The sequence below is a fragment of the Somniosus microcephalus genome, chromosome 9 (genome assembly GCF_052327205.1).
Source record: "Somniosus microcephalus isolate GS21.2 chromosome 9, FLI_Smic_1.0, whole genome shotgun sequence".
In the NCBI taxonomy this organism is placed as follows: domain Eukaryota; kingdom Metazoa; phylum Chordata; class Chondrichthyes; order Squaliformes; family Somniosidae; genus Somniosus; species Somniosus microcephalus.
In genome coordinates, this window is record NC_140995.1 from 202052239 (window position 1) to 202609006 (window position 556768).

The 556768-nt window shown below is 45.8% G+C and overlaps 3 protein-coding genes across 7 annotated transcripts; all 3 read right to left on the reverse strand.

Annotated features, from left to right (window-relative positions):
• Positions 1–4016: 4016 nt before the first annotated feature.
• scml4 (Scm polycomb group protein like 4) lies at positions 4017–266565 on the reverse strand. 3 transcript variants are annotated; one of them, XM_085997762.1, is made up of 14 exons: positions 266384–266565; positions 255261–255362; positions 233319–233390; positions 224238–224308; positions 213664–213898; positions 198882–198970; positions 188417–188660; positions 167649–167896; positions 162400–162529; positions 84861–85061; positions 51131–51319; positions 26428–26694; positions 6613–6776; positions 4017–5439 (listed from the first exon to the last, which is right to left on the reverse strand). In XM_085997762.1, the coding sequence occupies exons 2-14, from the start codon at positions 255283–255285 to the stop codon at positions 5314–5316; spliced, it is 2061 nt and encodes a 686-aa protein (XP_085853888.1). In that variant the 5' UTR covers positions 255286–255362; positions 266384–266565; the 3' UTR covers positions 4017–5313. The 3 variants fall into 3 exon arrangements, with proteins under 3 accessions (XP_085853888.1, XP_085853889.1, XP_085853890.1); XM_085997763.1 differs by lacking the exon at positions 266384–266565 and adding an exon at positions 265772–266368; XM_085997764.1 differs by lacking the exons at positions 188417–188660; positions 198882–198970; positions 213664–213898; ... (2 more) ...; positions 255261–255362; positions 266384–266565 and adding an exon at positions 168240–169349.
• An 8770-nt stretch (positions 266566–275335) lies between these two features.
• On the reverse strand, positions 275336–364242 carry sec63 (SEC63 homolog, protein translocation regulator). Its single transcript, XM_085997765.1, has 21 exons — positions 364038–364242; positions 334216–334315; positions 324054–324168; positions 318844–318956; positions 316975–317036; positions 315849–315907; positions 314597–314647; positions 314293–314401; positions 311839–311933; positions 311019–311151; positions 308209–308301; positions 307851–307996; positions 306796–306943; positions 300381–300463; positions 298541–298606; positions 290094–290288; positions 286857–287003; positions 283280–283381; positions 281208–281306; positions 280325–280429; positions 275336–276385 (listed from the first exon to the last, which is right to left on the reverse strand). The coding sequence occupies exons 1-21, from the start codon at positions 364159–364161 to the stop codon at positions 276248–276250; spliced, it is 2283 nt and encodes a 760-aa protein (XP_085853891.1). The 5' UTR covers positions 364162–364242; the 3' UTR covers positions 275336–276247.
• A 113311-nt stretch (positions 364243–477553) lies between these two features.
• ostm1 (osteoclastogenesis associated transmembrane protein 1) lies at positions 477554–504854 on the reverse strand. 3 transcript variants are annotated; one of them, XM_085997768.1, is made up of 6 exons: positions 504463–504852; positions 497480–497594; positions 492929–493026; positions 484774–484899; positions 482677–482842; positions 477554–481552 (listed from the first exon to the last, which is right to left on the reverse strand). In XM_085997768.1, the coding sequence occupies exons 1-6, from the start codon at positions 504766–504768 to the stop codon at positions 481497–481499; spliced, it is 867 nt and encodes a 288-aa protein (XP_085853894.1). In that variant the 5' UTR covers positions 504769–504852; the 3' UTR covers positions 477554–481496. The 3 variants fall into 3 exon arrangements, with proteins under 3 accessions (XP_085853894.1, XP_085853892.1, XP_085853893.1); XM_085997766.1 differs by having other exon boundaries at positions 504310–504852; XM_085997767.1 differs by lacking the exon at positions 484774–484899 and having other exon boundaries at positions 504310–504854.
• Positions 504855–556768: the final 51914 nt, after the last annotated feature.

Genomic DNA, 556768 nt, shown 5'->3' on the forward strand with positions numbered 1-556768 from the left:
AAAAAGGGGCGGCGGCTCCAAAATCGCAGCGTTGCACTAACCGCCCCTCCCCCCCTTTCCCACTCTGATCCCAGCCACCGCCATTTTCCCGAAGGTCTTTATAAGGGCGGCCCAGGCGCCCATCTGAATCATGGCGGGAGGCTCATTGCTATCAGAGTCCGATGACATACATGGGACCTCGACCGAATTTCGAAGGAGCAAGGCATGAGTCCTGTTCGCTGCGTCCGGTTTTACCGAGCAGTGAAGCAGAAAAGGCTTTTGTGGGGCCAGGAGGAGCAGGGATGCTCCTCCGAGCTTCACCAGAGCACTGTGGGCCACTGCCGCACACCACCCCCCCTCCTTCTCCACCACCCCCTTCCCTCCCCCCGCGATTGATGCCCTCCCCCCGGAGCTACCTGCCTGCCCACCTGGAGCCTGCGAGCTGCCCGTTTGGGCCGTCGTCACGGTAACGAAGCCAGGCCCTCAAGATGCCTCGGGCCTCACTGTTGCCCACCCGTTCCACACCTGCAGTTAAAATCTCCCCCATCGAGTCAGCCTGCACAATGAAGCACGAGAACTAGCAGCGAGCTGCGGAATGCAAGTCTACTTTCAACTATGATAATCTTTGACCATTTAATGCTTTGTCAGTAGGAAGTGAACAAGAGTACAACACATGAAAACACAAAAGGAAATTAGGGTAGCTACAGACAACCAAACTGAGCTTGTCCTATTGTAGCAGATCCCAGCCCTTCAGGTCAGCCTATCAGTGGATTGCCCTGGTGCACCATTCCGCTCCAATAATGGGCCGACTGGTCCAGCTATAAGCTTAGAAAATTCATTGACTGAGTTTCTTGAACAGCAGCAGTTTAAAATTATGCGTTGCGTTGAAATCGGTGTAAAATACACTACCCGTGTCTACTGAAAGAATGTAAAGTGCTTTTTGCGTACCTTTCTAATTAATGCTATCTGTAAACGACTCTTTGCTACAGTTGCTCCCTCACCTTTACTCACCTCAGTTTTATAGCTCCTTCACAGAATGTGATAGTTTATAACTTAATGTTGTGCGCCACACACAAGTTGCATCACCGTTTGGAGGCTGAAGGACTGATGTTGCTTTATTGGCAGGTTTTTTTTTCCCCCCAGTTGGGATCTGTTTCTCGAACATGGTCCTTCACAAACTCCGGCAGCCACAACACACCCTTGCCAGCCACAGGGAAACTTCTGTACTGCTGCAGAACGTATGAGCGGAACTTTCAACTTGAGTGGGGGATGCTAATGGGCAGCAATGAATCGGGCACCTGTCATACACCCCGCCCGATTTTCCGTTCCTCTTAAATCGAGGAACGCTGCCTGGCAGAAGGGATCCTAAAAAAAAAAACGGCAGTGGGCGGATAATAAAATTTGCCAACAAGGTTAAACAACAAAATACAGTGGAATATAATTTGCCATTGCCAGTCTGTACATCATTTACTGATAAATAGAAAGACATCCTGATGTACCCGAACAGACATTTTTGGCAGGAGTGGGGAGAGGGGAACTTAGTTTTCAGTATTACGCAGTTTGACAATGAATTGCAGCAGGCACCAACTCTCACAGAATCGGCAATGTTGCAGACCTGGTGTCGTGGAACAAGCCCCGAGCCCTCGCATGCTGCAAGACTCCGGGCTCAAGAACTCTGCCAAGAGGCCAGAGTTACAGACAATGACACAGCACTGTCCAATGGAGAGTTTGTGACCTTTACTAACAGACAAAGCTGAATAAAAACACCACTCCTTTAATGGAACTGTGATCAATGTTCCCCCGAAGCTGCACAGCCGCGCAGTCATCTGCAAGGCCAGGTCCCGCACAGGCCGCTCACCGGTTTTTCCATTGTAGATGGCATGTAGGCGCAAAAATTTGAATGGGCCGCGCATTGGGGGAGGCGGGCCGCGCAGCCTACGGGGGACGCTGGCTGTAATATGGCTCACAAGAGAGAGACTGCAGCAGTAATGGAACTGCTGAGGATTTTATAACCACTTTAATGCGTTTACATATGATGTGCACCTCTTGTGTCGGCTACAGGGCTTCCAAATGCCATCTACTTTACACCGGAACCCATTTCTAAAAGTGATCGGCTGGGGGTATCGCAAAGCGGGTGTTATCGGATCAACCACCCATTATACACCCGTCACCCGCCCATTTTGACGGCAATGGAAAGAAAATCGGGCGGGTTTATAATTGGGTGCCCATTTTACACCTGCTGAAGTTCAAAGTTCTGCTCAATATTTCACATAACTCACCAATTTAAATCACATTTTGTGCCTACTTGATGCTACAAATTATAGAACGGCCACTGACGAGTTGATGCCAGTCCCCAGTATATACCCTGACTAATAACACCCAGTTCCAGTATATACCTGATTAGTTACAGTCTCCAGTATAAACTGACCAGTTACATCCAGTCCCCAGTGCACTCTGGCTGGTTAAACCCACTCCCCAGTGCACACTGGGTTAAACCCACTCCCAGTGTACACTGGATTAAACCCACTCCCCAGGGTACACTGGGTTAAACCCACTCCCCAGTGTACACTGGGTTAAACTCACTCCCAGTGGACATTGGGTTAAACCCACTCCCCAGTGTACACTGGGTTAAACCCACTCCCAGTGTACACTGGATTAAACCCACTCCCAGTGTACACTGGGTTAAACCCACTCCCAGTGTACACTGGATTAAACCCACTCCCAGTGTACACTGGGTTAAACCCACTCCCAGTGTACACTGGGTTAAACCCACTCCCAGTGTACACTGGGTTAAACCCACTCCCAGTGTACTCTGGATTAAACCCACTCCCAGTGTACACTGGGTTAAACCCACTCCCCAGTGTACACTGGGTTAAACCCACTCCCCAGGGTACACTGGATTAAACCCACTCCCAGTGTACATTGGGTTAAACCCACTCCCAGTGTACACTGGGTTAAACCCACTCCCCAGTGTACACTGGGTTAAACCCACTCCCCAGGGTACGCTGGGTTAAACCCACTCCCAGTGCACGCTGGGTTAAACCCACTCCCAGTGTACATTGGGTTAAACCCGCTCCTAGTGCACACTGGGTTAAACCCACTCCCAGTGTACATTGGGTTAAACCCACTCCTAGTGCACACTGGGTTAAACCCACTCCCAGGTTACACTGGGTTAAACCCACTCCCCAGTGTACACTGGGTTAAACCCACTCCCAGTGTACACTGGGTTAAACCCACTCCCAGTGTACACTGGGTTAAACCCACTCCCAGTGTACACTGGGTTAAACCCACTCCCAGTGTACACTGGGTTAAACCCACTCCCCAGTGTACACTGGGTTAAACCCACTCCCCAGGGTACACTGGATTAAACCCACTCCCAGTGTACACTGGGTTAAACCCACTCCCAGTGTACATTGGGTTAAACCCACTCCCAGTGTACACTGGGTTAAACCCACTCCCCAGGGTACACTGGGTTAAACCCACTCCCCAGGGTACACTGGGTTAAACCCACTCCCAGTGCACGCTGGGTTAAACCCACTCCCAGTGTACATTGGGTTAAACCCACTCCTAGTGCACACTGGGTTAAACCCACTCCCAGGTTACACTGGGTTAAACCCACTCCCCAGTGTACACTGGGTTAAATCCACTCCCAGGGTACACTGGGTTAAACCCACTCCCAGTGTACACTGGGTTAAACCCACTCCCAGTGTACACTGGGTTAAACCCACTCCCAGTGTACACTGGGTTAAACCCACTCCCAGTGTACATTGGGTTAAACCCACTCCCAGTGTACATTGGGTTAAACCCACTCCCAGTGTACACTGGGTTAAACCCACTCCCCAGGGTACACTGGGTTAAACCCACTCCCCAGTGTACACTGGGTTAAACCCACTCCCAGTGCACACTGGGTTAAACCCACTCCCAGTGTACACTGGGTTAAACCCACTCCCCAGGGTACACTGGGTTAAACCCACTCCCCAGGGTACACTGGGTTAAACCCACTCCCCAGGGTACACTGGGTTAAACCCACTCCCAGTGTACACTGGGTTAAACCCACTCCCCAGGGTACACTGGGTTAAACCCACTCCCAGTGTACACTGGGTTAAACCCACTCCCCAGGGTACACTGGGTTAAACCCACTCCCCAGGGTACACTGGGTTAAACCCACTCCCAGTGTACACTGGGTTAAACCCACTCCCAGGGTACACTGGGTTAAACCCACTCCCCAGTGTACACTGGCTGGTTCACAACTGTTTTTTTTTGTATCCTGGTTCAGTTTTGAGTTCTCTTTTACCCCTCACTGTTTATTTTTTAAATCAGCCTGACTAGTATCAGGACTTCAGCTGGCCTGTTCTGTTGAATGTTAAGAGAGCTCGAGAGGATTACCCATTAAAAAAAATCCACAAAAAAGTATCTGTATCAGTATCAATCCAAGCCTGTCACTTTGTTTTTCACTGTGTACAGATGCAAGTATGGTGTTTTATGAAGCTACAGTTAATGCTCTTTGCTTGAGTTTGTTCCCAGCTGTCCAGGATTCAACCCAGAACAGCTCAAGTCCCGCAGTTGAACAAACATATACGGCTAGATACCTGCGTCCACTCATCATGTACTATATACACAACATACATCAGAGTGTCAAAGGTACACTTCTGAAAAATAAGATACAAACTCTATTATGGCGTTTTCTGGAAGCTTCCAACACTTAATCGTTTTGTAAATTGGACATCACATACAGAGTTTCATGGAGTTTGTTAAGTAAAACGTTAACGTTTCAGTAGCAGAGGAGAATTATACACTTATTTACACAGTTCAATATAACTTCTTAACGGCAAAGCCATTCATCTTAAAACTCAAATTAGATTATGCTTGTACTGTACACGTTACATAAAGGTTATTGTTTCATTCAGTCTGGCATTTGTACAATAATGCTTCACACCCACTTACTCAATGCTACCTCCAGATAATTTAGTCCATAATGAGGAGACAGGGTCAGACAAAAGGTCTACACGAATCATACCTCAGGTATTTTCACTCGAATCCCGGGTACGGAAATCGCAATGCATGCACCGCTGACATTTGTTAGGTTTCTTTGTGTGCGCGGAAAGAAACAACAAATGAAATGACCCAAAAACCAGCCCTTGTGTGTGGTATTGCTGCAGGGTGTCAAGTTACTTCGAGCTCCTCTTCGCCACACATACCCGAAGATTACTGAACTACTGCAGTAGGGGGAAGTGTTTCGGAGTGCTGGTACACCTTCACAGAAAGAAAGTCAAAACAAAACAAAAAACAAAATGACTTGTCATCCGTTCGTACTGCTCACGTTTGCCCCTCGGGTTAGTACTTGCTCTGTTTCAGTTTATCAATGTGGTAGCAGAGCTTCAGGGCTGGGCCCAGCTTCAGTCCCATGTACTTCATTATCATGTCACTCTTCAGCAAGATCAAAGCATTGCCATCAATCTCCTGAAAAAGCGGGGAGGGGGAGAGAAGCACGTCAACTAGTGAAAAGGTGGCTTACTTTTACCAAATGTGACTAATAAACCACTGAAGTGAAAACAGGAGATGTTTAGGAGTACAAGGCAGGTCCTTCAACATATGTGAAGAGCAATGAAGAGTCTGAGTTTCAATGATGGGTCCAACCTGAATCACTGATCTATTGTTTCATTTTACAGAATCTAACAGACCTGCTGTATATTCGTGCTGTCATTCAGAGTTCCAGCATATGCAGTTTTTTTCCTTCCCTGTTTTTTGTATATCTTCAGTGCCCCATCCAGGTGGCTGTGACCATAACTCAAACAACCATTGAGTTTAGATCTGCTAGCACAGCACCGCTATTCAGTCTGCTGGCAGGAGGCACAAGGTGGTAGCCTGGCAATGGAATAGCCTTGCGGTGGCCCCAGTCTAATACCAGAGGCTGGCACAGTGCCCTATTGTCCATTGCCCACCATTGCCCGCCATTGCCACCACTTACCTAGATGGCAGAAGTCCAATTTCTTGGGTCAAATCTGATGGTGCGCTCACAGATAATCCTCAGGCTGGCCAGCAATACAGGCAGCACAGTCTGACGTCTTGCATTGCACACGTATGTGCATGAGCACACACAGTAGTGTTCAGAACAAGGAGAGGAGTACGTCAAGTTTAAATGGTGTTGGTACCTCTGGAGCGGCATTGACAATATTGACTTCTCACTTCAAGTTAAATATATTTATTTTGCTGTTATATTTAATTGTAAATCAGGCTAACTTCTACCAAACATGACTAACCACTAACAGCACAAGTCATATAGTAATCATTCACATTGCTGTGCATCCTATAAATTAAATAACCATATGTCTTTAAGGGGCCATTGCCACCTCACTAAATGTCATGCAAGCCAAAGGGAATCTGAGAACTTAGATGGGCCAAATGGCCTTCCTCATCTGTGCCTAGCTTGTGAAAAATTAGATAGCGCCTGCAGTGGTAGATTGACACACTCAGATGTTCAAACCCACTACTGTAAAGACGTCTGGAAGATATCAAACTTAATGAGTTGGCCTTATCTTTGCCTGATCAGAAAGGAAATCTGGGCTTGATGTATGGTTACAGAAGCGAAGCCAAACATTTATGTTTATAGCCACCTCACAGTCGTACACTTACATGCTTCCTGAAAAGCTCAGCATGCGGACCCAAAGCCTGAGGGTCAGATTCCCTGACAAACCGCATTACATCTTCCACAGTCCAGGTAGATGGGTGCCTGCTAGATGACCGTAGGGGGTCCGGAGAAAGCATGTGTCGTTCAGGGCCTGAGGCAGGACTAGATGCTAAAATGATGCAGGAAAGAAATGTTTTTTTAAAAAACAGCAAAATTATTTCAACATTAACCATTAAGCAAATTATGTTATTTTACAAAAAGTTAAAACAAAACAATTAAAAGCATGATATCTCCAACATATACAATTACCAGGAATACTGGGCCTGTTCTAAATTTTGTCCCTTTTTAATGGCATTTCAAATATTTATGCTATTTGCTATTAAAGCCATGCTCTTCAGTATAAAGGCTCACCGGAGTTATCCATCACTGTAAGCTTCTGCGATGGACTAACCTTCACTACCTTTGTAACAAACTAACCACGTATAGGCAGAAGATTTAATACCCAATAAACTAGTGATGGATATTGTTCAAATTGGCATATATTTCTTATTCAGTTCTTCTATATCTGTGCTTAGGAGCAACACAGTCCTTTAAATTATTTTCCTGTATTGCAGACTCCCCCACGCAGTCTCTTTTGTCTGTGTCTTCCCCTCCTCCCCCTCAGCTCCAATTTAGTGGGTAAACAGAAATGTTTTCCTCTCCCTCCTTACGTGCAGACATTCTAGGATATAAAGATGTAAACAGCAGGACAAGTCTGCCAATGCTGTCTGAAATGCAGATTCTGGTTTCCTCTGTAACCTAACATCACAACAACAAGCTGACCCTTTCTCTCACCCCCAACTCCCCCCTCCCCCCGGCAACCGAAACCAAACTGAAACACTGAGGCCTTGTTCTCGGCAGCACCAATGAAAACCTCAAGAAAACACTAACTTCCTGCTCTCCGCAGCAATCAGAATCAAACAAGGCTGACCTACAGTGTGGACATGTTCAGAGATCTAAAAATACATCGCTTTTTTTATTTAACCACATACGCAGCCCAGACTGCTTTTCTTTGAGCTCTATCATGAGCTCTAAAAGGTATTTGTGTGCAGCAGTACACAGGATTACACAGGAATTACATGGGATATACAGAAACAGGCCATTCGGCCCCACCAGTCCATGCTGGTGTTTATGCTCCACTCGAGCCTCCTCCTGTCTTTCCTCATCTAACTCTATCAGCTAACCCTCTATTCCCTTCTCCCTTATTTGCTTATCTAACCTCCCCTTAAATGCATCTATACTATTCGCTTCAACCACTCCCTGTAGCGAGTTCCACATTCTCACCACTCTGAGTAAAGAAGTTTCTTCTGAATTCCCTATTTGGTGATTGCTCATTGGTGCGTAGCTGGTGATTTTTTTTTCGAGTCTTAAGTTTATTTCTGTTAATTAGTTAATAATCTATTAAGTAGAGACATGGCAGGGCACCTCAGTTCTGTGGAATGCACATCTTGTGCCATGTGGGAACTCCAGGACGCTTCCCGTTTCCTGGACAACCACGTGTGCAGGAAGTGTCATCAGCTGGAGCAGCTCAAGCACCAGGTTTTGGAGCTTGAGCAGCAGCTGGCGTCACTGTGGTGCACCCGTGAGGCTGAGAGCTACGTGGATAGCACGTTTCAGGAGGTGGTCAACCCGCAGTGCAAGAGTGTGCAGGCAGAGAGGGAATGGGTGACCGTCAGACAGACAAGGAGGACCGGGCAGGTAGTGCAGGAGTCCCCTGAGTGCATCACACTCTCTAACCAGACTGAATACTGGTAAAGGCAATGGTTCCTCTGAGGAATACAGCCAGAGCCAAGTCCACAGCACCACGGGTGGCTCAGCTGTACAAGGGGGGGTGGAAGAGGAAGATCGGAAGACAGGCGTTTCTGCGGCCGCAGACGTGATTCCAGGATGGCATGTTGCCTTCCTGGTGCCAGGGTCAAGAATGTCACTGAGCGGCTGCAGCACATTCTGAGGGGGGAGGGTGAACAGCCAGAGGTCGTGGTCCATATTGGTATCAACAACATAGGTAGAAAGAGAGATGAGGTCCTGCAGGCAGATTTTAGGGAGCTAGGAAAGAGATTAAAAAGCAGGACCTCAAAGGTAGTAATCTCCGGATTACTCCCAGTGCCACGAGCTAATGAATAGAGAAGTAGGAGGATAGAGCAGATGAATGCATGGCTAGAGAGATGGTGCAGGAGGGAGGGCTTTAGATTCCTGGGACATTGGGACCAGTTCTGGGGGAGGTGGGACCTGTACAGGCCAGACGGGTTGCACCTCAACAGAGCTGGGACCAATGTCCTCACGGGGGGAGTTGCTAGTGCTGTTGGGGAGGGTTTAAACTAATTTGGTAGGGGGATAAACAAGGTGCATAAAGGATTGGGAGAGACAGGTAGCACTAGAGTAAGAAATAGTACAGTATTAGGTGGGATCAGACTAAGAAAGAATACAAGAAGGTCTAAGTTAGGTTTACAATGCATGTGTGTAAAGGCACGAAGTGTGGTAAATAAGGTTGGTGAGCTGAAGGTGCAAATAGACACATGGGAATATGATGTCATGGAGATAATGGAGACCTGGCTCAAAAAAGAGCAGGATTGGGTACTAAATATTCCTGGATATAAGGTGTTCAGGAAAGATAGGGAAGGTAAGAAACGAGGTGGGGTGTCAGTATTGATTAAGGAGAATATTACAGTGCTGGAGAGAGAGGATGTCCTGGAGGGGTCAAAGACAGAATCTATTTGGTTAGAGTTGAGAAACAATAGAGGTGCCATTACACTACTAGGTGTATTCTATAGACCACCAACTAGTGGGAAGGCTATAGAGGAGCAAATTTGCAGGGAAATTACAAAGAGCTGCAAGAACTATAGAGTAGTGACAATGGTGGACTTCAACTATCCTAATATAGACTGGGATAGTAATAGTGTAGGGGGAAGAATTTCTGAAGTGTGTTCAGGAGAACTTTCTTGATCAGTACATTCCGGTCCAACGAGGAAGGAGGCATTGCTGGATCTGGTTCTGGGGAATGAGGTGGGTCAAGTAGAGCAAGTGTCAGTAGGGGAACATTTAGGGAACAGTGATCACAGTATCATAAGGTTTAGACTAGCTACGGAAAAGGACAGGGAGCAATCTAGAGTAAAAATACTTAATTGGAGGAAGGCCAATTTCAGTGGGTTGAGAATGGATCTGGCCTGGGTAAATTGGAATCAAAGATTGGCAGGCAAAACTGTAATCGAACAATGGGCTGCCTTTAAAGAGGAAATGTTTCGGGTACAGTCAAGGTACATTCCCACGAGGGGGAAAGGTAGGGCAACCAAAACCAGGACTCTCGGAATGACGAAAGAGACAGACAGTAAGGTGAAGCAGAAAAAGGGGGCGTATGACAGATGTCAGGTTGAGAATACAAGAGAGAACCAGGTTGAATATAGAAAGTTCAGAGGGGAAGTGAAAAAGGAAATAAGAGGGGCAAAGAGAGAGGATGAGAATAGATTGGCAGCTAACATAAAAGGGAATCTAAGAGTCTTCTACAGGCATATAAATAGTAAACGGGTAGTAAGAGGAGGGGTGGGGCTGATTAGGGACCAAAATGGAGACCTACGTATGGAGGCAAAGGGCATGGCTGAGGTACTAAATGAGTACTTTGCATCTGTCTTCACCAAGGAAGAAGATGCTGCCAAAGTCATAGTGAAAGAGGAGGTAGTGGAGATACTGAACGTGATAAAAATCAATAAAGAGGAGGTACTAGAAAGGCTGGCTATACTTAAAGTAGATAAGTCATCAGGACTGGATGGGATGCATCCTAGGATGCTGAGGGAAGTAAAGGTGGAAATTGCGAAGGTATTGGCCATAATCTTCCAATCCTCCTTGGCTGGTGCCAGAGGACTGGAGAACTGCAAATATTACACCATTGTTTTAAAAAAGGTGTATGGATAAACCCAGCAATTTATGGCCAGTCAGTTTAACCTTGGTAGTGGGGAAGCTTTTAGAAATGATAATCTGGGACAAAATTAACAGTCACTTGGACAAGTGTGAATTAATTAAGGAAAGCCAGCACAGATTTGATAAAGGCAAATCGCGTTTAACTAACTTGATCTAGTTTTTTGATGAGGTAACAGAGAGGGTTGATGAGGGCAACGCAGTTGATGTGGTGTACATGGACTTCTAAAAGGCATTTGATAAAGTGCCACATAATAGGCTTGCCAGCAAAGTTGAAGTCTGTTATAAATCTCATCATCATCATCAAGAAACTACTCATGAAATAATGCTGGACGGCCAGCTGGTGGCGCCGTCCAAGGAGTATAAATATTCGGGCGTGGGCCCAGCTTGCCCAGGACATTTTGTAAGACAAGGAACTAGTGAAGTACAACTAGACCTCCATGTTCTGAAACAAGTTGATTAAAGCCTTGCTTTATACTCAAACCAAGTGCGTAGTGAGTTTTATTACGTCAATTTAATCAACTTGATATCGACTCCACACTCTGAGTGATTTGGGGAACAGCCAGCTACGACTTCAACTGCAGAAGAGAACTCCGGCGTAGTAATCAATCCATCATGGACAAACTACTCAGACCCGCCCGTCTTGACCTGGACCCAAATTCACCTACAACTGCTAAGGTATAGAAACACTGGTATTGTACCTTCAGCAACTTCCTCAGGGTGTGTGGTGAGAATGTTCCTGATAAATTAGAGATACTTGCCAATTATGTATCTCCTCATGTGTTTGACTATATCGAAGACTGTATAGACTATGACTTCACTATCCTAATATTACAGCGACTGTATGTTAAGGCCCCAAACAAAATTTTTGCTCGGCATGTATTGGCCACAACTCGACAACAACCTGGGGAATCACTTGACGAATTCCTTCAAAAGCTTCGCAGGATCAGCAAGGATTGTAACCTTAAAGCTGTCACAGCTGAGCAGTACCAGAAGGAGCTAATTCGCAATTCCTTTATTAATGGAATTACGTCTCCCTTCATATGCCAGCGTCTGTTGGAGAATAAAACCCTTGACTTACAGGCTGCCTATGACCAGGCGTGTTCCCTGGACTTAGCAAAGAGGAATGCAGATACCTATCTTTTACCTCGCACACAGACTGCTGCTATCACTTTTAATGACTCCATTGATAGGTCTCGGGCGGAAGCCCTCACCGATGATGACTCTAACTTAGCGGATGACAACCCTACCCTAGAAGCCTTCACTGATGACGACCTCGCCCTAGCGGCATCTTGGCAATCTGGAAGGAAGTGTTTCTTCTGTGGAGGTGCGTTCCATTATAGGAAATTTTGCCCTGCTCATAAAGCAACCTGCAATCATTGCAGCAAGAAAGGTCACTTTTCTAATGTATGCCAGTCAAGAGCTGCTGTTAGCAAGAAAGGCCACTTTTCTAAGGTATACCGGTCAAGAGCTCCTGTTAGTTTTGCAGCTACTATCTATAAAACTGCTCCTCCCCCAAGAGCCACTACTAAGGTTACAGCTGTCAAGGGTAAAACTGCCCCTCCTCCCATCACAGCTGTTTTTCCCCAAAGTCCGTCCCATGCAGCCATGAAGGTTTCGGTAAATGGACACATTTTGAGTGCACTAATCGACACATGCAGCTCTGACAGCTTCATTAGTGAGCGGGCTGTCAGTAAGTTAAAACTGCGTATTTACCCCTCGGACAGGGAAATTGCAATGGCTCTGACGACACTGACCACCAATTCTTCCGGCTTTTATCTTGTTGACCTTATTCTCAATGGCCACACTTATTTCTCCACCTGGCTCGGGGAGCTCAAGAACCTATGCAGTGATGTGTTCCTGGGACAGGATTTCCAGGAACAACACAAAAGACTCACTTTCGAGTTTGGAGGGTCAAAGCCGGAGATTACTATTTCCAAAGTACCATTTTGTGCGCTTTCGGCGGCTTCACTCGACGAGCCCTCCTTGTTTGCCAATCTTTCCCCCCCGATGTAAGCCCATAGTCACTAAATCACGACGTTTCAGCCAAGATGATCGATCCTTTATTGAGGCAGAAATCTCTCGCCTTCTAGCTGACGGTATCATTGAACCATGTTCATCTTCCTGGCGGGCTCAAGTCGTCATTGTTAAAAATCCTCTGAAGCAACACAAGAAACGTCTTTGCATCGATTACTCGCAAACTATTAACCAGTATACCGACCTGGATGCCTACCCACTACCACGCATCGATGACTTGGTCAATAACCTTGCCAACTACAAGGTATTTTCAACTTCTGATTTAAAGAGCGCATATCATCAAGTACCGTTAAAGGACTCTGACAAAAAGTATACGGCCTTTGAGGCCAATGGTCGGCTTTACCAGTTTTGTCACCTTCCATTTGGGGTCACCAATGGGGTGGCCGTCTTTCAACGGGCAATGGATAGCCTAGTCAAACAGGAGAACTTAACGGACACTTTTCCATATCTGGATAATATCACCATTGCTGGTCATGACCAGAAGGAGCATGATGCCAACCTCCAGAAATTTTTTGACATTCTCCGTCGTCGCAACTTAACCTTAAATGAGTCCAAATCTGTGAAATCAGTACCATCAGTCAACATCCTTGGCTACTGGGTGGGCAACGGTGTCATCAAACCGGATCTGTAGCGACTTCATCCGTTTCAGGAGCTCCCTCCCCCTACGAATCTCGGCTCTCTTCGTCGGGCACTCGGCATGTTTGCCTATTATGCGAAGTGGATACCCCACTTCTCCGACAAGACCCAGCCCCTGCTTCACGCAAAGTCATTTCCATTGGAGGCAACGGCTATTTCAGCTTTCAACCTCAAGCGACAACTGGAAAAAGCCACGCTTCGTTCCATTGATGAAAATCTTCCTTTCGTGGTCGAGTGCGATGCATCGGATGTGGTGATCTCTGCTACCTTGAATCAAGGTGGTCGACCCGTTGCATTTCTGTCCAGAATTTTGCAGGGTAGCGAGCTCCATTAGGATGGAGAATGAAGTAGTTGACTCGGAGACTAGGGTCCTGAATTTAAATAAAGGAAACTACGATGGTCTGAGGTGCGAATTGGGTAGGATTGACTGGGGAATGTCACTCAAAGGGTTGACGGTGGATAGGTAATGGCAAACATTCAAAGACCGCATGGATGAACTACAGAAGTTGTTCATCCCAGTTTGGGATAAGAATAAAACAAAAAGGGTGACTCAACCGTGGCTAACAAGGGAAATTAGGGATAGCATAAGATCCAAGGAGAGGGCATATAAATTGGCCAGAAAAGGCGGTAACCCTGAGGATTGAGAGCAGTTTAGGATTCAACAAAGGAGGACAAAGGGATTAATTAAGAAGGGGAAAATAGAATATGAAAGTAAGCTTGCAGGGAACATAAAAACTGACTGTAAGAGCTTTTATAGATATGTGAAGAGAAAAAGATTAGCGAAATCAAGTGTAGGTCCCTTGCAGTCAGAAGCAGGGGAAGTTATAATGGGGAACAAAGAAATGGCAGGCCAATTAAATGCATATTTTGGTTCTGTCTTCACAAAGGAGGACAAAAATAACCTCCCAGAGATGTTGGAGAACATAGGGTCTGATGAGAGGAACTGAAAGAAATCAGTATTTGTAGGGAAATGGTGTTGGGGAAATTGATGGGATTGAAGGCCGATAAATCCCCAGGGCCTGATAATCTACATCCTAGGGCACTTAAGGAAGTGGCCCTAGAAATAGTAGATGCAATGCTGATCATCTTCCAAAATTCGCTGGAATCTGGAACTGTACCCATGGATTGGAGGGTAGCTAATGTTACCCCACTATTCAAAAAGGGTGGTAGAAAGAAAGCGGGGAATTACAGACCGGTAAGCCTGACATCGGTAGTGGGGAAAATGCTAGAGTCCATTATAAAGGATGTAATAGCTGAGCACTAGGAAAACAGTGACAGGATCGGACAAAGTCAACATGGATTTACAAAAGGTAAATCGTGCTTGACTAATCTACTGGAATTTTTTGAGGATGTAACTGGGAAAATAGATAAGGGAGAACCAGTAGATGTGGTGTATTTGGACTTTCAAAAGGCTTTCGATAAAGTCCCGCATAAGAGATTAGCATGTAAAGTTAAGGCACATGGTATTGGGGGCAAAGTATTGACTTGGATAGAGAACTGGTTGGCGGACAGAAAGCAGAGAGTAGGAATTAACGGGTCTTTTTCCGAGTGGCAGGCAGTGACTAGTGGGATACCGCAGGGATCGGTCCTTGGACCCCAGCTATTCACAATATTCATTAATGATCTAGATAAGGGAACTAGATGTAATATCTCCAAGTTTGCAGACGACACAAAGCTGGGTGGGCGTGTGTGCTGCGAGGAGGATACCGAGAAACTCCAGGATGATTTGGACAGGTTGGGTGATTGGGCAGAAGCGTGGCAGATGCAATATAATGTGGATAAATGCGAGGTCATCCACTTTGGTGTCAAAAACAGAAAGGCAGACTATTATCTGAATGGCAATAGATTGGGAGAAGGGGAAGTGCAACGAGACCTGGGTGTCCTTGTGCACCAGTCGCTGAAGGTAAGCATGCAGGTGCAGCAGGCGGTGAAGAAGGCAAATGGTATGTTGGCCTTCATAGCAAAAGGGTTTGAGTACAGGAGCAAGGATGTCCTGCTGCAGTTGTACAGGGCCTTGGTGAGACCACACCTTGAGTACTGTGTGCAGTTTTGGTCACCTTATCTGAGGAAGGATGTTCTTGCCATGGAAGGAGTTCAGCGAAGATTCACAAGGCTGATCCCTGGGATGGCAGGAATGACGTATGAGGAGAGATTGGGTCGATTGGGCTTATACTCGCTGGAGTTTAGAAGAATGAGAGGGGATCTCATCGAAACTTATAAAATTCTGACAGGTCTGGACAAACTAGATGCAGGTAGAATGTTCCCGGTGGTCGGAGAGTCCAGAACCAGGGGTCATAGTCTAAGGATAAGGGGTAAGCCATTTAGGACAGAGATGAGGAAGAATTTCTTCACCCACAGAGTGGTGAACCTGTGGAATTCTCTACCACAGAAGGCGGTTGAGGCCAAGTCTTTAAATATATTCAAGAAGGAGTTAGATATATTTCTTAGAGCTAAAGATATCAAGGGATATGGGGAGAAGGCAGGTACGGGGTACTGAGTTTGGATGATCAGCCATGATCTCATCAAATGGCGGAGCAGGCTCGAGGGGCCGAATTGCCTACTCCTGCTCCTATCTTCTATGTTTCTATGTTTCCATTGTCCTCCTGTCGAGGAGGCTACGGCCATCATCGAAGTGGTACGTAAATGGAGTCATTTTCTCGCTCGTCGCCATTTCACACTTATAACCAATCAGCGCTCCGTGGCCTTTATGCTGGCTAACCGGAAACGCACTAAGATCAAGAATAACAAAATACAAATCTGGAGGATGGAATTGGCCGCCTTTGGATACACCATACATTATCGACCTGGCAAAGAGAATGTGGCCCCGGATACCCTCACGCAGGCATTCTGCTCTTCTATGTCAAGTTCGACTCTGGCGGATCTTCATACTGACTTATGCCATCCTGGTGTTACCCGTATGTTGCACTTTGTGCGATCTAAAAATCTCCCATTTTCTACGGAAGATGTGAAAAAAACGTGCTTATCCTGTAGAATTTGTGCAGAATTAAAACCGCAATTCTTCCATCCATCGGATGGCTCGCTCATACACGCTATGCAGCGACTCAGCATTGACTTTAAAGGGCCATTGCCTTCCGCAACGTGAAACACCTACTTACTTACTATGGTGGACGAATATTCATGCTTTCCCTTTGCTTTTCCCTGTCCCAATATGCTTACTTCCACAGTGATCAAATGCCTTGAGCAAATCTTTTCCCTTTGCGGTATGGCTAATTTCATCCACTCTGATCGGGGTCCCTCCTTCATGTCAAGCGAACTCAAAAGTTATCTCTCCCAACGGGGAATCGCCACAAGTAAAACAACACCATACCATAGGTAACGGACAGGTTGAGAGATACAACGCTATCATTTGGAACGCTGTTCGTCTTGCGCTGAGGTCACGCAACCTACCAGACCAGCAGTGGGAAACTATGCTCCCTGACGTGTTGCATTCCATCAGGTCTCTCCTTTCTACGTCTACCAATGTCACACCTCACGAGCGATTCTTCAGCTTCCAGCGTCGCTCCACCCATGGGACGTCTCTACCATCATGGTTGGCAGTTCCCGGCCCCGTGCTGCTCCGAAGATTCGTCCGATCATCTAAAAATGATCCTCTCGTCGACGAGGTAGAACTCATGGATGTCAACCCCACGTACGTGCACGTGCGGTACCCTGATGGCCAGGAGTCCACCGTTTCACTCCGGGACCTGGCTCCCTGTCCGGCCGGTTCCACGGACCCAACTGATAGAGGGACCCACGGGGATGATGCCGACACTCTGCGCTCCCCCGAAGATGACGCCCTACCTGGGACATTGAGAGATCTGCCAGCTGCCCCACCGGATCCACTCGGGGAGCCGAGCGCTCCCCGTGGGATGGCCACCCGAGGCCAGGACGCCGGTCAATTCCCGGCTATCCAACAGGATGAAGCCAGTTCTGCGCCTGTGGGGACCCACACCCGGAGTCACGATCTCCCCAGCCTCCCTCGGGTCGATCAGAGAAACACGGGCCCTGTCGATCCACCAGTACGGATCATGCGGCCCAGGGACCAAGACATGGTCCGGGGCGACGTGCCTTCTAGCCATAAACAAAAATCTAAAAGACTGCGGCTATTCGTGGTCCGCCTAATCCGTTAAGAGGAAGTCGTCGGACTTCCAAATCTTTTAGGCAGGAAGAATGTTATAAATCTCATCATCATCAAGAAACTACTCATGAAATAACGCTGGACGGCCAGCTGGTGGCGCCGTCCAAGGAGTATAAATATTCGGGCGTGGGGCCAGCTCTCCAGGGACATTTTGTAAGACAAGGAACTAGTGAAGTACAACTAGACCTCCATGTTCTGAAACAAGTTGATTAAAGCCTTGCTTTATGCTCAAACCAAGTGCGTAGTGAGTTTTATTACGTCAAAGCCCATGGATTAAAAAGGACAGTAGCAGCATGGATATGAAATTGGCTACGCGGCAGGAAACAGAGTAGTGGTGAATGGTTGTTTATCGGACTGGAGGAAGGTATACAGAGGGGTTCCCCAGGGATCGGTACTAGGACCACTGCTTTTTTTGATATATATTAATGACTTAGACTTGGGTGTACGGGGCACAATTTCAAAATTTGCAGGTGACACAAAACTTGGAACTTTAGTGAACAGTGAGGAGGATATTGATAGACTTCAAGAGAACATAGACAGGCTAGTGGAATGTGCAGACGCGTGGCAGATGAAATTTAATGCAGAAAATGCGAAGTGATACATTTTGGTAGGAAGAACGAGGAGAGGCAATAAAACTGAAGGGTACAATTCTAAAGGAAGTGCATCAACAGAGAGACCTGGGGTTATGTGCACACAAATCATTGAAGGTGGCAGGGCAGGTTGAGAAAGCAGTTTAAAAAGCATACGGGATCCTGGGCTTCATAAATAGAGGCATAGGCCTTGATTTTAACTGAGCCGTGGAGGCGGGCTGAGGCGTGCGGGGGGGTTAAAATTGCAAAAACTGGCAGGCGGGACCCCCCCCCCCCCCCACCGCCTGGTTCCCGACTCCGAGCCATTTTTACTCAGGCGTGTCTGATGGTCCCGAATCCGTCCCGCATCCAACAGGCGGGACTGGTCTTTAAGGCCCTTAATCACCATTAAATGGCCTCTATAATGCCATTTTAACAGGTCCTTGTAACTTTAACCCTTTTTCCACGTAAAACACGCCTGGTGGGAATCACGAATGTGAAACCTGGTGAGAGCACTATTGCATTGGTGACTTTCAACTGCAGGTCAACCATTAAAGTTAAGATTTGATCAGCCATGATTTGCAGGTGGCAGGACTTTGTGGTCTCGGGCAACTTTTACAATGCTTAACCACCCCTGTGGAAGGTTGGTGCCTCACACCCATCTCTATTGTGACCTCCTGGGAAACCCCTCTCGCCACCTTCACTCAGCGCTTCCTCAACGGAGGCATATACCAGAAGCATGGGAGCCATTTATTTCCTTCCCATCTGGGCATTAGAGGAGCTCGAGCACCAGCCGCGGCACCAGCAGAACCAGGAACAACAGCAGCACCAGCAGCAGCAGCAGGAGCGCCAGGCTGCTGCTCACCCACCTGAAGCTGCACAGGCCAGAATGGGCCAGCGCCTGGAAGCCCGTCGGCGCAGGAGATACCCCCCAAACAGAGTCTACAGATGCAGGGTCAGCTACCTCAACATGTCTGAGCAGCAGTGCCAAAGGCGGCTCCGACTTTCATGACAGGTAGTGACTGACATCTGCGCAATGCTACAGCAAGACCTGCTGCCCAGAGGACCAGGTGGACAACCATTACCAGTGGCCATCAAAGTCACCACCGCACTCAACCTTTCTGCCTCAGACTCATTCCAGGGATCAGCAGCAGACATCAGCGGCATCTCCCAGGAGGCCGCACACACTTGCATCCCGCAGGTAACCGATGCCCTCTTTGCACTCGCGCACAATCACATCCATTTCACCAAGGATCGAGCAAGTGTCACGGCGCGAGCGGTTGGATTAGCTCATCTGGCAGGCTTTCCAAGGGTGCAGGGCGTCGTTGACTGCACACGTGGCCCTTAAGGCATCCCATTGCAATCCAGGTATTTTTGTCAACCGCAAGGGCTTCCACTCCCTCAACGGTCCGCTGGTGTGTGACCACAAGAAGGAAATTTTGCATGTTTGTGCCATGTACCCTGGCAGTTGCCATGACTCCTTCATACTGTGCCAGTCTAGTGTGCCTCCGCTATTCAGTCCACCAGACCAACTTAACAGATGGCTACTTGGAGACAAGGGCTAGCCACTGAGGACGTGGCTAATGATGCCGTTGAGGAGGCCAGCCAATGAAGCTGAGGAGCGCTACAACTTCAGCCACATTTCCACCAGATTCATTACCGAGCAAACCATCAGTTTGCTGAAGATGCGCTTCAGATGCCTGGATAGATCAGGTGGAGCCCTACAGTACTCAGCAGCCAGGGTCTCCAGAATCGTCGTGGTTTGCTGTGCACTTCACAACATGGCACAGCGTCGTGGCTTGCAGATTCCTGAGGACCAAGTGGCTCCTCACATATCCTCCTCAGAGGAGGAGGAGGAGGGCAAAAACGAAGATCCTGCAGAGGCCCATCAACCAGCGGCAGCATTATGCAAGAACATTGCTGCCTGGGATGCCAGGAACGCACTCATCCTGGCCAGATTTGCTTAGCCTAGTCAATCAAACACTTTTGCTTCGCAGCTTCTTACCTGAGCATCGACAATGGCCAAGACCCTGCGGATTCCTAGCTATTTGACCAGCATACTGACAAGTGCAAGTAATCCTAAACCCTCAATGTGAAAGTCCCATTCGCGAAATGACACACGCCACAACTGCAACAGGTGCCATCAGAATTTTTATGTACAAGAACCAACTGATGGCATTTTTACAATAAACACAACATTTCACCAAGTGACTACCCTTGTGACTACTTGTGCAGAATTTTCCTCTTATGCGTGCTCCTACGTGGTGCTTTCCCTGTGGCTTCAGCAGATGTGGAGGCCCCTTGCTCACTTTCCTGCTGCTCCTGTCTCGACACCTTTGGCGGGCGTCCTCTGGGGTTGCGAGCCTATGAGGGCTCGTCAACAGTCTGCTGCTCCTGCGGCTGTGCAGGGGTTGAGACGCCTATCTCACTTGGGTGTGGACTCCAGTGGGGCTCTGACCGAGGGCTCTGCAGTGTCATGGGAGTGTGAGCGCTTGGAGAGGAGCCCCCACTTCCTTGAGGTCTGCCACCAATCTCCCTCTCATGGGTCAGGTCCCCCTCAGCGCCTGCAAGTGGCTGGAGAGCACCTTGCTGCACATCAGGGGGGCCATGGGGACCCGTATCTGCAATGGCAGTCCTACTCAGAAGGACTTCCATGAAGATCTGGTTTCTCTGTTCAATAGACGCCCATCGCTCCTCACGAGATGTCATTCTATTCTGAACAATGACCATGTTTTCCATACGCTGGCGACTAAGCTCCTCCATGGCCGTAGGCCTCCTCTCCTCTACCGTAGCCATCCTCTCCTGCACGGTTGCCAGCCTTAACACGGAGGTAGCCATCCTTTCCGTGTTGATGCATTCATGCACCAATGACTCCACAAAGGCTCTACTCATGTTCGCTATGGACTCCTCCATTCGCTCCACTCTCGCAGCGACCCTAGAGACAAAACCTGCCAGAGACTCCTGCATCTGTGCCTGGAGTTCCATCACCACTGATCTCATGGATGGACCCAGAGGCAGAGGGTCGACATGCTGTTGAGCCGAGCTGGCAGAGTCCTGCACCCTCTGACTAGGACTCTCCATTGCTGTCCCCGTCTCCACAATCTGCTGATGCTCACTTGTGAGCTGTGATACACCAGGTGACAACACTACTCTATGTCCCGAAGGTCCCACCGAGGTGTGAGTGTCTGCGCTGGTGCTGGGTGCGCTGAATTCTGCTGACGCTGCGCCCTCAGAGGTTGCAGCTTCCTCTGATGAGTCTGGCTGCTCAGCCTCTTCTTCCTGGCTAGGGTGGACGGATGCTTGTGATGGTCCTGTGGGGGAGTAAAGGAAAGAGTTACAGATGTGATGCCAAGGCTACATGCAGATGCTCATAAGTCCATCTGTCACAGCTTGACAATCATTATCTGCGACTCATGCAATGTCAAAGAGAGAGATGGGAAACTTTTCTGTCACCAGCTTGCTGTGTTGTACCCGTCTGTCCGTCCCCCATGCGCAAATCATCCTCAATACCAATGATTTCCAGGACGGCCTCCTCCCAGGGGGTCAGGTGGGCTATTGAGGGTGGCCCTCCTCCTGTCCTGGCTCGCTCTCATTTGTTGTGAGCTCTCTTTTCCTGCAATGAGGGAGACCAGTGGAGGTTGAGTGAGAATGAACGAGTGAGTGTACAGATTGCATAGCATAGATACTTAGAAGGAGACAAAGATGGAGTGAGTTTGCAAGACCAAGGGCCCTCCCTATGTGTTGTCAGTTGTGTTCAAAGCATCAGAGTAAGAGGGAGTGTGAGGGCTACATGGTGGAATAATTATGTGAATGTGAGCATAGAGAGAGAGGGAATGGGTAAGGGTACATGGATGTCATTGTCAAGTGGGATGTGGAGGAAGAGATTGCTAAAGCTGAGTGCTGGTGAGGAAAGGCAATGGGGATCAGATTGAGGGTGATGGGAAATTCATACTCACTTTTCCAGTGCGCTGAAGGTCATGAAATCTTTTCCTGCACTGTATCCAGGTTCTGCGGGTGACTCCCAAGGAATTGACCTCCTCAGCCATCTGCATCCACACTACCTTGGTCTGAGTGGGAGGCCTCTTCCTCCCTGATGAAGGGAACAGCACCTCCCTGTTGGCCCTAGCCCCATCCACCAATGTCTGAAGTGCTGCCTTGTCAAAGCGAGGAGCTGCTCTTGGCCTCCCGCTTGTCATCTCTCCTGCAGGTCCCTCTGACACCAAATGGAGGAAGCTTGGAAGTCTGCAGAAGAAGCAAGGATTGCTGTGGACCTTAAATGCAGCAGCAATGATGACGTCATCGGAGGGGAATTTCAGTCATGAAAAACCCCTTTGCAAAGGCTTCCCACACGTTGGAAATCAATTGGCCAATTGAGTTAAAATTGCATCAATCTCCCACATCCATTTATATTCGTGTGGGAAACATAAAATTCGGGGAACACGCCAATAGGCCGCAGCTGAGTTAAAATCGAGGCCTTGGGGTACAAAAGCAAGGAAGTTATGATGAACCTTTATAAAACACTGATTCGGCCTCAACTGGAGTATTGTGTCCAATTCTGGGCACCGCACTTTAGGAAGGATGTGAAGGCCTTAGAGAGGGTGCAGAAAAGATTTACAAGATGAGGGATGAGGGACTTCAATTACGTGGATAGACTGGAGAAGCTGGGGTTGTTCTCCTTAGAGCAAAGAAGGTTGAGAGGAGATTTGATAGAGGTGTTCAAAATCATGAGGGGTCTGGACAGAGTAGATAGAGAGAAACTGTTCCCATTGGCAGAAGGGTTGAGAACCAGAGGACACAGATTTAAGGTGATTGGCAGAAGAACCAAAGGCGACATCAGGAAAAACCTTTTTACGCAGCGAGTGGTTAGGATCGGGAATGCACTGCCCAAGAGGGTGTTGGAGGCAGATTCAAACATGGCTTTCAAAAGGAAAGTTGTTAAGTAACTGAAGGAAAAAAATGTACAGGGCTACGGGGAAAGGGCGGGGGAGTGGTTCTAGCTGAAGTGCTCTTGCAGATAGTCGGCACGGGCTTGACGGGCTGAATGGCCTCCTTCTGTGATGTAACCATTCTACAATTCTTTGATTCTATGATTCGATTTCTTGGTGACTGTCTTAAATTGGTGGCTTCTAGTAATACTCTTGTCCCCACAAGTGGTAGTACATATTTAAAAGCCTGTGTGGGGGGTGCACAGTATAGAGCAACTTGGAGTTCTGACTCACTTTTACAGAAACATTCAAGACAGCAGTGAGGCAATGTGGTGGCGAACCATCCTACTGATGGTGGTGGGGGCGCGGGCGATGGGGAACTTGGGTCCTATCCTTCATGCCAGCCAGTTACTAATCTCAGCTGCTCTGGTATTGGGAGGCCTGGGGTTTTATTGGGAAACCTAACTGAGAAAGAGAGTGAATGATGGGGCACTGGCAGTTGACAGCTCGCAATCATCTCAGTGTGGTAATAGGAAGAGAAAATGCTGGACACACTCAGCAGGACAGGATTTAAGCTGGAATCCATGTGGAATGAGTCGGAGCCACAGACACTTGCAGAGAAAAGAGATGTGGATGTGACAAAGAGTATAGCAGAGACCTGGGAGCAAAACAAGGCATGACAGGTGTGAATCATGGAGACAAGAAGGGTCTGGGAGGGGTTTTGAGGATAAAAGCATTGGGATCGCTCTTCAATGCTTTATTTGGGACATTACTTCAACATATAGATATTAACTCCCCTCAAACCACTAAATTGATTAAAAAACAAATGCCCAGGAAATCCCAGTAGCAAACACTGATTCCAGAACCACAAGGTTTCACACTTCAAAGCTTCAGGGGCTGTAAACAATGTTGGGCCAAGTATCTCCACTTCAGTGGTAAGATCGAATAAGAAAAGACCATTTGGTCCATCAAGCCCATCCTACCACAAACCATGTAAAAGAAATGAAATAGACTTGAATTTATATAGTGCCTTTCACGACCTCAGGACGTCCCAAAGTGCTTTGCAGTGGTCCATAGACAGAGCTACAGGTCCTACAATCAATGGATTAGAGCAAATCTCTGTAGCCCTACCACATCCAGTCAAGAATAATGGTGGACAACCAGGCAATTAACAGGAGGAAGCCCCATGAACATCCCCATCATCAGCCATGGTGGAGCCTAGCACGCGAGTGTTAAGAAACAAGGCTGAAGTGCTTGCAAGGTCTTCAGTCAAAAGGGCTGAGTGGTTGAGCCTACTCGGCCTCCTCCCAAGGTCCCCACCATCATAGATACAGTGTCCAGCTAACTCGATTTACTCCATGTCACATTAAGAAACGACTGAGTGCATTGGACACAACAAAGGCTGTGGGCACTGACAATATCCTGGATGTAATACTGACGGCCTGTGCATCAGAGCTACTGCTCCTCGAACCAAACTGTTCCAGCACCGACCCTGGCATCTGCCCGATAGTGTGGAAGATTGCCTAGGTATGTCCCATCATTAAAAAAAATAAATCCAACCTGGCCAATTACTGCCCTATCAGCCTCCCCCAATCATCATTAAAGTGATGGAATGAGTCAGTAATAGTGCCATCAAGCAACACCTACTCACCAATGAAGAAAGAAAGACGCATTTATATAGCGCCTTTCACGACCTCAGGATGTCCCAAAGCGCTTTACAGCCAATGAAGCACTTTTGAATGTAGTCACTGTTGTAATGTAGTGAAACATGGAAGTCAATTTGCGCACAGCAAAGTCCCACAAACAGCAATGAGAAAATGACCAGATAATCTGTTGTAGTGATGTTGGTTGAGAGATAAATATTGGTCAGGACACCGGGAAGAACTTCCCTGTTCTTCTTTGATCTAAGAGGCCAGACGGTGTCTCGGTTTAATGTCTCATCTGAAAGACGACACCTCCGACACTGCAGCACTCCCTCGGTACTGCACTGAAGTATCAGCCTAGATTTTGCACTCCAGTCTCTGGAGTGGGACTTGAACCTATAGCCTTTTCACTCAGAGGCGAGAGTGCTACCACTGAGCCAAGGCTGGCACCCAATGTACATCCCACTCTGTGTCCTAGGACTACTTAGTATTTTTAAAGTCCCTGGACAAAGAATTGCTTAGACCCATCTGGTGTACCATCTGCAGTGTGCTCATCCAATCGTACAATGGACGTTATTACCCTCGAGTGGTGCAGAGGCAGTATCAAAGATGATTTCAAGTATCAGAATGTAAGTTATAAGGAAAGTTAAGAAAGTTGTGCTTGTTTTCTTTGTAAAAGATGTGATTTTGAGATGATCTAACTGAAGATTCCAAGATCATTGAAGGTGCCGTCTTTCGGATGAGAATTTAAACCGAGGCCCCGCCTGCTCTCTCAGGTGGACGTAGAAGATCCCATGGCACTATTTCAAAGAAAAGCAGGGGAGTTATCCCCGGTGTCCTAGCCAATATTTATCTCCCAATCAACATCACTAAAAACAGATTATCTGGTCATTATCACATTGCTGTTTGTGGGAGCTTGTTGTGCGCAAATTGGCTGCTGCGTTTCCTACATTATAAGACTGACTACACTTCAAAAAGTACTTAATTGGCTGTAAAGCACTTTGGGATGTCCGGTGGTCGTGAAAGAAGCTATATAAATACAAGTCTTTCTTTTCTTTCTTTTATGACAAAGCTGAGCAGGAAGCAGCACAGTGGCACTGGGTGCTACAGCCACTGGTTCACGTCCCACTCCATGCCATTTCTGATCTGAACTATACTGCACCAAGAGGGGTCCGCAGTCTGTTCCAGCAACGGTAGGAAGGATTTGAGGGACGATGTACAACTGGCCAGCTTGAGACACCTTCTAGCATCCAGTTACAGGGCCTGTTGTCGACAGCTTCGGAGCAGGTTGTGCATCTGATTTGCCCTCGCGGTCACATGGTGTCAGGGCAGGCAGGCAGAGAAAAAACAAAAGAGGGTAAGGATAACACGAGAAGAGAAAGGAATGAAAACCTGAGCAGGAAAATATCCCCAATGGATTTGCTATTTCATAGAATCACAGAAAGTACAATACAGAAAGAGCCCATTCAGCTCATTACAACAACAACAACTTGTATTTATATCGCGCCTTTAACGTAGTAAAACATTCCAAGGCGCTGCACAGGAGTATTTTAAGACAAAAAATTTGACACCGATCCACATAAAGATAAATTAGGGCAGATGACCAAAAGCTTGGTCAAAGAGGTAGATTTTAAGGAGCATCTTAAAGGAGGAAAGAGAGGTAGCGAGGCAGACAGGTTTAGGCAGGGAATTCCAGAGCTTAGGGCCTAGGCAACAGAAGGCACAGCCACCAAAGGTTGAGCGATTATAATCAGGGATGCTCAAGAGGGCAGAATTAGAGGAGCGCAGATATCATTACGCCTATGTCAGTGCTAATTGTATTCAGTGTTGCTCACAACCTCCCGCTTAAAAAACAAATGTCACACTTCTAACAACAAAAGTTAAATATGTATCTAAAAAAGGCAGCGGCTAGCGTGAAATGTACCTGCATTACCGCTACCTTTCCCTTCGTAAAAGCTTCCCCCTCCACCCGGGCTGGATGAGAGGCGCCGCAATCCTGCTGAAGGGGGCCCGCTGGAAGACTGGTAGGACGAGCGATAGTTGTAGGAGGTTGTCCCTGAGCTCCTGTACTCTCCAGAGTTACGCCTTGATGGACTAGGAGGGTTCATCAAGTGCAGAGGAGAATCCATCGAATCCACACCATATCTGCTTTCTACAGCTCCAATGAGGTCATCCTCTGGTATCACAGTTTCTGCAGTGGAAATCAATATAAAAAGGACGTTGTATATAATTATACGTACATTTTTAATATTAGTCGATATCCCGTGACATTGCACATGGGCATAACCTTTTTCAAACACTTATTCATGTCCCTGTTATTATGGATTTTGCTTCCATTGCTGTTTTCGGTAGGGTACTTCTAATATGTTCTAATTTATCCATTTGTTTTTTGATGATGATCTTAAATGTATGTCCTCTCGTTGCTGAGTCACTGCCTTGGAGAAATGGTTTTTCTCAGGTTACCCTATCAAAATATCTCATAATTTTGTTTGAACAGTTCTATTAGATCTCCGCTCAACCTGGTTTATTCTAGTTCTAATTCTCCAGTCTCATCTCATACATTATTCTAACTGCAGCATTGTGGTGATTATTCTTTATGTTTAGTAAGAAGTATTGTGATTGGTTGTTTGTTTCCTGCCTTGGGATATATGCTGTAATCTCATTGGTAGTTGATGTCATGTGATTTGTGGTGGCCATCTTAAATTCAGTTCTTTCCAGCCTTTAGTTGGGACTGGGTGTTGAAGATGTGCTACAGGATTTTTAAATTAATAAAGCCTAGATTAGAAAGGCAAATCTATTCTTTATTTCAAGCATAACCAATGATTTGTACAGTATATCCATCCATTTAATCTAATAAAACAGTAAATGTACACATGTTACATCCATCACACTCTGGGCATCATACTTTGTTAGAGATAAAAAAAATTTTAGAACTGGATAATTCTAACCTGAAACCAATCTCCACAGTTCCCTCACCAAACAACTAAATTCTTATTGGCCTGAAGCTGTAGTAGAGATATAAAACAAGCTTGGAAAAAAAAGGCAGTCATTTAATGCTGGTTGCTACTGGCCTGGACCCTAACAAAACCATAACTATATTCTGATTGGCCTGAAACTCTAATCAATGGTTGAGGTTGTTGGAGGTCAATCATCTCAGCCCCAGGACATCGCTGCAAGAGTTCCTCAGGGCAGTGTCCTAGGCCCAACCATCTTCAGCTGCTTCATCAATGACCTTCCCTCCATCATAAGGTCAGAAGTGGGAAATAACAACAGAAAATGCTGGAAAAACTCAGCAGGCCAGGCAACATCCGTGGAGAGAGAAACAGAGTCAACGTTTCGGGTCAAAACCCTTCTACAGAGCTGTGAGAAAAGGCAGGAAATGAAACAAAAGGCAGTTTGGGGGCTGGGAAATGGGGGAGGGGATGAAAGAAGAGACATTAAGAGATATTCAAGGTGAGACGAGATAGTAATAGGACTGGTAAAGAAACAGACAATGGCTCTAGATGAAGTGTGAAATGCGCTGGCAGAGTGAGAGACAGCTGCCATGTGGGAGAGAGAAAAAAAAGGAAAAGTCACAAACCAAAAGTGTGGATAAAAAATATATAAAAATATAATAGGGGCCGAGGTTATGATCTGAAGTTGTTGAACTCGATATTGAGTCCTGAAGGCTGTAAAGTGCCTAATCGGAAGATGAGCTGCTGTTCCTCGAGTTTATGGCGAGCTTCCGTGGAACAATGCAAGTGGGGATGTTCGCTGATGATTGCACAGCAATTTCGGCACCTGGTCATTACAGCAGCTCCAACAACACTCAAGAAGCTTAACACCATCCAGGACAAAGCAGCCCGCTTGATCGGCACCCCATCCACCACCTTAAACATTCACTCCCACCACCGGCGTACCGTGACTGCAGTGTGTACTATCTACAAGATGCACTGCAGTAACTCACCAAGGCTTCCTCAACAGCACCGCCCAAACCCGCGACCTCTAACACCTAGCTTGATGAGCACAGTGTTCATGCATACACAAAGAAAGAGCAATCTCATCCTCAAAAAAAATTAAAAGTAAATAATATACAAACTGAAACAGAGGCAGTAAATCAGAACATTTGCAAGTCCAAGGCATTAAACATTTCCAAATACCATCAGCCAGCAGCTGTCATGACCAATAAGCACTCGTATATCTCAGGGATTTACCATGCCGAGAGAAATAAAAATGACAAGAGTTTACATGTTACAAATTGTTTTGCCTGCGTCAGATATCTGCTTTGTACATTAACAAAGAATGAGGTTTCGCCCCCTCGCCCTGCTAATTTAAAATGAACAATGTTCTAAAATAGTGGGTTTGATAAAAATGACTAAATAGTAAACAAACCACATGCCCTCAACTACACAAAATACAGGAAAAATAAAAGATCTATTCACAAGGCTTGCAATACCTGTTGTGCATTGAGCCACAGAAGAAGCATAACAAGTACACAGTGTTCTTATAACCCGCCAGTGTTTAAAAACTGTCGGGGAAGTTGACAGTGTTTGCTGAGTCACTGCCACCTCAAAGACACTGACATATTGGGCTTGTGTTAAGGAGCATAAGATGTTGATCAGGATCACGGGAGACCTGTTACAAAGGAAGTGACTGGAGTCTCTTCAGTCAGCACAGTGCCCTCTGCAGGCTCAGCCGGTGGTGAAAGCACTGCCACAGATCGTTAAGTGCAAAGTGGCAGTCACTGGGTTGCAATGTAATTAGTTATGCAAAGCAATTTGAGGTATTTTGATATGATTGCAGATATCTTTTTTATTATTAATATGTGGCAGTACCACCGGGTGTCCCTTACTTATAATGTACATAATTCACTTTAACTTAACTATGTATGTATATAACTTACCCGTTCGGGCCGTTGCCCCTTTAAGAACGCACTGACGTCACATCACGTGTCACGTGACTCACCGAGATGCGAGCTGGCCCAGCTCGGCCTTCCACTCTCACGACGGTCGCCGGCACAACTCGGCCTCCCGCTCCTGCGGTGGCCGCCAGCCCGGTTCAGCCTCCCGCGCCCGCAATGGCCGCCGGCCCGGTTCAGCCTCCCGCTCTCGCGACTTCGGCCGCAACAGCCAGCCTCAGTGCCGGGTAAACGCGCCGACGTATCGACGGGGGTCACATGACTGCCCAAGCGCGGGCAAACGCGTCGACATCACGACGCAGGTCGCGTGACCACCTAAGCGCGGGAAAACGCGACCGAGCGTGATGACATCATCACGCTATCCACGGGACTGCGGACTCAGTCCTCGTGGCGTCCCCGCTGGGGAAAGACCTACTCCAAGGCTCTCCTGCATCCATCTCTCTTACCTGCTGTATTTCATCTGTTTCCTGTACCGACCTGTTGGAATTCGGTTATTCTTGAATTAAAGAACTTCTTGATTGTTCTCCTGAAGTCGAACTCGATTATTTAGTAGGAATTCGTCCAATACCTACTTAGGTGAACCCGAATACCTACAATTGGTGACCCAACGACGTGAGTACGGGAGCTCATCAATACCTACATTGGTGACCCCGTTTTCTGTGAATGTTTTTCACGGAAGCAGCGCACAGCCTGAACCCCATCTCTGTGAACCATTTCACAGAGGAAGAGCACGGCGAACAACATCCGACTAGCAACAACCGACGAACACCGATTCCTACATTGGCGACCCCGCCTTTGTGAACGTATTCGCAAAAGAAGCGCAGCCTGGAGGTGAGCCCGTTTTTCACGAACGAAATGCAGCCGGACCCCGATTTTTGTGAACGATTTTCAGAAAATAAGCACGTCATGGAAGCATCAGCCGTTTCGCTGTCGCTACCGCCATACAGGGTGCAGCAACCGCCCTCGTGCTTTATAAAGGTAGAAGCCCCGTTCGCTGAGAACATCGATGCAGCGCAGACCACGCACCTGCTTACGGTCTCCGTTTTCGACATTTCTACCGCCACACGGATCGTCCGCCTCCACGACATCTCCCAACGCAACAGCAAGTATACATCCCTCCAAGCACAGGTTCTGCAGGTTTTCGGGCCCTCAAGATCGGAGTGCGACCCCACGGAGATGACACGATGACTCGCTCCTCACGACCCACGAGGACCCATCCCTCGCGAACCACGAGGACCAATCCCTCGCGAACCACGAGGACACATCCCTCGCAAACCACAAGGACCCATCCCTTGTGAAGCACGACGACGCATTCCCTGCCGACGACGCACCAGCCCGTCAGCCTGCTGGTTGTGTTTTCTACCACTCTTTTTGACGCGAAAGCGAAGCTTTGCCGCCCTCCCGGCAGTTTTCCTTCTCAATCAACAACAACTCGAAGCGTTGCCGCCCTCCCGGCAGTTATCTAGTTAAATCAACAACAACTCGAAGCTTTGCTGCCCTCCCGGCAGTTTTCCTTCTCAATCAACAACAACTCGAAGCGTTGCCACCCTCCCGGCAGTTTTCCCCCTAAAGCAACAACAGCTCGAAGCGTTACCGCCCTCTCTACAGTTTTCCCCTCGACAAAAGCAACCATCTACTCACGCTGCAAACATCAACGACGGGTCCAACGGGCATTCCGCGGCCGCGATCGGCTACGCGAAAGTTGCTGTCATCACCGATCACTGATCAACGCAGCAACGGTTCGCTCACCTGTCGGCGAGTTCACCAACCTCACCCGCCAAGTCCTCCTGGATCGCCCGTTCGGCGTTCCTACAGATTTCGTCAGACTGGGGACTTTTTCCAACATCAACAGAGCCATGGTCCACGTATGCCCAACCTGCCAGTCAGCTGTTTCGCCCCGGCGCCCGCTTTGAACCATGGGCTGCAGAGGTCACACGTCGCCGCGGTCTTTCGCATGGCTGAATGCATTTTGTTCGCCATGACACCACGATCCTTCGCACGGCTGGATACGTAGTATTCGCCACGACGCACGCAAGGATCCGTTCATGACCAGTATCTTTAGACCTCGCCCGCCAAGACGAGACAGCATGACCGCCGAGACCTCCAGCTCGTCAGACCACCTCGTCTTTTGACTTTCGTTAAAGCGAATTCTGGGGGGGCGTATGTGGCAGTACCACTGGGTGTCCCTTACTTATAATGTACATAATTCACTTTAACTTAACTATGTATGTATATAACTTACCCGTTCGGGCCGTTGCCCATTTAAGAACGCACTGATGTCACGTCACGTGTCACGTGACTCACCGAGATGTGAGCCGGCTCAGCTCGGCCTTCCACTCCCACGACGGTCGCCGGCACAACTCGGCCTCCCGCTCCTGCGGTGGCTGCCGGCCTGGTTCGGCCTCCCACGCCCGCGATGGCTGCTGGCCCGGTTCGGCCTCCCGCTCTCGCGACTTCGGCCGCAACAGCCAGCCTCAGTGCTGGGTAAACGCGCCGACGTATCGACACGGGTCACGTGACCGCCCAAGCGCGGGCAAACGCGTCGACATCACGACGCAGGTCACGTGACCACCAAAGCGCGGGAAAACGCAACTGAGCGTGATGACATCATCACACTATCCACGGGACTGCGGACTCAGTCCTCGTGGCGTCCCCGCTGGGGAAAGACCTACTCCAAGGCTCTCCTGCATCCATCTCTCTTACCTGCTGTATTTCATCTGTTTCCTGTACCTACCTGTTGGAATTCGGTTATTCTTGAATTAAAGAACTTCTTGATTGTTCTCCTGAAGTCGAACTCGATTATTTAGTAGGAATTCGTCCAATACCTACTTAGGTGAACCCGAATACCTACAAAGTTGCCTTTCTACGGATGAAAAGTTATCTTTTGATCAGCGTGCAGTACATGACTCAATCTCTGCACTGCCGTGTGCAAAGTGCTGCACTTATAGAATCATAGGCTGGAATTTTCCCCTAAAAAAAAGCGTGGGTTTGGAGCGTGGGGGCAGTTAAATTGTAAAGAAAATGGGATTCCCGACCTGATCCCGCCTCCAACCTGCCCACTTCCGGTTTTAACGGAGGCGGGACGAGGGCAGTGACCAATCCGCTCCCAGGGGGCGGGATGTCAATTTAAATATTTTAATGAGGCTGGAAGCTTCTTTTTTAGCCTCCTTTTTGGATTTGACTGCATGTGGACGGATTTCACACAATTCGTGAAACCCGGCAATTAAAGCGAGGCGGGGACTGCTGGATCCAGGAGGTAAGTGGCTTTATATCTACTCCTGGATCCCACTACAAGGCCTCGGATTCCCACTGTGATAATAATGATAACTTCCGGGAAGTTATGTGTCACTTCCTGTGAACTGTGAACTGTGAAACTATGAACTGTGAACTTTGTACATACATCACTTCCTGTCATACATCACTTCCGGTTGGACTGGTATAAATACTGAACTACTCAGTATTGTAAGGGGCTTTTACCAGAGGCATGGTGAAGACCTCTCCTGTATATAGTGTGATTATAAGTTGCTTAAAGCTTACTTTAAAGTTACTTAATGTGTGAGACTCCTTTTTCTTACATCAATTTAAGCAACTTAGTATTTACACTCACAAATACTAGACCTTCGGACAAACTCAGAGTTAAGGATCCAGGGAACCACCCATCATGGAAAACCTCCTTAAACCTACTCGTCTGGACTTGGACCCAAACACACCAGCAGCTGGCAGGGTATGGAAGCATTGGTACCGTACTTTTGAGAATTTCCTTGATGAATGTAAAGCGACTGCTCCTACTAAACTGAGGATACTTATCAACTATGTGACCCCAACAGTGTTTGAATATGTTGATGAATGGGATAATTACGATGAGGTGATTCGGGCACTTAAGAAACTGTATGCCAAGACTCCAAATGAGGTCTATGCTAGACATCTACTGGCCACAGCCCGACAAGGGCCAGGGGAATCGATTAACGAATTCCTTCAAGGACTTCGCAGGCTCAGCATAGATTGTAACTTTCAGGCAGCCTCAGCTGAGCTGTACCACGAAGAAATGATTCGTGATGCTTTCATCTGCGGGATTGCCTCTCCATTTATACGCCAGCGTCTACTAGAAAGTAAAACACTTGAGCTACAAAAATCTTTTGACCTAGCTTGTTCTCTGGATTTGGCAAAGAAAAATGCAGACCTCTATCAGCTGCCCAGATCTCGATCTGCTGCTGTAACTGCAACCAGACAATTCAAGTGGTCTCAGGTGAACCCTATCATGGAGGAATCTAATTCTGATAATTCTGATGAAGAAGAGGAGGATGACCCCACTTTAGCAGCCTCTTGGCAATCTAGGAAGGAATGCTTCTTTTGTGGAGATGCTTTTCACCCTAGGAAATTCTGCCCTGCTCGCAATGCAATCTGCAGTTATTGCAAGAAAAAAGGACACTTTGCTAAAGTTTGCCAATCAAGAGCCTCTACGAGGGCCTATCCAGCTAAGGCCTACCGAACTGCCCCAATTAGGGCCTATCAAGATGCTCCAGCTAGGACCTATCAAGCTTCCTCTCGAGCTCTCTCCCGAAGAAGCACACCGAGAGTTTTGGCCACACTCTGTGCAACGACACCAATTACAGCTGCTTGCCCACAGAACCTGTTTCATGCAGCTACAAAAGTTTCAATTAAAGGGCATACCTTAGCTGCCTTAATTGACTCAGGAAGTACTGATAGTTTCATTAAAGAACAGATTGTTGCGAAATTGAAACTACATGTCTTCCCATCGGACCAGGCAATTGCGATGGCTCAGTCATCACTTAATACCAGAACCTCCGGCTTTTGTGTTGTTGATATGACACTTAATGGTCGCCTGTATCCCTCCACCTGACTTTCGGTGCTCAAGGACTTATGTAGTGATCTCCTCTTAGGGCTGGACTTCCAAAAACAGCATAAGAAACTCACCATTGAGTTCGGCGGATCCAAACCTGGACTTACTATTTCTAATATACCGTCTAAATTACCGTTTTGTGCATTGTCAGCAGCTTCACTTGATGAACCCTCATTATTTGCCAGTATTCCGCCTCGATGCAAACCAATAATAACGAAATCGCGGCGCTTTAATCAGGAAGACCAATCTTTTATTGAGGCTGAAATCTCTCGACTTCTAGCAGAGGATATCATCGAACCATGTTCGTCGCCCTGGCGGGCTCAAGTTGTCATTGTCAAGAACCCTCTAAAACCTCACAAACAGCGACTATGCATTGATTATTCGCAAACCATCAATCAATATACCGACTTGGATGCCTACCCATTGCCACGCATTGATGATATGGTTAATAAACTGGCCGAATACAAAGTGTTCTCAACTTACGATTTAAAAAGTGCCTATCATCAGGTACCCTTGAAGGTCTCAGATAAGCAGTACACGGCCTTTGAGGCTAATGGACGGTTGTACCAATTTCGTCGCCTCCCATTCGGGGTTACTAATGGAGTGGCTGTCTTCCAACGGGCAATGGATGGCCTGGTTAAACAGGAAAACCTAAGGGACACTTTTCTCTATCTTGAGAACATTACCATTGCAGGTCACGATCAACAGGAACACGACGCCAACCTCCAAAAATTTCAGGATGCCCTCCATCGCCGTAATTTAACCCTGAATGAATCCAAATCTGTTGAGTCGCAACCGACCATCAACATCCTTGGCTACTGCGTAGGCAATGGTATCATTAAGCCAGACCCAGAAAGACTTCGCCCGCTCCAAGAGCTCCCGTCACCTAAGAATCCGGCTTCTTTACGTCGGGCTCTCGGTCTGTTTGCATACTACGCTAAATGGATTCCTCATTTTTCAGACAAAATCCAACCCTTGCTGCATGCTAGATCATTTCCATTGGAAACAGCGGCTGTTGCAGCCTTTAACCTTCTCAAAAAACAGTTGGAGAAAGCGGCTCTTCACTCCATCGATGAGAATCTCCCTTTCATAGTTGAATGTGATGCCTCGGAGGTGGCGATCTCGGCTCCTCTAAATCAGGAAGGTCGTCCTGTAGCATTTATGTCCAGGACCTTACAAGGTGCCAAGCTACATTATCCTCCGGTTGAGAAGGAAGCCACAGCCATCATAGAGGCAGTACGGAAGTGGAACCATTTTCTAGCTCGCCAGCATTTTACATTAATCACGGAGCAGCGATCAGTCGCCTTCATGCTCGATAATCGAAAACGAACCAAAATTAAGAATAATAAAATACAACTTTGGAGGATGGAACTGGCCTCTTTTGGTTATACCATTCACTATCGACCTGGCAAGGAGAATGTGGCCCCGGACACCCTCACACGGGCATTCTGCTCCGCTATGTCGTCCTCTACTCTCATAGATGTCCATAATGGATTGTGTCACCCTGGCGTTACGCGCATGCTACATTTCGTACGATCACGGAATCTCCCTTTTTCTACTGGAGATGTAAAGAAAATATGCTCAGAATGCCGGCTTTGTGCGGAATTAAAACCTCAGTTCTTCTGCCCCTCAGATGGTATGCTCATACACGCAACCCAACCGATGCAACGACTTAGCATCGATTTTAAGGGCCTAGTGCCCGCTTCCACTCGGAACACATATTTGCTCACCATGATTGATGAATATTCACGTTTTCCGTTTGCCTTCCCCTGCTCCAATATGCTGGCGTCCACAGTAATCTGCTGCCTTGAGCAGGTATTTTCTCTCTGTGGCATGCCGGCTTATATTCACTCAGATCGGGGTCCATCCTTTATGTCAAAGGAACTCAAGGACTACCTCTCAGAACGGGGAGTTGCTACAAGCAAAACAACACCATACCATCCCATCGGAAATGGGCAGGTAGAGAGGTATAACGGTATCATCTGGAATTCCGTACGTCTTGCTTTAAGATCTCGGGGCCTACCAGACCAGCAATGGGAAACAGTGCTTCCGGATGCATTGCACTCTATACGGTCCCTTCTTTCTACAGCCACAAATACTACACCTCATGAGCGGTTCTTTGGATTCCAGCGTCGCTCATCTCATGGGACATCACTCCCGTCATGGCTAACTACTCCTGGACCTGTTCTACTCCGAAGATACGTTCGGACGTCTAAAAATGACCCTCTTGTAGACGAGGTCAAACTAACCGATGCCAACCCCACCTATGCAAACATACGATATCCCGACGGCCGAGAATCTACCGTATCATTACGGGATCTGGCTCCCTGCCCACCAGGACCTAGTGGGACATCGGGTGATGGTATTTCACCAGGAAACTCTTGGAACCTATCGGGTACCCCTCTCCAGGATCCTGATCGGACACCAACTAGCTTGGTGCCGGTAGAACCACGTACTCAAAGTTGCGATCCTCCCAGTACCGCGCACGAAAGTACTGATCCGCCACAGACCAGCTCTGCACCTCCTTCTGAACAGAGGCAGACCGACTTTGAACCTATTGGGGCTCGTACGCGAAGCCATGACCTCCCCGACCCTTCACAGGGTAATCCAGGCCACACAGACTCTGACCAATGGCCAACCGCATGTAAGCGGACCAGCGACCCTCTACGACGGGAACCCAAACGGGTGCGACTCTTCCTCGTTCGGCGGCTGCGGAACAAAAGGAAGACCACAGCCTTCTAATCCTGCAGGAGGGAAGAATGTGATAATAATGATAACTTCCGGGAAGTTATGTGTCACTTCCTGTGAACTGTGAAACTATGAACTGTGAACTTTGTACATACATCACTTCCTGTCATACATCACTTCCTGTTGGACTGGTATAAATACTGAACTACTCAGTATTGTAAGGGGCTTCTACCAGAGGCATGGTGAAGACCTCTCCTGTATATAGTGTGATTATAAGTTGCTTAAAGCTTACTTTAAAGTTACTTAATGTGTGAGACTCCTTTTTCTTACATCACCCACCATGAGGCCTCCTGCCCACCCCACCGATGATGCTGAGACTGGCCACAATCCTCTGGTGGCCGGCCCTGGTCCTCTCTCCCCCCACCCCCGCCGCCGAACCCCAGCTGACCCCACCCCACCCACCCCCACCCCCCACTCCCAGGATCCCCGAGACAACCGATCCCCGGCCGCCCCACCCTCTGATCCCTGACACTCCCCCTCACCCCCACCCCCAGTGACCCCTCGCTCCCTCTCTGCATCTGCAGGCCTACCCGCCCGCAGCCAGCCAGCCTCTCAATCTGGCTGGCTGCGGGTGGGAATGAGGCCTCACATGCAAATCAGGCCCGGCCATTAAAGCCGACCTCCCGGGTTTCCTGCCCACCTTGGAGGCCGCCCTGCCCCCAACCCGCCTACCTGGAGAAAATTCAGGCTACAGTACAGAAACAGGCCATTCAGCCCACATACCCCCATCAGCAAACCTCAAACCCGTCTTTGGCCTGGTGTCCATTTTCACCCCTTACACTTCTGTGAAGCACTTTAGGATGCTTTTTCTAAGATTAAGGTGTTATTTAAATGCAAGTTGTTGTTGTTTCCTTTCTTACAGCTTTGTGTACTTGCTCTGTCACCTTTAGTGACCTGTGTTTTTGCTTCTCTACTCCATTTGAAATCTTATAATTTAAGGTGCACTTCCTTCCCCAATTCTTACTTCCACAATATAGTACTTCACACTTTTCTATTGAACAGCATCTGCCACCTATCAGCCCATCCCACTAGCCTATGTCCTCCTTCAGTCTTTCACATTCTTTGTTACCATTTGCCATATTCTTCAACTGGATGCTATCAGCAAACCTCAATATTGTTCCCTCAATTCCCAAGTCCAAATATATATATATCTATATATATAGTAAATAAGAGCAACCCAGGTGGGCCCCATTTCTGCTGGCCAGGAAGCCAGTACCAGCGATAAGGGACCTCAGTTATGTGGAGAGATTGGAGAAGTTGGGATTGCTCTACTTAGAGCAGAGAGGGTTAAGGGAAGATTTGATAGAAGCGTTCAAGATTATGAGGGATTTTGATGGGAAGAAACTGTTTCCACTGGCAGGCAGGTCGGTAACTAGAAGACACAGATTTAAGGTACGTGGTAAAAGAATCAGAGGGGAGAGGAGGAGAAATTCTTCTACGCAGCGCGTTATGGTCTGGAATGCATTAGCTGAAAGGGTGGAAGCAGATTCAATAGTAACTTTCAAAAGGGAATTGGATATATACTTGAAGGGGTAAAACATTGCAGGGCTATGGGGAAAGGGCAGGGGAGCGGGACTAATTGGATGGCTTTTTTAAAGGGCTGGCACAGGCACAGTGGGCTGAATGGCCTCCTTCTGTGCTGTAAGATTCTACGATCTCCTTTCACCCAGCAAATCCCAGGTCCGATAATGAGGAACTTCCCAGGCTGGGGCGACCCTCCCCCTGGAGGCAGCCCCTCTACGGCAGGGAACCATGTTTGAGGCAGATGGAAGTTCTCAGCCAAACACGGTCCCGTGGAAAGGAGCAGGGCAGGTTGGGACTCGGTGTACTCGGGCTCCAGGCTAATGGGTGGACATTCCGCCACCCAACTTACAGCGGGAGTCTGCCGGGAGGCCAATGAGATTTTGGGGTCATATTGTTTTACTGAAATAAGATTGTTTCAAATTGTTCTTCTTATCATATCACTTTAGCCACAAGCAACTCTACTTCCAGGACTTAAAAAAGATTTTTCACTTTGACACAATGAACACACAGGCCACAACATAGTTCAGAATTCCTTCTTTAGATTTAACAGGCTTGTTTGTTTTCTTATTTAATAAATGTTGTTTCTAAAGCTTATTTTGGGGAATTTTTGAATTGTAAAGTAATAGTTACAATATGGAAGGAAAAATACCCAACTAAAGAAAAATGGAATTAATAAAAAAGTTCAACTTCATTCCATATGCAACATAATACCAAACTGAAGTACAAGTTCAAGTGCCTAAGGCAAGATTAGGTGATCTATAGTAAACTGGAAAGATGATATAAACTAAGGTAGTAAGTATTGTGGTGAAAGCCTCAAGGTCTAAGAGGAAATCAGGGGAAGCTTACTGATAATATGAGTGGCGATTTTTGTGTTTTCTCTCATTCACTTCCCCAGTTCCATCCCTCAAAGTGCCCCTGCAGCACACGTTATTCTCTGACAGAAAGCAGACTAACAGCATGTTCTCAGGCCTGTGCTAATGTGCCATATGGGGCCGTGTGTGATTCAACCACCCATCTTACTGTCCCCGGGGTAGCTCCTGCTCTCCGCTCTATGCCTTCCCCGAGGACATGACCAGTGTTGAGGAATTGACAGTGTGGGAATCACAGTAACAGGCCAATGACCTGGCTCTCGGTAGCAACAACAACAACTTGTATTTATATAGCGCCTTTAGCAGAGTAAAACGTCCCAAGACACTTCACAGGCGTGAATGTCAAATAAAATTTGACACCGAGCCACATAAGGAGGTATTAGGACAGGTGACCAAAAGCTTGGTCAAAGAGGTAGGTTTTAAAGCGCGTCGTAAAGGAAGAGAGAGGCAGAGAGGTTTAGGGAGGGAATTCCAGAGCTTAGGGCCTAGGCAGCTAAAGGCACGGCCGCCAATGGTGGAGCAAAGAGAATTGGGATGCACAAGAGGCCAGATTTGGAGGAACACAGAGATCTTGAAAGGTTAGAAACATAGAAACATAGAAAAATAGGAGCAGGAGTAGGCCATTCGGCCCTTCGAGCCTGCTCCGCCATTCAATATGATCATGGCTGATCCGCTATCTCAATACCATATTCCGGCTCTCTCCCTATACCCCTTGACACTTTTTGCATCTAGAAATCTATCTATCTCCTCCTTAAATATATTCAGTGACTTGGCCTCCACAGCCTTCAGTGGTAGAGAATTCCACAGGTTCACCATCCTCTGAGTGAAGAAATTTCTCCACATCTCAGTCCTAAATGTCCTACCCTGTACCCTGAGACTGTGACCCCTCGTTCTCGACCCCCCAGCCAGGGGGAACATCCTCCCTGCATCCAGTCTGTCTAGCCGTGTCAGAATTTTATACGTTTCAATGAGATCCCCTCTCCATCTTCTAAATTCCAGTGAATACAGGCCTAGTCGACCCAATCTCTCCTCATACGACAGTCCTGCCATCCCAGGAATCAGTCTGGTGAACCTTCGCTGTACTCCCTCTAGGTTTTCGGGCTGGAGGAGGTTGCAGAAATAAGGAGGGACGAGGCCATGGAGGGATTTTTAAAAAAGGTTGACAATTTTAAAATCGAGGCATTGCCAGACTGGGAGCTAATGTAGGTGGTGAGCACTGGGTGAATGGGACTTGTTGCGAGTTTAGGATAAGCTCAAGTTTATGGAGGGTGCAAGGTGGAAGACCGGCCAGGAGTGCATTGGAATAGTTGAGTCTAGAGGTAACAAAGGCATGGATGAGGGTTTCAGCAACAGGTGAGCTGAGGCAGGAGCAGAGACGGGCGATGTTACGGAGGTGGATGTAGACGGTCTTAGTGATGGAGTGGGTATGGGGGCGGAAGCTCAGCTCAGGATCAAATACGATGTCAAGGTTATGAACAGTCTGGTTCAGTCTCAGACAGTAGCCAGGGAGAGGGATGGAGTCGGTGGCTAGGAAACTGAGTTTGTGACGGGGACTGCCGATAATGGCTTTAGTCTTCTCAATATTTAATTGGAGGAAGCTTCTGCTCATCCAATGCTGGATGTTGGGCAAGCAGCATGATAAATCAAAGACCCACTGGATGGGTCGAGAGAGGTGGTGGTGAGGTAGAGCTGGGTGTCGTCAGCGTACATATGGAACCTGATGTTGAGTTATCGGATCTTGCAGCATGTAGATGAGAAATATGAGGGGGCCATGGATAGATCTTTGGGGGACACCAAAGGTAATGGTATGGGTGTGGGAAGAGGGGCCATTGCACGTGATTCTCTGGCTACGACTTGATAAGATAGGAATGGAACCAGGTGAGGGCAGTCCCACCCAGCTGGATAAAGGAGGAGGCACATTGGAAGAGGATGGTGTGGACAGCCATGTCAAAGGCTGCAGTCAGGTCAAGAAGGATGAGGAGGGATAGTTTACTTCAGTCACAGTCACATAGGATGTAATTTGTGAATATGATGAGGGCCGTTTCAGTGCTGTGGCAGGGGTGGAAACCTGATTAGAGAGGGTCAAACAAGGAGTTGTGGGAAAGATGGGCTCAGATTTGGGAGCTGACAACACGTTCAAGGATGTTGGAGAGGAAAGGGAGGTTGGAGATGGGACGGTAGGTTGCAAGGACAGAGGGGTCATGGGTAGGTTTTTTGAAGAGGGGGTTGATGAGGGCAGATTTGAAGGGGAGGGGGACAGTACATGAGGAGAGGGAACCACTAACACTATCAACTACCATGGGGGGCAGAAAGGGAAGTTGGGTGGTCAGCAGTATGGTGGGAATAGGGTTGAGGGAGTAGCAGATAGGTATCATGGACAAAATGAGCTCAGAGAGGGCATGGGGGAGATAGGAGAGAAACTAGAGAAAGCTGTGAGTTCCGGGCTAGGGCAGGGGGGAACCATAGGGGAAGTTTGGCTTGGTGGACTAGGGGAAGGGAGGGAAGCAGCAGAGGCAGCTGAACGGATGGTCTCAATCTTAGTGACAAATAAGTCCATGAGCTCCTCACACTTGTTGTTGGAGGTGACGATGGAGGGGGCAGGGGAGAGGGGCCAAGAAGATGATTGATTTCTTCATCCTCAATCCTAATGCTACCTCAGTACTGAATCACCTGACACTGTATTCACCAGTTAGAGTTATGCTGAGTTTCATTACTTTTTATCTGGACCATTAGGCACAATGGGTTCGAATTTCACAGGGCCGTGGAGTTGGGAATGGAGACGTGTGGGGTGGTAAAATTGCAAAAAGTGGCGGCCGGGCCCAACCCCGCCTCCATGCAATTTTCAATAAATCGTGTTTACTGCTCCCGTCTCTGTCCCGCCTCCAAGAGGCGGGATAGGCCCTTAACAAGCACTAAATTGCCTCTATTATCTCATTTTGAAAGGCCTGGGTGATTTTAACCCTTTTCCGACGTGAAGCATGCCTGCTCTGAAACACGACGGTGAAACCTGGCAGGAGCACAATTGGATTGCTGACTATTAGCTGCAGCTCCACCATTAAATAGGATATTTGATCAGCCATCATTTGCAGGTGGCAGGACTTTGTTGTCTCAGGTCTGGGGGAACTTTTAGAAGGCATAACCACAGCTGTGGAAGTTTGGAGCCCGACACCAATCTCCAATGTGACCTCCTGGGAAACCCCTCTCGCCACCTTCACTGAGCGCTTCCTCAACTGAGGCATATACCAAGTAATCTTAAGCCCTCAATGTAGAAGTCCCATTAGCGAAATGACACACGCCACAACTGCAGCAGTAGCCATTAGATTTTATATTTACAGTAACCATCTGATGGCTTTTTAACATTAAACATCAAATTTCACCCAAGTGACTACCCTTGTGACTATTTGTGCAGTATCTTTCTCTTACGCATGCTACTACGTGGTGCTTCCCCTGTGGCTTCAGCAGATGTGGAGGCCCCTTGCTCACTTCTTGCTGCTCCTGTCTCGACACCTTTGGCGGGCATCCTCTGGGGTTGCGAACCTGTGAGGGCTCGCCAACAGTCTGCTGCTCCTGCGGCTGTGCAGGGGTTGAGACGCCGATCTCAGTTGGGTGGGGACTCTGGTGGGGCTCTGACCGAAGGTTCTGCAGTGGCATGGAAGTGTGAATGCTTGGAGAGGAGCCCCCACTTCCTTGATGTCTGCCACCAACTTCCCTCTCATGGGTCAGGTCCCTCTCAGCGCTTGCAAGTGGCTTGAGAGCACCTTGCTGCACATCAGGGGGGCCATGGGGACCCGTATCTGCACTGGCAGTCCTACTCAGAAGGACTTCCATGAAGGTCTGGTTTCTCTGTTCAATAGATAACCATCACTCCTCCAGAGATGTCATTCTATTCTGAACACTCACCATGTTTTCTGCACTCTGGCGACTTATCACCATGGAGGTTGCCATCCTTTCCATGGTGATGCGTTCATGCGCCAATGACTCCTCAAAGGCTCTGCTCATGTTCGCAATGGACTCCTCCATTCGCTCCACACTCGCAGCGACCCTGGAGACAAAACCTGCCAGACTCCTGCATCTGTTCCTGGAGTTCCAGCACCGCTGATCTTGTGGATGGACCCAGAGGCAGAGGGTCAATATGCAGCTGAGCCGAGCTGGCAGAGTCCTGCGCCCTCCGACTAGGACTCTCCATTGCTGTCCCTGTCTCCACCATCTGCTGATGCTCACTTGTGAGCTGTGATACACCAGGTGACAACACTACTCTATGCCCTGAAGGTCCCACCGAGGTGCGAGTGTCTGCGCTGGTGCTGGGTGCGCTGAATTCTGCTGACGCTGCACCCTCAGAGGTTGCAGCTTCCTCTGAGGAGTCTGGATGCTCAGGCTCTTCCTCCTGGCTAGTGGGGACAGGTGCTTGCGATGGTCCTGTGGGGGAGTAAAGAAAAGAGTCAGAGATGTGATGCCAAGGTTACATGCACATTGCATATTGCAGATGATCATAAGTCCATCTGTTAGAGCTTCAGAATCATTATCAGCGACTCATGCAATGTCAATGAGATGGAAAACTATTCTGTCACCAACTTGCTGTGATGCACCCGTCTGTCCATCCCCCACTTGCGCCTCATCCTCCAGTCCCGCGATCTCCAGGACCACCTCCTCCCAGGGGGTGAGGTGGGCTACTGATGGTGGCCCTCCTCCTGTCCTCGCTCGTTCTCTTTTATTGTGAGCTCTCTTTTCCTGCAATGAGGGAGACAAGTGGAGTTTGAGTGAGAATGAAGGAGTGTAGAGAATCCATAGCATAGATGCTTAGAAGGAGACAAAGATGGAGTGAGGTGGCAAGACTAAGGGTCCTCCCTGTGTGTTGTAAGTTGTTTTCATAGCATCACAGTGATAGGGAGTGTGAGGGCTGCATAGTCAAATAGTTAGGTGAATGTGACCATAGAGAGAGAGGGAATGGGTAAGGGTGCATGAATGTCAGTGTCAAGTGGGATGTGGAGGAAGAGATTGCTAAAGCTGAGTGCTGGTGAGGAGAGGCAATGGGGATCAGATTGAGGGTGATGGGAAATTCATACTCACTTTTCCAGTGCGCAGAAGGTCATGAAACCTCTTCCTGCACTGAAGCCAGGTTCTGCGGGTGATCGAGTTGACCTCCTGGGCCACCTGGATCCACACAGCTTTGGTCTGCTGGGGAGGCTTCTTCCTCCCTGAAGAAGGGAAGAGCACCTCTTTATTGGCTCTTGCTCCCTCAACTAAAGCCTGCAGGGCAACGTCATCAAACCTGGGTCTCTCACTGGTCATTCTGCCTCCAGGTCCCTCTAACATGAAAGGCCAAAAGGTTGGCAGTCTGCAGAAGAAGCAAGGCTTGTTGCAGACCTTAAATGCAGCAGCGGAGGCGAGTTTCAGACTGGAAAAACTAATTGGGCCATGGGTTCCCACACGCTGGAACTCAATTGCCCACTTAAGTTAAAATGGCATCATTCTCCCACATCGATTTAGAATCGGGTGGCTAACACGAAAAGTGGATTACACGACCCCAGCCCGCCCCAGTAACAAAATCCAGCCCAATGTGTTTCAATGACAGCTCCCAAAGCATAATTTAAAAAAAGCTTAAGGACACATGGAAAAGACACTTGGACTACCAAGCCTGTTCCTTTCACAGGTCACTGTTGTCTAACTTGCAATACTATTATAGACACTACCCCACGTTTTAAATCTCCTGAGAGAGGTGAACTACCACAGGGAGCACCTTTGAGAAGATAAAAGCTCCGTAACATTTCTCTCCAACCAACCAAATAGTCAGCTGACAGATGTGATGAAATAACTGTGTTCTGATATTTGTACTTGTACTTGTAATGTCTGGAATGTTCCACCGGGGGGGAACCACTAATGCTTCTCCCTGGCCCCGCCCCTCTTCTGGTATGTTCTACCAAGGGCTCGGTCGATGATGAACTCTGTTAACTTTGCCATGATTCTTACTTAATAAAAGGCTTCAGTCTTAAGCTTTAACTTCACGGATTCGGGCAGTTATTTGGCACATCAATTTTATTAAGTAACAACTTTTGGAAGATGGATCGATTTTTGAAACCAGAGCGTCTGGATATCGATCCCCATTCGGCAGATGCGTCGAAGAAATTTACGCATTGGCTCCGATGTTTTGAACACTTCATCGCATCATCGACCGATCCGACGGTTAACAAATTGGGTCTTCTAACCAACTTGGTAAGTCATCAAACTTACTCTATAATTGAAGATATTACTACATATGAAGAGGCCCTCGCAGCTCTTAAAGCCCAGTACCTTAAGTCGGTTAACGAAGTATACGCCAGGTATCTCCTGTCTACTCGCAGGCAATTACCCGAGGAATCTCTGGACGATTTCCTGCAGGACCTTAAGGCTTTGGCTAAGGGTTGCAACTACAAGGCTGTCTCTGCCATAGTGTATCAGGAAGAAGCCATCCGCGATTCTTTCATATCTGGCCTCCGATCTAATTATATTAGACAGAGACTCCTCGAGAACGACTCGTTAGTTTTAAAAACGGTCGTCGCTGCTGCTCGATCGTTAGATGTAGCCCAGAAGAATTCAGAAGTGTATGCATCAGCCCATGCATCTCTCTCAGCCTCGTGTGTTCCGAGTATGGAGGCATCCATAACACCAATGGAGCCCCCACTTAATCCTATTGTTGCGGCTGTGCCCCATGGGTCTAAGTGTTATTTTTGTGGCCAATCTAAACACCCTAGGCAAAGTTGCCCAGCCAGAGAGGTTACCTGTTTTAAATGTAAGAAACGGGGACATTTTAGTAAAGTGTGTAAGGGTAATCCTGTACCCGATGTCTTCTCTGCTGCCGCCAAAATTTTACTCTAGCCTCGGCTACGGTTGACCAGACCATACCGTGTTCCTTGTCAAAATCTATGATGGACATTAAGATTAATGGTCGTCCTACTGGGTGTTTGATAGACTGTGGCAGTACTGAAAGTTTTATACACCCCAACCTTGTTAACTCCTGCTCATTGAAGGTGTATCCTACTCGAAGTTAGCAACATTCCCGTACCTGGACAATGTTACTATCTGTGGGCGTGACCAACGGGAGCATGATCAAAATCTCGCGAAGTTCCTAGAGACTGCAAAGAGGTTAAACCTAACCTACAAAGAAAACAAGTGTACCTTCAATACTACACGTTTGTGTATTCTTGGTTGCGTTGTGGAGAATGGGGTAATCGGGCCAGACCCTGAAAGATTACGCCCACTTAAGGAATTACCTTTACCTCACACGATAAAAGCTTTAAGAAGGTGTCTGGGATTCTTCTCGTACTATGCCCAGTGGGTGGCTAGCTACTCAGATAAAGTCCGACCTCTTATTAAGTCGACGTCTTTTCTGCTATCGGCGGAAGCTCAGGAGGCTTTCCTTAATATCAAACGGGACATTGAGAAGGCAGTGGTATGTGCCATGGATGAGAAGATCCCATTTCAAGTGGAAAGTGATGCATCTGATTTTGCGTTGGCAGCAACTCTTAACCAAGCTGGTAGACCAGTAGCTTTCTTCTCTCGTACATTGCAAGGACCAGAATTTCGACATTCTTCAGTGGAAAAGGAGGCACAGGCAATTATTGAAGCAGTCAGGTATTGGAGACATTATCTCGCTGGCCAACGTTTTACGCTCATTACTGACCAGCGATCTGTGGCCTTTATGTTCAACACTAAGCAGAGAGGCAAGATCAAAAATGATAAGATTTTAAGATGGCGAATAGAACTGTCAACATATGACTGATATTCAGTACAGGCCTGGAGTATTTAATGAGCCATCGGATGCTTTGTCACGAGGAGTATGTGCTAGTCTAGGTACAGATAAGCTTCAAAGTCTCCATGACGCACTCTGCCACCCTAGGGTTACCAGAATGAACCACTTCATTAAGTCCCACAATCTACCCTACTCTATTGAGGAGGTCCGGACAATGACCAGAACCTGTCATGTTTGTGCTGAATGCAAACCCCGCTTCTATAAGCCGTCCGAGCCAGCTCATCTTATTAAAGCAACTCGACCATTTGAGCATTTGAGTCTCGATTTTAAAGGTCCCCTTCCATCGAGCGACCGTAATGTCTATTTTCTTAATATTATAGACGAGTACTCTCGGTTCCCTTTTGTTATCCCCTGTCCGGATGTGACTAGTGCTGTTGTAATTAAATGCCTCTGCCAACTGTTTTCCTTGTTCGGCATGCCTAACTATATACATAGTGATAGGGGTTCTTCCTTTATGAGCGAAGAATTACGACAGTCTTTGCTATCGAAGGGGATTGCAACGAGTAGAACTACCAGCTATAACCCTCGTGGTAATGGGCAGGTCGAGAAAGAAAATGCGACAGTGTGGAAGGCTATCGTACTGTCTCTGAAGTCACGAGGCCTGCCGACCTCTCGCTGGTAGGATGTCCTGCCAGACGTGCTGCATTCCATAAGGTCTCTTTTGTGTACAGCGACGAATGCCACCCCTCATGAAAGGATGTTTAGTTTTCCAAGAAAAGCTACTAATGGAGTATCGTTACCCACATGGTTGACGACCACGGGCCCTGTGTTGTTGCGCAGACATGTGAGAGGCCACAAGACTGATCCACTGGTGGAGGAAGTACAACTCCTCCATGCTAATCCCCAGTATGCGTATATTAAATATTCGGATGGGCGAGAGGATACGGTCTCTATTAAAGATCTTGCACCTGCTGGAGCTCGAAAAGAGTTCGACTCTGAGAGTAGAGTTTTCAATCGTGGTATTGGACCTTCAGAGACACAAACCCTCAGTGTGGAAAATACTGATGATTCTGGGAATTCGAATGAACCGGAGTTAGTACTCCGGGAGGAGCCTCAGCAAGAGTTACGTCGTTCCCAGAGGATTGTCAGAGCTCCTGACAGACTGAATCTATAGCAGGGGGTGAATGTGATGAAATAACTGTGTTCTGATATTTGTACTTGTACTTGTAATGTCTGGAATGTTCCACGGGGGGGAACCACTAATGCTCCTCCCTGGCCCCGCCCCTCTTCTGGTATGTTCTACCAAGGGCTCGGTCGATGATGAACTCTGTTAACTCTGCCATGATTCTTACTTAATAAAAGGCTTCAGTCTTAAGCTTTAACTTCACAGATTCGGGCAGTTATTTGGCACATCAACAGAGAAAGCCTCCGATCATCAATCTGGACTCGTTTCAAACCTAGATTCAAGAGGTTTACCCTCGAGATATCAGTTCAACCTCCGGGACTTCAGTCTAACATTACAATTCACATTATCTAGCCCTGTGGGGTTATACTCCCTAGATGACTCCCTCAGCTAAATGTGTGGCAAAGCCACCAAGGGACTCCTGTATATGACTATATAACTGCCTTTAACAGAGTGCTACAGCACCTATGTTGATTTACTGTTTGTAAATAACCCGTTCTCGGTAAGTTCCAGAACCAGCGCGATGACGTCATCACGTTGGTTACGTGACGTCCCGAACGGCGGGAAACGTGATGACGTCATGACGTCAGGCGGGGAGGTTCCCAGGTTAGACCTCGTGAAGCCAGCCTTAAGAAAAGACCTGTTGATTGTTTCTCCTGCATTCCATTGTTTGTTCTTTAGTTTACATTAAACTTCGTTTAATTATCGGACTGACTCGACCTCAGTATTTCAGCTAGGGATCTGACGATTCCTACAGTGGTGACCACAAAGCTTCGTGAACGATTTTCACGGAGGAAACGCGACGCAGCACGATGGATGTTAATGCAGTGACCTTGAAGCTCACTCAATTTTGGGAACAACAGGCGGCCTCCTGGTTCGTCCAAGCGGAGGCTCAGTTCCAACTTCGGAACATCGTGCTGGATCAGACCAGTTATCTTTACGTGGTCTCCGCACTGGACAGCTCGACGGCTTCGAGGATCATCAGCCTGCTGGAAAACCCGCCCGTGGATAACAACTATGATACGCTTAAGGCGCGACTAACGCAGGTTTTCGGCCTCACGAAAGCGGAGCGCGCGCGACGTTTACTCACACTGCCCGGGTTAGGCGACGCCAAGCCGTCTGAGTTGATGAGCCAGATGCTCACGATCCTTGGTTCTGAGCCGCAGTGTTTTCTGTTCCGGGAACTGTTCCTGAGCCAGCTCCCCGAGCAGGTGCAAGTAGCCCTCGCCAGGTCGAAGGCTACGGACGGTGTAGCGCTCGCGGCCGAAGCTGACACTATTTATGCGGTGATGCAGCAGTACTGCGCCACCTCGAAGCGTCCCGCCCCGAAGAACCCCGCCTTGGCGCCTCCACCATCCGGTCTCTATTACTATCACGCCCGTTTCGGCCCAAAAGCCAGATGCTGCCGTCCTCCCTGTAGTTTCGTGCCTAATGCAACGAGAAAGCAACAGCACCGACTGCGTGAACGGAAGAATGACCCCGAGGTCGGTTTCGCATCTACGATGGCGGTTGGAGATTCCGGGAATATCGGAGTCGTTCGAACAGGCTTGTCCGACCTCCTCTGCGATTGACTTTTGTGGTTAAAGACACTTCTGGGGGGGCGCATGTATGACTATATAACTGCCTTTAACAGAGTGCTACAGCACCTATGTTTGTTTACTGTTTGTAAATAACCCATTCTCAGTAAGTTCCAGAACCAGCGCGATGACGTCACCACATTGGTCACGTGACGTCCCGAACGGCGGGCAACGTGATGACGTCATGAAGTCAGGCGGGGAGGTTCCCGGGTCAGACCTCGTGAAGTCAGCCTTAAGAAAAGACCTGTTGATTGTCTCTCCTGCATTCCATTGTTTGTTCTTTAGTTTACATTAAACTTCGTTTAATTATCGGACTGACTCGACCTCAGTATTTCAGCTGGGGATCTGACGATTCCTACAAGTGTAGCGTATTGCTGGCTGGGGTCTTCATGCAGTCACACCTTCAGCTGGACCACATCCAGCTACAGGAGGCTGCGACAATGTAGGAAACCTTAACTGGAGCACAAAAGATACATGGCATTTCATTGATGGGCTTATTTGTAATCCTTCACCCTCCTCTCCCAAATTTTATACCCACCCTCATCTCCTGAAGGCACTATATCTTGCTGGTGTAGAGTTCCACTGAAGCCCTCTGGTCCAATACCCAAGTAGCTATTTTTCATGATCGAGCCCAGGTACATGCAAAAAACATGCACACTCACTTGTACGTATACACACACACACTTTGCAATAGGACCACCCCCAACCCCCCCCAATAACCTCTGAACAGCGATATAGCCACTCTTTGCTAGACTAGGAGCGCTGTATCCAATTCTGTCTGCCTTACTGCCTCCTCCACTGACACACCACAGGCTATGGGTCAAACTTGGACTTTTCTGGTCTATGTGACCCAGTTCCACAGTAGGAAGCCGCTGTTGGCTTTTAAACACTTTTATCAGATGTTTATTTTAATGAATGAAACCCTGACTGAACATCATCGTCATTATCTGTGTTTTAAAAACTCCAAAGGTATTCAAATCGAAATAGCAGCTATGCTGTGTGTCGGAAACTGAGCACCGTAATAACTGGAAGAACTGAGTGGACAGAGCAGTGGATTACAAATGAGGATGATCACAGAGTACAGTACACTCTAAGACATTCCTCCATTAGCCCTTCATCAGGATATTCATTTGGTAGGGTTTTTTTTAACCGTTTCTTTTTTTTAAAACAACATGGGGAAAATGATCAGGAATGACAATAAATTAGTAAGTACCCATGAAAGGCACATTTATAGTGACAGACCTGCGTGCATCCTCTCATTTTCATATTCCACGGGCGTCTGAGAAGTTGCATTGTATATGGTGAAGGGCTGGCTGCTGAACAGGTTATCACAGTGCAGGCTGTGGCAGAGGTTCTCCAGGAAGCGCAGGATGAAAACAATACTGTTGACGGCTGGCAGGCTCAGTGTGTGCTGTTCCCCATCAAACGTAGCTAGTGAAATACAAAGCACAACTCAAAAAGCACTTGCAAAGATTACAAACTTCTGAGCAATTTCATTTTTTTTTTAAATTATGTTTTATTTTATTTGAATTTTTGTCATCATCAAACAGAGGGAGCTCAATGCTGGAAATGGAACACTTTCCCCTTTGGCACCCAGGGCCAGCATGAAGCACTTCACACACAGAAACCCCACAGTGCAGATAGAGGCCATTTCGGCCCATCGAGCCTGCACCGACACATATCCCACCCGATCCCCATAACCCCTACACCAACACATATCCCACCCTATCCCCGTAACCCCACGTATTTAATCCCCCTAACACTAAGGGTCAATTTATCATAGCCAATCAACCTAACCCGCACATCTTTGGACTGTGGGAGGAAACCGGAGCACCCGGAGGAAACCCACGCAAACACGGGGAGAATGTGCAAACTCCACACAGACAGTCACCCGAGGCCGGATTCGAACCCGGGTCCCTGGCGCTGTGAGGCAACAGTGCTAACCACTATGCCACCGTGCCGCCACTTGCGGGCCAGATGTAGCACAGGTTAGAGGCAGAGCAAAGCTCCTCTTATTCTGCCCTAAAAATGTCCCTCAACCCGACCTTCAGAAGGGCACTCACTACTGCACCAGTGTGGCAGTTTTCTAAATTCTGCACCAGTCATCCTCTAGTCTTTCTGCACGAGATTGGCAATTTAATAGAACTGGATTGAGGCTGCCCGAACTCATTTCATATAAGCCCCTTATAGTCAGCACCATGAAGGCAGGCACTTCCACCCATTAATCCAGGCTGGATTAAAACCCAGGTCCAAGAGGTGAAATTGCAGTATCTAACCCACTACACCAATTAGTTCTATTCAGTTTTGGGTCTACTTTGTGCCATAGCATACTGAATACAGAGTAAATGTTCTCCACCGTGCCCCAACCCTAACCTCAGCGGAGTACTTCCACAACAGCACACTCTCCATCTTGTGGCCTTCTCAGAGTAACATTGCAAATTAAGTCCTGCTCAGTGATGAATTTGGGATCATTTTGTGCTGTACCCACTAAAACTGCATTGATATTTCCTGAACTCAATTTATGTAGGACCTTCAGAACCAACAGAGATTTTCAAACCATCAGTCTGGACTGGATTCCAACCCAGATCGCGAAGGTGAAAGACCAGTGTCTAACCCACTGCACCACGCATTCCCAAAAAGAACTATATTTTCATCCATTTGTAAGAGCATGGTGACTGATCAAGTCTGCAGAACCAATCCCACTTACAGGATTACAAAAATTCTGTAAAAAATATAAGGGGATAATCAAAGTGTGAGATTTGGCAGATCAATCACCTTCCTAATGATGGTGTGGAGATGCCGGAGTTGGACTGGGGTGGACAAATGTAAGAAATCACACAACACCAGGTTATAGTCCAACAGCTTTATTTGAAATCACAAGCTTTCGGAGCGCTGCTCCTTCTTCAGGTGAAGTGATGCCTTCCTAATGATACCCACTGGTTATAAACTTATAAGGTCCCGCATAAGAGATTAGCGTGTAAAGTTAAAGCACACGGGATTGGGGGTAAGGTACTGTCTTGGATAGAGAACTGGTTGGCAGACAGGAAGCAAAAAGTTGGAATAAACGGGTCTTTTTCCGAGCGGAAGGCAGTGACTAGTGGGGTACCACAGGGATCGGTGCTAGGACCCCAGCTATTCACAATATATATAAATAATCTAGACCCGGGAACTAGATGTAGTATCTCCAAGTTTGCAGACAACACAAAGCTGGGTGGGAGTGTGTGCTGTGAGGAGGATGCAGAGAAACTCCAATACGATTTGGACAGGTTGGGTGATTGGGCAGATGCATGGTAGATGCAGTATAATGTGGATAAATGCGAGGTTATCCACTTCAGTGGCAAAAACAGGAAGACAGATTATTATCTGAACGGCAATAGATTGGGACAAGGGGAAGTGCAACGAGACCTGGGTGTCCTTGTGCATCAGTCGCTGAAGGTAAGCATGCAGGTGCAGCAGGCGGTTAAGAAGGCAAATGGTATGTTGGCATTCATAGCGAGAGGATTTGAGTACAGGAGCAAGGAAGTCTTGCTGCAGTTGTACAGGGCCTTGGTGAGACCTCACCTTGAGTATTGTGTGCCGTTTTAGTCGCCTTATCCGAGGAAGGATGTTCTTGCCATGGAGAGAGTGCAGTGAAGATTCACCAGACTGATACCTGGGATGGCAGGAATGACGTATGAGGAGAGATTGGGTCGATTAGGCTTATATTCGCTAGAGTTTAGAAGAATGAGAGGGGATCTCATTGAAACTTATAAAATTCTAACAGGACTAGACAGACTAGATGCAGGAAGGATGTTCCCAATGGCGGGGGAGTCCAGAACCAGGGGTCACAGTCTAAGGATAAGGGGTAAGCCATTTAGGACTGGGATGAGGAGGAATTTCTTCACCCAGAGAATGGTGAACCTGTGGAATTCTCTGCCACACAGGGCAGTTGAGGCCAATTCATTAAATATGTTCAAGAAGGAGTTGGATATATTTCTTGAGGCTAAAGGGATCAAGGGATATGGGGAGAAAGCAGGGACAGGGTACTGAATTTGGATGATCAACCATGATTTCATTAAATGGCGGAGCGGGCTCGACGGGCCGAATGGCCTACTCCTGCTCCTATCTTCTATGTTTCTATGATTGTTGGGCTAGCAGTAAAGACGTAGCCCCTGAACTGAACTGAACTGAACGGAACCGAAAATGCAGTATGGATGCCATTAAGGGATATGTGTGACGGCTAGGGGATCTACCGCTTGTTTAGCTTTTTTTTTTTATTCGTTTATGGGATATTGGCGTCGCTGGCAAGGCCAGCAATTATTGCCCATCCCTAATTGCCCTCGAGAAGGTGGTGGTGAGCCGCCTTCTTGAGCCGCTGCAGTCCGTGTGGTGAAGGTACTCCCACAGTGCTATTAGGGAGGGAGTTCCAGGATTTTGACCCAGCGATGATGAAGGAATGCCGATATACTCCTAAGTCAGGATGGTGTGTGACTTGGAGGGGAACTTGGAGGTTCCCATGCACCTGCTGCCCTTGTCCTTGTAGGTGGAAGAGGTCACAGGTTTGGGAGGTGCTGCCGAAGAAGTCTTGGCGAGTTGCTGCAGTGCATCTTGTAGATGGTACACACTGCAGCCATGGTACGCCAGTGGTGGAGGGAGTGAATGTTTAAGGCGGTGGATGGGGTGCCAATCAAGCTGGCTGCTTTGTCCTGATGTTTCATGCGCTCAGTTGATTGCATTCAAATTAATCAGATATGATGTGCGCTGTGGTCTTACAGTGTCACAGATCAATTGAAATTTCTACTGTTGCAATGGACAATTTCTGTCTTTTCAAGTATATAATGAGATCACACCATAACATTTGAAGTTCACTTCCTCATCGCTGTTTTCATTCTCCCAACTGTGTTGGTTGCTGTACCATGCACCCTTATCCTCCGAGCCTTCCCTTTAGTTTACCCCCTAGACTTCAAGCTTCCTCTATGCTCCTCAGTATCTGCCGCATTGCTTTCTTCATCAGTCTTCCCTTCCTCAACCATATTCATGTCTCTCAGCCACAGCTAAGCTGCTGTATCTGACAAATAGAGTGCACTCCTGTCCTAAAAAAATATGTAACTGATTTCCTAACCATCTGGGAGTGTACACTGCAGGGTGAACAAAGCATGCTGTAGTGCCAAAGCAAGTTGATGTTTATACTGGCCAGAATCCTTGTGGACAATTGAACACTTCACAGATTAGCATTTATAATGTTGACAGTGAGGTTGTGGTCTGCAAACAACAAACCTGCCTTCAGTACACAATCAAAAGAATAGAATTTGCATGCTGTAGAAATGAAAGATGAAACATTTTAACTTCTAAAAAAACATCTACCTAAGGGGAGTCAACAGCGCAGGGTAGGGACCTTTTGGCAAGGCTGGAAGCATTATTGAACACAAATTCTTCCCTCTACATATCATTACTATTTCTCTTTTCCACTTTAGAATTTATTAATCGTGTTGGTAATTACAACAATAAATAAAAACCACACATGTGCATTTAACTAAACTATAGCTGCATGTTTGACCAGACTTCCTGTTATTTTCTTCCAGTCCTTACTTTTTGCAAGCATTCCGATATCCATTCCATTACCCAGGATACCACTAGCTGCCAATTCTCTCCAAGTTCCATGCCTTAACCAGTTCTACGAGACATATCCCCTATATTGCTGCTTCCTGTACAGACTTCCAGGTATACTCACATAGGGTTAGTTTCCCTTTCCCCTTTGGCTGTAAAACTCTCCATTATAATATTTATTTTGATCAATCAATTACAATCGAAGCGAGAGGAATGTAGAGTTCCCCACAGGTGGAGTACTTGTCCCGAGTTGCCTAATCACAGCTGAGGCATCAGCGAGAGCTCTACAATGTCTCTGTGTCCCTCAGGCTAAGGAGGGAAATAACAAGTCACGGTTACCCATTTTGATTGCATCAAGTGCGCATATACGGATGTTAGGCAAGAGCGGGAATGGGCTTAACTGCAGTGACTTCCACTCCCTGTAGTTGAATTATCTTGGTTCATGCATGAGGAATGGCCATTTTGGCAAGGGTTTGCCAACACACATTAGACCTGCATTCCAGCAAAAGGGGGAGGAGCATTGGAACAAAAAGAAGCATGAAGAATCACAATCTTCACAAGTTAACCATCACGTTCAACAACATCACTTAAGTAATCGAAATACAGTAAGAAAAATAAAATTCTGGAGAGGGGTCAGAGACTGAGAACATAACCAAAATAAAGACAATCGTAGTGACTTCACTGCTGTTTTTTCAGCTGCAATGCGCAGCAGCATCTCCGAGCTGGTGCGCTCATTTTCTTAACTACCAGATAAAGACTGTAGTCTTGTAAGTGATTTTGTAGCCAGTTCATTTTTTTTAATCGTACTTAGTTATCTAATAGCATTAAACTAGCTTTTCTGTTTTTGTTCCAGACACACCTACTACATATTTACAATGATTTGTTTCTAAGGTCAGATTTGCAGTTTTTCTTTTTCTCCGAGGGTTCTCACGTTGACTAGTGGGAGCGCTCCTGCTGTTGTACTGCACTGCTGCGTATGTCTGAGTGCCAGCTCAAAGATCACAGACTTGTTAATAGTTTTACTTTCATTTTGCACTAGCATTTTTGTTCTGCCTACGTGGTCAGGTTTTGTTTTTAAAATTATTAGTTCCCAAATTGTCTGCTCAGAATAGACAGAAATGGGCCAATCAGCTGCTATCGTGTTAGTTCATAGCTGATCGGCCCCTCAACTCCATTTACCCGCCTTGGCTCCATATTCCTTGAAACCCTGACCTAACAAAAATAGATCAATTTCATCTTGAAAATTTCAATTGACCTAGCATCCAAAGCCTTTTGGAGGGGGGGGGGGGGGGGAGAGTTCCAGATTTCCATTGCCCTTTGTGTGAAAAGATGCCTCCTGATTTCACTCCTAAAACACCTAGGTCTAATTTTAAGATTATGCAAACATATATAGGACATAGGAACAGGAGTAGGCCATTTAGCCCATTCAATGAGATCATGGTTGATATGTGACCTAACTCCAACTGCCCCTTGTTCTGGATTGCCCCACCAGAAGAAATCGTTTCTCTGTACCTACCCTATCGGATTCCGCTATCATCTCAATAATATCAATCCTTAACTTTCTAAACTCAAGGGAATACAAACCAAGTTTATGCAACCTGTCCTCATAATTTAACCCTTTAAGCCCTGGTAACATCTGTTTAATCTGCACTGTACCCCCTTCAAGGCCAATATATTCTTCCTGAGGTGAATGCAGTACTCCAGATGAGGTCTAACCAAGACTTTGTACAGCTGAAGCATAATTTCCTCACTTGTGAACTCCAAAACCCCTGAGTTAAAGGATAACAATTAATTCACTTTTTTGATTACTTTTATACCTGCGCACTAGCTGTGTGTACATGACACCTAAATCAATTTGCTCCTCCACAGCTCCTGGTCTCTCACCATTAAGAAAACATTCCGATTTGTCTTTCTCGGATTCTGTCACAGTTTTGCCCGCTCACTTAATCTGTCTATGTCACATGCTGAGAATTAGGTTATTGTAATGTTCAGTATATCACTGTCTATTTGAGAACATTCTGGAATTGTTATGTCCTATTTAACTGCTATGTCAGTAATCTAAGTACCTCACTTAAATACGGAAACAAATGAATTAGATTAAAGTGATTGTAGAAAAGCAGAGTAAAAAATCCAACCTCCAGAACTTAAGGGCTTCATTTTTTTTTTAATACCACTCTATAAAAGACATATATACACAAACACACATAAAACAGTGATATACTGAACATTACAATAATCTAATTCTCAGCATGTGACATAGCTATGCCTGCCTTTTTGTGGGGTATGTGGAACATTCTTTGTTCCAGTCCTACTCGGGTCCCCTCCCTCACCTCTTTTTCCGATACATTGATGACTGTATCGGTGCCGTTTCCTGCTCTCGTCCTGAACTAGAAAATTTAATTCACTTTGCTTCCAATTTCCACCCTTCCCTCACCTTCATATGGTCCATCTCCGACTCTTCCCTTCCCTTCCTCAACTTTTCGGTCTCCATCTCTGGGGATAGGCTATTGACAAACATTCACTATAAGCCCACTGACTCCCACAGCTACCTGGACTACGCTTCCTCCCATCCCGCTTCCTGTAAGGACTCTATTCCATTCTCCCAGTTTCTCCATCTCTGTCGCATCTGTTCTGATGATGCCACCTTCCATACTAGTGCTTCTGATATGTCTTCCTTTTTCCTCAACCAAGGGTTCCTCTCTACCATGGTTGACACGGCCCTCGACTGTGTCTGTTCCATTTCCCGCACTTCTGCTCTCACCCCTTCTCCCTCCCAGAACCACGATAGGGTTCCCCTTGTCCTCACCTTTCACCCCACCAGCCTCCACATTCAATGGATCATCCGCCGCCATTTCTGCCACCTCCAGCGTAATCCCACCACCAAACACATCTTCCCATCCCCTTTCAGCATTCCGAAAGGACCACTCCCTCCGCGACACCCTGGTCCACTCCACCCCTTCCCACGGCACCTTCCCATGCAAGCGCAGGAGATGCAACACTTGCCCATTTACCTCCTCCCTTCCCATTGTCCAGGGCCCCAAACACTCCTTCCAGGTGAAACAGCGATTTACTTGTACTTCTTGCAATTTAGTATACTGCATTCGCTGCTCACGATGCAGTCTCCTCTACATTGGGGAGACCAAACGCAGATTGGGTGACCACTTTGCGGAACACATCCGTTCAGTCCGTAAGTGTAAAGTCCGCGCCTCAATAATACACAGACTTCGGGAGAACAGTTAACAGGTACTTTACTGAACAGGAGGGCAACGTCAGACTGAAATACAGAAGCCGGCTAAGGCCTTTTATACAGGGGTGGTCACTGCCGGTACTGCAGTCTAAAACCAGTTCTTCCCTTAAAGGTACATACACAACAATTCCTCCCCTTTTAGATAAACAGTACATAACATTCATTTAACAACTGAATAATAACTAATTACAACTTTCTGGATATTATATACATCAACTGAAATAATCATTTATAAGTTCAGTCTTTGAGGAGGCTTCCTGATCCTGACTGGATAGCGCCCTTCTCGAGTATCCTGTTCTTGCGGCGGAGCTGATTCTGGTTCATTGTCATTGGTTGGTTCGTCAGCTTCCAATACCACTGCTTCTGAGGTAGACGTAATCTGTACTTCGGGTTGATTACCAGGTGCACCTTCTCGTGGTACGGGTTTGGCTAGTTCCTGTGACTCTAGAATCTGGTCAGCATGGCGCCTCACAATGCTCTCTCCAACGTCCACTGTGTACATTAGTGGTCCCTGCTGTGTGCATATCGTTCCTGCCTGCCATTTTTCTGTTCGGTAGTCGCGGGCCAAGACTGGTTGCCCTATCTTGAAGCTCCGGGTTGGCTTCTCATTTATGTGCTGGAATTGCTTATCCTCAACATCTCGTCTTATGTTTGGTTTGAGCAAATCCAGGCGACATCTTAGCCTTCGGTTGAAGAACAGTACGGCTGGAGCTTGGTTGGTTACTGCATGTGTCGCATTCTGGTAAGCAAACAAGAAACTATCCACCTTGTGTTGTAGTGGTATGTCGTCATTATACATTGCCTTTATGACCTTTTTAAAGGTGTGAACAAACCTCTCAGCCAATCCATTTGTGGCTGGATGATATGGGGCAGATGTGTAATGTTTCACCCCATTATTCTTCAGGAACCTCCGGAAATCCTCAGACACAAACTGTGGCCCATTGTCGGAGCAAATCTGTTCTGGAAACCCATTCCTGATCAATCATGTGGCCACAATACGAGATTTGTCTCCTGAAGAACTCGCATTTGGGGCAGTTGGCTCGTAGCCCATATTCCTGTAATCTCGTGAGCACCTGCACCAGGTTGGCAAGGTGTTCACTGTCATTTTCGCCCGTAACCAGGATGTCGTCCAAATAACACTGGGTCCCCGGGATCCCTTGCAGGACTTGTTCCATCGCCCTCTGCCAAATAGCCAGGGCTGATGCTACCCCGAATACCAGTCGATTGTACTGGTAAAGGCCTTTGTGAGTGTTTATCGTGAGGTATTTTCTAGATGCTTCTTCCACCTCCATTTGTAGATACGCTTGGGCCAGGTCAATCTTTGTAAAACGTCTCCCTCCAGATAGTGAGGCGAAAATATCTTCTATCCGCGGAAGTGGATACTGTACTGTGTGCAGGACTGGGTTCACAGTCACCTTGAAGTCCCCACAGATGCGAACCTTCTTTGGCTCCCCAGGCGTGCTGCTCAATGCTTTCTTCATTACAGGAACGATGGGTGTGGCCCACTCGCTCCAGTCCACCTTGGACAGCACACCCGAATGCTCCAGACTCTCCAGTTCAGCTTCAACGGCTGGGCGGATCGCGTATGGCACCGGTCTGGCCTTAAAAAATTTTGGGTTTGCGTTCTCTTCAATCTTTATGGTTGCCTTTACTCCTTTTAGAGTCCCAAGTCCTTGTTGGAACACCTCTTCCGCGTCAGATAGAATTTGTGACAGACGTCCAGGTGCGACGTCATCATCCTTTTTGTCAGTCACAGTTAGCGCCAGGATGGAATGCCAATCCAATTGTAGTTTTCGGATCCATTCACATCCCAATAATGGTGGTCCTCCATCTCGTAGTATATACATGTATAGTTTCTGTGTTTCCTTTCCGTTATATTCAACTGGCACCCTTATTTTTCCTCTGGGGTAGACCTTTTGCCCCGTGTATGTCTTCAATACAATGGACGTGTCCTTTAAGGGTATGTGTGAGAATAGCCGCTCATAGTCTCGTCGATTCATGACGGTTAGGGCTGATCCTGTGTCCAATTCCATTTTTACTGGGGACCCTGCTATCATGAGGGTGACCCAAATGGTTCGGTGATCCTCCTTTGCAATCACGTTGTGTAACTTTAGACAACTTAGTCTCCTGCTCCCGGAGTCCTTATCACTCTCCTGATCTTCCGAACTACTGTCTCAGTTTTTTTACTTTCCTGTACTGTTCCTTAGTAGTTCTTGTCGTGTTGGTCTTCTTTCCCGACCTGCAGACTCTTGCTATATGTCCCATTTTTCCGCATTGCCTGCATACTTTGTCCTTAAACCAGCAGTCCTTCTGCTCATGGGTTGTTCTGCCGCAGCGATAGCACTTTTCTGCTCCATACGCCATTTCGTTAGCACTGTATTCTTGTGGTTTCTGTTGTATTTCCGCAGCTCCCCGTGCTGCTGCTTCGTAGGATACTGCCACGCTGAAAGCCTGTTCTAGCGTCAGGTCCTTTTTTGAAAGTAGTCATTTCTGGGTTCCTTCACTCTGGAGCCCGCAGACAAACTTATCCCGTAAGGTGTCTGCCAGTCCTGCTCCGAACTGGCAGTGCTTCGATAACTTGCGTAGTTCTGTAAGATAGTCAGCATTGCTCTCATCTTTGTGCTGGTTTCTTTTATGGAACTTGAATCTTTCTGCTATCAGCAGCGGTGTAGGGTTTAGGTGTTCCTGTAAGATATTAACAATCTCCTCAAAACTTTTCTCCATTGGTTTAGCTGGGGTAATTAAATTCCGCAATAGGCCGTACATACTCGCGCCCATCAAATTCAATAATACCGACGCCCTCTTTCCATCGGCCACCTCATTTGCCTTGCAGTACACTTCAATTCTTTCCACATACGTGGTCCAGTCTTCCACCTCATTGTCGAAAGCAGTGATACTGCCACTTTTCGGCATCTTGGGTGATTTAAAATGGCGCCGCCCGCGCTTTTTCTTCTTCCCCAATGGAATAAAATGGCGCCTCCCGCGCTTTTCCTTCTTCCCCAACGGGATAAAATGGCACCTCCCACGCTTTTCCTTCTTCCCCTTGCTGCCACGCTGCTCATAGCATTCTACAGGGTAATGGCGGCGACTCGCGGCTTCGGCGCGTCTCGCTTTCCTTCCCCCCATTTATTTTCTCTCCGCTGCCCGGTTCTTCAGCACCGACCGCGCCCTGTGTGCTCCACCCTCTCTCTCTCTTGTTTTCTTTTCCCAGCGACGCTGCGCAGCCCGTTTTGTAGAGCCGCTCGATCGAGCTTGAGCCCGCCGCAGTCCGGAAGGGTCAGCGCACTACCTGCTACCAGCACGATTTGCTGGAACACCTTAACTGGGGAGCCAAGCACAGCTCTCCACAGTCTCTCCCACAATTCTCCGAACACCGATGAATTCTTTGGGCGGTTGCCCGCGGTTGACGCCCGTTGCTCAGACTACGACCTCCAAGAAACCTCCTCTCAGGGAGAGATCCCCGTGAGATGATGCCACACTGCAGGTGAGTTCGAACTTACTCATCGCCACTGTAAAATCCGCGCCTCAATAATACACGGACTTCGAGAGAACAGTTAACAGGTACTTTACTGAACAGGAGGGCAACGTCAGACTGAAATACAGAAGCCTGCTAAGGTCTTTTATACAGGGGTGGTCACTGCCGGTACTGAAGTCTAAAACCAGTTCTTCCCTTAAAGGTACATGGTGTGGAGATGCCGGAGTTGGACTGGGGTGGACAAATGTGAGAGGTCACACAACACCAGGTTATAGTCCAACAGCTTTATTTGAAATCACAAGCTGTGGCAGGGTTGTGTGGTGTCGTGGTCGCTGTTCTCCTGAAAGCTGGGTAATTTGCTGCGAACGATGGTCTGTTTGAGGTTAGGCGGCTGTTTGAAAGCGAGTAGTGGAGGCGTGGGGATGGCCTTAGCGAGGTGTTCGTCGTCATCGATGACATGTTGAAGGCTGCGAAGAACATGGCGTGTTTGTCTTCTGAGGAGGTCTATGCGATTTTTCGCTGTGGCCCGTCGGAACTGTCGATCGACGAGTCGAGCGTCATATCCCATTCTTACAAGGGCGTCTTTCAGTGTCTGTAGGTGTCCATCGCGTTCCTCCTCGTCTGAGCAGATCCTGTGTATTCGCAGGGCTTGTCCATAGGGGATGGCTTCTTTAACGTGGTTAGGGTGGAAGCTGGAGAAGTGAAGCATCGTGAGGTTGTCCGTGGGCTTGCGGTAGAGTGAAGTGCTGAGGTGTCCGTCTTTGATGGAGATTCGTGTGTCCACACAACCAACAGAGTACCCTTCGTCGTCCAGTACTTCCCCGGAGCGGAGAAACTACGCCATGTTCTTCGCTTTCAGGAGAACAGCGACCACGACACCACACAACCCTGCCACAGCAACCTCTGCAAGACATGCCAGATCATCAACACAGATACCATCATCACACGTGAGGACACCACCCACCAGGTACATGGTACATACTCATGTGACTCGGCCAACGTTGTCTACCTCATACGTTGCAGGAAAGGATGCCCCGGAGCATGGTACATCGGCGAGACCATGCAGACACTGCGACAACGGATGAACGGACACCGCGCAACAATCACCAGGCAGGAGTGTTCCCTCCCAGTCGGGGAACACTTCAGCAGTCAAGGACATTCAGCCTCCGATCTTCGGGTAAGCATTCTCCAAGGTGGCCTTCGAGACACACGACAACGCAAAATCGTCGAGCAGAAACTGATAGCCAAGTTCCGCACTCATGAGGACGGCCTCAACCGAGATCTTGGGTTCATGTCACGCTACATGTAACCCCACCTGATGCAGGGTCATCCAGACTCGAGTCGACATTGGCTTGTTCTCTCTACACAGATGCGGCCGGACCTGCTGTGATTTCCAGCCAAAAAAAATGTTTTTTGTGTTTTTTTGTTTTTCATACAGACCCCAGCATCTGCAATATTTGACCCCTTGTGACCCCACCTCATTGTTCTTTGATGTAATGTTTCCCTGACTGACCTGTTTGGACACCATTCACACCTTTGACTGCTGTGATTATCTCTCTGCCGAGGTGCGATAAATGGCAGTTGGAAAGGTTACCTGTAAACATCTGACATGATTCTCTGACTATATAAGCTGTGTCTTTATGCATTTCTCCACTTCACCTGAAGAAGGAGCAGCGCTCCGAAAGCTTGTGATTTCAAATAAAGCTGTTGGACTATAACCTGGTGTTGTGTGACCTCTTACATTTGTCCACCCCAGTCCAACTCCGGCATCTCCACACCATGGCTACTATCGACACCACAAACTGCCGGCTCAAAGTGGAGAGGATCTCCAAGAAGATCGCGCATATCGACACAGACATCAAGTTTCTACAGAGATGCAAGAAAGCAGACAAGATCCCGAAAGGACTACAGATCACTAACCCACTCAAGTCGACCTACAACACAGACTACGCTGAGAGACTCTGCCGTCGTACCTCTCGCACACTCCTCAACCATCTCGTACACCAGCTCTACAGCAGACGCCGCAACCTCGAAACCAAGATGGAGTCCATGTTCTCAGCCTGTGCTCAGGACGCAGCAGACCAGCTACGAGACACCGCCAAACAAACAAGGCAACGGAACTACGCTACCTACATGCACACCAAGAACAGGAAGCTTGAGAAACTTGGCATCACCAGCAGCAGCAACCAAGCCTCCCCCGGTACCACGGTTGAAACCACAGGGAAATCCATCGTCAACCTGTCCGACCACACCCTTCAACCAGACGAAATTGAAGTTCTCAGCCGAGGGCTCAATTTCTGCCCCACCACCAAAATGGACCCCATCAGTCTCGCGGCAGACACAGAGGAATTCATCAGGAGAATGAGGCTCCGGGAATTCTTCCACAAATCCCAAGATGTCAGCAGCGAACCCAATGAGACAATCAATGATCCGGAACAGCAGACAGAGGGATCCGCAGTGCAGCAACCGAAGAAGAAAGAGTCAAATTGGACCCCTCCGGAGGGTCGCTGCCCTAAGCTTGACATGTATGCTCAAGCTGTCAGGAGATGCATCAACGCCAGATTCATCAGCCGCACTCACAAGACAGTCCAGAATGTCACCCGAGCACAACGCAACGCCATCCACGCTCTCAAGACCAACCGCAACATCGTCATCAAACCAGCAGACAAAGGAGGTGCCATCGTCATACAGAACAGAACGGACTATTGCAAAGAAGTATACCGACAACTGGACAACCAGGAACACTACAGACAGTTACCCGCAGATCCGACCAAAGAACACACCCGCCAACTCAACAGACTGATCAAAACCTTCGATCCAGACCTTCAAAGCATCCTACATGCTCTCATCCCACGTACTCCCCGCGTGGGAGACTTCTACTGCCTCCCAAAGATACACAAAGCCAACACACCTGGACGTCCTATCGCATCAGGCAGCGGAACCCTGTGTGAGAACCTCTCTGGATATGTCAAGGGCATCCTGAAACCCATCGTACAGGGAACCCCCAGCTTCTGTCGCGACACTACAGACTTCTTACAGAAGCTCAGCACCCACGGACCAGTTGAACCAGAAACACTCCTCGCCACGATGGACGTCTCGGCACTCTACACCAGTATCCCCCACGATGACGGCATCGCTGCGACAGCCTCAGTACTCAACACCAACAACAGCCAATCTCCAGATGCCATCCTACAACTCATCTGCTTCATCCTTGACCACAATGTCTTCACCTTCGACAACCAGTTCTTTACCCAAACACACGGAACAGCCATGGGGACCAAATTCGCACCCCAATACGCAAACATCTTCATGCACAAGTTCGAGCAAGACTTCTTCGCTGCACAGGATCTCCAACCAATGCTATACACCAGATACATCGATGACATTTTCTTCCTACACTTAAAGGTACATACACAGCAGTAAGCATGACCCCGAGCTTCCGGTCGCCTGTCTCTTTAATTCTCCACTCCACTCCACTCCCACGCTGACCTCTCCATCCTCGGCCTCTTACACTGTTCCAACGAAGCTCAACGTAAGCTCGAGGAACAGCACTTTACAGCCTTCTGGACTCAACATCGAGTTCAACAATTTCAGACCAGAACCTCTGCCCCTATATTTTCCAGATGGCAGCTGTTGATGATTCTGCCATTCCCATTTACACCTCTTCTAGACTCACCTTTTGTTTCTTTACTTGTCCCATTAACATCTCCTTTTGCTTTGTACAATCATACCTCTTGTCATTTAATCACTCCTGCCTTCCACCCTATCACAGACCTTCCCGTTTTGTGCTTTCCTCCCCTCCCCCCCTTTCCTGCCCCCATGCACTGGCTTAAAATCTGTTACATCTCTAACTTTTTCCAGTTCAAACTCTGTTTCTCTCTTCACAGATGCTGCCTGACCTGCTGAATATTTCCAGCATTTTCTGTTTTTATTTCAGATTTCCAGCATCCGCAGTATTTTGCTGTTGTGCACATAAAACATTACAGTGCTTGACTGGTTGAGGGAAAAGGGAGGTTGTCGTGTGCAAAGCTATTTCAAGACCACAAACATTTTATTTGGCCTTACAAGGAAAACTCTTTCAGTCGCTATTTTGTACAAGACCTTGATTGTTAGTTAAGCATTGCAAATTAGAATTAAATATTTAAACGTTCATTGTGTAGCCTGTTCTGTAAAGTAAAGAAGGACGACTTATAATTTCATCGAGTGAAACAGTTGCCACTTCATTTCTCTTGGGGTTCTGTCACTTTCAATAATTGACAGGCTTTGCTTCCCTTGAATAACCAGGTGGAGGATGTCACTTGTCATACTTATCAAATCCTGGCCCCTTTATCAAATAATGGGATGCAATTTCATTCCTAATCAAGTACTCTGGCTAATAACTGCCACCTGGGCCTATATTTTTACTGGCACACTAGTACAAGGAGAAAAGCTTAGTCTGCATCATTTATGAAAGTTAATGAAGGAGGTTGAGTCTGTTTTAAAAAAATACACGGTCAATGCTGTCAAAATACCTGAAATTACGCAAAATGAGAAACCTATGAGGTGCTTTAGAGGAAAATGTGAGTTCAAAAGGTGGGGACTGGGGAGATCTCCAGCAAAGTGTGTCCTAGTTTTTGACATGAATATGGTTATTAAATTGCTAAAATTATATCCACTGGATTTACTGTTGGTTGCGATATTTTTACTTGGTTATTTTTATTTACGAGCCAGACGCCTGTAGAAAATCATCAAGAACGCCAGAAGATAAGCAGCGAATAAAGTCCCACAACCAGGCCGACTCTTGCACAGCGCACTGTAAGCAGAGGAAGGTGCCGTGTCATAAACCAAGGCCCCGAAGTTCCATGGGGCTATCTCCACCAGCCTTGGGCCCTGAGCCAGGTCGCCGGCCAGCTCTGAACTCGCCATAATTTGCAGGGTCAGCTCATTTAAATATCCATTGGTGGTTCAGGAGCAAAGCTCCCGGCCTACATTTAGGAGGGGAGACTGGAAATTGTGGGTGCAGCTTTTACAAAGCCAATCCTGGCTGAAGATTGCTGCAGCAGCAGGTAATTTGGATGCATGTCTGGAGCAGTGGATTGGCTGCTGGGTAGAAATAATGAATGGCTCAAGTGTGATCCTGTGCCACTTTTAAAGCACGTCTTCAAGTGGAGGACTGGCAGAGGCACCCAAAGGAGGAAGCAGGGGAGGTGGAAGTAGGGTGAAATGAGCACACAATTTCCATGAGACTGGCCGATGAACTACCCCGTGCCGACGGGAGGAAACTGCAGAAAAATGTCTGGCGTGCCATGCGGAGGAAGGTGGCGGTGGCATTGAGTACCACCTCACTTACCCACAGTTCTGTAGACCAGTGCCAGGAAAGCTTCAATGACCTGACGAGGGCAGGCAAGGTAACACACCGGCCACTGTCACCTTTTCCCCATGGGCGCTAGCATACTGTTCAACCTCCAAAATTAATGGCAGTACAAGTAACCCTTCACACTGCTCTGTGGCTGAGTCACTAACTCAGGATCTTGCAGTACGTGTCATCGTCTCTCGAACAGCGCTTACTTGCACGCGGAACTTTAAAAGCCCTTCCTCCACTTACACAGCAGTTCCTTTACTAATGCCACCTGGGAGACATTACTCAAATGCTAGTCTTTGAGTGGGTGGCACCCCTTCCTGTCAAGAGAGTTGACGCTCGGAGCTTGCAATGATGCATGGATGCCATCTGTTGCACCCTGTACTTTGGGAAAGCCAGCGAAGCGATAAAACTGGATATCTCCATCATGCTGCTGCACTGTTGTCATGCCAAACTGCACGAATTGCCCATCGCTCCTGAAAAGTATGTCAGTGACCTGACGAATGCATGCCCAGATGGTCGCCTGGGTGATATTGCACAGATCCCCTGGAGCTGCTTGAAATGAGCCTGTGGCGTAAAGGTTGAGTGCAGTCGGCACTTTCGCAGTCACAGACTGAACAGATGATTTTGGCCGCAGGTCTTTGGTAAAGTGCATTCGTTCAACACAGAGCTCCTCACTGAGCTCTTCGCAAGATCTGTGTGACCTGTAAATTCCTGAGGCAGGATAGTGTCTTGTAGGGCAATATCTCCTCAAATGCTGCCTCACTTTCTGATCCTCCAACCTGCTCCTCCCCCAGTGTCAGCTGTGGCTCTGTGGGTAGCACCCTCGCCTAGAGTCAGAAGGTTGTGGGTTCAAATCCCACTGCAGAGGCTCGAGCACAAAAAAACCTAGGCTGACACTCCAGTACAGTGCTGAGGGAGTGCGGCACTGTTGGAGGTGCCGTCTTTCAGATGAGATGTTAAACCGAGGTCCCGTCTGCTCTCTCAGGTGGGTGTAAAAGATCCCGCGGCACTATTTCAAAGAAGAGCAGGGGAATTATCCCCGGTGTCCTGGCCAATATTTATCCCTCAATCTCCATAACAAAAACAGATGATCAGGTCATTATCACATTGCTGTTTGTGGGAGCTAGCTGTGCGCACATTTGCTGCCATTTTTCCTACATTGCAACATTACGGGAATGGTAGCACAGTGGTTAGCTTACTGGACTAGTAATCCAGAGTGCATGAACTAATGATCCAGAGACATGAGTTCAAATCCCAGCTGGAGAATTTAAATTCAGTTAATTAAATAAATCTGGAACAAAAAAAAAGTGAGTATTAGGGGACCATGAAACTATCGGATTGTGGTAAAAACCCATCTGGTTCACGAATGTCCTTTATGGAATGAAATCTGCCGTCCTTACCTGGTCTGGCCTATATGTGACTCCAGACCCACAGCAATGTGGTTGACTCTTAACTGCCCTCTGAAATGGCCACTCAGTTGTAAATAATCACTAAGAAAAACAACAACAATAATAATAATAATACCGGACGGACCACCCGGCATCAACCTCGGCACCGGCTTTGGACAAGACAGCGGCACACCCAGCCCAGTCGGCCCTCCAAAGTCCTCCTCACTAACATCTGGGGAATTGCAGCATCAGTACTTCTCCATGTTGAACACCACTTGGAAGAAGCACTGAGGGCACAGCATGTACTCTGTGGGTGGGGTCTTCAATGTCCATCATCAAGAGTGGCTCAGTAGCACCACTACTGACTGAGCTGGCCGAGTCCTGAAGGACTTTGGACTAGGACTGCGGCAGGTGGTGAGAGAACCAACACAAGGGGAAAACCTAATTGACCTCGTCCTCACCAATCTACCTGTTGCAGATGCATCTGCATTGGTAGCAGTGACCACCGCACAGTCCTTGTGGAGACAAAGTCCCATCTTCACACTGAGGACACCCTCCATCGTGTTGTGTGGCACTACCACCAGAACAGATCTAGCAGCTCAAAACTGGGCATCCGTGTGGGCCATCAGCAGCAGCAGAATTGTATTCCACCACAATCTGTAAACTCATGGCCCAGCATATCTCTCACTCTACCATTACCATCAAGCCAGGGGACCAACCCTGGTTCAATGAGGAGTGCAGAAGAGCATGTCAGGAGCAGCACCAAGCGTACCTAAAAATGAGGTGCCAACCTGGGGAAGCTGCAACACAGGACTACAGCATACTAAACAGCGGAAGGAGTGTGCTATACACAGAGCGAAGCGATACCACAATCAATGGATCCGATCAAAACTCTGCAGTCCTGTCACATCTAGTCATGAATGGTGGTGGACCATTAAACAACTAACGGGGGGAGGCTGCTCCAGGAATATCCCTATCCTCAATGATGACGGAGCCCAGCACACGAGTGCAAAAGACAAGGCTGAAACGTTTGCAATCATCTTCAGCCAGAAGTGCCAAGTGGATGATCCATATTGGCCTCTTCCTGAGGTCCCCACCATCACAGAAGCCAGTCTTTAGCCAATTCAGTTCACGCCACGTGATATCAAGAAATGGCTAAGTGCACTGGATACAGCAAAGGCTATGTACCTTGACAACATCCCAGCTGTCGCACTGAAGACTTGTGCTCCAGAACTAGCCACGCCTCTAGCCAAGCTGTTCCAGTACAGCTACAACACTGGCATCTATCCGACATTGTGGAAAACTGCCCAGATATGTCCTGTCCACAAAAAGCAGGACAAATCCAATCCAGCCAATTACCGCCCCATCAGTCTACTCTCAATCATCACCCAAGTGGTGGAAGGTGTCGTCGACATTGCTATCAAGCAGCACTTACTCACCAATAACCTGCTCACTGATGCCCAGTTTGGGATCCGCCAAGACCACTCAGCTCCAGACCTCAGTACAGCCTTGGTCCAAACATGGACAAAAGAGCTGAATTCCAGAGGTGAGGTGAGAGTGACTGCCCTCGACATCAAGGCAGCATTTGACCTAGTGTGGCATCAAGGAGCCCTTGTAAAATTGAAGTCACTGGGAATCAGGGGGAAAACTCTCCACTGGCTGGAGTCATACCTAGCACAAAGTCGTTGGAAGTCAATCATCTCAGCCCCAGGACATCGCCCCTGGATATCACGTGGAGTGAACCGAATTGGCACTGTCCGAGGCCCAATCATCTTCAGCTGCTTCCTCAATAACCTTCCCTCCATCATAAGGTCAGAAATGGGGATGTTCGCTGATGATTGCACAGTGTTCAGTTTCATTTGCAACTCCTCAGATAATGAAGTAGTCCATGCCTGAATGCAACAAGACCTGGAAGACATTCAGGCTTGGGCTGATAAGTGGCAAGTAGCATTCATGCCACACAAGTGCCAGGCAATGACTATCTCCAACAACCGAGAGTCTAACCACCTCCACTTGACATTCAACGGCATTACCATCGCCGAATCCCCCACCATCATCATCCCGGGGGTCACCATTGACCAGAAACTTAACTGGACCAGCCACATAAATACTGTGGCTACAAGAGCAGGTCAGAGACTGGGTATTCTGTGGTGAGTGTCTCAACTCCTGACTCCCCAAAGCCTTTCCACCATCTACAAGGCACAAGTCAGGAGTGTGATGGAATACTCTCCACTTGTCTGGATGAGTGCAGCTCCAACAACACTCAAGAAGCTTGACGCCATCCAGAACAAAGCAGCTCGCTTGATTGGCACCACATCCACCACCTTAAACATTCACTCCCTGCACCACCAGTGCACCATGGCTGCAGTGTGTACCATCTGTAAGATGCACTGCAGCAACTCGCCAAGGCTTCTTCGGCAGCACCTCCCAAACCCGCGACCTCTACCACCTAGAAGGACAAGGGCAGCAGGTGCATGGGAACACCACCACCTCCAAGTTCCCCTCCAAGTCACACACCATCCTGACTTGGAAGTATATCGCCGAAACTTCATCGTCGCTGGGTCAAAATCCTGGAACTCCCTTCCTAAAAACACTGTGGGAGTACCTTCACCACACGGACTGCAGCGGTGGCTCACCACCACCTTCTCAAGGGCAACTAGAGCTGGGCAATAAATGCTAGCCTTGCCAGCGATGCCCATATCCCAGGAACGAATAAAAAAAAGTGACTGCACTTCAAAAAGTACTTCATTGGCTGTAAAGCACTTTGGGATGTCCGGTGGTCGTGAAGGGCGCTATATAAATGCAAGTCTTTCTTTCTTCTCTATTATAGTTGCACACAAGGGACCCCATACCTGGTACTCATACTTCTTACTGTGTGGGCGGGCTGTAGAGCTGAGATTACACCAAGCATGCTGTACTACTCATGACTACAGCAGCAATGTTATTATAATAAATTTTTTCTTTAAGAATCAAATCAAAAACTCTTAGCTTTTCATTGCTTGTGATCATTTTTATCCTTCAACTTGATAATGAATGCCTGTCATTTTTTGAAGTTTCTAATTTTAAACATTCAGAGGGCTATTTTGGGGAAAGGGTGAAAACAGGTGCTAAGTGGGTGCTGTGTTCATAAAACTCGCCTCTTTAAAAGCCTGTATTTAGCCCACAATCTTGGGCTACTTGCTGATTACCATGATTTAAACATGCCTGGAGCCGCTAAAACAGAGATCTGCAGACTTAGCCTTCATGCGCGCACTTCCACTGAAAGTCTGGAGTGTGCAGGCTGACACTGAAGGAGCAGGACAATGGCACTCCTCAGGATGGCTATGGGGCCGAGGGAAACGGCCCACAGGTTCTCCGAGGCGGCACTGGAGGAGGAGGTACAGCAGAGGAGGGATGTCCTGTATTCACCGGGGGGGGGGGGGGGGGGGCGGGGGAGGAGACCACAGAGGCAACTAATGCGGCGGATGTGGGAGGAGATCACCGAGGAGGTCACAGCCAGGAGCACTGCCCCCAGGACATGGCTCCAGTGCTGCCAAAAATGTCATGATTTAATGCGAGTGGTCAAGGTAAGATCCCATTTCGCAAACACACTTTCTCAATAATTGCACCACCACCAGCATCACAACCTCAGCACACTGCATCCACTATCTAACTATACACTAACATTCACACAACCCACACTATTGCATCCTTGACAGGCACTACTCACACCTCAGACACATCTCACAGTTCTTCAGCCATGTGAGGAATCACACACATACAAACACCACTCATTCACAATCACCACTCTTTCTCTTCCAGGACAAGATAGCACATGATAGGCGTCTGCAGAACCTGACCGGTGGAGGGGAAGTATGACTCCATGAGATCCCTCCCCATGAGGAGGCAGTGCTGGCGGTAATCGGGAGGGGAGTGGCAGACGCCTTGTCCACAGGCAGAGCAGGTGACATACTACCTCGAGGTATGTGGCCACTCCAGCTTCGTTACATATCCACAACTAATCCCTAATCCCCCAAACCTATCCTCACTCAAGTTCCATATGGTCTCAAAACACATATCCTCCTATAGTGGCCACACGTGTTGTACCCTAACCCTTTTAGCTTTATCATTGCAGGCTCCCAGGAGGAAGAGCCACCTTGCCCCCTGGAAGAAGAGGAGGAGGAGAGTGAAGGCGGCGGCACTGCGTCAACCCCTACCAGTGTCGCAAGCATCCCACATAACTTAGAGGCTAGGGTAGAACAGGAATCATCACAGTGGGACACACCGGGCACTAGTAGGCAGCAGCCACGCCAGGTGGAAGAGACACTACAGGTGCCACCTTGTCGGGGGGTGGGTGGGTATACTAGTTCTGCTGCAGAGGAGTCAGATGAGAACTTCGCATGGCCAAGCTTCAGAAGAAGGTTGATGGTTTTGACAAACCAAATGCTTGGTGCAATGATCAGCCTGCCTGAAAGCTTACGGATCGTGGCTAGCGGGTGGCGGAGTCCACCTCCAGCTTGGCCCATGGCTTGACGCAGAGCCTGGAACCCATCCTCTCCAGCGTGGAGAAGCTGGCCAATTCCATCCAGCGACCCGAGGAGCCCAACATCGTGCAGCGTCCGAGAACAGCCCGCAGCTTCCACTGCAGTCATTGCAGCTTCGATGGAATGCGGAAATTCTGCAGTGGAAGCTCAGACTGATTCCATTGCAGTCATTGCGGCTTCCATGGAATGCTAAAGTGCTGCAATGGAAGCCCAAACAGCATTGATTGCACTACTAGCATGTTCTATAGAATGGCAAAGTGCTGCAATGGAAGCTCAGGCAGCTGCCATGATGGCTCTGGGCTCCTCAGTTGAAAGAGGCTTGCAGATTAAGTGCTACTGTGACCTTGGCTGCCACAGGCAATGCAGTCCTGGCTATGCTGCGATGTCCGAGCCTTCCACGAGGCCACAGATCTCTGTGATGAGCTCCTTGGTAAAGCACAGCCTACCCATGCACTGGTCTTGGGTCATGTGTATGTAGGAGTAGTGCTCTCTGAAGAGTTTCTCAGTTACCTCCAGCAGATCACTGGATTGGCTGAACAGACGCCACGAGGTAGTGGAATTGGAATCATGGAGCAGGAACCTAATGGCCTCTCTCCGGATGCCAGCATTGCCACTCCACCATTGCCTGTCAGCCAGGCGGCTCAGACTGCTCACGTCCATGCTGAGAAGGTGCAGTCTGATGCAGGGCCATCACAGTCCACAGCCTCTCGAGGGCGGTCCGGGAGGACATCTGAACTGCCCTCTTCAGATTCTCAGCAGCATCCACCTCGCCTGCTGCTGCCACTGGGGATGCACTTTGTAGAAGCACCAGAGTACTTATAGGACAGCCATGGTGAATAGAAACATAGAAACATAGAAGATAGGAGCAGGAGTAGGCCATTCAGCCCTTCGAGCCTGCTCCGCCATTCAATGAGATCATGGCTGATCATCCAATTTCAGTACCCTGTCCCTGCCTTCTCCCCATATCCCTTTAGCCTCAAGAAATATATCCAACTCTTTCTTGAATATATTTAATGAACTGGCCTCCACCGCCCTCTGTGGCAGAGAATTCCACAGGTTCACCACTCTCTGGGTGAAGAAATTCCTCCTCATTTCAGTCCTAAATGGCTTACCCCTTACCCCTTATCCTTAGACTATGACCCTTGGTTCTGGACTCCCCGGCCATCAGAAACATCCTTCCTGCATCTAGTCTGTCCAGACCTGACAGAATTTTATAGGTTTCGATGAGATCCCCTCTCAATCTTCTAAACTCCAGTGAGTATAAGCCCAATCGACACAATCTCTCCTCATACGTCATTCCTGCCATCCCAGGTATCAGCCTGGTGAATCTTCGCTGCACTCCCTCCATGGCAAGAACATCCTTCCTCAGGTAAGGTGACCAAAACTGCACACAATACTCAAGGTGCAGTCTCACCAAGGCCCTGTACAACTGTAGCAAGACATCCTCGTTCCTGTACTCGAATCCTCTTGCTATGAAGGCCAACATACCATTTGCCTTCTTAACCGCCTGCTGCACCTGCATGCTTACCTTCAGCGACTGGTGCACAATAACACCCAGGTCTCTTTGCACTTCCCCTTCTCTCAATCTATTGCCATTCAAATAATAATCTGCCTTCCTGTTTTTGCCACCAAAGTGGATAACCTCACATTTATCCACATTATAGTGCATCTGCCATGTTTCTGCCCAATCACCCAACCTGTCCAAATCGTACTGGAGTTTCACGACATCCTCCTCACAGCTTACCCTCCCACCCAGCTTTGTGTCATCTGCAAATTTGGAGATATTACATCCAATTCCCTCATCCAGATCATTAATATATATTGTGAACAGCTGGGGTCCTAGCACCGATCCCTGCGGTACCCCACTAGTCACTGCCTGCCACTCGGAAAACGACCCGTTTATTCCAACTCTTTGCTTTCTGTCCGCCAACCAGTTCTCTATCCAAGTCAATACCTTGCCCCCAATCCCATGTGTCTTAATTTTGCACGCTAATCTCTTATGTGGGACCTTATCAAAAGCCTTCTGAAAGTCCTAATATCTGTAAGTGTTGTTGGTTGTTGTAATGTTTTCATTGTTTGTTTTTGGTATAGATAAGAGTGATTATGGTAATTGAGTAGTGGTGAAATTGGTGGTTTCTTCATGGGACGGGGTTAAAAGGATTGCATGCAGGTGGTGGACTTCTTGATGGACCCTCAGTCCTGGATGGTAAGGCATGTGGCAACAGTGCTCCAAAGTCTGATGGTGCAGAACGTGTCTCAAAAGCGGTCTTCAATTAGATGGTGGTGAGTGTCCCTCCCAGTGTGGGCCGTCTACCTGGAACCCTCTGATGCTCCCCCTGATCCACCTCATCTTCCTCCTCCTCTTCCTACTCCTCTTCTTATGGCTCCTGAGCTTGACCCTCTGGCACAACTGTTGGTGGTAATGGCTGGTCTCTCCAGATTGTGCAACATGCAGCAAGTCGCCACAAATCTGGAGAGCTTCTCAGCCGAGTACTGCAGGGCACCTCCTGACCGGTCAAGGCATCTAAAACTCTGCTTGAGGATCCCAATGGTCTGTTCAATGATTTTCCTGGTGACAAGTGGCTCTCATTGTATGAGTGCTCAACTGTTGTCTGGGGCTTTCTCAGGAGAGTCATGAGCCATGGCATCAGAGGGTATCCTTCGTCAACTAGTAGCCAGCCAAGCACATTGTGTTGGGGCTCAATGCTGTCTCATTATAAAAGCATCATGGCTGCTCCCTGGATAGCAGGCATTCACCTGCATCATCTTCCTCTTAGGCAGTCCCTCGGAACCGAGGATGACTTGCTTCCACATTAAAAATGAGTTCTCAGGTGATTGATGAGTCCAATGCGGGAACTACAGTCTCTGTCACAGGTGGGGCAGACGGTGGTTGAAGGGGCGGGTGGGTGGGGTGCTTGGGTTGACATGCGCTCCTTGCGCTGCCTGCGTTTGGCTTCCTCTTGCTCCCGGCGAAGAGACTCGAGGTGTTCGGCGCCTTCCCGGATGTTTCTCCTCCACTTTGTGCGGTCTTGGGCCAGGGATTCCCAGGTGTCGGTGGGGATGTTACACTTTTTCAAGGAGGCTTTGAGGGTGTCCTTGAAGCATTTCCTCTGCCCACCTGGGGCTCTCTTGCCGTGTCGGAGTTCTGAGTAGAGTGCTTGTTTTGGGAGTCTCGTATCGGGCATGTGGACAATGTGACCCGTCCATCGGAGCTGATTGAGCGTGGTCAAAGCTTTGATGCTGGGGATGTTGGCCTGAGCGAGAACACTGACGTTGGTGCGCCTATCCTGCCAATGGATTTGCAGGATCTTGCGGAGGCAGCGTTGGTGGTACCTCTCCAGTGCTTTGAGGTGCCTGCTGTACATGGTCCATGTCTCTGAGGCATACAGCAGGGCGGGTATCACTGCTGCTCTGTATACCATGAGCTTAGTGCCGGGTTTGCGGTCCTGGTCTTCAAACACTCTCTTGCTCAGGCGACCGAAGGCTGCACTGGCACACTGAAGGCGGTGTTGGACTTCATCGCCGACGTCTGCCCTTGTTGACAGTAGCCTCCCGAGGTATGGAAAGTGGTCCATGCTGTCCAAGGCCTTGTCATGGATTTTGATAATCGGGGGGCAGTACTGTGTGGCGGGGGCAGGTTGGTAGAGGACCTTTGTCTTACGGATGTTTAGTGTAAGGCCCATGCTCTCATACGCTTCGGTGAAGGTGTTGACGATGGTTTGGAGTTCGACCTCCGAGTGAGCGCAGACGACGCTTGCGTCTGCGCTCACCTGCATGATGCGTTGCTGGTGGTCGCACACGAGCTGCACATTGAGGGAATGGAATCCCTTCCGGTTCCTGAACACCTCCAAGTTTAAATGAGAGGCTTGCATGGCCACATGTGTACAGTCAATGGCTCCCTGTTCCATGGGGAATCCTGCAATCCTGTCGAATCTTAGCGCTCTCTGCGTCTGGTCTTCTCTGACAATAGGGAATGAGATATAGTCATTCCTCAGAGCTTAGAGAGCCTCAGTGACCTCCCTTATGCAGAAGTGCACAAAGGATTGTGATATGTGACTGATATCACCTGTGGCAGCCTGGAAGGTTCAAGTAGCATAAAAATTAAGTGCTACTTGGCTGCCACAGGCAATGCAATCCTGGCTGTGCTGTGAGGTCTGAGTCTTCCTTCCACGAGGCCACAGATCTCTGCGATGACCTCCTTAGTAAAGTGCAGCCTCCTCATGCACTGGTCTTGGGTCATGTGAATGTAGGAGTAGTGCTCCCTGAAGATGCTGGGTGGATCGGACCTCATGCTGATAGCCCTCCTCCCCCTCTCTCCTCCAGCAGCTGGTGCTGCTCTGCCTGGCCTCATCTCCTCCTCCCATTCCTCGTCCAGACCAAGGGGGACCCCTAGCAAGGTTCCCATGACTAACCTTTCTCCTGGTGACTCCGATAAAGGTCTCCAATAAGGTAGAGTAGCACAGCACTCACTCTTTTTAAGTGAAGTCCTCAGAGGATTTTCAGGAAAAAATATTGACAGTGTGTTGGTGAAGTCGTGACAGAGTGTTCCAGAAAATCTCCCGATGTGTATCAAAAGTCCTCTTCAAACATAGTGTAGTCAGTCGATCTCAATCAGCAAGTGAACAGTGAAAGCTGAGCATGGCTTTAAGTAGTGTTCGCAATCCTCACCAACGACTTCTTTACTCCTGTTCAGCTGGTCGCTGTTCGGAGAGCTGGCTAATTGCAGCGCTCGGCAGCAAAATGTCGTGCAGCCTCTTTAACGGGTGTTAGGAGCCAATTTAATTGCTAATCAGAGTCGTAATCATCCTCAGGGCGGCCGTTCTTAGCGCGCGTGCGTAAACTCCTTTACCAAGGTGGCATCTTACGCTAAAGGCGAGCTAAACCGGCGCAGCAGCTCAAGAACCCATCTTGGCCACCTCAGAGGCTTTTTAGCATCTAAACTACCGGCGCTACAGTGGGGAAAATAGCCCCATCGGTCCTTAATGCCATCTATAAATCTGAACATATCCTCCTACTCTACTTCAACTCACAACATGCCTTTTGCAAGTCACTGATCTATTATGACCATTCATGTCAATGTATATAAATTAAGATTGTTATAATGCCAATAATGGAAGCTGATTAACATCATACTGTTGTGCTAATTGTCTTGCTAACTGCTATGTGCTCTGTTACAGCATCATATTCATATATTAATTTTAAACATATGTGTAGACCTCTAGCTGCATGTGAACGTTTGAACCATGCAGCCTAATGGCTAATACCTACCAAGAACCCATCTGTTCTGTAATTTTACTTAATAAACAGGAATTAGTCGTTTTTAGCTTGACTGATACAGTCTGGCAGTATGATGGTTCAGAGAGATCTGGAGGAACTGATGTGCTGGCCATATTTTTTCTGTTGAACATCCCAGTGTGGAAAGGTTCACCGTTTGCCCTGTGGCAATGTTATCCCATAATGTCAAGTTTCAGGTTAGAGGAAGCGTAAACTTACCAAAGGAAGCTGATTTTTGCAGAGAGCATGAATGAGGGGCATTGGGAAGTTGTCTGAATGGTAATAAGAGGTTTAGGCGGGACTTCACTAAATTTGCTTGAAAATTCACTGCCGGTCAATTTAACATCAGTGGTGTGTAATGTTTTAGAAACAATAATCAAGGAAAAAATTAACGGGCACTTGGAGAGGTTTAAGCTAATTAAGGAGAGCCAACACAGATTTGTAAAAGGCAGATCATGTTTGACTAATCTAATTAAATTTTTTGATGAAGTAACGGAGGATCGATGAAGGGAATGCAATGGATGTTTTCTACATGGATTTTAGAAAGGTGTTTGACAAAGTACCACATAGAAGGCTGGTTAACAAAATTGAGGCTCATGAAATAGGTGGGTCAGTGGTAGCTTGGATAAGGAATTGGCTTAAGGACTGAAAACAACGAGTTGTGGTAAATGTCTGTTTTTCAGACTGGAGGATGGTAAACAGTGGTGTTCCCCAAGGGTCAGTGCTGGGGCCACTGCTTTATATATAATGACCTGGATATTGGAATACAAAGTAGAATTTCTAAATTTGCCGATGACACCAAACTTGGGGGTGTGACAAACAGTGTGGATGATACCAATCGACTGCAACAGGACATAGAAAGGCTAGCAGAATGGGCAGACGAGTGGCAGATGGAATTTAATACAGAGAAGTGTGAGGTGATGCATTTTGGCAGAAGGAACAGGGAGAGGCAATATACATTGAATGGGACAGTTTTAAAGAGTGTGTAGGGACAGAGGGACCTGGGAGTTAATGTGCATAGGTCCCTGAAGGTGGCAGGACATATTGAGAGAGTGATTAGCAAAGCATATGGGATCTTGGGTTTCATAAATAGAGGTATTGAGTACAAAAGTAGAGAAGTTATGCTGAACCTTTATAAAGCGCTGGTTAGGCCACAACTGGAGTATTGCGTCTAGTTCTGGTCATCACACTTTAGGAAGGATGTGAAGGCCCTTGAGAGGGTGCGGAGGAGATCTACCAGAATGGTTCTGGGGATGGGGGATCTTAGCTACAAGGTTAGGTTGGAAAAGCTGGATTTGTTTTCATTAGAGCAAAGGAGGTTGAGGGGTGATTTGCTAGAGGTGTACAAGATTATGACGGGTTTGGATAGGCTAGACGGGGAAAGGCTGTTCCCACTAGTTGATGGTACAAGGACTAGGGGACACAGATTTAAGGTTTTGGGCAAGAGATACAGGGGGGACATGAGGAAAAACTTTTTTACGCAGCAATTGGTGAGGGCCTGGAATTCGCTGCTGACGGAAGTGGTGGAAGCGGAGACACTCAATGTTTTCAAGGGAAGACTGGATAGGCACTTGAGGGAAATCAACTTGCAGGGCTACGGGGATAGAGCGGGGGAATGGGACTGACTGGATTGCTCTACAGAGAGCCGGCACGAACTCGATGGGCCGAATGGCCTCCTTCTGTGCCGTTACTCTATACATGTCTTTTTAATCGTCTCCTGGGAGGGTGTAGTGACTATCAAAGCATCTCGGTAGCTGTCAGAAAAACCTCTAGAGACTGGAGAACAATACTGCCGGAGATATCTTGGGCATTGCAGATATCTTGGGTTTCTCATTTTGTTTTGCTCTGAGATGGCAAGATCCAGAGAAAACAATGGCCTCAATTATCGATCAGTGTTCCCTTGATGTTATTAAGGCTGTGAATAGCCAAGTTCGATTCTTAGTTCACGCGGAGTTAGCTGTTCTCAACTGAAGCGGTGGTAAGGGCACATAAATTGGGCTCAGCATCCCCGAATTAGAGAGGGAAAAACTGTCCGGGGTTTCTGTTCCTATGGCTAGCCAGTGACCCTGCTAAAAGTGCCAAAATATGGGTGTCAGGTGCAGACAGGATTGGGCTCAGCTATGATTCCCTTTGTGGTTAAAATATCTGCCAACTCTCGCTGTCTATTTTCTTCTCGCACTCTCTTTAATCATAGAAATACATCGAAGTTACAACATGGAAACAGGTCACCTGGCCCAACCAATCCATGTCGGTGTTTACCCTCCACACGAGTCCCCCTGTACTATGCAATATTCTCCAAAGGAGAGCATGGGTAGATAACCTTCTCCCGGACCTCCGCCAATCTTACTCTCCAACCTAACATTATGAGGTGAACAAGAGGAATCTAATCACCTGTCAGTTTTCTCTTCCTCCTTATGGAGAAATATTTTCAGTTGTCTCGTGATGCCCTGACCATGTGGGAAATTGTGATGCAGACCTGCACCTCGATATTCACCGCCCCACTGACTCAGGGCACTCACTGCTGGGTGATCTGCAGCTTTGCTCGTCACACCAAGCTCCAATCATTACTACTACAATCACCAGGAAGAGTGTAAGTAAACAGAGAAGCATAAATCTGTTATAAACAAATGTGCCAGTGTCTATAAAGAATAGTCTGCTCGAGCAGGTAAGGAGGAGGATCTCACGAGCTATTTATGCAAAGCTTGAATCCTTTGTAACTGTCAAATTAGCCCCTTACCTTAAATAAGGGTCTTGAAATCACTTCAACTCTCTATATATACACACATACTAGGCAATCTCCAGTGGTGAGTCAAGACCAAGTGTAGTCTCTGGGGGAAGTGGAGTTAAGAGCGTGGGAGATAATTGGGCAGAGCTGGCAGGTATAATTCAGTCCCATAATGTTAATATAATGTTAAAGTCATGCATTCTGTCCTTATTATTATATTTTCATCATTAATTTTTATGCCCACTTTTTAAATGGAAGCAGCCTATGTAAACTTGTCACGGTTTAATTCCACCCTACTGGCAGTGGTGACGCTGCCTCTACTGGGCTGAGGGGGTAATTAGAGTGGTACGTTCACATTGGCAGTTTCCATCATAAATGTGGACATAGGAATTTATAATTGAGAAAACTGACAGGAAGTGCACACAGATGTAGATTTTTATATATATTATAGTCTAGTTGAACTCCCGTGATGTTGCAGGTAGTAAATCAGACAGTATGGTCTCTCTGTTGCTGCCCCCGTTGCCTTCATGTTGTCTTTTCTCTTCTACTTCTGTCGCCCTGATATTAACGGGGAGGTGGGGAGGGTGTGGGGGTGCCCGGTAGCGGACAATGAATCCGGCAAGGCTGGGGAGGTAGAGACCCTGCCGATCTTAACGCCAGGGCCGCATTTAAATAAATCAATGCAGAGCTCCCAGCTGAAAGCCAGACAGATTGACAGCCTGGCTGGCGGGCAGGAGCAGAAATTAGCAGCAGGAGACCACAGCCGGGGACCTGTGTGGACGGTCCCCGGGGGTCAGTGACGGGGGGCGGGGGGAGGCTCTAAGCTGGGATTGGGAGGGGTGGGGGAGGGAGGGCCTGAAAGATCAGGGCTGCTGTTAGAGCTGGGGAGGTGGAAGAGTTCCTGGCGAGGCCTTGGGTGGGGAGCACTCCTGCTTCTCCTGGCCCACAAGGAGGTGAAAAACAGGCAAAGTTGTAAAACTTACCTCGGCCTCTTCTGGCCAGTCGGCTCCCCCTGCCCTGTTACCGCTGCCAGGCAACAGGCAGTGCGGCACTGCCCCTGTGGTGAAGCTAAAAATAAGTTGTGGCACCGATTACATCATCGGGCCACAACTGTTGAATCTTAAATAGGCCCCCTCCTGCTGTTAGTGGCAGCCTCGGCCAGGGCCTGAATCGCCACCATAAATATTACGGCGGCCGGGAGTGGGGTCAGGTTGGGGTTGGGTTGCTCAATCCCAATCTTTTAACAGCCGCCCGCTCCCCGGACCCTCTCTTGTACATTGGGGTGGGGTGGGGGGTAAAATCTAGGCTTTTCTTTCCTCCCTTTTCTTTGGCTTCTCTCTCTCCTTAACTTTTCTTTTTGCTTCTCTTGCTGTCTTTTTTTCTTTGCTTTATGGCGGGAGGTTGTTGCGGGATGCCATCATGTGGCACGTAAAGAAGCCAACCACGCCTGCATTTGGGACGGGATTGTCGGGGGGGGGGGGGGGAAGCGTGGGCCCTCAGCAGCTCTCTTCCCATCCCTTCCCCCAATCACCTGTGCTTCACATACCCACTTATTTCAATTGAGTCTCCTAACCATTTACCTTCCCATTACATCTTCCTACCATCACCTCACTCCCGTCTCTACCTCTAACACTTCCCCTTTGAACTACCCGCTAAATCCCTTTACCACCACTCCCCCCACGCCAGTGTCCTTCATCTCTCCAACCACTTCCTCCCACTCCCACCAAGGGCAGGTAGCTAAAAGCCAAAAGTGCCCACGTCCTACAAGATTTTTAATAAGATATGGCCACCTGTAACTCCATCAAATTGAATTGTATGTGGATAAAAACATTTTATTTTGATTGGGAGTCAGTGTGCACTCCTGGTTGTTAATGTGCACTGTCCTTTTCATTGATGAATTACTGACTGAGAGAACATTATTACAAGTTTAATAAGAAATCATTTTACTTTGAGCGATTGTAATTCTGTGACTATATATAAATTATTGTAAATATATATATATAATTTATTTACTACATATTTAATAAAAGGATTTTGGTGAATTAATCACATGGTAAATGAGAAAAGTTAAATTTCAATATGTTTATTCATTTATATTTCCTAATTTATTGAACTGTATCGTCAAGCCGGTCCCCTTAAGTGCTCTTATATGGATGGTATTACAGTTTGAGATTAGTTTCACGAACTGCCACTAGATAGAGCTCTAAGTGTGTGTTTTCCCATCTATCAGTCAAATACTTAATGTCATGTGAATCATCTGGGATCACAAAATTAACAATTTTGTTGGTTGATTGCTTTGTGATCACTTACTGTACATCGGCAGATGCTTTAAATGCTTCCTTGCACTTATAAACAGGCTAATATCAAACAGATACAGTGACTTTAAATAATATACAAAAAAACTTGCAGTAAACACTCAAATGAACTGCTATATTGAACAGAATATTTTAAGCGGTGTAAGTCATAAGTACACCTACAACTTCTCAAGTTGAGTGTTAAAATTGTTTTAAAGCAGCAGAACATGAAACAAAAAACGGCTCTTGTTAAACAATCCATACAACACCAAAAATATAACTGGATCCCCTTTAGGGCTCCCTGTGCCACGCACCATTCGCTAGCTGAGGAAGCTGACTGGTAAGCTGGGCCCAAGCTTTTGCCAATGCTGCTCTCTCTCTCGAGTTGACCCGTGTTGACTCGTCCTCTGGCATCCCCTCAAATCCTGAATGACAAAGCCCAGCCTTTCATGGTATCACCCCCCACCCCCCACCCCACCACCCCTTAACTCATATCCTTTACTACATTATCATTTACTACATATATATAATAAATGCAGTGACCCAATGCATTGAAATACCAACATGCTTCAATTTTGCCACTGTGCCTTCCCTTTGAAAATATCTGTTCATTTGCATGTTAGAAAGTGCTTTTATTTTGTAAATATAACTTCTCCCAAAAAAAAATGCATAATTTTTAATTGGTAAAAATAATGTTTTGAAGGTTTTTTCATTACACCCCATTATGATCAAATATAGACGACCATGGGTGTAATATCTCAGTTGCTCAGATTTCTGTCATATTTTGCTAATGTGCATGATTGCGTTATTTCCACGTTTTAAAGCACCTCTGCAGCCATTGGGACCAGATATTGTACGTCTGCACAGATAACGTGCATAACATTCTACCTTTACTGATATAATGATTCATTTTAAGACACAAATAGGTTTAAGGTGCAGCAAAACAGATCACTGGGCTGCAGATGCTACTGCAGATAGATGAATAATGATCTCTATGCAATCCCTACTAAAACCAGATGTCGTCGTTTTTAGACGGTCAGAGCGGTTCGCTTTTACCAAAAGTACTTTGCATTTGTTACTAGCTTGCGTAAATTATTTTGAGCACCTTTAATTGCATACCTGATATCAGCTCTCCGCCATGCCCATGCTTGAGACACGAGAAGACTGCCTTTTGCTGATAGGCACAATCGATGCACGCTTGGACAGCCTGCTGCAGGACCATGGATGCTCTGGCAGGTCCAAAATGATCTGGTAGCTGCTGCAACTTCTTTTTGTCGAGGTGTGGGCCGGCACAGGCATGCTTGTTGACATAAATGCAAACTACAAAAAAAAAGATCAGACATGTCAAGGACACACAACAACAAGCTCCAATAAAAATCCAACTTTGTCATTTCCCTGAAGAAATTATTATTCAAATGCTCTCAACACTCTGCAATGGGTATGTCCCGCAGAATTTTCCACCTTTAGCTTCGGAGAGTGAAATTAACACGGTGAAGTAAGAATTCCCTGGTGCACAACTCAAATTGTGTCCCAGAAGATTTCCCCTTTTCAGTATTTGCAATGAAATAGTGAACACATTCTAAAAGGGGAAATCTTCCCAAATGCAATTGATAACATTGTTTGAAAAATTAACGAGAGGAATTCTGCCCCCCCCCCCCTTTAATTGCTTTATGAGGAAGTTGGGTTTATTTTCTTTGGAAAAGAGAAGACACAGAGTTGATCTAGTTGAAGTTTTGCAGATTACGATGGGAATTAAAATTGACCCAGACAATCTGTTCTAGGGAAAGGCTCAAAAAACAAGGTTCACTAATGAAAAACGAAGAAGTCAGGAGTAAGAAGGGAAGTCTGGCAAAACATTTTCTTCCAAAGGACAAGAGAGTGGTGGAATAAGTTGCCAGGGAAGTGGATAGTATCAATTGGTTCAAGAGACAATTGGATGTTTTCCTGGGAAAGAGCAGGACTTGAGGGATTTGATGAGTGATGGGAAGGTGAGGTTGACCTTGATTTCTCATGCTCTTATCATGTAGTCAAGATTTACACACACAGGGACTATCTGTAAAGTAAAGTTTTGCTGCTGAGGCACTGGTAATAAATTATAAATATATAAAGCTATATTAATAGTTTTCACTTTTTATCTAAGCATTGACTTTGTTTCTATGAATCAAAGATTTTAAACAAAGCTGGGATGCACTAGCGTGTTGACTAACAAAGCTTCATCTAAAATTTTGAAACAAGTTAACATCTTGGCCGGAATTTTGCCTACCTCGGCGGGTCTACTACGGGTGGTCGGCGTGGCGGGTCGCGACCCCGCTGCTGGCTCCATCCCGCTGCTGAAAAAGACTTTTCCTTAGTAGAGCCCATTAAGCCTGCCCAGCGCGTTACCCAGCCCAATTAAATGGAGCAGATCTGGTGACGTCATTCATGACACGTTTTCAGCCGGGATCTTTAAAGGGACCATGGCCACATTAGATTTGAAGTTTAATCTAACATAGTGCTGTCAGTGCACTACAGCACTGGAGTGCTGCAAACACAGACAATGACTGCATAGAGGCAGAAGGCTGCACCCATGTTGTCCAATGACTCCCTCCATATGCTTATGGAGGGAGTCAGAGCACGCAGGGAGGTCCTCTTCCCTTCTGATGGGCGGAAGAGACCTCCCCAGGAGACCAAAACAGCCTGGTTGCAGATTGCAGAGGAGGTAACAAGCAGGGATGTATTGAGGAGGGCCTGGGTGCAGTGCCACAAACATTTCAATGATCTCATTAGGAAATCTGCCGTCCTTACCCAGTCTGGCCTATATGTGATTCCAGACCCATAGCAATGACTCTTAACTGCCCTCTGAACTGGCTTAGCAAGCCACTCGGTTGTAAAAAACTGCTACAAAGAACAACGGTTCAAGAAGGCGGCTCACCACCACCTTCTCAAGGGCAATTAGGGGTGGGCAATAAATGCTGGCCTTGCCAGCGATGCCCATATCCCTGGAGCAGTTGCCACGGAACTCCCGCCTCAGGTTCCCGACCAGCTGTCAAAAACAACAACTTTCCCACCCGACCCGCCACCAATTGAGCCCACTACCACCCCGGAAAATTCCGGCCCTTGTGTGTAGTCTGGTAATGCTTTCAATATCTGTGGCTTCTTCCAAAACTCCCACAAAAGTATGTTGTGCATAGAAAAAGTATTACCAGGCAGGCTTCCTTGGTAAACGGCCAAGCTTGATTTTTCTACTTGAAGGTTACAACCATACTTGTACATATTTCAACTGATACACCCCGAAGATATCTATCTGGTGGAATTCAGAAGTGCAAAGAACCACAAGCCCACCCTTTCCCCCGTCTGCTGCACAGGTGGGGTGAGACAGGCCCACCCACAAACTTGTTTTTACAAATATCAATGATGTTCAGAAGAATTGATGAAGGGGGGAGGGTTGTATGAGCATCAATGAAAATATATAACCCAATGCAAGCATCGCTGACATCTTTAATCTAGGTGAGACTAAGCTTAATACTGCTATGATGTTTTATTCATTCTAATGCAAAACAAGCTTTCCAGTGAATTTATCGAGTGAGCTGTCGATCAAGAGAGACTAGGAAGGTCGCAGGTTCAATCCCCCGTCTGTGCTGAATTCGCTAAGAGGCGGGGCAGCAGTAGGGATTCTACAATTGTCCTTAGGTTAGGGAGGGGGAAAGCAAACAGAGTTTCTGCTGTTGGTCATTGGCCATTGGCCTTTACTGGAAGTACGAGTGGATATCAGGTGAGGACAGCATCAAACTCAGCTGTGATTTCCCCTGTGGTCAAATAACCTCAGTGTGAAGGCTCACACATGAATAATAGCAGTACCAGAAGGCACCCAGAGTCCACGGAGTTGTACCCCAGCAAGGAGTCAATCGCTTCAGGAGAGAAGGAATGGAGAGAAGATTAATGAAGAAAAATGTTACTATTTAAAAGTGCGGTGTTCCCGAATTTTCATTGTTAGTTGTACAACAGCGAATTATAGCATTCTGTAATCCAATTAAAATTATCATTGTCGCTCCAACAGTGTCTCAGTTAAATGCACTGTCTGGTGTGGTTCTCTGTCATAAAGATCATGATGGGCTCAGGTTCAATCCCTCTTCTGTGCTGACTTAGATAGCTCGAGTCTGAGTAGCAGTGTGGATGCTACAATTGACCTCAAGTCAGCCCTTGATCACTACCTGGGGACTCTTGCTGAAACTGCATGTCATGTGAGAATATGATTTATCATTTATGGCTCTACCAATATCCCAGTTGATAAAACTGGTAGTGAACAGGTTTAATCCCTGCCTGTGCTGAGTTAGCTAATCTTAGCCGGGGGTGGTAATGGGGGACACAACAATCAGCCGCGATGTCCCCAGGCTAGGGAATGTGAAATTCAGGCAGGCCTCTCACTGACTCTTGCCGGAAAGTGGAGAGTTGATTTGGCCGCCACTGCTCAATGTCTGGTTTAACACGTGAATGGCCATTTGGAGTTGGAGGGGTGGGTACTGAAGAGCACGTGACATGTGTGGAACTGTACCCCAGCAAAAGTCCGAATCTTCAGGAGGAGGAGGAAGAAATGGGGAGACAGCTGGAATTTTTGTTTTAAAAGCATTAAAAATGGTTTTAAAATATTTTCTTGTATAGAATACACCTGTTACCCTGCCAGAGTTGATAGCATCAATGTGGGTGGACTCAGAAAGCTGCAGTCTAGCCCCGTCTCAGGCACCACAGGATATGTTGGCATATGTACTGACTATGTTGACATATGCGTTAACCTCACCACCACATCCTGTCATTCAAGGGAATCTGAGACTAGCTGAGTTAGAGATGCAAAAAGGCACCTCTTAAAAGAATGCTAAAGAAATACTCCAGGAACAGTCCCTATGATGACTTTACTCTGAAAAATACATTTGAGTCTGTAAATAAATAAGAAAAATAAATAGAACCCACTAAGATGTGACTGGGAACCCCCATCCTCTCTGTGTGTACAAAAGAAGGCAAGGCTCATTTAAAAATGCAACAAAATCATTTGGAAGACCAGCAATCTCCTTGACAGGGATCCATTTTTTTAAAGAGGCAGATTGCTCATTACAATTACTACAGAAACTACAGAACTTGTTCTCACATTGAACAACTTCTCCTTTAATTCCACTCATTTCCTCCAAATCAAAGGTGTTGCCATGGGTACCCGCATGGGTCCTAGCTATGCCTGCCTTTTCGTGGGCTATGTGGAACAATCTTTGTTCCAGTCCTACTCGGGTCCCCTCCCTCACCTCTTTTTCCGATACATTGATGACTGTATCGGTGCCGTTTCCTGCTCTCGCCCCGAACTTGACAATTTCATTCACTTTGCCTCCAATTTCCACCCTTCCCTCACCTTCACATGGTCCATCTCGGACTCTTCCCTTCCCTTCCTCGACTTCTCCGTCTCCATCTCTGGGGATAGGTTATCGACCAATATTTACTACAAGCCCACTGACTCCCACAGCTACCTGGACTACACTTCCTCCCACCCCGCTTCCTGTAAGGACTCTATTCCATTCTCCCAGTTTCTCCGCCTCCGCCGTATCTGCTCCGACGACGCCACCTTCCACACCAGTGCTTCAGACATGTCTTCCTTTTTCCGCAACCGAGGATTCCCCTCTACTGTGGTTGACACTGCCCTCGACCGTGTCAGTTCTATCTCCCGTACTTCTGCCTTCACCCCTGCCCCTCCCTCCCGGAACCACGATAGGGTTCCCCTTGTCCTCACCTTTCACCCCACCAGCCTCCACATTCAACGGATCATCCTCCGGCATTTCCGCTACCTCCAAAGTGATCCCACCACCAAACGTATCTTCCCCTCCCCTCCCCTTTCAGCATTCCGCAGGGACCGCTCCCTCCGAGACACCCTAGTCCACTCCTCTATCACCCCAAACAGCCCTTCCTCTTCGCCTGGCACCTTCCCGTGCAAGCGGAGGAGATGTAACACCTGCCCCTATACCTCCCCCCTTCCCACTGTCCAGGGCCCCAAACACCCCTTCCAGGTGAAACAGCGATTTACTTGTACTTCTCGCAATCTAGTATACTGTATTCGCTGCTCACGATGCGGTCTCCTCTACATTGGGGAGACCAAACGCAGATTGGGTGACCGCTTTGCGGAACACCTCCGTTCAGTCCGTAAGGGTGACCCCGAGCTTCCGGTCGCCTGTCATTTTAATTCACCGCTCCATTCCCACTCGGACCTCACCGTCCTTGGCCTCTTGTATTGTTCCACGGAAGCTCAACGTAAACTCGAGGAACAGCACCTCATCTTCCGATTAGGCAGTCTGCAGCCTTCCGGACTCAATATCGAGTTCAACAATTTCAGATCATAAGCTCGGCCCCCATTTCATTTTCTCTTGTAATTGTTCCACTCCTTTCCCCCCCCCCCCCCACTTTCCTTTTGTTTCTCTCTCACACCTGGCAGCTATCTCTTGCCCTGCCAGTACACTTTACACCTAATCCCAGCCTATTACTATCTCGTCTAGCTTCTAATCTCTTTTACTTCTTTTGTTTCTTTTATTCTTTTGTCCGATTGCAGCCCTGCCTCCGATCTAGTTTCTTTTCTTTTCAGTTTTGAAGAAGGGTCCAACCCGAAACGTCAACTCAAATTTCTCTCCACGGATGTTGCCTGACCTGCTGAGTTTTTCCAGCATTTTCTGTTGTTACTACAGAAACTTATCCTGGAGCATGTCTTTGAATATTAGCATATCTCCCGTGGCAATGCTCAGTGGGTCGGAGGATATGCTGTTTTCCCCCCAAGGACAGGAGCATTCTACCACGTAATGTACAATGTATTATTCTGCTGCTAACGTAAAGCCGTGTAAAACTTGGACTGTCCTTTTAAAGGTACAAGAAAACACAGCTGTGCTTGGTCAGAAGAAACCAATTAGAAATTTTCTTTATTTATATACATTTTTAAAGATGGTCAATTAGAAGGCATTTTCTGTTGCAGAGGGAACTTTCTTTTATAGAAAGGAAATCTTTAGCTTCATTTTTCTCTTTTTAATACCTTTTTATAAAGTGTGATACAAAAAGTGCGACAGACGCTTCTCAAAATTGATAGATAAATAGCTGGACAGACAGTTCGTCAAATAGAGGCAGGAAAATGGGCAGGCAGACATACAGATAATTTGTTTTTAAAGATGTCTCCTCCAGCAGCATAATAAAACTCTCACATCAATGACATGAGATTGATGGGAGAGGCTATATTATGCGGCTGAAGGGTACTTTTCTAAACAAATTATCTGTCGGTCTTCCTGGCTTTTTTTCTCCACTACCAACCACCTTTCCTCTGCCCTTCCACCCTTACCTCTAACAACAAGTGTGAGGGACTCAGATTTTTTGGCACCAAGATAGACCATCCATTTAGATGTCGCTGCCACTTCTTTACTTTCCTCTTGCCCACCAAGCCAAACCTCTCCTACGCACCACCCGCCCTCCCCCCACCCTAGCTCTGATCCCTCAACTCTCCAATTTCCCATGACCTCTCTGATCTTATCTTGTCCATGACACCTACATCCCAATTCCTTGACCACATTTCCACTAACCAACCAAATTCCTTCCTGGCCTCCATGCTATCTGACATTGTAAATGGTTCCCTCTCCTCAGGCACTATCCCCGTCCCATTCGAAACCACTGTCATCGCTCCCCTCCTTAAAAATAAACCCTCGACTCTTCTGTCCTTGAAAACTACTGCTCCATTTTCAAACTCCCTTTGTTCTCCAAACTCCTTAGCAATGTGTCACCTCTTAGATCGATGCTCATCTCTCCTGCAACTCCCTGTTTGAATCTCTCTAATCAGGTTTCTTCTCCTCCCACAGCGCCAAAAGTCACAAATGACATTCTCTGTCACCATGGTGCATTATCCCCCCTCGTCTTCCTTAACCTCTCTGTATCCTTCAGCTCAGTGGAACTACCTTGACTTCATCCCACTCTTATTTATCTGATCATAGCCAGAGCATCTTTACCAATGGCTTCTCTTCCCACCTCAGCAATGTTACCATTCACCCGTGTCATCTGAAGACATGGCGCTAGCTTCCACATGTACACTGATGACACCCAGCTCTACTGTTCCATCATCGTTCTTCATGCCTCCACTGCTTCTGAGATGTCAGATTGGTCTGACATCCGGTCTTGGATGAACTGTAATATCCTACAGCCAGACATTGAGAAGACTAAACCCACTATCTTCTGCCCCTGCCACAAACTCGGTCCCCTCACCACCCATTATATCCCCCGCCCAGGCTGAACCAGACTGCTCACAACTTAAGCATTCTATTTGACTCCAAGCTGAGCTTCTGACCCCATTACCTCTCCAGCACAAAGAATGCCTACGTCCACCTCTGTAACATCACACACGTCCCCCTCAGCCCACCTACCACTGAAACCCTCATCCATGCCTTTGTGACCTGCCGACTCGACTAACCCTAAGTTCTGTCTGCCGTAAAACTCAGCTCATCCAAAACTCTGCTGTCCATCAGCCCTGTCCTTGCTGATCTACATTGGCTCCCAGTCCCCCAACGCCTTAAGTTTAAAATTCTCATCCTTGTGTTTAAGTCCCTCAATAGCATTGTCCTCCCTATCTCAATAGCCTTCTCTCTTGCACTACAAACCCCCTACTTGAACTATATATTTTATTGCCTCTGGCCACTTATGCATTCCTCTCCCTCCCTTTGCCCCACCATTGATAGCCGTGCCTAACCAACTAGGCCCCACTTTTTGGAATTCTCTCCTTAAACCAATCCCACCACCCTCTCCTCCTTCAAGATCCTCTTTCACCAAGCTTTTGGTCACTTCTCCGAATATCTGTTTCTTGGGCTTGGCATCCATTTTTATGTCTCTGTTATGCACTGCGGGACATTTATCTATGTTAAAGGCACTTTACAAATGCAAGTACAGTCCCCACCACTCACACCGTCCACACGTACCGTGGGCAGCTGCCTATATCGGGCAAATGGCGCTAACCATTTATCATTCCACTGACGTCAATGCCAAAGGCGCCAATATAACACATTAAGTGCATCGGTTATTTCGAACAGTGGTGAGTCAGACTTGTCCTATTACATAGTATACCAAATAACGTACCTGGACCATGAGTCTCAAAACAGTCAACCCACAAAAGATTTTGAACGACATCCTGCTGCTTATAACACCATGTGAGCCCTTTGGTGGATTAAAGCCTTGCAGTCCTCAGACACACTGCCTCGAAGGAGAGCCCTCACTAGACCAATCTTGAAAGAGATGCTACAGGATACGCCATTTAACCCTTTTGCAGGCACCGATTTTCTTTTGTAGCCTCCCTGGTTCCCAAAACACACACTGCACTCAGTGCCTCCCTGCAGCTACCAGAGTGCTGTCATAATAGCCCGTAGCAAAGATGCAGTTTCATCGTCCACTTCTAGCGGGCAAATCGCGTTAACACCAACACGCCCGCTATAAGCAGTGGGCACCGTAGTTGTTGTCATCTTCATGGGACAGAGTGCAGTTAAAGATAGTTCCAAGGTGGCAGTTACAGTTCACAGGACAAACATTAGATTGGTTTAGTCTCAATACTGACTTTCCTACAGGTCCGCTGTTTGTGGTATTACTGGGCAAAAATTTAACCTGAACAGCTTGTCACCTCCGTTCCACCATAAGTTTTTTGTAACCCGGGAAACTGCATTAGCTTGTTTTCAGCCTCCAAGACAGCAAGTATCACAATGAAAATGTTAAGCCACAACAAGAGGACACTTGAAACACTTCCGTCCAGATGGCCTCACTGAACGACTGTTACCGTGGCAATATGTGCTTGGGGTGAACACTTCTCAAGTAGTCCTGTCTCTCTCTCTCTCTTGTGTGTAAACACAGGTTGGCTTGTTTTTGTTAAAGTTTGGTCTCAAGGTTTTCACCTAATAGTAAACAGATAAAAGGGCAGAGGCGGTACGATACAGAACTAGATCAGGATGTGGTGAAATTAATTTTAAAGTTGCTGCATTTTACAGGTATAGAATCAGTAGAGTTTAGTTTTTGTAATCTGGCTTTACTTTCCAACAACATTAATAATCGGTGGGTTCAATTACCTGAAGGTACTTAGAAACCTAGGAGCAGGAGTAGGCCTTTCAGCCCCGCAAGCCTGTTCCACCATTCAATTAGATCATGGCTGATCTATATCATAACTCCATTTAACCAGCTTGGTTCCGTAACCCTCAATACCCTTGCCTAATAAAAAATTTTAATATTCAGTTTTGACATTTTCAATTGACCCCCAGCCTCAACAGTTTTTTTGAGGGAGAGAGTTCCAGATTTCCACCACCCTTTGTGTGAAGAAGTGCTTCCTGACATCACCCCCGAATAGCCTAGCACTAATTTTAAGGTTATGCCCCCTTGGTCTGGACTCCACCAGCATTTCAAAGCTTCCTTCTGTGACAAAAAATTACAAACTTTGAATAAAGGCGTGTAGTGACAGCCCTGGCTGATCGGCATTTTGGACTAGATGGTGCAGTGATGGATTGTCATTCTGTGCCTGGCACTCCCCAACTGGGTGATCAGTTCCTGAATTCATCCATGCTGTCACGGAGAAATGCTAGACAATGGCAGGAAAATCAGAAGTTGGTCAATCCAGACCACTATCGCACAACTCCAGACCAACAGCAACACTGTCAGGGGCTTGCGAACAATGAGCAGGGAATGTTGGGCAGTACTGGGGGAGGTAGAATTGGAAGTAGGGGAGAAAAAATAGCCCACAAAATGGAGATGGGGGCAAATACTTATTAAGAATTCATGAATTTAATGAAAAGTTAATGGCAGCAGCAAGGGAAAAGATTAATCTGCTGGATAATGAGTCAACTGATGTTCCTGGTTTAAAACTAATCAGCATTTTTCAGTGGTGAGGGCACTAAAATTGGCCTCAGCATCTCTGGCAATTACATGGAGGAGGGGGGAGAGGAAACAGTCTCTGGGCTGGATTTTCATTGAGGAGGCAGGTAGGAGGCGGGACTACAACTTTCGGGGTTGTAGTCCCGCCTCCATCGAGTTGCGGCCAACCCACGCGATTTAGACTTGATTGACCTTGTTGAGCCCGCCCCAGGCCAATTAAGGACCACCCGGCAACAGGTGACGTCTCAGATTGAAATTTCATCTGTCAAGACCTTTTGACAGATGAAATATCAGCGTTTCACAGCTGTTTGAAGCTATCAAACACTGACAATCTGTACTCCAGGTTAATTCCTTCCTCTCAGGATGATTTAGAGCTCTCCCCGGAACAGAAAGCAGAGGCTGCAGATTTTGACAGCTGGCGGCCATTCTGCTTTCTGTGCCGGTGAGATGAGGGACTCCCGAGACCTGAGGGAGGGAAGGCTGTAAGGGTAAGTAAAGGTTAGTAGAACTTCTTTAAACACTTTACACAGACCAAACACACTTAACTCTGCACTCAAGTACCCATCACTGACCTGAACACCGGACATCTCGACCTCTCCAAGCCCTTTATCCTGACGGCCCGCCTCGCTAACTTGGCGTGGTTTGGAGCCGTCGGGAATCCCACATTTCAACAATGAAAATAGGGATTAGGCTAAAAACTGCCTGTTAATTGGCACTAATCCCCTTCCCGCCTCGGGGAGGCGGGTCCCAGTGCGGGGCAGGTACCCGCCTCCTTTGAAACTGGCATGGGGGCGGGATGGGTTCGGGATTTTAAACCCCCACACGCCTCAAATCCCAACTCCATGGCCCAATGAAAATCCTGCCCTCTGTCTCCATCCAATGACCGCTGATTTAAAGGATCTAGGCTCACACATGAACAATGGCCACTTGGGCGAGATACCAAAGGGCATCTGGTATCCATGGAACCACCATGATTCACCATCTACACAGAGGGGAGGGGAGGAGAGGAGAGAGGAGGGGGGAGAGGGGAGGAGAGGAGAGAGGAGGGGAGGAGAGGGGAGGGGAGGGGAGGAGAGAAAGGAGGAGAGGGGAGGAGAGGAGAGAGGAAAGGGGAGGAGAGGGGAGGGGAGGGGAGGGGAAGAGAGGAGAGGAAAGGGGAGGGGAGGGGAGGGGAAGAGAGGGGAGGCGCGAAGAGGAGGAGGAAATTGTGGTGTATGTAACCTGTTCCACCTTAAGAGAACTACCTTAAGAGATGTACTACTTTCTCTTGGCTGCTGTATACTGTAATACCGGTGGTGACCACACCGGTATATAAACGTTGTGTAGGGATTTGCTGGGCAGTTCAGCCCTGACCTCCGAATAGTAAAGACCTGTTAAAAGTTATTCTTGTGGTCTGTGTCCAGTGATTTATAATAAGCATAACTGGGACACACAGACTTAACAGTGGCAACGAGTCCGATCTTACCCTGCGGCAGTTTTACATCCAAGGCAGCTTCGTCCTCAGAACGGGCGTCGAGAAGAGGCATCCGCCCTCATCATCCTGCTGAGCACCATCGCACGGGAGGCATCGAGAACCCGGGTTAAAAAGAAAAATTCTGACCACGAAGCCCTCCATCAGCGACAGGCAGTGATCATCCCTTCTACCACGGTGGTGGGTAAGCCGATCAGCGACATGAGCAGAAAGTCGGCCGCGTTGACTGTGGAGTGGGGGAGGGAAAACGGAGGAAAAAGGGCGGAGAACTCGACCACGGCCGGTGAAAAGGGCCGGGCTGCAATCGAGGCCGAGAGGCGCAGCGACTGGGGCAGCTTAAGGCACGAGAGCCGCGGAGAACTCAAACGCAGCCGGTGTAAAGGACCGGGCTGCATGCGGGGCTGAGAGGCGCAACAGCAGGGGAAGCGTGAATGCCCACGGGAACCGCGGGGGAGTAAAAGCAGCGTCGGGGAATTGAGAACCGCTGGGGAGGCGAGAACAGCAGCAGCACGGCAATCGCCATTGCAGCCAGCGGGGGAAGAAGGCAAACGCGGGAATCCGCCATTGTAGTCGGCGGGGGAAGAAGACAAACGCGGGAAAGACCGCCAAGCGCGGGAAGCCGCCATTTTAGTAGGCAGGGGAAGAAGACAAGCGCGGGAAGCCGCCATTTTGAGAAACAGAAAAATTTAAAAACTTGCAAGGATGCCTAAACATGGGAACATTAATACCTTTGATAGCGATATCGAAGATTGGACCACGTATGTAGAACGCATGGAAGTTTATTGTAAAGCAAATAAGGTACCAGATGATGAGAAAGCACTAACCTTATTAAGCTCAATGGGTGCGAAGACATACGGGCTATTGAAGCACCTTCTATCACCAGATAAACCGACGGATCAGACTTTCGCGAATATTGTTACTGTCCTGAAAAATCATTTAAACCCCGCGCCGCTGATGATAGCGGAACGATTTAAATTTTACAGAAGAACGCAGCTGAAAGACGAAAGCAACGCTGAATTTTTAATTGAACTGCGTAAGCTATCAAAGTACTGTCAGTTTGGAACAGGACTAGCAGATGCGCTGAGAGATAAATTTGTGTGTGGATTGTTAAAAGGAACACAAAAGCGACTGCTTGAGGAGAATGATCTTACGCTTGATAAAGCTGTCACTATTGCAGCATCGCACGAAGCCGCAGCGAGAGGCACTGCGGAAATGCAGCTACGGTCACCGGAACTCAGCACCAATCAAATGGTCTTGGGTACAGTAAAATGTTATCGTTGTGGAAAGACAACGCACGATCAGAACCAGTGCTGGTTCAAAAATCAGGAATGCAGAAAATGTGGCAGGCTTGGTCACATAGCTAAAGTATGCCGGTCAGGAAAGAAGACCAGCAACAAAAAGTCACCGCAGGAAAAGTACAGAAAGGTACACAAGGTGACAGAGAACAGTTCGAACGAACAGAAGTCAAATTCAGACTCCAGCAGTAATGAACTGGGTAGTCTAAGAGTACACAATGTTGGTAATGAAGCAGACCTCCAAACAATCTGGGTCACACTTCAGATAGCAGGAGTCCAAGTGAAGATGGAATTGGACACTGGATCGGCATTGACGGTCATGAATAAGAAAGATTACAAAAGGTTATTCCCACATATTCCCCTACGGGATACGGAGATTGTATTGAAAACATACACGGGGCAAAGAGTATACCCCATCGGGAAGATAGAGGTAAAGGTGGTCCACAAGGGCAAAGAAAGCCGAGGAATGGACTTATATGTGCTACCTGAGGGAGGTCCACCACTACTGGGACGGGAGTGCATTAGGAAAATAAATATGGACTGGCATTCCTTAAAAGCACTAACGGTAGATTCCGGTAAAAAAGATGTCAAACCTAAACGATTGTCCAGAATATTGGACGACGCTAAAGAGGTGTTCCAACAGGGACTGGGAACACTGAGAGGAATTACGGCAAACATCAAGGTTGAAGAACACGCAAACCCGAAATTTTTCAAAGCCAGACCGGTACCTTATGCGATACAACCTGCTGTGGAAGCTGAGCTGGAAGGGCTAGAACATTCAGGAGTACTGTCTAAGGTAGACTGGAGTGAGTGGGCCACGCCCATTGTTCCCATCATGAAGCGTTCATCGAGCAACAAGCCGGGGGAACCGGGGAAGGTTCGCATCTGTGGAGATTTCAAGATCACTGTTAATCCGGTGCTTCACACGGTGCAGTATCCGCTTCCGCGGATTGAGGATATCTTCGCTTCGTTGTCTGGCGGGAAACACTTCACCAAGATAGACCTGGCGCAGGTGTACTTACAGATGGAAGTTGAGGAAGAGTCACGCCAGTATCTCACGATCAACACGCATAGAGGCTTGTACCGGTATAATAGACTGGGTTTTGGAGTGGCATCGGCTCCAGCAATTTGGCAGAGGGCCATGGAGCAGGTATTACAGGGAATTCCAGGCACACAATGTTACCTGGACAATATTCTGATTACAGGAGATGATGACGAGGAACACCTTGCAAATTTGGAACTGGTGCTCACCAGATTGAAAGAATATGGACTTCGAGTTAATCACCAGAAATGTGAGTTCTTTCAGAAGCGGATCTCGTACTGTGGTCATGTCATTGACCAGGAAGGGCTTCATAAGTCTCCTGACAAGATCGAAGCTGTTGTGAAGGCTCCCGCTCCGGATAATGTATCCCAGTTGAGGTCGTTCCTAGGGTTGATTAACTATTACCATAAGTTTCTGCCAAATTTATCCACGGTGCTGCACCCGCTGAACGCTCTTTTGCAGAAGGGAGTACCATGGAAGTGGAGCGAGGACTGTAAGAGGGCCTTTCGCAAAAGCAAGGCATTGATCACCTCAGAGGAAGTGTTGGCTCACTTCAACCCAACGCTGCCTATTCGTTTGGCTTGTGATGCTTCTCCATATGGTATTGGGGCAGTACTCTCACACAAGTTGCCAAATGGCCTGGAGGCCAGTTGCGTTCGCATCCAGATCATTGACCTCCGCTGAGCGCAACTATGCTCAGATAGATAGGGAGGCTCTCAGCCTTGTGTGGGGAGTAAAGAAGTTTAATCATTACCTGCAGGGCCAAATGTTTACGCTTCTGACAGACCACCAGCCGTTGGTATCCATTTTTAACCCTAAGAAGGGTGTTTCGGTGATGACAGCACAGAGACTCCAGAGATGGTCCCTTTTCCTAGGGGCACATCAATATCAGATCGAATTCAAAGGTACAAAGCAGCATGGTAATGCTGATGGGCTGTCGCGCCTGCCACTACCTACAGAGGAGGAGGCACCGACGGTTGACCCTGTTGAGTTATTTCACTCGACCATCATCGAATGTTTACCAGTCACCAATGCAAGTATTGAAAGAGAAACCAGGAACGACCCGACACTGTCCCGGGTCTACGAAGTGACAGTGAAGGGATGGCCAGCACATGGTGATCCACTGTTACCGGCATTCTCAGCAAGACGAGAACAGCTGTCTGTCTGTCAAGGAACATTGATGTATGGAACAAGGGTGATTATTCCTCCTAAGTTAAGAGAGAGAGTTCTAAAGGGACTGCATGAAGGTCATCTGGGGGGAGTCAAGATGAAAAGCCTTGCTAGGGCTTATGTGTGGTGGCCGGGTATCGACCAACAGATAGAGGATCTGAAGAAAAGCTGCTCAGGGTGCCAAAAAGTGCAAAATGCACCTCCGATTGCACCGCTGCATCCATGGGAATGGCCTTCAACCCCATGGCAACGTGTACATATTGACTTTGCTGGTCCATTCATGGACTCCTTGTTTTTAATTGCGGTGGACGCACATTCTAAATGGCCAGAAGTGATTAAGATGACTACCACTACCTCGGAAAAGACGATCGCGGTGCTAAGAACGATATTTGCAAGAAATGGATTGCCAGAACAAATATGTTCAGACAACGGACCGCAGTTCGTGTCCGAAGAATTCCAGAAATTCATGAAGAAGAATGGGGTGAAACATTATACCTCTGCCCCATATCATCCGGCTACAAACGGGTTGGCCGAGAGATTTGTACAAACGTTCAAAAAAGCAATAAAGGCCATGAGCGAAGATCAGATTCCACTACAACACAAGGTGGACAAATTCCTACTGGCATATCGAAACGCCACTCATGCAGTGACAAACCAAAGTCCTGCCATGATGTTCTATAACAGGAGGTTGCGGTCCAGGTTGGACTTGTTAAAACCAAATGTGCGGAGGGAAGTTGAAAACAAACAGTTCCAGCATATAAATAACAAGACCACTCGGAGTTTCGAAATAGGACAACCAGTGTTAGCCCGGGACTATAAAAACGAGAAATGGCAATCTGGAACAATTCGGGCTAGACAAGGACCCCTGATGTACACGGTAGATATTGGTGAAAATGTAATACGGCGTCATGCTGACCAACTGGTGGAATCGAGAACAAGGGTCGAACCCAGGGTTACAGCAGAGACAACCGTGGAAGAAGTTAGTGAACCTGAAGCATCTACCTCAGAAGTGAATGTACCTGAGGATGATGTCCAATCCATAAGAGATCAACTAGATGAGTCACCCCAGCAATGCGAATCAGAGACCCCTGAAAGGCGTTATCCAACTCGAATCAGGAGGCCTCCTCAGAGACTGAATCTTTGAACTGTTTTGCATGAAGTTGTATATATATATATCTATATGTTATTATGTTATGTTAAATGGGGATATAACTGTTAAGCTAAAAAGGGAGGATTGTGGTGTATGTAACCTGTTCCACCTTAAGAGAACTACCTTAAGAGATGTACTACTTTCTCTTGGCTGCTCTATACTGTAATACCAGTGGTGACCACACCGGTATATAAACGTTGTGTAGGGATTTGCTGGGCAGTTCAGCCCTGACCTCCGAATAGTAAAGACCTGTTAAAAGTTATTCTTGTGGTCTGTGTCCAGTGATTTATAATAAGCATAACTGGGACACACAGACTTAACAGAAATGAAGGGGAGAGGAGAGGAAATGAAGGGGAGAGGAGAGGAGAGGAGAGGAAATGAAGGGGAGGGGGGAGGAGAGGAGTGGAAGTGTAGAGGAGAGGGGAGGAAAGGAGAGGAGATGTAGAGGAGAGGAGAGAAAGTTTAGGGGAGAGGAGAGGAGAGGAAGTGTAGGGGAGAGGAGAGGGGAGGGAAGGGGGGGAATCTGAAAAAAGCTAAGGGCGATTCCTTTAAGCTTCATCAGTTTTATCGCCGTTGCTTCATCGTCACTGGGTCAAAATCCAGGAACTCCCTCCCTAACAGCACTGTGGGAGTACCTTCACCGCACGGACTGCAGCGGCTCAAGGCGGCGGCTCACCATCACCTTCTCGAGGGCAACTAGTGATGGGCAATAAATGCTGGCCTTGCCAGCGACGCCCACACCCTATGAACGAATAAAAAAAAATATTTCTACAATAATTGCTGTTACACTACTTAGGCTGCATTTTAAAACCATCAGAAATGAATCCCACAGAAGATACTCTTTCATCCATCTCCACTTGATACTTATACTCCTCTAAATAGCAGCTGCATTGCTGAAAACAGCAAGCACCCTTCTGTGTCCATAACTATAGGATTGCTGATAGTTTAAATGTAGCTTCATTTCAAAGGATTCAATCATTTAAAAGGGCAGCCTGAAACTGATCAGTTATGATGAAATGCAGCCCAACATCAGGATAAAATAGCAGTACAGTAAATAGAGTCCTTCAGAGCTTGTAATCAGAGACTGATGCTCATTTAATACAGGATCAAAAATCCTTGGGCTGGAGGCATATCCTTCTGTTAGTACTGAGATGTACCCACTGGTGACCACCTGTGCCAAACCTGCTAGAGTTTGCAGGGTCAGGGGAAGGCTACCCCATTACATAGTTTGGAAGGGCACCCATGCCACTAGGAGCAATGTTGGAGGTGCCCTCTTTCGGATGAGACGTTAAACCGAGGCATAAAAGCCCATGGTATTACTGGAAGAGCAGGGGAGTTCTCCCCGGTGTTCTGACCAATATTTATCCCTCAACCAACATCACTAAAAAGCAGCTTATCCGGTCATTATTGCATTGCTGTTTGTGGGACCTTGCAGAGCACAAATTGGCTGCCACGTTTCCTACATTACAACAGTGACAACACTTCAAAAAGTACATCATTGGTTGTAAAGCGCTTTGGGACAATCTGAGCATGTGAAGGTGCCGTGTGAAGGCAAGCTATTTCTTTCTTAATGGTTTTATTTAAAGAAATAAAAAACAAAGGGCCAGTCACCCATCATCCCTGTGCTTGCTGACCTACATTGGCTCCTGGTTCGGCCCACCCCCACTTTTATTTCATCCTGGCTATCCTGATGGTGTTGTAATCTCATATGGTCAAACTTCTGTTCCCAGAAAGAGTTTGAAATGTAAATGATTACAATATTTCCGTTTGTGTAAATATTTAACATCTTAAATGCTAACCTCAAACAGAGGATGGTTAACAAAATGGGAAATAGGCAAACATGACTACAGGAAACTTTGTGTTATCCAGAGGCTAAATGTTCAGCAAGCTCGAGCCACCGGCAAAAATCAGGAGCCGTTTTTTTTCTTTTCGTTTCTTTTCGTTGCTTTTTTCTCAACAGTCAAGCTCTGCAAGGTCTGTAGCTAAGTAACAGCTTCAGCTAGAGACGCTACAGAGACGCTTGCCGACTGTTTAGAAGCTGTTGCTAAGCAACAGGGTTTGTTGATTCACACGGAGCTGAAAATCTCCGTACGTTTCAACATTAGCGCTGGAGTGTCCGGCAGTTTTGAGGGAACGGCAACAGCTCGGTCCCGTCGGTGCCGGATAGCACAAACTTTCCTGTAAATAGTTCACCATATTGATGTATATGTAGCTGTTTCTTGTTGCACAGCCTGGGACTCGGAGTTAGAGAGTGATGCTGGTAGTTTGTGAATTTTCCTCTTGATCTCAGTGGAGTCAGGTAGTGAGGTTACCATCAGCTTGCTTGACTAATGCAACAATTCTGCTTTGAGTTTACTGCCTAAGTATGTATGCAAGGAGCCTCCCCGCTTGTCATTCTCCTGATATTCGTTTGGTTCTAATATACCACAGGAGCCTGTATTCCCACCCCTTCGGTCCTCTCCATTTGATGCCTCCTGTACTGGGTTACTAACACTGTTATTGTTTCTTCCAAGTCTCGCTGGGTTTGCAATCCTCTACAGATTTTGAAGAAGGTGAAAGTGATGATTTGGCCTCTGTCATGTTTCGAGAATTTGTTCTTGTTGATTTTTCCACAGAAAGGATTTAGAAAAAAGTTGCACTTAATTGGTGTTTTTTTTAAAGCAAAGTGCATTCACACAGGTTTAGAAATAAACAGAGAGACAAAAGGTGGTTATAATGTTAATGGGTTAGGCACTGAAGTTGTTTCCCCAAAGACTGTAAACAAAAAGTGATTCATTAGCCTGTCTTGGTGTTACATAGTTATGTTGGGACTACATTGTACAAGTGTACTAACACTCAAATCAAGTGTAGCAGCACTACGATGCTGGGAAAGTAGTGCGCAGGCGCCGCACAGGGCACTTGGAAATATCACCCCGCACCATGCGTCAGGCAGCCATTACAACTCAAATAAAACAGTAGTTTATAATTACAAACTACCGAGTCCAGAGGCGTCTTTACAAAGCACTACGAGCGCTAGAAGACATAACATGGTGACAGCGGTATAAGTGAGTAAAACTTACGCAAATAAAAACGATATCAGATTGAAGAAAGAAATTTTAAAGTAAACTCTGCAGCGTTTTAACGGCGAATCGTACGGGCAGCTAAAATGGCGGCGTCCAATGCACTGACCGCGAATATGCTCCCCATCATGAACTGGGAAGCCGACGATATCGTGGAAGCTTTCCGGAAATTTAAGCAAAAATGCGAGCTTACATTTAAAAGTTTCCTGAAAGGCTCCTCCGATGAGGAAAAAGTCAGCTACATTCTACTGTGGACGGGAGAAAAAGGCGTAGATCTCTATAACAGCTGGAGTTTATCCGAAGAAGATAAAACGAACCCTACGGAGATTTATGAAAAGTTCAGTAACCATCTCGAGCCTAAATCGAACCACCGCATACACAGGCATAAATTCCAAAGCTTAAGACAGGAACCTGGTGAAACGGCTGACAATTTCCTGACAAGATTAAAAAACGAAGCCAGCAAATGCAAGTTTACGGAACTAGAAGAAAAGCTGGTAAACCAACTAATATGGGGACCAGCACATACAGAAGTGCAAAAATAACTAATAGGAAAAGAAAAGCTCGGAATATCAGAAGCCATAGATACAGCGAGGGCTCACGAAGCCACAAAACAACAGATGAAAACGCTGAATACTCATACGGCTGACAACTCCCGAACCAGATCACAGAGTAGATGCAGTGTGCGAAAAGCACAGCACACAAAAACAAGTATATGGCAGCGGGAAGAATACGTGTAGAAAATGCAGAAGACAACACGACTACACAGACAGAAGAAAATGCCCAGCGTATGGAACAAGCTGCAACACGTGTGGTAAAGCAAACCACTGGCAAAAGATGTGCAGAGCTAAAAGAGAGGGGCTACATACCAAAAGCAGAGGTGGACAGCAGAACCAACAAAAGAAAAACAAAATCCATACCATGGGTGAGCAAGATGACGAAGACTGCGGGTATGACAAAGCTCTGAACATTGAAACCATAAAGGTTCTCTTACACGAAACGTCCAGAGCGGAAAGCACCCCAAAGAAAGAATGGCACACTATCATCCAGATTAAAAAGAGGATCGAAGGACAGCCCACAACCATCAATCTAAAAGTAAAGTTGGACATAGGAGCTCAGAGCAACATCCTTCCACTGAGGCTATACCAGAGGGTCTTCCCCGAAAACTTGGGCAAAGGTAGATACCCGAAAAGAGGATGTTTAAAAGCAAACAACATCACGCTGACAGCGTATGGGGGGGAGCGAGATCAGACAACTCGGAACAACCTATATAAAAGGAACACACAAAAGCAGAAACATCAACTGCATGTTCTATGTGACCGACTCCAAGGGACCGGCGATCCTGGGATTAAACAGCTGCGAGAAGCTGGGGTTAATCTCGGTAAACCACGAACTAACAAAAACATCACTGAAAGTCGACAGCAACACCCCACTGGAAAATCGTCCACAAATCATGGACACGAAACATTTGATGGACATGTATCCAGAGTGTTTTGATGACACTGTAGGATGCTTCGGGGAGTTCAAGTACCATATTACAATAGATCCAGTGGTAAAACCCGTCATCCATGCTCCAAGAAAAATACCCATCGAGCTAAAAGAAAAATTATACACCGAACTAAAAGAAATGGAAGAGAAAGAAATAATCGCAAAGATCACTGAGCCCACAGACTGGGTAAACTCGATTGTGGTACGGGAAAAGCCGAACGGGCGGCTCAGAATCTGTCTGGACCCCAAAGACTTAAACCAGGCAATAAAGCGGGACCACTACCCCACACCAACATTAGAAGAAATCACACCAGCACTGGCAGGAGCCAAAGTCTTCTCCAAACTGGATGCCAGAAACGGCTACTGGAACGTAAAACTGGACGAAGAATCAACTAACCTGACGACTTTTAATACATCATTGGGACGTTATAAATTCCTGCGGCTGCCATTCGGGTTGAAAGTCAGCCAAGACATCTTCCAACAAAAGATCGATGAAACATACAAAGGCTGTGAAGGAGCCATTGGAATCGCTGATGACATCCAAGTTTACGGAACAAATGAAAGAGACCACGAAGTGCACTTGCACGAGGCCATGGAGCACACCAGAACGGCTGGCATCAAGCTGAATGCCGAGAAGTGCATCGTTAAAAGTACGAAATGCATATTTTTTGGCATGATCTACACACCGGAGGGTGTCAAGCCTAATCCCGAAAAGGTCGAGGCGATAGCAGAGATGAAACCTCCAAACGACAAGAAGGAGCTGAGAAGCTACCTCGGCTTGGTCCAGTATATGAGCTCTTTCACCCCAAACATGTCAGACTACACAGCGAACCTAAGAGAATTACTAAAAGAAGACACCGAATACCAATGGTCAGAATCCCATGAGAGGAACTTCAAACACCTAAAGGAATTATTATGTAAAGAAACCAGCCTGTCTTATTACGATAGAAAAAAACCTGTCACCCTACAGGTAGATGCCTCTACCAGGGGGCTAGGGGCAGCCCTCGTGCAGGAAGGAAAACCAATAGCTTTCGCATCGAAGGCATTGACATCAATAGAGACAAGATACGCAAACATCGAAAGAGAGCTATTGGCAGTAGTATACGGATGCGAAAAGATCCACACCTACTTATACGGAAGAAAATTCGAGGTAGAGAGTGACCATAGTCCACTCGAACAAATTTACAAGAAAAACCTAAGCAAGGCCCCAGCAAGACTGCAAAGGTTACTGTTAAGACTCCAAAGTTACGACTTCGAATTAAAATACCGGCCAGGAAAAGAAATGGCACTGGCAGATGCATTGTCTCGATTGCCACCACACGAAAAACATGAGCTGAAGGGCCTGACAGTAAAAATACACCACCTCGTAAATGTTACTCCCACAAAGCTTAGCCAAATTCAAGAGGAGACTGGTAAAGAAGAGTGTTATGTTCATTAATAACTAGACATTCTTATTATGAACACAGCTAGCTTCTAGCTAGTCATTTATTCAGTACACATTCTCTAGGTATAGTATCTGTAGAGATGCAGCATGTGTGCTCCTGTGTGCAGGCTGCCATCTTGACTGTTGCCTTGTGGGTAGCCTAGTGCCTCATGGGTAATGTAGTCTTAATATCTATACAGCTGGGTAGTGTAGTCTTATATACATACAGCTATATACAGCTCTACGGCTCCACCTAGTGTCCACTATAGAATGACATGTTATTGATCATTACATCCCCCTTTCTTTGAGGTTTAACAAAATCAATATCAATCAACTTTCAAGAAAACAATAAAGATAATATCAGTAACACTTTTGTTAGTGCTCTATAAACATAAACATTTTCAAAACAGTCAACACATTTTCAAAGCTTTACATTGTACTCAAAGATTAAGTCTATCAGGCTTTTTTACTTCACATGTGGATCTTCTCAACACGGGTAAGTCTGATGTGTCTTCATGAGATTGTTCTGGCAGTGAATGACAAGATGCAGTTGCGGCCTTGTCATCAATCTGCTCTTGTATAGATCGAGGTCTCCTTGCAATCTTTGCTTGGAGAGGGTTTCAGTGTTTCCTTCACTCTTCATGCCATAACTCTCAATGTAGTCAATGCACTCTCGAAAAACTGCTGGCAGCTGGATCTCATCATACAGCATAGTCCTCTCAGCAGCCTCGGCTAATGGAACACCAAAGATTGGCCTGAGGGAAGGAGGAGTATCCACCAGAACTGCTTCCTGCTCTGGTGCAGGCTTCTTCTTTTTCTTTTTCTCTTTCCACTGCTTAACAACATCTGCTGCGGTTATATCTTTGGACTTTTTCTCCTTGTGTTTTTCCTCTTTGTGCTTTTCTTCCTTTGGCTTCTCTTTGACCTTAAAGTCTTTTTCTTTCTTCTTGGAGAAACTAGGCTTTTTGAAGACATGGATACCCTTTGGCCTTTTCATCCTTGATGGGCTCTCTGCTTCATCACCTGAGTCATCTGGTCTGCTTATGGCACAGTTTATACGGTAGACTCTTTTGACCAGTTCTAAGTCCTCACAAGCTTTGTCACCTAGTATCGAATCAAGTCTTTCAGCCACAACAGAAAACATGAGATGATGCACTTTGTCTTTGACTGTCACTTTAAGTCTGCATACACCTAAGCTATCTATTTTCTGTCCATTATAGTCCTTCAGTAGTACTGACTTTTTCTGTATTTTGGGCTTTTCTTTCATATTTTTTATGTCACTCATACTGATTAAGTTTGCTTTTGCCCCAGTGTCCAGTTTCAATGTAACTAATGCTCCATTTATCTGCAGTGGGATCATCCATTTGTCCACTTTTACTGCATTGACTTTATGTTCAGCATTGTCCATTTCTGAGGGCTGCACATTTTCTGTATCTTTTTGATATCGTCACGACACCATTCCTACAAAAAATGTCTCACTTAAATCAGTGTCCTCAATCACATTAACTTGTTGCCCTTTCGTTGTTTTTACTTTTGAAAAGCATTGTTTGGCAAAGTGATTCTTTCCATTACACTTTGTGCACATTTTTCCAAACGCTGGGCATTGTCTTAACTGGTGTTTGTAACCACAGCGTTTACAATTAAAAATTTCATCCTCCAATTGCTTTTCATTTCTGTTCTGCCCACGTTTCTTCCCCTTGTAGGACACAGCATCGACAGCAGCATTATCATTCATTACAATCGCATCATTATTGATTTCACTGAAAGTCTTCGCGTGCTTTCGAGCTAGCTCGCTGGCTTGGCATATTTTCACCACATTTTCCAAATTTAGTTCAGTTTCTCTCAACAGACGTTCCCTGACTTTTTTATCATGAATACCAAACACAATCTGGTCACGAATCATGGATGATTTCAGCTCAGAGAAATTACATGTCTGTGCTTTTAGTTTCAGATCAGTTATAAAGCTATCAAAAGTCTCATTTTGTTGCTGTGTCCGAGAACGGAAGATGTATCTTTCATATGTCTCATTCATTTTGGGAGAGCAATGTGCATCAAATTTTTTTAGCACATCTTCTAATTTTTCTCTGTTCTCCGCTGGATTAAATACAAATGTATTAAATACCTCTATCGCCTGTGGGCCTGCAACCGTAAGCAGCAACACTATCTTCCTTGCGTCTGGCTTCATACCGAATCCGATGGCTGCAATGTAGAGTTTGAATTGCTGTTTAAAAGTCTGCCAATTGTAGTCGATTTTTTCTGTGAGATTCAAATGCTCTGGTGGCTTCAAATTCTCCATGTCGCTTTTCACAATTTTCAGCAGATCTTCACCATCCTGGTACCATGTTATGTTCATTAATAACTATTCTTATTATGAACACAGCTAGCTTCTAGCTAGTCATTTATTCAGTACACATTCTCTAGGTACAGTATCTGTAGCGATGCAGCATGTGTGCTCCTGTGTGCAGGCTGCCATCTTGACTGTTGCCTTGTGGGTAGCCGAGTGCCTCATGGGTAATGTAGTCTTAATATCTATACAGCTGGGTAGTGTAGTCTTATATACATACAGCTATATACAGCTCTACACCTCCACCTAGTGTCCACTATAGAATGACATGTTATTGATCATTACAAAGAGGAGTTGCTACTACTCATGCAACAGGTAACACAGGGGTGGCCAGAGAAGATCCAGCAGGTCCAAAACCAAATCTGACAATACTGGACAATCAGAGACGACATCTCGGTGGAGGACGGTGTTCTCCTTGTTGGCTCAAGAATCATAATACCAAAAACGATGCAAACAGAACTTCTCCGCTTAATACATCAAGGCCATATGGGGATGGAGAAATGTAAACTAAGAGCCAGATCAGCTGTGTACTGGATAGGCATGTACAAAAGCATAGAACAAATGGTCTCCACATGCTGCATATGCCAGAAATACCAAAACACACAGCAGAAGGAGGAGATGATTCAAATGGAAGTACCCCCGAGACCATGGCACACGGTCGGAACAGATCTGTTACTGTGCAACCAGGAACGGTACATCATAGTAGCAGACTACTACTCAAAATTTCCTTTTGTCAGAAGGATAAACGACATGAGAGCCACAACAATCACAAAAATTGCAAAAAACGTATTCGCAGAACAGGGCATCCCAGAGAAGGTCATCTGCGACAATGGGACACAATTCACCTCCAGCGAATTCAGAGCACTGGCTGGAAAATACAGATTTAAAATAATTACTTCATCCCCACATTACCCAAGGGGACACGGATTTATTGAAAGACAGATCCAAACAGTCAAAAGAGCTCTCATTAAAAGCAAGGAGATGGGAGAAGACCAAGACCTCGCCCTTTTGGCAATCAGATCGACACCTTTGAGAGCAGACTCGAAATCACCAGCAGAACTACTAAACGGTAGAAAATACAAAACAACTCTACCAGCAAAGATATATCCTCCCCAGGACCAAGAGGATGTTCGGCAGAAGCTAATGGAAACACAAGCTACGGGGAGCCACACTATAACAAGCATACAAAACCACTACCGGAGCTGCTAAATGGGCAATCAGCGCATATACAAGATCCATTGTTGAGAACATGGAGTCCAGCCAAGGTTATTGGAGAAGCTGATACTCCAAGCTCTTACTTGGTAGAGACAGAACCTGGAAACCAATACAGGCGAAACAGGATCCATATCAGACCCTCACCTGAAGCTGTCAAACAGCGGACAACATCAACAGCAGTTACGGTACCAGACACGGAAAACAATATAACGCCAGAAACAAACACCTCAAATACAACAACTGCAAACATGCACTCTCCAGAGCCAAACATGACAGCACCGGCAACAAGAAATGAACACACCAAAACACCGCAGAAAGGAATAGTTACAGCCAAGTCCACAAGATGGAGGAGTAACATACAACCACTTGAGCGGTATCGCGAATAATTATAAAGACAATTATAATTCGCACAGAACAGTAAAACATCATGGACAAATATCTGTATATAAATTGAGCAAAGAAAGCTCACGTTCTGTATTTTGTTAACGTTATTCAACTGGAAACATTGTAAAATAGAAAAATTTATGTAATTAATTTTGTTGGGAAAGAGGGATGTTACATAGTTATGTTGGGACTACATTGTACAAGTGTACTAACACTCAAATCAAGTGTAGCAGCACTACGATGCTGGGAAAGTAGTGCGCAGGCGCCGCACAGGGCACTTGGAAATATCACCCCGCACCGTGCGGCAGGCAGCCATTACAACTCAAATAAAACAGTAGTTTATCATTACAAACTACCGAGTCCAGAGGCGTCTTTACAAAGCACTACGAGCGCTAGAAGACATAACACTTGGTAATCGATAAACACCAACATGTTTGGGAGATCACTGGTGCCGAGTGTTCAGCAGGGTTTGTCGGACATAGAACGTCCTTTCAGGGAGTAAAAACAGAGACAGAAACATTCACAGTACATCTTTAAACGGAAAGCAGCGAGAACAACTTTTGGCCAGACCCAGAAGGTTGGAATGTAGATAGATGTTATTTTGTTTAGAGTCGATCAAGACTACCTACTGATGTGGGGAAATGCAGCATGTTTATTATTTTCTATTATCATGTAAAGACAAGTTGTACTGACTGAATTGAATGAGTCCAATCATAGTCTGCACGTTCACTTGCTGTGAAATAAGACAGCTTAACGATTTATATCTGGTCTTGACTTACTAAGTGTTTTCTCGGTCCACCTTTGAAAGGATTGGGGAGGCGCATGTGGGATCATGTACAAAAGACCTGAATATCCAGTTCAGATACACTCGTAAACATATGACACTCAGACTAATCTCAGGAGTGACTAGCACTGCTGTACCCAAGAGAATATCTAAAGCAACACCCAAACTTGTAACCGCCCCTAAGGATTGTATATGTGCCAATTCAGCATTTTGGCCATCCAGTCAGCATGTAAATATTTGCTGACCAGAATCATTACAAGCCGAGCCCGCACAGCCACCTCCCCCCAAGTTCTGCTGCCCAATATTTCCCGCTAAACTGCTCCCCCACTCTTAACCGAGTACCTGATTCCCCTGCACTGGCTTCACTTCTCCTACCCAAATAACCATTCTCCCTGGTGGCTTGTTGACTCTTCTGTTCCTGCCCGAATCAGCTGCTAATGGATCAGACCAGGGTCCATCTCTCTCCAGCACTGATAATGTCAGTGATCCCTATCGTTGTATACTGTACGTGGGAAGTCTCGTTAGAGCAGGAGTTCCTGCCTTCAGTACACAGTGACTGGGATCACCCACATTAGCGGCGTTGAGGAGAAAGAGACACTAGTCCGGTACATTAGCAGCTGGACTCGGGTAAAAACAAAGACTTACATTTATATAGTGCCTTTCACGAACACCAGACGTCCCAAAGTGCTTTACAGCCAATGAAGTACTTTTTGAAGTGTAGTCACTGTTGTAATGTGGGAAATGCGGCAGCCAATTTGCACACAGCAAGCTCCCATAAACACAATAATCTGTTTTTGTTATGCTGATTGAGGGATAAATATTGGCCAGGACACCAGGGATAACTCCCCTGCTCTTCTTCGAAATAGTGCCATGGGATCTTCTACGTCCACCTGAGAGAGCAGACGGGGCCTCAGTTTTAACGTCTCAGCCGAAAGACAGCACCTCCAACAGTGCAGCACTCCCTCAGTACTGCACTGGAGTGTCAGCCTAGATTTTTGTGCTCAAGGCCCTGGAGTGGGACTTGAACACACAACCTTCTGACTCAGAGGCGAGAGTGCTACCAACTGAGCCACTGGCTGACATGGAGGAGCAGAGAAGGAGATCGATGACAATATGAAAGGAAACTATGTCATTTGAAAGGGTGCAAATGGATACCAATGAAAGAGAGAGGGACGGGATCAATGAAGGAGGGAGGACAATGGATGGCAATGGAGGGGAAAGAACAATGGGCAGCAATGAGGAGCAGTGAGAAGGGAGAAAGGAAAGGATGAGGGAAGAGATAGAAGCTGGGAATTATACTTTAGGGTGGGCAGGAAAGAGAATCCCAGCATGAACTCTGGTGGAGTGGGGAAAGAGACCATTAATGCGGGGTGGAGGGTGTGGGTGAGGGTGGAACAAGAGTACCAGCTTGAACAGATGGTGGAATACTGAGGTGATAATTTAAACTGGGTTATTGGGGGGGGGGGGGGGAAAGAGTGCCAGGTTGAATTGAGGGAGAGAGAAGGAAAAGAGTAGCTCTCTAGAACTGGGCGAATAGTGTGGGGCGGTGAAAGGATGGGCAGTTGGACGAGATGCAGTGGGGAGAATTTTAACCCCCAGGATGGACGGAGGGGATTAAATTCTTAAAAATGGGAAACCTGACCCCAACCCGTTAGGCCTACTTCCAGTATAACCGGTGCAGGTTGGGGGTCGGGCAAGTAACCTGCTCTCGAGAGGCGGGTCAGGAATTCTAATATTTAAATGAGGCTGTGTGCCTCAGATTTTAGCAGCCTTGTGGCGTTAGCGGTTGCGGGCCGGGTTTCCCAGGGCTTGGGAAACCCGGCAGCTGAAAGGAGGCGACAACTGCCGGATCCAGTAAGTAGTTGCTGTTCCAGCACCGCTTGTGGGCTAGGAGGAGCAGGAGTGCTTTCCCCAGCCCACCAAGCTAACCTACCACAATCTGCCTCCTTTCTCGGCGATCGGCTCCCCCCCCCCCGCGATCCGATGCCGACCTGCGATCTCTTTCCCTGCAATATCTCCCTCCCTCCTCTCCAGTCCCCGGCCACTTCTACCTCAGGCCTTCCCGCCCGACAGCCTCTCAAGCTGGACGGCTGCCGGACGGGAAATGGAGAAAAAAATTCAAAATGAGGCCCTGCCGTTAAATTCAGCAGGACAGCCACATATCCCGTATTTCCGGGTTTCCTGGCTGCTAAAAGTCGTCCCCGCCCCCTTCCTAACAAATATCGGGGCCAGTGTTTCTGCAAATTGGGTCACAGCTGTTAGGCTGCGTCTGTGAACTGGATCGGGTGCGTTGAATGTCGTAGAGTGACTTTTACAGTAACCTTTGGAGAAAGATTGATCTGTGAACACCTAAAATATCACTTTTTTAAATTAAAATTTTATTAATTGTGAGATGTTTAAATTTAACCAGGGTGCATAATTTTTTCTGTAACATTTCAGAATCTTCCAATGTTGTATATACCTCCAGCTTAAGTTATACAGCCCATGTAATTACTTGTTTTCACTTGCGAATCTGTTGGTCAGGGTTAGCTAGTTTTCTAGTTAAACATGCATGGGACTCCTTTGGTGATCACCCATAGTAGTTTGGGGAGGTGTGGGGTCCCTGGTTCTTAACTATTTAGTAGACTGGTTCTGCTTGTACGGAGGATAGGAACTCCCAGTCACCTAGGAGGGTGGGATTGAGGTGTCCAAATTTCTCCAGTTTTTCCTCATAACTCAGACATCTAATACTGTACTGGGGATCAAACTTGTGGCTCTTTGCACTGCCTCCAGCACTTGAACGTCTCCCTTGTGTCTCAGCGACTAGTACTGGGCACAGCACTCAAAGTGTGGTCTTACCAGGCAACTGTACAGTTTGATCATGACCTCCTCGGCCATATATTTTACTATCTTGGCTTTGTACTTTAAAATCTGTTGGCTTTGTTGATTGTTTCTCTGCATTGGTTGGATATGTTTAGTGTCGAGTCTACTAAGATCCTAGTTCACTTAGCTATATCAACACTGTTCATTAAGTACATGTGTTTCTTATTTTTCCTTCCTAGATGCAGTACCTTGCACTTGTCTGCATTGAACTTCATCTGCCATTCATCTCGCCCCATACTTATTTTGCCTAACTTACACTGCAATTTCTATGCTGGTTCTGAGGGAGTGAAGCATTGTCAGAAATGCCGTCTTTCAGATGAGATGTTAAACTGAAGGCCCGTCTGCCCTCTCAGTTGGGGCGTAAAAGATCTCATGGCACTATTCAAAGAGCAGGGAGTTCTCCTGGGTCCTGACCAACATTCATCCCTCAACCAACCCCACTAAAACAGATAACCTCGTCATTTATCTCACTGATGTTTGTGGAACCTTGCTGTGCACAAATTGCTGCCTCATTTGCCTATATTACAACAGTGACTCTACTTCAAAAGTACTTAATTGACTGTGAGGCACTTTGGGACATCTTGATGACATGAAACATGCTATATTAAAGCAAATCCATTCCTTCCTCCCAGTTTAGTATCATCTACAAATTTGAATGCTTTGCATTGAGTTTCTGAGTCCGCATTACTTATGTAAATGAGAAACAATAGTGACCCAACCCCTAATCCAAACACTCATTGTGCCTCCTCCCCGACATAACTCCACTAACGCATCATTTTCTACCCATCAACCAGTCTCCTATCCATTCTTGGGATTTACGTTGAATCTCTGGAGTTGAACTCATGGCCTTTCATGTGGAACTTTCATCAAATGCCTTTTGGAAGGTTAAGTACATCATATGGGCTGTCACTTCCTCAAAAGAAGTTGAAGAGGATGGCCAGGCAGCATCTTCTCCTTCTGAATCCCCGCTGGCTACTATTTACTAGGTTATTCTTGTATGAAGTTTAATACTGATAATTGATTTTATTATTTTATAAAGAATAGAATTGAGATTAATAGGCCTGTAGTTGCCCATGTCTATTTAACTGCCCCTTTTTGAATATGGGCACCATATTGGCCTGTTTCCAATCTAATGATACCTCCTCAGTGTCCAGTGACGGTCGTCCGTGCCTCACAAATCTTATCATACGCTTATTCATTGCACAATGAGTCTACATATCTCAGTGCACTTTTACATGAGTCTGCCTCTCATCTTCCCTTCCCTTCATCCTCCCTGTTACTTTCCCTCCTGTAAGCTGGAAGAATACCACTCTTCTACTGAATGCCCCTGGGCTCTGACTGCATATCTGTACATCTCTAAGTTGCTCTTGTCATGTGCCTATTTAGTTTATTGTATGAACTGCATATCTGTATGTATGTTTACTAGTGCTTCTAATTCAAAAATTTGAAATATACCTATTATGTCCGTGTGTAATTGAGACACGGACTGCAGGAGTTGGTTATAACAGGTCTTTACTGAGTGGAGACAACCTGGAACTACTCTGCAAAAGTTACTACACAGGCTTATATACAGGGGTGGTCACTACTGGTACTGCAGTATACAGGGGCTGCAGAATATAGTTCCTTCTGCAAAGTACATACACTACAATTCCTCCCCTTTTAGCTAAACAGTACATAACATTCGATTAATAATTAAATAACATATTTACAATTACAGTTGCTAGATACATTAGTTGAAGTTAAGCAATTATAAATTCAGTCTTTGAGGAGGCTTCCTGATTCTGTCTGGATAACGCCTCTTTGGGGTATCAGGTTCTTCTGGCAAAGTTGATTCGGGATCAACGTCGTTGTTTGGTTTGTCTGCTTCCAATATCACCGATTCTGAGGTAGATGCAATTGGTACTTCGGTTTCATCACCAGGTGTATCGGATCGTGGTGTGGAATTGACGTTTTCCAGTGACTCTAGAATCTGGTCAGCATGGCGTCTTACAATGCTCTCTCCAACGTCCACGGTATACATTAGAGGTCCTTGCCGTGTACAGATCGTTCCTGGATGCCATTTCTCTGTGCGGTAGTCCCGGGCCAAAACTGGTTGACCTATCTTAAAACTCCTGGTCGGCCTTTCATTCATATTCTGAAACTGCCTATTCTCTACATCTCTTCTGATGTTTGGCTTAACCAAATCCAAGCGGCATCGTAGTCTTCGATTGAAGAACATCATGGCTGGAGTTTGGTTGGTAACCGCATGTGTCGCATTCCAATAGGCAAACAAGAAGTTATCCACCTTGTGTTGTAGTGGTATGTCTTCATTACACATTGCCTTGATAGCCTTCTTGAATGTTTGAACGAACCTCTCAGCCAATCCATTGGTGGCTGGATGATATGGGGCGGATGTGTAATGCTTAACACCATTGTTCTTTAAGAACCTCCAGAACTCTTCAGACACAAACTGTGGTCCATTGTCGGAGCAAATCTGTTCAGGCAGCCCATTTCTGGCGAATATGGTTCGTAAGACTGTGATAGTTTTTTCTGTGGTGGTTGAGGACATTTTTATTACCTCTGGCCACTTTGAATGTGCATCCAGCGCAATTAAAAACATCGAGTCCATAAATGGACCAGCAAAATCAATGTGCACCCTTTGCCATGGAGATGAGGGCCACTCCCATGGATGTAGAGGGGCTTGTGGTGGGGCGTTTTGGACCTCCTGGCATCCTGTACAGCTCTTGGTCATCTCTTCGATTTCTCTATCGATTCCCGGCCACCACACAAATGCTCTGGCTAAGTTCTTCATTTTTACCCCTCCCAGATGACCCTCATGAAGCTCATTGAGCACTCTATCCTTCAATTTGGGTGGAATTACTACTCTGGATCCACACATCAAGGTTCCTCTGCACACTGACAGCTGTTCTCTTCTCGGCGAGAATGCTGGCAGCAGTGGTTCGCCATGTGCTGGCCATCCCTTCACTGTTAAATCATAGACCCAGGAGAGTGACGGGTCAGTTCGTGTTTCCTTTTCTATGTTTGCATTCGTCACAGGGAGACATTCGACTATGGTCGAGTGGAATATCTCCACTGGATCCACTGCAGGTGCTTCTTCCACCATCGGCAACGGTAGGCGCGACAATCCATCAGCATTCCCATGCTGTTTAGTTCCTTTGTACTCGATGTCATATTGGTGTGCCCCTAGGAAAAGGGACCACCTCTGTAGCTGTTGTGCTGTCATTATCAGTACGCCCTTCTGAGGGTTGAAAATGGAGACAAGAGGTTGATGATCAGTTAGGAGAGTAAATTTCTGACCGTGCAGGTAGTGATTGAACTTCTTCACCCCCCACACCAGGCTGAGGGCCTCTCTGTCAATCTGGGCGTAGTTACGCTCGGCTGAAGTTAACAAGCGTGACGCAAAAGCTATCGGCCTCTCTGAACCATCAAGGAATTTATGTGACAGTACCGCTCCAATGCCGTAGGGAGACGCATCACACGCCAGTCTTATCGGTAGTGATGGGTTGTAGTGAGCCAATGCTTCTCTGGAAGTGATGAGGTCCTTACTCTTCTGAAAGGCCCGCTTACATTCATCGCTCCATTTCCATGCTACTCTAGTTTGTAGTAGGGCGTTCAGTGGGTACAGAATTGTGGACAAATTCGGCAAAAGCTTATGGTAGTTGTAAAGTCTGTGGGTTGTTTAGTTAATTAATACACAGACTACCAGAGTAACTTAAAACAGGACTTTACTATTCGAAGGTCAGGGCGAATCTGCCAAATAAATCCTGACACAGCACTTATATACCGGTGTGGTCACCGTCGGTATTACAGTATACAGAAGCCAACAAAGCAGTGCCACACCTAAAATAGTTCTCTTAAAGGTGAACGGTTACATACAATGGTTTTCTTAAAGGTAGACGGATACATACACTACAATCCTCCCTTTTTAGCTTACAACATACTTAGTCCCCCATTAAACATAACATATATTCAACTTCATGTAAAACAATTCACAGGTATAATCTATGCGGGAAACAGTTTACAGATTCAGTCTCTGCGGGAACAGTTCACAGATTCAGTCTCTGGTCTTGACTCGGTCCGAACAACATCTCTGTGGTGTAGCCGGTTCACATTGCTAGCGTGACTCATCCAATAGTCTTTCCCTTGACTTAACAGCTTGAACTTCCGTCCTGCTGAACCAGCAGTGCTGACTTTTACAAACCGCTGGACTGCCTTGGTAATTTTTCCTACTTGCCAACTGATTTGGCTCCCTTCGTAGGGCCCACGTACATGATCTGGTAGAAGTGATAATGATTTAGATGGTTATCACCTTCTGCTTCGTCTTTTTCTTTTCTGCTTCTTGGAGACTCTCGGGGCTCCCTTATCAGCTGCCAGCTGTAGCGCCACCATCTCCCTATGTTCCTTAGACTTTAAGTGCTTCATCCTGATTTCTGCACTTTGGGAGTTTTCATCACAAGCTGGGCAGACCAAGTCCTCGTAATATTCCGTGTCACTCAACAGGCCATGGTAATATTCGGTGTCGTCCTGAACTAGTCTAGCGAGAGGGCCTGCTACTTCTTCCTTACCCAACTGGACGTTAGCCGACTGTTGTTCCCTCCCTAGACATCTTTCCTGAAGAGACTTCTTCATGCGTTCATATTCATCCCGCTCTTCCTGGGTTTCCTGCAAATCCTTCACTAATGACCTCATTTGTGATTTCAATACTTCCCCTTCCATCGGGGATTGATTGATCGGGCTATTCAATCCTTCTACTGGAGCAGCTGTTTCAACATTCTGTTGTTCACATAGACGTGATTCAGCGTACTTTTGGCATCCCAGTAAAATCTGTGTTGCAACCTCAGCTATTTCCATAACTTTTGAGAGCTCCGAACTCCTTCCCTTTGAAGATTGAAGCTCGTGTTCAGATTGTTCCCATTGCAGAGTCTTGTCCCTCAGCATATGAAGGAGTTGGCTGACCGTTAACTCTTCCACGGGAACACTGTGGATCAGAGTCTTCTCCATTTCATCCACCTTTTCCTCCAATGCTTTCACCTTTTCCTCTTGTACTTTGGCTTTCAGCGCTCGGAGAAGTTGCGCCTTGATGCTCTCTAGCTCATGTTCAGGGGCCATTCTTACAGTCTCTGTGTTTCTTACAGTTTCCTTTTCTTCCACTGAAAGGATTCCCAGTTGAATCTGTTCTTCAAGTTGTTGAACCTCGGTCATTGCCGCCTCATATTTGTCTTGGGTTTCCTTCAATATTTTTATGAGTTCTTGGACATCTTGTCTTTCATGTTCTGCCATGTCTTTCACCTCTAATTTCTCATCTATGGATGGAACTTCTACCGATGAGTCTGTCTTGGCCTTGAGCTCATCAAGAATTTCCTGCAGCCTTTGGACTTCTTGCTCATGTTCAACCTTTAGTTGCTCATATGCTTCTACTGAAACCAGCTTTTCGGAGGTTGCCGAGTTAATCCCCTCCAGGATTGTAGCCTGGGCCTGTTCATACTGTTCCTTCAACTTCTCAAACTCTGCTTGTAAGGAGTCGTAGAGAAGAACGGGAATAAAATCCTGGCTTCCTGAAGATTCCTCTTCATTTGCTCCTTCCTGCAAATATTCTAACTCCTGAACAGCATAAGGGAGATGTGATCGGTAATTGGTCACAATGGCTCTATGGTCGCTCTCTGCTTGAGCTAGCTGCTTCTGTTGTCTTTCCAGATTCTCCCATTCGGTGTCATAGAACTTTTTCATTGTTTTCATCTCTTGTTCGAGACGGTAACTCACTTGTTCTACTTGCTGTCGTAATTTGAAATAAAGTTGAGTCCGAGCTCGGTGTTCGTCAGTCATGGATATGTCCGTAAACTGAACAGACTCAGAATTCTCTGTCAAACTATGTTGTCGTTGTTCGGTGGAGTTCTGTTCTGAAACTTTGTTCTTCTCTGGAGCATAAGCCTTTATGCATGCCTTCGTTCTTCCAACCTTAGTCGGCAAGTCCATTTTAGCCTTGTCTTTCATATTTGGGTTGGTCTTATCGTCATCCATTTCAGAATCTGAGCTGATTGTCTGCACCGAGTCCTCACTCGTTATGGCTTTTAGATAGTGCCATTCCATGTCTATTTTCTTGATCCACTCCCGTCCCAGGAGTGGTGGTCCTCCCTCAGGTAGTACGTATAAGTTCATTCTTGGGTGTTCTTTACCCCCATCTCTCACCTTGACTCTTATCTTCCCCATGGGGTATACTTTATGCCCCGTGTATGCCTGCAATACGAACTTGGTATCTCTTAAGGGTATATGTGAGAATAGCCGGTGGTAATCCCTTCGATTTATGACTGATAGAGCTGATCCAGTGTCCAACTCCATTTTCACTTGGACTCCAGCTATTTTTAGCATGACCCAGATAGTTTGTAGGTCAGCTTCCTTACTCCCATTGTGAATTCTCAGACTGCCCAGCTCCTGGCCGTTTGGGTCTGAGTCCGAATTCTGTTCGTCTGAACTCTTCTCAGCCACCTTGTGTACCTTGTTGTACTTTTCCTGCGATGGCTTCCTTTGGTTGTTGGTCTTCTTCACTGACCGGCATACCTTAGCTATGTGACCCAGTTTGCCACATTTCCTACATTCCTGGTTCTTAAACCAGCATTGGTTCTGGTCGTGTGTTGTCTTCCCACAACGATAGCATTTTGTTGTACTCGAGGTAATTTGATCCACACTGAGTGCCGCTGCCTTTAGCTGCATTTCCGCAGTTCCCTTCGCTGCGGCTTCGTGCGATGCTGCAATAAGGACAGCCCTGTCAAGTGTAAGGTCGTTCTCTTCGAGTAGTCGCTTTTGCGTTCCTTCCTTTGACAACCCGCACACGAACTTGTCTCGCAATGCCTCTGTCAGATTCCCTCCAAACTGGCAGTGTTTCGCTAGTCTACGCAGTTCGACCAAGTATTCTGCGTTGCTTTCGTCTTTCCTTTGCGTTCTCGCATAGAATTTGAATCGTTCCGCCAACATCAACGGTGTGGGGTTCAAGTGATCCTTCAGAACAGTCACAATATCATCGAAAGTCTGATCCGCCGGTTTAGCTGGTGCTAGTGGATGCTTCAAGAGCCTGTATGTCTTCGCGCCCATCGAGTTTAGCAAGGTTATAGTTTTGTCATCTTCTTCTATTTTATTGGCCTCACAATAGATCTCAATGCGTTCCACATACGTGGCCCAGTCCTCTACCTCGGAATTAAAATCGTTGATGTTACCACGCTTAGGCATCTTCCTCTCTTCCTGATAACACCACGGATTATTTCTTTAAATTTTCTTTTTTTTTTCAAGATGGCGGTTCCCGCGAAAATGGCGGTTTCCCGCGCTTATCTTCTCTCCCCGCCCACTTCAATGGCGGTTCCCCGCTTCTGTCTTCTTCTCCGCCTAATGGCGGCTTCCCGCGTTTCTTCCCCTGGCGGGAGGGGTACACTTTCCCCACGGGCGACGGCCGCTGGCTTTCAGGTTCACAGCCTGCGCGTCGGCTTCAGTGCTTTCCCTTTTCTCAGCAGGGCAACCGGCGCTGGGTACACCCCATTGACGGCGAACAGTTTCAGCCACTGGGCTGGCTCTCGCTCGGTTCCCCTTGCTCGGGCTCTGTCTCTCTCCCGCTCGCTCGGCTCTACCGGCGCTGGGTACACCCCGTTGACGGAGAACAGTTTCAGCCACTGGACTGGCTCTCGCTCAGTTCCCCCTTGGTCGGCTCTGCCTCTCCCGCTCACTCGGCTCCCAATCGCGCCTCCCAGCCCTCTCGCAGTCCGGTGCTTCCCTCCCCGGCTGCGGCTGAGTTTTTATATCTTCCCGCGCCTACGCTCCCGGTCGCAGTGCTTCGTGGCTTTGGTCGCTGCCCGGCCTTTTTCACCGGTCGCGGTCTAGCTGTCTCACGACGCCGTTGCGTCCCCAGCCTGTCTGTACCGCGGCTTCCTTGCTCCACGCCGCCCCAGTCTCAGCGCCTCTGGGCCCGACTTCTGTCCGGCTCCTTTCCCCCTCGACCGTGGTCGAGTGCACCGCCCTTATCCTCCGGTTATTCTTTTTACTTTTCCCTTACTCACAGTCACCGTGGCCGGCTTGCTTCTCGTGCTGATCGGCTCACTCCTCACCGTGGCAGAAGGGACAGTCAGTGCCTGTTGCTGATGGAAGTCTTTGTCTCTGAATTCTTCCTCCTTTCCAGCTCTGCAGACTCGAGTTTTCTCCCAGCAGAATGACGAGGGCGGTTGCCTCTTCTCGACGCTCGTTAACTGCTTCGGAAGTATTGTTGCCGCAGGGTACGATCGGACTCGTCGCCACTGTAAAGTCTGTGGGTTGTTTAGTTAATTAATACACAGACTACCAGAGTAACTTAAAACAGGACTTTACTATTCGAAGGTCAGGGCGAATCTGCCAAATAAATCCTGACACAGCACTTATATACCGGTGTGGTCACCGTCGGTATTACATTATACAGAAGCCAACAAAGTAGTGCCACACCTAAAATAGTTCTCTTAAAGGTGAACGGTTACATACAATGGTTTTCTTAAAGGTAGACGGATACATACACTACAGTAGTAATTCACCAATCCGAGGAATGACCTCAGTTGCGACACATTTTCAGGCGCTGGAGCCTTAACTACCGCTTCAATTTTGTCAGGGGACTTATGTAACCCCTCTTCATCAATCACGTGGCCACAATACGATATCTGTTTCTTAAAAAACTCGCACTTGGGGCGATTGGCTCGTAGCCCATGTTCTCTTAGTCTAGTGAGCACCTGCTCTAGGTTGGCAAGGTGTTCACTGTTATCTTCACCTGTCACTAGGATGTCGTCCAAGTAACACTGAGTCCACGGAATCCCTTGCAGGACCTGTTCCATCGCTCTTTGCTATATCGCCGGAGCTGATGCTACTCCAAATACCAGTCGATTATACTGGTAAAGACCTTTGTGAGTGTTTATCGTGAGATACTTCCCAGAGGATTCTTCAACCTCCATCTGCAAATATGCTTGTGCTAGGTCAATTTTTGTAAAACGCTTCCCTCCAGATAGTGAGGTGAAAATATCTTCTATCCTCGGAAGAGGATATTGTACTGGGTTCACCGTCACCTTGAAGTCCCCACAGATGCGAACCTTCCTTGGCTCCTCAGACTTATTGTTTAACGTTTTCTTCATGACAGGAACGATGGGTGTCGCCGACTCGCTCCAGTCTACCTTAGATAACATGCCTGCATTCTCCAGATTCTCCAGCTCTGCCTCGACGGCTGGACGAATTCCATATGGTACTGGTCTTGCTTTGAAAAACTTGGGAATTGCATTCTCTTCTATTTTTATCGAGGTGATTACGCCTTTAAGAGTTCCCAGTTCTTGTTGAAATACCTCTTTGGCGTTAGCTAAGATTGTTGACAATCGCCCAGGAGTGACGTCGTCATCCTTTTTACCAGCCACCGTCAGTGCCTGAATGGAGTGCCAGTCTAAACTTATCTTTCTGATCCATTCACGTCCCAATAACGGTGGTCCACCATCTTGCAGTATGTACAGATACAATTTCTGTATTTCCTTGCCGTTGTATTCGACAGGCACCCTTATTTTTCCTCTGGGGTATACTTTTTGCCCCGTATACGTCTTCAAGACAATGGATGTCTCTTTCAAGGGTATGTGTGAGAATAGCCGCTCGTAGTCTCGTCGATTCATGACGGTTAGAGCTGATCCTGTATCCAATTCCATTTTGACTTGGGACCCTGCTATCGTGAGGGTGACCCAAATGGTTCGGTGATCCTCTTTTGCGATTACGTTGTGAAGTTTGAGACAGCTTAGTCTCTTGTTCCCGGATTCACTATCGCTCATCTGGTCTTCGGAACTACTGTCCGTCATCTTTTGTACTTTCCTGTACTGTTCCTAGTAGCCTTTTTGTTGTCATTAGTCTTCTTCCCAGACCTGCAAACTCGTGCAATGTGTCCTATCTTTCCGCATTGCCTGCATATTTTGTCCTTGGACCAGCAGTCCTTCTGGTCATGGGTTGTTCTGCCGCAGCGATAACATTTTTCAAATCCCCGTGTCATTTCGTGGGTGCCGTATTCCTGTGGCTTTTGTTGTATTTCCACAGCTCCCCTTGCTGCTGCTTCGTACGATACTGCCACACTGAAAGCCTTATCTAGCGTCAGCTCTTTCTCTGAGAGTAACCTCTTCTGGGTTCCTTCACTCAGGAGTCCACAGACAAATTTGTCCCGTAGGGTATCTGCCAGTCCTGCTCCGAACTGGCAGTGCTTTGATAGCTTACATAGTTCCGTAAGGTAATCAGCATTGCTCTCATCTTTATGCTGATTTCTCCTGTGGAATTTAAATCTTTCTGCTATCGGCAACGGTGTAGGATTTAGGTGTTCCTGTAGGATATCAACAATTTTGTTAAAACTCTTCGCCTTCGGTTTGGCTGGAGTAATCAGGTTCCGCAATAGGCCGTACGTTCTTGCGCCCATTAAGTTTAGTAGTACCGATGCCTTTTTCTCCTCGGCTACTTCGTTTGCCTCGCAATATACCTCGACTCTTTCCACATACGTGGTCCAGTCTTCTATTGCATTATCGAAGGCAGTGATATTGCCAGTCTTCGGCATCTTGGAAATCTAAGATGGCGCCTCCCGCACTTTGCCTTCTTCCCCACTGGATTAAGATGGCGCCTCCCGCGCTTTCTGTCTTCTCCGCTGCTGCTAGCGCTGTTGCTGGCGTTTTATGCCTTGATGGCGATGCCCTATGGTGTTCGCGCACTTCCCCCCGCGCTGCTGCTAACGTCGCTCTCCGCGGTTCCCGTAGCAAACTGCAGCTCCTCGCGGCTTTCTGCGCTTCTAATTTTTTTATTATTTCCCCGTCGTCGGAGCAACCCTGCGGGACACTTTCCTCCCTCTTCTCGGGTCTGTACGCTGCCCGGCTTCGTAGCACCGGCCGCGCCCTGTGTGCTCCACCCTCTCTCTCTCTCCTCTTCCCGACAATGCTGCTCGGCCCCGTTGAAAAGCCACCCAATCGAGCTCTAGACCGCCGCAGCCCAGGAAGGATCAGTGTCCTACCTGCCACCAGCCCGATTAGCTGAAACACCATCGACAGGACAACCAAGCCCCGCTCTCGACAGCCTCTCCTGCAAATCTTCAACTCCGATGAATCAGAGGCGGATGCCCACGGTCAACGCCCGTTTCTTCTGTTCGTTTGATTTTTTTTTTTTCTTTTTTTTTCTTTCTTCCTTCTGGCCTCGACCTCTGATAACTTCGCTTCAGGGATGGATCCCCATGAGGTGGTGCAGACTGTAGGTAAGTTCGGATCTGCTCGTCGCCAGTATTATGTCCGTGTGTAATTGAGACATGGACTGCAGGAGTTGGTTATAACAGGTCTTTACTGAGTGGAGACAACCTGGAACTACTATGCAAAAGTTACTACATAGGCTTATATACAGGGGTGGTCACTACTGGTACTGCAGTATACAGGGGCTGCAGAATATAGTTCCTTCTGCAAAGTACATACACTACAATACCTAAATGTTAATTTTTAAAAATTCCCCACTCAAGATGTATGGAGCTATAAAGACTTCACAGTTCCCAAATTAGGCGGATAGTAGTACAAACAAAATAACTAACTCAATGCAGTGAGCGCTCACTGTAGCTGTGCTCCAGAACATACCTCAACCCTGACAGGATTCACCACAGAATAAATAAAAGATTATACAATAATACTATTGTTAGGCCTAAACTATTGGTATTGGTTGAAAGTTGTTTTAATACCCAAAAAACAGACACAACTGCACTCAGGACTCATTGCTCTGCATCAGAGTTGTGGCTGTGAAGTCACAATAATCTTTCCATTGATAGACTGCCGGCAGTGGCAGGAGTACGATACTCCTGTTGTCGGCAGCACTCTGCAACATAAAGCAGGCGATCTCCAGGCCTCAAACAGCAGCCAAGACCGACTGACCAACAAACGGTGGTAGAAAAAACAAGTGCCTCCTTCTACCGGCTCTCTAATAAGGAAGCAAGTCATATGGGGCAGCAAGAATCAGAGAACAGTGCTCAGGCATTGCAGGCATTCACTCAAATGCTGCTATCCCACAGCTCCAGTAGCAAAGTACAAGACAACCAAGGACAAATAGGGGGGGGGAAACACAACAATGAGACAAGAAACACATCATCCTAATGGAAGGACAATAATGAGCTCAATCACCTCCATTAATCTCAGTTTCACTCTCCAGTGTTCTGCTTCCCCTCACGCATGCCAAACCATTCCCTGGTGTGCCCAAACCCACAGTAAATCCACACTCTCCTTTTTTTATTAACCTAACGGCAACATGCTACTAACATTCATTTTCATTGCTGATCCTGTGAGGACTCCAGCAGTATTTTTCCCATTAAGTCAAACAGTAGAGGATGTAAATTTCTGTTGCACTACAAATATTTGCCCATTTCACATGTCGTGTACTTTGTATTGTAATACTGGACAGCATAAACGCTCCTTTTTTGATTTAAGAATTTTAAAATGTTTCCCTTCCCCTGCCCCGTTCTCTTAAAGGTAGTGATTATACTGGGGTACAGTCCCACAGGAGCCAATGACCCTCCAGTACTTTGCCTAAGTGGCCATTTTTGACATGTGAGTGTAGACAGTGTTGTCAAGCTATATAACCAGAGAGGGCAATTGCTCAGAGATTCAATGGAGATATTCAAGCCTTGCAAATGTCACAGAGAAGAACTGCTGAAGACTGACCCGTAGCATCAGAGTGCTAAGCTACCAAGAAAGACTGAAAAACCTGGGCTTTTCTGTCTTGAAAGGAGGAAGAAATCACAGAAATCCCACAATGCAGATAGAGGCCATTTCGGCCCATTGAGCCTGCACCGACACATATCCCACCTGATCCCCGTAACCCCTACACCAACACATATCCCACTCTATCCCCGTAACCCCATGTATTTAATCCCCCTAACACTAAGGGTCAATTTATCATAGCCAATCAACCTAACCCGCACATCTTTGGACTGTGGGAGGAAACCGGAGCACCCGGAGGAAACCCACGCAAACACGGGGAGAATGTGCAAACTCCACACAGACAGTCACCCGAGGCCAGATTCGAACCCGGGTCCCTGGCGCTGTGAGGCAACAGTGCTAACCACTACGTCACCATGCTGCCAAGAGTACAAGATAATATATATATAGAAAATTACAATCTGGAATACTACTCTAAGCTAAACCATGACATTAAAACAATGCAGCAAAGACTCAAACTAGCAGAAGGCAAATTTAGGACTAAAATCAAAACGATTTACTTCGCAAAGAGGCTCTGATGGGGGTTTACTGCTTCTTTCTGGAGGGATGAGCTGAGATGAGTGGGATGGCCTTCCTCATCCATATCTATTATGTGATCACAGCTGTAATGTATATACCTTTAAGGGGGGAACTACTTTTTACAGCTCATGTATACTGTAGTACCGGCAGTGACCACACCTATATATAGCACTGAGTAGTAATCTGTACAGTCAGTTCCACTATGAGCCACGTTGAGTAAACACCTGTTGTACCGTTTCTCCTGCAGTCTGTGTCTTATTATACACAGACACAACATTGGCGACAAGGCAAGTTCGAACCTACCTGCAACTCTGCATCACCTCCCGGGGATTCGTTCCTGGAGATCAGTGGATTGGAGGTCAAGGCCAGAGACTCGGGCGTCGACCACGGGCAACCGCCCAGTCATCCAGCAGAGACTCGAGAATTGCGGGGGAGGCTGTCGAGAGCCAGGCTTGGCTTTCCAGTCGAGGTGGTCCAGCGAAACGGGCTGGCAACAGGTAGTGCGCAGACCCTTCCCGGACAGCGGCGGGCTAGAGCCCGACCGAGCAGCACAGCAAAGGGCCGAGCAGCGTCGATGGGGGAGAGAGAGCGAGGGCAGAGCGCACAGGGCGCAGCCGGTGTTCAGGGGCAGAGCAGCGTCGGAGAGAGGGAGAGAGAGACGCGCAGAAACCCGTGAGGCGCCGCCATTGCCACGAGGACCGCCGAGAGCGGTGTTGGCAGCAGCGCAGGAGAAGCACGCGAAACCTACAGGGCGCCGCCATTGCCACGAGAACCACCGGGAGTGGCGTTGGCAGCAGTGGGGGAGGAAGGAAAGCGCGGGAGACGCCATTTTAAGCCATTGGGAGACGCCATTTTAAACCACACCCAAAATGCCGAAGAGTGGCAGTATCACCGCATTTGACAATGAAGTCGAAGATTGGACTGCATATGTCGAACGAATAGAGGTGTACTGCAAGGCAAATGAGGTGTCAGATGACAAGAAAGCGTCGGTATTGTTAAATTTAATGGGTGCAAAGACGTATGGTTTATTACGAAATCTAGTAACCCCAACGAAGCCAATGGAAAAGAGTTTTGAAGACATAGTAACGATACTACAGGGACATTTAAACCCCACACCGCTGCTGATAGCAGAAAGATTCCAGTTTCACAAACAGAACCAGCATAAGGATGAAAGCAATGCTGATTATTTAACAGAACTGCGCAAACTATCGAAACACTGCCAGTTTGGAGCGGGACTGGCAGATACCTTAAGGGACAAGTTTGTGTGTGGGCTTCAAAGTGAAGGAACCCAGAAATGTCTTTTATCTGAAAAGGACCTTACGCTGAAAAAGGCTTTCAGCATTGCGGTATCATATGAAGCAGCAGCACGGGGCGCTGCAGAGATACAACAGAGACCGCAAGAATATGGCACAAACGAAATGTCATATGGAACAGAGAAGTGCTATCGCTGCGGCAGAACAACACACGACCAGAATGATTGCTGGTTCAAAGACAAAGTGTGCAGACAGTGTGGAAAAGTAGGACACATAGCACGAGTCTGCAGGTCGGGAAAGAAAACCAGCAATAAGAAACCTACCAAAGGAAAGTACAAGAAGGTACATAAGATGACGGAGAATAGTTCAGACGAACAAAAGAGTGGTAACGACTCAGAAAGCAGGGAACTGAGTTGTCTGAAACTACATAATGTGATCACAACGGAGGATCACCGAACCATTTGGGTCACTCTCAAGATAGCAGGAGACCAGGTAAAGATGGAATTGGACACAGGATCAGCCCTAACAGTCATAAACCGACGGGACTACGAGCGGCTATTCTCACACATACCCTTGAGAGACACAAAAATTATTTTGAAGACGTACACGGGGCAAAAAGTCTACCCCAAAGGAAAAATAAGGGTGACCGTTATATATAACGGTAAGGAAACACCAAAATTAGACCTGTATGTATTGCAAGATGGAGGACCACCATTACTGGGACGTGAATGGATCCGGAAAATACAACTGGATTGGCATTCCATACAGGCACTGACTGTGGCTGACAAAAAGGATGACGACGTCACACCTGGGCGACTGTCAAAGATCCTAACTGACACGAAATAAGTGTTCCAGCAAGGACTCGGAACACTAAAAGGCATGACAGCGACGATTAAAATTGAAGAAAACGCAAGTCCAAAATTTTTTAAGGCCAGACCGGTACCTTATGCGATCCGCCCAGCCGTCGAAACAGAGCTGGAGAGTCTGGTACGTTCAGGTGTACTGTCCAAGGTAGACTGGAGCGAGTGGGCTACACCCATCATCCCTGTGATGAAAAAGTCGTTGAGCAGCACGCCTGGGGAACCAAGGAAGGTTCACATCTGTGGGGACTTTAAGGTAACAGTGAACCCGGTCCTTCACACCGTACAATATCCACTTCCGCGGATTGAAGATATTTTCGCCTCGCTATCTGGAGGGAAACGCTTCACTAAGATTGATCTGGCCCAGGCGTATCTGCAAATGGAGGTAGAAGAAGCATCAAAAAAATACCTCACAATCAACACCCATAAAGGTCTCTACCAATACAACCGGCTGGTATTCGGGGTAGTACATAAGTCCCCAGAGAAGATTGAGGCAGTAGTCAAGGCTCCAGCACCGGAAAATGTGTCACAACTGAGGTCGTTCCTCGGGCTGGTAAACTACTACCATACGTTCTTGCCAAATTTGTCTACAATACTACACCCACTGAACACCCTACTGCAAACTGGGGTGCCATGGAAGTGGAGTGACGAATGTAGACGAGCTTTCCAGAAGAGCAAAACACTAATCACATCGAAAGAGGTATTGGCCCATTACAACCTAGCATTACCAATTCAGTTGGCATGTGATGCGTCACCCTACGGCATTGGAGCGGTGCTGTCGCACAAATTCGCGGACAGCTCAGAGAGGCCAATAGCCTTTGCGTCACGATCACTAACCTCAGCCGAGCGTAACTACGCCCAGATTGACAGGGAGGCCCTCAGCCTAGTGTGGGGAGTGAAAAAGTTCAATCACTATCTGCACAGGCAGAAATTCACCTTGCTGACTGATCACCAGCCTCTTGTCTCCATTTTTAATCCGAAGAAGGGCGTTCCGATGATGACTGCGCAATGACTACAAAGATGGTCACTTTTTCTAAGGGCGCACCACTATGAGATTGAATATAAGGGCACGAAACAGCATGGAAATGCTGATGGGCTATCACGCCTGCCACTGCCTACTGCGGAGGAAGCACCAGCAGTGGATCCTGTCAAGATATTCCATTCGACTCCAGTTGAATACCTACCGGTAACTAACGCTTGTATCGAAAAGGAAACCCAAAATGACCCGACACTGTCTCGGGTATATGATTTGACGGTGAAGGGATGGCCAGCACATGGCGACTCACTGTTGCCAGCATTCTCGACAAGAAGAGAACAGCTGTCAGTGTGCCGGGGGACCTTGATGTGTGGATCCCGAGTGGTAATTCCACTCAAGTTAAGGGATAGAGTGCTCAATGAGCTTCATGAGGGTCATCTGGGAGGGGTAAAAATGAAAAGCCTAGCCAGGGCTTATGTGTGGTGGCCGGGAATCGATAAACAAATTGAGGACCTGACCACGAGCTGCTCAGGATGCCAGAAAGTCCAAAATGCACCACCACAGGCCCCTCTACACCCATGGGAGTGGCCCTCATCTCCATGGCAACGGGTGCATATTGATTTTGCTGGTCCATTCATGGACTCAATGTTTTTAATAGCCGTGGATGCGCACTCGAAGTGGCCTGAGGTCATCAAAATGTCCTCCACCGCCACGGAGAAAACTATTGCAGTCCTACGGACCATTTTTGCCAGGAATGGCTTGCCAGAACAGATTTGCTCTGACAACGGACCACAGTTTGTGTCCGAAGAGTTCCGGAGGTTCTTGAAAAAGAATGGGGTAAGGCATTACACATCCGCCCCGTATCATCCAGCCACAAATGGATTGGCTGAGAGGTTCGTACAAACCTTTAAGAAGGCAATAAAGGCTATGTACAATGACAACATTCCGCTGCAGCACAAGGTGGACAATTTCCTGTTCACCTACCGGAATGCGACACATGCAGTCACCAACCAGGCCCCAGCCATGATGTTCTTTAACCGAAGGTTAAGTTCTCGCCTGGATTTGCTCAGACCAAACGTACGAAGAGATGTTGAGAGTAAGCAATTCCAGCACATCCATGAGAAGCCAACAAGGAGCTTCAATGTAGGGCAACCAGTCTTGGCCCGCGACTACCGAACAGAAAAATGGCAGCCAGGAACGATATGCACACGGCAGGGCCCACTAATGTACACAGTGGACGTTGGGGAGAGCATCGTGAGACGCCATGCTGACCAGATCCTAGAGTCACAGGAACAAGTCAACCCCATGCCTCGCCCATACGTACCTGGTGATGAACCCGACGTACAGGTTGCATCTACCCCAGAAACAGTAGCATCGGAAGCTGATGAACCAACCGACGACAGGGGGCCAGAATCGCCTCCGCACCAAGAGCAAGACACTCGGGAAAGGCGCTATCCAGAAAGGATCAGGAAGCCTCCCCAAAGACTGAATATATAAATAGACTATTTTCAGCTAATGTTGCATGTTAAAAGTGTTAATTGTAATTAGTTTCATATTTAATTGTTAAATGAGTGTTATGGTACTGTTAATCTAAAAGGGGAGGAATTGTAATGTATATACCTTTAAGGGCGGAACTACTTTTTACAGCTCATGTATACTGTAGTACAGGTAGACTACCCTTTATCCGGACTTCCGAAAACCGAAACCCTCTAAAAACCGAAGGTTTTTTCATTCAGCGTAAGTCGTGCGTACGAACGAAAAAACCTTCGGTTTTTAGAGGGTTCCAGTTTTGGAAGTTCGGATAAAGGGTAAGTCGTGCGCACGACCCCCCGCCGGCCCCGACAACCGCCGACCCCGCCAACCGCCGACCCCCCCCGCGGACCCCGCCGGCCCCGACAACCGCCGACCCCCCCGCGGACCCCGCCGGCCCCGACAACCGCCGACCCCCCCGCGGACCCCGCCGGCCCCGACAACCGCCGACCCCCCCGCGGACCCCGCCGGCCCCGACAACCGCCGACCCCCCCGCGGACCCCGCCGGCCCCGACCCCCGCCGACCCCGACTGACTTACGCTGAGTGTCAGCGTAAGTCGTGCGCACGACCCCCCCGCGGACCCCCGCCGACCCACCTTCCGAAATCCGAAATTCTCCTTTATCCGAAACTCGGCTGGTCCCGAGGTTTTCGGATAAAGGATAGTCTACCTGTACCGGCAGTGACCACACCTGTATATAGCACTGAGTAGTAATCTGTACAGTCAGTTCCACTGTGAGCCACGTTGAGTAAACACCTGTTGTACCGTTTCTCCTGCAGTCTGTGTCTTATTATACACAGACACAACAACAGCCAAGTCTGATTCTGTCTTCACTCAATGTCCAGACTTTCCAACAGCTGCCGTTGGCTAGTGGTCAGAAGCAGGAGCCCTGGCTGCTTTTTCTCCTTCTTAGATTGCGGACACTGAGGCCATTGTAGATCCCCCTGCTATCACCCCTGTCTTCTCTGCCGAGAACTCTGCACAGAGTAGGACTGAAGCTGGGACCTTCCTCATCTGCATGGATCAACATAACACCACATGGTGCATTTACTCAGTGACTGCTTGCTGAGTTAGTATCTCTGCAGATATGGAGAAAGTGTGTAATTCATATCAGACCAGTCTTTAGGTGGCAGGAGGAGGCAGCAGTGGCGATGCAAAGAGGAAATTGCACATTTATCACCCAAATGCTGAAGGGAGTCATCAGGAAGGAGCAATAAACTACAGACCAAATAAAAAATAAATAAATAAACTACAGACCACACAATCACCAAAGTGATTAAGAGCTTATAATTATATCATTATGCAACTAAGGACACACCTGGAATTTAATGGGCATCAGGATCTGTGTTATTGTAGCTTTGGACTTAAATATTTTTTAAAACAGGATTTTTTAAACCCATTTTGCAAGGCCGCAGAAGATCAACTAGTATATAATGTATATACATATTTCATATATATAAAATTTATATTTGAAATGATGTGTGTGTATTCAACATGTTTACTATGGATTATATTGTATATAAAAAAATATTTACAAAATGTTATATTTGGGTCACTTTGGGGGCTGTGGAAGGTTGTGCTTACGTTGGTGATTGTCAAACAGTAGGTGTGTCATGAGGTAGGAAGTGGGGACGAGGGGTCAGATTTCAAACTGTAGCACGGTGGGTGGGCACGAAGCTGTGTGCTGATCAGGATATCAGGTGCTAAGGTAACCGGCCCAATTTGCAGTTCACTCGATTTTCCACCCACTGCACGAGCTGCAAGGCAGGCGTACTAACCTCTGTGCCCAATATTCTGATTTGTGCTCCTGTCGCGCAAAGCTCAGCGCTGGAAGCACTACATCATACGATCTGCTGCTATGCCCCAACTGTCTGCCTCACGACACACCCCACTCATACGGACACATCAGGTTGCATACTGCTGCAGTTCAGCAGCAGAATAATACATTGTATATTTAGTACTAATAATTGCGGCCTTATGAAACAACATATCCCCTGATCTATCATAAGCAACATCATGAAAGGGCAGCTGAGTGACTGGAGTTTGGTCTGAGTTGGAGTGTATACTGAATTATATCGATTGATTATTTTACTGTTAGAAATGGTTGTACTGTGGTTGGCCGAGATGTTTGCTATTAATTAGATAATGATGGCTGGTTGCAATTTTGATTGATTGGCTGTTTTGAAAGTGGTATCTGTGTTGCAATCGGCTGAGTGTGCTGTTTTGCGAGAGGTTAAGTAAGCTGTACAGGTGAGAGGCAGTCGAGTTGTGAGAGGCTAGCAAAGTAAAAAGGCAGCTGAGAGGTAGGACTGAGAAAAGGAAAGTAGTAGTTATAGGGAATGGGGGGTTATTATTTTTAAGAGGGAAAGATAACCTTTCCTGCCACTAAGATCAGGAGTCCCAAATAGTCTCAATATCGGACTCAATATCGAGTTCAACAATTTCAGATCATAACCTCGGCCCCTATTACATTTTTATATGTATTTTTTATCCACACCTTTGTTTTGTGCCCTTCCCCCTTTTCTCTCTCCCACATGGCAGCTGTCTCTCATTCTGCCAGTGCATTTCACACCTCATCTAGAGCCGTCTTTTGTCTCTTTACTTGTTCTATCACCATCTCGTCTCGTTTTGAATACCTCTTAATGTCTCTTCACTTCCCTTTTGTTCTTACATCCCCGTTTCCCAGCCCCCAAACTGGCCTTTTAATCTGTTTCATTTCCTGTGTTTTTTTCAGAAGGGATTCGACCTGAAACGTTGACTCTATTTCTCTCTCCATGGATGTTGCCTGGCCTGCTGAGTTTTTCCAGCATTTTCTGCTTTTATTTCGGATTTCCAAGCATCTGCAGTATTTTGCTATCGTACTTATGTCCCAAATAGTCTGTTGCCTTCTCGATGCCAGGGTAAGGAACATAACAGAGTGGCTGGAGGTTCTGGAAAGGGAGGGTGAGCAGCTGGACGTCATGGTTTATGTTGGAAGTAATGACATAGGGAGGATAGGATCTTGCAAAGGGAGTTTGCGGAGTTAGGTCTTAGATTAGAAAGCAGGTCCTTTCCAGGGTAATAATATCAAAATTACATCCGTGATACACAGGAACAGATTACACAAATCAACACAGGGATTGACAGATAGTGTAAAGGGGAAGTCCTCAGATTTCTAGGGCACTGGACGAGTTCTGTGGCATAGGGGAGGCTGTGTATACGAGATGGGCTTCACTCAAACAAGACCAGTACCAATGTCCTCTCTAAGAAGGAATATAGAGCAGTAGGGATTTAAAGTGGTGAGGTGGGAGGAGGAGCAAATCTTAGTGCATATGGGGAAGATGTTAAGTATGATGGAGGGGCAAAGAAGCCTCAAATAGTAAGCTCAGAAGGATATGATAAAGGGAGGGAAAAGGGTACTGAGGCGTATGGATGAGTCAGGGTTGCAGTGTTTACACGAGAAAGCGCAAAGCATCAGCAATACTCCTGCAAAACTAGAGGCACTAATTAAAATTGAGAGGCAGAAACTTGACTTTAGCCAGGTCAAGACTGGGAACTAACTATTCCCACTTTTAAAGTTTCAGGATAAAATGGAGAAGAAAAAAAGCAGGACCAGGAAAACCCCTTGGAATTTCAGGCTCAATATTTTTATTGATGATGTACTGAGAGAGATTCTGGCTAGGTTACAAAATAACAAGGGATCTATGACCGTATTGGGAGTAGATTATAGACCATCAAATAGGGGAAGAAATCAAGGATGAGATTTGTAGGCTAGTAGAGAGGTTTGCGGTAGTGAGAAAGTTTCAGCTATGGGGAGGCTTCAACTGTACTCAGGGAGCCTGGGGTAAAACAAACGATCGTTAGGGGTTTATATAATGCATCCAGGACTTTTTCCTTAGTCAGAATGTTGCATTTCAAACAAAGAAGAATGCAGTGGTACATCATATCTTGGATAATAAAGCAGGACAGGCACGTGACCTGAAAGTAGAAAACATGGAAAGCAAGGGGTGATTCTCCGATTTCACATTTCCAGCAAGGACCTGTGACTGCAGGGAGTGCGGGTCAGAAAATCGAGGCTGCAATGTTGGAACACTATCTCTGACCTGCTCTCTCTGTTCAAACGTGGCTTCCCCGCTGGAAGTGCAGGATCACGGAATTAGTGACCATAGTCTAATTAATTTCACACTGAAAATAGATAGAAGGGAAAAAAAAGAGTCCAAGAAAAAGGTGTTCCACTGGAAATTAGCCAATTTCAGTGGGGTGAACGGGGACATAGCCCAAAATAATTTGTTCAGAATAATTACTGGTCAAACAGCAGACGAGCAATGGGAGATATTTAAATTCAAGATGGATAAGGTACAGGTTAAATATATTCCGATTAGGAGTATATCAAAAACAGGGTTAAATGGTCAAATGCAGAGCAGAGAGCAAAAATGGGCTTTATAAAGAGGCATATGATAAATATAAAAGGTAATTATACAGAAGAAAACTATGAGAAGCAGAAAAGTAACTAAGAAGGGAGTTAGGGAGGCTAAGGGGGGAGTGTGAAAGAAGACTGAAGGGCAACATAAATCGAGACAGCAAGGGCTTTTATAAGAACAATAAGAAGTAAATGAATAGTCAAATAAGGAGTGGGGCCATTTAGAGCTAAAGGGTTCTGATGACAGGTCATCGGCCTGAGACGTTAACTCTGTTCCTCTCTCCACAGATGCTGCCTGAGCTGCTGAGTGTTTCCAGCGCTTTCTATTTTTACATCAGATTTCCAACATCCGCAGTATTTTTCCTTTTGTTTTAAGAGATAAAGGGGCCCACTTGCACTGAGTGGGGGAATGTTTGGACAGTATTTTGTTAATAGTTTTTACAGACTGCAAGAGTACCTAAGGAGGATGTAGGAGAACCACTTAAGAGTCGAGATGGGATGAAATTAGTGAAGGCTAAGTAAAGAATGGATGATAGTCGGCATGGATTTGTAAAAGGCAGATTATGCTTGACTGAGTGATTTGAACCTTTAGACAAAAATCACAGTGTAAAGATAAAGGGATATGGTGGATTTTGTACTTATGGATTTTCAAAATGCATTTTATAAGGTGTCACGTGAGATGCAGCCGCATGGAGAAAGAGTTGGTGAGGGGCAAAAAGCAAAGAATAGAGGTGAAGGAACATTTTTCAGAATTGCAGGATGTGGGAGTGGTGGGGCCGAGGGATCTGTGCTAGGACATTTTCATCATCATTTCTATAAATGATTGCGACATAGGGACAAGAGAAATGATGATAATGGTATCAAATTAGGTGGTATGGCAAACTGTGAGGAAGAAGCTAGAAGATTGTAGGAGGGAAAAGACAGGTTAGCAGTGGATGCAGATCACTGCAGAGAAACGTGAAGTACATTTTTGGAAAAAGAACAGTGATATTAAGTATACCCTTACTGGATTCTTAATGGAGTGGCAGAGCAGATACATAGATCTTTAAAGATGGGAGTGCAGGTAGAAATGGCAATAAAAAAGGCAAATTGGATTCTGGGTTTTATACATGGAGCATTGAATATAAAAGTAAGGAAGTGGCGTTGAATTTGTACAACACATTTTTTCGGCCAGAGTTAGAGTATCGCATACACTTTTATTTTTGTATTCATTCTCGAGATGTGGGTGTCACTGGCAAGGCCGGCATTTATTGCCCATCCCTAGTTCCCCTAATTTGATAAAGCTGAGTGGCTTGCTAGGTCACTTCAGAGAGTTAAGAGTTAACCACAGTGGTGTCACATATAAACCCGACCGGGTAAGGACGGCAGGTTCCCTTCCCTAGAGGACATCAGTAAATCAGTTGGGTTTTTACAACAATCCAATAGCTTAATGGTCATTTTTTTCATAAGAACATAAGAAATAGGAGCAGGAGCAGGCCATTCGGCCCTTCGAGCCTGCTCCGCCATTCAGTGCGATCATTCACCGGCCCTATCGTCATATCCCTTGATGCCCTTACTAGTCAGAAATCTATCGACTTCTGTCTTGAATATACCCAATGACTGAGCCTCCACAGCCCTCTGGGGTAGAGAATTCCAAATATTCACCACCCTCTGAGTGAAGAAATTTCTTCTCATCTCAGGCCTACCCTTTATTCTGGTTCTAGGCTAGCCAGCCAAGGGAAACATTCTCCCAGCATCCACCCTATAAAGCCCTGTAATAATTTTTTATGCTTCAATGAGATCCCCTCTCATTCTTCTGAATTCAAGAGAATACAGGCCTAGCTTACTCAATCTCTTCTCATACGACAGACCTGCCATCCCGGGAATCAATCTCGTGAACCTTTGTTGCACTCCCTCTATGGCAAGTATATCCTTCCTTAGGTAAGGAGACCAAAATTGTACACAGTACTCCAGGTGTGGTCTCACCAAGGCCCTATATAAATGGAGTAAGACTTCTTTACTCTTTGATACGCTTAACAATTAATCCATAAAAAGCGATGAATTAGGATAGTAATGAAAAGGTTTTTATTAACTAAAGAACAGAGCATGCCTCTCGTGGACGACTGGTTCCAAGAAGGAAGTGGGTTGCCGAGCAGCCACCTTTATACCAGGTCATGTAGGCGGAGCCATGGGTAGAGCCAGCTGAGGCATGCATTGGTACACAGTGAGTAGCAAGAGGTAACAATGTGCAATAACGATAACAGTAGTGAACAACAATGAAAACGATAACAGTGGTTTACCACATTCACCCCTTGTTTAAAATTGAGTCCGGCGGGGTGAAGTGTACTAAAAGTTCCTGTAGGTAAGTCTATCAGGAGGCCTTGTATGCCGTCCTGATCGTCATAGCAGCGGCGGCGGTGGTGCAGTATCCAACGTCGAATCTGGTGTCTGAGTGGTCAACGAAGGGTCCTGGGGCTCCGGCATGCTGTCTACAGGGGTTGGGTTGGGAGAAGTGGTGGAGAATAACGGTGGTGATTCAGGGGCACCCGAGGGTGCGAGGTCTCGTATGGAGACCATGTCCTCCCGCCCGTCTGGGTATGCCACGTAGGCATACTGGGGGTTGGCGTGTAGGAGGTTCACCCTCTCGACCAGGGGGTCCGTTTTATGGGTCCTCACGTGCCTCCGCAGTAGGACGGGCCCAGGAGAAGTCAGCCATGTCGGTAGCGAGGTTCCCGATGTGGACTTCCTGGGGGAAAACGAACATTTGCTCATGAGGGGTGGCATTAGTGGCAGTACAAAGCAGTGACCGGATGGAGTGGAGCGCCGCAGGGAGGACCTCCTGCCAGCGAGAGGTCGGAAGGCCCTTAGATTTTAAGGCTAAGAGGACGGCCTTCCAAACCGTCGCGTTCTCTCTTTCCACCTGGCCGTTCCCCCGGGGGTTGTAGCTGGTGGTCCTGCTCGTAGCAATACCTCTCGCGAGCAGGTACTGACGAAGTTCGTCGCTCATGAAAGATGAGCCCCGGTCGCTATGTATATAGCTAGGGAACCCGAACAAGGCGAAGAGGTCATTCAGACATTTGATGACCGTGGTACTGGTCATGTCTGGGCAAGGGATGGCAAAAGGGAAACGGGAGTACTCATCAACTATGTTGAGGAAGTACACGTTGCGGTCAGAGGAAGGGAGAGGCCCCTTAAAGTCGATGCTCAAGCACTCGAAGGGGCGAGTGGCCTTGATCAGGCGTGCTCTGTCTGGCCTATAAAAATGCGGTTTGCATTCGGCACAGATTTGGCAGTTCCTGGTCATAGTCCTGACCTCCTCGATGGAGTAGGGCAGGTTGCGGGCCTTAATGAAGTGGCAGAATCTGGTGACCCCAGGGTGGCAGAGGTCATTGTGGAGGGTCCGCAGTCTATCAACTTGCGCGTTGGCGCATGTACCTCGTGATAGAGCATCTGGGGGCTCATTGAGTTTCCCGGGCCGGTACAAGATATCGTAATTGTAGGTGGAGAGTTCAATTCTCCACCTCAAGATCTTGTCGTTCTTGATTTTGCCCCTCTGCTTATTATTGAACATAAAAGCAACTGAACGCTGGTCAGTGAGAAGGGTAAATCGTTTTCCAGCCAGGTAATGCCTCCAGTGTCGCACCGCTTCCACAATAGCCTGGGCCTCCTTTTCGACAGAGGAGTGTCGAATCTCGGGGCCCTGGAGGGTCCTTGAGAAAAAGGCCACGGGTCTCCCCGCCTGGTTAAGGGTTGCAGCTAGGGCAAAGTCGGATGCATCGCTCTCCACTTGGAAAGGGATGGACTCATCCACTGCGTGCATTGTGGCCTTCGCAATATCACTCTTAATAAGAGTGAGGGCTGCACACGCCTCTGATGTCAGGGGGAAGGAGGTGGACTTGATGAGGGGTCTGGCTTTGTCCGCATAGTTGGGCACCCACTGAGCATAGTAAGAGAAAAACCCCAGGCATCTCTTCAGTGCTTTTTGGCAGTGGGGGAGGGGGAGCTCCATAAGGGGGCGCATTCTGTCGGGGTCGGGGCCGATGACTCCGTTCTCCACTACGCAGCCGAGAATGGCAAGGCGCGTGGTGCGAAACATACATTTCTCCTTATTGTATGGTAGATTCAGCCGCTGGGCCGTACGGAGAAATTTCTCTAGATTAACGTCATGGTCCTGCTGGTCGTGGCCGCAGATGGTGACGTTATCCAGATAGGGAAAGGTGGCCTGCAGCGCGTTCTGGTCAACCATCCGGTCCATCTCCCTTTGGAAGACCAAAACCCCGTTGGTGACGCCAAAGGGAACCCTAAGGAAGTGGTAGAGGCGGCCGTTTGCCTCGAAGGCAGTATACTGGCGGTCCTCAGGGCGGATAGGGAGTTGGTGGTATGCTGACTTAAGGTCAATGGTGGAGAATACCCTGTATTGCGCAATCTGATTGACCATATCAGATATGCGGGGAAGGGGGTACCCGTCCAGCTGAGTGTACCGGTTTATGGTTTGGCTGTAGTCAATGACCAGGCGGTGTTTATTGCCGGTCTTAACGACTACAACCTGGGCTCGCCAGGGGCTGGTGCTCCCTTCGATAATGCCCTCCTTCAGCAGCCGCTCCACTTCAGAGCTAATAAAAGCTCTGTCCCCGGCGCTGTACCGCCTGCTCTTGGTAGCAATGGGTTTACAGTCGCGGGTGAGGTTAGCGAACAAGGGAGGGGGGGAGACTTTGAGTGTGGAAAGACTGCAAATGGTGCGCGGTGGGCGATTTAAAAGCTGTTGGTTGCAGACTGTGAGTGGGGGGAGGGGTCCACCGTATGCCAATGTGACACTTTTAAGGTGGCACTGAAAATCCAACCCTAGCAGAACGGTAGCGCAAAGACGGGGCAGGACAAGAAGTTTAAAATTTTTATATTCTGTGCCCCTAACCGAAAGGGTCACCACACAGTAGCCGCCGACGTCCGTTGAATGGGACTTGGACGCCATAGAAATCCGATGGCGCGTTGGCAGGACCGTGAGGGAGTGGCTACGCACCGTGTCAGGGTGAATAAAGCTCTCCGTGCTCCCGCTGTCAAACAGGCAAGTAGTGGCGCGGCCGTTTACCGTAATGTCCATCATGGACCTGGACAAATGATGAGGGAGAGCTTGATCCAGCGTAACGGAGGCCAGTGTATGGCTGAGTGAGCCGATGTGGTCGTCAGACGAGACGGTGGTCGAGTCCGGAGACAAAATGGCGGTTGAGTGCGGCGGACAAAATGGCAGCGGCCATGATTCCGATCCCCACGCGGCCGGAGGTGCACAAAATGGCGGATAAGATGGCTGCCCCCACGGTTCACACGCGGCGCTGCTGGTGTTCGCGGGTTTCCCTCTGCAGGCATTGGCGTAATGGCCTTTCTTCCCGCAGCCAGAGCAGGTAGCGGTCTTCGCCGGGCAGCGTGCTCTAGGGTGTTTTAACTGGCCACAGAAATAGCATTTTTGGGCCTGGTTACGTGACATCGCTGCAGTAGTTGGTACCGGGGGCGGCGGTCCCAGTTGATTTCGGGACATCGCTGCAGTAGTTGGTACCGGGGGCGGCGGTCCCATGTCCCAAGGTCGCGATGACCATGGCGCGGCACCGTTACGTGAGTATGCTTCGAGGTTTCGGTGGGCCGCATCTAATGAGAGCGCGAGGGCTACGGCCGTCTTCAGGTCGAGCTCCCTGCTTTCGAGCAGTCTCTGCTGGGAGTAGTCGGACTGGAGGCCCTTAACGAAGGCATCACAGATAAGTCCCTCCGCGTGCGCCGCAGCCGATACCGCCTTACAGTCGCAGTCCCTGCAGAGTGTCTGTAACGCCCGTAAAAATGCCTCTACCGATTCCCCCGGTTGCTGCCTGCGGGATCCCAGGAGGTGTCTGGCGTAAATCGTATTCACTGGGCGCGTGTATTGCCCTTTTAGCAGGTCGAGAGCCGCCGTGTACGTAGTAGCGTCCCGGATGAGTGTATATACTTGAGGGCTCACCTGGGCGGTCAGAACTTTAAATTTGTTCTCCTCCGATATCACGGCGGAGGCTTCTAGGAAGGATTCAAAGCAGCTCAGCCAGTGTTCGAAATTGGTAGATGAACCCGCCGCTTGAGGGTCGAGGTCCAGGCATGCTGGTCTGAGGGCTCGCAGCAACGCCTGCTGTTGTTGCTGCTCAGGTGCCGACATTTTAACTTTAGTTAATAAAATTGATACGCTTATCAATTAATCCATAAAAAGCGATGAATTAGGATAGTAATGAAAAGGTTTTTATTAACTAAAGAACAGAGCATGCCTCTCGTGGACGACTGGTTCCAAGAAGGAAGTGGGTTGCCGAGCAGCCACCTTTATACCAGGTCATGTAGGCGGAGCCATGGGTAGAGCCAGCTGAGGCATGCATTGGTACACAGTGAGTAGCAAGAGGTAACAATGTGCAATAACGATAACAGTAGTGAACAACAATGAAAACGATAACAGTGGTTTACCACACTCTTGTACTCAAATCCTCTTGTAATGAAGGCCAGCATACCATTTGCCTTCCTAATGGCTTGCTGCACCTACACATTCACTTTCAGTGACTCATGTACAAGGACACCCAGGTCCCTTTGAACATCTGCATTCCCCAATCTTTCACCATTTAGGAAATACTCTGCCTTTCTGTTTTTTCTACCAAAGTGGATAACTTCACATTTATCCACATTATATTCCATCTGCCATGTTCTCGCCCACTCACTAAGCCTGTCGAGATCCCCTTGAAGCCTCTTCACATCCTCTTCACAACTGACACTGCCACCTAGCTTTGTGTCATCAGCAAATTTGGAAATGTTACATTTAGTCCCCTCATCCAAATCATTGATATAGATTGTGAATGGCTGGGGCCCAAGCACCGATCCTTACGGTACCCCACTAGTCACAACCTGCCATCCTGAAAAAGACCCGTTTATCCCTACTCTTTGTTTTCTGTCTGTTAACCAATTCTCAATCCATACTAGTATATTACCCCCAATTCCATGTGCCCTAATTTTGTTCACCACCTCTTGTGTGGGACCTTATCGAAGGCCTTCTGAAAATCCAAATACACCACATCTACCAGTTCCCCTTTGTCTACTCCACTAGTTACATCCTCAAAGAACTCCAATAGGTTTGTCAAACAGGACTTCCCTTTCATAAATCCATGTTGACTCTGCCCAATTTTACTATTAGTTTCTAAGTGCCCAGTTATTGCATCCTTTATAATAGATTCCAGCATTTTCCCAGCTACTGATGTGAGGCTAACAGGTCTGTAGTTCCCCGTTTTCGCTCTCCCTCCTTTCTTAATAGCAGGGTTACATTTGCTATCCTCCAATCTGCAAGAATCATTCCAGAATCTATAGAATTTTGGAAGATGACAACCAATGTGTCCACTATCCCAATGGCCACCTCTTTCAAAACCCTAGGATGTAGGTCATCCAGTCCTTGAGATTTATCGACTTTTAGTCCCATTAACTTTGCTAGTACTGTTTTTTTACTAATAATAATTTCTTTAAGTTCCATTAGATTGGAAAATAGTGAATGTAACTCCTTTATTCAAAAAGGGAGGGAGACAGAAAGCAGGAAACTACAGGCCAGTTAGCTTAACATCTGTCATAGGGAAGATGTTAGAAGCTATTATTAAAGACGTTATAGCAGGGCATTTAGCAAAGTTCAAAGTAATCAGGCAGAGTCAACATGGTTTTGTGCAAGGGAAATCATGTTTAACCAATTTATTGGAGTTCTTTGAGGAAGTAACATGTGCTGTGGATAAAGGGGAACCGGTGGATGTACTGTACTTAGATTTCCAGAAGGCATTTGATAAGGTGCCACATCAAAGGTTATTGCAGAAAATAAAAGCTCATGGTGTAGGGGGTAACATATTGGCATGGATAGAAGATTGGCTAGCTAACAGGAAACAGAGAGTAGGCATAAATGGGTCATTTTCTGATTGGCAAGATGTAACGAGTGGTGTGCCACAGGGATCAGTGCTGGGGCCTCAACTTTTTACAATTTACATAAATGACTTGGATGAAGGGACCGAAGGTATGGTTGCTAAATTTGCTGATGACACAAAGATAGGTAGGAAAGTAAATTGTGAAGAGGACATAAAGAGGCTACAAAGGGATATAGATAAGTTAAGTGAGTGGGCAAAGATCTGGCAAATGGAGTATAATGTGGGAAAATGTGAAGTTGTCCATTTTGGCAGGAAGAATAAAAAAGAAGCATATTATCTAAATGGTGAGAGATTGCAGAGCTCTGAGATGAAGAGGGATCTGGGTGTCCTGGTGCATGAATCACAAAAGGTTACTATGCAGGTACAGCAAGTAATTAGGAAAGCTAATAGAATGTTATGGTTTATTGCGAGGGGAATTGAATACAAAAGTAGGGAGGTTATGCTTCAGTTATACAGGGCATTGGTGAGACCACATCTGGAGTACTGTGTACAGTAATGGTCTCCTTATTTAAGGAAGGATGTAAATGCATTGGAAGCAGTTCAGAAAAGGTTTACTAGACTAATACCTGGAATGGGCGGGTTGTCTTATGAGGAAAGGTTGGACAGGCTAGGCTTGTATCCGCTGGAGTTTAGAAGAATAAGAGGTGACTTGATTGAAACATATAAGATCCTGAGGGGTCTGGACAGGGTGGATGTGGAGAGGATGTTTCCTCTTGTGGGAGAATCTAGAACTAGGGGTCACTGTTTAAAAATAAGGGGTCGCCCATTTAAGACAGAGATAAGGAGAATTTTTTTCTCACAGAGGGTCGTGAGTCTTTGGAACTCTCTTCCTCAGAGAGCGGTGGAAACAGAGTCTTTGAATATTTTTAAGGCAGAGGTAGATAGAGTCTTGGTAAGCAAGGGGGTGAAAAGTTATCGGGGGGAGGCGGGAATGTGGAGTAATCGGATCAGCCATGATCTTATTGAATGGCGGAGCAGGCTCGAAGGGCCGAGTGGCCTACTCTTGCTCCTAATACGTATGTTCGTATGTAAGTTCCTCATTCTCGCCACACCCTTGGCTTTCTCGTATTTCTGGGAGTTTTTTTGTGTCTTCCTCCGTGAAGACAGAAACAAAGTATTTATTTAATTTCTCTGCCATTTCCTCATTCCCCATTATAAATTCTCCCGTCTCTGACTGTAAAGGACCTACCTGTACCTTCACCAGTCTTTTCCTTTTCACATACCTATAGAAGCTTTTGCAATCCGTTTTTATATTTTTCGCTAGTTTGTGCTCATATTCCATTTTCCCTTTCTTTATCAATTTCTTGGTCCCCCTTTGCTGATTTCTAAAATGATCCCAATCCTCAGGCTGACCGCTTTTTCTGGCAACTTTATAAGCTTCCTCCTTTGACTTAATACTAGCTTTAATTTCTTTTGTTAGCCATGGTTGGATCACTTTTCCTTTTGGGTTTTTATGCCCTCGAGGAATATATGTTTGTTGCAAATTATACAATGGCCCAGAAATTCGGGTCTCCACGGGTGAGTACGCATGGGGTACTCACCCATAGGCCCAACGGAAGTGCCGGTTTCCTCCATGCACTGCGCATGCGCGGGAAACCGGCACTTCCGTTCCCCTGAAAGCAGGGGTTCAGAGTTCGAACGCGTGCGCGGGAGAGGCTGCGCGTGCGCATCGAACTTAGGTTTTTTTTGCATGTTTTCCCGGGAGGGTAAGTCTGCAGAATTTACACATTTAAAAAGTAGGCGTAAGGCCTGCTTTTTACAAGGTATGTGGTGAATTAATTAAAATTAAAACATTTTTTCCACAGGTTTATTATTTTTAAATACTTTAAAGAACGGTAAGTTTATTTTTAGCCCCGTTAGAAAATAAAATTATTTTTTTCAAAAATTTAAATTATTGTTTAAAATAGTTATTTCATGTAATTTATAGTTTATTTAAAAATGTGATTTAAAAAAAAATTTCTTTGAAGATTTAGTGATGTTTAGGGGCCGTAGTATTTATAACTTTTGACAGCTCTTCCTGTCAAACTTATGAATGGAGCATTCCCTGCTCCGATTGGCTCCCCATGGCCCACGTGATCCCAGGGGACGCTTCGAACTAACTGCGCCCCTGGGATATGCAAGCACAGCGCGCCGGCAGTTGGAGCAGGCCCAGGATCGGAATTCCACGGGGGCCCACAGCTCAACGGCCAGCGCGCAAGGTAAGTGCAGGTCGGGGGCTTACACCCGTGGGAAGCCCCCGACCTGAATTTCTGGGCCATTATTTCCTTGAATGTTAGCCATTGTATGTCCACCTTCATACCTTTTAGTGTAGTCTCCCAATCTACCATGGCCAACTTGTCCCTCATACCCTTGTAGTTTCCTCCATTTAGATTGAAGACCTTAGTTTCAGATTAGACTACATCACTCTCAAACTTAATATAAAATTCAATTATATTATGGTCACTTGTCCCTAAAGGCCCCTTTACCACAAAATTGTTGATTAGCCCTTTCTCATTACACAGTACCAGATCCAGAATAGCCTGTTCCCTGGTTGGTTCCTCCACATAATGATCCAGGAAACCATCTTGCATGCATTCCAAGAATTCGTCCTCCACACCATTAGTGGTAATTTGATTTGCCCAGTCAATATGTAGATTAAAGTCCCCCATGATTACCGTATTGCCCTTGTTACATGCACTTCTAATCTCTTGATTGATACTGTGCCCTACATTACCACTACTGTTTGGTGGCCTATACACAATTCCCACCAATGTTTTCCACCCTTTACTGTTTCTTAGCTCCACCCTTTACTGTTTCTTAGCTCCACCCAAACTGATTCCAGTTCTACATCACGATCTGCCAAGCCAAGATCTTTTATCTCTACCGTACTGATCTCATCCCTTATCGACTGATACCAGCTATTAAAAAAAATATATATCCAGATTTTAAAAAAAACTGAATTCAAATTCTCAAACTCCCATGGTGGGATTTAAACTTACATTTTCAGAATTATTAAGTTCAGGTCTGGGTTACTAGTCCAACAACATAATCATTGCACTACCATACCTACATTCCATTATAGGAAGGATCTCAGAGCTATGGAAAAGGTATAGTGAAGATGCATTAGAATGAGAGAGGGAATGCTTTACTACAAGTGAATACGGAGACAGAGATTACAACATAATTTAAAAGGGAATTGGATAACTACTTTAAAATTAACATAAAAGGATACAGGAAAAAGGCAAAAAATAGGATTAAAATAGGTAGCTCCAGTTGAACAGCTGGCACCAGTATAAATGCAATGAGCCAAATGGCCTCCTGTGCTGTAATTTCTATGATTCTATATATGTTTCTTAAAATACTTAGGCCGCTGAATACCTTAGTTGCTCTTTGCGCTGTGTGTATAAAAAAAATCATGGTCCACATTATATGAGTGTGTACACACCTTCACTAAATATATTCCATGTCATCACAGCTGAGATTTAAAGCTTGAGTATTTTTAGTTGTTCCATCTTCCAGCTATAGTGCTGTGATGTTCTGATAGTTTATACATAATAATCCACAGTAAATGGTTTGTGTGTTTTATATCAAAACTACAGATGACCTGTGAAAAATAAAGCACCTACATTAACAAGTATGTAGTCTCTGTTCTTTTTTTTGATGTGCATTTACTGGATGAATAAATGTCTCAGTTAAGAACCCACTATCGTATTTATATACATATTATAGGTAACTTCATGCTGCCAGCGGGGAGCATCAGCTGCCAGGAGCCCATATCAGAAACTTGGATGAGCACTGCACAACATATTTCGACTATTTAAATTAAAGGCTTAAAAATCATGTACAATGGCTTTCTGATATATATTTAAAACTCTTCAAATTCATACTCGTTGACAAAGAGTTATTTTATGTGGGATTTGACCTTAACTGATCTCACTATGGTTTTAATATGATCAAATGATCATCAAATGAAGAATGATGCAAAACCTACTTTATGCCACAGACTGCACTGTTTAGCCATAAAGTAACAACTATGAAGTACCATTTTCACAGAGTTATTTTTGTTGCATTATAACAGAATGGATTCTTTGTCTAATCTCTGCGTTGTAGAGCAAATCATGTGCTAACCAACAAATGTTTCCCTACCAACCGCACTGAAAACTATGGCCCAGAATTTGCTGAGAAAATAACGGCATGTGAATGACGCACGCCATTATTAATGAGCAAATCAGCCAGCAACTTGTGGCGGGGAAGAGATACCCCGTGAATTGCAAATTGCCACAAGTTGCTAGCTGATTTGTGCCACTCCGCTGTTAGCTTTGCAAAAACAGCATCTCGCCCTTAACCTCCCCGTGATTTTCATGAAGTTGGTGCATTTGCACATTAATTTTCTATTAAATATGCCACATAAAGTTAAGTCTAGTAATCAACAGCATAAGCACCCTTTTAACAATATGATCATTGTTAATGGCTGCCAATCAACCTCCCAGAAAGTGAACAATTAAATGTGTGGAGTCTCATTCCATCAGGTTGTGAATTGTTGTTGCAGATTTTTAAAATATCAAATTTTTACTTTACGTTTATTTCTCAATCCTTTAATCTCATTAGTTAAGGAGATACACTGTTTGTCCCGTTGTTCACCCAGGTCCCAGATGCCCTGTTGCCCTTGCCGGGCCGTTATCACCTCACACTCCCAGCAACATTGTGGGCAAAACATTTTTGAGCTGAAGCGTCCAACTGCCCCGCTCCAGCAAATTCTGGGCCAATATGTCACATCATCACCACTTGAGGTAAGTAGGCCAATGCTTATTATCTTTCTCTAATCTTCTGTAATACTTCAAAAGTATTAATTTTATTTGTCTCTTGTTAAGACTCCTGGAAATAAATTGAAAACATCCCTGAGACTTAGGAGTGTCTGCATACCCAATGTGTTGAAATCAAGACTCACTGCGCCATCACTTACTCTCCCTCATTCTTTCCAGAGCCTCAAGACTATGAAACTCTTTACCCCTCCTGTCACTCTACCCTGTCGCCTATAATCTACAGGATTTTAAAACCTAAGCTAAGCATCATCTAACTAGTGCTTCTTGATTTACCTCATTTTTATTAAACTGATTTGTACCTTGGTGGGGTCCTGCGTTATGGGCCTTGGCCCTTCACCTTGGCTTCTCTATTTTAAAAGGAGGCTAAAGTTTACTCCTGATAATTCAATGTCATTTTTTACACTAAAAAAAAATGAATTAAGCAATATAAATAGCGCAGAAAAGTGGGAACTTAGTGCTGAAAATTTAATTATCGGGTAATTTGAATTAAGCAACTTTGAATTAGGAGGAGCAAACTGTACAAGATTTATCCAAAAGAGGAGCTGGTGCCAGATTGTATGCACAACGCTGTTGCATGTTCCTTCTTTGGTTGGCTTCAGGGAAATATCATCTATTTTTCCAAGTGAAGTTCTCTGCGTCAACAAGCAAAATTTCCATATTATAGGTTATTTACAGTTTTAAAATAGCGAGGGTTAATACGGAGAGTGTTTTGCTTTATTAAACTTCAAAATGGAGACTGTGTATGGGAGAACCGGCCAAATTGATTGATCGATCTGGTCATTTACCAGCTCAAGGCTGGGGGGGGGGTGGCTTTGTTCTAGAAATTCAGAATAATACAAGTCTTCCGTGGATGTGAGGCTCAGGTAATATGTATCAATTTGCTCATTACGCTATGCAACAGCTCTTTGTACCGTGCCTTTGATCTTGGGTAATGAAGCCTGCCCTTGGGAGTCCCGGCGATTGTACAAGAGCTATGGGTTTTTCCTGTGATCTTTAGTTCAGTCTATTTACAGCTGGGCTCTGTGCTTTGGGCAAGAATTTCACATTGTCTGTACATGTCATTGCACCAGGAAGTAATTTTAATCCAAAAACTCACAAATTATACTAAGGGAACCAAAGGATATGGAGATAGTGCAGGAAAGTGGAGTTGAGGTCGAAGATCAGTCATGATCTTATTGAATGGCGGGGCAGCTTAAAGGGTCAAATGGCCTACTTCTGCTCCTATCTCTTATGTTCTTATTATTGAACAGTGTAAAACATATAGGGGGAGAAATTCGGTTGGTAGCGCCAGCGATTAGCGCCTAAAGAGGCCGAGAAGTGGGGCGTTAGCCAATTTTCGGATGGGCGCAGTGAACCCAGCGCCTCTTGCCATATTGAGTGGCTTTTAGCGCCGGCGCTAAATCTTAGCGGCCGCTCGCGGGCGCAGGCATATCATGACGTCATTTCAGTGTGCAACGCCTTTTTGGCGCCCCGGACCGGAAATTCAGTGGTGCGCCCCTTCGTTCCACCTGGCGCTAATAAGGACAGCTTACTGGAATGTTCCCCAGTCGCTCTCAGGCTTAGGGGGTGCTCTTTAAAGGGGACTGCACTGGTATAAAAGTGGCAGCCATTTTGGGAGCACAACTTCTTTGGGATTTTCACAGAGTTCCAGAGTTGCACTCTGAGAGCCATATCACTAGTGATCCAGCGCTGCCAGAGGACCTTCAGCCTTCAGACCATCACCCTGCTGCTGGTGAGCCTTTACACCCTGTATAATTTCTTGTTACCTATTATTATGGGGGCTGCTTTTGAGGTGAACGTCCTGATGCTCGACCATCTGGAAAGGGCACAGAGATGGAGGGAGAGAGGGCCAGGAATGGCCAGACAGAGGAGGGCCAACAGACGTTGCCACACCAGACCTTACGCTGCCAGGGTATTCAGGCAGCAGTTCTCTTACCTCAACATGTCGGAGGAGCAGTGTCTTAGGAGGCTGCGATTCAGAAAGGAGGTGGTGACTGAGCTGTGCCACCTGCTTCAGGCAGATCTTCAGCCACAGATAAGGTGCAGGACCTCTCTGTCGGTGGCTGTCAAGATTACAGTAGCACTGAATTTCTATGTGACCGGCTCCTTCCAGGCAGCAACTGGGGACATTGCCAACATCTCCCAGTTTGCGGTGCATAGCTGCATCCAGCAAGTAACAGATGCCCTGTTTAAAAGGCGGCGGCAGTACATCTCCTTCACTGTGACACCGGAGAAGCAGCGGGAGCGCGCAGAGGGCTTCGCGGCAATGGCGGACTTCCCCATGGTGCAGGGCGCCATTGACTGCACGCACGTGGTTTTGAATCCTGAGGACTTCCGCAACCGCAAGGGGTTCCACTCCTTGAATGTGCAGCTGGTCTGTGACCACCGGCAGCTGATCCTCGCGGTCAATGCTCAGTTCCCACGCAGCAGCCACGACGCATTCATCCTGCGCCAGACTTCAATAGCAGACCTTTTCGAGGCCCCGGCTCACCCAGAAGGCTGGCTTCTCGGTGACAAGGGCTATCCTCTGTGCCCATGGCTGATGACCCCGCTCCGTTTGCCCAGCGCCCCTGCTGAAGAGCACTACAATGCGAGCCATCAGATGACGAGGATCATTGTGGAGCACACATTCGGTGTGCTGAAGCAGCGGTTCCGCTGTCTGGACCATTCCGGAGGCGCCTTGCAGTACTCACCAGAGCGAGTCTCCCACTTCATCGTTGTCTGCTGCATGCTCCATAACCTCGCCACCCTGACATTGAAGGACCAGCAGAGCAGGAGGAGGAGGAGGACCAAGACGGGAGGGTCCCAGAAACTGGAAGGGCTGTCCGTCTGAGGCTGATAAGGAGTCGGTTCTAGGCCCCTCTGACGGAATGCTTGGTGCCAATCGAACACCAGGAATGAAACCATTCGGATAACCCAAAGCCTATGAAGGCCAGTATGAATGTAAAGAGCAGACATGGCCAATGTCAATAAAATAAGTTGTTTATTTTGAAAAATGTGCTTCCTTCTACATAAATGATTTGGATGAGAATGTAAAAGGTATGATCAGTAAGTTCGCAGATGACACGAAAATTGGTGGGGTGGTAAATTGTGAGGAGGAAAGCCTCAGGCTACAGGACGATATAAACGGGTTGGTCAGATGGGCGGAAAAGTGGCAAATGGAATTTAACCCTGAAAAGTGCGAGGTGATGCATTTTGGACGGACAAATAAGGCAAGGGAATACACAATGAGTGGTAGGACCCTAGGAAGTACAGAGGGTCAGAGGGACCTTGGTGTACATGTACATAGATCCCTGAAGGCAGCGGAACAGGTAGATAAGGTGGTTAAAAAGGCATATGGGATACTTGCCTTCATTAGCCGAGGCATAGAATATAAGAGCAGGGAGGTTATGATGGAACTGTACAAAACGCTGGTGAGGCCACAGCTGGAGTACTGTGTGCAGTTCTGGTCGCCTCACTATAGGAAGGATGTGATTGCTTTGGAGAGGGTGCAGAGAAGATTCACCAGGATGTTACCTGGGATGGAGCGCCTCAGCTATGAAGAGAGGCTGGACAGGCTGGGGTTGTTTTCCTTGGAGCAAAGAAGGCTGAGGGGGGACCTGATTGAGGTGTACAAAATGATGAGGGGCATAGATAGGGTAGACAAAGAGGAACTTTTCCCCTTAGTAGGGGGGTCAATAACAAGGGGGCATAGATTCAGGGTAAGGGGCAGGAGATTTGGAGGGGATTTGAGGAGGAACTTTTTCACCCAGAGGGTGGTTGGAATGTGGAACTCAATGCCTGAAAGGGTGGTAGAGGCAGGAACCCTCACAACATTCAAGAAGCATTTGGATGAGCACTTGAAATGCCATTGCATACAAGGCTATGGACCAAATGCTGGAAAATGGGATTAGACTGGACAGGGATGGATGGGCGGCGCAGACACGATGGGCCGAAGGGCCTCTTTCTGTGCTGTAAAACTCTATGACTCTATGACTCTATGACAAAGCAATGGCACCAGAAAGCTTAACCAACAAACTAACACATAAGTGCCTCGCACACCCAGGAGACTATCCAAAACATTACTAACATTCAGACCAGCATCCACGGCCTTGATTTCTAGACGTCTCAGCAGCACCTTCTACTCTTTCCCCTTTGATGGTGATCTACTTCTCTTGCGAGAACGGCCCCTTCCCTCCCTGCAGCTCCTCCGTAATGGGACCCCAGTGGCTGCATGAAGGCTGGGGGATGCCTGCTGACTGTCCGAAAGCGTAGATGCCCCTGAGGGACGGCCTGGACGGACTCTGGGCTTGGAGGGGCCGGATGCTGACTGCTCCAACTGAGCATGGGTGGAAGCAGTCTGTCCTGCAGGTGATGGCAGCTGCAGTGGAGACGTGCCAGCGGTGGCATCAGGAATGCTGACATCCTGAGAGCGGACACCTGCTCCGTGGTCGGCCGACACACTGGCACTCTGACGGGGCAGCACCGCAGCATGCGAACCAATCAGCTGGTCCACAGATTGCTGGCCTGCTGTGGTGCTGCAAGGGCCCCGGGTAATCCTGCCTGATCCATCGAGGGTGGCAGCAGTCAGTGCTTGCGTGGCCTCAATCTGCCTCTGCATGAGGCCAGCGAGTGACTGCGTGGCAGCACTCAGCACTTGCGTGGCAGGTGCCAGTGCTTTTGGACAGTTCTTTCCAGTGCTTCGGTCAAGCCCTGGACAGTCCTTTCCAGTGATGCACCGAAGCCCTGGACAGTCCTTTCCAGTGATGTACCGAAGCCCTGGGCACTCCTTTCCTGTGCTGCCCCGAAGTCTTGTACACTCCTCGCCTGTGCTGCCCCGAAGTCTTGCACACTCCTTGCCAGTGTCTCGATGGATTCAGGCATCCTTGCCACTGCAGCCATCAGCTCAGTGTGCCTGAGCCGAGCCTGGGCGCTCATTTCTGCGAGGGAACGCACCTCTTCTGCACTCTGTGCAGCAGTCATCGTGGCCTGACTCGCCCTCCGGGGAAACGGCTCCCGAGCTTCCTTACCCCCCTTGCGTTGCTGGAGCCCGCTGGTTCCTACAACTGGTTCCTCCTCCGAGCCATTATCCCCGCTCCCCTCCAGGAAAGCACTATCCCCAGTCTGCAGATGGGCTGGCTCGCCTGAGGGTGGAACGGATGGTCTGGCTTCCTCCTGCTCATCGCCTCTGGAGTCCGTGTCCCTGGCAGCTTGATGGCCCGGCTCCCGAGCTGGTGATGCAGCATCTGAAAGCAGGGAGGTTGAAGAGTGGCTTTAGCGAAAGGACAGGGTGGCAGCAAGGGATGCAAGAGTGCTGCAATGCTCTGACATGGGTCCAGAGTGAAAAAGCATGCTGGTGGGGGGAACAAGTGGAAGGAGAGAGTTCAAAAAGGTGATGACCTTACCATCGCTGTGCACAATGGGGTCGGCAGCTCCAGTGGTGACAGGACCACTCATCCGGCCTCCAACAATCTGGTGGACTCTTTCCTCCAGGTCCGTCAGTGTCTGCAGCTGAGGAGGGCCTCTTCCGGTACGAATCTGTTCCCTCCGGTTCCTGGCCAGCTTGGCCTGCAGGAGAAAGGACGGGAAGTGATGAAACATGCTGCCCTGAGTGGTCATCTCATGCCCCCCATGGTGGAACAGCCCTTACAGTATGCCCTGAGTGATCATCTCATGCCCCCCATGGTGGAATAGCCCTTACAGTATGCCCTGAGTGTTCATCTCATGCCCCCCATGGTGGAACAGCCCTTACAGTATGCCCTGAGTGGTCATCTCATGCCCCCCATGATGGAACAGCCCTTACAGTATGCCCTGAGTGGTCATCTCATGCCCCCCATGATGGAACAGCCCTTACAGTATGCCCTGAGTGGAATGTGCGTGTGTGTTCCCAGAAAGGGACATGGGTGCTGGCTGACAGATGGCCATTGGGGCATCGCGCACCCTTTGGCCATAAAGTCAGGTGCAGATGGAGGGATGAAGAAGATTGCCAAAAAGCCACTCACCCTAACGACCCGAGTGAGATCGTTGAACTTCTTCCTGCATTGCACAGGAGTCCTGGCCACCACGCTGTTGGATTTGACTATTTGCGAAACTTCCCTCCAAGCTCTGCGGTACTCGTTCTGATGAGGCCTCCTGCCATTGTCAGGGTACAGCACTGCTCGCCGGCACTCCACTGCGCCAACCAAAGCATCCAATGCCCCACCCTCTCCATCTGGTCAAAGTTTGTAACGCCACAGAATGAACAGCGCCGATTTTGAGGCCTACAGGGCGATGAGTGTGGCTGCTGATCCTAAATGACCCGCCCCTTTAAGAGCTGGCCGGCGCCAGCATGTCTCGTGGTCATCGATTATTGACAGCACCTGCGCTGTGCCCGGCCGCCCAGATATTGAGTAGCGCCGCCAGCTTAACGCCTTAGGAGTCCCGTGCAGCGCCTGATTTTACGCCGCAATCACCTTTAGGGGCGATGCAACCCAATATCGCTCGAGGTGGCGATGAGTTGCGCCTGGCGATAGATTTTGCGCACCGCCAATTCTAGCGCCCCAAGCGGGGCTATACCCAATTTCACCCCCATATATACTAAAGAGGACATTTTAAACTCTTGTGAATTGATTCTAATGTTAATTGTTTTCCTGGTATTTATGCCAGTGTTTTGCTATTCCTTATTGCTTCTGTATACTTATCATAGAAGTCTTATGTCTGTACACAATTCCATTCCACAAAACCTTATTTCCTGTTGTCATATTTTTTGGTCAATTATTTTCCATTATAAATTCCTCTGTCTGCATTTATAACGGGAACTGCCTACGTAAATCATTCTGCAATGCCTCTGTTTAGTGTCTCCCACCTCCTCAGCCTGAGCTAGAGAAACCCCTGTGCTCTGACCAACTCTACTCTGCTTCCCAAATTGCCACAAGTTTTGCTTCTAAACTATAAAGTAGTAAAATAATATATCAGAATGTGTCACTTTAAAACGAGGACTGAATTACAATCTGCATGCTTTCTCCAATTATTCCTCGCCCCCTAACCTCACTTCACTTGAAGACTGTATTTGATCTTGACTTCCCATATGGAAGACTATGGGAGATCAACTGGTTTGTAAATGATTCTATTAGTTTTAGCATGAACATAAAGCCTGACATTATTGTATTTACTGGCATTTGAAATAAACTGGAGAACATGGTGGATATCCCAAGTGGTCTCTGGTGCAATATCCCGTAGTGATGGAGTAGCTCAGCACGTTACCCACTCACAGCGGGTGTAAGGGTTTCAGTTCATATATCTGATGAAGGGAACTTTCTTACTGTTGTGGCCTCAAAAGTGTTCGGATGAAGTCTGACCATAACTGACAGAGGGCAAGGAAATTAATGTGAAATCATTGGGTGCAAAACACTGTATTGCACACGACAGGCACATAGATCATTTTAAAATCAATTGAGTAAGCTTCAACTAGATTTAGACCCTTCTCAGAGTTCTTGTTAAGTGAGCATACACTAAGTATGTGCTTTGATAAATATTTATAGCAGACTTGATATTGTGAAGTAACAATAAACATGTTGTTTTCTCAAAGCTTCTCATAGCCTTTGAATACGCTCAGAAATGAGCTATCTGTAGAATATACTGTAGAATGCATCTTGAAACACAAAGCATCTGAGTAGAACGAACCCTCCCAACCAGAGTAGTGGGGTCAGAAAGATTTCTGCACTCAAAAGCAGAAAAGTCACCCCACCCGGATGGGATGCATCCTAGGTTGCTGAAGGAAGTAAGGGTGGAAAATACAGAGGCTCTGGCTACAATCTTCCACTCCTCCTTAGATATGGGAGTGGGGCCAGAGGGCTGAAGGATTGCAAATGTTACACCCCTGTATAAAAAAGGGGAGGGGGTGAACCCAGCAACTATAGGCCAGTCAGCCTAACGTCAGTCATGGGGAAACTTTTAGAGACAGTAATCCAGGACAAAATTCATTAGCACTTGGAAAAATATGGGTTAATAAATTAAAGCCAGTGCAGATTTGTTAAAGGTAAATCGTCTTTGACTAACTTCATTGAGTTCTTTGATAAAGTTGATGAGGTTAGTGCGGTTGATGTTGTGTATATATGGGGCAGGATTTTCATTGTGCCGTGGAGTCGGGATTGGAGGCGTGGGGGGGGTTAAAATCCCGAAATCAGGGGTCCCGACCCCTTCCCGCACCCAAACCCGCCTCCATGCCAGTTTCAAAGGAGGCGGGTACCCGCCCCGCACTGGGACCCGCCTACCCGAGGCGGGAAGGGATTAGTGCCAATTAGCTGCCTGTTAACGGGTAGTTAACAGGCAGTTTTTAGCCTAATCCCTATTTTTGATGTTGAAGTGTGGGATTCCCCACGGCTCCAAACCATGCCAAGTTAGAGGAGGCGGGCCGTCGGGTTGAAGGACTTGGAGGGGTCGAAATGTCGGTGTTCAGGTGAGTGATGTGTGCATGAGTACACAGATAAGTGTGTTTGGTGTGTCTAAAGTGATTAAATAAGTTTTACATACCTTTTCTTACCTTTTCAGCCTTCCTTCCTTTAGGTTCCGGGACTCCCTCATCTCACCGGCACAGAAAGCAGAATGGCTGCGAACTGTCAAAAGTGACAGCCTTCAGCTTTCTGTGCAGGAGAGATTTCTAACTGAGTCTGTGGAGAAGTAAGACTGTCAGTGTTTGACAGCTTCAAACAGCTGTGAAACACTGATATTTCATCTGTCAAAAGCTGTTGCCGGGTGGCCCACTGGGCGGGCTCAACAAGGTCAATCAAGTTAAAATCGTGTGGATTGGCCGCATCTCGATGGAGGCGGGACTACAACCCTGAAAGTTGTAGTCCCGCCTCCAACCTGACTCCTGAGTTAAATTCCTGCCCATGGTCTTTCAAAATGTGTTTGATAAAGTGCCAATTAATCAACTAGTTAGCAAAATTGAAGCCCATGGGATTAAAGAGGCAGTGGCCACATGGATACGAAATTAGCTAAGGGACAGAAAGCAGAATGTGGTGAATGGTTGTTTTTCACACTGGAGGGAAGTGTGCAGTGATGTCCCCCAGGGGTCGATATTGGGACCACTGCTCTTTTCATATATATTAATGACCCGGGCTTGGGTATACTGGGCATAATTTCAAAGTTTACAGATGACACAAAACTGGGAAATGTAGTGAACAGCAAGGAGGATAAGTAATAGACTTCAGGAGGACATAGATAGACTGGTGAAATGGGCAAACACATGGCAGATAAAATTTAAGGCAGAGAAGTGTGAAAGAGGCTATTCGGCCCATCGTGCCTGGGCTGGCTCTTCGAACAAGCTATCTAATTCGTCCCATACCCTTGTCTTTTCCCCATAGCCCTGCAAAATGTTTCCCTTCAAGTATTTATCCAAATCCCTTTTGAAAGTTATTATTGAATCTGCTTCCACCGCCCTTTCAGGCAGTGCATTCCAGATTACTCGCTACGTAAAAAATTCTCCTCATAGCACCTCCTCATATCACATCTTTTGCCAATTACCTTAAATCTGTCTTCTGCTAACCAACTCTTTTGTCATCGGAAACAGTTTCTCCTTATTTACTCTAACAAAATCCTTTACAATTTTGAACACCTCTATTAAATCTCCCCTTAACCTTCTCTTCTCTAAGGAGAACAACCCCAGTTTCTCAAGTCTCTCCATGTAACTGAAGTCTTTCATCCCTAGTGCCATTCTAGTAAACCTCCTCTGCACCCTCTCTAAGGCCTTGACATCCTTCCTAAAGTGTGGTGCCCAGAATTGGACACAATACTCCAGCTAGGGCTTAACCAGTGTTTTATAAAGGTTTCGCAAAACTTCCTTGCTTTTGTACTCTATGCTTCTGTTTATAAAGCCAACTTTGCTTTTTAACAGCCTTCTCAACCTGCCCTGCCAGCTTCAAAGTTTTGTGTACATACACCCCCAGGTCTCTCTGTTACAGCATCCTCTTTAAAATTGTACCATTTACTTTATATTGCCTCATATCAAAATGTATCACTTCTGATGACCAAAATAACCAGATAATCTGCTTTTTTTGAGTTGCTGATTAAGGGATAAATATTGGCTAGGATACTGGGTGAAACTCCCTGCTCGTCTTTGAATAATACCATGGGATCTTTTGTAATTTAACATCTTATCCAAAAGATGGCACTTCCGACAGTACAGCACTCCCTCAATACTGCATTCAAGTGTTAGCCTAGATTATGTCCTCATGAACCCAGGACCTTCTGACTCAGAGGTGTGAATGGTACCACTAGTCCAAGCTGACACATGAAAAAGGACGTATGGTTGGAGCAGGTTACAGAGATAGGGAGGTGTGAGGGATCTGAAGATAAAGACAAGGATGTTAATTTGGATGTATTGGAAGACAGGGAGTAAGTGTCAGCCAGCAAGGCTGGAGGTGATGGGCAAGTGGCCCTTCGTGTGGGAAGGATCTGGGTACCTGTATTTTGGACAAGTCAGGGTTTATGTTGGAGGCCAGCAAAGGGAACTTTGGAATAATCAAGTTTGGAGGTGACAAAAGTGAGGATAAGGGTTTTGTGTGATAAGGGGGGTGGCTGAGGTAAGGGGAGAGGCAGACAATGTTGCAGAGGTGGAAGGAAGCGGTCTCAGTGATGGAGAGGATGTGGGGTATGAAGCTCAGCTCAGAGTCAGACACAATGCCGAGTTGTGTGTGGTTTTATTCAGCCTAACTGAGTGGCCAGGGAGAAAACTGCATCAGTGGTAAGGGAGCAGAGTTCATGTTGGGCACCAAAAACGTTGACTTTGATCTTCCCAATGTTCAGCTGATGAAGATTGCAACTTATCACAGATTTAATATCGGACAGGTAATCTGACAGCATTGAAATGGTCACGGTGCTAAGAAAAGCAGTGATTCCTGTTGGGGTACAGTTCCATGGCCCTCGTGTGTGAAATTAAACAGTGAGTGTCCGCAAACAGGCAACTTTATCATAGGGACATCATGGCCATATTCAATCCCATCTTTGGGAGCTTTATCTACACTAAAAGGTGCTGCACAAAGTTGCTCTCGTCTTCACCTGAAGTTCACACAGTCGTACTTTGCAGCATTACAGAGCAACCAAAAGTGGCTGGTCTTTCCCCTCCCTAGTCCAGGAATGTTAAGCCCAACTGTTGTCACCTTGGCAGAGATCCGTTAACTCGGCACAAACCAGGGATGGAATCTAGGATCAGTCTCACATCATTTACCCATTTGGGGACCCCAGGATTGTCATCTAATATGCCGATATCTATTTCTTTGTATTGTATAATCTTATAAAGGATGCAATGAAATAAGTAACAACTACAATTCTGGGAATGCAAACTCTGATTTCAATAATGCTATTTGATAGGGATTTGATAGGGATATTTTTCTGTTTGCCAGTTTTCCTCTTTTTCACTCCTCTGTGTCTATGCCCTGCCACTCAGTTGGACTGGTTGGATGGTCCTGCTTAGTGACAGCTCAATGTTGTTCTTTGGCCAACTTGACTGAAGGTGTAAATGAGTAGTTAAGCAAGGTAGCTTTGGCCCCCACTCCCCTCGCAGCTCTATTTCCCTTCTTACCATGAAAATCCTGGCTCAGGTATGGTGTGTCATTGAAGCTTTAGTGCTCATGTCAGTTAGGATTGCACATTGGGCAGGATTTTGCTCTCAGCAGTGAACGCACGGCACTCGCCGTTTATTACACCAACACTTGCCCACAGACTTTCTATGGGCTTTTGCACTGGAACGTGCGAGGATTAGAAAGCCATTTTGGCGCAGCGCCCTCTACAGGGGATCTGGGGCCTGTGTGAACAGGGCAAGCAACTGTGTATCTCCTTAACCAATCAGATTGAAGAATCGTTGCTGCGCAGTGCAGCGTCTGAACCAGGAAGTGTAAGTTCGAATAGTTAGTTTAATGCCAAAATCATGTACAGAAAGCAAAATAAAGAGGGAAAGAAAGAGAGAGAGGTAAAAGAGACAAAGAGAAAAAGTTTTTAAAAAGTATTTAAATCTTTTATTTTTTTAAATCTCCAACAATAATTAAAAGCTGAAGGAGTGAGACTACACACTTGTAAAAGTATTTTCAGTGCCAGAGAGGTTGTTTGGCAGTAATTAAGACTTATCATGCCGTTAAAAATTTACTTACGCTGGAATGGACAAGCCCGAACTATTTCTGGCGAGTTTAGCGGGCATCTATCACTTTCAATGACGAACGAATGGCACCAGCCATTCGTTACACTGACACTTGCCCACACAACTTCCTTAGTTGCTGTCCAATTTACTCTTTAATAACGGTGAGCACTGTTAGCTGTTCTACAGCAAAATCCGGCCCAATGAATTCCAGAACCTGGCTGTGCCACTATTTTTGCCACTTTGCATGTCCTGTAAGGTTTTAATGTAATTACAAGGGATACAGTAGCCTAGTGGTTATAGTACTGGACTAGCAAATCAAAGGCCTTGACTTCAAATCCCGCCATGGCTAATTGTGAATTATATTCAATATATCTGATAATTGTTGGGTTGACACCAGAACAATGACCATGAAAGTAGCCTGATTGTTATAAAAATCCAACTGGTTCAGTAACTTCATTCAGGGAAAGGACCCGTCACCCCTAACCAATCTGGCCCATGTGTGACTCCAGTCCCACATGATCTGGTTGACCCTTAATGCCCTCAGAGCACCAAGGGATGGGCAATAAATACTACCTTGCCAGTGTCACCCACATCCCAAGAACATTTTTTCTTAAAACGTGAATTTGGCTGCCTATGTCATAAACGGACACAGCTCAACTATGCGAGTGAATATTGCAAACCTTCCGCTAATTCCCAATGCAGAGAGATGAACTTTTATTTAAACTACCAGAATGGATCGGATTAATAAACAGATCAGGTCCATCATCAATTAAAACACATCCAGATGCTTCTAGCAAAGTCATGAGTCGCTAGTTTAACAAACTGACTGTACCAGTTGTTTAACAAGTTTCATTTTATGATACAATGGATGAATTCCTGAACAATGATCGTCACAATGGCTGTGTAGTAATGGACGACATAACTGTAATTTCATCTGAGATCGATCCCATTCCTTAAAGTGCTGTTGGTGACCCATAGTTGTCAGTTTGTTTCTCCTCCTACCTGTCAACGCTTGAGAGATCGCTGAGCTGGGAACAGTCGCCGCGTCCTGAGGAACAGTGCTGGTGTCTGGCTCTGGAGTGCTTAAGGTGGGCGAGATGGGTGGAGGATTTTGTGGAATACGGGGCTTCCTCTGCCATAACGAAAAAAGAATTTGAAATGACTGGTGAAACTTTCAAATAGATTCTGATTACTTTTGCCTGCAATTATTATATTCATGAAGACTTCATTACTTACTTGTGAAGGAGCAGCTAATTTAAAAGATAGAAATTGCATTGATATCGCGCCTTCCACGACCTCAGGACATCTCAAAGCACTTTGCAGCCAATGAAGTACTTTTGAAGCACGCATTAGAAATAATGCTAACGAACCAATAAATTGCTTTTCGTCGGCATTCAGACCGACATGGTCAGCTGCAGAACTGTTACACCACTTACAATCTTAAGACTAAAAATACTCACAGGCCCAAAAGACCCATTAGCTCATGTCTACTGATAAATTATGAAGGCCAGTGAGATACAATTCATATAATTTATATTCAACAAGGGCATATAATTGGCAAATGAATTTCAACACAGATAAATGTGAGGTATTACAGTTTGGTAGGAAGAATAGGGAGGTCACTTATTACTTGGAGGGTGTGAGTCTGGGTAGGGTAGAGGAACAAAGGGATCTCGGAGTACAAATACACCAATCACTAAAAGTTGCGACACAGGTTAACAAGGTCATAAAAAAAGCAAACCAAGCTCTAGGGTTTATTCCTAGAGGTATAGAATTGAAAAGTAGGGAGGTTATGCTAAACCTGTATCGAACCTTGGTTAGACCGCACTTGGAGTACTGCGTACAATTCTGGATGGCATATTATAAAAAGGATATAGAGGCACTGGAGAGGGTGCAGAGAAGATTTACAAGGATGATACCAGAAATGCGAGGGTATACATATCAGGAAAGGATGAACAGGCTGGGTCTCTTTTCTCTTGAAAAGAGAAGGCTGAAGGGTGACCCAATAGAGGTCTTTAAAATTATGAAAGGTTTTGACAGAGCAGATACAGAGAGAATGTTTCCACTTGTGGGGAACAGCAAAACTAGAGGTCATCAATACAAGATAGTCACCAAGAAATCCAATAGGGAATTCAGAAGAAACTTTTTTACCCAGAGAGTGGTGAGAATGTGGAACTCGCTACCTCAGGGAGTGGTGAGAATGTGGAGCTCGCTACCTCAGAGAGTGGTGAGAATGTGGAACTCGCTACCTCAGGGAGTGGTGAGAATGTGGAACTCGCTACCTCAGAGAGTGGTGAGAATGTGGAACTCGCTACCTCAGGGAGTGGTTGAAGCGAATAGTATTGATGCATTTAAGGGGCGGTTTGATAAGCATGTGACGGAGAAGGGAATAGAGGGTTATATTGATCAGGTTAGATGAGGAAAGACAGGAGGAGGCTCGAGTGGAGCACAAACGCCGACACGGACTGGTTGGGCCGAAAGGCCTGTTTCTGTGTTGTTAATCCTATGTAAGTGAGATTGTGCCCTGATAAATCACAAAATGCAAAGTTGTTATGGTCCGCATGTCCCTTGGGAGAGAAGTCGTATATGGGACTTCATGATGTACACTGTTTATACCATATTTTAAAGATTAGGAGAAATGGTTTTGTGATGCAGTGTATTCTACTGTGCTTTGGTCTCAAAGCTAATTACTAAACTGTTGTGTGGTTTGATGTTAGAAAGTTTACATTTAAAAATGTTGCGCAGTGCAGTTTTAAAATATTTAAATAATTCGGTAATTGGTTGAGAGGTAGGAGACAGAGAGTAGGAATAAAAGATTCGTTCCTGACTGGCGTAATGTGACAAGGGGTGATCCCTGGGGTTCTGCAAAGATGTGCAAAAACAGGTCTGAATAAATGGACCATCTAGCAGAAATTCTGCCCTGTACTTGCAACTTAAAACTGTGCACACGCCCTGAATCCATTTGCCAAAATGTTGATTTGGAACACAGAGTGAAACCAACATAAAACATAAGCTGTGCCCATTTCACAATTCTATACAGTAATCTACCCATTGCATAAGTATACAATCTATAGACTGTGGTAGTGGATGTAACACTCGTACTAAGACTCCCATATTGAGCAGAGTCCCATGGTAGGGATCGTGAGCTCTCACTCTGCCATCCAAGGATTGCATGTTATTTACGCCTTCATTCTGTTAATAAATCCCAGTTTTGCGGTGTTCAGTTGCTTCCTCCTGCTGGAGAGAGAGCCTGTATTATGGGTGGACGCAAAAGAACAAACTGGAAAGGGGTCATTTGCAGCATTCATAGGGATAGTAAAAGACCTGTATTAAAACTGTATGTTGTGTTGTTTTAACAGGGGGTTTTCATTTGTGTTGCGAGCACTGGGAAAGACCCGCTTCAGTAAAGTTATTTTGCTAACTCCAGTTCGCCAGAAGGCAGGAATAGACCGGAGGGGGGGGGGGGGGCGGTGCTGGAATGAGAGTAAAACGTAGGGAAAATTGAAAAAGTCACATTTAAATTTGGACTAGATTTTGCCCATTCATTGTCAATGGGTAGAAAATCTAGTTCTATCAAAAAGCTTAGTAAAAAGACTGAAAGACTGAGAAAACATGATAAGAGAGGAGATAAATATATATTACTACCAATGTTACATTGCACTGAAGGATGTAGCATTGGCTCTATTTTTGCAATGATGCAGTGAGAGTCATGCTTCCACCGCCTGCTCACATTATTGAGAAGGTGCGGAAGGCAGAACTCCACACATAGTACTCAAACTCATGCAAGGAGCGCTGTTCAGCTGCCTCCCAACTCCAATATCATTTTAATGACCAAAAATAGCTGACAGATAGCCAGTTAAATCATTAAAATGCAAGTGGCAATTTGACTCCAGTTTGAAACCTCCACACTTTTGACAGGCCTTTCCACCAGTTGTTTTTAATACTACAACCAATGCCATTCCATCCCAGTGCGAGATCACCTCTTCTGCATGATTTCCGATGGGAGGCTGTCTGGAAGCTCTTCTTCCAATAATCTGTGATCAGTCACTCTAATGATAACTGAAGAACATCAGCTACTCAAGGCAGCCATATGAGCAGTAATAGGACAGTGAGCCCAGGCTGTATCACAAACTGACTGTCCCCCGTGACTGGTGTGATGGACATAGCCTGCTGCTTTTCGGTGTGAGGCAATGTCTCGAGTCTGCAGCTGACTCACAACTGAAGACTCATGCCTAGGATTTGCTCGATGTTGACAGATCTGGGGTAGAGAGAAGGTGGAAAGGAACCCAACATAAAACAGTGAGAAAGAGAGAAATAAAACTGAAGGAAAGAAACAGTAGGAAAAAAACCATTGCTTTAACGAAGAGTATAAAACAAATAATAATGTTTTATTTGTCTGTAAAGTTGTACAACATATTTCTATTAAATACCAAGAATCTTCTTCCATGAATTGTACACAAGCTATGCTCTAAATACAACTGTTTTCAGGGATGGATATTGTAAAGTGTGTATTGTCTTTAAACATGTTCGGTTTAAACTGTTCCCTGGACAACAGACAGGTCCACTTCAGTTCCAACCTCTTTTGCACACCCTTAGCTTAAAGTCAATGAACAATTTTTTTAAAAAGGCTAACAACTGCAATATTTTTCACCACAGTCATTTTTTATTAGATTAGGGAAGCAGAGTGCTATGTTACACAGCTGCTACGTTACATTAATTTTGCCTCTCTCCATTTCAGTGTTGGCTGTTAAACTGGTATTTTGCTTCTTGAAAATTTGTGGAAAATAATTTTAAAACAGTCAACAAGCAAAAAAAGCACTTCATTTTAAATCTTCAATTAGAAAAACAAACCCGTACAATGCTTTTTCAACACGTATCCAGATATTTTGATAGGTTCATATTGTAAGGTTCATATTGTAGTCTCATATTGTAAGGTTCATATTGTAGTCATGTCAGTTTCTCTTTTCGTTGATTTAAAAATTAAGGAAGGCTGAGGGGCACCAATAATAAAAAAAATGTGGAGGTAATTTAAATTTTTTTTAAAAAATCTGTTAATTCGCAAGACTATCCTCAAAAAGGGTATGTTCTTTTCACCTTAATGCAAACCCAACCTCGACCTTAGATAGAGTAAACACGTAGCAGAAATAAATTCATAAACATGTTCTTTTATGAACAGCACATAGGAAAAATCTTCCCCTGTAATCACCAATGTGCCTTGTTTAAACTAAATAAAGACAAAACCTGTTTGTTCTCCTTGCCCATTCTATCAATGAAGTATATAACACAAGGTGATATAGTGAAACATTTCTTTAATAAGTCACAGTAATCAAACGAAACCTAAAGACTTGAGGTCTATGTCACATTGAAAGCTTTTTTGTTTTTTGGTTGTTGCAGAAACACAGTGGAACGGTTAAGGCCGACAGTCTCTGAAAATTAAAATACCCTGTTTCCTTAGTAACAAGTATGAGAGAGATCATTAATATGCACACAGAGAATGGAGAAAAAAATATTAACAGATTTAGCATAGTCAGTGCTAAGCCTGACAAAGCTCATAAAGTCTCTGCCCTCCACTGTCGCATACTATTTTTTTAGATTCTTTGTGAACTCAAGTTACTGGGAAGCTGCAATGAGTTTATTGTTACTGCAGTTATTTATTTCATGTTGTATTAGAAATTCAATTTTTTTAACCTTTTATTTGGGGGGGGGGGGAAGGGGGATCTCATGTGCAACTCAATGCATTACAAGTAAGATTGTCTATTTAAGTGTTAAACAAACAATGTTAAGAAAGTTATTATAATAGCATTCAATCCCGATTGAGAACATTATATTTGCCATGAGCTATTAACATCATTTGACAAGGAACAAAACAATCAATAGATTACAATTTAGCAACATACTCATCACAGTTTCCGAATCAACTGGGTCACCCCATGAAATGCATATGTAATCCCTTGTGTAATCCGTGCTAATCACAGAATAAATCCTGATTTTACAAGATTGAAAAAGTAATGAAGTCTTTACAAATTTTGAAAACTTATTTGCAATAAATTTAAATTGTGTGTCTTAACACGACAGCAATTTTTGTCATTTTTGGTTTTCTTAAAAAGGAGCTTGGAACTTGTAAGCTTAGGTTCTTGAGACATGTCTGCGTGACTTTACATACTTAGACAATTTGCACATGCACAGTGCATCCTTCAACACTACAGAGATAGCACAAAGCTGCTGCTTTGCAGGAACTCAACCATATTTACCTTGCTTCCAGGTTTTGGTCCTCTCTTTTTGGGTATTTTCAGCGGTAAGACAGTTTTAGATGGAGCTGCCACCGCACTCTGCACGGCTAGTTTGAAAGCTGACTGAAGAAGCTCCTGTCTTCGTTTTCTTCCTGGTTTCCTTCCTCTTCGCCCTGGTGTATGCTCTGAAGCCACTTTCATTGCAGACTGCATTTCACTCTCTTCAGATTGTGGTGGCGAGGGAGTAGCAATGCTCTTCAGGATAGCAACTAAAAGAACAGGTGACAAAACGAACGAGAGGAATTTAAATGTCAGGGAAGAAAATGATCTAAAAAATTCAGTGAATTTTGCACATTTTTAGTAGTACGTGATAGATTTTTATTCTCTCATTCTTATATGGAGACATTCCTTTTGTCAGTTTAAACTATTTCATATACTGTCCAACAAATCAGCTTCATAATAATGTCACTACCTGTATATATCAACAACATATGTACTTAAATTACACACAGTAGAATAAAATCTGCTTGTATTGCCTGATGTTACTAAACCACGACTTCTTAAACGAAGAATTACAAACATGCAGACAAACCATTCACTAGTTCTTATTACCTGGTTAGCTAGACTACAACATTAAACCTCTAAAGTAGCCGAGGCAGGAACACACTTATTGCACATGCACAATAAACTGGCAAAACCCATCTTTGCAATGCTTTTCCTTGTAAACTAAGACTCCAGCAGCCGAGTGTTCCAGCTGCAAACATCTCATTAAACTAATGCATTCAGGGCAGAGCAGAAACTCGATTTGCCATGGCTACAACAGTGAATTTCCATTACGATGACAGCTTAAACCACATCATGTCCGGAAACCAACCAACCCTGTGCTTTCAGAAGAAAAAAAACATATTACATGCACAAAATGAAGTCTGCATGCGGTATATCTTCCTTCCTCTCAATCAGCTCAACAAGGAAATATACTGTCAAGCGAGAGGGGAGAAAAAAAAAGTATTCAAAAAAAATGTCAAATAAATAAAACAAATTTAGAATACTACCCACAAAAATAAATCAAATACGTGGCTATGAATTAACACAAGCTAAAATGTTATGTATTCTGTATCCTTTTTCTTCTTATGACTTAAGGTGGAATATCGTAGAATTCCAAATTATTGTTTTTTTCCCCAACTCTCTGCTATTGTTTCAACAACGTTTGCTGAAGCACACTGTTACATGGTGCTTGAAACACAATGGTTCTCAATCAGGCATTTTTCTAGTGTTACTCTTTCAGGCTACCCTATTTGGACCTCCTCCACTGTTTCCATGGAAACCACACTGAAAATGTCAAGTCAGCACTCCACCGTCTGTCACTAACATAACTTGCCCTCCCATTCACATATGGGAAGCTGAGTGTGTGGCAACACATCCTCGCAGGCTCACACAATAGTGGGCAGCGCTACGGGTTAAATGAGCGACAAGATTCCCTCGAAGGTTCATAGAAAGTTACGAGTGAAGTGGTGAGCCCAGTGCCCGTCAGTTCATTGCATCAGAGTAACCAAAATAGACGAGAATCAACTCGTGTGAGGCAGCTGTTCTGCATGGGAAGAAAAACCATCAATGCTGACTTAATGTTGACCTTGTGAACTTCAACAGTGACATTTTAAAGCTATAAATGACACTGCATATTTAACCATTCTCAGTGTTTTACATACAGAGCACTGTGATATTGGGAAAACAAGCCTGCAATTAAATTCAGGGATTCCGTTACATTGTAATCTATAAATTCAATCAGTTTGAAATACCATTTGGCTGCAAATCCCTCCCCAACTTGAATTATGCTATTTAATTAATACGTAATACCTTTTTTAAAATAAGCAATGTAGTTTTATTACTATTATTATGCCCAGGCAGGTGGGCTGAGTTAATGTGACATAGGACCTAGGGAAGCGCTGCTAACTTTTGACACGTGGCCTGAAGTATACAGCATCCTGTGACAGCACTATAGTGATAAAAAGTGGTGCCCAGTTCCTCCCAATTTTTCCCTTAATGTCTTGTCTCCTGAAGAACCCATGCTGGGGGTGCAATTCCACTGGTACTAAGATGAGCTATGGAGGACTTCACAACAGAGCCCAATCTCATGTTCAATCTCTGTGCACGTATGGCATTTGTAGCCAGGGCTGCAGGATAGCCATCAGGAGCAAGAACTCGGGCTTATGCTTTTCTCCTCCCTAGATCAGAGACAGTGGAGCCAACTGCAATGCAGACAGCCACCTCGCCTACCACAGCCACCGGGGGACCAGGAAGAATAAACACAAGATCACATCAGTCACACAATGTCAGCAAGGGGCAGAAAATAGTAGCAGTAGAGAATGATTAAATACAGGGAAATAAATGTTGGTCTCACTTCAGCTGTGCTGTGTGCAGAGAGTGTTCTAGTACGAGTGGCATATTTAGCAATTCAATAGGAAGGAAGGACAATATAGGTGAAAGCACATTTGTTCAGAGCATTCTAAGGATGTAGAGGGGACCGTGAGAAGTCATCCTCAGTAAGAGCTTGGCAAACAGCTCTTGCAACAGGCAAAGAGGTTTTATTTGATGTACCTGCTGCCTCGTCCATGTCGCCTCCTTGTTCAGGTTCATTGCTCACCTCCTCAAGTTGCTCAATGTTCAGTCTATTGTACAGCAAACCACAATGATGCATGGCACTTTGGCCAGGCTGTACTATGGAGAACCTCCAACTCTGTTAGAGCTTCTGAACCGCTGCATCACCACGCTCAGTGATGGCTTTCATTGATGCACACATTTGAGTATACCTGTGTTAGGTATATGCAGATGCTGTACAGGTGTCACAAACCAGGGCTGCAGCCTCGACCACCAAAGATCCAATTTAGCACATTTTTGTCAGGGTAAAATAATGTCAGCACAGTGGATTGCCGTAAAATAAAGACGTGACTATTGTCAGGAAAATGGGCATTCACCTTAATGATCCTGATCACAGACAAGCTGGACATTGATCACCTGAATCCCTTGCAGTTTATGAAGCCTCCACTATTGGGAAAAACTATCTCCAGCGATTGGCGAGTCCGTAACCAGAGGGCATAAATTTAAGATCACCACCAAATTAACAAAGGGAGAGACTAAGATAATTTTTATTACACAGATAGTTATTAGGACATGGAATCCCCCACCAGAAACAGTGATGGAAGCAGAATCCATAATAGCTTTTAAAAGGGAAATGGATAAATATTTGAAAAAAGAAAGGTCTCAAAGAGTATGGGGAATGAAGAAGGAAATGGAAGCTCTTTCAGAGAGCCAGAGATGATGCAATGGGCCAAATGGTCTCTTTCTATGCTCTTCTACTCTAGGATTTTATTGTATGTAGGAGCATGTGGGGCTGCATGTGTGCAATAAATGATACCTGGACTTTGGAAAATCTTGCAATTTGGAAAAGACCCAGGACCCTCTCCTGCTGTATCCAGTTATCCATTGGGAAAATGATGCAATGCTCTGTGGTCACTTGCTTTTCACATGTGCAGACTGGAGATTGGCCGATACTGCTTATAGCCCATGTAGCAGCTTGGAATGTGCCCGAGGCAAAAAAAATTCAAGACTGCAATGATCGGCAATGCTGCACCTGCCCTGTGGCTTGGCTGCAGGTCTGCTTGCAACATGTGAATCCTAGCCTCTGCATGCATTGCTCCTCTCTAACTAAAGTACAGGAATGCCCACCTTTGTATCAGCTGGAAGGGAAGGCACAGTCCACTTATGATGTACCTGCATTCTTCCTCCTCTTTATCCAAATAAGACAAGCAAGAAAGTCCTACAAACCTCTCTTCATGCACAACGTTTACAACAGAAAATCAGCGAAAGATGGGAAAAAAATTAAAATTGCAACTGCAAGGTGCTGGTTGTCTCTTTAAATTCCTTAGCATTGCAAAGCACAGTCCAGCAACCTTGGATCCACATATTGAATGGCGGAGCAGGCTTGAAGGGCCGAATGGCCTACTCCTGCTTCTATTTTTCTATGTTTACTTTTCTGTTTCTAAACCCAGCATCAATGATCTTTGTCCATTTTCCATTCCATTACGGCCCATGTGTGCCAATTTATGAGGCATAATAATGGAGACTAAAACTGGCCCCCATGGTTTTTCTGTGAGAAGAAATCTTTAATTCTGATTGATGGAGCCAGGCAGCTACTACAGTGCACTGAAGTAAGCACCATGCACCAAGGGAGAGTGCAAGTTCAACCCTCGAATTTCCTCACACAGTGAACTCCTGATCTCACCTGGTGCATGGGAGGAGGAAGGCTATTGAGTTTGGTCCACGTCTCCAGACAGAGGATAACACGGAGCTAGGAAAGGAGTTGATGACTTTGGTTCCATGTCCTGATAAATCATACTGTAGATTTAGGTAAGTGATTGAGTTTTGTAATCCTCTCTTGATCGTGTGGGTTTTGTGGAAGGAGAAAGTGCTAAGTTTAGCCCACACAACCCGAGAGAGGAGCGTGTAGATCTGGGGAAGAGTGATGGGTCTTAGTTTTGTCCACATCTCCTGACAGAGGATAGCACAGATATAGGTAATGGGGGAGAATTTATTTTTTTTAATGCAAAAGTAAAGAATAATTGGTACATCACAGAGCAAGCTGGAGATTGATTGAAGACTGTGATTGAGTTGTCAGAGACAGGTAACAAGCAGACAACAGTTGCTTACCCACAGGAAAAGAGGGAGGTAGAATTGGAGAGTGCTTTGCCATGGGCCATATTCACAGTTCCTGTATCAGATTGAAGAGAGGCGTTGAGGCATTTACTTTTGATAAAGAGTAAATAAGAAGCTATTTTCAGTGGCTGAAGGGATGGTAACCAGAGGACACAGATTTAACGTAATTGGCAAAAGAACCAGAGGTGAAATGAGGAAAAAGTTGCACAGCGAGTTATGATGATCTGGAATGCACTGCCTTGAAAGGGTGGTGGAAGCAGATTCAATAATAACTTTCAAAAGGGAATTATATAAATACTTGAAAAGTAAAAACTATTCTAGGCTATGGGGAAAGAGCAGGGGAGTGGGACTAATTGTATAGCTCCTTCAAAGAGCATAATGGGCTGAATGGCCTACTTCTGTACTGTACCATTGTATGATTCTATAATAGCCAGAGGGCTGAAAGCAGGCCGTTCGCTCAATCAGGAAATAGTGCATGGACAGGGAAGATGTAAAAGAAAAGATGAAAAACTAAATCCGAGTTGGACAAAAATAAATAGCATGAATGCAACATAATACAAGACATTAGAAAACTTGCAGACTGGACAATTAAGTGGCAAATGAACTTTAACACAGATAAATGTGAGGTGATGCACTTTGGTAGGAAAAATAGAAACATCATCTACACCTTAGAAAATAATAAACTGAATAGGGTAGAAGGGCAAAGGGATCTAGGTATAGAGGTGAACAAATCATTAAAAGCAGCATCGCAGGTCAGCAAAGCAACTAACAATCCTAATAAAGCACTGGGATTTATTTCTAGGGGTATAGATTTCAAAAGTAGTGAAGTTATGTTAAACTTATATAGGCCCCTGGTCAGGCTGCACTTAGAATACTGTGCGCAGTTCTAGTCTCCATACTATAAAAAGGACATAAACACTGAAAGTGCAAAAAAGATTTACAAAGATGGGACCAGAACTGAGAGATTACAGCTATCGGGAAAGATTGAACAGGTTGGGGCTTTTTTCTTTAAAAAAGAGAAGACTTAGAGGTGACCTGATCAAGGTCTTTAAAATGTGGCGAGAATGTTTCCACTTGTGGGAGCATCCACAACTAGGGGCCATAAATACAATATAGTTACAGAAAGGGAACAGTTGAAACACTGGAGTCTCATTCCTACAGGTAGTAAATTGTTCTTAGAGGTTTTTAAAAGTTAATTATTTTTTCTCTTACTTTTCCTTTCTGTCTCATTTTTTCCTCTTAATCCAATCTTCCTTTCCTTTCTTTATTTCTCTTTCTGTACCTAATTTGGCTCTAATTCAACCTATTTCCTTCTCGGTTGTTCACTCTGTTTCTTTCTCTATCTTTAACTCTCATTGGTTAAGGAGATAGACTGTTGGTCCTGTCATTCACCAAGGACCCAGATGTCCTGTTGCCCTCGCCACGCCGTTATCAGCTCACACTTCCAAAAAATGTCTGGCGTAAAAAAAATTCGAGCCAAAGGGTGAGGAAAGAAATCTAACAAACGGGGCACATTGCGAGATGCCACGCTCCAGCAAATTCTGGGCAACTGAGTTTGTGCGATAGTGTAAAATGGGTCATTGCAAGCCGTCAGCCCGTTTTACAACTCTCCCAATTTTTATTTCCATTGTCCCTCCTAGGTTGGTATCATCTGCACATTTGACCACTATGCATTGAGTTTCTGAATTCAAGTCAGTTATGTAAATTAGGCTCCCAGCTCCAAGCCCTGAGGTAGCTCATTCAGCACTTCCTCCTATTCTGATATAACACCTCTTCCTAACTTTCAACCAGTTTCTTATCCACTCCAGAATCCAAACATCATTGAGTTTAATTAATAGCCTTTCATGTGGAACTTTATCTAAAGCTTTTTGTAAGTCGAGGTAGACTACATCAAAGAGCTTCTCCCAGTCCACTTGGGTTGTCAATGAGGAGGTTCATCAGGTAGGATCTTCCTCTTCTGAATCCATGCTGACTGCTATAAATAGGTTATGGGTATACAGATGATCCTCAATCTTACTCTCGATAATCATTTCCATTATTTTACGTGGAATGGAAGTAATACTGTTTATTGGTATGTGGACAATACTGGTAAGCCAGTATTTTGTGCCTATGCCTAGTTGCCCTGAGGGCATCGAGTCAACCACATATGGGGAGACCGGAATCACATGCAGGCCAAACTGGGTAGGATTGGCAGCTTTCACATTAGTGAACCAGTTGAATTATTACTCCTTTCATGGTTATTTACTGGTGCTGGGCCGCACATAACCTGATTTATTGGATTCAATTTCACAACTTTCTATGGTGGGATTTGAACTCACCACCCTTGGGTTGCTGGTTCATTACCATAACCACTGGGTTACCAAACCCATCTCAGTCCTCAGTCGATGATGTACTACCAGAAGGACAGGAAATGGGGCTGGTATTTCCTATGATTTTGCGCCCAAAAACACATACAATAAAAGCACAGAGCCAATTTCCAGCATAAAAGTTTGGGAAAATTCAGGCGTAAATGTGTTATGCACGCACTTACTGAATTTCCTGGATCTTTTACGGCCATTCGTCGAGTCCTGTGCGCAGGCGCATTATAATGGTCCCACCCCCATGGTAAAGAGTGGCAAGTGCTGTAGTGTATGTATCCGTCTACCTTTAAGAAAACCATTGTATGTAACCGTTCACCTTTAAGAGAACTATTTTAGGTGTGGCACTACTTTGTTGGCTTCTGTATACTGTAATACCGACGGTGACCACACCGGTATATAAGTGCTGTGTCAGGATTTATTTGGCAGATTTGCCCTGACCTTCGAATAGTAAAGTCCTGTTTTAAGTTACTCTTGGAGTCTGTGTATTAATTAACTAAACAACCCACAGACTTTACAGTGGCGACGAGTCCGATCGTACCCTGCGGCAACAATACTTCCGAAGCAGTTAACGAGCGTCGAGAAGAGGCAACCGCCCTCGTCGTTCTGCTGGGAGAAAACTCGAGGCTGCAGAACTAGAAAGGAGGAAGAATTTAGAGACAAAGACTTCCATCAGCAACAGGCACTGACTGTCCCTTCTGCCACGGTGAGGAGTGAGCCGATCAGCACGAGAAGCAAGGCGGCCACGGTGACTGTAAGGGAAAGTAAAAAGAATAACCGGAGGATAAGGGCAGTGCACTCGACCACGGTCGAAGGGGAAAGGAGCCGGACAGAAGTCGGGTCCAGAGGCGCTGAGACTGGGGCAGCGTGGAGCAAGGAAGCCGCGGTACAGACAGGCTGGGGGACGCAACGGCGTCGTGAGACAGCTAGACCGCGACCGGCGAAAAAGGCCGGGCAGCGACCGAAGCCACGAAGCGCTGCGACTGGGAACGTAGGCGCGGGAAGAGATAAACTCAGCCGCAGCCGGGGAGGGAAGCACCGGACTGCGAGAGGGCTGGGAGGCGCGGTTGGGAGCCGAGCGAGCGGGAGAGGCAGAGCCGACCAAGGGAGACTGAGCGAGAGCCAGTCCAGCGGCTGAAACTGTTCTCCGTCAACGGGGTGTACCCAGCGCCGGTAGAGCCGAGCGAGCGGGAGAGAGACAGAGCCCGAGCAAGGGAGACTGAGCGAGAGCCAGTCCAGCGGCTGAAACTGTTCTCCGTCAACGGGGTGTACCCAGCGCCGGTAGAGCCGAGCGAGCGGGAGAGAGACAGAGTCCGAGCAAGGGGAACTGAGCGAGAGCCAGCCCAGCGGCTGAAACTGTTCGCCGTCAACGGGGTGTACCCAGCGCCGGTTGCCCTGCCGAGAAAAGGGAAAGCACTGAAGCCGACGCGCAGGCTGTGAACCTGAAAGCCAGCGGCCGTCGCCCGTGGGGAAAGTGTACCCCTCCCGCCAGGGGAAGAAACGCGGGAAACCGCCATTAGGCGGAGAAGAAGACAGAAGCGGGGAACCGCCATTGAAGTGGGCGGGGAGAGAAGATAAGCGCGGGAAACCGCCATTTTCGCGGGAACCGCCATCTTGAAAAAAAAAGAAAATTTAAAGAAATAATCCGTGGTGTTATCAGGAAGAGAGGAAGATGCCAAGGCGTGGTAACATCAACGATTTTAATTCCGAGGTAGAAGACTGGGCCACGTATGTGGAACGCATTGAGATCTATTGTGAGGCCAATAAAATAGAAGATGACAAAGCTATAACCTTGCTAAACTCGATGGGCGCGAAGACATACGGGCTCTTGAAGCATCTACTATCACCGGCTAAACCAGCGGATCAGACTTTCGATGATATTGTGGCTGTTCTGAAGGATCACTTGAACCCCACACCGTTGATGTTGGCGGAACGATTCAAATTCTATGTGAGAACGCAACGGAAAGACGAAAGCAACGCAGAATACTTGGTCGAACTGCGTAGACCAGCGAAATACTGCCAGTTTGGAGGGAATCTGACAGAGGCATTGCGAGACAAGTTCGTGTGCGGATTGGCAAAGGAAGGAACGCAAAAGCGACTACTCGAAGAGAACGACCTTACACTTGACAGGGCTGTCCTTATTGCAGCATCGCACGAAGCCGCAGCGAAGGGAACTGCGGAAATGCAGCTAAAGACAGCGGCACTCAGTGTGGATCAAATTACCTCGACAACAACAAAATGCTATCGTTGTGGGAAGACAACACACGACCAGAACCAATGCTGGTTTAAGAACCAGGAATGTAGGAAATGTGGCAAACTGGGTCACATAGCTAAGGTATGCCGGTCAGGGAAGAAGACCAACAACCAAAGGACCAACAGCCAAAGGAAGCCATCACAGGAAAAGGACAACAAGGTACACAAGGTGGCTGAGAAGAGTTCAGACGAACAGAATTCGGACTCAGACCCAAACGGCCAGGAGCTGGGTAGTCTGAGAATTCACAATGTGAGTAAGGAAGCTGACCTACAAACTATCTGGGTCATGCTAAAAATAGCTGGAGTCCAAGTGAAAATGGAGTTGGACACTGGATCAGCTCTATCAGTCATAAATCGAAGGGATTACCACCAGCTATTCTCACATATGCCCTTAAGGGATACCAAGTTCGTATTGCAGACATACACGGGGCATAAAGTATACCCCATGGGAAAGATAAGAGTCAAGGTGAGAGATAGGGGTAAAGAACACCCAAGAATGAACTTATACGTACTACCTGAGGGAGGACCACCACTTCTAGGATGGGAGTGGATCAAGAAAATAGACATGGGATGGCACTATCTAAAAGCCATAACGAGTGAGGACTCGGTGCAGACAATCAGCTCAGATTCTGAATCGGATGACGATAAGACCAACCCAAATGTGAAAGACAAGGCTAAAATGGACTTGCCGACTAAGGTTGGAAAAACGAAGGCATGCAGAAAGGCTTATGCTTCAGAGAAGAACAAAGTTTCAGAACAGAGCTCCACCGAACAACGACAACATAGTTTGACAGAGAATTCTGAGTCTGTTCAGTTTAAGGACATATCCATGACGGAAGAACACCGAGCTCGGACTCAACTTTATTTCAAATCACGACAACAATTAGAACAATTGAGTTACCGTCTCGTACAAGAGATGAAAACAATGAAAAAGTTCTATGACACCGAATGGGAGAATCTGGAAAGACAACAGAAGCAGCTAGCTCAAGCAGAGAGCGACCATAGAGCCATCGTGACCAATCACCGATCACATCTCCCTTATGATGTTCAGGAGTTAGAATATTTGCAGAAAGAAGCAAATGAAGAGGAATCTTCAGGAAGCCAGGATTTTATTCCAGTTCTTCTCTACGACTCCTTACAAGCAGAGTTTGAGAAGTTGAAGGAACAGTATGAACAGGCCCAGGCTACAATCCTGGAGGGGGTTAACTCGGCAACCTCCGAAAAGCTAGTTTCAGTGGAAGCATATGAGCAACTAAAGGTTGAACATGAACAAGAAGTCCAAAGGCTGCAGGAAATTCTTAATGAGCTCAAGGCCAAGACAGACTCATCGGTAGAAGTTCCATCCATAGATGAGAAATTAGAGGTGAAAGACATGGCAGAACATGAAAGTCAAGATGTCCAAGAACTCATAAAAATATTGAAGGAAACCCAAGACAAATATGAGGCGGCAATGACCGAGGTTCAACAACTTGAAGAATAGATTCAACTGGGAATTCTTTCAGTGAAAGAAAAGGCAACTGTAAGAAACACAGAGACTGTAAGAATGGCCCCTGAACATGAGCTAGAGAGCATCAAGGCGCAACTTCTCCGAGCGCTTAAAGCCAAAGTACAAGAGGAAAAAAAGGTGAAAGCATTGGAGGAAAAGGTGGATGAAATGGAGAAGACTCTGATCCACAGGGTCCCCGTGGAAGAGTTAACGGTCAGCCAACTCCTTCATATGCTGAGAGACAAGACTCTGCAATGGGAACCATTTGAACACAAGCTTCAATCTTCAAAGGGAAGGGGTTCGGAGCTCTCAAAAGTTTGGGGAATAGTTGAGGTTGCAACACAGATTTTACGGGGCTGCCGAAAGTACACTGAATCACGTCAATGTGAACTACAGAATGTTGAAACAGCTGCTCCAGTAGAAGGATTGAATAGCCCGATCAATCAATTCCCGATGGAAGGGGAAGTATTGGAATCACAAATGAGGTCATTAGTGAAGGAGTGGCAGGAAACCCAGGAAGAGCGGGATGAATATGAACGCATGAAGAAGTCTCTTCAGGGAAGATGTCTAGGGAGGGAACAACAGTCGGCTAACGTCCAGTTGGGTAAGGAAGAAGTAGCAGGCCCTCTCGCTAGACTAGTTCAGGACGACACCGAATATTACCATGACCTGTTGAGTGACACGGAATATTACGAGGACTTGGTCTGCCCAGCTTGTGATGAAAACTCCCAAAGTGCAGAAATCAGGATGAAGCACTTAAAGTCTAAGGAACATAGGGAGATGGTGGCGCTACAGCTGGCAGCTGATAAGGGAGCCCCGAGAGTCTCCAAGAAGCAGAAAAGAAAAAGACGAAGCAGAAAGTGATAACCATCTAAATCATTATCACTTCTACCAGATCATGTACGTGGGCCCTACGAAGGGAGCCAAATCAGTTGGCAAGTAGGAAAAATTACCAAGGCAGTCCAGCTGTTTGTAAAAGTCAGCACTGCTGGTTCAGCAGGACGGAAGTTCAAGCTGTTAAGTCAAGGGAAAGACTATTGGATGAGTCACGCTAGCAATGTGAACCGGCTACACCACAGAGATGTTGTTCGGACCGAGTCAAGACCAGAGACTGAGTCTGTGAACTGTTCCCGCAGAGACTGAATCTGTAAACTGTTTCCCGCATAGATTATACCTGTGAATTGTTTTACATGAAGTTGAATATATGTTATGTTTAATGGGGGACTAAGTATGTTGTAAGCTAAAAAGGGAGGATTGTAGTGTATGTATCCGTCTACCTTTAAGAAAACCATTGTATGTAACCGTTCACCTTTAAGAGAACTATTTTAGGTGTGGCACTACTTTGTTGGCTTCTGTATACTGTAATACCGACGGTGACCACACCGGTATATAAGTGCTGTGTCAGGATTTATTTGGCAGATTCGCCCTGACCTTCGAATAGTAAAGTCCTGTTTTAAGTTACTCTTGGAGTCTGTGTATTAATTAACTAAACAACCCACAGACTTTACAAGTGCAAATTTCCTACAAGTACATTGGCTCAAAACGGGTGTAAAATTACGCCCAGAATTTTAGGCGCAGTCGGGAAACAAAATCATATTTCTAGAGTTTTGTTGCAATTTTGTTTAATTTATCCTCACCCTGAGACCCGCACTGTATTTTCTGTTCCTGAGACCCGCACTGTATTTTCTGTTCCTGAGACCCGCACTGTATTTTCTGTTCCTGAGACCCGCACTGTATTTTCTGTTCCCGAGACCCGCACTGTATTTTCTGTTCCCGAGACCCGCACTGTATTTTCTGTTCCCGAGACCCGCACTGTATTTTCTGTTCCTGAGACCCGCACTGTATTTTCTGTTCATGAGACCCGCACTGTATTTTCTGTTCCTGAGACCCGCACTGTATTTTCTGTTCCCGAGACCCGCACTGTATTTTCTGTTCCCGAGACCCGCACTGTATTTTCTGTTCCTGAGACCCGCACTGTATTTTCTGTTCCTGAGACCAGCACTGTATTTTCTGTTCCTGAGACCCGCACTGTATTTTCTGTTCCTGAGACCCGCACTGTATTTTCTGTTCCTGAGACCCGCACTGCATTTTCTGTTCCCGAGACCCGCACTGTATTTTCTGTTCCTGAGACCCACACTGTATTTTCTGTTCCTGAGACCCGCACTGTATTTTCTGTTCCCGAGACCCGCACTGTATTTTCTGTTCCCGAGACCCGCACTGTATTTTCTGTTCCCGAGACCCGCACTGTATTTTCTGTTCCCGAGACCCGCACTGTATTTTCTGTTCCTGAGACCAGCACTGTATTTTCTGTTCTTGAGACCCGCACTGTATTTTCTGTTCCTGAGACCCGCACTGTCTTTTCTGTTCCTGAGACCCGCACTGTATTTTCTGTTCCCGAGACCCGCACTGTATTTTCTCTTCCCGAGACCCGCACTGTATTTTCTCTTCCCGAGACCCGCACTGTATTTTCTCTTCCCGAGACCCGCACTGTATTTTCTCTTCCCGAGACCCGCACTGTATTTTCTGTTCCCGAGACCCGCACTGTATTTTCTGTTCCCGAGACCCGCACTGTATTTTCTGTTCCCGAGGCCCGCACTGTATTTTCTGTTCCCGAGACCCGCACTGTATTTTCTGTTCCCGAGACCCGCACTGTATTTTCTGTTCCCGAGACCCGCACTGTATTTTCTGTTCCCGAGGCCCGCACTGTATTTTCTGTTCCCGAGACCCGCACTGTACTTTCTGTTCCCGAGACCCGCACTGTATTTTCTGTTCCCGAGACCCGCACTGTATTTTCTGTTCCCGAGACCCGCACTGTATTTTCTGTTCCCGAGACCCGCACTGTATTTTCTGTTCCCGAGACCCGCACTGTATTTTCTGTTCCGGAGACCCGCACTGTATTTTCTGTTCCCGAGACCCGCACTGTATTTTCTGTTCCTGAGACCCGCACTGTATTTTCTGTTCCTTTGAATATATTTTTATGGCATCAGCATGAGTTACATTATAATTTGGAAAGCTTCCACCATTGCGTTTTCTTAAAATTGCTGTGCCCAATGTGCATAAATGTGGTTAGATGGCATCAAACTTTAATTTTCATATTTTAGGAAGGAACATATGGTGTGAGTTCTGCGATCTCCTTGGGCCCATGATTGTTTATGCTGATTTCTGCTTGTTTATGCTAATTTTTGTGTTCCGGTGTATGCTAATACGATTGGCAGGATTAACAGGTGTAAATTACTGTCAGCAAAGTACGAGTAACAAGGGGCGTAAATGTCTGTGTAACTTGCTGATTATGCCCCCACATGAAATTCCAAGCAATGGTGTTTTTTTAAAATAAAGCTCTAATCTATTGTTTGTTCTTTTGGGTCTTGCACAATTGGTTCTCATAGTTTATGGTGTCACCTTGTACATGATTGCTGGCAGACATCTTTTATCCCACGCAGAAGGACATTTTACTCCCTGAGATTTCTTACAATAAATTTTCTGTGTTTTTTTTTCATCTAACCCATTGACCCAATCCAGTGTTTGAACTGAATAACTCAAAAAGAAAACGAATCAACAGAGCATGCTGTTGGGTATACTGTAAGGGAGTTATGTTTCTTTACATCTTTCTTAAACCTGCCAGGGTAACTGTTAACTTGTGTTCAAAACACAACTAATAGAGAGAGAGTAATGTAGTTAGCACACTCGTGAGTCAAGCCTAGTTTCTTCTGCCTCATCAGGTCTTATCTTTAACTCACTGTGTGAACCAACATGCAAAGCATGGTTTGAAACTGCGCAGAATAACACTGAGCTTCAGAAGACCTTGACAAGTGACCAAACAACCAACCCGAGCATCTGGTCGGCAGCCAAAAACACATTGGTATTTACAACATGTTCAATGTTTGCAGACTCAATAGTGGGAAGTGAAACTTTAATGCATGAACAACTTTAACAATTACGCATCCATATAGACAAATCAGCCACTAAACTATTCTCAGGCAAATTTCAAGGAATTGGGGGGGGGGGGGGGGGGGAGGGTGATGGAGATACAAGCCTATAGCTTTAACATTATTCTGTGCGCAAATGCTTTCAATGTGATCTCTGAGTGCAGTTTTTAAAACTGCCTAGCATTAAGGAATTATTTCAAGTTGCACACGCTTACTCATGTTTATTGGTCTGAAGAGCAGGTCTTTAAAAAAATTAGTAAGTACCATCACTGTAAATAGTGTTATTTTCTGTTCTTATTTACTCCTCTGCTCCCACAATTTTCCAGAAAAAAAGTCTTTAAGAATGTTTGTTCCCCGTTGGTTTGATAGATAAATCAAGATATCTGGGCAACTCTTCTGTAACCAGCATTCAGCTGCTACAGCCTTCTTCACTCTGCCAGATCTGACGTCAAAGAACCGAAGCATAAAAACTTAAGAGCTTTCTAAACAGCCTTGTTTTTTTAATCACATAACTGTTATGCAGGAACATGGGTTTGCATTAATGCAGTAAGTTCAGGAGGCTGCCTTTGATGCTGTAAACTAAAAGAAGGCAGGGGTTACGTATACGCTGGGTCACATTTTCATCTGTGTTAACTTTGGCAAAAACAAGGCAACAAAACGAGTAGAAAGCATAATGAACTTTTCATTTGTACTACTCTCTCTTACTCGCATCCTAAACCGCGTGGGAGAAAAACTTCTTGCTTGTTAAGACCCATCAAGTGCTTGTTAAAGGCCAATCAAGAGCAAACTCATGCATTATTTAATGGGGGGGAGGAGGAAATAAGCAAAATAAAAGTCAGTCCTGAATAATAATGCATTGCATCCCAGAAAGTATCCATGATGCTTTCAAATGTGGCACAGCTCTGTGAAAGAGGAGAAGGAAGGGTGGAGGTCTGGCTCTTCAAAAATACAGGTTACCATAGCTGATGGCCACCCTGCCAACTCCATACCCCAGCAGAGAATAGATAGAACAAGCCACATGGGTGAATCCAGGCCCTGGCTGAGCAAATATCTGGGGTGCTAAAACAATGTACGTAAACTTGTCGGGGGAGGCCTTAAAATATGTGCCAAAGAGGTCAATGGTATTATAATAGTATATGCTGTGTATAATTGCTATGAACAGAGACCTCACCATGGGCTTGGGTGAGGAGCAGCAGCAAACCATGGAAGACCAGGATGATAATGCTGCCTAAAGACACCAACAGTCGAGTGTTCGCTGCATCCAGCGACTCTGGTGTGTGAGGGTCTCATTGCCCGGTTCTTCTGGTAAACCCTACTCTCACTTGCTATTGGAATCATGCTGGTTTCTTTGCCTGTTTAACTCTTCCTCAAAGCTACATTTATTCTATTTGCGGACAAGTAATGCTTTCTTTTGTGCACAACAATGTCAGGCTGCGAGATATATTAACAATTAAATGATTGTATTCACTGTTTCAGTGCGCGTGGTCAATGTGGTTTTTTCTCTTGTGTTTACCCATCATGATTTATGAAATTCTCTACATAAACCTTGTTGATGTGCCCTACTCTCAAGTGCTTCCCGAGCTGATGGAGAAGCAATGATGGTGTGCTACATGGCAAACAGATGGTCAGCAAGTTGTAGTTCTGACTAGCATTGCTGTACCTGCTTCAGTGCCTGGAGTTTCTTTTGCTGTAGTCAGCGGGAACTCATTGCTTTTGGATGTGGCACCTATGGTCACTGGTGCAGGGCCAATTCTTGGCACAGAACTGCTGCTGATGTGAGTGCAGCCCCTGCATTGAGAACATATCTTCGCAAGGCCCACTGATCTGTGAGAGCACAAAACACTTGGCATCTATGAGGTCGCTCAATCTCTCCCTCGTGGATGTCTGTAACTATTTTCCAAGCAACCTGAAGCTAGGCTGTACAGTTTCTTGGAGTTTGGACCCCAAATACCCATAGCAGCAGCGGAAACATTCATGAGAGATGTTCCTGCTACTTTGTCTATGGTCCATATTACTGAAGGTGCCACCAGTGTTGCTCTCTGCTCAATGACAGACTGCAGTTCATCAAACATAGTCAGACTACCTGGCACCAATACGATAGCAAAATACTGCGGATGCTGGAAATCCAAAATAACAACAGAAAATGCTGGAAAAACTCAGCAGGCCAGGCAACATCCATGGAGAGAGAAACAGAGTTAACGTTTCAGGTCGATGACCTTTCGTCAGAACTGGAAAAAAAGCAGGAAAAGGAATAGATTGTGAAGCAAGTTAAGGGCTGGGAAAAGGGAGAGGGGATGAAAGAACAAAAGGGAAGGTCAGTGATAGGATAGAAAGCAGGAAACATTAAGAGATATTCAAGGCAAGCGGAGGTGGTAATGGGACAGATTAAGGAACAAAGGATGGCTCGAGATGAGGTGTGGATTGCGCTGGCAGAATGAAGGACAGCTGCCATGTGGGAGGGAAGAAAAAAGGCCAAACAAAAGTGTGGATAAAAAAAAAAATGTATCTATATGTGATAGGGGCTGAGTCTGAAATTGTTGGACTCTATGTTGAGTCCAGTTACCTGGCACCAATGTTCTCTTTAAGCTGCACGGCCGTGCAACACTCTGGAGGTCCTGTGCAGCCGGGGAGCCAGCTTTTAAATTGGAGAAAAACACGCATGCGTGGAATTTTGAATGGGCTGCGCAGCCCAAAATAAAATTAGAGGAAACATTGCCTGGCACTGCCATGTGTCTGGAGTCAACCCACTGCTCGACACAATCAATGTGTTGTAACACCCTCCATTAGAAAGCAGGTCCACTAAGTCTACGTACCTAGACAGCTCAGGAGGGGCGGTTGGCACACTGGACCTCTGCTCTGCACCTACGAGCTCAACAGCCCACTTTTCTGCCACCCCTTCCTCACCAGAACCCCTTGCTTCACCCTGTGCTTCCTCATTCACTTGACTATTTTACTTGTCACTAAATTCCTCTGTCTGTATTATTTAATTCAAGTGTGTTGTGAAGGACGGTTCTCTGGAGATTGTTCCTCTGCGACTGTGTACTGAATGTCACTGTGTTCTCCTTGATCTGTGAAAACAGCAGATGGGACATTATGAGTACACAAGCACGCTTATCCATTTAGGTATTGTATTGTCATTACACGAGCCATTAAGAACTGCGCAGTGTGACTGGACATGTTGATGTAACATATGGTGCAAATCATTGAATATACACACCAATTGGTCTGCACAACCGTCCAAACTCCTCAGGCCTTCGAAAATGTCCCTTCCTATGAATTACAAAATTCTCACTTCACATTCAAAGTTAGAGTCCACCACTTGTTCCATTCCTTAGCCTCCTAATGTGGATGATTTAAGCTGTTAAACCTAATAACGGTGTGGATTCAGACAGGTGATCAAGCCCCTGGAAATTCCTTCCTACAGTACATTCTCTTTGCTATTCAGGCTTGTGTAGTGTAACTCACTTGCTATTTTCACTCGTACTACTTTCTGTTACTTCTTTCTCAACATTTCGTTGTCTGAGTACAGAATTGCTTTGCATACACCTATAACAAATACTTAAGTCCATCTCCGTATCTGCTCTGTGCTGCTACTTCACAATAATATTCTTGCCTTACTTTGGTACTGTTTTCCAAATAGAAGGATATGCTGATAGGTTTAGATGAAGAGGGGTGGGAGCAGGCTCATGTGGAGTATAAACATCTGCATAGACCAGTTGGGCTGAATGGCCTATTTCTTTGCTGTAGACTCTATGGCCAGTATTTTTTGATCCCTACAGGTGTGTACACACCCGTAGGGACATTGGAAATACCGGTTTCAGGCATGCGAAGCGCATGCGCTGAAAACCGGCATTTCCGATCTGTCAAGAATCCTCTTGACAAATCGGACGCCTGCCCTGGAGACGGGCCACTGTGGGTGGAGAGTTCCGCTTTCTGCAGAACCTCTGCCCGCTGAAATCACTTAAAAATCTTTCGCCTGGTAAAAGCAGGCATAAGGCCTGCTTTTACCAGCAAAAGAGTTTAAAAAAGTAAAAAAAAGAAATTTTTTCACTCATTTATAATTTAAAAATACTTTTAAAAAAGGTAAGTTTATTTTTAGCCCTGTAAAACACTAATTTATTTTTCCAAAATGTCATTTTAACTCATTTTTAAAATGTGATGGGTTTTAAAAAATGTATTTAATGTTTTGATGTGTTTTTTCAGTGATCTTTTGATGGGTTTATCTGTCAAAAGTATGAAGGGAGATTCCCGTCTCCCATTGGCTCCCCTGGCCCACGTGATCCCAGGGACACTTGCGAACCGCCTACGCCCCTGGGATACGTGGGCCCTGCGCATTTCGCCGTGGAGAGGCCCAGGATCGGAAATGGCCGGACCTCGGGAGCCCTCAGGTAAGGGCGTAGATTTTTTCCCGATAGGAGGCGTCCGCACGCAGGAAGCCTCTGATCGGAAATTATGGGCCAATGTAATTCTATGAATCTTGTTCCAGATCTCCTGCCTGGTGGGAACAGTCACAGTAGCCAACCCCCCGGACAAATGCAGCTTGCCTCCAGCGCATGCTTGTAGTTCACCCGCCAGACCAAAAAAGATTCTCATATTTCTCTATGACGCAGTCTACAAGGACCTCCTCAGGCTGGTTCAGTGAAGCGGATTTTACGACGGTGTCACTAAGCTACTACTCCGGAATGTTATGCACTCCACCACTGCAGTAACAAACTTTTCATCAGTTAATCAGGTTAAGTAGCTCATTAGCTGCGTGAGCAGTGATTAATGATTATTATAGTTGCTTTGTGATTGGCAGGTTTCCTACTATTCTCAATAACATGATCACGTTGCATGAATTTGGCTTTAGCAATAATACATGTACCTACCATTTTGATTGTGCGCCATTAAAATCTATGGATAGAAAGCATTTAACCCCTTTTACAAACCAGAGCACAATATCACCCTCATCACTAAATCTGTAGGTGAATATTTCCAGGGTTTATATATGAAACACAATGCTGAAGTCACATTCCTGTCCTTTTTACGGAGGCCTACAATAGCCCATAATTGAATGCAAGATGCTCGCACTGATGTCATGTTTATTTACTGACCTTTGTCAAAACTGTGGAAAAATACCAAGAGTGAGAGAGCAATGGAGGGAGTGAAGAGACGGAGAGAAAAAAAAAGAGAAAGCTATCTCAAAAAAAGAGCAGATAAAGGTTTCATGCTGCCATCGTGTACAAACAGCAGCTGTCTCAGTGATAGCTTTCAATATTCGTTTTCCCTGTTGAGTTGATTTTGTGCACTTATTTAGTTCAAGCATGTGAGTGGCTAATAGCTGCTGCCAAACGTGTTTTAATATTGCCTGGTCGTAATGAGATATTGATGCACTGAGACTCTTGTCCAATTATTTGAACGGGAGGCTGTTTATATTGTGGATACTCTGTTGGTTAAGGTTTCTTGCACAAAACTTTTTGAAAATGGTAGTGCAAATATTGAAAGCTCTCGCTGAGATGGCTGCTGTTTGTACACGGCAGCAGCTACTAGCTACTCACACGCCTGAACTAAATAAGTACATAAAATCAACTCAATAGGGAAAACGAACCTTCATAATAAACCAAAGGCAATGTGACAGAAGCAATGACTTACAATTCTCTCGGTCATGTTAAAGCACGGAACAATCACGGAGTTGGATGCTAGGGAAGCGCCTTTCTGCTGTACAAAAGCCCTGTTGTCGGTAAGCAAGGTGCTAATACAGTGGAATGTGTTCCCTTCAGCTTCAGAACGATTCAAATAGCAGCAAATAAGGAACATACGCACATATGAAAAGAAAGGCAAGACAAAACGATCGGGCACATCAATGCTCACGCTATCCATTGGATGATGTAACACACCATCCCAAACTGCTATAATGCTAACTCCAAAGGGAAGGCAGGGAAAATAAAGCCTGTGGTAAAATTCAGGAAAAACATTTACTTTGCAAAACTGAAGGGAGCTCCCTAATAACTGTACTTCACATTCCGCCCTGCACACGGACAGGCAAATCAGCTGAATAGCCTTCAGGAGGCAGGTTACCGTTTGCACCCGGTGGCTGCAGGTTGTCACCGGTCAGCTCGCACCATCCGGCTGGGAAGATGTCTCTGGAATCGTAGCGACACCAGTAATCGAAGGCCCCTTTCCACCCGTCGAAGGTTACCAGAATTTCGTTTCCTCGCACCTGCCCAATGGTAGCTGGGCAAATGAAATGGGGATTTTTTTTGTCCACTGCCTCCAGCTTCATTCCTGCTTCGAAGTGGTTCTGAGGAGGAGTCAGGGGTTCCTATATAGGTGAAAAGTGCAAAGTTACGTGGCTGATACTTAAAAAAAAGTGGGGGTTAATTTTCTTTTCCTCACGCTGACGGAGGTCAGTGCTGGGGAATGGGACATTTCGACCAATTTTGTCTCCCAGTGCCAGCTCGGGTAGAGCACAGCCAATTGCACAACAGAGTTCCCTTTACACCAACAATGTGGTTTCACCCCAACCGCAGGAAAGCACAACCTTGCTGCACCTGTGCAAATGTTTCGACTTCCCACAACGGACATCCTTCTGACTAAGGGTCTAGACCCGAAATGTTAATCTGCTAAAACCTCCCTCTACTCCAGGATCATTCTGGAGAGCAAAGATAACTCCTGGCTTCTGTTCTCCATTACCAACCATCTCCTCAAATTCCTCTCCCATGCCCCTTCCATTCTCACCTCCATCAACAATTGCGAGGAGCTCATGGTCTTCTTTTCACTGAAAATGAGACCATCCGTTCAGCTAACTCTGCTGCTTTCCGCCTTCCCCTTGCGTATCCAGCCAAACTTCCACCCAGGCTCCCCCATGTCCCAGCTCTGATCCCACAACTCTTTCTAGTTTCTTGTCTGCCCGCATGCCCTCTTCCCTTATCTTGTCCAAGAGACCCACCTCCTGCTCCCTTGATCCCATTCCCTCTAAACTGCTGACCACCCAGCTTCCCTTCCTGGCCCCATGCCAGCTGATACTATAAAGCGTTCCCTCTCCTCAGCAATTGTTCCCCTCCCTTTCAAATCTGCCGGCATCACCCTCCTCTTCAAAAAAACCTCTGTCCTTGCAAATTAGCGTCCCATCTCCAACCTGCCTTTCCTCTCCAAACTCCTTGAATGTGTAATAACAACAGTTATTTCGGATTTCCAGCATCCGCAGTATTTTGCTATTGTCCTTGAATGTGTTGCTGCCTCCCAAATCTGTGCTCATTTTTCCTGCAACTCCACGATTGAATCTCTCCAATCAAGCTACTTCCCCTGCCAGAGTAGTAAAACAGCCCGAATCAAAGGCACAAATGACATCCTCTGTGACAGTGACCATGGTGCATTTTCTCTCCTCGTCTTCTTCGACATCTCTGCAGCTTTTGACACAGTCGACTAATGTTCCCTTTAAGCTGCACAGCGCTCTGGAGCTCCCGCGCAGCCGGCATACCGGCTTTTAAATGGGAAAAAACGCACACGCACGGTATTTTGAACGGGCCGCACACCCAAAAAATAATTAAAGGGCACATTTCAGTTGACCATACCATCCTCCTCCAATGCCTCTCCTCTGTTGTCCAGCTCGGTTGGATTGCTCTCACTTGGTTCCACTCTTACCTAGCCAATCATAGCCAGAGTTTCTCTTCCCCTTGAAGACATCATCCAAAGCGATGAGGTCAGTTTCCACAGGTATGCTGACAACACCCAGCTATACCTCTCCACCACCTTTCTCAACACCTCCACTGCCCACTAGGTCTGTGCTGTCAGACTACTCGTCCAACATCCAAGTCTTGAATGGGCCACAACTTCCTCCAGTTAAACACTGGGAAGACCAAAGCCATTGTCTTCAGCCCCTGCCACAAACTCCATACCCTTGCCACCGATTCCATCTCCTTCCCCAACCACAGTTCCAGGTACAACCAGGATGTTCGTTAACCCAAGCTGACCTTCCAACCCAGATTCTTTCCTACTACCACTTCCGTGACATTGCCCACATCCGTCCCTGCCACAGATCATCGGCTGCTAAAACTCTCATCCACGCTCCACACTCCATTATTCCAATGCTCTCCTGACCGGTCTCTCATCCTCCACCATTGATAAATTTCAGCTCATCCAAAACTCTGCTCCCCGTATCTTATATCCCGCACTAAGTCCCACGCACCGATGAGCCCTGTCCTAGCCGACCATCACAGGCTCCCGATGCTCCAACACCTCCAATTTAAAATTCCTATCCTTGTGTTTAAATCCCTTCATGGCCATGACCCTCCCTATCAGTTACTTCCTCCAGCTCTATAATCACCCTCCCCGCAGATCTCGCCATTCTTTTGACTCTGGCATTCCTCCCTCCCTTCGACCCACCAATGGCTTTGGTCTTCCCAATGCTTAACTGGAGGAAATTGTGGCCCATTCAAGACTTGGATGCAGGACGAGTAGTCCGACAGCACAGACGTAGTGGGCAGTGGAGGTGGAATTCTCTCCCTAAACCCAGCCACCTCACCTCCTTGAAGACTCTTCTTAAAACCCACCACTTTGACCAAGCTTTTGGTCACTCCTCCTGGCATCTCCTTCTCTGGCTCAGCATCCATTTTTTTGTCATTACACCTCCGGGAGAAGTGATTGGGGACGTTTTTCTACATTAAAAGGCGCTATATAAATGCAAGTGGTTGTTGCTAATCTGTCTTATCCCTGCTGGATCGGATGTGTATTTCAGCATTTTCTGTTTTTATCTCGGATTCCCAGTATCCGCAATTTTCTTTCCTTTTTAGAACTGGGGGAAGACTGCTAAAATATTTTCACATCCAGCAGAGTGATGAGACTTTCATACTACCAGGCTGAGCTAGACTCAAAACCAGATGCCAGAAATAAATGACAATGCAGGACCTCATGGCCCACTCAAACCACCAAGCAGCACTTTTTAAAAAGAACATGTGAACAAATTGTAAACAATACAACAGCAGCACGGAGCTTGCAGAAGCAATTTTAGTCAATATTTATGAACGATGCAATTTATATAAAAGTTGGATAATTCACGAACAAACTATTTTCTCGCTGTTAGTTCTTTGGATGAGGACAGCGGATTTCACACCCATTCCCTGCGGCTTTCTCGGCTGATCTGGGGTGGAGAATTGCTCGTAGACTCGCCCCTCCACGTGTCCGCCTTGCTGCGCGTTCTCCCCAATCTCTCATTCCCAGTGCCAGGGACAGGCAGTGCACTCACCCGTGGGTATATTTCCCTCCATTTGTGTGGCTACTACACTGGACGCTAGAGGATCCTGCTGGTTCCAGGCATCCAGCGCACCAAAGGCAGAGCAGGGAGACCCGTGAATTTTTTTATGGCTACAGAGCCTGTGAGTACAAAATCTTTTCCACTTTACAGGGAGCACAGAGGCTGCCTGTGTAGTGTATGTAACCTGTACCACCTTAAGAGGATACCTTAAGGTGATGGACTACTTTCTGATGGCTCCTGTACATTGTAGTACCGGTGGTGACCACACCGGTATATAAACCCTGTGGAGCAAAGTGTATTTCAGTTCAGCCCTGACCCTCAGTTACTAAAGACCTGTTTAAGTATTCTGTAGTCTGTGTCCAGTTATTCAGCATAACTACATTTGAAAGCACAGACTCAACAGTGGCGACGAGTCTGATCGTACCTAGCGGCAGTTTGCATCCAAGGAAGCTTCGTCCTCAGAACGGGCGTCGAAAAGGGGCATCCGCCCTCAACATCCTGCTGAGCACTGCATCGCACGGGAGGCCATCGGGAACCCGGGTTGCTTTGCTGGCCACGAAGTCCACCATCAGCAACAGGCAGTGATCATCCCTTCTACGACAGCGGCGGGTAAGCCCGATCGAGCGGCACGGAGGGGAAGTCGGCCGAGTTGTCAGTGGGAGAAGGGGAGGGAAAACGAAGAAAAGGGCGGAGAACACGACCGCAGCCGGTGTCAGGGGCTGGACTGCAATCGGGGCAGAGACACGCAGCAGCCAGAAAAGCGTTGATGTCCATGAGGACCGCGGGAGCAGTGGGGAATAAGAGCAGCAGCGTCGGGGGAAATAAAGGACCGCTGGGAGGCGAGAACGGCAACAGCGCGGTAATCGCCATTTTTAGTCGGCGGGGGAAGAAGACAAGCGCGGGAAAAGCCGCCAAGCGCGGGAAGCCGCCATTTTGAAAAATAAAATAAAATAAAGGAAACTCAACAAGGATGCCAAAAACAGGTAACATCACTGCTTTTGATAGCGATGTGGAAGATTGGGCCACTTATGTGGAACGCGTTGAAGTTTACTGTACAGCGAATGAGGTACCGGTGGATAAGAAAGCACTAACCCTATTAAACTCGATGGGTGCGAAGACGTACGGGTTATTAAGGCACCTTGTAACACCAGATAAACCGGTAGGAAAGAGTTTCGCAGATATTGTTACTATCCTGCAAGAGCATTTAAACCCCACGCCGCTGCTGATAGCGGAACGATTTAAATTTTACAAAAGAATTCAACTTAAAGAGGAAAGCAACGCTGAATTCTTAATCGAACTGCGCAAGTTATCAAAGTACTGTCAGTTCGGTACAGGACTAGCAGACGCTCTGAGAGATAAGTTTGTGTGTGGGCTACTAAGGGAAGGAACCCAGAAGCGACTGCTAGAGGAAAAGGATCTTACGCTGGACAAAGCTTTCAGCATTGCAGCATCGCACGAGGCAGCAGCACGAGGCACTGCAGAAATGCAGCAAAGGCCATTGGAATTCAGCACCAATGAAATGGCATTGGGCGCAGTAAAGTGCTATCATTGCGGAAGGACAACGCATGACCAGAACCAGTGCTGGTTCAAAGATAAAGAATGCAGGCAATGTGGCAAACTTGGTCACATAGCGAGAGTATGCCGGTCAGGAAAGAAGACCAGCAGCAAAAAGTCGCCGCAGGAGAAGTACAAAAAAGTACACAAGGTGACAGAGAACAGTTCGGATGAACAGAAGACGGATTCAGACTCCAGCAGTAAGGAACTGGGTTGTCTAAAAATACATAATGTGGGTAACACAGCAGACCACCAAACTATCTGGGTCATGCTTCGGATAGCAGGAGTCCAAGTGAAGATGGAATTGGACACTGGATCGGCATTGACGGTCATGAATAAGCAAGATTACAAAAGGTTATTCTCACACATTCCCCTGAGGGATACGGAGATTGTATTGAAAACATACACGGGGCAAAGAGTATACCCCATCGGAAAGATAAAGGTAAAGGTGGTCTACAATGGTAAAGAAAGTCAGGAAATGGACTTGTATGTGTTACCTGAGAGAGGTCCGCCACTACTGGGACGGGAATGGATCCGGACAATAAATGTGGACTGGCATTCCTTACAAGCACTAACTGTAGATTCCTGTAAAAAGGACGACGTCAAACCTAAACGACTGTCCAAAATATTGGACGATGCTAAGGAGGTGTTCCAACAGGGACTGGGAACACTGAAAGGAATTACGGCAAACATCAAGGTTGAAGAACATGCAAACCCAAAATTTTTCAAAGCCAGACCAGTACCTTATGCGATATGACCTGCTGTGGAAGCAGAGCTGGAAGGGCTAGAACGTTCAGGAGTACTGTCAAAGGTGGACTGGAGCGAATGGGCCACACCCATTGTTCCCGTCATGAAGCGTTCATTGAGCAACAAGCCGGGGGAACCTGGGAAGGTTCGCATCTGTGGCGATTTCAAGATCACTGTTAATCCGGTTCTTCACACGGTGCAATATCCGCTTCCGCGGATTGAGGATATCTTCGCTTCGCTGTCTGGCGGGAAACACTTCACCAAGATAGACCTGGCGCAGGCGTACCTACAGATGGAAGTTGATGAAGCGTCACGCCAGTGTCTCACGATCAACACACATAAGGGCTTATATCAGTATAATAGACTGGTTTTTGAAGTGGCATCGGCTCCAGCGATTTGGCAAAGGGCCATGGAGCAGGTATTGCAGGGAATTCCAGGCACTCAATGCTATCTGGACGACATTCTGATTACAGGAGATGATGATAAGGAACACCTCGCGAATTTGGAGCAGGTGCTCACCAGATTGAAAGAATATGGACTCAGAGTTAATCGCCAGAAATGTGAGTTCTTTCAGAAGCGAATCTCGTACTGCGGCCACGTCATTGACCAGGAGGGGCTTCATAAGTCACCTGACAAGATCGAAGCTGTTGTGAAAGCTCCCGCTCCGGAAAATGTATCCCAGTTGAGGTCGTTCCTTGGGTTGATTAACTATTACCACAAGTTTCTTCCAAATTTATCCACGGTGTTACACCCGCTGAACGCTCTTTTGCAAATGGGAGTACCATGGAAGTGGAGCGAGGACTGTAAGCGGGCTTTTCAAAAAAGCAAGGCACTGATCACCTCTAAGGAAGTGTTGGCTCACTTTAACCCAATGCTGCCTATTCGCTTAGCTTGTGATGCTTCTCCATATGGTATCGGGGCAGTGCTCTCACATAAGTTGCCAAATGGCTTGGAAAGGCCAGTCGCGTTCGCATCCAGATCATTGACCTCCGCAGAGCGCAACTATGCTCAGATAGATAGGGAGGCTCTCAGCCTCGTGTGGGGAGTTAAGAAATTTAACCATTACCTGCAAGGCCAAAAGTTTACGCTGCTGACAGATCACCAGCTGTTGGTTTCCATTTTTAACCCTAAGAAGGGTGTTCCGGTTATGACGGCGCAGAGGCTTCAGAGATGGTCCCTTTTCCTAGGGGCACATCAATATGATATCGAATTCAAAGGTACAAAGCAACATGGTAATGCTGATGGGCTGTCGCACCTGCCACTACCTACAGCGGAAGAGGCACCGACAGTTGACCCTGTCGAGATATTTCACTCGACCATCATCGAATGCTTACCAGTCACCAATGCGAGTATTGAGAGAGAGACCCGAAACGACCCGACACTGTCTCGGGTCTACGATTTGACAGTGAAGGGATGGCCAGCACATGGCGAACCACTGTTACCTGCATTCTCAGCCAGACGAGAACAGCTGTCCGTCTGTCAAGGAACATTGATGTATGGAACAAGGGTGATTATTCCTCCTAAATTAAGGGAGAGAGTTCTGAAGGAACTGCATGAAGGTCATCTGGGGGGAGTCAAGATGAAAAGCCTTGCTAGGGCTTATGTGTGGTGGCCAGGTATCGACAAACAAATAGAGGATCTGACTAAAAGCTGCTCAGGGTGCCAAAAAGTTCAAAACGCACCTCCAATTGCACCGCTGCATCCGTGGGAATGGCCTTCAACCCCATGGCAACGTGTGCATATCGACTTTGCAGGTCCATTCATGGATTCCATGTTTTTGATAGCGGTAGACGCACATTCTAAATGGCCAGAAGTGATTAAGATGTCGACCACTACCTCTGAAAAGACGATCGCAGTTCTAAGAACCATATTTGCAAGGAATGGGTTGCCGGAACAAATATGTTCAGACAACGGACCACAGTTCGTGTCAGAAGAATTCCAGAAATTCATGAAAAAGAATGGGGTGAAACACTATACATCTGCCCCATATCATCCGGCTACCAATGGGTTGGCCAAGAGATTTGTACAAACGTTCAAAAAGGCGATAAAGGCCATGAGTGAAGACCATATTCCACTACAACACAAGGTGGACAATTTCCTGATGGCATATCGAAACGCCACGCATGCAGTGACAAATCAAAGCCCTGCCATAATGTTCTATAACAGGAGGTTGCGGTCCCGGTTGGATTTGTTAAAACCCAATGTGCGTAGGGAAGTCGAAAACAAGCAATTCCAGCACATAAATAACAAGGCCACTCGGAGTTTCGAAATAGGACAACCAGTGTTGGCCAGGGACTATAGGAATGATAAATGGCAATCCGGAACAATTCGTGCCCGACAAGGACCCTTGATGTACACGGTAGACGTTGGTGAGAACGTAATACGACGTCATGCTGACCAACTTGTGGAATCGAGAACAAGGGTCGACCCCATGTCTACGGCAGAGACACCAGTTGAAGAAGTTATTGAGCCTGTAGCATCTACCTCAGACTTGAACGTACATGATGATGTTCAATCCATAGGAGATCAAATGGATGAGTCACCCCAGCAACGAGAACCAGAGACCCCTGAAAGGCGTTATCCGGCCCGGATCAGGAGGCCTCCTCAGAGACTGAATCTTTGAACAGTTTTGTGTGAAAGTTGTATATATGTTATCCATGTTATGTTTAAATTGGGGTGTACACTGTTAAGCTAAAAGGGGAGGAATTGTAGTGTATGTAACCTGTACCACCTTAAGAGGATACCTTAAGGTGATGGACTACTTTCTGATGGCTCCTGTACATTGTAGTACCGGTGGTGACCACACCGGTATATAAACCCTGTGGAGCAAAGTGTATTTCAGTTCAGCCCTGACCCTCAGTTACTAAAGACCTGTTTAAGTATTCTGTAGTCTGTGTCCAGTTATTCAGCATAACTACATTTGAAAGCACAGACTCAACAGTCTGCACAGCAGTGCTGTGCTAAACCTTGCCCCCGCCACCACCTCCCCCCACACCCCTCCCCCCTCCCTCTCCTCCCCCCCTCCACCCTCCCCCCTCCTCCCCCACCCCCACCCACCCCCCCTCCTCCCCCACCCCCACCCACCCCCCCTCTCTCTCTCCCCCTCCCTCCCTCTCTCCCCCTCCCTCCCTCCCTCTCTCCCCCTCCCTCCCTCTCTCCCCCCTCCCTCCCTCCCTCTCTCCCCCCTCCCTCCCTCCCTCTCTCCCCCCTCCCTCTCTCCCCCCTCCCTCCCCCCTCCCTCTCCTCCTCCCTCCCTCTCTTCCCCCCCTCTCCTCCCCCCTCCTCCTCCTCCTCCCCACACCCACACCTCCAAAGTAAAACTGTGACTCGTATTAAGCTGGAGTACCCAATGGACACTGGGAGTGGGGGGGGACGCAACTTCAATATTCAAATGACCCGGAGACCAGCATTTGGCTCGGATCCAATGTGCATCTCTATGGTAGGCAGAAGTGGAAGAGCTAGGCCATGTAGCTTCATTTAGTCATTCTCTTCCACGCACTCTTTCCTTTCACATGCAAGTTGTTCACACTCAGTGTTGATGGGGTTAGATGAAGACGGGTGGGAGGAGGCTCGTGTGGCGCATAAACACCGGCATTGGTCTGTTGGGCCGAATGGCCTGTTTCTGTGCTGTAAATACTTTGTAATAGTAATACAACATGACAGTGGAAGGAGAATTATAAAAGAGTATCATCATCCACGGGGACATTTGTGGGACACTGTTGGCAGAGAATGGCTACCGTGTTTGCCTCATTTCAAAAGTGATTCATTGTGGGAAGCTCGGAGCTAGATTTGAGGTTATAAGACACTATATAAATGCAAGTACATATCAATCATCAAGACATTGAAATTTCATTGTGAGTCAGAAATTCCTAAAGGCAAAGAACTTATTTGTTCTGCACTATCCAGTATGATAGTGGACACCTTCTTCAGTAGTGCTGTGGTTGAAGGGTTTAAAGAGCACTGATCTGTCTTGATGACGTTGTCTCTGCTAAACCTCTCTGTTGTTTAGCAAAGGAGAGAACCATCATTTTCATGGTAATGTCATGTGTTTTGATGCAATTGACATCACTGTTATTTCTTTGCAAGTAAATTAAATGCAGATTTGCCGAACACTTTCCTGAGGACATTGTCCTTCTGAACAGTGTGGATGCTGAAACAGAAGCTTTTTCCAGTATACTATTTAAGCACAGTTTAATTGCTAGCCTGTTAAAATGACAAATTACTCCTCTCTCCCCTGCCCCAGCCTGCTTAAATATGTCTTCTGTTAACGTCAGCTAAAGAATGACATTGGTGCGGTCTGTTTAGCTGTCCGCAGGCTGACTCATTTCACACTCCTTGCTGATCAGGACAGCACAAATCTAACGATCACAGGGAGGGGCAAGAAAGTATAGCAGATTATTCTAAAAATGACAAAAAAACTAAAATAACACTACTGAAGAAGTTAGTAGTGAATTGACTGTGTCAGTCCCCTACCCTGTCCAGCGTGATTAGGTACGGATTATAATGCTGGCACTTAAAGCCTGTTTTAAAACAGAATTTCTGTGTAACCAGCTGTTAGGAGGCTCAAGAGGATAATCTCAGGTCACTTGCCCTCTAAATTTCTGTCACCCCTGCTTAAGAGAATGCACCTTTACCTCTGCAACTATCCCACCCAACGACCTAGCCAAGACTGAGAACTTCCCATATGGTGAATCCCAAGCATGTGCCCACACCATGCCATAGCTGTTGAGAAAGAACTAACTTGAATTTATACCATGTCTTTCAAAACCTCACAACGTCCCAAAGTGCTTTACAACCACTGAAGTAGGTTTGAAGCGTAGTCACTGTTGAAATGTAAGAAACGCGGCCGCCAATTTGCGCACAGCAAGGTCCCACAAACAGCAATGAGATGGTGACCCAGTGCACTGTAACATACTGTCACTGGACCACTTAAATGACATGGCTCAGTGTGGAATAATATCTGCTTGGTGAAAATGTATAAAGCAATACCTTTAGAAAAATTCTTGCTGGTGCCATCTCTGCTCCACTCAGTGTTTTCAGAAGAAACATCGGCCAATAGGAAACATTCAGTCTAAACCCTTGAATACACAGAAATATTGATAAGCATTAGGTCTACAAAACAAGGATCAAAATAAGAAGGGAAATTTATAGAGCTTTATGTACTGAATCATTATGACATTATTTCAGTACAGATCTGTTTTAAAATTGCACTTGCACTTTCACACCACATGAAATAAGTTTAGAGTGCCTGATTCATCTTTTTAAAAGTGAAACAGAAGGAATTGTCACTAAATTTGCAACATACTTTAATTCCATGGGCCTGTCATTTTTTACTTTAATTCCATGGGCCTGTCATTTTTTTTTTTTAAGAAGTATTTTCTTAAAAGAGGAATAATGCCTCAACCCTTCCCACAATATGATTATTATTTCTCTCAGCTCTGAGGAAAAGTTTTCCCTGCCCTGGAGCAGTTACAGTCTATCGACAGAAGAGAAGTCGCCGAGTGGTTCAGTCAATGGGCGCTTCTGTTTCCGAAAGCGCACAGTGGCATCGTTTCCCAGTCCTGAACAGCAACCTTCAGCTCCAAAAACTATTTAACGTGTCACCACCTCCAAGTCACACACCATCCTGACTTAGAAGTATATCGCGGATCCTTCATCGTCGCTCTAGCTTTTCATCATTCCTTCTGATTGGCATCAGCAAGAGAACTGGCTGGTAAGAGATATTGAGCCCAGTAGTATAGGTAAGCTGAATAAATATCAGATGAGATACAGCCATTAACCTTCAGTCACAGGTGCAGAGCTAACCACACTGGATAAAATCTTTGAGGCTATGACTCCCGGAAACAATATAAACATAGTTAGAAGTGGCAAGTTGTGTTCACCACCGGAGTGAAGTAACATTAAATTATTCATCTCACACTCTATCTCTGCTGTGTCCTTCTCTTCGTTTTCTCTTTTTCTGTAATTCTCATTCTCTCTTCTCAACTTGCCTGGCTATGGAATTTGTGACTGTAGGCAAGAGACAGCTATGGAAGTGGAGCTTTCCAAGTCATCCCTTGTGGTAGCCAAAGCCCTCTATTAGAACTATAAAGCCTGTAATTTTTATAGGGGACCATCACTGCTCGATTAACCCAGCCTCCATGGTGTTCTCTTACTCTCCCGCAAGCTAAAAACAAGGGAGATGCCGGGATTTGCCAGCACAGTCCAAAAGACTGTGAGATTGCGATCAGTAAGCAGTAGAATGAGAGATCATGATCTCACAAGCAAGCCTCCTTCCAGATTGCATAGAATTACAACATGAAAAGAGGCCTAAGCAGTCAGCATTGGTATTTATGCTCCACACGAGCAGTAATCCTAATCCCAGGTGCCAGTCCTGTTCCCATATCCTTTTGGCCACCTTCCCTTCCACCACCAAATTAAGGAGTGGAGCTAAACCACGTACATCGATCAGCTCGTCTCCCTTCAACTCTCGGTAATTCCTCAATGCTACAGCCCGATAATATCAATCTTAAAACAGAACGATCCAAAAACAATCATAGAATTAACTGAAGTACCTCTAATATCTTCATAAAAACACACAATCAAAACTATTATCAAATGATGTTGTATTATTCATGCCTAGAACCATAAAGAGGGCGAATAACATATTTTCATAATGAGTCACATTTTAGTGAAAACAGAGAGTTAGAATTCTTAAAAATAGGTGACATAAAAACATAATTGAATGAACATCCTGGGGGTCACCATTGACCAGAAACTTAACTGGACCAGCCACATAAATACTGTGACAACAAGAGCAGGTCAGAGGCTGGGTATTCTACGGCGAGTGTCTCACCTCCTGACTCATCAAAGCCTTTCCACCGTCTACAAGGCACAAGTAAGGAGTGTGATGGAATACTCTCCACTTGCCTGGATGAGTGCAGCTCCAACAACACTCAAGAAGCTCGACACCATCCAGGACAAAGCAGCCCATTTGATTGGCACCCCATCCACCACCTTAAACATTCACTCCCTCCACCACCGGCGCACTGTGGCTGCAGTGTGTACCATCTACAAGATGCACTGCAGCAACTTGCCAAGGCTTCTTCGGCAGCACCTCCCAAACCTGCGACCTCTTCCACCTAGAAGGACAAGAGCAGCAGGCGCATGGGAACACCACCACCTCCAAGTTCCCCTCCAAGTCACACACCATCCTGACTTAGAAGTATATTGTGGATCCTTCATCGTCGCTGGGTCAAACTCCTGGAGCTCCCTCCCTAACAGCACTGTTTTTTCACCACATGGACTGCAGCAGTTCAAGAAGGCGGCTCACCGCCACCTTCTCAAGGGCAACTAGGGGTAGGCAATAAATGCTGGCCTTGCCAGCGATGCCCACATCCCATAAAACGAATTTTAAAAAACTTCAAATGATCAGCCTGCTGTTGTTATCAAAGTTAAGGTTTCCTCGGTGCATTTTGTATAGTGAAACTGTAAACCCAAAAAGTGAACTCAGAGCTTATTAGAGGTACTTGGCAACCAGGTCGCTTCAGCCCGTGAGTTAATGGTCTGACTGCTGGGAGTGGCTGATGCAAAAATGGTCAACACGTCACTGTTAACCAACATCCTCAATACACTTTTGCAGTAAATTACAGAAACAGGCCATTCGGCCCAACTGGTCCATGCGGGTGTTTATGCTCCTTCCTCCAATCTTACTTCATCTCACCCTATCACCATATCCTTCTAGGAACATAGGAACAGGAGTAGGCCATTTAGCCCCTCGAGCCTGTTCCGCCATTCAATGAGATCATGACTGATCTGTGACCTAACCCCATATACCCGCCTTTGCCCCATATCGCTTAACACCTTTGGTTAACAAAAAATCTATCAGTCTTAGATTTAACATTAATAATTGATCCAACATCAATTGCCATTTGCGGAAGAGAGTTCCAAACTTCTACCACCCTTGGTATGTAGAAGTATTTCCTAATTTCACTACTGGAAGGTCCAACTCTACTTTTTTGACTATGCCCCCTAGTCCTAGACTCCCCAACCAGTGGAAATAGTTTCTCTCTATCTACCCTATCTGTTCCCCTTAATATCCTGAAAACTTCGATCAAATCACCCCTTAATCTTCTAAATTCCAGAGAATACAACTCAAGTTTGTGTAATCTCTCCTCATAATTTAACCCATGGAGTCCGGGTATCATTCTGGTAAACCTACGCTGCACTCCCTCCAAGGCCAACATATCCTTCCTAAGGTGCGGTGCCCAGAATTGCTCACAGTACTCCAGGTGTGGTCTAACCAGGGCTTTGTGTAGCTGTAGCATAACTTCTACCCCTTTGCATTTTAGTCCTCTGGATATAAAGGCCAGCATTCTATTAGCCTTTTTGATTATTTTCTGTACCTGTCCATGACATTTTAATGATCTATGTACCTGGATCCCCAAGTCTCTTTGGACCTCCACTGTTTTTAGATTTTCACCATTCAGAAAGTACCCTGTTCTATCCTTTTTAGGTCCAAAGTGGATGACCTCACATTTGCCTACATTGAAATCCATTTGCCACAGTTTTGCCAATTTACTTAATCTATCAATATCGCTCAGTAATTTTAGCTTTCATCTACACTGCCTACAATGCTGCCTATCTTTGTGTCATCTTTGGATATGTGGCTTTCTATCCCATCATCTAAGTCATTAATAAATCCAGTGAATAGTTGAGGCACCAACCCAGATCCCTGCGGGACACCACTAGTCACATTCTTTTTTTTATTCGTTCACGGGATATGGGCATTGATGGCAACTCCAGCATTTATTGCCCATCCCTACTTGCCCTTGAGATGGTGATGATGAGCTGCCTTCTTGAACCGCTGCAGTCCGTGTGGTGATACTTCCTTGTAGCGGTTTGATACAATTGAGTGGCTTGCTGGGCCATTTCAGAGGGCAGTTAAGAGTCAACCACATTGCTGAGAGTCTGGAGTCACATATAGGCCAGACCAGGTAAGGACAGCAGATTTCCTTCTCTAAAGGACATTAGTTAACCAGATGGGTTTTTATGACAATCTGGTAGTTTCATGGTCGCCATTACTGATACTAGCTTTTTATTCCAGAATTATTTAATTAACTGAATTTAAATTCCCCAGCTGCCACGGTGGGATCACAAGTCCAGACCTCTGGATTACTAGTCCAGTAAAATAACCACTATGCTACCATTCCTGTTTCCTGCCAATTAGAGTACCTGCCCATTATCCCTACTCGCTGTCTCCTGCCACTCAGCCAATTTCCTAACCAGGTCAATAATTTGCCTTCAATTCCATAGCCTTCAACCTTAGTTAATACTCTCTTATGAGGGGCTTTATCAAATGCCTTCTGGAAGTCTATATAAATAACATCTACAGAGCTGAATTCCAGAGGTGAGGTGAGAGTGACTGCCCTTGACATCAAGGCAGCATTTGACCGAGTGTGGCATCAAGGAGCCCTAGTAAAATTGAAGTCAATGGGAATCAGGGGGAAAACTCTCCACTGGCTGGAGTCAAACCTAGCACAAAGGAAGATGGGTGTGGTTGTTGGAAGTCAATCATCTCAACCCCGGGACAGCGGTGCAGGAGTTCCTCAGGGCAGTGTCCTAGGCCCAACCATCTTCAGCTGCTTCATCAATGACCTTCCCTCCATCATAAGGTCAGAAGTGGGGATGTTCGCTGATGATTGCAGTTTTCAGTTATATTCGCAACTCCCCAGATACTGAAGCAGTCCATGCCCGAATGCAGCAAGACCTGGAGAACATTCAGGCTTGGACTGATAAGTGGCAACTGCCATTCGTGCCACACAAGTGCCAGGCAATGACCATCTCCAACAAGAGAGTCTAACCACTGCCCCTTGACATTCAACGGCATTACCATCGCCGAATCCCCCACCATCAACATCCTGGGGGTTACCATTGACCAGGAACTCAACTGGACCAGCCACATAAATACCATGGCTACAAGAGCAGGTTAGAGGCTGGGTATTCTGTGGCGAGTGTCTCACCGCCTGACTCTCCAAAGCCTTTCCACCATCTACAAGGCACAAGTAAGGAGTGTGATGGAATAGTCTCCACTTGCCTGGATGAGTGCAGCATCAACAACACTCAAGAAGCTCAACACCATCCAGGACAAAGCAGCCCGCTTGATTGGCACCCCATCCACCATCTTAAACATTCACTCCCTCCATCACCAGTGCACCATGGCTGCAGTGTGTACCATCTACAAAATGCACTGCAGCAACTTGCCAAGGCTTCTTCGACAGCACCTCCCAAACCTGCAACCTCTACCACCTAAAAGGACAAGGGCAGGAGACGCATGGGAACACCATCACATGCAAGTTCCCCTCCAAGTTACACACCATCCTGACTTGGAAATATATCGCTGTTCCTTCATCGTCGCTGGATCAAACTCCTGGAACTCACTCCCTAACAGCACTGTGGGAGTACCTTCACCACACGGACTGCAGTGGTTCAAGAAAGCAGGTCACCACCACCTTCTCAAGGGCAATTAGGGATGGGCAATAAATGCTGGCCTTGCCAGCGATGCCCACAGCCCAGGAACGAATAAAAGTAAAATTCCCTGTCCACTACTTTAGTCACCTCTTCATGACCTATCTTTAACAAATCCATGCTGGCTCTCTCTGCTCAGCTGAAAATTTTCAAGTTTTTCAGTCATCCTATCCTTAATTATAGACTCTAGTAATTTCCCAACAACAGATGTGAGGCTAACTGGTCTATAATTCCCTGGTTTCCCTCTCTCACCATTCTTAAATACCAGAGTGACATGCGCAATTTTCTAATCTAGAAGGAACTGTTTCTGAATTGAAAGAACTTTGGAAGATTATAGTTAGGGAATCTGCAATGTGCTCACCTACTTCCTTTAAAACCCTGGGATGGAAACCATCTGGTCCCTGGGGATTCTTTAGTGCCATTATTTTCTTCATTACTGTTATTTTGCTTACGTTAATTTTGTTGAGTCCCTGTCCCTGATTCAATATTAGTTTCCTTGGGATTTCTGGCATGCTATTCTCTTCCTCTACTGTAAATACTGACACAAAGTAATTATTCAACATGTCAGACATTTCCTTATCATTGACAATATCACCGTTATCAGTTTTCAAGGAGCCCACATTGCTCCTGAGCACCCTCTTTTTCCTAATATAATTGTAAAAATTGTGTGTGTTGATTTTGATATCCCTTGCAAGTTTCTTTTCATACTCCCTTTTTGTAGCTCTCACTATCTGTTTTGTGACCCTTTGCTGTTCTTTGTATCTTTCCCATTTGCCAGGATCTGTGCTATTGTTTGCATTTTTGTATGCTTTTTCTTTTAGTTTTTTGTTGTCTCTTACCTCTTTAGTCGTCCATGGCTGTTTTCTTTTTAGCAAGTAGAGCTCTTGCCCCTTAGGGGTATAAACTGGTTCTTAATCACATTAAATTAGTTTTTGAACACCTCCCACTGATCTTCTGTCATTTTATTCATTAACAGATTTGTCCAGTTTATTGTGGACAGTATCTGTCTCATTGCATTGACGTCGGCCTTACCCAAATCTAGAATCTTGGGAGCTGTTTCGCATTTCTCCCTTTCAAATACTACGTTGAACTTGATCATGTTATGATTGCTATTAGATAAATGTTCACGCACTGATAGGCTGTTAACTAAACCTGGCTCATTACTCATTACTAAATTTAATATGGCATGCCCCCTTATTGGTTCTAGGACTTATTATTTCAGAAAACTATCCCGGAAACACAAGAAATTCACTACCTTTCTGACATGTGCTTGTCTGCTTATCCCAATCTATATGAAAGTTAACATCCCCAGTTAGAATCACTCTGCCTTTGCTGCATGCTTGTCTAATCTCTGCATTTATACAATCTAACACTTCACAGCTGCTACCCGGGGGCCTATACACAACTCCCACTACAGTCTTAAATCCTTTCCTATTTCTTATTTCTATCCATTAAGTCTGCACTGCCTGCTTACCTCTCTTTATATCCTCTTTTATCATTGAAATGATTTCATCCTTAATCACTGAGGCTACTCCTCCCTCTCTGTCATTTTCCCCATCTTTCCTGTAGACCTTATAGCCTGGTTTATGTAGTTCCCAGACCTGACCGTCTTGCAGCCATGTCTCAGTAATGGCTACCGTGTCATACCCTCCAATTTGAATTTGCGCCTGCAGTTCATTCAATTTATTCCTTATACTCCATGTGTTTGTATAAAGAACACTCATTTGGGCCACACACACTAGCCTGTCTTCAGTGCTAATGTTTTACTCACATGTTTCTTATTTCTCTCTCCTGGTTTAATCACTTTACATCTTTAGTTTTCCCTTTACCTATAGTTTGTTTTTGAACTATTATTGATAATTACATTTTCCACCTGAGCCCTCCCCCCTATTTACTAGTTTAAAGTCCTTGTGACCGCTCTATTTATTCTTCCCGCTCGGCCCGGTTCAGGTGGAGCCCATCCCAATGGTACAGTTCCTTCCTGTCCCAATACTGGTGCCAGTGCCCTATGAAATGGAACCCCTCTTTCCCACACCGCTCCTTCAGCCACGAGTTCACCTCCCTAATCTGCTTATCCCTACGCCAATTTGCATGTGGCTCAGATAATAATCCAGAGATTATAAACCTTGAGGTCCTGTTCTTTAATTAAGCTCCCAGTTCCTGGTACTCCCCAAACAGGACCTCTTGCCTACTCTTCCCTATGTTGTTGGTCTCAACATGGACCACAACGACTGGATCCTCCCCCTCCCTCTCCAATATCCTTTCAAGCCGGTTTGAGATGGCATTAGGTAGGCAACATACCATGTGGGACTCTTGATCTTGCTTACAAAGGATGCTATCCGTCCCCCTAATTATAGAATCCCCTACAACTACCACATTATGCTTCCCCTCCTCCTCCCCCCCTTTGGACAGCCTCCTGCTCCAAGGTGCCTTGGTCCACGTTCTGGCTGTCCTTCCGACAGTCTTTATCCTTAGCCTCACAGGTAGCAAGTACATTGTACCTATTGAATAGGATCAGTTTCTGCAGATCCTCGTTCTCTATCTCACCTGGGTTCCCCTTACTCTGCACACTATTGGTCATACCAACCACATTCTGAACCTGCACCTCTCTACGAGGTGTGACTATAGTCTGGAGCAAACTGTCCAGACACTGCTCCCCCTCCCTAATGTGTCGGAGTGTCTCCTACTCGCACTCCAGCTCAATGACTCTGAGCCAGAGAGATTCGAGACAGAGACATCTACTACAGATGTGTTTGCTCGGGACCGTCTTGCTGTCCACAAACTCCCACATACTGCAGTTCAGATACACAACCTGCTCTGCCATATCTTAGTTTAGATTATTTATATCTACTTAAGTTTTTTTTCCAAACTAACTTGCACTAAGCACTAAAACATGGAATTTTTTTTAAATGCCTCTATTTATTAGACTACTATCTAAACTTACCAGAAATAAACTTAAGACTTGTCCCTGATCTGATCCGGGGAAAAAAACACTCACCAGCTACTCACCAATCAGCTCCTTCCCTTGTGCTAATGTCACTTTTGGTGTTTTTAACCTCTCTCTGATGCTCGCAGTCCCTCACCTCCGGGCTCTCTGATTCTTGAACTTAAAATCCTCAGATTCTGCTGCTATCCCTTAGAGTCCTCGGGTTCTGTGGCTCCACTCCTCCTTTTGAGTTGGACGTGAGAAACCCCGCCTTCCTCCTCTCCACCGAATTCTTATCACCAAATTCTTCCACTCTGCTTGCGATCCACTCCGATTGTGATTCACCCAACTCTGTCGCCAAGCTCTATGCTTAAGCTCTCAATTCCTTTCTCCCTCATGTACTTATCTAGCATTCCTTTAAACATTTGTATTCCATAAATGAACAATGACGCTTATTCAATGTTTATTTTAAGGCTGTTATTGCATTCAGACAGTTCAAGGCAAATCAATAGCAAATACAACTGAAGCTGAATTTAAAAATGTACCTGCCACCAGTTTAAAAGACTTGCATAGAAATCTACACTGGTACAGTTCTACAATTTGTAACCAAGTCCTTGACAGCGCTAACTTCAAACGCATAAATCCATTATTCTCTTCTGCCTCTGAAACCCTCAGCCATTCATTTGTTCCTCTAGCTCTCGTGGCCGGCCTCCTATCCTCCACCCTCCATAAACTTGAACTCACCCAAGACTCTGCTGCCCGTATCCTAACTCGCACCAAGTCCCGTTCACCCATCACCCCTGTGCTCGCTGACCTACATTGGCTCCCGGTCCACAACGCCTCAATTTTAAATTCACATCCTTGTTTTCAAATCCCTCCATGGGCCTCGCCCCTCCCTATCTCTGTAACTTCCTCCAGTTCTACAACCCTCCGAGATCTCTGCGCTCCTCCTTGCGCATCCCTGATTTTAATCGCTCCACTACTGACGACCGTGCTTTCAGCTGCCTTGGCCCTAAACTCTGGAATGTTGTTTGATAATCGCTCCTGTGAAGCGCCTTGGGACGTTTTATTATGTTAAAGGCGCTATATAAATGCAAGTTGTTGTTGTTGCTGCCTCGAATGGTATTTGAGTCCCACCCACCCAGCAGACTGAGTTGCAGTGCAGGGCTAACCTGTCATTCTAATGCATTTGCCTCAGCTGAGTGAGTTCTGACCCAGATTGCCAGTCTGAAAATTTTGAGCCCACCAAACATTGCATCACAAGGGAGGAAAGCTGCCGGCATGGCGTTGGGTAACATGATGACCACTTGTGTGCTCCCCACTTTCCTTCCCTACTCTCCTGACATCACTGACTTTGTCACTGGGAAATAGTTCCATGACTGGCAACCACCTTCCCTTCCATCGCCCAGTAGCCATTACTTATGCGTGATCCTTAAACAGTGAGACTTTGGCCTCGACACTTAACACCTCCACAATGGGCATGGGGGGTTAAAAATTTTAAACGGGGAACATGTCCCTAACCCACCGCGTGTGCACCCGTTGCTGTTTTTACGGTGGCGGGTTTCGCGTCGTGCGAGTGTCCCACCGTGGAGAGGCGGGACGCTTCATTAACATATTTAAATCTGGCTCCCACAGTGCAATTGGGAGCTCGGTTTAAATGTAATAGTTGCCACGCGGGTTTCCCAGGGCTCAGGGAAACCAGGAGTAAAAGGGAGGCGGGAGCTGTCGGCTCAAGAAAGTAAGTGTCTTTTACAGCACTCCTTGTGGGCCAGGAGGATCAGGAGTGCTCCCCCGGCCCCTCAAGGAAGCCTTCAGCCACCCTTCTGTCAATCATGTCCTCTCTCTCCCCCTGTGCGTGATCAACGACCACTCCCCACCCCAAGCACTGATCTCTAGCTCCCTCACTCCCGTGAGCCATTATTTCTCGCTCCCTCCCACCCGCCTCCTGATTGCTGGAGACTGTCCCCAAGGGTCCCCGGCTGTGGCCTCCTGCTGCTGGTTTTCCGGCTCGGCAGCCGGCCAAGCCTGTCAATTTGGTTGGCAGCCGGGCGGGAAAGGGAAGAAAAAAAATTATAACGAGCTCCCGCCGTTAAATGCGGCAGGGCTTCCGCGTCCCCGGCCTTGCCGGGTTTTCCACGTGCGGGTGTTCACTCGCACCCGCCCCGTGAATATCGGGGCCATTATCTCAGATCCATTGTTGGGGGGTGGCGAAAGGGGAGGGTCAGAAAATTCTGCGAAAAATACCGACCCTTCCAAAGATCATAACAGTCTAGTGTTACGCTGGTTTATAGACTGTTGTTGAGGCTCTCTCCTGTGTTACCGAATTGGAAGGCATCAGCTTTGCGGTCTTATAGTACAATGCACAATGAGGTAGATAAGAGGCCACAGAGGTCACCACATAGAGTAATCATCATCAACTGGTTATTAATTATTAATACACCTAGGGGAGGGAAGGACTATTTCAAAAGTCAATAGGTTACATTTTTATGTTTAGTGTTATTAATGTTTAAACCACTGTTTCACAGAAATTATACATCCTCAAGTGGATTGCTCCAGATGACAATTTGTTAGCCGGGTTATCAGGCACAGGGGGCACATTCCAGTTCACTGCTGCTAGTTTCTCCGCCACAGAGATTTATGCAGTATGCAGTCCCACAAATGTGACTGTATTGCTCCCAGTAGGTTAGGGCTAATGTAACAGTGTACAATGGGGTAGATTTTACAAATTAGTGCTCTGGGCGCACAGAGCTTAAAAATAATGGATGGAAAATTCTGGTAGTCTGATCTCCGTACCCAAATCCCCAATACGCATCCCCATTAACCCAAGCTCTGGGCTTGGAGCGCTAAACTATCCAAACACATGAATATTATTTCATCCTGCACTTGACCGCATTTCCTGACAGCTTTATTCCTGTAAACACTATGCGGTTCGTGAAGATTCTGCTTTTGGTAAATTTGCACCTCAATGCCAATTGTTATTTATTTGTGTGCTTGGCGTTAGGTACAAATTGTACCTCATTACCAAGGGCCTCCTCTGCTGAGCAGTCTCATCACTGGAACTATTTTAGTGATGGGATTCAGTGGGGGGGTGTGGGGGTAATAAAATGCTTTGTGTCCACTGGCTCAGTCGGTGAGTGAATTGCCCAGGGTGGTTGATGTGCCTCAATAAATCCGAGACTCGATGTTAGCGAAACAAAACAAGGCTTTTATTGACTTAGAAGGTAACACACAGAGGAGCATGTATCTTCCATCCAGAGGTCTGCCGTACTGGATGTGCTGCAGGCTGGGCCAGCTTACATAGGAGCCAGGTATGGGCGGAGCCCTACACACAGTACAATACAATGGAAATGAAACTGAAACCAACCACAGTCACAGGCAGAGAAATACTGATGAGTGATGAATGGAATATTTCATCACAGTGGTACTTGAACCACACAAGTTCTGAAGGACCACAGCTTGGTAACTGAGCTCTCTCCAGTTGACCTCAGCACCCCTGTGCTAGGAAAGAGGCAATCCTGCTAGCGCTGCTGCTTGCTGTCCAGTAACTCCTGCTGGATTTCGTATATATATGTGTGTGCAAGCAGTAGGTGAGGATAGGAGTGGGCTCCGCTGTGATGCCCCACATGGTTGAAGAGACCACAGATGCTCATTGCCTGGGGTAGGGCCACTATTTTTTTTTTGCTGAATGTAATGAATCTAAACAAACAGTCACTCTCAAAACGCAGCCACACACCCTCCTTTCTTTCCCCAAATGTGACGATACACTTCCCCACTCTCCTTCCTTCTGCAGATGCAGCCACAATTTCCCCCCTTCTACATACACACTTTAAATCAATGTAAGGGCATGACGTTGCTGTACTTACCTACTAGTTGCCCACTAAACACGCCAGAAAGAGTTATGTTAAGGCTGGTGCATTCAGGTGTAAGTGAATTTTTAACGCCGGTATCAGTCATAATTACTGCCGGAAGTCACACAACACCAGGTTATAGTCCAACAGCTTTATTTGAAATCACAAGCTTTCGGAGCGCTGCTCCTTTGTCAGGTGGACTTCACCTGACGAAGGAGCAGCGCTCCGAAAGCTTGGCCCAGAAATTCGTGTCGGGGGCTTCCCGCAGGTGCAAGCCCCCGACCTACACTTACATTGCGCGCCGACAGTTGAGGCCTGGGCCTGCGTGGATTTCCTGTCTGTGGCCCGGTCCAGCTCCCAGCGCGCTGTGCTTGCGTGATCCAGCGGCGTAGTTAGTGCGATGCATCGGCTGGGATCACGTGAGCACTGGGCAACCAATCGGAGGAGGGAAAAGTCCATTCATGAGGTTGACATAAGACCTGTCAAACTCATGAAAACTCCGGGCGCCCAAAACAGTACATAACCTTAAAATAATTTTTTTTAAAACATCACACTATTTAAATCAACTATAAATAACATTAAATAACCATTTTAAACAATAATTTAAATTTTTGAAAAAAATAATTTCATAAATAATCAGAGCTAAAAATACACTTACCTTACTGTAAAGTACTTAAAAATAATAAACCTGTGGAAAAAATGTTCTAATTTTAATTAATTGACCACTTACCTTTTAAAATGAAGTCCTTACGTCTGCTTTTTTAATGTGTAAAAAGTGGAGGCCTTCACGCACGGGCAAACCTGTCAAAAAACCGGAAGTTCAACGCGCACGCGCTGCCTCATATGTCGCACGCGTTTCACCTCTTAACCCCTGCTTTCAGGGGACCGGAAGTGCTGTTTTCCCGCGCATGCGCTGTGCATGCAAGAAACCGGCACTTCCATCGGGTCCACGCGTGAGTACCTCGTGCGTACTCACGCGTTGGGACCCGAATTACTGGGCCCTTGTGATTTCAAATAAAGCTGTTGGACTATAACCTGGTGTTGTGTGACTTCCAACATTTGCCCACCCCAGTCCAACACCGGCATCTCCACATCATAATTACTGCCAAACAACCTTCCTAGCCCTGAAAATTGAATTTTACAAGTGTGGAGTCTCATTCCTTCAGAAGTTAATTAGTGTTGGAGAAGAGTTTTTTAAATATTAATTTTTTTAAAACTTTTTCTGTCTGTCTCTTTTATATCTCTCTCTCTTAATCTCATCTTTCTTTTCCAATTTTTATTTTGATTCTATGTGATTTAAATCTAATTTATAATTCCTGGTTTAGATTCTGTGTGCCTCAGTGAGGATTCTTCAGTCTGATTGGTTGAAGAGCCTCGCTGTTTCTTGTCCTGTTCACAGATGCCACAGATCCCCTGTAGAGGGCGCCGCGCTGGATCAGACGCCCGATGACAGCAAGTCTACGCTCAAAAGCCTGTGAAAACTCTGTGGGCAGCTGTCAGCGTAGTGAACGGCAAGTGCCGTTCCTTCCCCACTGACCGCAAAATCCAGACCAATGTTTCAGCCCATTAGGCTAGGAACTACATCATTCATCACACTATGGAATGCAGGTATATATTGAATGTTGTGTGCCTGGAGCAATGACAGGCAACAAGTTTCATAGCTGGGGTAATGGCAGGCACAGAATGTCACACACGTAGCGATATCATGCATGGGATTTTACATCTGGAGCAATGGCTGAAACAGCATAAAAGGGCACAATAGGATGAATTGGCTAAACATCTAATTAACAATAAATCCAATTAACTGCATGTAAATAATCACCAGCAGTTTAATCATCTTGCCATTTTTCTTTGTATACAAACAGAAATTGCAAACCTCAGCAAGAATATAATGCAGAGGGGGAAAGCGTGGTTTGCTTGAATCAGATGATAGCTGGATCAGAGGTTCATCAGACCACAATCGGCCTGAAGTGAATGCCCCTGGTCTAGACTTGCGCATAAAGAATTTCCACTTGGGCGCAGTGCCAGAATAATTGGCACCTGCGGAATTATACACCAGTGAGAGTCAGTGCTGAAAATAACAGAGAAAATTGAGGCCAGGAGAAAGGTAAAGAGTTCAAAATAAGATCAGGAGACGAACGTCAGGTGCTTACGCATCCCTCAGCGGGTAATTTTTGACTTTGTGCGAGTATAAAATGAGCGATAGCGAATCGGCAGCCCGTTTTACATCTCTCCCCCATTTTGATTTTTATTGAAGTCGGGGGAAATAAAAATCGGGGGAGATGTAAAGCAGGCTACCAATTCACTATCATGCCCATTTTACACTATTGCACAAAGTCTAAATGATCCACCTAATGTTTTGTGTGGTCAACTCAGAGCAGTAGGTGTCTGCAAATTACCCCAGAGCATGGTTATTTTGCATAAAGTAAGTGGCAGCAGAAAGTGAATAGCCTAGCGCCAATGAGCCTCGACCCCAGTTCAGTCTTCCTACCTAAGGGAGGTTGCAACATTTCACCACTCCGTTCGCAGCTTCCAATTGTTTGAATGTCGGACGAATCCACCATTCTCCAGAAGTCATTTTTATTGTCACTTCCATCCAGCCGTAACCGCAGCCTCACCCCAGTGACGCCCACAACACTGGCAATGCACGTTGACGTGGAATTTCTAGGGTCCTTCGCTTCGAGTTTCATTCCGATCTTAAAGTCATTGATGAGTTGTACACAAGACTGAAACCAACAACAGGAGCATACTGTGAAAATAACTCAAAAGAAAGAGAGCAACAAATGATTAAGCAGTCCCTTTTTAAAGATAAGTTGCTCAAGAGAGTTAAGGTTAACTCTCAACACTCCTTTCATGTATTTCGCACCTTTCTCTGTTCACGTCCCCACTGTTTTTGTAACCTTGGATTCCCTTGCTCCACAACCTACCTTAACCATCAGGAAAGTCTGTTGACTTATTCCCAGGCCTCTCTCTCTCTGCTGTTCCAAACAATATGTTGAAAGGTGCAAAAAAAATGTTTTGGCTCATCTTCCCAATTAGAAAAAGAAATGCTTGAATTGAATAGAAACTAATGACATTGGCCCTGAATTTGTGGTCAGAGGCTGCCTGCGGGGAAATGCCTCCAATCCGCAAATAAAATGCCTGCGTACCTGGTGGTCCGGGAGGTACGGAGACTCGCGCTCCTGGGCCTCTCCGGGTATCCGCGGGAAGAGGCCCACGTATCTCAGGGACGCATGCAATTCGCAAACGCCCCTGGGATCACGTGGGCCGGCCCAACGAATGAAAGAAGGGGGATCCCCATTCATGCTTATGGAGATTCCGTATGTACAGAAACCCCCATAACTATTATAACTATCAGCAAAGGATGAACAGGTTGGGTCTCTTTTCACTTGAAAAGAGAAGGCTGAGGAGGTGACCAAAGAGAGGTCTTTAAAATTATGAAAGTTTTTGATAGATTAGACACATAGGGCTGGATTTTGTCAATGGGGACGTGATGGAGGCGGGACTCCCACTTTTTGGGTTGTAGTCCCGCCTCCATCGATTTGTGGCCAACCCATGTGATTTTCCCTTGATTGACCTTGTTAAGCCCGCCCAACGGGCTCAGCAGGCCAATTAAGGGACACCCGGTTACAGGTGATGTCACAGATTGACATTTCATCTGTCAAGAGCTTTTGACAAATGAAATATCAGCGTTTGACAGCTCTGTGAAGCTGTCAAACACTGACAATCTGACTTCTAACTTGAGTCCTTCTCCACAGACTCAGTTAGAAAGCTCTCCAGAACAGAAAGCAGAATGCTGCAACTTTTGACAGCTCGCGGCCATTCTGCTTTCTGCGCCGGTGAGATGAAGGACTCCCGAGACCTGAAGGAAGGAAGCCTGCATTAGTAAGTAAAGGTAAGTAAAACTTATTTAAACACTTTACACTTACCTCTGCACCCATCACTCAACTGAACACCGGACATCTCGACCCCTCCATGCCCTTTAGCCCGACGGTCTGCCTCGCTAACTTGGCGTGGTTTGGAGCCGTCGGGCAGCCCACACTTCAGGGCTAAAAATAGGGATTAGGCCAAAAACTGCCTGTTAACAGGCAGTTAATTGGCACTAATCCCCTTCCCGCCTCGGGGAGGCGGCTCCCAGCACAGGTCGGGTACCCGCCTCCTGGGAAACGGGCATGGAGGCGGGTTGGGGGCGGGAAGGGTTCGTGCCCCCCCCCCCAATTCTGCAATTTTCCCCCCACTCCCGCCTCAAAACCCGCCTCCACGGGGCTTGGAAATTCGAGCCCATAGAGAGTGTTTCCACTTGTGAGGAAGAGCAAAACTAGAGGGCATCGATATAAGCTAGTCACCCAGAAATCAAATAGGGAATTCAGAAGAAACCTCTTCACTCAGATTGAGAATGAGGAACTCGCTACCACAGGGAGTAGGTGAGATGAATAGTATAGATGCATTTAAGGGGAGGCTAGATAAGCATATGTGGGAGAAGGGAATAGAGGGTTAAGCCATGATAAGAGTTAGATGAGGAAGGATGGGAGGAGGCTCGAGTGGAGCATAAATGCCAGCATGGACTGGCTGGGCCGAATGGCCTGTTTCTGTGCTGTATATTCTTATGAAAAGCTTTAGGAGTGCAATGACTGTTGTTATGCAGGCAACGTAGCAGCAAGCAACACCCACAAACAGCAATGACATAAATTGTGGTGTTGGTGTAGAGAGGGATGATGGTCAGGATGCCAAGAGACACCCTGTTTACCTTAAATAGTGAAATGAGATCTTTAGTGTTCATCTTTTTCTTCCCTTCGGAGAAGTGACTTGCAAACACTTAAAATGGTGGACAGGTAATCTCCAGAGGGTATAAAACTTAGCAATAAAATCAGGCCTATCAGAAAGTTTGAAAGTATTTTTAAGCATTACTTAGATTGGAAGAGTGGGAATTCCTTGTACTGAAAGTACTTACCCCCACCTCTCAAACACACAGACACACACACTCACACAATCCACATAAGAACTACCAAGAGAATGAATCATATTCTGTACCAGAAACCCTTCACATTTCATGGAATTGACGGGGAGGAATGGATATGTTTGTTAAATAAGTTATTTTGTGACGTATGCACTGAGCTATATGTACTCCGTGTGTAAAGTTAAATAAGAATTACTTTGCTATGTTGTCGGCATTAGTTTATAAAGGAAATTCAACATTGTAAGGATTTACATTTAAATAAATATTTCCTCCTGTAAGAAGGCATCAACTCCATTGAATAGTTATATGGAAAAAAATTCCCACCGTTTTGTAAACAAACACCATGTTAACATAATTCACATGAAGAAGTGTCATCACATTGCTTGAATATGGTATCATTACAGAACATATTGTACGTTCCTTCTCATAATGGTGGCATTTTCCCTTAATAAAATCTCCTATTTTTCAATAATTTTATTCTCCATCTATACATCCCTCTTGGGGACTTTCTGCTCACCTCATTGTCATATTTCTAGTGTCAACAGGAACAGTAGGATAGTTAGGCTGTAAATTAATGCATGGCCATTATCTATGGCACTCTGTGATTAGCTAAGAGCGTACATGGGTCCAGGGTGCCTGGCTGTGGATTACTGAGCACTACATTCACATTTTTCAATCTGATAGTTTAAGATATTGAAAGCCATATTTACCCCTGTACTGGCGCAGATATAATTGATTAAAGATATCACAATGAAAGTGATTTTTTTTGTAAAGAAAAGGTCTCATTAATATTTTTATTGCGCCTGACAATACAGGAAAGCAAATTCAATATTAGAGGTTTTGCTGAAAAGATCCTTTTCGTGTCACTTTGGCAGAAAAAGGTGGCGCACAACAACAGGGTCCACTTATGGTTTGCAATTCCAGATGACTATTGAGAGCCCAGGATTCAATCTTGCAAATCCCACGTAGGGTTTCTCTTTCCGATCCCGCGTAGGGTTCAGGATTGTGATTTGACAAAGGGTGACATGGGTGGTTGACTAATGCAAAGTGTGATCTAACAGAGAACCCCTTCAACAGCAGCCTGAGCGTGCAAGCGCAGGAGCAGTGGAGTGACAAAGGATTTTGGCACAAGCTCTGTGCCAAATCCTGGTCCTACACAAACGGCTTTAAGGGTACCTGCAAAAGCAGAACACCCGCAGTGACCCAAGCAGAGGAGCTCCAGGAACTGATGAAAAGACATCAGTGAAAGCCTAGCGTCTGAGGAAAAATATTGGTCCCGCAATATTGGGCACCTCTTATACATCAGAGCAAATGGCACCATACATAAAGAGTAGGCCATTCAGCCCTTTTATTCTGCTCTGCCATTCAATGAGATCATGGCTGATCTTCTGCCTCAACTGCATTCACCGGCCCTATCGCCATATCCCTTGATGCCTTTAGTAGTCAGAAATCTATCGACTTCTGTTTTGAATATACCCAATGACTGAGCCTCCACAGCCCTCTGGGGTAGAGAATTCCAAAGATTCACCACCCTCTGTGTGAAGAAATTTCTTCTCATCTCAGTCCTGAATGGCCTACCCTTTATCCTGAGGTTATGGTCCCTGGTTCTAGACTTCCCAGCCAAGGGAAACATTCTCCCAGCATCCACCCCATCAAGCCCTGTAATAATTTTGTATGCTTCAATGAGATCCCCTCTCATTCTTCTGAATTCAAGAGAATACAGGCCTAGTTTACTCAATCTCTTCTCATACGACAGTCCCGCCATCCCAGGAATCAATCTTGTGAACCTTCGTTGCACTCCCTCTATGGCAAGTATATCCTTCCTTAGGTAAGGAGACCAAAATTGTACACAGTACTCCAGGTGTGGTCTCACCAAGGCCCTATATAATTGGAGTAAGACTTCTTTACACCTGTACTCAAATCCTCTTATAATGAAGGCCAGCATACCATTTGCCTTCCTAATGGCTTGCTGCACCTGCACATTCACTTTCAGTGACTCATGTACAAGGATACCCAGGTCCCTTTGAGCATCTGCACTCCCCAATCTTTCACCATAACCATCAGTGCATGAGTCACAGGTGGTGGCCAGGACACTGGGAAGACACACTCAGGAGCAAATGCCCTGTCTGATTTTCTGCTGCTGGATCTTTGGTACGTTTTTTTTCCAGCTAGCCACTCTCCTGCCTGCTAGGCCTCTGCTAGTTGAGATAGTGCTGTGTATGCAACACAGTGCAACAACTTTTACAGGGTAATATGGCAAGTCCCTGTCTGAGTAACCCAAGCATCAGGGCCTTGAGCACCCTTGTTCTGGCATGGGCATGAAAGGCTAGAAATTATTGTTGGCATAATCGAGTAGGATTCCACATCCCCTCCCCCCCCCCACCACCCCACCCCCCGCAAAAGGGGGAGGCACGGATGTGGAATACAATTACTTAAAAACAAATTGGAGAATTTATTAGAGTGAAATTGCCCCCATTTTGGGAAGGGAACTGCTATATGCACGTCAAATTATATCATAGTCGAGCAACGTAATGATATTTCTTGATGTGGAATTATCTGGTTTACAAACACGAGACTCACTCATATGGCATTCCATTCCACTGTTTTAATATTGGCGTTAACCCTTTTATTTCAATGACAGTTTAGTAAAAAGAATTTTCTTTAACTTTACACAAAGAGCAATCTGTGGGAGGAAATGAATGTCAGCAGATGAAGGCATCACCTTCTTCGAACTGAATTGAGCACCAACCGTTTCTATGCGAAACGATTCAACAAGCACATTTCCAACATTAACGAGCAACGATCCGACGACTTATTTTTTTTCTTTCAATTATTTCATTCTTGACGTTATCAGCGCTTGATGAACACGAAAAAATCAACCTTAGGCAATAATAATGCAGCTTTTCCTCACCAGTTTAGGCACTGCATCTTTTGTGTGACAGTTCAGACCATGGGAAAAACGGAAGGGTAAATTTTCCACCCCTGGCACACAACTGCACCCACTGGGAGCACGCATTGGGAAATGGTGCCTGAACAGCCTGTGATTTTTCATCCATTAATATGAATGCACGATAAATCACAGCAGCACGTGTTGAATTTCCCAATATGTGGTTTCATCGGGAGCAGTTCCTCACCAGGAGTTAGGACCAGAAAATTTACCCTATAGATCGAGATCTTTAGAATGTGAACTAAAGAATGACCTCCTTTACAATATGCGAGGCATGTAACTATAGCCCTTAGCTACACAGCACTGTATTCCCACAGCTCCTGTAAGAAATGCGCTTTGAAGCAATTAAATTGGAGTTTTCCATAAATAACATGCAACCAGCCCAGTCGCGTGGTACCAACATGTCAATAAAAATCTAAATGAGACTAAATAAATATAAATAAATGCTCACTGCACATTGCTGTGTTTGCAGATTGAAATCATGAATCAATATAATGTTATATTATATAAATCATTACTGTTCTGGAGACGAGATAGCCAGAGGAGACTGAAAATACGATGAGATTTACTGGGTAAGACTTTTCTTTCAGGCAACTTTCTCTAGCAACAGCTACAGGACTGTATGTTGCCCATTTATTTTCACTATTGGTTAGCATTGCTTCACTCATAAATTAGGCTAATATTATTACAGAGCATACTATCAACCCCAACCGATTGGGAGCAAAGCACTTGCAGCCAGACTTCAGATTGTGCAATTGTAAAACAGAATGCACAGGCACAAGATTCGCAAGAATGGGGAGGGAAAGAAAGCCTAAGTGACAACATAATTTTTTTTTGCTGGTAATTTGTCTCGCCCTTTAGCATACTGGAGGGGAGCGTTTGCAATGCTGCATCTACAATGAGTGTGTGTGTGTATTTTATATAAAAACACAAATTTAAAAATATTATATAAATATCTTTAAAAATATATATATACGTGCACACATATATTGTAGATGCAGCATTGCAAATACTCCCCTCCAGTATGTTAAAGGGCAAGACCATCTGGCCTCCAGAGCCCATAAATAATTGGCATGGGAGGGGAAGTGACTTTTGGGCGATAACACAAATTGGGCGTGAGCGGATCGGCGACCCATTTCACCCTCTGCCCGATTTTCTTTTCCATTCTTTTCTATTGACTTCAACGCTAGTCGATCTGCAAAAATATATTTTCAATCTGCCTTTTGCTTTGGGGGGTGGGGGAATTCAGGCTGCTTGCAAGGCCTGGACCCCACTAATGGAGCCCATGGGCGCCCTTGTGGAGGTCAGCACACCTGCACTCACTCAGCACACACTAATCCCTCAGGTCCCCCTAAGGAGCAGGAAGTCCAAGCGTAGGGAATCCTCGCTCCCGGTTCCGTCCCCCAAACGACATTTGCCATGCGAGGGGCAGACGGAGGTTCTGGAGCCACCGGGTCTCTGCCGTTTTCATGAGGGTTACGCTGGTCATCCGTCGGAGCTACGGCAGGAAACCAGCGGACCCTCGAGGCATCTTTACACCTCCGTGGACACATCAGAATTCCCCCAGGCCACGCAATAGGAAATGGAGCTGTCCTTCATCTTTACTCCCCATTCTCAGAGGCTGACACCTGACTCTAGACTTCCAAATATCACAGCTGATATGATATAAAGAAAGAACTTGCATTTATATAGCGCCTATATAAAAGGACGTACCAAAGCGCTTTACAGCCAATAAAGTACTTTTGAAGTGTAGTCGCTGCTGTGATGTAGGTAATGCGGCAGCCAATTTGCGCACAGCAAGGTCCCATAAACAGCAATGTGATAATGACCAGATATCTCTATTTTATTGAAGTTGATTGAGGGATAAATACTGGCCAGGACACGGGATAAATCCCCTGCTCTTCTTCGAAATGGTGCCATGGTATCTTTTACATCCACCTGAGGAGGCAAATGTTTTAACACCTCACCCAGAAACGGCACCTCCAACAGTGCAGCACTGCCTCAGTACTGCACTGGTGTGTTAGCTTAGATTTTGTGCTCAAGTCTCTGGAGCGGGACTTGAACCCACGGCTTTCTAATTGCAGTAAAAGACCCGTAATCTGGAACCACACAGGATCCTCACCAATTCTATGAAGCTCTCTGGCCTTGAATTGATGCTACAGAAGTGAAATTCTTCCACCACAAACTAGACCCGGGCACCCACCTTGCTGGTCTAATCAGCTACAATTGCACTGATGCACACAAAGGGAAGCAACTCCACCTAATGCATATCCTACAGGTGCACATCCCTACTCAGCTATAACTATAATGCTCAATGAGCCAAACGACCTTCTCCTATCATTGAATGTTCTTATAAAATATTAGGATCTAGTCCTGGATTTTAGCTATTACTTTTCAGAGACACTTACAATTTTGCAATTCATTCAAACTATTACTACCACTATAAATCTGAAATTGATTCAAAATCTTGGCAAATAATGTACATGCCACTACAATTTACCTCTCCCCGACACAGATTAACTGATACCGAAAATCAAAATTGTACGTCCCAAATACAATTTTGTTTTACAAGTAACGCCCACCACATTCATTTCTATTGCAGACTTTGGAAACAAATTACAAATCAATAAGAAAAAATAAAAGAGAATTTAAATAAAACCCGAGTTATTGTACGAAAGAGATAGCACTGCAGTCTTGTTCTCCTGTTGTTTTGTGTGTGTGTGGTGTAATTTAGCAATTGTATCCCTGCACGCTGATCGAATGTCCCGACTTGTTCCGTTCAAGCTCAGTTTGCAGACACTCACACTTTGAGTTCCCACTCACTCTGCACATAAACCCAGTCTACACCTCACCCAGCTGACTCTCCATTACATATTGTTGCACAGAGTCTACAGCACAGAAACCGGCCACTCGGCTCAACTGGTCCAGTCCAGTGTTTCTGCTGCACACAAGCCTCCTCCCACCCTACTTCATCTAACACTATCTGTATAACCTTCTATTCCTTTCTCCCTCATGTGTTTATTTCGCTTCCCCTTAAATGCATCTATGGTATTTGCCTCAACTACTCCCTGTGGTAGCCAGTTCCACATTCTTACCACTCTCGGGGTAAAAGTCAATCTTTTCATTATACATTAAAAAAAAATTTTTACCTCCTCTGTCACCACTTTGTTTCTTCCCCTCACCCTGTCACGTTGCCTCTGTTTAATTTAAGCACCCATCACGATGGCAGCAGTCAGCTTTGCCTCGCTCTGCCTGTGGTAAACCACTGTTTGTATTCCACTGTGTACATGCCTGGACATGCCTCGGCTGACTCCTTCCACAAGTCCTAGTATAAAGGTGACTGCTCCCCAGCCCCTTTGTATTCTGGACCGGTCGACCACTCGAGGCAGACCTTCATTCTTTTGTTAATAAAAGCCTTTAGTTACTCTCTTAACTCTCAGTCTTTTATGAGTAATTGATAGCGCATCACTGCCCAACTACTACTGCTTCTTTATTGAGTACAGGATGCCGGGTGCAGCCAATATCTTGGTTGAGATGGTTGTGACCATCCTCTGGTCATTCCAGGGCGCTGTTTTATAACAACAAGAGCATTATATCATGCAACACACAGCGCATTATCCTGCTGCTGAGGTGTAGCTGCATTGATCTGGCCTGTTTCTGTAAGGTAATAAAGTCTAATTGCTGTAAATAAGCACAAGCCTAAGGTCAATTAGAGTTTAATTACCGTTGGCTGAGGGAAGTTTGCAAATTGAGGGGCGCTTGCAAATTTCTGACTCCACGTCAGAAGAGAAATGACCACCGCTTTAATAAGCCACCACCATTAAACTACCCACCCGGAGAATTATTGGATCATCCCAACATATTATTTCACCAACATTTATAATTCAGTTAGTTGCTCACAAAATTAATAACTTACTAAATTTAACTTTCTCACAAAAGGTTTCTTTAGACAAAGGGTTACCAACACTTGTGTCAAGTTACCAGCTCGTGTGGCGAGTTTGCTGCAACAGTTCAGAAAGGAGCTGGACACGTTCCTTGCTGTGGCACACAAAAGGTAGACGGGATGTCGGGTATGCACCTCATGGTCACCGTGATCTCCTGAACTTGTTCTGATTGCCTTAAGCGGTTGGAGAGGAACATCCCCGATTTCCCCCCCCCCCCCCTGAATTCGTTTAGGGTTTTTTAATCTGTTTATTACCTCTCCCAGGAGATTGCATGACTAATGTTGGAGGGAACACTGGGCGCCGGGATCCTTTTGTGGGTCGAGCCCGCTTGGGACAGGCTCGATGGACCAGTGACGACACTTCAAAAGTACTTCATTGGCTATTCCGATCCGTCTTTCCTTATGTACGCACGCTCGGAAGTGCGAGAGGGTGGTCTGAGGTAAGTAATCCTCTGATTTTCTTTCCACCCCTGTGGAGAAACACCTGCCCCCTGTTCTGTGCCTCACCACGAGATTGGGAGCCCATAGTGAGTACAGACTATCTATATGCTACCACTCCATAGCATGTCATGTTGGAATGTCAACACACTGTACTGCCATGCCACCTATAAAATAACAAACATTTTCCCTTTTATCCTTATCTATGGGAAATCATAGATAGACACATGAGGATGAGAGGAATAGAAGGTTATGCTGATAGGGTTAGATGAAGAGGGGTGGGAGGAGATTCTTGCTTAGCATAAACACCGTGTGGACCGGTTGGGCCGAATGGCCTGTTTCTGTGTGGTAAATTCCATCTAATTCTATGTAAATTATCTAATTGGGACTCCAAAGCTCTACTGATACCTATCCGGTCATTTATTTCATTGCTGCTTGTGGGATCTTGCTGTGCACAAATTGGCTGCCATGTTTCCAAACATTACAACGGGACTACACTTCAAAAGTACTTCATTGGCTGTAAACCACTTTGGGAGGTTCCGAGGTCATGAAAGGTGTTTTATAAATGTTAGTTCTTTCCGTCTTTCATCTTCCCTGTACAACTATTCATTTGCTTCTCAGAAGTACATTTGATCATTGTATTTGAGAAGAATCAGATGATACCTATTTAACCAAATCTAAAACTCTAGTCTCTGAATTTCTCTTGATTTTTATTGCTATAGTCACCAACTGAAGGGGCTAAACTGGTCAGAAACATGCAGGATAGTTGTTCTATTTTACCTGCTTGAAGCAGCAAGGTGGCGCCATACTGGAATCTGTAGCCTTCAGATATTCGTCCCAGTTAAAACTACCTGCGAGAAATAGAAGCCTTAGATCTGAAAGTTGTCAGTTTTAGAATGAGTGATGTTAGAGACACAAGGCACAGAAAATACAAAAGACAGATTCAAAAGCGGCTGCACATATCCACTGTATGCGTGACATTTGAAAGGAGTGGTAACCCAAGGCATCTATCTAATTTCTTTTATTTTTGATGGTATGAAATCGCTCTATTTCACTCACTTTACAGCACGCCGATACATAAACGAGCGCGCAGTGATGTGCTCTATCGCTGACATGATGCCACCAATGTACAGTATTGCCAATCACATGATGAACATTTTTTTTGGGGGCTCTGATAAACATGGAAACATAGAAGGTAGGAGCAGGAGTAGGCCATTCGGCTCCTCGAGCCTGTTCCGCCATTTAATGAGATCATGGCTGATCATCCAAACTCAGTACCCTGTCCCTGCTTTCTCCCCATATCCCTTGATCCCTTTAGCCTTAAGAAATATATCTAACTCCTTCTTGAATATATTTAATAAGTTGGCCTCAACTGCCTTCTGTGGTAGAGAATTCCACAGGTTCACCACTCTCTGGATGAAGAAATTCCTCATCTCAGTCCTAAATGGCTTACCCCTTATCCTTGGACTGTGACCCCTGGTTCTGGACTCCCCCACCATCGGGAACATCCTTCCTGCATCTAGTCCTGTTAGAATTTTATAAGTTTCAATGAGATCCCCTCTCATTCTTCTAAACTCTAGCGAATATAAGCCTAATCAACCCAATCTCTCTTCATATGTCATTCCTGCCATCCCAGGTATCAGTCTGGTGAATCTTCGCTGCACTCCCTCCATGGCAAGAACATCCTTCCTCAGATAAAGCTCAAGATAAAAATATGAAATATACATTAAAAAGTTTTGCACCATCACAGCGGCTTGGCACCTGACTTTACAGTCCTGGGAACTCGGACTGCTCAGAAACTCCCGAATCCAGAGACATTGTCCCTTTAAACTAGAGAATGTGAAGGGCGGCTGTAGTCTGACCACAGATTTTTCTTTATACATTCTCTGGACATGGGCGTTGCTCACAAGGCCAGCATTTATTGCCCATCCCCAGTTGTCCTGACAGTTAAGAGTTAACCACTTTGGTGTGGGACTGGAGTCACATATAGGTCAGGCCAGTTAAGGTTTCCCTCCCAAAAGGACCTTAGTGACAATCCAACAGCTTCCTGGTTACTTTTACTGATAATGAGCTTTTTATTTCCCAGATTTATTTATTTATTTTGAAACTGAATTGAAATTCTCAAACTGCCCCTGGTGGGATCTTGTTCTCTGGATTATTGGTCCAGTAACAGAACCACTACCCTACTGTACCTGGTAAGGTACGTACATCAGTATCTAAACACAGATTCTCGCAGACGTCCTGACCAATATCGGTTGCATTATTATTTAATTTCTCTTCATGATTGGTGAAAAGCAAGAGACAGATGGAATTCAATTTAATAAATCAATCAAAGATTGATTAAGATGTTTACATCCAGCCACACAAAGCCTAGAATTAACCTTAGGGGTAAGTGCTGGCAATAATATTTCAGAAAGGTTGATAAAAGGATCTCAATTGATTTAACTGGTATGAATTGCTGTTTCTTACGTGAGATGGTACTTCTAACAGTGATCAAATGAGCAGCCGGATACTGAACGTAAGTACACAATACTAACTCCATTATGTCCTATTACATATTACAGTGCAGTAAAAGGCAGCACTCAGGATATCACCTCTGAAAGTCATAAGATTGAAAGGAGGAAGTCCACCAACTGTTCTAATCAAATGGCCTACTGATTAATTAAATGATTAATTAAATATTCTGGCACATTATTCGCTCGTAAAAATGTTACAAGTTCCTGATTAAATGGTGCACTCAGCATCGTGCATTACTAATATATTAGCGTCACACTGGAAAGTTACAGCTTGTTCAGATTAGATTAGATTTCCATCCGTCACCCTATTAAGAGACAGAAAACGCAGCGGGGTAGATTTTACAATCAGGGTCACCCGATTTACAGCCACAAGTTGAATGAATCTGTTTGGGAAAGTGGGAGGAGGTAATTGGATCTCCAGTATTTTCAGCAGTATGTCCAGGAGGTTGGGGGGGGGGGGGGGGGGGGTTAGGGGGGCAGGGTGGAAAACGAGGGGAGGATGCGCCAGTCTGAAACACGCAGGGGTTTTGTATTTGAATTGGGGGGTGGGGGTGGCGTAAATGAGGGAGAGACATCCTGCACACAATTTCCCGGTGTTTGTGCATAAGAACTAGGAGCAGGAGTAGGCCATTCGGCCCTTCAAGCCTGCTCCGCCATTCAATGAGATCATGGCTGATCTGCTGCCTCAATTCCATTCACCGGCCTTATCGCCATATCCCTTGATGCCCTTACTAGTCAGAAATCTATCGACTTCTGCTTTGAATATATCCAATGACTGAGCCTCCACAGCCCTCTGGGGTAAAGAATTTCAAAGATTCACCACCCTCTGTGTGAAGAAATTTCTTCTCATCTCAGTCCTGAATGGCCTACCCTTTATCCTGAGGCTGTGGCCCCTGGTTCTAGACTTCCCAGCCAAGGGAAACATTCTCCCATCATCCACCCTATCAAGCCCTGTAATAAGTTTTTATGCTTCAATGAGATCCCCTCTCATTCTTCTGAATTCAAGAGAATACAAGCCTAGTTTACTCAATCTCTTCTCATACGACAGTCCCACCATCCCAGGATTCAATCTTGTGAACCTTCGTTGCACTCCCTCTATGGCAAGTATATCCTTCCTTAGGTAAGGAGACCAAAATTGTACACAGTACTCCAGGTATGGTCTCACCAAGGCCCTATATAATTGGAGTAAGACTTCTTTACTCCTGTACTCAAATCCTCTTGTAATGAAGACCAACATACCATTTGCCTTCCTAATGGCTTGCTGCACCTGCACATTCACTTTCAGTAACTCACGTACAAGGACACCCAGGAGCATCTGCATTCCCCAATCTTTCACCATTTAGGAAATACTCTGCCTTTCTGTTTTTTCTACCAAAGTGGATAACTTCACATTTATCCACATTATAATCCATCTATCATGTTCTCACCCACTCACGGAGCCTGTCGAGATCCCCTTGAAGCCTCTTCACATCCTCTTCGCAACTGCCACTGCCACCTAGCTTTGTGTCATCAGCAAATTTGGAAATGTTACATTTAGTCCCCTCATCCAAATCATTGATATAGATTGTGAATAGCTGGGGCCGAAGCACCGATCCTTGCGGTACCCCACTAGTCACAGCCTGCCATCCTGAAAAAGACCCGTTTATCCCTACTCTTTGTTTTCTGTCTGTTAACCAATTCTCAATCTATGCTAATATATTACCCCCAATTCCATGTACCCTAATTTTGTTCACCAACCTCTTGTGTGGGATCTTATCGAAGGCCTTCTGAAAATCCAAATACATCACATCTACCGGTTCCCCTTTGTCTACTCCACTAGTTACATCCTCAAAGAATTCCAATAGGTTTGTCAAACAGGACTTCCCATTCATAAATCCATGTTGACTCTGCCCAATCTTACTATTAGTTTCTAAGTGCCCAGTTATTGTATCCTTTATAATAGATTCCAGCATTTTCCCAACTACTGATGTGAGGCTAACAGGTCTGTAGTTCCCCGTTTTCTCTCTCCCTCCTTTCTTAAATAGCGGGGTTACATTTGCTATCCTCCAATCTACAGGAACCGTTCCAGAATCTATAGAATTTTGGAAGATGACAACCAATGTGTCTGCTATCCCAATGGCCACCTCTTTCAAAACCCTAGGATGTAGGTCATCTGGTCCTTGAGATTTATCGACTTTTAGTCCCATTAATTTTGCTAGTACTGTTTTTTTACTAATAATAATTTCTTTAAGTTCCTTATTCTCGCCACACCCTTGGTTTTCTCGTCTCATGCAGGGCACTAAATCTTATGGATGTTGAGGAATAATGGGTGTCTGGGTGATAGGCGTTGAGCTGAATGTGAAGTCAATTTAAAGAGCACAGTAAAATGATAATTTCTGAAAAAAAAAATGTTTTTCCTCTCTTGCTGATTAGCTTTGCGACATTGGCAATGGGGGCAGCCTCTCCACGCCACCCCTCCCCCCAGCAACTGCCGCTGTGCCACGATGGATTTTCCCATTGGAAGCACCCTGTATCTCTAATTTTTGGGAGAAATGAAGGAGCAATGGAGGGACGCCCGTGCCACCTGTCAGTATCTTCAGACCCGCAGACACAGGCACCGTGTACCTCCCTTTGGCAGTGGATCAGTGCATGTGGAGGGGCCCAGTTCCCAAGGGAGGCTGTGACAGCAGACCCAATAAGACAAAAACGATACGCGAGTGCCTGACTAACTGTAATGCTGGCTCATTCTTCTGTATTATTCCAATCGTAGTTTATCACGCTTTAAGGGGTACTGCAGAAAAGAAGGCATGCCAGGAATCAAAAACCAACATAGCTTGACTACTTGTGCCAAGTTGCCACCAATCATTTCTATAGGCCCTGACACACCTATATGTTAACAACTATTACCGACAACTGTTACCATGTAGGTGGGACTGGATCAGCAAAGAGTCAGATTCAGAGCTGGGCCATCTGCTGCAAGAACATCTGTAGAAAGTGTATACAGACCCTTAATTTTTAATATTTCTTGACATGCTTTGCCAGGCAAAAAGGTTTTACAAAGTGAAATAAAGTTGGTGAATGTAACAAGCAGTCTTTCACTGATAAGGCAAGAAACATGGTTGTGACTGCAGGGGGTAGTGATAGACAACAGAGGTAAACAAACCCCCTTAGTTTTGCAGACATGGAGACTTTCCAGAGGTTAAAGGGGAGAAGTCAAACCTTTGACGTTTTGGAATGCAGAATACGACGTAACTCATGAACCTGATCAAGTGGCTTTCTGCCACTTTTGTAAACTTTAGGAGTGAATGAACAATTTTGGGCTGTGATAAGGACAATTAATGGAAAGCCACACAGGATGAGTTAATGTCAACGTTTGACTGCTCAAACAGCTCAGACCAACATTAAAGGAACATTTCACTATCTCTGAATGATTGATATACTGCAAAAGGCAAGGAAAGCTGTGTAAAACACAGTGGCTAAAGAATATCAGCACTGCAGTCAGAAGAAGGTGGTTTGGCCGGTCATTTCGCCTACGAGGATCAGGCTGCTGTCGGAAGGAGGGGCCTGGCCAGTCTTTTCGCTTACGAGGACCTACAATCAACGTTGGACTGATCATCGGCGGGTGGTTGTATGTCTGATTTCCTGTAACATTATTGGTGAACTGCTCGAATAGTGGGTGGGGTTTTAAATCTGTCTTAGGAACAATAAAAGGTTAAAGGCAGAACCAGTGTGTCTGGTGTCATTTCTCATAAGTCTCAAGTCTGAACTCTATAACCTGTTGGACGGGGCGAGAGGTAATTCCGCACGTCTTGCACATCTACAACTAATGTGCACCATTGGGCTGGCACGTAATGTCAGCAAAAGTGAGCTGCGGCTTCCAATTTCCCTTCACTTCCGTCTGGGCAATCTATGGGGATAATGCCATGGTGTGGCAAAAAGGTCCACTCTCCTCATAGTGCAGCACCTCCACCTCAGCAGCCAGGTGCTGGGCTGCTGCATCACTTGCCTGCACCATGGGTTTCCTTTCCCTGACACTTTTTTATTCCGCTCCCCCTTCAGTCTCAGCAAACGCCAACAAAAGGTTGACATGCATTTTGAACTTTTCCTGAGGCTGCAAGGAATATTTGTCCCCCATTCTGCCACTTGCCTTGAACTGTCCTTAATCTTGAACAATTTTTCTTTTTATTCGCTCACGGGATGTGGGCATCGCTGGCAAGGCCAGCATTTAGTGCCCATCCCTAATTGCCCTCGAGAAGATGGTGAGCCACCTTCTAACTAAGTGGCTTGCTAGGCCATTTCAGAGGGCAGTTAAGAGTCAACCACATTGCTGTGGGTCTGGAGTCACATATAGGCCAGACCGGGTAAGGACGGCAGATTTCCTTCCCTAAAGGACATTAGTGAACCAGATGGGTTTTATGGCAGTCGGGGTATTAACAATAGTCACAATGTCCCTTGGTCAGGTAAGGGGGAAATTGGCCAGGTTTCCCACTCCAGATCACCATTGGAAGTGCACGTTAGTGGGTGCTGAGTGACAGCTATGATCCCTCCCACCCTCCCCACCAATAATTAAACAGATTACCAATGCTCACTGTCTAGGCTCACACATTGAGAGCACAGACTAGGAATCAAACCAAGTGCAGGCTGTTGTTATGACAATGTGAGACTGCAAACTTACCATGTAGAGAACACCCATTCTGTGGAGCAGTACATTGGAACACTTGTGTACTGTGCCACCACACCACAAGCTTTCAATATTAAAATAGCGTGAACAGACTCCTGTTAAATGAGACTCGACTGATTAAATCAAAGGGTGAACTTTTGTTTCATGCCTGTCGTTTTGCCCAATTACTGACCTTATGTGATTTCCAATGGTTGCTGCATTTTAATTATTTAAATTTATTCAGCAAGTCCATATTGAAGGCTTGTTTGGTGGGGGCGGGGGGGGGGGGCAAGGGGAGGTGAGAAATTATTTAAGAGTACTGACAAGATAGGCTGGGTAAATTCAAAGGTTTGCAGCCCCTTATCGGTATGTGGCCACACAACTGGGCACAACTTTTTTTAGCTTCTAAAATGGCTGCAAATAGTTTGAATGCAAAATTTCAGCCAGACTTTCCAAAACTTGTTTGGGACACAAAACAAAAAGGCAGGTAAATCCCAGTGTCTGACACAATGAGTGCTGCAGCAACAAACACTCTACGGGCTAATGACAGAGCTGCGCAGCAGTCATTAGAAGTGGAGATGCTGTGGCACAAGTTGGGTGCGAGGAGCATTTCCCCTCGGTTAATCCAGAGAATCGTGCCCAGAGGGCAGCAGGCCAGCGTTGCCTGGCACTTACTGACGGTCTGCTCAATGCTGCACGCCCAACATGCAAGGCCTGGAAACAGACATGGAAGAAGATGGCGCATCCTTAGGGAACGTTATCATGGTAACCCATACGCAACCGTTCCATTTATCAGGCCCATGTCTGCATGCCGCAAAGTGTTGCTGCCAACAAACCTGTTGTACACTTACTGCTGGCCCCTTCCAAGCTCCCCAAAAATCTTACAGCTCTATCTGCTCAGCTGTAGCTCAGTTGGTAGCACTCTTGCCACTGAGCCAGAAGGTAGTGGGTTCAAGTCCCACTCCAGAGAGTTGAGCACATAATCTAGGCTGACGTAAGAACATAAGAAGAACATAAGAAATAGGACCAGGAGTTGGCCATACGGCCCCTCAAGCCTGCTCCACCATTCAATAAGATCATGGCTGAACTTCTACAGCAACTTCACTTTCTCGCCTGATCCCCACATCCCTTGGTACCCAAAAATCTATCCATCTGTTTCTCTGTGCAGACTTATATAATGACCCCCCCCCCCCCCCCCCCCCACCGCCTATTTCTCTCCTTGCACAACAAGGTGATATCTGACACTGGGGTAGAGAATTCCAAAGATTCACATCCCTCCGAGTGAAGAAATTTCTCCTCATCTCAGCCCTAAATGGCTGACCCCTTATCCTGAGACTAATTCTACACTCTCCAGCCAGGGGAAACAACCTCGCAGCATAAGCCCTGACAGTCCAGTCCAGTGCTGAGGGAGTGCTGCACTGTCGGACGTGCTGTTTTTCAGATGGGACATTAAACCGAGGCCCCGTCTGCTCTCTCAGGTGGACGTAAAAGGTTCCATGGCACTATTTCCAAGAAGAGCAGGGGAGTTATCCCCGGTGTCCTGGCCAATATTTATCCCTCAACCAACATCTCTAAACAAACAGATTATCTGGTCATTATCACATTACTGTTTGTGGGACCTTGCCGAGTACAAATTAGCTGCCACATTTCCTACATTACAACAGTGACTACATTTCAAAAGTACATCTTTCGCTGTAAAGCGCTTTGGGACATCCTGTGGTCATGAAGGGCGCTATATAAATGCAAGTCTTTCTTTCTATCATTGCCGACAGTGCCACATGCAACTTAAAATTGAAAGCCTTGGAATATTCGTATCATACAAGGGATTCTCACGCAAGAGCATTGCTGATCATGAACTGGTCAGAAAATCGCTGGCTGTGTGTGCCTGAAATTCCAATGTGCACTGCTGGTGGGCAAGGCTTTCCAGCACCTGTGCAGACTTGTATAGTGTCCTCCCCATTTAACAAGGTGGTGTCTGACACTAGGGAACAGGCCTAAACTGGAAAAGTGCACTGGTAACTTTGTCACCGACAGTGCCAATCTTGAGGTGCGGATTGACTGCTGATGTCCTTGTAGTGGGGTGGCACAGCCCTACAACGGGCTGTCCGCTTCCCAACGGTCGCTGACAGCTGGTCTGCCTTTCATGACCTCAGGATTCCCCAAAGCGCTTTACAGCGGAAAAAGAACTTTTGAGCTTTGCTGATGCCCCAATACAACGGCATGAACTGAAGCGTTAAGTTGTTCCATGCACTGTCTCCGGTTCTGTTTTGTGCCAGTTCTATGCTGTCTCCACTGCTTTAATATCACCTTTATAACAGTCTTCATTAACACAATGTCAGCTGGAAGGGAAGCATGTGGAAATTTGCATGTTCACCTTTAATTGGTGCTTAACCATTCCTTGACAGCCCAAAAAAATCATTAACATTGTGTCCATGCATTAAACTCCCCAGAGGAGCTTCGGGAGAACAGACAAAAAATCGTATATGCTCCATTATTGCCAACACACTAAAACGCAGAGAGGAATTTCACCTCCTCACTGTCCTTATTAGTACAACCCTTCAGCGATGAAATGAAATGAACTGGAATTTCACCAGTGCCTGTTATAACTACATTTAGCACCTCATAAGTATGCAGTTCTATGTATTTATATTTGGGGAAGGGAGGGAGAGAGAGCAGTCATTACTATCACAAATGAACATCTTTTACCTTGATAAGATGATGAAGGATTTGCTGGGCGTCCAGGACGGTGCCGTTTCCCCTTTTTGCCATATTTCCACTCTGGCAAATAAAGATTAAGAGTGAATACACACGCACCTTTAGACATTATTGAAGTAAAAAGTCAAGTGCCCACCTTCTTTGAAGGATTATCTCGACATAGGGTTACAAAGCGGCCCCGAATATCCCTTGCCCCCGCTCTGCTGGGATTGGGGGCACTTGTGGTGCAAATGGAGTACCAGTCTCGGGTGGTGTGGTGCAAATTCACTCTGGCAAGAAGTGGACCAGCTGTGCTAGATTTATCCAAGATTAAAAATACAACCCTTTTTTTTAAAATATGGCCAGCGTTTCTAGGATGCAAACGATGGAATTACATTGCATGGCATAATGATGCACCCACACATTTGTAGCCAGGCGTACTACACGCCTTTCCCACCATTGACTGGAATGTCAGACATGGCATTACTAAATCGCACCCAAATTTCCACCCCAATCCGACCAGATTACAGCACTTTTACTGCAGAGCAGCTGAGGAAATTCAGGGATAAAAATCTAATCAAATTTCCAATTACATGTCACAGTGCATAACTAAGCTAATTATTTTAAGTTATATTTACATATAACAGTCTGTTATAAATAACTGTGCATGGATGGTACAATGGATTGTACACTAGCTTTCATTTCTGAGTTCGAATCCAGTCTAGACATATAGGATAAACATCTCTTCAGCTGGCTTTAAGCACGCTATATGAAGTGAGCTTGGGTAGTCTCAGTCTCAGTCCTTAATGGGTATGGACACATCATAAAACCAACAATAATTTGGGCCTAAACAGGCATTCACAAAAAGGGCCATGGGAATGATTGGTGTTGGAACAGGAAAATATCTCCCATCAATGCATTAGGGGGCGCTCTTCTGAGGCTGCAGTTGAGCCACCTAGGACTAAATTCTGCTGTAGCAGGGCATCTAACGGCACCTGTCGTTAGTCAGACTCACCCCTGCACCCTTCAGCTCAAAACATGTTTTCCCACTAAGTTGCTGAAAGTGCGAGCTGATAACCGTGCAGGGAGGGAAACTGGGCACCTGGGGCCTGAGTGAACAGGGCAAGCAACAGGGTATCTCCTTAACCAATCAGATTGAAGGATTGGGAAATAAACAGCGCAGTGACTGAGAAGGAAGTGTAAATTAGAGTGGGTTAATTCAATGTCAAATCAGGTACAGAAAGAGAAATAAAGAAAGGGAAAGAAAGATTGGATTAAGAGAGAGAGAAAAAGAGAGACTGAAAAAAAGTTAAAAATTTTAAATTTGGCATTTAAAAAATCTCCACCAACAATTAATACCTGAAGGAATGAGACTCCACACTTGTAATAGTTAATTGTCAGTGTTAGAGAGGTTGATTGGCAGTAATTAACAATTATCACTGTTAATAGGGTGCTTACCTGCAATAAGACTTAACTTTCGGTGGTGAGTTTAGTTCATGTCAACCTCGCAAATGCAGCAACTTCACGACATTCAATGCATTTCAATGGCGAGGCAGACAGCGAGATGCCGTTTTTGCAAAGCTAACGGCCGAGTGGCACAACTCGGACAGGAACTTTTAGATATCTGCGTTTAACCGCGTATCTGCTCCTCGCCTGAAGTTCGGATTCACCACTGAATTCAACAGTTTCAGATCATAACCTCTGCCCCCATTTTTTCCAGACGGCAGCTGTTGCTGATGATTCTGCTATTCCCATTTACACCTCCTCTAGACCCATCTTTTGTTTCTTTACTTGTCCCACTACCATCCCCCTTTGCCTTGCACCATCATCCCTTTTGTTATTTAATCTCTCCTGCCTTCCACCCTATCACAGATCTTCCCTTTGTTCTTTCCTCCCCTCCCCCCCTGCCTGTACTTGCTTAAAATCTGTTACGTCTCTAACTTTTTCCAGTTCTGCCGAAAGGTCATCGACCTGAAACGTTAACTCTGTTTCTCTCTCCACAGATGCTGCCTGACCGGCTGAGTATTTCTAGCATTTTCTGTTTTTAGTTCAGATTTCCGCAGTATTTTGCTTCTGTTCTGGGGTTTGTTTGCCTTCACTATTCAATATTCCACAAACTTTTCCTATTAATTAGCCGGCGTATTCTTTATTTGTCACAAGCTAATATTGTGTAAAACAGGGTGCATTATAGCTGCAGAGCACAAGCTTGCTGTGGTGATGCAACCACACTCAGAAGATAGGGCAGAAAAATGTTACACAAATAATGTCCAACAGTTTAACATTCAGCAATTAAGTTAAAAGAATGGATTTTTAAGTGAATTCGGAAAAATGTGTTAATTTTTCTATTTCATTCCAAAAAGGTCATAGCTTGACTTTAAAAATCAATACAAGAAACACAAGATGTGGTCCCAGTCCTGAAATGTACTGAGACTTAACAAGACATCAGCTTCGGGGGACTGAGGATAAAGGAGAATATATTTGACAGGTACGTTTCTTTTCCCATAAAGAATAAGGCTCACATTCCAAGACATGTTAAGCCCTAGCTTAAGGACATTTCGTGGCCACTAATACAATATTTGCAAGGCTGGGGTCCTCTGTCTGCCCTTTATCCAGACAATATATTTATTTTATTTAGGGTAAGGATTTATGTGTAGGGCTCACTGGAGTCCCTGTCCATGGGAGTTTATAAGGGACCGACGCCGTTAAATGATTACATGCCATAGAATGCATTTCATTTCACCTAATGTAATCAGTATGATTTTATTTTTGTGTAACAGTCCTAAATAAATATAAGGTTAAAATGTTCATTTTTAACTTTTTTTTCTCCCATTTTATCCCCAGGCGCAGAGCAAGAGCCAGTGATGTCCATAGTATGGTCAGTTCACAGAGTTCCAGAAGTCACCTCGTTAATGAAGCTGCCACTAAAAATATAAGGAAGCGTGGATGATTAATCTATTATCCCTATCGCACATCTCCTTTCACGGGCAATCATGGGCTCTACTCCATCTGCTTAAACTCTTGAAGGGACTTTCTACATAAATACTCCCTGATCTCTAAAGGTAACCAAGCAAAAGGTCAGAGTATTCACCCATCTCCACAGGTGCACAACTCAACCCTTGCTTGCTAGATTATAGACATTATTCCCTACCTCTGCCCACCAGCACAGCAGTCATTGGGTCCCGTGGAGCATTTGATTATCTCTGTCTATACCTATCTTCAAAACCTTCAATCCCATTGCCAACCAGATAGCTATCCAACTCCTTAGAAGGAGATAATTAACAAAGTATCGACGGCTTTTGTCGAGAAGCTTTTCCACACATTCATAAATGAATGATATGAAAAGTTTTCTTCTAATATCTAATCTCACTTGAGGCTCGTTAAATGTAATTATGTGTCTTCTAGTTCTGTTCCCACAGTTTACTCAAATAGCCTGCTTACATCTACATCTCCACATTTTAAAAACCTAGAACCGGTGTCCCTCAATCCTTTTTCTCCAATAAAACTCCAATTCTGAGTTTCTCCTCCTACAATGCCCTAGATTCCAAATCATCATTATCGTTCTTCTGTGAACCGTCTGCAACACATCAATACATTTTTGAAGATATAGTACCCAGAACTGCATACACAACATTCCAAATGTAGTTTAAAATAGCTTCTTTCAATTTATAGTCAAATGCCCTCAAAATGTATCTTATAATTTGATTAACTTGTTGGTAATGACTTCATACTGACTGAAAGCTTGCAGTGAATATCAATATCTACGCCCAAATCCTGCTCATTTCCATCTTTTCTAATTCATTCAGTGCTGCCAAAATTTCTAACCGTTGCATATATGTTCACTGATGCCAACATTCCCAACCTTTCAATGCATATATTATTGCCGTAAACATTCCCACACTTTTAATTGCATATTTGTTCAGTGTTGCCAACATCTGCAAACTTTCAACATATATTTTCAGCCCCACCAACATTCTCAACCTTTCATACATGTACAATGCCATCAATGTTTCCAACCTTTCACTGCATATACGTTCAGTGCCGTCAACATTAGCACTTCACTTCAGTTCTGATGAAGGGTCATCGACCGGAAACGTTAACTCTGTTTCTCTCTCTACAGATGCTGCCTGACCTGCTGAGTATTTCCGGCACTTTCTGTTTTTATTTTAGCACTTCACTTGTTAGCTTTGCATCATGTGCGGGTTTTTTTACTCTTTGCACTTCAAGCAGGAAATTTAAACAACGCTTTCTATGGCCGGAATTTTCCAGGGGGGTCAGCAGGCAGGATTGGTGGTGGGTGGGGTGGAAAATTTGAAAATTTTGACAGCGGGTCCCTCAACTCGCTCCCACGCGCCTTTCCCAATGTCGGGTCTGTCAGCGCTGAGCAGACCTGGCAGGCAACGGCGGGTGACCCAATTCAGGAAATGAATGTCTTGTTTAGAGCCACTTAAGAATGATTTTCAGCTTACCTTTTGCATCTGACAGCTCGCCCACAGGGTCCACGCTGCTCAAGGACCACATCTGGCAAGCTGAGGTGGGAGTTCAGTGGCCATTGAATCAGCTGTTGAGTTAATAGCTTCAAATGTAAAGTAAAAGCTCCCACCTTACAGAGATATCTTCCCATAGCCACAAACTGTTCCTCACTGCATTTCCACAACAGATTCAGCTGGCTGTAAGTCTTTACATAAGTCTCTATCCAGTCTGACCTCATTACCTCTCACTATTGACAGATCGCTTCTGTCATCTCTACTTCACCTGCCATCTATTCAATCAGCATGGGTGCCCTTTATACTCTCTCACCTTGATCCTCAGAATCCCACCACGATCAGCCCCAACACCAGCAGCACCAACAACAACACCAACCTTCTCCACAATCAACTGATGCTGCATAGGACAGAGGGCATCAGCACCCAACCACGTTGCTTCACTTGACGATGTACACTCTGGCTGCCACATGATGCACCAGATTGGCACCACCTTCACAAAGGAGGACACAAATAACCTCCCAGAGATGTTGGGGAACATAGGGTCTAATGAGAGGGAGGAACTGAATGAAATCAGTATTTGTAGGGAAATGGTGTTAGGGAAATTGATGAGATTGAAGGCCGATAAATCCCCAGGGCCTGATAATCTACATCCTAGGGAACTTAAGGAAGTGGCCCTAGAAATAGTAGATGCATTGCTGGTCATCTTCCAAAATTTTATAGATTCTGGAACAGTTCCCATGGATTGGAGGGTAGCTAATGTTACCCCAATGTTCAACAAAGGTGGTAGTGTAGGAACTGGGGTTCCTAGCCGAAGAATTGAGATCGACTCAGAAAATCAAAAACAATAAAATTTAATGAACAAACGAAGCTGTACAGGAAACTGTAGGATACAATGCAAGTAGGTCTGGTCTGCTTGAAAGCCTCTCTGGAAACTGCTAGAAGGTTCCGAGCTCAACTGCTAGCAGGTTCCGAGCTCAACTGCTAGAAGGTTCCGAGCTCTACTGCTAGAAGGTTCCGAGCTCTGACGTCATGACGTCATCACGTTCTTCCCGCCGTTGAGAGATCACGTGACGGACGGCATGATGTCATCACGCGGAGTACAGGGAAGAAGCACTAGTACAGTTAACAGATACATTAAAGGTACAGCCCCCAGCTGTACTACATTGCTGTAAAAGGAATTATATACAATTGTCCGTAATCCTCTGGTGGTTCCGCCACTTGCGCCCCCCCAGAATTGCTTTTAACAGAGAAGGTAAGGCGAGAAGGGGGTCTGACGAGTCTGTCCGACCGACTGCGATACCCCGGCAGCTGGAACGGAGCGCTAGAAGACGAATTGGCCATTGGCTGTGGTTGGGATGACGCCGCAGGCGGAGGAGAAGAGGAGGCCGGCTGTGGTCAACCCGGTGAGGCGGGCACTGGCGGCTCGGCGGATGACTGTGGCTGTACTGGACCGGCAGTCGACAGTGGACGACCACAATGAGGTGGCTGAGCGGTGACGACTGGTTCGCTCAGATCCAGATGCGCCGGTTTCAACCGGTCGATGGAGATGTGGTCAGGCTTACCGCCGACGTCGACTGTGAAGGACTTGTCACCTGACGAGATGACGCAGAACGGACCTGTGTAAGGCGGTTTGAGCGGGTTTTTGCGAGCATCCTGTCGAATGAACACGTATTCAGCGCTCTTAAGATCCACCGGGACATGGGAGCGCTGCAGGTGACATAGGCACTGGGATGAAATTCCTAGCCGCTCCCTGGTGGCTGACGAGCTGCTGAGCTGGGGACCAGGGTTCTGTGTGAGGAGGAAGAAAATCGCCAGGCACTCTCAGTGGCTGGCCGTAAACCGGCTCTGCTGAAGAAGAATGCAGGTCGTCCTTAGGCGCCGTGCGAAGACCTAGCAGCACCCAAGGGAGCCTGTCCACCCAACTAGGCCCATGGAGACTAGCACGCACTGCGGCTTTAAGGGACCTGTGGAATCTTTCACACAGACCATTCGCCTGTGGATGGTAGGCAGTGGTACGATGAAGCTTGGTGCCCAAACCTTGAGCTACGGCATTCCAAAGCTCAGAGGTAAATTGAGGCCCCCGGTCGGAGGAGATGTCAGCCGGTACCCCGAACCGAGCTACCCACGACGAGATGAAGTCTCTGGAGACGTCTGCCGCTGTGGTGACAACCAAAGGAATTGCCTCTGGCCACCTGGTGGTGTGGTCTACCACGGTGAGGAGGTGAGTGTACCCGCGAGAGGAAGAGAGAGGACCAACCAGGTCCACGTGCACATGGTCAAATCGACGCTCCGGAACCGGAAAAGTGGCGACTGGGGCCTTAACATGGCGTTGTATCTCGGACTTCTGGCAACTCACGCAGGTATTGGTCCAGTCATGGACGTCGAGATGCATGCCCTTCCAGGCGAATTTCTTTGCCATGAGTCGTTGTGACGCTCTCATGCCAGGGTGTGACAACCCGTGGATAGTGTCGAAAATTCTCCTGCGCCATTCGACTGGAACGATTGGACGTGGGACGCCCATCGAGAAGTCACACAGGAGTGTGGTCCCTGTGGCCTGGAAACTGACATCAGCCACTTGTAAGCTGGAAGGTGCGGTCCGGTATGCCTGCACTTCAGGGTCTGCCTTCTGTTCTTTTGCCAAACCAACATAGTCGACTCCCAGGTGTACTGCGTGGAGCTGGGCGCAGGAGAAACAATCCGCCACCAGGTTGTCTTTGCCCGAGACATGTTGTATGTCGGTTGTAAATTCAGATATGTACGTAAGATGACGTTGTTGCCGTGCCGACCATGGTTCCGCTGTCTTGGCCATCGCAAAAGTAAGTGGCTTGTGGTCTACAAAAGCCGTGAATGGGCGTCCTTCCAGTAGGAAGCGAAAATGACGGATGGCCAGAAACAATGCCAACAACTCCCTATCAAAAGTACTATACTTGCGTTCGTTCTTCCGCAATTGGCGGCTGAAGAAAGCCAATGGTTGCCATGTGCCGTCGACCCACTGCTCCTGTACAGTCCCGATGGCATAATCAGATGCGTCGGTGGTAAGGGCAATGGTTGCGCCTGGAAGGGGATGTGCCAACATGGTCGCAGCAGCCAAAGCGTTCTTAGTGTCGAGGAAAGCCTGGTCCATCTGGGGTGTCCAATCGATCGGGTCTTTGCCCGATTTACCTCTGAGGGCCTCGTACAAAGGTTGCATCAACAATGCCGCCTTGGGGACGAACCGATGATAAAAATTGACCATTCCCAGAAATTCCTGGAGGGCCCTGACAGTCTGAGGAAGAGGGAACGAGGTGACCGCATCCACCTTCGTGGCCAGCGGGACGGCGCCTTCTGAGGTGATTCTGTGTCCCAGGAAATCAATGCTGTGCAACCCAAACTGGCACTTGGCCGGGTTGATAATAAGGCCATGTTGGCTGAGACGAGAAAAAAGGGTACGCAAGTGCGTAATGTGTTCTTTCGTGCTGTTACTGGCAATAAGGATGTCGTCTAGGTAGACGAAGATGAACGGCAGATTGCGCAACACGGAATCCATGAGACGCTGGAAGGCTTGTGCTGCATTCTTCAGCCCAAACGGCATACGAAGGAACTCAAAGAGCCTGAAAGGTGTGATGATGGCAGTTTTGGGGACGTCCTGAGGATGCATGGGCACTTGATGATAGCCTCGGACGAGGTCTACTTTGGAAAAGATGGAATTCCCTGCCAGATGGGCCGAAAAATCCTGAATGTGAGGAATTGGATACCGATCCAGTGTGGTAGCCTCATTCAGGCGTCTGTAGTTGCCGCATGGTCGCCATCTGCCGCCCAGTTTAGGAACAATGTGTAATGGCGAGGACCAAGGACTATTCGAATGTCGAATAATACCCAGGCGTTCCGTTGTATGGAACTCCGCCTTGGCGGCCGCGAGTTTACCGGGTTCCAGCCTTCGAGCTCTCGCATAAATGGGGGATCCTGTCATGGTAATGTGGTGCGCCACACCGTGCCTCGCAACTGAAGAAGAAAATGTGGGCCTGGTGAGCTCAGGGAACTCACTGAGAAGACGAGAGAACTCATTTGGAGATGGGACTGCACAGGCAACTGACCAAGACATCGTGGTGCTTCGGTGGCAGGGGACCGAATGAAAAGTGGAGGCACTAATTAGCTGGCAGTGTCGGACGTCGACGAGAAACCCGTTTGCGCAGAAGAAACCTGCCCCCAGGATGGCCTGTGAGACTTTCGCCGTAATGAACTCCCAAACAAAACGTTGGCCGCCAAAACTCAACTGGACCCTACGCTTTCCGAACGTGCGAATGGCCGCACCATTGGCTGCCTCGAGGGGGGACCTTGACCGCCGGATTGAAGATCTAGCTTCGACGCTGGTAGGATACTGCACTGGGAGCCAGTATCACAGAGAAAACGTTGCCCTGACAGGGAGTCTGTAATGTATAGGAGTTTCCCTGCGGACCCGACGGCCATCGCAACTCCGGCGCGTCCCTTAGGCCTTATTGATCTTCTCAGAAACCGCTGGTTTGAGGTAGGTTTTTTTTGGTGAGAAACTGCAGGGCGGACGGCAATTTCTGGCCTTCGCGCCGAAACGAGCGTGGTATGCACACCAGCCTGCAGGAGGAGGAGTCGGATTCGCTCTTGTGGGTGATGGGCGCCTCGTGGCTGCACAAGATTGTTGTGAGACGGTGAATATTTTATCCGCTTCCACGGCGAGTTCAGCACAATCCGTGATCGCGGAATTGGCCAAGGCCGTCTGTACTGGCTCTGGTAGTTGACAGAGAAACAGCTCGCGGAACAGAAAACATTGCGATTCTGAGCCCAAAAGCGCGAGCATTTGGCTCATGAGCTCTGAGGGTTTTGAGTCCCCGAGGCCGGGCATGGAGATAAGTCTTCGAGCGCGCTCCGACTTGGACAGACTGAAAATCTGCAGTAAACGTGCTTTTAAAGCTTCGTACTTGCCATCGTTCGGTGGACTCTCGAGGAGGCTGATGACCCACGAGGCCGTGGCGCTGTCGAGGGTGGAGACCACGTAATAATAACGGGTCGAATCCGCTGCTACTCCCCGGATTGCAAATTGGGCTTCCGCCTGGAAAAACCACGCGGCCGGTTGTTGCTCCCAAAATTGCAGCAGTTTGAGGGTGACGGCGTTCGTGTCCATGATGTAACTTCAACGAAAATTGTTCGAAGAAATCAGGGTCACCAATGTAGGAACTGGGGTTCCTAGCCGAAGATTTGAGATCGACTCAGAAAATCAAAAACAATAACATTTAATGAACAAACGAAGCTGTACAGGAAACTGTAGGATAAAAGGGCAGCACGGTGGCATAGTGGTTAGCACTGTTGCCTCACAGCGCCAGGGACCCGGGTTCGAATCTGGCCTCGGGTGACTGTCTGTGTGGAGTTTGCACATTCTCCCCGTGTTTGCGTGGGTTTCCTCCGGGTGCTCCGGTTTCCTCCCACAGTCCAAAGATGTGCGGGTTAGGTTGATTGGCTATGATAAATTGACCCTTAGTGTTAGGGGGATTAAATACGTGGGGTTACGGGGATAGAGTGGGATTTGTGTTGGTGTAGGGGTTACGGGGATCGGGTGGGATATGTGTCGGTGCAGGCTCGATGGGCCGAAATGGCCTCTATCTGCACTGTGGGGTTTCTGTGATTCTGTGAAAATGCACATAGGTCTGGTCTGCTTGAAAGCCTCTCTGGAAACTGCTAGCAGGTTCCGAACTCAACTGCTAGAAGGTTCCGAGCTCAATTGCTAGCAGGTTCCGAACTCAACTGCTAGAAGGTTCCGAGCTCAACTGCTAGAAGGTTCCGAGCTCTACTGCTAGAAGGTTCTGAGCTCCGACGTCATGATGTCATCACGTTCTTCCCGCCGTTGAGAGATCACGTGTCGGACGGCATGACGTCATCACGCGGAGTACAGGAAAGAAGCCCTAGTACAGTTAACAGATACATTAAAGGTGCAGCCCCAAGCTGTACTACATTGCTGTAAAAGGAATTATATACAATTGTCCGTAATCCTCTGGTGGTTCCGCCACAGTAGAGAGAAAACGGGGAATTATAGACCGGTAAGCCCGACATCGGTAGTGGGGAAAATGCTAGAATCCATTATAAAAGATGTAATAGCAGAGCACTTGGAAAATAGTGACAGGATCGGACATAGTCAACATGGATTTACAAAAGGTAAATCGTGCTTGACTAATCTACTGGAATTTTTTGAGGATGTAACTGGTAGAATAGATAAGGGAGAACCAGTGGATGTGGTGTATTTGGACTTTCAGAAGGTTTTCGATAAGGTCCCGCATAAGAGATTAGCGTGTAAAGTTAAGGCACATGGGATTGGGGTAGGGTACTGATTTGGATAGAGAACTGGTTGGCAGACAGGAAGCAAAGAGTTGGAATAAACGGGTCTTTTTCCGAGTGGCAGGCAGTGACTAGTGGGGTACCGCAGGGATCGGTCTTAGGACCCCAGCTATTCACAATATATATAAATGATCTAGACGAGGGAACTAGATGTAATATCTCCAAGTTTGCAGATGACACAAAGCTGGGTGGGCGTGTGTGCTGTGAGGAGGATGCCGAGAAACTCCAGTATGATTTGGACAGGTTGGATGATTGGGCAGATGCATGGCAGATGCAGTATAATGTGGATAAATGCGAGGTTATCCACTTTGGTGGCAAAAACAGGAAGGCAGATTATTATCTGAACAGCAATAGATTGGGAGAAGGAGAAGTGCAACGAGACCTGGGTGTCCTTGTGCACCAGTCGCTGAAGGTAAGCATGCAGGTGCAGCAGGCGGTTAAGTCGGCAAATGGTATGTTGGCCTTAGTAGCGAGAGGGTTCGAGTACAGGAACAAGGATGTCTTGATGCAGTTGTACAGGGCCTTGGTGAGACCACACCTTGAGTACTGTGTGCAGTTTTGGTCGCCTTATCTGAGGAAGGATGTTCTTGCCATGGAGGGAGTGCAGCGAAGATTCACCAGACTGATACCTGGGATGGCAGGAATGACGTATGAGGAGAGATTGGGCTTATACTCGCTGGAGTTTAGAAGAATGAGAGGGGATCTCATTGAAACTTATAACATTCTAACAGGACTAGACAGACTAGATGCAGGAAGGATGTTCCCGACGGCGGGGGAGTCCAGAACCAGGGGTCACAGTCTAAGGATAAGGGGTAAGCCATTTAGGACAGAGATGAGGAGGAATTTCTTCACCCAGAGAGTGGTGAACCTGTGGAATTCCCTGCCACAGAAGGCAGTTGAGGCCAATTCATTAAATATATTCAAGAAGGAGTTAGATATATTTCTTAAGGCTAAAGGGATCAAGGGATATGGGGACAAGGCAGGGACAGGGTACTGAGTTTGGATGATCAGCCTTGATCTCATTGAATGGCGGAGCAGGCTCGAGAGGCCGAATGGCCTACTCCTACTCCTATCTTCTATGTTTCTATGTTTCACCTCACACCAACACCATAAGGCATCCCTACAATGCCAAAGCCATTCCTTTCACACTCCTCACCATTGCGGGGGCTGCTGTTATATCTCACCATTCACTGCAATTCACCAAGCCACTTCCAAAGGTGCGCATAAATCTGTCCAAGAAGGCAAAGTATTGAAAATAAAGGTTTCAACGTTTGACACCACATTAACAGAAACTTTACATGAGCATTTCATAAAACACCCAAGTGGCTACCCTTGTGTGTTGTTAGTTGGTATGATTGCACTAGGATGAGGGCGAGTGTGAGGGGTGGCTAATGAGATGGGGAAGTGATAATATAGATAGAGAGGGATGAGTGGAGGTCCAAGGTAAGCTGGGTAAGGATGTGCAGGAGTAGGGTATGGAAGGCAGAGTGATGGGGATGTGATGAGAGGCACAGCAGGATGAGATTGAATGTGGCTTCATACTAACGTTTCGTGATCTACTGAGATCATTGAAACATTTGCGGCACTGCACCCAGGTCCTCCTGACCACATCCCTGCTTGTGTCCTCTTGTGCAATGTGCGACCAGGCTGTTTTGGTCTCCTGGGGAGGTCTCTTCCGCCCATGGGAATATGGAGGGAGTCATGGGAGAGCCTGGGTGCAGCCCTGTGCCTCTGTGCAGTGCTCGTCAGTGTTTGCAGCACCTCAATGCTGTAGAACACCGACAGCACAAATGTCAAACTCAATTTGGACATGGTCCCTTTAAGGAAACAGGCTGATGACACGTCATGAATGACGTCACCAGACCCGCTTCCTCCAATTGGCCGAAACGTGCTGGGTGGTCTTAACGAGCCCCATCAACGTTCAGTCATTTCACAGAGCGGGATGGAGGCAGCAGCGGGGTCGGGACCGCCACCGACCCGCCGAGGTGAGCAAAATCCCAGCCTGAGTGTTTGAATTTCCTGCATTAATTTCGATAACTAAACAAATCTAGGCAAATTGCAGGAACCAGAGATGAGTTGCAAATGTTGGCAAGCTCCCTATTTGCATTATCTTATATTTATCGACATTAAAATCCATTTGCAATTCCTTGTCCAACTGTATTTTTGAAATGCTCTATATTTTCCTATATATTTTTTCAATTAGATCTGTTTAGTTGGACTTGGTGGTGATATGTTCTTTTTACAGTATTAAGATTAGGAACATAGATCTGGACAGGAGCGGAAGACCGTTTTGGTCTTGTATACTTGTATCTGATCTGTCCATTTCCTCTTCTGAGCTTCATCCCATACCCCCTTGTCGTCACTTTCAGAGAAATGGTTTCTCAAGTTCAACTTGTTGATATCCTTAAGAATCTTAAATGCCTCGATAAGATCCCCTCTGCATTCTCTAGTGTAAACAAACCCGGCTTCTGTAGTCTCTCCTGGTAGCTTCGCTGTATGATGCTGGGTTATCAGATGGGTAGCCCTTTGCTGCCACTTTTCTAGTGCCATGATGTCCCTCCTGTAATGTGCTTATCTATGTATTCACCTCCAGCCCTACACTGCCAGGTCTCTGCACTCCTCCAATTCTGACCTCTTGAACACACCCGATTTTAATCGCTCCATCATTGGAGGCCGTGCCTTCAGCTGCCTAGACCCTAATTCCAGAATTCCCTCCCTAAACCTCTCTGCCTCTCTACCTCGCTTTCCTCCTTTAAGACGCTCCTTAAAATCTACCTCTTTGACCAAGGTTTTGGTTATCTGCCCTAATATCTTCTTATGTGGCTTGGTGTCAAACTTTGTTTGATAACGCTCCAGTGAAGCACCTTGGGACATTTTACTATGTTAAAGGCGCTATATAAATGCAAGTTGTTGTTGTTGACCAGAACCAAACACACTGATACTGTGTACCAATGCTCTGTAAAGGCTCAAAATCACATACTGTAATCTGTGATCTATTCCATGTGCAATACAGCCCAATATCCTTTATGCCTTCTTTACCACAGCTGTACACTGTGCAGATTGTTTCAATAAGTTTGCCACCAATATCCTCAAATTATTTTTCTGCTGCATCCTATGAAGTCATACCATTTAGTTTACAGTTCCGATTCTTCTCTAATATCATCATTTCGCGCCTGTCGCCATTGAATTTCATTTGCCACTTCCCAATCTATCTAAATTACTCTGCACCTTATAATTTTGCTCTTGCCCCCCTCCCCGCCCCCCCCCTCCCCACCTTCATATCATCAGCAGAATTTGAGAGTTTTGTTGCTAACCTGCTTCCAAATTGATGATATACAATGGGCCGGATTTTGTGACCCCCACGGGTGTGTACGAGGTGTGTACGCACCCGTAGGGGCCGCACAAGTGCCGGTTTCAGGCATGTGAAGTGCATGGGCTAAAACCCAGCATTTGTGATCTGTCAAGAATTCTCTCGACAGATCATTCACCTGCCCAATAACCTGTTCTGTTGAAGTCATTGAAACTGAGAATTGAACAAGGCGATTTTGCAATGCTAGCTGATGCGACACCAGTGTTGTGCGCTACTGCCCCGGATTAATTTCAAACCTTTAAACTGTTAAAAGTCAACTTTAATATAAATAATTTTATAGAGGCATTTTCATTCTTCTTCTGAGCTCCATGAACTGTACACTGGTACAAGGCAGCAATTTCTGAAGGAAGTACCACTTTAAGGTCCACTGGTGCACAATGCAAAGCACAAAAGCGTTTTTGTAGGACGTGTAATACAGGAATCCTTTGTGTTCTTCGCGAACCACCATAAGATGTGGGTTAGAAAGAAGAAAAGTACTCTATACAGAGAGAGAAATCTTGCTTTTAGATACAAACAGTACTTTTTAGCAAATTTGCTTGTTGAAAATCTGCTTGCATGTTCATCTCAGAGTCAAAATAAAAATGTGTTAATACCCAGTGAGTATATGTGGCATTCATTTCTCATGGCTGCTGTTAGTAATATGGCTGTGTGGTAAATATACCATTGCAAATAGTCACTCAGTTTAACTAGTTTTTCTTTCCATAGCTAACAGAAGAACTGTTGAGATGTAATTTGGGTGGTGGGTTTAGTAGTGCCAATTATTTACCTCCTTTACTTAGAAGTAGGGAAAATTACACACACAGAGAGTCATTTCCTGCCACTCTGGCACTGCTCGATGCATTCTCTGCCTCCATTTATACAGCCAGTTGCCAATCCACTTGGAATAACTGCCCACCTATTTTGTGTTTCTCTACCTTATGGGCCAAACGCCTATGAAATACTGTGATGGGTCAATGTAATCAAAAAGACAAGAGTTTGAAACTCCTGATTCCAATTCCCAGAGGGTCTGGTAAACTCTTTTAAGAGTTAACTTAGTATTTTTATTCTTCACTGCTAAGAGATAAAATGCAGATCTTTTTCTGTTGAGTTTGTGTAGTCCTGCACCAAAAACTGAATCCAAGGATAAGCTAGTTCATATATGCAGCTTGATTTTTAGGGACTGGTAACTGGGGGCTAAACGGCTATATTATTTCTAATTGATATTGCTAACCCTCCTCCATTTCTTTCTTCCCTATCCCTCCTGAAAGTTTTATAGCCAGGAATATTTAATTGCCAATTCTGACCAGCTGCAGCCAGATTTCAGATTCCTTTATTTGTCCATGGGATGTAAACGACATTGGCAAAACTGCATTTATTGCCCATCCCTAATTGTCCTGAGGAGTTGCTGGTGCTTTCTCCTTGAACCACCTGCATCCTCGTGGTGATGGTGCTTCCACAATGGTATTAGGTAGGGAGTTCCAGGATTTTGACCTATGGCAAGGAAGGAACAGTGATATATGTCCAAGTCAAGTTGGTGTGTGACCTGGAGGGGAACTTGGAGGTGCTGGTGTCCCCATGATATTGCTGCTCTTGTCCTTCTCGATAGTCGGCGTCATGGAGCTGGGCGGTTCTAGCAAAGTAAGGTTAGTGAGTTGCTGCAGTGCATTATGTCATTAGGTTATGATTTTCTACTTTAATCAGTAACTCCAGTTCTCTCATTTCTTTCTTATATTCTGTACATTAATACACACACATTTTAGTCTGTTTTCCCTTAGCTTTGCAATTTCTTTTTTTTTTTGCCTTCCCTATCTTGATTGCTTTTTAAAAAAATTACCTTGATCTACATAACCTCTTTCAAACTTTCTACCTCCTTATTCCCTGTACAGCTAAAGCATATTTCCCCTTCCAGTCTACCTACTCTACTCTCTTGCTTTCCCACTATCGCCAGCCGTATAAGTTTAAGCCTCTCCCCCGCAGCAAGTATATTGGTTCCAGTTCTGCTCAGGCATAGGCCGTCTCATTGGCAAAGTGCCAAATTGCTTCCACTCACTGTACGCAGCTCCGATGCATTATCCATTTGTTACACTTAAGGATGGTACATGCTGCCGATTCACTTACCCTCTTATAGTTCATAGGAACATAAGGAACTGCAGTAGCAGAAAACACCGTGCAGTCTATCTGGCTGATCCCGTAAACTAGTACCTCCCAACTGCCCACTCCCTCAGATATCTATCCAAGACTGGTCCGGCCAGCTTCCCGATCAAGAACATCCACCTTATACCGTCTTTCCGATGAGACGCTAAGCCAAGGCCCCGTCTGCTCTCTCAGGTGGACGTAAAAGACCCCATGGCACCATTTCGAAGAAGAGTAGGGGAATTATCCCCGGTGTCCTGACCAATATTTATCCCTCAACCAATATAACAAAAACAGACTATCTGGTCATTATCACATTGCAGTTTGTGGGAGTTTGCTGTGCGCAAATTGGCTACCGCGTTTTCCACATTACAACAGTGACTCCACTTCAAAAGTACTTCATTGGCTGTAAAGCGCTTTGAGACATCCGGTGGTCATGAAAGGCGTTATATAAATGCAAGTGTTCCTTTCTTTCATTCAAAGATGGGGAATGCTCATAAGAAAGTCTCACCTAGAAATGTTATTTGTAAGTTGCAGTCTGAATTTTGACTGGCAATTATTTCAGCACATGCAAAGTGCTTGTTTTTGGTTAGGAACACTAAGACATTAACCCTATTATATTTTGAACATTTCAGTAGATTTAAAATGCGCAGCTCCATTCATTCATTATGAACTTACAATGACAAGCTTTTGAGTGGAAAAATTATAGTACACCATCAGCAGCAAAAGTTTAATTGAAAAAGGCACCAAAAAAAAATCATCCTTTACTTAAAAACCCTGAGAATGAAATATTAGGCAGATGCTCAGAACTCAGTGTCTAATTATATGTCAGGATTTGTAGATTAAGATGATACATCAACTTTATCGTGACTTTTTTTAAATTAAAAAAAGGTTTTTATTCAGCTTTGACATTGAAAAGACATAAAGGACATTTCACAGCACAGTACTAAGAATAAGGGAATATTAGGTATTTTATGTGTAGTACAAAAGGAGTGCTACATGGCCCTGAATGATGGAAAACTGAAGTTATCTGCGTATACATTCAGGCCACTATATACCCTGTGGCAGTATTCTGAGACTTTATCACCAAAACTGCTGCTTAACCCCTGAAGCTGACTGAAATTTGCCTCCATTACCATCAGTGCCAGTCCCAGGGATTGAATCTCAGATAGCTTAAAACAGACAGGATAGCAGCTGTCATCAGAAACACATTTAAACTAGTAGGAGAGAGCCTGAATGTGTGTAGGTCACACTGAAATCCTGTGCCACTGCGCCAGTCTGCTGTTGGCCACGTTTGCAGTATGGGATTGATTTACACACAGCTGTGTACACAAGTTTCTTGGACCAGATATCAAAAGGAAGATGATGCATCATTTTCAATTTTGAGACAGGTACCAATTACAGGATCTCACAAAGAAGAAACCTATTTTACTGATCTGTCACATAACTTTAAATGTTATAAAAGGAAATATCTGCACTGCGACTGATGTCACTCAGTCAGTCACCCCTTGTTACCAAAACTCACCCTTTAAAATTGGCGTTGGCTCCTTCAATAGCTCAGTTGGTAAAGACATCATATAATGCAGTATAATGTGGATAAATGCGAGGTTATCCACTTTGGTGGCAAAAACAGGAAGGCAGATTATTATCTGAACAGCAATAGATTGGGAGAAGGAGAAGTGCAACGAGACCTGGGTGTCCTTGTGCACCAGTCGCTGAAGGTAAGCATGCAGGTGCAGCAGGCGGTTAAGGCGGCAAATGGTATGTTGGCCTTAGTAGCGAGAGGGTTCGAGTACAGGAACAAGGATGTCTTGATGCAGTTGTACAGGGCCTTGGTGAGACCACACCTTGAGTACTGTGTGCAGTTTTGGTCGCCTTATCTGAGGAAGGATGTTCTTGCCATGGAGGCAGTGCAGCAAAGATTCACCAGACTGATACCTGGGATGGCAGGAATGACGTATGAGGAGAGATTGGGTCGATTGGGCTTATACTCGCTGGAGTTTAGAAGAATGAGAGGGGATCTCATTGAAACTTATAAAATTCTAACAGGACTAGACAGACTAGATGCAGGAAGGATGTTCCCGATGGCGGGGGAGTTCAGAACCAGGGGTCACAGTCTAAGGATAAGGGGTAAGCCATTTAGGACAGAGATGAGGAGGAATTTCTTCACCCAGAGAGTGGTGAACCTGTGGAATCCTCTACCACAGAAGGCAGTTGAGGCCAATTCATTAAGTATATTCAAGAAGGAGTTGGATATATTTCTTAAGGCTAAAGAGATCAAGGGATATGGGGAGAAAGCAGGGACAGGGTACTGAATTTGGATGATCAGCCATGATCTCATTAAATGGCGGAGCAGGCTCGAGGGGCCAAATGGCCTACTCCTGCTCCTATCTTCTATGTTTCTATAATAGAGCCTTACAGATCAGAAAGTCCCAGCTTTGATTTCTAGTCTGCGCTGAATTGGCTGACCTCAGTTATGGTGATATTAGAGGTTCCACAATTAACCTCGGTTCTAGGGAGGAAAAAAATCAGGCAGTGTGCCTGCTCCAATCATTCAACAGTAATCTCTGGTGCAAACTGTGTGAGTGTTGGATAAGGAGATGATCCAGCCTGGCTCTGAGCCTTCCTGTGGCCTGATATACCAAAACTGAGGAACAAGAGGACATAATTCCAAACTATAAAGGTAAGACTTAGCACACACGCCAGAAACTTCTGGTTTACACAGAGGCTGATCAACAGTTGGAATGGGCTGTCAGCAAAGGTAGGACACGGGACTAATTTAAGCAGAAAATAGTAGTGTTGCTACTGTAGAAAGGTGAGGTCAAATGAGCAGAAGGACCTTCCAAGCCAATCCTCTATTGTTCTTTCAAAGGGATAAATCTATATATATAAAGCGGCTCGTCTGTCTGTCTGTCCGCCTGGTCTCCATACGTTTGGAAGTTACAGAGCGTACCGACGCGCGCGTCGCCTCAAAAGAAAGCTTGCGATTCCGGACCGGTCATAGGCGTATTTACGTTTCGGCCGGACAAAAATCCCGCCCGCGGTATCCCAAAAACGTTCAGCGTTCCGCTCATTAGCATCTCATTAGCGACCGTGTGACGTCGAGGTCTTCCTACAGTTGAGTGTCGAGTGACTCGACGATTGACCAATCCTACGCTTCGGTGACCTGATCGGTCGACCAATCGGTGCGTGTGTGGGCGGGCCTTATCCTTCTGAACCGAGGTGAGTGGCCGCCATCTTGATTTTTCACGATTTTTTCCCCCACACTTTCTCTGTGTTAGGGAACTAAGGTAAATATTTTAATGATGTGTTAGGGAGTTAAATAACAATTTAATGGGGGGGGGGGGGGGGAGAGCCTCGGGAAATCGCGCGGGGGGGCGGGGGGGAGAGCCTCGGGAAATCGCGGGGGGGGGTGGGGGGAGAGCCTCGGGAAATCACGGGGGGGGGGAGAGCCTCGGGAAATCGCGGGGAGGGGGGAGAGCCTCGGGAAATCGCGGGGGGGGGGAAAGCCTCGGGAAATCGCGGGGGCGCGCGAGCCTCTGGAAATCGCGGGGCGCTCGCGCCGGCCGCACTGACCGCGCATGCGCCAGCCGCACTGACCGCGCATGCGCCGGACGCACTGACCGCGCATGCGCCGGACGCACTGACCGCGCATGCGCCGGCCGCACTGACCGCGCATGCGCCGGACGCACTGACCGCGCATGCGCCGGCTGTGAGAGCCCGCTCCCAGCGCCGGCCGCCGCTCAGCAATCCCGCTCTGGCAACGGCACCGGACCTCAGGTAGGCAGGGGGAGGGGTCGGAGAGAGGGACAGAGGGGAGCGGGGGAGGGAGGGACACAGACAGGGGAGGGGGTGGGGAGGGGAGCGGGTGGGCGAGGGGAGGGAGGGAGGGAGACAGGGGAGGGAGGGATAGGACAGGGAGAGGACATGACAGGGAGAGGGGGGACACACAGGGGCAGGGAGACCAAGCGCCCCAAAATTGCCCTCGCGCCCCAAAATTTCCCTCGCAACGCAGGGCTCCCCAGCTAGTCTATATATATAAAGCGGCTCTTCTGTCTGTCTGTCCCGATGTCTGTCTGTCTGTCTGTCCGCCTGGTCTCTATACGTTTGGAAGTTACAGAGCGTACCGACGCGCGCGTCGCCTCAAAAGAAAGCTTGCGATTCCGGACCGGTCATAGGCGTATTTACGTTTCGGCCGGACAAAAATCCCGCCCGCGGTATCCCAAAGACGTTCAGCGTTCCGCTCATTAGCATCTCATTAGCGACCGTGTGACGTCGAGGTCTTCCTACAGTTGAGTGTCGAGTGACTCGACGATTGACCAATCCTACGCTTCGGTGACCTGACCGGTCGACCAATCGGTGCGTGTGTGGGCGGGCCTTATCCTTCTGAACCGAGGTGAGTGGCCGCCATCTTGATTTTCCACGATTTTTTCCCCCACACTTTCTGTGTGTTAGGGAACTAAGGTAAATATTTCAATTATGTGTTAGGCAATTAATTAACAATTTATTTGAGTTTTATATTGTGTTTAGCAACCCCCCCCCCCTCCTCCTCACCCTCGCGCAGGGGGGACTCGGGGCCTGAAGCTGAAAAAATTTCTCTCTCTCTCTCTCTTTCTTCCCTCTCTCTCTCTCCTTCTCCTCTTCCCTCTCTCTCCTTCTCCTCTTCCCTCTCTCTCCTTCTCCTCTTCCCTCTCTGTCTCTCTCTACTTCCCCCTCTCAGGTGTCGCGGACGGAGCGCGGGCGCGCCGCCCGAAGTTTCCCGCTCGCTAACGGCCTTGCCGGCTCCCGCGGGCCGCCCGCACTCACCGCGCATGCGCCGCCCGCACTCACCACGCATGCGCCGCCCGCCCGCATGCAGCGGCCGTCCATCAGCCGCGCGTTACGCGGGGGACCTCAGCAACGGCACCGGTCCTCAGGCGCTAGGCAGGGGGAGGGGCCGGAGAGAGGGACAGAGGGGAGTGGGGGAGCGGGGGAGGGGTGGGAGGGAGACACGGGAGGGGAGGGGGGGGGGAGAGGGAAACAGGGGAGGGGAGGGAGGGAGAGAGGGGAGGGGAGGGAGGGAGAGAGGGAAGGGGAGGGAGGGAGGGAGGGAGAGAGGGGAGGGAGAGAGGGGAGGGAGGGATAGGACAGGGAGAGGACATGACAGGGAGAGGGGGGACACACAGGGGCAGGGAGACCAAACGCCCCAAAATTGCCCTCGTGCCCCAAAATTGCCCTCGCAACGCGGGGCTCCCCAGCTAGTATGTTATATTGTAGATACCGATTGACTAGTATCGCCTGTGACTTCCAAGTATGAATTATAGCCTTCCTGAAAAATAACAAATTGACCAGGACTAGGTTAGTCTTATTCTTTTTTCTGAAGGTGCAAAATACTTCCATTTTTCTCCCTATGTCTGCACCAACTGAAATAAAGAGGGTCAACAGCCAGGCTCCAACACTGGGTGCCATTATACCATCCCAGCACAGGCTAGTGTGGTATTCAATGCAAATATTTAGAGATCAAACAAATATATGCAGTATTTTTTTTTATCTGGGGTGTGGTAGGGGCATTGTATGCTGGAATCGAGGGGAAAAGATTACAGTTGCTCAGACCAAAATTCCAACAAATGACTGACTTGATTATTGCTTAGTTATGTGATTCGCTGTTACCTTTCTGAAATGCTCGTCTCTTCATTTTATGCTGTAGGTGCTCTTCTTCCGGTGAGAATTGTTAATTAAAGTATCATTCCAACAAGTCCAACATGATGTGAGCTACACAAAAAAGAAAACACAGATGTTAACTTTCAGTATCTATAATATACAAATGAAAAAAGGCCTAAATTTATACTATGTATGTGGCTTTTAACCAAATGGAATAAAACAAGCATAATCATGTGGCAATTTTTAAATATAATTTTTATCCCATGAGTGAACTCGGAAGACCTTCATGTCTCGTGGGTGAGCTACAAAGTTTCTTATTGTTCGATTCTTTGAATATCCTATTGATACAAATTATTTTGCTTTTTCAAAAATCATTTTCCCTCCATTTTTAGTTATTTCCCACTATTTTTGTTTCCTCCTGCACCATTCACATTTCCCAATTTAGCAGGAGGGTAGATCAACATCTCCATACCATGTCCAGCCATTATTAGTAGCTATAAAACAATTGCCAACACTGGGGTGCAAAGCAATTTCCTGGCCTCCGCTCAACACTTCTCACACAGAGCCCAAGCAACATGATCAACTTACCATGTGGGAAATGGGAAATGTGGACCTGAATCCTACAGCTCAGCGACGCAATGCAAATGATTTACCCACAATTGATGCTGTAATATGTTACATTTCGGCAGGTCAGGAGTCTGGTATCATTAGTATTGGCCCATTCAATCAAGGACCAAATGTCTACCATGATGGAGTTACAGTTCGGTCATCAGTGCGTATGCCCCAACACTGAAAGCCACAGACGAGACCAAAAAGGAATTCTACTCCAGCCTCGAACAATCCCTGTCCCGAGTCCCAACGGGCGACAAGCTGATCCTCCTTGGCGACTTTAACGCCAGAGTTGGAAAGACACAGACCTCTGGGGAGGTTTGATCGGCAGAGAGGGGGTAGGGAAACCCAACTCCAATGGTACCCTCCTCCTGACGAAATGCTTAGAACATGGCCTTGTCATAACCAACACCTTGTTCCGTCAGAGAGACAAGTACAAGGCTTCATGGCAACACCCTCGCTCCAAGCACTGGTATCTGCTGGACTACATCATCGTCTGAGCGAGGGACCGCAAGGACATCCGCATCACCCGCGCCATGACAGGAGCTGATGACTGCTGGACAGACCACCGCCTAATCCGCTCTGTGATCTCCATCAATGTAGCTCCAAAACAGCGGAGGCAACAGAAGCAATGCCGCAGGAAAAATCAACCCTGCAGCACTCAAAGACCCTGCTAAGAAAGCCCTATTCAGCCTGCGCCTCACAACCTGATGACTCCCAGTGATTCAGAGACACAGAGTGTCCACAGCGCCTGATCTGCACTCAAGGCCTCCATAATCAGCACCTGTGTGAAGAGACGCTCGGTCACTCGACCAGGAAACACCAAGACTGGTTCGACGACGATGACCAGGAGATCCAGGAGCTAATAAGCCGCAAGCGCAAGGCGTTCCTGATCTGGAAACAGCAACACAACTCGAGAGCAAGAAAGCAGCTCTATAGACACCTGAAGGTCGAGGTCCAACAAAAAACTAGTGACCTAAAGAACAGATGGTGGGTGGAGAAAGCGCAGGAGATCCAGCAGCTAGCCGACAACCACGACGTGGGTGGATTCTTTAGCACAGTCAAGACAACCTATGGCCCAAGCACCCAAGGTCCTACCCCACTGCGGGCCAAGAATGCAGAGGTACTCATCAAGGACAGAGAGGCAGTCAGTACCCGCTGGAAGGAGCACTTCGAAGATCTCCTTAACCGAGACTCTGTCTTCGATGCGAGTGTCCTCAACTCCATCCCGCAGCATGCTACCCGCCACCACCTCAGCACAACCCCAGCCCGGCATGAGGTTGAAAAGGCCATCCGACAACTGAAGAACAACAAGGCCTCAGGTGCAAGGATAAAAGCAAAAGATAGGAAGGAGAAAAACAAAAGTGGCAGTCAGAGAAATCAACGGTTTAAATCAAACATGGCCACAGTAAATAATAATTCTAATAGGTCTAAGAGCGTTAAAAAAACAAGCCTGAAGGCCTTGTGTCTTAATGCGAGGAGCATTCGTAATAAGGTGGATGAATTAGCTGCGCAAATAGAGGTAAACGAATATGATTTGATTGGGATTACGGAAACATGGCTCCAGAGTGGCCAAGGCTGGGAACTCAACATCCAGGGGTATTCAATATTCAGGAAAGATAGGCAAAAAGGAAAGGGAGGTGGGGTAGCATTGCTGGTTAAAGAAGGGATTAACACAATTGTAAGGAAGGATATTAGCTCTGATGATGTGGAATCTGTATGGGTAGAACTGAGAAATACCAAGGGGCAGAAAACGTTAGTGGGAGTGGTATATAGACCTCCAAACAATAATGCGGAGGTTGGGGATGGAATTAAAAAGGGAAATTAGAGAAGCGTGCAATAAGGGCACAGCAGTCATCATAGGTGACTTTAATCTACATATAGATTGGGTTAACCAAATTAGTAACAGTACTGTGGAGGAGGAATTCCTGGAGTGTTTACGGGATGGTTTCCTGGACCAATATGTCGGGGAACAAACCAGAGATCAGGCCATCTTAGACTGGGTATTATGTAACGAGAAAGGATTAATTAGCAATCTTGTTGTGCGAGGCCCCTTGGGTTGGAGCGATCATAATATGATAGAATTCTTCATTAAGATGGAGAGCGAAGTAGTTGACTCAGAGACTAGGGTCCTGAATTTAAATAAAGGAAACTACGATGGTCTGAGGCGCGAGTTGGGTAGGATTGATTGGGGAATGTCACTCGAAGGGTTGACAGTGGATAGGCAATGGCAAGCATTCAAAGACCGCATGGATGAACTACAGAATTTGTTTATCACAGTTTGGCATAAAAATAAAACAAAAAAGGTGACTCAACCGTGGCTAACAAGGGAAATTAGGGATAGCATAAGATCCAAGGAGAGGGCATATAAATTGGCCAGAAAAAGCAGTAAACCTGAGGATAGGGAGCAGTTTAGGATTCAACAAAGGAGGACAAAGGGATTAATTAAGAAGGGGAAAACTGAATATGAGTGTAAGCTTGCAGGGAACATAAAAACTGACTGTAAAAGCTTTTATAGATATGTGAAGAGAAAAAGATTGGTGAAGTCAAGCATAGGTCCCTTGCAGTCAGAATCAGGGGAATTTATAATGGGGAACAAAGAAATGGCAGACCAATTAAATACATATTTTGGTTCTGTCTTCACAAAGGAGGACACAAATAACCTCCCAGAGATGTCGGGGAACATAGGGTCTGATGAAAGGGAGGAACCGAAAGAAATCAGTATTTGTAGGGAAATGGTGTTAGGGAAATTGATGGGATTGAAGGCCGATAAATCCCCAGGGCCTGATAATCTACATCCTAGGGTAATTAAGGAAGTGGTCCTAGAAATAGTAGATGCATTGCTGATCATCTTCCAACATTCGATGGAATCTGGAACAGTACCCATGTATTGGAGGGTTGCTAATGTTACCCCACTATTCAAAAAAGGTGGTAGAGAGAAAACGGGGAATTACAGACCGGTAAGCCTGACATCGGTAGTGGGGAAAATGCTAGAGTCCATTATAAAAGATGTAATAGCAGAGCACTTGGAAAACAGTGACAGGATTGGACAAAGTCAACATGGATTTACAAAAGGTAAATCGTGCTTGACTAATCTACTGGAATTTTTGAGGAAGTAACTGGTAAAATAGATAAGGGAGAACCAGTGGATGTGGTGTATTTGGACTTTCAGAAGGCTTTTGGATATATTTCTTAAGGCTAAAGGGATCAAGGGGTATGGGGGAGAAAGCAGGGACCAGGTACTGAACTTGGATGATCAGCCATGATCGCATTGAATGGCGGAGCAGGCTAGAGGGGCCGAATGGCCTACTCCTGCTCCTATCTTCTATGTTTCTATGACTCCCCACCGAGGCGCTAAAACATGGTGGAGAAGCACTATTGGCGCGAATACCTGAATTCATTTCTCTTATTTGGAAGGAGGAGAGCATGCCAGAGGATCTCAGAGATGCCATAATTGTGACCATCTTCAAGAAAGGTGACAAGTCCGATAGCGGTAATTACAAAGGAGTCTCCCTGTTGTCTGCCACAGGGAAAGTCATCGCAAGAATCCTCCTCAATTACCTTCTCCCAGTGGCTGAAGATCTCCTCCCAGTGTCGCAATGTGGACATGGCCCACTAAGGGGCACAACGAACATGATCTTCACCGCGCGTCAACTACAAGAAAAATGCAGGGAACAGCACCAACCGCTGTACATGGCCTTCTTTGACCTCACAAAGGCCTTCGACACCATCAACCATGAGGGATTATGAAGTGTCCTCCTCAAATTCACCTGCCCTCAAAAGTTTGTCACCATTCTCCGCCTGCTTCACTACGAAATGAAAGCTGTGATCCTGACCAACGGATCTACCACAGACCCAATTCATGTACGGACCGGGGTCACACAAGGTTGTGTTACAGCACCAACGCTCTTCTCGATCTTCCTGGCTGCAATGCTCCATTTCACCCTCAGTAAGCTCCCTGCTGGAGTGAAGCTAATCTACAGAACAAACGGGAAACTGTTCAACCTCCGTCGCCTCCAGTCCAGATCCAAGGCCGTCCCATCCTCTGTCATCGAGTTACAGTATGCAGATGACGCTTGCGTCTGCGCACACTCTGAGGTCAAACTCCAAACCATCGTCAACACCTTCACTGAAGCATACGAGAGCATGAGCCTTACACTAAACATCCATAAGACAAAGGTTCTCTACCAACCTGTCCCCGCCACACAGTATTGCTCCCCGATTATCAAAATCCATGAGGCCTTGGACAACATGGGCCACTTTCCATACCTCGGGAGCCTACTGTCAACAAGGGCAGACGTCGATGACGAAGTCCAACACCGCATTCAGTGTGCCAATGCAGCCTTCGGTCACCTGAGGAAGAGAGTGTTTGAAGACCAGGAGCTCAAACCCGGCACTAAGCTCATGGTCTACAGGGCAGCAGTGATACCCGCCCTCCTGTATGCTTCAGAGACATGGACCATGTACAGCAGGCACCTCAAAGCACTGGAGAGGTACCACCAACGCTGCCTCCGCAAGATCCTGCAAATCCATTGGCAGGATAGGCGCACCAACGTCAGTGTTCTCGCTCAGGCCAACATCCCCAGTATCGAAGCTATGACCACGCTCGATCAGCTCCGATGGACTGGCCACATCGTCCGCATGCCCGATACGAGACTCCCAAAACAAGTGCTCTACTCAGAGCTCCGACGCGGCAAGAGAGTCCCAAGTGATCAGAGGAAATGCTTCAAGGACACTCTCAAAGCCTCCTTGAAAAACATCCCCACCGACACCTGGGAATCCCTGGCCCAAGATCACACAAAGTGGAGGAGAAGCATCCAGGAAGGCGCCAAACACCTTGAGTCTCTTCGCCGGGAGCAAGCGGAAGCCAAGCGCAAACAGCGGAAGGAGCACACGTCAACCCAAGCACCCCACCCACTCGCCCCTTCAACCACCGTCTGTCCCACCTGTGACAGAGACTGTAGGTCCCGCATTGGACTCATCAGTCACCCGAGAACTCATTTTTAGTGTGGAAGCAAGTCATCCTCGGTTCCGAGGGACTGCCTAAGAAGAAGAAGACGACAGCTTGACAATGTAAACATTAGAGATTGGGTTTGTTTGAAGTGGAACAAAAATCTTCAATATCTTTGAACTTCTACAGAATTGTATCTTGATTGCAGCTGGGCTCACAATGGGGTGTAGTTAGCATTCTCCTGGTCTTCATTATCTTTTCTACTTATGAATTAAATTGCTTTGCAAGTTGTCGGCTGATTCCAGTTATTGTGAATCATTTCCCCCCTCATACAATACATCTGTTATTACATAGAAACATAGAAGATAGGAGCAGGAGTAGGCCATTCGGCCCTTCGAGCCTGCTCCGCCATTCAATGAGATCATGGCTGATCATTGAAATTCAGTACCCTGTCCCTGCCTTCTCCCCATATCACTTGATCCCTTTAGCCTTAAGAAATATATCCAACTCCTTCTTGAATATATTTAATGAACTGGCCTCCACCGCCCTCTGTGGCAGAGAATTCCACAGGTTCACCACTCTCTGGGTGAAGAAATTCCTCCTCATTTCAGTCCTAAATGTCCTACCCCTTATCCTTAGACTGTGACCCCTGGTTCTGGACTCCCCATCGGGAACATCCTTCCAGCATCTAGTCTGTCCAGGCCTGACAGAATTTTATAGGTTTCGATGAGATCCCCTCTCAATCTTCTAAACTCCAGTGAGTATAAGCCCAATCGACACAATCTCTCCTCATACGTCATTCCTGCCATCCCAGGTATCAGCCTGGTGAATCTTCGCTGCACTCCTTCCATGGCAAGAACGTCCTTCCTCAGATAAGGCGACCAAAACTGCACACAATACGCAAGGTGCGGTCTTAACAAGGCCCTGTACAACTGTAGCAAGACATCCTTGTTCCTGTACTCGAACCCTCTTGCTACGAAGGCCAACATACCATTTGCCTTCTTAACCGCCTGCTGCACCTGCATGCTTACCTTCAGCGACTGGTGCACAAGAACACCCAGGTCTCTTTGCACTTCCCCTTCTCCCAATCTATTGCCATTCAAATAATAATGTGCCTTCCTGTTTTTGCCACCAAAGTGGATAACCTCACATTTATCCACATTATAGTGCATTTGCCATGTTTCTGCCCAATCACCTAACCTGTCCAAATCGTACTGGAGTTTCATGACATCCTCCTCGCAGCATACCTTCCCACCCAGCTTTGTGTCGTCTGCAAATTTGGAGATATTACATCTAATTCCCTCGTCCAGATCATTAATATATATATAGTACAATTATGATGTACTCTCTAAACAAAAAAAAGATAATTTTTTTCACTTGTGGAATAAAGATATATTGTCACTGAAAAGGTGGCTTTATGCTGTACAGTTGAATTGGCTTCAGAGTATAGTAACTCTCTTCCTGTACGCATTTAGATTGTGCAAAGACTACCCAGAGTTGTTGTAATTGACTGTTGCTCTACAAGTTTAGACTCCAGAAATGTAGAGTATTAAATCTGTAATTATACAGAGATAATGCACAGGCTGAAATGTATTACAAAATAGTAGCACATCAAGTGGTTGAGGTTACACTATAAAGGTTAAGCATTTTATCATCTCAGCCCAAAAGGCATGTTACTGTCAAGGCTGTGTTATTTCATCTCCAAATAAATACAAATGAGGAAGCCCATTCTTCTCATCTTAGCTTATCCATCTAGAAGATCCTAGTCACCCCTCACAGCATTCAACTGTCTTTTAAATGCCCCATCCAGAAGTACATTCTAAATGTTGATGATTTTTTGCATGACCTTCCTAATATGAGTATTATGTGTTTGTCACCAGCTTTAATCTAAATCCCACTTTCCAAATGTCAAGGTTTATCTTGAAGCAGCACTCAGAATTTACAAAAGTATTTAATATCTTATATACTTCTAATAAGACCCCCTCTCAGATGTTGCTTTTTAAGGCTGAAGTCCAAGTTTCTCCAGTCTTTCTAAACAATAGGGATCTGTCTCATGGATCTTCTCCGCACTGTCTGCAGGGTTTGAATGTTTTCCTCGTGCTCTGGTGACCAAATGTAGACAGAGTGATCAAGATGTGGCCTGACCAGAGCACTGTACAGTTTCAGCAATGATATCACGTCTGGGTCACAGCTCTTTAGGGATGGGCAATAAATGTTGGCCTTGCCAGTGACGCCCAGATCCCATAAGCGAATAAAAAAAAAATCCAATGATTCATAAATCTACTGATTTAGCAGAATAGTTGAGCATTGTATGTTCTTTGTCAATTTCAGCTTTGTGTGACTATATATGTTAAGTGTTGAGTCTACTAATGCCTCTAGATCCCTTTCAACTTCACCCTCAGCTAGTTCAAAATCTTCATAGAGTATTTGGCCCTAATTTTAAAGGGGAGCATGGGTAGAATCATGCAGCACAGAAGGCGGCCATTTTGAAAGAGCTATCCAATTAGTTCCACTCCCCCACTATTTCCCTATAGCTCTGCATATTTTTCCTTTTCAACTATATACCCAATTCTCTTTTGAATCTGCTTCATTACCTGCCCGCACAAAGTGGGCAGCACACCTGGGGACTCGGGAGACCTGGAGGCCCGGCCAATCTTAACGGCTGGATCTCGTTACCATAAATTTTCTCCGACTCCTGCCTGAACTCGGTCAGATCCACTACCTGGCCAGCGGGCAGGAGCAGGAATTCAGCGGCAGCAGGTCGCAGCCAGGGGCGCGTGGGAACAGTCCCAGTGGGCAGATAAGTGGTGGTGAGGAGGGCTCTGGATGTGATCAGGGCTGCAAGTTGGGGAGCCCGGGCAAGGGAGGCCCAAGGCTTCCTTGTGAGACTCGGAGTAGCACTCCTGCTCCCGCTGGCCCACAAGCAACGATCTGCTCTCCACTTACAACAGTGCCTCTATCGCTTAGTTTAGTCTACTGAATAAAGGCATCTGAGAGTTCTGGTCACGGGTATTATATTACAATAGTTCCCTCATGGCAACAATGGCAGATTACAATTACTGTAGCGGTTAAGACTTACTTGCATTTACTATAGACCTAGTCTCTCTTTTTATTTTGCTAATCATAAACCAAACAAGGTGCTAAATGGAATTCCAACTAGACATCACACCCAAAACACTACCCTGCCTTTCTTTCACAGGTGATTTGCATTTCCACTATTTTCTGCATTTTTTATTTAATTTGAGGAGCTAGATAGTTCTATGACTTGTTCTTAGGCTTAGCTTCTTTCATGTGAGAAAACTACTTTCTGTAGTGATAGCATTTCATTTTTTACCATCAAAGTAAAACGGGAGAATTCTAGGCAGGATTGCTCTGCAACACTGGTTCTCCATCAATACATAGTGGAATGAGAGTGGGAGACAGATGCAATCATACTTGAGATTTCCCAAGTGGATACTGATTTCAGCTGTGTCCTTGTAGGGAGCTACTGAGTGGACTGGACACCAAGCACTTCCCCACAGGGAAGGAAAGAAAATCACAAGACTCGACCTGAATTGCTCTTACACACTTTCTAGTGGCCAGTCATGAGGCGTTTTTACACTGCAGGAGTGCAGCTGAATGTAAATGCACAAGTCTTCCTCTGACAGCTGCATTCCATAGTTTAAGCAGGCCCAGATTCCAGGAACCAACAGCGCTGTAGACCTATGAAAATATGGTTCTACAATTCTGTTGTAGGATTGAGAGAGCTGGTTTCAGTGCTGTAAACATAGGAAGATGGTCCCTTGCATTTGCTTTCTGAGTCCCTGTAGTCAAATCAGAGTCCGAGTGTAAAAGCAGGAGACCAGCGCACGGAGGTCACCTCCCAAAACAGAATGTGGCGTTAGCCCATTTGCTGCTGAAGCCCTCATCCATGCCTTTGTTACCTCCAGACTCGACTATTCTAATGCTCGCCAGGCCGGCCTCCCACCTAGCAGCCTCCATAAACTTGAGTGCATCTAAAACTCTGCTGCCCGTATCCTAACTCACACCAAGTCCCTCTCACCCCCCTCATTCCTGTGCTTGCTGATGTTGGCTCCGGGTCCGACACCTTGATTGAAAAATTCTCACTGTTGTGTTCAAATCCCTCCACGGCTTCGCCCCTCAGGAATTCCCTCCTTAAACCTCACCACCTCTCTATCCTCCATTAAGTCGCCCCTTAAAACCGACCTCTTTGACCAAGCCCTGTCCGAATATCTCTTTATGTGGCTCGGTGTCAAATTTTGTCTGATAATCACTCCTATGAAGCACCTTGGAACTTTTTATTACGTTAAAGGTGCTATATAAATGCAAGTTGTTGATGTTGTGGTAAAAGCTCATGTTAAGCAATATAGGCCTGATAGCAGCTCCTCTGCCGACTCTCTCAGCCAGAGGTACTATGTAACGTGATATAAAAATAAATGCCTTCAAAATCAAGAAGCAAAACAAAAGCACAGAAATCCCTCAAAGCAGTGATATGTTTGTCTCCATGGGTTACATTTACTGAAAATAAAACAGAAACATCCTCCAACGTATAAAATTAATATCCGTGGCTGTACGCCAGGATGAACTGTGATCAACGGCAACTTTTAAATGCTTAACTACCAGCTAGGTAAACCACAATTTTTAATTACTTCACTGTAGAAATGAATCCAAGTTTAGATAAAAGTGATTCATAATTATAGCTTCCAGGCATGATGTTAGCTGCTAAGATTGTTACATAACCATTTATTATTTACCATGGACCGACAGACATTCCATTGCACAATTAAATGAAGCCTCGGTGTCAAGCTCTGAGGTATAATTGCAGACTATACAACAAAAGGTTAAAACTGCACAGGAAAAGCTGGAGTGTAATGGACCAAAAAAAACCCTAATTTAAATGTAATTTATGCACAGGACACCCAATGCTAATTGTTGGCTGGAAATCATATATTCAACCTACCAGTTTGTGGAATGTGAGAAATCCAGTCTGTAAGTTGCTGCCTATTGCTGAAGGGTTTGAGGATTATTATTTTTTTTTGGGGGGGGGGGTGGGGGAGGAGTTCTAAACCTGTAATATTGCGAGAAACAATCGGGGATGTAAGGCCTCACAGCTCACCAAGCCTCTCTGTGTCAGATGTATTTAACTCTTCTTAGCATAGTTAATATCCCAAAAGAAAAATACCGCACAAGGGTTGGACTCATCTTCCTCAACGCTTCTCTCGAGCTGCTCCATTTAGCAGGCTCTGGGGTCAAGTACTTGAGCTCCAGAGCCTGAAGGCTGCTGTCACTCCCCCTTCTTTACACCTCAAAAAATACCCAGCATAACAGGTGAGTATGAAAATGACGATGACACAATTAGCTGACGAAATTATGATGATTATTATTATTTTGCAATGGCTACTTGCAGTTCATTTTAGCAGTAGGATGACACGGCGAAAGGCAGGCGGGGGAGATGCAGTTAACGAACGGGGATGGGGTGTGAAATGACAAAACAAAAGATGGCATCTTTTCAATATGCTTCAGTTTATTGGGACAACGTCTCCTCGCAGTGGAAATATTGTCTGGCACTTACTTCAGCGTTGCACAATCACATTTCTTTCCGCCATGTTTTGGTGAGTGAGGGGAGGGAGGATTGTGGTTTAAAGGGGCCGCCCGGTGCTCGGCCGCCCACAGCAGCAGCTCTCTCTCCTCCACTGGGCCTGCGCTCTGCGGGACAGTGCAGTTGGTGCAGGCTGGCGACCTCAAGTGCCCTTTGCATGAGTATCCATCGGATAATGCACAGGTAGCATGCGCTGTGTGCAACCTATAGGATTGCACAGGCAGCATTTAGTGTATAGTCTATAGAAATATACAGATTGCAGAGGGTGGTTGCAGTTTATAGGATTATGTGCATACAATCTATAGGAATATACAGCAGATGGCGTCTGTAGTATTTAAGACTTATAGAGTTTATAGGATTTTATACAATCTATAGGAATATACAACAGATGGCGTCTGTAGTATTTAAGACTTATACAGGTACAGAGTTTATGGGATTGTATACAAGCGTCTGTAGTATTTAAGACTTATACAGAGTTTATGGGATTGTATACAATCTACAGAATACACTATAGGAATATACATAATAGTTTGTAGTATTTAAGATTTATGCACAGTACAATATGATCCTAGATGTTTTACCCATTCATAGCCAATGGGTGGAAAATGTAATCCCTTTATTTACGATATATAGTATTAAGGTGACCATATTTTCTAAACCAAACCTGGAGATGCACCGGGTAGAAGCACAGCAAAGTAGGCAAAACGGAAAATGTAGGCTGCGTAGCGAGGCGAATTTTTTTGGCAAATATATTTTAACAGTTGCCGATAATACACTACAACTGCAAAACGAATGTGCATATAATTACCGCAGATGTGACGTCAGACACCATTTATAAATAATACAATAACACTGTTCAGTCCATTGATCTGAAACTGTGATTATGTCTAACAGTATGATATGCATATATTCCAATGAATATGGCTCCAGTCTATTCGGGGGTGAGTTTCGTGAACCGGGGACTCTTCCGGGGACACAGTACCTCATCCAGGGACTGTGCCCAGAAAACGGGGACGTATGGTCACCCTAATAGTATTCAGCATTAAACAGTGCACAACGAGCACATCATGTCTATGGAAAATGTGCAACATAGATTTACTAGGATGTAAACAAGGCTGAGAAGTTACAGGTATTAAGAAACTTGAGAAGTTAGGGAATAAAACAAAGATGCTAAACAAAAAAAACATAAAATGCTGGAAACACTCAGCAGGTCAGTCAGCATCTGTGGAGAGAATGGGCAAGTTAATGTTTCAGGTGTAAATCCTAAGTCTGAACTGGAAAATAACTACAGATGAGCAACATTTAAAAGAAAAAAATGGGAGATGTTTAAATGACTGTAGTGATGTTAACAGGAGACAATATGAGCCATTATGAAATGAAATGTCTGTCCTAAATCCAGAACAAGATGAAAGTATTCTAAGCTTTCAGTCAAGTCTTCCTCACTGCTGTACTATACACCCGTGCATTACACTTGTACAAGTTGTAATTGGCTCTGTATAAATTAGTTCAAATCTCCCTTCATTAGAAATATTCAGCAGTTGTTTAAGACTTTTTATATGATTCAGCAGGGAAATTGACAGGGCCTCCTTCAGAGCTGTAAACTTCTATAGCAGTTATCCTTTTCAGAAAAAAGTCACTCTTTTCAAACTCCTTTCCTAAGGCACATACCACTGCAGTCAGAAGTGTGGGTGTGACTTGTTTCAAGGCTTCTGCTAATGTTACTGTGGAAGCAAACTTGAGGGTGAAATTCCTGTTAATGAAAAACAGAAGAATGCCTGTTTTACTCCAGAATTACCCACTTAAAAAAAAACACACTCGGTACCTGCACTTTTCAAAGCTGCACGTTCCTGGGTCGGTCATTAATAGAGGGAAAAGTATGCATGCTCCTATTTATCAGCAAAGGTGGAAATTCACCCTTCAGTTATGTGAGAAGTATTGAGCGGACTTATCTTCTCAAGGGTAATTAGGGATGGGCACTAAATGCAGGCCTAGCCAGCCAGCGACGCCCACATCCTATCAATGAATAATAATAAAAACATTCTTTCCCTCTCAAAGGTATCCTCTAATTGCCATTCTCTCCCTCTTTGATGGCCCATCTAGAAATGAGAGCTCAGCATGGACGCTTATCCTATTAGTCCATGGTGCAGCACATCTGTTATCACCGACAAAGTGCCACCAGGATGCCTGGCTTAAGCACCCAACAACAGGACCCGGTCACTGGATTACGTGACGTAGTAATCTTGGTTGTATTTTCAGTTACTTGTATAGAACCATCATTCAGCAACACAGTGAAATTAATTTTCATCCTGGTGATAACATTTCAAAATTATAAAATACAGATCTAGTTCAGAAGATAGGCACAGATAAACACCCCTTCAGACATTTAATCTCATGATCTGGAAATAGTATCCCTACCATTTTCCTGTTACTATCTAGCTTTTTTCTAAATGACTCCAGGCCTCAACCATCCCTCCTGTCCCAACCATTGAATATCCACTGTATAAACAAATATTTCTTGATCTGTCCTAAATTTGCCCTTTACAACCCTGCAGATTCTTTGATTATTTTGGTGATAATTCATCATTGAAATTAATTCACCACAGATATTATATAATATACTGCAGTTTTGATTAAACTCACTTTCAAGCTCAAACTCTTTAGGCCTGTTAATATTTGCAGCAAAGTCAATCATCCATCAGTTTATCCTGACCTTATGGTTGAACACTAAATACAAACTTAGCCAAAAGTCATTGTACACTAAATGAAGCCAAATTCACACTTTAATTTATTTCATCCTCATTTTTTTCCCCAACCAAATAAATTTATTATTTGCTTAGCACTTAAGACCGAAACCTCATTTCAAAGTTGGTTTCAGTAGTGTAATATCTGACAGCCATTTCTATAAAGCATGACTTGAACAAGTAGGTCCAATGTGACAGTGCAAATATGCATTAATGCAATTCTTCTCTTCTTAGGCAGTGTCAGGGTGGTGGCTCAATGGGCTTGCTCTAACGATTCACCACAGTGAACTTCCCATATTAGCTAAGCTGCAGGGGTGAATGGGTATGAAGTGCTTTCCAACAGGAAATCATAGGTTACAGTACAAAATACCAGGATGAGAGGTTTTATTTATGTGAAACAAGAGAAACTGAATTCTTCATGCTAGAAGAGAAAAAGACTTGCAGTTATGTAGTGCCTTTCACGATCACCAGATGTTCCAAAGTGCTTTGCAGCCAATGAAGTACATTGAGTCATTTTATTGTAATGTGATAATGACCAGATAATCTGTTTGTGATGTTGATTGAGATCTGATTAATAAGTTCAATTTTGAACTTATTAATGTAGAGAAAAACTACATTTAATAATTTATTAGAAAAAGGTGGTGCCAGAAGACTGGCTGATAGCTAACATAATACCTATATTCAAGGGGGATAGAACATGTCCAGGGAATGATAGACCAGTCAGCTTAACAGGTGGGAAAAATGGAATCCCTACTAAAGGAGAAAATTGAACATCTAGAAACCAAAAATATAAAGACTAGTCAGCATGGATTTCAAAAGGGAAAGTCTTGCTTGACCAGCCTCATTGAATTTTTTGAAGAGGTAAGAGAGAGCAATGGTAATGCAGTAGATGTAATTTATCTAGATTTTCAAAAGGCCTTTGATAAGGTAACCCATAATAGACTGATGAACAAGGTCAGAGAATGCAGTCACGGGACAAGAGGCAGAATGGATAGCTAGCTGGCTTCAAGACAGAAGGCAGAGAGTAGGGGTAAAGAGTAGTTATTCACAGTGGCAGAAGGTGGCTAGTAGTGTTCCGCAAGGATCAGTGCTGGGACCACTGTTCACAAATAATTTATATTAATGTTTTAGACTTTGGAATCAAAAACACAATTTCTAAATTTGCAGATGACACCAAATTGGGGTGGGGGGTGGGGTGGGGGTGATAGTCAATAGAGGATGACTGCAACAAATTACAGGACATTAATAAACTTACAGAATGGGCATATAATTGGCAAATGAAGTTCAACACAGATAAATGCGAGGTATTACATTTTGGCAGGAAGAATAGGGAGGTCACATATTGGAGGGTGCAAGTCTAGGTGGGGTAGAGGAACACGGGGATCTCAAAATCACAAAGTTGCGACACAGGTTAGCAAGGCCATAAAAAAAGCAAATGTAAGAAGTCACACAACACCAGGTTATAGTCCAACAGCTTTATTTGAAATCACAAGCTTTCGGAGCGCTGCTCCTTCTTCAGGTGAAGTGGAGAAATGCATAAAGACACAGCTTATATAGTCAGAGAATCATGTCAGATGTTTACAGGTAACCTTTCCAACTGCCATTTATCACACCTCGGCAGAGAGATAATCACAGCAGTCAAGAGTTTCTCCCCGGAGCGGAGAAACTACGCCATGTTCTTCGCAGCCTTCAACATGTCATCGATGACGACGAACACCTCGCTAAGGCCATCCCCACGCCTCCACTACTCGCTTTCAAACAGCCGCCTAACCTCAAACAGACCATCGTTCGCAGCAAATTACCCAACTTTCAGGAGAACAGCGACCACGACACCACACAACCCTGCCACAGCAACCTCTGCAAGACATGCCAGATCATCAACGCAGATACCATCATCACACGTGAGGACACCACCCACCAGGTACATGGTACATACTCATGTGACTCGGCCAACGTTGTCTACCTCATACGTTGCAGGAAAGGATGCCCCAGAGCATGGTACATCGGCGCGACTATGCAGACACTGCAACAACGGATGAACGGACACCGCGCAACAATCACCAGGCAGGAGTGTTCCCTCCCAGTCGGGGAACACTTCAGCAGTCAAGGACATTCAGCCTCCGATCTTCGGGTAAGCATTCTCCAAGGTGGCCTTCGAGACACACGACAACGCAAAATCGTCGAGCAGAAACTGATAGCCAAGTTCCGCACCCATGAGGACGGCCTCAACAGAGAGCTTGAGTTCATGTCACACTACATGTAACCCCACCTGACGCAGGGTCATCCAGACTCGAGTCGACATTGGCTTGTTCTCTCTACACAGATGCGGCCGGACCTGCTGTGATTTCCAGCCCAAAAAAATGTTTTTTGTTTTTCATACAGACCCCAGCATCTGCAATATTTGACCCCTTGTGACCCCACCTCATTGTTCTTTGATGTAATGTTTCCCTGACTGACCTGTTTGGACACCATTCACACCTTTGACTGCTGTGATTATCTCTCTGCCGAGGTGTGATAAATGGCAGTTGGAAAGGTTACCTGTAAACATCTGACATGATTCTCTGACTATATAAGCTGTGTCTTTATGCATTCTCCACTTCACCTGACGAAGGAGCAGCGCTCCGAAAGCTTGTGATTTCAAATAAAGCTGTTGGACTATAACCTGGTGTTATGTGACTTCTTACATTTGTCCACCCCAGTCCAACTCCGGCATCTCCACACCATAAAAAAAGCAAACCAAGCACTTGGATTTATTTCTCGAGGGATAGAATTGAAAAGTAGGGAAGTTATGCTAAACCTGTATCGAACCTTGGTTAGACCACTGCGTGCAGATCTGGTCGCCATATTATAAAAAGGATATAGAGGCACTGGAGAGGGTGCAGAGGAAGATTGACAAGGATACCAGAAATGCAAGGGTATACATATCAGGAAAGGATGAACAGGCTAGGTCCCTATTCTCTTGAAAAAAAGCTGAGGGGTGACCTAATAGAAATCTTTAAAATTATGAAAGGTTTTGAGAGTGGATAGAGAGAATGTTTCCACTTGTAGGGAAGAGCATAACTAGAGGCCATCTCTGAAATGATTTGATAAGAGTGATGGTTGAAGAGGTTGCCACTTTTGGGGGGAAATCAAAACAAAGGGCCATAAATATAAGACAGTCACCAAGAAATCCAATCGGGAATTCAGAAGAAACTTCTTCACCCAGAGTGGTGAGAATGTGGAACTCGCTATCACAGAATGGTTAAAGCAAATAGTATAGATGCATTTAAGGGGAGGCTAGAGAAGCAAATGAGGGCGAAAGGAATATAGAGAGTTATGCTGATAGATTTTGATGAGGAAAGACGGGAGGAGGCTCAAGTGGAGCATAAACGCCGGCATGGACTGGTTGGGCTGAATGGCCTGTTTCGGTGCCATACATCCTATGTAACTACCTCCGCTGGTCAGTGAGGCAGGGAATAAATTTAAGATCAGCAGAAGAACAAAGGAATAGATTAATATAGTTTTTACACATAATTAGGAAATGGAAGGCACTGAGAAAAAGTGGTGGAAGCAAAATGCGTAATAGCTTTTAAAAGGGAAGTGGATAAATATTTGAAAAAGAAACATTTTAAAGGGTATGGGAAAGCACAGGGAAATGGGACTAAGTGGTTAGCTCTTTCAGAGAGACTAGACAGGCACACTCAACTCAAATGGTCTCCTTTGGTGCTGTAAAATTCTACATATCACAGTTGTACATCTCCTTGCAACTGTCTCAATATCACAGGCCTGGAAATTGGCCCCTCATAATGAGCGCCATTTTTATGACCAAGAATGATAGGAAACATAGGAACAGTAGATGACCAGTCAGCCCCTCGAGCCTGTTCCGCCATTCAATGAGATCATGGCTGATCTGCGATCTAACTCCATATACCCACTTTTGGCCCATATCCCCGAATACCTTTGGTTAACAGGAAGCTATCAATCTCAGATTTAAAATTAACAATTGATCTAGCATCAATTGCCATTTGCAGAAGAGTTCCAAACTTCTACCACCCTGTATTTAGAAGTGTTTCCTAGCTTCACTCCTGAAAGGTCTGGCTCTAATTTTTAGACTATGGCCCCTAGTCCTAGAATCTCCAACCAGTGGAAATAGATTCTCTCTACCCTATCTGTTCCCTTTAATTAATCTTGAAAACTTCCTTTAGATCACCCCTTAACCTTCTTAATTCTAGGCAATACAAGCCTAATATGTGTAATCTCTCATCGTAACTTAACCCTGCAAGTCCGGGTATCATTCTGGTAAACTTACGCTGCAATCCCTCCAAGGCCAATATATCCTTCCCAAGCTGTGGTGCCCAGAACTGCTCACAATACTCCAGGTGTGGTCTAACCAGGGTTTTGTACAGCTGCAGCATAACTTCTACCCCCTTGTATTCTAGTCCTCTAGATATAAAGGCCTGCATCCCATTAGCCTTTTTGATTATTTTCTGTACCTGTTCATGACATTTTAATGATCTATGTACCTGGACCCCCGTCTCTTTGGACCTCCACTGTTTTTAGCCTTTCACCATTTAGAAAGTACCCTGTTCTATCATAGAAACATAGAAGGCAGGAGTAGGCCATTTGGCCTCTCGAGCCTGCTCCGCCATTCAATGACATCATGGCTGATCATCCAAATTCGGTACCCTGTTCCTGCCTTCTCTCCATATCCCTTGATCCCTTTAGCCTTAAGAAATATATCCAACTCCTTCTTGAATATATTTAATGAATTGGCATCTACTGCCTTCTTTGGCAGAGAATGCCACAGGTTCACCACTCTCTGGGTGAAGAAATTCCTCATCTCTGTCCTAAATGGCTTACCCCTTATCCTTAGACCTCTGGTTCTGGACTCCCCCACCATCAGGAACATCCTTCCAGCATCTAGTCTGTCTAGTCCTGTTAGAAAGTTATAAGTTCCGATGAGATCCCCTCTCATTCTTCTAAACTTCAGCGAGTACAAGCCCAATCGACCCAATCTCTCCTCATACATCATTCCTGCCATCCCAGGTATCAGCCTGGTGAATCTGCACTGCACTCCTTCCATGGCAAGAACATCCTTCTTCAGATAAGGCAACCAAAACTGCACACAATACTCATAAGGTGCGGTCTCACCAAGGCCCTGTATAACTGCAGCAAGACATCCTTGTTCCTGTACTCAAACCCTCTCACTACGAAGGCCAACATACCATTTGCCTTCTTAACCGCCTGCTGCACCTGCATGCTTACTTTCAGCAACTAGTGCACAAGGACGCCCAGGTCTCGTTGCACTTTCCCTTCTCCCAATCTATTGCCATTCAGATAATAATCTGCCTTCCTGTTTTTGACACCAAAGTGGATAACCTCGCATTTATCCACTTAATATTGCATCTGCTATACTTCTGCCCAAATCATACTGGAGTTTCTCGGCATCCACCTCACAGCACACATGCCCACCTAGCTGTCTGTCCTGTTTATGTCTTAAGTGGATGACCTCACATTTGCTGATATTGAAATCCATTTACCACAGTTTTGCCAATTCACATAATCTGTCACTATTCCTTTGTAATTTTATGCTTCCATCTACAATGCCATAATGATAGGAATTTCCAGGACCAGAAAAGAACATTACAACCCATCTGGCTGGTGTCAATGTTCAAAAAAATACCATGCCATCATATCCTCTCAATCGCTCCCATACCTTGCAATTGTTTCTTTCACCAAAAACTATCCATCTCCCTTTTGAATTTCATCACTATCCAGCTGCACTATCTCCCTGTTCCACACATTCCACCAGCTAAACAAAGTAAGGATTGGTGCTAGTGTTTGATTTTGGGTGTAGGGGGCTAGGAAAAAGCAGCAGGAATAGGGAAGAGAAACACACACAATATCAAAGAGGGGGGTGAGAAATGGTCTAAAATTGAGGACTTCTTAAAAAGAACAATTTGATATATTGATATACAATGTCTGATCAGTACTGTACTGTTTCTCCTCCCCCAATGTCACCAAAAGACTGGCTGGTTCAATGACAAGCCAAATAAGCAAACAGCTTGGCTCTCACGACCAATCAGCAAAACTCTTATTCTGATACTTCAGTAATGGTAATCGGGATCAATAAACATGGAATACTGCAAATGAATCATTGGAAAAATTGTAGACAAAATGCACAGAAAGCAACAAAACTGTAATACACACTATTTCAAACAGGTTTATTAGCATAGCGATTCCTTGATTTTATTAGTCCTCTCTGCACATCTGGATGGCATACAGTTCCGCCTGTACGTGATAGTTCATCATTGTAGATCACTTGCTGCTGGACAAAACTACAAAATAACATTTTACATTTTAAAAACGTTTGCCATTTTATTTGCAACTATTTTAAATACAAAGAATATAGACGGATATATTTCCCATTTATAATTTCATGTAAACAAAAGTAGCAGAAATGTATACAACAGATTTTTTTTCCCTCCAATCTGACCGGTCAATGAATTAAATGGTAGTTTGTGTATTACTGATTAAAAGTTCGTGCTAATTCATACTAACTAAAGCTCAAACTCTTTAGACCTGTTAACACTTGCAGTAAAGTCAATCATCCATCAGTTTCTCCCGACCCTGTGGTTGAACACTGAATAAAAATTTCAAAACATGGTCCCAATGCATTTCCAGAGGCATCAGTTTAGTACAGGATATAACTCGGCTCTGAGGTGGGGGGTTTTTTGTAGTGAAAAAATCTTCATAATTTATTTGGGATGGGGAGAAATGGGGAAAAAAAGAAAAAGCAAGTGATTGTGAAACCAATAATTCCCCCATTTTCTACACATGGTTTAAGCGGCATTAAGGGCACTCTCATAAAAGGTGGCATGTCGCTGTGTCAGACAACTGAACCCCTGTGCTTTAGAGTACATGTCACAATCACATTTTCAAAAACTGCACAGCCTATTGCTGAAATTACTGACACTGACTGGATACCATGTTCCTTTCCTTCCCCCATTTTATTTCTTGTACATGGTTAAGTTAATCAGAATAGCAGTTGTTGGAACTGTGTGCAACATTTTTTTCCTGTTGTGGTTGTTGTTGAAAAAGTAGTCTGTAATGAGCATTAATCATTATCTTCTTCTTCTTCTTCACTGTCCTCAATTCCCTCACTGTCTTCCTGATCCTCCTCCTCCTCTTCCGTCTCGGGAATATCCCACTGTGGATGAGTTTCTGGTACTTGCTTTGCCTCTTGGACTTCAAACTAAATAGAAAGACAAACAAAATCATGCAGGTTGAAACTCATTAAATACAAAGCAGCAGAACACTACAGATAAACAGAAATAATTCCCTAACTGCAAGAGTGATTTTTAACAAGTAACCTTGAATGGAAAGCAAGATTTCAGCAGATTTGAGTCAAGTCTGTCTTCAATTCCCTTGTAGAATTTCACCTCCTTTGAGGAGCACAATGACACAGTCATTCTCTGACCCCCTCCCTCCCCAGTCAAATACAGGAAACTTTGGTTTATCCGGAGGTTAACTGTCCGGAATGCTCGAGCCACCGGCAAAAATCAGGAGCCGTTTCGTTAGGTTTTTTTTCTTTTCGTTGCTTTTTTTTCCCCCACCAGTCAGGCTCTGCAAGGTCTCGCTGAAGCTGTTGCTAAGCTACAGAGACACTTGCAAGGTACGGCCGACTGTTTAGAAGCTGTTGGGTTTGTTGCCAGATACGGAGCTCAAAATCTCCGTATGTTTCAACATTAGCGCTGGTTTGTCCGGCAGTTTTGATGGGACGGCAACAGCTCGGTCCCGTCGGTGCCGGATAGCACAAAGTTTCCTGTAGTACAATTTTCAGGTAACTCCTAATTCTCTCTTCCTTCCTCTCTCCCCACCCAACCCCTGAAATCTTTCCCTATTCATGCAATACCATTAAGGTCATCTGAACTTTCTTGTTCCTTCTCGATTTAAAAAAAAATTCTAGCTCTAATTAATGAATGTAGAATTTTCTCCTCAATATAAATATATTTCATTGCTGGGAATATACCAGAATGGCTATTAATGGTTTACATCCAATTTTCCTAGGACAGTACATTAGCATAATTAGGTGCAGATTTGGATGGGGCTAATGAGCAAGCTAGTGGTAGGAGCAGAAAATAGTGCGTAAGTGAAATTTAAAAGGTTGGGGACAATTGAAGGGGAGTGTCACAATAGGAAGACAAAAATTCTAAGACTCCAGTCTCAGAAAGCAGCTCAACCTGACCTTTGCCAAGACTGAAGTTGTACAGACTTAAGTAAAGGCAGCCAAAATTGAAGGGAAAGGGAATCCAAGGTGTAGCTATGAGTCTGCAGGCAAGTGATGGAGCAGCTCAACACCCAGCCCTCTTTGATGGCTGCCAGAGGTGGATGTGAGGAATTGTGCTGTCTGTGGCATCATTCCCATAGGTTAGCATTGCAGCATGCCTGCAAGGACATGTAGCCAATTTCAGGCCACAGCTGAACATTATGGTTACCGTGTGCATTAGCCCTACGCTGCATGGTAGCTTCAGATGGCTCAGCCTCTTTGCTGACCCAGACCCCAAAAAGACAGTTAACCATGGTCATCATCAGTTAGTTGTGCCATGGCCTGCAGAAATGGACACAGGCATCTTGACAGGTGCAGCTGATCACATGATCCATCTTTGATACAGTGCCACTGGCTGTGATCAAGGGGCTTCGTGGCAGCCAAAGTGAGACATGTTCACCTGTCTGCAGTTGTGACTGTGTGGACACCAGTGGGTGGGCACAGAACAGCTTCAAGCAGCCTGGCATCTCTCTTCCAAACATATCAGATAGGGGACTGCCATTAGGAAGCCCACTGCTGCCAGTAGCAGTGCTGGGAGAAAATAAACAATGAATTGGCGTAACGACTCACGAGAGCATATACCCAACAGCAGAAAAGCGGCTCAATACACACTTAAAATACACCCATCTTTATATTACTATATATATCCTCTCCAGTGAACTTACCACCATCCAACAGCCCTGACCTCTCGTTTCAAATCTGCATTTTGTCTAGTCTCCATGCTAGAGAGGTGGGATTGGCATGCAGGACCAACACACTCTCAAATTAATATTACAATGAGGCAGATGCTTCCACTACTGCTTATTCCAACCCACCGGAAAATGCATCAAGATGCAAACTCGTCGCATATCTGGCAAGACAGGACTTCTGCCCATTTTTGTGTTACAGCTATTGCAATACAATCCATAAATTAGAGGTAGCAAAATCTGGGTTATACAGTCCATTTCATCCTATGACTGCTCAACTCAGTAAGAGACAGCCGATCAGGACTATCTTTCAGTGTTGATTTTACAATCCGTGACAGTTAAGAAGCACTGAAGCATTTCTCTCTCTTAGCAGCTATAAATGGAGATAAAATTAGCAATTTGGGGTTTTATAAATCGAGTAGAGGGGTAATAGTAAATTTATCCAAGGCAGTGGGGCAACAGTTAAAGTTGTGTACGCAATTTTAGGTTGCCCATCATATAACAGATAATAAAGTCACAAGAGTCTACAGTGTAAATTCACCAAGACAGTGCCAGGGATGGGATACAGTAATAAAATGACAGATTTGAAATACTGATATTTTCACTGGAGCAGAGGAGAAGAGGAGAAGATTGAATATAGGTTTTTAAATTTATGCAGGGTTTTGATAAGAGTGAATAGGGAAAGAGAAATCAAATCGGGAATTTTAGAAATTAAATAGGGAATTCAGGAGAAACTTCTTTACCCAGAGAGTGGTGAGAATGTGGAACTCGCTACCACAGGGAGTGGTTGAAGTGAATAGTATAGATGCATTTAAGGGGAGGATAGACAAGCATATGAGGGAGAAGGGAACATCAGAACATAAGAAATAGGAGGAGTAGGCCCTTCGAGCCTGCTCCGCCAATGAGATCATGGCTGATCTTCTGCCTCAACTCCATTCACCGGCCCTATCGCCATTATCCCTTGATGCCCTTACTAGTCAGAACACTATCGACTTCTGTTTTGAATATACCCAATGACTGAGCCTCCACAGCCCTCTGGGGTAGAGAATTTCAAAGATTCACCACCTTGTGTGAAGAAGTTTCCTCTCATCTCAGTCCTGAATGACCTACCATTTATCCTGAGGCTGTGGCCCCTGGTTCTAGACTTCCCAGCCAAGGGAAACATTCTCCCAGCATCCACCCCATCAAGCCCTGTAATAATTTTGTATGCTTCAATGAGACTCCCTCTCATTCTTCTGAATTCAAGAGAATACAGGCCTAGTTTACTCAATCTCTTCTCATACGACAGTCCCGCCATCCCAAGAATCAATCTCGTGAACCTTCGTTGCACTCCCTCTATGGCAAGTATATCCTTCCTTAGGTAAGGAGACCAAAACTGTACACAGTACTCCAGGTGTGGTCTCACCAAGGCCCTATATAATTGGAGTAAGACTTCTTTACTCCTGTACTCAAATTCTCTTGTAATGAAGGCCAGCATACCATTTGCCTTCCAAATGGCTTGCTGCACCTGCACATTCACTTTCAGTGACTCATGTACAAGGACACCCAGGTCCTTTTGAGCATCTGCATTCCCCAATCTTTCACCATTTAGGACTCTCCCTTTGTTTTTTCTACCAAAGTGGATAACTTCACATTTATCCACATTATATTCCATCTGCCATGTTCTCGCCTACTCAGAGCTGTCAAGATCCCCTTGAAGCCTCTTCACATCTTCACAACTGACACTGCCATTGAGCTTTGTATCATCAGCAAATTTGGAAATGTTACATTTAGTCCCCTCATCCAAATCATTGATATAGATTGTGAATAGCTGGGGCCCAAGCACCGATCCTTGCAGGACCCCATTAGTCACAGCCTGCCATCCTGAAAAAGACCAGTTTATCCCTACTCTTTGTTTTCTGTTAACCAATTCTCAATAGAGGGTTATGCTGATAAAGTTAGATGAGGAAGGATGGGAGGAAGCTCGAGTGGAGCATAAACACCGGCATGGACTGGTTGGGCCAAATGGCCTGTTTCTGTGCTGTATATCCTATGTAATCCTATGCAACTCCAGCGGAGTTAATCTACCAAGTAGAACAGGCACTGGAAGCCACATAGAAATTGTTAGAGCACAGGCAAGTAGCTACAGAAAGGCAAGAACACAGGAAAGCAACAATTTTTTTTTAATTTTTTTTTTTACCTTTAATGGCCTGATTAGATCTAAGCCCATGTAAGAATCTGACCTCAGAATCACAGAGTATTGATAATTGCCAGGTTTATATGGTGCAGAGAATTTCAATTCAATCTGGAAGGGGGGAAATGAGACAAGTTCAAATAAAAATTCCAGAGAATCATTAGCTGCAAAAAAAAAAAAATATTAAGACTTAATCAATATTTAGTGTTCAATATTTTCATAAAGGATATATGCCGATTTTCAACTTTCATGGCCGAACCAGGTACAGTATTAAACTCTCACAATGTTCGAGATCATCAATGTAAGTAATTCAACTGATTGTACTAATTCAACTGAACCAATTAACACTTTCCACATCATTAAACAAAAGAGATCAGCTCCATAAATAAAATAAATCCAGTTTGTGGTAGATATAAAGAATCCCACAAAAGGTTGTTCTTAAAAATTTTAATATTTTCCAGGAAACAGGCTGCTGCAGGCAGCTGTGCTGAGGGTTTAAAGTACAGCCAGAGTTTTACACATATTAATGTTTAAAAACCAGGAGCTTTCTAAACCCCCGTCAGAACTTCCCCCTCTCTCATTCCTTTGAAGCTTCATTCTCACCTGGTTATGAAATTAGAGCAAACCAACATAACAATGCTTTGAAGTTAAAAGCTGTCTATGAACTGAGACATTTCCTACTGTTGTTCTAGATGACAGCTACTTCGACACAACTTATGCTGAGCTGCACGTGTCTAGAAAAGGAAAACACTGCAACAGCACAATGAAAGCTAGTCTCTATAAATCTGGTATCAATGTCACTATGGAATCCATTGAGACCTACATAATAGGACTTTATTTTAAAAAGTGTTCAACATCTTCAACGTTTTAAAGTAATTAAACTGTTTACCTCCTCCTCGTCTTGAAGCGTACATACATGATATGGCATTGATATTAATGTGTGTTCTTTCCTGTCTGCGATGTAAAGCCACCACCACTCTTGTTTTTCCTGTCACAAAGAAAAGTTTACTGTAAAACACAAGTTCCTAAGGGGCTGGGATCGACAGTACAATTTCTCTTAAGGTGGCAATGTCAGTGAAACAGAAATGTTGATGCTCTTCTGAGATTTAGTCAAGTCACAAAATCAGGTCAGGGCAGAGTAAATGGCGATCTACTTTGCATTTAATCGCAGTATATTTGACGTAGGAAAAATCAGTGTCCAACTTCAATACACACGTACTGTGGGAGTTCGAGTTGCTTCGGAAAGATCCCAATATTGATATACATTGTGAAAACCACTAAGCAGACGGTCATATGAAAAACAACCTCATGGGCACGTAAATAAAGCCAGCAGCACTAACCCTAATGCTTTTAAAACACTGAAGTACACTCCCTCCTCTTGTATCTCATTCTCTCTGCAAAGTATTCAGGAACCTAGGCTTTACGCCACTGCCTTCTGAAGAACCTTCATTGCATTGACACATAGCAAAAGGTTCAAGGTTCCATATTACTATTGCCCATTTAGGCTCCTTAACACATATTAAACTTTACAGTTTTTAAAGTACAGTAATTGCTCATTTGTACCAAACCCAACGTAATTTTTAAACAATCTAAAATTTAAACCTGTGGAACAACTTGCATTTATTCAAGTGCCTTCAACATAGTCTGAAGGAAGGAGGCTGCCTGGTGGTGGAATCACAGCTCCTCCTACCCTTGGGGAAGATAGTTGTGTAAGGCAAAACCCAGAAGGTGCAGGAAGTGGACGGGGGGGGGGGAGGCGGAGCAAAAATTAAATATGCGCTGTTCTGTATAGATAACCATGTTTGGAGTTTTGTCTGGAAGAAGTTGAATACTTGGGGAAAAAAATATATACTTAAGAATGCATCTGTGGAGATGGTTAGCAGTATAAGAACATAAGAAATAGGAGCAGGAGTAGGCCAATCGGCCCCTCGAGCCTGCTCCGCCATTCAATAAGATCATGGCTGATCTGATCCTAACTGCCAATCCACTATCACAGAACCATCTCCTGCATCTAACAGAATTAGACACACGAAATAGGAGCAGGATCAGGCTACACGGCCCCTGGGCCCACTCCGCTACCCACAGGGCCATGACCGATCCGAACCTAGACTCATGTCCAAATTCCTGCCCACTCCCCGTAACCCTTAATTCCCTTTACTTCTAGGAAACTGTCTATTTCTGTTTTAAATTTATGTAATGATGTAGCTTCTACAGTTTTTTGGGGCAGCATATTCCATGGACCTACCACCCTCTGAGTCAAGTAGTTCCTCCTCATCTCAGTTTTGAAAGAGCAGCCCCTTATTCTAAGACTATGCCCCCTAGTTCTAGTTTCACCCATCATCGGGAACATCCTCCCCGCATCCACCCGATCCAACCCCTTCACAATCTTATATGTTTCAATAAGATCGCCTCTCATTCTTCTGAACTCCAATGAGTAGAGTCCCAATCTACTCAACCTCTCCTCATATGTCCATCCCCTCATCCCCGGGATTAACCGAGTGAACCTTCTTTGTACTGACTCGCGAGCAAGTATGTCCTTTCTTAAGTATGGACACCAAAACTGTACGCAGTATTCCAGGTGCGGTCTCACCAATACCATGTACAACTGAAGCAATACCTCCCTATTTTTATATTCTATCCCCCTAGCAATGAAAGCCAACATTCCATTGGCCTTCTTAATCACTTGCTGCACCTGCATACTAACTTTTGAGTTTCGTGCACCAGGACCCCCAGATCCCTTTGTACTTCAGTACTTTCCAGTTTCTTACCATTAAGATAATAACTTGCTCTACGATTTTTCCTGCCAAAGTGCATAACCTCACACTTTGAGAGACAGAGGAGCTCCACTCAATGCCGTGTATGTACTCAAATGATACCGCCAGATCACAGCACTGAATCTCAGCATTCTAATAGTATACACAACACAAATGATCAATGCTTCAATATGGACTTTGCACTAACCTCAGGAAAGTATAGAGTATGAACTGGGTGGGTAATCTTCGATTTGGTTTCAAGCAGGGCCCGTTCTCTTCTTTGGATACTTTGCTGCAGTGCTTCCCACTCCTATTTGAAAAGAGATAATGCATTAAATCATAACGTCATTTTCACATACAACATAGATAAGAACAAGTAGAATTTTATACATAATTCCGAACTGGTCTTTTATTTAAGTAAGTGGTACAAACGTCCCACTTCTTTCCCTGGGTTAGTTTCTTCGCTTCCAAGCCTGTGCCACAACTACAAACAAGAAAGACGATGGCCCGGCCTCTCCACTTCACAAATACAGGTCAGTGAACACACTTCCTCAGATGGAGATGTGCCTGGCATCCACTCAGTGCTCCCCAACAGCAAAATAGCCAAGATCAGAAATTCACAACTTCACTCCACCACTCAAGACACAGCTAGTTGGTGCTCCATTGCACTCTCTCACCATGTTGGCTAGGTACAGAAAATTTGGAGTCAGAAGAGGAGGAGGAGGGAGCAGAGAAGAGGGAGGGCACTGAAGGTGCTTTAACATATTTGAAGGCAAGTCCTTCGATAATCCATTCACAAAAAAAAAATTAACATAGAAGACTCACTCAAATGAAATCTACCAGGAAATCATCATGCTGCTATAAATGCTTACTGGTATTCATTTCAGTTTTGAACACTGCCATTAGCCCCTCTTTTTCAGAGGCAAAGATGTGGTTATACACAGGAAACCTTCACCACTAAGTTGGGCGTGAAGTTCTGCTGTAAGCATTTCCTGCAGATCATTTCCAGGATCAACGTTTATGTAAATCACACGAGCTAAACAAACAAACAACTTGGATTTATATAGCACCTCTGACATAGAATAATGACGCAAGGTGCCTCTGATGGAAAAATGGGTGCCGAGGCAAAGAGACATTGTAAGTCACCAGAAGCTTGGTCAAAGAGGCGGGTTTTAAGGAAGATCTCAAAAGAGGAGACGATAGTGCAGAGGCAGAGTTTAGGGAGGGACTTTCAGAGTGTGATGTCAACGTGGATGAAGGCATGGCTGCCAATGGTAGGGAGAAGGTGATAGAATGCACAAGAGGCTGGAGTCAGAGGAAGGAAAAGTTTGAGGGGTGGGGTTGGAGGACTGGAGATGGTTAGGGATAGGGAGGGGAGAGGCTAGAGAGAACAAAAATTTGAGGTGTTGGGGGACAGGGAGCTAATGTTAGTTAGCAAGGGCGGCTGTGAGGGACCAGCGGGATTTGGTGCAGGATGTGATAAGGGGCAGCAGAGTTTTGGGCAAACCTCAAAAGGTTCAATATATTCAAGTGAATTGTGGGTTATTTGTGCCAATTCTCTCCCCTCCTGAAAGAATCAACTCCTTACTGGGGTACAGTTCTAGTTACTTTCTATTACCTCGCTCAAGTGGCTGCTCTTCAGTTGCGAGCCAGACAGCGAGTGATGGCAGGCTTTTCAACCACAGGTGATACTACGGCTGACCTTCATCCTGTCGTCACCCATGTCCATACATAGGCACTTTCCAGCAGGTGTGCACTGGCCGATTCCCCCTATCCCAGCCAGAGGCACCGAGACTAACTGTAGTAACCTACTACTTTCCCAGCTCCCTCAGCACAGACCCAAGAGTCAAACCAGAAATCCTTTCAGTCTCCATGACTTTACCAACTGAGAAACCAGGAAATAGCAGCACTCTTCTGACCAAGGCTCAATAATAAAACTTTAGAATTAGGAAAAGACCATTAGGCCTACAAAGCCTTATCCTGTTCGATATCTACCCCACATACCTGCCCTCTCAATCTCTCTCCAAAACCACATCTAGTTGCCTCATGAAAGCATCCATACAATTCACTTCAATGGCCACCCCAAATAACTTATTCCGCAAATCAATCATCATTTAAACACAAAAAATGCACCCTCTGCTGCCGTTATAGCGTAAACACGGTCTAATTCCAATGTCAGGGCTAAAACTGGAAGAAAGTAGAGGGAGACTCCCTTGGAAGTGATAATCTCTGCTTACCCATGGATCTTGCCACCCTATTTACACACCAAGTTTAGCATTGGTGAGAAGCTGTTTTATGGAATGTGAGTACATCTTAAAAGTTACTTCAGTGGTAAAAGACCTTTTAATATGTACAATTAGAATTCAGAATTCTTTTACGAGGAAGGGGTTGAGTTGCCTATACAAAATTTAAGTTACATGCTGCATTATTAATGTTCACTGGCACTCAAATAAAAGGTTTTCTCCCACCCCCCCCCCCCAAACAATGCCTCTACTCTAGCTGAACCTTCAGTCTAAAAGAATTAATTAATAACATATCTCACCTCAATGTTTCTGAATGATCACTGAAATGGGACTAGCATATAGTGAGATCAGAGCTGCCGATTATCTCCTGCAAAACTTCTGAAGTTACTATTTTCTTTTGAAGTGAATGTTGGCAAAACGAAATTAAAATAAGGTTTTAATACAGATGGCAATGAAAAAAATAATTATCTCAAAAATGGCTGCTTAGAACTCAAAGCCAACACAAATTAAAAACAGATTGTAAATACAATCTCTGTAAACCCATATCAAACAATGAGCAAGTTGCAGGTAGGTTTACACTCTCAAAAGGGAAGGCTTTTAGTAATCTACATTTTTGCAGTTGGTAACTTGAATCACTAAAGATAGGGTGGGAGAATTTGCTTTCGCACAAGCTTTCTTCAATGATTATTTATAGTAAAAATATCATTGCACAAATTTCCCAATGACAATTAACACAGCAAAATTAGTGCCATTTTATAACGGAGCCCTGGAGGGGTACGGAAATAAACAAAAACTAGTAAAAGAAATCTCACTTGCTTCAAATCAGCTAAATCTCATTTGCTGCTTTTAGTGATTTCGCAACATTAAATTAAGTGCTTCACAGCAGAGATCGAGAAATCTCCCCATCTACGTTTTCCCCCCTTTCCACACCACAGATAATTCCCCATACCAAGTAAACGGGTAGACAGCCTAGTCCTGGGTCTTTGCCATTTCTCCTCCATAACCATCACCAGGAGGTGAAGGAGAGCCCATTTTACAGAGGGAATAGTTTCTCTCCATCTACCTCATCAAATCCTTTTATCATTTTAAAGACCTCAATTAGATCACCCCCTAAACTTTCTAAATGCAAGGGAATACAAGCCAAGTTTAAAATAAAACTACCCATGTAATTTAACCTACTTAGCACCTTCTTTGGCTATTTAATTATTTAGGATTACACCTCTGAAGCACCTTGGGACGCTTTTCTACATTAAATGTATATAAATGCAAGCTGTTGTTGTTTTGAGCAATTCCAGGCACAAACCTGCATGCTGCCATTTTTATGGCACTAATCACTGGTACACGAAAGCACTGCAGCACTGGATCAAAACCCTTAAGTACTGTTGCATGTGTGCCGGTGCAAACCATTGTATAAAAAACCAGAGAAATAATAATTGATTTTGTTCACATTTTTTGTTTGGATCCCAAGGATAAAATGGACATTTATTGGTCCCACTGCAGGATTATGGTACTTTGTTTTTACTGCTGTCAGAAGTGACTCACTGCTTCGTCGTCCTTCTCTTCGTGCTCTGTTTCTTTGTCACTATCATCGTCCTTCTCACTTTGGGAATCTTTGTTAGTCGTCTCTTCCTCGGAATCACTCCCTTTATCTGATAAATCGTCCTCATCCTCGTCTCGGTTTGCTGGATCCTAGAATGAAAGAAATTGAAAATATAGATCTGTATCAAAATAAATGCATTTCTGTGCTGTATTTTCTTTATTCTATGCAAACTCTTGACTAAAGACCTTGGATCTGAAAATTGTAAAATAAGAGATTAGGAACTTCAGTAGGGATGGCAATTAATTTACCAGGTGTCTACCCTGTCTCAGCCCAGCAAAACAATCATCCAGATGTTTCACCCTACCCTTTTCACCTGCGTGTATGACAATGTACAGATTACCTGAAACATAAGTTTCAATCTTCAATATATAATAATGCTGTCCATCTCTTTTTTTGCCTATATTTGTATGCTAAAATTCCAGATAAAGTGCTGAAACTTCACATTTATGTAAATTTAGCTAATACCCTTTCAAGTTACATCACAATTTGGCATGTCGTCAATACCAGAGACAAAAAATAGCTCTCATTTAATCTTTTGAGAACGGTCAGCATTTATTTGTCACAATAAACAGGAGTGTTCACATTTACTTCAAGAATCCTTAGAAGAATGCAGGAGTGTGAGGAGACCCTTCAACCCACCCAGTTTGCCCCATCTATGTTCTCTTTCAGGGCCCAATATGACAATTTTATTGTAAATTTTTAACCTTCCAACTCATACCCTTTTACTCCTTGCTAATTTTTATATGATAAATTTCATATTCTACAAGCGGACTGACCTTTTATTAAATTTATGGTACAAAGGAGGTAAAGTTTATCAAGTAATAGGATGGGTATCAAGGCCCATTGTATTTCTTCAAGGCCTGGTTCCAGTGTGATTACTCTATTGATGCATGGTGTGAATTTAGTCCCTGCCAATGCATTTTCAAAAAAAACAAGACTTTAGCATGTGATGCAGTGTCGTCTCCATGATGTTTGAAAAATATCTTGCGTGACTTTCTATGATCACTATTGGAAATAATGGAAATCATTGAGTCCAGGGGGCAGAGCAATTGCAGATTTCAAAATGCAGATAAAGGGATGAGGGCTGAAATCCAATTCCAACTGAAGGAATATTTCGCATTACTTAAATGTAGCAATGGGTGAACCTACAGTTGTTTGCCTCCATTATATATTTCAGTTGGAAACACCAGATAGAGTGCAATGCTGCCATCTAGAGGACTTTCAGCTTATGGTTCTAATGGATATCACTCAAGTTAATTTCCATCTTGCTAAACACACTGGAACTTAGCACATTGAATAAAGCAGCTGGCTTCAATGTTGGATCAAACAAACCTATACAAGTAATAGCTATTCTCTTGGGACTGGTGACTGCTATTTTCCTTCTCCCCCCCCCCCCCCCCACCACAGGTAAGATCATTTAAAAAAAGTGAATTGCTACATCACGCAGGTCAAATACAAGTTTACAGTCTATACAATCAAATTATTTAGAATCGTCAGTGGTATTTAATAGTTTGGTGGGATGTTTTGGTAATTTTTTAGACTGACATGGACCATTGTTTATACAAATGGGAAGCAGAATCCCGCAACAGGCCCAAGAGCCATTGCTGCTATGGTGCATTCAGACTCAAAGTGGCCCTTAACATGGTATCAAATCTAACCCATGACCACTAACTTTCACAGCGTTTTGAACACATCTAAAACGGGTTTAGGTGTCATTTACATTGAACACCTTTGTCATACTTGAACTAGAAGGTCATCCTACACATGGAATCTACACAGTACACTACAATACCCCAGGGTTTATGCCACTGTGTATTCTGAATTAAAAATATTCAGCATTAAAAAAAGTTAGCAATGTCCTTAGTCTTGTTACAATCCACTCTGAACAAGAATATTGCAATCCACCTGTACAGAAATATATAAAAAGTTAACTAGCTTGAAATCAATAAAATGCAAGAAAGATAATTTTCAGTGATTACACGGCAATAAAAAAGACATACTGCAATAGCTGTAAAGGTGCCCTGTAAATACTATACATCAGAAACCAGTGAAGCTCTGAAATCCACATTCCAAAGTCAGGCAAAAATCACTGGAACCTATGCTAAACCTGGAACAAAACCTGTGTTTTGTGTGTTTCTGTTCACTGAAATCCGATGTGCCTTGAACACATCACAGTCTGGCATGATGATGTCATTCCTGTGCACACTTTAAAAAAAAATAATAATAAATCGGCTCGGAGGTTCATGTGTTCACAGCCATTATAACAGATTTAAAAAGACAAAAATCAACATCACCAACGACTCGGGAACCAAAAGCTGCATAAACTAAAGCGGGTGCCCAAGATTTTTGTTTTCACGGACCATGGCTCACATACAAAGCTCACTCTATGTCCCCATTAACTTGCGTACATCTCAAGTAGCTGACACTAACAGATCTGTGTTGTGACTTAGGATTTATCTACCAATGAAGCAACAGCACTAAGAGTAGCCCTTTCCAAACCTAAGGCTCACAAAATTCAAACAATGTAAACCAGCAACTAAGAAATTGAAGCCCGAATGGGAATGAGTTGCCTGGACTTTGAGGACCACATTGGCAGGGTTTCGGGGCAGCAATTCTGACACCCTTGATCCAAGGTATTTACCCATCTTTAACAGGTTAGCTCAGATGAAAAGAACTGGCAATTAGCCCAAGTAACTTTTTAGAGCTGGTTCTACTGTATTCCAACAGTACTCGATGATATATATTCTAGTCAATCATGCTAGCTATTAATATATTTATACTTTATATTAATATAATTTTGACCTCCGTGACATGTCCTATAATGTGGGCAGACAATCTTGCCCTACAGCTCTGCAAGCTGCACTTGCGATCGTGCTGCTCAGAGGCGAGTGAGCATGGCTCACGTTCGCAGGATCATTGATGGAAACAGATTCTTAATGATGAAAATAAACTCTGCTTTATGTTGAAACTCATGGCGTACCTACACCTCGATTCAGGGTTCCAGCCAAGTACCGTACGTTTCTACACAGAACATTCGGCCTAAAAGCACGGCCAAAACTCAAGAGTACTCCTTGGAGGAGTTTTCTGCTCTACCTGGGCTCACAAGTTTCAACTCCTTTACAAATTAGCAAACAGTTCAGTTGTCTTAAAAGATGTGAAGGAACAGCGCGGTTTCATACATTGCCTGCCACAACTGAGCCGTTGGCTTGACTGTGCTTCTGTTTCTGCTTTTGTTGCTCCACTGGCTGCTGTTGTGTTGCCTGAGTCGCTCCCTTCTTTTTGGCTGGTTTCTTTTTCTTGGATTTAGCAGGTTTCTTGGCTCCTTTATTCTTCTGCCAGGCTTTCTTTTTACTTTTCACAACACCAGTTCCTTGCTGTTAAAAAGAAAGTGAAGTGATAATAAATCATTGCAAGCATTATAAATATTAAATAGCAAAGTTTGAGTGGAAGGCACCACATAGCTTGCAATTAAATACAAAAGCATTAGAATATTGATGGAGTTAATCATATCAGCCATGGGCACAAACGTTAAACCTGATTGACTAAGGAGGAATCGTTTACACACAACAAAATACTTAATATTCCCAATTGCTGTAGGTTGTGTTATCAAAGGGCAGCAGAATACATATTTGTTCCAAGACATTACAAAGCATGGGATATTTATCATGTCAAGAATAATCTGTTAAAACATTTCTCATGTTTTAAACAAATTTGACAATAGTATAATCAAATCATGGGGGAGGGCGGGTGGAGAGCGCGAGGCGGCAAGACAGAAGGAGCATGTTTTCTTTATGTAACATTACTTGAATTTTCAGAAAGAAAAAAGGCAGCTAATGATCTCATCTATGTTTTATTAACATTTAGAAAAGGTCAGAGTTAATGGCTTCCAGCTGAGACGGAGGTGGTGAAATAGAGGGCAGACAGGCAGCTCCTTCCTTCCCCTTTCTCATTTCATTTCAAAACAAGTGGAATTTTGACACCAAAGTTCTTTTAGGGGTACAGATAGGATGGTAGGGTGGAAGGATAACTGGGTGATGGAGAGGGGGCCTCTTCTCGCCACCTGTTCTTGCAGGCAGCAAGTTGGGGGGGGGGGGGGGGGAAAGGGGGAGAGAGAAAGAGAGAGTGGATGGTAAGTTAAGGGTGAGTGGGTGGAAGGTTATGGAGAGGTGAAAGAGCGGAGCAAAGGGGTGCGGAGGATAAAGGGATTGAGTGTATGGTTCAGAGGGGAAAGCAGTAGGGTTAATAGTGGCAGGGAGTGCTTAATAGGAAGGGCAAAGAGTATTTAAAAGGTAAAGGGGCAGGAGTCACAATGGGAGTGAGGGGATGAAGCAGGAGTGATTGAATTGAAGGATGGAAAGAGAGCCGCTGAAGATCACATTTTTCCTGCAACCCCACCCGAAATGCAGCCCATTGCCATTAGTGACTCCTTTCCTGACACAACCACCTCCCACCCAAAAGGAAAGTAAAAGAACAAAAAGTTAAGAAGCAGAAAGGAAAGAGACAGAACCAGAGGCGAAGAGATGGAGAGAAACCACAACAAAAGACAGCAGAGACAGGCAAGAGAGACACCATATTCTTTGACTTACCATGTGCAACGCCGCAGGAGATCAATTATAATTTTAAAAAACTTACATCCAATGTTCCCTGTAAGCTGCACAGCTGCGCAGTAGTCCAGGGAACTCGCGCAGCTGGCTTTTCAGTGTAAAACAATTTTGAATGGTCCACGCCGCCCCTTAAAAGGTGCTACGCAGGGCCAACATTTTTTTTACAGGGAACACTGCTTACATCTATGCACTGTCAATATTATAAATTCCTGTGCCCATATTTATAATGGTAATTGCCTTTGTAAACTTGTGGCACTGTAGTTATACCTTCTTGCTAGTGGAGACATTGCAGTGTAACTACTGATGGGTGGGTGTAATTATAGTACGACAAGTTTAGATAGGCAGTTTCCATTATAAATGTGAACATAGGAATTTATAATGGAAATTTATGAAAATAAAGATTGTATAAAAAATGACTTTAAACTGACAACTGAAGTATGTATGCGTATCGTGCTTCAATTAATCCCCTGCCTTCTAACCCCACTTCACCCAAGGACTTCCTATAGTCTTGAGACCACCCCCCCCCCCCCCCCCGCCCCCGCCCACCCCCTTGAAATCCCTGACCTTGAAAAAATGTGGAGAACACTGATCACTGTAAAGCTGTTCAGAAATTTATAAATGTTGTCTTAAAATGTCAGGTGTTTGCATAATTTAGGAAAGACAATTTGACATTAATTTTCCTGGTACTTTATAAAACTGCATCGACATGGAGCCCATATTGGTCCTACCATCCCACTATCAGTCTGCCATCACAAACAGAGAGTCCTAAAAAAGAACACCGCTTCCCTGGATCAGTGCTTCTGTACAAGTGACTTCAGTTTAAAGGGACAAGGATGGGGGAGGGGGAACTCCCAACACGAAGATCTAATACAAATGCATGCAGCATGCCTCAACATGCATCTCAAAAGAATCTTCCTCTTAATTTTGGCTTTATCAGTCAGTTGGTACAGAATCAGCAGAGCAGGTAAGTTGCAGGGAAACTGCTGCAATAGAAGCCAGCAGTCAAGCTAGGAGTGGCCATGATATTTTAAGAGACTATTTGAAACTGAAGCTCCGCTATTCATTCACTCCAAATGTTTCTGAATTAGATAACATCACATACCAAAGAATGAGCTGTGTCAGAGTCAAACTGGAGGTGGGCCAGTTTACAACCCATTTAATAGGAGAGCAGACATCCAATTTGGGCAAGTCTGTGCAAGAAACAGATAACAGGGTGGTGGCTATGCGAGGGAAATCCCTGTACATTATGGATGGCTTCAAAAGAATCAACATTTACCACATAAAACTTAGGTAAATTTGCCTACAATAATTAAGGCTGAAAGTTCAGAAGCAAATTGCTCCATTTAAAGATCTGTTGGAAATATTTGTTTTAAGTGTATTTGTTTTAAGTGCATTTATCCTCATTTAAATGTCCCTCCATGGGCTGAACACAATCCGAGATCGAGAGGCAAGGTGGGCAGGCTGCTCACAGCACTCCACCAGTGCCGCTCTATATTGGCAGCCCAGGGACACTCCTCCATCCTGTAGGGGAGAGGGCAGAGACAAGCGTCAGGTGTGCGTTAACAAAAGAATGCAAATTGTAAAAGCTTTTAATCATGCAAAACTGGACTGGACTGTTTGTGATGAGAAAGAGGAAGGGTATTTATTTTGCAATGTTTCAAGACTGTTTTCTCTCTCAATATATTGCTACTCCAATAAGGATGGACGCACCATTTAACTTGGTTCTGGGCAACTGTGTTTCCCTATTTGCTCAATCAAAATCTTTCATAATTAAAAAAACTCAAATCTCCTCTTAGCATTCTCTACTCCAGTGAAAATAGTACCAGTATCTCAAGTCTCTTCTCAACTATAGATTCCCATCCCAAGCATCATCTTGGTGAATCCATGCTGTATGGTCTCTATGGCTTTCATGGACTTTCTAGAATGGGGTACACAAAACCTGCATAGAGTACTCGTACTCCAACTGTGGCCTAATCAATGATTTGTACAAATTCATCATTAGGTCTTTACACTTGCACTCTATGCCCTTATTTATAAAACCTAAAATGATGCTGGTCTTTTGTTGCTTTATCCACCTGCATTCACTCAGGCAATTACATATTTGTGCCTCTAGTTAATCCACACTCTTCAGTAGCTTCCCATTAAGTGTATACTCCCTTACTTCTTTTTCTCTCAAAATATATTACCTCACATTCACATCAAATTGTATTTGCCACCTGTCTGCCCATTCTCCTACCCTGTTTGACTTCCTGAAATCTTTTATAGTCCTCTTCCTATTTGATAAATCTCCTGCTTGCGTCTCCTCGGCAAATTTTGATGATGTGTTTCTCATACCAAAGTCCAAATCATCTATACATACCAAGAACATTCCAGTGCAGTTTCCTGCCCCACGGCCAACTTTCTATCCATGCTGCTATTTTTCCTCTTGTACAATATGCTTTCATTTTTTAAACATACCCCTTGATTGCAAGGGGTTATAGAGTACAAGAGTAGGGAAGTCTTACTACAATTGTACAGGGCTTTGGTGAGACCACACCTGGAGTACTGTGCAGAGTTTTGGTCTCCTTATCGGAGGAAGGACATACTTGCCTTGGAGGCGGTGCAACAAATGTTCACTAGATTGATCCCTGGGATGAGAGGATTTTCTTAAGAGGAGCGATTGAGCCTATACTCTCTGGAGTTTAGAAGAATGAGAGGTGATCTCATTGAAACGCAAGATTCTGAGGGGGATCGACAGGGTAGATGCTGAGAGGTTGTTTCCCCTGGATGGAGAGTCTAGAACTAGGGAGCATAGTCTCAGGATAAGAGGTCAACCATTTAAGACCGAGATGAGGAGGAATTTCTTCACTCAGAGGGTTGTGAATTTTTGGAATTCTCTACCCCAAAGGGTTGTGAATGCTGAGTCGTTGAGGCTGAGATAGATAGATTGTTGGACTCTAAGGGAGTCGACGGATATGGGGATCGGGCGGGAAAGTGGAGCTGAAGTCGAGCAGGCTCAAAAGGGCCGTATGGCATACTCCTGCTCCTAATTCTTATGTTCTAATATTGAGACACCTCATCGAGTGTCTTTTGAAAATCCAAATACATTAGATCTACTGCATTATCTATTTTCAAAAAAACTACTAAATTTGTCACTCAACTTACCTTTAACAAATCCATGCTGGCTGTCCAATATTAACCCATGCTTTTTATCTCAAATGATGGATTCTAAGAGTTTGTCCACAACTGGCGTCAGTCTAGTTAGCTAGTGTATCCTTCTTGAACAAGGATGCTACATCAGCTACTCTCCAACCCCTTGGCACAATCTGGATATTTAAGGAGAATTGAAAAATTCAGGTCAGGGCCTCTGCTATCTCCTCTCTGATTTATTTTAACATCTATAACAAATGCCACCATGGCCCATTGGCTTATCTACCTTGAGAGCTGCTTAAAAACAAAACTCGGAACCAAATCCTTTTCTATGATTATGTCAATTAATTCTTCCATATATTGCTCTAGTACACCAATGTTCTCACTTACATTATTTGTAAAAAGATACAAATATTACTATCTCTGCCATCCCTTCATCCTCTACAATTAGACCATAATTTTTTTTTTATCTCCGAGAAGTTCTACCATCTTAACTACTCTTTTACTTTTTATTTACTTAGAAAATTCTTTACTATTTCCTTTTACATTATCTGCCAAGACTTTTTCATTCCCTTTTCGTCTTTCTCATCTCCCTACAAGTTATATATTCCTCATACTTATCCTTAGTATTTAGTCCCAACTTTATCATAAGCCTTTTGTTTAAGTTTCATTTTAATTTTAATCATTAATTATCCACAGAACTCTATTCCTTTGTGCCTTGAGAAATATACAAAGGATACATAGAATAGATAAAGGAAATGCAGTGGATGTGGTTTATATGGATTTTTAAAATAAAGTACCACAAGACTTGGAGCAAAAATAATGGCATGTGGAATTAAGGGCAACGTGACCACATGGATAGAGCGCTCAGGTAGGGCTGAAAGGAAATTCTTCGGTCTGGAAAGATGTGGTATTCCATAGGGGTCTTTGTTGGACTACCCTTACATTTATTATGTACTGTATGTAATTCTTTTCAATTCATGAAACAATGTCAAGATTTGCCAATAACAATGAAGATTATGACAAACTGCGACAAAGACAGTCAAAGACTGCAGGAGGCGGAGGTTAGCACAATTGGCAGATAGGCAGTTTAATGTAGACATTTAGGAACTAACAACTTGCGTCGTTAACATAGAAAAACAAGGCCCTTCACAGAGGAGTAATCAAAAAAAATGGTCATCAAGCCAAAGGAGGAGGTATTAGGAAAGGTGACCAAAAGCTTGATCATAGAAGTGAGTTTTAAGGAGGGTCTTAAAGGAAGACAGGGAGGTTGAAGGCATAGGGGTATAAGGAGGGAATTCCAGAAATTGGTGCCTAGCCAGCTGAAAGTACAGCTACCAGAAGTGGGGCAAAAATGGGAGGGAGAGGAAGCATGAGAGGTCAGAGTCAGATGAATACTAGATTAGGCGGTGATGAGATGGGAAAGAGAGGGGTTTGTAGGGCTGGAGGAGGTACAGAGATTGGGAAGGGTGAGGCCCTGAAGCGATTTTAACATGAGAATGAGTAGTTAAAATTTGAGGCGTTGGGGGGCCAACAGCTAAAGTGAGGAAAGGGCGATGGGCCAGGAACTGGTGCACAATAGGATACAGGCAGCAGAATTTTGGATGAGCCAAAGTTTAGAGTGTGAAGGATGGGAGGTCTGCCAGGAGAACACTGGAATAGTTGACCCTGGAGGTGACAAAGGCACAGATAATGAATAGGGTTCTGAACAGTCTGCTTTGGCATGAGACAGTGGCTGGCAAGAGTGATGGAATTAATGGCTAAGATAGAGTTTGTGGCACAGGGCAAAGATGATGGCTTTGATCTTCACAATGTTTTAACTAGAGGAAACTGCAGCTCCTGCAAAACTGGATATCAGACAAGCAGTCTGACAACACAGAAGTTTTACGTCTTGTCCAAAAGATGGCACCTACAACAGTGCAGTACTCCCTCAGTATTGCACTAAAATGTCAGCCTAGATCATGTGCTCAATTCTCTGAAGTAGACCTTGAACGCAGGAGCTTCTGACTCAGACAAGAGTACTACCACTGAGCCTCCTGAGAGACAAGAGTACTCCCACTGAGCCTCGAGAGACACGAGTACTCCCACTGAGCCTCCTGACAGAGACACGAGTATTACCACTGAGCCTCGAGAGACAAGAGTACTCCCACTGAGCCTCCTGACAGAGACAAGAGTACTCCCACTGAGCCTCGAGAGACAAGAGTACTCCCACTGAGCCTCCTGACAGAGACACGAGTATTACCACTGAGCCTCCTGACTCTCGTGAAGTGGTGTGCCGACAACAACCTGGCCCTTAACACCAAGAAAACAAAGGAAATAATCGTGGACTTCAGGAAGTCCAAAGGCGGAAGTCACACCCCCATCCACATCAATGGGGCGGAGGTGGAAAGGGTGGCCAGCTTTAAGTTCCTCGGAGTCCACATCACGGAAGACCTCTCCTGGTCCCTCAACACCTCCTCTCTGGTGAAGAAGGCCCAGCAGCGCCTATATTTCTTGAGGAGGCTGAAGGGATGTAATCTGTCACCCCCGATCCTCTCTAACTTCTACCGCTGCACTATAGAGAGCATCCTGACAAACTGTATCACGGTATGGTACGGCAGCTGTAGCTCCCATGACCGGAAAGTCCTGCAGCGGGTAGTCAAAACTGCCCAACGCATTACCGGCACCCGGCTACCGACCATAGAACATATATATCAGAAACGCTGCCTACGGAGGGCACGGTCCATCATCAAAGACCCTACCCACCCCAGCCACAGTCTGTTCGCCCTCCTACCATCTGGAAGACGCTACAGATGCATTCGCACCCATACGACCAGATTTAGGAACAGCTTCTTTCCCAGGGCTGTCATCCTACTGAACTCCACAAATAAACACTAAAGCCTGCACATCTGCCGATGCACTTTATTATGGTCATATTTATGCTAATATATATGTACAAATGTATGTTGAAATGTTTAAGTGTCCTAATCCAAATTGTACACTCTCGGGAGCCGCAAGCCTACATTTCGTTGTACTGCACTTGTGCACTAACAATGACAATAAAAGTTGATTTGATTTGATTTGATTGACTGAGAGACAAGAGTACTCCCACTGAGCCTCCTGACAGAGACACGAGTACTCCCACTGAGCCTCCTGACTCAGACAAGAATACTACCACTGAGCCAAGACTAACATCTTTTACTTTTTGCTAAGGGAAAAACACAACAATGAGCTTTGATATATGCATATACAGTCAAATAGAATTAAGTTTCATATGCTGAAAATCATTTCTGAGAAACACGGACAAGCAAAAAACCTTTTTCCTCTCAACGGTGTTATTCACAAAATCCATTGCAACTAATGCAGTAACAAATACTAACTTTTGATATCATGGCTTGAAACAAGAAATAGACTCAAACTTCTTATTCAGCAGCTGTTTTATCCGTTTAATAAAATATTTGATTGTGAACGATTAAATTACTGAAAATGAAATAACCTAGCAAATTTCTTAATTAACTGTTTCATAAAAAGAATGGGTGGAATATAGATAAACAGTGGAGGTCAGCATGAAACACAACTAGTTAATGAAAGGTGTGCTTTTCAGTTCTTCAGTAAGTGTGTTCAGCAGCAATGGAGTACATAGCCTTAAATCACTGCCTTCTCAGAGGATGGAGGCAGGAAGCAGGAGGTTTCAATTCTGAAGAACATAATCTTTTGGTTTCAATTATATGAACATAAAAAATCTATGAAGCATTCTCTTGTGTTCCCAGAAGAATATGTACAGGTTAAAGTCAAGGAGAACATGGGTTACATTGAATTTTTTTTAAATTCATATCATAGACTATTATAGATACTGCAGTTTTTCACATAATAGATGCAATTGGCTAGAAATTTATTTTACCATTTAAACTTACTATGTCGTCAGTTTCCTGATCTTCGGCTATACAAGCACTATGTTCTTGTTCCTTTTCAAAGACGGCCTTTGGAAAAGAGGGTTAAAACATTTAACTACATAAAATATTGATTTGTTCGATTCGATTTTAACTAAATTACTGAATCCATAGCTCACTTATTTGAATATATAACTTGGACGCCAAGAGCACTTTACTAGCTAAAGTTCTAAGGGAGTCAAGACTTTAAAAAATAAATATGCAAATGTCCTCTTCTGGTAGTCTGATTGGTACATGGTGTGATGTCCCTTTGTACCAACCAGATTGGTCACTGGTAATCATTTTCCAATTTTCTCCAATTAGGCGCTTACAGCTTCACCATAATCTACCAGAAAGTCAGAAGCCATTACTAACTAACGACCCACTTGTGGCAGGCTTTTACTAACATTACCAACTGTAATGTATTTCTTAAATTTGATTGAAGTTTGCACATTAAAAAAAAATTCTAGTTCTTCTTCTGTCTGATTCAGTTCCCTAAGCCATCCATCCAGCAATTGTAACTTAGAGGATCGGTGATTCTGACTCCAGAACTTTATTCAGGTTTCTGTTCATATTTGTTCAAGTTCGGGCATTATACAGTACTCAACTTTTATTTGTATATGTTTTTGCAGCCGTGCGAATCAGCGGATCTGGCTGTAAAGTTACTGGAATTTATTTTCTTTTCCCCAATCCCGTTCTCCCACCTCCAAGTGTAGGGAGATGTTCATTTTCAAATGGGTCTCAAGTAAAAATAGCAGTAGCTGCCTCTTCCGCACATGCAACGACAGACCCCATCAAACTCCAAGGAAATCTTTTCTGAACAGTCTAAACTGAGAATTTGGCTTCATAGTTAGACTTTTCCGTTGCATTTTATTTGAACGTTTGTGGGAAAAAATGGAGACGGTTCACAAAATAGAAGGAGCTAAGCACAGGTACATGACTGTGGAAAAGAACAAACCTGTATTCATATAAAATCTTGTTACTCGCACATCCTCAGGATGTCCCAAAGCATTTCACAGCCAATGAATTATTTTTGAAGTGTAACATAACAGCTAAACTGCAGTCAGCAAGGTTACACAAACAAGCAATAACTAATTATTCTGTTTTACTGCCATTGGTTGAGGGATAAATGTTGGCCAGGACACAGAGAACTCCCTTGCTTGAATAGTGCCGTGCGATCTTTATGTCCACCTGAACATACAGTACCTCTGACAGTGCAGCACTCCCTCAGTACTGGACTAAAATGTCAGCCTAGATTATGCACTTAAATCCTGGATTGGGGTTTGAACCCTAATATTGAGACTCAGGACAAGGACGACCACCTGAATCAAGCTGAAACTATAGCTACTTAATTAACTCTACTGTCATTAATACAAATCAAACATCAAAAGCCTCACTCCAGTCCGCAACTAACTCCGCATGCAAGGTGTGCCATGTGAGAACTACTACTCTTTGTAAAAGATACAATGTATAAAAACTTGTCAAAAGTCATACATTTAGCACATTCCAGAGATTAAAAAAAAAAAAATTTGAACACCCATTAATTGGAAAAATTTTGTTTTTGCATCTGGACTGAAAGGATTTTGGGACACGAATCCCCCTAACCAGTAATTGGCAAGAATGTGGCGCATGTTGCTAATTATGAATTGAGTAGAGTTTTAAAAGCAGAGTCTGGATTGGTGGTGGCGGGGGTGGAAATAACTTCAGATACAGAGGGAAAAAACACACCTTTCTAGCTGAAGAGCTTTTAAAGAATGTACTTTTCCTATTAACTGTGTGAAAGAGTCTTGCAACCCGCGCTCCAGGATGAAATACTTCTACTTACGGCCATATCCTCCCTGTGAAGTGTCACGGTGACAGTGACGATTGATCCTGCAGTAATGTTACTGCTGTCCTCATCATCCAGAACTATGAGGAACAAAACAAGATGTTTTTAAAGAGATTTCCAACTTGTTTCCACCACCACCACCCCATCCCAAGATCTCTTCACCATTAAAAGGAAAATAAAATTCAGCTTTATTCAGTAGGGTGGAGTTTTCCAGCCCTTGCCTGTGGTGAGGTGCCTCATCCACCACCAGCAAGCTTTGGAAAGTCACAGATAGTACAATGCACCAATACACGCTCAGCAGGTTAGCACTTGGGAAATGTGTCCTATGGCCAACTTGCAGTTTTAGATAGTTCAACTTAGGGGAATAGAATACAGGCGAAATCACCAAAACTCAGCATACCTTACCAGACCCTGCTACATGCATTTATTCTCAGTGATGATCACATTATGCTCTTTGCCCCTCTGTTACTAGAGTTAAATATCAAAAATAAAAGATGAGGGCTCCAGTTATGGAACACAAGATCTTGGGAAGAAAGAAGATTGCTAGATCTTCCACTCACTGATTACAAATGGATTGTAAATGTGGCTCCATAATCTACGAATGAAGTTGAGCACAACTTTTCAACATGGTAGCCATTGAATCCAGTGATCGCTCGTAAAGATGACAGCGCAGCATTTGAAGGTACATTGATGTATTGGATGGATCAAGGTTGTATTCCCAGCCGTTCTTGCAATGGGCTGCAATTAGGTCTGCTCTCTCTGGGCTTAACAGCTCTATGTACAAAAGAATTGGGCAGTCTCAACCCAATTCCAACACCTCACCCTAAAATCTCAATTTAAAAGAAAGAAAAATATTCCTAACTCAAGTGGTGAAACCTAGAATTTTACATGAAATAATTTTGGCAGTCTCAATACAGCACAAAATTATGAATTTAGCACTAATCGGCCTTCTCTCCAAGAGTAACATGATGGCTGATGTGGGGAAGGTCACACTTGTGCAGTAGGAAGTGCTCTTCTGAAGTTGGGATATAGAAATATTGTTGGCCAGGGTAGAAGCTTTTCTCTGTATCTAACAGTATGATGCCTAACCTGGGGAATGCTTGATCCTGACACATGGTGCCATAGACAGAAAGAGTTTCATTCCTCAGCAGCAACATCAGCGTACAAATTCACAAAAGAAACCCCTACGGATGCTGGAAATACACAACAGGTCAGGTCTGAGGGGGACCCTATGCCCTCTGAAAACATCAACCGACTTGCTCTGTCAGTTGCCAATGGACCCGACCAGAATTCCAATAATACTGATATGCAGACTAATTATTTCCTTTAAATGTTCAGATGTTGATCTTTCAGTGCATGTATGCATAACAAATATTCAATATTACTTATTACTGGATATTTAAAGACTTGACAGCAAATTCCCCCAGTCTTGCATATATATTCACACCTGTAATGTATGTACCTTTAAGGGGGGGAACTACTTTGTACAGCTCATGTATACTGTAGTACCGGCAGTGACCACACCTGTATATAACGCTGAGTAGTAATCTGTACAGTTCAGTTGCAATTTGAGCCACGTTGAGTAAACACCTGTTGTACCGTTCTCCGCAGTCTGTGTCTGATTATTACACGGACGTAACATTGGCGACGAGGCAGGTTCGAACCTACCTGCAACTCTGCATCACCTCCCGGGGATTCGTCCCTGGAGATCAGTGGATTGGAGGTCAAGGCCAGAGACTCGGGCGTCGACCACAGGAAACCACCCAGTCATCCAGCAGAGACTCGAGAATTGCGGGGGAGGCTGTCGAGAGCCAGGCTTGGCTTTCCAGTTGAGGTGGCCCAGCGAAACGGGCTGGCAACAGGTAGTGCGCAGACCCTTCCCAGCTAGAGCCCGACCGAGCAGCACAGGAAAGGGCCGAGCAGCGTCGACGGGAGAGAGAGGGCAGAGCGCACAGGGCGTAGCCGGTGTTCAGGGGCCGAGCAGCGTCGGAGAGAGGGGGAGAGAGAGACGCACAAAAACCCGCGAGGTGCCGCCATTGCCACGAGAACCACCGGGAGCGGCGTCGGCAGCAGCGGGGGAGGAAGGAAAGCGCGGGAGACGCCATTTTAAACCACACCCAAAATGCCGAAGAGTGGCAGTATCACCGCATTTGACAATGAAGTCGAAGATTGGACTACATATGTCGAACGAATAGAGGTGTACTGCAAGGCAAATGAGGTGTTAGATGACAAGAAAGCGTCGGTATTGTTAAATTTAATGGGTGCAAAGACGTATGGTTTATTACGAAATCTAGTAACCCCAACGAAGCCAATGGAAAAGAGTTTTGAAGACATAGTAACGATACTAAAGGAACATTTAAACCCCACACCGCTGCTGATAGCAGAAAGATTCAAGTTTCACAAACGGAACCAGCATAAGGATGAAAGCAATGCTGATTATTTAACAGAACTGCGCAAACTATCGAAACACTGCCAGTTTGGAGCGGGACTGACAGATGCCTTAAGGGACAAGTTTGTGTGTGGGCTTCAAAGTGAAGGAACCCAGAAACGGCTTTTATCTGAAAAGGACCTTACGCTGGAAAAGGCTTTCAGCATTGCGGTATCATATGAAGCAGCAGCACGGGGCGCTGCAGAGATACAACAGAGACCGCAAGAATATGGCACAAACGAAATGTCATATGGAACAGGGAAGTGCTATCGCTGCAGCAGAACAACACACGACCAGAAGGATTGCTGGTTCAAAGACAAAGTGTGCAGACAGTGTGGAAAAGTAGGACACATAGCACGAGTCTGCAGGTCGGGAAAGAAAACCAGCAATAAGAAACCTACCAAAGGAAAGTACCAGAAGGTACATAAGATGACGGAGAATAGTTCAGACGAACAAAAGAGTGATAACGACTCCGAAAGCAGGGAACTGAGTTGTCTGAAACTACATAATGTGATCACAACGGAGGGTCACCGAACCATTTAGGTCACTCTCAAGATAGCAGGAGTCCAGGTAAAGATGGAATTGGACACAGGATCAGCCCTAACAGTCATAAACCAACGGGACTACGAGCGGCTATTCTCACACATACCCTTGAGAGACACAAAAATTATTTTGAAGACGTACACGGGGCAAAAAGTCTACCCCAAAGAAAAAATAAGGGTGACCGTTATATATAACGGTAAGGAAACACCAAAACTAGACCTGTATGTATTGCAAGATGGAGGACCACCATTACTGGGACGTGAATGGATCCGGAAAATACAACTGGATTGGCATTCCATACAGGCACTGACTGTGGCTGACAAAAAGGATGACGACGTCACACCTGGGCGACTGTCAAAGATCCTAACTGACGCGAAAGAAGTGTTCCAGCAAGGACTCTGAACACTAAAAGGCATGACAGCGACGATTAAAATTGAAGAAAACGCAAGCCCAAAATTCTTTTAAGGCCAGACCGGTACCTTATGCGATCCGCCCAGCCGTCGAAGCAGAGCTGGAGAGTCTGGAACGTTCAGGTGCACTGTCCAAGGTAGACTGGAGCGAGTGGGCTACACCCATCGTCCCTGTGATGAAAAAGTCGTTGAGCAGCACGCCTGGGGAACCACAGAAGGTTCGCATCTGTAGGGACTTTGTAACAGTGAACCCGGTCCTTCACACCGTACAATATCCACTTCCGCGGATTGAAGATATTTTCGCCTCGCTATCTGGAGGGAAACGCTTCACTAAGATTGATCTGGCCCAGGCGTATCTGCAAATGGAGGTAGAAGAAGCATCAAAAAAATACCTCACAATCAACACCCATAAAGGTCTCTACCAATACAACCGGCTGGTATTCGGGGTAGCATCAGCTCCGGCTATTTGGCAGAGGGCAATGGAACGAGTCCTGCAAGGGATCCCAGGGACCCAGTGTTATTTGGACGACATCCTGGTCACGGGCGAAAATGACAGTGATCACCTTGCCAACCTGGAGCAGGTGCTCACTAGATTGCAGGAAAATGGGCTCCGAGCTAACCGCCCCAAATGCGAGTTTTTTTAGAAAACAAATCTCGTATTGTGGCCACGTTATCGATAAAGAGGGATTACATAAGTCCCCAGAGAAGATTGAGGCAGTAGTCAAGGCTCCAGCACCAGAAAATGTGTCACAACTGAGGTCGTTCCTCGGGCTGGTAAACTACTACCATAAGTTCTTGCCAAATGTGTCTACAATACTACACCCACTGAACACCCTACTGCAAACTGGGGTGCCATGGAAGTGGAGTGACGAATGTAGACGAGCTTTCCAGAAGAGCAAAACACTAATCACATCGAAAGAGGTATTGGCCCATTACAACCCAGCATTACCAATTCGGTTGGCACGTGATGCGTCACCCTACGGCATTGGAGCGGTGCTGTCACACAAATTCTCGGACGGCTCAGAGGCCAATAATAGCCTTTGCATCACGATCACTAACCTCAGCCGAGCGTAACTACGCCCAGATTGACAGGGAGGCCCTCAGCCTAGTGTGGGGAGTGAAAAAGTTCAATCACTATCTGCACGGGCAGAAATTCATCTTGCTGACTGATCACCAGCCTCTTGTCTCCATTTTTAATCCGAAGGGCGTTCCGGTGATGACTGCGCAACGACTACAAAGATGGTCACTTTTTCTAGGGGCGCACCACTATGAGATTGAATATAAGGGCACGAAACAGCATGGAAATGCTGATGGGCTATCACGCCTGCCACTGCCTACTGCGGAGGAAGCACCAGCAGTGGATCCTGTTGAAATATCCCATTCGACTATAGTTGAATACCTTCCGGTAACTAACGCTTGTATCGAAAAGGAAACCCTAAATGACCCAACACTGTCTCTGGTATATGATTTGACGGAGAAGGGATGGCCAGCACATGGCGACTCACTGTTGCCAGCATTCTCGACAAGGAGAGGAACAGTTGTCAGTGTGCCGGGGGACCTTGATGTGCGGATCCCGAGTGGTAATTCCACCCAAGTTAAGGGATAGAGTGCTCAATGAGCTTCATGAGGGTCATCTGGGAGGGGTAAAAATGAAAAGCCTAGCCAGGGCTTATGTGTGGTGGCCGGAAATCGATAAACAAATCGAGGACCTGACCAAGAGCTGCTCAGGATGCCAGAAAGTCCAAAATGCACCACCACAGGCCCCTCTACACCCATGGGAGTGGCCCTCATCTCCATGGCAACGGGTGCATATTGATTTTGCTGGTCCATTCATAGACTCAATGCTTTTAATAGCCGTGGATGCGCACTCAAAATGGCCCGAGGTCATCAAAATGTCCTCCACCACCACGGAGAAAACTATTGCAGTCCTACGGACCATTTTTGCCAGGAATGGCTTGCCAGAACAGATTTGCTCTGACAACGGACCACAGTTTGTGTCCGAAGAGTTCCGGAGGTTCTTGAAAAAGAATGGGGTAAGGCATTACACATCCGCCCCGTATCATCCAGCCACAAATGGATTGGCTGAGAGGTTCGTACAAACCTTTAAGAAGGCAATAAAGGCTATGTACAATGACAACATTCTGCTGCAGCACAAGGTGGACAATTTCCTGTTCACCTACCGGAATGCGACACATGCAGTCACCAACCAGGCCCCAGCCATGATATTCTTTAACCGAAGGTTAAGATCTCGCCTGGATTTGCTCAGACCAAACGTACAAAGAGATGTTGAGAGTAAGCAATTCCAGCACATCCATGAGAAGCCAACAAGGAGCTTCAATGTAGGGCAACCAGTCTTGGCCCGCGACTACCGAACAGAAAAATGGCAGCCAGGAACGATATGCACACGGCAGGGCCCACTAATGTACACAGTGGACGTTGGGGAGAGCATCGTGAGACGCCATGCTGACCAGATCCTAGAGTCACAGGAACGAGTCAACCCCATGCCTCGCCCATACGTACTTGGTGATGAACCCGACGTACAGGTCGCATCTACCCCAGAAACAGTAGCATCAGAAGCTGATGAACCAACCGACGACAGGGGGCCAGAATCACCTCCGCACCAAGAGCAAGACACTCGGGAAAGGCGCTTTCCAGAAAGGATCAGGAAGCCTCCCCAAAGACTGAATTTATAAATAGAGTATTTTCAGCTAATGTTGCATGTTAAAAGTGTTAATTGTAATTAGTTTGATATGTAATTGTTAAATGAGTGTTATGGTACTGTTAATCTAAAAGGGGAGGAATTGTAATGTATGTACCTTTAAGGGGGAAACTACTTCGTACAGCTCATGTATACTCTAAGTACCAGCAGTGACCACACCTGTATATAACGCTAAGTAGTAATCTGTACAGTTCAGTTGCAGTTTGAGCCACGTTGAGTAAACACCTGTTGTACCGTTCTCCGCAGTCTGTGTCTGATTATTACACGGACGTAACAACACCAACAGACATTTCCAGAATTACTGATTCATACCTTGCAGCTTTATCTTCATGCCAACATGAGGGGAGTTCCCAAGTACTGCCATGACCTCGTCGTACTTCTCCTCACTCAGGAAGCGCAACATATTACGACGATCTGCGTCTTTCATGCTAACCAGGTCCTGAATAGTTCGGACTTTGTACTGTTTGTGGAGGCGAGAGAAACAACTAATTTTTTTTGTTGCAACAACATGCACAGTATTCAAGCAGGACCCCACATGGAAAGAACACCCTCTAGTTGAGTCTGTACACTCCAGACATTTTTGTGCAACTATAGTGTCATTTGAGGTTGAAGTTTGAGCAATGGAATTCCTGGTCGGTCAGATGCACTTAAACAATTTTTATTCAAAGTAAACACACTGTACAGTCATTGCATTGCGCCAAGTTGTAATTCAAGAAATCTCGAGACAGCTGCAAATTTCACCATTTTGTGGTGAGGGGCGCTCAAATATTTGATGCCCAAGAAAAAATTACACAGCCTAAAAACATTTCAGAATCAGTTTCGTTACCCATATGTAATTACTTGCACATAGAAATGCCAAAAAACTGCATTCATTGATATTTAAATTGAAAACAAATTGCATCAGCTTGTGCGGCAATGCAAGCCGAAAGAAAAATGCTTGTGGCAACGCTAATTCACATGCAAAGTTTGCAAATTCAAATTTAAAGAATATGCAACGGGTGACGAATTCTTTGTCTAGTCACTTGTTTTCACAAACCTCACCCAGTTTCCTCACAAACTGGCTACGCTCTTTACAAACTTTAGAAAAGCACAGAATGAGAAAAGTGCATCCAGCCCAGTCTCGTCACAGATCATGTATGACCTACCCTAACAAACCCATTTATCCAAGAGTTTTGAAAAATTTCTCAGACCCCCCAGGAAGTAATCCAGCAAAGCACCAGAAAATGTATCCATCATCATCTTCACTATTGAAACTTGGCTGACTTGATAATTCCTTGGATCCAGCAGCAATACATGGAATACCTCTCTATAAATCGCCAATCCCATTCCTAAACAGAGATTTATCCATCATAAGCACAACTTATTACCTTTTTAGACAAACAGTATTTAAGGTGTTCCTCTTCAAAGAGTGGAAGCTGAAGCAGAGGAGATTTAGACTCCCACAGGCTCTGCACTAACATCTGCGATAGCTTCATACAGTTCTCTATGGACTCCAAACGGGGAGCATGGATTCCTAATCAAAGTCAACACAGATTTTAATTCAAATACCTCAAGACAGATATTAAATGAAAAATATCAATAAATAATAACCCGCATTAAAACCAAAGTCAACTTTTCTTCTTTCCCTCCCCTTTTTTTACATTTCCCTTCCCACCCAGCCCCAAGAAGTTGAATAAACGAGGAATTACATTTATTTACTGTTCATTATCATTACAAATCACTTACCACCTCGGGTGTTGGCCATCATAGTCAGCTGGCAGCCAACGTTAATCATTTCCTGAAGGAGGGTAGGACATTTCCGTATAACAAACCAATAATCTTGTGGTAAAGAAAACAAATGGGCAGTTTAGCACTAATTCTCAATAATTATGGTGGACATCTTAAAAACAATTATCACGTGTACAGGAGAAGAAAATAGAGCTGTGTCCCATTTCCTTTCTCCTAACAGAAATAGAACACTACATTAAAAAGTCTCAATTAATTTTGAACAATGTATAGAAATTTTCAATAAAGAGACAAAGTTGTGCAAATAGTTCTGAAATAACAATGGATTTATACATTTACTGCCTGCTAGTGTGTCTCTGGTATAATTTCCAATTAAAAGAACGTACACCTTTCACATCCTCAGGACAACCCGAATAGCTTCACAGCCAATTAAGTATTATTTTAATAAAATGCAGTCACTTGCTGCAAGTAGAGAAACGCAACAGCATCAGCAAGGTCCCAAATAGCAATGGGATAAATGAACGGATAACTTTTTTTGGTGATGTTGGTTGAGGGATAAACATTGACCAGGCCAACTCCCCTACTTTTGTTCAAATAGTGCTATGAAATCTTATGTCCACCGGAGAGGACAGCCTCTGTTTAACTTCTAATCTGAAATGAGCCACCTCCGACAATGCAACTCCCTTATGACTGCGCTGAACTATCAACCTAGATTACATGCTCAAGTCTCTGAGTGGAGCTTGAATCGATGCCATTCTAACTCAGTGTTATCACTAAGTCACGGCTGAGAAGAATAGTATGAATGTACAACATTTACAGTAGAAAACACTGCAAGCACATCCAACAAATTAAGCTTTGAGAATTTTAGGAGATATGAATTTGAGAATGCTGGCCCTGGAGTCGAAACTAAAGATGATTTCAGACCAGGATTTTATTAGTTGGGAAAGACATCTCAGCACTGAAAGTAAATTAATGCAGCTTGTGTTATAATTGGGATGGGGATATGACATTAATTGGAAGTGAACGCTTTGGACAGCATTTGTACAAAATCAAGAAAGGCACAAAGAATACTTGGCAATATGGGATCCAATCACAGGAAGAGCATAAACTGATGATTAAATAGCTAATTTGTCTGTCTATATATAGACACTTCATCAATCAATGTCTATCCATTTAATAAGTCTTGCATCTAGTATGTCTATCGCACATGCATGTCACACATGTTCCCGATTAGCTCAAATTACATATTAAACAGCAACAATTCAACCTTTTTTTTTTAAAAAAAGAGTCATTTTCTGCTGGTTCCTGTCCTGGATAATCTGGTGTCTCCAAGGAGGTTGAGTTTACAAGGAACTGCCAACCTAGAGACAAATTTCCCTGAGCAACATCGATTAGTTTCTAATTAACCTCAGGGTGTGCTTATTTAAGAGCACTTTGTGAAAGGAAGTAGTTGAACAGTTAGGAGATCATGGGGTAGAGTTTCCGCTTGTTTTGGACCAGATTCCAGCGCAATTGGCTGAATCAGTGCAAAAGAACGGGGAATTTAAAATTCAAGCGAGTTCTGCCCCAAAACACTCAAGTTTGTGGTTTCTGCGATCTTTATGCTGGTTCAAAATTCAGTTCGCCCAAATTAGGCCCCACCCACAAAACTGACCATGCCCCCAGGACAAATTTGCAAGATTCAGCCGATTCCGCTAGTTCTGGAAGGTTCTTCAAATTGCCCCCTTTTTCTATTGGCGCACAGGCACCAGTAGGCATGTTTAAAGTTTTTTCATATCATAAAATATTTAATTTACTAACAAACTGACTAGTGTACACTAATGAAACTATTAAAAGAACTATACTGAACCATTTAAGTAATTTTCAGTGATTTTAAAATCAGGTAACTCACAGGTGGAGGATTGGACACTTATTAAAAATTAGTATTTTTGGTGATAAACCCATTTTCAGCTGTATTAATAAAACTGCACCTAGTTACCACTCTTAAATTCATCAAGGACTACATTTTAATGGAAAGAAGAAAAAAATAAACAAGTACAATCTACTACGCTAGTTCACAAAGATTTTACCTTTGTTTATGCAAATGACTATTAGTGGAAACTTGAACTGTAATCTAACCAGCGCATTTTGGGCGCAATTTCCCGATTGCGCCCAAAGCAGAAACTCTACCCCCATATTCTTAATCTGGTGCAGTTACACTTAATGGGATAGGACACCTTAAATGCAGCTCTATTTTAGCAGCAAGGCAGCAACCTGCAAGGAAGTCCCTTTACACAATTAGGACAGACCTATCAAGCATAAACACTTCCCCCTCATGTGTTACAATGTACAGCGCTATTATAAAATAGCTTATCCTCCAACTTGTGAGGAACACCAGAGATCCGGTGGTTAAATAAATACTCGTTCATTTCACGAAGTGTAAAATTCAATTGTTTTGCCAAAGCTTTTTGTAGCACCTATTTAGGGTGCAGTATTTTTTTAAATTTAAGAATTTTGTTTCATAACTAAATGGTAAACAGTAAAAGTCAAAGAGTGATTTGTTGTAGTTTGTTTTCTTGACCATCAACCATACCGCTAGATAGAGTTATATTAAGAACTACATCTGGGAGTAATTAGAAGTAAACCGCGCCAGCAAAACAATATCACTCCGAACGTTACTTCAAACAAAAATAAGAACTTGACAAAAAATAAAACCCATATAAATCCAATGCACATTATATTGTGATTTGAGGCTTTCGTGTAGATGGATCCTTGACAAGTCCTTCACTCCCCCTCCCCTCCTCCACCCAGTCTTATGAGCTTCTTTTTACCTTCTTCAAGTGTTTGAGAGATGTCCAGCCTGGAAAGATGTGCAAGGAGCAGAACTCTGGACTTTACGCTGTATGGTAAACAAAATGGAAGCTCCTTCTTCTTCTCATTAACATTACCAAGTTCTCGAATAAGCTGCCATTTGAGAGAAAAATAGAAGACTGATTTTTTTTCCTGCAATAGAATGACTCTTACTGAAAAAAGGGGCATACTTCAGATTTTACAGATGTAAAACATTTACTGTAGCACTATTCTGTTGCAGGGTATGAACCTTATTTGAGCACATTTGAAAGGTAATGTATGAGGAATGCGATACAACAGTCTTCTTTTCACACTGGGACCTGCACTTGACTCAACCCAGGCTGATGGAATTGAAACAACATTTTTCCCTCTAGGCATTCTCAACCCATTTGCTACAGGCCACAGATCCACAGCACAGGAAATCATTGCTGGTCAGTATCATTAAGATAGCCACCAACGGCTGAAGTAGGAAATGGAAATGCCACAAATATGGAGTGCACTTCAGAGGCCACGGTTCAGGCTCATTATTAAGATAGAGTAGTGGAAGCGTTGCCATTTAAGTTTAATCCATGCTGTATGAAAACCTCCATTTCAACTGGCCTACTGACTCTGTCCCTCTCCATAGAAGATTAGCTGACTTTCCATTTACCATTTTTTGTGAGGCCATACCCACCCTTCACCTAAATAACCTCATCAAGCTTGGAATCTCACAGTCTTGGGTTTGGTAGGGGGGTAGGAGAATCACAGGCACAAACCCACGTGCATCAGGCCCTGGCGCAGCCAGCTTAACAATGATCTTACCTGAGGTATTTCAACATTGTCTGTTGGTCTCATGACAGCTTCTTTGTTACTGCGTGGATCAAACTCAAAGGCAGCCGTCACTACCATTATAAGGCCTGTCAGGTGAAATGAAAAAGTAAGATGTCTCAGTACTGTTCAGATCTATGATCAAAGTCAAAGGGATGGGGGGGGGGGGGGGAGGAGGGAACGAGGCGGATTGAAACCTGAATCGGAGGTGAATGGAATGATCAGTTCACACTTTATGTGCATTTCATTTGTATCCTAAACCACAGAACCATGCAGCACTAAAGGAGGCCATTTGGCCCATCGCATCTCTGCCAGCTAGAGTAGCCTCATAACTAAGCCCACTATCCTGCATCTTTCTCTAAATATTTATCCACTTTTTCTTGAAAAGATCCAATGGTCTCTGCCTCAACCACTCCTGTGGCAAAGCAGTCCACGTTCTAAGGAGTCTCTGCATAAAGAAATCTCTCCTAAGCGCTCTCCTGATTCTTGGCAAGTTTTAAACTGTTGATCCTTCATTACCAATTCCCCAACCAGATGAAATAGGGTGAATAGGGAAAGACTATCAGAACCCTTCTGAATCTCCTCTCGGACTTCTCTGCTCCATTGCAAAAAGTCCCAGTATCTCAAGTTTCTCCTCATGACTAATTTCTCATCCCATCTACTGCACTGGCGAAAACATAGATCCATTTCTTATTTTCTTCCCAAAATACATTGTCACACTTATCCACGTCAAATTGTATTTGGCACTTGTCTGCCGTTCTGTTAATCGGAGATGTCATCAACCTAAAACGTTAACTGTTTCTCTCTCCACAGATGCTGCCTGACCTGCTGAGTGTTTCCAGCATTTTCTGCTTTTATTTCAGAGTTCCAGCATCCATATTTAGATTTTGTTAGTCTGTACGTTCCTGATATCTTTACCAATCCTCACTATTTATCAAAACCCCTCCCCCACTCCAACAAATTTAGACATTGTATTCCCTATGCTAATTTCCTGTTACACAAGCCTGAATTTTTTTTTAAACTATCCTGCTGTGAGGCACCTTATCGACTGCCTCCTAAAAATTCATATACACTGCGTCTACTGAATGCTTTTTATCTATAAGCACCATAGGATGTTTTACAATGTTAAAGGTGCTATATAAATGCAAGTTGCTGTTGTTATCTAATCAATCACTTGTTCAAAAAATACTATTAGATTTGACAAACATGACTTGCCTTGAACATATCCATGCTGCCCGTCCTTGAAAAAAGCCATACAACTCTAAATGTTCACTAATCTGATCTCCAATTATGGATACCAAGAGCATGCCCATGAACGACTTTAGACTAATTGGTTACACAGTTTATCCTTCTCTCCCTTCTTGAACAAAGATGAACATTAATCAACTATTACATCTAATTTGCTGAGCACATCCTCTATCAGCTTTTTAGAATTATACCAGAGCGCTGAAAGAGCCAAGTGGGACAAGTATATTCGTGCCAGAGATTCCGCACAATGTAATTCCTGATCTCAGCCATGCCAGTCAGTCGGAGGTGCTGAATGGAGGGCAAGTACCGCTTGTCCTCGCCTCTCCCTAGGGAGGAGAACATTAGTTGCTTTCTTATGGCCAGTTAGCCATGTGTGTGCCCTCACAGCAATCAAGAGCAGTTATCTGCAGAGGCTTGGGAGAAAGATTGACCACACACCCTCGCAAAGTGATGCATTTTGGGAGGAAAAATAAGGAATGGGAGTACACATTCAATGGAAAGATGCTGAAACGCGTGGAAGAACAGAGGCCATGGGGTTCAAATACAGAATTTCCTGAAACTGCGAATGACACATGGTGCAGGGAGACCCAAAAGGGGAGAAAAATAACTTCAAATGGTGAGGGGGGGGGGGAAGGGAAAAGGTATCTAAAAAGTAAACACTGTAGAATATAGAAACTAGGATTCAATAACTAGTTGGCTAACTGGCTTTTTCTTCAACAATAAGAAAGCAATTAATGTTCTCCTCCCTGGGGAGAGACGAGGACAGCGGTACTTGGCCTCCATTCAGCACCTCCGACTGACTGGCATGGCGGAGATCAGGAATTACATTGTGCGGAATCTCTGGCACGAATATACTTGTCCCACTTGGCTCTTCCAGCATTATGGCATAATCCTAAAGAGCTGATAATAAGGGTGTGCTCAGCAAATTAGATGCAATAGTTCATCGATGTTCATCTTTGTTCAAGAAGGGCGAGAAGGATAAACTGAGTAACTACAGACCAGTTAGTTTAAAGCCGTTCCTGGGCATGCTCTTAGAAACCATAATTTGAGATCAAATGAGTGAACATTTAGAGTTGCATGGCATAATCAAGGAAACTGGGGCTTGTAATTACTTGTATTCCTTAACATGAAGATGGCTTAAAGACTAGCTAACAATGTAAGAAATCAAAGTTGTTAAAAATGTCAAACTTAATTACTTACGTTTCATGTTCATATTGGGAGTTCTGTTCATAAAATGCATGTACAGCTGCGTTGTGTGAATAAGAATCTGGTCACCGCTGTATCGAACAGAACGGTACCACCATGTTCCCTTTACACATGAAGAAAAAGAAAAGAAAATTTAAGCTTATTGCTGCACACAGGCCACCGTGAAAAGACTGCAATAACCAAACAGCGTGAGATGGTCTGGCTTCAGTTCTATAATCTTCTAGCAAGTCACCCAAGCACACAAGAGCAGAGCTATGAATACATGCTAGTGAGGTTCAAGCTGAAACTAAAGACTCACCACAACCACTGGAAGGATCACCATGAACGCAAATCCATACACAGCCAACACCTACAAGATTTAATAAAGGCAGAAGAGTTCATACGCTTTTCTTGTTAGAATTCCTAATGTGCCCAAAGATATTAACTCTTCGTGTCTACCATCCTAAAATTATAAAAACACATTTAAAAGAAACATCTACAAGGCCTGAAATAGAAAGATCTGGGTCCTGACTATTTGGCTACAATTTGAGTCCCTGGGCTCCCCATCACTTAAATCTGCTGACACAAGGCAGAGGCATTTCAAAAGCACTCCACTAAATAATCACAATTGGGTTGTTGTCACTTTGTGGAGTGAGCATCCTGCTTCCATCGAGATGCTAACGTGAAAAAAATCAAATACACTTAAAAACATCAATTAGACATTTTACTGTTTCTGTACATCTATTTTATAGCTAAAAAGTAACTGATTTCTCTGCAGGCCCCCCCCCCCCCCCCCCAAAAGAAAAATCTGTAATTTGGAATATCTTCTTTATTTTTAAATGTAGTCACTTATTTCTCCTTTTCCATTCCTCCACAGCAGTATCTGACTGTGGACCAAGCACATAACCTGTACCAAGATCTCCCTATATACTGGCAGGGGGTGTACATGATCAAACAAGCTTGTCTCAGATTCCCCATCCTCCCTAGAGGACATAGCTGCTATCGCACAAACTCACATCATATTAAATCTGTGGCAGGGAGCAAAGACATCACTGTGACAGCCACTTGATTTTATAAGATTTGTTTAGCCACACCGTTACATGAAGAAATGAAATACAGGTTTTTTTTTTTTTTTAATTAAAAAATTATATAATCCTGTAAAAAAAACTCAAGCACACACCTTGGTTCAGACAGGCTGCACCAAAGATCGTACAGTATAATGCAACATGGGCTCTTAAAAAAATAACTTGGAATTTTAATTTCAACAGATACAGATTGATTCTCAAAACAAAGAAAAACCCACATTCCTTTTTCAGACAAATTCTTTGAGCTAATACACTAAAGATCAATGATCAGGTCTTTATCGTCTGAAAACACCAAACATCTCTCTCCATCTGCCTGCTCCCCATATTTTATATCCTCTGATCTTAACTGGTCTATTTTAAAGTACCTATTACAGAATAAAAGCTTCAACAAGAACATTCATAATTCAGCTAAATCAACAGAATTTTACAGATGGGTGGATGAGTTATTAAGTGCTCAAGTCCTGTCGTTTCTGAATTACAACCTACCAGCATGGAGTTCTTCTGGTCTACAATCCATGATGGAAGGGCTATGCCAAAAGTTGTAGCTGCAACATAAAACAGAGGAGTTGTCATTTATCAGGGGACACAAAGCAACCCAATGACACATCTAACTGGTACACAGAAATACTCATTATTTGACCCATACAAAGGGTCAATTTCTATCCAGTTTGTCACTGGCATCGCAAGAGAATCAAAAGGTTTATTTGTTAGAATACAACTACAACTAAAACCTATTGCGATAACTTAAAAATAAACATTAGATACTCCCAACTCACTGCAGGGCAATTCCCACAGGATCAGTTGCCAATCACCATGCCATTGCCTTTGGGCACAAGGGATGGTAGGAAAGCTTAGCACCTTTTCATTACTGGTACAGCTGAGATCAGGAACTTGCCACTGGAACTCATGAGCATGCACCTACAACCTACTACTTTGTGACGGAATCAGTGCACCTTACTTAAAAATTTTAAAATTAAATATACTGTTATTTTCAGCCTGTGTTGGTTGGGAGAACTGGTCTTTCACTTTTGTGATCTAGGTTGAAATCTGTAGCCCAGACTGAGGATGAAAATCTCCTGGGTTTTTTTTTTGCTGGAAGGGTCCTACGCAAGATGAGTCTGGGCAGTTGTACTTCAGTTCTGAGTGGGGATAGGCTTACGGCATAAAACTGCCCCTAATTTTGAACTAATTGGCAATGTCGCTCAGGCAAGCCCAAGGATGGTTAGTGTAGGAAATAGAAAGAATGTTACGCTGGTCCAGTAGTGGGTGTTCTTCAGAGGTTAGGGTTACAGGGGTCAGAGTGGAGGGAACTTTGCCATGCATCTGGACATGCTATACCTGACCCTGGGTGCCTAAACTAGTGTTCTAATGCTCTATTGTCCAGCACTGACATCCCACACCCTGATGAGCATAAAAACATTTTTTAAATGCCTGGCAGGAAATTGACTTGTGCCAACACCATCATCAATGCTACTGTAGAACCAGCTACTGGGAGATGCACAAAGGCAATCCCACAATGGGATTGGAAGAATATTTTAAAAGGGGCAAACTGAAATGGATTTTCCAAGTATGAATTCCAACAAAAAAGGATCCCTTAAGGATGGCAAAGTACCTTGTGGACCATCTGGATTACCATATTCTTCCCAATTTTTACGAGACTCTTCATCTGTTAAACTGGAAGAGAAGAATTAGCTGCAATATTAAAAATTGGCATGTTTTAAATTCCAGGGATGTGAAGTTCAAATGCACATCTAGCGAAAAAAAAAGTGGTATAAAATCTCAGGCAAAGCTTTAAAAAATGAAACTTGCATTTATATAGCGCCTTTAACATAGTAAAACGTCCCACGGCGCTTCAAGGAGCGTTATCAAACAAAATTTGACACCAAACCACATAAGGAGATATTAGGGCAGATGAAGGTCAAAGAGGTAGGTTTTAACGAGCGTCTTAAGAGGAGGAAAGAGAGGTGGAGAGGCGGAGAGGTTAGGGAGGGAATTCCACAGCTTAAGGCCTAGGCAGTTGAAGACACGGCTGCCAATGGTGCAGCAATTAAAATCATGGCTGCGCAAGAGGCCAGAACTGGGGGGGGAGTGCAGATATCTGAGGGTTGTAGGGCTGGAGGTTACAGAGATAGGGAGGGGCGAAACAACTGGATAAGAACCACTTCTTTGAAGGGGAAATAAAATGAAAACTTACCTTGTAAAAAGTGTTTGGCATTACTCTAAAATCTGAAATTGATAATTCAATCCAAATCTTAACACTTTTTTAAAGCAGCTATTATAAAGAGTTACTTTTTTACCCAAATTGTTTCATTTCTTGGATGCTTATTAAGATACTCTTTGATATGAAATTTGCTAACAGTCAATCAATTTCCAAGTTTTAATCTTTGACCCAATGAACAGGAACTACATCTGGTTGTTGTTGCTTTTAGTTAGCACAGCAAATCCAGTACCTCGTGCGGAGACTGATTAGCAGAAGGTCAACAGAAGCTGAATCTAACTGAAACATCCATTATTGTGTATTGATAAAGAGTAGCAACTGTGTATTCATTAAATTACACAAGTCTTAAAGGCCTTTCTCTCAAGTTAAAATTGAACAAAAACATGATCGAAACACACCAGAGGCCAAGAGTTTCAATATTCCATTACTTTAATCCAACTGCTAGATAGGAGGGAGGGAAATGCAATTTAAAGTCTAATAATTTAGGATTTTCACTGGTACAAAATATGTTTGGTCAAAACATCTTTGATGATGTCCACTGAACAAGTATTACAATCTTGGTCACCAGTTTTTACTGAAAAAAGCGTGCTGAATGAGGAACGCGATTCCCAAAATACTGGTGAAATCCTGGAATCTCGGACTTAAAATACAATTTGACATATTCAGTCAGCATAATCTAGTGGCCTATAATACTGTCACTACAGCTACTGAGCACGGTAATAATGTCACAGGTAACGCCAGACATAGTATCAAGGTCAGCAAGTACAGTGATGAAAAATTTAACAGGAAGATCAATATTTAGGATTATTTAACAGTCAAGTAAAACAGGCAGAATACAGTGTAAATGGAGGCCATGGGGTCAACCAGCACTTCTGCATAGTAGTGTAGTGGTTATCATATTGAATTAGCAATGCAGAGAGTGAGCCCAAGTCTCAGTATAGCAAGTTGTGAAATAGAATTCAATAGATCTGCAGTTCGTGGACTAGCACCAGAGAAAGTGACCGAGGATTGTCACAAAAACCTACATGGTTCAAGGAAAGGAATCGATCTGGTCCGGCCTACAAGTAACTCAGCAACTCAAGAAAAAGGGCTACCACACTTTCTCAGGGATACTAGGGTTGGGTAGTTAAGTGTGGTCTTGCTAGTGTCGCCCACATCAAGAACATATTAAAAAATTTACTCCAGGACAAGATAATTGCCACAAAACTGTGCAGTTCCATTTCCTAAAGTCCAGTTGCTATTACTGAAGATGCGACTACTCACGCAGCATAGGCTTTCGCAATCCTCATAAACAGGACTTCATCGCCTCCTTTATCTGGGTGATGTTTGAGTGACAACTGTCGATACTGCTTTTTGATTTCTGCTACAGATGCTCCCTAAGTTAGGAAAAAATAAATATTCACCATCATTTATCTACGGGGAAAGCATGTTCTCTAGCTCTTTCCCAAACCACAAATAAAATGAAAATCAATTAAATTGTATGCCTTTTGGATACAAGTCAGTGTATATTTTTTTAAAAAGAGATGAACTTTGCATTCCAGTCACAGGAAGTGTTATAGAAACATAGAAGATAGGAGCAGGAGTAGACCATTCGGCCCCTCGAGCCTGCTCCGCCATTCAATGCGATCATGGCTGATCATCCAAATTCAGTACCCGGTCCCTGCTTTCTCCCCATACCCCTTGATCCCTTTAGCGTTAAGAAATATAGCCATCTCCTTCTTGAATATATTTATTTAGTGTATTGGCCTCTACTGCCTTCTGTGGTAGAGAATTCCACAGGTTCACCACTCTGGGTGAAGAAATTCCTCTGCATTTCTGTCCTAAATGGCCTACCCCTTATCTTTAGACTGTGGCCCCTGGTTCTGGACTCCCCGACCTTCGGGAACATCCTTTCTGCATCTAGTCTGTCCAGTCCTGTCAGAATTTTATAAGTTTCAATGAGATCCCCTCTCATTCTTCTAAACTCCAGCGAGTACAAGCCCAATCGACCCAATCTCTCCTCATGCCATTCCTGCCATCCCAGGTATCAGCCTGGTGAATCTTCGCTGAATTCCTTCCATGGCAAGAACATCCTTCCTCAGATAAGGTGGCCAAAACGGCGCACAATACTCAAGATGTGGTCTCACCAAGGCCCTGTACAACTGCAGCAAGACATCCTTGTTCCTGTACTCAAACCCTCTCGCTACGAAGGCCAACATATCATTTGCCTTCTTAACCGCCTGCTGCACCTGCATGCTTACCTTCAGCGACTGGTGCACAAGGACACCCAGGTCTCGTTGCACTTCTCCTTCTCTATTGCCATTCAGATAATAATCTGCCTTCCTGTTTTTGCCACCAAAGTGGATAACCTCGCATTTATCCACGTTATATTGCATCTGCCATGCTTTTGCCCAATCACCTAACCTGTCCAAATCATCCTGGAGTTTCTCGGCATCCTCCTCACAGCACACGCCCACCCATGTGTCGTCTGCAAATTTGGAGATATTACATCTAGTTCCCTTGTCTAGATCATTAATATATATTGTGAATAGCTGGGGCCCAAGGACCGATCCCTGTGGTACCCCACTAGTCACTGCTTCCCACTCGAAAAAAGACCCGTTTATTCCAACTCTTTGCTTTCTGTCTGCCAATCAGTTCTCTATCCAAGTCAATACCTTGCCCCCAATCCCATGTGCCTTAACTTTACATGCTAATCTCTTATGCGGGACCTTATCAAAAGCCTTCTGAAAGTCCAAATACACCACATCCACTGGTTCTCCCTTATCTATTTTAACCAGTTACATCCTCAAAAAATTCCAGTAGATTAGTCAAGCACGATTTACCTTTTGTAAATCCATGTTGACTATGTCCGATCCTGTCACTGTTTTCCAAGTGCTCTGCTATTACATCTTTTATAATGGACTCTAGCATTTTCCCCACTACCTGTCAGGCTTACCGGTCTGTAATTCCCCGTTTTCTCTCTACCACCTTTTTTGAATAGTGGGGTAACATTAGCTACCCTCCAATCCATGGGTACTGTTCCAGATTCCATCGAATGCTGGAAGATGATCAGCAAAGCATCAACTATTTCTAGGGTCACTTCCTTAAGTACCCTAGGATGTAGATTATCAGGCCCTGGGGATTTATCGGCCTTCAATCCCATCAATTTCCCCAACACCATTTCCCTACAAATACTGATTTCTTTCAGTTCCTCCCTTTCATCAGACCCTATGTTCCCCGACATCTCTGGGAGGTTATTTGTGTCCTCCTTTGTGGAGACAGAACCAAAATATGTATTTAATTGGTCTGCCATTTCTTTGTTCCCCATTATAAATTCCCCTGATTCTGACTGCAAGGGACCTACGCTTGACTTCAATCTTTTTCTCTTCACATATCTAAAAAGCTTTTAGTCAGTTTTTATGTTCCCTGCAAGCTTACTCTCATATTCTATTTTCCCTTTCTTAATTAATCCCTTTGTCCTCCTTTGTTGAATCCTAAACTGCTCCCAATCATCAGGTTTACTGCTTTTTCTGGCCAATTTATTTGTCCTCTCCTTGGATCTTATGCTATCCCTAATTTCCCTTGTTAGCCACGGTTGAGTCACCTTTTTTGTTTTATTTTTATGCCAAACTGGGATGAACAAACTCTGTAGTTCATCCATGCGGTCTTTGAATGTTTGCCATTGCCTAGCCACCATCAACCCTGAGAGTGACATTCCCCAATCAATCCTACCCAACTCGCGCCTCAGACCATCGTAGTTTCCTTTATTTAAATTTAGGACCCTAGTCTCTGAGTCGACTACTTCATTCTCCATCTTAATGAAGAATTCGATCATATTATGATCGCTCCGACCCAAGGGGCCTCGTACAACAAGATTGCTAATGAATCCTTTCTCGTTACATAATACCCAGTCTAAGATGGCCTGATCTCTGGTTGGTTCCTCGACATATTGGTCCAGGAAACCATCCCTTAAACACGCCAGGAATTCCTCCTCCACAGTATTGTTACTAATTTGGTTAGCCCAATCTATATGTAGATTAAAGTTACCCATGATGACTGCTGTGCCCTTATTGCACGCTTCTCTAATTTCCCTTTTAATGCCGCCCCGAACCTCCGCATTACTGTTTGGAGGTCTATATACCATTCCCACTAACGCTTTCTGCCCCTTGGCATTTCTCAGTTCTACCCATACAGATTCCACATCATCAGAGCTAATATCCTTCCTTACAATTGTGTTAATCCCTTCTTTAACCAGCAATGCTACCCCACCTCCCTTTCCTTTTTGCCTATCTTTCCTGAATATTGAATACCCCTGGATGTTGAGTTCCCAGCCTTGGCCACTCTGGAGCCATGTTTCCGTAATCCCAATCAAATCATATTCGTTTACCTCTATTTGTGCAGTTTACCTCCATCATGGCTAATCATCCACATTCAGTACCCTGCCCCTGCTTTCTCCCCATACCCCTTGATCCCTTTAGCCTTAAGAAATATCTCTATATTCACTCATTCAGATCAAGAACTGGAAATTCTGCATGTCCGGGTTTTGTGCCATGCTACAAAGCTGACAAATTTTACACTATTTAAAAACTCCTGCAACTGAAGTTTGCTGCATTACTACAACATTGTATTACTATTATTGTATTAAAGTATGTCAGTCACTATGGAGATGGCCAAGATTGCACAAAGTCCATTCTTTGGATGAGATGTTAAATGGAGACCATGTCTACGTTCAAGATCCCATGGCATTATTTGATGGAAGTTCAGAGAATTTCCCTGGTGTCCTGGCCTGTCATCAAATCTCAACCAACACCATCAAAACAGATTAATTAGTCATTCATCTCATTGCTGTTTACCAGATTTTGTGGTACACAAATTGGCTTCCACGTTTGCCTACATAACAGGCACTGCACTTCAAAAAGTAATTTATGTGAAGCATTGAGATATTTCTCAGATGCGAAAGCACGATATAAATTAAAGTCTTTCTTCCTTTTAAATACTCCAGCTCTCTCAAATGCTAGAAAATAGACGGTGCAGCAGGATAACACAGAACAGACCTGTATTTTATAAACTCCATGAAGTCTGCCGCTCTTCCTCCTCTTTCTCTGCCCCCCACACAACCCCCCGCCATACCATCCGTTAACTCAGCATGCCATGCTATAAATTCCCAGATGAAATAAAAAATAAACATTTTACTGACAAAATATGTTACGTAATATTCAACCCAAAATTATGATTTAAACCCAGTACCTGGTTACCAAAGCTAGGATGGACTATTAGCATTGATGCAACCAAATTCAGTTGAGAGCTGCTGGTTACTAAGTATAGGGCACTATCTCACCCCACTTTAAAAGGCAATACTCACTGCACTGGAACCCACAGCAACATTTTCATACAACACTACAATTTTTTAACCTCATTAATTTGTGGCAAAATTTTAGACTACTTCAAGAAAATCATTCCTCTGTGTTCACCTTTGCTAATGATCTTCCTGAACATCAAATATTGCATATGCTTAAAAGGAGAAGATAACTATAGGTTAGTAACATTATCAAAAGGTATTTGTACAGTTTCCTCTATATTCATATAAGAACAGTGGTGGGCAGGGGAAGTCAGTTTTATTTTCAACAGCAATCTTTGTTTTATGCGGTTCCTCTGTAAATCTCCATCCAAGACATGTTGGCAAGGTCTACCAGGGCCGGGAACATGCCCTCCAGAGCATCCATTATGCAGAGAAGGAATTTGCCTTTGCCATTCTCAGATATGCCACTATGGTGCATTATGCCACAAAAGGTAGGATGCAGTTCCACTCGGAGTCCCCTCACATTGTGATGTCTAAGTCTTGGGTGTGCCAAGGAGATGTCAGGCACTGCTCACCCTGCCCTCCCCCCACCACACTTCCCACTCCCACCCGAAGAGAAATCAGGGAGCAACTTATTCAGGCTGTTCCAAAGCACTTCCTATTGGGCCAGTTACAATGCAATATAGTACGAGAAGTGACTTCTTCCCCACCCTCAAGATCACAGAATGGTGCACAGGACACAGAACTGGAGGGGGATCGGGGCGGGCGTGGGAGGAAGAGGGTTTAAGTAAAACCCTCATCATAGTACAGGAAACTTTCGATTAACCGGCCCCTAAATAACCGGAACGCTCTATCCACCGGCAAAATTCGGGAGTCGGTTCAGGTAACTTTTTTTTACTTTTAGTTACTTTTTTTTTTTTTTTTACTCCATTTGTTGCTGTGCAAGGGTGCAGCTGAAGCTGTTGCTAAGCTACAGAGACGCTTGCAACTTGTGCCGATTGTTTTGAAGCTGAGCAACAGGGTTTGTTGCTTTATACGGAGCTCTGAGCTCCGTATCTTTTACTATAGCGTTCGGTTATCCGGAATTGTTGATGAACCGGCAACACGTCCCGTCCGTGCTGGATACCAGAAAGTTTCCTGTACCATCACAAATTACCACTCCCTGACTGAAAACACAATGGATATTGTTACTTACAGGGTCTACCCCGAGGACTTCATACGGGTTGTATTCTTTCTCTCTATTCTCTATTATTGAAACTTTGTATAAAAGACAGCAGAGTAGTATCCATCCGGAAATCAGTCCTATTTTTCTGTTCAAAAAGAAAAGAAATAATTAGAAAGTTTTCTGCAGAAATGTCTATATTTAATCTCTTCAAAACATTTTTTTTGTAATCAGGATATGGGTGACATTGGCAAGGCTGCATTTACTGCCCACACCTAGTTGCCCCGAGATGGTAATGGTGGGCTTTCTCCTTGAACCATTGACATCCTTGTGGTCATGATGCTCCCACAATAGTGTTAGGAAATTAGAAGACGTAGAACCAACGATGATAAAGAAACGATGATCCAAGTCAGGGTGTTGTGCGACTTGAAGGGGAAATTGGATGTGATGGTATTCCCACGACATTGCGGCTCTTGGTGATAGAGATAACGGGAGGACGGTGCTGGTAAAATATCCGTGGCGAGTTTCTGGAGTGCATCCTGCAGATCATGCATAATGCAGCCTCAGACTGCCAGTGGTGGATATCAAGTCTAGTGGCAGGGACACCTATCAAGCAAACTGCTCTGTACCCTGGATGGTGTGGAGGTTGAGTTGTTGTGTCTGTACCCATCCAGGTGAATGATGAGTATTCCATCACCTCCTCAGGTAAGCCTTGTAGATGGTGGAGATGCTTTGAGGGGTCATGCGGTGAGCCACTCATTGCAGGATATCACGACTCCACCCCAAGATGTTTATAATATGGGAAATCGGCAATGGTGGTACTCTTGAAAGTCAAAGGGAGGTAGCTAGGCTAGTTCTTCCTCGAGATGTGACACAAATGTTACCTGCTACTTGTCAGCCCAAGTCTGGATGGTATCCAGGTCCTGCTGTACGCTGGCCTGGGCTCCCTGATCATTAGAAGAATTCTGAACAGAGCTGAATACTACGGAATCATCAGCGAGCAGCCCCACTCCTAACCTTATGACGGAGAAAAGGTGCAGCTGAAGATGGTTGGTTTGCTAGGCCACTTCAGAATGCATTAAGAGCCAACCATGTAGTTTGAGACTGGAGATACGTGTAGGCCAAACTAGATAAGGGTGGCAAGCTCCCTTCCTTGAAGGACATTCGTGAAACAGTCAGGTTTTTAAGATTTTTTTTTTTTTTTTTTGCAAGTTTGTTGTAAGTATTAGCTCAAAAATTACCAGATTTTATTAAATTCAGTTTCACAACTTGCCATGGTGAAATTTCACCTCACAATCACTGGGTTGCGAGTCCAGCATCATAGCCACTAGGCTACTTTACCCTATACATGCGAATACTCCTGATAATTCAAAATCTTTTTCACATTAAAAATTTAAATTATCCAATACTTTCAATTAACCAACTTCAAATTAAAGAGTAGATTGTTCATCATTTCCAGCTGTCTGCACGGACAGCACAAAGGCACTGCGGTATTAGCATTTGTGTCAGTGATTGTTGAAGGTTTGTATCTTAGAAGGAACACTTAGCAAAAGGCACTTTTTGATAAAATAGTGTGATGGCAGGGTATAGATACCCCAAAAAACGAAGTTCCTGATCTGAGCCATGAGAAAGCATCAATTGGAAGCCATACGCCTCATCATTTTGTGTGTATGTGTTTGTGGGGGGTGGGATGAATACGAGAAGGAGAAAAACAATAAAAATGAAAGCACAGTCATCTCTGGAGTATTCTCAACCTCAAAATACCAGCTTTCATACATCCTTTACAGATGCCGAGCGAACAGGACAATTGGTGGATGGCCCAGGGAGGAACATAACCTGGGGGCAGGAAGACAGCAAGTGATGGCAGCTCCTTAGTCTTTACCTCCACCCAAAGAAACTCCCTCAGGCAGGGTGCCGACCAAGGCGCCATGGAGCAGGAGGCTGTCCAAGGGGAGGAGTTGCAGAGTAGATCCGATATAGTAGGGATGACTGAAACATGGCTACATAGAGAACAGGAATGGCAACTAAATATTGGAGGATATCACACATTTAGAAAGGAAAGGAAGGAGAGGTGGAGTAGCTGTACTAGTTAAAGATAACAATGGCAGTAGAAAGTAAGGATGTAGCTATCAGTAAGATAGATATAGAATCCATATGGATTGACTTAAAAGGTAAGGGATCCATCATCCTAGTAGGGGTATACTATAGACCATCACAGCCCCAGGACATAGCTGCAGGAGTTCCTCAGGGCAGTGTTCTACGCCCAACCATCTTCAGCTGCTTCATCAATGACCTTTCCTCCAACATAAGGTCAGAAATGGGGATGTTCGCTGATGACTGGTGTTCAGCGCCATTCACAACTCCTCAGATAATGAAGCAGTCCATGCCCGCATGCAACAAGACCTGGATGACGTTCAGGCTTGGGCTGATAAGTGGCAGGTAACATTCGCGCCAGGCAGTGACCATCTCCAACAAGCGAGAGTCTAACCACCTCCCCATGACATTCAACGGCATTACCATCGCTGAATCCCCCATCAACATCCTGGGAGTCACCATTGACCAGAAACTTAACTGGACCAGCCACATAAATACTGTGGCAACAAGAGCAGGTCAGAGGCTGGGTATTCTGTGGCGAGTGACTCACCTCCTGACTCCCCAAAGCCTTTCCACCATCTACAAGTCACAAGTTAGGGACTGTGATGGAATACTCTCCACTTGCCAGGATGAGTGCAGCTCCAACAACACTCAAGAAGCTCAACACCATCCAGGACAAAGCAGCCCGCTTGATTGGCACCCCATCCACCACCTTAAACATTCACTCCCTCCACTACCGGCATACCGTGGCTGCAGTGTGTACCATCTACAAGATGCACTGCAGTAACTCGCCTAGGCTTCTTCGACAGCACCTCCCAAACCCGCGACCTCTTCCACCTAGAGGGACAAGGGCAGCAGGCGCATGGGAACACCACCACCTCCAAGTTCCCCTCCAAGTCACACACCATCCTGACCTAGAAGTATATCACCGATCCTTCATCGCCGCTAGGTCAAAATCCTGGAATGCCCTACCTAACAGCACTGTGGGAGTATCTTCACCACACAGACTGCAGCGGTTCAAGGCGGCAGCTCACCACCACCTTCTCAAGGGCAACTAGGGATGGGCAATAAATGTTGGCCTTGCCAGCGACGCCCAGATCCCATAAACGAATTTAAAAAAATAGAAGGGAATTGGAGGAAGAAATATGTAGGCAAATTTACGAGGTGAGTAGCAGGCATAGAATAATAATCATGGAAGATTTTAACTACCCCCAAATAAACTGGCAAGAAGTAACGAAAGGCGAAAAGGGAATCAAGTTTTTAGTGTATATACAGGATTCCTTTCTTACTCAGTATGCAAGAAGTCCAACAGGAAAAGAATCACTGCTGGATCTTGTAATGGGTAATGAACCAGAACAGATAGGAGAAGTAAGAGTAGGAGAGCATCTTAGTAGTAGTGATCACAACATAGTAAGGTTCAAGATTATGATCGAGAGCAACACAAGTAGGTCAAAGACTAAGATAATAGATTGGAAAAGAACAAATGATGAGGAAATGAGGGTGGAACTAAATAAGGTAAACAGAGAAAATCTTGAAAAACAAAGACAGAAAAACTGTGGGAAATCTTTCAAAAGGGTAATCAAGAGAGTTCAAATGAAATATATTACACTAAAAGCCAAAAACAAGCAAACTAATTATGGGGCACTGTGGATGAATAAAGAGCTAAAGGGAGAATTGAATCTAAAGAAAAAAAACACTTAGATAGTAAAAGGAGGACAAAAGGGAATACAAGGAACTTTGAAGAGAAGTTTATAAAAACCTCAGGAAGGTAGAGAATTTAAGAAATCAAATTATCAAGGAATATAAAAATAAAAAGTGTTCTATAGACACAATAACAAAAGGAAAGTTAAAGTAGGGATAAAAGGCTATAAAAGATGAGTAAGATAAACTTGCAGGTAATGATAGAAATGGCAGAAGTATTGAATAACTATTTCGCCTCAGTTTTTACTGAACATAATGAAATAGACACTTCACTAGAGGATTAGCTTAAAAAGATTAATACAGTTGTGATAGAAAGACAGAAATTAATTGACAAACTAGCAAAACTAAAAGAGGATAAAACCCCAGGTCCGGATGGTATGCGCCCATGCATACTCAAGGAATCTAGAGAGGAAATAGCAGAGGTGTTACATAGAAGAGGGGATAGTGCCAGAGGACTGATGGACAGCTAACGGGAAATAGAACAAAACCTGGGAACTATAGACCAGTCAGCTTAACGTCAGTAATAGGAAAGATACTGAAATCTGTGCTGAAAGTAGTAATAAAAGAGCATCTAGAGACAGAAAATATAATAAAATATAGTCAAGTATGGATTCCGAAAGGCTAAGTCATGCTTAACTAACTTGATAGAATTTTTTAAAGAGGTAATGGAAAGAGTAGACAAGGGTAATGCAGTAGATGCCATATACTTGAATTTTCAAAAGGCCTTCAATGTAGGCTCAAGACAAAGGTTAGGGCATGTGGAGTCAGGGGACAAATAGCTGAATGGACAGCAAATTCGCTAAAAAATAGAAAGCAGAGAGTAGGAGTAAAGGGTAGTTATTCAGATTGGAGGAAGGTAGAAAGCGGTGTTCTACAAGTGTCAGTGCTGGGACCACTGTTATTCATCATTTACAATAATGATTTGGATTTAGAAACAAAGAGCTCAGTATCAAAATTTGCAGGCGATACCAAACTGGGGGTCTAGCCAACACCGAGGAGGAATGCAACATAATACAAGGCATTAGGAAACTTGCAGACTGGGTAGTTAAGTGGCAAATGAACTTTAACACAGGCAAATGTGAGGTGGTGCACTTTGGTAGGAAAAATAGAAACATCACCTACACCTTAGAAAATAAGAAACTGAATGGGGTAGAAGGGCAAAGTGATCTAGGTATAGAGGTGAACAAATCATTAAAAGCAGCATCGCAGGTCAGCAAAGCAATTAAATATGCTAACAAAGCACTGGGATTTCTAGGGGTATAGAATTCAAAAGTACTGAGGTTATGTTAAATTTATATAGGACCCTGGTCAGGCCACAATTAGAATACTGTGCACAGTTCTAGTCTCCATACTATAAATAGGACATAGAAGCACTACAGAAAGTGCAAAAAAGATTTACAAAACTGAGAGATTACAGCTATCGGGAAAGATTGAACAGGTTAGGGCTTTTTGCTTTAGAAAAGAGACTTAGAGGTGACCCGATCAAGATCTTTAGCATTATGATCGAGTTGGATAGGGTAGATGTGGCGAGAATGTTTCCACTTGTGGGAGAATCCAAATCTAGGGGCCATAAATACAAGATAGTTACTAATAAATCGAATAAGGAAATGAGGATAAATTTCTGTACTCAGTGATTAGAATGTGCAACTTACTACCACAGGAAGTGGTTGAGGCAAATAGCTTAGATGCTTTCAAAAGGATATTAGACGAGTACATGAGAGAAAAGGGAATAGAAAGAGATGTTGAAAGGCTGAGATGAGGCAAATGGACTGGGAGGAGACACGTGTGGAGCATAAACACCAACACAGACCAGTTGGGCCGAATGGCCTGTTTCTGTGCTGTATATTCTATGTACAGGAAACTTTGTTATATCCGGCACCGACGGGACCGAGCTGTTGCCGATCTATCAAAACTGCCGGACATACAAAGTTAATGTTGAAGCATACGGACTCCGTATCTGACAACAAACACTGTTGCTTAGCAACAGCTTGTAAACAGTCGGCCCGTACCTTGGAAGCATCTCTGTAGCTTAGCAACAGCTTCAGAGAGACTTTCCAGAGCCCGACTGTTGAAAACAAAGCCACGAGAAGAAAAAAAAACCTAACAAACCGACTCCTGATTTCTGCCGGTAGATCAAGGTTTCCGGACATACAACCTCCGGATAAACCAAAGTTTCCTGTAATTGGTCCAAGAGAACAATTGCTTTGAAATGGGAAAAGATTTCATTAAAACACTATACTGAATAATGTTCACCGAACAAAAACATACAAACTGAAATTTATTATATAAACTGTCCAATTACAAAGGAAGAGTTTAAGAAAAATGTCTTGCGTTTTGACATGCACAAACTGCTCTGTGCACCTGGACAGGCTGAATCCAAGTGTCGCAGATTATGGAGCTAAATGGCAGAATATGTTTGTTCTCGAGAAAATAAACAGCTCCAACATGATGATCACGATTTAAATCCACATCGATTACAAGTTGGCTTAATAGGATTCAACGTGATCACTTTGTACAATATGCAGCTCACAGAAGACATCACCGTACTGCACATTCTGGAGTGGGAAAAAGAACAAACTTGCATTTGCATAGTGCCTCATCATGTCTTCAGGATGTCCTAAAGTGCTTCACAGCCAACAAATTACCTTTAAAGGAGGGTCATTTGCTCTTATTAGGCAATCACGACAGGCAGTGTGTGCCGGGTGAAAATTTGTATGCACCTTCAAACAGGCAGGGCCTCTGTTAAACGTCTCCACCAAATCAGCACTTGCTGCACTGAACTGTCAGCCTAGATTGTGCGCTCAAGTCCCGCAGTGCGGCTCAATCCCATGACTTTCTGACTCCAAGGCAAAAACACTACCAAACTTTGTCCAGCTAACACTTGGGGTAGGTACCAGAAATCAAGCATCTGCAACCTCTCTAGCTACAGTAGAGCAAGAGAGAGCGAGCTACTGCAAGAACAATTCAAAAGGTTTAAGGTAATAAGAACTGTGCCACACTGTGTTTGTGGATTGATGAATCGCTGCTACCCTGAAGTAAATCCGTAATTCCCTACACTAACTAGCCTCTTGGTGCGTGCACTCATGTGGCTGGGATGGGGCGACAAGAGCTCACCATTACTCCAAAAGGAGAAATCCAAGTAAGATGAATCAACCTGGCCATTCCTGCTCCCACCTTCAATTATTCAGGTCCCATACACAACTGAAGTGGCGAGAAACAACGAACAGCAATTTTACCAACGTATTTCAAAAATATTGGCTGTGTGGAGTCATGGAAATACATACACAAAGTCCAGGATTCACAAGGTCATGGCTATAGTACTGGACTAGCAACCCAGTTCAATTGCCACCACGGCAAGTTGTAAAATTGAATTTAATAAATATGGTAATTTATGCAGTGGCACTAGAAAAACAAAATGACCATGAAAGCTGCCGGATTGTCGTGAAAACTGAACTAGTTCACGGATGTCCTTCAGGGAACTCTAGACATGACTCTTAACACCCTCGCAAGTGGCCTCGCAAAGCACTTGGTTGTAAAAACAGTGGTCCCTCAAGAAGTACACCACCTTCTCAGGACAATTATGGAAGAGCAATAAATGAGCATCTTGAGACAAATAAAAAAGAAAACTTCATCCTGTCTGCTAAAGGGATTTTCACAATAGTGGACAGTCACATCTAGAGAAAGTAAATAAGGACAGCTCGCACGATGCATCATATTAAACCATCATAGGTTAAATCAAAAAAAAATTACAAATGCACATTTTTATGACAAATCTATAGATGAGTGTAACAAGGAAAAATTGTTGGGGTTATTAATATCCAGAAAAGTTGACAAAAAAAAAATCTAGAAACAAAGCAAAGCTAAAATAACAGGAATGCCGCAATACACATGATTAGAATTGGTAGCAAGGAAGGCACTAATCATCAGTCTTGAGTGGAAAAGAAACAGAAAACGAGAGCGAGAGGGAGAGAAAGTGAGGGAGCAAGAGAGAAAACGAAGGGTGGAAAACAGAAAATAGAAAGCTACAGTGATGAGAGAGAGAAAGCAGTAGAGGGGAAAAGGGGAGAAACAGAAAAAGAACAAGTAATTCTGAATCTTTCAGATATGAACACTTTTTGTGAAATGATGGTTCTTTTAATTTTTTAAGCAAATTATATTTTCAATTCAAATCTAAACTGAATATAGCCCTAAAACTTCACCCTTGCTAGTCAGTGTGACTGGTCAATTAAGTACATGCTCAAAATTTAATATCTAATTAAACATCACATTCTGTAGACTAGGATAATACATTAATGCTTTCTGAAATATTCATTTGAAACATCACTTAAGCTGACATGTCTCGTATACCTCACCTCTATCTAATCTACACAAGAGTAACTCTACTAATCTGTCAGTGAGCGACAATAAATTTGAAGTAGTCACAATAGTTAATTCTTCAGTGTGGACAGCAACAACTTCAACTTTCAAATTTATAGTGTCCTTATTTATGCAAATCTCTTGGAGCACTTTACAAGAAGGAGCAGAGGTGAGAACGATTACATGGGGAAACTGAATGCACCAGAGAGCTAGGTTTTAAAATGGATTTCTGAAAGATGGGAAAGGGGTAGTGAGGCAGGGTAGTTTAGGAGAGGGGCAGTGAGGCAGAGTAGTTTAGGAGAGGTGTAGTGAGGCAGGGTAGTTTAGGAGAGGGGCAGTGAGGCAGAGTAGTTTAGGAGAGGGGCAGTGAGGCAGAGTAGTTTAGGAGAGGGGCAGTGAGGCAGAGTAGTTTAGGAGAGGGGCAGTGAGGCAGAGTAGTTTAGGAGAGGGGCAGTGAGGCAGGGTAGTTTAGGAGAGGGGCAGTGAGGCAGGGTAGTTTAGGAGAGGGGCAGTGAGGCAGGGTAGTTTAGGAGAGGGGCAGTGAGGCAGAGTAGTTTAGGAGAGGGGTAGTGAGGCACAGTAGTTTAGGAGAGGGGTAGTGAGGCAGAGTAGTTTAGGAGAGGGGCAGTGAGGCAGAGTAGTTTAGGAGAGGGGCAGTGAGGCAGAGTAGTTTAGGAGAGGGGCAGTGAGGCAGAGTAGTTTAGGAGAGGGGTAGTGAGACAGAGTAGTTTAGGAGAGGGGCAGTGAGGCAGAGTAGTTTAGGAGAGGGGTAGTGAGGCAGAGTAGTTTAGGACAGGGGTAGTGAGGCAGGGTAGTTTAGGAGAGGGGTAGTGAGGCAGGGTAGTTTAGGAGAGGGGTAGTGAGGCAGAGTAGTTTAGGAGAGGGGTAGTGAGGCAGGGTAGTTTAGGAGAGGGGTAGTGAGGCAGAGTAGTTTAGGACAGGGGTAGTGAGGCAGAGTAGCTTAGGGAGAAAGTTCCACAGAACGGGGGAATGTTTACAGAAGGTCAAGCCCTCAAATGGTGGAGAGGTGAACAGTAAGCCAGAGAAGTGCAGGCTGGGACATACAGCTAGAGACAGTTGCTCAGATAAGGTAGGGCGAGAGATTTGAAGACAAAAGACAGGACCTTGAAGTCAGTGTCCTCGGGGACAGGTGGCCATCACATGTTAACCGCACAAAACATCTAAGCCATCAATATTTGTTATGGCAACCATTGTTGGTCAAAAGAAATAGTAAAACTACATGAAAACTGCACCAAGCTCTCCAATTCTACATTTTCTAAAGCGTTAAATTATTTTAGATGGAACCTGTGGCGTGAATAGATAGATAGGAGTGAATAATACACCGAGTTGGTTTACCACTTGCAATTAGGTCTATGAAGTAAGATACAGCATTTCTCCATTCTGAATCCTGTAGATATATGCATTGCTCAGGGCTCTTCGTTAATCAGCAACTCCAACTCCTCTATAACACGCAGTTTGCATGAATGCCCTAAAGAGAATGCAGTTTACACTGTCGGTAATGCAGTACACTATTGGCACGGTTGGAATATCTGATACAGGAGTCTGGAAGCACAATAGAATTGCAGAGAAATAGCCTCAGCCTTGTGTCACTACGAGCGTGCAGACTGAAGAGGATGTTGCTTTCTTGAACCCTCTCCTTTCTCTCTTCTTCCCCTCCCTCCCAATTTCCCCTTTCAGAAATCTATATATTTGTTGAGGCTCATTTTAGAAAAGACAGACTTTGCTTTGACTGCTTTACATTAAGTTGCTGAAGTTTGCAACTAGAAAGTCACCACTGCTGGAGGATTCAGAGATTCCAGTGCAGCTCGTCAAATGACAGCTGGCAAGTTTTAATGTGTCTTTTGTTTCTAACGACTGAATTTTATGGAGCCAATTTCCCTGGATGAACTCTTGTTTCACAGTACCTATGAATTGTTTGCAATTTAACCATTAATTTATGAGTCAGGAAAAATCTGATCAATTCTTGTAGAAGATGGTTATGTTTTTTATTAGGAGTTAAAAAACTAAAAAAAAAAATACTCACTTTAACGTGGGAATCGCACCGTGACCCGATTTTCCTGACCGTAACCGGTACCATAAGCACCTCCTATGTACTTTTCCTAATGTCTTTATCCTGCGTTCCTCTGTTTAAGAGTAAAAGAGAAAGTTACTTTCCCGTACACACAAGAAACAAACAGTCCTTTCCCTTCAGACCCCAACTCTCAACCAGGGCAGCGAGCAGGCAAATAGCTTCAAGCTCTTTGTCATGCCACTTTTGAGCCTGACACACAGTGTGTCCTGCCCAGCATCTTTTTTGCTGATAATTTTTCCAGAAGAAATTATCCCTGCTCGTCAGACCACTTGGACTTCCCATTGCCCTCTGTGCCAGATGCTCATTGAGTGTTACCATCAGGCTCACCTGCTCTGTTCATTTTTTTTTTTTATCCCTAATCGGAGTCTCCTCCAACCCCCACCCTTTGAGACAACTCTGGTCTGGACCACAGCAAACAGGATAAATCAAATCAAGTCTTTCTACCCAACATTAAGAATTAATGTTTCAAAGTTAATTTCCACTCCAATCATTCCAACACAGGCAAGATCAGAGATGATCTCGTTGTAAATCACAAGCATAAACCTGCATTCGACAGCTCAGTGGCACAACACATAGAACCAACAAACGGTACTGAATCACCTACTAAACCCACTGTTGCTTTAATCCTTACATTTCTTAGACAAGGCAATGTACTCAATAATAAAAGAAAGTAAGATGTTGCATTTATCTAGCACCTTTCACAACCTCAGGACGTCTCAAAGCCGTTTACAGCCAAATACATTACAACAGTGACAACACTTCAAAAAGTAACAAACGCAGCAGGTCCCACAAACAGCAATGAGATAATGACCACACTTTTTTTTTATAAAAGTGATGTTGGCGGAGGGCTAAAATTTGGCCAGGAGACCTCCCCTGCTCATCTTCGAATAGTGCCATGGGATTTTTTATTTCCACCCGAGGGGGCAGGCGAGACCTTGGTTTAAAGTCTCATCTCAAAGATGACCCCTCTGACAGCGCAGTGCTGCCTCAGCACTGCACTGGAGAGTCAGCCTGGATTATGTGCTCAATGCTCTGGAGCAGGGCTTCAATCCACAACCTTTGAACTCAGAGGCGTGAGTGCTACCACTGCGTCATGGCTGACAGGGCTGAAATGTACACATTATGTGGAATATTTGCAGGTCTTGGTTTTCATTTCACATTTGCATACCAGAATCTGTAATTAGAGAACCATCGAACAATTAAAAGAAATTTGAAGCACATCAATGCCTTGTTCAAGCAAGCTCCCATAGCACAACCTTTGCAGTTGCTAACTGAAATCATAATGGCTTATTTCCCTAAGCGAAGGCAAGAAAGTAATTAAAGCGTCCTCTGTGAATTTGTTTTGGCTTGTTATACTTGTGATGTTATAAACAGGCAAAATAACATGCACTTAATGATCATTTTTTGTAAACATGTCTGAAGTACATCTCACTTTTCTCCCTTGCCAATTATACGTGGAGCATCTATGAAGATTTTATGGGGACTTGTCTAGTCTTCCTAGCCTCCACAAGGTGACCAAATCCTTCCTTTCAAATGGGTTCTCAAACATCAGGAATACCTACCCAATTCATAGTCAACACTGCAACTGATCAATGTCTAACAAGATACCTGCAGCTCGATCATTTCACAACACAACTGCGTTTTCTACTGCCCTCTGTGCTAGATCAACAAACCAGTTTCCTACTGGCACTTAACAAAAGCAATTTGACCTGGCTACAGTATGGCACTTTTACATTGTAGAACTGCAGTCAACAGCATATATATTCTTCTTTCTGTGTTGGGTTCAGCTAGAAATACAAGTGGCCCGACGGGTCTTATTCTGGCGACAGTAGAAATGAGGGATTGTGCACTGCTACCAGATTCACTGCTCCAATTCTATCTGGTTCGGAGCAGAATGCAAAAAGGTTATAACTACACCAGGACGTTGGTATGGTACAACTCTCCTGAAGCCTACATACGTTATACCACAACAGTATAACACGTCTTGGGCATCTTGGACTGCAGCAGTTCAAGAAGGCTCATCAAAGTGTTTTCAGCAAAGTCGGGATCCACTGTCACCTCATTGGTAGAACCTATCACACCACTGACAGATTGCTTCTTTCATCTCTACTTGACCTGCCATCTATTACATCAGCATGGGTGCCGTTTATACTGTCTTACCTTAGCCCTCAGAATTGGACCACACTGAGTCCCAACACCAGCAGCACCAATAATACCACCACCAACCTTCTCCTCGACCACCTGATGCTGCACAGGACAGAGGGCATCAGCGCAGGCCTGCACCACGCCGGAGGCAATACCCCCAACACAGGGTGTACAGGCAAAGGATGAGTTTCCTCAACATGACTGAGCAGCAGTGCCAAAGGAGGCTCAAAGTCAGGACTGAGAATTAAACATTGCAGGGTATAACATATTTAGAAAAGATAGAGGGGGGAAAAAGGGGAGGTGAAGCATCTGTACTTATTGGGGATAACATAATGGCAGTAGAAAAAAGTGACGCAGCTATCAGCAAGATAAAAAATAGAATCCATATGGATAGAGATAAAAGATAATAAAGGATCAATCACACTAATAGGTGAAGTCTACAGACCACCTAATAGTGGAAGGGAGGTGAAGGAAGAAATATGCAGAGAAATTAGGGAAATGAGTAAAAAAAAGAATCATCATGGAGGATTTCAACTACCACGACATTAATTGGACAGAAGAGGTAGGTAAAGGGGATAAGGGACTGGAATTCCTACAATGTGTACAGGACTCCTTTCTAACCCAACACGGGAGGATTCGCTATTGGATCTAGTCATGGGGAATGAACCAGAGCAGATAAAAGAAGTAAAAGTAGGGGAACATCTAGACAATAGTGACCATAATATAATACGCTTTAAGATGATAATTGAGAAGGACGTAAGTATGACGAAAACCAGGGTAATAGATTAGAGAAAAGCTGATTTTGAGGGGCTGAGAATAGAACTTGGGAAAATAGAATAGGCAACAATATTGGCAAACAACGATGTAGAACAGCAATGGAAAATATTTTAAACGGTGTTCAGAGTGCAGTAACAATATATTCCGCTAAAAGGAAAGCACAAACTAAACACTAATGAGACTCCAATAATGAATAAAGCCATAAGGGAACAATTGAGGGTAAGAAAGTGGCATACATTAAGTACATAGACAGCAGGGGAGTGTATGATGAGGGAGAATATGAAGAGATTAGGAGAGAAGTAAAAAAAAAAAACAATTAGGAAGGCAAAGAGGAACTATGAAATTAAATTATCAAGGAAAATCATGCTTGACTAATCTACTGGAATTTTTTGAGAATGTAACTGATAAAATAGATAAGGGAGAACCAGTGGATGTGGTGTATTTGGACTTTCAGAAGGCTTTCGATAAGGTCCCGCATAAGAGATTAGCGTGCAAAATTAAGGCACATGGGATTGGGGGCAAGGTATTGACTTGGATAGAGAACTGGTTGGTGGACAGAAAGCAAAGAGTTGGAATAAACGGGTCGTTTTCCGAGTGGCAGGCAATGACTAGTGGGGTACCGCAAGGATCGCGGTCCTAGGACCCCAGCTGTTCACAATATATATTAATGATCTGGACGAGGGAATTGGATGTAGTATCTCCAAATTTGCAGACGACACAAAGCTGGGTGCGAGGGTATGCTGTGAGGAGGATGTCGTGAAGCTCCAGTACGATTTGGACAGGTTGGGTGATTGGGCAGAAACATGGCAAATGCACTATAATGTGGATAAATGTGAGGTTATCCACTTTGGTGGCAAAAACAGGAAGGCAGATTATTATTTGAATGGCAATAGATTGGGAGAAGGGGAAGTGCAGAGACCTGGGTGTTCTTGTGCACCAGTCGCTGAAGGTAAGCATGCAGGTGCAGCAGGCGGTTAAGAAGGCAAATGGTATGTTGGCCTTCGTAGCAAGAGGGTTCGAGTACTAGAACAAGGATGTCTTGCTGCAGTTATACAGGGCCTTGGTGAGACCACACCTCGAGTATTGTGTGCAGTTTTGGTCGCCTTACCCGAGGAAGGACGTTCTTGCTATGGAAGGAGTGCAGCGAAGATTCACCAGGCCGATACCTGGGATGGCAGGAATGACATGAGGAGAGATTGTGTCGATTGGGCTTATACTCACTGGAGTTTAGAAGATTGAGAGAGGATCTCATCGAAACCTATAAAATTCTGTCAGGCCTGGACAGACTAGATGCAGGAAGGATGTTTCTGATGGCCGGGGAGTCCAGAACCAGGGGTCATCGTCTAAGGATAAGGGGTAAGCCATTTAGGACTGAAATGAGGAGGAATTTCTTCACCCAGAGAGTGGTGAACCTGTGGAATTCTCTGCCACAGAGGGCAGTGGAGGCCAGTTCATTAAATATATTCAAGAAGGAGTTGGATATATTTCTTAAGGCTAAAGGGATCAAGGGATATGGGGAGAAGGCAGGGACAGGGTACTGAATTTGGATGATCAGCCATGATCTCATTGAAAGGCGGAGCAGGTTCGAAGGGCCAAATGGCCTACTCCTGCTCCTATCTTCTATGTTTCTATAAAACAAAATAGTAAAATATTTTACAGGCACATTGGATGATGAGATTAGTAATGAGATAAGTGCATGTAAAATAAAGAGGGGATATATTAAATAAACTTATCAAACTCAGAGGATGAAACCCTTGGTCCATGTGGATTGCATCCACGCATTTTTTTAATCTGGGGAAGAGAAAGCCGAGTCATTACTACACATATTTAATAATGTTAGAAAAAGGTATAGTGCCAGAGGTCTCGTGGACAGCTAACGTTATACTGTACCTATATTCAAGGGGGGTAGAACATGTCCAGGGAATGATAGGCCAGTCAGCTTAACATCGGTGGTAGGAAAAATAATGGAACATCTACTAAAAAAGGAAAAAATAGAACACATAGAAACCAAAAATATAGTAATGAATAGTCAGCATGAATTTCAAAAGGGAAAGTCTTGCTCGCCCAACCTCACTGAATTTTTTGAAGAGGTAACAGAGAGAGTAGACAATGGTAAGGTAGTAGATGTAATTTATCTAGATTTTCAAAAGGCCTTCGATAAGGTACCCCATAATAGACTGCTGAACAAGGTCAGAGAATGTGGGCTCAGAGGACAAGGAGCAGAATGGATAGCGAAACTTATTTAGACCACACAGAGCACTGCGTACAGTTCTGGTCGCCATATTAAAAAAAGGATATAAAGGCACCGGAGAGGGTGCAGAGAAGATTTACAAGGATGTTACCAGAAATGCAAGGGTATACATATCAGCAAAGGATGGGTCTCTTTTCTCTTGAAAAAAGGCTGAGGGGTGACCCAATAGAGGTCTTTAAAATTATTAAAGGTTTTGATAAGAGTGGATGCAAGGGCAGATGTCGATGACGAAATCCAACACCGCCTTCAGTGTGCCAGTGCAGCCTTCGGTCGCCTGAGGAAGAGAGTGTTTGAAGACCAGGACCTCAAACCCAGCACCAAGCTCATGGTCTACAGAGCAGTAGTGATACCTGCCCACCTGTATGCTTCAGAGACATGGACCAAACACAGCAGACACCTCAAAGCACTGGAGAGGTACCACCAACGCTGCCTCCGCAAGGTCCTGCAAATCCATTGGCAGGATAGGCACACCAACGTCAGTGTTCTCCCTCAGGCCAACATCCCCAGTATCGAAGCTTTGACCATGCTCGATCAGCTCCGATGGATGGGACACATCATCCGCATGCCCGATACGAGACTCCCAAAACAAGCACTCTACTCGGAGCTCTGACACGGCAAGAGAGCCCCAGGTGGGCAGAGGAAACGCTTCAAGGACAGCCTCAAAGCCTCCTTGAAAAAGTGCAACATCCCCACAGACACCTGGGAATCCCTGGCCCAAGACCGCACAATGTGGAGGAGAAGCATCTGGGAAGGCGCCGAACACCGAGTCTCTTCGCCGGGAGCAAGTGGAAGCCAAATGCAAACAGCAGGAGTCAACCCAAGCACCCCACCCACCCCTTCAACCACCATCTGCCCCACCTGTGACAGAACCTGTGGGTCCCGCATTGGACTCAGTCACCCGAGAACTCTTTTATTGTGGAAGCAAGTCATCCTCGGTTCCGAGGGACTGCCTAAGAAAAAGAGAGAGAATGTTTCCACTTGTGGGGAAGAGCATAACAATACAAGATAGTCACCAAGAAATCCAATAGGGAATTCAGAAGAATCTTCTTTACCCAAAGAGTAGTGAGAATGTGGAACGCGCTACCACAGGGAGTGGTTGGAGCGAGAAGTATAGATGCATTTAAGGGGTGGCTAGTCAAGCATATGAGGGAGAAGGGAATAGAGGGTTATGCTGATAGATTTAGATGAGGAAAGACGGGAGAAGGCTCGAGTGGAGCATAAACGCAGGCATGGACTAGTTGGGCCGAATGGCCTATTTCTGTGCTGTATATCCGATGTAATCATCTTCTTGAGGGCAACTAGGGTTGGGCAATAAGTGCTGGCCTTGTTAATGACACCCATACCTAGACAATGAATACTTTTAAGTAAGTAGTTTGGACAGACTAAAGCGGTGCACTCGTATGTGACAAAATAATCTCTAATTTTCCACTGTTGGCATCATTCACCAAAGATTAATGCTCACCAAAAAGTCTATTGTCTGTTAACATCACAGAACAGATTTTATAGCCTGCATAATGCTAAACACAAACACTTTCCCCAAGGTATTTTAGTGAGCTTGAAAGCCACATGTAAAAATTGCTGCTTTTAATTCTGAAGGGCTACATTGACTTCTGTCGAGTAATCAGTGAGCTTATGAGATATCACTGTACTTTGGATCGCCAATCACTGCTTATTCCCTGCAGCATTTGTTAAGACAATTTTAAGTGCACAAATGTAATAAGGCAAGTGCTTTACTGCAGTTTTCGGGCAACAATGTAAATCTCAACCTCATTCCAGAAATCTCAAATGGCCCAAAGTCTACAATAAGTCCCTCAGGTCAACTGCCTTTAACTGCAGTTATCAAAACACACGTACTTTGTGAATAAAATCATTTTCTGATTAAGTAAAAGCAAAAAGAGCCTGAACTTCAAACGCTCTGAATTTAATCAATGCAGACAAGATACTATGGTTATCCATCATAATACACACTACAGATTTTAAACAAAAAAAACCTTACAGCCTACTTTGTAAAAACTGAATGCGTTCAATAAAAGTGAGAAAGTAAACATTCACATCTCATTCTCCATGACTAGTTCACACAGGTTTAGATTTCTGCTGGATAAATTAAATAACTTATATTTATATAGTGCCTTTCATGAGCAGAGGGTCAGATTGTTTTGCAAATGCCCATATGGAAAGTAGTTTGCTGATTAAATACAGGGAGAATTGAAAATGCACTAATAAATTCCAGCAAAGCTGGTCGCTTTTCTGCACCACCTTCTTCTTACTCCTACTGGCTGGCAACAAAGCAGGATCTGGGAAGGGAGGAGATGGGACGAGGTCACGGAGATACCCATGGGTATCCTAGAGTACAGGCCTCAAAGGGGAGAAGAGGAAAAGTTTCTTTACCATTATTTCACTAACTACGAGTCTACGAAACACCAATCGTTAAATATACAAAGCAGACCAGATCCATATGCATCTTTGTAGATCACCTCTTCATACCTTTTCTGTCTACTACATGTAACCCCCCCCCCCCAAAAAACATGTGCTCCCCTCAAAGTAGGTGAAATCAAACATCTTTAAATTTCCTTCCACTTGTAAATGAGGGCACTGTCGTATTCCTATTGACCCCTGGTACAAGAATGCAAATAGGCTAATTGGCATTGAAATATGAATCATCATCATCTTCTTAGGCAGTCACTCGGAACCAAGAATGACTTGCTTCCACACTAAAAATGAGTTCTCAGGTGACTGATTAGTCCAATGCGGGACCTACAGTCTGTCACAGGTGGGGAACAAAGTGGAGGAGAAGCATCCAGGAAGGCGCCGAACACCGAGTTTCTTCGCCGGGAGCAAGCGGAAGCCAAGCGCAAACAGCGGAAGGAGCGCACGTCAACCCAAGCACCCCACCCACTGGATGTTGCACTTTTTCAAGGAGGCTTTGAGGGTGTCCTTGAAGTGTTTCCTCTGCCCACCTGGGGCTCTCTTGCCATATCAGAGCTCCAAGTAGAGTGCTTGTTTTGGGAGTCTCGTATCGGGCATGCGAACGACGTGGCCCACCCGTCGGAGCTGATCGAGCGTGGTCATAGCTTCGATGCTGGGGAGGTTGGCCTGAGCGAGAACATTGACGTTGGTACGCCTATCCTGCCAATGGATTTGCAGGATCTTGCGGAGGCAGCGTTGGTCGTACCTCTCCAGTGCTTTGAGGTGCCTGCTGTACATGGTCCATGTCTCTGAAGCATACAGGAGGGCCGGTATCACTACTGCTCTGTAGACCATGAGCTTGGTGCTGGGTTTGAGGTCCTGGTCTTCAAACACACTCTTCCTCAGGCGACCGAAGGCTGCACTGGCACACTGAAGGCGGTGTTGGACTTAGTCATCGACGTCTGCCCTTGTTGACAGTAGGCTCCCGAGGTATGGAAAGTTGTCCACGCTGTCCAAGGACTCGTCATGGAATAGGAATACTGGGCCAAAGGCAACACACCCATTAAGCCACAAGCGATGTCAAAAGTGGGAAGTTTCTACTGCTTTAGAGGCACTGCCCTGGCTTGGAAAATACAATTTCCTATCTACGGTGTTAAACATGTAGGCCTAGCTTTTTAGAAAAAAAGAGTTGATCTACTGTGCCATTGATCATGAATTAAGAAAAACACTGGCCTAGAATTTGCTGGACTGGAGCATCTCATGATGTGCCCGGTTAGAGAGTTTTTCCCCCTCACTCTTCAGCTTGAAAAAAATTTACGCCGCAAATTGCTGGCAGTGCGAGCGGATAACGGCGCATCTGGGACCTTAGTGAACGAGTGAACCAACAATGTATCTCCTTAACCAAAGAGATTGAAGGATTGAGAAAGAAACAGAAACAACGGAGAAGGAAAAGGGTGTTTAGAGTCAAATCAGGTACAGTAAGAGAAATAAGGAGTGGAAAAGAGAGAGAAACAAGATGTTAGAGACTTTTTACATTTTAAGAACAATTTACTACCTGCAGGAATGAGATTCCAGTTTCAATTGTTCCCTTTCTGGGCCGAAGAGGTCGAGTGGCATTTTGGAGGGACATAAAGCCAGTCATTAAAAGGGTCCTTACGCTGTTGAGTACCAATCCAAACTTCCTGCGGCAAGTTTAGTTGGTAATTAATGCAAAATTTCTTGAAACTCGTGTGGAGGTTGACGGCAAGCTGAAGTTGTCATGAGGCCAATGGCAGAGGGGGCACAAATCGTCCAGCATTTGTGATGATTCGCAACTCACAGGGCATCTCTTCCTAGCCACAAATTGCTGGACGATTTACACAGCAATAACTGCGTGCACATTAAACTCACATATCTTGCCAGCAAATTCTGGCCCATTATGTGCCTCTCCGAGCATTTCCTAAACACTGTCTCATCCCATTAGTATGCCTCTCATTATCATCTCTGTACCTGTGCTTGGCTCCAACTCTTTCTTTCTCCCTCTTCCGTTGTCTTTCCACCTCTGTCCCCTAACCATTGCACAATTGCCAAGTTCAACCATAACCAGGTACTGTATTTTGAAGCATTTTCTTCAACAGACACTTTACCCTTCCCCAGGCTGTTTAAAGAACTGGTGTTGGATTTGGTGAATGTATTTTTAGCAGACATTTGACCCATTTACCTGTCTTACATTGATAGCCATTTCACACTTTACCACATTAACAATGGCCACATAGAAGATAGGAGCAGGAGTAGGCCATTCAGCCCCTCGAGCCTGCTCCGCCATTCAATGCGATCATGGCTGGTCATCCAAATTCAGTACCCCGTCACTGCTTTCTCCCCATATCCCTTGATCCCTTTAGCCTTAAGAAATATATCCAACTCCTTCTTGAATATATTTAATGAATTGGCCTCTACTGCCTTCTGTGGTAGAGAATTCCACAGGTTCCCCCCTCTCTGGGTGAAGAAATTACTCATTTCTGTCATAAATGGCTTACCCCTTATCCTTAGACTGTGACCCCTGGTTCTGGACTCCCCAACCATCGGGAGCATCCTTCCTGCATCTAGTCCTGTCAGAATTTTATAAGTTTCAATGAGATCCCCTCTCATTCTTCTAAACTCCAGCGAGTATAAGCCCAATCGACCCAATCTCTACTCATACGTCATTCCTGCCATCCCAGGTATCAGCCTGGTGAATCTTCGCTGAACTCCTTCCTTGGCAAGAACATCCTTCGTCAGATAAGGTGACCAAAACTGCACACAATACTCAAGGTGTGGTCTCACCAAGGCCCTGTACAACTGCAGAAAGGCATCCTTGTTCCTGTACTCAAACCCTCTCGCTACGAAGGCCAACATGCCATTTGCCTTCTTAACTGACTGCTGCACCTGCATGCTTACCTTCAGCGACTGGTGCACAAGGACACCCAGGTCTCGTTGCACTTCCCCTTCTCCCAATCTATTGCCATTCAGATAATAAATAATCTGCCTTCCTGTTTTTGACACCAAAGTGGATAACCTCTCATTTATCCATGTTATATTGCATCTGCCATATCACCCAACCTGTCCTAATCATCCTGGAGTTTCTCGGCATCCTCCTCACAGCACACACGCCCACCCAGCTTTGTGTCGTCTGCAAACTTGGAGATATTAAGTCTAGTTCCCTTGTCTAGATCATTAATATATATTGTGAATAGCTGGGGTCCAAAGACCGATCCCTGCGGTACCCCACTAGTCACTGCCTGCCACTCGGAAAAAGACCCGTTTATTCCAACTCTTTGCTTTCTGTCTGCCAACCAGTTCTCTATCTAAGTCAATACCTTGCCCCCAATCCCATCAGTTCTCTATCTAAGTCAATACCTTGCCCCCAATCCCATGTGCCTTAAATTTACACGCTAATCTCTTATGCGGGTCCTTCTCGAAAGCCTTTTGAAAGTCCAAATACACCACATCCACTGGTTCTCCTTTATCTATTTTACCATTTACATCCTCAAGAAATTCCAGTAGTCAAGCACGATTTACCTTTTGTAAATCCATGTTGACTTTGTCCGATCCTGTCACTGTTTTCCAAGTGCTCTGCTATTACATCTTTTATAATAGATTCTAGCATTTTCCCCACTACCGATGTCAGGCTTACCGGTCTGTAATTCCCCGTTTTCTTTCTACCACCTTTTTTGAATAGTGGGGTAACATTAGCTACCCTCCAATCCATGGCTACTGTTCCAGATTCCATCGAATGTTGGAAAGTGATCAGCAATGCATCTACTATTTCTAGGGCCACTTCCTCAAGTACCCTAGGACGCACTGTTTGACATTTCAGATGTTATTGCCTATGGACAACACAAACAAAAGCAAAATACTGCAGATGCTGGAAATCGGAAATAAAAACACAAAATGCTGGAATTACTCAGCAGGTCAGGCAGCATGCGAAGAGAGAAACAGAGTTAACATTTCAGGTCGATGGCCTTTTGTCAGAAGATACTGATTCAAAAGATTCATTGTAGTCTTTGCTGTGGTAGAACAATCATTCTTGATCATCAATCTTGGACAGAATAGGGACTGCAGCTGATTTAAAAGTCCCAGGGATGTCTTCATTAGCACTCTGATGTCCATCTTCATTTGAAATTCATGAATGATTTTAGATTTCTTGCTTGAACATAAGCGCAATTAGTTTGCCCACACATCGCCAGATCCGGCTGGACCACACCAAGCGGTGTTGGGGCCCTGCTCGCCTCTGTCACAACTGCTCATTACTCCAGGAACATCCTGGAATGCAAAGATAAACCCGGCTTCTTTTCTCCACTACCAACTGTCTCCTTAAACCCATGTTCCCTGCCCACTCCACCCGCATCTCTAGCAACAAGTGCAAGGAGCTCAAGGACATCTTTATCACCAATACGGAGAACATTTGTTCAGTTGCATTCCCTTCTCCTTGCTCATCAAGCCAAGCTTCCCCAAAGGTTTCCCACTGCCTTAGCCCTGAACCCGCATCGTTCTCTAGTTTCTCTACCATCTCCCCTCATGCCCTCTCTGAGCTCATCTTGTCCACAAGACCCACCTCCTGTTTTCTCGAGCTATTTCCACTAAACCAACCAACTTCCCTTCCTGGCCCTCTTGCTAGCTGATATTGTAAACAGTTCCCTCTTCTCAGGTAGTTCCCCTCCCTTTCAAATCTATCATCACCTTCCCCTCAAAAAACCACCCTTGACCCCTTTGTCCTTGCAAACTACTGCCCCATCTCCAACCTCCCTTCCCGCTCCAAAATCCTTGAATGTATTGTCGTCTCCACCTTTCCCGTAACTCCATGTTTGAATCTCTCCAATCAGGTTTCCGCCCCCATTACAGCACTGAAACAGCCCTAATCAAAGTCACAAGTGAAATCCTCTGTGACCGTGGTGCACTATCCCTCCTCAACCTGCCTGCAGCCTTTGACATGGTTGACCACACCATCCTCTTCAAATGCATCTCCTCCATTGCATAACAAGAACAAGGAGCAGGAGTAGGCCATACCGGCCCCTCGAGCATGCTACGCCATTCAATAAGATCATGGCTGATCTTCTATCTCAACTCCACTTTCCCGCCTGATCCCCATATCCCTTGATTCCCCTAGAGTCCAAAAATCTATCGATCTCAGCCTTGAATATACTCAATGACTGAACATCCACAGCCCTCTGGGGTAGAGAATTCCAAAGATTCACAACCCTGAGTGAAGAAATTCCTACTTATCTCAATCTTAAATGGCCGACCCCTTATCCTGAGGCTATGCTCCCTAGTTCTAGACTCCCCAGCCAGGGGAAACAACTTCTCAGCATCGACTCTATCAAGCCCCCTCAGAATATTATGTTTCAATGAGCTCACCTCTGATTCTTCTAAACTCCTGAGAATATAGGCCCATTCTACTCAATCTATCATAGGATAAACCTCTCATCCCAGGACTCAATCAGCTGAGTGGGGCTGTCCTAGTCTAGTTCTACTCTTAACTATCCAGTTTAAGGCAGAGAATATTCTGCAATGGCTCCTCTTCCATAGAATCAGAATGGTTACAGCACAGAAGGAGGCCATTTGGCCCGTCAAGCCCGTGCCGGCTCTCTGCAAGTGCCACTCCCCCACCCTTTCCCCGTAGCCCTGCACATTTTTTCCTTCAGGTACTTATCCAATTCCCTCTTGAAAGCCACGATTGAACCCGCCCCCACTACCCTTTCAGGCAGTGAATTCCAGATCCTAACCACTCGCTGGGTAAAAATGTTTTTCCTCATGTCGCCTTTGGTTCTTCTGCCAATCACCTTAAATCTGTGTCCTCTAGTTCTAGACCCTTCCGCCAATAAGAACAGTTTCTATCTACTCTGTCGAGACCCCTCCTGATTTTGAACACCTCTATCAAATTTCCTCTCAACCTTCCCTGCTCTAGGAAGAACCCCAGCTTCGCCAGTCTATCCAAGTAACTTAAGTCCCTCATCCATGGAACCATTCCCGTGAATCTTTTCTGCCCCTTCTCTAAGGCCATCACATCCTTCCTAAAGTGTCGTGCCCAGAATGCTCCAGTTGAGGCTGAGCCAGTGTTTTTATAAAGGTTCATCATAACTACCTTGCTTTTGTACTCTCTGCCTCTATTTATGAAGCCCAGGATCATGTATGCTTTTTTAACCACTTTCTCAACCTGCCCTGCCACCTTCAACAATTTGCGCACATATACACCCAGGTCTCTCTGTTCATGCACCCCCTTTAGGATTGTACCCTTTAGTTTATATTGCCTCTCCTCGTTCTTCCTACCAAAATGTATCACTTTGCACTTTTCTGCGTTAAACTTCATCTGCCACGTGTCCGTCCATTTCACCAGCTTGTCTATGTCTTCATGAAGTCTATCACTATCCTCCTCACTGTTCACTATACTTCCAAGCTTTGTGTCATCTGCAAATTTTGAAATTGTGCTCTGTACACCCAAGTCTAAGTCATTAATATACATCAAGAAAAGCAGTGGTCCTAGTACCAACCCCTGGGGAACCCCACTGTGTACCTTCCTCCAGTCTGATAAACAACTGTTCACCACTACTCTCTGTTTCCTGCCACTTAGCCAATTTCATATCCATGCTGCCACTGTCCCTTTTATTCCATGGGCTTCAACTCTGCTGGCATGCCTATTATGTGGCACTTTATCAAATGCCTTTTGGAAGTTCATGTACACCACATCATTGCCCTCATCAACCCTCTCTGTTACCTCATCCAAAAATCAATCAAGTAGTTAAACACAATTTGCCTTTACCAAATCAGTGTTGGCTTTCCTTAATCAATCCAGTTAATTTTGTCCCAGGTTATTACTTCTAAAAGCTTCCCCACTACCGAGGTTAAAATAACTGGCCTGTAGTTGCTGGGTTTATCCTTACACCCTTTTTTGAACAAGTGTGTAACATTTGCAATTCTCCAGTCCTCTGGCACCACCCCGTATCCAAGGAGGATTGGAAGATTATGCCCAGTACCTCCGCAATTTCCACCTTTACTTCCCTCAGCATCCTTGGATGCATCCCATCCAGTCCTGGTGACTTATCTACTTTAAGTACAGCCAGCCTTTCTAGTGCCTCCTCTATCAATTTTTATCCCATCCATTATCTCAACTACCTCATCTTTCACTATGACTTTGGCAGCATCTTCTTCCTTGGTAAAGACAGATGCAAAGTACTCACTTAGTACCTCAGCCATGCCCTCTACTTCCACGCGTAGGTCTCCATTTTGGTCCTGAATCGGCCCCACCCCTCATTACCCGTTTACTATTTATATGCCTGTAGAAGACTTTTGGATTCCCTTTTATGTTAGCTGCCAATCTATTCTCATACGCTCTCTTTGCCCCTCATTTCCTTTTTCACTTCCCCTCTGAACTTTCTATATTCTCAACCTGACATCTGTCATACGCCACCTTTTTCTGCTTCACCTTACTCTATCTCTTTCGTCATTCCGAGAGTTCTGGCTTTGGTTGCCCTACCTTTTCCCCTTGTGTGAATGTACCTCGACTGTACCCGAACCATCTCCTCTTTAAAGGCAGCCCATTGCTCGATTACAGTTTTGCCTGCCAATCTTTGATTCCAATTTACCCAATCCAGATCCACTCTCAACCCACTGAAAGTGGCCTTCCTCCAATTAAGTATTTTTACTCTAGATTGCTCCCTGCCCTTTTCTATAGCTAATCTAAACTTTATACAGGAAACTCTTTGGTATCTGGCACCGACAGGACCGGCGTGTTGCCGCTTGATCAAAAATTCCAGATGACAGAGGGTTATCTACCGAGGCTATTTTTAACAAAGAAAAATTAAAAAATCAAGAAATGTGCAGTATACAGTAATTGGGTACTCACCTACAGAATGTGGTGTTAAATGGATGGTGGAAGATGCTTAATTAAGTAAAGTACTGCCAGTTGAGAGTACTCCATAACTTTAATTACTTAACAGTAAAACAAAACTTATAAACGACTGTACAGTACAGTATAAAGTACTGTAGTTGACTATACACTTATTCCAAGTCAGCTGGTTCATCAGGAATATCCATGTCAGCTGGGTCATCAGGATCATGCACTTCAACAGATTCTTCAGGCACTTCCACTGCTTCAACTCTTTCGGAAGCTTTCCTAAACATGTCCCAGATGTCTGCTTGCTTAGTGGACTCTTGCCTTTTTTGCAGAAAGGTGAAATGCAGAATATAGAGGTGCATAACTTCTTGGGCAGAGTAGCAAGGATGCCTTTCAGCAAATTTGAGGAATAAAGTAAATCCTTCTGCAGCTTTAGCCCAAGAAATCTTCTTCTCTTCAGAAATCTGATCCTCTTCACTTTCCATCTCACTTTCCTTTTCTTTCTTTGGATTCAAAACAGTTTCAATTATTTCATCACTTAGCACATGCACAACACCAACTTCTCAATCTGCATCAACCCACTGCTCAATATCACTTTCACTGAGGTGACGCAGAGGGTTTGCTGGGCCTACATTTTTCACCATGCCAGCCATTTCCATTATTGTACTCCTCTTGGGACGAACAATGAACCCATGAAATTCCTCCTCTGAAGAAGAACCTTCAGCAAACACCCTCCTCCTGAGTTTCTTCTGGACTCTGCTGATCCGGGAATTAAAAGGCTGACCTACTGTACAGCCGGCAGACGCTCCTAGACATCGGGGCCGACTGTGTGAAGCTTGAATTCGGCGACATCGATCTGCCTCCCGACATCGCCCGACCCCCAGGACCAGCGTGGCGTCCTTCCCCAGCCGGAAGTCAGCGCAGACCGCGCAGGGAACGCAAGCAGAAGCGGGGTAAGAGAGCAGGGATCCAAAACAGGCTGAAGAGGTCCCCACACAAACCCTCCCTCCCAAGTATTTTCCTGGCCAACGTCAGGTCACTGGAGAACAAAATGGATGAGATCAAACTGGATCTCACCACACAGAAAAGGACAAAGGAATGCTGCGCCATGATCTTCACAGAAACCTGGCTGAACAATGGCATCCCTGACACCACCATACAACTAGAAGGACGCACGGTCTTCCGCGTCGACAGAACTGCAGACTCTGGTAAGAGCAAGGGAGGCGGTTTGTACATTTACACCAACAATGCCTGGTGCACCAACAGTGATATAATCGATAGATCCTGCTCGGCTGATCTGGAATTCCTCATGGTAAGGTGCAGACCCTTCTACCTGCCTCAGGAATTCACGAATGTTATCATCACTGCGGTCTACATCCCACCACACGCTAATGCCAACCTAGCACTGAAGGACCTCTACAGGGCCATCAGCGAACAACAAACTGCGCACCCAGACGGAGCTTTTATCGTCACGGGGGACTTCAATCACACAAACCTAAAAACTGTACTACCGAAATTCCACCAGAATGTCTCCTGCCCCACAAGAGGGGAGAACACACTGGATCAAGTCTACACGAGCATTGTAGACGCTTACAAGGCCATTCCCTGCCCCCACCTTGGGAAGTCTGACCACCTCTCCCTGTTTCTAGCCCCGGCATACAAACCGCTCATCAAAAGAGAGAGAACATCAATGAGAGCAGTGAAAGTATGGCCAGAGGGGGCAGTATCGGAGCTTCAGGATTGCTTCGAACGCACTGATTGGGGCATGTTTGCCCACAATGACATCGAGGAATACGCATCCACAGTGCTATTCTACATCAACAGCTGCGTCGAGGTCGTCACGACCCACAAAAATCAGGTCATACCCCAACCAGAAACCCTGGATGAACGGAGAGGTCCGCTCACTGTTGAAAGCACGCGACGCAGCATTTAAATCTGGCGACGTGGCGGCTTACAGAGCAGCTAGGACCAACCTAAAAAAGGGTATCAGGACTGCCAAATGGAAACAGACACTGCGGATAGAGGATCACTTCCGCAACAACTCGGACCCCCGGCGCATGTGGCAAGGCATCCAGGCCATCACTGACTACAAGGGCAAAAACACCAGTCCCCCGGTCAGCGACGCCTCCCTCCCGGAGGAGCTTAACAACTTCTACGCTCGCTTCGACAGGGACAACAAGGAGCCGGCTACCAAAGCCTTGCCACCCCCGGAAGACCAGGTGCTCACTCTGTCGACCTCCGACGTAAGGGGCGCTTTACGCAGAGTGAACACACGAAAGGCTACTGGACCGGATAGCATCCCTGGACGGGTACTCAAGGAATGTGCTGATCAGCTGGCTGATGTCTTCACCGCCATCTTCAACCTGTCATTGGCCCAGGCAGTAGTCCCTACATGCTTCAAGACCGCCACCATCATTCCTGTGCCTAAACAAGCGGCTGTGACGTGTCTGAACGACTATCGACCTGTCGCACTCTCACCCATCATAATGAAGTGTTGAGAGACTGGTCTTAGCCCACATCAAAGCCAGTGTTCCTGCCTCCCTTGACCAACACCAGTTTGCCTATCGGGCAAACAGATCAACGGAGGATGCAATCACTACTGCTCTACACTCGGCACTGAACCACCTAGATGGTAAGGAGACCTACATCAGAATGTTGTTTATAGACTACAGCTCAGCATTCAACACTATCGTCCCCAACAAGCTGGCCACCAAACTCCAAACTCTTGGCCTGAACACTTCCCTCTGCAACTGGACCCTGGACTTCCTAACAAACAGACCCCAGTCTGTCAAATTAGGCAACCACACCTCCCCCCCCCCCCCCCCCGACCCGGAACACGGGGGCCCCACAAGGATGTGTGCTGAGCCCCCTCCTCTACTCCCTCTTCACCCACGACTGTGTGGCTGTTAATGGTTCCAACACCATCATCAAGTTTGCAGATGACACCACAGTAGTAGGCCAGATCACCAACAATGATGAGTCAGCCTACAGGGAGGAGGTCCAGCATCTCGTGAAGTGGTGCGCCGACAACAACCTGGCCCTTAACACCAAGAAAACAAAGGAAATAATCGTGGACTTCAGGAAGTCCAAAGGCGGAAGTCACACCCCCATCCACATCAATGGGGCGAAGGTGGAAAGGGTAGCCAGCTTTAAGTTCCTCGGAGTCCACATCACGGAAGACCTCTCCTGGTCCCTCAACACCTCCTCTCTGGTGAAGAAGGCCCAGCAGCGCCTATATTTCTTGAGGAGGCTGAAGGGATGTAATCTGTCACCCCCGATCCTCTCTAACTTCTACCGCTGCACTATAGAGAGCATCCTGACAAACTGTATCACGGTATGGTACGGCAGCTGTAGCTCCCATGACCGGAAAGCCCTGCAGCGGGTAGTCAAAACTGCCCAACGCATTACCGGCACCCGGCTACCGACCATAGAACATATATATCAGAAACGCTGCCTACGGAGGGCACGGTCCATCAAAGACCCTACCCACCCCAGCCACAGTCTGTTCGCCCTCCTACCATCTGGAAGACGCTACAGGTGCATTCGCACCCGTACGACCAGATTTAGGAACAGCTTCTTTCCCAGGGCTGTCATCCTACTGAACTCCACAAATAAACACTAAAGCCTGCACATCTGCCGATGCACTTTATTATGGTCATATTTATGCTAATATATATGTACAAATGTATGTTGAAATGTTTAAGTGTCCAATCCAAATTGTACACTCTCGGGAGCCGCGAGCCTACATTTCGTTGTACTGCACTTGTGCACTAACAATGACAATAAAAGTTGATTTGATGGCGACAATTTGCGCCAGGCTTGCCTCAAAGTGTGACCTTTCACCAAGTTCCAGGAACATGCAGCATTAAAGATGGCATCTTTAAGATTGTATTCCTTCTGAAATGCGTGAATATTGTCATCTTGGTTTATCAGTTTACGTAGGAAGTCTTTCTTGTAATGACACTTGAGATTTTGGATAACGCCCTGGCCCATGGGTTGTATGAGAGAAGTTACATTTGGTGGCAAATAAATGGTGAAAATATTTCCCGAAACCAACTCCGATTCATGCGGATGGGCTCTACAATTATCAAGCAATAAAATGCATTTGCTATCTTCAGGTTTCCCTATTCTACGGAAACGTTCCCTCACAGATGGAACAAAAATATGATGGAACCAATTCAAAAAGATTTCCTTATCTATCCAAGCATTTCTTTGAGCTTTGTACTCAACAGGTAAGTGCCTCACATTTTTAAATGCACGGGGATTTTTATACTTCCCAATGACAAGAAGTTTAACCCGGTCTGATCCAGCAGCGTTCGCATATGTTAGCACGGTTACACAATCTTTATTTTTCTTGTAACCTGAAGCATTAGCCTCACTAGCCCCAGCAAGCGTTGATTCTGGCAAAAACCTCCAAAATAAGCTAGTTTCATCGGCATTGTATATCTGTGCTGGCGACAATAATAATAATAATCAACTTTATTGTCATCGTTAGTGCACAAGTGCAGTACAACGAAATGTTGCACAATCCGATTGAAATAATCGCAGTATTCTTCTGCGGAGTCGTGATCAGATGATTTCTTCTCCCCGGAAATATCGAGTCTTCGTATCCCGTGCCGTAACTTGAAGCATGTTAGCCATCCCTCAGAGAAAGCACGCTTGTCAGTGAGCTCCATCTTTATGTAGAAATCCTTCACTTTCTCGATTAGCATGGGTCCGGAAATTGGAACACCCTCTGAACGCTCAGGAGAAAACCACTCAAAGCATGGTATCCAGCTCTTCAAGCTTAGGCTTACAAAGCATACACCGTTTCTCTACACTCTTAGATGTCGCCAAGCTTTAATAAAACTTGAGCAGCTTATCCTTTTGCGAATTGATGTCGTAGATTGCTGATGAACCGATTTTGAATTCATTCATAATGTTGATACACTTCTCTGCCCTTTCTAGTCGTTGGCATATGTCGATTTTCTGTTTTAAAGTTAACACTCTCTTCCTTTTGCTTGGACCAACTTTTGGGATTTCCATAATGCAATGCAATGAGTACCAGCAGCGTGGGAGACACACAGTACCCCTGTAAAATGGCAGATCAGAAGAGACTACCGGCAGCGCGGGAGAGTCAGACTCCTGTTACAGGGGTTTTGAGGTGTTCCGACTGCGCCAAGAAGCCGAGTAGTGGCAGTTTGGAGAACTACCCCCACTGGCTAACTCGGCCACCGCGGGAGACTCGGACTCGGCAACATTGCCGGTTATTGAGGTGTTGTTTTCGGAGCGAGAATGTTGCCGGTTAATAGAGAATTCCGGATATTTAGGTGCCGTTTAAACAAGAGTTTCCCGTAATACTGTGATCACTGTTCCCTAAATGTTCCCCTACTGACACTTGCTCCACTTGACCCACCTCATTCTCCAGAACCAGATCTAGCAATGCCTCCTTCCTTGTTGGCCCAACCACACACCTTTACCTCTCGAGTCCCCCAAGGATCTATCCTTGGCTCTCTTCTGATTTTCATCTAAATGCTGCCCCTCAGGAGACATGATATGTGGTTCCACGTGTAAGCTGATAACATGCAGCTCTACCTCATCACCATCTCCCTCAGCCCCTCCACTGCCTCTGTTGTCAGAGTGCTAACCCAAAATCCAGTCCAGCAGCAGCTGCTACTTCCTCCAAATAAACATCGGGAAGATCGAAGCTATTGTCTTCAGACCCAACCAAAAAGTCCATTCCCTTGCCACCTATTCCATCCCATTCCCTCGCCACGGACTCAGTGAATCAGATTGTTTGCAACCTTGGCATCCTATTGGACTCTGAGCTGAGCTTCTGACCCCCATATCCTCACCATCATTAAAGGCGCCATATAAATGCAAGTTATTGCTGTTACATCAACTCCATCAGTAATAAAGACTAGGATGCTCAGTTAGATTCCACCACATTATTCTAAACAGATACACATTGTATAACAATTCAGTAAACCGTCAGCAGAATAAATTATACAAAATTGCTAAATATCTAGATGAAGAAAAAAGTTAGAAGCAGCCAACACAGGTTTCAGAAAGGAAGACTGTGCTCAACAGACCAAACAGAGTTCTTTGACGTGACAGATATGGTGGATGGATAATATAATGGATGTGGTGTACATAGACTTTTAGAAAGTCTTTAACAAAATTCCACACAGGAGGCTATTGGAGATGATGAATGGGTAGGGAATTAGAGGGGAGCAAACTAGCTGGGAGAGGAAACAGAGCAGAAGCTCAGGGCAGTTTCTCAGAGATTAGAAGTGGGTAGCAGTGTCGCAAAAGTGTCAGTTCTTTGTGTACATCAATGATTTGGAAATAGGGCTGGAGGAAGTGATGTCTAAATAGGAAGCATAATAAATAATTCTGAGGACAAGAAGCTACATGGAATATTGAGAAGATAGTGGAATGAGCGAAAAAGTGACAGATGGAATTCCACGTCAGTAAATGTAAGGTGATAACTTTTTAAAATCCAAAATGTATTATATTTTGAATGGAGGAAAACTGCGTGATATGGAAGAGTAGAAGCATTTGGGGCTCAGGTTGACGGTCATTGAAAGCTGCATCTCAAGGCCACGAAGAATGTTAATGGCATACTGAATATATGGCAAGAGGTATAGAATGTACAAGTCGAGATGTCATGGTGAATCTATACAAGTACTGTGTGCAGCTTTTGGCTTCACATTATAGGAAGGATGTTGAGGCAATAGAGAGGACACAGCGCAGGGTCACTGGAATGCTGCCTGGTACAGTACAAGGAAATTCAAGACTTGAAAAATGTCAATTATTTTTGTTAGAAGAGGAGATTAAGATTAGAAAGGGATGGGACAGAGTAGATAGATACAGACTGTTGAGTGATTGAGGGGGTCTAGAACAAAGGGATATAAATACAAGAATAAATGTATGATTTAGGACAGGGAGCAGGAGAATATATATTTTTTTTTTTTAATAAAGAGAGTTGTGAGGCTGTGTAATGTACTACAGAGTTAGTGATTGAAGCAGAAATCATGTCAACAGTTAAGAATAGGTTAGATAGGTGGTTGAAGGACAATAGAGAGATATTAGAACAAAGCAGGCACATGGGATTAGAATTACTGCTCATGTGGAGGATGGACACCAAAATGGACTGGTTGGGTCGCATACCTGCCACCACAGTAAACTAACAATGTGCCTTTAGTGTGCAATCAAGGCTTAAAACAACTTCTTTTACAAAGGTTTCTTGGACAAGTTTCTAGCCAGAGTGACTGTATTATCTGCTTTTTACTTCTGATCAGCAGATCCTGTCTGGTGGATGGATAATTGTCATTATAAAACTGGAGCCTTGCAATAATCTTTGTGTGCAAAACATTTCTGCTGGGGATACATCATGTGCTGACATATGCCAAAAGCAAATCAAGTCTAGAGCAACACATTATGGTTCTGTGGTTTACTTGTTTAAAACTTCATCGACATGTGAGTTCATCTGAAAGAGGGAGGGTAATGCAAAGCCAAAAACTATGCTGTCAGTCGGCCAAGCTAAAAAGAAAATAATACCTAAAGCTAAAGTCAGGGTAGGAAAACAATCCTGACATTCGAACAAAAAAACAGGAGTATCAATAGTCTACAACAACCCTCTCATTTTACATTATATGGATAACAATCCCAACAGGACTCAGAGCAAAGATCGGCACTGGTCTTATTTAGTGTACAAGCCAGAACACGAGTGTTATGCGATACACTCCTTGTGCGCTACTCTTACAATGTATTACAAAATTGCCAAGTATTTACAACACAGAAACAGGCCCTTCGGCCCAACAGGTCCATGCCAGTGTTTATGCTCCACACAAGCCTCCTCTTAAATTAACTTAAACTGTTCCGCTATCGCCACCAAAGACAGACCCATAACCACCAGTACTTCACACTGTTGTTACATAGCCCAACTTTAGACACCCAGACAATCCAAATTTGGAACAAAACTCGAATATATTATTCCTGGGCGATTAATTAGTCTGAATGGACGTGGTGCTTACTGTATATAAATTTCACACCTCCCCACTGCACTTTATGAATATGCTGCTGATAACACCAGCAGCCATAATGTTCCATAGTACTCGATAATCTAGGCTCGATAATTTTAGCTTCAAATCCCAATCATAACCAAATATTTATACATCTTTTTGAAGTGAACACAGCATCAACTGTCTATTTCACCTGCCTTCTAATCTTGCTCAAGACTCGACAAGTTGGTACTTATTGTCCTCTTAGTCCCAGTGAACAAAATTGAACCGTTACTACAATGTCCCATCAGTTTCTTTAAAAAAAAGGGGGGGGACAACCGGTTCTGATGACAGGTCATCAACCTGACATGTTAACTCGGTTTCTCTCTCCACAGATGCTGCCCGACCGACTGAGTCCAGCAGCTGGCAACCGGATGGAATGGAACCAATTGTGAGCAGCCCAAATAAATTGTCTCAAATTAATTTGATCTGATAGGACCTTCTGCTTAGATCTCATTACAACATTCTATTTTTACATGCACCGAAATCAGCCAAAAGTAATCACCTCTGCTCAGTGTGATTATCATTTTCGCAGACAGCTGAGGTGATGTGTTCATCATTAGCACTGCTATGAAAGAGAAAACTTTTATGCATTTGAGGCTTTTGACAAACCGTTTTGCACAACAATAAATTAAGTGCATATTTAATCATTTTCTTCTAGATCACATCTCTCGATAATTGCTGGTTGTTTTGAGGACTACAATTGGATTTTTGCTCTCTGTTGCCGCATCCCGCCCCAAAAACAAACAAAAGGTGACATGATAGCAAGAATCCTAATGAGGTTAAAACTTAGGAGATTTCAATTACTAAACTTGTCTTCAGAAATGTCCATGTTCTGTGGCTCTCCTAATAGATCAGCTGGCGAAGAGGTGGAGGGGGTGAGGGGGTGGGCAGAGGAGAAAGAGAAAGTCAGTCAGGGTTTTTAAATCACTATCCACCTGCTGGAACTGCGCATGCGTGAATATTGGCTGAGCACAGGAACAGGCTCAGCTGCAATGCCCCCATAGGTGAAACAGATTGTCCAGCTCACTATCAAGTCACACACACGAAGGATCACCTCGAGTGTAGCTCTGGAGGTCACCCTGCACCTGTGGAACCACAGTGCAGAAGGATAGTGTTTAGGAGATGACTGCGTAAGAACCCTGTGGAAAAAGAGAGGGGGAGAAGAGGAAAAAAAGGAATTTCTATATTCGATAAAGTGAGAAATGTACATGTCTTGCAAGCTCAAATATTATTTCAGAAACCAAAAATATTAAATGTTAAACTGCTATTTCTAAGTTACTTTAGCAGCGTTTTAAAGTATCTAAAATCATGCAGTTGGTTATTAAAGTCAGGTCAATTGATATTACATCATAGCTTAAGTACCACATTCCTAAACTATGCACAAGCATAGGCTAAAATTTCCTAAGAATAGCTAAAAGATACTTCCAAAAAGCACAATATTACACAGCAAGCACTTAGGGACAGTTAGTGGCTGCCAACAGCACGGCAGAATGTTCACACTATGTAGGCATTTGCTATCAGTACATAATTTCATATCTTGACCCCCAAATTGCACTAAATATGTTGCATGCTCTTCAAACATTTTTTCTGATTTCCTTGGACCATGCAACAACTGCAGCAGAGGAAGTGGGGCGTCTACTCCCGAGCCTAAATCAATCCCACTGTGAAACCAGCTGCTTGGAAAAGTTCAAGGACACCCATCAATGACTCTCCAACAGGCATTTTAATCTCTGTATTTCCCCTCCCTACTCATTCCACACCAGCACCTTGTAAAGTGGCTGACGACAGGAAAGATCCCACTTAATGTGTTTTCCAGTAGGGTGACAGGATAACAATCTATGTGGATGACTGGTGAGGCTACCACACTCCTTCCTCACAGTCAAACAGCTTTTAGACAGACACTCACTCTCAAGGACCTATCAGACAGGGTTCTAGAGAGCTGTTTGTGACTACAGAACAGTACCCCAGAAAGGAATTAGTCCTTAAAGACAGGAGGGGGGGGGGGAAAAATTGATTCAATTTCCTACCTTCACCAAATAGCCACTGATTTATAACCTAGCACCTCTATGTCTTTTCTTAAATATGATGGGTAAAACTAGCAATCCTCCAACCGTAATCTTATCAAAGCATTGAGGTCTCAGTATTTTCTCCTGGACTCGACAGCAACCAAGTTATCCTAATATTCCATCCCCCTTAATAATTGTTGCCATGCATCAAGAGATACACAACTGATGGAATACTAACATATACATAATGATCTGGACGAGAGCAGTGTGCGCAAAATGTGCAAGTGTGCGGATGGTATTGAAATAAGGGGAAAGTAATAAGAAAAACGCAGCCCTATGCAGAAGGATTTCGGTCTTTTAAGTAACTGGGCCAATGGGTGGAAGACACAACTCAATAACAAACAAAATTAGTATGCAAGCAAGAAATCAAGAGAAAGAGAAGTGTTAAACGGTACAGCAAAATGTCATTCTGATAAGGGCTCCAAAAAAAAACTTGCATTTATATAGCACCTTTCACGACCTCAGGCGCCCCAAAGCACTTGACAGCCAATGAAGTACTTTTGACATGTAGTCACTGTTGTAATGTAAAAAACGGGGCAGCCGATTTGTACACAGCAAGGTCCCACAAACTGCACTCACATAAATGACCAGATCATCTGTTTTTGGTGTTGGTTGAAGGATAAGTGTTGGCCAGAACACTGAAGGAACGCCTCTGCTCCTCTCCAATTAGTGCCATGGGATTTTTTTTTAAACCCGCGAAGGCAGTCGGGGCCTCGGTTTAACATCCCATCTGAAGGACAACACCTCCACAGTGCAGCACTTCCTCAGTACTGCACTGAAGTGTCAGCCTAGATTGCGTGCTCTCTGGAGTGGGTCCGTGAACCCACAACCTTGACTCAGAAGCAAGAGTGCTACCATTGAACCAAGGCTGGCAAGGCTTATAGCAAATGAATCTATGAAGTGATCAGCACTATGACTGGCTGCAGTAAAAAGACTTCCATCCATTTATATAGTGCCTTTCATGACCACCGGACATCCCAAAGCACTTTACAGCCAATGAAGTAATTTTTGAAGTGTAGTCACTGTTGTAATGTAGGAAAATAACAAACAAGATATTGAGCTACATTGGCAGAAGGATACAGTATAAACCAAAAGGTTGTATTGTTACTGTACAAGGCAGTACAACCCCATCTGGAGTAGCGTGTGCAGTTCTAGCCACCCAAGAAGGATAGTGTTGCTCCTAAGAGGTGAAGAACAAAGATAATTCTAGTGACAGGAATTTAAATTGATAGAAAAGATTAAGAAAGTTGGGTTTGTTACTTTTGGAAAATATGTGATTGTATTACAGTTTTGAAGACCATGAAGGAATTGAAAAGAACTGATCTAGGCAAAATGGATTCAAATACTAGGGGTCACAGGTTAAAAAATGTGAATATTAGGGAGTAAATAGGCAGGGAGGTGGACACCAAACAGGAAAGGAGGCTATTAGAAGAATGCTATACAAATGCAGGTTGTTGTCAACGTCCGTGTGACAAGGGCAGTCACCTGATGATCACAGAAACAGTGACGCACTGGACTCTACGAGCAATAGAATCCTCCAAGATCAATCACATATATATATATAAAATGAAATTCCCCAACTTGGGCATGTAACAGACCGTATTAGCTGCTGTTAATGTCTGGAAAAATCTAAACAATGTACCAGTAGCACAGTCCCTAGACTTTTTTTTTTTTTTTAAACAAAAAAATAATTTCTACTAGTTGTAGACTAGAAACTTACAATGTAATTTGTCTAACCATGAAAAGCTGATTATTCCCCAACACCTAATAAAGAAACTAATGGGTTCTTATGCCTCAGTTTACACGTGGCATTACTGGATATTAGGCTCCATTTTTATTGAGGTTGACAAGAACACACCGCTCCAATTCCTGTGCTTGTGTGGATATATGGTAATCAACACAAATAGGAGGAAAACAAACCAACCTTGATGCAAGGAAATCTGCAGGAATGTTTGATAACTTTTGAATTCCTACTGAATTCAAGCACATTGCGATTCATGGAATTCTAAATAAAAATGTATTCCACGAACAGAAATCATTCCAGTCACACAAGACAAGCACACCAAACTTATATTGACACTCTGTAATCGCTTCACAAAATGGCACAGAGATAGTTGCTTAACCATTCTAGATTTGATGCAACGTAGCACAAAGATCTTACTCTCAAACTCATCTGCCAAGACATACATGCTTCAAATCTACGAAGGACAGTACTAGCTCTCGGATACGTACAAGCTCAACAAGAGTCCCAGGGTTTAATTCTAGCTATAAAATTGAGACATTATTTCAAAGCTTATGAATTTTTTTCCCCCCAGCAATACAGTATGTGACACTGGCCTAGCATTGGCTTTAGTCCTCGATAGAAGTGCGCCAAATTCAGTGTCCTTAAAAGAAAATTAATAAGTTAAAATATACACGGTAATCTAGGAGGGAGATGGTTCATGATACCTTTCTCATTACAAAGATTTTAGGTCTGCATCATTCACTGCTTCATAACCACACAGAACTGCAGATGAGCTTGGCTTTGACTTGAGGCAACAGTTCAACCAGTTGTGAAATTGTTCTGTAGGTCTGCGCAGACATTACTTTGGGAAATGGGATACATAATGGAATGGGGGCAGGGGAATCCCTTTTCAAGTACTGTACTTACTGAATAGGCAAGTGGACATTTCTAAAATATTTGCATCCCTGGATCTAATTTTGGAAAATGATCACAAAGATTCAATTTATTTATACCCGTTAACACTTACAGAAGACAACATTAACAGTGCATTTACAAGATGCATTTTTAACACTAGATTTTGACCTGGTACTGTCTCCGTTATACAGTCCTTTGATGGGATGGATAAGTGGTCAGTCCTCTCTTCCAAATAAAGCTTGGATCTGAATTTCACCATATCACCACTCTGACGAAAGGTCATCGACCCAAAACGTTAACTCTGTTTCTCTCTCCACAGATGCTGCCTGACCTGCTGAGTGTTTCCAGCATTTTCAGTTTTTATTTCACCATGTTAAGGTTGCTACACCAAGTCATTTAATGGTAAAAATCATTCATCTGTGTAATCATTTGACATAACCCAAAAGAGTTAGAAAATGAAGACATTCAAGTGACTATGTTGAATTTGTAACTATTTTGCCAATCATAAAATGTACATGTAGCTATATACCAAATCTGATATTTCACATTAAAATGATGTCCTCTACAAAGTATTACTAAATGCAAAATCTAAATGGACTCTACTAGTAGCCTGTATTTTGATTCCCATATACGCTTTACTTGCTTCTCACATTAAAGTCCTAGAAGCAATTTCAAATGTCATCACAGTCCATTAGATTCAATTACAGGGAAATTTATAGTAACATTGAAGGCCCATCAGCATCTGTAAAGCTAAAAGTCATCTTAACGTTTCAGGTGCAACTACATCTAACTGGAAACCAGCTAACCTGTCTTTTCTCTTGACAAATGCTGACCAGCCTGTTGTGTACTTCCAGTATTTACCAGGTTTCCAGCATTTGAAACTCTTATTTTATTTGTATATAGACACTGAAGTACTGAAGAACGATTGCTCTCAGCTCTTAAGTCGAGATAACAAGAGAAAGACGAACGTAGCCACGCTTGAAGAGACTCAAATGTATTAAAATTCCTGGGCCAAAAAAAGTGTAGCACAAAGTAACACATAAATGCAGCAGGCACCAGGAAAACTGGCTGGAAGGTTTGTTGAGTAACACCTCAATCCTTCACACCCCCCCCCCCGCAAAAAAAAAGAACCATTTCGCAGCGTTTTGGATCCAAATGAAGAGTTTTAATAAATCTGTATTTTATAAGACAAGTCCCTGCTTAAATAAAAACACTGCGGTCAAAACTATTTTTAAAAAACCATAAGCCGGCAGCAGAAGTCTGAACAGTCCAGAAACTTTTAGACCGAGGACTTTGAGTGGAACCAGCAGCATCCTGGGGTGGGTGAGGGATGTTGTGTAATCCTCCCCATCCGCCCTCTCTCCTTTCCCCCTCTTCCCTGAAGTGCAAGCAGGCCCCGCAACACAGGCTTTGCTTTTGGGGAACTGAATATGCTGTGCTGGGCAGGCAACATGAGCCCATGTTCCCAGGGACTGACTGTGGGGGGGAGGGAGAGACTCTGACTGGTGTATTTTAAAAAAAAACTGTTTGCATTTCATTATTCATTTTAAGGACAAACCTCCTCACCCTCCTCACCCTCCTCGACTGGACTCACCGTCGTTCTGATCTTTGGGCCAGAGGTAAAAAGTAGCCGGGATGACGAGAAGTCCCACGAACGACGTGAGGAAATAGAAGGAGGTATTGCCGCTGTCGTCGTACTGGAACTGCTGGCCGGCCATTGCTGACTGACGCTGCTCCTTCGGGCCTCACTCGCTCTTCCAACACAAGCACGGACGTGGCACTGCGCACGCGCAGCAAGCGGCGACGGCCGCCAGCGTGCGTCGTGCGTGCGTGCGCGACGGTCGGCGTCGGCGGCCTAAGCACGCGCTGGGTCAAGCGTCACGTGGGCCGGCACGGCGCGCCCGAGCCCCAGCCAATTAGAGAGAGAAGTTGCAAGGTGGGGGCGGGCGCGCGTGCTGGAGGGGCATTGTTTTCCGCGCGTTCTCCGCCGGCCCTGCAGTTGATTGACAGGCAGTGAGTGAGTGGATTGAGTTCAGATTTGGACTGTGCTTTGAGGATTTGCACTTTGGATTGTTACCGAATCTAATAATGTATTAGGTACACGTACAGACACACTTTCACCCCCCCACTTTGATGTCCCCCCTCATGCTGTCTCCCGTGTGCGTGCCAAGCTTGGAAAGCTAGCAACTAGCTAATCCCCAACTTCAAAAATTCTGACAACAGGTCTGAGATTTGGAAACAAGTACACCTACACAATCTTTGTAACTTAAACAAAAGCCATAACCAACATTGCAACATTCCTACATTACATCAGTGACTACACTTCAAAAAATATTTAATTGGCTGTAAAGCGCTTTGGGACATCCTGAGGTCATGAAGGCACTATATAAATGCAAGTCTTTCCTTTTTTAAAACATTCTTTTATATGTATTTGGAAGAAAAAAAGAACATAAATACATGAAAGGCTGAATGGGAAATCCCCATGTTGAATTTTAAAAAATACATGGTACATTTCTCGAAAATTCTGCGGGCCTGAACCCCTGGTAAATTCTGAATTTTTTCATTGAAAAACATCCATTCTGGAACATTTTAAGCACTTTTACACTTCACAGAAAATAGATTTTTAATTTTAAAAGTGACATTTTCATTTTTAACAGACTAAGCCGTCTCCGTCGCATCTGTTCTGACGATGCCACCTTCCATACTGGTGCTTCCGATATCACAGAATCACAGAAATCACAGAAACCCCACAGTGCAGATAGAGACCATTTCAGCCCATCGAGCCTGCACCGACACATATCCCACCCGATCCCCGTAACCCCTACACCAACACATATCCCACCCTATCCCCGTAACCCCACGTATTTAATCCCCCTAACACTAAGGGTCAATTTATCATAGCCAATCATCCTAACCCGCACATCTTTGGACTGTGGGAGGAAACCGGAGCACCCGGAGAAAACCCACGCAAACACGGGGAGAATGTGCAAACTCCACACAGGACAGTCACCCGAGGCCAGATTCGAACCCGGGTCCCTGGCGCTGTGAGGCAACAGTGCTAACCACTATGCCACCGTGCTTTTTCCTCAACTGAGAATTCCCCTCTACTGTGGTTGACATGGCCCTCAACCATATCCTGCACTTCTGCTCTCACCCCTTCCCCTCCCTCCAAGAACCCCGATAGGGTTCCCCTTGTCCTCACCTTTCACCCCACCAGCTTTCACAGTCAACGGATCATCCTCCGCCATTTCTGCCACCTCCAGCGTGATCCCACCACCAAACACATCTTCCCCTCCCTTTTCAGCATTCTGAAGGGACCGCTCCCTCCGCGACACTCTGGTCCACTCCTCAATCACCCCCTCCCCTTCCCACAGCACCTTCCATGCACGCGCAGGAGATGCAGCACCTGCCCTTTTACCTTCTCCCTTCCCACTGTCCAGGGCTCCAAACACTCCTTCCAGGTGAAACAGCGATTTACTTGTACTTCTTGCAATTTAGTATACTGTATTCACTGCTCACGATGAGGTCTCCTCTACACTGGGGAGACCAAACGCAGATTGGATGACCGCTTTGCATAACACTTCCGTTCAATCCGTAAGTGTGACCCCGAGCTTCCGGTCGCCTGTCACTTTAATTCTCCGCTCCACTCTCACTCTGACCTGTCTGTCTTCGGCCTCTTACACAATGAAGCTCAATGTAAACACAAGGAACAGCACCTCATCTTTCGATTAGGCACTTTACAGCCTTCTGGACTCAACATCGAGATCAACAATTTAAGACCAGAACCTCTGCCCCTATTTTTTCAGATGGCAACTGTTGATGATTCTGCCATTCCCATTTACACCTCTTCTAGACTCATCTTTTGTTTCTTTACTTGTCCAATTACCATCTCTTTTTGCTTTATACAATCATACCTTTTGTCTTCTAATCACTTCTGCCTTCCACCCTATCACAGACCTTCCTTTTGTTCTTTCCTCCCCTTCTCCCCTTTCCCTGCCCCTGCACTTGCTTAAAATCTATTACATCTCTAACTTTTTCCAGTTTTGACGAAAGGTTATCGACCTGAAACATTAACTCTATTTTTCTCTCTCCACAGATGCTGCCTGACCTGCTGAGTATTACCTCAACAGTCACTCTCCTATATACACTCTCTCAGTTTCACAAATGCACTCTCTCTCCCTCCACACCCTGTTCACAGTGACAATGCACCCAATTCAACTGTACCCGTTCACAGAGATACTTTTGTCTCCAACCCTCCCAGTTCATACTGGCACTCTTCTCCGTCTCCCTCATCAATTCAACCTGTCATTCCTCTCTACGTCCAACTGAGTTAAGCTAGTACTCTAACTTCCCCCAGGACATGCTGGCATTCTTTGTGCCCCTTTTCCCACTCCCTCCCCTTCCACCACCCCCCCCATTCCTTCTCAGTTAATCCTGACTCTCCTTCCCTAGCTGAAAGCACACTCCTAGCTTCACCTTTTTCTCTCAACCATCACTCCCAGATTCTGACCCCTTCCCTCTCTCCTTTGACTTCCCCCTTCCCTTCCCTCCCTCCCTCACACTGCCATCCATTTCCACATCCCATCTTCAATCACTGCACCCTTGCCATGCATTATGCCCTCTTTGCTCCCTTGTATTCTCCCCCCACCTCTCTCCTCTTCCTTTACATTGTCATGAAATCTTTCCCTCCCTTCTCATGCCATCCTTTTTTCTCCATTTAACCTTGCCTGAGTCCGCTGGCTAATGCACCAGACAGGGAACTACAGACCTGTTAGTCTCATATCAGTAGTTGGGAAAATGCTGGAATCTATTATAAAGGATGCAATAACTGGGCACTTAGAAACTAATTGTAAGATTGGTCAGAGTAAGCATGGATTTATGAAAGGGAAATCATGTTTGACAAACCTATTGGAGTTCTTTGAGGATGTAACTAATGGAGTAGACAAAGGGGAACCGGTAGATGTGGTGTATCTGGATTTTCAGAAAGCCTTCGATAAGGTCCCACACAAGAAGTTGGTGAACAAAATTAGGGCACATGGAATTGGGGGTAATATACTAGCATGGATTAAGAATTGGTTAACAGACAGAAAACAAAGAGTAGGGATAAACGGGTCTTTTTCAGGATGGCAGGGTGACTAGTGGGGTACTGCAAGGATCGGTGCTTGGGCCCCAGCTATTCACAATCTATATCAATGATTTGGATGAGGGGATTAAATGTAACATTTCCAAATTTGCTGATGATACAAAGCTAGGTGGCAGTGTCAGTTGTGAAGAGGATGTGAAGAGGCTTCAAGGGGATCTCGACAGGCTCAGTGAGTGGGCGAGAACATGGCAGATGGAATATAATGTGGATAAATGTGAAGTTATCCACTTTGGTAGAAAAAACAGAAAGGCAAAGTATTTCCTAAATGGTGAAAGATTGGGAAATGCAGATGCTCAAAGGGACCTGGGTGTCCTTGTACATGAGTCACTGAAAGTGAATGTGCAGGTGCAGCAAGCCATTAGGAAGGCAAATGGTATGCAGGCCTTCATTACAAGAGGATTTGAGTACAGGAGTAAAGAAGTCTTACTCCAATTATATAGGGCCTTGGTGAGACCACACCTAGAGTACTGTGTACAATTTTGGTCTCCTTACCTAAGGAAGGATATACTTGCCATAGAAGGAGTGCAACGAAGGTTCACGAGATTGATTCCTGGGATGGCGGGACTGTCGTATGAGAAGAGATTGAGTAAACTAGGCCTGTATTCTCTTGAATTCAGAAGAATGAGAGGGGATCTCATTGAAGCATACAAAATTATTACAGGGCTTGATAGGGTGGATGCTGGGAGAATGTTTCCCTTGGCTGGGAAGTCTAGAACCAGGGGCCACAGCCTCAGGATAAAGGGTAGGCCATTCAGGACTGAGAGGAAAAGAAATTTCTTCACACAGAGGGTGGTGAATCTTTGGAATTCTCTACCCCAGAGGGCTGTGGAGGCTCAATCATCGGATATATTCAAAACAGAAGTCGATAGATTTCTGACTAGTAAAGGCATCAAGGGATATGGCGTAAGGGCCGGACAATGGAGTTGAGGGAGAAGATCAGCCATGATCTCATTGAATGGCGGAGCAGGCTCGAAGGGCCGAATGGCCTACTCCTGCTCCTATTTCTTATGTTCTTATGTTCCTCATCTCCTCTTAGTGTTAATGGCTAGGTATTGGCTAAGGCCTTCAGTAAAAGAATTGCTACAATCTGCTTGGCCCTGTAGACATTTCAACCTTGCCTCTTCTCTCTTCTGGTCCTGCTACAGCATGTCTGGATCTTCATGGGGGTTACTGGTGTGATCCCACCGAGAGCAGACCATTTATTTTATAATGACTGACATAAGAAAACTACTAGGCACTTGGTCTGAGTATTAAACAAGGCTTTAATCAACTGTTTTTCAACATGGAGATCTAGTTGTGTCCTTCACTAGTTCCTGTTAAACAATGTCCTGAGCAAGCTGGGTCCATGCCTGAGTATTTATACACTCCCTGGACAGCGCCACCAGCAGGCCACCCAGTATTACTTCATAAGTCATTTCCACATGAATGACAAGATTCATGTCAATGACTTTCATAGAAACATAGAAAAATGACTGATCCTCTATCTCAATACCATATTCCCGCTCTCTCCCCATACCCTTTGATGCCTTTTGTGTCTAGAAATCTATCTATCTCCTTCTCGTAACTTATTAGGAACATTTTCACCACACTCCTTGAGGAAGTTGCTGAAGGTACGATACCAGTGTTTCCATACCGTAGCAGCAGCGGCGGACCTGAGTGAAGCGGCGGCGGCGGAGCTAACTTAAAACCGCAGCGGCAGCAGAAGGTAGGCCCCACAGCGGTGGCGGACCTGGGTGAAGCGGTGGCGGAGCGAGGATAAAAGCAGCGGCAGCAGCAGGTAGGCCCCACAGTGGCGGCGGACCTGGGTGAAGCAGCGGCGGCGGCGGAGCGATGATAAAAGCGGCGGCAGCAGCAGGTAGGTCCCACAGTGGCAGCAGACCTGGGTGAAGCGGCAGAGCTAACTTAAAACCGAGGCGGCAGCGGCGGTGCGAACTTGCGAGGGACGAGGCTGAGCGGCGGTTTAAAAAGGGCGCTAGAGTCCAGGTGAGGCCCCACAGCAGCTGCGGAGGCGGCGGCGGCGGTGCGAACCTGCGAGGGACGAGGCTGAGCGGCGGTTTAAAAAGGGCGCCAGAGTCCAGGTGAGGCCCCACAGCAGCCGCGGAGGCGGAGGCGGCAGCGGCGGTGTGAACCTGCGAGGGACGAGGCTGAGCGGCGGTTTACAAAGGGCGCCAGAGTCCAGGTGGGGCCCCACAGCAGCCGCGGAGGCGGCGGCGGCGGTGCGAACCTGCGAGGGACGAGGCTGAACGGCGGTTTAAAAAGGGCGCCAGAGTCCAGGTGAGGCATACCAGTCTCCGAGCTCAGAGGGAGGGAGAGAAGTAAAAAGTAATTGAAGTGTGATGTCACCAGAAAGCAGGTAGGTGATTGGTTGGTGAGTATTTCTCTCTTTATAAACTTAAACTCTGTGGTTTATAGTTACTAAGGTCTCTCTGGTGTAGTGGGGACTGTTGGTAAACCATTTAACTGTAGTGTAATTAGTGGGATTGATTGATTTAATTTAAATTCAATTAAATAAAGGGTAAGTCATGACAGGCCAGCCTGGCCACGTGGTATGCTCCTCCTGCGATATGTGGAAACTCAGGGACACTTCCTGTGTCCCTGACAACTACATGTGCAGGAAGTGCATCCAGCTGCAGCTACTGACAGACCACATTGCGGCACTGGAGCTGCGATTGGATGCATTCTGGAGCGTTCGCGATGCTCGGGACATCGTGAATAGCATGTTTACGGAGTAGGACACACCGCAGGTAGAGGTTGAACAGGCAGAAAGGGAACGGGTGACCAACAGGCAGAGTACTAGACGCAGGCAGGTAGTGCAGGGGTCCCCTGTGGACATCCCCCTCTCAAACAGATACACCACTTTGAGTGCTGTTGGGGGGGGATGGCTTATCAGAGGAAAGCAGCAGCAGCCAACTTCCTGGCACCAGGGGTGGCTCTGCTGCACAGGACGGGAGGAAAAAGAGGGGTAGAGCTATAGTAACAGGGGATTCTATTGTAAGGGAAATAGATAGGCGTTTCTGCGGCCGCAAACGAGACTCCAGGATGGTGTGTTGCCTCCCTGGTGCAAGGGTCAAGGATGTCTCAGAGCGGCTGCAGAACACCTTGGAAGGGGAGGGTGAACAGCCAGTTGTCGTGGTGCATATAGGCACCAACGATATAGGTAAAAAGCGGGATGAGGTCCTAAAAGCAGAATATAGGGAGTTAGGAGGTAAATTAAAAAATAGGACCTCAAAGGTAGAAATCTCAGGATTGCTACCAGTGCCACGTGCTAGTCAGAGTAGAAATAGAAGGATATTTCAGATGAATACGTGGCTAGAGGAATGGTGCAACGGGGAGGAATTCAAGTTCCTGGGACATTGGAACCGGTTCTGGGGGAGGTGGGACCAGTTCAAACCGGACGGTTTGCACCTGGGCAGGGCTGGAACCGATGTTCTAGGGGGAGTGTTTTCTCGTGCTCTGGGGAGGGTTTAAACTAAAATGGCAGGGGGTTGGGAACCTGAGCAGGGAGACAGAGGAAAGGGAAACAAGGATGTAATGAAATCTGTTTGTCTTGATCCTGTATTCGTTTTGCACTCATGTATATTACCCTCCCCCACTGTGTATAGTTTCACTTCCTCTTTCCCGACTAACCTGGAAGGTTCCAGGTCTTGGCTCTTGGCTCCGCCCCTGACTTCTCTTACATAAAGATCCCAGTATGACTCATTCCTGTGAACCAGTCAGCGTGTTGAGATGTTAGCTCTGATCTTAGTGATTAAAAGCCAACTTGTTTAAGTCTATAACTTCTAGTTTTGTGGTTATTGAAGGCCCATCAATTTTAATCACTAAAGAATACTAGGATGGATCGACTCCTAAAACCAGAGTGTCTGGACTTGGATCCACATTCTGCTGAAGCATCAAATCAATTTGGACACTGGCTCAAATGCTTCGAACTCTTCGCGGGGGCCTCATCCGCTAGCGAGGTAGATAAACTGAGTCTACTGACTACTCGTGTAAGTCATCGGATTTATTAGTTCATCCGGGACGCCACCTCTTACACGGAGGCCATCACTATCCTGAAGGCCCAATACCAGAGGCCGGTAAACGAAGTGTACGCCAGACATCTGCTGGCTACACGCAGGCAGCGACCAGAGGAATCAATGGACGATTTCTTACAGGGCCTAAAGGACCTGGTCCGGGACTGTAACTGCAAGGCCGTGACGGCCAACGAGTACTCTGACGAATTGGCCCGCGATTCCTTCATCACGGGCCTCAAATCGAATTATATCCGGCAGAGACTGCTGGAGAAGGAGGTCCTGGACTTAAAAAAGGCAGTGGCCACTGCACGATCGCTGGACGTGGCCCAGAAAAACTCTGACTCTTATTCTTCCGGCCATGCGGCCCTCACCGCCTCGTGCGCGCCGAGGGGGCCACCATCTTGGAATCAGCCATCTTCCCCATCCAGGTCTCAGACCAGCTCTACGCCGCCGGAGTCCCCACACAGAAGTTCACCCAGGAGTCCTACTACAGCGGCAATGTCTCGAGGCCCGAAATGCTACTTCTGCGGCCAGGCCAAGCACCCCAGACAACGATGCCCAGCGAAGGACGCTACATGCTTCAAATGTAAGAAAAAGGGGCATTTTAGCAAAGTCTGCAGGGGGAATCCGATTTCCAACTCCGTCACCGCCTCGTGCGTGCCGTGCGGGCCGCCATCTTGGGATCCGCCATCTTTTCCCGACTCAACGGCCGCCCAGGGCCCAACAGTGGCTTCGATCACGGTGGATCAATCCAGGCCACACCCGTTGACAAAACCCATGATGGACATACAGGTAAATGGGAATTTAACGAAATGTTTAATTGACTGTGGGAGTACCGAGAGTTTTATCCACCCTAGCCTGGTACGGCGGCACTCATTAACGGTAACCCCTACACGGAGCAGAATTGTTATGGCTGCTAAGCCCCACACTTCGGACATTTTGGGCTACTGTGTGGTAACACTGACTGTAAAACGCACGGACTACAAGGATTTTAAACTCCTCGTGATGCCAGAACTCTGTGTTAATGTAATCTTGGGCCTGGACTTCCAGTGCCACCACGAAAGTGTCACGCTAGCATATGGTGGGTCCCAGCCGCCACTCACAGTCTGTGGCCTATCAACCTTAAAAATCAGCCCGCCCTCTTTATTCGCTAATCTCGCTCCGAACTGTAGGCCCATAGCGACCAAAAGTAGACAGTACAGTCTGGAAGACAGACACTTTATCAAGGCGGAAGTGGACAGACTCCTGCGGGAAGGCATTATTGAATGCAGTACCAGCCCGTGGCGTGCCCAAGTAGTCATAGTTAAAAATAGCGAAAAGAAACGGATGGTAATTGACTACAGCCAGACTGTTAATATTTATACCCAGCTGGACGCCTACCCTTTACCCCGCATATCAGAAATGGTCAACCAGATTGCGCAATACCGAGTCTTCTCCACTATCGACCTCAAATCCGCGTATCAACAGCTCCCCATTAGAACGGAGGACCGCCCATACACCGCCTTCGAGGCGAACGGGCGCCTCTACCATTTTCTCAGAGTGCCCTTCGGGGTAACAAATGGGGTCTCGGTCTTCCAACGTGAGATGGACCGCATGGTTGATGAGAATAAACTACAAGCTACCTACCCCTATCTGGACAATGTCACTATCTGCGGGCACAACCAGCAAGACCACGATCTAAATCTTGCGAGATTTTTAAAAACTGCCCTAAAGCTGAATCTAACCTACAACGAAGACAAATGTGTCTTCAACACAACCCGTCTCTGTATCCTCGGCTGTGTGGTGGAAGATGGGGTAATTGGACCGGACCCTGACCGATTACGCCCCCTAAAGGAACTGCCCCTGCCACACAATCCCAAAGCTTTAAAAGGGTGACTGGGATTTTTTTCGTATTATGCCCAATGGGTGCCCAATTACTCTGATAAGGCCCGACTCCTCATTAAATCGACGTCCTTCCCACTATCAGCTGAAGCTCGGGAGGCTTTCACCAGTATTAAACAGGACATTGAAAGGGCTGCACTGTGTGCAGTGGACGAATGCGTTCCCTTTCAAGTCGAAAGCGATGCGTCAGACTTTGCCTTAGCTGCGACCCTCAATCAGGCTGGGAGACCTGTGGCCTTCTTCTCCCGAACCCTTCAGGGACCTGAAATCAGGCACTCTTCTGTCGAGAAGGAGGCACAGGCTATAGTGGAGGCAGTGCGGCACTGGAGACACTACCTAGCCGGCAAACGTTTCACCCTGCTCACCGACCAGCGGTCGGTGGCTTTCATGTTTAATAACAAACAAAGGGGGAAAATCAAGAATGACAAAATACTCAGGTGGAGGATCGAACTATCCACGTTCGACTATGATATTATGTACAGGCCGGGAGCCCTTAATGAACCCCCAGACGCCCTATCGCGGGGAATGTGTGCCAGCATTCATACGGACAAATTACAGGGTCTCCACAACGACCTCTGTCACCCAGGGGTCACCCGACTATACCATTTTATAAAGCCCCGCAATCTGCCCCACTCCATCGAGGAGGTCAGGGCAATGACCAGAGCCTGCCGCATCTGTGCGGAATGCAAGCCTCGTTTCTACAGGCCTGACCGTGCACACCTTATCAAAGCCACATGGCCATTCGAGCGCCTAAGTCTGGACTTCAAGGGACCCCTTCCCTCTGCCGACCGTAACGTATACTTCCTCAATATCATTGATGAATATTCCCGCTTCCCCTTCGCCATTCCCTGCCCAGACATGACCAGTGCCACGGTCATCAAGTGTCTCTGTAATCTATTCTGCATGTTTGGCATGCCAAACTACATACACAGCGATAGGGGGACGTCATTCATGAGTGACGAGCTGCGCCAGTTCTTGCTCTCGAAGGGGATAGCCACTAGCAGAACCACTAGCTACAACCCCCGGGGTAATGGGCAAGTGGAAAGGGAGAATGCTACTGTTTGGAAGGCTGTCACGTTAGCCTTAAAGTCAAAAGGCCTTCCGACCTCCCGCTGGCAGGAAGTCCTCCCAGACGTGCTCCACTCCATAAAGTCTCTGTTATGTACTGCCACTAACGCTACCCCTCACGAAAAGATGTTCCTTTTCCCCCGGAAATCCACCTCGGGCATATCTCTACCCGTTTGGCTGACGTCTCCGGGGACAGTACTATTGCGGAAGCACGTGAGAGGCCATAAAACGGACCCCCTTGTGGAAAAGGTACAGCTCCTCCATGCAAACCCTCAGTACGCCTATATCGAATACTCTGACGGGCGAGAGGACACTGTTTCCATAAAAGACCTCGCTCCCTCGGGGAGCGGAGAGAACGATGGGAGACTAACCGATGAAGACCTACACTACAAAGAGACAGGACGCCCAGAGGTATCAATACCCAACTTTAACCTGGAGGACACTGCAGATAACCTGGAAGACACTGCGGAGGCCCGGACAGCGGAGGAACCAGAATCCATCCCCTAGAAGCACCCCAACTGGCTTTGCGCCGATCACTGAGAACTGCAAAACCTCCTGACAGACTCACTTATACCAACTTTTAAGAAACATCACCCCGATGGACTAAATCCATAGAAGGGGTGAATGTAATGAAATCTGTTTGTCTTGATCCTGTATTCGTTTTGCACTCATGTATATTACCCTCCCCCACTGTGTATAGTTTCACTTCCTCTTTCCCGACTAACCTGGGAGGTTCCAGGTCTTGGCTCTTGGCTCCGCCCCTGACTTCTCTTACATAAAGATCCCAGGATCTGTATGACTCATTCCTGTGAACCAGTCGGCGTGTTGAGATGTTAGCTCTGATCTTAGTGATTAAAAGCCAACTTGTTTAAGTCTATAACTTCTAGTTTTGTGGTTATTGAAGGCCCATCAAAGGATAAAAGCAAAACATAGGAATGAGAAAAACAAAAGTGGCAGTCAGAGAAATCAACGGTTTAAATCAAACGTGGCCACAGTAAATAATCATTCTAATAGGTCTAAGAGCGTTAAAGAAACAAGCCTGAAGGCTTTGTGTCTTAATGCGAGGAGCATTCGTAATAAGGTGGATGAATTGGCTGCGCAAATAGAAGTAAACGAATATGATTTGGTTGGGATTATGGAAACGTGGCTCAAGGATGGCCAAGACTGGGAACTCAACATCCAGGGGTATTCGATATTCAGGAAAGATAGGCAAAAAGGAAAGGGAGGTGGGGTAACATTACTGGTTAAAGAAGGGATTAACACAATTGTAAGGAAGGATATTAGCTCTGATGATGTGGAATCTGTATGGGTAGAATTGAGAAATACTAAGGGGCAGAAAACATTAGTGGGAGTGGTATACAGACCTCCAAACAGTAAGGCAGAGGTTGGGGATGGCATTAAAAGGGAAATTAAAGCAGCGTGCAATAAGGGCACAGCAGTCATCATGGGTGACTTTAATCTACATATAGATTGGGCTAACCAAATTAGTAACAATACTGTGGAGGAGGAATTCCTGGAGTGTTTACAGGATGGTTTCCTGGACCAATATGTCGAGGAACCAACCAGAGATCAGGCCATCTTAGACTGGGTATTCTGTGACGAGAAAGGATTAATTAGCAATCTTGTTGTGCGAGGCCCCTTGGGTCGGAGCGACCATAATATGATCAAATTCTTCATTAAGCTGGAGAATGAAGTAGTTGACTCAGAGACTAGGGTCCTAAATTTAAATAAAGGAAACTACGATGGTCTGAGGCGCGAGTTGGGTAGGATTGATTGGGGAATGTCACTCAAAGGGTTGATGGTGGCTAGGCAATGGCAAACATTCAAAGACCGAATGGATGAACTACAGAATTTGTTCATCCCAGTTTGGCATAAAAATAAAACAAAAAAGGTGACTCAACCGTGGCTAACAAGGGAAATTAGGGATAGCATAAGATCCAAGGAGAGGACATATAAATTGGTCAGAAAAAGCAATAATCCTGAGGATTGGGAGCAGTTTAGGATTCAACAAAGGAGGACAAAGGGATTAATTAAGAAGGGGAAAATAGAATATTAGAGTAAGCTTGCAGGGAACATAAAAACTGACTGTAAAAGCTTTTATAGATATGTGAAGAGAAAAAGATTGGTGAAGTCAAGCGTAGGTCCCTTGCAGTCAGAAGCAGGGGAAGTTATAATGGGGAACAAAGAAATGGCGGACCAACTAAATACATACTTTGGTTCAGTCTTCACAAAGGAGGACACAAATAACCTCCCAGAGATGCCAGGGAACATAGGGTCTGATGAAAGGGTGGAACTGAAAGAAATCAGTATTTGTAGGGAAATGGTGTTAGGAAAATTGATGGGACTCAAGGCCGATAAATCCCCTGGGCCTGATAATCTACATCCTAGGGTACTTAAGGAAGTGGTCCTAGAAATAGTAGATGCATTGCTGGTCATCTTCCAGAACTCGATAGACTCTGGAACAGTACCCATAGCTAATGTTACCCAACTATTCAAAAAAGGTGGTAGAGAAAAAGTGGGGAATTATAGACCGGTAAGCCTGACATCGGTAGTGGGGAAAATGCTAGAGTCCATTATAAAAGATGTAATAGCAGAGCACTTGGAAAGCAGTGACAGTATCGGACAAAGTCAACATGGATTTACAAAAGGTAAATCGTTCTTGACTAATCTACTGGAATTTTTTGAGGATGTAACTGGTAAAATAGAAAAGGGAGAACCAGTGGATGTGGTGTATTTGGACTTTCAGAAGGCTTTCGATAAGGTCCCGCAGAAGAGATTAGCGTGCAAAATTAAGGCACATGGGATTGGGGGCAAGGTATTGACTTGGATAGAGAACTGGTTGGCGGATAGAAAGCAAAGTGTTGGAATAAACGGGTCATTTTCTGAGTGGCAGGCAGTGACTAGTGGGGTACCGCAAGGATCGGTCCTAAGACCCCAGCTGTTCACAATATATATTAATGATCTGGACGAGGGAATTGGATGTAATATCTCCAAATTTGCAGACGACACAAAGCTGGGTGGGAGGGTATGCTGTGAGGAGGATGTCGTGAAACTCCAGTACGATTTGGACAGGTTGGGTGATTGGGCAGAAACATGGCAAATGCACTATAATGTGGATAAATGTGAGGTTATCCACTTTGGTAGCAAAAACAGGAAGGCAGATTATTATTTGAATGGTAATAGATTGGAAGAAGGGGAAGTGGAAAGAGACCTGGGCGTCCTTGTGCACCAGTCGCTGAAGGTAAGCATGCAGGTGCAGCAGGCGGTTAAGAAGGCAAATGGTATGTTGGCCTTCGTAGCAAGAGGGTTCGAGTACAGAAACAAGGATGTCTTGCTGCAATTGTACAGGGCCTTGGTGAGACCGCACCTTGAGTATTGTGTGCAGTTTTGGTCGCCTTATCTGAGGAAGGACGTTCTTGCCATGGAAGGAGTGCAGCGAAGATTCACCAGGCTGATACCTGGGATGGCAGGAATGACGTATGAGGAGAGATTGTGTCGATTGGGCTTATACTCACTGGAGTTTAGAAGATTGAGAGGGGATCTCATCGAAACCTATAAAATTCTGTCAGGCCTGGACAGACTAGATGGAGGAAGGATGTTTCCGATGGCCGGGGAGTCCAGAACTAGGGGTCATAGTCTAAGGATAAGGGGTAAGCCATTTAGGACAGAGATGAGGAGGAATTTCTTAACCCAGAGAGTGGTGAACCTGTGGAATTCTCTGCCACAGAGGACGGTGGAGGCCAGTTCATTAAATATATTCAAGAAGGAGTTGGATATATTTCTTAAGGCTAAAGGGATCAAGGGATATGGGGAGAAGGCAGGGACAGGGTACTGAATTTGGATGATCAGCCATGACCTCATTGAATGGCGGAGCTGGCTCGAGGAACTGAATGGCCTACTCCTGCTCCTATCTTCTATGTTTCTATGTAAGTCATGGCAGGAGAGCTTGGCCCCATGATATGCTCCTCCTGCACTATGTGGGAAATCAGGGACACTTCCTGTGTCCCTGACAACCATGTGTACAGGAAGTGTATCCAGCTGCAGCTACTGGCAGACCGCATTGCGGCGCTGGAGCTGCGATTGGATACATACTGGAGCATTCGCAATGCTGAAGACGTCGTGGATATCACGTTTAACAGTTGGTCACACCGCAGGTAAAAGTTGCACAGGCAGAAAGGGATTGGGTGACCACCTGGCAGAGTAGTAGGTGCAGGCAGGTAGTGCAGGAGTCCCCTGTGGTCATCCCCTTCTCAAACAGATATACCACTTTGGATACTGTTGAGGGGGATGGCTTATCAGAGGAAGGCTGCAGCAGCCAACTTCCTGGCACCAGGGGTGGTTCTGCTGCACAGGACGGGAGGAAAAAGAGGGGTAGAGCTATAGTAATAGGGGATTCTATTGTAAGGGGAATAGATAGGCGTTTCTGCGCCTGCAAACGAGACTCCGGGATGGTGTGTTGCCTCCCTGGTGCAAGGGTCAAGGATGTCTCAGAGTGGCTGCAGAACATTTTGGAAGGGGAGGGTGAACAGCCAGTTGTCATGGTGCATATAGGTACGAACGATATAGGTAAATAACGGGATGAGGTCCTAAAAGCTGAATATAGGGAGTTAGGAGGTAAATTAAATAATAGGACCTCAAAGGTAGTAATCTCAGGATTGCTACCAGTGCCACGTGCTAGTCAGAGTAGAAATAGAAGGATATTTCAGATGAATACGTGGCTAGAGGAATGGTGCAAGGGGGAGGGATTCAAATTCCTGGGACATTGGAACCAGTTCTGGGGGAGGTGGGACCAGTACAAACCGGACGGTTTGCACCTGGGCAGGACCGGGACTGATGTCCTAGGGGGAGTGTTTGCTAGTGCTCTGGGGGAGGGTTTAAACTAAAATTGCAGGGGGTTGGGAACCTGAGCAGGGAGACAGAGGAAAGGGAAACAAGGATAGAAGCAAAAGACAGGTAGGAGAAAAACAAAGGGGGCAGTCGGAGAAATCAACGGTTTAAATCAAACATGGTCACAGTAAATAATAATCCTAAAAAGTTTAAGAGCGTTAAAAAAAAAGCTTGAAGGCTTTGTGTCTTAATGCGAGGCGCATTCGTAATAAGGTGGATGAATTAGCTGTGCAAATAGAGGTAAACAAATATGATATGATTGGGTTTACGGAAACATGGCTCCAGGGTGACCAAGGCTGGGAACTCAACATCCAGGGGTATTCAATATTCAGGAAAGATAGGCAAAAAGGAAAAGGAGGTGGGGTAGCATTGCTGGTTAAAGAGGGAATTAACACAATTGTAAGGAAGGATATTAGCTCTGATGATGTGGAATCTGTACGGGTAGAACTGAGAAATACCAAGGGACAGAAAATGTTAGTGGGAGTGGTATATAGACCTCCAAACAGTAATGCGGAGGTTGGGGATGGCATTAAAAGGGAAATTAGAGAAGCATGCAATAAGGGCACAGCAGTTATCATGGGTGACTTTAATCTACATATAGATTGGGCTAACCAAATTAGTAACAATACTGTGGAGGAAGAATTCCTGGAGTGTATACGGGATGGTTTCCTGGACCAATATGTCGAGGAACCAACTAGAGATCAGGCCGTCTTTGACTGGGTATTATGTAATGAGAAAGGATTAATTAGCAATCTTGTTGTGCGAGGCCCCTTGGATTGGAGCGATCATAATATGATAGAATAAGATGGAGAGTGAAGTAGTTGACTCAGAGACTAGGGTCCTGAATTTAAATAAAGGAAACTACGATGGTATGAGGCGTGAGTTGGGTAGGATTGATTGGGGAATGTCACTCAAAGGGTTGACGGTGGATAGGCAATGGCAAACATTCAAAGATCGCATGGATGAACTACAGAATTTGTTTATCCCAGTTTGGCATAAAAATAAAACAAAAAAGGTGACTCAACCGTGGCTAACAAGGGAAATTAGGGATAGCATAAGATCCAAGGAGAAGACATATAAATTGGCCAGAAAAAGCAATAATCCTGAGGATTGGGAGCAGTTTAGGATTCAACAAAGGAGGACAAAGGGATTAATTAAGAGGGGGAAAATAGAGTATGAGAGTAAGCTTTCAGGGAACATAAAAACTGACTGTAAAAGCTTTTATAGATATGTGAAGAGAAAAAGATTGGTGAAGTCAAGCGTAGGTCCCTTGCAGTCAGAATCTGGGGAATTTCTCATGGGGAACAAAGAAATGGCAGACCAGTTAAATACATACTTTGGTTCTGTCTTCACAAAGGAGGACACAAATAACCTCCCAGAGATGTCGGGGAACATAGGGTCTAATGAGAGGGAGGAACTAAAAGAAATCAGTATTTGTAGGGAAATGGTGTTAGGGAAAGTGACGGGATTGAAGGCCGATAAATCCCCAGGGCCTGATAATCTATATCCTAGGGTACTTAAGGAAGTGGCCCTAGAAATAGTAGATGCGTTGCTGGTCATCTTCCAAAATTCGATAGACTCTGGAACAGTACCCATGGATTGGAGGTTAGCTAATGTTACCCCACTATTCAAAAAAGGTGGTAGAGAGAAAACGGGGAATTATAGACCGTTAAGCCTGTCATTGGTAGTGGGGAAAATGCTAGAGTCCATTATAAAAGATGTAATAGCAGAGCACTTGGAAAACAGTGACAGGATCGGACAAAGTCAACATGGATTTACAAAAGGTAAATCGTGCTTGACTAATCTACTGGAATTTTTTGAGGATGTAACTGGTAAAATAGATAAGGGAGAACCAGTGGATGTGATGTATTTGGAGTTTCAGAAGGCTTTCGATAAGGTCCCGCATAAGAGATTAGCGTGTAAAGTCAAGGCACATGGGATTGGGGGCAAGGTATTGACTTGGATAGAGAACTGGTTGGCAGACAGAAAGCAAAGAGTTGGAATAAACAGGTCTTTTTCCGAGTGTCAGGCAGTGACTAGTGGAGGACCACAGGGATCGGTCCTAGGACCCCAGCTATTCACAATATATATTAATGATCTAGACGAGGGAACTAGATGTAATATCTCCAAGTTTGCAGACGACACAAAGCTGGGTGGGCGTGTGTGCTGTGAGGAGGATGCCGAGAAACTCCAGTATGATTTGGACAGGTTGGGTGATTGGGCAGAAGCATGGCAGATGCAGTATAACGTGGATAAATGTGAGGTTATCCACTTTGGTGTCAAAAACAGGAAGGCAGATTATTATCTGAATGGCAATGGATTGGGAGAAGGGGAAGTGCAACGAGACCTGGGTGTCCTTGTGCACCAGTCGCTGAAGGTAAGCATGCAGGTGCAGCAGGCGGTTAAGAAGGCAAATGGTATGTTGGCCTTCGTAGCGAGAGGGTTCGAGTACAGGAACAAGGATTTCTTGCTGCAGTTGTACAGGGCCTTGGTGAGACCACATCTTGAGTATTGTGTGCAGTTTTGGTCGCCTTATCTGAGGAAGGATGTTCTTGCCATGGAGGGAGTGCAGCGAAGATTCACCAGGCTGATACCTGGGATGGCAGGAATGACTTATGAGGAGAGATTGGGTCGATTGGGCTTATACTCGCTGGAGTTTAGAAGAATGAGAGGGGATCTCATTGAAACTTATAAAATTCTAACAGGACTAGACAGACTAGATGCAGGAAGGATGTTCCCGATGGCCAGGGAGTCCAGAACCAGGGGTCACAGTCTAAGGATAAGGGGTAAGCCATTTAGGACAGAGATGAGGAGGAATTTCTTCACCCAGAGAGTGGTGAACCTGTGGAATTCTCTACCACAGAAGGCAGTAGAGGCCAATTCATTAAATATATTCAAGAAGGAGTTAGATATATTTCTTAAGGCTAAAGGGATCAAGGGATATGGAGAGAAAGCAGGGACCGGGTACTGATTTTGGATGATCAGCCATGATCTCATTGAATGGCGGAGCAGGCTTGAGGGGCCGAATGACCTACTCCTGCTATGTTTCTATGTTTCTTAAATATATTCAGTGACATGGCCTCCACAACCCTCTGGGGTAGAGAATTCTACAGGTTCACCACCCTCTGAGTGAAGAAATTTCTCCTCATCTCAGTCCTAAATGACCTATCCCATATCCTGAGACTGTGACCCCTCATTCTAGACCCCCCAGCCATGGGAAACATCCTCCCTGCATTCAGTCTGTCTAGCAATATCAGTATTTTATACGTTTCAATGAGATCCCCTCTCATTCTTCTAAGCTCTAGTGAATACAGGCCTAGTCAACCCAATCTCTCCTCATACAACAGTCCTGTCATCCCAGGAATCAGTCTGGTGAGCCTTCGCTGCACTCCCTATATGCAAGTATATCCTTTCTTAGATAAGGAGACCAAAACTGTACACAGCACTCCAGGTGTGGTCTCACCAAGCCCCTGTACAACTGTAGTAAGACATCCTTGCTCCTGTACTCAAATCCTCTTGCAATGAAGGCCAACATACCATTTGCCTTCCTAACTGCTTGCTGCACCTGCATGTTTGCTTTCAGTGACTGGTGTACAAGAACACCCAGGTCCCTTTGCACATCAGCATTTCCCAATCTATCACCATTTAAATAATACTCTACCTTTCTGTTTTTCCTACCGAAGTGGATAACTTCACATTTATCCACGTTGTACTGCATCTGCCATGTATTTGCCCACTCGCTCAACTTGTCTAAATCGCCTTGAAGCCTCTTTGCATCCTCCTCACAACTCACAATCCCACCTAGTTTTGTGTCGTCAGCAAACTTGGAAATATTACATTTGGTTCCCTCATCCAAATCATTGATATATATTGTGAATAGCTGGGGCCCAAGCACTGATCCCTGCAGTACCCCACTAATCACTGCCTGCCACCCCGAAAAAGACCCATTTATTCCTACTCTCTGTTTCTTGTCTGTTAACAAATTTTCAATCCATGAACCAATTTTCAATCCAAGAAACTGGGCAAGGGTCATTGAAGGGTTGGGGCAGCAGGCAGAACACTCATCCAGACCATGCAGGGATGGGAAAAGTAAAATCCTGCCTAATATTTCTGAAACTGCAAGAAGCATAGACATATCATGGTAAGATCACAATAGATACGAATGAGGAAGGCCATTTAATACAAACCCTATAGTGTCCCCTTCACATAAACGATTTATTTCTTAAATGGATTCTAAGCTTTTCACTTCTGCTATCTGACCCACAAGACCATCCCTGTTCCAGTGAAGAATTTCCTGCTATCAGTCCTAGATTTGCCTTTCACTACTTTGTACCTGTACTGCTTTCATTGTTTAATTGGAAGTAATGTTCCAGATTTTTTTTTCTATACCGCTTGCTATTTTATATACCTTTATAAGGTCACCTCTCAGTCACCTCCTTTCTGTAGTGTATGTACTTTGCAGAAGGAACTATATTCTGCAGCCCCTGTATACTGCAGTACCAGTAGTGACCACCCCTGTAGTAACTTTTGCATAGTAGTTCCAGGTTGTCTCCACTCAGTAAAGACCTGTTATAATCAACTCCTGCAGTCCGTGTCTCAATTACACACAGACATAATACTGGCGACGAGCAGATCCGAACTTACCTACAGTCTGCACCTCCTCATGGGGATCCATCCCTGAAGCGAAGTTATCAGAGGTCGAGGCCAGAAGAAAGAAAAAAAAAGAAAAAAAAAAAAAATCAAACGAACAGAAGAAACGGGCGTCGACCATGGGCATCCACCTCTGATTCATCGGAGTTGAAGATTTGCAGGAGAGGCTGTCGAGAGCGGGGCTTGGTTATCCTGTCGATGGTGTTTCCGCTAATTGGGCTGGTGGCAGGTAGTACACTGATCCTTCCTGGGCTGCGGCGGTCTAGAGCTCGATCGGGTGGCTTTTCAATGGGGCCGAGCAGCGTTGTCGGGAAGAGGAGAGAGAGAGAGGGTGGAGCACACAGGGCGCGGCCGGTGCTACGAAGCTGGGCAGCGTACAGACCCGAGAAGAGGGAGGCAAGTGTTCCACAGGGTTGCTCCGACGACAGGGAAATAATTAAAAATTTAGAAGCGCAGAAAGCCGCGAGGAGCTGCAGTTTGCTACGGGAACTGCGGAGAGCGGCGTTAGCAGCAGCGCGGGGGAAGTGCGCAAAGACCATAGGGCGTCGCCATCAAGGCATAAAACGCCAGCAACAGCGCTAGCAGCAGCGGAGAAGGCAGAAAGCGCGGGAGGCGCCATCTTAATCCAGCGGGGAAGAAGGCAAAGCGCGGGAGGCGCCATTTTGTAAATCGGGGAAGAAGGCAAAGCGCGGGAGGCGCCATCTTAGATTTCCAAGATGCCGAAGACTGGCAATATCACTGCCTTCAATAATGCAATAGAAGACTGGACCACGTATGTGCAAAGAGTCGAGGTATATTGCGAGGCAAACGAAGTAGCCGATGAGAAAAAGGCATCGGTACTACTAAACTTAATGGGCGCAAGAACGTACGGCCTATTGCGGAACCTGATTACTCCAGCCAAACCGAAGGCGAAGAGTTTTAACGAAATTGTTGATATCCTACAGGAACACCTAAATCCTACACCGCTGCTGATAGCAGAAAGATTTAAATTCCACAGGAGAAATCAGCATAAAGATGAGAGCAATGCTGATTACCTTACGGAACTACGCAAGCTATCAAAGCACTGCCAGTTCGGAGCAGGACTGGCAGATACCCTATGGGACAAATTTGTCTGTGGACTCCTGAGTGAGGGAACCCAGAAGAGGTTACTCTCAGAGAAAGAGCTGACGCTAGATAAGGCTTTCAGCGTGGCAGTATCGTACGAAGCAGCAGCAAGGGGAGCTGTGGAAATACAGCAAAAGCCACAGGAATACGGCACCCACGAAATGACACGGGGATTTGAAAAATGTTTTCGCTGTGGCAGAACAACCCATGACCAGAAGGACTGCTGGTCCAAGGACAAAATATGCAGGCAATGCGGAAAGATGGGACACATTGTACGAGTTTGCAGGTCTGGGAAGAAGACTAACGACAACAAAAAGGCTACTAAGGAACAGTACAAGTACAAAAGATGACGGACAGTAGTTCCGAAGACCAGATGAGCGATAGTGAATCCGGGAACAAGAGACTAAGCTGTCTCAAACTTCACAACGTAATCGCAAAAGAGGATCACCGAACCATTTGGGTCACCCTCACGATAGCAGGGTCCCAAGTCAAAATGGAATTGGATACAGGATCAGCTCTGACCATCATGAATCGACGAGACTACGAGCGGCTATTCTCACACATACCCTTGAAAGAGACATCCATTGTCTTGAAGACGTATACGGGGCAAAAAGTATACCCCAGAGGAAAAAAAAGGGTGCACATTGATTTTGCTGGTCCATTTATGGACTCGATGTTTTTAATTGCGGTGGATGCACATTCAAAGTGGCCAGAGGTAATAAAAATGTCCTCAACCACCACAGAAAAAACTATCACAGTCTTACGAACCATATTCGCCAGAAATGGGCTGCCTGAACAGATTTGCTCCGACAATGGACCACAGTTTGTGTCTGAAGAGTTCCGGAGGTTCTTAAAGAACAATGGTGTTAAGCATTACACATCCGCCCCATATCATCCAGCCACCAATGGATTGGCTGAGAGGTTCGTTCAAACATTCAAGAAGGCTATCAAGGCAATGTGTAATGAAGACATACCACTACAACACAAGGTGGATAACTTCTTGTTTGCCTACTGGAATGCGACACATGCGGTTACCAACCAAACTCCAGCCATGATGTTCTTCAATCGAAGACTACAATGCCGCTTGGATTTGGTTAAGCCAAACATCAGAAGAGATGTGGAGAATAGGCAGTTTCAGAATATGAATGAAAGGCTGACCAGGAGTTTTAAGATAGGTCAACCAGTTTTGGCCCGGGACTACCGCACAGAGAAATGGCAGCCAGGAACGATCTGTACACGGCAAGGACCTCTAATGTATACCATGGACGTTGGAGAGAGCATTGTAAGACGCCATGCTGACCAGATTCTAGAGTCACTGGAAAACGTCAATTCCACACCACGATCCGATACACTTGGTGATGAAACTGAAGTACCAATTGCATCTACCTCAGAATCGGTGATATTGGAAGCAGACGAACCAAACAACGACGTTGATCCCGAATCAACTTTGCCAGGAGAACCTGATACCCCAAAGAGGCATTATCCAGACAGAATCAGGAAGCCTCCTCAAAGACTGAACTTATAATTGCTTAACTTCAACTAATGTATCTAGCAACTGTAATTGTAAATATGTTATTTAATTGTTAATCGAATGTTATGTACTGTTTAGCTAAAAGGGGAGGAATTGTAGTGTATGTACTTTGCAGAAGGAACTATATTCTGCAGCCCCTGTATACTGCAGTACCAGTAGTGACCACCCCTGTATATAAGCCTGTGTAGTAACTTTTGCATAGTAGTTCCAGATTGTCTCCACTCAGTAAAGACCTGTTATAATCAATTCCTGCAGTCCGTGTCTCAATTACACACGGACATAATACTTTCAAGGTTACAAAGTCCAAATTTTTCCAATCTTTCCTCATAATCCTAATAATTTAGTCCTTTGACGCTACAGAGCAGTCTCTTGGTTCTTTACACTGTATTCAGAGCTTGAATGTCTCTATTACAAGTTTTGGCCTTGCTTTAGATATTCTCTCGCACACAGCGGTTCTGTCACTCCCGTCACAGAGTCACAGGGTAGGTCTGTACTTACAGAGACACCACAGGGGGAGTTACAGAGTTGGGGGATATGTGGAGTTGATGTAAAAGTTCAGCCATGATCTTATTAACTGGCGGAGCAGGCTCGAGGAGGGCCATATGGCCTACTCCTGCTCCTATTTCTTATGTTCTTATTTCTTATGTAAGCGGTCGAAGCATCTTACATTCTGAAGTGTAGCATACTGCCCAATATAGAACTATGTGATAGCATAACTCAGGGGTGTAACAATAGGACCCCCTTGTGATCTGAACTGGATATTATATGTCTTTCACATGTGCTTTCATGAGCACTTCTCCAATCTTCTTGAAGGCAGAACGAAAAACATTTGCAAGACGGGGCCAGATACAAATCATTAAGCTGCTTCATTTCACAGGCAACAAGTGCACATATAGAGTAATAGTCAAAGAAGATTCCACCTACTTAACTCAATCTCACTTCTCTCTTTGAATTGCAAGACCGGATCTGCTACGTTTTTGCTTCCAGCTCCAGGTCTTAGAGTCACAGTCCCTTTGCTCAAAACCCAACTGCCTCCCGAACGTGGATTTTCTCTTTGTTTCTGTTAATTCTGACTCCAGGAAGCAAAAGGAGGCTACCTCTGACACCATTCCATGCCAGAACTCGCCAGCAAGCTTGTCAACCACATCGATCACCCCATCTCCAAGCAGTATCCTGTGCCAGACATTCTGGGCCCATATGAATAGAAATGTCCTCCCCACAATGTGTGTGAGTATTAGCTGGCCACCTCTGATGAAATGACAAACTGCTTAACGTCCCTGGTCATCCTGATAATGGGCCTGAGATGAGACAACATATTATCGTTACATCAGTTTGAAATAGACTGTGAGTTATGATATTCCCACAGCTGGCTCATCTGGCTTCAATATACATTCTTCGGTGCTTGCAGTCTGCGACCTTTTTATTTCTAACTTCTGCAAATTAACTTTGTTTTAAAACACAACCCTTAAATCATAATTCAATCCCGAAACCCTTTCCAAGAAAAAAAAGTCAAAAAACCCAAAACATGACAGTCTTCCATATGACAAGAACAAGGTTTGTGCAACATGTAATATGACCAGAGCACTGTACAATTTAAACATGACTTCCTCCAACGTGTACTCTATTGTTTGGACTATATAGTTCAACATTTATTTGCTATGTTGTTGATTGCTGATCTACAATGATTGGACATGTTGATTAGCAGAAGTCGACTAGTCAAACTCATATAATATAGCAGTATGTAGTGTTAGAGTAATATGCTGGAGCTTCAACTAATTTACCTTCAGGGGGCCAGGAAGAAAATTTGCAGAACTTTCCTTAGAAGATTAAATCGATTGGCTAGGCTTCACACTAGAGTGGATTATACATAGTCTGGCACATGAATGAGATAATGGCCAAAAAGTCTTTCCTCAATTCCATGCTTCCTTAATTTCTTAGTTGAAATGAGATGACTGCTTCAAGAGAAGAAAGGAAAACAGAAGCGCCATGCACACCACCACTGACACAGCCCGAGAGGAACTCTGCTTTATATTTCAGCAAAGAAACAAGAAGGTTAATTCAGTGCTCCCAGCATTGAACTGTGCTCAGAGGGAATGTGGGTCACAGAATTAAGGCACCAATGTTGTAGCCTCATTTCTAACTAACACTTACTCCATTTGGGTGTGTCACAACACTTGGGGGCATGTGATCGCTGAATTTGTCAGAATGTGTAACTGAGAAGGACCTAGTAAGAAAAGAAAACATTAACATGGCAGAAGCATGTCTAGAATATTTACCACAAAACAGTTTTTCTGAGCAATTTCAAGGATTGGACCTGAAATTCATCAAAACCATTGCTATTTCAAACATTACAGTGCTATTTCCCATTCTTCCAAATTGGTCCCTATTGATGTACAGGAATTTGTGGCCTTTCACAAGTTCCTGGGCAATGATACAATAAGGATGAAAAATAATTAAGTAAAGAACCCTTACATGCAATAAAGCATTATATTCCAAAGTAGCAAATCTCGATGGTGATCAAGTGATGGAGAAGCTCCTAGAAAAGCACCAATACACAAGTTTCTATAGACCAATTCATCTGAAAAATCTAAATAGCTGTGTTCTATTCTGTTCTGTGCTTGAAATTTTCAATACATGATGCATTTATTAATACCACAGGAGTACTTAATCCCATACCGGCAAATGTTAAGCTTAATATGTGCGGATATAACACCATCACACATACTAGTGAGCCCGAGCCATGTTACAGTTAATTTAGGGAGCCAGGAGGAGTGACAAAGTAGCACAGTGGATTCCAGCTCTTAACACAGTGAAACACAAAACACACAGAATACAGATTCACATCAATGATTTCCCAGTGGTGAGTTATTGTTCTGAGTCATGGGAATGTCCCGAGCTGACATCAGATGCTTCCCCGAAGGGAATGAGGGAAAATTGGAACGACAGATATCCCAGAATGTTCCTGTGCGTGTCCTAGTGGCCACTCACAGCAATGGCATTGGCAGAGAGAGAGAGAGCATCATTTTCTTTTCCAGGGAAGCCGATTGCCATGAAAAGACTTGGGAGGAAATAACTTACACAAAGAAAAATGGGAGGAATGTGCTTGGAAGAATGACATGCAGGTAAATTCGCTTCAAATTGTAATTTTTCCAGCTATTTCTGGTGCGTTTCATTTTTTTATCATTCATGGCCAGATTTACTTAACTTGATGCTGTACACCCATATGGCTGCCACATGATGCGCCAGATTGGCACCACCACACACCAACACCATAAAGCATCCCTGCAATGACCAAGCCATTCCTTTCATACTCACCACCATTGCTGGAGGTACCATTATGTCTCACTGTTCACTGCAACTCACTGAGCCACTTCCAAAGGTGCACACAAATCAGTCCAAGAACGGAAAGTGTTGAAAATAAAGATTTTTATGTTTGACAGCACATTAACGGAAACTTTGCATAAACGTTGGATAAAACACCCAAGTGGCTACCCTTGTGAGTCTACTTGTGTGTCATCTTTCTCTTCCGTGTGCTTCTACGAGGTGCTATCCCTGTGGCTTCAGCAGAGGTAGTGGCAGCCTGCTCACTTCCCTGCTGCCAAGGAGCTGGAGAGCACCTTGCTGCACATCATTGGGGCCATGAGGACCAACATCTACGCTGATATCCCTCCTAGAGAGGAGGTGTATGAGCCTCTGCCATCTATTCTCCATACATAGCCATCTATTCTCCATAGATAGCCATCTATCCTCCATAGATAACCATCTATTCTCCATACATAGCCATCTATCCTCCATAGATAGCCATCTATTCTCCATAGAGACCATGTTCTCCTGTGAGTGGCGCATTAGCTGCTCCATGTAGGTGGCCAGCCTATCCATGGAGGAACCTACAGTCGCCATCGCCTGCGACACAGTGCTGCTCATGTTGAAGATGGATTCCTTCATTATCTGAACATTTGCAGACATCGTGCTCGCAGAACCTTTCAGAGCCCCCTGCACTTCGCCTTATTTCTGGATGGCCCCCGAGGCTCAGCGTCTGCATGCAGCTGAGCAGAGCTAGGAGCATTCTGCGCCCTCTGGCAAGGACTCGCCACTGCTGTCCCTGCCTCCACCATCTGCTCTTGCTCACTTGTGACTTGTGAGACACCAGGTGACAACACTACTCTATCTCACGTGGGACCCACCCAGGTGTGTGTATCTGCGCTGGTGCTGGGTGCGCTTATGTCTGGTGACGGTGCACTCTGAGGCTGGAGGCTCCTCTGAGGAGTCGTCTTCCTCTTCCTCCTGGACAGTGGTTGTGGGGGGAGGCCTCTTGATGGACCTGTGGCAGAGTAAAGAGATAATTTAGATATGTCATATGAAGAATGGGTACAGATACCATTATGCACATGATGACCATTCACTGGATGCTGACATCAGTCCCCATATGAGTGACTGATGTATGCCATGTAGCTGTATGAGATGTAATTCTGTCACCGGGTTGCTGAGATGTCCCCCTCTCCCCATCTCTCACCTCCAGCTGCTCGTCGACTCCAGATATTTCTAAAGCAGCCTCCTCTGCTGTTGTAAGGTTTGCAAATGGTGGAGGGCCACCGCCAGTTCGCTCCCTCTCCCTCTTATTGTGGGCTCTCTTTTCCTGCAAGGTGGGAAAGAAGAGAAGGTTGAGTGACAGTGATGGAATGAGTGTAAGGAATGGATGGGTTAGATCTTTAGAGGGAGATTATGATGGAGTGGGGTGCCAAAGCTAAGTGGCCTCCTTGTGTGTTAGTTGGTATGATTGCACTAGGAGGAGGGTGAGTGTGAGGGGTGGCTAGTGAGATGGGGATGTGATAATGTAGATAGAGAGCGAGGGATTGGTGGAGTTGCAAGGTATGTTGGTGTGAGTAAGGATGTGCAGGAGTAGGGTTGGGAAGGCAGAGTGATAGGGATGTGATGAGAGGCACAGCAGGATGTAGTTAAGTGTGGCTTTGTACTCACATTTCCTGATCTAATGAGATCATTGAAATGTTTACGGCACTGCACCCAGGTCCTCCTGACCACATCCCTGCCAGTGACCTCCTCTGCAATCTCCAACCAGGCTGTTTCGGTCTCCTGGAGAGGTCTCTTCCGCCTATTGGAAGGGAAGAGGACCTCCCTGCGTGCTCTCACTCCCTCCATAAGCATATGGAGGGAGTCATCGGAGAACCTGGGTGCCGCCCTCTGCCTCTGTGCAGTCATTGTCACAAAGTGTTTGCAGCACTCCAATGCTGTAGTGCACTGACAGCACTATGTTACATTGACATTCAAATCCAATGTGGCCATGGCCCCTTTAAAAATCCTGGCTGAAAATGCGTCATGAATGATGTCACCAGACCCGCTGGGCAATGCACAGGGCGGGCTTAATATGCCCGCTTATTGTAAAGTCGTTCTGTGGAGCGGGATGGAGCCAGCAACAGGGTCGCGACCCACCATGGCCACCGCCCGCACCGGACCCGTCCAGGTAAGGAAAATTCCGGCCTCAGTCTTTCGTTTCTCGAATAAAAACAAGTTTATTTTTGTGCATTTGATCTCATAATTTAGGACCTTAACACCCAGAATCATCTAGCATCAAAACCAATGTCTGGTAAAATGTAGACTACCAGAAAAACAGGCTCCTCTGTCGACTCCCCCCAACAACCACCTCCCACCGCCCCCGCCACCATCTCTCTTTTCCAGAGGGCTTGACCGGCTTCATAAAATGCGCCGGTCCATACGTGTTCAAATGCTGCACACAGATTCTGCCTGTCTGACCCAGATGTCCATCATACAATTGTTGGTGGAAGGTTGTGGTAAAACCACCAATAAACTCCTGTACAAATGAATAACTGTCTTTAAAGCAATGTTACAGCACCTATGTCCGTTTGCTGAGTGTAAACAAGCTTTCTGTAAAAACCCTGAAACAACGCGATGACGTCATCACGTTGGTCACGTGGTGCCCCGAGTGGCGGGAAACGTGATGACGTCATGACGTCAGAGGTGGGAGGTTCTGGGTTCAGACCTCGTGGAACAAGCTACTGTATAGACCTGTTTGCTGTTGCTCCTGCATGTTTTTGTTTTGTTCACCAGTTTAATTAAATTCAGTTAATTTACTGAACCGACTCGACCTCAGTGATTTAGATAGGAATCCGTTGATTCCTACACTGGTGACCCCGAAGCTTCGCGGACGATTTTCGCGGAGGCAAGCTCGAGAACAAGATGGATGTAAATGCAGCGAGTTTGAAGCTCCCTCAATTTTGGGAACAACAGGCAGCCTCCTGGTTCGTTCAAGCGGAGGCTCAGTTCCAACTGCGAAACATAGTGCTGGATCAGACCCGTTACCTTTATGTGGTCTCCGCACTGGATAGCTCGACGGCTTCCCGCATTATCAGCCTGCTGGAGACCCCGCCCGTGGAGAACAAGTACGAAACGCTCAAGACGCGCCTCATGCAAGTATTCGGTCTCACAAAGGCGGAGTGCGCACGACGCTTGCTCGCACTCCCCGGGTTAGGCGATGCTAAGCCTTCCGAGTTGATGAGCCACATGCTCACCCTCCTCGGGTCTGAGCCGCAGTGTTTTATATTTCGTGAACTGTTCCTGAGCCAGCTCCCTGAGCAGGTACAAGCAGCCCTGGCCAGGTCGACGGCTACGGACGGTGTGGCGCTCGCGGCCGAAGCCGACACCATTTACGCGGTGATGCAACAGTATTGTGCCACCTCGATGCGCCCCGCCTCCAAGAACCCCGCCTTGGCACCTCCACAGACTGGCCTTTGCTATTACCATGCCCGTTTCGGTCAGGATGCCAGATGCTGCCGACCCCTGTGTAATTTCGTGCCGCCGGCACCGAGAAAGCAGCAACACCGATTGCGCGACCGGAAGGGAAGCCCCGAGGTCGGTTTCGCCTCCACAATTACAGTTGGTGATTCCGGGAATATCAGAGTCGCTCCGACAGGATTGTCCGACCTCCTCTGCGATTGACTTTGATGATTAAAGACACTTCTGGGGTGGCGCATGTGGTAAAACCACCAATGAACTCCTGTACAAATGAATAACTGTCTTTAAAGCAATGTTACAGCACCTATGTCCGTTTGCTGAGTGTAAACAAGCTTTCTGTAAAAACCCTGAAACAACACGATGACGTCATCACGTTGGTCACGTGGTGCCCCAAGGGGCGGGAAACGTCATGACGTCAGAGGTGGGAGGTTCTGGGTTCAGACCTCGTGGAACAAGCTACTGTATAGACCTGTTTGCTGTTGCTCCTGCATGTTTTTGTTTTGTTCACCAGTTTAATTAAATTCGGTTAATTTACTGAACCGACTCGACCTCAGTGATTTAGATAGGAATCCGTTGATTCCTACAAGGTAGAGAAAAATTTCCATTTACAGCCAGGCATGTGGTCAAGAGCTATTGCTATAGAGAGGAGCCGAAACCTGTCCAAAAAAAATGCATTTAGCATAATGACCCTGAAAAAGTCTTTGAGGGCAGAAGGAGGGCATCACTGTTGAGGGCAGAAGGAGGGCATCACTGTTGTGGGCAGAAGTCCTACTCCACCTAGTGATATGCTCCAATCAAGGAGGAGTGGGGGAGAAGCCCTTTTTAAAAATTCATTCTCAGGATGCAGGCATCCTGGGAAACACTGGCATTTATTGTCCATTCCAAGTAGCCCAGAGAAGGTAGTGATAGGCCTTCTTCTTGAGCCGCTGCAGTCGGTGTTGTGAAGATGCTCCCAGAATGCTTTTACGTAGGAATTTCCAGGATTTTGAGCCAGGAACAATAAAGGAAAGGTCATATATGTCCAAGTCAGGATGGCATGTGACTGGAGGGGAACTTGGAGGCGATGGTGTTCCCATGCACCTGCTGCCCTTGTCCTTCTAGGTGGTGGAGGTCACAGGTTTGGGAGGTGCTGCCGAAAAAGCCTTGGCGAGTTGTTGCACTGCATCCTGGAGATAGTATAAATACTGCAGCCACAGTGTGTTGGTGGTGGAGGGGGTGGATGTTTAGGCTAGTGGATGAGGTTCCCATCAAGCGGACTGCTTTGTCCTGGATGGTGGCTGTACCTCTATTTCGTAAGGTAACATACAACATCTGGTTCCAAGGTATGCAGTACAAAAATTTAGTACAAGGAGACACTAGAAAATTAAGATCATTCATGGAACCTCCTTACCACATTTGAAATTAAAACCCAGTCAACATTTTCATTCTTTCAGCAAGAGTTTAGTTTCCCATATCTCTTAGTTTATAGACTCTTCTATCAGAAGGACGCCAGCCTCCGGACTCATGTATCAGCCTCATTCTTGTGACGTAAACGATCCTGGCTCTCTGGGACTAGGCACTTTATCCACTATATTATCCATGTTAGGTGCTATACAACCTATAGCGCCCTGGAGGAGGAAGGCAGCCAAAGGCAGCAGGAGGATCAGACAGAGGAGTACCAGCAACCTGAAAAGGGAGTGGTGAAGAATCCACTGCTGGCTGCAAGAGACAAAGAGACATGCACGTCACTCTCATACAAGGGATCTTCTCTTGAATTTCCCATCTGGCCATAGGAACAGGAGCCTGTTCCACTATTCAATTAGATCGTGGCTGATCTGTATTTTAATTGTTTGGTTCTGTAACCCTTAATACCCTTGCCTAACAAAAATCTATCAATTTCAGGTTTGTAATTTTCAATTGACCTAGTCTCAACAGCTTTTTGGGGGAGAGAGTTCCAGATTTCCACTACCACTTGTGTGAAGAAGTGCTTCCTGACATCACCCCGGAACGGCCTAGCTCTAATTTTAAGGTTATGCCCCCTTGTTCTGGACTCCCCCACCAAAGGAAATAGTTTCTCTATCTACACTATCAAATCCTTTAATCATCTTAAATACTTCAATTAGATCACCCCTTAGTTGTCTATACTCAAGGGAATTAACCCTTTCAGCCACTGCATTAGCGGTCCTGTCTACGTCTTCCTCCTTCCTTCCATAAAGATGCCACCTTCTGCAGCTCTTTCACTGTGCTCAATATCTCACCGATCTTCCATTTATGCTACATAATAAAAGCTACTTCTATATCTTTCCAAAAACAAAGTCTGCATTCACAAGGGTTTTAATGCCACCATAAATTTGCCGATCCATGGGGCTGAATTTTGCCGGTGCTCAGAGTACGGGTTTGGAGGCAGGTCCGCTGTCAAAATCACAAAGATTGACAGCGGGTCGGTATTCCGCTGTAAACCCGCCTCCTTGTCAGTTTCCCAAGTGTCGGGTCTCTCGTCCCTGAACAGACCCAACATCAAGCGACAGGTCAGCCAATTTAGATAGTTAAAAGCTTATTAAAAGGTAGTTAAGCACCATTTTCCCATGTACTTAACATTTTACCAGGTTTTCAACGAGATTCCTGGAGAGCGGCTATCACGTCAGGTAAGTGTGTCGGGTTCTCAATGGCTGTGGATTACTGTGAATAGGCGAAAGCTGCAAAAGTGGTATAAAATCTACCATTTCACTGCTGTTCATTTCCCAATCTTAGAAGCTGGAGCATTAATGATTTGGAACCCACTTTTGAGCTTTATGCACTTTTGAAGTGTTTGGAGTAATCTTTTTTTAAATTCATTTATGGGATCAGGGCGTCACTGGCAATGCCAGCATTTATTGCCCATCCCTAGTTGCCCTTGAGAAGGTGGTGGTGAGCCGCCTTCTTGAATCGCTGCAGTCCGTGTGGTGATGGTATTCCCACAGTGCTGTTAGGTAGGGAGCAATATACTTCTAAGTCAGGATAGTGTGTGACTTAGAGGGGAACTTGGATGTGGTGGTGTTCCCATGCACCTGCTGCCCTTGTCCTTCTAGGTGGAAGAGGTCACGGGTTTGGGAGGTGCTGCCGAAGAAGCCTTGGCGAGTTGCTGTAGTGCATCTTGTAAATGGTACATACTGCAGCCACGGTATGCTGGTGGTGGAGGGAGTGAATGTTTAAGGTGGTGGATGGGGCGCCAATCAAGCGGGCTGCTTTGTCCTGGATGGTGTCAAGCTTCTTGAGTGCTGTTGGAGCTGCACTCATCCAGGCAAGTGGAGAGTATTCCATCACACTCCTTACTTGTGCCTTGTAGATGGTGGAAAGGCTTTGAGGAGTCAGGAGGTGAGACACTCGCCACAGAATACCTAGCCTCTGACCTGCTCTTGTTGCCACAGTATTTAAGTTTCTGGTGAATGGTGACCCGCAGGATGTTGATAGTGGGGGATTCGGCGATGGTAATGCCATTGAACATCAAGGGAGGTGGTTAGACTCTCGCTTGTTGGAGATAGTCATTGTCTGGCACTTCTGTGGCGCAAATGTTACCTGCCACTTATCAGCCCAAGCCTGAACGTTGTCCAGGTCTTGTTGCATGCAGGCATGGACTGCTTCATTATCTGTGGAGTTGTGAATGGCGCTGAACACTGTGCAGTCATCAGCGAACATCCCCATTTCTGACCTTATGTTGGGGGAAGGTCATTGATGAAGCAGCTGAAGATGGTTGGGCCTAGGACACTGCCCTGAGGGACTCTTGCAGCAATGTCCTGGGGCTGTGATGATTGACCTTCAACCACCACAACTATCTTCCTTTGTGTTAGGTATGACTCCAGCCAGTGGAGCGTTTTTCCCCTGATTCCCATTGACTTCAGTTTTACGAGGGCTCCTTGATGCCAGACTCGGTCAAATGCTGCCTTGATGTCAAGGGCAGTCACTCTCACCTCACCTCTGGAATTCAGCTCCTTTGTCCATGTTTGGACCAAGGCTGTAATGAGGTTGGGAGCCAAGTGGTCTTGGCAGAACCCAAACTGGGCATCAGTGAGCAGGTTATTGGTGAGTAAGTGCCGCTTGATAGCACTGTCGATGACACCTTCCATCACTTTGCTGATGATTGAGAGTAGACTGATGGGGCGGTAATTGGCCAGGTTGGATTTCTCCTGCTTTTTGTGGACAGGGCATATCTGGGCAGTTTTCCACATTGTCCGATAGATGCCAGTGTTGTAGCTGTACTGGAACAGCTTGGCTAGAGGCGCAGCTAGTTCTGGAGCACAAGTCTTCAGCCTGATAGCCGGGATGTTGTCGGGGCCCATAGCCTTTGCTGTATCCAGTGTGCTCAGCCATTTCTTGATATCACGTGGAATGAATCGAATTGGCTGAAGAATGGCTTCTGTGATGGTGGGGACCTCAGGAGTAGGCCGATATGGATCATTCACTTGGCACTTCTGGCTGAAGTTGGTTGCAAATGCTTCAGCCTTGTCTTTTGCACTCACGTGCTGGGCTCCACCATCATTGAGGATGGGGATATTCTTGGAGCCTCCTCTCCCGTTAGTTGTTTAATGGTCCACCACCATTCACGACTGGATGTGGCAGGACTGCAGAGCTTTGCTCTGATCCGTTGGTTGTGAGATCACTTAGCTGTGTCTATGGCACGCTGCTTCCGCTTTTTAGCTTGCATGTAGTCCTGTGTTGCAGCTTCCCCAGGTTGGCACCTCATTTTTAGTTACGCCTGGTGCTGCTCCTGGCATGCTCTTCTACACTCGTTGTTGAACCAGGGTTGGTCCCCTGGCTTGGTGGTAATGGTAGAGTGAGGGATATGCCGGGCCATGAGGTTACAGGTTGTGGTGGAATACAATTCTGCTGCTGCTGTTGGCCCACAGCACCTCATGGATGCCCAGTTTTGAGCTGCTAGATCTGTTCTGAATCTATCCCATTTAGCATGGTGGTAGTGCCACACAACATGATGGAGGGTGTCCTCAGTGTGAAGACAGGACTTCGTCTCCACAATGACTGTGCGGTGGTCACTACTGCCAATGTTGTCATGGACAGATGCATCTGCAACAGGTAGATTGGTGAGGACGAGGTCAAGTAGGTTTTTCCCTCATGTTGGTTCACTCACCACCTGTCGCAGGCCTAGACTGGCAGTTATGTCCTTCAGGACTTGGCCACTCTTGGTGATAGACATTGAAGTCCCCCACCCAATGTACATTCTGTTCCCTTGCTACTCTCAGTGCTTCTTCCAAGTGGTGTTCAGCATGGAGGAGTACTGATTCATCAGCTGAGGGAGGGCGGTAGGTGGTAATCAGCAGGAGCTTTCCTTGCCCATGCTTGACCTGAAGCCATGAGACTTCATGGGGTCCGGAGTCAATGTTGAGGACTCCCAGGGCCACTCCTTCCCGACTGTATACCACTGTGCCACAACCCCTGATGGCTCTGTCCTGCCGGTGGGACAGGACATACACAGGGATGGTGATGGAGGAGTTCGGGACATTGGCTGAAAGGTATGATTCTGTGAGTATGACTGCTCTCTATCCACTGTCACCTCCTTGGAACAACCTATCTCAACATTGACAGATTACTTCTGTCATCTCAACCTCACATGCCATCTATTCCATCAGCATCGGTGCCCTTGAAAAAATCTCACCTTGGTCCTCAGAATCCCACCACAATCAGCACCAACACCAGCATCGCCAGGCACACCAGCAGCACCAACACCAACCTTCTCCGCAATCAACTGATGCTGCACTGGACACAGGGCATCATCACCCAAGCACATTGCTGCCCGGGACACCAGCGATGGCCTCACCATGTCCAGATTTGCTTCACTTAACACAGTACAACCTGGCTGCCACATGATGCACCAGGTTGACACCATCCCACACCAGCACCATAAAGCATCCCTACAATATCCAAGCCATTCCTTTCACACTCATCACCATTGAGAGGGGGTGGGGGGAAACATTATGTCTCACCATTCACTCGAACTCACTAAGACACTTTCAAAGGTGCACACAAATCTGTCCAAGAACGCAAAGTGGTGACAATAAGGAGTTCAATGCTTGACAACATATTAACAGAAACTTTACACAAACATTGGCTAAAACACCCAAGTGCCTACCTTTGTGTGTTGTTAGTTGGTATGATTGGACTAGGATGAGGGTAGGTGTGAGGGGTGGCTAGTGAGATGGGGAAGTGATAATATAGATAGAGAGGGATGGGTGGAGGTGTAAGGTAAGTTGCTGTGAGTAAGGATGTGCAGGAGCAGGGTAGGGAAGGCAGTGTGATGGGGGTGTGATGAGTGGCACAGGAGGATGAGGTTGAGTGTTGCTTTGTACTAACATTTCGTGATCTACTGAGATCATTGAAAGGTTTGCGCCACTGCAGCCAGGTCCTCCTGACAATATACAAAAGCAAAATACTGGGGATGTTGGAAATCTGAAATAAAAACAGAAAATGCTAGAAATACTCAGCAGGTCAGGCAGCATCTGTGGAGAGAGAAACAGAGTTAACGTTTCAGGTCGAGGACCCTTCGTCAGAACTGGAAAAAGCTGGAGATCGAACAGGTTTTTAAGCAAGTGCAGGGGCAGGGAAAGGGGGGAGGGGAGGAAAGAACAAAAGGGAAGGTCTGTGATAGGATGGAAGGCAGGAGAGATTAAGAGACAAAAGGGATTAAGAGATGGTGCAAGGCAATAGGAGATCCCATTACCATCTCCTTTTGCCTTGCACCATCTCTTAATCTCTCTTAATGTCTCTTAATCTCTCCTGCCTTCCATCCTATCACAGACCTTCCCTTTTGTTCTTTCCTCCCCTCCCCCCTTTCCCTGCCCCTGCATTTGCTTAAAAACCTGTTCCATCGCCAGCTTTTTCCAGTTCTGACGAAGGGTCATCAACCTGAAACATTAACTCTGTTTCTCTCTCCACAGATGTTGCCTGACCTGGTGAGTATTTCCAGCATTTTCTGTTTTTATTCCCTGCTTGTGTCCTCCTGTGCAATGTGCAACCAGGCTGCGTTGGTGGCCGAGGGAGGTCTCTAGCACCCATTGGAAGGGAAGAGAACCTCCCTGTGTGCTGTGACTCACTCCATAAGGAGGGAGTCATGGGAGAGCCTGGGTGCAGCTGTGCACCTCTGTGCAGTGCCTGTCAGTGTTTGCAGCACCTCAATGCTGTAGAACACTGACAGCACAACTGTCAAAATCAATGTGGACATGGCCCCTTTAAGGAAACCGGCTGATGATGTGTCATCAGATGACATCATCAGACACGCTTCCTTTTAATTGGCCGGGAGCCTCGCAGGGCGGGCTTAACAAACCCAATCAGGGCAAAATCACTTGGAGGAGGCGAGATGAAGACGGGTGCGGAGTTTGAGCCTGCTGTCTACTCCAGCCGCACCGGACTCGCCATGGCTGGTGAAATTGCGGCCACAATGTGTGTGTGTGTGCATGTGTGGGGGTAACTTTGACTTTGAGTAATAGTGTAAAACGGGCGACATTGGATCAGCCGGTCGTCATACATCTCTCCTGATTTTAATTTCCATGATAATTGGGAGAGATGTGTGACAAGCAGCTGGTCCGATGTCGCCCGTTTTACACTATGGCCCAAAAGTCAAAATGACCCCCTGTGTGTACGTACCTAGTGCTTCTCATCATGCCTGGCACTGATAGGGTGGTTGAATTGAGACGCACTGCCCTGGCCACCTGTTTCCATTGACCAGGGCTGTACCTCTTTCCTGCAGCTGAAATGATTTTGAGGGCACCTAGCCCTTAAGATGCTGCAGGCCGCTGAATCCTGTGGGGCAGCATGTTATTTCAAGCCTCCCCTCCGCTCCACCCCAAACAGGCAAGGTCCCAGTCAGAAGTATTTACAACACAGTACCTTGCCCAAATTATTCTAACTTAAGTTCACCTTGGAAATTACGAGTGGGGCACACCAGTGAAGTTGGATGTGTAAAGTCATTCCTGCCTGTCACACTTACAGCAGGAAAATCTGGGTTTATGGCCCCACAGTTACCAGTTGCTATTTTGACTCATCCTTCTCGGCTTTCCAATCAGCAGATATTGCTGTTGCGTGAAGATTCAGCATATGTATTCAAATGATGTTGTGCCATTTCACAGAATACATCTTTTGTCAACTGAAGCATAAGAATGCATCAGCATTAGCAGTGACATTTAGAACAAATTTATAATTGCGCTTGCTTCCACTAACCTTGAGCTGCATAGATAGGTTGTGCAGCAGTGAGAATTAGGCATGTCCTTACAGATGAGCTCAAAGCAAGCAAAGTACAGATTCTGTCGCTGATGTGATTAATCAACAATGTAGAAATGATTACGGGCTAAATGTCTCGATTAGAAGGAAAGGAGCTGGAGAAAAAAAGAGATAAAACATAGGACATGGGCTGATTCTGTAAGAACAAGAAGGACACGGTGAAAGAATGAACAAGGGGAACAAAGATACAGAGGGTGTCATTTTAAAAATTTGACCCAAAATGGGCGCGAGGACGGTGGTCCGTTTGCGGAGCCCGCCCAAAGCTACCGACAAGAGGCCTGAATTATCTTCATGTTCGGGTCCAAATTGAATTTAACAGGCAAACTATGGGTGCCAAATGGGCACTTCGCTGCAGCTTTAGAAGGCCAAAAATCGACAGGAAGCTGGCCGGGCCTGATGAGGGGTGGGGTGGAGCTGATCCTGGTTGGGGGGGAGCACAAGAACAGTTTTGTTGAGTCTGAGTGTCCCAGATATGCTTATTCTAAATCACTGGACACAGACAACAAGAATAACTTAAACAGGTCTTTACTAATCGAAGGTCAGGGCTGAACTGCTTAGCAAATTACTACACAGAGTTTATAGACCGGTGTGGTCACCACCGGTACTACAATATACAGTAGCCAAGAGAAAGTAGTCCATCTCTTAAGGTAGTCTCTTAAGGTGGTACAGGTTACATACACCACAAGTTTGGCAGTGGCCCACTGTAGTTTTCTGGGGCCAAGGGAAGCACTCCTGTTTCTCCGGGCCCACCAAAAATTTCCCATGCTGTTTTTTGGAGCAGCCTTCAGCGGTCCTTTTAAGGACTGCTAGTTAGGCCTGTGGCGTACCGACCACAGAAAGGACACAATCCGCTTTTCGGTCTGTAGACTATAAATCAGGCGTCATGCCTTTAAGAAGGATCACACCTTTAAGAAACTCGATCTGCAACATAGTTAAGCCCAGAGCGGGGGAGGAGCAGTCGAAGCTGTGGACTGATGAAAAGCAGTCGGACTTGGTGTAGGCTCTGACGCCATTTTGTGTTCAACATGCAGTCTCAAGAATTAAACCTTTTCTGTTGAACCTCTCCGAGTTCAGTATTTTTTGCTAGGAGTACGTAGACTCCTACATTGGTGACCCCGACGCTCAGGATGACTCCTAAGCGTAACCATGGCTGACACAAACGCAGTTTCTGTGAAGCTGCCGGAGTTCTGGGAGAACCTAGCCACCGCCTGGTTCCTTCAAGCCGAATCGCAATTCCGACTCTGCGGCATCACCGCCGACGCAATGATGTACGACTACCTCCTCGCCTCCCTGGGCAGCTCCACAATCACGAAAGTCTGGGCAACACTACAAAACCCTTCGGAGGAAGGCAAGTACGCACATCTCAAGGCCGCGCTCCTTAAAAAATTCACAGCCTCCCAATTTTTGCGCAACTGCCACCTCCTCGACCTCCCGGGCCTCGGTGACTCCACGCCGTCAGACTTGCTCTCACACATGCTTGCTCTGACCGACGAGAAACCGCCCGGCTCCCTCTTCCGCACGCTCTTTATCCGCCAACTACCTCCCAGCATCCGCCCGGCGATCGTGGCGTCCAGCCTCACGGACCACAAGGTCCTGGCCGACGAAGCCGATAAGCTCCTGTCCGCCGGCTCCAACCACGCCGTCACCCCCGACCTGGCCTCCGCAGCGTCGGCGCGCGCTCCACCCTCTATCGCGCGGCCACACAGCTCGGCCGCGGGGCCCCCCAGGCCCCCACGTCCCCCAAGCCCTCTGACCCAGGGCTACTGCTACTTCCATACCCGGTTCGGCGCACGGGCACGTCGCTGCAGCCATCCCTGTACGTTTCCAACCGCCCCCACACCGGCCTACACGATGGCCGTGGGGCAAGCAGGCGCGCTGCTGTACGTTACGGACAGCGCCTCCGGACGCCGTTTCCTATGCGACACGGGCGCGCAGCGCAGCATCATCCCCACGTCCGCCCTCGAGATCCAGCGAGGCGGCCGCGGCCCTGCGCTGGCTGCCGCCAACGACACCGACATCCGGACGTACGGCACCCGCACCGTCACCATCGACCTCGCAGGCCGCCGGTACCACTGGGAGTTTATCACCGCCAAGGTGCTCTCCCCGCTCCTCGGTGCGGATTTCTTGTGCCCCCACGGCCTGTTGGTCAACATGCCTCGGCGCCGCCTCGTGGACATGAACACCATGTCACCTATCCCGGGCGCCATGGCCCCCCCCCAACCCGCCGAAATGGTGTGGCAGTGCCGCGCCCGCTCAACGGACGACTACTCAGCACTCCTGGCTGAGTTCCCAGTCCTCACCAACCCGACCTTCTCCGCGAAAGTTGCCAAGCACAGGATAGAACACTTCATCCCCACCACAGGCCCACCGGTGTATGCCCACGCCCGCAGGCTGGACCCGGCCAAGCTGGAGATCGCGCGGGCCGAGTTCGCCACAATGGAACAGCTCGGCATCATCCGCCGCTCCAACAGCCCCTGGGCCTCCCCACTCCACATCGTCACCAAACCCGACGGGGGATGGCGCCCCTGCGGGGACTACCGGTGCCTAAACGATGCCACCACGCCGGATCGGTACCCCATACCGCACATTCAAGACTTCTCGGCTAGACTGGCTGGCCGCTCAGTCTTCTCCAAAGTCGACCTGGTGCGCGGTTACCATCAGGTGCCAGTCCACCCCACGGACGTTCCCAAGACGGCCATAATCACCCCTTTTGGGCTATTCGAGTTCCTCCGAATGCCCTTCAGCCTCAAAAACGCGGCCCAGGCCTTCCAGCGGCTCATGGACTCGGTCCTCCGGGACCTGAAGTTTCTCTTTGTCTACCTGGATGACATCCTGGTAGCTAGTTCCTCCAAGCAGGAACACATCGAGCACCTCCGCACCCTGTTCCAGCGGCTCAGTGAGCATGGGCTCATCATCAGCCCAGCCAAGTGCCAATTCGGCCTCAGCAGGATCGAATTCCTCGGCCACCACATCACGCAGGACGGAGCCATTCCCTTGCCCGCCAAGGTGCAAGCCGTCCAGCAGTTCCCCTGGCCTACCACCATCAAAGGCCTCCAGGAGTTCTTGGGGATGATCAACTTTTACAACCGCTTCATTCCCGGAGCGGCCTCCCTCATGCGGCCCCTATACGAAGCCCTTCGGGGTAAGAAAGACAGAATGGCGATCGAGTGGTTGGCGGACATGTTGACCGCTTTCGACTTGACCAAAAAGGCTCTCGCCGACGCCACCATGCTCGCTCACCCACAGCCCAACGCCAGGGTGGCCCTCACCACGGACGCCTCCGACCACGCGGTCAGTGCCGTGTACGAACAGTGGGTCGACGGGGCCTGGCAACCGCTGGCCTTTTTCAGCCGCCAACTGCGCCCCCCGGAGGCCAAATACAGCGCCTTTGACCGCGAGCTCCTTGCACTGTACCTGGCAGTCTGCCATTTTAGATTTCTTCTGGAGGGCCGCCCCTTCACCGCGTTTGTCGACCACAAACCCCTGACATTTGCGATGGCGAAATCTGCGGACCCGTGGTCAGCTAGGCAACAACGCCAGCTCGCCGCGGTGTCCGAATTCACCACGGACATCCGGCACGTCTCCGGTCGAGACAACGTGGTGGCCGACTGCCTATCCCGCCCGCCGTCCATGGCGCCCACCTGGCAGTGGACTATGCTCAACTGGCAGCGGAGCAACGCACCGACCCCGATCTGCTCTCCGCGCCCACAACCCTCCCAGGGCTGCGACTGACCGACGTCGCCTGCGGCCCGTCCACCGTCACAGTTAAATGCGACACCTCCTTGGCGCAACCCCGCCCCGTAGTCCCGGCGTCCTGGCGAAAACGGGTGTTCGACATCGTCCACGGCCTCTCACACCCCGGCACCCGCGCGTCCATTAGACTGGTGGCCAACCGATTTGTCTGGCGCGGCCTGCGCAAAGATGTGCGCATCTGGTCCAGATCCTGCATAGCTTGCCAGCGTGCCAAAATCCACCAGCACGTCAAAGCCCCACTCGAGGAGTTTACCGTGCCAGAAAGAAGGTTTGACCACGTCCACATCGACCTCGTCGGCCCCCTGCCGCCATCACAAGGTCACACGCACCTGCTGACAATCGTGGACCGTACCACCCGCTGGCCCGAGGCCATTCCACTGACGTCCACCACCACCGCCGACATCGCGAGGGCGTTCATCGGTACCTGGGTCGCTCGGTTCGGCGTCCCCTCCGACATGACATCGGATAGAGGCCCGCAGTTCACCTCCGATCGGTGGGCCGCCATCGCCCAAAACCTCGGGGTGGCCGTTCACCGCACCACGGCTTACCACCCCCAAGCCAACGGACTGTGCGAGCGATTCCACAGGTCCATGAAGGCGTCCCTCCGCGCCAGCCTCGAGGACGAGGCTTGGATCGACCGCCTCCTGTGGGTGCTACTTGGCCTACGCTCCACGGTCAAGGAAGACCGGCAAGCCTCGGCGGCGGAACTCTTGTATGGCCAGCCGCTGCGCGTACCCGGAGAGTTCCTGCCCACCGCCACGACCCCCTGGTCGGCTGACCAGCAACGCCGCGCTTTCGCCAACCGAGCACAACAGTTCGCTCCGGTACCCACCGGCCGGCATGGCGAACCAGCAACCCGCGTACCACCTAGCCTGCACATGGCCAAATTTGTTTTCATGCGCCATGACGCCCACCGAGGGCCTCTACGGCCCCCATACGACGGACCCTACAAGGTACTCCAGACGGGGAACAAGTTCTTCCTCCTCGAAGTGGGCAGCAGAACTGACAAGGTGTCGGTCGACCGGCTCAAGCTGGCGCACCTAGAGCCCGATGAACCCGTTCAAGTGGGCCAACCCCCACCGCGGGGCAGACCGCCTAAGAGCCCGACGCGTCCGACCGCCCCGCTCCGGACACCAACCGCCAAGAGCCGTTCCGGCCGTGCCATCAAGCCGCCACGCCGGTTCGTACACTCCCTACTAGCGGATTCTGGGGGGAGCTGTGTGGCGTACCGACCACAGAAAGGACACAATCCGCTTTTCGGTCCGTAGACTATAAATCAGGCTTCATGCCTTTAAGAAGGATCACACCTTTAAGAAACTCGATCTGCAACATAGTTAAGCCCAGAGCGGGGGAGGAGCAGTCGAAGCTGTGGACTGATGAAAAGCAGTCGGACTTGGTGTAGGCTCTGACGCCATTTTGTGTTCAACATGCAGTCTCAAGAATTAAACCTTTTCTGTTGAACCTCTCCGAGTTCAGTATTTTTTGCTAGGAGTACGTAGACTCCTACAGGCCGCTCAATGCCTGGTACAACTGGACCCAGCGTGCACAGTGCACACTCCACCTATCTGTACATGAAAATGGCAGTTCTTGTCACCCAACCAGCGTAGGGCCCCAATTTGCCTATTTAGACAGCCTCTCGACTGTTTTAGGCAGGAGTGCTGGGTGCCAATTTAAAGGCCTGTCTGAAAACTGAATCAAGCAGGCCTTGGGCATCAAAGGGCTCCCCTCTGCCGCTCGCCTGTTTTTCAGGCGAGAAACCAGCAAGCGGCTGTTAAATCTGGGTATCTTGAGGTAGTGTGTCCTTCAAATAATCGACAGAGGCTGCAGATAACAATCAACAGGTGTTTACTGGATGAGGGTTGCTCTAAAACTAAACAGTACAGATCCCTACTCAGGTGTGGTCACTGCCGGTACTACAGTATACTGTAAAAAGTAGTTCCCCCCTTAAAGGTACATACACTACAATTCTTCCTCTTTTAGATTAACAGTACCATAACATTCATTTAACAATTAACACTTTTAACATGCAACATTAACTGAAAATAGTCCATTTATAAATTCAGTCTTTGAGGCAGCTTCCTGATCCTTTCTGGATAGCGCCTTTCCTGAGTGTCTTGCTCTTGGTGCGGAGGCGATTCTGGCCCCCTGTCGTCGGTTGGTTCATCAGCTTCCGATACTACTGTTTCTGGGGTAGATGCTACCTGTATGTTGGGTTCATTACCAGGTACGCGAGACATGGGGTTGACTCGTTCCTGTGACGCTAGGATCTGGTCGACATGGCGTCTCACAATGTTCTCCCCAACATCCACTGTGTACATTAGTGGCCCCTGCCGTGTGCATATCGTTCCTGGTTGCCATTTCTCTGTTCGGTAGTCGCGGGCCAAGACTGGTTGCCCTACATTGAAGCTCCTTGTCGGCTTCTCATTGATGTGCTGGAATTGCTTATTCTCAGTATTTCTTCGTACATTTGGTCTGAGCAAATCCAGACGAGATCTCAACCTTCGGTTAAAGAACATCATGGCCGGGGTCTGGTTGTTAACTGCATGTGTCGCATTTCTGTAGGCTAACAGGAAATTGTCCACCTTATGCTGCAGTGGAATGCCGTCATCGCACATGGTCCTTACTGCCTTTTTAAAGGTTTGTACGAACCCCTCAGCCAATCCATTTGTGGCTGGATGATACGGGGCGGATGTGTAATGCCTTACCCCATTCCTTTTCATAAATTTCCGAAACTCTTCGGACACAAACTGTGGTCCGTTATCAGAGCAAATCTGCTCTGGCAAGCCGTTCCTGGCAAATATGGTCCGTAGGACTGCAATCGTTTTCTCCGTGGTGGTGGAGGACATTTTGATCACCTCAGGCCATTTCGAGTGCGCATCCACGGCTATTAAAAACATTGAGTCCATGAATGGACCAGCAACATCAATATGCACCCATTGCCATGGAGAGGAGGGCCACTCCCATGGGTGTAGAGGGGCATGTGGTGGTGCATTTTGGACATTCTGGCATCCTGAGCAGCTCTTTGTCAGGTCCTCGATTTGCTGATCGATCCCCGGCCACCACACATAAGCCCTAGCAAGGCTTTTCATTTTCACCCCTCCCAGATGGCCTTCGTGAAGCTCATTGAGCACTCTCTCCCTTAACTTGGGTGGAATTACCACTCGGGATCCACACATCAAGGTCCCCTGGCATACTGACAGCTGTTCTCTTCTGGATGAGAATGCTGGCAACAGTGAGTCGCCATGTGTTGGCCATCCCTTCACCGTCAAGTCATATACCCGAGACAGTGTCGGGTCATTTCGGGTCTCCTTCTCTATATCCGCGTTAGTTACTGGCAAGCGTTCAATTATAGTCGAATAAAATATTTTGACAGAGTCCACTGCTGGTGCTTCCTCCGCAGTAGGCAGTGGCAGGCGTGATAGCCCATCAGCGTTTCCATGCTGTTTCGTGCCCTTATACTCTATTTCATAATGGTTCGCCCCTAGAAAAAGGGACCATCTTTGTAGCCGTTGCGCAGTCATCACCGGAACGCCCTTCTTTGGATTAAAGATGGAGACAAGTGGTTGGTGGTCGGTCAGCAAGGTGAACTTCTGCCCGTGCAGATAGTGGTTGAACTTTTTCACTCCCCACACTAGGCTGAGGGCCTCCCTGTCGATCTGGGCGTAGTTACGCTCGGCTGAGGTTAGTGACCAAGACGCAAAGGCTACTGGCCTCTCCGAGCCGTCCGGGAATTTGTGTGACAGCACCGCTCCAATACCATAGGGTGATGCATCACACGCCAACCGAATTGGTAGTGCTGTGTTGAAATGAGCCAACACCTTTTTTGATGTGATCAATTCTTTGCACTTCTGGAAAGCCCGTTTACATTCGTCATTCCACTACCATGGTATCCCCGTTTGCAGTAGGGTGTTCAGTGGGTGTAGTACTGTAGACAAATTCGACAAGAACTTATGGTAGTAGTTCACCAGCCCGAGGAACGACCTCAGTTGTGACACATTTTCCGGTGCTGGAGTCTTGACTACTGCCTCAATCTTTTCAGGGGACTTATGTAACCCCTCTTCATCAATAACGTGGCCACAATACGAGATCTGCTTCTGGAAAAACTTGCATTTGTGGCGATTAGCTCGGAGCCCATATTGCTTCAATCTAGTGAGCACCTGCTCCAGGTTGGCAAGGTGATCACTGTCATTTTCGCCCGTGACCAGGATGTCGTCCAAATAACACTGGGTCCCTGGAATCCCTTGCAGGACTTCATCCATTGCCCTTTGCCAAATAGCCGGAGCTGATGCTACCCCGAACACCAGCCGGTTGTATTGGTAGAGACCTTTATGAGTGTTGATCGTGAGGTACTGTTTCGAGGCTTCTTCTACCTCCATTTGCAGGTACGCCTGGGCCAGATCAATCTTAGTGAAGCGTTTTCCTCCAGATAGCGAGGCGAAAATATCTTCAATCCGCGGAAGCGGATATTGTACCGTGTGAAGGACTGGGTTCACTGTCACCTTAAAATCCCCACAGATGCGAATCTTCTTTGGTTCCCCAGGCGTATTACTCAACGACCTCTTCATTACAGGAACGATGGGTGTAGCCCACTCGCTCCAGTCCACTTTGGACAGTACTCCAGAACGTTCCAAACCTTCCAGCTCTGCTTCGACGGCTGGGCGGATCGCATAAGGCACCGGTCTGGCCTTAAAAAACTTTGGGCTTGCATTTTCCTCTGTTTTGATCGTCGCTGTTATGCCTTTTAGTGTTCCGAGTCCCTCCTGGAACACTTCTTGTGTGTCAGTTAGCATTTTTGACAGTCGTCCAGGTGTGACGTCGTCATCCTTTTTGGCATCTACCGTCAGTGCTTGTATGGCATGTCAATCTAACTGTATCTTCCGGATCCATTCACGTCCTAGTAGTAGTGGTCCTCCATCTGGCAATACATATAGGTCCATTTTTGGTGTTTCCTTGCCGTTGTATATCACGTTCACCCTTATTTTTCCTTTGGGGTAGACTTTTTGCCCCGTGTACGTCTTCAAGACAATCTCTGTATCTCTCAAGGGTATATGTGAGAATAGCCGCTTGTAGTCCCTTCGGTTTATGACTGTTAGGGCTGATCCTGTGTCCAATTCCATTTTCACTTGGACTCCGTCTATCTTGAGCGTGACCCAGATAGTTTGGTGATCCTCCATTTTGATTACATTATGTAGTTTCAGACAACCCAGCTCCTTGCTTCCGGAGTCTGTATCACTTTTCTGTTCGTCTGAACTACTCTCCGTCACCTTATGTGCCTTTTTGTACTTCTCCTGTGGAGATTTCTTGCTGCTGGTTTTCTTTCCCGACCTGCAGACTCTTGTTATGTGTCCTACTTTTCCACACTGTCTGCACACTTGGTCCTTGAACCAACAATCCTTATAGTTGTGTGTTGTTCTGCCGCAGCGATAACACTTCACTGCTCCATATGACATTTCATTTGTGCCATATTCTTGCGGTCTCCGTTGTATCTCTGCAGCGCCCCGTGCGGCTGCTTCGTGTGATACTGCCATGTTGAAAGCCTTGTCCAGCATAAGATCCTTTTCTGATAGAAGCCGTTTCTGGGTTCCTTCACTTTGAAGCCCACACACAAACTTGTCCCTTAAAGTATCTGCTAGTCCCGTTCCAAACTGGCAGTGTTTCGATAGCTTGCGCAGTTCCGTTAAATACTCAGCATTACTTTCGTCTTTATGCTGGTTCCTTTTGAGGAACTTAAATCTTTCTGTTATCAGCAGTGGTGTGGGGTTTAAGTGGTCCTGTAGGATTGCCACTATGCTTTCAAAATCCTTTTCCACTGGCTTCTCTGGGGTTACTAGGTTTCGCAGTAAGCCATACGTTTTTGCACCCATGGAATTCAACAATACCAGTGCTTTCCTGGCATCTGGCACTTCATTCACCTTGCAGTACACTTCTATGCGTTCTATATATGTCGCCAAATCTTCGACTTCATTGTCGAACGCTGTGACACTGCCACTCTTCGCCATCCCTGGGTGTGGTTAGACTGGCTAAAAATGGCGTCTCCCGCGCTTTCCTTTCTTCCCGCGCTCTCCCTTCTCCACTGGCTCAAAATGGCGTCTCCCGTGCTCCCCCATCTTCTCCACTGCGGCTCAAAAATGGCATCTTCCCGCGCTCTCCCTTCTTTTCTTCCCCCGCGGACGCTGCTCAGCCCTTGAACACCGGCCGCGTTCTGCGCGTTTTCCTGCGCACCTCTCTCGTTGACGCCACTCGGTCCTCAACCCCGGCTGCGCCCTGTGCGCTTTACCCTCTCTCATTGACGCCACTCGGTCTTCAACCCTGGCTGCACCCTGTGCGCTTTACCCTCTCTCTTACCCGTCGACGCTGCTCGGCCTTTCTCTGTGCCGTCGGTCGGCTCCCGCTGCCGCTGTCCGGGAAGGGTCTGCGCTGTACCTGCTGCCAGCCCGCTGCGCTGGATCGTCGCGGCTGGAGAACCAAGCCCAGCTCTCTACAGCCTCCTCTGCGATGCTCAAGTTCTCCCTGGATGGTCGACGCCCGCACTGGTGGAATCGGCCTTCTTCTTCAGAGTTGCAGGTAGGTTCGAAACAACTCGTCGTCAATGTTAAATCTGGGTATCTTTAGGTAGTGTGTCCTTCAAATAATCGACAGAGGCTGCAGATAACAATCAACAGGTGTTTACTGGATGAGGGTTGCTCTAAAACTAAACAGTACAGATCCCTATTCAGGGTTATATACAGGTGTGGTCACTGCCGGTACTACAGTATACAGGAGCTGTAAAAAATAGTTCTCCCCTTAAAGGTACATACACTACAGCGGCAATTGAAAACCACCCCGAGAGAAACCTTTTGGCCCCCATACTGTATTGTACAGTAGTACTCAACAAGAATAACATTACTATCAACGGTGACGTTAAAAAATTAACAGCGATGGTTCTCGATTATTATTGCGTTAAAATATTTTTACAGTACATGAGATCGATACGCAATAGCTGCATATACGAATGACGATTTGACCTTTTCTTTCTCTTTGTCTTGTATGGGCTTAAGTGATTGGAATCTCAAGCTCTGAATCTACGGTAAGTCAGGGAAAAAAGCTTTATTTGTGAATAAAAGATTTTTTGACAAATGCAACGTAATTATGTAGGCTGTTTGAGTACTGAACGGCTTCACATTTTTTGGAATATGCTCACATATTCCATTTTCTTTGCAGTCTTTGCTAGGCACTGCACGTAGAAGTCTTCTGTATCAGTAATAACTGTTACACAGCTAACAACGACCACTTACTTTATCACATCACCACATTCACAGCTTGAGCACAAAGGAACAACATTGGACAGGAAAGTTATTTAACGTGTTAGCTTTCCTAAGGTGTTGTAGATTTTAATTGGGGCGCAATGACATTTGACAATTGGGTTTCTAAAGAAATTTCCAACTTTTGCTAGGGGTAGGTATTTGCCTCCCTGATAAACTGTTCAACTGTGTGAGAATCACATGCCTGATTTTTTCCTAAATGAGTGTACTCTTTTGGTGATGCAGTAAACAAATAAGCTGTAACTTAAAACCTTACAGGAAACTTAATAAATTAAATTAAAATTCTATTCCCCGGGGTAATGATGCACTCCAGTCCCCGTGGTGCCCACCGGTTGTGGAAGGCCTCAAGCGTGCCAGCGGACACCGCGTGCTCCATCTCCAGGGCCACCCGGGTGCAAACGACCCCCTCGACCGTCCGTTGCCTGGACCAGTTGATGGCCACTTTGGCCAGGCCCAGGAGCAGTCCTACGAGGAGGTCCCCCGATCTGCCCGCTCCCCTCCGCACCGGGTGCCCGAAGATCGGGAGCTAGGGACTGAAGTGCAGCCAAAAATCGAGGATCAGCCCCTTCAAATAGTGCTTAAATGGGTGTAAGTTCCTGTTTGATTTTGTCATCATCTTCCTTTATGTAGCACAATGAAGGAAGTCAATATGCTAACTGAGAGCAGAATAATATACTTTGGTAGTTTGTTTCCAACTCTGGATTACTGCTGGATTGTAATTTGAAAATAATGAGGTGCTATGCCAAAAATTTATTTTTAAATACATTAATTTGTGAGTTCTTTCACATTATGGTTTCAACTCAATGAACAGTTGTCGCTCCCTGAGGTTTTGGCTGACTTTTATGCAGAGTCCTACTTTCATTATTTTATTTGTGAGTCACATTCTGCCAGAAGGAGCTTTTTGGCATTGTCAGCATCCATGGAGATCACAGCCTTGAATCTTGGTATGTTCTTTTGCCATAATGGGCCAGATCTTGCTGGAAAGGTAACGGCATGTTAACGACGCACGCTATTATTAATGTGCAAATCACAGACAAATAAATAACAAAAGAAACATCAGGATAGGGATATGGCCACTAAGAGATGCACAAGATAAACTCACAGGTAATGAAAAAAAAATAAAGACTTGCATTTATATAGCGCCTTTCACAGCCACCAGACATCTCAAAGCGCTTTACAGCCAATGAAGTACTTTTGGAGTGCAGTTACTGTTGTAATGTAGGAAATGCAGCAGCCAATTTGCGCACAGCAAGCTCCCACAAACAGCAATGTGATAATGACCAGATAATCTATTTTTGTTATGTTGATTGAGGTTTAATTATTGGCCAGGTCACCGGGGATAGCTCCCCTGCTCTTCTTCGAAATAGTACCATGGGAACGTCCACCTGAGACAGCAGACGGGGCCTCGGTTTAACGTCTCATCTGAAAGACGGCACCTCCGACAGTACAGCACTCCCTCAGCACTGCACTGGAGTGTCAGCCTAGACTTTTGTGCTCAAGTCCCTGGAGTGGGATTTGAACCCACAACCTTCTGACGGTGAAATAGTAGAAATATTAAATAGTTACTTTGCCTCAGTATTTACCAGGGAGACTAACAGGCTGGACATGACATTAGAAAAAGAGATCAAAAAAGATAGGACATTTAAGATGGACAGGAGGGAGATAATTGATAAACTAATCAAGCTTAGGGAGGATTAAACCCCTGGATTGCATCCGCGCATATTAAACAAAATGAAGGAAGAGATAGCAGAGGTACTATTAAATTTATTAGAAAAGGGAATAGTGCCAGAGGACCGACGAACAAGTAATGTGAGTCCTATATTTAAAAAGGGAGATAGAATAAGTCCAGGGAACTATAGACCAGTTAGCTAAATGTTGATGGTAAGAAAGAGAATGTTGGCTCAGTGCAGATGTAGCTCCTCTTGCACCATGTTGTCCTTTTGGTTTGCATTCTATTAAAGTCATTCAACAATACAGGAACATTGAAACTCTTACTCAATATCATGTCAATGAAATGTGCCTACATTTCTCACGGTTAACAAAATCTACTGTAAAATAACAATCATTCAAGTAAAATGAAATGACCCATATTCACGACTAGCATATTTCATAAGCTATTGGATTTTTGAATCATTGTGCAGGTAACATTTAGGTTAAAAATAGACACGGTAGGTTGCACAATGGTAAAACAAGACGTGGAGATGCTGGTGTTGGACTGGGGTGGACAAATGTAGGAAGTCACACAACACCAGGTTATAGTCCAACAGCTTTATTTGAAATCACAAGCTTTCAGAGCGCTGCTCCTTCATCAGGTGAAGTGAAGAGATGCATATAGGCACAGCATATATAGTCAGAGAACACTGCCAGATGATTACAGGCAATCTTTCTAACTGCCCTTTATCACACCTCGGCAGAGAGATAATCACAGCAATCAAAGGTGTGAATGGTGTCCAAACAGGTCAGTCAGGAAAACATTACATCAAAGAACAATGAGGTGGGGTCACAAGGGGTCAAATGTTGCAGATGCTGGGGTCTGTATGAAAAACAGAAAAAAACCAAAAAACTTTGCTGGAAATCACAGCAGGTCCAGCCGCATCTGTGCAGAGAGAACAAGCCAACGACGACTCGAGTCTGGATGACTCTACGTCAGGTGGGGTTACATGTAGCGTGACATGAACCCAAGATCCCGGTTGAGGCCGTCCTCATGAGTGCGGAACTTGGCTATCAGTTTCTGCTCGACGATTTCGCGTTGTCGTGTGTCTCAAAGGCCGCCTTGGAGAATGCTTACCCGAAGATTGGAGGTTGAATGTCCTTGACTGCTGAAGTGTTCCTCGACTGGGAGAGAACACTCCTGCCTGGCGATTGTTGTGCGGTGTCCGTTCATCCGTTGTCGCAGTGTTTGCATGGTCTCGCTGATGTACCATGCTCCGGGGCATCCTTTCCTGTGACGTATGAGGTAGACAACGTTGGCCGAGTCACATGAGTATGTACCATGTACCTGGTGGGTGGTGTCCTCACGTGTGATGAGGGACATGTCTGCAACTTTTGACCCCTTGTGACCCCACCTCATTGTTCTTTGATGTAATGTTTTCCTGACTGACCTGTTTGGACACCATTCACACCTTTGATTGCTGTGATTATCTCCCTGCTGAGGTGTGATAAAGGGCAGTTAGAAAGATTACCTGTAATCATCTGGCAGTGTTCTCTGACTATATATGCTGTGCCTATATGCATCTCTTCACTTCACCTGACGAAGGAGCAGCGCTCCGAAAGCTTGTGATTTCAAATAAAGCTGTTGGACTATAATCTGGTGTTGTGTGACTTCCTACAATGGTAAAACAAGTCAGCAGGATTTAGATCATGCTCACATTTCCCCTTAAATTGAATTATTTTCTAGCTGGGACATGAGAGCTGATGTACTACCCAAAGAGGATCAAGGGAAAATGATCAGGCAAGCCACAAACAGCCTAACATTCTGCATCTGGCACACCGACAGCACGAGCGCAATAATTGCTGGTGCATTTTCAACTGCAGCCGCAGAGTGGAGGGAGGAGTGGGGTTGGTGGTGGTGGGGGGAGTGGGGCTTCCCCGAGTTCCCTGCTGTCCATAGTGGTCAGCGGGAGGTGGCTAGGATTTCCCTTGTTCAAAATAATCATTACCCAGGACTATGGTGGTGTGAATGTTACCTGCTATTTGTCAGCTCAAGTCTGGATGTTATCCAGGCCCTGCTGTAGGCTGATTAATTGTTGGAGGAGTTGTGAATGGATTCTGCTGAGAGCAGCCAGGAGTCTGCCAATTCACAGAGAGGACAACTCCCTTTTCTGAAAGAGCCCCGCAGGCCATGCTGAGGGAGGCGACGGCAAGGCAACGTGTCATGTTTTGGGTGTGAACACCTCCCTCCTTCGCAAGCTGCAGTCAGGGCTGCATGAAAAAAAGTGACTGAGCAGAAGAATGTAGTGTCTGCAGTAGCGAGACCATCCTGCCAAAATCCAACGCCCTGACAAAATTTGCCAAGATAAATGAGTGCTGCATTTATTTCTTGATAATGTTCTGCAATAGTATGCCCTGCAACACACAGCTGATCCCTGATTTTAACGCCCCCCCCCTCCCCGCGTGCCCAACAAGAATGGGACATTAGTGTAGGGGGGGTGGTTAAAATATCGGCAGTGTGGCACTCAGCCGAGCCTCAAAGCACACGCGCCCCATGCCACTTTAACAGGCCTGTTTCAGGCAGTGTGTGAGGGCCTCGCCCCAGGCAGGCGAGGGCCTCACTGACAATCAAACAGCCAGGGTCTGATGACATCATTTTGACCCGACTACATTTCAACCAGGTCAGTACCTGGTGCCGGCCTTGCCAGGGAAAGGGTGCGGAGAATCAGCAGGCCCAGTAGAGGGCCGAAAAGGTAAAAGAAATGTTATTAAGTTTTCTCGGGGCCAAGTGGAACAGGAGTGCTTATGTCTCCTTGGCCTTCCTATTGCTGGCTTCCTGCCATTGCCACCCCCACCTCCATCACCTACCCTGCCGGGGATCATTCCCGCGGGCCCATGGCTGCAACTTTCTGCAGCGATCTCCCAACTCCCACCCGCCGCCCTGATGTCATTGACGTCCAGTCGGAAATTGGGCCTGGTCTATTTAAATGAGGTTCAGGAGTTAAAATAGCCCGGAGCTCACATTGTCGAACTGGTGCTGGAGCAAATCATCAAAACATGGGTGCAAGGCAGGTTAGACATGGTTGGTGGTATCAGTGCGGCAGCGGCGGGAATCCGAGCGGCGGCAGTATATAAGGTGAGCCCAAGGCGCGGGTAGGCCTCAGTGCGGCAGCGGCGGGAATCAGAGCGGCGGCAGTATATAAGGTGAGCCCGAGGCGCGGGTAGGCCTCAGTGCGGCAGTGGCGGGAATCCGAGCGGCGGCAGTATATAAGATGAGCCCGAGGCACGGGTAGGCGTACTAATCTCCAATCTCAGAGGGAGAGAAGTAAAAAGTAATCGAGGTGTGACGTCACCACAAAGCAGGTAAGTGATTGGTTGGTGAGTATTTCTCTCTTTTTTAAAACTTTAACTCTCTGGTTTATAGTTTTTAAGGTCTCTGTGGTGTAGCGGGGACAGTTTGTAAACCAGGGGCTAGATTTTCAGTTGCTTGCGCCAGCAGTTAGCGCCTTAAGAGAAGTGATTTTCGGGCGCTATGCATGTAGCGCCCGGGCGCAGCGCAGTTTGCGCCCCGCCCCAAATTAAGTTGCCCGTTAGTGCCGGCGCAAAGTTTAGCGGCCGCCTGGATGCGCGCGCAGAAAATGACGTCACATCCTCGTGCAACGCCCTTTGGCCGCCCCGAATCCAAACTTCAGTCGGACCGCCCCATTGTGCGGCTGGCGTCCAAACCGTTTGTAAAATGGAACGCAACACACCCTGGGGAGCGCAAATTAAAAGGCACTCTGTATGTCCTCCTCCTCCTCCTCCTCCTCCTCCTCCTCCTCCTCCCAGACTCTGCCTTTGAAAAAAAACACATGCACCCTTCCCCTTTAAGAGCTCACTGGCACCAGAGTGTCTGCCGTGCGCTGCGTCCGAGCTCGGGCGCTGCGCTCTGCACCGCCGGCTTAGCGCCTAAAGATAGTAGTGGAACGCCTCTTTTAGCGCCCCACCAACCTCTTAGGGCGAAGCCACTGAATTTCCGGCAACGGGGCGCTACTTTGGGGCGGGCGCTAAGGTTAGCGCCCCAAAACTGTCTATACTGAAAATCTAGCCCCATGGCCCTTAAATATATCATTTAACTGTAGTGAAATTGGTGGGATTCATTTGTTTAATTTAATTTGAATTAATTAAAGGGTAAGTCATGGCAGGACAGCCCGGTGCCGTGGTATGCTCCTCCTGCGCTATGTGGGAACTCAGGGACACTTCTTGTGCCCCTGACAACCATGTGTGCAGGAAGTGTGTCCAGCTGCAGCTACTGGCAGACCGCATTGTGGTGCTAGAGCAGCGATTGGATACATACTGGACCATTCGCGATGCTGAGGACGTCGTGAATAGCACGTTTGATCAGTTGGTCACACCGCAGGTAAAGGTGGCACAGGCAGAAAGGGAATGGGTGACCAACAGACAGAGTAGTAGGCACAGGCAGGAATCCCCTGTGGCCATCCCCCTCTCAAACAGATATACCGCTTTGGATACTGATGGGGGGATGGCTTACCAGGGGAAGGCAGCAGCAGCCAACTTCCTGGCACCAGGGGTGGTTCTGCTGCACAGGACGGGAGGAAAAAGACTAGGAGAGCTATAGTGATAGGGGATTCTATTGTAAGGGGAATAGATATGCGTTTCTGCGGCCGCAAACGAGACTCCAGGATGGTGTGTTGCCTCCCTGGTGCAAGGGTCAAGGATGTCTCAGAGCGGCTGCAGAACATTTTGGAAGGGGAGGGTGAACAGCCAGTTGTCGCGGTGCATATAGGTACCAACGATATAGGTAAAAACCGGAATGAGGTCCTAAAAGCTGAATATAGGGAGTTAGGAGGTAAATTAAATAATAGGACCTCAAAGGTAGTAATCTCAGGATTGCTACCAGTGCCACGTGCTAGTCAGAGTAGGAATAGAAAGATATTTCAGATGAATACGTGGCTAGAGGAATGGTGCAACGGGGAGGGAATCAAATTCCTGGGACATTGGAACCGGATCTGGGGGAGGTGGGACCAGTACAAAATGGACAGTTTGCACCTGGGCAGGGCCGGGACTGATGTCCTAGGGGGAGTGTTTGCTAATGCTCTGGAGGAGGGTTTAAACTAAAATGGCAGTGGGTTGGGAACCTGCGCGGAGAGACAGAGGAAAGGGAAACAAGGATAAAAGCAAAAGACAGGAAGGAGAAAAACAAAAGTGGCAGGCAGAGAAATCAAGGGTTTAAATCAAACATGGCCACAGTAAATAATAATTCTAAAAGATCTAAGAGCGTTAAAAAAACAAGCCTGAAGGCTTTGTGTCTTAATGCAAGGAGCATTCGTAATAAGGTGGATGAATTAGCTGCGCAAATAGAGGTAAACGAATATGATATGATTGGGATTACGGAAACATGGCTCCAGGGTGGCCAAGGCTGGGAACTCAATAGCCAAGGGTATTCAATATTCAGGAAAGATAGGCAAAAAGGAAAAGGAGGTGGGTAGCATTGATGGTTAAAGAGAGGATTAACACAATTGAAAGGAAGGATATTAGCACTGATGATGTGGAATCTGTATGGGTAGAACTGAAAAATACCAAGGGGCAGAAAACGTTAGTGGGAGTGGTATATAGACCTCCAAACAGTAATGCGGATATTGGGGATGGCATTAAACGGGAAATTAGAGACGCGTGCAATAAGGGCACAGCAGTTATCATGGGTGACTTTAATCTACATATAGATTGGGCTAACCAAATTAGTAACAATACTGTGGAGGAGGAATTCCTGGAGTGTATACGGTATGGTTTCCTGGACCAATATGCCGAGGAACCAACTAGAGATCAGGTCATCTTAGACTGGGTATTATGTAATGAGAAAGGATTAATTAGCAATCTTGTTGTGCGAGGCCCCTTGGGTCAGAGCGATCATAATATGATAGAATTCTTCATTAAGATGGAGAGTGAAATAGTTGACTCAGAGACTAGGGTCCTGAATTTAAATAAAGGGGACTACGATGGTATGAGGTGCGAGTTGGGTAGGATTGATTGGGGAATGACACTCAAAGGGTTGACGGTGGATGGGCAATGGCAAACATTTAAAGATCGCATGGATGAACTACAGAATTTGTTCATCCCAATTTGGCATAAAAATAAAACAAAAAAGGTGACTCAACCGTGGCTAACAAGGGAAATTAGGGATAGCATAAGATCCAAGGAGAGGACATATAAATTGGCCAGAAAAAGCAGTAAACCTGAGGATTGGGAGCAGTTTAGGATTCAACAAAGGAGGACAAAGGGATTAATTAAGAGGGGGAAAATAGAGTATGAGAGTAAGCTTTCAGTGAACATAAAAACTGACTGTAAAAGCTTTTATAGATATGTGAAGAGAAAAAGATTGGTGAAGTCAAGCATAGGTCCCTTGCAGTCAGAATCAGGGGAATTTATAATGGGGAACAAAGAAATGGCAGACCAATTAAATACATACTTTGGTTCTGTCTTCACAAAGGAGGACACAAATAACCTCCCAAAGATGTCGGGGAACATAGGGTCTAATGACGGAGGAACTGAAAGAAATCAGTATTTGTAGGGAAATGGTGTTAGGGAAATTGATGGGATCGAGGGCCGATAAATCCCCAGGGCCTGATAATCTACATCCTAGGGTACTTAAGGAAGTGGCCCTAGAAATGGTAGATGCATTGCTGGTCATCTTCCAAAATTCGATAGACTCTGGAACAGTACCCATGGATTGGTGGGTAGCTAATGTTACCCCACTGTTCAAAAAGGGTGGTAGTAAGAAAACGGGAAATACAGACTGACATCGGTAGTGGGGAAAATGCTAGAGTCCATTATAAAGGATGTAATAGCAGAGCACTTGGAAAAAAGTGACCGGATTGGACAAAGTCAACATGGATTTACAAAAGGTAAATCGTGCTTGACTAATCTACTGGAATTTTTGAGGATGTAACTGGTAAAATAGATAAGGGAGAACCAGTGGATGTGGTGTATTTGGATTTTCAAAAGGCTTTCGATAAGGTCCCGCATAAGAGATTAGCGTGTAAAATTAAGGCACATGGGATTGGGGACAAGGTCTTGACTTGGATAGAGAACTGGTTGGCAGACAGAAAGCAAAGAGTTGGAATAAACGGGTCGTTTTCCGAGTGGCAGGCAGTGACTAGTGGGGTACCACAGGGATCAGTCCTTGGACCCCAGCTATTCACAATATATATTAATGATCTGGACGAGGGAACTAGATGTAATGTCTCCAAGTTTGCAGACGACACAAAGCTGGGTGGGCGTGTGTGCTGTGAGGAGGATACCGAGAAACTCCAATATGATTTGGACAGGTTGGGTGATTGGGCAGAAGCATGGCAGATGCAATATAACGTGGATAAATGCGAGGTTATCCACTTTGGTGTCAAAAACAGGAAGGCAGATTATTATCTGAATGGCGATAGATTGGGAGAAGGGGAAGTGCAACGAGACCTGGGCGTCCTTGTGCACCAGTCGCTGAAGGTAAGCATGCAGGTGCAGCAGGCGGTTAAGAAGGCAAATGGTATGTTGGCCTTCGTAGCGAGAGGGTTTGACTACAGGAACAAGGATGTCTTGCTGCAGTTGTACAGGGCCTTGGTGAGACCACATCTTGAGTACTGTGTGCAGTTTTGGTCGCCGTATCTGAGGAAGGATGTTCTTGCCATGGAAGGAGTGCAGCAAAGATTCACCAGGCTGATACCTGGGATGGCAGGAATGACGTATGAGGGGAGATTGAGTCGATTGGGCTTGTACTTGCTGGAGTTTAGAAGAATGAGAGGGGATCTCATCGAAACTTATAAAATTCTAACAGGACTAGCCAGACTAGATGCTGGAAGAATGTTCCTGATGATCGGGGAGTCCAGAACCAGGGGTCACAGTCTAAGGATAAGGGGTAAGCCATTTAGGACAGAGATGAGGAGGAATTTCTTCACCCAGAGAGTGGTGAACCTGTGGAATTCTCTAGCAAAGAAGGCAGTAGAGGCCAATTCATTGAATATATTCAAGAAGAAGTTAGATATATTTCTTAAGGCTAAAGGGATCAAGGGATATGGAGAGAAGGCAGGAACAGGGTACTGAATTTGGATGATCAGCCATGATCTCATTGAATGGTGGAGCAGGCTCGAGGGGCCGAATGGCCGACTCCTGCTCCTATCTTCTATGTTTCTATCTTAGCCTGTGTGGTCAAACAAGCAATGCTGACTGTCGGTCACTCCGGCATGCCTTTTATCCTGCAGTACCATGTAAAACATGGCATGCTGTGATTGGGGTCTTTCTGAAGAACCTTCCAGCATAAGGGTTGGCCGAGTATTCACATCTCATTGTGATGCCGCCAGGTGTCTGCTGGCACAGCTGTCTTTAAGTTTTTTTTATCCGTTTATGGGATGTGGGCATTTAGTGCCCATCCCCAATTGCCCTTGAGAAGGTGGTGAAGAGCCGCCTTCTTGAACCGCTGCAGTCCATGTGGTGAAGGTACTCCCACGGTGCTGTTAGGGAGGGAGTTCCAGGATTTTGACCCAGCGACGATGAAGGATCAGCAATAAACTTCTAAGTCAGGATGATGTGTGACTTGGAGAGGAACTTGGAGGTGGTGGTGTTCCCATGTGTCTGCTGCCCTTGTCCTTCAAGGTGGAAGAGGTCGCGGGTTTGGGAGGTGCTGCTGAAGAAGCCTTGGCAAGTTGCTGCAGTGCATCTTGTAGATGGTACACACTGCAGCCATGGTACGCCGGTGGTGGAGGGAGTGAATGTTTAAGGTGGTAGAGGGGGTGCCAATCAAGCGGGCTGCTTTGTCCTGGATGGTGTCGAGCTTGAGTGTTGTTGGAGCTGCACTCATCCAGGCAAGTGGAGAGTATTCTATCACACTCCTTACTTATGCCTTGTAGATGGTGGAAAGGCTTTCCGGAGTCAGGAGGTGAGACACTCGCCGCAGAATACCTAGCCTCTGACCTGCTCTTGTTGCCACAGTATTTATATGGCTGGTCGAGTTAAGTTTCTGGTCAATGGTGACCCCCAGGATATTGATGGTGGGGGATTCGGCAATGGTAATGCCATTGAATGTCAAGGGGCGGTGTTTAGACTCTCGCTTGTTGGAGATAGTCATTGCCTGGCACGAATGTTACCTGCCACTTATCAGCCCAAGCCTGAACGTCGTCCAGGTCTTGTTGCATGCGGACATGGACTGCTTCATTATCTGAGAAGTTGTGAATGGCACTGAACACTGCAGTCATCAGCGAACATCCCCATTTCTGACCTTATATTAGAGGGAAGGTCATTGATGAAGCAGCTGAAGATGGTTGGGCCTAGGACACTGCCCTGAGGAACTCCTGCAGCGATGTCCTGGGGCTGTGATGATTGACCTTCAACCACCACAACCATCTTCCTTTGTGTTCAGTATGACTCCAGCCAGTGTAGAGTTTTCCCCCCAATTGCCATTGACTTCAGTTTTACTAGGACTCCTTGATGCCACACTCGGACAAATGCTGCCTTGATGTCAAGGACAGTCACTCTCACCTCACCTCTGGAATTCAGCTCCTTTGTCCATGTTTGGACCAAGGCTGTAATGAGGTCAGGAGCCAAGTGGTCTTGGCGGAACCCAAACTGGGCATCAGTGAGCAGGCTATTGGTGAGTAAGTGTCGTTTGATAGCACTGTCGATGACACCTTCCATCACTTTGCTGATGATTGAGAGTTGACTGATGGGGTGGTAATTGGCCGGATTTGATTTGTTCTGCTTTTTGTGGACAGGACATACCTGGGCAGTTTTCCACATTGTCAGATAGATGCCAGTGTTGTAGCTGTACTGGAACAGCTTGGCTAGAGGCACGGCTAGTTCTGGAGCACAAGTCTTCAGCACGACAGCCGGGATGTTGTCGGGACCCATAGCCTTTGCTGTATCCAGTGTGCTCAGCCGTTTCTTGATATCACATGGATTGAATTGAATTAGCTGAAGACTGGCTTCTGTAATGGCGGGGACCTCAGGAGGAGGCCGATATGGATCATTCACTCGGCACTTCTAGCTGAAGATGGTTGCAAACACTTCAGCTTTGTCTTTTGCACTCACGTGCTGGGCTCCACCGTCATTGAGGATGGGGATATTCACGGAGCCTCCTCCTCCCGTTTGTTGCTTAATGGTCCACCACCATTCACGACTGGATGTGGCAGGACTGCAGAGCATGATCTGATCTGTTGATTGTGGGATCGCTTAGCCCTGTCTCTAGCATGCTGCTTCCTCTTTTTAGCATGCATGAAGGGCATGGAGGAATTCCAGATGTAATGATTCAGATACTGCACTACAAGAAAACTGGAGCTTGTGAGGGTGTGCGATTCGAAGAAAGTTGGTGAATGTAGAATGGAATCATCAGCAAAACAGTGGATAGGGTTGGATGATGAGTGGACATCATTGATGTGAAGGAGGAACAGAGTGGGAGAGAGGCCATAGCCCTGGCAAGCCTCTAAGTTAATGGCAAAAGAGTCAGATGATGATATCTTGAGGAATCCAATTTCAGAAGGCTAGGACAGATGATTAGTTATTAGCCTATTTCATATGGACAAGCTCAGTGCTGCCACTGGCCTAAAACATGAAATCCAGCGAGAGACCCAGTTACATCAATCTCCTGTCCCTAATGAGGTTTCTGAATGCTGGCACAACAGCCTCCAGCAGTTTCCTACCTCACAAAATGCGATACACTACACCAAAAGATTTGAGAGTAATGCTGGACTGATCAGCAGGAGAGAAGTGAAGCCATTGTTTTGAACTCCTGACTGTCACCCTCATATCTTTAACTTCTGTATGTATAACCACCACCGGCTCATCTCCTCCTTCTTTTACTAATTTATCCACCATTCCTCCATATCCTAATCTTAGTGCCCGGCAGACAAAGCACCACCCTATTAATCTGTCCACATATCGCACCTGTTCATTTCCTATTACCATCACCTCTCCTCCTTCCCCGCAACACTATTTGCTCCCTTAGACTATTAAGTTGCATCGGTTCTTCATCAATTTCATCCACTACCTTAGCAACACCTCTGAAGTTAACCACTCCTAGGAACCCACTCTTCACTTCTATTGGTTGCAATATTCCACTAATCTCCTGCCTCTTATTGCTCCTCCTTATGAGGCGCTCAATTCCCCATCTGCCTGTGTCTTCGGCCTGTATCATTTCCTTAACTGATACTTCATGCTGGTCAGCACCATATCCGTCTCCCCGATTTAAGTCCAACACCAGCCACAGTTGGTGAACTGTTCGTGCTCAAAAACTTTTCTATGCACATTAACCCTAATCGCTAACACTGCTATCTGTTCTCTCAGAGTCTTAATTAGTAGACTGAAATCCTCTCTGATCTCCACAGCACTGGTTACAGTGAACATACCAGCACCACACATTCACAGATTATTCTACCCATTTCACGGCCCAACACTTGTTATCATCAAAGCTGTCGTTTGAAGAGTCGTCACAGTTCCGATGGCAATTAGTTTTTGTTACCCTTTTCTTTAAGGATGGGTGAAATTATTGAGGGTTTAGCTAAGAAAGAACAGATCATTTATCCGTGCTCACATACCATTCAGAGTGTCTTACAAAAGTATGCAGATTCAGTACTAAGGAGTGTAAGGCAAAAAAAACAACCGCATTAAATCCACTCCTATCAAAGTCTGAGAGAAGTTCAACGAGTCACTCACCAGCTCCCACCTAACACTCAGCAGTGGTCATTTTCTGACTGCACGTACTCAGCAGGAAGCTGCATGTTGGAAATTTGGACACATGCCGCGCACGGATGTCCCATACTTGCTACTGGCAGGTGAGGATCTCAAGTACAAATTAAGAAAATTACCCCTCGGGTGTAGAATCATAAGAACATAAGAAATAGGAGCAGGAGTAGGCCATACGGTCGCTCGAGCCTGCTCCGCCATTCAATAACATCGGGGCTGATCTTCGACCTCATCTCCACTTTCCCGCCCTGTCCCCATAGAGTGCAAAAATCTATCGATCTCAGCCTTGAATATACTCAATGACTGAGCATCCACTGCCCTCTGGGGTAGAGAATTCCAAACATTCACAATGCTCTGAGTGAAGAAATTTTTCCTCATCTCAGTTCTAAATGGCCGACCCCTTATCCTGAGACTATGCCCCCTAGTTCTAGACTCTCCAGCCTGGGGAAACAACCTCTCATAGAATGACACAGCACAGAAGGAGGCCCTTCAGAACGTCATGCCTGTGCCGGCTCTTTGAAAGAGCTATCCAATTAGTGTCTTGTCCAAAATAATGCACATGCAAACGTAAAGGGGGTTAAGCAAAAACCCAACATTAAGTTCACTCATTGAGGCAAAGCTTTGTCAGGGAATCATTATATATTAGGCTGAAATATTTAATTTTGATCAGATGATTGCCACAGTTTGAGCTTTTCCCCAACATTTTTATTTTCTGTTCACACCTCGAAGGCAGTTTCCATAAACAGACTAATTCGCCAATGAATTAAAATCTGGACCCTTAGACATGCTGTGCATGGTTTAGCATGCCCAGGTATAACAATTGACCTCTAGTTATAAGAATTAGGAGCAGGAATAGGCCATACGGCCTCTTATGCCTGCTCCGCCATTTAATAAGATCATGGCTGATCTTCCATCTTAACTCCACTTTCCTGCCTGATCTCCACATCCCTTGGTTCCCCTAGAGTCCAAAAATCTATCTATCTCAGCCTTGAATATACTCAAAGACTCAGCATCCACAGCCCTTCGAGGTAGAGAATTCCAAAGATTCACAACCCTCTGAGTGAAGAAATAGAGGTCGTCGTTGTACGTGTCTTCACACTGTTCCCTTTGGGGAACTGTATGAAGTGGTGGAAGGATTTCTGGCCGCGATTAATGCTCCTTCCGTGACCGTAACCATCTTCATACCAGCCATTAGGGTGGTTAGTCCTATGGCGGGAGGGTTTTACGGGCTCCCACAACCCATACGAGGGGGGGGGGCCACCCACACCCATGGACGCAAATATCCCGCTGGATGTCAACGCAGGATTTGGAGCTGGAGCTCCGACTCCACTTGCTGGGACTGTCTGGAGCGGGGTTTGAAACCCTACGCCTTCTGGCCCAGCAGCGGGGATGCTACCGCTACGCCAAAGGCCCACTCCTACAAATAGAGGTAAATGAATATGATATGATTGGGATTACGGAAACATGGCTATAGGGTGGGCAAGGCTGGGAACTTAAAATCGAGTGGTATTCAATATTCAGGAAAGATAGGCAAAAAGGAAAAGGAGGTGGGGTAGCATTGCTGGTTAAAGAGGGGATTAACACAATTGAAAGGAAGGATATTAGCTCTGATGATGTGGAATCTGTATGGGTAGAACTGAAAAATACCAAGGAGCAGAAAACGTTAGTGGGAGTGGTATATAGACCTCCAAACAGTAATGCGGAGGTTGGGGATGGCATTAAACAGGAAATTAGAGAAGCGTGCAATAAGGGCACAGCAGTTATCATGGGTGACTTTAATCTATATATAGATTGGGCCAACCAAATTAGTAACAATACTGTGGAGGAGGAATTCCTGGAGTGTATACGGGATGGTTTCCTGGACCAATATGTCGAGGAACCAACTAGAGATCAGGCCATCTTAGACTGGGTATTATGTAATGAGAAAGGATTAATTAGCAATCTTGTTGTGCGAGGCCCCTAGGGTCAAAGCGATCATAATATGATAGAATTCTTCATTAAGATGGAGAGTGAAATAGTTGACTCAGAGACTAGGATCCTGAATTTAAATAAAGGAGACTACGATGGTATGAGGTGCAAGTTGGGTAGGATTGATTGGGGAATGTCACTCAAAGGGTTGACGGTGGATGGGCAATGGCAAACATTCAAAGATCGCATGGATGAACTACAGAATTTGTTCATCCCAGTTTGGCATAAAAATAAAACAAAAAAGGTGACTCAACCGTAGCTAACAAGGGAAATTAGGGATAGCATAAGATCCAAGGAGAGGACATATAAATTGGCCAGAAAAAGCAGTAAACCTCAGGATTGGGAGCAGTTTAGGATTCAGCAAAGGAGGACAAAGGGATTAATTAAGAGGGGGGAAATAGCGTATGAGAGTAAGCTTGCAGGGAACATAAAAACTGACTGTAAAAGCTTTCATAGATATGTGAAGAGAAAAAGATTGGTGAAGTCAAGTGTAGGTCCCTTGCGGTCAGAATCAGGGGAATTTATAATGGGGAACAAAGAAATGGCAGGCCAATTAAATACATACTTTGGTTCTGTCTTCACAAAGGAGGACACAAATAACCTCCCAAAGAGGTCGGGGAACATAGGGTCTAATGACAGGGAGGAACTGATAGAAATGAGTATTTGTAGGGAAATGGTGTTCGGGAAATTGATGGGATTGAAGGCCGATAAATCCCCAGGGCCTGATAATCTACATCCTAGGGTACTTAAGGAAGTGGCCCTAGAAATAGTAGATGCATTGCTGGTCATCTTCCAAAATTCGATGGACTCTGGAACAGTACCCATGGATTGGCGGGTAGCTAATGTTACCCCAATGTTCAAAAAAGGGTGGTGGAGAGAAAATGGGGAATTACAGACTGACATCGGTAGTGGGTAAAATGCTAGAGTCCATCATAAAGGATGTAATAGCAGAGCACTTGGAAAACAGTGACAGGATTGGACAAAGTCAACATGGATTTACAAAAGGTAAATCGTGCTTGACTAATCTACTGGAATTGTTTGAGGATGTAACTGGTAAAATAGATAAGGGAGAACCAGTGGATGTGGTGTATTTGGATTTTCAAAAGGCTTTCGATAAGGTCCCACATAAGAGATTAGCGTGTAAAATTAAGGCACATGGGATTGGGGGCAAGGTATTGACTTGGATAGAGAACTGGTTGGCAGACAGAAAGCAAAGAGTTGGAATAAACGGGTCTTTTTCCAAGTGGCAGGCAGTGACTAGTGGGGTACCGCAGGGATCGGTCCTTGGACCCCAGCTATTCACAATATATATTAATGATCTGGACGAGGGAACTAGATGTAATATCTTCAAGTTGGCAGATGACACAAAGCTGGGTGTGTGTGTGTGCTGTGAGGAGGATGCCGAGAAACTCCAGTATGATTTGGACAGGTGGGGTGATTGGGCAGAAGCGTGGCAGATGCAATATAACGTGGATAAATGCGAGGTTATCCACTTTGGTGTCAAAAACAGGAAGGCAGAGTATTATCTGAATGGCAATAGATTGGAAGAAGGGAAAGTGCAACGAGACCTGCGCGTCCTTGTGCACCAGTCGCTGAAAGTAAGCATGCAGGTGCAGCAGGCGGTTAAGAAGGCAAATGGCATGTTGGCCTTTGTAGCGAGAGGGTTTGAGTACAGGAACAAGAATGTCTTGCTGCAGTTGTACAGGGCCTTGGTGAGACCACATCTTGAGTATTGTGTGCAGTTTTGGTTGCCTTATCTGAGGAAGGATGTTCTTGCCATGGAAGGAGTGCAGTGAAGATTCACCAGGCTGATACCTGGGATGGCAGGAATGACGTACGAGGAGGGATTGGGTCGATTGGGCTTGTACTCGCTGGAGTTTAGAAGAATGAGAGGGGATCTCATCGAAACTTATGAAATTCTAACATGACTAGACAGACTAGATGCAGGAAGGATGTTCCCGATGGCCGGGGAGTCCAGAACCAGGGATCACAGTCTAAGGATAAGGGGTAGCCATTTAGGACAGCGATGAGGAGGAATTTCTTCTCCCAGAGAGTGGTGAACCTGTGGAATTCTCTAGCAAAGAAGGCAGTAGAGGCCAATTCATTAAATATATTCAAGAAGGATTTGGATATATTTCTTAAGGCTAAAGGGATCAAGGGGTATGGGGAGAAGGCAGGGACAGGGTACTGAATTTGGATGATCAGCCATGATCTCATTGAATGGCGGAGCAGGCTCAAGCGGCCGAATGGCCTACTCCTGCTCCTATCTTCTATGTTTCAAGTTACGGCACAGGATATGATGACTCGATATTTCCGGGGAGAAGAAATCAGCCAATCATGACTCCGCCAAAGAATACTGCGATTATTTCAATCGGATTGTGCAACAACATGATTTGTCGCCAGCATAGATATACAATGCCGATGAAACTAGCTTATTTTGGAGGTTTTTGCCAGAATCAACGCTTGCTGGGCTAATGAGGCTAATGCTTCAGGTTACAAGAAAAATAAAGATCTTGTAACCGTGCTAACATATGCGAACGCTGCTGGATCAGACCGGGTTAAACTTCTTGTCATTGGGAAGTATAAAAATCCTCATGCATTTAAAAATGTGAGGCACTTACCTGTTGAGTACAATGCTCAAAGAAATGCTTGGATGGATAAGGAAATCTTTTTGTATTGGTTCCATCATATTTTTGTTCCAGCTGTGAAGGAACATTTTCGTAAAATAGGGAAACCTGAAGATAGCAAATGCATTTTATTGCTTGATAATTGTAGAGCCCATCCGTATGAATCCGAGTTGATTTCGGGAAATATTTTCACCATTTATTTGCCACCAAATGTAACTTCTCTCATACAACCCATGGACCAGGGCGTTATCCAAAATCTCAAGTGTCATTACAAGAAAGACTTCCTACATAAACTGATAAACCAAGATGACAATATTCACGCATTTCAGAAGGAATACAATCTTAAAGATGCCATCTTTAATGTTGCATGTTCCTGGAACTTGGTGAAAGGTCACACTTTGAGGCAAGCCTGGTGCAAATTGTGGCCTTCTGTAATGTTTGCTGAAGGTTCTTCTTCAGAGGAGGAATTTCATGGGTTCAATCTTCGTCCCAAGAGGAGTACAATAATGGAAATGGCTGGCATGGTGAAAAATGTAGGCCCAGCAAACCCTCTACGTAACCTCAGTGAAAGTGATATTGAGCAGTGGGTTGATGCAGATTGAGAAGTTGGTGTTGTGCATGTGCTAAGTGATGATGAAATAATTGAGACTGTTTTGAATCCAAAGAAAGAAAAGGAAAGTGAGATGGAAAGTGAAGAGGATGAGATTTCTGAAGAGAAGAAGATTTCTTGGGCTAAAGCTGCAGAAGGATTTGCTTTAATCCTCCAATTTGCTGAAAGGCATCCTTGCTACTCTGCCCAAGAAGTTATGCAACTCCATGTTTTGCATTCCACCTTTCTACAAGAAAGGCAAGAGTCCACTAAGCAAGCAGACATCCGGGACATGTTTAGGAAATCTTCCACAAGAGTTGAAGCAGTGGAAGTGCCTGAAGAACCTGTTGAAGTGCATGATCCTGATGACTCAGCTGGCATGGATATTCCTGATGAACCAGCTGACTTGGAATAAGTGTACAGTCAACTATAGTATTCAGTCGTTTCTAAGTTTTGTTTTACTGTTAAGTAATTAAAGAGTTATGGATTACCCTCAACTGGCAGTACTGTACTTAATCAAGCATCTTCCACCATCCATTTAACACAACATTCTATAGTTGAGTACCCAATTATACTGCACATTTCTTGATTTTTTTATTTTTGTTTGTTAAAAATAGCCTCGGTAGATATACCTCTCCATTATCCGGAATTTTTAATCAACCGGCACCATCCCGGTCCCGTCGGTGTCGGATACGAAAGAGCTTCCTGTACATCCACTGGTTCCCCTTTATATACCCTGTTAGTTACATCCTCAAAAAACTCTAATAAATTTGTTAAACATGATTTCCCTTTCATAAAACCATATTGACTCTGCCTAATCATATTATGACTTTCAAAATGCCCTGTAACCACTTTCTTAATAATGGATTCCAGCATTTTCCCGATGACTGATGTCAGGCTAATTGGGAATTTTGGAAGATCACAACCAATGCATCCATTATTTCTGCAGCCACCTCTTTTAGAACCTTCGGATGTAGGCCATTAGATCCAGGGGATTTGTCAGCTTTTAGTTCCATTAGTTTCTCAAGTACTTTTTCCCTACTGATATTAATTATTTTAAGTTTCCCACTCTTATTAGCTCCTCGGTTCCCCACTATTTTTGGTATGCTTTTTGTGTCTTCTACTGTGAAGACAGATACAAAATATTTGTTTAAAGTCTCTGCCATTTCCTTATTCCCCATTATAATTTTTCCGTCTCAGCCACTAAGGGACCAACGCTTACTTTTGCTATATTTGTGGTATATGTTGTGGTATAGTTGTGGCCTATTGCTCACTGACGATCATATGGAAGGTCCACCACACTCTCCTGACTCTTCGAAAAACTTCAAAATAGCAGGCTCTTAGACCAACATGTAGTGGCTAAAACTACTTGGTCAGATTTCTTCCCAGGTTAATTAATAAACAGAAGCTAAATGATATAGCAAGATACTGAATCAGCACAATACTTAAAAACAATTCAATTAGAATCAGTCCACAAAAGGTACCCTAACCTGGAATTTCCACAGACCCTTACAGGGTAGTGTAAATGCGGCATCTGCCACTTTGGACTCACCAGGACCCTGTCCTAAACTACTGTGGCAGGATCATTAGAATAATCGGGATAGGCAACCCATGCCAGCACGGGCTCAATGGGCCAAATGGCCTCCTACTGTGCTGTAGCCATGCTATGATTCTAGGTACAACAGAGACGCCCTGCACCGCTGTCACCAGATTCTCACCGCAGCAACTGTCTGCTCCAAGGGGGGAGACTTGGGCCCATATCGGGCCAAACAAGAAACTAGTTTGCAGGTACAAAAAGTAATCAAAAAATGTTGGCCTTTATCTTGAGGGAGCTGGAATACAAAGGGGAGGAAGTGATTCCTCGGTTGCATAGACCCTTGGTCAGAACCCATCCGGAGTACTGAGTTCAGTTTTGAGCACCACACCTCAGGATGGATATATTGGCCTTGGAAGGCGTGCAGCGCAGACTCATCCAAATGATATCAGGGCTTGAACGGTTAAATTATGAGAACAGGTTCCATAAACTGGGCTTGTATTCCCTTGAGTATAGAAGATTGAGGAGTAATCGAATCGAGGTATTTAAAATGATTAAGGGAATCAATAGGGTAGATGCAGGGAAACTCTTTCCTCTGGTTGGGTAATCCAGAACAAGAGGGCATAATCTTAAAATTAGAGCTCGGCCATTTTGAGTGAAATCAGGAAACACTTTTCCACACAAAGGGTAGTAGAAATCAGGAACTCACTCTCAATAAAGGCTGTGGATGCTAGGTCAATTGGAGCTTTCAAAAATTGAAATCAATATATCTTTATTAGGTAAGGGTATCAAGGGATATGGAGAAAAGGCGGGTAAATGGAGTTGAGGTGCAGATCAGCCATGATCTAATTGAATGGCAGAACAGACTTGAAGGGCTGAATGGTCTACTCCTGTTCCTATGTTCCTACATTGCACAGTGTGGCTCTGAACACTTGACAAAACACTTTAGTCACTGAAATGTGAATGTTTAGTTTTGGACAGAAACAGGGCAATGTGAATCTTATTTAATGATCCCATGGAAGATCAAGGTCACTCCTAAAGCTAGTTACAAAATATGTGTTATGCAAGTTTAGAAATGTTCACGAGGTCTTAGATTTGATATTTCCGTTCTGATGTATGGCGTAAAGGAATTAATTATGGGGAAAATCACATCTGCAAAAGTTTTTTTAGAAATTCATAAATATTCAGTCTGAATATGCGTATGAAAGAAAGTTAGCCTGTGACCTTTGAATGGTCCTGAAAACTAGGCTGGCTGCTGGACAGGAGAGCATCCTGGGAACAAAGGCAGCAGCAGATTGGGCTCAATAATGTGATGAGGTAGGCCTTTTCCAGTCACAGTCGCTGAGCTTTGCCAATCAAGTAAATTCTGCAAACGTCAGCAATATGGTTGATAATAAAGCATCCGATTCGTTACAGATCAGACTTCCACATGTTGCTCTGTGGCTGAATCTATCAAACTATCTAGCCTGGAGCTAGCAAGGTAGCAGCTGCTACAGTTAGACAACATTCATTACTTGCAAAAATGCAAGGTCAGAACAGTTATTGCAAACTGGCATTCGTGTTCCCACGGCTAGTTTTGATTAAAATCTGATGACTGCTCGATCTGCTATTAAGCCTGAAATTACCCCTCAGTGCAGGTCCTAAGTAACCTCAGCTGACACCAAACCACCACTAGATGGCCACAAAGATCAGTAGATTTTGTAGCCGCTAAACTGTGCAAATACCGACTTGCTACTGCTTACTTTAAGGCAGGAGAGTTTTCTGTACAGTACAAAACAGGGTTGTCAGAAATGCAATACCAGATTATAGCTTTGGGGTATTTTTCAATAACAACAAAAAACTTTCTTTTACTGATTTAGAAATAGAATATTGTGTGTTTCCCCGGGTAAACTAATGTGATTAGCACCCAGAAGACTATTTTTTTTAAAAGGGTCTTTCTTTTTTTTAAATTCGTTCATGGGATGTGGGCATCACTGGCAAGGCCTGCATTTATTGCCCGTCCCTAATTGCCCTCGAGAAGGTGGTGGTGAACCGCCTTCTTGAACCGCTGCAGTCCGTGTGGTGAAGGTACTCCCACAGTGCTGTTAGGGAGGGAGTTCTAGGATTTTGACCCAGCGACGATGAAGGACCGGCGATACACTTCTAAGTCAGGATGGTGTGTGATTTGGAGGGGAACTTGGAGGTGGTGGTGTTCCCATGCCCCTGCTGCCCTTGTCCTTCTAGGTGGAAGAAGCAACAGCCATTCTATATTGGTTCTGGCAGATCTGAATAAAATAAATTGTCAAATGTGCAAGATTTGTGCTCATGTCTACTATATCTTACACATAGTTCTCTAACTGTGTCCAAATAGTGGCACATCGTGTAATGCAATTTTTATGACATTTATCCCCAGTGTGTAATTTTTGAAGGTATTGACCTATAGAAGTTTGCAACACAGAAGGAATGCATTCAGCCCATCCAAAAGTCATCCTACCGCCCTGCTCTCTCCTCATAGCCCTGCATCTTGCTCTGCTTCAAGTGTTTATCCATTTTTGCCTTCGAGCATGCAATGGTCTTTACTTCCTGTGGCACAGAATTCCATACTCCAACGACTCTCTGTGTAAAGAAGTTTCTATTAGCCTCTTTCCTCACTCTCTTAGTGACAATTTTTAATTGATGATCCCTTGCCACTGCATCCGCAATGAGAAACCCTTCATAATTTAAAAAAATCTTGATTAAATTTCCCCTTAGCCTTCTCTGCTCCAGTGGAAATAGTCCCAGTATCTCAAGTCACTCCTCATAATTGCATTTTACCATTCCTGGTATCATCCTGGTGAATCTATACTTTACACTCTCAATGGCTTTATTGTCCTTTCTATAATGGGGCATCAAAAATTTCACTTAGTACTCTAACTGTGTCTTAATCACTGCTTTGTAGAAATTTACCATTACCTCTGTCACTGTACTCTATGCTCCCACCCAATTGTAATATAATGTTCAGGGTATTTATCCCCAGTGTAATGTAATTTTTGAACCCAATACATTAGCCTGGAAGTTGTTGATGTTACTATAAGTGCTTGTGAGGTATCAAGCAATTTGCGGCACAATGCATACGCAACAAAAACAGAAAATACTGGAAACACTCAGCCGGTCAGGCAGCATTTGTGGAGAGAGAAACAGAGTTCACGTTTCAGGTCGATGACCTACCATATGCATATGCAATCCCTTGTTATTGCAAACTATTAAATTATTACTGGAAGGACACAGCTTGTTGCTGTTATAGTGTTGAGCCACGTGTTAGCCTTATTGAGCTCATTAATGCCGATATAATTGGTCTTTAAATTCAACTCGCGCCATTTTGCAGTGTTTCCACTTCACACATCTGCTGTATTCCCAAACCTCATTTAAAACCATAGTCGCGGCGACAGCGGCAGACTGCTTGCCTTTACTGGTCGGTGATTAGTTGCACAACAGAGCTCTTAGGGGGGAAAATTTGGTTGCTTTGCGCCTCCCGTTAGCGCCCAAAGAGAGCGCTAATGGGGCGCAAAGCAACTTGCGCCCGGGCGCGGTGCTGCCAACACCTCCCGCGAATTTCAGCGGGAGGTTAGCGGCGGCGGTAACCATTAGCGTCCTGTGGCACTGCGCCGCTGGTGATGATGTCATCACTGTGTGCAGCGCTCCGCTCGCGCCCTGGCCACGATCTTCGGTAGCGCCCCCTGACTTACCGCCAGATGCTATGTCCGACGGGATCAGGGGGGGCCTACCTGCGGCTGCGGCAACGCTAATTAAAGGCGAGCTGCCGGGCGGCCATTTTTGTTGTTGGCCGCCTGCCAGCACCTGCCCCCATTGCCGTCCCCGGCCTCCTGAGCAGCCCCCCCCATGGAGTGCCGGCTGCGCTCCGTGTGCCCGGCACTTCTCCTGAGTGCCGGGCTCTTTTGCCGGCACTCCGATCCCTGGTGGCCCAGCTGGGCCCCGGGTCGTGCTGCGCAAGGCCCCTCCCTTTTAAGAAGGGGAGGACGGCCTGCAGTACCATGGCACGTAGCGCCGCAATATTCCCTTGCAGCGTCCCAAGAGGGAGGCGGGGCACTTCCAGTAGAGCCCTGCTTCCCTCTTGGAGCTCTGCTATTCAATTTCAGCCGCGGGGGCGCTAATTTTTCGGGTTAGCGCCCCGGTGAAGTTAGCGCCCCAAGGGGGGCGCGACTCAATTTTCCCCCCTTAGAGTCTTTGAAATAAATTGTGAATTGAGTCTACTGTCCCAGGCGCAGCTACCAGTGACCTCACTAAAGACGTACAGACATTTTGACTAACTTGATTGAGATTTTTGGTGAGGTAACAGAGAGGGTGGATGAGGGCAGTGCAGTGGATGTTGTGTATATGGACTTTCAAAAGGTCTTTAATAAAGTACCACATACTTGGCTTGTTAGCAAAATTGAAGCCCATGGGGTATAAGGGGCAGTAGCAGCAAGGGTACAAAATTGGCTAAGAGATAGAAAACAGAGGGTTGTGGTGAACGGCTGTTTCTCAGACTGGAGTGAGGTATACAGTGGCGTGCCCCAAGGTTCAGTACTGGGACCACTGCTGTTTTTGATATATGTTAATGATTTGGACTTGGGGGAATAGGGCACAATTTCAAAATTTGCAGATGTCACAAAACTTGGAAATGTCGTAAACAGTGAGGAAGATAGTAATAGATTTCAAGAAGACATAGACAGGCTGGTGGAATGGGTGGACACATGACAGATGAAATTAAACGCAGAGAAGAGTGAGGTGATACATTTTGGTAGGAAAACTGAGGAGAGACCATACACACTAAATGGTACAATTTTAAAGGGGGTGTAAGAACAAAGAGAGCTGGGGGTGTTTGTGCACAAATCTTTGAAGGTGGCAGGACAGGTTAACAAAGCAGTTAATAAAGCATATGGGATCCTGGGCTTTATAAATAGAGGCATAGAGTACAAAAGTCAGGAAGTTATGCTAAACCTTTATAAAACACTAGTTTGGTCACAGCTGGAGTATTGCGTCCAATTCTAGGCACCACACTTTAGGAAGGACGTGAAGGCTTTGGAGAGGGTACAGAAGAGATTCACTTGAATGATTCCAGGGATGAGGGATTACAGTAATGTGGCTAGACGAGAGAAGCTAGGGTTGTTCTTCTTGGAACAGAGAAACTTAAGTGGAGATTTAATAGAGGTGTTTAAAATCATGAAGGATTTAGATAGAGTAAATAAAGATAAATTGTTTTCAGTGGCTGAAGGGTCGATAATGTGAAAGCACAGATTTAAGGTGATTGGCAAAAGAACCAGAGGTGACATGAGGAAAAACTTTATTATGCAATGAGTGGTTAGGATTTGGAATGCACTGCCTGATAGGGTGGTAGATACAGATTCAATAGTAGCTTTCAAAAGGGAATTGTGTAGGAGTCTCTGCACTCCTAGCAAAGAATCTATGAACTCACTGGAAGTTAACAAACTGAGTTTAATGTATTAAAACTTTACAAAACAAGAAAATGCAGGAGAAGCTCTAAACAGGTCTTTTCTCTATCACTCCACATGAGGACTGGCTGGCCACGCCCTCTACCTCTGACGTCATGACGTCATCACGTTTCCCGCCGTTGGGGACGTCACATGACCCACGTGATGACGTCATCGCGTCAGATCGCGATTTTGTCGATCTAGCTCTGTTTAACCAGAGCCAACATTGAAAGGTAATAAACATGATTAAAGGCAATTATACAAATCACTGAGAGAGTCTCTTAGTGGCTTTGCCACATACGCCCCCCCAGAATTCTCTTTAACGGAAAGAGTCAATCGCTGAGGAGGTCGGACAAGTCTGTTGGGCCGACTCCTAAATTCCCCAAGGGGAAAACGCTGAGCAGGCGGCGAGCTGGTAGGTAACACGGCGCTGTCAGGTGTGGCGGCGGCCGGTGGCCGGCCGCGGCACGGAGGCTGCGCCAGCTCGACCGGTCGTTCAAGGTCCAGGTGCGCAGGCTTGAGGCGATCGACAGAGATGTGATCCGGCTTGCCCCCGACGTCAATCACGAAACTCTTGTCCCCTGCCTGCAAAACCTTGAAGGGCCCGGCATAAGGAGGTGCGAGCGGGGTAGGATGGCCGTCTTGGCGCACAAACACGAACTTGGCTTTCGACAACTCCCCCGGGACGTTGGACGAAGGCAAACCCTGCTGTGAGGTCGGAACTGGGCGGAAACAGCAGGCCGCATCCCGGTGGGTCTCTTTGCCTGGCCGCGGACCATGGTCGCGTAGGGGATGGCAGGAATTCACCTGGGACTCGAAGCGGTTGCCCGTAAACCATCTCTGCCACCGACGGCTGGAGATCTTCCTTCGGCGCCGTGCGGAGTCCTAACATCACCCACGGCAGTTTGTCGACCCAGGATGTATCCAGCAGGCTGGCCCTGAGCGACGCCTTCAAGGAACGGTGGAACCGCTCGCACAAGCCGTTCGCTTGCGGGTGATAGGCCGTATTGCGGTGGAGTTTAACGCCCAACGCGGAAATCACCTCATTCCACAGTTCGGACGAAAATTGCGGCCCCCGATCCGACGAAATATCCACAGGGACACCAAAACGGGCTACCCATGATGAAACGAAAGCTCGAGCAACATCCGCAAAGGTGGTGGACGTCATGGGGACTGCCTCCGGCCACCTCGTGGTGCAATCCACCATCGTCAAAAGGTACGTAAAGCCCCGGGAAGTTGGAAGCGGGCCCACTAAGTCAATGTGAATGTGATCAAATCGCCGCTCCGGAACCTCAAAGGTGGCGAGCAGGGCCCTGACATGCCGCTGCACCTTGGCCCGTTGGCAAACAATACAAGTGTTCGCCCAGTCTCTGACGTCTTTGCGTATTCCCCTCCATATGAATTTGGAGACCAGCAGCTTTTGCGATGCCCGCACTCCAGGATGCGATAGGCCGTGTATGGCGTCGAAAACCGCTCGGTGCCATTTAGACGGAACGATCGGACGGGGTGCACCCAGCGAAACACCGCAGAGCAGAGTAGTACCTGCGGAATGGAATGGCACATCCCTCGGCTGGAGGCTGGTTGGAACCGAACGAAAACCCTGGGTCTCTGGGTCGGCCGCTTGGTCAACCGCCATCTGTGTGTAGTCAATGCCCAATTGGACGGCCTGGACGGCGGCACGGGAGAGGCAATCGGCAACGACGTTGTCCTTACCGGCCACATGCCGGATGTCGGTGGTGAACTCCGATATGTACGTCAGCTGCCGTTGCTGCCGAGCCGACCATGGTTCCGCAGACTGGGCCATTGCGAACATCAATGGCTTGTGGTCCACAAACACGATGAAGCGTCGTCCTTCGAGGAGGAAACGAAAATGGCGGATGGCCAAAAAGAAAGCCAACAGCTCTCGATCGAAAGTACTGTACCGGCGCTCATGCCGTTGTAGCTGGCGGCTAAAAAAGGCCAGAGATTGCCACGCGCCATCGACCCACTGCTCCTGGACGGCCCCCACCGCGTAGTCTGACGCGTCCATCGTGAGGGCAATGGTGGCTCCCGGCAGGGGGTGTGCTAACATGGTCGCATTGGCGAGCGCAGCTTTCATCTCCTCGAAGGCACGATCCATGTCTTGCGACCATACCACTGGCTCCTTTCCCGTCGTGCCTCTGAGGGCCTGGTAGAGCGGACACATGAGCTGTGCTGCCCTGGGGATGAAACGATGATAGAAGTTCACCATCCCCAGGAACTCCTGTAAGGCTTTCATGGATTTCGGTTTTGGGAACGCTGCGATTGCCTCCACCTTGACTCGAAGTAGCATTGCCCTAGTGGGGGTTATGCGGTGGCCCAGGAAATCAAGTTGCGCTAGGCCGAAACAGCATTTGTCCGGGTTAACGATGAGGCCGTGCTGCTGAAGCTGTCGGAAAAGGACCCGAAGGTGCTCGAGGTGTTCCTCCTTGGAGGTGCTGGCAACCAGAATATCATCCAAATAAACAAATAAAAAGTCAAGGTCCCGCAGGACTGAATCCATGAGGCGCTGAAACGCCTGCACCGCATTCCTAAGCCCAAAGGGCATTCGCAGGAATTCAAAAAGTCCAAAGGGGGTAATTACCGCTGTCTTTTCAACATCTTGAGGGTGCACTGGCACCTGGTGGTAACCACGGACGAGGTCGATTTTCGAGAAGATGGACGTCCCCGCCAAATGGGCTGAGAAGTCCTGTATATGGGGAATGGGGTAGCGGTCGGGCGTCGTTATCTCATTGAGGTGGTGATAATCACCACAGGGCCGCCATCCCCCGCCAGGCTTGGGGACGATGTGGAGCGGGGAGGACCAGGGGCTACTGGACCGACGGATAATCCCCATTTTCTCCATCACGGCGAACTCCGCCTTCGCTGCCGCTAGCTTGCTGGGCTCTAAACGTCGCGCCCTGGCGTAAACGGGAGAGCCGGTAGTCGAAATATGATGCTCCACCCTATGCTTGACGGTCGGAGCCGAAAAGGTGGGCTTCATCAGCTCGGGGAACTCCTCGAGGAGACGGGCGAAATCGTCAGGCTGTGGCTGGGCACATGAAATCGTGTGTGACACAGACGTGCTGCGCGCCCCTGAAATATCGTCGAGTGTGGCGGCGCGAATGAGGCGTCGATTTTTCACATCCACCAACAGGCCGTTGGCGCCCAAAAAGTCAGCACCCAACAGGGCCTGCGAGATTTGAGCGGTGACAAAATTCCATGTGAAAAACTGTCCACCGAAACATACTTGGACGAGCCGCATTCTGCAAGTGCAGATCGAACCCCCGTTGGCCGCTTGCATAGGGGGACCCCGTCCACCGGAGCGAAGGTCGATGACCGAGGCAGGAAGTATGCTGCATTGCGCCCCCGTGTCGCATAGAAAACGACGGCCCGAGATGGAGTCGGTTAAGTAGGTGAGATTCCCAGAAGCGCCGATCGCCATCGTGGCCGCGGGGGAAGTACCGGGACCGGCGTGCTTGACTCGTGGCGGTCTATTCGACGGTCTGGTAATGAAACTGCATTGTGGGCGGCAGCAGCGGGTCTTCGGTCCGAAACGAGCATGGTAGTAGCAGTAACCGGTCATCGGAGGCGCCGTGGTCGGAGCCGGGGCCGGGCTCCTCGTGGCGGGGCGTTGCGCGAGGGCGCAGTACTGTTGCCGGACCGCGTAAATCTTATCCGCCTCTTCGGCGAGCACTTCCGCTTTGGTAAGACCAAATACCTGCAGCAATCGTGTCTTGATGGCGACATACCTGTCAGCATTCGGGGGACTCTCCAGAAGGCTGATGATTCTCGACGCCGTCGAGCTCTCGGGGGCGGAGACCACGTGAAGATATCTGGTCTGGTCCTGTACGATGTTGCGGAGCTCAAATTGCGCCTCGGCTTGCACAAACCAAGAGGCCGCCTGTTGTTCCCAGAATTGGGGGAGCTTCAAGGCCACTGCATTGGCCTCCATTACTGGCCCGTTCTCTGCGTTCACCGCGAAAAACGATCGCGAGGATTCGGGGTCACCAATGTAGGAGTCTCTGCACTCCTAGCAAAGAATCTATAAACTCACTGGAAGTTAACAAACTGAGTTTAATGTATTAAAACTTTACAAAACAAGAAAATGCAGGAGAAGCTCTAAACAGGTCTTTTCTCTATCACTCCACATGAGGACTGGCTGGCCATGCCCTCTACCTCTGACGTCATCACGTTTCCCGCCGTTGGGGACGTCACATGACCCACGTGATGACGTCATCGCGTCAGATCGCGATTTTGTCGATCTAGCTCTGTTTAACCAGAGCCAACATTGAAAGGTAATAAACATGATTAAAGGCAATTATACAAATCACTGTGAGAGTCTCTTAGTGGCTTTGCCACAATTGGATAAATACTTGAAGGAGAAAAAGTTCCAGGGATATGGAGAAAGAGCAGAGGAGTGGGACTAACTGCATTGCTCTTCGAAAGGGCCGGCACAGACTCGATGGGCCGAATGGCCTCCTTCTGTGCTGTACTTCTATGATTCTATGTTCTCTGATTCTCTGATTTTCAAATGTAGGTGTGGCACTGCCAGTGACTGTCAAAGTTATCATAGCCACAAACCTTTATGCACCAGGGTCCTTCCAGACAAGTACTGGTGATATATATACACCGTGTCAGACCAGATATATCAAGGAGGCCACAGATGCCTTAGTCTACAGAGCCAACAACTTCATAGGTTTCCCAAACAATCAACAGCACCAACATGATATGCCAGCACATTTATATAGCAGCATTAAAATAACATATGCATATTTTTACTGATCCAAGGAGTTATTTATTGCACTCATGTTGACCCTTGGGCCCTGTGCACAAGGAAATGCTCTATATGTATTACAAGAGCATAAATTGAATAAGTGTGCAGCTTGTATATGATCACAGCACAGTACAGGTGAAATGCTTGCTTCCCCACAATTCCTGTGAGGCCTCTATTTTAGAAAGAAAGACCCACGTTGTCTTTTTAACTTGAGTAGTAATGAATTTAGTCATTGCTTCAGAGTCAATACCTTTATTTCTTCAGTCAGCATGCAAAGCACTTTACAAGCAAAGTAGATTAAACAGATACGAGTACAGAAATGTAGACATGCATTTCTTTTGCTGCACTAACTTTTCTAAGCACACAATGGGCTGGATTTTGCTACGGGGGCGGGTTGGAGGTGGGAAACCCACATTCGGGCTTGTTGTCCCGCCTCCATGGAGATGTGGCCAACCCACTGGATTTTCCTCTGATTGACCTTGTTGAGCCCGCCCTGTGGGCTCAGCAGGCCAATTAAGGGCCACCCGGCAACAGGTGACGTCAGAGATTGACATTTCATCTATCAAAAGCTTTTGGCAGATGAAATATCAGTGTTTAACAGCTGTTTGAAGCTGTCAAGCACTGAAAAACTGCTAATTCAGCCTCAGTCCTTTCTCAGGATAACTTTAAAATCATTTTGCTGCAGAAACCAAGAAGCTGATTTTTTTTTTAAAAATCGGAGCTTCTGTGGTTCTTGCAGCCGACTCCCGACACCGGAATGCAGGACTCCTGTAAAGGTAAGTAAAAGTAAGTTAAACTTATTTAAACACTTTAAACACTTGCAAAACACTTACCTTTGCACTCCTGCACCCCTCACTCACCTGAACACTGGGCATCTCGACCCCTCCAAGACCTCAGACCCACGTCCCGCCTCGAAAACTTTTCGTGGTTTGGAGCTGTCGGGAAGCCCACAAACCAGCAATAAAAATCGCGAATAGGCAAAAAACTACCTGTTAACTACCTGTTAACAGGCAGTTTAATTGCCTTTAATCCCTTCCCGCCTCTGGGAGTCGGGTTCCAGCACTTGTCGGCAACCCGACTCCTATGAAATTGACATGGAGGCGGGATGGGGTTGGAACCCCTGGATCTCCAATTTTTATCGCCCGCACGCCTCCAACCCGACTCCAGGGGCTTAGGAAAATCCAGCCCAAAGTCTCTTTTTATATGATTCTAGTAAAATTGAATCTGCCTCTCTCCCTTGATTGGATTCCTTCTGTCACCTGACTTAACATGACACCTCCCCTTCAGTAACGTTCCATTGCCTCTCGGCTGGTTCAAGACCTAGGTTATCCTGCACATAGCATCCGCTTATCTTGTTTGTCCTCATCCTTTCATCTGTCTACTTTCTCTGTGAAAATCAGTTACATTTTAATAACTCGGTTGCCTTTCAAACTTTTACAGCCAAAAGGCCTCCTTCTGTCAAGCTTTCATGGTCCAGGCACAATGCTTTATTTCAATATAAATTACGCACACAAACACACTATCTCGCAATAATGTTTCCTATTCGCTATGCTAAAATAGCTTTTAGTTTCCCACCTATCTTTCTGCCAAGCTAATTTCTTAATGTCTCAGTTACCTGACTTTTATTTTGTATGCTAAGTTAACTTTTAATTTCCCATCAAGCTCTCTGCCTCTTCCTTCTCCATATTTCGACATGTCACATTTTCCAACACGTCCACTGCACAAGCCAGCAGCCTGTTCCACAAATCCATTATTCTGTGGGAAAAGAACCACCTCCTGACATCTAACTGAGTTTTGGTCTTACAAAACTTGAGATTGTGACCCTGGTCCTTCCTAACCTATTTAGTTAAAACAAACTGTCTACACAAACACAATCTATTCCCTTCATCATCTTATAAACCGCGATCAAATCAACCCTAGCTCTAGAAATCAACCTAGAGTCCCAGCTCTTTGAGCCTATCTTGGACATGTTGGTGAGTTAAGAGTTAATAATCAAACTGAACTGTCTAACTATAACTCTTCATGGTGCAACAGGCTTTCTAGGGATAACAGGGGAACAGTGAGGTGCCTATGATGGAGAAGGTGATGAGTTCTGTTCTGCTCCAGATGTCTCTTATCGTCTGCAAGGAATGCCTGTGAAAGGAGGTACGTGACTGGAACATCATCGACCATGAGTGATTAATGTATAACTTTAGTGATTAGTGTAATAAACATAGGCAGAGGGATCAATTAACTATAGTATAACATGGATGTCTGTTACAATTTAAGCTGTCCTGGGGAAGGTCCGGAGAACAGATAAATTATGAAGTAAACAACGAGGATATAAGGAGGAGGGTTTTCCAGGGTTAGTTAGTAGTTAGAGAGAGAGAGAAAGAAACCCTATGCTACTCTTGTACTGTATAGATTATCACCTTTGGGATGTCCTGAGGTCATGAAAGGCGCTATATAATTGCAAGTCTTTCTTTCTTAGTTAGTAGCTGACCATGCTCCAACAGTTAGGTTGCGTTACTATGTGTGAACTGCTTATAACATGTCAGTATGCTAAGCCTTTCAATTGTAAGTTGTAGATTGAGTGTGTGTCTTGCCGAGTGTTTGGAGAACGCAAGGTAAGCAATGAAAAAGCTGAAGGTGATCTGAGGGTTTGGCATGGTAGTGCAGTAAATGGGTAACACCTTTGTGTTGGCTTAAGGACAGAAAACAGCGAGTTGTGGTAAATGGCTGTTTTTCAGACTGGAGGATGGTAGATAGTGATATTCCCCAAGGGTCAGTGCTGGGGCCACTGCTTTTTTTGATATATATAAATGACCTGGATATTGGAATACAAAGTAGAATTTCTAAATTTGCCGATGACACCAAACCGAGGGGTGTGGCAAACAGTGAGAATGATACCAATCGACTGCGACAGGACATAGAAAGGCGAGTAGAATTGGCAGACAAGCGGCAGATGGAATTTAATACAGAGACGTGTGAGGTGATGAATTTTGGCAGAAGGAACAGGGATAGGCAATGTACACTTAATGGCACAGTTTTAAAGTGTGTGCAGGAACAGAGGGACCTGGGAGTTAATGTGCATAGGTCCCTGAAGGTGGCAGGACATATTGAGAGGGTGGTTAGCAAAGCATATGGGATCTTGGGCTTCATAAATAAAGGTACTGAGTACAAAAGTAGAGAAGTTATGCTGAACCTTTATAAGGCGCTGGTTAGGCCACAACTGGAGTATTGCGTCCAGTTCTGGTCACCACACTTTAGGAAGGATGTGAAGGCCCTTGAGAGGGTGCAGAGGAGATTTATCAGAATGGTTCCGGGGATGGGGAATCTTAGCTACAAGGACAGGTTGGAGAAGCTGGATTTGTTTTCTTTAGAGCAAAGGAGGTTGAGGGGTGATTTGATAGAGGTGTACAAGATTATGACAGGTTTGGATAGGCTAGACGGGGAAAGGCTGTTCCCACTAGTTGATGGTACAAGGACTAGGGGACACAGATATAAAGTTTTGTGCAAGAGATACAGGGGGGATGTGAGGAAAAACTTTTTGACGCAGCAAGTGGTGAGGACCTGGAACTCGCTGCCGACGGAAGTGGTGGAAGCGGAGACACTGAGGCCTAGAAATTCAGTTGGCTGCGCCAGCCGTTAGCGCCTTAGGAGGTGTAGATCTCGAGCGCTAGGCGCTTAGCGCCCGGGCGCAGCGCGATCTGCGCCTTGCCCCAACTTCAGTAGACATTTAGCGCCGGCGCAAAGTCTTTGCGCGCGCTCAGCTGCGCGCGCAGATCATGACGTCATTTCCTCGTGCAACGCCCTTTGGGTGCCCGCAACCGGAACTTCAGTCGCGCCGCCCCATTGTGCGCGTGGCGGCCCTAACGACTGTGGAGTGGAACGGTGCACATCCGATGCGGGCCGCGAGGAGCGCAAATTAAAGGGCACTTCCCCTGCACTATAAAGGCCAGCCATTTTGCAGCACTCACTCTTGTGAGACGGATTTTTGGATAGAGACCAGGGTAGAGAGCCTACTGCTTTGGCCCAACACTAGGACGGGTATTTCTGGCTTCAGGCCACAGCTTTGCAACTCTCTTTGCCTTCATTGATATCTCATTGTTTGCCAGCATATTATGGGGGCTGTCAACGCTGGCTTGCAGCATTACGTCCAAAGGGCTCACAGACGCCGTGAGAGAGTGGCAGCCCTGGCTAGACGCAGAGGGGGCAACAGGCGTCGGCAAGGGAGGCCTTACCCACTCAGGGTATACCGCCAGCAGTTCTCCTATGTCAACATGTCTGACGAGCAGTGTGTTAGGAGGCTGCGATTCAGAAGGGAGGTGGTCACAGAGATCTGCCAGCTGCTTCAGAGAGATCTGCAGCCACAGCTGAGGTGCAGGACGTCTCTGTCGGTGGCAGTGAAGGTGACGGTGGCTCTGAACTTCTATGCCACCGGCTCCTTCCAATCCGCTGCTGGGGACATTGCTAACATCTCCCAGTTCGCCGTGCATTGCTGCATCCGCCAGGTGACCAATGCCCTTTTCAGAAGGAGACGTCAATTCATCTCCTTCCCCATGACCCTGGAGAAGCAGCAGCAGCGTGCAATGGGATTTGCAAGAATAGCGGCCTTCCCCATGGTGCAGGGCGCCATTGACTGGACGCACGTGGCTTTGCGGGCACCTCTGGAGAATGCCGAGGATTACCGCAACCGGAAGGGCTACCATTCCCTCAACGTACAGCTGGTGTGTGACCACAGGCAGCGCATCCTAGCTGTCAATGCCTGCTTTCCAGGCAGCAGCCACGATGCCTTTATCCTGCGACAGACAACTGTGGCTGACATGTTCCAGGCACAGCCTCACCCAAGAGGATGGCTTATCGGGGACAAAGGCTATCCTTTGTGTACCTGGCTCATGACCCCGCTCCGCGCGCCCAGGACCCCTGCTGAAGAGCGATACAACGAGAGGCATCAAGCGACCAGGAACATAATCGAATAAACAATTGGCGTGCTGAAGCAACGGTTCCGCTGCCTGGATCGTTCTGGCGGAGCCCTGCAGTATTCGCCGGAGCGAGTCTCCCATTTCGTCGTTGTTTGCTGCATGCTGCACAACCTGGCTATCCGCAGGACTCAGGCACTGCCACCTCAGGTTGGAGCACCACCTCAGGAGGAGGAGCAGGAGGAGGAGGAGGAGGAGGACCAGCACAGGAGGGAGGCACAAGGTGCAAGGGCCACCCGTCGGCGGCTTATTGAACGTAGGTTCTAGGCCCCCTGTCAGGGAATGGCTTGTGCCAATGAAAGAACATGAATGCAGCCACTCCGCCAGCCCTCAGCCGGTTAAGGCAACCAAAAATTAAAAGTTCAAACATGGACAATCTGAATAAAGAAAATGGTTTATTCCACAAACTCAGTGCCCTTCCCGCATGAAAAACAACAACAGAAGAAACCCCCAAAAAACAGTCAGACACATTACTCGCTCCCACAACCTGGGGAGGATTAACAAAACAGTGCAACAAAAATGGCCGTCATCCTCGGCCTTCGCAAAAAACAAACATCACATCCTCGGCCTTCAAAAAACAAACATCACATCCTCGGCCTTCAAAAAACAAACACAACTGCTCACACATTCTACTTTTCGGGCCGCAAGGGCGATGCCTTGGGCATCTTTGTGTGGCCCCTGCCCGCCCTGCTGCTCCTCCTCAAAGTGAGCCCAGTGGCTGCAGCAAGGCTGGGGGAAGGCTCCTGAGGGGCACATGGCGTGACGGCAGATGCCCTTGGGGGTTGGCCTAGGCGAGCTCTGGCCCTCGAGGGGCCGGCTGGTGACTGCTGCAGCTGTGGCTGGGCAGCATCAGTCTGTCCAGCAGCTCGTGGCAGCTCCACTGGGGGAGTGGCAGTGGCGGCTGCAGGAATGGGGGCAAGCTGGCTGATGACAGGCGCTCGCTGGTCGCCTGAGACACTGGCACTCTCCCGGGCCAGCACTGCAGCATGCGCAGCAATCTGCTGAAGGACAGACCGCTGTGCTGTTGCAGCGCGGCGGGTGCCCTGGCGATGCCTGGCTGACGCAGCGAGTGTGGCAGCAGTTAGTGCCCGTGTTGCCCTGGTCTGTGACCGCATCAGACCAACCAGTGACTGGACGGCACCACTGATCATTTGGCTACTAGCTGCCTGAGCTGCCCCGACTTCCTGCAGACTCCTGGCCTGAGCTGCACCGAATTCCTCCAGACTTCTGGCCTGTGATGCCCCGAATTCCTTGTCACTCTTAGCCAAGGACTCTATGGCGTCAGGCATCCGTGCCACTACCCCCATGAGCTCCGTGTGCCTGCGCTCCGAGTCGACGGCCATTTCCTCGAGGAGGCACACCTCCTCTGCGCTGACCGTCGCCGGACTGGAGGCCGCACTCACCCTCTGGGGAGAAGGCCGCCAAGCTTCCCAACCCCTCCCGCGTTGCTGCAGGCCGCTGGGCCCAGGAAGTGGACTCCCCTCCGACCCTTCCCCCCGGCTCCCCTCCAGGGAAGACGTGTCCCCTACATCGCCATGGGTTGGCGCGGCTGAGGGTGCCACTGATGGGCCGCCTTCCTCTTCCTCCTCCTCCTCCTCCTCCTCTTCCGAGGGGCTGACACTGGCAGCTTCAGGGACCTCCTCCTCACTTGGCGCCTCACCATCTGAAAGCAGGAAGGCACAAGAGTAGCTTTAGAGTGAGGACAGGGCGTCAGCGAGGGAGGCATGAGTGGTGCCATTCCCCGCATTGGTCAGACAGTGGCAAAGGATGTTGATCTGATGCGCAAGTGGAACGAGAGAGGTCCAAAAGGTCATGTCCTTACCATTGGTGCCCAGAACAGGGTCGGCATCTCCAGTGGCAACGGGGCCAATGACACGGACTCCCATGATGCGCTCCACGTGCTGGTCTAGGTCGGTGAGCTCCTGGTGCTGAGGCCCGCCTCCCCCGGTCGCAAGCTGGCTACGCTTGTTGGTAGCCAGCTTGGCCTGCAAGAGAAAGGATGGCCTCTAAGTACAGTGTGTAGCCCTGATCTTGTCTGCACAGCCTCCCATGGTGGAATAGCTTGGACAGTGTGTAAAGTACAGAATGTGCAATTGATGGTCATGCCAGTCCCATAGCTGCTGGATGAGGGCTGGCCATTAGGGCTTTCAGCTCCCTTTGCCCATAATGTGAGGTGCACATGCAAGGATGAGGAGGACACTGGAAAGGGTACTCACCCTGACAATCCTAGTGAGGTCATTAAACTTCTTCCTGCATTGTACAGGAGTCCTGCCAACCACACTGTTGGATGTCACCCTGTTGGAGACATCCCTCCAGGCTTTGCGGAAGACGCTGGTCACCAGCTTCTTGCCACTGTCTGGAAACAAAATATGGCGTCTTCGCTCCACAGCGCGAACCAGCAGCCTCAGGTCAGCTTCAGTAAAGCGCTGCGCTCTTTCCCGGGCCTTCTGCATCGTCCTGGTCGCTAAATAGGTGCAGCAGCAGTGCTCAGGCCTAGCTGGAGGGCTGCAGTGTCCAGGGCGTGGCAGCCAAACAACTCGACCCTTCCTCCTTTAAGAGATGGCCGGCGCCAGCGGGTCTGCCGTCAATCAAGAAATGACCGCACCTGCGCTGCGCCCGGCCTCGGCGGTATCGCTCAGCACCGCCGGCTTAGCGCCTAAAGATAGTCGTGCATCGCCAGTTTTAGCGCTGCAGCAACCTCTTAGGGCGATGCTACTGAATATCGGCGAAGTGGCCTCGACTTTGCGCCGGGCGCAAACTTTAGCGGCCGCCCGACTTTACCGCCCCAAAAGTGGCTATACTGAATTTCTAGCCCTGAATGTTTTCAAGGGGAGACTGGTTAGGCACTTGAGGGAAATAAACTTGCAGGATTATGGGGGTAGAGCGGGGGAATGGGACGGACTGGATTGCTCTACAGAGAGCCGGCACAGACTCGATGGGTCGAATGGCCTACTTCTGTGCTGTTATGACTCTATGACCTTGACAGCCAACATTTGTGGCATGCATACTTAGACCATCTACCTGATACATGGTACTCTATGCCATCTTCTTTGGCATTAGGTCCCAGGTCCTGCAAGTACTGCACACAGTGTTCATAGAATCATAGAATGATACAGCACAGAAGGAGGCCATTTGGCCCATTGTGGCTGTGCTGGCTCTTTGGTAGAGCTAATCTAATGTTAAACTAAGCTGCCTGTTCTTCTCAGGTACGCTGTACTGCTGTCATATGGGGACGGGGACCTGAGGTGCCAAAGAAAGCAACTTATTTTACACCCATCTCGTGCAGCAGTAGCTCCATTTCACCATACAGCAAACAGGAGGCCCAGGTGTTGCCTCGCTCCAAACCTTGCCTGCAAACCCCCTTTCCTGCATCCACATTTGTTTGGCCATCCAGAGGTTTTTGCCTGCCACTTTCTTGTGTCCCTTACAGTGTTTGGACAGGGAGCTAAAATGTCATGAGGTCCACACAACCCTTGAACAGGCAATTAGAAATGATTCACCTCCCACATGCAGCTATTTATCTTTAAGTGGTTACATCCTTTTAAATATCAGCTGCAGCCCTTTAAGAGCTGTCAGTGCACCAGATATTCCCACCCTCCCCCGTCTCCACCCACCCCCCCCACCCGCCAGATATTCCCACCCTCCCCTGTCTCCACCCACCCCCCCCACCCGCCAGATATTCCCACCCTCCCCTGCCTCCACCCACCCCCCCCACCCACCAGATATTCCCACCCTCCCCTGTCTCCACCCACCCCCCCCCACCCGCCAGATATTCCCACCCTCCCCCGTCTCCACCCACCCCCCCCCACCCACCAGATATTCCCACCCTCCCCCGTCTCCACCCACCCCCCCACCCGCCAGATATTCCCACCCTCCCCTGTCTCCACCCACCCCCCCACCCACCAGATATTCCCACCCTCCCCCATCTCCACCCACCCCCCCCACCCGCCAGATATTCCCACCCTCCCCCGTCTCCACCCACCCCCCCCACCCACCAGATATTCCCACCCTCCCCCGTCTCCACCCACCCCCCCCCACCCGCCAGATATTCCCACCCTCCCCCGTCTCCACCCACCCCCCCCCACCCGCCAGATATTCCCACCCTCCCCTGTCTCCACCCACCCCCCCACCCACCAGATATTCCCACCCTCCCCTGTCTCCACCCACCCCCCACACCCCACCCCTCTCCCCCCCTCTCCCCCTCTCCCCCCCACCCCTCTCCCCTGGTTATAATGGATGAGATGCAGGACTTGAGGTCTCAGTAACTTGCAAGGGGATCATGCGAGAAAGTGGAGTCGAGATCGAAGATCAGCCATGATCTTATTGAATGGTGGAGCAGGCCTGAGGGGCCGTATGGCCTACTCCTGGTCCTATTTCTTATGTTTCTTATCTAAATGGGAGCTCAAGACCCTAATCAGAAGATTCACTAGGTTGGTTGTTCACTGCTTTTAAAAAATGAATTCTTGGGCTATGGGTGTCACTAATAAGGCTGGCATTTATTGGCCATCCCTAACTGCCCTTGAGAAGGGGGTGGTGGGCCACCTTCTTGAACTGCTCAGTCCATGTGGTGAAGGTACTCCCACACTGCTCGTAGGTAGGGAGTCCCAGGATTTTGACCCAGCGACGATGAAGGAGGTTGTGCAGGCATAAAACCCACTGCACCTCATCCTGATATAAATCTACCATGTAATTATTTAGGATATGTACTCACAAGTCAGAATGTAATGTAATGTCTTTAGGATATTCATCCTGTAATATTTTCCTCATTTGGCTCATATGCTGCACAACAACTGTGTTTGAGAGGATGGGCAGGTAATATACTGTCATACACCTACCAATGCCACTCTGAAGCAGTTACCCGTGAGTAGGAAGGTGCCACATAGAACAGTTGAGATTAGGAATCCAACAGAGAGCGAGAGCTAGAATTTGCATTCCACTATTGCATATTGGTATCTCCACCATGTTACTAACAAGGCAATGTAATGTGCAATGGGATTGCCACAGCTTCAGTCCCCAATGTTATAGGAGACATTAAACTCAGATATTGGCTAACTGCAAAAAGCAGGGAGTAACATTTGTTTATTCCCCAATATCCTGTTTCCTCCAAAGCCCCATATGATTACTGCAATCTTTTTTGAAAGTAAAAATGGAAGTTAGAGTTACCCTCAATTGCTTTGACTGATAAGAATACTGCGTGAATCACTAGGAAAAGACCACAGCCCTGCAACTTTTTCCATTTCAATTATTTATCCAATTCCCTTTTGAAAGTTATTATTGAATCTGCTTCCACCACCCTTTCAGGCAGTACATTCCAGATCACAACAACTCGCTGAGTTAAAAAAAATGCTCCTCATCTCCCCCCTGGTTCTTTGCAAATTATCTCAAATCTGTGTCTTTCAGTTACCGACCCTCCTGCCAGCGGAAACAGTTTCTCCCTATGTACTCTGTCAAAACCCCTCATAATTTTGAACACTTTTATTAAACTTCCCTAAGGAGAACAACCCCAGCTTCTCTAGTTGTCCTTTTTTTTTTACAAGAGCTGTGCATCGTTTTTGCTATGATTAACTGTACATAACTGGGGGGTTTGTCCTATGAGGAGAGATTGAGTAGACTAGGCCGATATTCTCTAGAGTTTAGAAGAATGAGAGGTGATCTCATTGAAACATACAAAATTCTTACAGGGCTTTGTAATGATCAGTAACATGTCATTCTAGAATGGTACACTAGGTGGAGCTATAGAGCTGTATGTATATAAGAGTAGGCTACCCAGAAGGCAGTAGTCAAGATGGATGCTGTACAAGTCCACATGGCATGAATAAAGTGACTAGCTCAAACTAGCTGTTCATAATGAAAATGACTAGTTATTAATGAACATAACATGGTACCAGGATTGGTAAAATCTGCTGAATATTGTGAAACGCGACATGGAGACGTTGAAGCCACCGGAGGGTTTGAAACTCACGGGGAATGTCGACTGCAATTGGCGGACTTTCAAACAACGATTCGAACTCTACATTGCTGCCATCGGATTCGGTACGATGCCAGATGCAAGGAAAATAGCGTTGCTGCTCACGGTTGCAGGCCCGCAGGTGATAGAGGTATTTAATACATTTGTATTTAATCCAGAGCAGGACAGAAAAAAATGGACGATGTGCTAAAGAAATTTGATACACATTGTTCTCCCAAAAAGAATGAAACCTATGAGAGGTACGTGTTCTGTTCACGGACACAGCAGCAAAATGAGACTTTTGATAGCTTTGTGACCGATCTGAAACTGAAAGCACAGACATGTAATTTCTCTGAACTGAAATCATCCATGATTCGTGACCAGATTGTGTTTGGTATTCATGATAAAAAGGTCAGGGAACGTCTGTTGAGAGAAACCAAGTTAACATTGGAAAATGCTGTGAAAATATGCCAAGCCAGTGAGCTAGCTCAAAAGCACGCGAAGACTTTCAGTGAAATTAATAATAATACGATTGTAGTAAGTGATAGTGCTGCTGTCGGTGCTGTGTCCTACAAAGGGAAGAAACATGGGCAGAACAGAAATGAAAAACAATCGGAGGAAGGAATTTTTAATTGTAAACGCTGTGGTTACAAACACCAGTCACGACAATGCCCAGCATTTGGAAAAATGTGCACAAAATGTCATGGAAAGAATCACTTTGCCAAACAATGCTTTTCAAAAGTAAAAACAAAGAAAGGGCAACAAGTCCAAGTCAATGTGATTGAGGACACTGATTTAAGTGAGACATTTTCTGTAGGAATGGTGTCATGTGACAATATCAAAAAGGATACAGAAAATGTGCAGCCCTCAGGAATGGACAATGCTGAACATAAAGTTAATGCAGTAAAAGAGGACAAATGGATGATGTCACTGCAGGTAAATGGAGCATTAGTTACATTGAAACTAGGCACTGGGGCAAAAGCAAACTTAATCAGAATGAGTGACATTAAAAATATGAAAGAAAAGCCCAAAACACAGAAAAAGTCAGTACTACTGAAGAACTATAATGGACAGAAAATAGATAGCTTAGGTGTATGCAGACTTAAAGTGACAGTCAAAGACAAAGTGCATCATCTCATGTTTTCTGTTGTGGCTGAAGGACTTGATTCACTACTAGGTGACAAAGCTTGTGAGGACTTAGAATTATTCAAGAGAGTCTACTGTATAAACTGTGCCATAAGCAGACCAGATGACTCAGTGGATTCTGTAGTGAGTAATTTCCAGGATGTGTTCAAAGGATTTGGAGTTCTACTGAGTGCAAGTCATCAAAGAGTGCTCTGAGTTTGGGTAAGTGTGAGAGTTCTTTAATTGTTATTTCTCTTTAAATCATTCTTGATAAGATTACTTAAGCAGTTTAAGTAAAGGGGAAAAGTTAAATATTTGGGATTCTGTTGGTTTAAGAAGAGTAAAACAAGGTTGCACTGCAGTAGGAGTAAATTGGCACAGCAGGCAGTGGAAACCAGTTTTCTAACCAATCAGCAGGGGTGACTCATTTGGCTGTAAACAAACAAACAGTATAAAAAGACCAGTCCTAGTGCGAGCAAGCACTGAGTGCGAGTCATCAAAGAGTGCTCTGAGTTTGGGTAAGTGTGAGAGAGGGTAAGTGGGGTGTTAGGTGCTCTTTTCAAACTTTAACTCTGTGGGTTGTAGTTAATAAGGCCTTTCTGGTGCAGAGTGACTGTTGGTAAACCATTTAACTGGTGTAACTAGAGGGATTGATTTAATTTAAATCCAATTAATTAAAGGGGATACTAGCATCTAAAATCGGGCAGAGGGTGTCCATAACAAACAATAAAAATTTTAATTAATTACATAGAATGGAGCAGGTGATGTGTTACTGTTGCGAGATGTGGGAGCCGGTGAACCCCATTGAGGCTCACGGTGATTACATCTGTGACAAGTGTCTGCTGCTACAGGAACTCCAGCTCTGTGTTGATGAGCTGGAGTCTGAGCTTCAGACACTGCGACACATCAGGGAGGGGGAGAAGTACCTGGACTCTGTGTATCAGGAGGTGGTCACACCTATGAAGTTAATTAATTCAGATGTAGCCCATGGTCAGGGACAGGACGGTATGACTACGAGTGAGGCAGGTACGGGGATCCAGGAGGTAGAGCTGGAGGAGACGCAGCCCTTGCTCTTGTCCAACAGGTTCGAGGTTCTTACTCCCTGTGGGGACAGGAGCAGGGACTGCAGGGAGGATGAGCAACCTGGCCACAGCACCGTGGAATGGGGGGCCATTCAAGAGGGGGGAGTAAATAGAAATGTTGTAGTGGTAGGGGATAGTATTATTAGGGGGATAGATAGAGTTCTCTGCAGCCAAGAGCGAGAGTCCCGAAGGCTGTGTTGCCTACCAGGGTTAAGGACATCTCCTCTGGGCTGGAAAGAAACTTGCAGTGGGGGGGGGTGGTTCCAGTTGTCATGGTCCATGTTGGTACAAACGACGTAGATAGGACTAGGAAGCTGGTTCTGTTCAAGGAGTATGAGCAGCTAGGGGTCAAATTAAAAAACAGAACCTCAAGGGTAATAATCTCTGGATTATTACCTGAACCACGAGTGAATTTGGCTAGGACAAATAAAATTAGAGAGTTAAATGCGTGGCTCAAAGACTGGTGTGGGAGAAATGGGTTTTGCTTCCTGGGACACTGGCACCAGTACTGGGGCAGGAGGGAGCTGTTCTGTTGGGACGGGCTTCACTTGGCCAGTGCTGGAATTAGAGTCCTGGCAGATCATATAACTAGGGCTGTAGAGAGGGCTTTAAACTAACTGGTGGGGGGGAGGTTCCTAGAGAGCAAATAATAAAAATGACAACAGAAAAGGTCATAGACTTAGGTAGCAGTGGGGAAATTAAAAACCAGAGCGTGCCAGGAAGGGGCAGAAGGTATGGAGTAAAAGGTAAAGTAATAAAAAGGGCAAAAGCAGGAACTAAGTGTCACAAAACATATTTGAAAGTTCTCTATCTGAATGCACGTAGCATTCGTAACAAAATAGATGAGTTAATGGCACAAATAACTACATATGGGTATGATCTTGTGGCCATTACAGAAACATGGCTGCAGGGTGACAATGCCTGGGAATTAAACATACCAGGTTATTTAACAATCAGGAAGGACAGGCAGGAAGTAAGGGGAGGTGGGGTGGCTATGTTAATAAAGGAAGGAATCACTGTAATACAGAGAAATGATATTGGGTCAAAAGATCAGGATAATGAAACAGTTTGGGTGGAGGTAAGGAATAATAAGGGGAAAAAAACACTAGTGGGCGTAGTCTATAGGCCTCCGAACAGTTGCAACTCTGTTGGACGGAGTATCAATCAGGAAATAGTTGAGGCTTGTAATAAGGGAACATCTATAATTATGGGGATTTTAACTATCATATTAATTGGACAAATCAAATTGGGCAGGGCTGCCTTGAGGATGAGTTCATTGAGTGTATTAGGGATGGGTTTCTTGAGCAGTATGTAACTGAACCAACCAGGGGGCAAGCAACCTTAGATCTGGTCCTGTGTAACGAGACAGGATTAATTTAAAATGTCCTAGTAAAGGATCCCCTTGGAATGAGTGACCATAACATGGTTGAATTCCATATTCAATTAGAGGGTGAGAAGGTTGGATCTCAAACAAGCGTGCTAAGCTTGAATAAAGGAGACTATGAAGGTATGAGAGTGGAATTGAGTAAAGTGGATTGGGAAAATAGATTAAAGGGTAAGACGATACATGATCAGTGGTGTACATTTAAGGAGTTATTTTACAACTTCCAAAAAATATATATTCCACTGAGAAGAAAAGGGTGTAAAAGAAAAGACAGCCATCCGTGGCTAAGTAAAGAAATTAAGGATAGTATTCGACTAAAAACAAGGGCATATAAGGTAGCCAATTCTAGTGGGAGGATAGAGGATTGGGAAAACTTTAAAAGACAGCAAAAAATAACAAAAAGATTGATTAAGAAAGGGAAGATAGATTATGAAAGTAGATTAGCAAAAAATATAAAAACAGATAGTAAGAGTTTTTATAGTTATATAAAAAGAAAAAGGGTGGCTAAAGTAAATGCTGGTCCCTTAGAGGATGAGACCGGGAAACTAATGGTGGGAAATATGGAGATGGCAAAAACACTGAATGAATATTTTGTATCAGTCTTTACAGTAGAGGACACTAAGAATATCCCAACACTGGACAAACAGGGGGCTATAGGGGGGGAGGAGCTAAACACGATCAAAATCACTAAGGAAGTGGTACTCGGTAAAATAATGGGACTCAAGACGGATAAATCACCTGGGCCTGATGGCTTACATCCTAGGGTCTTGAGGGAAGTGGCGGTAGGGATTGTGGATGCATTGGTAATAATTTTCCAAAACTCCCTGGACTCAGCAAAGGTCCCGGCAGACTGGAAAACTGCTAATGTAACACCCTTATTTAAAAAGGGCAGTAGACAGAAGGCTGGAAACTATAGACCGGTTAGCCTAACATCTGTGGTAGGTAAAATTTTGGAGTCCATTATTAAGGAGACAGTAACAGGACATTTGGATAATCATAATTTAATAGGACAAAGTCAGCATGGTTTTATGAAGGGGAAGTCATGTTTGACAAATTTGCTGGAGTTCTTTGAGGAAGTAACATATAGGGTTGATAAAGGGGAACCAGTGGACGTAGTGTATTTAGACTTCCAAAAGGCATTTGACAAGGTGCCACACAAAAGATTATTGCTTAAGATAAAAAATCACGGGATTGGGGGTAATATTCTGGCATGGATAGAGGATTGGCTATCTAACAGAAGGCAGAGAGTTGGGATAAATGGTTCATTCTCAGACTGGCAATCGGTAACTAGTGGTGTTCCGCAGGGGTCAGTGCTGGGTCCCCAACTCTTTACAATCTATATTAACGATTTGGAGGAGGGGACCGAGTGTAACATATCAAAGTTTGCAGATGATACTAAGATGGGAGGGAAAGTAGTGAGTGAGGAGGACATAAAAAACCTGCAAGGGGACATAGACAGGCTAAGTAAGTGGGCAGAGATTTGGCAGATGGAATACAATACTGGAAAGTGTGAGGTTATGCACTTTGGCAGGAAAAATCGTAGAGCAAGTTATTATCTTAATGGCAAGAAACTGGAAAGTACTGAAGTACAAAGGGATCTGGGGGTCCTGGTGCACGAAACTCAAAAGGTTAGTATGCAGGTGCAGCAAGTGATTAAGAAGGCCAATGGAATGTTGGCTTTCATTGCTAGGGGGATAGAATATAAAAATAGGGAGGTATTGCTTCAGTTGTACAAGGTATTGGTGAGACCGCACCTGGAATACTGCATACAGTTTTGGTGTCCATACTTAAGAAAAGACATACTTGCTCTCGAGTCAGTACAAAGAAGGTTCACTCGGTTAATCCCGGGGATGAGGGGATGGACATATGAGGAGAGGTTGAGTAGATTGGGACTCTACTCATTGGAGTTCAGAAGAATGAGAGGCGATCTTATTGAAACATATAAGATTGTGAAGGGGTTGGATCGGGTGGATGCGGGGAGGATGTTCCCGATGATGGGTGAAACTAGAACTAGGGGGCATAGTCTTAGAATAAGGGGCTGCTCTTTCAAAACTGAGATGAGGAGGAACTACTTCACTCAGAGGGTGGTAGGTCCATGGAATATGCTGACCCAAAAAGCTGTAGAAGCTACATCATTACATAAATTTAAAATAGAAATAGACAGTTTCCTAGAAGTAAAGGGAATTAAGGGTTACGGGGAGCAGGCAGGAATTTGGACATGAGTCTAGGTTCGGATCGGACATGGCCCTGTGGGTAGCGGAGCGGGCCCAGGGGTCGTGTAGCCTGATCCTGCTCCTATTTCATGTGTCTAATTCTGTTAGATTCAGGAGATGGTTCTGTGATAGTAGATTGGCGGTTAGGATCAGATCAGCCATGATCTTATGGAATGGCGGAGCAGGCTCGAGGGGCCGATTGGCCTACTCCTGCTCCTATTTCTTATGTTCTTATGTTCTTATTCACTTACAAGATCCAGCTAAAGGAGAATGCTCAGCCAGTGGTACATGCTCCACGGAGAGTTCCAGCACCCCTGCGTGACCGGCTCAAGAATGAACTGGACAGAATGACCACACTAGGATTCATCAAGAAAGTCGAAGAGCCAACAGACTGGGTTAACTCCATGGTATGTGTGAAGAAAAAGAACAATGATCTAAGAATATGCATGGATCCAAAGGACTTAAATGCAAACATAAAACATGAACACTACCAGATTCCCAAGCGAGAAGAAATCACCAGTGAAATGTCAGGTGCCAGATACTTCACAAAGCTCGATGCTTCACAAGGATTTTGGCAACTAAAACTGGATGAAGAAAGCACCAAATACTGTACCTTCAACACACCATTTGGCAGGTTTTGTTTCCTCAGAATGCCTTTCGGGATAATATCTGCATCTGAAATCTTTCATAGAGCGATGGAACACATAATTGAAGGTCTGGAAGGAGTTCGGGTCTATGTTGATGACATCATCATCTGGGGCTCCACACTGAAAGAACACAATGAGAGACTGACTAAAGTGCTACAGAGCATACGCCAGAATGGACTGAAGCTCAACAAAGCCAAGTGTCAGTTTGGCGTCCAGGAAGTCACTTTCCTAGGAGATAATCTATCTGGTAAAGGAATAGAGCCAGATATGGAAAAAGTAAACGCCATACTCAACATGCCCCGACCCACTGACAAAAAAGGAGTGCTACGCATCATGGGGATGATAAACTTCATTGGAAAGTTCATTCCTAACTTGTCAGCCAAGACAGCCTATCTGCGAGACCTGCTACGTAAAACAAATGAGTTTGCATGGACAGAAAGACATGAACAAGAGTGGATGAACCTCAAAACAGTGCTGACAACCACACCTGTACTCACCTTCTTTGACCCAACAAAGAGAATCAAAGTGTCAACGGATGCATCAAAAGATGGCCTAGGCGCGGTCTTGCTACAAGCAGAGGGTGAAGATTGGAAGCCTGTTGCCTATGCCTCCAGGTCTATGACTGATTCTGAGTGTCGATACGCCCAGATTGAAAAAGAATGTCTAGGCTTGGTAGTTGGACTAGAAAAGTTCCATGGCTACATATATGGACTTCCCACCTTCACAGTTGAGACAGACCACAGCCCACTAGTTGCCATCATAAAAAAGAACCTGAATGAGATGTCTCCAAGGATTCAACGACTCATGATGAAGCTGCAAAGATATGACTTTGAACTGATCTACACACCAGGCAAACACATAGTGTTAGCAGATGCACTATCCCGAGCACCCACAATGAGTCATGTGAGCTCTACTGAGGAAGACGTGGATGTTCATGTGAGTATGGTCACTGCTGTGCTGCCCGTGTCAGACACAAAATCAAAGCAAATAGCAGGAGAAACAGTAAAAGATACAGTGTTACAAACAGTAATAGAGAACATTCACAATGGTTAGCCAAAAGGTTCCTGTCCAAAGTACTATCACATCAGGTCAGAGTTGAGTGTCGCAAGTGAACTATTACTAAAACAGAACAGAATAGTCATTCCACAGGCTCTACGTCAAGACATGCTCAAAAGGATTCATGAGGGACACCTCGGAATTGAAAAATGCAAAAGGAGAGCAAGAGACACTGTTTATTGGCCTGGCATAAATAAGGACATTGAGAACATGATAGGGAAATGTGAGACATGTCAGAAACACCAAAACAAACAAGCAAAGGAACCAATGATAATAGCTGACATACCAACAGCACCATGGCAAAAGGTTGGTATGGACCTTTTTCATTTGAATGGTAAAGCCTATCTATTAGTGATTGACTACTATTCTAACTATCCTGAGATGGCACTGCTCTCAAGCACCACAGCAAGCAGTGTCATAATGCATGCTAAATCCATCTTCGCCAGACATGGAATTCCTAGGATTGCCGTTAGCGACAATGGTCCGTGCTTCAACTGTAAGGAGTGGCAACAGTTTGCAGCACAGTATGACTTTCAGCACATCACATCCAGTCCTCTGTATGCTCAGTCGAATGGTAAGGCAGAGAAAGGTGTTCAAGTTCTCAAACAGCTATTGAAGAAAGCAACAGAAAGCAAGTCTGATCCTTATCTCGCCCTGCTGAGCTACCGAGCCTCACCTTTAGACTCTGGTTCTTCACCTGCTGAACTCCTAATGGGTCGCAAGTTGCGCACCACACTACCCTGCTGTGCAAAAGAAAAGCAGAGTAAGGAACTGAGACAGAGACTTCAACTGTTAAAGCTGAAACAGAAATCATACTATGACAAGTCATCCAAAACTCTGAAACCATTGACAAGGGATGATGTTATCAGGATTGAGGATCTAGATGCATGGAACAGGAAAGCTACAGTTCTTGAGGAAGTAGGACCAAGGTCATACACTGTTAGAACTGAGGAAGGACAAATTCTCAGGAGGAACCGCCATTCCCTCCTGAAAACACAAGAAACTATCCAAGAGCAAATCGATGACAATGCCGCAACTGAATCTTGTCAATCACCACCAGAACAATCTAACACAAACACACATACAGGCTCTCATGAAAACACATCAGACTTACCTGTGCTGAGAAGATCCACACGTGAAGTAAAAAAGCCTGATAGACTTAATCTTTGAGTATAAAGTAAAGCTTTGAAAATGTGTTGACTGTTATGAAAATGTTTGTTTATAGAGCACTAACAAAAGTGTTACTGATATCATCTTTATCGTTTTTCTTGAAAGTTGATTGATATTGATTTTGTTTAACCTCAAAGAAAGGGGGATGTAATGATCAGTAACATGTCATTCTAGAATGGTACACTAGGTGGAGCTGTAGAGCTGTATGTATATAAGAGTAGGCTACCCAGAAGGCAGTAGTCAAGATGGATGCTGTACAAGTCCACATGGCATGAATAAAGTGACTAGCTCAAGCTAGCTGTTCATAATGAAAACGACTAGTTATTAATGAACATAACAGGCTTGACAGGGTAGATGCAGGGAGGATGTTTCTCCTGGCTGGGAAGTCGAGAACCAGGGGTCACAGTCTCAGAATAAGGGGTCGGCCATTTAGGACTGAGATGAGGAGCAATTTCTTCACTCAGAGGGTGGTGAATCTTTGGAATTCTCTACCCCAGCGGGCTGTGGAGGCTCAGTCGTTGAGTATATTCAAAACAGAGATCGATAGATTTTTGAATATTAAGGGATTCAAGGGATATGGGGATAGTGCAGGAAAGTGGAGTTGATGTAGAAGATCAGCCATGACCTTATTGAATGGTACAGCAGGCTCGAGGGGCTGAATGGCCGACTGCTGCTCCTGTTTCTTATGTTCTTAACTGAAACAAGGATGTATTTCAAGGCGATTTACGCGTTTGCGTGCTGTCTTGTAAACAAATTTAAAAAAAAATGTTTGCCAAACACATTTTCATGAAAGTGGTGTGCCTTTAATTGCGGATCAGAAAAGTATTAGTGAGTCTCATTGTTCCGACTCCACATGCATTCAAATATTAATGGCATTGATTCTACAATATCCGTACAGCACATCATTTAACTGCCCTAATAAGAGGGCATGTTTAGGTTTTAAACTGCTGCAGCAGATTTTACCAATGAATATGCCGCTTTGTTTCAGTGCAATATGCTTTGGATTATTCAGACGCAAAGCTCCTGTGGCTTTACAGCATGTGCAATTGAATAAATGAACTTTCTCTCATTATATCTGCACAGGTCAAGATGTGTGGGGCTGTAGCTTATGGTATTAACGACTGATTTAAAATTTCCTCTCTTGTGCTAATCTTTCTATTTCCAAAGTGGTTGGGGGGGGGGGGGAGGGGGGGGAGGCTGGGAAATTACAAACAAGACCCCCTCCAGTGGCCCTCAGGCTAAGATCCCATGACAGTGTCAGCTGCTGCTGACACTGCAGCTGTTAGATCATATGTCAAAACCTGCAGCGCCTGACTTTTGTCTGTGTCACGGCACAAACTCTTCACTGACAATCCGCTCAGCTCTCCCAGTGTGAGGAGCTCACTTTACTGAACTGACACAGAGTGCAGCTCCCGGGATGGGGGGTCCAAGCTGCTGGAAGGAAGATAGTGCCACTCAATGCACCATCTGACCTCTCTCATGCATTCAGACTCTGATAGGGAGGAAGGGGGGTGAGGAGCAGCCAAAACAGCAACAGCCGGCTCGGAGGTGATCTGAACAGGGAACTAATTGGCCTCCTTTGCAAAACGTAACTGGGAGCTGCACTTCATGTCAGCGCAGAGCCGCGCCACATCTTCCGATAACAAGTACTGAGCAATTGTAAAGAAGGTATAACTGTATGTGACACCATACCTCCTCCTCCTTCTCTTGATGTTTAGTCTGGAACATTTTTTTCAGATTTAAGCTGGTATGAAAACAGCAACGTCCTTACCACCATATTTTGATTTCTCCAGTGTATTATAAAGGACATGGAATATTCAAAACAATCCGCTGTGTACCTCACAATTAAAAAATACATCATTCGCCTCCCGCGATTAGATTAGTCTTGTACTTATTTTATATCAGGTATACTCACTACTTTCCCAAACTATCACAAAACAACTCCATTTTTCTTTCTTTGTAAAAACTGCATCGCCTTCTTTCCATCTCCTTCACCTTATGCCCTTAGCTTCAGAAACAGAGAGAGTGTTCTAGACACAGAGAGAATGTTTCCGCTTGTGGGGAAGAGCAAAACTAGAGGCCATCAATATAAGATAGTCACCAAGAAATCAAATAGGGAATTCAGAAGAAACTTCTTTACCCAGAGAGTGGTGAGAATGTGGAACTCGCTACCACAGGGGGTGGTTGAAGCGAGTAGTATAGATGCATTTAAGGGGAGGCTAGATAAGCATATGTGGGAGAAGGGAATAGAGGGTTATGCTGACAGGGTTAGATGAGGAAGGATGGGAGGAGGCTTAAGTGGAGCATAAACGCCGGCATGGACTGGTTGAGCAAAATGGTCTATTTCTGCGCAATATATCCTCTCTAATTCTATGTAACACAGAATCATACAGCACAGAGGGAGGCCATTCAGCTCATCGTGCCTGTGCCAGCTCTTTGAAAGAGTTATCCAATTAGTCCCACTCCCCTGCTATTTCCCCATAGCCCTGTAATTTCTTTCCTTTTCAAATAAATATCCAATTCACATTTGAAAGTTACTATTGAATTTGCTTCCACCAGCCTTTCAGGCAGCGAATTCCAGATCATAACAACTTTTTTGTGTAAAAAATATTCTCCTCGTCTCCCCTCTGGTTCTTTTGCCAATTATCTTAAATCTGTGTCCTCTGGTTACCGACCCTCCTGCCAGTGGGAACAGTTTCTCCTTATTTACTCTATCAAAACCCTTCATCATTTTGAACACCTCCATTAAATCTCCCTTTAACCTTTCTCTGCTCTAAGGAGAACAATCCCAGCTTCTCCAGTCTCTCCACATAACTGAAGTTCCTCATCCCTGGTATCATTCTGGCTAATCTCCTCTGCACCCACTCCAAGGCCTTGCCATACTTCCTAAAGTGTGGTGCCCAGAATTGGACACACTGGCCCAGAAATTAGGTTCGGGGGCTTGCCGCGCGTGCAAGCCCCCGATGCGCACTTACCTGGCGCGCCGACAGCTGAAGCCTGGGCCTGCTTGGAATTCCTGTCACTGGCCCGGTTCAGCTGTCGGCGCGCTGTGCTTGCCTGATCCAGCGGCGTAGTTAGTTCGATGTGCCGGCTGGGATCAGGTGAGCACTGGGCAGCCAATCAGGGGAGGGGAAACTTCATTCATGAGTTTGATAGTAAGAACTGTCAAACTCATGAAAACTATGGGCGCCCAAAACACTATTTAAACTTTAAATAAATTTTTTTAAAACATCCCAATAATTAAATGAACTATAAATAACTTTAAAAAACTATTTTAAACAATTAATCAAATTTTTGAAAAAAATAATTATTTAATAAATCGGGTCTAAAAATACATTTACCTTACTGTAAAGTCCTTAAAAACAATAAAGCTGTGGAAAAAATGTTATAATTTTAAATAATAGACCACTTACCTTAAAGAATCAAGTCCTTACGTCTCCTTTTTACATTTCTAAAAAGTTGAGGCCCTTACACACGGGCAAACCTGTCAAAAAGAAGGAAGTTCAACATCCTGAAAACTAATTTTAAAAAATACAATGCATTGAACTGAAATTTCTCTGTGCTTATTTAGCGGAGATGGTAATTCATTTATTTTAAATGAGTTAACACTTCTGCTATAATAGCAGAGAAAGGAATTTCAAGCAAATACGGTAAGAATCTGTCTACTGTCACACAGCATAATGTCTATCAAGCCAATCAAACAAGAAGGTCCCAAATTCAATTCCCAGTACGTATTGAGTTAACTGATTGCTGTTGGGTGGGAAAATTGGGCCCCTGGTAGTTTCCTGCTAATCCCAACATTCAAGAATCAGTTGTTAATCTTGCTTCCTTTTAATAATGCAGTCAAGCTCCTGGCACAGTTAATATTAATAAGTTAATTATGCTACATGAGGCTGTCACATTAAATCAGTTTATAGTGTCACATTCATTTTTTTAAATGATTTCTCATTTAGGAAAGAGGTACTCAATACTCTTTCAAAGCTCTTTCATGGAATTTTAAAAAGATTGGACAGGTGGGAACACTGCCCAAGAAGCACATTAGGAATGATTCCTCCTGGTAATTGCCTTATACTAACTGTACTGGCACTACTGTGGAGCAAGAACCATTTATGCTACTGGTCAGAGGTCAGACAAAGGAAACCATTTCACTTGTTATTTTGAAATGAATTTACGGGTTATTTATAGTCATTCAGACCATTGAAAATGGCAGCTATGGTTTAGGGTTTGTGCATTTAATGGTAACAAGGGAACAGAAGTCGGCTATTCAGCCCCTTGAGCCTGCTTTGCCATTCAATTAGATCTGTGCCTCAACTCCATTTACTCGCTTTAGCGCTATATCCCTTGATACCCTTACCTAATTGTGGAAATGATTGGGCCAGGCCTCTCAAAACTCATATTCAGCCAATGTAAGAGAGTGAAACCTTCCAAATGTGAGATGAATGGACCGGGGATGAATGACTCCTGCTTCCAACTGTGCACAGCACCAAAAGCAATTTTCAAATTGTTAATTACGGGAATTGTTTTACAGGTCCCTGTGCTGTTACAAGCTGAACTCCCTGTTAATATTAACTAGGTTGGTCCGAAGTAATGGTTATGCAACATCCAACACAATGGAAGCTGATTGCATAGTTTTAAGTATTTACAAATGCACAAAAAAGCAGAACCTGATGATGTTTACAATGTCTAGTAAAACTGGGATCTTAACCCATACCCCCTCCCCCCCCCCCCCACCCAAAAAAAGGATGTGCTGAACTCAAAACAGTACCGCAAGCCTACATTTCGTTGTACTGCACTTGTGCACTAACAATGACAATAAAGTTGATTATTATTATTATTATTGCAGGCATACCAGGATTTATTGCCAATTTTTCTTTGGAGTTGCTTTGTCATTTGAACTTTTCTTTCAAGTCACATGAATATGTTCTTCAGGCTTAGCAGGCACTAAGGCAAGGAAAGCCGCTTTCTTCACCACTTAGAGACATAATGTAATGACTTTCAGACCTACTTAACATGAACGTGCTCAAAAAGCCACTGCTTACAGTATCAAAGCTGTCATTCTTGAACCCACCACATGTTAACTGGCTTTAGCAGAAGGAATGAATGATGGCTTTCAGGGGCCTGAAATCATATGATGCAGGATATACACATAATGCTATTAGACTTGGTGTGATGGGTAACAACTGCAGTCCATAAAGTAACAACCACCAAAAAAATTCAGAATGGCGTATCATTCTTTTTTAAAGCAATAATCTATGATTCCACCCTCACTCTGCCGCTTATAAATTGACCATTTAGTTCAACTGGGGAGACTGCTCAAAGTTATTGCAAGTAAAAAAATAAAGCCCAGTCAGGAACAGGCATTCAGCCTACTCTATTCAGAGTCCATGTGTAATTATTCTATCATGGACTTCTCCACCACTGCTACATGTTGATCCCCTACTTTAAGGAACATTAAGCAGAATTTTCCTCTACATTAGTGGGGAATGTGTTGGGATGCTGTCCCAATGGCTCCAGAATTTCCATTGGAAGTGAGAGTGGACGTTAACTGTACCCAACTATATTTGGATGCATTGGTAATAATTTTCCAAAACTCCCTGGACTCGGCAAAGGTCCCGGCAGACTGGAAAACTGCTAATGTAACACCCTTATTTAAAAAGGGCAGTAGACAGAAGGCTGGAAATTATAGACCGGTTAGCCTAACATCTGTGCTAGGTAAAATTTTGGAGTCCATTATTAAGGAGACAGTAACAGGACATTTGGATAATCATAATTTAATAGGACAAAGTCAGCATGGTTTTATGAAGGGGAAGTCATGTTTGACAAATTTGCTGGAGTTCTTTGAGGAAGCAACGTATAGGGTGGATAAAGGGGAACCAGTGGACGTAGTGTATTTAGACTTCCAAAAGGCATTTGACAAGGTGCCACACAAAAGATTATTGCTTAAGATAAAAAAATCACGGGATTGGGGGTAATATTCTGGCATGGATAGAGGATTGGCTATCTAACAGAAGGCAGAGAGTTGGGATAAATGGTTCATTCTCAGACTGGCAATCAGTAACTAGTGGTGTTCCGCAGGGGTCAGTGCTGGGTCCCCAACTCTTTACAATCTATATTAACGATTTGGAGGAGGGGACCAAGTGTAACATATCAAAGTTTGCAGATGATACTAAGATGGGAGGGAAAGTAGTGAGTGAGGAGGACATAAAAAACCTGCAAGGGGACATCGACAGGCTAAGTAAGTGGGCAGAGATTTGGCAGATGGAATACAATACTGGAAAGTGTGAGGTTATGCACTTTGGCAGGAAAAATCGTAGAGTAAGTTATTATCTTAATGGCAAGAAACTGGAAAGTACTGAAGTACAAAGGGATCTGGGGGTCCTGGTGCACGAAACTCAAAAGGTTAGTATGCAGGTGCAGCAAGTGATTAAGAAGGCCAATGGAATGTTAGCTTTCATTGCTAGGGGGATAGAATATAAAAATAGGGAGGTATTGCTTCAGTTGTACAAGGTATTGGTGAGGCCGCACCTGGAATACTGCGTACAGTTTTGGTGTCCATACTTAAGAAAGGACATACTTGCTCTCGAGTCAGTACAAAGAAGGTTCACTTGGTTAATCCCGGGGATGAGGGGATGGACATATGAGGAGAGGTTGAGTAGATTGGGACTCTACTCATTGGAGTTCAGAAGAATGAGAGGCGATCTTATTGAAACATATAAGATTGTGAAGGGGTCGGATCGGGTGGATGCGGGGAAGATGTTCCCGATGATGGTTGAAACTAGAACTAGGGGGCATAGTCTTAGAATAAGGGGCTGCTCTTTCAAAACTGAGATGAGGAGGAACTACTTCACTCAGAGGGTGGTAGGTCCATGGAATATGCTGCCCCAAAAAGCTGTAGAAGCTACATCATTACATAAATTTAAAACAGAAATAGACAGTTTCCTAGAAGTAAAGGGAATTAAGGGTTACGGGGAGCGGGCAGGAATTTGGACATGAGTCTAGGTTCGGATCGGTCATGGCCCTGTGGGTAGCGGAGCGGGCCCAGGGGCCGTGTAGCCTGATCCTGCTCCTATTTCGTGTGTCTAATTCTGTTAGATTCAGGAGATGGTTCTGTGATACTGGATTGGCGGTTAGGATCAGATCAGCCATGATCTTACTGAATGGCGGAGCAGGCTCGAGGGGCCGATTGGCCTACTCCTGCTCCTATTTCTTATGTTCTTATGAACACTGTTGACACCCAGATCTATCTCTCCACCACCTCTTGATACCAGCCCCCCCACCCCACCCCCCACTCCCACTGCCTCTTTATTAGACTGCTTGTCCAACATCCAATCCTGAATGAGCCATAATTTCCTCCAGTTAAACAATAAGGAGACTGAAGTCATCTTTACTCCCCACCACTAATTCATAGAAACATAGAAGATAGGAGCAGGAGTAGGCCATTCGGCCCCTTGAGCCCGCTCCGCCATTTAATGAGATCATGGCTGATCATCCAAATTCAGTACCTTGTCCCTGCTTCCTCCCCGTATCCCTTGATCCCTTTAGCCTCAAGAAATATATCCAACTCCTTCTTGAATATATTTAATGAATTGGCCTCAACTGCCCTGTGTGGCAGCGAATTCCACAGGTTCACCACTCTCTGGGTGAAGAAATTCCTCCACATCGCAGTCCTAAATGGCTTACCCCTTATCCTTGGACTGTAACCCCTGGTTCTAGACTCCCCCGCCATCGGGAACATCCTTCCTGCATCCAGTCTGTCTAGTCCTATTAGAATTTTATAAGTTTCAATGAGATCCCCTCTCATTCTTCTAAACTCTAGCAAATATAAGCCTAATTGACCCAATCTCTCCTCATACGTCATTCCTGCCATCCCAGGTATCAGTCTGGTGAATCTTCGCTGAACTCTCTCCATGGCAAGAATATCCTTCCTCAGACAAGGTGACCAAAACTGCACACAATACTTAAGGCGTGGTCTCACCAAGGCCCTGTACAACTGCAGCAAGACATCCTTGCTCCTGTACTCAAATCCTCTCGCTATGAAGGCCAACATACCACTTGCCTTCTTAACCGCCTGCTGCACCTGCATGCTTACCTTCAGCGACTGGTGCACAAGGACACCCAGGTCTCATTGCACTTCCCCTTTTCCCAATCTATTGCCATTCAGATAGTAATCTGTCTTCCTGTTTTTGCCACCCTCCACCCCAGCTAGTCCCAGATTTAAATAAGCTATTCACAAGCTTGGTGTCTTATTTGACCCTGAGTTGAGCTTCCAACCCCATATCCTCCATCTCAAAGACCACCTACCTCCATTTCCATAACATTGCCCATCTCTGCCCCTGCCTCAGCCCATCTGCTGGCAAAACCCTATCCATACCTTTGTCACCTCCAGACGCAACTATTGCAATTCTCTCCTATCCAGCCTCCCCTCCTCCACCCTCCATAAACTTCAACTCACCCAAAACTCTGCTGCATTCATCCTATCCTGTGCCTAAGTCCCAGTCACCCATCACCCCTGTGCTTGCTGACCTACATTGGCTCCCAGTCCTCCAACACCTCAAATTTAAAATTGTCATCCTCATGCTTATTGCCTCGCCTAACACCTCTGAGAACTTTGCATTCTTCTTAGACATCCCCCACTCCTTTCACCCCACCATTGACGGCCATACCTTCAGCTGTCTAGGCCCTTTGCTTTGGAATTACCTCCTTAAACCTCTCCACGTCCCTTTCCTCCTTTAAGATACTCCTCATTATCTAGCCTACATTCAAGGCAGTTTTTCAGCTGATAGCTTTTTGACACGGTTGGTCAGCTTTTACTAGTTTTCTAGGTTGGCATGTTTGAATCTCATTTCCCTGTGCTTATCCATATTCTTTTTCAAATACTTAATCAATTCCCATTTAAAAGATGATTTATCTCTGACTTAATAGCTACTTGTGGTCATGCTGTCATAACCCTCTGAGTGGATACAACTCTTCTAAATTGCCCTTCGCTCTTCCAGTGGTAATCCTGAGTCTGTGCCCCTAGTACCTGATTCACCAACCAGTAGAAATCATTTTTCACTGTTTAGCCACTGAAAGCCTTTCAAAATCTTGGAATCCTCTTAGGTCCTTCCCTAATTTTCCCAATTACAGTGGAAAAAAAGATTCAAAGCCTTTCTTTGTCAATATAAACTCTCATTCCCGATCATTTTTTTTCTTTGTACTCGGGGTGTGGGTAACACTGGCAAGGCCACATTTATTGCCCATCCCTAGTTGCCTGGGGAAGGTAGGGATGGGCCATCTTCTTGAACCACTGCAGTTTTAATGGTGCTCCCACGATGGCATTGGGCAGGGAATGTCAGGATTCTGACCCAGCGGCGACAAAGGAAGGGCGATATATGGCCATCAGGATAGTTTGTGGCTTAGAGGGGAACTTGGAGGAGTGGGTTACCCATGACATTGCTGCTTTTATTCTTCTCTGAGGCAGAGGTGGGTGACAACAGCAGTTTTGAAAGGAAAGGAGACAGTACCTGAGTAGAGGGAACTAGTTACATGGTTCTGATGAAAGGTAATCGACCTGAGACATTAACTGTGTTTCTCCCTTCACAGATGCTGCCTGACCTGCTGAGTATTTCCAGCATTTTCTGTTTTTATTTCAGATTTCCAGCATCCGCAGTATTTTGCTTTTTAACTATTTACATGTCTGTTTTTAAAACCTTAAAGGACAAGGCTAGATATTTCTGTTGGTAAGTCATAAAACATGCTACCATCCATTATCTTATTCAAGGTATGAATCCATAAGTGGGCTCCAGTCCCACCCTCTAACCAATCTGATTAGTTCTGACAGACTCGAGTCCAACACTCCAACTGCTATGACCAGTTTATCTAACAACCTAAAATTTCAATGGAAATTGCTCATTTTATTTGTGAAATGATGACATGGGTTGAAGCATTGACTATCTGCTTAAATAGTAACATTTGGCATGTATGGGAATTAGATTGCTACAGTTGAAGAGCTAACACTAACACGTGTGTGATGGGCCAAATTGCCGTCTTCGGTGCTGTAGTTTCTAGGATTCTAAATACTGACAACGGCTTCCTCCATAATCAGGCTCGAAAAATCTGCCCTTCCAATAGGGGACATTAGAGGCAGCCTCTCACTGTAATGCATGAATAGTAACTCGAGCAGTTGGAGCATTAAAAAAAAAGTTTTTTAATCATTCTTGGGATGTGGGCATCGCTGGCAAGGCCAGCATTTATTGCTCATCCCTAATTTCCCTTGAGATGGTGGTGGTGAGCCACCTTCTTGAACCGCTGCAGTCCACGTGGTGAAGGTGCTGCTAGGGAGGGAGTTTCAGGATTTTGACCCAGCGACGATGAAGGATCGGCAATATATTTCCAAGTCAGGATGGTGTGTGACTTGGAGGGGAACTTGGAGGTGGTGTTGTTTCCATGCCCCTGCTGCCCATGGTCCTTCTAGGTGATAGAGGTTGTGGGTTTGGGGGGTGCTGTTGAAAAAGCCTTGGCGAGTTGCTACAGTGCATCTTGTAGATGGTACACACTGCAGCCACGGTATGCCAGTGGTGGAGGGAGTGAATTTTTAAGATGGTGGATGGGGTACCGAACAAGCGGGCTGCTTTGTCCTGGATGGTGTTGAGCTTCTTGAGTGCTGTTGGAGCTGCACTCATCCAGGCAAGTGGAGAGTATTCCATCACACTCCTTACTTGTGCCTTGTTGGTGGTGAGTCACTCGCCGCAGAATACCCAGCCACTGACCTGCTCTCGTAGCTACAGCATTTATGGCGTTAAGTTTCTGGTCAATGGTGTTGGTGGATGTTGATGGTGGAGGTTTCGATGATGGTAATGCCATTGAATGTCAAGAGGAGGTGGTTAGACTCTCTCTTGCTGGAGATAGTCATTGCCTGGCATATGTGGCATGAATGTTACTTGCCACTTATCAGCCCAAGCCTGGATGTTGTCTCGGCCTTGCTGGATGGGGCCATGGACTGCTTCATTATCTGAGGAATTGTGAATGGAACTGAACACTGCAATCATCAGCAAAAGGGGATAAGGAATAATAAAGGGCAGAAAACGTGGGAATAGTTTATAGGCCCCCTAACAGTAGCTATACTGTTGGACAGAGTATTAATCAAGAAATAATAGGAGCTTGTAACAAAAGTAATGCAATAATCATGGGGTCTCTAATCTTCATATAGACTGGACAAATCAAATTAGCAAAGGTAATCTGGAGGATGAGTTCATGGAATGCAGTTGAGACAGTTCCTAGAAGAATACATCATGGAACCAAACAGGGAACAGGCTATTTTAGATCTTGTATTATGTAATGAGACAGGGTTAAGTAGTAATCTCATAGTAAAGGATCCTCTGGGGCAGAGTGATCATGATATGGTAGAATTTCACATTAAGTTTGAGAGTGAAATACTCAAGTCAAAATTAGAGTCTTAAACTTAAATAAAGCCAATTACATAGGTATGAGGGGTGAGTTGGCTAAGGTAGATTGGGGAAAATAGATTAATGGATGGTGTTGAGCTTCTTGAGTGTTGTTGGAGCTGCACGCATTCAGGCAAGTGGAGAGTATTCCATCACACTCCTTACTTGTGCCTTGTTGGTGGTGAGTCACTCGCCGCAGAATACCCAGCCACTGACCTGCTCTCGTAGCTATAGTATTTATGGCGTTATGACGGTAGATAAGCAATGTCAAATATTTGAAGAAATATTTCAAAATTCTCAACGAACATATATTCCATAGAGAAATAAAAACTCTACGGGAAAAATGATCCATTCGTGGCTAACTAAAGATATTATTAGATTAAAAGAGGCTTATAATGTTGTGAAGAATAGTAGTAAGCCTGAGGATTGGGAGAGTTTTAGAAACCAGCAAAGGATGACCAAAAAATTGATGAAAAGGGTGAAAATAGAATGAGTAAATTAGCAAGAAATATAAAAACAGATTGTAAGAGCTTCTACAAGTATGTAAAAAGGAAGAGTAAAAGTTGATCCCCTAGAGGCTGAGACAGGAGAAATTATAATGGGGAATAAGGAAATGGCAGAGTTAAACAAATATTTTGTAACTATCTTCACAGTAGAAGATACAAAAAGCATAACAAAATAGTGGAGAACCAAGGGGCTAATGAGAGTGAGGAACTTAAAGTAATTAATATCAGTAGAGAAAAAGTATTAGAAAATCTAATGGGACTAAAATCCGACAAATCTCCTGGACCTGACGGCCTACATCCTAGGGTTCTAAAAGAGGTGGCTGCAGAGATAGTGGATACATTGGTTGTGATCTTCCAAAATTCCCTAGCTTCTAGAATGGTCCCAGCGGACTGGAAGGTAGCAAATGTAACCCCGCTATTCAAGGAAGATGGGAGAGAAAACAGGGAACTGCAGGCCAGTTAGCCTGACATCAGTTGTCGGGAAAATGCTGGAATCCATTATTCAGGAAGTGGTAACAGGGCACTTAAAAAATCATATTAGGCAGAATCAACATGGTTTTATGAAAGGGAAATAGTACAACAAATTTATTAGAATATTTTGAGGATGCAACTAGCAGGTTAAAGGGGAACCAATGGTTGTAGAATTTGGATTTCCAAAAGGCATTCAATAAGGTGTCGCATAAAAGATTGTTACGCAAGTTGAGGGCTCATGGGTTGTGGGTAATATATTAGCATAGATAGAGGATTGGTTAGTAGGGATAAACGGGTTATTTTCAGGTTGGCAGGCTGTAATTAGTGGGGTGCCTTAAGGATTAGTGCTGTGGCTTTAGCTATTTACAATCTATCTATATTAATGACTTAGATGAAGAGACCGAGTGCAATGTATCCAGCTTTGATGACGATACAAAGCTAGGTGGGAAAGTAAGCTGTGAGGAGGACACAAAGGCCCGTATTTTCCGATCGCAGGCCTCCCGCGGGCGGAGGCCTGCAATCTGGAAAAATCTACGCCCTTACCCGAGGACTTCCGGGACACACACCCTTCTGTTCCTGGGCCTCTCCGAACTTGAAGTGTGCAGGGCCCACGTATCCCAGAGGCACAGGCAGTTCGCAGCGTCCCTGGGATCATGTGGGTCATGGGGAGCTAATCACAGAAGGGAATCTCCCTTCATACATTTGACAGGAAGACCTGTCAATTATATGAATGGAGATCACCCCAAAAACATAGTAAAACTTTAAATACATTTTTTTTTAAATCACATTTTTAAAATGACTTGAAATTACAATAAATTAAGTATTTTAAACAAAAATTAAATTTTTTGAAAAAAATTAAGTTTTTTTACAGGGCTAAAAATAAACATCTTGTTTTACAAAGTATTTTTAAGTGAAATTTTTTTTTTCTTTTTTCTTTTTCCCAACTCTTATCCTGGTTACCAGGCGTAAAAATTGTAAGGGTTTTCTGTGGGCAGAGGGTCTCCAAAAAGCAGAACTATCTGCCCGCAGAGGCCCTTCTCCAGGGGAACCGGAGGATCTGTTAAGACCATTCTTGACAGATTGGAAATGCCGGTTTTCAGCGCATGCCTGAAACCAGCATTTCCGATGTCCCTACAGGTGAGTATACAGCGCATACCCACCTGTAGGGATCGGAATATCTGGGCCCGAGTCTACAAAGGGATATAGACAGGTTAAGTGAGTGGGCAATAAAGTGGCAGATGGAGTATAATGTGGGGAAATGTGACGTTATTCACTTTGGTAGGAAGAATAGAAAAACAGAATTTTTTTTAAATGATGATAATCTTTTAAATGTTGGTGTTCAGACATTTGGGTGTCCTCGTACAAGAAACACAAAGTTAGCATGCAGGTACAGCAAGCAATTAGGAAGGCAAATGGCATGTTGGCCTTTATTGCAAGGGGGTTGGAGTATAAGAGTAAGGAAGTCTTACTACAATTGTACAGAGCTCTGGTGAGACCACACCTGGAGTACTGTGCACAGTTGTGGTCTCCTTATCTGAGGAAGGATATACTTGCCTTGGAGGCGGTGCAAAAAAGATTCAATGGATGGATTCCTGGGATGAGGTTATCCTATGATGAGAGATTGAGCAGAATGAGAAGTGATCTCATTGAAACATACAAGATTCTGAGGTTGCTTGACAGGGTTGATGCAGAGCTGTTTCCCCTGCTTGGAGAGTCTAGAACTAGGGGGCATAGTTTCAGGATAACAGGTAGGCCATTTAAGACTGAGTTGAGGAGGAATTTCTTCACTCAGAGGGTTGTGAATCTTTGGAATTCTCTGCCCGAGGTCTATGGATGCTGAGTCTTTGATTATATTCAAGGTTGAGATAGGTAGATTTTTGGACTCTTGGGGAAAATTAAAGGATATGGAGATTGGGCGGGAAAGTGAAGTTGAGGTCGAAGATGACCCATGATCTTATTGAATGGCAGTGTAGGCTCGAGGGGGCATATGGCTAACTCCTGCTTACTTCATGTTAGCACAGTGGTAGTGCCACACAACACGATGGAGGGTGTCTTCAACGTGAAGACGGAACTTCGTCTCCACAAGGACTGTGCAATGGTCACTCCCACCAATATGGTTATGGATAGATGCATCTGCGACAGGTAGCTTGGTAAGGATGAGGACAATTAGGTTTCTCCCCTCATATTGTTTCTCTCACCACCTGCCGCAAGCCCAGTCTGGCAGCTATATCCTTCAGGGCTCGTACTGGTCAAGTATGTAGTACCGCTTGGTCAATACTGAATTTAATACTGCAAATCACAGAAACCCCACAGTGCAGATAGAGGCCATTTCGGCCCATCGAGCCTGCACCGACATGTTATACAGAATTGGAGAGGATTAGTAGATTTTTTGTCTCCTAATATTTTGCTGAATTCTTGCTCTGTTCAAGAGGCTTTTAACTCAGATTATACACACACACACACACAAACAAAATGTAGCTTTGTTCATCAATGACACTTTATTGAAGTATGAGGATGGCTGTACTATTATAGCAGAACACACTGTACCACAACACAACTACACAGTGTGTTGTAACAGGCACCAGAATAACTGAGGCACTTGTACATTTACATAAGGTACCAGATCACCACCATGAGTATAGTAAACTCTTGTTTAAATGGCACTTCATCATCCGGAATTCTTTAATAACCGGCAAAATAGATAACCGGTAATCTTGCCAATTCCATCCATTTTTCGTTTTTCCAAGTCCGAGTTTCCCGCGGTGGCCGAGTTAGTCAGTGGTTTTTATTTTGTGCGTGTTAAAAATTGCCTACCTCTGTTATCCGGAATTTTTCATCAACCGGCACCATCCCGATCCCGTAGGTGCCGGATACTAAAGAGTTTACTGTACTCACAATACAAAGGGTACAGGACTTCCACTGGTCAAAGGTAAATTAGAGAGGCCAATTGTAAATCACAGGCATCTCAGGGCTGAAGCACAAAAAGGGGCGTCAGATCTAGGAAATTGTCTCCAGGTGCAGTAGAGTGAAATTAAGCCAGGGGTGGGGGGGGGAGATTTGATTGAGCGATTTGACACATTAGATAGGGAACTTCCCATTTTTAAAACAGTTGAATACTAGTGCTAAATTGCATTAGAACACAGGAGTAGTAATAGGCCAGTTCTATCCTTAATCACCCTTTGACCAAATCTCCCAACATCCTTACTTTGTAAATAAGTATCCAGCTCCCTTGTAAACACTTCAATTGATTTGCCATATGGCTGTTGGAGCAGAGCATTACACATTCTCATGGCCCCGTGTGTGGAACAATATTTCCTGAATTCATTTTAAACCATTTTAGTTGAAATTCCAAGATTATGCCTACCACTTCTTTATTTCCATTCCCTTCTAAAGGGAAAAGTTGTTTCCTATTTACTATGTCAAATCCATTATTTATTTTATACATCTCAATCAAATCACCACTAGGAAATGTAACAAGTTTGTTTAGTGTCTCATCATACCCAAGTCTCACTGGGCTTTCTCCAAGCCCATGTCAGGTTATAATTCCAACAAACAATTTATGTGTAACACTATCCCATTCATAAAATAAGACATTATTCCCATACTCTATAAAGGGCGATTCTCCACTTTTGTGCTCCCAGCACAGATCACACATATTGGAGCATTGGGCATGGAGGAATGCAGGCCTGTTATACAGCCCACTTGACTTCTCATTTATTAATTGATAGCATTTAAACTCAACCATCAGAAAGGCAAGAGCTGCGGCGATTTCACCTAAATATTATTCAATCATTCAAAAAATGCATAGAATTAGGAGATCTGTATATCTGGGAGCTCTCTGACAGTCATCACCTGAAACTATATGCAGAAGAAGTGACCAGCATTTGATGAACCAGGGTTGTTGATACAGGAAACTTTGTGCTATCCGGCACCGACGGGACCAAGCTGTTGCCGTCCCATCAAAACTGCCGGACAAACCAGTGCTAATGTTGAAACATACGGAGATTTTGAGCTCCGTATCTGGCAACAAACCCTGTTGCTTGCTTCTAAACAGTCAGCCGTACCTTGCAAGCGTCTCTGTAGCTTAGCAACAGCTTCAGCGAGACCTTGCAGAGCCTGACTGGTGAAAAAAAAGCAATGAAAATAAAAAAAAATTAACGAAACGGCTCCTGATTTTTGCCAGTGGCTCAAGCATTCCGGACAGTTAACCTCCGGATAAACCAAAGTTTCCTGTAAATTGGATTAGGCAAGAGAAAAGCTCTGGCAGCCTGTACAAATTCTCAGGGACTTTATAGGCAATTAGCAACCAGCTGGGACAATGTCCTCAGACATTTGTCTTCATGGTATTTATCTGGCTGCCCCAAGAACATAAAATAAATCCACCAAGTCATCTAATGATATTGCAACAGATTAGCCTGAACAACACTGTGCTCTATAGCCATTAGTGCTTAATTTTGTGAACAAATCCTATATAAAACTTGTTTACTCAAGTGTTAAAATACTCCATAAACAAAATATCAGTTTATAGAGCAAGGATATACATGTAATCATCTTCTAAAGATATCTGTAGTCTTCAAATGTTAGTTACATAATTATCTATAGTTTAGACATTCACTAATAGGATTTGTGGACCCACACACAAGCTGGATGCTTAAAATGGGCCATGTTGTATATTGGGATTGGACAGCTCTGGTTGAAGAGCCAACACCACCGGCACAAGCCTGGTGGGCTGAACAGCCTCCTTTTGTGCTGCAATTTCAGAAATAAATTTGAAAGAGTCAGAAATTAACACAAAGTCAGGTGAGTATCTGACAGAGAAAAAAGCTGATCCGACCAGCATTCCCAGCACTTGGTTTTTATTTAAGCACTATGGTTGTCTTTGTGAACATAGCCCCATTATGAAACATCAGACCAACCTGTATGCATTTACTGTTTACAGAAGGAAAAAAGTGAAAGATCCAGAAAAAGCCATACTCGGATGACATTACCCAAACACTTCAATTGAAAATGTACTGTATAGGTCTGCTTCAATACATCAATAAGTTTTAACCAAAATAAAGTTTACATGATAAAGATTATTTAAATAACTTCGGCGGGGGGGGTGGTGGGGAGAAGACACACACAAACCTCACGTCATTTACAAGTCAGCAGGTGAACACAAAATGTTAATGGAATGCTTCATTCTCACCTAAAATAGTGATCCCAAAACCACAAATATAGAAAATAGAAACAAACTTAATGAGTCCCCAATGTAAGCTCACGATAGATCTTACAATTTTAGAAATATATTTTTCAGACCAGCACTGATTGCAAGAACACAAGGTAAATACAGACAAGGAAAGCCATTTGATGCATCCACACCAAGCCTTCCATAGAGGTCCTCCTCCAATCTCCTCCATCACAGCATTCAATTGTTTCTCAAAGGATTCCAGGGATTTTGTAGCCAACGCTAACTGGAAGTCCATGCCATGAGTTTATCATTCTTTGTGTGAAGGACATCTTGGTCACCAATCCTAAATTTGTTGTTCATTTGTTTAAACTATTGTCCTACTTCTTGGTTTCATTTCAAGAAATTTTCTGAATCTACCTTTACCATATTGTTTACATTCTTAAAAACCTGATTACTGTACACTGTTATTTTTATTTTAGTAATTTAACAATCAGCAATCTAAATGCTACCTTAAAAAAGGCGTTACACAGGAAACTACAGTACTACCACTTTTTGCAAAATTAGTGCATCATCTGAAATCAGGCAGGGTTAAAATATAAAGGCGGCATCAAACCAGGAAAAGAAAAAATCATTCCTGGGACAACATCCAGTGTGCTTGGATTCAGCTGTTTCACAAAGCTCCATTTTGAAGTTAGCAATTAGTCAACAAAAAAAAAATCCAAATAGTTTTCAATTTTAAAAGTTTGCAATTCTCTCAATGCAGTGACTTTTATTTTAACATGTAAACAGTAGGGATGGACATTAAATCTGAAGTTGTTGTTGGGGTCCACCCAAATTTGGGACAGTTCAACAGAACCAGGTTCAAGCTTGAATTTTTCCTTAATAGCAGAATTAAACTTATTGCAGAGGCAAAAATAAAAGAATTCACCATCATAATAGGCTGGAGAAGTGAATAGTTTTAGTAGTCCTGATCTGGCTTGAATTCAACCTGAAGCAATTCACTTGCACACATACTACCTAGTATGGACAAGATCTACAGTTCAAGCATAAAAAATGATCTGAACATGTCTCCAATGTGCAGATTTTCAGTAGACGTAGTTTCTTAAATACTGATGGGTGATTAAAGTACAAGGTGTAAAGATGCATTGTGCAAAGACCACATACTTATTGATGCAACATTTCCTCATCTTTTGATCTCTGCACCACATGATGATCCTGGTCAATATTTTTATTAATATATTGAGACGTTCAGCAAGGTCGGTCTTCAATATGTGCTGTACTGCTGCAAGGCCTCAAGCGCTTAGCTACAAATGAATGTAAAATAAAAATTAATGCAGCTAGTTATTTTAAATAACAAGAAATAGGAGCAGGAGTAGGCCATATGGCCCCTCGAGCCTGCTCCGCCATTCAATAAGATCATGGCTGAACTTCTACATCAATTCCACTTTCCCACCGTATCCCCATATCCCTCGATTCCTAGTGTCCAAAAATCTTATCGATCTGAGTCTTGAATATACTCAACGACTAAGCATCCACAACCCCGAGGTAGAGAATTCCAAAGATTCACCGCCCTCCGAGTAAAGAAATGTTTCCTCATCTCAGTCGTAAATGGCCGACCCCTTATCCTGAGACTATGAACCCTAGTTCTAGACTCTCCAGCCAGGGGAAGCAGCCTCTCAGAATCTACCCCATCAAGCCCTCTAAGAATGTTATACGTTGACAACAGCACAAGTAACAAAAAGGTTGACACCTGGCCTTATTTTGGAAAACCTATTGTATTTTGGTGACTTTTGTGCTCTGCTGGAGATAGTGGTAGTGGAGATTGGAACGCTTTTTCTCACTTTTGGTACTCTGTATCTGTATCAACAGGCCAAATCAACGTGTGGGTCATATGTTGGGATATCCATTGCTGTGCAACCTGATCTACTTATATTAGAGTAGATTTCACAGTACTGGCAGCAACATCTGGCTGCCCGAGTTCCTTTGCTGTAGGAAGGTCTGCCAGCAATATTCATCATTGGCTGTGCTGCTGCCTCAGAGGTGACTCCCTGATCCACAGGAGCAACAGCACCATCTCATTTACATTATAACTTTGCCATCAAAGTCAGGGCCATTCAATGCCTTAACCTCAGTCTTAAAAAAGATATAGCTGGGCTGCACCTTTCTGATGACACCTGAGAATTTGGTGTTTAGAAAGGGGCTTTCTCTATTTGTGAAGGTTCACACAAACCGTATTGGCAGAACCAGATATGACCTCCATTCTTGGATAGGAAATGGAGAAGACAATGTTTCTGTGTGAACTCCACTTAGTCAAATACTCTAGATAAGTAAACATTTGGTAGTTAGCTTCTGCTGATAACTATCAAGTTCATAGTATCTCATTTATTGGCCCAATTCTAAAAGTGCAGCAAGAACACCGGGTACTTACGCTCTATAAGCTTCCATTTCTTCTGCTCAGAGTGAAGGAAGCTACTGAGGTAGAAGATGACAGGTAGGAAAAGGATAAACGTTGACACTGCAATGACTGGAATAGTGTCACTGCAGGGGACAGTGCAGTTATAGGTTTTGCTCCACAGCTGCCGCGTCAAGTTCATCTGAAAGTACCAAACACAAAAGAACATACGAGGGCGTCAAACTTTTGGGTCTAAAATCAATTTGGTAAGTGGCCGTATGGGTAGTTTTTCAAAGTACTTAATGATAATTGCATTCATAAAATGTCTCATGTCAAAATGACTCAAAAATTCCACAGATACAAATGATCACTTTTGAAGTGCAGTAATTTCTTATGTAGGCAAATGCGACATCCATTATGAGCTGGCAATGAGAAAAATGACCAGTTAGACTGAATTTTTTTTTGGTAGTACTGATTGAGGGAGGAATGTTGTTCCGGACACTGGGGAGAACTCCCAACTCTTTGTATGGTGTGACGGGATCTTTAATGTCCATTTGAATTCCCAGAACAGACGGACAGGATCTTGGTTTTAGATCTTATCAAGTGGACTGCACATCCAACAATGTCGGCTAGCACCAGACCATGAAAAGCTGTTGAGTCGTCGTAAAAACCCAATCTGTTAATGTCCTTTGGAGGGGAACGGTCACCCTTACCCAGTCTGGTTCATGTGACTAATCCTGCACTATTTGGTTGACTCTTAAATGTCCACTGAGGTGGTCTAGTAAGCCACTTAATCGTTAGAGTAACTAGGGGCAGACAATAAATGCAGTGTTGCCTGTGTGCCCAGAGAACATCCAGAGAACAAATTCAATATGCAACACTTCTTTAGAACTGTACTGGAATATCAATCTTTAACCTACAACCATCTGACCCAGAGGCAACAGTGCCATCAACTGACAAATTTAACGGAGACCTTTAAAATGTATAATACATATTCCTTTTATTTGGAAGGTTTTTATAGCTTTCTAAAGCTGATTAGAAAGTAAAGTTTTTGAGTGAGTTGGACTTTAAAGCAGAACTGACTGTTTGCCAGCCTGAATGCAGCATCCCAACATTTTGACCAAAGGATGCGAGAACTAAAGGATCACTTTCAATACATAAAGGCAACAGCATAACCCAAAAGTGAGTTCCAGTCATCGTGCCTGAAATTAAATAAGTGATACCTCAGTTCAATGCAAAAGAGACACTGGCTCTGCAGGCAATGTTTCTGATACGATTCATTTTATAGCTGTTGCAGCGCAGGTCTCAGGGAAGCGTGGCAACTTAGCCACTCTAGGATCATTTTAATATTCAACCGTTTTCCTGTACATTGACTGCACTGTGCCCACCATTCCACACATGTGCAGGACTGGCTGTGATATTTTGGCCGGCACACATTCATGGAGCAGTAGCACCATGATGTTACAATCAGTCATGAAGTCACCACTTAAATGTGCTGCTGTCACGTCAGCAATGCGTTCCCCAACTCCAATGAGAACAGTGAAAAGCAGGTCTTCTGCACCATTGGACCTAAAATAAACTTAACCTAAAATTTATGTGGATGTAACTCCTAGCTGCAGCAGACTTCACGACAGCAGCTGATAACTAAAGTGCAGCATAAGAGCACCTTACAGTCGAGTGGCAATTCAAGTCAGTGTGGCTGTAGATCAAGCCTGCCTGTATATGAATGAACATCAATGTGAGGGGAGGGGGGGTAGAAGAGATTTGGTGGGAAAAATACCCCTATCTACATATTCAGGCACCAGGGACTTTGCTCAAGTTACATGAGCAAAAACACAATGTTAGTTTATCCAACTAGTCTATTTTAAGAGAGTTATGGTATTTTGAGAATAACTCAATAGTCACAATCTGAAAAATTAGCAGAGTTATGTGTTTGTTTTAACAATTCAGCACATGTGAGGACATATTTGTTCAGCTACAGTTCCAACTTGCTGAAAAACAGATCAAGACCAAGAACCACTTTAAATATACTGAATGCCCCTTTACATCAGCATAGGTTTAGAATTAGATTGTTACTGAGAGTTGGCAGCACTGCCGAGAGGATGGGTATTACATAGTTCTCAATGTACTTACTGCATCGATGATGTCTATGCACAGGGTCTGTTTTTCCCCCATTCTATTGTACCATACAGTCAAATTATTGTAAGAACCTTTACACTTAATGCAAAGATCAGAATGGTTGCCATGATCTGGATGTCCCTACAAAATATAAAAATGAAAATCATTGAATTCCACTCTGTGGCACAACAGGTTAGCCCACCAAGTCACCACACATGCACACTTACAATAACATGATCTCAGAGGAGACAGATCATAGGGTAGATGGTAGTAAACATGGAGGTATGGGCTCACATGAACCGGAGGTCAGGAATAAGCAGACACTGGGAAACGGGAGAGGAGACAAATAAGATGTTTATACCTAAATGGTAGAAGCATTAGAAATAAGATGCCAGGATAGTAAATTAATTTAAATTAATTAAGGGGAAAGTCATGCCAGGAGAGCCCAGCCCCGTGATGTGCTCCTCCTGCTCCATGTGGGAATTCAGGGGCACTGCCCCTGGTGACTACGTGTGCAGGAAATGCATCCATCTGCAGCTATTAGCAGGCCGCATTGAGGAGCTGGAGCTGCGGGTGGATGGGTTGTGGAGCATTCACGAGGCTGAGAAGTTCGTGGATAGCACGTTTAGTGAGTTGGTCACACCGCAGGGAAGGGCTGCACAGGAAGAAAGGAAATGGGTGACCACCAGGCGGAGCAATAGAAGTAGGCAGGTAGTGCAGGAAACCCCTGTGACCATTCCCCTCTCAAACAAGTATACCGTTTTGGATACTGTTGGGGGGAATGACTCACCAGGGGAAAGCAGCAGCAGCCAGCTTCCTGGCACTGGGGGCGCTCCTGCTGCCCAGGAGGGGAGGAAAAAGAGTGGGAGAGCAATAGTCGTAGGGGATTCTATAGTAAGGGGAACAGATAGGCGTTTCTGTGGCCGTAGACGTGAATCCAGGATGGTTTGTTGCCTCCCTGGTGCCAGGGTCAAGGATGTCACTGAGCGGCTGCAGGGCATTCTGGAGGGGGAGGGTGAACAGCCAGAGGTCGTGGTCCACATTGGTACCAATGACATAGGTAAAAAGAGGGATGAGGTCCTGCAGCAAGAATTTAGGGAGCTAGGGGCAAGATTAAGGAGCAGGACCTCAAAGGTTGTAATCTCTGGATTACTCCCGGTGCCACGTGCTAGTGAGTATAGGAATAGGAGGATAGAACAGATGAATGCGTGGCTAAAGGGATGGTGCAGGAGGGAGGGCTTTAGTTTCCTGGATCACTGGGTCTGCTTCTGGGAAAGGTGGGACTTGTACAAGTCGGACGGTTTACACCTGAACCAGAGGGGAACCAATATCCTTGCGGGGAGGTTTGCTAGCACTGCTGGGGGGGGGTTTTAAACTAATTCGGCAGGGGGATGGGATACAGAGTGGAGCTATAGTAGGGGGTGATGTACAGCCAAATAAGGAGGAAAAAACAAGTCAGCAGGGAAGGCAGAGCAAAGATGTGAAGGCAAAAGGGAATATGGCAGGGCTGGAAGGCATTTATTTTAATGCAAGGAGTCTTGCAAATAAGGTGGATGAACTGAAGTTGTTGTTGAACACATGGGAGTACGATATTGTTGCTATCACGGAGACATGGTTGAGGGAGGGTCAGGACTGGCAGCTAAATATTCCGGGGTATAGAATCTTCAGGCGAGACAGAGGGGGGTGTAAAAGGGGAGGGGGTGTTGCAATATTAATTAAGGAGTCTATTACTGCTGTAAGGAGGGATGATATATTAGCGGGTTCCTCTAATGAGGCCATATGGGTAGAACTTAAAAACAAAAAGGGGTCAAGCACCTTGCTGGGAGTGTACTATAGGCCCCCAAACAGTCAGGGGGAGATAGAGGAACAGATATGCAGGCAGATATCAGAAAAGTGTGAAAATAATAGGGTAGTAATAGTGGGGGATTTCAACTTCCCCAATATAAATTGGGATAGTCAGAGGGTGAAAGGCTTGGAGGGAGCAGAATTCTTAAAGTGCATCCAGGAAAGCTTTTTGAGCCAACATGTAGAAAGTCCTACAAGAGAGGGGGCGGTACTGGACCTAATTCTAGGGAATGTAGCCGGGCAGGTGGTGGAAGTGTCTGTAGGAGAGCATTTTGGCGATAGTGACCACAATTCGGTGAGATTTAAGGTGGTCATGGAAAAAGACAAAGACGGCCCGGAAATCAGGGTTCTAAATTGGGGGAAGGCCGATTTTAATAAGATAAGACAGGATCTGGCAAAAGTGGACTGGGAGCAGCTACTTATAGGAAAATCCACATCAAAACAGTGGGAGGCTTTCAGAAGGGAAATAGAGAGAGTACAACACCAACATGTTCCTGTAAAGGTCAAGGGTGGGACCAACAAGCAAAGGGAACCTTGGATGACAAAGGCTATACAAAAATGCATTAGGAAAAAAAGGGGGGCTTTTGGCAGTTACAAAAGACGGTGGAAGCCCTAGAGGAGTATAGGAGGTGCAGGGGCATACTTAAAAAGGAAATTAGGAGGGCGAGGAGGGGCCATGAAATAACACTGGCGAGCAAAATAAAGGAAAATCCTAAGATGTTTTATAAGTATATTAAGGGCAAGAGGATAACCAGGGAAAGGGTAGGGCCCATTAGGGACCAAAGTGGCAAGCTGTGTGTAGAGCCAGATGAAGTAGGTGGGGTTTTAAATGAATTTTTTGCCTCAGTGTTCACTATGGAGAAAGACGATGTAGATATAGAAGTCGGGCAAGGGGACTGTGACATACTTGAACATATTAGCATCGAGAGGGAGGAGGTACTAGCGGTTTTAGCAGGCCAAAAAGTGGATAAATCCCCAGGCCCGGACGAGATGTATCCCAGGCTGTTGTGTGAGGCAAAGGAGGAGATTGCAGGGGCTCTGACACAAATTTTCAGAACCTCTCTGGCCACAGGGGATGTACCAGAGGACTGGAGAACAGCTAATGTAGTACCATTATTCAAGAAGGGTAGCAGGGATAAACCAGGGAATTACAGGCCAGTGAGCCTAACATCTGTGGTAGGGAAATTATTGGAAAAAATTCTGAGGGACAAAATTAGTCTCCACTTGGAGAGGCAAGGATTAATCGGGGATAGTCAGCATGGCTTTGTCAAGGGTAAATCATGTCTGACCAATCTGATTGAATTTTTCGAGGGGGTGACTAGGTGTGTGGATGAGGGAAATGCTGTGGATGTGGTTTACATGGACTTCAGTAAAGCTTTTGACAAGGTCCCGCATAGGAGACTGGTCAAGAAGGTAAGAGCCCATGGGATCCAGGGGGCCTTGGCGCGTTGGATCCTAAACTGGCTGAGTGGCAGGAGGCAGAGGGTGATGGTCGAAGGTTGCTTTTGTGACTGGAAGCCTGTGTCCAGTGGGGTACCTCAGGGATCGGTGCTGGGTCCCTTGCTGTTTGTGATCTACATTAATGATTTGGATGAGAATGTAAAGGGTATGATCAGTAAGTTCGCGGATGACACGAAAATTGGTGGGGTGGTAAATTGCGAGGAGGAAAGCCTCAGGCTGCAGGACAATATTAACGGGTTGGTCAGATGGGCGGAAAAGTGGCAAATGGAATTTAACCCGGAAAAGTGCGAGGTGATGCATTTTGGATGGACAAATAAGGCAAGGGAATACACAATGAGTGGTAGGACCCTAGGAAGTACAGAGGGTCAGAGGGACCTTGGTGTACATGTACATAATTCCCTGAAGGCAGCGGAACAGGTAGATAAGGTGGTTAAAAAGGCTTATGGGATACTTATATTCTATGCCTCTGCTAATGAAGGCAAGAGCAGGGAGGTTATGATGGAGCTGTACAAAACGCTGGTGAGGCCACAGCTGGAGTACTGTGTGCAGTTCTGGTCGCCTCACTATAGGAAGGATGTGATTGCTTTGGAGAGGGTGCAGAGAAGATTCACCAGGATGTTACCTGGGATGGAGCGCCTCAGCTATGAAGAGAGACTGGACAGGCTGGGGTTGTTTTCCTTGGAGCAAAGAAGGCTGAGGGGGGACCTGATTGAGGTGTACAAAATGATGAGGGGCATAGATAGGGTAGATAAAGAGGAACTTTTCCCCTTAGTAGGGGGGTCAATAACAAGGGGGCACAGATTCAGGGTAAGGGGCAGGAGATTTAGGGGGGATTTGAGGAGGAACTTTTTCACCCAGAGGGTGGCTGGAAGCTGGAACTCACTGCCTGAAAGGGTGGTAGAGGCAGGAACCCTCACAACATTCAAGAAGCATTTGGATGAGCACTTGAAATGCCATTGCATACAAGGCTATGGACCAAATGCTGGAAAATGGGATTAGACTGGACAGGGAGGGATGGGCGGCGCAGACACGATGGGCCGAAGGGCCTCTTTCTGTGCTGTAAAACTCTATGACTCTATGACTGACCGGAGTTTGTTGTGGTAGTAGGGAATTACGACGTAGTGGGAATATCAGAATCATGGCTAAATCCCAATAATGGAAAATAATAACATTTAGAGATATAGAGTGTGTTTAGAAAAGACAAAGTGTGCAAGGTGGTGTAGCCCTGTGTCAGGAACACCAGGGAGGTTAAAGAAGTTAATCCTGTTGAAGCTAGTCCAGTTAGACATCTTGAATACTAAAAAATTCAAGCTAATATTAGAGGTATGCTATTGACCACTTGGTCAGAATAAGGAGGATGACAATTTGCTCTTTGACAAGATAGAAAGGATATGGGAGAACAGGAAAGTTATTTTAATAAGATACTTCAATCAACCTAGTCTAAACTGAAAATCCAAGTGGTGGAGTCAGAGTTAGTAGATATAATACATGGCTGCTTCTTGACCCAGTGTGTCTGCAGTACTGGGTGTAGTTTTGGTCTCCCTATTTCATAAAGGATATTCAGTCATTGGAGAACAACACAGAAGGGCTACGCTGTTGATCCCAGAAGTCAAGGGAATGACTTTTGAGGAAAGACTGATTACCCTGGGTCTTTTCTCTCTTGAAAAGAGAAGACGGAAAGTGCATATGATAAAAGTGTTTAAAATTTACACAAATTAGATCCAGGCAAGCTTTACTGCTGTGTAAAGAATTTAAGCACAAGGAGTCATATTAACACATTAAGAATAGAAAATAGAAAATGCGAAAGGAAATTGCTTACTAAAAAGGTGTTACGTATGTGGAACAGAATACGGACATGGGTGGTGGAAACAAAAACCTTAATGAGTTTCAAGGACTGGACAGGTTCTCATCAACAAATGGGATTCAGCTTTATTAGAAATGCACCAGGGAATATTTGGACAGGTGGGCTATATGGACTGAATGTTCTCTCCTGCCTGAACCTGTTACTATGTCCTCCCTAAATAAAGATGTCCCAAGTAGAATGATGACTTCACTACAAATGAGCTGGAAATCCTTGACAGGCTAAGCAGCCTCTCAAAACAAATAAATCCCCAGGCTGCACCACCTCCTTTTAACGGGCTTTATCCCAGAGTGATGAGACTAAGGAGGACATCAGAGACACAGACAATCATTATGAGGGAGTCAATGGACATTGGAGGTGTACCAGTAGATTGCACATATTGAGAAATGGTGAAAACAGATATGGGAAGCTACAGACCCATTAATCTTACTTCCATTCTATGCAAAATAATGGAAGTGATTATCAGGAGTGAACTTGAAGATCATCTGTATGCCAGTAACCTAGTTAACAGCAGTCAGCATAGATTCAAAAGGGGAACATCCTGCTGATCAACCTCCTGGACTTATTTAAGTGACAACTCAAGTGGAATGTAGTAAGCCCCATGACCTAGTTGTTGTTGTTTTAGTATCTTTACACTCTTCCATTTGAGAATAGCATGAAGTAGTGGAAAGATTCGCAAGCTGATCAACAGCCCGACAGGCCACGATGTGAACACTCCCTCCATATCCATAGCCAACTTTAGTGCAGCCAAGAGTGGCAGTCTCATATGGCTAGAGGGTTTTATGGGCTATCTCAATCCAGTCGGTGAGGGGGGCAGACACCTACACCCACTGGACACGAGCATCCCGCTGGATGTCAACCCGGAATTCAGAGCCGGGACTGTCTGGAGCAGGGTTCGAACCCTGTACCTTCTGACTCAAGAGGCAGGAATGCTATCACAAAGCCAAAGGCTCACTCCTTATGACCTGGTTTACTTCAACTTCCAAAAACCTTTTGACAAAGCTCCAGACAAAAGAATATTAATTAATCTCAGTTACAAGTATTCAGGATAGAGGAATTATGTCAGAATTGCAGGAGTGGAAGGAAGGAGGAATACTGAGTGAGGTGCCTCAGGACTTGGTTCCAGGACTTGTACTGTTTCTAATTTACATAAGTGACCTGGGTTCAAAAACTCAATGCAAAGTGGTCACATTTACAAATAGCACCAAACAAGGAGGGAAGTGGAATCAGAAAACACAGCCTAGAAATCAGAGTGGGTTGGATAAAATATGTAAGTGGGTCAAACAATTACATGAAATTTAATGCAGACAACTATAAAGTGCTACAAAGAGGGATAAAAGAACTGAAGAACATAAGAAATAGGAGCAGGAGTAGGCCATACAGCCCCTCGAGCCTGCTCTTCCGTCTCAACTCCACTTTCCCGCCCTATCCCCATAGCCTTTGATTCCGCTAGAGTCCAAAAATCTATTGATCTCAGCCTTGAATATACTCAATGATTCAGCATCCACAGCTCTCTGGAGTAGAGATTTGCAAAGATTCACAACCCACTGAGTGAAGAACTTCCTCCTCATCTCAGTCTTAAATGGCCGACCCCTTATCCTGAGACTATGCCCCCTAGTTCTAAACTCTCCAGCCAGGGGAAACAACCTCTCAGCATCTACCCTGTCAATCCCCCTCAGAATCTTATATGTTTCAATGAGATCACCTCTCATTCTTCTAAACTCGAGGGTATAGGCCCAATCTACTCAATCTCTCTAAAAACTAAACATGCACACACAAAGAATGGAAGAGACTGGACAGACTTGGGCTTTTCAGCCTGGAAAGGAGGTGTCAGAGAGGTGATCTTATAAAGCTATACAAGATTGTTAAGGGTATATATATTTTAAATTAAACTGCAGCAGAACATAGGGACGCAGGGGGAACTTGTCAGGATCTCTCTACGTGGCTGAATTAAGATGGGCCAAATGGCCTTCCTCATCCATAATTATCTTGTGTAAGTCCTACTACTTCCAACAGTCCTTGTGCTGCATTTTTCTGTAATTAAGTGACCCATTGCTTTCAGCAGTCACACCATAGATGCTCAGTTATTCAACAAGCCCATCAAACAATGGCTCCCAATTACATCGGTGCCCATTTTGGATCATTTTGTTTCCTTTCTTTCTGTAACTAAGGAGAAATCCTATCCTAAATGTTTTGCACTATACAAGATCACTCCTCCCCTGCATGCTGGGACAAATACATTATAATCAGCTTATGAATATTTTAGTGCCAACCTCCACTTCACTCTGCTGAATAAAATGGATTTTTAATGACATGGATTGCATTTGGCATCAACACAAACAGCACAAGTATTTTCTAAAAGCTGTTCCATTAAAGTGTACATAATCTCGCAAATTTAAATACCAAATACAAGACATGAGCGGTCCTTAGCTTTTTATCATCTAGTTTTATTTTCTGGAATAGGAGGATAGATGCATTGTTGCTCTATTGCAAATTTATAAATATTTTTCTTTCACCCCCTTCTCTGGATGCTCTTTACTTTCACAGGCAGTACACCTTTCTCCTTGCAGGTTAGTTTGCCACAAGCCTGTGATCTATGGTCCAGTCTTGGCAGTGGAAAAACAGAACTCTCAATAGCAGCTCTAACAAGCAGCTAACACGCTACAGAGTGGCACCAGAAAGCTTCCAATAAATGCATATACACAGCAGTGGGGGCGGGGGGAAAGAGAACAGGTCTGGAAATGCAGTGGAAGAGCAGGCTGAAGAAAACACTAGGCCTGGGTGCTGCAATGTCTATGTACTAGTTGCAAAACCTTGGTCTCAGAAGGAGTGTAGGCAAGCTGATTGTTATTAGAGGTGAGTTAGTGATATCGGGCCCAGGAAAACAAAAATGTATTTGATTTTTTTTTTAGAAAGCTTATGCATTTATTGTTAAGTGGGTTTACGTCATTACCAAACCCTATAGATACAAGCAGAGCAAAGAGTGTTTGATATGCAAGTTACCGAAGAGTATTGTTCAAAACAATTCAGAGAATCATTCAGCATCTTCTTAAAGATTACAGTGTCCATTGATGGTACTGTTCTGTTACTATTTAAACAGGCTGTTGAAGGGGGAAAAAAACAGTAGGTTAGTAAATAAAAGATACAAGTTGCTAGTGGTGTTCTACCTAGAGTTACAACTGCAGAAATATTTTAAACATTCAATACTTACAGGACATCTAAAAACCATGGCAAAAATGTATATAAAAATAAAGCGACGCTCAGGCTGTAAAATAATCCCGAATCAAAGCTTTCCCCAACTTCGAACTTGAATACGACAGTTTAGTGTCACAAAAAGTAAAAAAGTTAAACTAAAATTATTAGCACTTGCTACCAGATTATTAAATAGGGCGCAGTTTCAAGAAAAATACTTCAGCAACTGTCACACTAGAGAAACTCCATAAGCTCCACCAACAGACTCCCACTGCTTCTCCTTGATCATAGTGCAGCACTCCTCTGGCTGCTAAATGCTACTTTAAGAGCTCACTGCAGTACTTATTAGATCAGTATGAAATTCACAGGTAATTTGTCAAAATTAGCAACCCTACATTCATAATATTGTATTTCATTGTAAACCCAGGCTACAGTCTGCAAAATACTAAGTGCCCCTTATTGTTTGATCAAACAAGAGACACAATTCAGTGTATGCGGAAGAATTTGCATTCTGCAGTTGTCTTTCTATATGTACTGTGTGCCGCTCCCATCTCAGATGGAGCTGTATGTCTCCGCTGCCTGTGATGCTTAATGCATCTCTGACTGCTCCACCCTTCCCAGCCAACAGGTGGAGTTCTTATCTCAGCTGTTCATATGGCTCTACCTTTTAAAAGATTTAAAAACTTAAAATGTGGCAGTCATTTTCAGAGTCTGATTGAAAAGTGAAGACGGGAGGTGATTTTGACTTGGCAGGTGGGAGGTGGGTCTCAGTGGCTGATGGAGGGTGAGCTCTGCCTTAGCAAGCAGCATAAAGTCGAATCCAGTTTTAGAATAGTTTGGCTAGAAAAATGGGTATATGCCTAAAGAGATAGTAAATTGGCATTTTTATTATTTTTCCATAACTGAGAACATGAAATTGTTCTCAGTCAAAGCTGTATCCTGCTTACTCAGGTATTTTATACAAAATAATCCAGGTGCTGGTTTGAAGTTGTGCCTCAAATTGATAGAATGTCTTTCAATTCACCTTCCGTAAAGAGAGAACGCACATTGAGGGACTTGTGAAAATGTAAGTACTAGTATGTAGGGCAAGGGTTCTTGGTTACGATCTCCAGGTCCAGGCTATTGTTTAAACCAGATACAGGTAGACTATCCTTTATCCGAAAACCTCGGGACCAGCCGTGTTTCGGTTTTAGGAAAATTTCGGATTTCGGAAGGTGCGCGAAAACACTTCGGTTTTCAGAGGTAATTCGGTTTTCGGGAGTGCGGATAAAGGATACACTATCCCTTATCCGAAAATAACGACTATAAATACTGTAGTTACAGGGATAAATACTGTAGTACAGTTTATTTGTAAGGAAAACATTCAGTAAAACTTCAAACATGTACAGGTACAAACTAAGCTAAATACCTGTACATAAACATGCAATAAAGGTACATTACATCTGGCTTGAGGATCTTGGAGAAGATGGTACATCAGTGTTGTCATCAGGTTGGAGTTGGACATCTGAAGATGGGCCAGGAACAGGATTCTCAAGTGATGAAGCATGACTACGACAGACGGCCTTTTTAAAGACTTCTTCCAGTGTCATCTGTCTCATTAACATTGGTTTCTGTCTAAGCAGTCTCTCTTTAATTGAGTAAACTTGCATAATCTCTTGCTCACTGATAAATGCACGTTTTTCAAGGCCAGCAATTAACTGATCACACATTGTCACCATATCGTCTATGGGTTTTTCACCTGTGTTCTCAATGTCATCATCATCATCACTACTGTCCTCATGCTTGTCTTTATTTAACCCCATTTCAGCAATTTCCCCATCACTCAGTGAATTCACAACAGGTGCATCATTGTCAATGTTCAGCACTTCTTCGATGTCAGCTTCCTCTAACGTATTTACACTTTCGGATGATAAACCTTTGGCGTAAGTGAGGAGGTTTGATATCATCTTCTCCTGACTGACAGGAAATCCTTCAAACTCGTCATCTGCAGGTCCATCTTCATGAAACATCGTTGAAGGCCAAAGTCTGTGCCAAGCATTTGTTAATGTTGGTTTGTCAACATCGTTCCAAGCATTAGCAACTGCATAAATGGCATCCTTAACATTGAATTCTTTCAGGAAGCTTTGGATTCCTTCGCCTCTGTTGATTGCATCAAGCATAGAGTTCAAAAAAACGTCTTTATACTTGCTCTTCATGGAGCGTAAAATTCCTTGGTCACAAGGCTGTATTAAAGATGTCACATTAGGGGGAAAGTTAATGCCGAAAACATAACTTTTCACAAGAAGTTCAGGAGGGGGATGTGCGGAGCAGTTGTCCAGGAACAATAAAATTTTGCAGTTTTCTTCCAGTCCAACTTGCCTGCAATGAGCTCGTGTCGCTGGTACGAAGTGGTTATTGAACCAGTGAGAAAATATTCCTCTGGTTACCCATGCTTTCCTGCTCGCATAATAATGCGCAGGTAAATTGCATACACCTTTCAAACATCTCGGATGTTGGCTTTTTCCAATCACTACCAACTTTAACTTGTGTGTGCCTGCAGCATTGGCACACCCAAGAACAGTCAACCTGTCCTTAGCATCCTTAAAACCTGCTGGTGCACTCTCATCAGCCGTTGCTAATGTTTTTCTAGGAACATAGCGCCAGAACAGAGCTGTTTCATCAGCATTGTAAATTTGTTCAGGACCGAGGTTTTCATCCGATATTATTTTTGCAAACTCATCTATGTAATTTTCAGCTGCTTCATGATCAGCAGAAGCTTTTTCACCACAGGTTTTCAGATATCTTATACCATGACGCTTCTTAAATTTATGCAGCCAACCTTCTGAATATTCACACTCAACTTCAATGTTCAGTTCTTCATGGTATATTCTAGCTTGCTTCATGACCATCAAACCAGTCAGTGGCACACGTTCACCTCTGCGTTGTCGAATCCACTCAATCAGCACACGGTCAAGATCTTCATTTTTTGCCCTATGCAATGTTTTCCTAATTTTCATTAGTTTATGGTCATCACTGTCAGTGTAAAATTTCAACAACTTGTCTTTCTGTTTCTTTAAGTCATATACGGTGGTACTTCCCACACCATATTCTTCAGTAAGATGTCGCACAGACACACCACGATCAAGCTTCTGCAATAACTCCACTTTCTGCGATATCGATAATGAGCGATGCTTCCTTCTCTGCTTCTCACTGTTACCCATTGGGGTATCTGCAGCTCTTTTTAGCATTTTCACAAATTGTTAAAAGCCAGCAAATATCTAAGAGAGCAGCAAATATCACACAGAGCAGCATAACACCTGCGTGGGTCAAGCTTTGCGCCACTTTCGGCTTTCAGAGGTTTTCTGGTTTCGGATGTGCGGATAAAGGATGGTACACTATCTCTTATCCGAAACTGGGTGGGGTTCGGCGGGGGTGGGGTACGGCGGGGGGGTCGGGGTCGGCGGGGGTCGTGGTCGTGCGCATTTCGGTTTTCAGAAGTCATGCTTTGCTCCACTTTCGGCTTTCAGAGGTTTTCTGGTTTCGGATGTGCGGATAAAGGCTGGTACACTTACGCTGAGCGATTTCGGTTTTCAGAAGTGCGGAAAAATGCTACACTATCCCTTATCCGGCTAGGCCTGTAAGTCGTGCGCCACTCTGGTCAAGTCGTGCGCACGACTTACGCTGACCGAAAAAACCTTTGGTTTTTAGAGGGTTTCGGTTTTCGGAAGTCCGGATAAAGGGTAGTCTACCTGTATTGGGTAGCAGGATCCCCGGATCATAGGCCACGTGAGGTCTGCTACAGGAGCAATTGGTGACAATGAGCCCGAGAGACTATCCAGCACACAGTCTGAAAATTGTCATTTATTGGAAGGTTAACATAAAAGGGAGGGAGCATTGGAAAGGAATTAAATGGGAAGTATCAAAAAGGACAGCTTGCTTTTTACTACACCTATCCTTTACCATAACTAATTTAGTGTCTGATACAAGTGTAATGGATGGATTAACGTGGGACTTGAAAGAGGGTGAAGGAAAGATTCATTGTAAAGAAGCGTTTGTGACTGGCACTTCTGGCTCCCACTTAAACCCCACTCTGGCCTGCTTCCATTCTTTTGAGGCCAGAGTTGTCACATTTTGGAAATGCATGGGTAGATAGCCCAATTAAACAAAGAAAGCTGAGGAAAAAACCTCAAACCACAGCCCCCATATAGCATTGTGCAACTTTTTGCACCAGAAAGCACAGCAAAACCAAAATGTCATTTTCTTTTTTAAAAAGAGGCACAAATGGTGCAAAATAGCTGTAAATTTAGAACAGATCATCAACACAACGAATCTCAAACCAAACCAACAATCTTGCATAGTTTAACTAAAAGTAAGCAGACATACCATCACACTGGGAGTCGGTCCAAAGTTTTTGCAGATAGTTATACATCTTCAGGACTATTTGCAAACGGTCTGATCTCAAGAGTTGTTTTGAACAGCTGACGTTGCCCGAATCTTTCTGGAAAGGGCAGGACAAAAATTGGAAAAATATTAAGAAAAAAAGGTCAACAGCAATGGAATAGACAGCGAGTCACGCACATAATGGGGTGAATACAAGGCAAAACCTATTGAGTGTAGCTACCCAAAATAGGTTTTGCAACACAAGTATTCAAATGCCATGTCATTTCTTTGTGTACTGTAGAAATACAGGAATTCTCTACTTAACATGTAGCGGATACACAGTAAACACTGAAAGCGCTCTGGCATGAGTCTGCTTTTATGTGTGGAAATATGAACGGCAGCACACAACGCAACATTAAAACTCCAGAACCACCAGCAATGTGGTTTGTCTACATTACAGAAACTGCAAATGTACTTGCTGTAATTATTGCAATACATGAATTCCTGGAGGTGGCCTGCCAATTTCACAAGCAGCTTCCTGACTAACTGCATACTGCCACTGAACAGAGGCAGTCACACAGTTTCAGTTGTTGCTAAATGTATATACCATATGGAGAACTACAACCCATTTCAGAGTACACTGCAAGACCTCAAGCCTTTCTTCCTGTCCTTGTGAAATGGGACTCTCACACCCTACTTAGTGTAGAACGGCTTATAATGTCTGAGCATCCTGATGCTATAAAATTCACCCTGCTTAATATTGCAGGTAGTTCTATAGTACTGGAATAACTGCACTTGTGCCATTGCTGTATGAGTGGATCCGCAGCCAAAGAAGATGATAGTTTCTGCATCAAGAGGCACCTGCAAAACCCACCTCCTTAGATGACATTTTGAACCTCAGCAGTGTCATCTTGTTGACTTTACAGCAACTTGCATTTATATAGCACCTTTAATGCAGTTAAACGCCCCAAGGCACTGCCAAATTCAGGGCTGTTGTTGGTAAGAACTTTGTGAAGAAAATGGAGCTGCATGAAATCCCTGTGCATTCAGCAATCATTTTCAAAGTGACATCGACATCAAGACAGCATTCAACCGAGTATAGCACCAAGAAACTTGAGCAAAACCGTGTGCATGGGCGGGGGGGGGGAAGTGGTGAAATCAGAGGCTGGAGTCATTCTGACACAGAGGAAGATGGTCAGGATTGTAAGGGGCCACTTGCGCCATGCAAATGCCAGGTAATGACCATCTCCAACAAGAAAACGCCCAGCCTTTCTCTCCTAGACCTCCAACAGCACCACAAGTTTATATTGGGCCTGTAACATAGAAAAATATTCCCAGGAACTTCACAGTGGTGTAATCAGACAAAAATCCAGAGTAAAAAAGAGATATTAGGAGGGGTGACCAAAAGCTTCATCCAAGAGGTGGGTTTTAAGGAGGGTCCTAAAGGAGGGAGAGGGAGGTTTAGGGTGGATTTCCTGGACAGTGAAGGTTCTGCCATCAATGTTGGGACGAAGGATGGTGAGTTGCTAGAGTTGGAGGAATGCAGAGTTCTTGTTGGGGGGCTGGGGCCATGTGGGGGAGGGTTGTAGGGCTGGAGGTTACAGAGATAGGGAGGGGGGAGGTAATGAAGGGAATGAGCATTTTAAATTGGGGCCAATGTAGGTCAGAGCGGACGGGGCGATAGATCAGCGGGACTGGTGCAGGATAGAATACAGGCAGCAGAGTTTGGGGTGTGCTGAAGTTTATAGAGGGTGAAATTCTGGAGGCTGGCCAGGAGAACATTGGAATAGTTGAGTCGGGAAGTGACAACGGCATGGATAAGGGTTTCAGCAGCAGATGGGCCAACGCGGGCGATGGAGGTGGAAGTAGGCGGTCTTTGTGATAGAGAATATGGAGTCGGAAGCTTAGTTTAGGGTTGAATTGGGCACCAAAGTTTCAAAGAGTCTGGTCCAACCTCGGGGAAGAGGCTCACCGCTCACCTGGATGGGTGCAGCTGCAACACTCAAGAAGCTTGACACCAGCCAAGACAAAGCAGTTTGTTTGCTCAGTAATCCTGCCTCTGAACTCAGTATCTACCCCCTCCACCACCGGCACACTGTGGCTGCAGTACGTACTATCTACAGGAAGCACTGCAGCAGCTCCCCAAGGTTACTTGGACAGATTATAACTCAACAAGTTATTCTAACAAGACTATGCCTGAAACTAGGTGAACATCTGAAAATAATGTATAAAAACAGGGACTTCCTTTAACTCCAATTCTCCTCTCTAGCAAAGCAAACCTATGACCAAAGTAACCAGTTTCAGCCCAAGGTTATTGTCCCAAGGGAAGAGTAGAAATGTTTCAGAATGGACTTTGTACAGAATCATGGGCAAACACATCAATTCCCAGCAAGCCCACATGTGAAAAGGATTCTGGCTCTTGTAAACTAATTAAAGGATTTACTGAGGGCAATTAAACTAGGGATTTATCAAAAGCAATTACTTGCTTTAAAAAAAAAAATCAATTTTATGCACTACAAGTCACGTACAAGTTAAAAATGATCAATGAAGACTGACTAAGCAGCACCTAATAAATAATTCCCACAAGGTCCACAGATACGCCAAAGGTCAGACTCCCCAAACATGTGGTAGGTAATTGCCCGAGCAGCAATCACTCGAGTTTAGTGAAAATTTAATGGATAGGTTACTTAGCTTTGCGGCCTTCCAAAGCAGTAGCACAATTTGAGGGGGTTGGATGACAAAAGATTTCATTTCAATATATCCTGCTGACTGACCCCAGGAACATACTCTTCCCTCATCCCCTCCTTGCAGGGATGATCCATCCCTCAACAAGGCAGACGTTACTGGGAACTGTGTGTGTGGAGAAATAGAACCTACTTCAGACCACTCTGCAATACAGGACATCAATATGCTCTGAACACAACAGCAATAATTATGAAAGTCACTTATTATAGTAATAAAGCAGGCTCATATTGAAAAAAGACACCGGATAGAGAGCTAGATGTACACACAAATGCTCATCACTGCAGATACCCGCTACAGAATTACCCAATACTCAATAATCATTTAGAGTGGTCAATCACAATAAACAATACTGACAATAAAACTCGATACTGGCACCCACCATCAGTAGAAACACTGACCAGATAAATTTAATATGCAAGAGATGTACAAGTATCTAAAAGCAAAAAGCACCCTAGAGTATTATCTGGCATCAGATTTCACTCGTTTGAAAATACACGCAACTCCCAATTTCTCTCAACTATTCGATTCAATTACTGCATTGTAATCCTTCCTAAGCATTCAGTACTCTCCTTTCAATTTCTGTTCAGAGAAGCTAACATAGGGGAAAGCAGAAAACAGAATGTAAAAAAAGAGATGGCCATCAAACTCATGCCCGGTCACACCTACATTCAGGACACACTATTTTCTATTCTTTCTGCACCTGAAATGGGACATGAATTCTCGACACGTGCTTTTGTAATTCAAAAACAAGAAAACAAAACAAATGTTGAAGTTATTATATATGAAATCAGTTTCCCCCCCCCCGCCCGCCCTTCCTTTTGTCACTCTCTCCCACCTGGCAGCTATCTCTTGCCCTGCCAGTACACTTCACACCTAATCTCAGCCTATTACCATCTCGTCTGGCTTTTAACACCTTTTATTGTCTCTTCTACTTCTTTTGTCCGATCGCAGCCCTGCCTTCGATCTATTTTCTTTTCTTTCCAGTTTTGAAGAAGGGTTTCGACCCGAAACGTCAACTCAAATTTCTCTCCACGGATGTTGCCGGACCTGCTGAGTTTTTCCAGCATTTTCCGTTGTTATTTCCATTAAATTAGGATCCAATTTTCTCTTCAATTAGCCTATTTAATTTTCAACAATTTAATCCACCAATTTAAAGTAATATTCCAGATTAACCTATTTCATACCATTTATTATTTTATATACCACTATATAAGATCACCTCCTTTCCAGCCTTAAATGCTCAGGTCTCTATTCTTTCTTCATCGCTTTGTGGGACCTTGCTGTGTGCAAATTGGCTGCCACGTTTGCCTACAGGACAACAGTGACTACACATAATTCATTGACTGTAAAACTCTTTGGGACTGGGTTTCTTTTCTTTCGTATGTTGTCCATTATTTCCTTCCTACGTGCAGTACTTTCCCTCCCCAAGACACTCTCTCCTCCTTTAAAACGCTCCTTAAAACTTACCCCTCTAACCAAGCTTTTGGTCGCTTGTCCTATTATCTCTTTAAGTGACTCTGCGTCAAATTTTGTTTGATAACGCTCCTGTGAAGCGCCTTAAGATGCTTTACATTAATGGCGCTACATAAATGCAAGTTGTTGTTGTTTACACTAGTCCACATTAAATTTAATCTACCATTCACCCGTGTCATTTTTGGGCTGCCTGTTTCAATTCCACTACCCCTCCTAGTTTTGTACAAGTGTAAATACGATTTGCATTGAATTTCTGAATATAAATTAAAAACACTGGTGATCCTAATAATGAGCTTTCGGACACGTGACTCGGTACTCCCCGCACCCCCACATTACCCCTCTAACCAGTACCTGTTGTTCTCTACCCATCGCCCAATTTCTTATCAATACCCACGGTCAGTCCTGAATCCCTACACCTTTGAATTCAATTCGCAATTTTTCATGTGGAATTTTATCGCATGCCTTGTGGCAGTCTCACGAATCTCCTCACTGGTCTCCCTCAACACTCTGGGATAATAATTACTATATAACCGGAGGTTTTGTTTGTTTTAAGCCCTTTCAGCTTGTCTAGGACTCATTTATGTCAAAGTCCTGAAGTTTGCCTTGGTACTTTTTTTTTTGGGAGAGGGCGTGTTGTTCAGGTCCTCTCCAAATATACTGCTTGCAAATATTTTGAGGAAGTCATCATTCTGAATGTTTACTATCTCGTGCTCATCATCAGTTGACTTGGCGTGTCACTTCAACTACCGAGAGCTAATGTAGGTCAGCAAGCCCAGGAGCGATGGGTGAACGGGATGAGTTCAAGTTTATGGAGGGTGGAAGATGGGAGGCCGGCCTGGAGAGCGTTGGAATAGTCAAGTCTAGAGGTAACATAAGAACATAAGAAGTAGGAGCAGAAGTAGGCCATACGGCCCCTTGGGCCTGCTCCGCCATTCAATAGAATCATGGCTGATCCAAATCTAGACTCACGTCCACTTCCCTGCCCTCTCCCCGTAACCCCTAATTCCCTTATCAGCTAGGAAACTGTCTATCTCCGTTTTAAATTTATTTAATGTCGCAGCTTCCACAGCTCTTTGGGGTAGCAAATTCCATAGATTCACTACCCTCTGAGTGAAGAAGTTTCTCCTCATCTCAGTTTTGAAAGGGCAGCCCCTTATTCTAAGATTATGCCCCCTAGTTCTAGTCTCACCCATCAGTGGAAACATCCTCACCGCATCCACCCGATCAAGCCCCCTCACAATCTTATAGGTTTCAATAAGATCGCCTCTCATTCTTCTGAATTCCAATGAGTAGAGGCCCAACCTACTCAACCTTTCCTCATACGTCAACCCCCTCATCTCCGGAATCAACCGAGTGAACCTTCTCTGAACCGCCTCAAGAGCAAGTATATCTTTTCTTAAATACGGAAACCAAAACTGCACGCAGTATTCCAGGTGTGGCCTCACCAATACCCTGTATAACTGCAGCAAGACCTCCCTGTTTTTATACTCCATCCCCCTTGCAATAAAAGCCAAGATTCCATTGGCCTTCCTGATCACCTGCTGCACCTGCATACTAACTTTTTGTGTTTCATGCACCAGGACCCCCAGACCCCTTTGTACTGTAGCACTTTGCAGTTTCTCTCCATTTAGATAATAACTTGCTCTTTGATTTTTTTCCTGCCAAAGTGCATAACCTCACACTTTCCAATATTATATTCCATCTGCCAAATCTCTGCCCACTCACTTAGCCTGTCTATGTCCTTTTGCAGGTTTTTATGTGCTCCTCACTCACTGCTTTCCCTCCCATCTTTGTATCGTCGGCAAACTTTATTATGTTGCACTCGGTCCCGTCATCCAAATCGTTAATATAGATTGTAAAGAGTAACAAAGGCATGGATGAGGGTTTCAGCAGCAGATTCTTCCTCAAAACAATCAAGACAGTTGGTCAGTCAGGATCTTTTCCCTCTAAAACCATATTGAATGTTATTTACCAGGTTGTTGCTGTACATACAGGCCTCAAATTTAATCCTGATAATCAGTACCTTGATCTCACAGAGAAATTAAGACTAATAGGTCTGTAGTTGTGTGTTTATTTTGTTACACTTTTTGAATATGGGCACCATATTTCCAACCTACTTGTTGCTCCTCAGTGTCCAGCGATTACATCAATAATTGTTACTGCCTCTCAAATCTCCTAACTGCTCTCTCTCAACACGCTGGGATAAATACCATATAACTGGAGAGTCTGATTGTTTTAAGCCCTTATGTTAAAGTCCTGAATTTTGCCTTGGTACTTTTCTTTGGAGAGGACATGTTGTTCAGGTCTTCCCTTGCAAATAGTTTAAGGAAGTAATCATTCAGAATGTTTACTATCTTGTGCTCATCCTCAGTTTCAAGAACATTTGCATCTTGAATGAAAGGCTCCATCCACATCAAGACTGGGGTAGATGGGAGCTGAGGGAAAGCGAAGCAGGGCTACACACTCCGTTCCTTGAAAACACGAAGATGTTAAACACGATACACAAAAATACATGCAATATTCATCAGCGGATGTAGTGCAATACAGATTCAGCTAGAAGGAGGAACAGTGGTAGAATTTGGAGGCGATGAAACACTCGCTCCCTTTGCACGTACTGAGATGTTGGCGAACGTGTCCCAGAAGTTGTGGAACTGCGGGATGCATTTCTCGCAGATCCGCACCGGCCGCGCGTTCCTCGCCACGCAGTTCACCAGAGCGGCGCTGCTCCCGCCGAACTCCCGAAGCAGCCGCCGGCAGGTTTCGCTCACCGCCAGCTCCTCCAGCAGCTCCGACCAGCCGAGCGCAGAAGACATCCACCAGGCGGGGGCGCTGTCCCAATCGGACGGGCCCGCGGCGCTCCGCAGCCTGCGGGAGAGCGGCCCATCCTCCCGGTAGACGTCGATGCCGTCCCACCACGCCGGGCCCTGGGCTTCCAGTGAGACGTCGTCGTGGTAGTGGTTGTTCCTGCTGAAATCCGTACTTTCCAGCGGGAGTCCACCGCCCGAGGAGGTGCCGACCGCTCCCTCCCACATCAGACCCAGTAAAATGCCGCTCAAGAGGCCGGCACCAACCATCTCCAGCGCGCTGTTGTCTGAATGCGCTTCCCGCGCCTGCGTACTCGCTGTCGCCGCTGACGGTTGTTTGTACGCCTGCGCACTCGCTGTCGCCGCTGGCCGTTGTTTGTGCGCCTGCGCACTCGCTGTCGCTGCTGGCCGTTGCACACTCGCTGTCGCCGCTGCCCTTGTTTGTGCGCCTGCGCACTCGCTGTCGCCGCTAGCCCTTGTTTGTGACCCTGCGCACTCGCTGTCGCTGCTAGCCCTTGTTTGTGTTCGTTCCTGGGATGTGGGCGTTGCTGGCAATGCCAGCACTTACTGAGCATCCCCAGTTGCCCTTGAGAAGGTCCCCTTTTGTTAGAACCGGTTAACTGTAAATTAACTGTAACTTAATAAAACTTTAAATAAAATTTAACAAATTAAATTAAAATTTGGTTTGCCGGGGTGATGATGCACTCCAGTCCCCGCGGCGCCCACCGGTCTCGGAAGGCCTCAAGTGTTGCCCTTGAGAAGGTGGTGGTGAGCCGCCTCCTTGAACCGCTGCAGTCCCTGTGGTGAAGGTACTCCCACAGTGCTGTTAGAGAGGGAGTTCCAGGATTTTGACCCAGCACCGATGAAGGATCGGTGATATATTTCCAAGTCAGGATGGTGTGTGACCTGGAGGGGAACGTGGAGGTGGTGGTGTTCCCATGTGCCTGCTGCCCTTGATCTTCTAGGTGGAAGAGGTCACAGGTTTGGGAGGTGCTGCCAAAGAAGCCTTGGCGAGTTGCTACAGTGCATCTTGTAGATGGTACACACTGCAGCCACGGTACACTGGTAGTGGAGGGAGTGAATGATTAAGGTGGTGGATGGGGTGCCAATCAAGCTGGCTGCTTTTGAAACATACAAGATTCTGAAGGGGATTAACAGGGTAGATGCTGAGAGGTTGTTTCCCCTGGCTGGAGTGTCTAGAACTAGGGGGCATAGTCTCAGGATAAGGGGTAGGCCATTTAAGACTGAGATGAGGAGGAATTTCTTCACTCAGAGGGTTGTGAATCTTTGGAATTCTCTGCCCCAGAGGGCTGTGCATGCTGAGTCTTTGAGTATATTCAAGGCTGAGATCGATAGATTTTTGGACTCTAGGGGAATCAAGGGATATGGAGATCAGGCGGGAAAGTGGAGTTGAGGTCGATGATCAGCCATGATCTTATTGAATGGTGGAGCAGGCTCAAGGGGCAGTATAGCCTACTCTTATTTCTAATGTTCTTATGTCCTGGATGGTGTTGAGCTTATTGAGGGTTGTTGTAGCTGCACTCATTCAGGCAAAGCTGGGTGGGAATGTAAGTTGTGAGGAGGATGCAAGGAGGCTTCAAGGGGATATAGACAGGCTAAGTGAGTGGGCAAGAACATGGCAAATGGAATATAACGTGGAGAAATGTGAAGTTATCCACTTTGGTAGGAAAAATAGAAAAGCAGAGTATTTTTTAAATGGTGAGAGATTGGGAAATGTTGGTGTTCAGAGGGACCTGGGTGTCCTTGTACATGAATCACTGAAAGTTAACATGCAGGTACAGCAAGCAATTAGGAAGGCAAATGGTATGGTGGCCTTTATTACAAGAGGATTTGAGTATAAGTGTAAAGACGTCTTACTGCAATTATATAGGCCCTGGTAAGACCACACCTGGAGTATTGTGTACTGTTTTGGTCCCCTTACCTAAGGAAGGATATTCTTGCCATAGAGGGAGTGCAACAAAGGTTCACCTGACTGGTTCCTGGGATGGGGGGATTGTCCTATGAGGAGAGATTGAGTAGACTAGGCCTATATTCTCTAGAGTTTAGAAGAGTGAACGGTGATCTCATTGAAACATACAAAATTCTTACATGGCTTGACAGGGTAGATGCAGGGAGGATATTGCCTCTGGCTGGGGAGTCTAGAACCAGGGGTCACAGTCTCAGAATAATGGGTCAGCCATTTAGGACTGAGATGAGGAGCAATTTCTTCACTCAGTGGGTGGTGAACCTTTGGAATTCTCTACCCCAGAGGGTTGTGGAGACTCAGTCGTTGAGTATATTCAAGACAGAGATCGATAGATTTTTGGATATTAAGGGAATCAAGGGATATGGGGATAGGTGCAGGTAAGTGGAGATGAGGTAGAAAATTAGCCATGATCTTATTGAATGGCGGAGCAGGCTCGAAGGGCCAAATGGCCTACTCCTGCTCCTATTATGTTATCTTATGAGAGTATTCCATCACATTCCTGACTCATGCCTTGTAGATCGTGGAAAGACTTTGGGGAGTCAGGAGGTGAGACACTCGCCGCAGAATACCCAACCTCTGACCTGCTCTTGTAGCCACAGTATTTATGGTCCAGTTAAGTTTCTGGTCAATGTTGACCTCCAGGATGTTGATGGTGAGGGATTCAGCGATGGTAATGCCATTGAATGTCATGGGGCAGTGGGTTAGACTCTCGCTTGTTAGAGATAGTCATTGCCTAACACTTGTGTGGCGCGAATGTTACTTGCCACTTATCAGCCCAAACCTGAATGTCGTCCAGGTCTTGCTGCATTCGGGCATGGACTGTGTCATGAATCTTACCATTCATGTAGAAATGACTCATGAGATAACACTGGGCGGCCAGCTGGTGGCGCTGTCCAAGGAAAGTATAAATACTCGGGCGTGGGCCCAGCTTGCTCAGGACGTTTTTGTAACCAGGAACTAGTGATGTAACTAGAAACTCATGGTTGTGAAACAGTTGATTAAAGCCTTGTTTTATGCTCAAACCAAGTGCTTAGTGGGTTTTATTACGTCAATTTAATCAACTGTGTATCGGCTCCACACTCTGAGTGATTTCGGGAACAGCTGGCTACGACTTCAACTGTAGAAGGGAACTCTGACGAATTAATCAATCCATCATGGACAAACTACTCAGACCTACCCGTCTTGACCTGGACCCGAATTCACCTACAACTGCTAAGGCATGGAAACACTGGTATTGTACCTTCAGCAACTTCCTCAGGGTGTGTGGTGAGAATGTTCCTGATAAATTAGAGATACTTGCCAATTATGAATCTCATCTGTTTGACTATATCGAAGACTGTGTAGACTATGACTTCGCTATCCTAATATTACAGCGAATATATGTTAAGGCGCCAAATGAATTTTTTGCTCGGCATCTACTGGCCACAACTCGACAACAACCCGGGGAATCACTTGACGAATTCCTTCAAAAGCTTTGCAGGCTCAGCAAGGATTGTAACCTTAAAGCTGTCACAACTGAGCAGTACCAGGAGGAGTTAATTTGTGATTCTTTTATTAACGGAATTGCGTCTCCCTTCATACGCCAGCGTCTGTTGGAGAATAAAACCCTCGAGTTACAGGCTGCCTATGACCAGGCATGTTCTCTAGACTTAGCAAAGAGGAATGCAGATACCTATCTTTTACCATGTGCATGGGCTGTTGCTATCACTTTTAGTGACTTCTTCGATAGGCCTCGGGCGGAAGCCCTCACTGATGATGACTCTAACCTAGCTGATGACAACCCTACCCTAGAAGCCTTCACTGATGATGACCCTGCCCTAGCGGCATCTTGGCAATCTGGAAGGAAATGTTTCTTCTGTGGAGGTGCATTCCACTATAGGAAATTTTGTCCTGCTCGTAATGCAACCTGCAATCATTGCAGTAAGAAAGGTCATTTTTCTAAGATATGCCAGTCAAGAGCATCTGTTAGTAAGAAAGGCCACTTTACTAAGGTACACCAGTCGAGAGCCCCTGTTATTTTTGCAGCTGCTATCTATAAAACTGCTCCTCCCCCAGGAGCCACTATTAAGGTTACAGCTGCTATCTATAAAACTGCTCCTCCCCCAAGAACCACTACTAAGGTTACAGCTGTCAAGGGTAAAACTGCTCCTCTCCCATCACAGCTGTTTTTCCCCAAAGTCTGTCCCATGCAGCCACAAAGGTTTTGGTAAATGGACACATTTTGAGTGCACTAATCGACTCATGCAGCTCTGACAGCTTCATTAGTGAGCGGGCTGTCAGTAAGTTAAAACTGCGTATTTACCCCTTGGACAGGGAAATTGCAATGGCTCTGACGACACTGACCACCAACTCTTCCGACCTTATTCTCAATGGCCGCACTTATTTCTCCACCCGGCTCGGGGTGCTCAAAAACCTATGCAGTGATGTGCTCCTGGGACAGGATTTCCAGAAACAACACAAAAGACTCATTTTCGAGTTTGGAGGGTCAAAGCCGGAGCTTACTATTTCCAAAGTACCGTTTTGTGCGCTTTTGGCGGCTTTGCTCGACGAGCCCTCCTTGTTTTCCAATCTTCCCCCCCCGATGTAAGCCCATAGTCACTAAATCACAACGTTTCAGCCAAGATGATCTATTCTTTATCGAGGCAGAGATCTCTTGCATTCTAGCTGGTGGTATCATTGAGCCATGTTCATCTCCCTGGCGGGCTCAAGTCATCGTTGTTAAAAATTCTCTGAAGCAACACAAGAAACGTCTTTGCATCGATTACTCGCAAGCTATTAACCAGTATACCGACCTGGATGCCTACCCACTACCACGCATCAATGACATGGCCAATAACCTTGCCAACTACAAGGTATTTTCAACTTTTGACTTAAAGAGCACGTACCATCAAGTACCGTTAAAAGACTGACAAAAAGTATACAGCCTTTGAGGCCAATGGTCGGCTTTACCAGTTTTGTCGCCTTCCATTTGGGGTCACCAATGAGGTGGCCGTCTTTCAACGGGCAATGGATAGCCTAGTCAAACAGGAGAACTTAACAGACACTTTTCCATATCCGGATAATATCACCATTGCTGGTCATGACCAGAAGGAGCATGATGCCAACCTCCAGAAATTTTTGACGTTCTCCGTCGTCGCAACTTAACCTTAAATGAGTCCAAATCTGTGAAATCAGTATCATCAGTCAACATCCTTGGCTACTGGGTGGGCAATGGTGTCATCAAACCGGATCTGGAGCGACTTCGTCTGCTTCAGGAGCTCCCTCCCCCTACGAATCTCGGCTCTCTTCGTCGGGCACTTGGCATGTTCACCTATTATGCGAAGTGGATACCCCACTTCTCCGACAAGGTCCAGCCCCTGCTTCATGCGAAGTCATTTCCGTTGGAGGCAACGGCTATTTCAGCTTTCAACCTCCTCAAGTGACAACTGGAAAAAGCCACGCTTCATTCCATCGATGAAAATCTCCCTTTCGTGGTCGAGTGCGATGCATCAAAGGTGGTGATCTCGGCTACCTTGAATCAAGGTGGTTGACCTGTTGCATTTCTATCCAGAACTTTGCAGGGTAAACACAGAAAAATAGAAGATAGGAGCAGGAGTAGGCCATTCGGCCCCTTGAGCCTGCTCCGCCATTCAATGAGACCATGGCTGATCATCCAAACTCAGTACCCTGTCCCTGCCTTTTCCCCATATCCCTTGATCCCTTTAGCCTTAAGAAATATATCTAACTCATTCTTGAATATATTTAATGAATTGGCCTCAACTGCCTTCAGTGGTAGAGAATTCCACAGGTTCACCACTCTCTGGGTGAAGAAATTCCTCCTCATCTCTGTCCTAAATGGCTTACCCCTTATCATTAGACTGTGATCCCTGGTTCTGGACTCCCCCGCCATCGGGAACATCCTTCCTGCATCTAGTCTGTCTAGTCCTGTTAGAATTTTATAAGTTTCAATGAGATCCCCTCTCATTCTTCTAAACTCCAGCGAATATAAGCCCAATCAACCCAATCTCTCTTCATACGTCATTCCTGCCATCCCAGGTATCAGTCTGGTGAATCTTCGCTGCACTCCCTCCATGGCAAGAACATCCTTCCTCAGATAAGGTGACCAAAACTGCACACAATACTCAAGGTGTGGTCTCACCAAGGCCCTGTACAACTGCAGCAAGACATCCTTGTTCCTGTACTCGAACCCTCTCACTACGAAGGCCAATATACCATTTGCCTTCTTAACCGCCTGCTGCACCTGCATGCTTACCTTCAGCGACTGGTGCACAAGGGCACCCAGGTCTCGTTGCACTTCCCCTTCTCCCAATCTATTGCCGTTCAGATAATAATCTACCTTCCTGTTTTTGCCACCAAAGTGGATAACCTCGCATTTATCCACCTTAGACTGCATCTGCCATGCTTCTGCCCAATCACCCAACCTGTCCAAATCATACTGGAGTTTCTCGGCATCCTCCTCACAGCACACACGCCCACCCAGCTTTGTGTCATCTGCAAACTTGGAGATATTACATCTAGTTCCCTTGTCTAGATCATTAATATATATTGTGAATAGCTGGGGTCCTAGCACCGATCCCTGTGGTACCCCACTAGTCACTGCCTGCCACTCGGAAAAAGACCCGTTTATTCCAACTCTTTGCTTCCTGTCTGCCAACCAGTTCTCTATCCAATTCAGTACCTTACCCCCAATCCCATGTGCTTTAACTTTGCACACTAATCTCTTATGCGGGACCTTATTGAAAGCCTTCTGAAAGTCCAAATATACCACATCCACTGGTTCTCCCTTATCTATTCTACCAGTTACATCCTCAAAAAATTCCAGTAGATTAGTCAAGCACGATTTACCTTTTGTAAATCCATGTGGACTTTGTCCAATCCTGTCACTCTTTTCCAAGTGCTCTGCTATTACATCTTCTTTAATGGACTCTAGCATTTTCCCCACTATCGATGTCAGACTTACCGGTCTATAATTCCCCGTTTTCTCTCTACCACCTTTTTGAATAGTGGGGTAACATTAGCTACCCTCCAATCCATGGGAACTGTTCCAGAGTCTATAGAATTTTGGAAGATGACCAGCAATGCATCTACTATATCTAGGGCCACTTTCTTAAGTACCCTAGAATGTAGATTATCAGGCTCTGGGGATTTATCAGCCTTCAATCCCGTCAATTTCCCTAACACCATTTCCCTACAAATACTGATTTCATTCAGTTCCTCCCTCTCATTAGACCCTATGTTCCCGGACATCTCTGGGAGGTTATTTGTGTCCTCCTTTGTGAAGACAGAACCAAAGTATGCTTTATCCTCCTGTCAAGAAGGAGGCTACGGCTATCATTGAAGCAGTACGTAAATTGAGTCATTTTCTCGCTCGTCGCCATTTCACACTTATAACCGATCAGCGCTCCGTGGCCTTTATGCTGGATAACCGGAAACGCACTAAGATCAAGAATAACAAAATACAAGTCTGGAGGATGGAATTGGCCGCCTTTGGATACACCATACATTATCGACCCGGCAAAGAGAATGTGGCCCCAGATACCCTCACGCATGCATTCTGCTCTTCTATGTCAACTTCGACTCTTGCGGATCTTCATACTGACTTATGCCATCCTGGCGTTACCTGTGTGTTGCACTTTGTGTGATCTAAAAATCTCCCATTTTCTATGGAAGACGTGAAAAGAACATGCTCCACTTGTAGAATTTGTGCAGAGTTAAAACCGCAATTCTTCCGTCCATCGGATGGCTCGCTCATACACGCTATACAGCCTATGCAGTGACTCAGCATTGACTTTAAAGGGCCATTGCCTTCCTCAACGCGAAACACCTACTTGCTTACTATGGTGGATGAATATTCACGCTTTCCCTTTGCTTTCCCCTGTCCCAACATGCTTACTTCCACAGTGATCAAATGCCTCGATCAGGTCTTTTCCCTTTGGGTACGGCCAATTTCATCCACTCTGATCGGGGTCCCTCCTTCATGTCAAGCGAACTCAAAAGTTATCTTTCCCTATGGGGAATTGCCACAAGTAAAACGACATCGTATCATCCCATCGGTAATGGACAGGTTGAGAGATACAACGCTATCATTTGGAACGCTGTTCATCTTGCACTGAGTTCACGCAACCTACCAGACCAGCAGTGGAAAACTGTGCTCCCTGACACGTTGCACTCCATCAGTTCTCTTCTTTCTACGTCCACCAATGTTACTCCTCACGAACGATTCTTCAGGTTTCAGCATCGCTCCACTCATGGGACGTCCCTACCATCGTGGTTGGCAGCTCCTGGGCCCATGCTGCTCCGAAGATTCGTCTGATCTTCCAAGAATGATCCCCTCATCGACGAGGTGGAACTAACAGATGTTAATCCCACATACGCGCACGTGCGGTACCCTGATGGCCGGGAGTCCACCATTTCACTCCGAGATCTGGCTCCCTGTCCAACCAGTCCCATGGACCCCACCGATAGAGAGATCCATATTAATGATGCCGATTGTTCTGCCTTATAATTGCAGGTTGCTGCCAGTAGGTGGCAGTAGATGGTAATGGCCAGTAGGGTCACTCAACAGGAACAGGAAGTAGTATAGTGATAAGCAAACAAAGAGGTCACATCAGCATGAAGTGTGCTGCAAGTTAATCTGCTGTAATCTTACATTGTTACGCCTTCGAAAGCATTGCCTTTTTACTCCAACCCAATACAACTGATTTGTATTGTTTCATTGACCTCATGCAAGTGTGGCATCATTAAACACTGGAGCTTGGACGCTACATCCTGACTCCCATGTTGTTATTGAAAGGAGTTTGGCTGGCTGTCTAACTGCATACAGACACATACACGTAGGGAGGACGGTACAGTAAAAAGGCACGTAGTCAGCTGGCGCAACAAGCAACATTCGCAGTGCAGCACGGTGCAGCCATGGACGGCAAGAGCTTCCAAGACGAGCAGAGATCTGTGACCAGCTCAAGAAGTACACACTCATCTAGATCATCAACAGCCAGTGTAGTAGCAGCTAGAGCATGTGCTAAAGCTAAAGCGGCACAGGCTCTCGTGACCTTTGCTAAAAAGGAACTGGCTGTGAAGAAAGAGAAGGTCTGACTACAAGCAGAGGCTGTTACATTGGACGCCACGCTGGAGGCACTACACATTGAGAAAGAAGCAGCTGCCGCTACTGCTGAGCCGGAGATGTGGGAAACGGCACTAGAAGCAGAGGTGGGAGAGCACCGCAGCATTGCTCATCCTGCATCACCTCAAAGCACTGAGAGGCAGACAAGCGACTATGTCCAGGAGCAGGCTAGGATACGCACAGACATCTCCTCCTTCCCAAACTTTGCATCTCCTCCTTCCCAAACTTTGAACCATTGCACGAGAACACGGAATCGCCATCACCAGCCCAACATGAGGTCACTCAGGTGAATCATTCACGCTACACTGATGACGACCCCTTCCTTGTTATTGATGACTGGCCACATGAAGGAGAGTTTGCAGCGCTCCCGAAGAAACCTGTGCCTCAATCCGCCGCTCCCAACCACTTGGAAGGTACTCATGCCAAAATTCCACACATCAAAAAAGAACCCTTTTCAAAGGCTAGAACAGGTCACCCGGCATGGCAGTCTCCCATCCAATCGCAGCCCTTCCGATGCAATCATACTCTGGCAACCCATGCACAGACTCCTAATATGACAGGCATTGCCCAATATTTGGCACGTAGAGAACTTGTAATCACAGGTCTCACAAAATTTGACGACAAGCCAGAGAGTTTTAGAGCATGGCAGTCATCCTTCCTTAATGCCACTGGCGGCTTGAACCTGAGTGCTACTGAGGAGTTGGATTTGTTGTCATCATGGCTGGGCAAAGAATCGTCAGAACATGCCCGTAGGATCCAGTTTGTGTACACAAATGACCCAAGCACAGCCCTTAGAATGGTCTGGGCAAGACTCAGGGAGTGTTACTGTGCTCCTGAGGTGATAGAGAAAGCCCTCTTCAGTAAGCTGGAAAACTTACCTAAAATAGGTAACAGAGACTACCTTAAGCTTAGAGAACTTGGAGACCTTTTAATGGAGTTACTGGCAGCCAAGACAGACGGATACTTACCTGGGCTCTCCTATTTAGATACTGCTCGTGGCATCAACCCAATAGTGGAGAAGTTGCCCCACCCTCTCCAAGAAAAATGGATCAACGTAGGCTCAAAATTCAAAGAAGACAACCACATGTGGTTCCCCCCATTTTCCTTCTTTGTGAACTTTATCTGCAGAGAGGCCAGAATTAGAAATGATCCAAGCTTTGCCCTGTCCAGCTACTGTAGTGGACCCTCAAAGTATGAGAAGCCCATGTCAAAGTACGTAGGCACAAGAATGCCTATATCTGTGCATAAGACGGATGTCACTGCAAAGACCGACATCAGCATAGATGCAGCAAAGAATGAAGACGATCCCGGAAAACACTGCCCCATCCATCATAAGCCTCATCCGCTCGCAAAATGTAGAGGCTTCAGAAACAAGACCATAGATGTACGCATAGCCTACCTCATAATAATGGGATATGTTTTAGGTGTTGCGCCTCCATTTCCCACACTGCAAGAGACTGTAGGATAGCGTTGAGATGCAGGGAGTATGAGAGTGACCGCCACAGCACAGCTATGCACCCAGGTCCTACCCCCACAACGGAAAAGCCAACCATCAAAGACTCTGAGCCCGGAGATGAGAGAAAGGGAACCCTTACCACTGCACCAACGGTGAGCTCCATATGCACTGAGGTGTGTGGCTAAGGCCTCACAGGACGATCGTGTTCCAAAATATGCCTTGTAAGAGTCTACCCACAAGGACAGCGCGACCACTCAGTTAACATGTACGCAATACTCGATGACCAAAGTAACCGGTCACTCGCACGGTCAGACTTTTTTGACATATTTGGCGTCGAGAGTAGCCCAGCCCCTTACTGAGAACCTGTGCCGGACTCTTGGAGATGGCAGGAAGGAAAGCAGATGGGTTCTGTGCCGAGGCAGTGAGTGAAGGGGTGAGCATAGACTTACCGCCACTGATAGAGTGCAGTGAAATCCCGAACAACCGATCGGAGATACCAACGCCTGAGACAGCACTTCACCATGCCCACCTAAAGCCCATAGCATCACGCATCCCAGCATTGGATCCAAAGGCCCAGATTCTCCTCCTGCTCGGGAGAGATGTGGTGAGGGTGCATAAGGTGAGAGAGCAAGTTAACAGACCACACGATGACCCCTTTGCCCAAAGACTCGACTTAGGCTGGGTGCTTGTGGGAGAAGTGTGCCTAGGCCAAGCTCACAAGCCCAACGTAAGCACCTTTAAGACCAATGTGCTAGAAAGCGGACGACCCTCTTTCCTCACTCCCTGCCCAAGTCACATCCACCTGAAAGAGCGAGCTACGGCAGGGAGCAACAAGGTGATTTCTCTCACACAGCATGGGGGTGCTCGGCTGACACCAGAGCTGTCGACAAACTGGGGCACACCGTGTTTGAAAAGACAAAAGATGACAACAAAGGTGCTCTCTCCTTCGAAGACGAAACTTTCATGAATATTATGGAGAAAGAATTTCACAAAGATGAGGCGAACAGCTGGGTTGCGCCTCTCCCCTTCAAGGTACCCCGGCTCCTTCTGCCTAACAATCGCGATCAGACACTGTCACGCCTCACATCACTGCGGCGCACATTAGATAGAAAGCCCGAAATGAAGGAACAGTTCATTGCCTTCATGGAAAAGGTTTTCGAGAGTAACCATGCTGAATTAGCACCTCCACTCAAAGAAGGAGAAGAGTGCTGGTATCTCCCGATTTTTGGAGTTTATCACCCCCAGAAGCCTAGTCAAATAAGAGTAGTTTTCGACTCCAGCGCTCAGCACTGTGGCATCTCACTCAACAATGTTCTGCTCATGGGTCCAGACCTAAACAACACCCTCCTTGGCGTGCTGATTCGCTTTAGGAAAGAGCTCGTAGCAGTAACCGCAGACATCCAACAGATGTTCTATTGCTTTGTGGTGAGAGAGGACCATAGGAACTATCTGAGGTTCTTCTGGTATCGCGACAACAACATGTCAAAGGACATCACTGAATACAGGATGCGGGTCCACGTTTTTGGTAACAGCCCCTCCCCTGCAGTCTCCATCTATGGGCTCAGAAGTGCAGCCAAAGAGGGAGAACACGAGCATGGAACAGACACAAGACAGTTTGTGGAGAGACATTTTTATGTTGATGACGGCCTCATATCCTTACCTTCAGAAGCAGAAGCCATCAACCTGCTGAAGCGAACTCAAGCTTCATTAGCACAGTCCAACCTGAGGCTGCACAAAATTGCCTCAAACAGGGTAGCAGTGATGAAGGCCTTCCCAGCTGACCTCGCCACCACGTCAGTGCCTGCCTCCCAGCTCTCCAGTACAATGTGGTTTACCGGGCCAACTTTCTTACACAAACCTGACCAAGCTGACCATACGGCACAAGAATCATTCCAGCTCGTCAGCCCAGAACTAGATGTGGTGGTCCGTCCTCATGTGATCAGCTTAATGACTCACACCCAAGAGAGCCTACTTACCTGTGAGCGCTTTTCAACGAGCGATCGCTTTCTTAATCCATGTGGCTCGCTCTCACAAGTCCGATCCTGGCAGCTCATCAAACAAATGCAGAGGTTGGCACTGGTGCAGGAAGCCTCATTCCCCAGACGAGTTGGCTGCAGCTGAGAACATTATCATCAGGTCAGTTCAAGTTCAGGCGTACTCTGAGGAGTACAGAGCACTTGCTGAAAAAAGAACCATTACCAAGACCAGTTCACTGTGGTAACTGAATCCAGTTTTGAATGACGGCCTCATCAGAATTGGAGGATGGCTGATGCATGCAGAACTGAGCTTGCAAGAAAGGAGTCCTGTTGTCCTGCCACATCAAAGCCACATCACAACATTGCTCACAAGACACTACCATGAACTGATAGAACACCAGGGCCGCCAGTTCACTGAGGGAGCCATTCGAGCAGCCGGCTTGTGGATTGTCAGCGGCAAACGGTTGATTGGATCTGTCTTACACCAATGCGTCACATGCAGAAAGCTCAGATGGAGAACGGAGGAGTAGAAGATAGCTGATCTGTCTCCGGAATGACTTCGTTCATCGCCACCATTTTCATACGTCGGCCTGGATGTTTTTGGCCCTTGGACTATCACTGCTCGCCGCACCAGAGGAGGCGCCGCTCACAGCAAACGCTGGGCTATGCTATTCACTTGTATGAGCACAAGAGCTGTGCATATAGAAGTGATCGAGTCCATGGACACGTCCAACTGCATTAATGCATTACGAGGATTCTTCGCCATCCGCGGGCCAGCAAAGCAGTTAAGATCCGACTGTGGAACAAATTTCATTGGAGCCTGTCGAGAGCTAGAGTTAGGGAATCAACACAACCAAAGGCCAAGCATCCTGACATACCTAAGCCAACAAGGTTGCACATGGGAATTTAATCCTCCACATGCTTCACACATGGGTGGTCCGTGGGAGCGCATGATTGGAGTGTCGCGGCGCATTCTGGACTCCATGTTGCGACAGAACAGACCACCTCAGCTGACGCACGAAGTGCTGTGCACCTTCATGGCTCAAGTGTCAGCAATCATTAATGCGAGGCCCCTTGTTCCTGTTTCTTCCGATCCAGATTCACCATTCCTTTTGACTCCAAATATGTTACTCACACAGAAGGGCAGTGTACCCACTCCTCCTGGAGACTTCACTGACAAAGACCTCCTGAAGAGCCAGTGGAGAAGAGTACAAGCCTTGGCCAGTAAGTTCTGGAGCCGCTGGTGCACCAAGTACCTTCCCACTTTGCAAAGCCGGTGGAAGTGGAACGAGGCTCGTCGGAGTCTCCGAGAAGGTGACATCATCTTACTGAAAGAAAGCCAAGTATCCCGCAATGAGTGGCCTATGGGTTTTGTCACCTCTGTCTTCCCCATCAAAGACGACAGGGTGCGAAAGATAGAGGTGAAGGCCACTGTTCAAGGGACGGTCAAAAAGTTCTTCAGACCCATCTCAGAGGTCATACTCCTCTTACTGTAGTGTATGTACCTTTAAGAGGAACTATGTTTTTGAAGCCCCTGTATACTGTAGTACCAGTAGTGACCACTCGGGTATATAAGCCTGTGTAGCGTCTTGTGTAGTTAGTTCACCTCCAGACTTTGTTCAGTAAACACTTGTTAAATCAACTCCTGCATTCCATGTCTCCATTAACACACGGATCTAACAGTGGCGATGAGTTAGAAACGAACTTACCTGCAATTCGGCAGCACCTCAAGGGGATCGATTCCTCAGATGAAGGTCGAAGCCAGAAGAAAAATAAATAAATAAATAAATAAATAACTCGAAGAAACTCGAAAACGAGGGCCAGGCTTGGTCTCCAGTCTGTGGTTTCCCCAGCTAAATGGGCTGGTGGCAGGTAGTGCACTGATCCTTCCTGGGCTGCGGCGGGCTAGAGCTCGATCGGGTGGCTCTGCAATGGGGCCGGGCAGCGAGTCGGGAAGCAGAAGCAAAGAGAGAGAGAGGGTGGAGCACTCAGGGCGCGTCCGGTGCTGCAAAGCAAGTCAGCGTTCGGACCGAGCAGAGGGAGGGGAAAGTCCCAGAGGGTCCGCTCCACGACGGGAACGGTTCTCCAAGTAACGGAGAAACTATTGAAGCGATATATTAAAAAAATAGAAATACCACGAAAAACTGCAGGTCGCAACGGGAACCGCGGAGAACAGCGTTGGCAGCAGCGGCAGCGGCGGGAAAGCGCGGGAGGCGCCATCTCAACTCGGCGGGGAAGAAAGAAAAGCGCGGGAGGTGCCATTTTGATCCATCGGGGACGGAGGAAAAGCGCGGGAAGCGCCATTTTAGATTTTCAAGATGCCAAAGACTGGCAATATTACTGCTTTCGATAGTGATATAGAAGATTGGACCACATATGTGGAAAGAGTGGAGGTATATTGCAAGGTGAATGAACTAGCGGATGATAAAAAGGCATCGGTACTTCTAAATCTGATGGGCGCAAGGACATACGGGCTGTTACGAAACTTGATCACTCCAGCCAAACCGATGGACAAGAATTTTAAGGAGATTGTTGATACCTTACAAGAGCACTTAAACCCAACACCGCTGCTGATAGCGGAACGATTCAAATTCTTCAGGAGGAATCAGCACAAGAATGAAAGTAACGCTGATTACCTCACCGAATTACGAAAGCCGTCAAAGCACTGCCAATTCGGGGCAGGACTGGCAGATTCTCTACGAGACAAATTCGTCTGCGGTCTCCTAAGCGAAGGACCACAGAAAAGACTACTTTCTGAGAAAGATTTGACACTGGACCAGGCTTTCAGTGTGGCTGTATCATATGAAGCAGCAGCAAGAGGAGCTGCAGAGATACAGCAAAAGCCACAGGACTTCGGCAGCCATGAAATGACACGGGGTTTCGAGAGATGTTATCGCTGCGGCAGATCCACCCATGACCAGAAGGACTGCTGGTTCAAGGACAAAGCATGCAGGCAATGCGGAAAGATGGGACACATTGCACATGTATGCAGATCTGGAAAGAAATCCGCTGACAGTAAAAAGGTCAATAAGGAAAAGTACAGAAAGGTACAAATGATGACGGACAGTAGCTCCGAAGACCAGAAGAGCGATAGCGACTCCGGAAACAAGAGACTAAGCTGTCTCAAATTACATAATGTAATTGCCAAAGAAGATTACCAGACCATTTGGGTTACCCTCATGATAGCGGGGTCCCCAGTCAAAATGGAGCTAGATACAGGATCAGCTCTGACCGTCATGAGTCGACGGGATTACGAGCGGCTATTTCCGCATATACCTTTGAAAGACACATCCATTATCTTGAAGACATATACGGGGCAGAAAGTATACCCCAGAGGGAAAATAAGGGTGCCTGTTGTATACAACGGCAAGGAAATACAGAAGTTGTATTTATACGTTCTGCAAGATGGTGGTCCACCGTTGTTGGGACGTGAATGGATCAGAAAGATACGTTTAGACTGGCACTCCATTCAGGCACTGACGGTGACCAGTAAGAAAAGAAACGATGATGACGTCATACCTGGACGATTAAAAGAAATCTTGGCTAACGCCAAAGAAGTGTTTCAACAGGAACTAGGAACCCTGAAAGGCGCCACCGCCTCAATAAAAGTGGAAGATGCGGCAATTCCCAAGTTTTTTAAGGCAAGGCCGGTGCCATACGCAATTCGTCCAGCCGTCGAGGCAGAGCTGGAGAATTTGGAAAAAGCAGGCGTGTTATCCAAGGTAGATTGGAATGAGTGGGCAACACCCATCGTCCCGGTCATGAAGAAAACGTTGAATAATGATAAATCTGAAGAACAGAGAAAAGTTCGCATCTGTGGGGACTTCAAGGTGACTGTAAACCCGGTTCTTCACACGGTACAATATCCTCTTCCGAGGATAGAAGATATTTTCGCCTCACTATCCGGAGGGAAACGTTTCATCAAAATTGACTTAGCACAGGCATATCTACAGATGGAGGTTGAGGAGGCCTCTAAAAAGTATCTCACGATAAACACACACAAAGGCCTGTACCAGTACAATCGACTGGTTTTCGGAGTGGCATCAGCTCCGGCTATCTGGCAAAGAGCTATGGAGCAAGCCCTGCAAGGGATTCCGGGGACTCAATGCTACCTAGACGACATCCTTATAACAGGAGAAAACGACAACGAGCACCTTGCCGACTTGGGGCAGGTGCTCACGAGGCTGAGAGAACGGGGCCTACGAGCAAATCGCCCCAAGTGCGAATTTTTCCAGAAACGAATATCATATTGTGGCCATGTCATTAAGGAAGAAGTGTTGCATAAGTCACCTGAAAAAATTGAAGCGGTCGTAAAGGCCCCAGTGCCTGAAAATGTCTCACAATTAAGGTCGTTCCTGGGATTAGTAAATTACTATCATAAATTTTTACCAAACTTGTCGACGGTTCTGCACCCGCTTAACGCACTGCTACAAACGGGAGTAGTTTGGAAATGGAGCGAAGACTGTAAACGTGCCTTCCATAAATGCAAAGGCTTGATCACGTCCAGGGAAGTGTTGGCTCATTACAACCCATCACTGCCAATCAGACTGGCGTGCGATGCATCCCCTTACGGCGTGGGAGCGGTATTATCGCATAGATTCCCTGATGGCTCGGAGCGGCCGATAGCTTTTGCGTCACGCTCATTGAACTCAGCTGAGCGTAACTATGCCCAGATCGACAGGGAGGCACTCAGCCTGGTGTGGGGGGTGAAGAAATTCAACCATTACCTACACGGACAAAAATTTACCTTGTTGACTGACCATCAACCCCTCGTCTCCGTATTCAACCCTAAAAAGGGCGTTCCCATTATGACAGCGCAATGGCTACAGAGGTGGTCCCTTTTCCTAGGGGCACACCAATATGACATAGAATACAAAGGAACAAAACAGCATGGGAATGCTGACGGGTTATCGCGCCTACCGTTGCCAATGGTGGAAGAGGCGCCTACAGTGGACCCAGTGGAGATGTTCCACTCGACCATAGTGGAATGTCTACCGGTGACAAATTCTACCATTGAAAAGGAAACGCGAAATGACCGACTCTCTCACGAGTCTACGATTTAACAGTGAAGGGATGGCCAGCACATGGTGAACCACTGTTGCCAGCATTCTTGCAAAGAAGAGAACAGCTGTCAGTGTGCCGAGGAACCTTGATGTGTGGATCTAGAGTGGTGATTCCACCCAAACTCAAGGATAGAGTGCTAAAGGAGCTTCACGAGGGGCATCTGGGTGGAGTGAAAATGAAGAACTTAGCCAGAGCGTTTGTGTGGTGGCCCGGTATCGATGGAGACATCGAAGAAATGACCAAGAGCTGTCTAGGATGCCAGAAGGTCCAAAACGCCCCACCACAAGCCCCTCTACATCCATGGGAGTGGCCCTCATCTCCATGCCAAAGGGTACATATCGACTTTGCTGGTCCATTTATGGACTCAATGTTCTTAATCGCGGTGGATGCACACTCTAAGTGGCCGGAGGTAATAAAGATGTCCTCCACCATCACAGTATTAAGGACCATATTCGCCAGGAATGGGCTGCCTGAACAGATCTGCTCTGATAGTGGACCGCAAATTGTATCCAAAGAATTCAGGAAGTTCTTAAAAAAACAATGGGGTTAAGCACTACACGTCCGCCCCATACCATCCCGCCACCAATGGATTGGCTGAAAGGTTTGTCCAGACCTTCAAGAAGGCCATAAAGGCCATGGGTAATGAAGACATAAATCTACGACATAAGGTAGATAACTTCTTGTTTGCGTACAGGAATGCAACACATGTGGTTACAAACCAAACCCCCGCCATGATGTTTTTCAATAGAAGACTAAGATGCCGGCTGGATTTGGTCAAGCCAAACGTCAGAAGGGACGTAGAGAACCAGCAATTTCAAAGCATGAATGAAAGGCCAACTAGAACCTTCCAGATAGGTCAACCAGTTTTGGCCCGGGACTACCGTACCGAGAAATGGCAGCCTGGAACTATTTGCACACGACTAGGACCGCTGATGTATACCGTGGACATTGGAGAAAGCATAATAAGGCGCCATGCTGACCAGATCATAGAGTCATCCGAAAAAGGACAACCTACACCACAACTCTATACGCCTAGTGATGAAGCAGAGATACCCATAGTATCTGATATGCCTATCAATTAGTCCAATAAAAGGCGACGAGTTAAGAACGTAACTGAAGGTTTTTATTGGCTAAATAACAGAGCCCACCCTCGTGGGTGATCCGATCCAACAGGGAGGAATACTAGCCAGTCAGCTACCTTTATACCTGGGCAGGTAATGGGCGGAGTCGGAGGTGGTCAGCCCAGGTATAACAGTGCGACAAGAGGCGACCTCGTGTAGTGATGTGACAGTGAGAACAGTGAGAACAATATACAGTGATAACTATAACAGTGGTTTACCACATTCACCCCTTGTTTAGATTAGAGTCCGGCGGGGTGAAGTGTATTACCAGCTCTGGTATGTCAGTCTGTCCGGAGGCTTCGTTAGCCTCTCCGATCGTCGCAGCGGCGGTGTTACATTATCCGGTGTTAAAGCTGGTGTCTGCGTAGTCGGCAAAGGCTCGTGGGGTTCCGGCATGCCGTCTACCTCGGCTGGACTCGGGGGGTTGGGAGGGGGGGGTGAGGGTGCGAGGTCTCGTAAGGAGACAGTGTCCTCCCGTCCGTCTGGGTAAGCCACATAGGCGTACTGGGGGTTGGCGTGCAGGAGGTTCACCTTCTCGACCAGGGGGTCCGTTTTATGGGCCCTCACGTGCTTTCGCAGCAAGACGGGTCCCGGAGAGGTCAGCCAGGTTGGTAGGGTGGTTCCCGTAGTCGACTTCCTGGGGAAGACAAACATTCGGGCATGGGGGGTGGTGTTAATGGCAGTGCAAAGTAGTGACCGGATGGAGTGCAGCGCAATCGGGAGGACCTCTTGCCAGCGGGAGGTTGGGAGGCCCTTAGACTTTAAGGCTAAGAGGGTGGCCTTCCATACCGTCGCGTTCTCTCTTTCCACCTGGCCGTTCCCTCGGGGGTTGTAGCTGGTGGTCCTGCTTGCTGCAATACCCCTCTCCAATAGGAACTGACGGAGTTCCTCGCTCATGAAGGAGGCGCCCCGGTCACTATGTATATAGTTCGGGAACCCGAACAAGGCGAAGAGTTTGTTCAGGCATTTAATGACCGTGTTACTGGTCATGTCTGGGCAGGGGAAGGCAAAGGGGAAACGGGAGTACTCATCAACGATGTTGAGGAAGTACACATTACGGTCGGATGACGGTAGGGGCCCCTTGAAGTCGATGCTCAGACGCTCGAAGGGGCGGGTGGCCTTGATCAGGCTTGCTCTGTCCGGCTTATAGAAGTGCGGTTTGCACTCAGCACAGATCTGGCAGTTCCTGGTCATGGTCCTGACCTCCTCGATGGAGTATGGCAGGTTGCGGGCCTTAATGAAATGGTAGAGTCTGGTGACTCCGGGGTGGCAGAGGTCATTGTGGAGGGTCTGAAGTCTATCACTTTGCGCGCTGGCGCATGTAATGCGTGAAAGAGCATCAGGGGGGTCGTTCAGTTTACCGGGCCGGTACAAGATCTCATAATCATAGGTGGAAAGCTCGATTCTCCACCTCAAGATTTTGTCGTTCTTGATCTTGCCCCTCAGCTTGTTATTAAACATGAAGGCAACCGAGCGTTGGTCGGTGAGGAGGGTAAATCGTTTGCCTGCCAAGTAGTGCCTCCAGCGCCGTACTGCCTCCACAATTGCCTGGGCTTCCTTCTCGACCGACGAGTGTCGGGTCTCGGGGCCCTGTAGGGTCCTTGAGAAGAAGGCTACCGGCCTACCCTCCTGGTTAAGGGTAGCGGCTAGGGCGAAGTCGGATGCATCGCTCTCCACTTGGAAGGGGATTGACTCATCCACTGCGTGCATTGTGGCCTTGGCTATGTCTCCCTTAATGAGGGAGAAGGCCGCGCACGCCTCTTCCGTGAGGGGGAAGGATGTGGTTTTCAGGAGGGGTCTGGCTTTGTCCGCATAATTGGGTACCCATTGGGCATAGTAGGCGAAAAGCCCCAGGGTTCTCCTAAGTGCTTTTGGACAGTGGGGGAGGGGTAGCTCCATGAGGGGGCGCATTCTTTCGGGGTCGGGGCCGATGACTCCGTTCTCTACTACACAGCCAAGGATGGCAAGGCGCGCTGTGTTAAACACGCATTTCTCCTTATTGTAGGTGAGGTTCAGCCGTTGGGCCGTACGGAGGAATTTCTCCAGATTCACGTCGTGGTCCTGCCGGTCGCGGCCGCAGATGGTGACGTTATCTAGGTAGGGGAATGTGGCCTGCAGTCCGTTCTGGTCAACCATCCGGTCCATCTCCCTTTGGAAGACCGAGACCCCGTTGGTGACACCGAAGGGGACCCTAAGGAAGTGGTATAGGCGCCCATTCGCCTCGAAGGCGGTGTACTGGCGGTCCTCGGGGTGGATAGGGAGTTGGTGGTAGGCCGACTTAAGGTCGATGGTCGAGAATACGCGGTATTGTGCAATCTGATTGACCATGTCAGATATGCGGGGAAGGGGGTATGCGTCCAGCTGGGTGTATCTGTTTATGGTCTGGCTGTAGTCGATGACCAGGCGATTTTTATCGCCGGTCTTAACGACCACGACCTGGGCACGCCAGGGGCTGTTGCTCCCCTCGATGATGCCCTCCTTCAGGAGACGCTGCACCTCAGAGCTAATGAAAGCTCTGTCCCCAGCGCTGTACCGCCTGCTCTTGGTAGCGACGGGTTTGCAGTCGGGGGTGAGGTTAGCGAACAGGGAAGGTGGCGGCACCTTGAGGGTGGATAGGCTGCAGGTGTTACGCGGTGGGCGGTTTAACCTTCGCTGGTTGTCGACTGTGAGTGGGGGGAGGGGTCCACCGTATGCTAGGGTTACACTTTGGAGGTGGGATTGGAAGTCCAGCCCTAGTAGGACGGCAGCGCAGAGCTGGGGGAGGACGAGGAGTTTAAAGTTTTTATACTCTGTACCCTTAACCGACAAGGTCACAGCACAGTAGCCGCTAATGTCCGTGGCGTGGGACCTCGATGCCATCGAGATTCGGTTGCGCGTTGGCAGGACAGGGAGGGAGTAGTGGCTCACCGTGTCTGGGTGGATGAAGCTCTCCGTGCTTCCGCTGTCGAACAGGCAGGTCGTGGCGTGGCCGTTTACTTTGATGTCCATCATCGACTTGGACAGGTGGTGTGGGCGGGCTTGATCCAGAGTGACGGAGGCTAGCGTGTAGGTAAGCGAGTCGTTGTCGTCTGCGGGCGAGGCGGTCGTCGGGTCCGGGGGCCCGGTGGCAGTCGGGCGTGGTGTGTAAAATGGCGTCTCCCACGAGGTAGGACAAAATGGCGGAGAAGATGGCTGCCCCCATAACTCACATGAGGCACTATTGGGGTCGGTTGCCTTGATCAAAGATGGCCGCCCCCATGACTCACGTGTGGGGATACTGGCCTCAGTTGCCGTGAAAGAAGATGGCCGCCCCCACAGTTCGCATGAGGCACTGCTGGCCTCTGAAGATCCGCTCCTGCAGGCCTTAGAGAAGTGGCCTTTCTTCCTGCAGGTTGTGCAGGTAGAGTTCCTGGCTGGGCAGCGCGACCTCGGGTGCTTCTCCTGGCCGCAAAAGAAGCAGCCGGCGGCCCGATCGCGGGTGCCCGATGTCGGAGCCGGTACCGGGGGTGGCGGGCCCGGTCGGGTCCGGGACGCCGACGCTGAGGTAGGTCCCGGGGGCGGCGCTGCGAAGGGTATTGCGGTAGGGGTCGGGCCCGAGTCCCAGGGTCGCGAGCAGTACCTGGAAAACGCCTCCTGGTCCTGATGGGCCACCTCCAGGGAGAGAGCGAGGGCTTCAGCTTTGTCCAGGTCGAGGTCTTTAGCTTCAAGCAGTCTTTGCCGTGAGTAGTCGGACCGTAGGCCTTTCACAAAGGCATCGCGGATATTATCTTCCGTATTTTCAACAGCCGTCACCGCTTTAAAGTCACAGTTCCTGCCGAGTGCTCTTAGCGCCCGTAAAAATTCAGCTACAGACTCTCCTGGCTGTTGCGGGCGGGATCTTAGGAGGTGCCTGGTGTACATGTAATTTACCGGGCTGCGGTACTGCTGTTTCAGTAGGTTGATAGCGGCCTCGTACGTAGTCGTGTCCTGTATGAGTGCGTATACTCTCGGGCTCGCTTGGGCGTTCAGAAGTCTTAGTTTGGATCTCTGCGGGGCGCCGGATTCTTCCAGGTAGGATTCGAAGCAGTCCAGCCAGTGTTTGAAGTTGAGGGCTGCGTTTGGTGCCTGTGGGTTTAGATCCAGGTATGGTGGTTTCAAGGCTTGCAGCCAAGCCGGCTGGTGTGGCCCGTTGTCTGGAGGCTGCTGTTGCTGTGCTGCTGGGTGAGCTCCTTGCTGTTGCTGTTCATTATCAGACATCTTTAAAATTTAGCCAATAAAATTGATATGCCTATCAATTAGTCCAATAAAAGGCGACGAGTTAAGAACGTAACTGAAGGTTTTTATTGGCTAAATAACAGAGCCCACCCTCGTGGGTGATCCGATCCAACAGGGAGGAATACTAGCCAGTCAGCTACCTTTATACCTGGGCAGGTAATGGGCGGAGTCGGAGGTGGTCAGCCCAGGTATAACAGTGCGACAAGAGGCGACCTCGTGTAGTGATGTGACAGTGAGAACAGTGAGAACAATATACAGTGATAACTATAACAGTGGTTTACCACAGTATCTACCTCCGATCCGGTGATACTGGAACCAGATGAACCCGACACTGGCATTGAAGCCGAATCGACCTTGCCAAAAGAACCTACTACACCACCGATACCTACTACACCACCGAGGCGTTATCCGGACCGAGTCAGGAAGCCTCCAGAGAGACTGAATTTGTAATTGATTAACTTCAGCAAATGTGTATATTATTGTTCTTGTAAAAATGTTATTTAATGATTACTTAAAATGTTATGTACTATTTATCTAAAAGGGGAGGAATTGTAGTGTATGTACCTTTAAGAGGAACTATGTTTTTGAAGCCCCTGTATACAGTAGTACCAGTAGTGACCACTCGGGTATATAAGCCTGTGTAGCATCTTGTGTAGTTAGTTCACCTCCAGACTTTGTTCAGTAAACACTTGTTAAGTCAACTCCTGCATTCGGTGTCTCCATTAACACACGGATCTAACACTTACCTAAGGAGGACTGAGTGTTATTGATTCCACAGCTCTGTATGTTTTATAAGTAGTGGCATCTAATAGACGCCAGGCGGGGAGTGTTCTGCCTTATAATTGCAGGTGTTACGTTTTGTTGCCGCCAGTAGGTGGCAGTAGATGGTAATGGCCAGTAGGATCACTCAACAGGAACAGGAAGTAGTATAGTGATAAGCAAACAAAGAGGTCACATCAGCATGAAGTGTGCTGCAAGTTAATCTGCTGTAATTTTACATTGTTACGCCTTCGAAAGCATTGCCTTTTTACTCCAACCCAATACAACTGATCTGTATTGTTTCATTGACCTCATACAAGTGTGGCATCATTAAACACCGGAGCTTGGACGCTACATCCTGACTCCCATGTCGTTATTGAAAGGAGTTTGGCTGGCTGTCTAACTGCGTACAGACACATACACATAGGGAGGACGGTACACCAATACTCTGCGCTCCTTTGAGGATGACGCCCTACCCGGGACATCAAGGGATCTGCCGGCTACTCCGCCGAATCAACTTGGGGAGCAGAGCACTCCCCAAGGGATGGCCACCCGAAGCCAGGACGCCGGACAATCACCAGCTACCAAGCAAGATGAAGCCAGCTCTGCGCCTGTGGGGACCCGCACCCGGAGTCACGATCTCCCCAGTTCCTCTCAGGTTGATCAAGGCGACACGGGCCCTGTCAACCTACCTGTACGAACCAAGCGACCCAGGGACCAAGACACGGGCCGAGGAGATGTGCCTTCCAGCCACAAACAGAAATCGAAATGACTGCGGCTCTTCGTGATCTGTTATATCCGCTAGAAGGAAGTCGTCGGACTTCCAAATCATTCAGGCGGAAAGAATGTCATGAATCTTACCATTCATGTAGAAATGACTCATGAGATAACACTGGGCGGCCAGCTGATGGCGCCGTCCAAGGAAAGTATAAATACTCGGGACGTTTTTGTAACCGGGAACTAGTGATGTAACTAGAACTCATGGTTGTGAAACAGTTGATTAACGCCTTGTTTTATACTCAGACCAAGTGCTTAGTAGTTTTCTTACGTCAGACTACTTTATTATTTGAGAAGTTGCGAATGGAACGGAACAGTGCGCAATCATCAGCGAACAGCCCCACTTCTGACCTTATGATGGAGGGAAGGTCATTGATGAAGCAGCTGAAGATGGTTGGGCCTAGGACACTGCCCTGAGGAGCTCCTGCAGCGGTGTCCTGGGGCTGTGATGATTGACATCAAGCAACCACAACCATCTTCATTTGTGCTAGGTATGACTCCAGCCAGTGGAGAGTTTTCCCCCTGATTCCCATTGACTTCAGTTTTACTCGGGCTCCTTGATGCCACACTCGGTCAAATGCTGCCTTGTGTCAAGGGCAGTCATTCTCACCTCACCTCTGAAATTCAGTTCCTTTGTCCATGTTTGGACCAAGGCTGTAATGAGGTCGGGAGCTGAGTGGTCTTGGCGGAACCCAAACTGGGCATCAGTGAGCAGGTTATTGGTGAGTAAGTGCCACTTGATAGCACTGTCGATGACACCTTCCGTCACTTTGCTGATGATTGAGAGTAGACCGGTCGGGCCGGTAATTGGGTAATTGGCCAGATTAGATTTGTTCTGCTTTTTGTGGAGAGGACATACCTGGGCAGTTTTCCACATTGTCAGTTGATGCCAGTGTTGTAGCTGTACTGGAACAGCTTGGCTAGAGGTGCGGCTAGTTCTGGAGCACAAGTCTTCAGCACGACAGCTGGGATGCTGTCATGGCCCATAGCCTTTGCTGTATCCAGTGCGCTTAGCTGTTTCTTGATATCACGTGGAGTGAATCGAATTGAATGAAGACTGGCTTCTGTGATGGTGGGGACCTCAGGAAGAGGCTGATTTGGATCATCCACTCAGCACTTCTGGCTAAAGATGGTTGCAAATGCTTCAGCCTTGTCTTTTGCACTCGCGTGCTGGGCTCCGTCGTCATTGAGGATGGGGACATTCCTGGAGCCTCCTCCTCCCGTAAGTTGTTTAATTGTCCACCAAAATTCACGACTGGATGTGGCAGGACTGCAAAGCTTTGATCTGATCCTTTGATTGTGGGATCGCTTAACGCTGTCTATAGCATGCTGCTTCCACTGTTTAGCATACATGTAGTCCTGTGTTGCAGCTTCCACAGGTTGGCACCTCATTTTTAGGTATGCCTGGTGCCGCTCCTGGCATGCTCTTCTGAACTCCTCATTGAGCCAGGTTTGGTCCCCTGGTTTGATGGTAATGATAGAGTGAGGGATATGCCGGGCCATGAGGTTACAGATTGTGGTGGAATACAATTCTGCTGCTGCTGATGGCCCATAGCGCCTCATGGATGCCCAGTTTTGAGCTGCTAGACCTGTTCTGAATCTATCGCATTTAGCACGGTGGTAGTGCCACACAACACAATGGAGGGTGTCCTCAGTGTGAAGATGAGATTTCGTCTCCACAATGACTGTGTGGTGGTCACTGCTACCAATACTGTCATGGACAGATGCATCTGCAACAGGTAGATTGGTGAGAACGAAGTCAAGTAGGTTTTTCCCTCGTGTTGGTTCTCTCACCACCTGCCGCAGTCCTAGTCTGGCAGCTATGTCCTGCAGGACTCGGCCAGCTCGGTCAGTCTTCTTCTTAGGCCGTCCCTCGGAACCGAGGATGACTTGCTTCCACATTAAAAATGAGTTTGCAGGTGACTGATGAATCCAATGCGGGACCTACAGTCTCTGTCACAGGTGGGGCAGGCGGTGGTGGAAGGGGTGGGTAGGTGGGGTGCTTGGGTTGACGTGCGCTCCTTGCGCTGCCTGCGCTTGGCTTCCGCTTGCTGCCGGCGAAGAGACTCGGTGTTCGGCGCCTTCCCGGATGCTTCTCCTCCACTTTGTGTGGTCTTGGGCCAGGGATTCCCAGGTGTCGGTGGGGATGTTACACTTTTTCAAGGAGGCTTTGAGGGTGTTCTTGAAGCGTTTCCTCTGCCCACCTGGGGATCTCTTGCCGTGCCGGAGCTCCGAGTAGAGCGCTTGTTATGGGAGTCTCGTATCGGGCATGCGGACAATGTGACCCGTCCATCGGAGCTGATTGAGCGTGGTCAAAGCTTCGATGCTGGGGATGTTGGCCTGAGCAAGAACACTGACGTCGGTGCGCTATCCCTGCCAATGGATTTGCAGGACCTTGCGGAGGCAGCATTGGTGGTACCTCTCCAGTGCTTTGAGGTGCCTGCTGACATAAATCGTGCCATTTATGTAGAAAGAACTTATGAAATATACTGGGCGGCCTGCTGATGGCACTGTCCAGGGAGAGTATAAATACTCGGACACGGGCCCAGCTTGCTCAGGGACATTTTGTAAACAGGAACTAGTGAAGGATAACTAGACTCCATGTTGTGAAACAGTCGATTAAAGCCTTGTTTAATACTCTGACCAAGTGCCTAGTAGTTTTCTTACGTCACCTGCTGTACATGGTCCATGTCTCTGAGGCATACAGCACGGCGCGTACCACAGCTGATCTGTAGACCATGAGCTTAGTGCCGGGTTTGAGGTCCTGGTCTTCAAACACTCTCTTCCTCAGGCGACCAAAGGCCGCACTGGCAAACAGAAGGCGGTGTTGGACTTCGTCGTCGACGTCTGCCCTTGTTGACAGTAGGCTCCCGAGGTATGGAAAGTGGTCCACATTGTCCAAGGCATTGTCGTGGATTTTGATAATCGGGGGGCAGTACTGTGTGGCGGGGGCAGATTGGTAGAGGACCTTTGTCTTACGGATGTTTAGTATAAGGTCCATGCTCTCGTACACTTCGGTGAAGGTGTGATGCTACCGAGCCACTCTTAGTGATGGACATTAAAGTCCTCCACCCAGAGAACATTCTGTGCCCTTGCTACCCTCAGTGCATCTTCAAAGTGGTACATAAGAACTTAAGAAATAGGAGCAGGAGTAGGCCATTTGGCCCCTCGAACCTGCTCCACCATTTAATAAGACCATGGCTGATCGTCTACCTCAACTCAACTTTCCTGCACTATCTCCATGTCGCTTGATTCCCTTAATACAGTATTCAAAAATCTATCAATCTCTGTCTTGAATATACTCAACGACTGAGCCTCCATGCCCTCTGGGGTAGAGAATTCCAAAGATTCACCATCCTCTGAGTGAAGAAATTTTTTTTTTTTTATTTGCTTATGGGATCTGGACATCCCTGGCAAGGCCATCATTTATTGCCCATCCCTAGTTGAGAAGGTGGTGGTGAGCCGCCTTCTTGAACCACTGCAGTCTGTGTGGTGATGGTAGTCCCACAGTGCAGCCATGGTACGCTGGTGGTGGTGGGAGTGAATGTTTAAGATGGTGGATGGGGTGCCAATCAAGCGGGCTGCTTTGTCCTGGATGGTGTCGAGCTTCTTGAGTGTTGTTGGAGCTGCACTCATCCAGGCAAGTGGAGAGTGTTCCATCACACTCCTTACTTGTCCCTTGTAGATGGTGGAAAGGCTTTGGGGAGTCAGGAGGTGAGACACTCACTGAGAATACCTAGCCTCTGACCTGCTCTTGTTGCCACAGTATTTATGTGGCTGTTCCAGTTAAGTTACTGGCTAATGGTGACCCCCAGGATGTTGACAGTGGGGGAGTCGGCGATGGTAATGCCATTGATTGTCAAGGGGCAGTAGTTAGACCCTTGCTTGTTGGAGATAGTCATTCCCTGGCATTTCTGTGGCATGAATGTTACCTGCCACTTATCAGCCCAAGCCTGAACGTCGTCCAGGTCTTGTTGCATGCGGGCATGGACTGCTTCATTATCTGAGGAGTTGTGAATGGCGCTGAACACTGTGCAGTCATCAGTGAACATCCCCATTTCTGACCTTATGTTGGAGGGAAGGTCATTAATGAAGCAGCTGAAGATGGTTGTGCCTAGGACACTGCCCTGAGGAACTCCTGCAGCGATGTCCTGGGGCTGTGATGATTGACCAACCACCACAACCATCTTCCTTTGTGCTAGGTATGACTCCAGCCAGTGGAATGTTTTCCCCCTGATTCCTACTGACTTCAGTTTTACTAGGGCTCCTTGATGCCAGACTCAGTCAAATGCTGCCTTGATGTCAAGGGCAGTCACTCTCACCTGACCTCTGGAATTCAGCTCCTTTGTTGATGTTTGGACCAAGGCTGTAATGAGGTTAGGAGCCAAGTGGTCCAGGCGGAACCCAAACTGAGCATCAGTGAGCAGGTTATTGGTGAGTAAGTGCTGCTTGATAGCACTGTCGATGACACCTTCCATCACTTTGCTGATGACTGAGAGTAGACTGATGGGGCAGTAATTGGCCAGGTTGGATTTGTCCTGCTTTTTGTGGACAGGACATACCTGGGCAATTTTCCACATTGTCGGATAGATGCCAGTGTTGTAGCTGTACTGGAACAGCTTGGCTAGAGGCGCGGCTAGTTCTGGAGCACAAGTCTTCAACACGATAGCCGGGATGTTGTCAGGGCCAATAGCTTTTGCTGTATCCAGTGTGCTCAGCCGTTTCTTGATATCAAGTGGGGTGAATCGAATTGGCTGAAGACTGGCTTTTGTGATGGTGGGGACCTCAGGGATAGGCCGATATGGATCATCCACTCGGCACTTCTGGCTGAAGTTGGTTGCAAACACTTCAGCCTTGTCTTGTGCACTCACGTGCTGGGCACCACCATTATTCAGAATGGGGATATTCTTGGAGCCTCCTCCTCCCGTTAGTTGTTTAATGGTCCACCACCATTCACGACTGGATGTGGCAGGACTGCAGAGCTTTGATCTGATCCGTTGATTGTGGGATCGCTTAGCCCTGTCTATAGCATGCTGCTCCTCATCTCAGTCAAAATGGCCGACCCCTTATTCTAAGACTGTGACCCCTGGTTCTAGACACCCCAGCCAGGGAAAAGTTCCTCCCTGCATCTACCCTATCAAGCCCTGTATGATCACCTCTCATTCTTCTAAACTCTAGAGAATGTAGGCCTAGTCTACTCAATCTCGCCTCATAGGACAAACCCCCCATCCCAGGAATCAGTCTGGTGAACCTTCGTTGCACTCTCTCTATGCCAAGTATATCCTTCCTTAGGTAAGGAGACCAAAACTGTACACAATACTCAAGGTGTGGTCTCACCAGGGCCCTATATAATTGCAGTAAGACATCTTTACTTTTATACTCAAATCCACTTTTATACTCAAATCCTCTTTTAATAAAGGCCAACATACAATTTGATTTCTTAATTGCTTGCTGTACCTTAAAGCAGGACAAATCCAATCTGCCCAATTAACGCCCCATCAGTCTTTTTGGTTGTGCATTCATGGGATGTGGGCGTCGCTGGCAAAGCTAGCATTTAATGCCCATCCCTAAATGCCCTTGAGATGCTGTGGTGAGCCGACTTCTTGAACCGCTACTCTCAATCATCAGCAAACTGACAGTGCTATCAAGCAGCACTTACTCACCAATAACCTGCTCACTGATGCCCAGTTTGGGTTCCGCCAGGACCACTCAGCTCCAGGCCTCATTGCAGCCTTGGTCCAAACATGGACGAAAGAGCTGAATTCCAGAGGTGAGGTGAGAGTGACTGCCCTCGACATCAAAGGCAGCATTTGACTGAATGTGACATTAAGAAGCCCTAGTAAAATTGAAGTCAATGGGAATCACGAGAAAATGTTCCACTGGCTGGAGTGATACCTAGCACAAAGGAAGATGGTTGTGGTGGTTCGAGGTCAATCATCACAGCCCTAGGACATCACTTATGGAGTTCCTCAGGACAGTGCCCTAGGCCCAACCATCTTCAGCTGCTTCATCAATGACCTTCCCTCCATCATAAGGTCAGAAGTGGGGATGTTCGCTGATGACTGCACAGTGTTCAGTGCCATTCGCAATTCCTCAAATAATGAAGCAGTCCATGCCCGCATGCAACAAGACCTGGACGACATTCAGGCTTGGGCTGATAAGTGGCAGGTAACATTCATGCCACAGAAGTGCCAGGCAATGATTATCTCCAACAAGCGAGCATCTAACCACCACCCCTTGAAATTCAACGACATTACCATTGCCGAATCCCCCACTATCAATATCCTGGGGGTCACCATTGACCAGAAACTTAACTGGACCAGCCACATAAATACTGTGGCAACAAGAGTAAGTCAGAGGCTGGGTATTCTGCGGTGTCTCACCTCCCGACTCCCAAAGCCTTTCCACCATCTACAAGGCACAAGTCAGGAGTGTGATGGAATCCTCTCCACTTACCTGGATGAGTGCAGCTCCAACAACACTCAAGAAGCTCGACACCATCCAAGACAAAGCAGCCCGCTTGATTGGCACCCCATCCACCACCTTAAATATTCACTCCCTCCACCACCGGCGCACCGTGGCTGCAGTGTGTACCATCTACAAGATGCACTGCAGAAACTCGCCAAAGCTTCTTCGGCAGCACCTCCCAAACCCGCGACCTCTTCCACCTAGAAGGACAAGGGCAGCAGGCGCATGGGAATACCACCACTTCCAAGTTCCCCTCCAAGTCACACACCATCTGACTTGGAAGTATATCGCCATTCCTTCAACGTTGCTGGGTCAAAATCCTGGAACTCCCTCCCTAACAGCACTGTGGGAGTACCTTTGCCACACAGACTGCAGTGGTTCAAGAATGTGGCTCACCACCATCTTCTCAATGGCAACTAGGGAAGGGCAATAAATGCTAGCTTTGCTAGCGACACCTACATCCCATGAACGAATAAAAAAAAAACCTGCATGTTAACTTTCAGTAATTCGTGTACAGGGACACCCAGGTCCCTCTGAACACCAACATTTCCCAATCACTCACCATTTAAAAAATATTCTGCTTTTCTATTTTTCATGTTCAACATGGAGGAGTACTGATACATCAGCTGAGGGAGGGTGGTAGGTGGTAATCAGCAGGAGGTTTCCTTGCCTTGCTTGACCTAAAGCCATGAGACTTCATGGGGTCCGGAGTCAATGTTGAGGACTCCCAGGTAGGGTTGCGAAGGGGTGGAAAGTTTCCGGGAGATTTCCAGAAATTTTCCACGGGAAGTTTAGCTTGGGAATTTTGCCCAAAAAAGCACATGCTAGCATAATATTGTTTTTTTTTGTATTTCTTTCATTTTTTTCACAGGTCCTCTCTTAAAATTACTAACAGAGATGGAATCTTAATTATTACGGGATTTCTTAATCAATATATGTTTATCTTCTTACTTGGCTTGTTTTAATAATTACAAGTTTTGTGTGTGACTGTGAACAAATATGTCCTGATTGGTTGGATGAGTGGATGAGCAATTAGCTCCCTCTATTGGTGATGTAGTGTCATGCGTGCACAGGTCATGCTTCCGTCACATTGGAGCATCAGGAAAAATGTACTCACCCTGTTGCAATCGTGCTGATCGACCACAGTTCAACACAGAGATGAATGCCCTTTATTTCTTTGCATAGAACAATGCCACGTTTACCGTCGGATGTGTGGAAGCATTTAACCCAGGCATTAAAGATGGAAAGACTGTGTACATGTGCAAACACTGTACAAAGCCATATGTAAAGAATGCCACAAAGATGCAGCAGCATTTATCCAAATGCAACAACTTCACTCAAAGCTCACAGCAGTCAGCCCAGAGTTCCTCTGCTTCCATTCAAGAAGATGATGGTTCACATTCAGCATCAGGCTCCTTATCATCAGCAACTCCTGGCCCACTTGGAAGGTTCTTTGATACAATGGATAACCATAGCCAGAAGAATGCAGATGAGTGCCTTGCTCGAGCTGTATATGCGACAGGTTCACCCCTCATGCTCACAGCCAATGTGTACTGGAAGAGATTTTTCAATGTTATTCACCCTGCATACTGTCCTCCCACCAGACATGCTTTGTCTACTTATTTGCTGGAGGCTGAGTATAACAGAGTCCAAGGAAAGCTCAAAGAAATGATAGAGGTGGAAGGCTGTGTTGCAGTTATCTCAGATGGGTGGTCAAATGTACGAGGGGAGGGCATCATAAACTACATTGTCTCCACTCCTCTCCCAGTGTTCTTGAAGAGCACAGACACGAAGGACAACAGACACACAGGCACATACATTGCTGATGAGCTGAAACCGGTCATCAACGATCTTGGATTACAAAAGATCTTTGCAGTAGTTACTGACAATGCTGCGAATATGAAGGCTGCTTGGGCTCAAGTAGAGGAGGCCTATCCTCACATTACATCTATTGGGTGCACAGCTCATGGGCTCAACCTGCTCCTCAAGGACATCATGGGTTTGAGAACCATGGAAACACTGTACAAGAGAGCCAAGCAAGTTGTTAAGTATGTCAGGGGAAAACAGGTAGTTGCAGCAACCTACAACTCCAAGCAAACGACAAAGAACAAGAACACCACACTGAAGCTGCCCAGCAACACTAGATGGGGTGGCATTGTCATAATGTACAACAGCCTTCTGGAGGGTAAGGAGTCGCCGCAAGAAATGGCAATATCCCAGTCTGGGGATATGGAAACCACCATCAAGAAAATACTGCGGGATGATGTGTTTTGGGAGAGAGTGGTTAGCAGCCTTAAACTACTCTCACCAGTAGCATCTGCAATTGTTCAGATTGAAGGAGATGATGCTGTCTTGTCAGATGTTCTCAGGCTTTTTGCTGATTTAAAGGAACAAATCAGCATTGCCCTACCCACATCCCTGCTGCTCAGAGCAGAGGAGAAGGCAATTGTTCAATTCATACAGACGCGTCAAGAATTTTGTGTCAAGCCGATTCATGCTGCAGCATACAGGCTGGACCCAAAGCATGTTGGGAGACCAATACTTTCTGGAGAACAGATCAACAGCGCTTACAGTGTGATTTCTACCCTCTCACGCCACCTCAATCTGGTCATGGGCAAAGTTCTGGGAAGTCTGGCAAAGTTCTCTACCAAGCAAGGTCTTTGGAATGGGGATGGGATATGGGAATCATGCAAGCATATCAGTGTGCATACCTGGTGGAAGGGACTTTGTGCATCTGAGGCCCTGTCACCCATTGCATCGGTGATACTCCAAATCCCACCTTCATCAGCGGCGTCTGAACAAAACTGGTCACTTTTTGGGAATACGCATACAAAGGTGCGCAACAGGCTGACTAACAAGAGAGTGGAGAAACTGATGGCTATCTGGGCGAACCTGCAACTTATTGAGCCAGATACAGAAGTGTCCACCACACAGCTAGACACTGACACAGAGGAGGAAATGGACACGTCAGAGCCGGAGTCAGAGAATCAGGAGGAGCAATGAGGAGTAGAAGACTCAGAAGACTCATGAGTAGAAGACTCAAAGGGACAAAATAAGGACAAATTACAGGCTAAATAAGCTGACGTTCTTTTTATTTTATTTTAGATGGGTCTTTTTTGTGGGGGTTCAATAAAGTTCAAAATTATAACCTAAATAAAGTTTTGAAAGCCTGTTTTTATTTGTATGGAACAGTATGTCTATTTTGATGACAAAGGTAATATAAGGGTCAGAGACAAAAACCATCAGTGTGCAAAAAAACTCAAAATTCCCACAAATTCCCATAAGTTCCCATAAATTCCCAAAAGTTCCCATGGAAAGTTTCCTCTTTTAAAAATTCCTGGAATTTTGCAACCCTACTCCCAGGGCCACTCCCTCCTGACTGTATACCACTGTGCCACTACCTCCGGTGTGTCTGTCCTGCCGGTGGGACAGGACATACCCAGGGATGGTAATGGAGGAATCTGGGATTTGGCTGAAAGGTGCGATTCTGTGAGTCGGACTATGTCAGGCTGTTGCTTGACTAGTCTGCGGGACAGCTCTCCCAATTTTGGCACAAGTCCCCAGATGTTAGTGAGGAGGACTTTGCAGGGTCGACTGGGCTGGGTGTGCTGTTGTGTCTGAAGCCGGTGCCGGCTGGTCTGTCCGGTTTGTGCCGGAGCGAGGGTGGAGCTCGTGGCCGTGGCGTCAGGGCAGGAAGAAGAGCAACAATGCCCCGTCCTGTCACGTGGACAGACTGTCCAGGGTTTGGGACACTGGCCCCTGCAAGCTTAGCCTTCTGGTTCAGGAGTGTGTTTATTGGCCTACATGGGCTACACAGACCCTGAAACTTTGCGGGCAGCTGTTGTGATCTGGAATGCAATGCCTCAAAAAGGGTGGAGGAAGCAGATTCAATAGTACCTTTCAAAAATGGAATTGGGATTATACACTTGAAAAGGAAACTTTTGCAGGGTTCTGGAGCAAGAGCAGGGGAGTGGGACTAATTGAATAAGTTTCAAAGAGCCGGCACAGGCACAATAGGCTGAATGGCCTCCTGCGCTGTATGATTCTACGATACGCAAGTCCAAATGCTTGAAATAAAAACAGAAAATGCTGGAAACAGCAGGTCAGGCGCCATCGGTGGAGAGCAAAATAGAGTTAACGTTTCAGGTCAATGACCTTTCATCAGAACTGGAAGAAGTTAGAGATTTAACAGTTTATAAGCAAGTACAGAGCCTGGGAAATGGGGGGCGGGGGAGGAAATTCTTGCAGCTTGGTGGGTCATGTATGGTGTGGTCAACTGTGTCAAAGGTTGGAGACAGGTCGCGAAGGATGCAGTTCCCATAATTTGCGTATATCTCAAATCGAAGAGGCTAACGAGATGCAAGCAAACCCTTGGCTTTTTAAGCCAACGCTAGCCTTTTACTCGTGCCAGCTTGTCCGTATTTAACATGCAATAAACGCTTCTTTTTTTCGTGATAGCATCAACCAATCAGATTAGATGGATGACTGGAATGAAAGCTGATGGAACTGGTCTCTTTTGACTTCCTATTTGTTGGATGTTACAAATACCATGGGGTGAATTTTAATGGGAGGCAGGCATTGTCAAGTCTTAAAATGACCCAATTTGAACTACAAAACTAACAATAGCCACATCAGCTGGCTTGGTGATTGTCCATAATTTCACAGCTTTCAACCGCAAGAAATGTGAGCATCACCAGATAAAAGTAGCATTTTTCTAGTCACTCGCAACACGCATTACCTCTACGCTTGTGGCCTTGGTCTTCTGGCTCTGGGTTTGCAGGTTCTTTGCTCTCACAGTGCTGCCGTGACGTATCCGTGATTCATAGTACAGTATTATCTTTTTCAGTTATGCCAGAGTTCAGCAGGATAGCTGAGAAATCCGTTCTTGGGGCACTGTTACTACAGGGTCTGCCCAATTTTCTGTCAGCTGTTTCCACCACTTTTGTGCCAGAAATCTGTCCCAAGTACCTGAGGACATTTTTAGTTGAAGACAGAATGCTGGCCAGGACTCCCTGCTCTTTTTCAAGTTATGCCCCAGGATCTTGTGCATCCACATGAACAAACAGACTTGATGTAACATTTCATCTAAAGGGCAACACCGCTGACAATGCCACGCTCCCTCAATGCTGCACCTGAGTGTCAGTCTAGATTATGTCTTCAAACTCTGGAGTGAGGCTTAACCCATGACATTTCTGACAGAGTTGAGAGTGCTTCAACTGGCAAGAGTCTGACGAGGTTTGGAAGCTGTCACTGAGTTGTGCCACATGCAGCTGAGGTAAACATTTCTATGCCAACATCACCTTCTGACAATCACCAGAAATTTTACTTGAATCAATTTTTATGCAGTAAACAGTCACATTTGTAATCAAAATGAAAGACTTGCATTTCTATAGCACTTTTCACAACCTAAGGACGTCCCAAAGCGCTTTACAGCCAATGAAGTGTAGTCACTGTTGTATTGTAGGGAATGTGACGTGACAGTAAGCATTTAGTGGAAAGCACACTGGTTCATATAGTTCAGCAAAGGCCAACACCAGTAGCAGCAACAGCAGTTTGGCCTTTCCCAAAGTGTAAGGTATTATGGGCTGCATGTATGATGCCATGCACCTGCTCGTAATCCTGGGTGCTCCGGTTTCCTCCCACAGTCCAAAGATGTGCGGGTTAGGTTGATTGGCTATGATAAATTGACCCTTAGTGTTAGGGGGATTAAATACGTGGGGTTACAGGGATAGGGTGGGATATGTGTTGGTGTAGGGGTTACGGGGATCGGGTGGGATATGTGTCGGTGCAGGCTCGATGGGCCGAAATGGCCTCTATCTGCACTGTGGGGTTTCTGTGATTCTGTGAAAATACTGGTTCAGCCTCAACTCCATCAGCCTCAGCTCGACACCATCCAGGACAAAGCAGCCCGCTTGATTGGCACCCTATCCACCATCTTAAACATTCACTCCCTCCACCACCAGTGTACCGTGGCTGCAGTGTGTACCATCTACAAGATGCACTGCAGCAACTCGCCAAGGTTTCTTAGGCAGCATCTCCCAAACCCGCGAACTCTACCACCTAGAAGGACAAGGGCAGCAGGTACATGGGAACACCACCACCTCCAAATTCCCCTCCAAGTCACACACCATCCTGACTTGGAAGTATATCGCCGATCCTTCATCGTCGCTGGGTCAAACTCCTGGAACTCCCTCCCTAACAGCACTATGGGAGTAACATCACCACAGGGACTGCAGCGGTTCAAGAAGGCGGCTCACCGCCACCTTCTCAAGGGCAACTAGGGATGGGCAATAAATGCTGGCATTGCCAGCGACACCCTGATCCCATAAACGAATAAAAACATTTTTTTAAACTGGAGTATTGTGTCCAATTCTGGGCACTGTACTTTAGGAAGGATGAAAAGGCCTTAGAGAGGGTGCAGAAAAGATTTACGAGAATGGTTCCAGGGATGAGGGACTTCAGTTACTTGGATAGACTAGGGAAGCTGGGGTTTTTCTCTTTAGAGCAGAGAAGGTTGAGAGGAGATTTGATAGAGGTGTTCAAAATCATGAGGGGTCTGGACAGAGTAGTTAGAGAGAAACTTTTGCTATTGGCGGAAGGATTGAGAACAGATTTAAGCTGATTGGCGAAAGAACCAAAGGTGACATGAGGAAAAGCTTTTTTACGCAGCGAGTGGTTAGGATCTGGAATTCACTGCCTGAAAGGGTGGTGGAGGTAGACTCAATCGTAGCTTTCAAAAGGGAATTGGATAAGTACCTGAAGGAATATTTTTTGCAGGGCTACAGGGAAAGGGCGGGGGAGTGGGACTAGCTGAAGTGCTCTTGCAGAGAGCCGGCACGGGCTCGATAAGCCGAATGGCCTCCTTCAGTGCTGTAACCATTCTATGATTCTGCATAAGTGAGTTGGGCCTCTGTTAGATGTCATTGAAATGAGTCTAGGTGCACGTGGAGATGTGAGATAGGGCAATCTCCATGGGAGGAGGGAATAACTCACTAAGTTCAAGTAGGAGTTTATGGTTTCACTGAAAGAATGTACTGATAGATTGCCTCAGGGCAAACCAATATGGTAAAGGGGGCCTCAAACAGGCGTTAATATGGCGGGGGACGTACTTCTAGATCGTAATGAGCATGCGCTTCCTGCCCGCTATATTGGAGGCTTAGGCATCCGTTTAGTGCCCGAGAAACTGTTGGATCCGTGTAACTTGATGTTGTGTGTCCTTCAATAATTAGACAAGAGACTGCAGGGAACAATCAACAGGTGTTGACTGGATGAGGATTACTCTAAAACTAACTGTACAGATCCCTACTCAGGGTTATATACAGGTGTGGTCACTGCCGGTACTACAGTGTACAGGAGCTGTAAAAAGTAGTTTTTTTTTCACAGAAACCCCACAGTGCAGGTAGAGGCCATTTCGGCCCATCGAGCCTGCACCGACACATATCCCACCCGATCCCCGTAACCCCTACACCAACACATATCCCACCCTATCCCCACGTATTTAATCCCCCCCTAACACGAAGGGTCAATTTATCATAGCCAATCAACCTAACTCGCACATCTTTGGACTGTGGGAGGAAACCGGAGCACCCGGAGGAAACCCACGCAAACACGGGGAGAATGTGCAAACTCCACACAGACAGTCGCCCGAGGCCGGATTCGAACCCGGGTCCCTGGCGCTGTGAGGCAACAGTGCTAACCACTATGCCCCTTAAAGATACATACACTACAATTCCTCCCCTTTTAGATTAACAGTACCATAACATTCATTTAACAATTAAATATCAACTAATTACAATTAACACTTTTAACATGCAACATTAACTGAAAATAGTCTATTTACGAATTCAGTCTTGGGGAGGCTTCCTGATCCTTTCTGGATAGCGCCTTTCCTGAGTGTCTTGCTCTTGGTGCGGAGGCGATTCTGGCCCCCTGTCGTCGGTTGGTTCATCAGCTTCCGATGCTACTGTTTCTGGGGTAGATGCTACCTGTATGTCGGGTTCATCACCAGGTACGCGAGACATGGGGTTGACTCGTTCCTGTGACTCTAGGATCTGGTCAACATGACATCTCACAATGTTCTCCCCAACATCCACTGTGTACATTAGTGGCCCCTGCCGTGTGCATATCGTTCCTGGTTGCCATTTCTCTGTTCGGTAGTCGCGGGCCAAGACTGGTTGCCCTACATTGAAGCTCCTTGTTGGCTTCTCATTGATGTGCTGGAATTGTTTATTCTCAACATCTCTTCGTACATTTGGTCTGAGCAAATCCAGACGAGATCTCAACCTTCGGTTAAAGAACATCATGGCCGGGGTCTGGTTGGTGACTGCATGTGTCGCATTTCTGTAGGCTAACAGGAAATTGTCCACCTTATGCTGCAGTGGAATGTCGTCATCGCACATGGCCTTTACTGCTTTTTTAAAGGTTTGTACGAACCTCTCAGCCAATCCATTTGTGGCTGGATGATACGGGGCGGATGTGTAATGCCTTACCCCATTCCTTTTCATAAATCTTCGAAACTCTTCGAACACAAACAGTGGTCCGTTATCAGAGCAGATCTGCTCTGGCAAGCCATTCCTGGCAAATATGGTCCGTAGGACTGCAATAGTTTTCTCCGTGGTGGTGGAGGATATTTTGATCACCTCAGGCCATTTCGAGTGCGCATCCATGGCTATTAAAAACATTGAGTCCATGAATGGACCAGCAAAATCAATATGCACCCGTTGCCATGGAGATGAGGGCCACTCCCATGGGTGTAGAGGGGCATGTGGTGGTGCATTTTGGACCTTCTGGCATCCTGAGCAGCTCTTTGTCAGGTCCTCGATTTGTTGACCGATCCCCGGCCACCACACATAAGCCCTAGCAAGGCTTTTCATTTTCACCCCTCCCAGATGGCCTTCGTGAAGCTCATTGAGCACTCTCTCTCTTAACTTGGGTGGAATTACCACTCGGGATCCACACATCAAGGTCCCCTGGCATGCTGACAGCTGTTCTCTTCTGGATGAGAATGCTGGCAACAGTGAGTCGCCATGTGCTGGCCATCCCTTCACCGTCAAATCATATACCCGAGACAGTGTCGGGTCATTTCGGGTCTCCTTCTCTATATCAGCGTTAGTTACTGGCAAGCGTTCAATTATAGTCGAATAAAATATTTCGACAGGGTCCACTGCTGGTGCTTCCTCCGCAGTAGGCAGTGGCAGGCGTGATAGCCCATCAGCGTTTCCATGCTGTTTCGTGCCATTATACTCGATTTTATATTGGTTCGCCCCTAGAAAAAGGGACCATCTTTGTAACCGTTGTGCAGTCATCACCGGAACGCCCTTCTTTGGATTAAAGATGGAGACAAGTGGTTGGTGCTCAGTCAGCAAGGTGAACTTCTGCCCGTGCAGATAGTGGTTGAACTTTTTCACTCCCCACACTAGGCTGAGGGCCTCCCTGTCAATCTGGGCGTAGTTACGCTCGGCTGAGGTTAGTGACCGAGACGCAAAGGCTACTGGCCTCTCTGAGCCGTCCGGGAATTTGTGCGACAGCACCGCTCCAATGCCATAGGGTGATGCATCACACGCCAACTGAATTGGTAGTGCTGGGTTGAAATGAGCCAACACCTCTTTTGATGTGATCAATTCTTTGCACTTCTGGAAAGCTCGTTTACATTCGTCATTCCACTTCCATGGTACCCCCGTTTGCAGTAGGGTGTTCAGTGGGTGTAGTACTGTAGACAAATTTGGCAAGAACTTATGGTAGTAGTTCACCAGCCCGAGGAACGACCTCAGTTGTGACACATTTTCCGGTGCTGGAGCCTTGACTACTGCCTCAATCTTTTCAGGGGACTTATGTAACCCCTCTTCATCAATAATGTGGCCACAATACGAGATCTGCTTCTGGAAAAACTCGCATTTGTGGCGATTAGCTCGGAGCCCATATTCCTTCAATCTAGTGAGCACCTGCTCCAGGTTGGCGAGGTGATCACTGTCATTTTCGCCCGTGACCAGGATGTCGTCCAAATAACACTGGGTCCCTGGAATCCCTTGCAGGACTTCATCCATTGCCCTTTGCCAAATAGCCGGAGCTGATGCTACCCCGAACACCAGCTGGTTGTATTGGTAGAGACCTTTATGAGTGTTGATCGTGAGGTACTGTTTCAAGGCTTCTTCTACCTCCATCTGCAGGTACGCCTGGGCCAGATCAATCTTAGTAAAGCATTTCCCTCCAGATAGCGAGGCGAAAATATCCTCAATCCGCGGAAGCGGATATTGTACAGTGTGAAGGACTGGGTTCACTGTCACCTTAAAGTCCCCACAGATGCGAACCTTCTTTGGTTCCCTAGGCGTATTACTCAACGACCTCTTCATTACAGGAAGGATGGGTGTAGCCCACTCGCTCCAGTCCACTTTGGACAGTACTCCTGAACATTCCAAACCTTCCAGCTCTGCTTCGACGGCTGGGCGGATCGCATAAGGGACTGGTCTGGCCTTAAAAAACTTTGGGCTTGCATTTTCCTCTATTTTGATCATCGCTGTTATGCCTTTTAGTGTTCCGAGTCCCTCCTGGAACACTTCTTGTGCGTCAGTTAGCATTTTTGACAGTCGTCCAGGTGTGACGTCGTCATCCTTTTTGGCATCTACAGTCAGTGCTTGTATGGAATGCCAATCTAGCTGTATCTTCCGGATCCATTCACGTCCTAGTAGTGGTGGTCCTCCATCTGGCAATACATATAGGTCCATTTTTGGTGTTTCCTTGCCGTTACATATAACGTTCACCCTTATTTTTCCTTTGGGGTAGACTTTTTGCCCCATGTACGTCTTCAAGACAATCTCCGTATCTCTCAAGGGTATATGTGAGAATAGCCGCTTGTAGTCCCTTCGGTTTATGACTGTTAGGGCTGATCCTGTGTCCAATTCCATTTTCACTTGGACTCTGGCTATCTTGAGCGTGACCCAGATAGCTTGGTGATCCTCCGTTTTGATCACATTATGTAGTTTCAGACAACCCAGCTCCTTGCTTCCGGAGTCTGTATCACTATTCAATTCGTCTGAACTACTCTCCGTCACCTTATGTACCTTCTTGTACTTCTCCTGTGGGGATTTCTTGCTGCTGGTTTTCTTTTCCGACCTGCAGACTCTTGCTATGTGTCCTACTTTTCCACACTGCCTGCACACTTGGTCCTTGAACCAGCAATCCTTATGGTCGTGTGTTGTCCTGCTGCAGCGATAGCACTTCACTGTTCCGTATGACATTTCATTTGTGCCATATTCTTGCGGTCTCTGTTGTATCTCTGCTGCGCCCCATGCTGCTGCTTCGTGTGATACTGCCATGCTGAAAGCCTTGTCCAGCGTAAGATCCTTTTGTGATAGAAGCCATTTCTGGGTTCCTTCACTTTGAAGCCTACACACAAACTTGTCCCTTAAAGTATCTGCTAGTCCCGTTCCAAACTGGCAGTGTTTCGATAGCTTGCGCAGTTCTGTTAAAAACTCAGCATTACTTTCATCTTTCACAGAAGAATCACAGAAACCCCACAGTGCAGATAGAGGCCATTTCGGCCCATCGAGCCTGCACCGACACATATCCCACCTGATCCCCTGATCTTTATGCTGGTTCCTTTTGTGAAACTTAAATCTTTCCGCGATCAGCAGCAGTGTGGGGTCTAAGTGGTCCTGTAGGATTGACACTATGTTTTCAAAATCCTTTTCCACTGGCTTCTCTGGGGTCACTAGGCTTCGCAGTAAGCCATACGTTTTTGCACCCATTGAATTCAGCAATACCAGCGCTTTCCTGTCATCTGGCACTTCATTCGCCTTGCAGTACACTTCATGCGTTCGACATATGTCATCCAATCTTCGACTTCATTGTCGAACGCTGTGACACTGCCACTCTTCGGCATCCCTGGGTGTGGTTAGACTGGCTCAAAATGGCGTCTCCCGCGCTCTCCCTTCTTCTCCGCTGCGGCTCAAAATGGCGTCTCCCGCGCTCTCCCTTCTTCTCCGCTGCGGCTCAAAATGGCGTCGCCCACGCTTTCCTTTCTTCCCCGCTGACGCTGCTCGCCCCCTGAACACCGGCTGCGCTCTGCGCATTTTCCTGCACGCCTCTCTCTCTCGTTGACGCCGCTCGGTCCTGAACAGCAGCTGCGCCCTGTGCGCTCTACCCTCTCTCTTCTCGCGTCGACACCGCTCGGCCCTGAACAGCGGCTGCGCCCTGTGCGCTCTACCCTCTCTCTTTTCCCGTTGACGCCGCTCGGTCCTGAACACCGGCTGCGCCTTGTGCGCTCTACCCTCTCTCTTCTCCCATCGACGCTGCTCAGCCTTTTTCTGTGCCGTCGGTCGGCTCTAGCCGCCGCTGTCCGAGAAGGGTCTGCGCCGTACCTGTTGCCAGCCCATTTCGCTGGAGTCTCCGCTGGATGGTCGACGCCCGGCCTTTTTCTGCAGAGTTGCAGGTAGGTTCAAATCCTCTCGTCGCCAATGTTGGATCCGTGTAACTTGATGTTGTGTGTCTTTCGATAATTTGACAAGAGGCTGCAGGGAACAATCAACAGGTGTTTACTGGATGAGGGTTACTCTAAAACTAAGTGTACAGATCCCTACTCAGGGTTATATACAGGTGTGGTCACTGCCGGTACTACAGTATACAGGAGCTGTAAAAAGTAGTTCTCCCCTTAAAGGTACATACACTACAGAAACAGGCACGGTGCCATCAAAATGTATAGGCCAAATTCTTGATTCCTCCCATGCACCATCCCAACTAGACCGATCAACTGGCCTGTGGGAAATATGTAGTTATTATTTTTTTAAAGGTTCTTAAATGTAATTTTACTGTTTGGATGAGGCATTTTGTTCATACACACAGAATGACAGGATAGCAGGATTATCTAGTTTTACCTTAATTTGTGCATGTGAGCCAAAAATAAGGGGAACTGAATGGTTACAGCCACTTTGTTACACGGCACTTGATCAGAATACCAATAAGTCCACTGAGCGCTGTTCATTTCTAAAGCACGATGCGGTATGAAAAAAATTGTTAATAATTAACAGCCTATCTATTAAATTGCTTAAATTAAAGCAAATGTATGATGAAATGAAACATCCAGCTGGCAATTGTTATGGGTCAAATGAGTCTTATGTACAGTAAATGGGTTTGTTTTGTAATAGTGCTTTTGTTCCCAAATGATAATTGAGTTATTCTAGAATGAACAACTGAAACCAAACCACAGACAGTGTAAGGCCGATAGTTGCATTTTTTTTCTGAACTTGCATTTGGATTAGGTTTTGATTGAAGCCTGTTTCATTACACTACAAGGAGTCGCATCCAGAAAAGAATACACAATTCAATAGGGATTCAAAAAGAGAACTCCTGCAGCCATTATAACCACAACCTACTAACAAAACCAAATGTTAAAGGAACAATATGAAGTTCATTGATGACGTGCTGTGTTTTAACAAAAACTTACTTTCGTACTAGTTTACAAACTGATGATCTAAGTAGCATTCTGTGCTGCTAAGTGATATGAATACAGTCAACAGTCAGTAAAAATCCTGCATTTTATAAACGTGGCTCAAAAAGCAATAGCAAGGCTCTGTGAGATATAAATAGATAAATAAAGTGATAAAGGTAGGTCACTACAACCACACCACCACTGTGCAGGTTGAGTTTGTCAGGGGTGTGCCCAGTATATTGGAGTCTTCAATGCACTGCACGGTTACCGGTGTCAGCTGTGGCATAGTGGTGAAGTCTTGAGCAGAGACTAGAGGCTTCCCTGTAAGAAGAGAGGGGGAAAATAAAATCACCTGATCTGCACCTTCCTGGGAACCAGATTCCGTGTGGTGCTGTTGTAGTTGTGGGAACAGTCTCCACACTTTCCTTCTCAGCAAGTGTGTGGTGTCAGAAGAAGGTTAAAGGGGAGAAAGTAACTTCAAACAGGGAGACAATGCAACCTCGATGGGGAGAAAAAATTGAGAGTTTTCACAATTGGATCACAATGCACAGAAAGAGAAAAAAACAGAATATGGACAGAGATTCAGGAAAGGACATTGTTGGATGTAAGATTTAACAAGGGTACAATGGAATACAAGGCCCATAGAAAACACAGAAAGAACCTTTGTAGTGAGGCCTATTGCTAAACTAATAATGTCATTATACCTATTTGCTAAATAATGTTGGCACAAAGATTCCCTTTGTGAATCTGCTTGGCTGTTACAACAATTGTGATGTTGTAACCAGTGTTGAAACCCAGTCCATACGCCATCGATTATGACATTTTTCAAGTTGTCATTTGATTGGTTAGAGTCAAACTGCATTTTTATTAATATTGCAACAACACAAATGTAACATCTTCCTGAATTTAATTCATTTTGTGGCTATCTTGAGTCTCAATTACAGGAGTAGACCATTTAGCCCTTCGAACCTGTTCCGCCATTCAATTGGTTAATGGTGGATCTGTATCTTAACTCCATCTACCCACTGTCATAAATCGCAACTTCTACAAGAAGTAACTCAGGAAGTACTACTGAACAGCCAGCTGAGGGCGCCGTCCGAGGAGTATAAATACTCAGGCGTGGGCCCAACTTGGCCAGAGACAATCTGGAAACAGGAAGCTAGTGACTACTAACTAGACCGCCATGTTTTGTTACAGGTCGATTAAAGCCTTGCTTTATGTACAACCGAGTGCGTAGTGAGTCTTTATTACATCACCCACCTTGGTTTCGTAATCCTTAAAACCCTTGCCTAACAAATAAAAAAATTGAATTGAATTAACAAAAATCTATCAGTCTCAGTTTTGAAATTTTCAATTGGCCCCCAGCCTCAATAGCTTTTTGGGGAAAGAGTTCCAGATTTCCACTACCCTTTGTGTGAAGAAGTGATTCCTGACATCACTCCTGAACGGCCTAGCTCTAATTTTAAAGTTATGTCCCCTTGTTCTGGACTCCCCCACTAGAGGAAATAGTTTCTCTCTATCTACCCTAGCAATTCCTTTAATCATCTTAAACACCTCAATTAGATCATCCCTTAATCTTCTATACTCAAGGGAAGAAAAACCTAGTCTATGCAACCAGTCCTCATAATTTAATCCTTTTAGCCCCGGCATCATTCAACACTGTCCTAAAATGGCAAACAGAGGGCTATGTATGTCACAGGATCCCGATTTTCATGTTAAAAGGACCCACCGCCTGACTCAGGCGGGAGCTCCGGCCACCCCGTGGTAGGACCAGGCAACGTTGGCAGCGGCTACAGCGATGGCAGGAATGGGACAGTAAATGCACTATAGGCCTGGCGGAAGGCCTCAAAATCTACCCCTAATTGTGAAGCAGTTATTCCTGAAGGCCCTAGCTTAGCTCGTGGGTCCTTTTGATCTCCTTCGGGGGTCAGAGAGGAAATTCCCAGAATACCTTTTTTTGCTGAATTGGCAGAGGGGTTTTTTTTGGTAATTTTTTTTTTTTGCCTCTCCCAGAACATTACATGGCTGCTGGTGGATGGGGTGCATTGAAGGCCATGATGCTTCTTTACAGCATAATTATATCAATTTAATGTGGAGGGGTGTGAGGTAATGCATTTTGGGAGGGAAAACAAAAATGGGAGTAGAAACTCAATGGAATCATGGTGAAAGGAATGGATGAACAGAAAGACCTAGGGGTTCAAATACAAATACATCATTCCCTGAAAGCGTGAGCGTGCATAGGTAAAGGCATGAAAAAGGGCAACAATGCAGAAAAAAAGGTGCATATGGTACAAGAGTGAATAAGTTATGATAAATTTGTACTGAGCATTGATTATTCCACAGATAACATACAACAACAACTTGCATTTATATAGCACCTGTAACATCCCAAGGTGCTTCACAGGAGCGTTATCAAACAACATATGACACCAAACCACATTTAAGGACAGGTGACCAAAAGCTTGGTCATAGAGGTAGGTTTTAAGGAGCATCCTAAAGGAGGAGGAGAGAGAGGCTGAGAGGTTTAGGGAGGGAATTCCAGAGCTTAGGGCCGAGGCAGCTGAAGGCATATCTGGCAATAGTGGAGCAATAAAAATCGGGAATGCACAAGAGGCCAGAATTGGAGGAGTGCAGAGATCTTGGAAGGTTGTAGGGCTGGAGGAGGTTACAGAGGTAGGGAGGTGCGAGGCCATGGAGGAATTTGAAATAAGGATGAGAATTTTAAAATTGAGGAGTTGACGGTCTAGAAGCCAATGTAGGCCAGCGAGCACAGGGGTGATGGGTGAACGGGATTTGGTGCGAGTTAGGATACGGGCAGCAGAGTTTTGGATGAGTTCAATTTTACGGAGGGTGCAAGGTGGAAGGCTGGCCAGGAGAGCATTGGAATAGCCAAGTCTAGAGATAACAAAGGCATGGACCAGGGTTTCAGTAGCAAGTCAGCTGAAGCAGAGGCGGAGTCGGGCGAGCTTACGGAAATGGGAGTAAGTGGTTTTGATGATGGAGAGGATATGGGATGTAATGAGGGTGACTGAAACCCTATACCTTATCAGCCATTGAGTTAAGATGTAACATTGTTTATAAACGCATAATTCGTAAGAGCGAATGAGATGACTGGTTTGTGAAATGTAATGTTCACTTTATTCTTTGTCATTTCATTGTTACAAACTGTTCTGCTGGGACAGCTATGCCATGGAGATAAATCACTGAAAAGGTAAATAAATCAAGTCAGAAGGGAGAATATTTTCTCAGGTTTTAATTTTTTTTTGTGTTCGTTTATGGGATGTGGGCGTCGCTGGCAAGGCCAGCATTTATTGCCCATCTCTAATTGCCCTTGAGAAGGTGGTGGTGAGCCGCCTTCTTGAACCACTGCAGTCTGTGTGGTGATGGTACTCCCACAGTGCTGTTAGGTAGGGAGTTCCAGGATTTTGACCCAGTGACAATAAAGGATTGGCAATATGCTTCCAAGTCAGGATGGTGTGTGACTTGGAGGGGAACTTGGAGGTGGTGGTGTTCCCATGTGCCTGCTGCCCTTGTCCTTCTAGGTGGAAGAAGTTGTGGGTTTGGGAGGTGCTGCTGAAGAAGCCTTGGCGAGTTGCTGCAGTGCATCTTGTAGATGGTACACACTGCAGCCACGGTACACCGGTGGTGGAGGGAGTGAATGTTTAAGGTGGTGGATGGAGTGCCAATCAAGCGGGCTGCTTTGTCCTGGATGGTGTCGAGCTTCTTGAGTGTTGTTGAAGCTGCACTCATTCAGGCAAGTGGAGAGTGTATGTCACGTATAAAAAAAAATCAGTCAATTAAAAGTTAATCAAATTATGATCAGGAATTACTATTTTACAGACGAGAGCATAGAGATGTACAATCCCTAACTCCTCAGCATCTCTCATTTTTTTGAAAGATTTTTTAATGCTAAACTATGTTCCACATTCTTCTATTTTAAAGAGATACTGACTTTTTTAAAATATTATGTTATATCAAAGAAATTGCACTGTATATGAAGTAATCAATTGTGTTTTATTTCAAGCATTACTTAATCTCTTGAACTGCATAGGAGCAAATATATTTCAAGGTAAATGAACTTTGATGCTGGGCTTCAGAGCAAAATATGAAGACCTATAACCTCAATTTTAATTAATTCTCACTGCTATTTACAGTGCATTATTCACAGTTTACTAAAGGAACTGAAACACGCTATTACAGCAGGGAACAGCACCAACCATTGTACATGGCCTTCTTTGACCTCACAAAGGCATTCGAAATGATCAACCGTGAGGGATTATGGAGTGTCCTCCTCAAATTCGGCTGCCCTCAAAAGTTTGTCACCATCCTCCGTCTGCTTCACAACAACATGCAAGCCGTGATCCTGACCAATGGATCCACCACAGACCCAATTCATGTACGGACCGGGGTCAAGCAAGGCTGTGTCATCGCACCAACACTCTTCTCGATCTTCCTTGCTGCAATGCTCCATCTCACCTTCAGTAAGCTCCCCGCTGGAGTGGAGCTAATCTACAGAACAAATGGGAAACTGTTCAACCTCCGTCGCCTCCAGTCCAGATCCAAGGTTGTCCCAGTATGCAGACGACGCTTGCGTCTGCGCTCACTCTGAGGCCGAACTCCAAACCCATTGTCAACACCTTCACCGAAGCGTACGAGAGCATGGGCCTTACACTAAACATCCATAAGACAAAGGTCCTCTACCAACCTGCCCCCGCCACACAGTACTGCTCCCCGATTATCAAAATCCATGACGAGGCCTTGGACAACATGGACCACTTTCCATACCTTGGGAGCCTACTGTCAACAAGGGCAGACGTCGATGACAAAGTCCAACACCGCCTTCAGTGTGCCAGTGCAGCCTTCGGTCGCCTGAGGAAGAGAGTGTTTGAAGACCAGGACCTCAAACCCAGCACCAAGCTCATGGTCAACAGAGCAGTAGTGATACCCACCCTCCTGTATGCTTCAGAGACATGGACCATGTACAGCAGGCACCTTATAGTACTGAAGAGGTACCACCAATGTTGCCTCCGCAAGATCCTGCAAATCCATTGGCAGGATAGGTGCACCAACATCAGTGTTCTTGCTCAGGCCAACATCCCCAGCATTGAAGCTTTGACCACGCTCGATCAGCTCCGATGGTTGGGCCACATCGTCTGCATGCCCGATACGAGACTCCCAAAACAAGCGCACTACTCGGAGCTCCAACACGGCAAGAGAGCCCCAGGTGGGCAGAGGAAATGCTTCAAGGACACCCTCAAAGCCTCCTTGAAGAAGTGTAACATCCCCACCGACACCTGGGAATCCCTGGCCCAAGACTGCACGAAGTGGAGGAGAAGCATCCGGGAAGGCGCCGAACACCTCGAGTCTCTTCGCCGGGAGCAAGCGGAAGCCAAGCGCAAACAGCGGAAGGAGCGCACGTCAACCCAAGCACCCCACCTGCCCCTTCAACCACCGTCTGCCCCACCTGTGACAGAGACTGTAGGTCCCGCATTGGACTCATCAGTCACCTGAGAACTCATTTTTAATGTGGAAGCAAGTCATCCTCGGTTCCGAGGGGCTGCCTAAGAAGAAGAAAACTAAAGGAACTGAAACACACTATCACAGCACCCCTTAAAGGGGCAAGTTGTAGCCCCTTTCCTCATTCACATATTTATTTATTCATATATATACGGATACACATGCACAAATAGACAGATTTGTCACAATATTTACAGGCTGTAACTGCCTCACTCTTAAATTTAATAATATCAGCAAAAGAATGAAGAGACAGATTAAGAGAAATTACATGCAGAAACATTGGTGAAAGAAGAATCCATCATAACTTTTAAAAAGAAAATGGATAAATATTTGAAAAAAGAAAGATTGAAATGGGTATGGGGAAAGAGCAGTGTAATGGAACTAAGAGGACTCGTAAAAATCAACATTTCATTGTGCAGTACACACGTCTGCTGCATATATGACAAATAAAAATTGAATTGAATTGAAGAGGATCATTCTTTCAGGGAGCCAGCACAGGTGCAATGGGCCGAATGGCCTCCCTCTGTGCTGTAAAAATCTATAGGCTAAATTTTCAGGCTTCCTGCCCGGAGGAAATGGATAGCGTCCTGAAAATCATGGGTAAAGACTTTGTGCCCCGTTCCAACTGTGGCTGTGGCAATTGGCCCCCGGGCCTACCACTAGGTAATGTACATAGGCCCCCAATTGCCATTTTAGGAGAGTACTGGTTGGAGCGTGCACTTCTGATGTTCTGTCCAATATCAGCTGGCGGTTCAACCGGAGGATCCCATGAGTAAGTCTGTGTTTATTTTTGTGGGGCGAGGTGGAGCTGGAGTGCCATGAAAATATGGTAGGCCACTGCCGGCTTCCCTTGGCTTCACCTCACTCCCACCTATGACCTACCTGAAGCTACCGAATGGACAATGTGCCACTAAATAGCAATTCAATTTCGCCAGGAAACTTTGTTGCAACAAACTCTCGTTAAGACATTCAGATGAGCTTAAACCTCCCACCCCTGTAAAGAAGAACTGCTTTGAGGCCCCCAAAAATTGTAATAGCAGCGTTTGATCATACTGTACCCATGGAGATAGAGACCTATTGGTCTTGACACACAGCGATTTCTACTTCAGATTTACATGTAGATTATCATAATTGACTCGGTGTAAAATATTCCAGTACAACCAAGCATTATGTTATTTAAGTGCTTCTGTCATCCTTGGAGTTAGAAGTGCTTTAAACCACTTACACATCACAAGAAGCCTCGGTTATATTCAAAAGCCAAATATGATTGGGAACTGCTGGAACCAAGAGGAGGTATTAACTTTCTGTGACCAGCAGGAGTCGCCTTTGTTTTATACAACACACGTAAGGTGCAGAGACATGCTCAGAGACACACAGATAGCTACATACATACATACATATATAAAGACACACAGCAATACACACAAATATACATGCACACTTATATATACACATATACACATGTACACCCACAAGACAGACAACTACGTAAATACTGACATGTACATAATATAAAGACACACATCAACACATTCAAATAGGCATACACACTTACAAGACACATACAAACAATCATGCATGGATCACTCATTTAAAATGAACATGTAGATAGAGAACTGTTTTGTTAAATAGAAATCATACTGTAATACTCATCAATATCCAAAAGGTACAGATCAGGAACAAATGGAAGGCAAAGGTGAAAGTACAGGCAATTACACAGAGGAAATAAGTGACTGCTTCTTAACTATAAAGCAGAGTGCTGGGATGGATGCTACAGATTTATTATTGGGAAGTCTACCAGAATTTATCAGTAATCTGGAGCAGGGTAAAGCCTTGGGCTTTAGTGATCACTCAATAATTTGATTTTATAATAAAAATAACAATCCATGTGAAAGAGTTTAGAAGAGAAAACTTTGGAGTTATGAGAAGAGTTCCAAAGAGGATTAGGTAGAATGTTGTAGTTTGAAAATAACAGCCATTTTAAGGAATGTAGAAAGTAGTATGTATTAAAGAAAGAATAAGAAAGACAGGCAAAACAAAAATAGTAAAATCAGGGAAATTAAAACAAAATCTTATATGTTGGTCACAGAACAAAATAATTAGTTTCTATTTTAAGTCAGCCAGTGGAGTTGTGGGACCAGGCAAGTCTAATCCCACTGGGATACGTTCAAATCTCTCCCCTTAAAGAGGTGGCACCACCAAATTTCCAGGTGGAACTTGACTCACCCAGACTAATTTTTTAAAACAAAACTAACTAAGAGGAACAAAACTAAATCAATTCATTAAAATCAGGGGAAATTGAAACAGAAATTCCATGAGGTCCCTACTTGTCCCAGAAGACAATAAATGGGTCTTATTTTGTGCTAGTT

Bases quoted from the DNA above. Each gene is read 5' to 3' on its own strand.
- ostm1 (XM_085997766.1), bottom strand. From the start codon at position 504,768: ATGGTTGGTGCCGGCCTCTTGAGCGGCATTTTACTGGGTCTGATGTGG. The intron at 493,027-497,479 runs GTATGTCTGCTT...CCCCTTCAACAG, and splicing joins GACCGACTCCCAGTGTGATG to CCTGTTTAAATAGTAACAGA. The intron at 482,843-484,773 runs GTAAGTACATTG...TGGTACTTTCAG, and splicing joins GCATAGACATCATCGATGCA to ATGAACTTGACGCGGCAGCT.
- scml4 (XM_085997762.1), bottom strand. From the start codon at position 255,285: ATGAAGAGACGAGCATTTCAGAAAG. The intron at 188,661-198,881 runs GTATTGCTTTAT...TCACCTATATAG, and splicing joins CAGCAAGAATTTTTCTAAAG to GAACCCCTGACTCCTCCTCA. The intron at 5,440-6,612 runs GTAAGTGTACGA...CCGCTTTTTCAG, and splicing joins CTGAGCTTTTCAGGAAGCAT to GAGATTGATGGCAATGCTTT.
- sec63 (XM_085997765.1), bottom strand. From the start codon at position 364,161: ATGGCCGGCCAGCAGTTCCAGTACGACGACAGCGGCAATACCTCCTTC. The intron at 317,037-318,843 runs GTGAGTAGTCGC...CTTCTCTTCCAG, and splicing joins ATTGCGAAAGCCTATGCTGC to TTTAACAGATGAAGAGTCTC. The intron at 311,152-311,838 runs GTAAGATCATTG...CTCAAATGGCAG, and splicing joins ACAATGTTGAAATACCTCAG to CTTATTCGAGAACTTGGTAA.